We start from the raw sequence: 509,212 nt of genomic DNA on the forward strand, positions 1-509,212 counted from the left end.
AAGGGACGGTCATTCTATCGTTTTCGGTGGGAACTTTAGTAATTCAGTCTCAAGCTAAAGTAAACTGGATGTCCAGCAATCTTATGTGGTTTATATGCTTCCGGTGAGCTGTTCAGAACCCGTACAATGTGCGACAAGGTTTGAAAATATCAGCAATCGCTGCGGCTTTGCGTCCTTGCGGACAGCTAGTCTTCTTAACCAGCGTTGGGTAGGAAGGTGTTGTCTAACGTGCGAGATCTCCAGCTATGAAGCAACCAGCATAGCCCCTGCGTTCGAACAAGAATTATGATAGTTGTCTCTCGACGACAGAGACGGAGCTAACGACTAGTCAGACGCGGCAGATTTAGATGATCTATCGTGCTGCCACAGGGGGCATGTGGCCCCTTGGCATGTGGCGCAGGTCGACGCACTATTGCCGTGCTCGCAAATGTGACCAGGCAGGAACCGAAGGTGTCTCTTCGGGGCGTCATCATAAAAGGGGCTTAGTGAATTTTGTGCCCATCCACTGACTGGTTCAGCTGAGGCTGGATTACCTAGTTAGAAGCCTTACCCGTTTTTTTGCATGTTTACCAATCCACATCACTAAGTTGGAGTTTGCGAGACCTCTGTCCTCGATCTTTGTTCGACTTGTCTAAACGGTTGTGATAATACGTCGCCGGTCGTTCGTTGCCTGAGTTTGTATGTGAATATTGGTGTTTCGATAAAGTTGTGGAAGGTGAGGGTCTGTACCACCATCTTGATCTTCACTCTGTTGGAGATCGTAGTTGAGAACCAAGTTCTTGATACGTTGCTGTTCCTCCCGCTCAGCCAGTTGCTGGTTTTTCATGGCAACGGCAAATGTCGAATCAGAAGGCAGCTCAACAGTTCGTGTCTGGGTACAAGTCAGCATTGAGCACTATACGAAGTTCAAAATACATACCTGTTGGCGGTTGCCCCTTTTGGTCAATAGAGAGAACGCCATGGTGTGGCCGGGAGGGGACTCCCCTTCACCTCCCTCTGTCGAAGTCGCCTCCCGAGTCTTGGAGCGAACTGGAAGCGGCACGTCGAAGAGCTGTTTACGCTCGAATTTGCGTGATTCGAGACTTTCAGCCATCATTTTGGCATATTCACGCTCAAAGTCAGCTTCGTCTTCAGGGTCAACCTCCTCTTCTTGTCGGGTCACAACAATAGCCTCTTCGTCAAAGGCACTATCGCTGTCCGAGTCCTCCTCCATATCCTGTGTCAACTTTGTCAGTAATTGCCAGGTAATTGGCGTAGGATAGACTCACCTCTGCCTCTTCCTCCTCCGAAGCACTATCATCGTTGTCATCACCATCTTCGTCATTGTCATCGTCAGATAAGGCGTCACTGGTTGCATCGTCCACATCAACTCCCTTATCAACGCCTGCCGACTTCTGATCCTGGGCAACAGCAAGCTGGAAGGCTTTGACTGCCTCATCCAGTCCAGAAGCAATCTTCCACTGCGGGCGCGTAAGGGCAAATGTATCATGAACCAGGAACTCGATATCCATCGGCAGGGACGCCTTAGTAAAGATGTAGTACTTTGAAATTTTAGTCGCGGATGCCTGGTGAGGAGAGCGGCATAGACATACCTGGAAGAAGGAGAGAAAGTAATCTAGCTTCTTACCCGCGGCCCCGCGGTTAAAGAACATGCCGCATGTCTCCAGCATCGTAGAAACAAGGCGAATTCGGAAGAAGTCATCAGGGGGATCTAGTGGGCTATATTTGCCAGGCACAGGTGGTCCACCTAGAGGAAGTTAATTGAGGGTCGTAATACCACCGTTCAGACTGCTTACCATATCCAAACGTCATGATCTTGTACATGATGTCAAAGATGACAGGATGTTCAAGCATACGGTAGTTGTAAAGCTCGCCAAGATACTTCACTTCAGCAACGCGTCGCTGATAGAATCTGTAGTCGTTCTGCTCAAGACCAAACGTCATGGATTCAATCACGTTGTCGATAACCTTCACTACAAAGGCAGGGTGATAACGATAGAGCGCGCTAAGCAGGATTCCAAGAAGGTGAACGCTTCCATACTTGACCTTTCCAGGCTTGGAAAACACCTTTTCCAAGATGGCAACCACCTAGAGGATTATAAGCCAGATGCCACAAAACATGAATGTTAGTCCATACCTCTGTTTCCTCCCAGTGAAGTCTTCGAATCTGCTTCAAGATCTTGCTATAATTTCTCTTCGTCATATCAACATAGATCAATTTGCGAACGAACAGTTCCATGGGAGTGCGTTCCTTTTGCTCGATAGCCGAGCGTTCTGGCGGATCAACGTAATAGACGGCATTATCGATAAGCATGCGCTCTGGCTGCCCAATATGCTGAACAGACTTCTTGCGCTGAAGAGTTTCAAGGAAACTCATCATACGCGGGGCTGTTTCTGGATTCCGAAGCAGGTAACGACCGCAATTCTCGATCAGGTTGCAAAGAATTTCGATGTTCATGCGTGAAAAATCGTCAAGACTGACCTTCAAACAATGAAAGACAACATGCTCGGGAACAATGCCAAATTTTGTTAATTCGGCAAGATAGCGAATGTTACTTAGGCGGACCTGGCCCAAAAAGTCCTTCTCTTTCCGTCTTTGCAAGCTTCGGAACTCAGCATCCAGGTAGTCAACAAGGCCTTTCGGAACGTCTGGCATATATCGTCCCAAGGTAGCAACGAGTCGTGACCAAGATGGCAGCAAATCGCTTCGGCCTTTTGGGACCTCTGTCAAGGCCTTGACGAGGCGGTTGCGCGAAGCCTTCGAGTTGAGGAAACAGAAATCGATGGCCGTCTGATCGACAATGTCCTTGTTTGTCAACTCGGGTAAACGGGCAAGCAAAGCATCGACTTGCGCGCCAATGGTTCGGTTTGCGATGGATGTAGACTGATCGTCGGTGACCTCAACAGTCTTTGTAGCTTCGGGCATTTCGGCCGGGTCCAACTTCTTGCCCACTTGCTCGTCGGTATCCGTCTTCTTCTTTTTTCCATCTTCGAGTAGAATAGCCGGCACTTTGCCTTTAAGGTCAACTAGGTTTTCGTAGAAGCGGCGCTCGTCATCGTCCTCCCAAATCCCTGCGCCGTCTCCCATGGAACGCAGGTAATCGCCTGTCTTGACAAGACCGATAGATCCGTTGGAAGCAGCGAGTGAATCATCCGAATCCTTCAAATCAGGCATTTCAACCCCAATGGCATCTGCGACCACTTGGGCGTTGGAGACAAGGCGTTCCTGAGCCTTTACCTGTTTCTCATAATTTGCCTGACGGTCTTCGAAAACCTCACCAGATTTCACATAAGCCTCAGCATTGCGCCGAGCTTGCGACTGTATCGACTTCTGGTCCCGGATAATGTGCCCTTTGACATCGTCGAAATACTTTTTCAGGATATTCCTAAATCGCTCCCGCATTTCAGGTTCGGCAAAGGGCTGGTCTTCGTCGGAGGATATTCCATTCTCACTTTCGTCGCCTCGCTCAACTTCGTGTCCTTCTGTAGTGCCATCTTCCTCCACTGTCTTTCGACCGTCGGCTCCTGTTGGCTTCACTCCAAGGATATCCCAGCTGAATGACTTGACAAAAATGACGAGAAGCGGGAGATTTGCGTGTTCGCGGTCGTATCCGAGTAGATCTTTCAGCACTTCGAGAGGGAAAGGTTCCGCACCTGCACCCTTGTTGGTCCGAGTTTTCAATTCGGTGCTCTTGCCGGCAGCTCCCTTGGTCGCGTCGTCAGGCTTGCTGACATCGTCAAGCGTCCTGATAACTCCCACAAGCCACAGCTCAGTTACCACTCGAAGTAATGCGCGCTGTCTAGTGATACGCTCCTTCTCCTCCTTCTCACGAACCTCGGGTGCCAGAGATTTGAGGATACCCTTATCAGGAGTTGCCATACCCTTACCAAGCAGCCACGCTAGATATTCCGTAAACTCGCTTGGCCCGAATCGCTGGTGAAGCGCACTGACGATCTCAACACCGGCCTCGATTTCACCAGGCGACTTGAGTCTACAAAGGCCTTCATAGCAGGCAGATATAATCTCGGAAAGGTACTTGTGCAGGCTCAGGGTTCGGATTTCCTGGAGGAAGGTGCTGAGGGTCGCAGCAGTGACAGCAGTTCGTAATCGTTTGATGAAAGCGGTATTCTTCTTGAGGGACGAATCGAGGGTCTTTCCAACGAGGAATACATCTGTGATAGTTTCTGTTAACTGACGAGGGCGGGGGGAAGTGGTGGGGTAGGCATAGATGATTCATACCAGATTCGCCATCCCATGCCTTTTCATTCAGTGTGCGCAATTCGCCTGTAGAGATAGTAAGCGCCTATATTGAGAACAGAAGAAAGAAATTAGAGAGGCCGTACGCTTCCTTGCGCGATCCATGACGGAACACGACGTGATTGGAGGCGATTCGCGACTTGGGTTAAGTTCTAGAATAGATCTGGGATATGAGGCGGGTGGAGGCGGCGCTGCGTTCAGCGCAGGCGGCCTGCTAAGGGATGTGCTTCCCTAGAAATCGATGCTGTATAAAGGGCAAAAGAGCCGACATGGGTGATTCCGTCAAGCCAGGACGGGGGGAATGCGAGTGAGCAGAGCCGGTTTGTCGATGTCTAGGTCGAGTTTTGCCGTTACCTGATTTTGAGGTTTGACACTGAATGGAACTGACGGGACGTTAAGGTACCGACAACCATACAGAGTCACACCTGCCCTGCCTTGCTGTACCTTATTAGAAGTGGAGGTTGCCCGATGGGTGTTGAGTGGGGTTTTTGCACTTGCCGCCTTAGTTTGTGCTGACCCTGTCTGAGTGCGCGAGCTCCATCAGGCCATGACTTGTAATATAGAGTATATATTTCAACAAAGGAACTTGTTGCAAAGGAAATTCCAGTATTTAGCCGTAAGTTTTTGCAGAACACTAACAAACCTACAGGTAATTAAAAATAAAATAAAAAACAAAACTAAAAATACCTTTACCCATAGTTCCTCCCAGTCATGGAGGTAAATGACAGCGAGTAACAGCAAAAGCATGGCTTTGTGTTACTGTTTCGAATTCAACTACTTCCTCATGGCTCTATATCAGTTCAGTTAGTACATGTTAGCATATTATAAAGGGTTGTCTACTGATAGACTGGAGGTCATTTTACCCTATAGGGTCCTTGTAAGGAAACTGAATATCTACCAGGTAGGTATCTAACCTACATCAAAGAATCCATGGACGTATAAACGCTACCTACCTACTATTCATTTTCATTTTCATATGCCTCAAAAATTACATCTGCCTACCCATGTACCAGGCTGACGTAACTCAAGCATATGGCTATTAAAATGAAACAATCGCTTGCCAAGAAGGTTAAATCCTGATATAATGTTATAGGTAGCCAACAATGGCACGGTTCAGCTTGTCATGTTGTCTGCACAACGAACAGTACGATTATGACTAGATTTCATCAAAATATATGGCAATTGTGCAAGAATCTCCGGTCCATAACCCTGTTCAAACGAGGCACGAGGCATTGAAGCCGGGTCTTGCTATCTTTATCCCCTTATCAGGTCAGTTCTGAGGTGGGCCCAGGGTTCTGTGGTTGATACATCTCCGGCGACAATCGCAAAGCAACAAACATGATTCGCCCTTTGCCTCCGTCTCCTGATAACGATAAACCTTCAACCTCCGCGGATCAGACCAGAACAAACGCATCCACTCTGTTGTAATTTGCATCTCCTCGCTTGAAACCAGAGAAACACGATATCATGAACGAAGCCTCAGCAGATCCAATGGAGACTCTCGGGAGTCAAGGGATGGGTGAACGGCAGCCACACCGCGTCGATCACCCACGATAAGAGTTCATATACGGGACTCTCGCCGTTTACTGGACATCTAGATTCTTACTGAAACAATGTTATCAATCCTCTTATGATATTTCATTCCAAGTCATTCACACCAAGTACAGAGCTTCATTAACCATGGAGACTTCAACAACTACTACAACTATCATCTCACAGCAGGCTCATAGCCTTCCCCCATCACCGCCAAGTACAGCGAAGCCATCTCGGATAGGTAGCTTTCACGATCTACAAAACATCACATCGGTTGATCAGCCTTGCCTTGATCAAATCAAGCCCTATCCTCTTCCTCCCAGATCTTCACCAAAGTCTGTTCTAAAGGAGGATCTTAAGACCCCAGACAGTTTTGTCGAAAGAGACCCCCGTCTGATCCGTCTCACCGGAGTCCATCCATTCAATGTCGAGGCACCCCTGAGCGACTTGTACGACGAAGGCTTCCTGACTAGCGAAAACCTCCACTATGTACGGAACCATGGCCACGTTCCCAGATGTGAAGACGACGAGATTCTTGATTGGGAGTTCGAAATTGATGGCCTTGTCGAAACCCCGATAAAGATGGCTGTAAGGGACCTTATAAACGACTACCAGCAGTTGACATACCCAGTGACATTTGTATGTGCTGGAAACCGTCGAAAAGAGCAAAACATCGTCCGAAAAACAAAAGGCTTCTCTTGGGGTGCTGCAGGGTTGTCGACTGCTCTTTGGACTGGTGTTTTTATAGGCGACCTACTTGCTGCAGCAAAGCCCAAGCGTGGAGCTCGATATGTTTGCTTTGAGGGAGCAGACAAGCTACCAAATGGCTACTATGGAACATCAATCAAACTCAACTGGTGCATGGATCCCAACAGAGGTGTCATGGTTGCGCACAGGATGAATGGAAAGACGTTGCATCCCGATCATGGCAAACCCGTCCGTCTTGTTATCCCTGGTCAGATCGGTGGCCGAAGCGTTAAGTGGCTTAAGAAGATCACTGTCACCCAAGAGCCTAGCGACAACTGGTACCACATCTATGATAATCGTGTGCTACCGACGATGGTTTCGCCTGAAGAGAGCGCAGACCTGCCTGAAGTCTGGAAGGACGAGAAGTACGCCATCTACGACCTCAGTACCAATAGCGCTATATGCTACCCTGCTCATCAGGAGAGTGTCTCTGTCACGAATGCTTCAGAAAGCTACAAGGTACGAGGATATGCCTATGGCGGTGGTGGAAGACGCATCACCAGAGTTGAAATTACACTTGATAAGGGCAAGACATGGAGGCTTGCACACATCCGATACCATGAAGATGATTATCGCAACGCACCTGAAGGCGATACCCTCTATGGTGGTCGGGTCGATATGTGGTGGCGCGAAACATCATTCTGCTGGTGCCTCTGGGACCTCGACATTCCCTTGGGCGAATTAAAAGACGCAGATGATATCATGATGCGTGCCATGGATGAGTCTATGAACATTCAGCCGAGAGATATGTATTGGAGCGTTCTAGGAATGATGAACAACCCCTGGTTCCGCATTGTGATTCACAAAGAAGGCAATGCGCTACGCTTCGAGCATCCTACACATCCTACTCTCAAGATCAAAGGCTGGATGGAGCGTGTCAAGGAAGATGGCGGAAACCTCACCAACGGTTACTGGGGCGAGAAGGCTCCTGGTGAAGTGAAAGAAGTTGTCATCAAGGAGCCCGAGAAACAGATCTGTTTGACAAATCCCCATGTTAATCGAACGATCACCATCGAAGAGCTAAAGGCTCATGAAGGCGAAGATGAGCCTTGGTTTGTTATCAATGGCGAAGTATACGACGGTACTCCTTATCTCTCAGGTCATCCTGGTGGCGCGGCATCTATATTTGGTGCGGCCGGTCAAGATGCAACTGAAGAATTTATGGCTATTCGTGAGTTTCCATACACCAAGTCCAAAACTCCATTGTATCTTTACTAATATGTTATCTTCAGACAGCGAAAATGCCAAGGCGATGCTTCCAACATATCATATCGGCACCCTCGATAAGGAGTCTCGTGCCATTCTCAGCGGCGACGCAACTACAACGAGCGACGATGCAAATCGAGAAACATTCCTGCAATCTAAGACCTGGAGCAAAGCTCTTCTTTGCAAGAAGACGTCCATTTCACCCGACACTAAGATCTTTTCCTTCAAGCTCAACCACGAAGGTCAAAAGATTGGTCTCCCCACTGGCCAGCATCTCATGATGCGTTTGCGCGATCCTGCCACGCGAGAAGCCATCATCCGCTCGTACACACCGTACTCGGACGGATCAGATTGCGGCCAGTTGGATATTCTTATCAAGATTTACTATGATACTCCCGAGCGCAAGGGCGGCGCCATGACACAGGCGTTAGACTCACTTCCCATTGGCCATTGGGTTGACTTCAAGGGACCTGTGGGCAAATTCGTCTACCACGGCAACGGTCTTTGCATCATTAATGACAGAGAGCGTCGTGTTCGTCGCTTCATCATGGTCTGTGGAGGCTCTGGCATCACCCCCATTCGCCAGGTCCTTCGCGCTGTAATGCAAGACCCCAATGACACAACACCCTGCATTGTGTTCAATGGAAACCGCAGTTTGCGGGATATCCTATGCAAGGAGGAGCTCGACAGCCTTGAAGCATCTAATTCTTCAAGATGTCGCATTGTCAATGCACTTACAGACCCGCCCCCTGGTTGGAAGGGTATCAAAGGTTTTGTGAACCAAGCGCTGGTCCCCGAGCAAATGGCGTTGCCCAAACCAAGTGGTGAAGGTGATGAGTTGGTGCTCGTCTGCGGACCTCCGCTAATGGTTAAAGCTGCCGAGGCAACATTTATAGGTTTAGGCTTTAAGTCGGACGATTTGGTATTTTTCTGATTGAATAAGCGTAAATAGGGAAAGGTTATAAAAGCATAGAATATAATGCTTTGCATCAAGGCGTTGCATGTGTTAATAGAATAAATGATTTTGAGTTCCTTCAAAGCTACCTACCAGAACTAACGTGCTTGACAAGGAAATAATATAATAGCTTGCTTCTGAGCTTCAATACAATAATGAACAACCTAAGAATCTGCTCTAAAACAAGACAACCCGACTCAATAATTCAACACCTTATATGTTTAGCAACCAGTTTTCTGATGCCCTCAGGCGTATCCTGCCTGCATGAAACCTAATCCCATATATGCATGCACTCATTCTTTTGTGCCACCTAATCGTAATTTCATAAATAAGGATACAGACATTCTTCCCCAAGCAGGACGGTCCGTATTAATCAATGCCCCCCCTCAGAGCTACCTTCAGCACTACCCCCGCCGGCTCCATGGTGAGCAGGATCAGGGTAGTACCATGCGGCAACAGCAATGGCGACATAGAGAATGATGAGCAGGAATCCTTCAAGATAATTGCTCTTTTGATCCTGGAGGAATCGCCCGACAGTAAGGATAGCAAGAATAAGCATGACAAGATCGAAGATGGCGAAGTTGAGATCGAGGGATTTGTTGAGACCCCAGCTGACAATCACAGCGAGGGGTGCATTGAAGAGGGCGGTTTGAAGTGTAGCACCGAGAACATGGGACATGGCCAGGTTGATCTGATTATCCCAGGCTTCGTCGATGGCAGTCAAATGCTCAGCAAGCTTTTCGACCAAGGGAACAAGGATAAGACCCATAAATGCGTCGCTGACATGTCCCCGTTCGATAACAAACTCGATTTGCATGACGAGGATGACTGCAGTCCAAGCAACAAGGCCGACGGAGATGACCAGAGCAATTATGCATTCGGTGAAAGTCAGCTTAGCCTTGGCTATGTCCTTGTGCTTGTCTCTGTCATTGTGCTCGTCTTGCTCAAATACAGCGTCGTAGATACCATGATGGGTTCGGGCCTGGAAAAAGACGTAGACCAGGTAGGCAATTATGAGTAGAACCGAGACAATACGTGAAATCTGAAGTGTCTTGTGCTCAAGATCTTGGCTGGTGAGCGTCTCGCCGTTGCCTACACCGTACTCGAAAACTGTAGGAAGAGCCAGGACGACACCACTGGCACGGGTTAGCTGCTGGATCATCTTGGGAGTTAACCTGAACTTACGCAGTCAGGAGTAGGCCGCTTCCGGCCTCACTAATAGCCTCACTGAAAACCTGTTCGTCTTCCAACATGCCACCAACAAAGAAGCAAAAGCCCAAACAGAGAAGCATAGTAGCGAGGATTGAACCGAGAATAGCAGCCTTGATGACGTAAAACATATCCTTGGAGAGAAGAATCATGAAAAGGATGATTTCGACGATAGAACCGATTCTAGATAGGCGCGTTAGATGAGTTTGTGGGACATGGCATGAGATTTCTCGGTGCTTCGGGTCAAGACATACGTGATCTCAATGAGAACACCCCAAACATGAGGCAACTTTCGTGAAAGCTCCTGGCCAGCGAAACCAATTAGGTTGGCACAGGGGATCATGGCGATATAGGCCAGCGCAAAAATGGTGACATGATTATCGGGCATAGCATCTAACACATGTCAGCAAAACTTGGCTCAAGATTTGAGGTTATTTTCTGGGACAACGCACAGCGAACGGCAATAGCAGCAGGAACGAAAGGCCACAGAAAATTGCAAAGAAGACTAGCTCGACTCGTGGATCTGAAGGAGATCTTGGAAAAGTGAATGGGGTGAAAGCCCTTTCGGCCACTCTCGCCTGCAGGTTTGATGTATTTTGACATCCTGCCGTTTCCGCCTTTTTCGCCTCTCTTGTGTTCGCTGTATGTGTTTGGGACAGGAAGAGTGCGGTCGTCGGATGAGGCTTGACGCATGTCGGGAGAATTGCGTGAGCGATGGCGAGGGCGGTGGGAGCGTGAGGAGGAGCGTTCGTGACGATCTCGAGGCATGTTGGCGACCTGTTTTTAATAGTTGCAAAAAGGACAAATGTCTAGAGAGTTGAATTGTTTGAGTTAAGGTCCAGGTCTAGACCAGGGGGCTTGTATAGACCGCCTCAAATGCCAAAGTTTTAGGTTGTGTTGTTGACTGGAAAGACCAAGCGCGGAGGGAGCCAACCTGGGGGAGGAGGAGCTTTGATATACGACTCTAACCTTCTAGGTTACCTTGGTTCTGGGGTGGAGGTCCTGTAAATATTGATGGAAAATATTGCATGAGAGAAAGAGAACCACTCAGTCGGTAACACTTGGCAAACCAGGACGATACAACAATTTTTGTTCAGTGCACTACACGCTACGCACCCTAGAGACAAAATAATGTAGTCGTTTGACTCGCTTTTGGGCTATTCTTTTTCTGTATCCTTAGCTTAGGTAGTATCATCATCTTCCCTGTCTAGGATGAATAGCTTCGTTCACTGGCTAATCAAGCCTCAAGGGTCTCCTATCTCGTTGAATCACAGCAGCAAATACAAAGACCCCTTGCAAACATCAACCAATAAGATAGCTCTAGCATGAAGAAGATGCGGTCACTCATAAACCTGGGCCCTGCCAAGTTTCAGTCCCAGTCTCGATTTTAGTCCTAGTTTTAGCTTAGCAGAGCCAAGCCGGGCCCAACCGTTAATTTTCGGCGGAGATTGCTTGGCGGTTCCTTGATCTTCGTCCTATTTTACCTTGGCGTTGGCTACGTCACAGACGCTGTATCTCTATCTTAGAGGTTCATCTAAAGCAGCACACACCATGGCACATCATATTATACATGATTGTTATTAGTTAAGTTAATCACTCTTACATTCACATCCTGGTTTCCATCCTCATCTATCTCGGGACTCATTCCTATCCATGACTTCAGTAGATCATTCCTATTTTACGCTTAATTTATAACGTTACTATAATGCATTCATTCCTCGCTCTAGACCCGATCCGTCTAACCAAATGACACCGTAGACTCTGTACAGAGTTGAAGCTTAACCCATCAGCCGTACAGGGGCAGCTTGCTTTGTGGCCCCCCTGTGCCGGTTTCCCGTCTACCTACACCCCCTTTGACGCCCTTACTGACTTCATATCGAATCTGCAAGCCACTGCTCAAAACCTCCGCCGCCATCTGTTGTTCCAGAATCCCCAGTCTTGGCACCATCCCCAGATTCCTCCAACATAGCCGCCTTACTATTGATCCCGTTTTCGAAAACTGCCTCTTTGGCCCGGTACGGGACTGGTTCCGCGAGTACGACTGTTTCAGTACCCATAGGGATGTTCAGCTCTGGCCCCATCGGCAGTGAATCCATGTCCACTTCGACGTTCAATAGAGTCTTGAGGATTACTTGGCTTCCTGCTTTGCTCATCACTTCGTTGGCCTGTTTGCATTGCTCGGATGCCACGCATTCCACACAGCCTCGCTCGCAACGACAGTTTTCAACTCGTTTCAGAGCATCCCTCAATAATTGATCTACGTGGTCGAACGCTTTGGTGCTGATGCCTGAGCCACCTGCACCACCTTTGGCATCGTAGAACGTCAACCGCGCAGGACGTTTACGTTGTGACTCCTGTTTTGCAAACTCTTTTACTGCCGTCTTACACTCGGTTCGTACGTCGCCAGGCATGCTAATAACAAATGCTGGCAGCAAGCTCATAATGGCATGTTCGGCAGCATGTATCGCGGCCGCAATGTGAAGTCGCCGCTCTTGAAGGATAGACATTGCCGTCTTGGGCACATCGAGCCACATCCCCTTGCTGAATCGAATTACAGGAGGATTGTCCACTTGTACCGCATCCAATACCCTGTTCTTCTTATCAACCTTCCAAAAGCCGAAGACGTTCTGTTGTATCTTGATTGTCCCATAATAAGCGTGCGACCGAGAATCAGAAATTGTGCGGATAGCTTCTGTCTCAGTAGGGTCGATGTCGGTATAGTCACGCTGAACAGTTGTCCATTCCACCTTGACTCTTTCCACCCTGGCCATCCCTTTGTCAGGTTGGAAGTCTCGCACAAGGTATGGATTACCCTGGTGAAGGAATATGGCTCCGTCGTAAAGAGTGAAGGTTGCTCTTGAGGCCTCCAGTTCCTCCAATACGATGTTGCGGCCGTTGGTGATATCAACAATGGCAAAATGGTCATCTTCTGTGTCTCGGATAGCAACATACTTTGCAGGGATAGGCCGGAATCGATCGTGGCAGTGATAGAACCCCATGTCATCCCTTATTAAACGCTCCACGCAGATTTTCGGCAAGTCTTTACCAAAGTATTTTGCGTCCTCCCTTGGTCGTATTGGCATTTCATATGCTGCGCATTGGATGTGCCCTTCACGCACCAACATGTTCTCCAGATCCACTTGCAACTCGCAATTCGGTTTTGTGAATAACTCGTCCGGATTTTGCATGTAATGCTGGTCTGTAGCAAACCCATCACCAACAAGTATTGAAAGTGAATCCTTGTTGCGTCGGCCAGCGCGACCACTTTGTTGGCGCAAGTTAGCGATTGTGTAAGGGAACCCCCAAGTCATGACACAATCAAGTGAGCCAATATCAATTCCGAGCTCCAATGCAGTCGTTGCAACAATCCCAAGAAGCTGCCCCTGAAACATTTCAGTCTCGATTCTTCGTCGGTCCTGTGCTGTGTAGCCACCACGATATCCCATCACAAGGTTGGTGCATTCTGGCCGTCCGAGATTCTCAAGCTCTTGCCTGATAGTGGTCACAAGCAGCTCACATTGAGCTCTGACTCTGCAGAATGCAATGATTCTAACGCCCCTCAGCATAAGTGCGCAGAATAGACGTGCACACTCAAACTTCGTACTGCCTCGGCCGGATGCAGGGTCGCCAGGGTCCTTGTACGGAGTATTCCAGCATAGGAATTCTTTGCGTCCTGATGGGGAGCCGTCATAATCTATTAGTTGAACGTTATCAATGCCAAATATGGTTCTGAAATGTTGTTCGGGGTTTGCAACTGTAGCAGAGCATGAGATAAACTTAACACGCCGATTTCCTACAGCGGCACATATTCTTCTCAGTCTCCGCATGATGAAGGACATATGGGAGCCCATTTGGCCATTGTAGTAGTGCAATTCATCAACTGTCGAGGGTCAGTATTTGGCCGGGTAAATAGTGCCAGAATACATACCGACAACATATTTCAGGTTCTTCAAGTATGACCTCCATCGTTCTTCTTGGGGTAATATGGTGATGTGAAGCATATCTGGATTGGTAAAGATGATCCTTGCTTGCTCTCGAATATCGTTACGCTCAGTCATTGGGGTGTCACCGTCAAAAGTTTCAATCATCGTCTCCTCAAGACCAGGCATGTAACTCATCATGTCTTTCAAACTCCTTTTCTGATCCTGCGCCAGCGCTTTTGTAGGAAAGATGTATATGGCTCTTGAATTATAATCTTCCTCCAGAGCGCGAATGACAGGAAGCTGGTAGATTAAACTCTTACCGGAACTCGTCGATGTTGACACAACAACATGTTTGCCATCATGTAAACTATTGAGGGCCTCTGACTGATGTGCGAAGAACCGAGTGATCCCTTTTGCATTGTACAGAGCATTGACCAAATCTTGGCTCAGTAGAAAGTTGAGGTCCCCATACACAGGATCTTGTTGTTCAAACACTCGGTGTCCGTCTGGGACAATTTGGCCAGTGTACCAAGGGCTTTCCTTCAGCTCTTGTACAATCTCTGGTATCGTCTTTCGTTCCTTTGGGATACTTTCCGGAATGGTTTCGGCCGCCTTTTCTGGAGCAAATTCTTCTTTGGCAGATGGAACTGGGATGAATGATTTCGTCTGTTCTTTGAGAGTTTCGAGAGGATCATGCCCGTTTTCTATGCATTTGTTGAGAAAGATGTTGATAGCGTTGGTGAACTTCTGATTCCGTCTCTCAATCAGGTTTGTCATTTGTTTTTGACTAAAAACAGGCATCTTCAACTGTTCGTCTCGAAGTTTTCGGTTCGGTTTCACCGGTTCACCTCCCTTCCCTTGAACCTGTCTCTTGAGGTCTCCATCAATGAACTCTAGAAAGAGCACCTCCCGCCCCATAGGTTCAAGATCTCGATCATGATTCTTGTCAAGGCTCTCCAGGCCAGTATATCCGCCAACCGATGAGTCATGTGCTGGTGCTTGAGACCTATATGACTTTCCAGCCCGAAATATCTCGTCTTTTTCAGCGCCCTTGACGTCCAGTTGCAGCATAGTCTCGTCGACATATGCAAAGTAGATACCCTCGGGACGGAGTGCTACCATGGAAGCAATCTCATCAATTAGTAACTCCCTCTTGATATGACCTTCAACGGCGGATTTTATCGTGTCGAAGGTTGTGGCAAGATGTTTTCGGGTCGTGCAGAAGGTGTAAACCAGGTTCAGAGCGCGATGTGTTCGTTCGATTTGCTTGAACTCCTCTGGCCATTCTACGACGCAAGGTATCACGACGCTACTAGCTTCTTTCTTTAGACTCGGTCGCCCTTTTCCTTTTTTCCCATCTTTTCTGGTCTTAGAATTGCTCGACTGGCTGGAAGTTGGACCCCCAACGGGAGGATCATCTTCAACATCACGCTTGCGTTTTCCCTGTTGCGACGACGATGACTGTTTAGTGGCAGCACCAGGCTCATTCGGATCCGGGCGTGAAGTCTCGGGATGTATCGTCATTTCATTACTGCCGTCGAAGGATTCCGCAAGACGTGACTGGACTTGATATATACCGTGGAAACTGAATGTGTGAAAATGTCGACGTCATTCATCATGAGTCGCGAAATTGATGCCAAATCACGTGCATGCACTTATAGAAGAGTAGGTACTAGTTCATTCTCCTTGAAATACAGACATCGAATTTTGGATACAACTAAGTGCCTATAGGCGATATCTAATCGAATACGTTTATTGGCATGAATGTGACTGCATGGCCAACACACGGCTGTGATTCATCTACTTCCGCCACCAAGAGTGTCCAGTTCTTGTACAAAAGGACCCTTTCCCAAGGTCATAATTCCCAAAGGGCACATAGGTATGCAGACAGAATTCTGTTCATGACACCATCCGAGCCATAAAACCACCGGGCTCACACAAATGCCCCATATCAGCATGGGCACGACATTTTATCCATCTCGTCGCTTGCTGACAATTTCCGGAATCAGCACCTGGCCTGACTGGCATATATATGTATCAATTCCGAATCCCTACCCACAATCCCGCCAGGTCTCGCTGTCGGGTGTCGTCTATATATGAGGTTCGCTTTGCGAGCGCTCCTTTGCCAGATTCTAACTGCTCTGGAGCTCCTTTTGGATGCTGCCAATTTCATTCATGAAGATCTTAGCATTAGCGGCTGACATCTGGAGGACAACTGTTAGCTTAAAATAGCAATGTAAAGTCAAAGATATCACCACTTACCCGCATTGTGATGCTCACAGGCTTGGACTGCTCACCCTCGAAAGCAGTGAAGAGAATACCAACAGACTTCAGTGAAGCCTTTTCTTGGAACTTCATAGCTGCAACAAGTGCTGTGTTCAAGATAACTCGGTGAGTCTGGTCCTGGCGCATGATGAGTCGAGCCACCTTGTGCCCTTGAGATCCTCCTGCTGCCTCCTCATCAACTTCCAGAGCGGAAGCATCAAATGATCCAGGGATAACAGCACCGCTATCGTCATATTCGACACAGGCTTGAGGCACGTTAATCTTTAACATGCCCGCACCTCGTTCCTTCCAGCCAGCTTCTTTATCGTGGTAGAACATCTTGGCTCTCACAGATACAACTGTTGCTTCTCCGGCTTCTCCATCGTTCACCTCAACTATAGAGCGTTAGAATCCATTTCACACGTTAAGCCATTGGATGCTTACTCTTTTGCAACTTAAGCTTCTTCTTCTCGTCGGATTCCTTCTCGGGAGAAGCGGCACGTTCGGTCTCAGCAGGCTGCTCGGCCTCCTCCGCCTCATTGTCATCTTCCTCGTCCTCCTCGACATCACTGTCAGGAGCTCCGAAAGGTTTCGAAGGCTTCTCGCTCTTGGGCGGCTCTGCTCCAGGTGCAGCGAAGCTTGAGAGGGGCTTGCCAGCACCAAAAGCAGACCCGAAAGTACTTCCACCGAATGGGCTTCCGTTCGTTCCAGAGGAAAGTCCAGCGAATGGTGATGCTCCGCCAGAGCTGCCAAAGGTCAGTTTGGGTGCTGCCGCTGGCTGCGCTGCCGTAGACGCGGGAGGAGAAGCAAACGAGCTAATCGAGGGTTTGCCAGCGGCGGCTGATGCGAAAGGGCTTGATCCTTGAGAGGCACTGAGGGAAGCAAAGGGCGATGTTCCAGAGGAAAGCTTGCCGAAACCAGATGCTGCAAAAGCGCTAGCAGATGTTTGTGGTTGAGACGTTTTTGTAGGGGAGTTGCCCGCCTGTGAAGTCTTGGTTGCTTCTTGACTAGAAACAGCTCCCGATGGCTATTGAAGAATTAGTTAAATCCTTGTGCCTCCATAAAGAGAGGTCGAATTGACAAACCAGATCTGTGTCCTCGTCGCGATGTCGCTTCTTCTCGGGCTCCAGTCGTAAGGACCTGTCTTTGGCCGAATCGGACGAAGCTACACTATTCGTATCATTCTCTTCTTCCTCCTTGCTCCCATCTAGTTGATCATGTGCTCGCTTCTTCTTAGGTGAAGTGATCTGCTCCTTCATATCCTTATCGGGCGCATCCGAGGTGTTGGCAGCATCTTCAGGGCCAGATGTTGGAGGATCGGAGATGGAAGATTGCTTTAGTTCGCGACGGGTGGCGCGTGTCTCTGCGTCTTCGTTTGTCTCAACGTTGAGGGGTTCGTTCTTGGGACTGGCATCGGGAGCGTCGTCGGCCATGGCGTGCGGCGGCTCGGTGTGATGATGACGGTAGGATGAAGTTAGAATATTGTTGTCTATGTGTATGAGTTTGACGAGGAAATAGTTTCGATTATCGACCTGATTTCCCTTGGATAATTGAACAAGAAACAAAGCCTATCAGTCGCAGGTGTTGTCCAGCAAATCTATGCGCTGGACTCAGAATCAGGCTGGGCGCAGGTTGTCTGAGTTGGGTCTTTGTTCGATGCTAGAAGCTGGCGGCTCAGTAAGTGGAACCAATCAAAGATATGCAGAGTCGCCAGCGTTCAAATGGATAACTACCTAAAAACTATAAGCCTACCTAGGTAAGTTGGCAGTGAGGTATTCATTCACCGCCCACCCGACGCCCACGTTCACACCAGCTGTAAGGAGGGGTAAATAAATCGATGCAGAGCTTTGAGCGTCATAATTATAGTCAAAAAAAGAGGCTGTTTTGCAAATTCTTTGAAAAGGGCATGGAAATGGTCAAAGGTTGACGGACTATGGAATGCACTTATCAAACTTGACTTTCATAACAAGAACCCTCGTTTCGTTCCACCGGGGTACCGAAATCATGGGACCATGGATGACTCCCAACACCAGTCAGTGCCTTAACGGAGTCCGATTCCCGCCTGTTCATGATCACAGCAGGGGTCTTTGCCTTGTTTGACTCTCCGAATCCTTGGAACTTATCATCGGGGGGCGGGAGATGATCCAGAATGGCATATGCAACTCTAAGACTGACTCTCGCATTGGCTTGGCTTGGAAAATAGGTACATACATGTCTCGTGGAGACCTGGGTTCCCCCAGCATGGTCGCGAATGCGCCATCGTGTATTCTTTCTCACGTGCATAAGGCCAGAGACCCAATACGGAAATTATACATTATCGTATTAGACACACCAGCATCTGCTACAGTTAACCCCCAAGAGGCGTGTAGCAGATTTCATCTGCGGGTTAAGAATTGTCACAAGTCAAAATTTGATCAATGTTTTCCAACGAGTAGCATAATAACCCAAATATCGATCCTCACTGGATTGCCGCATACCAACTACACCGCAATTCTAGTGAAGTTCCATTCGTTACAGGTAAAAGTACATCAACTCTAAATCAATCGTTTTAGTCTGCCCTTTCCTCTCATTTGCAACCTGGTTTCAGTGCATCCTTCCCTTGCTACAAGCTTGGGCTTAGCTGATAAAACACAGGCAGCCCAGACCAAGATAGAAGACGAGCAAGGGATATACTGCAAGGAAAACCCGGTTCTTGACCACGCCGCTACCACCCAAGATACTAACACCAGCGGCCAGGGACCAGCCGATCAAGACAATGTAGATCGGGATACGAGCAATCCAGTGGAGACCCAGAGCAGACATCATGGCAGCAAGGACTAGAGGGAAAAGTGTGTACCCGATAATACAGACGCTCTGAGCAAATGAGCTACAAATTGGTTAGTGAGTGCCACGTATGCGAGGGTATGTTGAGAAAGAGCTTACATATTTCCACCCAGCAGCTTGATTTGCAGAGTCACCACAGCCTCTCCAAGCCAGATCATGGCAAAGACACCACTGAAAACAGCATCTCTCTGTTCAGAACGAGCAGTGAAGCTCAGAAGAACACTAAGAAGTAGGCAGAAGATCAGAGGACCCCAAAGATCCCAGTCACGAAGGCCCGGTGTCATGTTACTTTGAAGCAAAGCTTCAGCGTCGACCATGCGGCTTGCCAGTCCAGTAAGTTCCTCTCTTGTTCCCGACAGACCAGCACCACGAATGCTTGAGTAAGCGCCGCGAATGCCTCCCTCGCTGTCGAACATGGTGCCACCGAGAAGGTAGCGAGGATACAGGACCTCTCTAAGCTTGGCCCAGACGGCGAGCAGGTCACGTCGCAACGTATCCCAGACGGACTCGTCAATTGTGTTTAGAGGGGCTGCTCGGTCTTCTCCAGGGATGCGTGATGTCAAATAGCCTTCGTTCAGAGGTCGCGATGATGAGCTGGAGCCGATGTTGCCTGTCAAGGGCTGACGAGCGTTGTTCGTCGCAAGGGGGTCGTCAAAGTCGTTGAGATCGGCTGGACAATGTGTGAGTTGAATGAAGTTCATGGCAGAACATCACGTAGAGACTGAGCTCCGCGATTGCGATGTATGATAACTCACCATCATCAGGGTCGATCAGGTCGTCCTCATCCTCTAGAGGTGGGTTGGCATAGTGCCCTCGAGCGCTGGAAGCTGACATGGTTAAAGGTTGTCGTTGGGAATTCGTTTCGAAAAGAAAGTGACTGCGTGAACGGTGGCTGTGATGCCGTAAGAGCAATGCCTGACGTTACAGTGGGATCGTGGCCTCAAAGAACGAAAGTTGCTGAGTATAAAGCTGACGTACGTATCTCTAATAACTGCGAAACTTCCACGGTCGCCTCTCTAGAAACAACCCCTTGACGGGAGGTGGCCCAAGCTTCTTACTGATTACAGCCAATCACATGTCTTGAACTAATACAAGACTTCAGGAACATATTTACAAGGGTTATCGGTTTCAATCCCTTGACACAGTCACTAACTAACACCAATCACTCCTTAAAATGCATACTTTTTGGTTTTACTAAACCTGATAAATTTAATTAATGATTGATTTATACTTGATTGCCGGTCAAGAATACATCACACAATTGTCGAAGAAAACTCTTTGTTTGAAACATACCGAGTACCTCTCGGCTGTCCAAACCCATTCCGCTCAGTGTCGTAACCAAATAATTAAAACGGCACCTCTCAAGTATCGCGTACTCACATCATAGGGTCAGCTACATCTCATAAACCTTTCGTCTTCGAGCTCTTGTTCAAATTCTTCCTCAATGCCGAACTGGATCAATACCATCTATAGGTATGATCGCGAGTTTCTTCAGCTGAAGCAGTAGGCTCCCGAGGGTTCCCGGACCAATGCTGTCCATCTAATTGCTGATGCGAGGGACCCGGATTGTAGCCTGTTTGGCCCCCGTACTCTTGATGGCCATTGTGCGCAAATGCATTTTGGTTCTGTTGGTAGGCGGATGGCTGTGAAAGCCATGAATTTCCATGGCCATTACTTGCATGGTTCTGGTAGCCCGTCCCATATGAACTACGGTCTGCTATGCCTTCCATGGAAAAGTCTGTTGAGGCAGAATCCTGTGGGTGTAGCGAGGGCTGCTGTCTTTGAGCCTCTCTAGCCCATCGCTGAGCGGCTTGATTATACGGCCCCTCGTATGAAGTTTCGGCTCCAGTGGGATCCCAAATGGGAAGACCATCCGGGGGGTGAGCTTCTCCTGATGGCTGGCCATGTCCGTATGAAGCTATGTTTCCATTGATGCCACAAACAGCCCAAGCAAAGACAGCAACATCTCTAATGGACTGCATGAGCTGATCCATGGGAGGACCTCCAGTGGCTTGGATTCCGCTGCGCAGCGGCATATGTTGCGGAGCCAATGGGGCCTGGAAATTGTGAAAGTTCTCATGCGAATACTGTGCTTGGAAAGGTTGCTGCGCCCAAGGGGCAGCAAAAACGCCACGGTCGTTGGTAGAGGGAATGTGAGGATTGTGGGCATCGGGAATCTGGGGTCGTGCTCGACGAATGATAACGACCAGGCCGTCAGAAGTGCAAGATACGACGGCCTCCAGTTCAACAGAAGGTGCCAGCTGTGGCGCTGCACGACTGCGCTCCCTGCTTGCTCGTGGGGTGTTTCTGCCGACCGGCTGTGGAGATGGGGGAGTAGGAGGGGTCTGATATCCGCCGACTTGTGAGTTGTGGGAAGTAGACCCCAGGGCATTGGAGCTTGTAGTACGCGATTCTCCCGATGTCTCTCCTGCAGAGAAAACACCGTCCTGCATTTCCACATCGGGCTCTACCTTGATAGAAGGTGCAACACCCTGATTGGAAGCCGAGTTGGAACATGAGTCAAGATCCATAGCACCATTCAGCTTCACGCCCCCTCCTTCAGAATCACTAGAGCGGCGACTATCACCGCGTCGTTGACGGTAAGAGGCCATCGAGCCTTCACCAGGTCTGGCCTGATCGGGACTTGGGCTGGTAGTGTGGTTGTTTCTGAAGTAACGGGACGGCTCCTCACTACTGACAATCCCATCACCATTCTCTGCATCAATCGTTGACTCTCCATCGGCATTGCTTTCTTCGTCTTCAAAGTCTTCTGGTCGTCGTGGATCTCTCGACCAGAAACGCAAGTAAGCAATGGAGTCGTTGGCCTTTGCGCTCTCAAGACATCTGACAGCATCATCCAGGCAGCTTTCACGGATGCACTCGTAAAAGCTCTTGTGCTGGACCTGACTGGCAGGAATCCCGAGAATGGACGCAATGGCTTCCGTTGCAAACATCACCGTTAATGTTCTGGTGAATCGGTTCAAGATGAGAGCGGCTCGAGGCTCGCGCTCCACAGGTGGCAACCTGAACTTAGAAGACAAATGTTCCAACATGTGGTATCGTGGGTCTCGAGGAGAACGCGAGAAGAGACGTCGGACCTGGGGTGCAACCAAGGCACGTCCTACTTCGAATTAGCCATCGGAACGTAGTATATCAGATAGAACCGCAACTCTATGGAGGAGCGCCTCGGGTGTGAACGTACTCTCGCTCTTGGCATCGCACCGGTAGATACTGATGCAGGCAAAAAGAATGTCGTGAACAATAGAAAAGACGCATTCGCTGCTCACCCAGCGGCCGTCACGAGAGCGAAGGCGTGCATAGTGCAGAACAGCAGCCTTGTCCAGCAAGACGCCGCGACTATGAACGGATCGCGCATAGGGGATTTCCTCTGGATGGAAGTATTCAAAGGCAGACCGGCCAAGTACCTCTTGCGGGGAGTAACCAAGAATTTCAAAGATAGAATCAGAGGCGTAAAGGATGTTGGCATCCGGATGTAAATCTGTGGTTGAATATTGGGTCAGATCGAACTAGACTTGAGACATGCAACGGATGCACGCGACAGAGATGACTTACTATGTATAGTCAAAAAAGTATGCTCCATGAAGACGATGACGCAAGAGCAGCGAGCTCCGCAACGAAATGGTTTGGTTTGGTCTGATAGCAGGATCTATTTGAGAGATGCGTAGAACTTGTCCAGTGACTGCTGGCTAATACCAACTAAATGATCACTGGAGAGGCGAATCTTGAATATTTAGAAAATAGAGTTTAAGCAAGTGCACGAAGAGACCTCGGTGCGAATAGAATAAAAGGTAATGGTAGTGGATTGGAACGCTCCCACCATGAACCAGTCTAGTTCGCTAACTCGAGATAGCTTCCTCTGGCGTCAACTGCCACAGTGGACCTAACGGAGGATATTGGATGACAGGGGCACGGACGCGGCAATAGAGGACCAGAAGGGTCTAGGTGTGTCTGGGCTTTTCAAAGCACGAGTTGACTATACAGATAGATAGAGAGCACTTCTGAGAGGTTGACTTGAGTATGGGGATAAACAAATAGAATGCCAATTGAGGTTAAGCAAAGAGAAGTTCTGGTACTGAAATACCGGTATCTTAAAGATATCCTCTCTGTGGTGCCTAAGAGCACTAATAAGGGAAAGGGAAGACAGATGGAAGTGTATTGAGTTGAGATATGTTGAGTTGAAGCTGCTTCATACACGGAGGGGGCAGCGTGTTATATATATAATTAATTTTTTGACAATACAACCACGAAGTATCCGTACAATGCAATGCAAGTAGACTTGAAGCTGAGGAACGAAACCGCAGCGGGTAAGGGAGGTTACCTATTGTGGTGGGGGAATTGAGTCGAGGTGACAGGGACTCGGAGCAATCAGCATCCAGGAAAGGAAGTCCTCGGCAATATGGATGTGAGAGAAGAGAAGTGCGAGGCTCAAAAACCAGGAAATGAAAAGTGAAATGAAGTGAGAAATGAGATTCTACAGCGAGTTTGACCAGGGTCTGTCTTGCTCAAAGACCGGTTCGAGAAAAATGTGGCTTGCTTGCTTGCTTGTCAAAGCCGTTGTCCTGACTCGAGGTCACTGGTTGATGGTTTATCGCTTGCCTATAGTCTTTTTTCTTTTTTTTTTTTTTGGTTTTAAAGCTGGTCTCGTTGCTGTACTCAAACCTCCCTAAAACCAAAGTGGTATCGTCAATGATATTCGACGAATTGACTGGAAACGCAGGTGTTGTCGACAAAATATCGTCACCTTTTTTTGCACACGAGACAAGGTTACGTACGTGCAAGGTATACCCAACCCATTGCATAACACGAATGGCTGAATAAGAGAAGACAAACTGCCACTTGCAGCAATGATAACGAAACCCCTACTATATCCCTCGGGCGCGCCACTGGCTGTTGCAGGTTCAAAAAGAAAGCCCAGTCCAAGGTGTGGACTCGGAATGAAGCTGCAGGAGCTGGACTGGAAGGCGATCACGATGTCTCACTAGGTTACGGTTACGCCGCCCAGTAAAAAGCAACGAAACTGAACCCCATTCTTGATCCTTCGTGTCAATGGTCAGTTTTCGAATGAGAAGAGAGGAAACAAGAGAAAATAGAAATACAAACTCTTGTTTTTCCCATCAATGGTGCAAGCTAGTTTAAGTCAATGGAGGAAACAATTGAGAGAAAATGACCATTCATGGCCACACCCCATCAACAGTCAAATTGTCTTTGCAACTTGAACTTGATTAGCTGACAAGGTACGTGATACCATACACAATACAGAGTACATACCCAGGCATTCAGAGAGACACACCTACCATTATCAAAGTGAGCGGGATGACGTTTCACAGGGTGACGACAAGGGGCATCAACGTCGATTCACGGAAGAGGAATAGTTGATAGAGGCTGAGGTGGGGCATTCCAACGTTAAAATAAAAACCGCCCCGATACAACGGCAAGATAACTTGTGTCAGGATCGAGCATGTTGAGGTATGAATCGAGGCTCTCAAACACTACAAACAGGCAAAGCTCAATTCTTTGAATTGCCAAAAGTTACATGTCTGAATTCAACACAATCAATCCTTGAACCGTTGAAGTGACACAATTTATTATTGCTTCATCTAACTGTTCAAGGTATCGTAAGCACTGTTACCCTAGATCAAGGACAAGGTGCATCTTTATCTTGCACTGCATTGTCTCTGTTGATGATTGGATATATACATAGCACAACCTCTACCTGCAAATCAAACACCTATGGAATTCTCGCCTTGTGAATCGTAGTACAGGACTGGAAATGAATGCCAATATCCGGTTCAACATCCTGGATTGTCAATTCCAAGAGCAAAAGTACAAACGCCAATTGCACCTAACCGTTAGTTTGGCCGACACACCTCGACAACTTGCAGTAGGCTCACGGTACCGCAAGACTTTTGTTTCAGCAGGTGAGGAAAGAACCATTCAGACTGTAGCGCCATGATGCTGCTGTACTACAGTATGCACTTTGCCGTAGTAGGGAACAAATTGCTTTCCACAAGCGCGGGATCTGGATGTCCTCGACTCCCCAATTCCTCGACTAACGGAATCTCACCTTTGATCATTGTACGGCATAATTTTATGGCGCCTCGCCCTTCTGCAAGCCACAAGGGACCAACGGACGGATGTTTATGATACCGGCCCACTCCTTCGCCTCTGGAAGCTTGCAATCAAGGCGAATGAACCTTGGCTTCGTGTGCCTGTCCTGTCCTAGTAGCATTATTGGGAAGTCGTTGCGAAGACCCTGGAAAATGAGCAACCCTACCTACATTAGTTCAATGACACTAAACGTTAACGCCTTGCATTGGTGACTGGACCACATGGCTCACTCACTTACATCAAAACAATAGTTCTGACAGTTATGATCGACAACTAGTGCTGTGAGGGGTGCTGCACTGCGCCGTTCTGCAACAAAAGGGTCAATTAGTATTATATAATTTTCTCCCCTCTTTCCGCCACGAGAGCAGTAACTATGGTTTCTGTCGGTGAACTACTCACCATGGATAATCGTGTTTCCTCGGAAGTTCGGAACTGAGATAACATCGAGCCACAACGGTGAACCATGTGTGCTGCAGTACTTTGATGGATCAGCTGATCTGCAGCTCACCTCACTTGCATGAAAATGCAAAAATTGTGGGAAACCGAGCCGGTTCTTACACCGCATTTACTTGGTTACTGTTATTTGTCATTCTGTTACCTATGCATCAAGGTAATGCACAGAATCGGGGTCGACATGGCGGGGGAAAGGACGAGATGATGCGAGTGTGATGATTGACAAGATCTCAATATAGTAGATGGATGGATCCTGTAGACCCAGACCTAAGAACTTGAGCGAACACGAAACTATTCGTGGCGCTCACGAAGTTGGTCCTTCAAAACGTGCACGCGACCATTGTTTTCTGGATGGATACACATACAGTGTATACTGGGCATGTTTGAATAGACAGATAGCGTGGGGGCTTTGGGTCGATAGTCTTGTAGCCTCTAGAATGACTTGATTTGTCGATATAGTTAATAAGGATATTGTTTGAAGCACAATAGAGTTGATCATCTTAATACTTATGCACTGCAATTCGAATCGAAACGAGGGGTGATGGTGTCTCAAAGGAGCACAAGCTGCAGACAGGAGTAAAGGCTCCAGAGATGCTTATGTTTGAACACAAAACTCGATTCCCACATATCTATAAGTCAATTGCGTAGATGTAATGCAGCCTGACACGACGCCGAGAGTCGATCCATAGGACCAAGGCTCCTCCGTCAGGTTACTTACTGCCTATCTACCAATTATGAACTTGCATTTATCTAAATCTATGATCAGTACATCAACACTATCTTAAGAATTCGCTTTGTGATTGGCACTTTTTGTTAATATTACTGCCTCAATAAGAAGTGAACTTCCACCAAAAAAAAAAAAAAAAAAGGGCAATAGTGAGGTCGACTACTAATAAGGCTTCCATTCAAGTACAAAGTCCAGTGACCCGGAGGCAGGTACTACACTAGCCGGTCCCACCTGCCCAACCAGATGGTAGAATTGAGCAGCTCTCAACTCCACTTTACCGCAGTCGGAGGGATGCCACTGTTTCTTTCAACAACACACACAACACAACGTCTAATTAGCATCTTTCAGCTTGACGCGTATCGCGTCCAACTTTTTTGCTTCTTCTTGCCTTTTTTCTTTACTATCCCTGGTGATAGAGCTACCTGCACCTGATACAAGGGTGTCATTCTAATATCGGTTCAGATAATTGTCAATCAGACCGCCAAACAAGCTGGTTCTACTACAAGCCTTGTTAGCAACATGGCCATCACCGATGATAACGCCTTTGAGCTACCAAAGCTACGTTCTTCGTTCATCCTAGAAGTAAACACCTACAGATACTTTGTTGTATTACATAATCTAACAAGATACAACAGAACGATACAGAGTTTCTGGAAAACGATAATGTTGCTGGTATGGTCCTCTTCTTCTCGGTTAGCCAGTGCCTCGTTGTCTAACGCAGTAAACTTTTCTTCTTCTTCTTCATAGAGTTCTTCGATGTCAAATTTTGTCCCTATCAGCCTTTAGATGCACCACCTGTCTTTGCAGCCATCAGCAAAAAGCATGTCAGTCCCCCTGGATCTAGCTTACTCTTTTGAGACAGCATCTCACGCTCACCTAGGTCGTTATCTGCACACTCTCTCAAACAACTGACTCCAATCCATGCGAAGTGCTTTCTGTGATAAGAGATGATGATGTAGGCATTGCGCAATGCAATCACTATCCCTACCCTACCAAGGTCGCTAACTCTGCCTAGGACGAGGCTTCTGCTTGCTGTTGTACTTGGACAAAGGATCCGGAAACAGGAGCGCCCTACCTTTGCATTGGTGGAGTTGATGCCAAAGTCAAGATCTATGATGTTGTGAACGGTAAATTGTACAGGGTAATGTCTTTTTCACAGAGAATGTTGTACCAAGATCGTTGCTAACTGTTGTTTGACCCAAGTGCCTTACTGGTCACGGAGGTGTTCGTCCATCCATCCCTCTCGTAAATCCTTGACTCAGAAACTTATGCGAAGCAGGACGTCAATGACTTAGCGACTTCACCTGCAAATTCTTCTATCATTGCCTCAGCCTCGGGTGACACAAGTATTCGTATCTGGAGTCTTGATCCGGTCCATGCCAACCGCCCATGCTTGGTTATCCTTGCTGGCGAAGGTCACTCATGGGATCTTCTCAGTGTGGCAAGTCTCCGTTGCTCTTTGGACTATCTGACCGACAATTAACAATCTGCGTTAGGCATTCCACGATACAGGGCGTTACCTTCTCTCAGCGGCCCACGACCAAATTATTAACCTGGTAAATATTACGGAATATCCAAATTATAACTCTTCTGACTAGCCAAAGTGGACACTTCCCGACCTGCCTACCGAGGCAATCCAAACTCCTGCTCGAGTTCACTATCCTCACTTTTCCACATCAGCTGTCCATAGTGGGATCATAGACTGGTAGGTTCTGCATATGTATATGCATACCATGACGACGCGGCTAACAGAGGAAGCGTGGCATTCTACGGCGACTGCATTCTCTCCAGAGCATGCCACGACAACGTCATTTCTCTATGGAGAATAGAAGGATTTTCGTCCACAAACCCGCCTCCTGCAGAGAGCGAAGCACCGACAGCTCAGACTACCGTTCCAACTAATTACGAGGAAGCGAGTCGTCTCACGCGTTCGGCTTTTGTTCCCACAATCTCCCCACAATGCCCATCTCAGTACACCATGTTGCTTCAGTTCTATACCCCCAACTGTGGCCCGCAGTTTTTTATGCGGTTCAAATTGCACTTTGTACCTGACCAACATCCCGTTTTGGCTTTCTGTAATGCAGCCGGAAACGTGTTTTTCTGGGACTTTGAACGCTTGGTGGCATATCGCGAGTTTATGGAAGCACTCAAAGACCCTGGCAGGGATAAGAGCAAATCGCTTCCTCACCCCAGCTGGATGAGACCAGTAAAGGGTCGTTCCAAGTCAGACTCCAAAGGTCGGCATGGAGGCGGCGAAAAAGATGTTCCGAGTACTTTCCGTGCAGACGCTATCAAGTTAAGTGAAGAGATTGGGGACTATAACGCAGAAACCCTCGAGACCTGGGCGTCTAGGTACAGTCAAGATGATCCTCATGAGCCTCTGAAGGCGCATAAGACAGAGTCATCATCGGCCAACTTTGTGGGTCGACAGACAGCCTGGAGTCCTGGCGGCGAGTGGTGTGTTGTGGTGGGCAGTTCAAATCAAGCGCTGATTCTCCAGCGATGGGCTAGCAAGGGCTCAACTTCTAGAGCATCTGCTTCCGCTTCCGCTTCCGTTTCTGCGTCCGTGCCTCCTTCTGCACCGACACAAAGCACTGCCGTTTAGAGCTGTGCTCAAGGCTAAAGCCCTCTTATTGGAAGGCTAGAATATAGTGATAGTGAAGTATCTCCTTCAGAATCATCAGAGGGATTCAAAACTCTTAATGCAGCATTGTCAAGTTCGCCTCCATATGTCACGATCCTCATCAGAGACTTCCTAGCCCTATCTTGCTCCATTAGTCTTGCTTGCTGTCCTTGTTGGGTCTGGAGCATTGAGCCTGGACCGATGGGTACAACGAGGTCTGCAATGTAGAGAGAGGCCATTGCGCGTAAGCGAAGATATTGCTGATTTCTCGAGTATGGCATGTCTTGTATCAATACGTCCATCCTCTTCGTGATATCCTGCATGGCAGATAGTGCTTGAAGCCGTAACTCATCTTTTTTCCGCACCAGCCTTGCTTCAGAGCTTTCTGTGTCATCACTGCCAAAGCTATCGTCATGGCCAAACGATTCGCGGCGATAGTCCTCTTCAGCGCCAGAACTTAATCGTTCCAGTGCCAATGTATGCTCTGCGTGTGCATTGTAAATTTCACAACTGAACATGGCAATCCAGAAATCGAATGCTGAAACAATATTGGGCGTCTTGTAGTCGTATGGATGCTGTTGAATAAGTGTATCGAAATAAGCTCTGACTTTGCTCATATTTTCTGCTCGGCCCCATCTCTTCGTAGGCGTTGGTGATTTCTCTTGGTCTTCTTCACGTTCCCGGGCAGAGCCTTCACCCTCACGCATCAGGATTTCAGCGCCGATGGCCCAAAGGTCGTGATGCCGAATATCAACGGGCAGACCAGACGGCCGTAATTGCAGTAGCAGACCGTAGGTGCGAGCTGCCTTTTCCATTTCTCCCCGGTCGATAAAATGGTGAGTAGATTGCAGGAGAACGTCAAAGTGTCCGCCGCGCTTGCGGGTGGTGTTCTTTTTCGACTTCGGGTGTGCTGCTTCGTCGCCTTCTGTCTCTGGATCCTCATCGCTCTCGACTTCAACGGCGGATGCACCGTGTCCAACAAGACTACGGTGAGGAAAGTCGCGAATCCGTTGCGAGGGATCCTCATCTGCTTCTGAGAGGCCTGCGATGGCAAACTGTGCGATTACACCAGGTGAGTGGCTCAAAGGGTTGATGGGGCCTGTAGGCAAGGAGCTCGGGAATTCTTCATCTGTGGTTTCTAGTCTCTTACGCTTGTTAGATTGGCTTTGCTGTGAAAAAAATGGCGGATCTAGTAGGGACGCCATAGTTGTGGTGAGGATGTAAATGTGTGTTTAGTAGATATTCATGTAAGGTTGAAAGTCTTCAAGAGTTTGGCCCCACTAGTATTGCCAGCTCTACATTATGGTTTGAGGTGAATCCGTTGACATGCAACTGAGCCGAACCTTTGCGGAAAACACCACACTCAATGCCACGGAATCGAGTTGCTTCCAAGTATTGCGGCAAAGGGCCACCATCACTTGATGAAATCTGATCGTCATCATCAAAGTTCATCGCAAACAAGCAAATGATCAATCAAGCTCTGTTTCATTTCATTGACCCAGTCGCAAAGCCCAGCATACGCATCCTATATACATAACCTCCCCTCTACTTTTACAATTGCCTCATTCGTCAGCTGCTTTGTTTAGGTTCGGTCAAAGTAAGTCCACTGGCCAGGGACAGGCTTCTCATCGAGGTCCTCCCAGCTGTGTTTTTTGTCAGTATAGTTGTAATGTGTCGCCAAAGAACGTCGTAACTTACACCTTGGACTTTTCCATTGTCTCAACCAGCTTGAGCTCGCCCTCGGCAACCTGGATAACCTCCTCGATAAGACCAGCTCCGATCTTCTGCTCGAGCTCATGGACTCTGTCAAATCGATTAGCTAAAATGTCCTGTTCCCAACCGTTCAGAGGGAAACATACTGGTCAGCGGTCATCTGAGGCTCATCCTCCCACTCGACCTTCTCATGGTCCTCAAGAGGCTTGCGCTCCGCCCAGGTAGCTTGGTCCTCTCGCTCCTTGAGAGTTCGGATACCCTCGTACTCAGAACCCTCATCTTCCTCGCCATTCCACTCCTCGATTCGGACATCACCAGCCTCGTGCTTTCTTCCAACCACAAAGATCTTGTCGCCGAGCTTGACGGTGTGAGCCTCGCTACCGTCAACGCGGCCGCTGGAAACGCGGAACTGTGACGAGTTCTTGCTGACGAGCTCCTTGGCGCGGACCGCCCATTCGTTATATCCGGGGGGGACCATCTGCTCGACAAGGGACAGGCGGTGCTTTGTCACAGCCTCGACGGATTGGCGGTACATGGAGTTCTCAGGGATGTTCTGGAGCTTGTTGAGGGTCGTTCCGTAGAGGAAGAGGAGGGTCGATCTGGGGGTGGCATGAGTCCAGAGACCGGTGAGACCGGTAGGAGTACCGGCCTCCAAGTAGCGCGCAAACACACGAGCTGTTGGCCTCATGCTGGCGAGGTCAATTGGAATTACTTCGTCGTGACTTAAAGGTAGATGGAATGGTCAGAGGAAATTGAATTGACCTCATTGGACTCCAGCCCACCATTGCCGATCCGGTCTGCACGTGTACCGTCACGTGACAGGCTCATGTCGATAACAGCATCACCACTTGCTTATACCTATCGAATAATCGGTCATGAGCTTAAACCAGGAGCGTATTGTATTCCAAAAAGAAAGAAGACAAAGCGAGCTTGTTGTTCCAATTCAGATTTAGCATGGCCAAATCCAACGTGGCTCTGAATGATTCCAAAACACTCCGTTGACGATATCAGGTCAAATCAAGCTATAAACATACATCACTACGAGTCTTATCCTGTGGATCAAGCCGTAGACTTTCTACGCATATTAAAAAAAGAAGACCCTCAAATCTTGGGTTGCTTGATATCTCAATACCTTTGATCAAGACAATATCTTATACCGTCCGACATAACATGTAACCTTGACGCAGGAAAACTAAAAAAGAAAACACACAGGCTCATGTTCGCTCAGATCATGGACCTCCTGAGGCCCAACTCGGCATAGCCATGTCGCGATCTTCAACGAATCTCATGCCATCCTCCCTTTGATTGCCGCCAACTTAAGAAGATTCCTCTCGGCTCTTTCGGTACGCGGCCTAAAGCACAATATGTCAGCCCCTTTTCATAACGAATCAAAAGGCAGAGGCACGACGCACTTCTTGCTCAGACTGAAGACCCTCAATGACAGGGGCGAGCTCGGTGAGAATCTCGTATGCCTTCTTGTGGTACTCAATTTGAGCAGAAACAAGCTCGGCAAGGTTGCGCAGAGGCTCGGGTGTATCAAGAACCTAGCACAGTTAACATTAGGGCACATGATGCTCAATTTCAAGCTTAAACTCACATTCTTCATAACACCAACGGCCTCCTCAGTTTGGGTGACGAACTCGTCTTCGGCCTTCTCAACCTCTTCCTGGGCCTCAGGGCTCAACTCTTGCTCCTCATGGGCCTGGTCGTGTTGGCCACCACCAATGCGGAAAGTGGTGCCCTTGGCGTGAGCCTTGACGGCGTCCAGGGACAGACGGGAGTTCTCAACGTTCTTGCGGGCACGGGTGGCAAAAGTCAGGTTGGTGTTGAGAGTAGTGTTCCAGCCAGCGAGGAAGCGGCTCTGGATCTGGGCATCCTGGGCAAGTCGGGCCTCACCAACACGCTCGCTGGCAAGCGCATACTTTTCCAGGGCCGTCGCAAGAGGGTCTTCACCGGCACCGGTGTGGTGCTGGTGGAGGAGCTGGCTGCTGGCCAGACTGGCGCGGGCGACAGCATGGCTGAAAGTCTTGGGCTGAGGCTTGGCAGCGGGAGGAGCAACAAGGGCAGCCTGGGCCTCGGCAGGAGAGGTGGCTGAAGAAAGAAGGCTGACCTTTTCGCTGACGGTGCGGCCGAGGTCCTGGAATGTCTCCTTGATGTTAGGGGGGTAGTCGTAGGCCTCGTTGGAGTATTGCGAGCTATAAAGCGATGTCAGAATACCAACTCCCGGGCATGTAGCGCAGGTCGGTATTATGTAAACTCACGTCACAGCAAGCATCTTTTGGTGGGCTTGCTTAAGGGCATCGACACGCTTCTCGAGGTCGATATAGTCGGGAGGGAGCTGGGTCTGTAGGGCCACATGTCAGGAGGATGACTGCGATAAGAATGCGAAAAGGTTCAACCCACCTTGTCCTCAGTCTGGCCGAACTGCTCCTTGGTGTATTGGAAAGTGCGCGACGCAAAGGGGGTAACAGAGGCTCCGAAGTTGCTGTTTCATAGCGGTGAGCATTATATTGGGATTGCATCATGACGAAAGCTTTGGGGGACAAGATGCTGCAAGCTTGCATGTCTTGCGAGTGCTAGGGGAGCACATACGAAAGCTGCTTTCCAACATTTCCGAAAGTTCCTCCGAGGTTTCCGAAATCCATCTTGTCGGTTTGTTTGGGTCGATTGGGTGTTTTGGTGGTTTCGAGGTAGGATATCGATTGGAGGTTTTGTTAGGGGCAAAAGTGACAGGAGGCTCTTTGCGTCAGCTTAGGTCGAGGCAGGAGTCAAGTTAAAGAGGCATGGATGGGATTTGGCTGAAGATATGGGAACGCTCCACTACGAATTGAAATCTTCCACTGGATAAGACCTGTCCTGTAGCTGGTTGGAGCCTTGGAGGATTCCCTTATCCAGGGGCTTGCGCCCCTCCCTTCTTGTCCACAGGTCCCTGGGAAACGGTCTTCCCCTCCTTGAACTCATTCAAAAACGGGTCTAGCTTGTCCACCTTGGTAGGCGAGTGCAGATCCGCAAGGTGGCCCTAGCTCTTTTGCTGGTATAGCACGATACAAAACTCCCGAGTCCTGATTTGATTAGCTTCAGTTGTAATGATAGATTTTAGTAGCTTCTGGAATATCAGCCACTTATTAGACTGCTACTTCTCTTCCATCACAAGTGTTGAAGATAAGCCACCCCGATTACGAGTCCCTTCCTCCATTCTAATAGAGGTTTACGCATGAATCTCTCCAAGACATTGCCCATGGTATAAGGCAAGGGGCTCCATTCGTTTCACATGTGACATCGGCAAATCAGCTATTAGTTCTTGTTATACTTCAAATTACGGCAGAGGTGTCTCTTATGTTTGTAGATGGCTTCATTGTATCCTTGCGGGTTCTGCATATCTATTCCATCTCGTTTGTATTTTGTTCAAACATCCCTCTTCTGCCCATTCAGTCCAAGATGTGTTTGTTGTCTGCCCAAGAAGGCTCTACTCCCCTGCATACAGACTCGTAGTCCTGTAGTACAGGGCTTTCGATATGCAACTTTGGTGTTGTCCAAAACATCGTCCAGTTGCAACCTGATAGCTTTTTGGTTCCCAAAGATCGCTCAAAGTACCACTTGTTGACAGGGTTGTCCTTCCGGCTTCGCCAAGATACACCTTCAGGAAGACAGCCCCGTACCATTGCGTTAAACACAATATCAGCGCAGCCACTACTGCCCTGACTCTTCCTCAGGACGGCAAACTTGTCCAAGTAGGGCACATAGCGGCCTTGTTCGTAAGCAGTCTGATCATCCAAGCCCTGGGGCTTCTCCCAGGTTAGAATAGCTCCACCCTCATAATCTCCGGCAATGATGACGCCAGCAAGATTTTCGTTTACTCTGTTAAGATAGTCATCAACGTCTAATTTTCTGCCAAATGAGTCTTCAATCAGATGGACCAGTCGAGGAAGGTCGATACACTTGTCAGTCAAGCGCAAACGAGGTGCACCGGGCTTGGGCGGACGCCATGGATCCTGTCGAGGATGTGGAAACAGTCGAAGGGGCATGCCCTTCTTGAGCAGAGTTGAGCCCGAAGATGCGCCCACAGTCTGCCCCTTACCAGAGTTGGTTGGAGCGCGCGCCATAGGTAGAGACGACGAGAACACAGGCTTATCTGTGAGAAGGTTGTGCAACAGTGGGTTCTTTTTGCGCCGAGTTGTAACCATGCCGCCCATCTCAAAACCAGATTCGGATCCTGTCAGTCCGGAAGACTTGAGTGGGATCTCAGTAAGGTTGGCTGCAGCTTCGGGTGTAGTAATGAGAGCTGATGATGTGTGCGGCAACATCGCTAGTGTGTCTCTGGCCAGAGCCAAATTCGCAGCGTGGGCCGTAGTTGAGGCGCAAAGGTCCTTGTCATCTCCAAGAGGAGACCCATCTGGTCCCATAAGTTCTTTAAGGATCGGCCCGTATTCCTGCTGCAGATTGATGAACCGGTGGGCTGCTCCAGGCCGTCCGGTCATTGGTGTTGCTCCAAGAGGATCGAGAAGGATAATTCTCTCCACCAGAGCCATTGGCTTGGAATGAGCAGTATCAACCTTACTATGTTCACCAACACTATTGAACTGCAGGCCAGCAAAGTATCGGGTCAGTGCCAACACGATTTGATTTGAGTCAACAGGCTGAGGTGGTCGGGTGACATCACGAGTGACAACTGAAGGAATAACTGGCATCATCCTGTGGTGCAGGATGCGGTCAAGAAAACCAGGGTCTTCAACTCGAATATCAATGGGCGACGATGCTTCCGACACACTCTCTTGCGCAGAGGGCTCTGAGTACACAAACGCATTGTCGACAGCGCGAGCACCATGCTCTCCGAACCGATCAATGGCCTCACAGAGCCGGAAAGTCTGTTCTTGGAAAGTCATACGGGATTCATCCATGCCACAATCGATCACAACCACGCTCAAGAGGCCCAGTTTACGCAATTGGGATAGTGTGTTCGCAACTCCGTCAAGAGTCTCATCATCAATCTCCTGAGGAACGCGAAGCTTCATGATGGCAACATGTGGAGGTTTCGGTGCTTCGGGCACAGCTTCCTGCTGAAGTTCACCTTGGACGAACAAAGGCGCATCTGCGAGGGACTTTGGGTTCTTGCTGGTATATTTCTGTAGATAGCCTTTGGCATCTCGCTTCGTTGCCGACTCCAAGACGGAGACGATAAAGTCCTGAATATATGTTAGGCAAACGAACAGGCATTACAGTAGTAAGTGCTGGTTGGGTCGACATACTCTGTCAATGGCCTTTTTCTTTGCAAGCGCTGTAGAAGCTGGCGACAAGCGGCGGGTGACGCCTTTGCCGAGACATGCGGCTGACGAGCTTTTGTTGCCGTGTTGTGAAGCAAAACCACGAAAGCGAGATCGGAAGGGATTGGTGATATCATGCAGAGATGCTGCAAATTGTGGTTCCGTAGCTGGCGCACAATGACTGCACCGAGGTGCTTGCTTCAGTATACGAGGCCAACTCATGATGCCACAAGACAGACTTTGGTTGCTGGCGGCAGTGGATATAAGTTGATAAGTATAGGAGCTTTGACTTTGGGTGGGAGAACCTCCCCCGGATGACCTGTGATATTGTGGATTGAGAGCGGTCGTAGGGGGAGAAGAATCAATGTTAACTGCAGAGCATCACTGGGTGACTCCTCAATAAGAGGAGAGTGCAGGTGCAGATGCAAATATGAGTGTGACGCCCGTGAGTCAAAACTCAGCCGAGGAGAACTGGGCCTGGGGGACCTTACTTATCAGATCAAATAGCTCGACTAGACTGAACCCCCGGGTAGTGGAGGTTAAACAACTTTTTTTTAGGACAATGACATGTGCGCGATAAGCTGATAAGCCCCAGATTCGATGCCGATGTCGCTAAAGGTATCCATGTTAGTGATGACGATGGATACTGTCGGCAATTGTCTGTCTAGAACTACAAGCTATGGATACATCTCAGTGGACACCAAGAGAACTAAACTAGAAGTTTGTGTGTATTAATTACATTGTGATCTAAACATTCAACTTGTCGCGTGTGTCCGATCGAGGACATAGTCACTGCTCCAAACTTTACCTCAGTACCTTAAGACCCTGTCCTAATGTGGAGAGGCAGCTCAAACCAACAACAGCTTGGGGCAGCTGCATCATATACATCCCTCCAGCTACAGAACTACCAAGTGGTGTTCATTCGTCAAAATTGTGAAGTATTCGAGGCATCTATATAAACTCTTCGACTAAACATTATGAAATACTTAGGATACGTAGGTTGGGATGGACTAAATATGTTCTAAACTACCTGATGCAACAACCTCAATGGAGGATTCCAACACAAATGATAACTTCTTTCCTCAAGCAATCCCGTATTACACCCGCCCAGTCCCTCTAAACCCCACCTAGCTGTGATCTCGGCGGAGAGTGAACTCCGTATCTCCATCTTATAAAAGACGTACGTAGACATTCTAGTGAGGCGTTGAGAAGTCTCTAAGCTGTAATACACTCTTTTCATTGATTAGATATCAACTACGGGGCCTAGACATCACAACCGGTTCATATCGCCATGGCTCCTACATTATTATGGATTGGTCTCGGGAACATGGGGAGGGTGAGTCTTATAAGTGTCCTTGGAAGGGCCCTTGAATAAGAAAGCTGATGAGAGCAGGGCATGAGCAAGAACATTGTTGAGAAGGGCAACCTAGACGGACCTCTGCTCCTGTACAACCGCTCTACCAAGAGGACAGCTGACTTTAGTGCTACACTCCCCGACGGCAAAACTGAAGTTATCGAGTCCCTTGCCGATGGTGTCGCAAGAGCAGATGTTATCTTCTCCTGTATTGCCAATGATGAGGCTGTCCAGGAGACTTATAAAACAATGCTTGAGAGCGATGTCAAAGGCAAGCTCTTCATCGAGAGTTCAACTATCCACCCAGAGACAACCGAAGCCATCGCCAAAGATGTCATCGCCAAGGGCGCCGAGTTTGTTGCCGCACCTGTGTTTGGTGCCCCTGAGATGGCCGAAGCTGGTCAGCTTGTCGGGGTGCTTGCTGGACCTGCTGCCAGTGTCACAAAAGCCAAGGCGTGGTTCCAGGGCGTCACCTCCAAGGCCGATATTGACCTTTCCGATCAGCCGTACAGCAAGGCTTTGACTCTCAAGGTCCTCGGAAACACCTTCATTTTGAACATGGCCGAGCAGCTCGCCGAGGCTCATGTTGCGGCGGAAAAGACTGGACTAGGCACTGAAGCCATCCATCAATTTGTCAAATCGGTTTTTGGAGGACCTTATGCCTCCTATAGCGAGCGTATGTTGACTGGAGATTATTACAAGCGCGATGAGCCCCTTTTCGCTGTCGAACTGGCAAGAAAGGATGCTCGACATGCTATGAGTTTGGCCAAGTCTGCTGGTGTTCAGCTTCGAAATGTCGAGGCCGCAGACGCACATCTGGCAATGGCCTTTGACCACGTTGGTTCATCTGCAGACATGGCTGGTATTTACGGAGCTGTTCGTAAAGAGTCTGGTCTCGATTATGAAAACAATGCCTAGAAATTTAAAGATATTTTATCAATTACACTAGGAAATGAAGCTGAAGAGAACCGAACGTTTCATTTTACGCTAGGTTGTATCTGAAAAAAAGGAGAAACCGGTATCTATTAATGACGGTAAAAGTACCTAAATCAAGAGTGATTAATTGTATTTAAGAACCTGAATGGAGAGAAATGACTTGTTTCGAGACAAATTTGATATAGATGCTGGAGATGGATGTTGGTATATGGTGGTCCAGGGTAAGAGCTTGGCTGGTGGCTGACTCAGCTTTGAGTCTCCTGGCGCAGTTCAGTGATGCAACCAATCTAGTAACAAGCTCACAACCATCAACGACATCAACCCTCAAGAAAGCTCCTTATCCGCAAAATAACCACATTTACTACTCGGAGTCATCCAAACGAAGCTCCTGCCGGCAGGATAATCCTCAAAGTACAACCGCAGTCATGGCTCAAGGGTGCGCAACGACTCCTTCCATCAACGACGCGTGGACGGCCCAATTAACAACATTGTAGATACGCCGTCTTCATTGGCCTCATTGTCATCGCAGTTCTTTGCGTGGCATCGTGGTTCTTCGCTCCCAAGGGAGAAAACCAAGTGTTAGTATATCCTTTCCTGTTGATGCGACTTTCCATTCCTAGGTCGCCATGCTGATTTGTGTTGTTGCAGACTCTGGCGATCTTCTGCCATCCTGGCCATCGTGAGCTGCTATCTCATGTGGGCTATTACGTTCCTCGCTCAGCTCCATCCCCTTATTGCGCCCAGAAAAAACGGTATCCGCGAAGAGTACCTCGATTAGAATTCGACCTGTAATTCGACCTACAATGTGTCTTGGGGAAGAGGCGGATAGAAGGGAGAGACTGTCATGAGGATGGATGCGTTTGTATTTTTAAATGTTTGTCTTTTTTGGCACTCATACTGTTGTTACTGTTTTCTTTACGGAGTTGGAATGCCTGTTATACCAAGCCCAAGATGCGCTCTGCACATGCACCTTTCTTCTTCGAGTCCCAGCGTGATTGCTTGGCCGCCTACCTACAGTGTTGAACCTTAACCGACAGCGAGCCGACCCGCCCATTCCCTGGCATACATCAACAGCGCCCAGAGTGCTTTGCCGTCTGCCGCCACGCCGCTTTCGCCTATTGAGTCGACGTCTGCGAGACCCGCGGCGAGCAAAACTCCCCGGCCGACAACCCAGCGTGAGGCTGCCCCTGCGATGGCGAGGAAACATGCTGTTATATATCCACAGTCGAGAAGAATCCGCAGAGCCTCGACGTTGTTTGCCACGACAGCCCAACCGAGTGAACGAGCTGAGGCGGGAACATCATAATCCCAGATCACCATGAGGATAGGGAATAGTTTGGTAGACGATGAGACCAGAAGAGCTGTGGACACCGAGTTTGGTCTCGTGTACTGAGGCAGGATGCCCAAAAGATTGAGAGGTGAAAATGCAGAGGATGTGAGGAAGCGTATGCTCACATGGAATGCTGCGGTTGAGAGGGCGCAAAATATTACTGTAACAGAGTTAGTTTATAGAATTTGTAATCGATCTGAGATACTTCATCTTACGGAAGAAAAGATATTGAAGGACAATTGGTTGTTGTGCCAATTTGCCTAGATTGCTCGCTCCTGGAAGAGCGTCAGGCACTGTCTGTTTCTCCAGCCGTGCCCATGTTAAGTACACATCAAAGAGAAGTAGCAGGATACCTAGACGGATGATAGAATGCTAAAAAGATGTCAGCAGGACCTCTACAGGGCTCATACTTGTTCGTCATGACTTACATCTAGTCGATCATCGTCGCGCATGAGCGTGTTATATAGTAAATGTCGATACACCTGCGATTCGTTAGAAGCTTGCATTATTTTTGGACTCGAGATGAATAGTACCTGAGGCTTTATAAGAACCAGGTCGATGAATAAAACGACAAAGTCATGCTCGACATACTTGTCGCAGAAGCAGCCACAGTTGCGACAGACAGTAAGTCGAATATTATGTCCACTTGCTTTGTCCCCTGCGCCAGAATATGCTGTCCATAGCGTCTTCACGGGGTGCCTGCATTCGATGCAGATAGGCATCTTGAGCCTACGGTAGCTATTACGCGAGTTTTGTAAAGAAACGTGGCTTGCTATGGTAGAATTTGCGGTTGACACAGTTTGACCGGTATCATGGCCAGTGATATGTATGGTTGTTGAAAGGAGCCACGCAGTTTAAACGAAGCCGGGAATGAGGTGGGGATAATATGGTACCCGGCTCACACTAACAATAAAAGCAACATTGAACATCTTGCAGACCATTACTTTCACCACTACTAGACAAGTTGATTCAATATGATTTGGTAATTGTGTTTCCTTTCTCCTCTGCAGCTAAGTATCGATAGAGCATCTTCTCTGTCCAATATACGAGTTGTTCTGATGCTCTCTGAAATGTTTTGGAAATATACCAAGACTTGGTAAATGTAGAGAACAAACCCAGCCAATCCAAAAACTCTCAAACGCTCCTCGAATTTTGCTGTGATTTATGCATATATCCTGAAGCATCGCGAATGCCCCCAAACGCCTTGCAGCTTAAATCAGCTGCAATATGCAATTCCTCCACGACTAACGCCTCTCTGTTCTCAGCCTGGCCCCAAAGATTTCTACATGGTCTCTTGCAATGACTCCCTTGATTGAAGTTCTGCAGCCCTGAGTTTTAATCACCCTTGCCACCTTTGACTGCCAACCTTTCTCTGATGCCTCCTTCGGGCTCGTTTCGACCACTACTCGTAATCTGCAGGGCCTCCATCAGGCCAGACGGGACTCCTGTTGAAGGTCCCCCATCATCACTACCGGTATCAGTCAACTCTATCAAATCGCCGTTCCGTTCAGGCCTTCCCTCGGGTACTCCGCGTATCCTTTCCAGTTGCGAGCTTGGCTTCCGTGCAAGAGCGCCCCTGAGCCAAGTTTCTACAGCGGCGGCGGCCTTATCCAGCCCGTTGCCCTGTTGTGTTGAGCTGGCGTCCTGTCCCTCACCTGTGGGGTTTTCCACAATGCTTGATGACTCTCCCGATTTAAAACCAAAATGGGCTGTTTCTGAACCCATGATAGACATGGAGGGTACGCCCTCAAGCGTGAGCCCGGGCAAATGCTTCTTAGTCCATGTAGTCAGATAATCTTTGTCTGGCCCAGGGGCTCGTGTACTCATGCCCATGGAGCCGACACCTCCGGGCCGACGCATCCAAGCGGGTAGGGATTCACCAGCTTCGCTGATCGTGCCTCCGCCTCGTACTGGGCTTGACATGACAGTATTCGAGAGCTGCGGCCGATGACCAAGAGAGCTTCGGCGACGAGACGAGTTACCCGTGGATCCAGGCGGATTGCTGTATAGGTCCAGACTTTGCCGGGGTGTTGAGAGAGTTGAAATAGTCCTAATACTCTTCTTTCGTCGAGGCGGAAAGTAACCCATAGCATTCCGCGCAACCCGCGCAATCTCTATTGGCTGTGGGAACGAGTCAATCTTAACCCAGCGCACATGCGCCCACGGCCTCTCTTCTTCGATTGATTGGGTGGCTGATGGTGTTCCATTAGTTGGACGACTGAAGAAGTCATCGTGGACTGCTGATGTATTCTCTTCAGCAGCGGGTGTCGGAGCGAGTAGATCGACACCATGTGCGTTGTGCCATGACGGTGGATCACAAGGTCGCCCACGAATATCGCAAGCGTCGACTGGAATCGTGAGCCATTTGCGCACCTGTACGCTATCTCGTGTCCAGAGCCCGTTTGCCTTTCTGAAGGCATCCTCACGGCATTGATATTTCAAGATCAAGCCTGCATAAGTGTCATTGGGCTCGACTTTGTGGATATAGACCAGGTACTCCTCAGGCTGAGACTGCTCTGGTGCAGATTCGTCAGAATTTCGGCGTTTATGCTTCCCACTGACATCCAGTCCTCCATTGACACCATCGTGGCTTTCCAGTACCATGGCCCTTTTTGCAGCTTTCAGAGCCGCTTCGCGCTCTTCTAGGGATCCAGCACCCACGTCGTTCAGATTCGGTTCTCTGGGAGGCGCGGGGCCCCAAGCACCACCTGTCTTCTTCGAGCTACCGTTACTAGAAAAGTCCCTTCCCCATGTCCCAGGTCGAGAGCCGGCTCGATTATGGGATTGGCTCCTCCTTGCTTCCACATTGTCACCTGATATGAGAGAAGAGGTAAACCCTTGGATAGAAGCCCAGCTTTGTGTTAATGAGTCGTTCAAAAAGTTGGTAAGGTTGGCTGCGCTGTTGGTTCGGTGAGGAGTGGAGGCTCCTCGATCCAAGGGAAGAGGACTCGTCGAACGGCTGTTTGTAGGACTCAATGCTGACAAGAGGCCGTAACTTCGTGCAGGAGAGGGAGAAGCTTTGGTATTGTGGACTTCGATGTTGCGGCCACGGCGGGAGCGGCTGGCTTCGCGAGAGGTAGCGGTATCACTGTCATCGCCGAGCGTGCTAGCAAGACGCCGATTTCGCGGGCGAACAGAGGCAGTGTCTGAGGAATAGTTGGCGGATGCTAGTGCCGATGAAGACCGATGCGGCGACGGCCGCGCAGAGCGGTCGGTCATGATAGTCGTTGCCAAGTTGACGGTAGATTCTCTCGAGCTGTGTCGATTCGGCTTTACACAAGTGCGTGGCACTTACGGCACAGCGAATAAGGTCGTAGTCGAAGTCATTCAGTATGCATCAAGGAGACGGTAAGGGTTCGAGAGGCGAGATAGCCAAGCGGAGATGGAGGATTAGGTAGGAGGGTCCTGTCAAGGATCCCCAATCGCTAGCGCAGGCGTTGCGTAGGATAAACCAGAGCGAATGCTGCCCGGGTGTTGTTGAGTTCTTGGAGTTGCTCCTGACCTGGACCGATTTCAATAGGAGAGGAATTTGAACCGTTGTGATATGCACTACGTTCTGTCGTGAGATATGATTGAGGTGGTCGTTCTTGGGACAAGGTTGCTTCGGCTGGTCCTGGGTCCACCAAAATCTATCTAGGTAGAGGAGGAAGTGTCGTCTATGTGCAGCAGGGGGCACTCAGCTGTACCCCGAGCAAAACCTAAAGTACAAATAGTGCTTATCTCTCAGGTAATACCTTATTCAAGAACTTACTCTAGGTAGGTTTGGTTAGCACGCTAATAAATGATGCAAGCAGTCGAGACTCAATTAACCCGAATTGAAGTTTGTTAATTCATTCCAGAATTAAGAACACTAACAGGTTTTTTTTTAAAAACAAGAAACCACCTCGATATCGGAAAATAGGTGTCATTAACAAACACTCTGAAATTCACTTTTAGTAGGTATCTGATATAGTAATTATGCAACTTATGAGTCGTTCATCATACTGTATGCAAACTTGGGATGATTCAGGGTTAGAACAAGGTCATCGATCATCCTGTAATCTTGTGATATCTTTGCTGTTGAGGTTCTCTATTCATTAACAACCAGGACGCTCCATATCTTTTTACTTAATAGCTGGGGCAATGGAGTAGGCCGCGCGGAGGAAATGACCCATGTCCGTCTTTAGATGCTTTAGATTGGCCGCAACACTAAATCTAGTGTTACGGATAACATGAAGATAACTCCACTAGGCATTGCTGGCATAACTAACCAGCTAACCAAACTGGCCGCAAACCCCTGAATTTGAAATCCCCTGAAAACCCTACCCGAGCTTCCAGAAGGCGTCAATGCTGTCCCACATGGACCCTCCGACTTCGAGGTATGGGCCTTTGTAGCGTATAGTGTGTAACACAAGGTGCAATAATAGGGAATCAGCTAGCAATAAATTGTGGAGGCGTTAATTATTATATTGTTCTAGCTTTGCACTGCTGCAGATGACTCTGGGTATTTATAACGAGCGCCAACACTGCCATGTCTTACTCGTTGTCTTCGAATGTCCTATTTGATATGCTCCATCGTCAAGCTATTGGCCCGAATTCTTCAAATGGACTGTCAGAGACATTTTTGACCATGCACAATTGTTCAGCCACCCGGGTTTGCTACTGAACCACAGCTGGTTAGGTTTGCTTCATAGCTCAATTTCTGAGTCAAAAGACCGATGCTCTTGACCAAAAGTGATGCTTTCTGCCTTCACAGTTTCGCCCTGCCGTGTTGTATTCAACCATGCTGCTCAACCGAGGGGCACGTCAAGATTGAAATTGGGATCTGTGTTGTTGATACCGAAGAATTGGAACCTAGAAAATTAGTTAGAAACCTAATAACATGGGATGTTAGGATACCCACCAGTCCTCTACATTGAGTGTTGTCGGAACAGCTTGACCAGGTCCCGATGCAGTGCTCCAGCTATCCGGGCTCTGCCCCTCTGGTAGGCTAGGATCAAGATTAGGTTGCCACATATTAGTGTGTCCTTGAAAGCCTTGAGGCATCATCCCATTCCCACGATGCTGATACTGTCCTGCTTGCGGGTTGTGTATCCCGCTCTGCCCGTTACCCGGCGGCATTGAACCCATGTTGTTGTGGTCAAGATTGGAGTGTGTTTGCGTTGGCGACAGGTTCGGGAAGGCTGGCATAGCAGCACTATCAGGAAATAATTGATCTGGCTGGAAGTTTTCCCAGAGAGATTGTGAGAGGTTCGGAGAGTTCCTTGTCACCAGATATAGGTCAGGAGGTGTTGGCGGTACAGAAAAGGATGGATTGAAAGGCGTTGCTGGTCGAGTTTGTGGACGTGAGTTCGTGCCTCCCATGAAAGTGTCGGCTGTACTCTGTCTTGCGTTTGGAGACGTCACCGGCGGAGGCTGCATCGAGCTTGTTGGCTCCGTCTTGACAGCACTAGGCGTTTGAGGCCGTGATCTCTCGTAAGACTCCTGAGGCTGAGGCGTATTGGTACTAAAGTCGATGGCCATGTCATCATACTTCCGCTTGGTTGCCTCGGCCTGTCGATTTTGCTGTTGTTCCAATTGAGAAAGTGTTTGGCGCAAATTTCGGTGTCGCTTGCCTTCAGCCCTTTGAAGTCGCTCTTCCAGTACCTTGTTTCCCATGATGGATTCAAAGAGGGCGTAAACCATCTTCCCGACAAGCCAAACCCGTGAGATTTCCTTCATAGCTGACATGCAGCTACGCAACCTGTCTTGGGTTACCTGCTGAATCGAGGGTACTGGTGACTTCATTTGATAGACATGCATAATGAGGGCTGAGAATAGACTGTATACAACAAAGGCGGGACAATACCGTAGCTGATCATGTGCAGCGAGGTTCTCGACGATGGAGGTTATCATAGCCGCTGCTTGAAAAGCGATATTGCGAGAAGGGTAAGGCGAGGGGTCAGGTAAGCGTGATGAACCGCCCGGTGGCATATGCGCTCGATGCAGAAGGCATAATGTTGTATAATAGTTCGAGTGTAGTAACGCAGACCAGAAATGATGGCGCGGCATCTCCCAATAAACAATTTTCGGGCAATTCTGCAGCCAGTCGGCCAGAGCCATGTCACTATGCGTGAGATCGATGGCATTTCGTTTAAGTCCTTTGGACGCAACCGAATATTGCTGAGACAGCACCAACCCCATAATCTCGCACAATTTGACGTATTCAAGGAAAAATTGAACATGTATGGGATCTGGCGGATATTCACTCGCTCGGTCTGCTTCGTCCTCGATGAAATCGTCTTCCGTTAGCATCTCCACGTCTGCGTCATCCAGATTTATATGAACAGGTCGCCCTAACGCAACCGCTACTGAACGATCGCGAGTGAAAAGAGACCACCAGATCCGTTTCCATAGCCTTTTATCTGCTCGGCTCAATTGCGACTGTTCAACAGACCGATGCATGCCCGAACCTTGCGCAACAATGGTTGCTACACGGCTCCAATAAAAGACATTTTTGGTGACATCTTCGGGACCCTCCCAATACCAGCCCATGAGAAGTAACGACTGTACAATTGTCACGCGGTCATCTTCGTAGTTGGCATCGTACAAGGCCTTGGCGCGCTTGTAGAAAGTGAGGGCGGCAGGAGTGGTCGAACCATTGGCATCCATCAGCTGATGGTTGTTACAAGCGCGGGTACCTGCCAGAAGGACGGATTGGAGGAGCAGTAGAGATGGAGGGTTCTTGGGGTCCCGATACTGTCGCATGAACCGGGTACGATTGATGACAGGGACAATAGGGTGGACCCATTTGAAGTACGCATCGATAAGTTCGTCGCAAAGAGTTCGTGGGGGAAGTAAGAACGCTCCTCTTTGATGCAGAATATCGATTTCAATGTTGTCCAGTTCTGTAAGTCGAGCTCGGGAACCGCGTACATTCTCAGGTAGTGGGTAATGTACAACGTCCGCCGAGCCTTGGCGGTCATGGACAAGCAAAGTGAGATTGGAAGATTCGCCAAGGTATGCGACCCGCCCGGCTTCGGTGATAGGGGCGCGCGTGAACTTGGGCTTCATGACGATGTCCAGATAGGTTCCATTGTCGACTTCCTCTTTGCGTGCCTGAGCTTCTGTCCACGCAGTAGGAGGAGTGCCGCTGTTGGAGTGGTATACTGAGGGAGCTCGCGGAGTGAGTGATGCTGTACTCGGAGGAGCCACAGGTCGCGGCGAGGGATCTTCGGTGCCATCGCCTCGATCACTATATGGGAGGAACATTTAGTTAGCAATCAAAATCCACGCGCGCACATGGGCGCATTCCCATACCTATCAGAGTCTTTGTTTGTTTGACTGCCAGAGCCTTGGGTCTTTTTGCGCTTCGGATTTGGAATACGGCACTCAATCTGGAAGGCAACGCAGTTGGTGCAGGGCACACCAAGGCTTGCGGCGTCGCATCGGACCTGTAGAGATCGAAAGTCAATATTGCTGCCGGCGATGAGGTAAAGATCCCAATTGGGTAGCACATCGCTGTGTAAGAAAAGTTACCTTTCTTGCGTGACAAGTCTATTGATGTATTAGTCAAGGCAAAATCTAGGTTTGATTGGGAAACTGCATCAGAAGCCCAAATGCTGATGGATGTCGTGATAAATATCATGATGAAGTGGGTTGGCGCCCGCTGATGCCTCGGCTCATGTTGAGGGGAACGGGGCACTCATGATCAAGGTTCGGCAAAAGGCAACGAAACTTAAGAAAGTGCTTACCTCGCATGCACGCGATGCTCGTTGTCTTGCAAAAGAACAATTTTAGCATTTGAAACCCAGATTCTTACAACCCAAGGACGACCAACCTCCTAAAACTCACTCCGCCAGCGGATGTCGACGTCGAAGTAATAGAAGCGGGCGGAGCTGGCGTCGATGAGATCTGCGACTCTCCTTGCTGCTGCTGCTGTAGAGCTTGAGGTTGCACCTGCGGCGTGCCGCTGCCCGACGACATATCCACGTCCATGGAACCGGAAAGTCGGCAATAATATATCGATACGGAAGCGAGAGTGATCGAGAAACGGCGAAGTCGGTAGTATCGAGGAGGGGGAGGACGACAGAGTTGAAAGCACAGCAAGGTTGGAAAAAAAGGTAACGTAGATTGGCAGGTAGGATAGGCAAGAGGTAATGGGCTTGTCTGTGTCCCCGGTGCGGCCAGGGCAGGTACCAGCCAGCGCGAGCCAGGCAAAAAGAAGCACTGACACCACTAGGAGCGAGCCACACCAAAACGGCAGGTCTAGAGATGTTTCGATCTGGAGAAAGGAGATGAAATCCTTGGACAAGTTGCGCAACAGCTCTGTACAGAAAGTCTACCAAGACAATATTTTTGTAAACAAAGTGCGTTTTAAGAACCCTGATACTTTGACAGTCAACTCGAGTCTTGGCTTTGTTTCGCGTCAGTTAAAGATAAATAGTGGCGGGAGAGTGTAACATGAAGCAAATACAATTACAAGTAAGCGGATAGGTCGGTAGGCGGTACTGCTGTATAAGGCAAACCAACAAGCCTCCAGTGAACGGAACCTCCACCACCTAACCTAGCAAGGTACCTCACATTGGATGGATGTCTTAACTGATTCTGACTTTGCGCTACCCAGATGGAACCGGCCGAGATGGTTCTAGCTAGCGGCGGGAGCGGAGAACCATACCTACATACATTAAAGATCTGCCAGGTCTTGAGGACAGCTCGGTATTACTCCGTATTTGTGTTGGCATATAATTATATAACATCAATTGGATATGGCAAACACGTTTATTGTAGAGCTGTAAGCCACGAACAATCAACTGACCAAAGACCCAGACGTATCGTCTTCAGGAACTGCACAGCCTGAATAATGGGATGTACAATATCCTGTGGACTCCAGATTCTCAACAGCAACGGCTCATGGGTGACCCTGTCGACTTCGGAGATGGTAGACGGCAGACCTCCACTGTAATCCCGTCGTCTCTTAAGGGCAAATAAAGAACACAAAAAGACATTCGGCGCTCACTTCAGTTGAAAAGGCTCCACAAGACGTATGGAACCTGTTCCGCGGACCGCGTCAATTGCTGATTGATGCCGCATCAAGTTCCATCCCCGAGAGGCATGATGGAATCGTTTGACTAAGCACAGCCAGCGTGATGATATTTGTCAAGTTTCCGAAGTGTTCTGTCACTTACATGAGGCACCGTGAGACTTGTGCATGTGTCGACGTCTGCTTAAGGCTTGGAGTTGACACACAAGGGGCGCAGCTCTCAGAATATAGGAAGACCTACTTGGCGAAAGCTATCATGACTTCACCCCTGGCTTACATCGTCAAGAACTGCGGCGTAGGCGCGTGCCTCAGGGTGTCAGAAAAATTGACCGCTGGAAGCATACGAGACGAAATTAGCAGGTCACTTTATGCTCCTTAGACTATGGTTCTTAGACTACTTATTTTATACCCTAAGACTTAGGAGGCCAACTTTTCTGCTACCCACTAGGCGTGACACACGACATGAAGCATGTGCCTGTCTTGAAGATCAAGGGGGCCCGTTTGCTAATTGTTTCATGCCTAAAATGAGCTTGTGCATGAGAGGAAATCCTGTCGAACTGATCGACACACACAATAATGTGTACGTATGTATTACCGCCCTGGCTCGTGACATGTGAATGCTTCGAGACGCAATGGCGGCGGCCCAAGTTCCAGATTGAGTTTGGCTCGATACTTTAGCCAAAACGTGTCTTATGTAAAAAGCTGGGGAAATCAAACTGAACCTCTTTGTTTAATTTGTCTGCAACTGAAACTGACATTCATAATCTACCCGTCAAGTGTTCCGACGACCCGAACCAGAGCTCTGACTAGGCTGATGGTATGACTTCTTCTGGGCCGTTTATCTTATACGTCTATGGCTGTTCTATTTGATGAGTCGATAGACACATTACCTACTGTTCTTTCCCTGGCCTGAGCTTTTCACATGCAAGTTTGGAAATGTTAGTCTTACATCTAATGGAGAATGGCTCCATAAAACAATACCCATACCTCCGGGCTTCTGAATCCATCCCCCGGATCCTAATTACATGGCTGCCCTTGTTAGTGACTTGAATGATGCGCTGCAAGGTAAGATGTCTGCATCTTGCCAAGACATGAACAAGGTCGCAACGCGCACCCTCTTCAGGTCAAGGCGCTGTGACCTGCGGTCATCTTCCGTTAGGCTTCCCCTTCAGCCCTATCCAGCTCTATGCTGCGGTACCTCCCCTATGGTCGGTCACATGGTTCGTGTCCGCGTTATTGGTGTTCTTGTCAGTTAGTTGATTGGTCTATATACACTGAGAAAATCTTGGCTGAAAGACCAACATGTAGTGTGCATTTTGATTTCTTCTATAGTAGGTATCGGGGAAGTTACTCTGCCCCCGCCACTATCGGCACTTTCTCATCTGGTTTGGTGCTTACAGCTGATTTTGTATCCTCAACCTCAATGCCAGCAATGAAAGCTGCACTCACGAATTCGAGTGCAGCAACAAACACACACAAGAAACTTGCAATGGCAAAGTGAGTGATGGTCGAGCCAATCTCTAACCATGATCCTTCATCCTTGACAACCCAGAAAAAGTAGAGTGTCAGAACATCGCTGGCGGTAAGGACGACCATGAATATGGCGGATGGCGCCACACCCAGTCTCTTGTTCAGCACTCCAAGGTTAGCTGAGATAAGAAAGAACGGAATAATGATCTTGAGGATTAGTAGCGCTCCTTGTGAAAAGGGGTCGAAAACAGGAATCAACCGGGATACGCTTTCCAAGCTGAATGATGAGATGGAAGCAATATTGCCTGTGCTGAAAAAGGCAGACTGGAGTAGGACCATGAAAAAGAGTGCAATCCGTGCGTCTGACAAACTCAACGGCCGGAAAGCACCCAATCTATGCTGTTGTCTATCAGCGACAGCCGCCTGCTTCTTGGCCTTCTCTTGTGTAAAGGCATGAGCTGCATACTCAAGGCGCACCCAGGCCAATAGAGTGACGCTGAAAGCCACATAGAAAAGGCCTTCGTAAGATATCGTCAAAATGACAAACGTGGGGGCGCACGTAAGAAAAATGATGGCGAGGCGATGCATGTAGTGGCTGTTGGGTTGTAATCGATATGCCAATGGCATGAGGAGCGACACAACTTATGCTGTCAGTAAGGCCTTCGAATTTCATATGCGTCTGGCTTACCTAGAACAAACCAGCCAACTACCTGATTCCCCTTGGGAAGGCCAAGTTTGGCCTGCAGTGAGGTCGCGCTAGAATGGGTGACAAGCATGGCGAGAATGATAAGCCCAACCTGGATTGAAATGTAAGTTGCCAAATCCCAATTGAAAGAAAATGCTGAAGTGGCAATTTACCTGGATACCAAGAAGCGACCGGCTTGTGTGAAGACGCTTTGATTTAGTCTTGAAAGACGTGACGTCCGATAGGATAAAATCCTCGAGGACCATGTAAGCCAAACCGACGACAGTCATCAACCCGCCACCAGCCATACTTTTGTTTTTATTTGAATCAGCAGCTGCCTCTTATCCATAGATATCGGATGTGACTTACATAAGTGGAATGTTCTCAACCTTCATGGCAGGGAGCAGGGTAAAAGTACTCATAGCCAAGCAAGACAAGAACCACAGCATACTCAAGAATAGATGGGACCGTAAGAATGAGATGCCCAATGTCATGGGCCAGAAAGCACCTAAAACAAAGAGCCCGGTGAGAATTTCACGGTGAATGTATGCCAAAGCCTAGAAGCTGTAAGTAATAGAACATGAACGAATGGGAGAACATACCAAAGATTGGATAACACCAAGATAGAGAACGACATTGAAAACAAGTGCAACCACAGCCCCGCCAGACCTGACATGGCCAAACAGAGCCTGAAAACCCTTAGCCACGTTGGCCCTGCGCGCATATACCTCTTCCCAAAACAGAACAGGGAAGAATGCATAAAGGTAGTATGCGGGAGGTGATTTGGAGATGATGAAAGATGAGTAAAGTGCAACCAGGACTGACAAGAAGAAGGCAGATCCGAGAAGTGTGCGCTGAGGAGGCAGACTCTCATATACCACGTACAGAGAAAGGACAGTTGTGGTAGCATAAGCCATCCAGCCCAGATAGCCGATAGTGATTAGAGCACGAAGGAATAGCCAGTCATAGGTTTGAAGGTAGCGCAAGCCTTGTAGTCCAATAGACATCAGAGAATCGGATTCTTCAATGGCTTCCTCAAATGAGCCAGCATCGATTAATGCACGAATATGAGCGATGCGTGACTCCGGGCCGAGCTTGTCGTCACTCAGCGGTCCATAGGGCTGGTAGCGGAGCTCTACGTTTCTCTTGCTCTCTTCTTTCACTCGGTATTGCTCGAGGATGACCTGAGCGTTGGCAAGAGAAGCTTCTGCCTTTTCCTTGATACTCGCCGAGAGGAAGTTCAGGGGAAGTTGACCAACGCCGTTGGCAGGAAACTCAGTACCGATGAGATACGACATCAGGGCAGCCACATCAGCTTGGGCAACATCGTGTCTGCGCACATGGTCAAGATTCCAGTCCGAAGAAAGCTCGTCATGTCCAGGCGCGATACTGTCAGGATGCAATTCAGGAGTGGCAACACCAGATCCCCAGGAGATGAGGGGGGTCCTGGTGTTGTTAGGGTGTCCATCGCCATGGCTACCCCAGTCTGACATACCATGATCAGCAGTGAAGACAAAGGCAGTCCGGTCATCTCCGTAAAAGCTCTCGATAAGCTCGACAATTTCCTTGACACCTTGATCTACCACTTTGATGTTGTGAAGATATTCTTTGGAATATGGTCGGTATGAATGCCCAGTAGTATCAAGACCCAGAAGGTGGAGGAAGAAGACAACCTTGTCTTCCCGAAGCGCCGTGTTGAGGGTCTCATTCGTAGCAGCTGCAGCGAAAAAGTCCTTGACATGATCGAAAACCCAGTAATCAAGCTCGGTTGCGTCTTTAGAGAAATCCTCAAGCTCAGCACCGTACGCAAAGGCATCGACTCTGCCTGGAACAGCACCATACTGGAACATGGGTAGAATATCAGGGCTTCCCCAACTCCATGTATGTCGGCTGCGGTTGAAAACACTGTCAAAATTGACTGGGTTCATCTTCCATCCTGTTGCAACAGCCGATACATCCTCGTACAAGCCAGCAATGAGGGCCACATGGCCTGGTCGAGATTCGGTTGGGACACGAGTGTGAGAAACACCAAAGGTCCCATGCTCCAGAACTCGAGAGCGAAGGTACGGGGCTAGATGTCGTGGAACAAGGTCTTGGTCGGATTCAGGGTAAGGTTCGGGATGAGCTTGGAAGGCTTTGTCTGCACGTAGTCCGTCACCTAGAGACAAAGTATGTTAATCAGGAAGTTCTGGATCATCTAGCTCGTTGTCACTTACCAACGAAGAGCACAAGCCTGTCGGCGGGGGCCTTGGGAGACTCAGGTTGGCGCTCGACACCAAAGAGTTGCATGCCCGAGACAATCGGACTGACGAAGTAGATGTCGAAAATGGACAAGATATAAACCAAATGAAAAGCAACAGCAATGGCCATGAAGCCAATGCGACTGGAGCCGGCCATGGCGAAGCAATTGAAAATTCCAAACACTTAGTCGTCAATGTAGATGGTTCGAATATTTGGCGATGATCTTAGTGTAAGTCAGGGGGGAAAGAAAAAACTCAAGTCTAACCACACCAAACAAGCAACGAAGATTCCATGGATGTTAAAACAAGAACAATTGGAACAATTCAGGGCAAGGAGTGAGAATTGCAGTAATTTGAGCCTTGTTTTGTCAAGTAAGAAGCAAACGAGAGACAACCTCCTGTATAGTTTGTTGCAAGGCCAAGACATGAACTGTGGCCAGAATTAGAATGACGCTGAATGAGGGACGCGTTGGATGGACCTAATCTGCAGGGGGAGACACACTAGTGGCCTTGTGCTACAACCCTTATATCCTCCCCGTTAACGCCAGTCACACGTGGTTGGCTGAGTCAAAGTCTCATTGGCGTCAAGCTTCCCGTCAACATTCAAATAATATCCGTATTCATATGAGACTCAATGGACGTTAGTTGAAGGTACTCAGATAACCGATACTCAGAAATTGAAAGCCAGTCTCAACCTCTAACATTTCATCAAATTTGAAAACTGCTTCATTCACATGCGGAATGGGCCATCATCTTCACCTGACGAAGAGTGCTGCAACCTTGATGAACAAATTTGAAGTAAATATTCGACTACCAACAAGGTTCTCACCATATTATAGTCTAATCCCTTGGCATTCAGTCATTTATTTTCCGTCTAGCCTCATCACGCCAATATTTTCCAGTAGTCTATGCACGCAAGGCAAAAAAAATAGTTGGGTATCATTAACAAGAAACATATTCAACAGCATCTTCGACAACAACCGGCGCATTTCACTGTCTCGTCAAATCTTCTGTCAAGGATTTGTTGACTCTGGCATAAAACTTGGGTGCTTGAGATCGTGGGAAGGTGATCTCCTCTGTAAGATATCCGGGGAGCACATCTATCAAGTCATGGTCTCGTCCAGTATCCAGTTGCGGCTGATAGGTGAATGACACATCTTCATAGCTGTCTGACGCGTCATTCTCAACAGCGAGTTTGAAATGAAGAGCTAGTCACTGTGTCAGTATACGAGAACAAAGGACAAGAAGCCATTAACCAAACTTACTACCGTTGCGCCCAGTTTGGATGCAGTCAAAGGTATCTTCGACCTCATCTTGCTTCACGCCGCGCAGAATCAAATCTGTCAAGTCCGCATATAGTCTTTCTTTAGCCTGTGCAGCAACCTGCGCGGCGTGCGCAACACCTGCCTGAGTATTGCGGTTCATCAGCCCACCGGCCTTGATAGCACTGCCTGGCACTCTGGGGTTGGTATCATTCGACCTGGCAGCGGCTAGTTTGGTAGAAAGTGACTTGATTTCGGACCTGGCCTCGGTCAAAGAGTTGCTCAGAGTCTTGACAGTCTTCTCCAAATTTTCCGTCTCGGTTTCGTTTGCCTCGAGTTGTTTCCGAAGCTCTTCACTTTCGTTTGCAAGCGCAGTCTGAGCAGCAAGCTCAGCCTTTAGTTCAGCTATCAGCTTAGTAGCAGCTTTTGAGATCAGTACACAGGTCATTGGTAGTTCATATAACAGCGCTTACCGGCAGTACGTTCCTCGGCCTGCTTTTTCAGTCGCTCAAAGTTCCGCTCGGCTTCTCGCACTCCCACTTCGCGCAAATCTCGGTGACTAGCTTCGAGCGCTGTATACTTCTTCGTAAGATCTTCTAGTTGCCAGCGTGTGGAGTCGTCGCTTGTGTCATAACTTGACCATGGCACAATAGTTTCAACTTCAGGTATGGCGCCAGCGTTGTCATTTTCGCTCTCTTCCAATACGGGGTCTAACTCCATTGGGTCGTCTTGCTGTGTCTCCGGAACTTCTGCGATCAGTGTTCCGGGCTGTCGCGGAGGTCGGCCACGTCGCTTCACAGTGCTTTCGGGCACAAGAACAGAGCTATCGCCATTGCTCTTCTTTGGGCGCCCGCGTGTTCCCTTCTTTACATCAGTAGCCGGGACACTTGAAGGGCCCTCAATGTCCTCAAATGTAACTGTTTCGTCCGGAGCCATCTGTTGGACCTTGCGCGTCGCATTCGTACCACTTCCATTGGCTTTAAAAGCAGTATCTGGTTGTGCGACCACTTCGGGTACAGCTGGAAGTTTCTCTGTGCCCGTCCGACGCGTCGCTCGTTGTGCAGGTTTGGTTATCTTGCTAGCCGACCCAGGTGGTCGTCCGCGGGGTTTCTTGGTGGTACTCATTGTGCGCATAGCTGCTTGGAGATCGGATTTGTCAAACATATCAAGATCGGGCTCTGAGTCGGATGCTGCAGGCCCAGTCGGCTCTGCGACAGGCTTCGCGCGTGCGCGTGGTGGCATCGTATCTTTTTTCGTGGATAATAGTCTATCGAGTTTATAAAGCGCACAAAGTACAGTAGTCTAACAGATGAAGTCACACTAAAACAGCAAAAGTGGTCTTTGAATCGCATGCGCAGCGCATGTATGGATGGTAATTGTCGTGTATATAGTAGAAAGTTAGAAAGGATCTTTAAGTTTAGAATCCCACCAAGATGTTCATCTAAGTAAACAGATTGGGTCGACGAACAGGGCCCGTGCTTATCTGGCGCTAACCGCCACTTACCGCCCGGGCTGCCGCTGAGATGTCGGGCATGTGTGCCATTAGGTTCTTGCCGAACGCGCATGTCAATCTTTTATTCTTCAAACCACACTTCTAACCCTATTCGGCCTCGACGGTTTGTTTTCTGCTATTCAACCGGCAACCGGAAATGTCATGATCGGGAGACACCAGCAACGCACCTAGCTCGATTACCGGCCGACAATTGCCATCCTCGTCCCCCTCTCTTTTCACTATCTCATGCCATCAGAGTCAACCCCTTGGCTGCGCTGGGTCCTCGGCATGGGGGAACGACGTAAGCTCGGCGATGTCGCCATGGACATTCTGCTCTTCGCGGGCATGGTGAGTACTCACGTCGTGAAGATTAGAGTACATTGATGGACAAGACACTGATATGAACTGGTAGATGACTGCTGGCCTATACGTCGCTCGAAATTTCTTGAATCCTATCCTAAGTAACATAGCCGACCCCGATAAAGAGAAGCATGAACAAGCCAGGCGCCAGGCGAAAGCACACCTTGAGCGTATGAACAGGCACAAAAGAGATGGACTCGACTATGGCGACGACAGCAGCGACTCAAAGAGAGGACCTCGGCCTGAGGAATTAGTTTTGAACGAATATGAAAACCTGGTTGCGCTTGAGATGGTCCCCCCTGAAGACATCTCTGTTGGGTTTGATGGTGAGTAAGACGTGCACATCGAGGCATCTTCTGTCACGTTATGACAGCCACTAATAAATGCAGATATTGGCGGCCTGGACACGATCATCGAAGAACTCAAAGAATCCATCATTTATCCCCTAACGATGCCACATCTATACTCTCACGCTGCACCACTACTGTCTGCCCCCTCAGGAGTCCTCTTGTATGGCCCTCCAGGCTGTGGAAAGACGATGCTCGCAAAAGCTGTTGCCCACGAAAGCGGTGCTTCTTTCATCAACCTACATATTTCGACCTTGACCGAGAAGTGGTACGGCGACTCGAACAAAATTGTACGGGCCGTCTTTTCGTTGGCTCGAAAGATGCAACCTGCAATCATCTTTATCGACGAGATTGATGCTGTTCTTGGCACTCGAAGGAGTGGCGAGCATGAGGCTAGCGGCATGGTCAAAGCCGAGTAAGTCCCTATCTGTGATAGCTGGCTGTTTCAATTGATATTAATATATGACAGGTTCATGACTCTCTGGGATGGTCTGACGTCTTCGAACTCATCAGGAATGCCTGCTCGCATTATGGTGCTGGGCGCAACCAACCGTATCAACGATATCGACGAGGCTATTCTCCGCAGAATGCCCAAGAAGTTCCCTGTTACATTGCCAGGAACTGAGCAGCGACGCAGAATCTTGCAGCTTGTGTTGCAGGATACCAAGACGGATCCTGAACACTTCAACATTGACTACGTTGCAAGAATCACTGCTGGACTTTCAGGTAGCGACATCAAGGAAGCATGCCGAGATGCGGCCATGGTACCTGTTCGAGAATACATGCGACAGCACCGCGAGAGTGGAAAGGCCATGTCGACCGTGGACCCTAAGCAGTTCCGTGGTATCAGGTCTGACGACTTCCTCGGTCGCGAGGGCGGACAGATCAAGATGCAGTCAACACGGCAAACAAGCGGTGTTGAGGAATTGATTGCAGAGGAGCAGGATTAGTTAATGGTAGACATGTACGAATAGTTACAGGCTGACAGTAACAGCTAATGTTCTTGAATAGAATCACCCAACCCTAACCCTGGATATCATCTCATCAGCTATTGCCCAATCAGCAGCATCGCGATATCTCTTTCTGGCTGTCAATTCTATACGGTATAATTCGCACTGTAATATCTTTCCGCAGAGCCAATTTCCTTTGTTTCCCAGCGTTGGACATGACAAGACGCGACAAGTGCAACCTAGGTTAGCAATTGGGTGACAGAAAGCTTGACCTCTGAGCTTCAGAGTGCAATATTTACCAAACAAGCTAGGAGTCTGCTCTGGCATAGCATATCTAAACTGCCCGGGTTCTTAATTTTGTCGTGTGAGCTTCCAGCGGTCAAGTTCTTGACAATACCCTGAGTCCGGGGGCCGGTACCGCCCTCCGGGTTTCCCACATACAGTGTCGTCCCGCGTGTGTCCCCACACGGAACGCAAACACTCGATGGGCCATGATAGTGTTAGATCACGTCATTTAGCAACCCCACCAAGGCTTCTGGGGCCTAATAGCAGGCTACCTTGAAATGAGTGCGCTATCGGGGGATAGACAAGTATTTCGATATCAGTTGTCCTCCGTTTATCGGTCGGATGATTCAGAAGCGGTGGCCAGGGCCCATGGAACTGCCGCTGTCGAATTGTTGTTGCAGGGCTTCAGAGGCTCAAAGCGCTGGAAATCGATGGCCCAGGCACCCCTCTGGATTGGACAAATGCCCTGTAGGTAATAGGTGCACAGCGACATACGTTCCATAGCAACTCTATCATATCTGGGCTACCCATGAAATTACTCTTTTTGCGGGGTGATGGCGCAGGGTACTAGAGGTAGGTATGGAGAAAATCCTTAGATCAGACCGCCGACAGCGGGAATGACTCCCCGACTCCCGAACAACCGTCGTCCTTCAAGCTATCTCTACCTACGTAGCTAATGCGACCGTCCTCCTTTTTCTTATACCTTGAATATCAATTCTTCTTCCCTCAAACATCTTCAATTTGATTCGACATTAGATTTCGTCCTATACACCTAAGTGCGTTGAATTTCCGCCTGGCGCTATTCCATCCTACATTCAATACACCAGTCGCCATCGCCTATACATCTCTGTTACCTCAAACCTTCGCAACACACCCAATTTTCTACCGAACAAAAAATGTCCTCTCCTTCGCCTACCGAGTCTGGCAAGTCTGCCAACCCATTGGCACGACTCGACAGTGAGGGACACGACCTTCCTCCATCTCCTGCTCCGTCTAGCCCGCGCACTGGTCGCAAGCGCTATGCCCTCGCCACCGAACTTGTATACACAGACAGCAAAGATCAATATGGTGCCTCCAGCGTTCCTATCTACCAGTCTGCCACCTTTAAGCAGACATCGGCCAGCGGTGGCCAGCAAGAATACGATTACACACGCTCAGGAAACCCTACTCGAACCCATCTTGAACGACACATTGCCAAGATCATGAACGCTCAGCGAGCATTGGCCATCAGCTCCGGAATGGGTGCTCTCGATGTCATTACTAGACTGCTCCGACCTGGCGACGAGGTCATCACCGGCGATGATCTTTACGGTGGCAGCCATCGTCTTCTTACTTACTTGGCTGCCAACCAGGGCATTGTCGTTCACCACGTCGATACCACGACTGTTGATAGCGTGCGGGCACGCCTTTCGGAAAAGACCGCCATGGTGCTTCTCGAGACCCCTACCAACCCTTTGATCAAGGTCGTTGATATCCCTTCTATTGCTCGCCTGGCTCACGAAGTCAACCCCAAGGCTCTGGTCGTTGTCGACAACACAATGCTCTCGCCCATGCTGTTCAACCCTCTGGATGTGGGCTGTGACATTGTTTACGAATCCGGAACCAAGTACTTGTCGGGCCACCACGACATCATGGCTGGTGTTATCGCTGTGAACGACACTCAAATCGGAGACAAGCTATTCTTTGTTATCAACTCCACGGGATGTGGTCTGTCTCCTAACGACTCATTCCTTCTCATGCGTGGTGTCAAGACTCTCGCCATCCGAATGGAGAAGCAGCAAGCCAACGCTCAAGCCATCGCTGAGTTCCTCGAGTCTCGTGGCTTCCGTGTCCGATACCCAGGCCTCAAGTCTCATCCTCAATATGACCTGCATTGGTCTATGGCTCGTGGTGCTGGTGCTGTTCTCTCTTTCGAGACTGGCGACCCTGCTGTTTCTGAGCGTATCGTTGAGGCTGCTCGCCTCTGGGCTATCAGTGTCAGCTTCGGTTGTGTGAACAGTTTGATTAGCATGCCTTGTCAGATGAGCCATGCCAGTATTGATGCCAAGACACGAGCGGAGCGACAAATGCCTGAGGATATTATTCGACTCTGTGTTGGTATCGAAGACCCGAATGACTTGATTGAGGATCTTTCGCGCGCCGTAAGTCTCGATGCCCTGATATTATAAAATGAAGCTAACACCCTTTTCAGTTGGTTCAAGCTGGTGCTGTCACCGTTACTATGGATGGTTTCCACGCAACTGGAGCTGCCAAGGAGCTTGGAGAGACCCCTCTCTCTTTCCAATAACTTGTAATGGCATAGCAAGAATGGAAACACAAAAAGAAATGATCCATGCTAGTGGATCAAACGGGAATGTTTTGATTTTATGAGCGAATTCGATACTTCTGCAGAATACCATTTCAATATCGGACATGCCATGGTTTTCTTAACCATAGACGGAGCAGTGAAGAGGACATGCTCACAAACATATACCGCCACACAGGCGATGATGCTATTCAGAGACGGCAAAAAGAGCAAAAGACGATCCCTTATCATGAGCTTACGCTGGAGTTGACAGGAAGGAATTATGGAGTTGGAGTTGTTTGCTTAGTGCAGCTGCCATAGGTTTGAGATTTCAAATATACGGAAAATTCAAGATTTAAAGATGCGTTTCCCATGCACACAGCCCCATTGATGCATAAAGCGTTCTCGTATTGTATCCTTACTTCAAACCGCAAGAGCTGGTACCCAGTGACAGAATATGCGGTTCACTTTCGATCAATTGATCGAACCTCAAGTTTATGTCACAACTTGAAACATGGTATCAACGGAAATAAAACCTGGAATACAGTGGTACCTATTCAGATGGCATACATAAGTAACTACAAACTATTCACAGTCTGGCTAACAATAATATTCAACGCTTCCTCACAAACTCCCGCCCAAATGCAGATGCAAGTTTAAGAAAAGTCGAAACGGTCAGGAAGGACAACAGGGGCCACCAGTGTCCATATATACATGCCGTAGCAGACCCAAGCACTAACAATCTTGACCCAGCTTGCTGCGTAAGTACGCCCGACAGTTGCAAAGTCGCCGTCCTTGGTGGACTCATCGAAGTTCATGGTGAGCAAGGTAGCTACCCAGGCAGTTGCTAGGAAGAAGATGATGTGGAAGACAGTATAACTGTACTGGGTCCTGTTTCGCTCGTCATCTCCTGCGGGGGTATCGCCAGCTTCACTCTCGTCGTCGGACAGCAGAGCATCGGCAGGCAGACTTCCCTCCTCGACAGCTCGGCGCAAAGCCTCGGCTCGCATTTCACGGCGAGCACTAGGCTGTTGAGTTACAAGACCATGTTCGTCGTCCTCGGGCAGCTGAATACCGTTAGAGTTGCCGAGACCAAGACTCTGGGTGGCAGCTCGGGTTGTGGTGTAGGCAATCGTGAGGAGAGTAACAATGGCACCAATAACGATGGATGTCGTCCGTGTTCCCTGGCCCATGATGAGAGGGTTGCACTTGCTGTTAGGCTCCATAGACACAGCAGACATGGTTAGATATGTGCAGTAGACTGCCACCATAGCGGCCTGAGCAAGTCCTGCCTTGGGGTTGAACTCTTGAACGGTGGGATTGACAGAGATGACAGAGATGGCAAGCCAGAGAATGAGGTTGATGGTGATTACAGCCTGGTTCATCGAGCATGAGCCACGCGCGAAAAAGATATACTGCACAATGGTCATAGCAAGAGAGCCAATGTACATGCCCAGAGTGGAGCCAATCAAGATAAATCGCCAAACTCTCGAGTCAGTGTCCTCAATTTGTGCGAGGCAGTATTCGGCCCAGTTATGAGCAAGATCGACAAGAAGTATAAGACCGAGGAAGAGGAAAAGCATAGCTGCAGCGAATGCGACATAGTTGCCCCAGAACAAGAAGAAGCTATCGGGAATCAGGAACGAGAGAACGACAAATGCGAGCCAGGCGATAATCTTGGGCCCCCAGTAGCCATTCTGAATAGACGCACGAGGACTCTTGGAGGTTGCGACACCGAAAAGCAGGCCAGCGAGGACAAGATGGAAGAGACCGAGGGCAAAGTTGATTCGATGGACTGCAAGCCAGCCGTGGCATTCGCCAGTTGGACAATTGATCGTAACAAAATCGAGGGTGAGTTTCTGAAGCTTTTTAATTGCCCATGGAGTGAGCATTATCCAAGCGATAATCGAGTTCACGAGGAGAAGGAGCGCATATGCGATACGGGTTGCGACACTATTGCCGCATTTGCCACAGGCACTGCAGACCATGGAACAGGTCGCAGCACCACAGCAGCTAGCAGCGAAGGATGCAATCTAAACAAGACCAAGGTCAGCTTCGATAAGCGAGATCAGAGGAGGGTTGTTGACATACAGCACCAACGCTTGGTACCGCAAGAAGCGGTAGAGACAAAAGAGCGCCCATTGCGACAGCGCGTTATGAATATCGTTCGCGTCGAGTTAATTGAATCGGGTTTATATGTTCCTCTGCGTATTCCAGCGCAGGTCGAGACGTTGGCCGAATCGAAGACCGACTGGCAATGTAGTTGCCTTGAAAGGTAGATGGATAATTATCCTAATGGCGTTGTTTGAAGATGGAAGAATGAGGCTACTGACGATGAGGCCTGGCCACGTGAGATTACGTCGCCAACAGGAACCGTTCTAGGCCCGAAAAGCGGAGTCGTCAAGATATGTGTTGTATGTCTCAGTGTGCAGGTACTGAGAATGACCTGGACAGTGCACTAATCACAAGGGCCACATACCCCCAGTCCCGGGACATTCTCCGCGTTCGGCTTATGCATTCCCATGGGCAAGTGTATCACTATCAACCTCCACGAGATCCCCTTCTCATCAGTCATTTCCTATCCGATAGCTAATAACCTAGTCGCCTGTCCCCTTTGTCTGTATTTTTTTTTATCCCACACTTGCTCCAATTATTCTATCTTTTATCATATAGCTCGGCCTAGACCTCTCTTATCTCGTCTTTGTCAACTTATCTACTATCTCCCTGGACTTGTCAATCTTGTCCTATTGCGTTAGCATCACCCTCACTAGTTAAATGTTAACTTCACCTTTACAGAAGCGTATCCCCTCTTGTTGATACTTGTTCGGTCTTTCTCAAGCTCCATCTTATTGCTTTGCTAGCAACAGTCACAATGCATCAAGACCAGCAGAATCGCCTTTATCAGGCGCGCATCATCGCTAGTATCGCTGCAACTGTCATGTCCTTAGCTTGCGGCACCAATGTTGGTCTTCCTTAAGCTTCATATATATGCGTCACAGCTATTCTAACATCAACAAGTATGTCTACTCAGCTTGGGCTCCGCAGTTTGCGGAACGATTGAAGTTGTCGTCTACAGAAAGCAACTTGATCGGTCTATGTGGTAATCTGGGAATGTATACCCTTGGCATGCCCATAGGTGCCTTTATTGACTATCGAGGCCCGCGGCCTGCTGTCCTTGCCGGTGCCATCCTCATGCTCCTTGGCTACTTTCCCCTTCACCAAGCCTACCATCGTGGCTCCGGATCTGTGCCTCTGATGTGTGTCTTCTCCTACATGACTGGTCTGGGCAGTTGTATGGCATTCGCTGCATCTGTCAAGACATCTGCTCTCAACTGGCCCAAAACCCGTGGAACGGCCACAGCTTTCCCATTGGCTGCCTTTGGCTTGAGTGCCTTCTTCTTCTCTTTCGTCGGTGCTGTCTTTTTCCCCGGCAATCCCAGTGCCTTCCTTGAGCTTCTCGCTTGGGGCACCTCTGGCCTTACCTTTGGCAGCTTCTTCTTCCTGAAAGTCTACCACGACCAGCCCGAGTATGAGGCCGTACCCGCATCGGATGACACGCAGAGCATTCCATCGTCAGCATCTCAGCAATTTCGACCTGGATCTTCAGAGGAGCCGAAACCCTTCCGCTCCTCTCGAGTGGATAATGAACCCGGTATGTTAACTAATTCCAGTAGTGATAGCACCTGTGCCAGTAGGAACTCGTACACTCCTGCTGTAGCATCCTCATCTACCGCCGCCCCGGATTCGATGGGCTCTCTTGGAACTCCACTTGCGCCTGAATTCGGCCTTGTGGTCGCCCCCGAGAATCCTGAAGACCTCGAGGTTGGCGAGAGGTCACCCCTGACTTCTCGTCCCTCATCACGAACCGATCAACCCCTTCTTGGAAATAATTATATTAATAACGATGGATCTCACCATCTAGACATTCGAGGTCTCGCCCTCTTGCGCAGCGCTAGCTTTTGGCACCTCTTTATCATCATGGGTATTTTGGCTGGCGTTGGTCTCATGACCATCAAGTATGATTGGCCTTTACTATACCCAACCTTTGGGGAACGCTCAGCTGACATGTCTCAAGTAATATTGGAAACGATGCCAAGGCTCTTTGGAAGCATTACGACAAGAATGTGACCGACGATACTCTCGTTCATAGGCAACAAATGCATGTATCAGCGTTGTCTATTTGCAGCTTCCTCGGCCGACTGTCAAGTGGTAAGTCGAATGCATCTGCTTACTATGTAAATGTCTTACAGTCCTTTTAGGTGTTGGCTCCGACTTCTTGGTCAACAGACTTCACGCCAGCAGGCTCTGGTGTCTTGTTGCCGCCTGCATAATCTTCATCTTTGCTCAAGTGTGCGCCTTGAACGTCGAAAACCCACACTGGCTTGGCCTAGTCTCGGGCCCGTCCGGCTTAGCCTATGGCTTCCTCTTTGGCGTCTCTCCTTCTCTTGTCGCCGAGACTTTTGGCGTTGGGGGACTTAGTCAGAACTGGGGTTTTATCACCATGGCTCCTGTGTTCTCGTCCAACGTCTTCAACATATTTTATGGTAAAATCTACGATGCACATAGTGTAGTTGGTAAAGACGGCGAGCTCTCTTGCTTAGACGGTCTTGAATGTTACCGCTCCGCCTATTGGGTCACATTATTATCATGCTGCGCTGGAACAGGCATCACTCTCTGGGCAATTCGCCATCGACATGCAAAGCACCAAAGGGCGATGAACAAGGGGCACGAGGAGGACTAAGAGCATACGGGCACTAGAGCTATAAAATTGGCAACTCGGATATTTGACTCTTGGTTTGGACGGGCATGGCATTGGCCTCCCTTGATGGCGTTTTGTATAGAGATTTTGGTGTTCAACGTAGGTTTGGGTCATGGACAAATACAAGACTGGTGTTTACAATAACAGGGAGCCAATAAGGTTGAGTAATTATCATAAAGAAGGTCTAATTTGTGATTATATGCCAATTATTGCTATCCCGTCTCTCGTTTCGTAACCAAAGCCTCGTGGCGTAACCGCCAAATAACAAAGTGCGGCATGATGAATATCCAGCCGTATAGTATACCATTGCTGACAACGGCCAAGTTCAATGGAGGAAACAAACACCTGAACTCTATACAGATAAGCCAGGCTCTTCCAGGATTTTCTGATCATGCCATCTGCCCAAAAAACGCCGAGAAATGCTAAAGTCGTGGACTGGCGCCTTCAAGAGGCGAGCAACGTCATCCGGTTTCAAATGCTGAAATACGTTGGTTCCAGAGCCATGCAAAAATAAATAGGTATTACCGGGCAAGCCCGCGCTGAATCGAGAAAAATAAACACTCCCAAGTTCGTAAACGTGTGTACTGCTGCGTGATCATAGGCACAAAAGCTAGTAAACAAGACAAAGGGGTATCCATGCCAACATTGTGAACGTATCCCTTCACATGGACGCCTTCGTCTTCGTTCGGTCTTCACTTGGGCTACTGTCGAATATCGCACCTAATCCACTTAGGGAGAAGGGGTCGTTCGTTGAATGCAGTACAACCAGCCAAGCGGCGATGATGTTAACCAAATAGTGAAGCATATATGCATGGGAAATGCCATACATAGCGGCATAAAGCGCAGTGGCGAACAGAAGCAGACTCGTGACATAGCCCAAGAGCCGACTAACACGAGGCACCATCTTGCCGGTTGTCAAGTTCTCCACGAGTAGGATGAATGGCATTATTGACAGAACATTATGATGTGAGGAGAACGGCGTGAGCCAATGTACTGCCAAGTTCCGGATCCAAACCGCCAGAATAGGTAAATTAATGGGAAGGATCCAAAGCATGAGCAGCAACACAGAGTGCGCATAATGGTAGTAGTTCGAATTAGCGTCTGAAGGGGCCGTGGCGTTGATGCGTAGGGCTCGGACCACGGTGAAGAGCTGTACCAGGCATGCTACCAGGTACGCAAACTGATAGGGAATAAACGTCCACACAAGAAATAAGAGGATGGCTGTGGTGATCATGCGTCTCTTGGGGGTTGATGGGACAAATGCAGGTGAGCTAATCACCCTTTCGTCATCTGTTGACCCTAACAGAGGAAACGAGGTTACTGCCCAATAGACGAGGCTGAGAATATGTGTAAGTGCCTTTGTCATGTAGTGAACGACAGCACAAACTCCGATACAAACAATTCCAATGAGGGGGACGAGAAACCAGAAGAAGGGATCATCCGTTCCAATGAGTATATCATGACGGTGGAAATCGACACTCAAAGGATCCGTGTGGGCCTGGTTAAAGAATCTGCCAAGCCAGGTAACCGGCACGCCTTCTAGTGACATTGAGAGAAGTGTCAATGACACGAGAAGTAAAGGTATTGATTGCCGTAAACACAGGTCTAAGCTCTGTGAGAATGAAATGAAGACCCCTGAACTGTCATAGACGCGGAACTGCTTGCGCAACACAAGTGCCACAGTCAACATAGGGAATGCGGCGAAGACAGTTCGATACCTCATGTATAATTTACCGAGACTACCCCAGAAGTCAGGCTTGATTTTGATTGTGAGGTTGGAGTCGCAAGAAGGATCAGTCCAGAACTGAAAAGTCAAGCCCTTCTCGGCCCCAGAACCCAAGGCAGGCGGCAAGTAGGGGGCAACACCATGAAGGCTGATATCGGCAGATTGAGCATTGACAAAATATTTTGACTCGTACGGTTGATCAAGATATTGTCGAACCAATGGGCTGAAGAGAGCCTTGTCGGCTTCGCACTGGGGGTATGTAATCTCAAGCTTGTAGGCGAGAAGTGCTGACTGCAACGAAGGAATGTTGACTTCCATAGACATCGGGCGACTAGGGGGGAGTTCCATTGAAATTCCGGAAACGAGTAACTTCATGAGCCCAGGATTCTCTTTCTTCGAATATGCAGACTTATCACTGAACTCTGCGATCAAAAAGCTCGGAGAGTTTGAAGTAGCCTTTTCGACAATGGCCACAAATTGATGGTCAGAGAGTTGTCCAAGATCATATTGAAGGTAAGAAAATGGGACGATTTCCCGTTCGCGGTCGAGATAAAATGGATATCTGGATGATGACGTAGATGCAGGAAGCAAAATACGGTCCGACGCTGCGTTCTTACAAGCAAGTCTTGTCGAGCCACTGTCATCTCCTGAGAGGTCGATTTGGAAAGGGTAGAGCGAAGTGGCTTGTCCAGATTGAAAGGGGTACACACTGCAGAAAAGGACCTCCAATTTGCCATTCTCGCCAGCGTCGTCCAGAGGAGCATCCGTAAGAACGGTAAAACGTCTGGTCTCGGGTGAAACCTGTGGTGGAATGGGAAGTAGATGAGCTTGAGGTTTTGACTGCCTGCCGATTTGACTCAGGACAAGTCTCTGTCCAGCCGGAAGAATGGAATCGGAGTCGTCACTAAGTGTGAGTAAAGTTGTTGCTTCTTTCAGCGGCAAGTCCTTTTCCATCGTTGGTTCCATTCCCGTCAAAAAGCGTTTCTTGAAAGTCTTCATTCGTTCAGCCCGTGGTTTGGTCTGCGATCCGCGATGAACGTCGACAATATCGTAGAGCGTTTTCGTAATTACTTTTCGGAACTGATCGCACCAAAGAATGGCCTGGTGATCCATGCTTGTCCAAACAGTTGGTATACCGGTAGAGAAGACAGTAAACCCATGTGTCGGCGGAACCAGAGACTCCAGACTTGCATAATCCGATGGGACAATCGTGTCCAGGCCACCGCCTGCAATTGAGACCAAGGTAACGTGCCACAATGGGTTATTGTTGGCCCATTTTTGTGAATATGCCCGACGCCAATAATCGTTTATGTCGTCGTAGATCTGGACTATCTGCCCATCAAAGGTGACAGGAGGGCGAGCATGCGGTGCTGACATTGTGATGATGGTATTGATCGAGTTTGTCTGGTAATTAGGCTGAACAAGCATAGCTCTCGCAACGACACCACCCATAGAATGCCCCAGAACAATAACCGATGTAGGATCAGGCAAATTGTCTTCTCTCGTGACGCGCTGAGGATCGGAGTAGAGCGAAAGGATGTAGCGAACAGCTTCGTTCAGGTATTCGGCTTGGTCGAGTAGAGTCTGGCCGTGAAACGCTGTAATATCTTCGTTGAAATCCACAGTAAAGAAGTCGAGGCTCCGGATGCCGGCATCGAGAGCGCCATGGTCGTGCTGAAGATTGTTGTGGAAGTAGTTGGCTGCTTCTGCAGCTATAGGACGGACCTGCTTGTAGCTTCCTGCGTTTCCAGGAATGAAGAGCACAGGGATTCCGAGGAGCTATCACCATAAAAGTTCAGCAATTCAACATCCACATTATAGCCTGGGAAATGGTGAGACAAACCTTATCTGCTGGCTCGACACCTTGCTCGCGGTAGAGGTATAACGAATATTTGGTTGCAAAGCGAGTATGCTCGGTATCGAATTCGGTGAAGCGCACGTATGATGGGCGCATATAGGACATACGGCAGCCCTTTGGATCCAGTTGACTAGTCACGAGTGACCGAAGAATACCGAGTAGGAGCGCAATCCCTAACGCAGAAACGAGCAAGACGACAATCGAGAAGCGTGGACGACGCGTGTGCCGATTTGGAGAAGGAGACTGCGTTGGTGTCCTAGCGAGGGCCATGTCGGGGGTTGACGGGGCAGCAAGAGAAGTTGGTTTCAAGCTGGTCGCTGTTTGAATATCGTCTCTGGCTTGGCCGTTTCTACCATTGCGATCATTCGACGGTTTCCAATTGAGGCTGCTAGGTCGTCGAATTCGTGCGGGCGATGTGCGCGTCGTCAATCTAGGATCGGGGTCGGGAATATCAGACTCGAGGGAGGATTCGTCACCATCATCGGCTGATCCGGAGGAGCGCCTCTTCATGGAGAAGGCACGTTCAGACTCGCCGCGAGCCTACACCAAGGGAGATGAGAATGCTGACAAGCTCGAGTTGGAATCAAGGCGATTTTCGAACTGAGCGACAGAATCGGGAGAGCGAGGTCAGATCACAGCGGAGGAAGAGGTTGAAGCTAAGATTGAGGTCAAGAACAGACAATGTCTGCGTGCGATACTACTAGCCTGGACTGGGACAGCTTCGGGGGACCACCAAGACGAAAATGCCAGCAGGGATTTGATTTTGCCAGGGTTTGCGAAGACGCAGCGCAACGCAGCGATGAGGACGCAAAGCAACGCAACGCAACTCAACGCAATAATTAAGAGCCTCTCGGGCGGTAGCAGGAAAAGACCGACCCGTTTGCGACAGACAATATGGGGACGGATGCAACCGGGGGTTGTAACTGTCCGTAGTTTTAACAGCTGGGATACGTCGGAGGCGCTCCTCAGCGAACGAGCGGCACCAATAAGTAACGAAAGTAAGGGCCAAGACCAAGACCAAGACCAAGACGATAGATATTCGCAACAACAACAATCTATGTATGCAGCATGTCGAATTGACTCCCCAGTCACGTCGGTCGCTTGACTTTGAATTCAACGAATGTGGGTGGGAAATTGGATGTCGATGGCTTCTTCCATTAGGTTGTCAGCCGAGTCGGAGCCACTTTTAGCGTACTAAGTGACTCCCCTTTTTTTTCTCCTTCCCTTCCCTTTACGCCCCCAAGGTCCCTTCCATGAGGCTACAAGGCCAGTAAACTTGTCCATCAGGCGGGCGGCTGGCTGGCTTGGCTTTTAGATAAGCGCCACATACAGCACATATTTACTGGCCTACCAAGGAATTGGAGAAATCTTGACTCCATTTGTTGGCAGCAATCAAACTTGATTTATCCCGACTTTTTTCAAGAAGATATCCCCAACAATTGGACTAAAAGACCAAGTTGTCAGGGATTCCAATGGCGCATCCTCTTTTTCATCCAATGTTACAGGGATGTCCTGCAGCCATATCATAGACTAATTTCATTGCAGAAAGACGAAAAAAACGTTTTGGATAGACCAACGTTTGCAATCCATGCTCTCGGGCTGGGCTGCCGGGCAGCATCTTGGCTATTTACTACTAACCTATCGATGCAAAGGGTATTAGCAAGTGGCTGAACTACGTGCAGAAAAGTACAACAAACAAGTTCATTGAATGATACGGGTGCTTCTAGCGTACAACGCCATGTATGCCACAGATATCAGCAGCCACCAATTTATTGATCTGCGTCACTTTACTGATAGCCCATACAGTTGCCAGCAGCCTTGCGTTGTCAACGCCTCTCCCTTCTTAGTTCCCTGTTAGGGCACAAGTAGCGTCCCTCTCAAGCCCGTCTTCCGTCTTGGCCTGGCAATAGCTTGGAACCAAAAGCTAAAACTCTTGATATGCTTTGCGTATCGAAACTGTGACCAACAATCGGCGCTGATCTCTTTGTGAAGTCAGTGCTTGCTACAGTTAGCATTGGTAGTTAAAGTAGGTGCAGTAGTATTGTTTTACTGGCCTCCCTTCAACTTCACACAACGCCCGATGTTTCCGTGAGACATTGATCGATCAACGGTTGACTCTCAGAATTGGATGATTAATGCATACATGGTCAAGAGCTTTAGCAACGATTTACCAGTTAGAAGATGTAGAGTATAGAAGAAAGTATCAGGCTTTGTTCAGCATGGGTTGCTCACTGTAGATCAACCTAAACAATGATCTAAGCTTTGGCGTCTAGGTCGTTCCGATGCACGCACGCCGTATAAGTAGCGGTTTTCATAGGTCAAGTTAAGTCTTCACTTTCATCCCATTCGTTGGTTTGATCCTCTCAGACAGCGCTTTCCCTTCAACCTCTGGAAATGACGAGATCAAGACGCCATTCATGGATAAGTACCTACTAGGTATATTTGCCGAGAAATAAGTATGAATTTCAGGTCTATGGCCCATCAGTCCTATGACAATTTCGGCAATATTAACATGTGCAGTTTTAGAAAGTTATTAGAATAGTTATCTGTTAGATATTCATTTCCATGGACACCAATAATAGCTACTCGCCTACCTGGTATTTTAGTATTGTCCCTCAGGAGTTCTTCTAGCCTTTATATGCATATGCGTTAACTGCATTACTCCAGCCTGTAAATCACTACTTTCCAGCCTTTGTAGGTGCATACTTATTAGCTTTGGTTGCACCCAATCCTTGTATGTATTACGGCAGTGCATGGATAGCAACTTACATTGAACAGTAAATGAAGTAAACACTGCATACTACAGATCGCTCTTCATGATTTGGCTGCGAACTTACAAGAACTAATGCAGTCAGCTGTATCTCATCGCCCGTCGAATTCTAGATGATATTGGGATCACTGTTTTGCCAAGGTCTCGATGATCTCAATCACATTGGCTGCAACTTATTCACGGTCATCCTAAAGTGAATCGTCGACTATGGCTACTATAAAGCAGATTGATGGACGCACAGTAACTCTTCCTAGCAGGCCTAGCTCGCGTCTCATAACTGACTTGGATAGGTTCATCAAATACAGTCCGGGCAGGTTATCGTTGATCTTTGCTCTGTTGTTAAAGAACTGGTGGAGAACAGCGTTGATTCCGGCGCAACAAGCATAGGTGAGCATGCAAATACTTAGCTCGATCAACCATCGGCAAATACCATCGAACTATACTAAACGTATCTTTCTCAGATGTTCGCTTCAAAAATCAAGGACTTGACCTTATCGAGGTGGCTGACAATGGATCTGGCATTGCCCCTGACAACTATGCCTCTGTGGCTCTCAAACACCACACGTCAAAGCTTTCATCATACTCTGATATAGCCACGTTGGAGACATTTGGATTCCGTGGCGAAGCTTTAGCTTCCTTGTGCGCTCTGTCCACTGTCAGCATCACGACTTGTCAGCAAGGCGAGGCTCCCAAGGGGACCAAGCTCAGCTTCGAGCCGTCTGGAAAGCTAAGCGGGACAGCTGTTGTTGCAGCCTCAAAAGGTACCACCGTCTCCGTTGAGAGTCTGTTCCACAACCTACCTGTTCGTCGTCGTGAACTTGAACGTAATATCAAACGAGAGTGGAACAAGGTGATCGCTCTCCTTGGCCAGTATGCCTGTATCCAAACCAATATGAAGTTCTCTGTATCTCAGCAGCCCTCAAAGGGAAAGAGAGTACAAATGTTCTCAACCAAGGGCAACCCTACAACAAGGGAAAATATCATCAATATCTTTGGGGCAAAAACTATGACGGTTCTGGTGCCGCTCGATTTATGTCTCGAGATGCAACCTTCTACTGTCAGCCCAGCTCTACGAGTTGAATCTGACACTGGTTCTATATCCAAAGAAGTCCGTGTTGTGGGCTACGTTTCCCGACCTTCTCACGGAGATGGGCGTCAAACCCCGGATCGCCAAATGTTCTTTGTGAACGGCAGGCCTTGTGGCTTACCCCAGTTTGCAAAAGCATTCAACGAAGTGTACAAATCTTACAACAACACGCAAACACCTTTCATTCTAGCTGATATTCAGCTCGATACACACATGTACGATGTCAATGTCAGTCCTGATAAAAGAAGTATAATGTTACATGATCAAAATCAACTCCTCGATAATCTGCGCACTTCGCTCACGGATCTCTTCGATTCCCAAGACTACACAGTCCCTACATCTCAGCTTATGCCATTGAAGAGTCGTACTAAGGCAACACCAACTGTCAATACACCTTTCAAACCCCTTCATGTCACTCCTAGAAAGGCGCCTGATAACTCACATTCCAATCCTGGATCGGATGACGAGGATAGTAGTGAAGACACACCACCATCAAAGGTACCTTCTGGCGCTGCAAGAAGAGTTGGCGGTTCAAGGTCGTTGGAAATAAACGCCAGCAGTCAGAATCTGATCAGTGGGTGGGTTGAGAGGAAGTCAGCCAAGAGGCCAGAAAGCCGAGGCTACCAAGCACCAAAGGCAGCAGATGCGACTCCTTCTGCCATACGAGGGGAACCGAGCCTATTTATCAGGAGTCCTTCACCACCATCAGAACCTGATGAAAACGTTGTCAAAAAGTCACTACCTGTTCGAGATTTCAACAAACAGCTCAAAGCGAATTCTGTCATCAAAGATAATTCTTCTGCAGCACCAACCATTCCTGTTATTTTGGCTGAGAGAGAACCTCAGATTCCTACCACGACACCTTTGAGACGAGAGCAACCCGAGATTACACATACTAGTCCGAGCAAAACGCCTCGGACCAGGACGATACCAGAGACAACTATCATCATAGGAGATGAAGTATTGGAAAAGGTCACAAACTCCACTGACGACGAAGATGGACAAGCAGGTGTCGCTACTGACGACGATATGGAGGTTGACGATCCAAAGCCCTCTTTCGGGAGTACTTTGACACAAAGATTTACCGCTGGACGTAGAAAGACAGACGCGGAGAAGCCTTCCATCGAAAAACCGGGCGCCAATGTGTCTGACGACTCAATAGCCTCAGAATCTGACGGCGAAGAATCAGACAGTGACATTTCTACCACAAGTGCAGATGGGGATAAGAATATTGCCTCCAAAGTAGCTGCGCCACAACCTGACGATCAGGCAATGGAAGAGCCAATAGCACAGAATATTTCGCCGGACAGTCCTCCCTCCCCAAACCCAGGCGCAACTGCCATCATGGATCACAGGATTCAAGCTTCCAAGTCTAGTGTACGAAAGAAGGATTCCACGGCTCAGCTTCTCCAGACTTTACAGACGAGTGAGAGCCTCATAAAATCAGAGTTGAAATCCTGGGCAAATGGTCTTCCCTCAAATAGAGACGTTCAGGCTGACGAGGATGCGGTGACGGATCTCGCTGCCGCTAATGCGGAAGACAAGCTGTCTCTCACCATAGCTCGCAAAGACTTCTTGAGAATGAGAATAGCGGGCCAATTCAATATGGGTTTTATCATTGCAAGCCGTCCAGCGAGTGTGAGGTCGGGTGAAGAACTCGAGGCCGCTGACAACGATGAGCTATTTATCATTGACCAACATGCAACGGACGAGAAGTACAACTTTGAGAGATTGCAGGAGATCCAAACAGTACAGTCTCAGCGACTAGTTCACCCTAAGAGGCTCGAGTTGACAGCTCTCGAAGAAGAGATTGTATTACAAAACATCCCTGCAATCGAAGCCAACGGGTTCAAAGTACATGTTGACATGAGTGGAGATGAACCCGTGGGCTCACGTTGCGAGGTGCTTTCTCTCCCCATGAGTCGCGAGGTGACCTTCTCCCTCGCTGACTTCGAGGAGCTCATAGCATTGCTTGGTGAAGAATCGTCAGAGTCGAAGCATATTCCTCGCCCATCCAAGGTTAGGAAGATGTTCGCGTCAAGAGCGTGTAGGAGTAGTGTAATGATTGGTAAGGCTTTAACACATGGACAGATGGAAACATTAGTACGTCACATGGCGGAGTTGGACAAGCCCTGGAATTGCCCTCACGGCCGCCCTACAATGAGACACTTGTGTCGACTAGACTCGTGGGACTCGAAGGGGTGGAATGACGACAACTGGCAGAGCCCTTCGGTCTCCTGGCAGGCATACATGGACGGTAAATAATAGCACGATATAGACTGGTTGCGTACAGTTAGAGAATTTTGTATTAGCAAAACATGGAAATTACCTAAACTACATAAGATCCTTAATCACGCCGTTCCTCCCAATTGGTATACCTTATCCCATCCAGATCGTTCAACAATTACACATTCAACAATGCATTCCTAAACATGAAAACTCAAAATCTCTCATTTTTTCTCTGCGAGCGGATTGCGTCCATCAAGAAATGAAAACTTGTTTCCCGCCGCTCTTCCTTCCTCCGCCATCTTGCCACTGACATTACGACGTCCGTAAGCTGGTGAGAAATGCTGGTTGTAATCATTGCCTGTCGAAACCTTGCGGCTGTCGTTACCGATCATGACAGGAGAGTTTCCGCTGGTGAGTTCGCCGTATGACCTGGCGTAGAAGGCAGACTCGGGTTGAATAGAGCTTTGGCGGTTTTGGGGAGCGAAAGCTGGCTTCTCGTCGGCGATGTCCCTGCTCGCGCTCACGCGTCTTGCGTTGGCGCTAATATCCGTCAACGAATCATTGAACGGGAAGTAGGGCATCTTGGCTCGAGGAGGAGAGGCGCGTTCTCGTTTCTCGGATGGAGGGTTCAGACGGAGAGGATGAGGTCGAAGGTTTTCATGATCAACACCCAGGTCATAATGCGGGTTGTTCTCGTCGCCGTATTCAGAATCAGAACCATCGTGATAATACCGTTGAGTCAAGGCTTCATAAGACTTGTTCTGGCGATTGGCCGCACTCGTCTTTGCTGCTTCGATTTCACGGTTACGCTGGTTTGTTCGAGAGATGAGCGAGTCAGTAGGCTTCCAAGTCTCCGTGAACCTTGCTGGGCGAGGCTGGCTATGTTTGTTGTAGCTGCTTGATGGACGAGAGGCGGACTGCTCATCAAGAGGAATCTCACTGTATGCATCGTAGTAAACCGAACGGGTAGCAGAAGTGCGTGTCGTCGCCCTTGATGTGGCAGAATCGCGGCGCTCACGGCGAGGAGTCGTGGGAGGTCTTTGATGCTGAGGACTGGGTGGGTATCTGCTCCGAGAGTCTCTGGTACCGATTGTAGTACTGGAGCCATTGCGAGTGTGGCTGAAAGGAATCACCCGCGGCGCTTCAATGCCGTCGTGAATGCCTTCTTGCGGAACAAGAGACTCTCGGCGTACGCTGCGAGGCGATGAAAGTCGGTGGTCACTGTCCATTGTGCTGGTAGTCGTGACAGATGACTTGTTTCTCTTGTGCTTAGGTCGCGCAGTCAAATGACTTTCAAGAGGGTTCATGTCAGGAGGCATCAAGCTGATCTTGCGGAACATGAAACCCAACCAGCCTGCAATGGCCAAGCTGATGAGATGGAGGCCACCTGCTGAGACAAAAGTGTAGAAGAGGACAGGCTTGAAGGTGTCCATCAGAGCTTGGTCCGAGAGTCGAGTAATCCAAACTTCACTCTTGGTACGCACTGACATGGCACCAAAAGCGTACAGAGGCACAACACCGAGGTCAGTGACACCGCTAAAGAGTTGATAAGATGCGGAAGAGGCAGGTGAGCGTCCTGCAGCGTCACGAGAAAGATGGTAGATGCCATAGATACAGTGTATCACCACAATACCGGGCTGTTTGCGCATATTAGTCAGGTCAATCGACTATGAAGGAACATGGAAAAGTCTTACAGTAATTCTCATGACCCAGCCCTCGATGGTAGGCACCTTGTCGATGAGAATCATAAGAGCGAGCAGGCCAAGACCTGCAACAAGTTGTAGGACACGTAGTACGGACTGTCCATGTCGAAGCCATTTGATGAAGCTCTTGCTGCGTGGGCTCATAGAAGCATATTCATTGGTTCTGTAGGTGAGCACCTCATGCATGCTGAGACAGGTCAGGTCAGCATTGGACACAATCTCTGCGGTATAGCGCCTGTACTCACTCAGGATGTGTGTTGAACGAAACAAGAGGTCCATTCTGCTTCTTTCGCGGCTTTGGAGCAGTCCAGCTTGCTCTTGTAACAGCTTTGGGATCAAACTTGGGCTCTGGGAAGCGCGAGTCGTTTTGGACTGCGCTGTAAAGAAAAGGCGCTTGCGACGGAGGCATTGGTGCGAATTGTCGCAGCGCGTTGCGCTCTGATTTGCGCAAGAGTGATTTGAATTGAAAAGAATGAAAATGACGATCCAATTGCTCGTTTGGTTGGAATGAAAGAAAGGCAGGGTTTCGCAGATGAGCTGCGATAGACGAGTCGTCAAAAGAATGCGATTGTTACCCGAGATATTTACAGCTGAGAAGCGAGAGAAGGAGGGAGGGTCTATGGTCTGGTCTCGGACTCGGTGTCTGAGAACAATCACCCAATATCGTCGCTTGCATCAGGCCTGGGCACCTTTATCGGGTCCAGTGTCTGACGAAATGTGTACATCAAGGAATGCTGGGGGCGGGCCGTTGTTGGCAGAGCAACAAGCCCACTTCATCCTGGCGCTTCAGAGGCCAAGCCCTGTAACGGCCAATGCCTGATAGACGGACCCAGTATTCTTCGTGTTTTAGTTTCTGTTTAGTACTAACTTACTAACTTTGAGTTAAAGAGTCACTTCTCAGTCATTCATTGGTTTGTCTCTCTTACATGGTATCTCTGTCTCTGTCTCTGTCCCGTCACATCCTCTTTGGAAATGGCTTCTTCAATAGTGCGACGCCCGGGTCGCCTTGAAGCGCTTCGTTACTCATTCCGGCTGATCTCTCCCCAGCGACACTTCTCCTCGTCGACGGTTCGACTTGGCCCGAGATCTCCGGATGCACCATTTCGGATGGCCGTGGTGGGCTCTGGCCCGGCCGGATTCTATACCGCCTATCGAGTAATGGGGAAAGTTCCAGGAGTGAAAGTAGACATGTATGAGAGTCTTCCAGTGCCATTCGGATTAGTTCGTCATGGTGTTGCTCCCGACCATCCTGAGGTCAAGGTTGGTGGTTACCCTGTAGAAAATGATACGAACCCCCGGTAGTGACTTACACCACCACACAGAATTGTCAGGACAAGTTTGATGAGATAGCATCGCAGCCTAATTTCTCTTTTGTCGGGAATGTCTCCATTGGTCTTCCTGGCCATTCTTCCGAGCACTGCACGATAGAGCTTCAAAACTTGATGAGACACTATGATGCTGTGCTCTTCGCATATGGCGCATCAGAGGACAAAAAGCTGGGAATCCCAGGCGAGTCCACCCTTAGCAACATCCACTCGGCACGGGAGGTTGTGGGCTGGTACAATGGCTTGCCTGGATGCTCCGATCTCAATCTAGATTTAACACAAGCCGAGGAAGCCGTTGTCATCGGCCAGGGAAATGTTGCGCTTGATGTCGCAAGAATGCTCTTGGAGGACGTTGACGTTCTGAAGAAGACAGACATTACGGAAAAAGCATTAGAAACTTTATCTCAGAGTCGGATCAAGAGAGTCCATGTCGTTGGGAGAAGGGGGCCAATGCAGGTATGGTCCCTTAAAGCCAATAAGCCTGTAGACGATGCTAATGAGAATTCTTCAGGCTTCATTCACTATCAAGGAAGTACGAGAACTGATGAATCTCAATGAAGTTGCATTCGCGCCTCTGAATCGGTCATTGATTCCCGAGAATATCAAGACTTTACCACGTGCCTCAAAGAGACTGATGGAAGTGCTAGTCAAGGGTTCATCAACCCCTCATGACGCTGCTTCTAAAACATGGTCTCTCGATAGCTGTCTTTCGCCGAAACATTTCCTCGGGAATCAGAACGATCCATCCAAAGTCGCAAGCACCGAGTTCGACATTACGGAACTCGCATCACCCTTTGACCCAAAGTCATCAGTCAAAGCCACAGGGGAGACTACACTATTAGCATCCGATGTTGTATTCCGCTCCGTAGGATACAAGTCAATCGCTCTGCCTGGGTTTTCTGAGATTGGCATCCAATTTGATGACCGACGGGGAATTGTCGACAACGATGGCCTCGGTAGAGTAACGAGGATGGTTTCAGATACGCATGCTGGAGGTGCCCACAACGAAAAAGTCCCCGGAGTTTACTGCTCCGGCTGGGTCAAGAATGGACCCACTGGAGTTATTGCATCGACGATGCAAGATGCATTTACGACTGGTGAAGCGATCGTTCATGACTGGCTCTCGGGGGGACAGTTTCTCAATACTTCGGGCAATGGTAGCGTTACTGGATGGGAGGGCTTGCGACAGGACGCTGGACCAACAACTTGTCGAGCTGTTGAGTGGGATGACTGGCGAAAGATCGACCGCGCGGAGCGAGAGCGTGGGCAAAAGATCGGGAAAGAGAGAGAAAAGTTCACAAGAACAGAGGACATGCTAGCAGTCCTCGACTAATCAACGCATGGTAGAACATTTAACTGTTTGTATATTACATCATTTTGTACTTCATACTATGTACATTATAGACATCTATGAGTTCTTGACCTTCTCAGTGAGCTCTGGCACCTTTTCAAACAAATCACCAACCAGACCGACATCGGCAATCTGGAAGATGGGGGCATCGGCATCCTTGTTAATGGCGGCAATGACCTTGCTGTCCTTCATACCCGCAAGATGTTGGATAGCACCCGAAATACCTACAGCCATGTATAGCTCAGGAGCAATTACCTTGCCCGTTTGACCCACCTGCAGACTGTTGTCGGCATAGCCACTGTCAACGGCAGCGCGCGACGCACCAACGGCGGCACCGAGGGCATCGGCAAGAGGCAGCATGATCTTGTCAAAGTCCTCCTTGGACTTGAGACCACGACCACCCGACACAACACGGGGGGCAGTAGAGAGATCAGGGCGGTCGGACTTGGCTAGGTCCTCTGACACCCACTCGGTAGGTGACTCTGGCTTAGAATCAACACCATCCTCAACAGCGGCAGAACCTCCCTCAAGTGGAACAGAAGCGAAGGCAGTTCCTCGAATAGTAACGACCTTGACAGAGTCTGATGACTCAACCGTAGCGATTGCGTTTCCAGCATAGATCGGTCGGACAAAGACATTCTCGCTCTCAATTGCTGTGATATCGGAGATCTGCTGCGAATCGAGGAGTGCAGCAACTCGAGGCATGACACTCTTGCCGAACGCGGTGTGGCCGGCAATGACATGCGTGTAACCTCCCTTCTTGATGTTCTCAACCAAAAGAGGGGCATAAGTCTCGGGCAGACCCTTTGTCAAAAGTTAGTATATGGCTATCGAGGTCAACCAATGTACCACGGACCTTTTCGTATGCAGCATTTTCGACAGCGATGATCTTTTCAACGCCCTCAGCCTTCGCAATCTCTTGAGCGACAGACTTGACACCAGTACCAGCGATGAAGCCGTGTACTGTTCCACCCAGCTTCTTCGCAGCTGTGAAGGCGCTTAGTGAGCTGTGGTTAAGTACACCATCCTTTTGCTCGAGAATTGCCAAGGTTGATGCCAGGCGTTGCCGTTGTGCGCCTAAGCTGTAGGCGTGCGCGCGCGCCATGAGGCCAGTGGCCTGCTTTGCCAAAACTCGCTTTGCGGTCGGAAGCATGGTGAAATCGTGATTGATTTGTAGATTGACGAACCAACTGTCCGCTCGAGGAGTAGGAGGATGATGTAGCCCAGGTGAAGTCGGCGACGGTTGTTAGCGGGCCGAGGTCGTGGCCGAGTAATTCAACGCCGCCATCGGTCATTGACCGGGAACTGGCGGCATGTGGATTCGAATGCCGAACCGGCTCAAGTTGCGTCACATGACAGTTCAGACTTATAACTGTTTTTTCTACCTCAGCAAGGTAAACAACGTTTATTTCCCAAGGTTTTAATCATGTATATCGCATATCTTTGGGCTCTCTCTTCCATATCGGAGATCTACATGTTTGGGCTTGTATAGATCCAACAGATTGCTTCCTACTGTACTGAGAGGCCAAGTCAGTGACCGTAATGCACTTGCCTGTTTTAGTACTGTATTTAACAATTCTGAATAAAATACAATGCTTAGAATCTTTCTCAGGCTCGTTCTGTTAGGATAGTTAATATCAATTGTTTTGTTAGCTCTGCTTTCAATAACCTGCCATTGCAATGAATCTGATTAGCTAAGATTGTATCACGTGATGCTACGCCTTCCCCCTGGACCTGCGCGTCGAGATGGTCACGAAGCTGAAGCCAGTCAGTTCGCGCCAAAATTTCTCCAAGACGCGACCCATTTCATCGCAAGACTCCATCAACATCACGACGCTAGCGGCATTGAATCTACGACGACATCCGAATAATCATCTGTTGAAATCGCGATAAACCTTTCCGCTCACAGTCGCGCATTGTCTCTGTCGCGCGCCTCCGATTGACTTGTCGCTTTTTATAAACCATCGCCCACGGTCATCACCAAGATGGATGACAGTGCGACCTATGGCTCGCCTGGCAATGGCGCATCGCCCAACAGTAATCCCATTCTCGCCCAGCCTCCTCTGCAAGGAGATTCTGGCGTTGGCGATAGTGAAGGTATGGGCGCATTGTGAATTACCTACTTATCCAAACAAAATACTCATGGGATATAGATATCCAAATGTCCGAGGGGCTAGGTCTTGATGCAACCATCAAACAGGACAGCACAACTCCTGCACCTGGTAATTGAATTTTTTGAACCTTTGTGCTCGCTTTGCTGATACCTTTAGCTCGTGGCGATGAAGAAATGAACGATGCGCCGTCTGATGAGACCAAGCCCAAGGAAGATGGAGCTGCAGCTACCGATGGTCAAGAAATCAAGACGAAGGAGGTGGTCGAGTCCGCTGCTCGTGAACATCTTATGACGCAAACCCACGCGATTGTCCTACCGAGTTACAGCACCTGGTTCGATATGAACGCCATTCACGAAATCGAACGCAAGGCCATGGCCGAATTCTTCAACAACCGAAACCGAAGTAAAACGCCTGCTGTCTACAAGGACTACCGTGACTTCATGATCAACACATATCGTCTCAACCCCGTCGAGTACCTGACAGTCACAGCTTGTCGAAGAAACTTGGCTGGTGATGTCTGCGCCATCATGCGTGTCCACGCCTTTTTGGAGCAATGGGGCTTGATCAACTACCAGGTAAGCTACTCGCTTTACCAATCTTTACACTTTCTAACACTGGATAGGTCGACGCCGACCAGCGCCCCTCTCATGTTGGGCCACCTTTTACTGGCCACTTCAAGATCATTTGCGACACCCCCCGTGGCCTCCAGGCGTGGCAGCCCTCGGCTGACCCTGTGGTCCTGGAGGGCAAGAAGAGCCAAGATACTGACCAAAAGGCAGCCGCGGCCACTCCGGCCAAAGCAGAGCAGAATCTCGAAATTGGACGAAACATTTACGAGGCCAATGCCAAAAGCTCTCTTATCAGCAAAACCGAGGGCAAGACAAACGGCGAAACCCCGACCACCAACGGCGTACCTGGTGCTGAGGATGCCATCAAAGCCCCTATTGCCAAGGTTCATTGCCACCAGTGCGGTAATGACTGCACCCGGATATACTATCACAGCAACCATACAGATGCCAACCCCAAGGCCAAGTACGATCTTTGCCCCAACTGTTTTACCGAAGGTCGTCTGCCTGCCAACCATAACAGCAGCATGTACGTGAAGATGGAAAACCCCACTTACACATCAACTCTTGATCGCGACGCGCCATGGACAGATGCCGAGATTCTTCGACTTCTCGAAGGTCTTGAACGATTCGATGATGACTGGGGTGAGATTGCTGAGCACGTTGGTACCCGTACACGAGAAGAGTGTGTGCTTCAGTTCCTGCAGCTCGATATCGAAGAGAAGTACCTGGATTCTGAAGCTCCCATCAACGCACCAACTGGCTTGTCCATGCTCGGCCCACAGCAAGGACAGCTTCCCTTCAGCCAAGTTGATAATCCGGTTATGTCTGTTGTTGGTTTCCTTGCTAGTCTGGCCGACCCTGCTAGTACGGCTGCTGCTGCTAGCAAGTCTGCCGATGAACTCAAGCGCAAGCTTCGTAAGCAGCTAGACGGCGACAAGGCCGACGATGAGTCTCAGACCAATGGCGACAGCAAGGCCAAGAACGACTCAATGGACATCGACCTTCGACAAGAGACCACTACCACCACAACCACTACGACAACCACAACGACGAAGACCAATGCACTGGCTTCCATTCCTCTGGCTTCGATAGGTGCTCGGGCAGCAGGATTCGCATCACATGAGGAGCGTGAAATGACACGCTTGGTTTCTGCGGCCTCGAACGTAACCCTGCAAAAGCTAGAGCTCAAGCTCAAGTACTTTGATGAGATGGAGGAGGTTCTCCGTGCAGAGCGACGAGAGCTTGAACGAGCCAGACAGCAACTATTCTTGGATCGACTGACATTCCGACGCAGAGTCAGGGATGTCCAGGAGGGCCTTAAGGCTGCGGCGGCTGTTGGAGGCGAACAAGGTATGCGACTTGCTCAGGAGGCCATGAATGAGGGCGACCGATTAAGCTTCCAGGCTGCCCCTGGTGCATCGGCAGTCCCCCCACCTAGCAGCGATGGTCAGATCAAGAGCTACGAAGCATAAACGTCTAAACTGAGGGTCAACAAAATAAGATTGTCTTGAGGATAATGAGGCATGGAGAATATTTGGGTTTAAAGTCACGGCGCCTGGTGGGTGCGAAGAATAGACGTCTTTCGAATGGTACTACCCGACGACTTGACGCTTCTTCAATAGTTTACGCCTCACACTAGAGCAGGGGTTGGCACAAATGATATCGATAAGAGAGGCGATAGCAACAGCTGCAGTCACTCATGTGGCTGACGCTGGGGACTAAGAAGGTCATTCAGGTGGTTAATAGGCCATCGACACAGACATGCTATTCGATGTAATCGGTTGTGAAAGGGTGTACTATTACATGGTATAGATGCCTTGGTTTTTTTCTTGTTGCTTGGCTGTATCTCATTTAGTCAATGGTTTGTGATATTGGCGAATTGGAATGTTTACATTTGTTCACACCACTTCCTTAACTTATCATCATTCTTGATCTTGTCTAGCAGATGTGATGGCAAGCTTTTATATATGCCACCCTCAAAACAGATTAGTGGTCACGCCGAGAAAGAGTTGCATTCATTTGTGCAGACTTTAACAGAATGCTCCAACAGCACACGTTGCAACGAGGGTTTGGTGTTCGGACAGAGTTCGGACAACCGTCTCGGGCCAACGGTTATAAGACCAAATGGCGATGAGCTCGGGTATTTATTACCAGTCCTCCATGTGCGTGTGCAATGTAATACTCTGTTGAATCTGAACACGCCTATTATTGATATTTCAAAGTCACAGTGTCAGGCTCTTACTCGAGTCGCTTATAGAACTATAGCCATGTCTCGTAGTTCTGGGTGTAGTCCCAGAAGTATTAGTACTCTGGCCTGGCAAGATCTTATGTCATAGGAAAATGATCTCCTAGCTGGTAAGGACACTAATTTAAACGCGTGTTGAATAAGATGTAGGTGGCACAGCATAATAGACTTTTGAGACTTGAGAATTATCAGAATAGAGGTGAAGTAAAGCTCTCCACTTCCCCGCGACCAAGCTATATCATAAACTGGGGTAGTGGAAGACTTAGCTTAGTGTTGAGCAATTGAGTCATTACCTCGCCAGCGGGATTTGTCTATATTGTGAAGTAGTAGAAGTAATGTCGAATAGAAGTCTAGTTTTCTATAATATTTTGCAATATTAAATATCTCTAGTGTTGTAGAAATTATGTGAGCTTCCTAGTGTCTTCCCCAAACCCCAACCCAACCCAGACAATACCTAACTTGACGATTGCCTCGGTGATAGTGGGCTTGGAGACTATCTACAATATCTGATTGGATACCAAGCTTATCACAGGGCCCCCAGACTTCCCCCCTTGTCATCCGTCCCGTCGGCCCTTGAGGTTCGTACCTCGGCCCAAGGCTTTTGAGAGGGGACTCATGACATGACGTCTCCACGCCCGTCACAAGCAAATCTCCGACTTGATAGCCTAACACTCATCCAGACCCTTGATTGGTATCGTGCTTCAACTCCCAGGCACAAGACTAACTGGTTAAGATCGTCTCCATTTTATAACTAAAGATTGCCGCGTCTTCAACCGAGGCCAGAGTAATAAGCGCGAAACCGGCCCTCTTACTATTCTCATATAGAAAGCCGACGGTATCGTCATATCTTCATACTACATATCTACCCCAACCCTTCCGGCTGTCGCCTTCGCTTCTCTTTCTTCTTTTTGGTTGTATCTCCTTCGTGTCGGTCATGTTGGCTTCAGCACGCTCGCCCGCCTTAAGGAACAGCTTCCGTCACTTTACCAAGATACGCGCCGTAAGTCAGCACTGTCCTTCACTTCGCAATGCGCCTTTGTCCTTGTCACGGTCATCTTCACATGTCGATGGACCTTGGTTGGAACCAAGAGTACTTGGCTGGATGTCTTGTCATGGGAGACAGACGACGAGTCATGGCCAAGTTCGCGGGCGACAGGGACTGGGGTCCATTGTTCGCTTGTGATCGACTTCTCCATATTGTTTCCCAGACGGCATGGGTCGTTCACTTCAAAACTTGATCACTACTTTCCCTCTGTTTATCTCACTCACCAAAGAATCTTCTGGCCGATCAAATTTCTAACAGAGTCAATTTAGGCGCAGACTCTAAGCATGTCTCCTGCTAAGCGAGCCAACAGCTCCTCATCCTCTTCAGGTAGGAGAAATCCCAATACGATTATTGCAGCCGATTTGATATACTGACGCGATCATGAACCAGGTTATGTTGAGAACAATTCAAAGGGACCAATGCTGCGATGGCAAGACTCTCTTCCACGATTGCCCGTGCCGACACTCGAGGAGACAGCCAAGCGTTATTTAAAGTCGCTTCACCCTCTCCTGTCTACCAGCGAGTACGAGGCCAGCAAGAAGGCCGTTGACGAGTTTGTGCGTCCTGGCGGCGTAGGCTCGAAGCTGCAAGAAAAGCTCGTGGCCAAGCGTGAGGACCCGAACACCAAGAACTGGATTTATGAGTGGTGGAATGATGCCGCCTACCTCTCCTACCGTGACCCAGTCGTTCCTTATGTCAGCTACTTCTATTCCCACCGAGACGACCGCCGAAGACGAGACCCAGCCAAGCGCGCTGCTGCGATTACAACATCCGTCCTTGAATTCAAGAAGCAGGTTGACGGTGGTACTCTCGAGCCAGAGTACATGAAGAAGCTGCCCATTTGCATGGATAGCTACCAGTGGATGTTCAATGCCTCTCGAGTCGCAGCCAAGCCTGCCGACCATCCTGTTAAGTTCTCTCCCGAGGAGAACAAGCACATCATTGCTATTCGCAAGAACCAGTTCTTCAAGATTCAGCATGAGATCGACGGAAAGCAGCTCAACACTTCAGAGCTTGAGAAACAGTTCAAGCACGTCTACGAGGTTGCCCAGCGTGTTCCTGCTGTTGGCGCTCTCACCTCAGAGAACCGAGACATCTGGACGGAAGCTCGTGATACTCTGCTCAAGGCAAGCCCGAAGAACAAGGACGCGCTCGAGGCTATCGAGTCAGCCTCATTCGTGGTTTGCCTTGACGACGCATCACCCGTCACTCTCGAGGAGCGTGCCCATCAGTACTGGCACGGCGATGGTGCCAACCGCTGGTATGACAAGCCTCTGCAGTTCATCATCAACGATAACGGCACGTCTGGATTCATGGGCGAACACTCTATGATGGACGGTACTCCCACTCATCGCCTCAACGACTACGTTAACGATCTTATCTTCGGAAACAAGCTCGACTTCTCTGACCCCAACATCCGCTCAAACCTACCCGAACCTCAGCTCGTCAAGTTTGAGATCACCCAGGAAGTCCAGAGTGAAATTGATCGTGCTACAAAGGACTTTAACGATATCATTAGCAAGCATCAGCTTGCCGTTCAGGCCTATCAAGGCTATGGAAAGGGTCTCATTAAGAAGTTTAAGTGCTCGCCAGACGCTTATGTTCAAATGATCATCCAGCTCGCCTACTTCAAGATGTACGGCAAGAGCCGACCTACTTACGAGTCCGCTGCCACGCGTCGTTTCCAGCTTGGTCGCACCGAGACATGCCGCACTGTTTCGGATGATTCTGTCGCTTGGGTCCAGGCCATGTCTGATGCCTCCGTCGAAGACAAGACACGTGTAGAGCTTTTCCGCAAGGCAATCAACGCCCATATCGAGTACATCACTGCTGCATCCGACGGCAAGGGTGTCGACCGACATCTCTTTGGTCTCAAGAAGCTCCTTGAAGCTGGCCAAGAAGTCCCCGCCATTTACAAGGACCCTGCATACGGATATTCCAGCTCGTGGCACCTGTCCACTTCCCAACTTAGCTCCGAGTTCTTTAACGGTTACGGTTGGAGTCAGGTCATCGACGCTGGCTTTGGTATCGCATACATGATCAACGAGAACAGGTAAAGACAGCAATCCAAACGTGAACCAACTTTACTAACAACTATTATAGTCTTAACTTCAACATCGTATCCAAGGGTCTCGGCAGCGACCGCATGAGTTACTACTTGAACGAAGCTGCCAACGATATGCGCGAGTTGCTCACACCTACTCTGGAGCCTCCCAAGGCCAAGCTGTAATTGTGTCTGCCCTCCTATAAGAGGATAGAGATATGGAATGCATATAATGGATATTGGATATTGAGCGAGATTTCGTTTTGGCAAATCAAACATAGATTAGACATGCATTGACATGAGAAACCAAAAAAATGAATAAAAGGTTATCAAATCCAAACAGTCACTATTTACTTGGGTTGCCATTGTATGTCTAAGCACATCTCCAGAGCCTGGGCAGAAAGGTTGTGGTAATATCCCAATCCTACATTGTCAGATCCAAAGTGCCTTCTGTATTAGCCGGCGTGAGCCACAATTTCGTTGACCAAGTCTCCCTTGGACTCGTCGTAGTAAGAGCAGATTTGCGAGGGCAGAGGCACCTCCCTGTAGTCATCGTCCTCGCCAGAGATAACGTTAAGGTTGATGCCCGCCGATTTGCTTGTGAAGACCTTGGTTCCTATGCTTTCCTTGCTGAAGTAGATTTGTGCGCTGTCGATCTGGTCAAGCATAACGGTAGGGATGGTACCCATAACCTGAAGAGCGAAATTTTGAGCCTTGACAACGTCGACGGTTGACACAAGGGTGTCAACGATCAGCGAGAGTCGAGTTGAGTTCTCAACCGTGACTTGGTTGGCCTTGCCCCTGACAATGATAGTGGTGTTGTTACAACGACTGATAAGAATCGAGTGCGTCAAGGAGGCTTCAATTTCGATGGGCTCGGCTTCCTTCTCAAAGTTTTCCTGGATTGGGTTAGCTGCTGTCACTTTCCTTCATGAGGGACGCCACATACAATAATCCATTTGTTGCCATCAAGCTCCTTCTTCGGAGGCTTCTTGATACGCATACTCTCGGGCTTAGGCTTCTTGCCAGGAGCAGGGCTCTTACCCCTCTGGCCAGTAGAAACCGTGGAGCCGCTTCGAAGGGATGGGTTCTTGTGAGTCATTTCAGACTTGTCCACCTTGCGCAAGCCTTTGGTAACAGCGTCGCCCTTGTTGAGTTCCGAGAAAACGGCACCCAAACCGCCAGATGGGGCAGCCGCGGGGGCTTCCTGTGTCTTGATATCCAAAACAGGAGGGGGCCCAGGGGGAGGAGGCGGTGGGGGAGCTCCTCCAGCAGGAGGAGCAGGAGCAGGAGCAGGAGCAGGAGCAGGAGCAGGAGCAGGAGCAGGAGCAGGAGCAGGAGCAGGAGCAGGAGCAGGAGCAGGAGAGGGTGCGGAGTCGCTAGACAGCGACTGTAGGACTTCCTGGACAGATTGCCCCTGAGGATTCCATGGGATACCTGTTGAGAAATATTGCTTGACATAATCGGCAAGATCACGGAACACCTGGTAGAAGCTCTGAACCCACTCGATCTGCTTGGGATCCCTGGACACCTGGTTAAATATGTTTGTGTTTTCCAATTGGCATGACTTACTTCTCCTTGTACTCCTTGAGGACCCTGTTACCGAAGAACTGAGCCGCGCCTAGGCATTCGTCCACATGCTTAAAGGGACGAGTGTCAACAGTGACCCAGGCGAGAACCATGATACCCTCAGAAACAGTGCTCAGTTGTGTGATCATGGGGCTGGGGCGGTTGTTGTCCTTGATCTCGTTGACAGCCATAAGTGCCTCGTTAATTGGCTTAATAAGATTTTGGAAGACGGGCATGCCGGAACCAGATAGATCAGGCTTCTTTGCCTTGGTCGATATCAAAAGAAACTTGCGCTGTTCCTGGAAACCAGTCTTGACAAGGGAAGCCTAGTATAGGAGAGAAAATTAGCATTGGTCATGGCATGATTGTTGCATCCATCCTCAGCATGGAGTGTGTACCTGTTCAGCAACAAGCCCGCCGATCTCGTGACTGAGCTTAACATAATTCTCAACGGAGGTGTTCAGGAAAGCATCGAATTCCTCAATGGACTCAGGAAGCGGCTCAGCTTCAGGCTCGGGCTTTGCGGATTTGGGGATGGAAGCCGGAGGGGGAGCAGCCGAGGAGGGGTTGAGGGGAGAGGGTATCGCCTGGTTCAGAACATTGGCGTCGGCGGGCGGATCGGTTGCAGAAGCGATGTCCTCGAGACGAGAAGTTGCAGCTTCGAGTCTAAGTCGAATCAGTGCCTGCGCAGCTTGCGAGACCAACAAATTGGGCGCAGTGAGCTTACCGCTTGATCAGGGTGGTCAAGTTGTGCATCTGACTATTAACCGCCATGGTGCCGATTGCGAATTGCTTTGGCCGAGGGAAGGTATATGCGTTGTAGTCGGGAGGAGTTGGAACTGAGTTGTCTCGTTGAAGGTGCGCGCAAGATTGACGATAATCCTAGATTATATATAAAGGAGGGTTGGTTGATGGGCAACGACGCGTTTAGGCAACGGACGATGGTACCTAGGCAGTTGCGCAAAATGGGGTGATGGTCGGTTGCCTTCGCTTGGTGTTAATTAAATCGATCGAGGTAGAGAAGAGCAAAGCTTGTACCTACTTGGTGAGCTTCAGTTATAAACTCAATACTGAGATAAGGCTGAAGAAGCAAAGAACCGGGAATGAAGATGGGTGAATGATTGGAGCTCGGTTGAGGAGGTTCAAGATCCAAATAAAGAGGGCCTAACAGCAGGCAGGGGAAGCTGAGTGATACTGAGAGAGTACCTTATGCGTAGCGTGTCAAATGTGTAGATTCGGGTACTAGTAAAGTACCTTTCGACGATGAACCTTTTAGGCCAGCTGTAACTGCTCAGGTGGGTAAGGTTGCATATAATTAGTACTGGATAAAAGAGACAGCTGTCTGCCCGACAATAAACACAGGCTGCTATATAATGTCAAATTTGGGACTGTCTCATGCTGGTTATATTTTTTTGTAAATCATTATGGCTTGTTCGGGTTCTCTATGGCGTCTTCAGGCATTCCAATATTATAAGTTACGCCGGAACCGGGCGAAAGAACCAAAGCTCTGGATCGTCCCAGCACTGGCATGGAGGATAAGTTAGTTGGCTACTAACCTACAAAGCTGAGATATACAAGTCCGTCATCAGAAACCAAATTCAACAGCGCACATATTCACACTTGCACGCCTAGAAAATATATATTACTTTACTATCTAGAGCACGGTATCGCTAGCTCTTGGCCTATTTTATCATCTCGCGCCCCAGGCCCTCTGGAACTTGAGGATGAGATGAGCGCTCACAAGGGTAGCCTTGAAAGCACGAGTTTCCGGGGCAGAGTGGAAACCGTTTACGAATAATAGAACTAGGATATGCAAGCCAGCAATAGCTCTGGGGCTATCAGTAATTTAGACAATAATCTATCATCAGGCTGAGGCCGGACGAATATAACTGCGCATCACTATCCAACATCGCCGGAGGGTGGTACAAGCCTGTCATAAAGCTTCTGAGGTCCACGAAGCATGTAACAATTACTTTGCAAAGGCTATAAAGCTCGTGATTCAAGCACAAGCGATTGAAGCAATTATACAAATGACATAAAAAAATAGTGAAAAGAAATAGTCATTTTATAAGTATTTCTTGAAAAAGATAAAATTGCGTTTTTTTGGTAGGTCAGAACTTCTGCGCGGAACTGCATGTATTAGATCAAAGCCACGTGGTCGTTTATCAATCGAAGCATTCGACCAGCTTTCGAGAAGCTTTTAAGCGATAAGGCAGGCAATATTGAGATACCTAAGGCGAGACGCCTGGCCATGCTGCTGTGGTATTTATTCAATGTTCTTGACCGACATGGTACAGGCCACTTTTTCTAGGTACAGTGGTTATTAATGGCACATTGAATATTAATAGGTATCCCAGGCAGTTGGTTAGAGAAAGATAGTGTAGTAGAAGGACATGTAGGTGCCTGACTAAAGTAGTAGGTACTTTATTTAGCCTGCCCCCAAAACACAAACTCAACACCAACGCAGACACCGCCTACAGTCATTCATTCATTCGTGCTTTGAGTGCACCCTCTTTAGCTCCTTATGCTTTCATCTTCCTATCTTTTGCAGTACTACTTTATATACTTTACACAACTTGAAACAGCTGACACTCACCATATCCATCAAATTATGAGCTGAGCCGCCACAAGACTACCTCTTCTTTTGCCTATACTTTTTGTGCCAAATTTAAGCATTTGGACCCCTGTTTTTCAGCATCGCCAAATCACCGACTCCACCGGCCATTAAAGATTTCCCAATCTCCTGTGCAACGACAGATAATCAGACGACTGTCTAGTTTGCAGAAACATCTTTTCAGCTTCGATTCTTACTTGTAGTCGCTCAGCATCTGGACCTACTACGCACTATCTTGTCCATCTCACCATACCAGGTAGTCGTTGAGTGAGAAATCGAGCCCCTCCACATCATGGCTGATCTCGCCGAACGACCAGCGCTTGAGCTGCAGACCGATAATGAGAAATCTGACCTACCGAATGAGGACGGCATAACTTTAGAGAAAACAGAAGACCCTATTCAAAGCAATGATGTTGACGCTAGTGCTGATGCTGGGCAAGAGCCAGAGCCAAAGACAGAAGAGCCAGAAGAATCAAAACAAGATGATACTCCAGAACAGGCAGTCCCAGTTGTAGATGAAAACACCGCGGACGAGGAAGAAACTCAACAGAATGTCCCTATCGATTTTGTCACCATGGGCATGTTTATCATCGGTCAGTAGATTCATTGCCTTCAAGCGCTGTCACATTTGAGGCGCTTCATCATATTTATCGCCTTGCTTAAAGCATAGAACTAACCTGATTTTAAGACGATATCGACTTCATTCCCCCTACTGAGCCTGTCAAAGACATCCTTGGTGGCGCTGGCACCTACTCGGCGCTGGGAGCTCGACTTTTCTCTCCTCCACCTAAATCTACCTCTGTTGGCTGGATTGTCGATCAGGGCTCCGACTTTCCCCCTTCTCTCTCAACACTCATCGACAGCTGGTCCACCTCAGCCTTGTTTCGCCATGATGGGCTGCGGCTAACTACACGAGGCTGGAATGGTTACGAAGGTACTGCTGAGAAGCGCGCTTTCAAGTACCTGACTCCCAAGAAGCGTCTGACTGCTGAGGATCTTACCCCGACCTTGTTGCAATCACGCTCATTTCACCTGATATGTTCTCCGAACAGATGCAGAGATCTTGTTGCAGAGATCACATCACTTCGTAAAAAGGTTATGCCTGCTGAGTCGTACACCAAGCCCATCTTTATCTGGGAACCGGTACCTGACTTGTGTACCCCCGACGAGTTGCTCAACTGCACCAACTGTTTGCCCCTTGTGGACATTTGTAGTCCAAATCATGCCGAACTAGCTGGTTTCATGGGCGATAGCGGGCTCGACCCGGAGACAGGTGAGATTTCGACAGTTGCCGTGGAGCGAGCCTGCGAGCAGCTCCTTGCCAGCATGCCTTTGCAATCCTTTACTCTTGTCGTTCGCGCCGGTGAAAAGGGGTGTTACATTGCGAAGAACGGAGGAAGGAAACGAGGGCGTGATCAAAAGACCACCAAACGACGAAAGAAGGACTACGTTAGAGGCGGTCTACAGCACGATACGGATATGGAGGCTCTGTTTGCTGGTTTACTCCAGGACGCCGATGGCTTTGTCGCACGCGAGGAGATCGAAGTTGATCCAGGTATTGAGAAATGGGTCCCTGCATACCACGCAGAGCCGTCCAAGGTTGTTGATCCTACCGGAGGTGGAAACACCTTCTTAGGCGGCCTTGGAGTTGCGTTGGCACGAGGCGAAAGCATCGAAGAAGCCGTAGCCTGGGGAGCTGTCGCTGCAAGCTTCGCGATTGAACAGGTCGGCGTTCCGACGCTTGGTAGAGATGCAGAGGGCAGCGAAACTTGGAACGGGCACAATGTGGAGGCTCGTCTGCGGGAATTTCGCGAACATCTATGAATAAATTTTGTCTTCTTACAATAGGTAATGCCGTACTAGAACAACAAGCCTATAGATCGTTGCTATACGAAGCTTCTGTCATTCATCGTCAGTCATGCAAGTCGCCCATGCTGTATTGCCAACACCATATACTCTCTTTCAATCGGACAGACCCACAAGAGGTCTTCTACTATTACATATCAAACTAAACATCCCCCAATCTCTATTGCCTGCTAAGCTCTTGGTATCTCTCTGTTTGCCATCGCTAGATCTTGATAACTTGTTGATCATCATTCGTGAGCCTGGAGTCAATGTTAGTCAACGCGCATACTTGACAATGGATGTTAGGGGAGGGAAAAACTTACATGATTTGGTTCGCTTCATTCATCTTCTGTAGTGCCTTCGTCGCCTCGACCTTGTCGAATACGTTACGTCTTCCAACCTTGCTGTTGACGGCTTCGATAACTGCATCTACCTCGGCTGTGTCGTCCTCGAAGAGATCGGTGTTGAGAAGCTGGCCAAGGGTCGTCCGGAAGGTTGTCAGGCGCTGAGAGGAAATGGGGGTGTCATCGATAGCGAGCGCAGCAGTTTCGTCGGCAAGATCGTCACCTTCTTGAGACTCGAGTTGGCTCTCAGATGGAAGTTGCGAAGAAGGCATCGATGAGGCGAAGGAGGTCTGTGATGACTCTTGCACCCTCCTGCCAGAGCGACGTGGTGTGGCCTGGGATTCGTTTTCAGGTGCTTCGGGTTCTCTACTGTCGCTGGTTCCTCTTGTTTGGAGGCGGTTGCTGTTGCGAGTCGTTCTGGAAGCGGACCTGCTGGCCTGTGTGCCATTTGCTTCATCCCCATCCTCATCGTCGCCCGAGCTCTCGTCGCTGGACGACGCAAAGTCGACTGTTTGAGTCTTTCTCCTTTTCTTTCGTGACTCTTCCACAACTTCTTTGAATAAAGCAAATCTCAGAATTCCCTCTGCAGCAAGCGCATCGCGCTCCTCAATTCTGCTCGACAAGCGAGACTTGGCATGCGCCGTAGCAAGACGAATGATGGTCTCAAGGGTACGGACAGTCAAGGGACTTGTCCTTCGCTGGTTACCCTCCATCTCATCATTTCGTAAACCAACATAGATGTCATTGATGCGGTCAGCGGCCTCCTGGGTGAGTACAGGCTTGATTCTTGTCTTGGCGTATTGTATGTACTTCTTCATAAAAGGGATACTCAGAATTTCGGGTTTCTTGTTCGCACCTCGACCGGATGTAATGGTAACACCAGAGTGAAGCATTGCATCGAATTTCTGGTACACGTCGGTTGGTCCCTGAGTTTCATTCTGGTTGGAAGTTGCTACACCCAAAGACTGTGTTCCTTGTTCTCGTACAGGTGCACCTTCTTCCGTTCCTGGCTGACGGTATCGATGCATACGAAGGACATGCTCTGAGACGTGTCGATCACGAGTGTCTTCAATGTCATCCGTGACAACAAAAAGTAAATCAAAACGTGAGAGGAGAGAGTCTGGGAGCGCGATGTTCTTGTGAGGATCCTTGTGAGGGTCATATTGGCCAAAAACGGGATTGGCAGCAGCGACTACACTGCAGCGAGCATTCAGGGATGTGTGGATTCCTGCCTTTGCGATGGTAACAGTCTGCTGTTCCATGACTTCGTGAATCGCAACTCTGTCCACGTCGGACATTTTGTCGAATTCATCGATACAAACCACACCACGATCGGCCATAACCATTGCACCAGCTTCAAGTCGCCGTTCGCCCGTCTCCTTGTCTGAAGTCACGGCCGCAGTCAGACCAACACCTGAAGAACCGCGACCTGTTGTTGCAATGGCCAGTGGTGCTGTGTTTAAAACGAAGCGCAATAGCTGGGATTTGGCGGTAGACGGATCACCAACCATCAAGATGTTGATATCTCCACGCAAATGTGTTCCGTTCTCGAGGTTTTTCTCAATACCTCCCAGAAGCATGAGTAGGATGGCTTTCTTGACGTAGTCATGGCCGTAAATACTAGGGGCAAGAGACTGTGACAGCAACTCTAGCAGGTTCTTTTTCTTGGAAACCTTGTTGATGTTGCGAATATCGGTATCTGTGATAGTAGCAGTCGCAACACCACCGCCAGATTTTGATGACAACAAAACAACGTTGTTGGTTAGAATCATTGTCTTGAATAAAGCGCTGTTGTGATTGGTATTTCGGTTACCCAGGGTCCGGTAAATGCCTACTAGCTGAACTCGATCACCAGGTTTCACGCTGTCCACAAGATCGTCATCAAGAATAGCGTCCACTCCACGAGGAAGCTGGCCTGCAGGGGCGCGCTCCGGCATTTCCTGAATGGAGATTGTCTGATGATCGCGGTACGTACAAAAGCCGTACTCTGTAACAAGGGGGTTGCCGTCGTCGTCCTCGCGAGGATACACACTGGAAGTGGTGACTCCGTTTGTCATTGTTTGATCTTGATATTCGCGGAAATGGAACATGTCTTTCGTCTCGTTGTAGTGCACACTCTTCACAACCTTGGGTCGGATCAGGGAGCAACGTGTTACGATTCCCTCGATAGATACCATGTAGTTGAGAAGATGGGACGACAGGGTACGCGGATTGCAAGAATTCAAGCCGAAGCTGCCTGCCCATGCGCAGTAGTAGATGGTATCCTTCGCAGTCTGGTCCGGTCGTGCTTGCGGGATGGTTTGAACAATATTCTTCAAGGCTTGATCAAATGCCAGGGTGAAGTCGAAGGGTTGCTGCAGCAGACCCTGTGCGAGGTCTTGATTATGATTGCGTACATGATCGAGGTTGACTATCAGGCGGCGCTGGTTCTTCTGGAGCATGAGAATGATGTCTGATCGATAACTTCGGACTTGGGGATCATCTTTGTATCAAGTGTTAGTAGCAGGCGGCAACGATAACAATATTTGGTAGAGGAACGATTGGGCGGTGTACATACTGGGATCGAGAAACTCTTCCGCCTGGCGAATGCGATCACGCACGCCTTCATCCTGAAGCATAAAAGAATCCATGATGGCGATCTATTTTGCGATGTCTTTACCAACAAGCGGGTTGGACAAAGATGGCATTCACGAATATAAGAATCGAGGGGTGAAGTAAACCCAGGCGGGGCGTTGCTGGGGCTGCTCCGAAACCCTGTCGCGCCCCTGCATTAACGCGTACCTGGCACTTCGCGTAAAGTGATTGTTGCTTACAGCCACACTTCAGCCACTGTCGCCTAAGAGAGGCCGCTATGGCATGTCATGTAACTTGTCTCCCAGGGGCAAGCCTGTAAATACGCCCATGCCTATTACAGTAATAACCTATCAATGGACGTCAGGTTACCTGTCAAGGGACCAAGTTACATACCTACATCGGCGCCCATTCCTGGGCAATGACCCCCCATTTTAACCATTCACCAAACCTAACACTGTCTCTCCTTACCTACTACCTTGTCGCCTACAAACCGCTTAATCACCTAGTACATGACACAATCAGACAGCTTTACTAAACAATGTCAGTCGGACTTGCTGGCGGCGCGCACAGTGCCTTGGACGAAGAAGCCAGGGCCGAGGTTGACGTCCTCAATTCGCGACTTGAGAAGACAACGCAATTGACCAAGAAGATTCAATCCTGCCTCAACAGACTCGAGACAACAGGAAAAAGTGTCCAGGATGTTGCAGGACCCCTGAATGGAGAGACTAGGCGACTACAAATACTGGGGAACAGTAAGTGAATAAAGATGTCTATGATCAATAACCATGGCTAACCGCGCATTAGACGTCGACTCCGTCCTTTCTGCGATCGATCGCTTGCGCCAACCTGCAGATAGCAAGAATGACGAGGAACAAATAATCCGGGTCGGCCCAGAGAAGGCTGGTCTATCTACCTACCTGGCCTCTATAAAGCGCCTAGGCAAAGCCTTGACTGAAATGAAGGCATCGAATCTGCGCGCGAACCAGCAAACTATGACTGATTTGTCACGTCTCATCAAATCAGGCAACAGTCAACTTGAACATCATTTCGAGACTGTGCTTCGCGGTGAGACACCACGAGCTGTTGAGCCACTGCACTACATCACGAAAGACAAGCCCTTCCCAACACTTCCTCAAGACAAGATCGCCCGCCTTGGTCTTATCTATTCTTATGTTGCCGAGAGCCACCATAATGGCGCTTCCGAGCTGGCTCATATATACGCAGAGGTGCGCGGCCCATACCTCTCAACATCTTTAGCCAACCTTGCCGCTGCAAGCGTCAATACTGCTAAGAAGAAAAGCCCGGATGCTGTTTACCGCGCGGGTACCAATGGCATGGGGACTTATGCACAAGCGATGGAAGGCTTGTTCCTGTCCGAGTACGACAACGTCTGTAGTGTTTTCTCTCGCGAGGACTGGCCAGTTATTTTTCTATCAACTTGCCAATCAGCTTTGGCAGAACAGGCACGATGCCTACGTGAGCTTAATGCTCATATCAAGAGCCATCTCAACACAGATTGCTATCTGGCTTATGAGATCACCGAAATCATCTCTGCACTTTCTGGAAAGCTCGAAACACGAACCGGCGAATTAAAAGGAGCACTCGCTGCTGCATTGAAACCTGTCAGAGAGACCGCCAAGTCGTCTCTAGCAGAACTTCTAGAGGAAACAAGACGTAAAGTTGGGATGCTACAGATACTACCATCCGATGGTGCACCAATACCCTTGGTATCAGAGACAATGCAGCGCCTTCAAACCATGGTGCATTTCCTGCGCCCAATCTCCAGCATCATGATATCCATTGGGGACGGCGGTTGGAAAGCAAACGCAGCAACAAATGGGCGCTCTACGGATGCTATTCCCAGTCTAGCCTCTTTTGATATCGGAGCAGACGGCAAAGAAATATTCTCGCATTATTGTCTCGACACCATCGAAACGCTTTTGTCCGGGCTGGACCAGAAATCACGCATACTCATGAAGAGCAAGGCTGTTGCCGGAGTATTTATGGCCAACAGTGTCATCATTATTGGGCGAATGGTTCAAACCTCAGAGCTCAACGACCTCCTGGAAAACAAGCTTGATATTCTCGAGCAGTGGCGTAAGAAGGCAACGGCAGCTTACACAGACGTGTGCAAGGACCTTTCTGTACACCTTTTCGATACTGTTCATACTAATCGGACCCATCGACCTACATCCGGACCTGTCGATTCGACATCCATCGTTAAGGGGCTAGGCAGCAAAGACAAGGATAAGATCAAGGAGAAGTTCACACAGTTCAATGGCGCGTTTGATGATATGGTGTCCCGCCACAAATCTTACAGTATGGAACGTGAAGTCCGGCGGATATTTGGAGAAGATATTCGTCAAAAACTACAGCCTCTCTACGAACGATTTTGGGACCGATACCACGAGATCGACAAGGGCAAAGGCAAGTATGTCAAATATGATAAGACATCCATTGCTGCAGTTTTTGCTAGCCTGGCTTCCTGAGGGCAGTTTCATTGAAAAATCTTGCGTATACCCCAATCATTCATTATCGCCGACAGATCTTGCAACCTAGAATTTCATTCACATTAGGAATATTAAGATGACAAACAAAGTCGGTATTCCTTTTCTTGAACTAATGGTCGAACTGGCCACAAGCTTCCTGATCTCATTTCAAGGCGTTGCGATGACTCCCGCTTTTCCACAGAACGCGCGACATGTGATGGTCCAACCTGCAGTCTGCAAACGTCTGTCCAGCTTCCAGGGGTGACTTCGGAACCACGGACTCCTCCCATCACACCCTCTCGAATGAGCCTGTTTGGGCGTCCCGTCCGGTTTGTCCTTCTGTCGATTCTACACTTTTTGATTCGGCGAAGTGCGCAATAATCAGGAAGGGCATCTGGGGCAGGTACCGCAGTAGTCATGTGTTCCAAGATCACTGGCTTTGCAACAGGCTGTGCAGCAGCTATTGGTAGGCGTCTGAACCTCGGAGTTGGTCATGGTGAATAGTGTGAGAGGAAAAGTTCAATGAAGCTCTGTATCAATTACTTTGCTTTGGAAGCGCAAGAATGGCGGTATCAGACTGAGGGAGGAAGTGTTTGTACTTCTTACAAGCATTCGGATGTTGATCGGGGAACCTGGATGCTTTATACTTGGCCTCATGAAGGGGCGTAATGAGAGGTGCCACAATCTCCTCATCTCCAGGCCTAAAAAGTCAACTGAGGATGCCAATCTGAGAAAGGCCGTGGTTGATGGTAGGATTCGGACTTCCTAGGCAAGGGCTTTGCGGCCTTCCTCCTACGGGATGGGCGAAACGCGAAACAATCTCGCACGCCACGTAGCTCGTTATGATGTACAGATTTAACGTCTTCCTACGGACTTACCATGCGCTCTACTGAAAATGACAGCACTCTAAGCCAACCATAACAGTCATCGTCATCATGCATGTAAGCTAAGCCCCGGGCTTCTGGAATTTCGCGTATGACAAAATGGAAGCTACTGTAGAACACGGTAGATCCCAGATCCTAGTCGGCTTGGGAGGTAACGGAAAAGTTGACATCTAAGCTCCAATACACACAATAATAAATGACACGAATCTGCTCCAAGACAACACAAACTGAATCACTAATTTCATCTCGTATGCTTCCATCAATCAACGTTTTTGACCCCCAAGACAGACCAGGTAGGTGGCGGCTGTCATTTACTCATTGCAGAATGTATTGGTTGGGAATTGCATGAAATCCCGTTCCTGCAATGTCGCATGATCTACAATGTGTTTCCATTTAAGCCTCGGAATGGCTTGATCTTGCTAAGCAATATGGCCTCGCGGTGATGGAACAACCTTCTGGTCAAGCTTATTGGACAGAGCAACGAGGTATAGTCCTTTCATGAGGTCCTATAGACTTTGTTGTTTTGCTCAGGATGGAGACAACAAATTGAGGCTCATCAGTAGAATGCAACCAGCTGTCATTTCACAAGCTAAAATAGTATCACAATTCCTCATGGGTCGATATAATCAGCGCATAGCCTCGGTATCGTTACAACGGTTATCTCATTTAGTTGACAGCACACCAACTATATTTGAAACACATTAGCTGCTGCGCTTATCTATCAAATCAGTCCCTTGCCTATTGGATAGCAGAAAAATGGCCTCCTAAGTCTTAGGGTATAAAAATAAATAGTCTAAGAACCGTAGTCTAAGGAGCATAAAGTGACCTACTAATTTCGTCTCTTATGCTTCCAGCGGTCAATTTTTCTGATACCCTGAGGCTTGCTACTGAGTGGTCGGCAAACGTGATTTGTAAATTGCAATTCCCTTGTGTTTTTCGAACAATCTGGCCTCAGACATCTGTTGTCGGCCTCTTGATGCCGCTACCGAAGATATCATCAGTCCGCGTTCGGCGCTCCCACACAATGACATTATCAGCCTTGCGCTTGAAGTACAGAATGCGGTGTTGTGGGATAAACTCCTCGTCGGTCTGCTCGCTCTTCCACTGTTCCACTGCTCTTTCACGAGCCCCTAGGAAACGGTCCTCGTACCCAACGATGTAGTCGCTTGTGTCGAAGTTGGTATCCCATCGTATCCGGTTGAGCACATCGGCAGCCGTGCGAAATTTACCAAGTCCAGGCGCCTTGCCTACTACTGCAGCTCGAGACCCGTGGGTGCTGCCCTTTCCTTTCAGTTCTTCCTCATCGTTGTCGAGTTCTTCCTCCTCTTCAAGCTCTTCATCCGAGTCCTCGTCGTCTGTATCTCCCGCAAATTCCCCCCATAAACTTTGATCAACTTCCATCTCACCAAGATCGGAGCCTCGAGCAAGTGTTGCGCTCATCCAACAGGACTGAGCATCGTAATACTTCTCGTCGCGGCGGATCCTTGTCTCGAAGTCCTGTAAGACTGTTTGGATGCTCGTACGCATCTCCTTGGCATCGTCTTTGCTCATGTTGCCGTCCCAGGCAAGGCCGATGAGGTAGCAACCATGGTACTCCTCGCCTGGGCCTCCCGCTCCTCCAGAAGACGCATCTAAGAACCGAGATGGCCAAATTCGTGCGATCAAGTTCTGAAGCTTTCTATTTATGTCTTTCGTGATCGTTAGTACAATGAATGTTACGGAATTGAAGGAGACTCTTACCAACCAACAACATAACACAACGGGATTCGAGCCAACCGATGAACCGGCCACTTTTTTCCTGTGACGGCCCCCAATAGTGTGCATCAATCTTGATGTAAGTTTTGAACTCATTCAAAAACTCCGTAGTTCCTCTGGTTTTTCCTGCTTCCTGGGTGGACTGAAGACCTAGTACACTATTCCATTTACAGCCATCCTGAGAAAGTAATCTATCGGCACGCTCTATTTCAGCTGCAATAGTCACCACAGTTGGGTTGGATGCTATCGGAGCAGTGTTGAGCGCTGGGGCATGCCAGCCGATGAGACAGAGAGGCTCTCTAAATGTACGGTTGTACCTCAAATCTTTGTGAAAGAACGGGTCGAACACCATCGAGTTTTTCCAGTCGAAATCTGCATAGTGTCTGAAGAATGTGGTTACAATATCTGCTGGAGATATCATCTCACTCCCAAAAGCCAGCGATTTGCAGATTGGAACAAGAAGGACACTGATATGGATGCCACCAAGGAACCCGAATTTTGCAGAATAGATGCCTCGTGCCTGGGCCCAGGACTTGATGTACAAGTGTGCCATCCGGTATTGGACCATGTCTGGAAGTGATCGACGCAGGTAAAAGAGATCGCGAACAGGCTTAAGCTTCGCTAGGGTCTGGAAAGGTAAAGCAAATGCCGAGTCATTAGCTGGTCGTTTCATAACTTCAGGCCACCTAGAACATTTGATTAGCAATGCCACTTTATGGCGCGTACCAGCTGAGATATAAGTGATGCATACCTTTCGGCGATTGACGCTGCTGCGCAATATTGGAGATCTACTTTGATGCCATGTACTTCTAGTTCCAGCATGTACCCAGAGTTGGCTTTGACCCGTCGTAAGATCCTGATGTCTGCCGCTCGCTTCAGTCTCTGAACTGCCAAAGTAAAGAATGTCTTGGAACTAAATGGGCCGATACAGAGACAGTCAATATCAGACGAGCTGGTCCAGACGCCCAATCCGTATGAACCAACTGGAACCACAACAAACGGGGGTCCAGATCTTGCATCATCCTCTGATGATGATAAGTCGATGTCCTTCAGAGCAACCTCCAGAGCTTTAACCGCTTGGGCCCTTGTCTCTCTTTCCTGCTCCGTTGGCAGACAACCATAATTTTCCAAGAAGTGCTCTAAGCCCTCGCCTTCGACCAAACTTGGCACAGGTCGCTGAAGTTTGATCTTCATTTCTGGAACAGTTGCCTTGGACATCTCACTTGACGATGATTTCAACAGAAGGCATCTTATACCCCAGTGATCACTAGCGTATGTGGGATAGCCTCCTCGAGGTGACTGGAACGGCGTTTGTCCAAACATATTGAAACCATGCGGGTGATAGTGCCCTGTCTTGACGAGTATCTTGTCGTACCTCTGTGGCCGGTTGTTGAGTCCACTTCCAACAAGTTCGGCAGTCAGTGTGTTTGTCAGAGGATCAAAGGTAGCCCCTTGCTCTCCCTGGAAAGAATCAAGCACGCTTCTTCTTTCATTATTCATGTCTGAAGACTCGCCTGATTCGAGTCGAGTGGCTAGCCAGGTGTCGAGAAAGCCAGCGTCCAGTAATGCCCGGTCAATGTCTTGCAGCCGATGAACTGTCTGCAATGATATGTCTTGTTTTTTTCGAGCAGCTTCGATAGTATGAGAAGAAGTCACAAGATTGAAATCGCCTGCAAGTACCCACGGGTGTTGTGGGAATGTAGCCGTTAGATAATCGAGCATCTTTTGGATCTCATTCTTCTTGGTAGCAATGGCCCCATCAGTAAGGCCTTGGCTGAGATGACATGCCACAATTATCCAGGGCCTGAACTCCCCGTCTGGGGTATCTCTTGTACCAATGGTAGGGAATCGCACGACAGTACATCCTTTGTGTTTTCTTTGAAATGGTAGATGATGCCACTCGAACGGAAACTTACTCAGTACAACGATATTTAAAAGGCTAGGAAGTGGCTCGGAACCTGTGGTTTCTGGAGGCCCATGCGAGACGTAGGGATAACGACCACGCAGTTCCTCGCTACCAAGGAGATCAGGGAGGAAGTGATCTGTAACCTCCTGAAGTACAACAATATCGGCGGCAGCTTGAGCGGAGAGAAGGTTCTGCACCAAAGGTACATGTCGATGTGATTGAGGGGGCCATTCAAACTCGGCCAAAACATTGTAAGAAGCAACAACTAATCGATCCAGCAAAAGCTCAGTGGCATCCGGTGTATGGGCAGGAAAGTCATCCTTTTCCGGAGGTTTTAAAAGCTCTGAAAAATAGTGGGCTGGTTGGAAGGCGATGCGTGATATCTCTTTCAAGCGATCAGTGAAGTCTTGAGGTTGTGTTGTCTGAGTGAGCGTGCCTGATTCAAGATTCAGGGTCCCCCAGAGCTTCATAGGCCGAGGGCCGCTGCCACTGCCGCTTTGCGCGAGAGGTTCGCGAACAAGAATAGCAACTTCCTTAACTTTCCATGTTATAGGCGCCAAGAGGCGAGCCTTTTCCAGAAGAAAATAATGCGGTGCAGCTTCTGCATCTTCACTCTGACCAATTGTCATATGAGGGGTGAAGTTTTCGTCCGTTGAATCCTGAGGATGGCCAAGGGCGTTTGAAATGTAGTTCTTGAGCTTTGAAAGCTGATTCACATTGTCCTTGGAGCTTTGGCCCAAGTATATAGTGTTGTTGTGCTTGTGTTTGAAGAAGTCGGCCGTATCGAGGGCCAGTTGAGGCTGGTATTCTATCGCATTTCCTTGAAGAACGTGGGCTGCATTCTCTAAGCGCTCAGGCCGCACAAATGGGTATATAATGTTAACATGAGGCGGCCAGGCAGTATAAGCCTTGTCGTAGAGACATCTCAGTCGATCTACCGATGACCATAGTTCTCGGGGAGGGATAGCGCATAACGCAGTATCATGAGACTCGAAATTGAAAACGGGCGTAGGTTCAATATTCTCCATTTTTAAGCAAGTAATTGTCGTTAATCGGTAGAAATGGGTATCGTTTAATAAAAACAAGCACGGTTTGAAAACGCGCAAAACGGTCCGCAGAAAATAAGCAACAACTTTCTATATGTTGAGGGATACCGTTGCTGATGAGCTGATAACTTATTGAGGTTTGGAACTCAAGTCTTTTATGGTTTATTCCCCTGCAAAGCTGAAACTTGATGTTACAGTTTATTGTCATATGTTGACTCATAAATGCACCCATATTATTGGTATAATTGTATCCAGCAAGGCTATGCTCAAGATTGCTAGCTGTTTTTGTTGAATAATTCTACGGTATGACTCAAGGAATACTATAGCATGCCCATCTATACGAGTAGATCCATACTTGCCTCTTGCACGGCCCCTTCATAGTCCAGGGTAGTTTTCTGACCCCTCCATGGGCTTAGCACAGGCTATCTATCAACGGGACAACCCCACTTTAAATTTAGCCAATTACCTACTGCTCAGTTCCCTTGTGAACACATAGCTTCATACCTTGGCCTTGGGTAGCTACCGTCGCTCTTGAGACCAATCCATAACATTTCGACATCCCTTCAACCATCGACTTTCTGCACCCGATAACCAGCCAGGCGCTCTTCGAAACAACATAATCGTGCACCTGCTTACTGGCGCATATCATCCGCCATCGCCGCCATCATGGATTACGAAGCGATAAAGGAGCAATGGAGTGAGGTCGAGGATCGCGATGGCGTCCGTTTGAGTTGGAACGTCTTTCCCAGCTCCCGCATGGTGCGTAGGCTGCTCAATGATTTCTTTCCCTAAACTCACATTGTTCAGGAAGCTTCAAGACTCGTTGTACCCATTGGAGCACTCTACACACCCTTGAAGGAGAAGCCCGATACTCCTTTGTTGCACTTCGAGCCCGTCACCTGTAAACAACCTTGTCGTTCAGTGTTGAACCCATTCTGGTATGGCCCGATCTGGGTTGCTTGGTAGCTTACTTCCTTTTTTGCTAACTTGACTCTCAAGCCAAGTCGATGTCCGCGCAAGAGTCTGGATCTGCCCTTTCTGTCTGTCCAGGAACCAACTGCCACCTCACTACAAAGACATCACTGCCAACGCGATCCCCCCCGAGCTTCACCCATCCAACACTACGATAGAGTACCGCTTGTCCCGACCGGCCCCTGCGCCACCAATCTTTCTATATGTCGTGGATATGTGTCAGGAGGCAGACAGCCTTGCCTCCTTGAAGGAGTCGCTCGTCATGAGTCTGAGCTTGCTCCCGGAGAACGCTCTTGTTGGTCTTATCACGTATGGCACAATGGTACGCTCACTTGCATCACTTTGCGCATGCTTGCTTTGCTAATAATTCAACAGGCACATGTCCACGAAATCGGCTACGAGGAATGCGCCAAGTCCTATGTTTTCCGAGGTAGCAAGGAGTACGCTGCGAAGCAAGTCCAAGAGATGCTCGGCTTGTCGTCATCTGGTGTGCGGCCCGGCATGCAACCCCAGCCTGGTCGACCATTCCCCGCTGGCCCAGCATCTCGCTTCCTTCTGCCTGTCCAACAGGCCGAATTCCAGTTGACCAAGGCCCTTGAGTCTCTCCAGAAAGACCCCTGGCCTGTTGCCAACGACAGACGTAACCTTCGCTGCACTGGCGTTGCGCTCAGTGTCGCTGTTGGCCTTCTTGAATCGTCTTTCCAGAATGCCGGTGGTCGCATCATGCTATTTGCTGGTGGCCCTGCCACAGAAGGACCTGGAATGGTTGTTGGACCTGAGCTGAGGGAGCCTATTCGATCTCATCATGACATTGACCGAGACAATGTCAAGTACTACAAGAAAGCCCTGAAGGTATATCTGCGTATTGGGATCGCTCTCTTGATACAGCACTAACGCGGGACACAGTTTTACGAGAACCTTGCTAAGCGCACTGCACACAACGGTCACATCATCGACATCTTCGCCGGCTGTCTAGACCAAGTTGGTTTACTCGAAATGAAAGGGCTGTGCAACTCGACTGGTGGTCACATGATTCTCACCGATAGCTTCACATCCTCCATGTTCAAGCAGTCGTTTGTGCGAATCTTTGAAAAGGATGGAGACGACAACCTACTCATGGGCTTCAACGCCGTGTTAGAGGTTTTGACCACAAAGGAACTCAAGGTTACAGGCCTTATCGGCCATGCAGTCTCCCTTAACAAGAAGTCCATTTCTGTTGGCGAATCCGAATGTGGTATCGGTAACACATGCTCCTGGAAGATGTGCGGTATCGATCCCAAGTCGAGCTACGGAATCTACTTCGAAATTGCTGGTCAGGGTCCAGCCACCCATCAGCAAGCACCCCAGAAGGGTATGATGCAGTTCCTCACATACTATCAACACTCTTCCGGCCAATTCCATCTCCGTGTTACAACGGTTGCCAGGAACCTGAGCAGCCCTGCCGGGGACCCAGCAATTGCGCAATCATTCGACCAAGAGGCTGCAGCTGTCCTCATGTCGCGCATTGCTGTTTTCAAGGCTGAGGTCGATGATGGGCCTGATGTCTTGCGATGGGTTGACAGGATGTTGATTCGGCTGTGTTCTCGTTTCGCGGATTACCGAAAGGATGACCCCTCGTCCTTCCGGTTGGAAAAGAACTTCACTCTATACCCGCAGTTTATGTTCCACCTCCGACGAAGTCAATTCCTCCAAGTGTTCAACAATTCTCCTGATGAGACAGCATTTTACCGACATGTGCTCAACCATGAGGATGTTAGCAACTCACTTGTCATGATCCAGCCCACTCTGGATTCCTATACATTTGACCAGGAAGGTGGCCAGCCTGTTTTGCTCGACTCTGCTTCGATCCAGCCCACACATATTCTTCTTCTCGATACTTTCTTCCACATCTTGATTTTCCACGGCGAGACAGTCGCTGAATGGAGAAAGGCCGGATACCAAGATCAAGAAGGATATGAGAACTTTGCTGGTCTGCTTGAGCAGCCCAAGGAAGACGCTCGCGTAAGTTCAATTCCTTCCCCCTTTTTTTGGTCGGTGCTTAAACTCACAACTTTTAGGATCTCATCACTGATCGATTCCCTCTCCCTCGATTCATCGTCTGTGATGCGGGTGGCTCTCAAGCTCGATTCCTGCTGTCCAAGCTCAACCCATCTACCACACACACGACTGGCCCGTACGGTGGCGTAGGAGCCACGACTGCTCAGACAATCTTCACAGACGACGTGTCCCTCCAGACCTTCATGGACCATTTGATGAAGTAAGTTTTTCTTGAACATCCAGCCACGAATTCAATTACATGTTACTAACCATTTACCTAGGCTTGCTGTGAGTGGTGCCAATTAAAGTGGCCCCTGAATAGCTTCGTGATAGTCATGGAGGGATCTGTAAATGTCGCGAAAATATTTAACCTTTGTAAGAATTAGTGCAGATGATGATCAGCCGCAATGAGGCCGTAATCCCGATGGAAAGAGAAATAGATTAGTATTTTATATTATGAGCTCTATAATTGATACCTTGGAGGTCTTACAGAGGAGTATCTGTCCCTTGTCCAGAAAGTGATGACTAAGATGCACGTGACCCCACTCGCTTCCAAATCGTTAGGGCAGATCTGGTGGGGCACACATTTTAGTGATTCCGACGATTGCAACTTTTCTCTTTTTTTCGAGCAACCTTCATTCGCCTTACATTCGGCACGCAAACCACGAGCCTCTGCCAACTTCAACGACAACTACAGCCAAAATGCGTACGTTTCCCTTGTCGAGCGCTTTTTTGACGGGCTCTGCTAACGCGAGGAACAGCTCCCAAGCTCGACCCCAATGAGATTAAGGTGATGTAGGTTAATTCTGTGAAAGGAAATTTTGGTCGACTCGCAACTGACATATTGTAGCCACCTCCGCGCCACTGGTGGTGAGGTTGGTGCCTCCTCTGCTCTTGCTCCCAAGATCGGTCCTCTGGGTCTTTCTCCCAAGAAGGTCGGAGAAGACATTGCCAAGGCTACTGGTGACTGGGTATGGTTTCCAACATCTTGTGAAGTGACAGGAAGATGCTTACAATTCTATAGAAAGGCTTGCGCGTAACTGTCAAGCTCACCATCCAGAACCGTCAGGCTGCTGTTTCCGTCGTTCCCACTGCTTCTTCCCTCATCATCAAGGCCCTCAAGGAACCCCCCAGGGACCGAAAGAAGGAGAAGAACATCAAGCACAACAAGTCTGTCGCCCTCGACGAGATCATTGAGATCGCCCGCACCATGCGATACAAGTCTTTCGCCAAGGACCTCTCTGGTACCGTCAGGGAGATTCTCGGTACCGCCTACAGTGTTGGCTGCCAGGTCGATGGCAAGCCTCCCCAGGCTATCATCGAAGCTATCCAAAGCGGCGATATCGACAGTAAGTTTGAGAAACGCTTGTTCTGTAAGTCTAAAAACTAACATATTGTGTAGTCCCCGAGGAGTAAATTCGGTCTCTTACGAAACCAAATACCACAAAACAAGAACAATAGATCCATTGTCTGATGGTTACCTCATGAACTCGTTTCTTCTTGCATCGTTGTGAAAGTGATACTCTGTAAATGCGTGACAGATCCTTGACTCACTCTGAAATCTACCATCATACTCTGTGGTTTATTTCTATTTTTGTTCGAGGAAGAGGAATGGAAGCCCAATACTCACCGCGACATACTAGCTATCAAGCTCTTGTGGATGTAGCGGTCCATCATCATGGCCACATATCTTTTCAAAGTCTAACGACTTTCTTTCTATCCATCGTTGTCAATGCTCAATTTTGTGTTTGCGGTATTGTTGTGTTGGCTGGTGTAAGGCTATATTGGTCGTCTATGCCAGCTCAACTCAACAATGATGAAAGTAGTGTTAGAAATTAACAAGTCAATAAATCTTACTATCAAATTCGCTTGCACCTGCATTTGTTCGTATGAATATATCATGGCTCTGGCATGCATCTCTTTTCAAATCGTCAGAAAGTCTCCCTCAATACTCATTACTCAATATATAACTGGTATGTATGTATTATAGATAGCTGGACTAAGAGAACACTATATATATCTGGTGGCACTCTATCAACTTTGAGAGAAAAAAGAGCACTGACCTCAGTAGTGTTACCCCGGAAGTGCAACAGCATGGTAAAACAATAACTCGCAGTCATTCAAGAGAAAAAGTGTTGCATATGCCATTATAGATATAAATCATCAAGATATCTTCGATAGAACATTAAATATATATGCCTTGTAGAATAGATGTAATGCGAAGTAATGTCGGATTAGAGACCTTGCATAGCAAGATACACATGTGACAGCTGCTGGGCAAGTGAGCACTGACTTGGATTCAAGATCCATGTTTTATTGGCTCTAAACTCATCACTTTTTAAGCTGCTGGCCGTTCCCCAGTGTAATTTCTCTTCCATTTCCCTAGACCGGGGTACATTATGTCCCCATGATTGGATTGTTAATGTCTAATGACTTTGGCATCCATGCTGTGACAATTCAGATGTCGTTAATTGTTTTTGTGCATATTTTGTAGTTACTAGAGACAGGTGTAATAATCTATTCGATAAATCGTTTATGTCTAATATTAGTGCCAGGATTCGCATCCCATGAAACATGGAGGAGTCAGATGGACTTTTTGGCTTCCATAACTTATCGTCGGTTAGGATTGCCGTGGGTCGTTGGCGAAAGGTGGGCGGTACAAAGCAAGGGCTGTGTGGCAGAAGCCTGCTAGGCCAAGACTGTTGGTTGGTTATGGTGGTACCCCTCTTCAAGCTCAGCTCTGGGTCTCCGTTTCTCCCGCTTCAAAGTGGACCTAGACCTGGCCGTCAGTCAAATCGTGGTTTACTTTACTTTACCTTATTCAATCTGGCGCTACCTGTCGGGCAAACGAACGTGCCGATATTATACAATAGCTCGTTTGCTTATCTATTGTAAACATCGTACTTCGAACTTTCATTCTCAGGCGCATAATCCACACTTGCTTGTTTGATTGAGCTTTGACACTTTGGGCCTATTGACAAGCTCTCATGCCCTGTCACTACGACTCGAAACTCATCATTGCGGCCATGAACGCGACTGTTCTTTACTGTGCGACCTGATCTCGGTTTCATTTGCGATAGACTTAATAGGCCCTCCCCCGAGCAACGGGCGCGACCTACCAGAGCTTTGAAAAGACGAAACAGGGCTTCCTCACGGAATCTCGAAATTACCAGTCTTGCGCTGGCGCAACCCTCTCGCCCTTCTAACTTGCTCAGATGCTTGTCAGCAATCAACTCAATACTTTGATACCCAGCGTAGCCGCCAGCCATGCCCTTTGACCAACAGGCCATGCTCAGCCGCCATTTACCAGTGTCCTTCTTCCTGCTTTTCCAGTCAGTTTTGTTTCTTCGCCAATATACCCCGTTGTCATGTTGCCTCTCCTCAAAGTCCCCCCTCCTGCGATGACGCTGCCGCAGTCGAATTTCGATGCTACCATATTTCCGAATAACGACGCCTCCTCATTCAGTGACCACCATCTATATAATGTCGCATCGCCATATCAGCAATCATTTGCGATTCGCACCTCCCGACCTCAGCGAGTCAACAACTCATTTGGCTCTGGTTTCTACTCGCAACGCCAAGAATATCACCTCAGGCGAAAGACTCCGAACGGAACCATCGATGCCGGTTACGATGGATCACCATCGCCCTTCTCGCATGGCCCTCCACCTCCAAAACATCTATTTCAGCCTCGCTCGGCAACTGCTACAGCGTTCCCTTTAACCAGCCCGTCGATTCACCACCCTCGCTTCACCACTGAGATCGACCCTCACCATTCACCTTCAGCCGGCAACAAGGTGTTTGAAGATAACCTGCAAGCCCGTTCCAGGTCTTCCACCTGGGCTTATGCGGGCGATGCCGCACCGCACCATGGCGCCTTTCCTGGCAACTATTATGCCTTCCATCAAACTGAACCGCAATTCAGTCTATATGGCCAGCCCGAAACGCCTGGATTCCCAAATCTTTACCAGCCAGTGATAAGAGCTCACGAGTACAACGTCAGGGCATTCTGTCCGCCTCCAGTTGTCATGAACGAATCGTTGCCTTTCGGTCAACCGGCCACCCACATGCCCTGGAATTTTCACGCCCAGTCTGGTGTTATCCCCAGGCATGTTCAACAGCAAGCTCTTCGCCCTTTCCAGCATCAAGCTGTTCCCGGGATTGCACGCCCATCCTCTTTTTCTCATGCAATTGAAGCAGAACCCCAGGGCCACGCCGGCAATAACCTGGGTATGCCCATTCAATTATATACCGGAACTACTCATTTGAGCAGCTCCCAAGGGTTCAGAGAGAAAGTGATATTGCAGGCTCACAAGGTTTACATTGATCTTCTGGCATGCACACAAGCCATCCGAAAACCGAATCCGACCAGAAATGCATCAGGGCATAATACATCACCAAGGCTTCTCGTATACCCCAAGCCCCCGAAGCCGTCCTTGAGGGTCTCAGAGGCAGTTTTTGGGCACGAGGTTGCACATTTCAGGCCGTCCCAAGAAAATGAACACTATCAAGGATACAGCAGCAGGAGGCATTCGGTACATAACTTCTATGGGTCTTCAAGCAATTACTTGCCCATGGGAAATACGACTCCATTCACGGCAGCCAAGTCTACGTTGGAAGTGCTCAGTAACCTCTGCGAGCAGAGCAGCTGGGGTTGGATTGATGGAATGATGTTGGGGGGATGTCTCTACTATGGTCTGGAACAATATCAAGAGGCACTTGAATGGTTCTCGAGAATCCTTGCCCTTGACTCGAGGTAAACCTCTTCTCCCCATGTGAACTGTCAAGTGGCTGTTCATTAATCTAACTCTTTCGCAGCGATGTCGAGGCAATCACGAACAAAGCCGCCACTCTTTATTGCCTCAACCGTCAAGATGAGGCCGAAAAACACTGGATTCGAGCTGTCGAGGTGCAACCCAGTTATCTAGAAGCCGTTGAGCATCTAGTTGGTCTGCTATATAAGAAGCGAAGTAAGGAAGCTGTTGATATTATCGAACATATCCAGCGCGCCCTAAGAATATCTTCAGTATGTAGTTCGCAACAAAAAGACACTACCGAGCAGCCAAAAAAATATCCCCATACAGGCTGTTGCGGTTTGCGGTTACCATATAGCTAATACAACACAGGTGCAAGATCAGCGACATGGGACTCAGGGGCTTCAGGGCCAATTAGCGAAGACTCCTGGCTTTGCATCAAGTGGTTACGCACTGCCCGCAAAAGAGAATGGACGCATACTGGCTCTGATACATGCAAAGGGGACCATGCTATACAGTCTTAAAGAAATCAACAGGGCATCAGAAGCATTCGAGGAGGCCGTGCTAATCAGTGTTGGTCGCCGAATGACTAGCATACAGGATCTTGTCCGTCAGATCCAAACAGCGTTGTCACCAAAAGAGGGTTTAGTATCGAATGGGCAAGTCGGTTACAGTACGCGGCCTTTGTTACTTCCTCCTGAGCGTGCTCGTCACACTGCACAGCTGGTTTTTGGTGGCAATGGAGCTCTGCCAGGACTGCAGCATGTGCCTGAAGGCTCAACTAAGCGAGCGGCTGTACAGACAACAAGCAACTCACTACTATCGCTGGCAAAGATATTTCAGGATTCCTTATCGACGGGGCAAGGGGTACCGAACATCCTGCGGCGCCCTTCGGGGGTTGAAGATATCCTAGCTCTCTACTATCTGTCTTTGTCCCTCCAGGAAAGTCCTTCTACGGCCAACAATGTCGGCATTCTCCTTGCTGGCGTGCAACAGGCCACATCCAACCCACCAAGACCAAATGTGGATGCCCCCTCTCATCCAGGTATTCCCGGAATTGTGCCAGGAAGTGGTCTGGCGTTGGCTTTGGCCTATTATCACTACGGCTTGCGTTTGGATCCCAAGCACGTACATTTACACACAAATCTGGGAAGCTTACTCAAAGACATTGGTCAATTGGATCTCGCTATCCAAATGTACGAACAGGCGGTATCATGCGACGGGACCTTCGACATTGCCCTGACTAACCTCGCCAACGCTGTAAAGGACAGGGGACGCATTAACGATGCAATCTCGTATTATAAACGGGCAGTCAACTCAAATCCCGACTTCGCCGAGGCTGTTTGCGGTCTCTCTACCGCTCTCAATTCGGTTTGTGACTGGAGAGGCCGAGGTGGGGTCATACTCAAAGCTGGGAGATACGATCGATGGCATGTTGATGGCGATGGTCAGCTTATCGATGCTCGAGCTACTGGGCATGAGGATGGCCTCGTAAGCCGTGTTGTTCGCACCATCAATCGTCAGTTGAGCGAGGCATCACATTGGGGGCGTGGTATCCTCGACGATAACCGTATCGCTACTTTGGCGCAACAGATCCAAGATCTTGGCCTGGGCGAACCACACGAGGTTCAGCAAGGTCTGAGAAATTGGAGGAACAAGCGATGGGAGGGTGCACGCGTCGTTCGCTTGGTAGAGCGCGCGACTCGTGCAACTCAATGGAAGTGGTATCGAGATCGTTACATATCGCCTAACCAAGCACCCGCTCGGTACACTCGCATCCGTTTGCCCAACGGCCTTGCAGTACCTTCAGCGCCTACAGTCCTGCCCTTTCATACATTCACATGCCCCCTATCTGCGAAAAACATACGACTCATTTCTCAGCGCAATGGAATCCGAATATCCTGCTCAACATTGCGATTGCCATGGTTACCTTCGACAGTCTACCGTCCGCCTCCTCCCCCGAACCCTCATTTGAACATAGGATATGTGTCATCAGACTTTAACAACCACCCTCTAGCTCACCTGTAAGGTTCCCCAATATTTTACATGTGTATTTTGAGATGCTAATCGCGTTTGATGAACATTTTTAGAATGCAATCAGTATTTGGATTCCATGACCCTCAGCGTGTGCGCGCATTTTGCTACGCTACGACGGCGAGCGATCGGTCTATCCATCGACAGCAGATCGAACGTGAGGCTCCTGTCTTTCGCGACGCCAGCAGTTGGCCTGCAGACAGACTAGTCGGACAAATTATTAGCGATGAGATTCACGTCCTTGTAAACCTCAACGGCTATACACGAGGAGCTCGCAACGAGGTCTTTGCCGCACGACCTGCACCAGTTCAAATGTCTTTCATGGGCTTTGCGGGTACACTAGGTGCTGAGTGGTGCGACTACATATTAGCAGATAGCACAGCCATTCCTCCCGAGACGCTACGACCGTGGCGTGGGAACTCCAAGGTCACCGATGTGTTTCAGGATGAGACGGAGGGTGAAGGAGAGGATTGGATGTACTCGGAGAACATCATATTCTGCCGAGATACGTTCTTCTGTTGCGACCATGCCCAATCTTGTGACCAGGGTGAACGGTTGATCACTTGGGAACAAGAGCAGCAACGTCGCTGGAAGATGCGAAAGGAAATCTTCCCTGCCCTAGCCAATGACACTATAATCATGGGCAACTTCAATCAGTTGTACAAGGTAGGTTACTAATAGCCCAACGTGTTCCTTTAACCTGTTGCTAACTCGTTAAGATCGAACCTACTACATTCAGAACATGGTTACGAATTCTGGCGCAGGTTCCGAAGGCGGTGATATGGCTTCTTCGCTTCCCCGAGTTAGGAGAAACCAACCTACGGCGGACAGCAAAGGAATGGGCCGGGGAGGAAGTCGCCAGCCGCTTAGTGTTTACTGACGTTGCGCCAAAAAGTCAGCACATTTCAAGGGCTCGAGTATGCGATTTGTTTCTCGACACCCCAGAGTGCAATGCTCATACAACGGCGGCAGATGTTCTTTGGTCAAGTACGCCTTTACTTACACTTCCTCGTTATCCTTACAAGATGTGCTCTCGAATGGCGGCGTCAATCCTCAAGGGTGCCCTGCCAAAATCGGACGAAGGCCGACAGGCTGCAGCCGAACTGATTGCCGGGGGCGAAGAAGAATATGAGCAGCGTGCAGTCAAACTTGCCAGCCAGCTTACTTACACAATGTCAGCGAGTGGCTATGGTCAGGGAGAGGGTCGTCTGGCCGAGATACGCAAGTTGTTGTGGGAAAGCAAGTGGCATTGCGGGCTATTCAATACAAGAAGATGGGTTGATGATGTTGAGACGGCGTATGAGGAAGCATGGCGACGATGGGTCGCTGGCGAAGGTGGCGATATTCATCTATGAACAAGGGCGATGAACGAGCTAATTTTACTTGATAACGGGCATGGGAAGTGTGGTTGTCAGATCAGGAAACCTGGCGAGCAGCCGGTCGGGCGTTTTAAACAAGAAAGGAGATGCATGGGTAAGCTACGGCATGACACGACGGGTCTGACTAGGAATGGCGTTTGGAGCATGTTTTCATATTTAAGATTTGAAGATGCGGTTGGGCATTGTGGCTCGCGGCAAACTGAGGGATCGGTTCTGTGTATCTGAGAGTCCCAGTTCATCGACACCCGTTGCGCTGCCCGGTTATGAAAGCGAACGGCCACCAAGGTTATTGCCGACTAATCCACTTTATTTGGGACGACCCAGAAGTCTGGGTGGACAAAAGCATAACTACCCTGCCGCTTGCAACTGATCATGTCTGCATATGTTGACGTTCTTGTGTCGACTGCAGCTCTGTGTACCCACCCATACTACCAAACCACTAACTAAAACAGCCAAGTAAGACGTAAGTGTTTGTAGTCACGCTCGTAGGTAAAGAGCGTCGGTGGTTTCAACGAAAGGTCAAGCAAACCGTCTTGGTGGTGAAGTTTCAGGTAAGTACCAAAGGTATAGGGTGAGTGGCCTCTCGATACGACACATTCGGTAGTGAGGTTACAGAAACAGCTGGGTCAGAGAAGAGGAGAAGCTGTAAAAGGAAAATGATGTGACCACATCCGAGCTGAATCAGGGTACCTAGCGAGGAAACTGTGCAACACGACAGGGGAAGAAGACATGCTATTGGACAAGCGAAATGACAACTGAGAAGCCAGCTGAGCTGAGCTGAAAGCCGTTGTCCGTCTCTCTTGGCGTAATCCCAAAAGGGCTTGGTATTCAAAGGGACGCCGACGCCACAACGTTTTTTCCCTCCCATGTTTGCTGTTTAGCGGCCGAGGTTCACCTGGAGTAGGTAGAGTACCAGGTAGAATTAGGGGCTCCATCAACGTCTGAGCGGGGAGGGACTATTGCCAATATCGTCATCTGCCCTGCCCACCAGTAATCTATCCCCTGATTCGAGTAGGATGAAGTAGCAGTTTCTAGAGTATGAGGGTCAGGAGGTGTGAAAGGCACATGGAGCCCTACGACAGTAACTCTCTGAAATAATCAATACTCAAGAGGAACTACTCTGGTAATTGTGGGAATAGAGACCATCTGGAAACACAGCACAAGTGGCCCTCCCCTATTCACAGCAGTCAACCCAAATCCACGACCAGGGGAGCGAGTCAGATGTCGTCACTCAACGCCGACGAAAGGATTCAGTTGGTTGAGATATGGAGTTGGTGGTCCTCCCTTATGCCTGAGCGTTCTGCGCTGTGATCCCGAATGCGTGGGCTGATCCGAGCTCAACGGACGCCAATTGTCCATCTTGCCTTGTCGACTTGCAGGGCTTACCTAGTTCGAGCTTAGCCGCGCCCGTTTTTGTTTTTGTTTCGTTTCGTTCGGTCGTAGTGGTTCCCTACTAAACCATGACCCTTGCCTTGCTCCTCTAATCCTGGCCATGGCCATGTTGTTATTCTCCGCATCTTAAGAGACTTGACGGGGCGGGCTATAACGTTAGTACTTTAGGGGGACGAAAGGGTAAGAAGCGATAGGGTCTCAGGGTTCTCGCTGTTTAGATTTACAATTAGACGGAATACGACATTCGCCCTCAGATCGTCTAGATGGGGATGGCAGCAATCTTATTTTGCCATGACAGTGCAACGGTGGGTGATCAGACGAGTCAGGTATTGGAAGGTCACCGTTGCCAGGGATTAGGACAAGTAGGGATACCCTTAGATATATTCATGCTTGGGAGCAAGTAGCTCATGTGCTGCTGTCCTGTCCTCAATCAAACCAAGGTGAGGGTCAAGCAAACCATTCGTCGATGTACTTACCTGCTACCGATTTGCATATAAATGAATGCATCTGCCTCAACTTGGACAGAAAAGCACGGGCGCACCGTCATCCTCATCGCGAACTCCCTGAGCCAAGCCGAACAGCGTCGGGAGTACTCTGTCAAGAGGCCCGACGTGGTAGTATACAATGGCAGAAGCGTCGCAGTGAACTCCACCGATCAGCCGGGACGTCCAAGTTGCCGCAACCCAAGTTGAACGTATTGATTGTACGGCAGCCCATGCTTGTTGGAGAAGAGCAGTGAGTGCCGTAGCGTAGCGTTCTTGAAGCCCGAAGATCCCAAGCAGGTGGCTCAAGACAGCAGCCACCCGTTGTCGATGATCGCCCTACCTTTGACCCTTGCCCTGACCGTTCCATTCTCTCCGCTAGAGTGTCTATGCGCAGACCGAAAAGGTCCACAGCACACGCGCTGGCAGCGATGGCGACGGTGAGGCCTGGAACCATGGTAGCGTGGGTCATTGGCATTGAAACGAAACGAAACGACTCAGTTTGATCAGCTAACTAACAGTCACTTTAATTGTCATGTGCTCCGTGCAATCCATATACTCAGAACTATTCATGATACTACTCACCAATTATAGCTCCATACAAACTGAAGATCGGAGAGCGTTTGTTTGTTTGCTTCCTGCTGGTGGCTGGAAACAGGTCCAATGTCATGTCGAGTCTTGCACGCCAAGTCTGTATAAAGCGCTACAAGCACAGCTGTAGCGACAAAAGTTCTTGTCGGCTCTATCCAGCCTGAAGATCGTAGAAGAGATTTGTGATGTATCGTGTGAATAGGCGCTTGAGTACGTCCACCCACGTAAAGCAGTGGCGCGAATGTAGGCAGGAAAGCTGACATACATAGAGGTATGGAGAAAGAAATGGGTCTTGCCATTGTTTCCGGGCCATTACAAAGTGAAAAGACCGAGGGTTTGATAGTGGTCATGATAAATGCTGGTCGAGCAAGTTCCATAAAGGCAGAAGGAGGCAGAGCAAACCTACAAGGTCAAGAACCAGCAGATGGACCCCGCAACCATTGAAGTTTGGTGGACAAGATACTTTCCTAATGCGACAGATGGTTCTAGGCATCAGGAAAGCAGAGGCTGGAATTGGAAGACTGCTTTCAGTGGCTTGGCTTGACTTGACGGCAAGGTCCGAGAGAGTTGGGCCGATGACTGACAGCATTGCTATGGTTATGTGAACTATCACTTTGACGATGAAGTCGGTTGACCAGTTAATACCGGCTACGCTATACCCGTCGACCTGCTCCCTCCATCAATAGGAGAAGAGGGCTTGCTTGCTACCGGTTGCGTTGGACGATGAGGAGAGAACAGCAATTGTGAAGTTTAACGTACCTGTCAGCCATACATGATACGCTCAACAGGATGCAATTACGTTGGCAACGCATTGTCACTCACCTACCCAGATATTGAGTTTGATTCTATGACTGGTTGTTGGGTGTATGGAATAGCCTCCCTTTCAAAGTTAAGTTGTTGTTATGCCGACTGACGGGCATGTGAGTCGATATTGCCGGTTAAAGACCGTTCACGCGCACATGATGCCTGTGCGAGTTTGTATGGAAACATAGTACTTAGGAATATCTGTAGAAATTCAGAGGGTAACTCTGGGCTTTGTTGGCATTCCGCGCAATGTGTTGCGACGCGATGGACCCGTAAAGATGCAAGGTTTTGTTGGATATTGATAGCGGCAGGGTCTATAATCGAATTGAGTCCAGTCGAGCCCAGTCGAGTCGAGCCTAGGTCAAGAAAGGGACGAGGTCAACCGGTTACTACTAGACGGGTACGGTTCGAGACGGGTATCCGCACAGAACAGCGAGGTAGGAGGGTATTCATCGCATCCGGTCAACGTTGAACCAACCAACTACAACAGTAATAGATAGCCACAGCGACATGGATATTAACAGCAACAGTAATAACATCGCTACTGTGGGAATGACAGCCAACAACAACAATAACATGTACTCTACCAGTCAATCACTCATTACCTTCCATATCGCTTTGACGGCAGCGGGTCAAGACACTTAGCCAATCCCGTCACGATATGAGACCTTTTCGTTGAGTGATGGTAGGGTTCACCCCTCCACTGAAGGTTAAAGCATCCACTGGCTCCAGATATGGGTACGTAGTGACCGGGTTCGGGCAGTTCAGGTGGATGTTTCTGATCTTTACACCCTGTGGAGATGTGCCGCGCCCTAAAACATTGACACACCCTCCACAACACACACCACACCACACCTCGATTGATTTGACATAACCCAGATTCACGCCCCCCCTGGTAAAGAGCGCCACTATGTAGCGTGCCTAGTGCAAACCAGTTCAGGTTCAGTTCATTTCAGGTCGCTTCAGTGCAATGCAATGCAGTAAACTCGACAGCGGCACCCGTAAAGAAGAGGCATCCTGGTGGCAGATCAAGAAACTTTGTTGACTGGGGTGTCAAACCCTCCAAAAAGCTACCAGAAGCCAGAAGCTCGGTCGGTCACTCCTTCTTTTTCCCCACCACACACCCCCCCTTCCTGTTCCTCTCTTTCTCTTCTCTTCTCTTCACCTCACACCCGGTGTCACGATTTTACTTTTCCCCATACATTGCACACGCTTCATACTTTCCTTCCGCCCCATCTAACTATTCTATACTATCCCAATTCATCCATCGATCCATCATCCTTCCTCTTCTCACGGATATTTTATCACCCTACCTCCCTCCTTCTGAATCAAGATCTCTTCCCCTGAGCCTCATCTCAACTCATCTCAACACAACTCAACTCTATCTATTCTATACTTTTGCACTCTGCACTCTGCACTTCCACCATCAACAAGCTTTAACTCTAATATTAATCAAAACACAAACCAACCAGCGTACACACATTTTAATATTTCATCCGCTCGTCCTATTTAAACCAGCCAACGTCTCCCAAACAGCCTCTACCAGCACCCCAGACTCTTCGTCTTCACTCACTCGCCCAGTCAACATGAATTCGAATATTCCCCCTCACAGACGAGGACCTTGGTCCCAGCAGGAAGATCACTGTCTGATGAACCTTGTCCATGAAATTGGCCCTCTCAACTGGGTTCGCATTGCTCAGAGCCTGGGTTCACGATCACCAAAGCAATGTCGCGAGCGTTACCACCAAAACTTAAAGCCAACTCTCAACCACGAGCCTATCACACCTGAGGAGGGCCGCCTGATTGAAGATCTTGTAAAACAACTTGGAAAGCGCTGGGCCGAGATTGCCCGCCGCCTCCATGGACGAAGTGACAATGCTGTCAAGAATTGGTGGAATGGAAGCCAAAACAGACGGATTCGATCAGATCGTCGCCGTGCCACCCACGGCCACGACGACTACTATTCTGCAAACCGACATGGACTATCTATCTCGACAACACCCGTTCACCATATCCCAGGAGCACAGTTATCGCCCATGCAAGGGCCTATGATGCGTCACACTGGTGGATCTTGGATTGAAGCTCCTCTTCCTTCACCCTGTTCCTCCGATGGTGCCGAATCCGAAACTGGATCTAACTACACCACATCACCAGCTCACCACTCCGTTCCTCTGTACAGGCCTGTTGAGTTGCCGCCACTCCGCGGTCACTACTCCAGCCATGGTGATCCCAGGCTCCCGCTCCCCAGTATCAACGCTGCCCCTCTCCCTTCATACGGGGACAGGCTACCTACAGAGCGAGGAGAGTACAAGCCGGCATATCCTTCACCATACGGTATCCCAGGACAAAAACAGTTGCCTACTGCACCGAGCTCGCCCGTACAGCAGCAGTCCCAGCCTCAGTGTCAAGCACAGCCTCGATCAGAACAGGACTCTCGCATGCGCCTGCATTCCCTCTTGGATTAATTGTTCAACCCCAACGCGCTCAACGACTTCGCCTTGTGCCGAGCTATGTATAGAGGAAACATTGGCGGGCATACAAGACATTTGATTTTGACAAAGGAAAGATACCAGGCGTTTTAAGGGACAGGTACGGAGTTAGGTGCGATCATGGCTGTCTATTTACATCACGTTCATGACAAAGCGAAATGTCACAGGACCCAGGGGCTTAGCCAAATGCTTTTAGTGCTTTTAACACAACCAATATATTTAATGAACTCAACTAAATCTTGACTCATGATTTCCTTTGCTATTCTTGTGACTGAGATATGTTGTCGAATAATCGATCTCTCCGTCTGCAAGGCTCATGGTACAAGGTACAACGAACGGACAGCGTTTTAGTATCGAATTTGCTGCCCGTTCGGATACGACCGTGCAGTGAACGCATTGTCCAGAAGCCTTGACAAACGCACAATCCAACAGAAATGCCTGACAGGCGGAAGTGACACTGGAATGTGGCAACGCATGGACACGAATTTACAAGGCAGACGATAGCAGAGTTTGTACTGAAACATGCGAAATAGAGTTAGGTTGGCAATCATTGTCCAACAAGAGCCCCAGCAACATGACTGGGCGACAGAAACAGAAGATTGTTATCATATCCGATCTGAAATCTGTATCAGTAGTCGGTCTCTCTCTTGGTAGCATGCATTGATTACAGTAGAGGGAGAGCGACTGCGCTAAGCCAATAGAGACGGCACAGGGGATCTACGGTGATCTATTCTGGGGGGGGGACTTGGGGACCTGGGGAGGGGGGTTAAGTGACTGCATTGTCGTGAGTTCTTTTTACTCCCTACGAATACCAAGATCCAAATGCAAAATCTCGATTTGGCCCCCCCTGGTCCACTGTCAACAATGGCTGAACGCATCTTTTTGAAGCCTAGCCTGGGCCAAGCCAAGCTAAACTCGGCGCAACACGACGCAACGCAACGCAGCATGACACAACTCAGCTCAGCTCAATTCAGCTCCGGGCACATGAAGATGGGTGCTTTATTCCCCGCTGCATGTCCTGTCCTGTCTTCTGAGCCCGTCGTTGAAGCGTGTTTCTGTTTTAGCTGTTATAAGATGGGAGAGGAGGAGGAGGAACATCCATCCTATTAGCATAGGATAGCGCAATACCAACACCGTTTGGCTTGCGCCCGGGCTGCTCAGGCCCAATAGGGAACCCTTCCTTCGGGGAAGGCGCTTTGATTCTGTTTCTTATTCCTGAAATACTGGTATCGATCCGTCGATCCACTAGCCAGCATAGACTTAGCCTTGCTTGCACCTTGACCTGGTCAACCTGCCATGCATGGGCACGTAGCTACTTTACCTGATTCAAATCGTCAGGTCGACCAATGCTGATCGATGATTGATGGAGGCATCTGATTGCAGACCAGACTAGAGAACCGGCTCGACGGTGTCCCGAATCAAGGGACCATGCTCATGCTTTGGTCTAGGGAGCTTGCGAGAAGACTAGTCCAGAGTTGGCAACACAGCATGGCCCAACCGGGAAGTTTGACCAAGACAAGGTTGCATCGTGTGCCGTGGGTGTGATTGTTTTCTGTCAACGCGCAACGCTTTTTCCCTTTCCCTCTCTTTCTCGGCGCCCAAGGACACGGGTATCTGGAGCAGCATAGAAAAAAGATGGAGGGGCTATTGATCATGGGTATTGGTGGAGAGATCGGGGAGCCGCCAACAGCCCCGGGCCGTGTGCTGTAGTGAACAAAATACGTATTGATTTGACTTGTCTTGTCTGACCTGTTCCGTCTTTCTTCTCCCTTTCTCTAGTCTACGTGCCGTTATTCTTGTTTCTTTTTTTATTTTATTGCCGGCCGGCCCTTACGTAGTGATGCATAGAAAAGAGTCATGGTGATGGGACATAGGATCAGTCGTTATTCCCGCACCGTGGGCTAATAATGAAGCTTACCTCGCTATCTTACTGGTTCTTCGGACTTTTTCTCTTCTCCATCAGCCTAATGACCATTTTTGTTTCGACTCAGACATGGATTAGTTTGTTTTTTTGCTTCTTTTATGTAGGTGCGCCCCAACCCCCCCTTGTCGTCCCTCTCATCTTGCCTGCCTGACTCAAGTTCAAGGCAGGCCAAGACCTGGCCTGGTCAGGTCAGATCATGTCTAATCAGGTCAACAACAGACAACGAAACGACCTGGTAGACAGGGCCCAGGGGCAGATCCAGGTCCAGGTCCTGGTCCACGCGACAATAACAACCGTGAGTTGAGCCTTGTTCGCAATCTTAACCGCATGTTCATCCAGTCGCTCTCATCCGTCACCTGTCACGTCACATCCAGCCTAAATGGATGGGACTGCACATCACTTTGATTACCCACGTAGTCGGGTTGGGCTGGGATCGTGAGTCTCACTTGACACAAAATAGATGGGATTTTGTGGACTGACTGATGTCTGTGAAGACAAAAGAACGAATACAATCAATTGAATGGTTCACTAGACTAATATTGGGGGTACATCGCAATCTAACAAAAAGCCATTTTGGAGAGGGTTCTTCACCTTTACCGTTACTCTGGGGCCAGCTGATGTCAGGGTCGGCACTCGAATGTAGATGTCCACTTGGACGGGAGCCAATCTTGGTCTTGCTCATCGCCTTGGTGTCGATCCCGCACGCAGGCGAGCAGGAGGAGCAGGCAAGGGTTGTGGCAGCGGCCGACATGCAAGCTCCGTAGCAAATTTTCCGGGCTCTTGAACCAATCACCCGGAAGGGATTTGGACCCGACGATGCAGGAATCCATGTCTTTGTCATATATGCGCATCTCACAAAAGACGACTATAGGGGTTTGATGCGATTGCCATGGGGAAAGATCTCCCAATCTCAATCTCCCTCCGACTCCAGTATGACGTGCCTGAGGACAACAGTCCGAACGGCTTCGGAGGAGGAAGATCTTTATCAGCATTGAGCAGTCAGTAAGTATCCTGGGTGTTACATGACACAATTATCTGGTGTTGCAGTCATGCAGCCCCTCCGAATACTGGTTTGCCGCATCTTCACCTTGGGCTGTGTAATCATGGTGCGACCAATGTTTCTATTTTCTGATCTGATCCGAACTACTAACCAAGAGGTACTGGTTCCATGACCATGGTACAGTATGTGTGAAACCGTCCTCATCCATGGGTAACGCGGTTGTCTGTCAACCAACGTCGCTGCCGTACAGTAGCCCCAACGGCCATCAGGAGGGGCAAGACGAACCTAGGCACCTATGAAGGAGGTGGTGTTGTCGTTGTACCCAGCTGGCTGAGCTGCACCCTTGCTCGGGATATACCAACACCATTGATTGATTGGATATGAGAACAAGCTGACATATTCTATTAATTACCGCTACCTTTTCATGTACATTACATGCACGCAACGCACATGGACAAGGTCGTTATTGTTCAAATTACCAACCATGGATACTAACCTGTACGTGATTTACTTGGGTCAATAGTTCCAGCCTCACCATCGGAGTCGCCATTACCGACAATCAGAAGGAAAAGAAAAGAGAAGAAAAGAGAAGAAAAAAGACGAAACCCAACGCAGCCCCAGCCTCAGAGAAAAAAGCAACATACATCTATGCCACAGGGTTCTTCTTCTCTATTTGCATGCAACACATTTACCCAAGGAAGCAAATAAACTATGGGACCCTACTACCTACCGTCTCAGGGGACCCTGCCCCGACTATTCGGGTGGGTGTACAGCGAACCTGGACTAGGTAACAGTTTACGATGTTACGGTACAGGGTAGTAATGTCACCGATGAGGCGGGCTGCCCGTTTCCATACACACATAACCCAGCCAGCTGAGAGTTGGAGGCAGGGTTCTTGGCGGACCGCCGACGACATTCGGGGTGGCTCACATGAAACCAGGACGTTGCATTCTGTCGATGACGATTACGAAACGCATAAACAGCAGAAGACTCCAAACCCAAAATTCAGGTCAAGCTAGAACAGAAGGTGATGAAGAAGATCCATGGATTTACAAAAAGCAAAAAAAAATAATGAAAAAGAGATTCATACCACAACGTAGGTATGCACATACCTGCGATAACTCTAACTTAACATTGCCGGACGGACAGCAGAGCAAAATGTTACCTCACCTGCAGTATCTCTCGCAATCTAGGTAAAATACGAAACGACCCAACAACCTGTGAATGTGTAACGTGTAGCACACCTACCTACCTCATGTGGTGTATTGACTGGTATTAATTATGCTTCACTTGTCTTGTTAACCGCCGTTGCATCCCGACTGAAGCATGCGTCTACTTGGCTGGCTAGCCCCTGGTCCTCTCTTAAAAACTGCATGCCTCAGCAACATGGACTTTTTCAGAATACCTTCATCCTGGTTGAACCTAGATGGATTGCGATCTTCAACCGCCTAAATTAAAAATGAGTTTATCCTTGGCTAGGCAGATCGTCTTTGCACACCCCTAATTAACAACAAAAATTCCATTCCCATGATTCATACCTTGGGTAGTGTGGAGCGATTGTAATTCAGTTCAGTTCAATTTTCGGATCAAGATAGAATAATCAACAATACCCATCTCCTTGGTATCTGCGACAGGGCTAGGTGATCCATATATAAGTGTGGTGAAGGCAGGTACGTATTGCCGGGATTTACAACGGCAGTCTCAACGGTTTCTTTTTTTCTCTACAATTAGTGATCGCCAGGGGTGCTCAGTGTCACGTCACGATACTTACAGTACACTTGTAGTGTTGTGTTCGTAAATGTTTCTCATGTGCTCAGAAGGAGCTTGGGCCATCTCCCGAAGAATTTCGGGCGCCCGTTGCGCTTCGGTCCTGGGGAGGGTTGAACAATCATTGGCTTGTATGACTCTGATCTGCCATCAAGTGGACCATCGCCAATCATAATGAACCCTGGAACCTTGTCCTTGTCGAGAGAATGATCTTCCTTGATTATCTGGGTCCCTGCCCCTGTCCCTGCCCTGCCCTTGTCTTGGACCTTAACCCCTGTCAAGCTGATGCTTTTCCTTCTTTCCCTGGTCCTTCCACCGTTCTGGTCTCCTGTCACTGAGACATGCACGCTTTGGCACTCTGCTGTTCGTAGCGGAGTGGCTTTGCTGTAGATGGACGATCAGACCGTTGCCGATCGGGGGCTATGGGGTCCATTGTTTCCATATCATGTATCCAGCCAGGTGTCCAAAACAAAGCAAGGGTTCATCAAGCACAAGCACAAGCACAAGCACAAGCACAAGCACAAGCACAAGCACAAGCACAAGCACAAATCACAGGTACAGACTGATCTGTTCTGTCCTGTACCGTTACGGTCTGTACCTGGAGACAGAACCATTCCTTTCATCGGCCAGGCTCACCTTTAGCACGCTTCATTTCGCCGATTGCGCGACTCAGAATCCTACAACAACCTTGGAAAATGACTTTTCTTCCCCTTGACGCTTCGGGCTTCATAAAAAAACGGTTGAGGCTATCGTGGTTCTATCGACACATCGACCACCGCTTGCGGCTTAGGGCGTGCCGCTATTTGATTGACATCGAGTCAGCCACAGATGGGATGTTCTGCTCATCAACGACAATGACCCATGATGCCAAATATCTTGGCTCGATTTGGAGCAAGGGTCATGAATCCGGCTAAGAGGCTCCACTACCGCTCCCGCTCACCGTTGGCTATATCGACTCCCCTCTCTGCTTCCCCTAACTTGCTTTGTTTTAGCGGATCAGAGATGACTCTTGCTGGGGAGACCCCTGACCCTGAGCTTGAGCCTGACCTGGCGCTGGCGTTGGCGTTGGCCCTCACCTAAGAGTCAAGAGTCAGAATGAACCCTCTCCAAGACTTGTCTGTGTCGTGTTCCTTGTCCGTTCTTATCCCGGCCGCCCCAATTTTCTCTTCTCTACCCGCCCATAACCAACCCAACCTAGTGGGTAGCAGAAAAAATAGCCTCCTAGGTCTTAGGGTATAAAAATAAGTAGTCTAAGAACTATAGTCTAAGGAGCATAAAATGACCTACTAATTTCGTCTCTTATGCTCCCAGCGGTCGATTTTTCTGATACCCTGGCGCCAACCTTAGATTCTCTGCCGCTACCGCTGCTACTGCTGTGTTGGGCTGAACTGACTGAACGTAATCAAGAAGGGCCGTTGCAATGGTCTCAACCCGGATCTTGGGTAGGTTCCATTACACCTCATCTCATCTCATCTCATCTCCCTGGTACAACGAAGAAAAGGAACCTGCTGCATGCATACACAGATCCTTCCGAGTAATGTACGATCCCTCGCACATTTTACCCCGAAGCTGTGACGATTCATCTTTACCATCGGCCGTTGCTGCATCGTAACCTTAATACTGTGGTTCGTTGGGTACGTCATGGCGATTATCTCGGTGCGATATAGAGGTCGTCTACGATCTCTCCGTCGCCCATCACTGGTGAACGATCGTACGCAGCACAAAACGTGTGCTGGCAAGCTAGAGAGCCTTGCATTAAATTGCATGCAAAAATCCCCATCGCACAGCACTCTACGTGTTCAATTTTTTACACATAGTATTTGACTCTCATTCCATGTTTCTTTGTTCTCCTTGCATCTTTCCTTCTTTAGTGTTGATGATGGCGCGATAGCGGAACGATATTATCGTAAGATGGGCGATTAAGCAAAGGGTAAACTCTATGACAGACTACGAGTGATGCAGTGCTCTAGATCAACCACGATCTCCTTGGGTAGTTATTGCTCTCTAGCACACGTGGAAATAGACTGCCGCTGGGTGATCATTCCGTGCTACTCGATGGGACATAGCACAGGTGCCATGTCCTAGGTCTAGTACCATAGCGTTTTGATAAGAACTACTACTGTGGTTTATTTCCAAAACAGTAGATTGTGTTGGTGTTTCTAACCCAATTTTCCCTCCATTATGAAGCTAATAGGTACTGTGGAAAGTGAATACCTGCTTCCCTGCCGTTTGCATAGGTGACAAATCCATCAGCGCCTTTACGACTAGAAGCGTCCAGATTGGCCTGCCTATCTACATCCAGAGATAGTCGATCAAGGGCTTACGCTGTAAGTTTTCTACTCAAAGCCCCTGCACACATCATGACGAATTTCCTTTTTAGTAGTTTGCTGTTACTGCTACAGGATAGGCATGGTCTGTTGATTAAACTGCACGGGTAGACTACGTGCCGTGTTGCAAAACCGGCCCTCCGTGTCGGGTATTGCGGGCTATCTCCCAAGATTAGTAGACGGGAACCAACCGGGCATGCAACCCGGAAGTCGTGCAGAGGTAGGCGCCTCGAAAAGGAGTTGAGGACGGCAGGGAGGAAATAGAGAACAGGGAGATGACACGGTCCAATTGAATCAAAGTTAGCAAACAAAGAGATAAACCTACACAAATTGTTTGGAGTCTTGACGGTTGACTCTCTATCCGACTTTCTAACCTAGAATAGAGAGGGGTGCCCGAAACGTTGAACTGGAGGGACGGGCTGGTGCAAGACTCTATGTCAAATGTCATAGGTAGGGCAGCGCTTCCTCACGGGGCTGCACTGCTAATCCTTCAGCAGCCAGTCATCAGAGAGATCGGGCGGACCCAGAGATCTGGTTTCAGCGCTCTCGCTTATCGACTCACGGGATCGGAGAGGGTTCAGGAAGGTTGCCCGAGGAAGTGCAGGGCCAACAGATCCGCCACCAGCTAAGTTGCAGTTGTAGTTGCGCTAGTCCTTCCTTAGTCATCTCACTGAATGCCCTGAGGCACCCCCTAACACTTTGGGACCTAGACATTTCATCTCGTCACATCACATCACATCACACTGCACACCAGCTAATACTGTATTGGCAGGATATGCATCAAGAAACCTTATTCCTTCTTTTTTGACGTTGGCCGATGATCTCTCTGAGAACGGATGAGAGGATCGCAACGGTTCAATTACCCATTAATCCATTATTTCATTTTATGTGATCGATCTGACGTATGCATTATTTGTTCAGTCCAATCCAGTCCAGTTCCAAGATCACCAGGCCGGTAATGTCTCAATGGTCATCGCTACCTACCTACACTATAATATCTACCATACAGAACAAAGTCTTGACAAATACAACAGACAATACTCAGAACACCATGCATTCCTCTCCAGCCCAGGCACAGCTACAGACTTTGTTAGGCTATCGGTCGACAAACGGTATGCCCTGGTCTAGTCTACCTACAGCACTATCTGTATCTAATCTAGTTGCCATGCTGCGCTATACCATGCCATGTCGTTGTTGAGGGGATAGACACTTTGTTGCCTTACCCGTCCCGTTGATGGGTTCCTAGACTAGTGACAATCACATTCCTGCCTACCCGCTGCCGACCCAGAAGTGATACTCGATCCAGACACTCGATGAAGTAGCATTCCTGTCGTCGACGCCACTCTTGTGCCGTTCGACCTCTTTCAACCTTAGTTTGTGAATTGCCCGAACTCTAAGCACAATAAGGTTCTGCACCGGCGCTTTTGTCCGAACTGACAGGCTTGACACTGACACTGACACTGACACTGACACTGACACTGACACTGACACTGACAAGTTGGTTATAGCCTTCTCCAGGTTTGTCCAAACCAGCAGTCTGACTTGTTCCTCTAGAGCTAGATCCCGTCCTGCCGTCGAGACAGCCTCAACCGTACCCCATTGCATACTACGCTACATCCGTCGAGCTTCGAGCCTCACGCATGAAACGCCTCTCGGTCATCTCAACCATCCTCCAACCCGAGCCTATCACTCAAGCGCTGGGAAACTTTGATATATCTCCCGGCAACACCCCCATGCTGTGTTTGGAAGTACTCACGTCAAACTTACACCTCTTATAAGCTTTAGCCGTTGATATAATAGAAAACCTTGACTGTTCAGCGGCCAGACCTGGCCAGGCCTTGCTTGCTTGCTTGCTTGCTTGCTTGCTACTACTCTCTATGTACATGCAAAAGTGCCCAGCACTGATCAAAGAATGAGCCGATGCGTATCAACAGGGCCCTTTTTAACTTTGCTGGTCCGGGAATATCGCCTGCGTCTGGACGTGAAGGCTTCACCATCTATATCCACTCTACTGATCTCGACCTCCGGCTTTCTTGACGGTGTTGAACCGTTTGCCGACCAGTTGACGGTTCCTGACTGTTCTCGGTTTGAGCTACCGGCTCGTTTCCGGTAGCCGGCTGTCTAACTGTTATATCGTCTCCAGGCACAAACGAGAACTGGCGACGATGCCGAGTGTTTCCTTGGCCAATGCTTTGACTGGGCTTGCTCTCTGAAACTCTATCCTGCTTCACTTTCTCATGCTCATGCTCATGTGCACTTGTTTTCGCAGCGTAGATTGGTTGGCCGATAACACCAGCCTCTTGCAATGACACTGTATTCTCGGTTGAATTGTACTTTCTCTCGGGATTGCCTTTATGTGGCGGTTTATCGACTGCGTCATAGGGAGTTGGGCCAATATGAGGCACATAATCAGTTGGAGGATGCCGACCTTCTCGGTAGTGTTCAAGGTGTGTCTTTCCATGGTCAACATGTTGAGCCTCAGTTCGGCGAGCACCGCCGCTGGTGGTGGCTTTCATCTTCTCCATCTTTCGAAAAGCGTGGCTCAGCCTGATCTCCTTGCTAGAGTCCATGGTTCGTGTACGTGATACTGTTGCCAAGTCAGCACAAAACGGGTTTACTTTTGCTTCAAGCCAACACTTACACACCGTGTTCTGTCGTGCTGGCAAAGTCGAGTTGAGTGCTGCTTCTGTATTGGCTTTCTGGGAAGTAGCACCGGAGGCTATTTGCGTCACTCGTCAGATTGTTTGTTGAGTATTGTTATGCATTCCACTTACCCACGGTGTCGTGACAAGTATTGTCGGGGTTTGCCTCTGTAGACGTTCGCCCCTTTGCAGTATCACTTGGCCTGTTTCTGATGAGGCTTCCTACTCTAGCTAGTACCACAGCTTCCATGCCTTTGTCGGATGTATCATGGATAAATATCTCAAGACGTTTGACTTCAGCTTTGTATCGTGCATCCTGAACCATCCAATGTTCTTCTATGGATTTGTGACGATCTCTCTCCTTTTCCAACTCGTCTTTTGCTTCCGCAAGCTGCGATTCGAGCTCGGCGATTTTGAGGTGCCGGGTGCCATAAAACTCGCACAGAAGCAGGACATGGGGACGATACTCAGCAGACAGTGGCTTATTTGTTTCGGTTGTCATCAGCGCAGCACGTAGAGATTCTGCCAATTGGTCAACTGACGGGCTGTGCCAAACCTTTTGGCTTGCGTTCATGAACAGCTTGTCTGCTTGGTCCAGAAGTGCGTCTGTACTAGTCAGCAGGTCAACGCCTCGGTCAATCCGAGATGCTCCTTCCCAGCTTAGAAGCCGTGACATGGTTTTCCTCTTGTGCTGAGTATGCGCTTCTTGGTTTTCGGGGGTATCCTTGAGGATATCGTTAAGGGCAGCTTCGGAGGCACGGTACCTCGGGTCATGTTGGCGTGCTCTATTGGTACCGAAAAGACGCAACCTGCCTTCGTCGGCCATAGTGATGTTTATTTTGTTTATCACGTTTGTGTAGGAGGTTTGTAAAGGCTCATGTTTTTGTCGATGTTTGACAAAAGGGCAACGCGTTTGCTCTCGCCAGCTGCCTGGCACTGGCAAACATGACGCTGTGGTTGAGAAAGTCCAAAATTGCCCGGAGGATAATCATTGCCTGTGATTCACAGTCTCTAACCCCCTACACCACTGATTGAGATGGAAATCTTCTTCGCTACAAAACACTAACACTGGCCCTTTGCTATTGTTTACCTAGTCAAGATAACACACGCAAAGCCCCACGATAGGATAGGTACTTCAGCAGTGATATCTATCACTGTAGAACACTGACACTACCAGGATAACCGTCCTGACTATCAAATAAGTGGTTCTAATCAGCCATCTCAAAGAGGTCCTTGTGTGAGTTGATTTAATTGCCAAAACAAACGAAGTGGCCTCGAATGAAAACGTCTAATGGTAGGGCATGCGATCTTAGTTGATCAGATATAATATAACTATAATACATTCATACTATATTCTGAATCCTTAGTCACGGCCGGCTGTGCTGGATAACTGACTGCTCATTTGTGCTGGGAACTGGCCTCCAGAGTCTGTGTTGTTGTTACATCTACCTGCTTAAGGGCATCTAAAAAATTGGCTACTAAAAGCATAGAATAAGCCGATATGTTATTTAGACTAGTTCTTAGACCACCCCTTTTTTATGCCCTAAAGCTAAGATATCGAAGTTCCTGATAATTCCTGATCTCGGAGCTCTCAAACCACTCATACATCCTCCTATATGGGACAATTCATTATGTCTTGTCCTGAACGACCCGGACAATATACCCTGGAATTGGTGCAAACTTCTGGCTTGGAAAATCATGCGTCACCTTTCGCCCATTGACTTGTGATTCAAATTTCTGCTTTGGCAACCTTGGATGTCGTATCAGAAGACGGTTCAGTGCCTTTCATCTTTGGCTTGGCACTCGGTTCCTTTGTCTCTGTTACATCATCATCTTTGCATTTCTCGATCGGGGGCTCTTGACCATCGGGGTTCTTACGATCCTTGAGGAGTGATGGGGCCAGAGGGGTTTCGGTTGTGTGAGACTCTGATATTCCATACTCGTTGCTGCGAGGGGAATCTGCTCGTACGGGTAAGATGGCTGTGATGCTCGTCTCGGTGTCTTCTGTCTTCTCTGAAATATCGGATAGAGAAGAACATGTGTAAGCCAGCACAGGACGATTAGCGTCTTTGTAAGCAACCGGTTTCTTGATTGGGATTTCTGGCAGAGGGCGAGTAGGGTGGCTTGGCGGTAGCATCACAGGAGCGTTCTTGACTATTCCACGAAGTCGTATAGATAAATCAGAGGACGTGGAGGAGATGCCTTGATCCGATTTGGTGTGGTTTGTGCCTTCTGATCTTGATTTCGGAAGTGGCGTGCTGGTCGTTTTGTAGTAGGATGGTGTACCACTCGGCCCCCCGGTTTTTGTACTTCCTGTAGAGCCTTTTTCGGTGTGCGTCGACGATCCATCCAGCTTCTCGGGGCGAGGTGCTAGGCTTAGCTGGTACAGGTTCGACCAGGTACGGTAGTGAAAGCGAAATGTGACAAAGGGGGATTCCTTCGGGTCGATGAGAATCCAGTCATAGTAACGGGCTTCGTCCGGTGAATCCAGCAATCCACCTGAAGGTGACCTGCTCTCAGTTAAACAAACTGTTGTCAAGTGACAGATAGAGATTGACTAACCCGATGCCATAAGTCTCCTGGCCACGGTGCTTCTCCAAGACGGGGAGTCTTCGAATTCTCCCTTTGGCACGAAAGGTCTGGACTTCGATAAACCCTCCCTCCTCTGCGATTGATTTGTGTCCAGTTGGAAGGAAGCAGAAGCAACGAGCTTCTATACCATCTCTGATGTACAGCACACCGTCTTCCTTGTACTTCCAGCGGTCACTTGGCACACACAGTGAGCGCACAATAGAGCCCGAGGCCTGAGTAAGAGAACCTGCGCCGCAGTTTGCGACGTTTCTGCCATTTATGAATATTTTGAAATAGAAGTAAGGTGGTGGCTTTACCACTTTAGCGAGTGTGTAATGAATACCGAAATGAGTACCTAAGCTCGAGTGTTAGATATCAATGTACAAGTATGTTCGGTTTGCTGGCGAACTACCTGGCTCAGAAGGAATATAGACAGATATTTGGGGTTTAGATTCCTGAATCTGTTGCGAATTTGATAGGGGAAATTCGGGGAGCTTTTTGGACCCAGGCTCAGTCACAATAGCAACTTCAACGCCTTGAAGAGAAGGCATGTCGGGCTAGTAAAGTTGCACAAATCGCTTCAGACAGCGAGGGTTGTGCTGGAAGGGTAAGGTCTGAACAAACGTGTGAGGTGTGTGAAGTTGAATATGTGCCAAGACGAGGAGGGACTGGCAGCAGCTGTCGGCTGGTTAGATCGGAATCTCGGTGATCGCAACCTTTACGCTGAATTCTCCTCTGTTCACACCAGGTTAAAATTTCACGTGGGTCATCTTTTGTTATTTGCACCAAAGAGCATGCATTACTTCTGCGCTCATAAAGGCCATAGATCGCATGCTCAAAAAAGAACTGGGAAACCTGGCCAACCTCACATATCAGAATTACCCAAACATTTGCAAAATACAAACCGACGCAGCGCAGGTATATCAATACAGTGCAAGCAAGCTCGCAAATAGGATTTTGAAAATTCCATGGACACAATATTGCCCGGCTAATCACGAAATATAACCGAGATCAGTTGAGCAAATCAATTCCGTTCCTTTGTATACAGTCGATCGATACAAAGAAGCCGGCGAGCATATAAGGTCGCTCGAATAACATTCATCGTGCATTCCACCATCTAGCTTCGTCCCAGGACCTTCTTTGTGTCTTCCTCCTTGTCGATAAGTCCCAAACTCCTTATTTGCTTCACACTGGGCGCATCGTCGCGTGCTGTAGCGGACTCGGAGCGAGCGTAGGCGGCTTGCATAGCAAGAGCTCGAGCGTGCTGCCAGATTTTGTCAGTTCGCCGGGTATCCCACGAAGTAAGGAACAGAGATGTAGGCGTACCTCCTTCTTGTGGTGAAGGCACTCGTAGTAATCCTCGAGAACGAGACCGCACTTCTTCTTGCCGGAGTCGTCAGCGGCAGAGGTGTTGACAACATAGCATCCCATAACCTCCTGCCAGAAGGGAAAGCAGCGGCCGACGCCTAGAGTCCAAGTTGATGTCGTCAGCCTATGACTGCTTGCGTGATGGTATCAGCGCTGCCATAGTAGACTTACCGCCGTTCATTCCATATCCCGACGCCATCTTGAGCCAATTGGGTATGTGTCGGGGCTTTGCGCGGGTCGGGCGAGGAGTTGTAGTTGAATTGCGCTTCGTTGGTCGTTAAACAATCGGTCGTCAAGTCAAGTCGAGCCGATGAGTTCACCCGTACCTTGGCCGAATAGAATACCTTACTAAGTCTAACCTAGCAAATCAGAGTAATTGGATTGGTTGATTGGGTGGGTCTTTTGTCTTGACAGTAGAAAATACCGCTGACCGTGTGTGGCGCAGGCAAAGAGTGTGGCTGAAGCAGCTTCCCAGTAGCCAGGGCAGCTGTTGTCTACCTCACTTACCTCACTGGCCACTTTGTTAGTTGACTTGTTAGCACTATATCTAGTGCACATGACAACCTCGACAGGAACAAGTTGTATTCATAATCTATTGTCAGGGATACAGATCGACCATATCACTCACTATGGCGGCTAATACGCCCCTTGGTCCTGCTAAAGTGGTGCTCCTAGCTGTACACTTTGCGACTGTCGCCGACATTGACAGCTTGGCCTATCTTATAACCCAACATGCTACAATCTTGCGCCCAGATCTGACGCTTCGCATTATTCTCACCTACCTACCCGAAACTCTCAGTCCGTCAACCTACGTGCCTCTTTTACAGGCCATAAGCGCCAACGAGTCACTGTCGCAGCCAACTTCGGACTACCAGCTTGACACTTCTCACATTCACAACATCTCGGACGAACAAGCTTCGAGAAAAGTCAAGAAGCTTCACCTAATCCCGCTTAAAAATGACGATGTGCATTTTACTCAAGAAGCCGACTCACTCGCCTGTTTCCTACTTCTGAGAGCCTACAGGATGGACGAGGAGGCGGGCATGTTAGCCCACGTTCCTGAGCTACTCTCCCCGTTCCTTCACCTCTCACAAGAGCTCCATACGTGGGCAATCTCAACAGTACTTCCTCTGATCCGTAGAAATCATGAGTACTATCCTCAAAGAACGGCACGCTTGTCGCTGCTCGAGTTTCAGAATTTACCCGACAGAATGGCCATTGACTATCTACTCGCCGAGACTGGCGTTGTTGAGGAAGAGTATGACCTGGCTGGTCGCGATCTGAGTGGCTTGGTAGGGCCTTGGCTACATAACGATGCAAGGTGGAAACGTGATGCTTTTAATGAAGATGTGTCAAGTGATTCCGGCACAGAGCCTGATCTTTCATGTCCCGGATGGGAACAAGCTATGGAGTGGCTCACCTCCAAAGCGTCAACCTCCTGGCGAGTTGCCTTGAAAGCTATTGAATCCTGGGACGGGCCATCGGATATTGATTTGGGAGGTGATGCTAGTTCCTGGCTTCAGGAGAACCAGCAACAGTATTTGGACCGGTCCTATGCCAGGGCTGTGCTGGCCTCAGCCTACCTCGTTCCCGATGCTGAAGCAGAAGCATTGGAGGGCGCATTTAGAATATGCAACAAGATTCGGTCCCTCTTAGACGAAGATGTTGGCACAACACTTCAATCGGCAGTTGCGAGTCTGGCACCCGTACCTCCCTTTGACATGGATGCCTCCGGTGGTGCAAAGGCTACAACATATTTGCGCAACGATCTTCTACAAAGCACAAATCCCCTCACAACTCCAAAGGAACAATCTCTTGATTTGTTACCTACTCTAATACAAAGTGCTTACCTTCTTACTTGCTCAGGCGTCCCATGTACAGTCCGCAAGGCAGGGGATTTGGCATTCATTCAAGATCAGCAAGAGCAAAAGTCTCAACTTGGTCGATTTGTACGAAATCTTCCCACTCGCGCATCCGATGACGATGATTTCTGGGTCCGGGCACGACAGGAAATTCTATGGTTACACAGCTGGGGAAACAAACCGGGCTCCGTTCAGGATGGAACTTTTCAAGGCGTTCTTGGCAATGTGACGCTCGAGTTTATCGAAACAGAACTCTTGAAGGCCATGCTCTCACGTTCACGTAAGTTTAAACAGCATACTCTTTCATAATCGAGATCTGACATTCATCAGGCTATTCTCTGGCGAGGTCTCTCTACGATCAAGAAGGGCCGTGTGCCCCCCTTTCTGCGCCAGCTGTACTCAATACGGTTCAAAACTCGGCTTTGAGCGCGTTCGATAATGCCTCGAACCCCAATCGAACTAGGGGAGGCTTGAAGAAATGTGACGAGATGTAAGCTGGCTTCTGATCCTTCCAGGTATATTCTTGCTAACCGGGTACCAGTATCAAAGCCTTTCCCATAATAATGAACAATACTCACCCCATCAGACGACGTGTCGAGGCGTTATTAAGAGCTACCCATGCCCTGAGTGACTATCGTCTTGTTCTTAAACAGGGCGAACCCTTTAGCCCGGTGGTCCTTCGAGTGCACTCTGATCCTGTTTCCATCATCGAGAAGGTTTTGGAACAGAATCCAAAAGCTTACACTCGTCTGCAAGAGTTTATTGAACTGGGGAGCAATATGGTCGATGCAGATCTACCAACTCAAGCAAGGTCAGGCATTCGTCAGCCAACAACAACTGACTTGAACTCTGTTCGGTCAATGGTTGAGAAGCGCATTGTTTCAATTTGTGTCGGAGCGGCCTTACGTGAAGATGACTTTGAAACCGCTTACTCCTATGTAGTCAGCCGTCTAGGCGTTGACGAGACTGAGCGTAGGAAACAACATATCAGTATTTCTGACGAATGGTCATGGAAGGCAGCACTGGATGCCGGCAAATATGTGCGTACAGAGAGGTCTCAGAAACCAACACATTTAGGCACGGCGAGTGGAAACCCAGAGATTCGTCATCTCGAACAGCGTATTGAGTGCCTGGCAACTTCTCTGCGCATTGCACCGCCTTCTCAACTTCAGGAAGTATTGAAGACTTTCCGTCGCTGCGAAGAACAATTAGACGCTGCAGTCAAGGAGGAAGCTGCCCGCGAGGCCGCTTGGGATGCTGCAGGCGATCTCTCCGGACTCCCTGGCTCGTTCGATGCACCAAATCCAGACAAGGCATATCCACCACGCAACATTACTGCTAGTGCAACCGCTCGCCAAGCTGAAGAAGCACCGATGTCTCTGTTCGACCTGTCCAGGGCCACGGCACGAGTTGCATCAAAGAATCTGACCGTGTTGTCAAGCCTGCAGGGTTCACTACAGAATTCCTTCACGTCCGATAAGACGAATCCAGAATCGGAATCCTCTGAATCTGAGCTGCATGAGCAAAACAGAACAAGGAAGAGAGATCAGCTAAGAGAAGCTGCGACTGGTACACTGGTGTCTGGCGTGGGCTGGCTCTTGGGAGCTAATCCCAATCGACCTGCCAGCGGACAACAGTAACACGAATACCCAAAGTTTCTACTTCTTTAATGCAATGCACGCCACGGTATCGACAGACAGGGCTAGGCGTTGCAAATGATGTAGCCCTATGACCTTTATAATAATTGCAAAAATAACAAACAAAAATCTTGCTCATCAATTAGACATGTTCACCTCAAGTATATAATTCAGTTGTGGCCCGATCCGTATTCGTGACGAGATCTGCAATGTTTACACATTCACTGCAATACTTCCTACTGACTAACGCGATGAATTTTGTTAATTCACATAAAACCATCCATGCCTCCACCATGTTGGCTTGGGCCAAACATGGACATCTTCCTATACTCGCTGCGAAAAGAAACAGAACAAAAGTGTCGACAAAGTTTATATACTTTCTCACGCGTATTGGCGCAACTATTTAATGTTAGTAAGCAAAAACATGTCAGGGCGTGTGTATGGAGACTTACATCTAGAGTAAGGGTTCTTGAACTGTTAACTTCCTGGTCTCGGTAGACGCCCACCAAGCTGTCGCTGTCCTGGAATAGGCCTGCCTTGAGACTAATGACGATGAACTGCATGCCCGGACCTCGGTGATCCTTAATGTACTTCTTGATCTTGTCGACGTTGGCGTTGTCCAAGGCGGCATCCACCTCGTCGAGAACAAAGAAAGGACTGGGCTGGTAGCTGTGGATGGCGAACAAAAGGGCCAGCGCTGCCATAGTCTTTTCACCACCTGACAAATGCTCCATATCTCTGAAACGTTTGAGTGGTGGCATGGCGTGGTACTTGATACCAGACAAGTAAGGCATATCCGTGTCCTCCTCGATATCGAGATAGGCTTGACCACCAAGGGGGTATGCTTCTGACCGAGTGAGGTCCTTGTATACATGCGAAATTTGCTCCTGGATATGACTGAAGGCTTTGTTGAAAAGGTCGTATCTCTTTTGCTTGACCTGGTTGAAAGCCTCTTTGGCCTCCTGTGCTGCAGTCTTTGAGTCTTCATATTCTTGGTCCGTGACTCTCAGTCTAGTTTCAACACTCTCCAGCCTCTCCATTGCTCGCATGTTGGGGTTGAGCTTTTCTAATTCGGACGTCAGGCTTGTGATCTTCTCTGATAGACTATCTTCAACACTAGGGTCATCAGACTATATTACTGTTAGTAACTCCTCTTCATGAGCGATGGTGGCACTTACAGCTTTGAGATCCTCGTCAAGGCCATCAAAATCTATCGCAATTCCATGATCATTGAGAGCCATATCCATCATTTCCTCGTCATCTTCGTCGATATCCATCGCGTCTGGGTCCTGGCGAAGCAATTCATCTTCGTTAGGTAGGTTATCCAGAGTACCCTCCACAAGCGGTATACGAATTTGTTCCAACCGGCATCGTCGAAGTAACGCTGATTTGCTCGAACTGTTCTTTTGGACTATCGTCTCAAGAGCGTTGATATCTTTCAAGTGAGCGTCAATATCCTTGGAGCGTTTTTGAACCTCAACCTTGGCCTCGGAAACTTTCTGGTTTTTCTCAGCAAGCTCCGATCTGTTCTCATCCAGCGTTTCGCGAAGGGCCTCGAGTGCTTCCTGTTCCTCGCGCAAGGCGTTTTCGATCTCATCCTTGGTCTTGGTGTAAGTCTTGATCTCCTTCTTTAAATGTCGGATCTGTTTCTGTATTGTGTCGAGACGGCCTGCCGAAATAGCCACCAGCTGTTCCTCCCATCCCAGTCTGCTAGACAACTTCTGCTTCTGAACCTCGAATTCGTTGCGCTTCTCGGAAACTTCCTGCTCTAGCTTGCCTTGAGAATCCCTGTAAGCGCGAATGTCGCTGTAGCCAAGTCGCCTACAGAAGTCCCCGAACACTTCATCATCCACTCGCGCAATGGCATCTCGAAACTCTTCGCAAGTGGCTGTGGTGCTCTCAAGCTGTGAAGCCTGTGCTTGGTGCTTGGGCTCGAGCTCCTGAAGCTGCCGCCTCTGATTATCCAGCTCGCGTTTCTTGCTCGCATAGTTCTTGTTGAACGCTACCAGCTCGTCTTTGACGGCCGCCAACTGTCTCTCAAGTCCCGATAGGTCGATCTGTAGTTTTTCTTCTTGAGAACCTCTACGGTCAGCCTTAGGGAGCCGGTCGATCTCGTCCTTCAGCTTGGTAGCCATTCGTTGGAGGTTCTGGACGTCGGCCTCCTCGAACCGCCTCTTGTTTTTCGACTCTGGGCCACGGCCACCAGTCATCAAGCCCGCCTTGTGGATAATGTAGCCTTCCAGCGTCACAGCTTTGACTGGGATCTTCTTTTCGTAACACATATGTTTCGCGATGTCGAGAGAGTCACATACAACGGAACTACCGCATGCATACGACATGGCACGCTCAACGGCAGCATCGAAATCGATTGTATCAATCGTCAACCGTGCGCCAGGGAATCCCTTGGCAGCAGTGTTGACAGCATTCACCTTGATATTGTCCAAGGGAATGAAGGTCATTGGAGGAAATCTCTGCTCCTTGAGATACTGGACACATTCAACGCCAATCTTTTCAGTATCAACGACAACTGAATCAAAGTCTCTGCCAAGTGCAACGATAACAGCCTCGTCGAACTTCTTCTGCTTCGGTTTGCAAAGATCACCAACGCGGCCACGGACACCTGGAAACATACGTTTCAAGGACGTTACCGTTTCTTTCGTTCTGGCCTCCCGGTCGTTTTGGCGGCGGCCATCATCGGCCTCCTTGAGTTTCCGGGCCACATCCTCAAACTTTTCCTCCAGTTCAGTTCGCTTCTGATTGGTCCTAACTCGTTCCGACTGGAGCTGGTTGAACTCCTTTTTCTTGGCATCGATTTCCTGTGAAAGTTCTTTCGAGGCAGTCTGCGCTGATGCCCTACGTTCGTCGATGCTTGCAAGTTCGGCTTCAATCTTGTCAATAGCTGCTGCAATGCTGTCGACTTTTCCTTTCAAATTATTAACAGTAACCTCGTCTGCCTTTCGCTGTCGATCAAGATTTTCGAGCTTGGCCTGATTGGAGCCTGTTCGGGACATGACCTGGGCGCGAAGTCTGTTGTATTCTCGGCGGTCCTCGTCACTGATCTCGCGGCCTTGCTTCTTCATCTGTTCTTTGTAGTCGTTTTCAAATACCTCGCGGGCCTTCTCCACGCTTTCAATACTCCTCTGAACTTGCTGAACAACCTCAACTTGCTCGTCATGTTCCTTGGTGACTTTGGCAACTTGGACTTGGAGCTTCTTGACCTGCTCGACGGATTCGTTGATCTTCTCCTCAACTGGAACAAGACTGTTCTCCTTATCCTCGATATCTCTCGCCTTCGCCTTGATATCCTTGTCGACTAGGGCTACTTGACGATTCGCAGCAGCCTGCTCCTTCCTGGCAGCATCAAGCCTCTTCTCAAATGATTCTACATTACGGCGCAACTCTTTAAGATCTTCTTGATGGTCCTGGATCGCGGCGTACGAGTCGTCCATAGCCTTTTGGAAGTGGTAAAGCTTCCACAAACTGTGTGTGACGATGGCTGCATCGCGTTCATCTGTTTTGTTTTGAAAGTTATCTGCCTCCCTCTTCTGTTCTCGGTATTGTTTGATTTCCGAATTGATGCCGCGTCGTCTGTGAAGCTGGAAGTTCTGGTTTTCGGCAGCCTGCTCGGCCTCGGCTTGCGTCTTTTCGTATTCGGCCTTGAACTCTAAGCTCCCTGAGATCTGCTCAATTAAACGCGTCAGATCTTGTGGCGACTGAGAAGCAATGGCCTCGACATCTCCTTGGAAAACAAGAAAGTTCCGGGCCTTGATCAGGATGTTTTCGCTCTCAAGTGACTCATTGTACTGCTGGGCGGTAACAACGCGGTCGTTGATTCGGTACTCGCTAGCGCCTTGGTTCGTGATGGAGCGCTTCCATTTCTGTTCCTCGCCCGCGTCGTCTTCGTACACAGCCATAACCCAAGCAGTCTTTGGGTCGCCGCGAGAGGCCTTGTCGTCGCCATTGGCGTCCCCGTTAGTTTGCGCAGAGCCATCATCATTAATTTTGGCTGTTTTCAGAACTCGGCCGCGATAAACAAGGTCCTTGAGATGGGCGGAGCGCAGGTGTGAAGATTTGATGCCCAAGACGAAGGAGATGGCATCCATGCTGTTAAAGGGTTAGAAAAGCTCTGTATAGAAGCCAGGCGTCTTACGAATTGGACTTTCCGGATCCATTGGGACCAATAATGGAAGTAAAGTATGAGTCTCCAAAGAGAAGAACATGATGTCCTTTATACGACTTGAAGTCTGTTCAGCTAGTCAGCTCAGAGGCCCATCGTCTACAACTCAATATATAGGTAAGGAAGACGAACTGAATAACTCGAGACGAATTAGTTTGCCCATGGCGACGTCGTGGGACGGAATGCCCTGGTATTCGTGGTTGGTGGGAAGTGTATAGTCGAGGCAGAACGGGGTGATGTTGAGCCAGAGGGGCACACTTGATGGTGAAGCGAATGCGCCAGCGAACAAGGCGCGTCAAAGTGGCCGGGGCTCAAAATGCGACCGACGAATGGCGCAAAGGAATGTTGGAGGGCGACCTTGGGCGCAGGTTAAGTGCGCAATAGATGCTAAAGCTATGTCGCGAGGTTTAACGGATTGCGACTAATAACATGCATCATCAATAGGAAAGTAGATGCTAGATGCAGTTCACCGTCTGGTGTACTCGAAAGATGGGAATGTGTGAATAACGCGTCGCGCGACTGGGTTCCGTCGTCAACTAAGTTAGCAGCAAGTGGGTGGCCTGTGCGATAGAGAGTGCAGTGGGGAGGATTAGGTGACTTAATAGCACCTACAGAGTTCTGTCTACTTCGACCCAATTCAATCAATACCTAGATCCTCAGGCACTGACTGATGAACTACCGACCTAGTATCTGAACATCGGGCTGGCAGGTAATGATTAAATCTTTAGAAACTAGACTGAATTCGTCAATTGATAGCAGCGCAGTAAAGGCTTAGGCACACAGGTTAAATCGAATTATAGTGTTGAGTCGAGACATATTCAGCGTAGCATTACAACCAATTGGAATTGAGCAAATCACCACGTACTGTTACAACAAAGAAGAAGGGGTGATCTTTTATCAAGCTCACATGATTGTGATGATGTGGGCATCGTGTGATGGTGTACCTATCTCTACCTAAAATAGATAGAGGAACAGAGAGGCGCGTCCGTCCTTTTTGTTGATACGACTATTAAAGATAATACAGGACGACAGAAGCAAATAAATAAATATCACCAGGAGCTCAGTTGTCATCGTGTATGATGCAACTTACAATAGCCAGCATGTATCAAGAAATGTTTGTTGTTTAAGAGCAGGACCCAAAAGGATCGTCGCCAATAGGGTCGTAAATGCATGTGCTACTGTCCCCACTTCCCCGAGCCAAGCAAGCTTTCAGCACGTCCATTCGCATTTCATCATCATTCCAGGGTCCAGCTCAAGGTACGTACGACTGTTGGACGTAGATTCAACACAACACATCAAATCCATCCATCCATCCATCCATCCACCACGTGCATACGTCGGTGTTTCCCTTAGCCTCTTCTCAACTTTCTCCTCTTTCTAAACTACATACCGTGCCTAACTCATATTGTCTTCTATCTACCATCAGCCGACCCCTTGAGTTAGGTGCAAGGGACGAATGATCCCCACCACTCTCGTCTATTAATACAGCTTTTCCAAATCACCAGCCGTCTCATATAAATAGACACTGTACGCTCGGTACCCTACTCGCCTAGTTACCTTGCCAACTTGCGTTGTGCTCCTTTGCACCATCCTTCTGTACTGGCCACGCTTCCTCCTTCGTAAGTACTTCTCTCGTTCCATCATCGTCGCTGTGCCATCTAATTCCGTGCCCTGTAGTTGCTACTTCTGTCCTGCTTCAAAGCCGTGTATCGCTCAGACACGTGAAACTGGGCGACGAGAATAGCACACGTTATGGACAACGATTTAAAAGCTGCCTCGGGCGCCGCCCAAGGCCTCAAGTCCGACAACATCTCAACCGATAGCGAGATCATTCTAACACCTGAACCTGCTTCTCCAAACAATGCGCCTACCGATCCTACCCTGCTCGATACTCCCGTTCTGGGTGCCACTACTCCTAGGGGTTCGATGCACTCGAGACAGCCATCCTTCTCTGGTAGCAGCTCCAACCATGAGGATTGGGATGGTCCACCTCTAGATCGCTTGTCTGTCCTTGATCTCCTTGAGAACTTTGCCTTGCCGCAACAGCTCGAGAAGCTGCAAAAGGGCATCACGGCTCAGACAGACAAGGTTCGCCGTTCCAGAGAAGCAATCAAGACCAAGACACAGTCTGCTCGGCATCGCATGGTTGAGGAATGGAGACGCCGGGTTCCTGAAGCTGATGAACAGCTAGACAGGTATCGGAAGCAGATGCAACACCGCGTGGACAAGCTCGGCAAGCGATGGGGTGACACAAAAGTTATCAGTGCCCGCGAAAAGGTGTCATTCATCTTCGGTGTCATGAACATCTTCCTCAGCGGGTATCTTATCGGCGCTTACCCAGAGCAGTTCCATTGGTGGTACACCGTACAACTTTTGTACTTTATGCCTATTCGATTCTTCACTTATCGTCAACGTGGTTACCACTACTTTGTAGCCGATCTTTGCTATTTCACCAACCTACTACTGGCACTCTCGATATGGGTGTTCCCGGGTTCCAAGCGCCTATTTACTGCTTCATATTGCCTGGCTTTTGGCAACAATGCGGTTGCTATCATCATGTGGCGCAACTCACTTGTCTTCCACAGCTTTGATAAGGTCACATCCTTGTTTATTCATATCATGCCATGCGCAACCCTGCATTGCATTGTCCACCTGTTCTCTCCTGAAAGGCAGAAAGAACGATTTCCTGCAATCTGGACCATCAAGAACTCACCACCAGGATCCCCAACAGCATACGCCAATGTTGTCTCCATGCTTGCCTGGAGCACCCTGCCCTATATCTTCTGGCAGTTATTGTACTACACCTTTATCACTGTGCGTCGAAGAGACAAGATCGCTGCTGGCCGGCCGACCTCCTTCACTTGGTTGAAGAAGTCGTATGCCAAGACGTGGCTCGGAAAGTTTGTGTTGCGACAGCCAGAGGGTTTGCAAGAGGCGACCTTTATGCTGATTCAGTACTCTTACGCTCTCCTTACTATGCTGCCTTGCCCACTATGGTTCCTCAGCCGTTGGGCATCAGCGTCTTTTCTCATGGTGGTCTTTACTTGGAGTATCTACAATGGTGCTACGTATTATATTGACGTGTTTGGTGTGCGCTTCCAGAAAGAACTGGAGGCTATGAAGGCCGAGGTGGCCCAATGGCAGAATTCCCCAGAACATCTACCGCAGTCGCCTACTCTTGGAGCTCGACCCGATGAATCTTCCGCCAACCAACTCATCCAACAAGGGGCAGCTCCATCAGCATCGACTGGTCAGATCCCCTCTATGAACGAAGTTGATCGCGAGAAAGACATGATGAGAGGCACATCTTTGTCTAAAGATGACGCCAACCGGCCAATGAGTGTGGACAACATTCCGCTTCTGAACGATATGCAAACTTCTTCCTCTACCGGAGTTGATGGACGACCTGTGAACAACACACGAGGCCGACGGGTGGACTAGATGTTGTCGTGGTGTGTAGAGGTAGGCCTAGGTTTATAAGATATATTTTGGGACTATTTCTTTTTTTTTCTTATTGTCATTTTGATTCTCGGGCAATATAGCAGGATAGGAGCTTACACATGATGTTCCAATATTGAATCTTTATCACAATAGATGTGCTCAAATAATGCATCTTATACTAGGTGACAACACATGATTAACCAAACCCTGTCGGATGCAAAAAGCGATCCTTTCATCACGTTGTTTCTGTTCTTCTCTCTTGTTTTTCGAGACGGCGTTCCTTTCATCTCCTATTGGGCACAAGCATAAAACAATTGTAGAATAGCGAGCTTTGTTTGAACTTGAATAGGGATATCTATCTACCGCATCAGATTCGTTAGGCATTTATTTACCGTAGCTAGACAGCTAATCCGTTACGCTACTAAGGCCTGACAGCCAGGTGAAAATATGCAGAAAACAGTCGCTGTATCTTTGCCGCTAATTGCTTTGCCTGCGTACAGGACAAAGCGTTAAATTGAGTCCGTTCCGTCGTAATACCCATCCGTTAATTCAAAAGGGGTGTCATAATCCGCCGCAAACCCCTAAATCCCATGATATTTGTTTAAAGCAATCCGACCAACACCAACCCTCCCAAAAGCCAGTGAAGAACATGAGTCAGATGCAACGCCTTTTAATGCATGATGCAGTCGCCTTTTATGATGTGGTTGCAGCGGATATTGTGCTACTTGTAGTAGTCATTATGTCTCCGAGTGCTGCAGTTGGAGATACAGAGATGCGCGATGATATTAATGATGGGGAAGGCGTAATCAGTTGGTACCAAATACCCCCCGAAACAGTTCGCGGCAACCTCTTTCGCCGTCAGACAAAAGTCTTATCGGATAACAGCCAGATCAGCTAGTCGACCTCCGTTGTCGCCGTCTTCCCGGGATCCAGGTCTTCGGCCAAAGGTGGACCAAAATCTCAAGGTCTCGTCACCAGCTCCGGTCACGATTGTTCTGCCGTCAGGACTCATGGCCAGGTAAAGCACTCGGTAGGTGTGACCTGTAAGACTAGCGACCTGTGTCATGGAAGGATATTTCCAGACAACGATCTGGTTCTGGCTGTAACCATGCGTCGATACAATCTCGTTGGAATTTTTAGACCAGGCAATATTACAGACCTGGCTGCCGGTATCGATCTCGTTGATGACTGAACCCTTGACAGTGTCATGGAAAATGATGCGACGGTCTGCAGTACCACCTCCAGAAGCCAAAAGGCCACGCTGATGAGGTGACCACGAAATTGCTTTGACGGCTGCGGTGTGGTCTGAAAACTTCCAGAGCGGCGTTTCCGAGAGCTTATCCCAAACCATGAGCTTATTGTCGTTGCCGCCACTTGCTAGTTGTCCGTCTTCGCAATTCCATTTCAATCCACAGACTTCCTGCTTGTGGCCAACGAGTTTCCTGAGCCATTGGTCGGGGGCTCGTACATCGCGGTGGTAGATCAGTCGGTCGCGCGATCCAGATGTAAGAATATGCGTGTTCCAGGCCAGTGATCCAACCCGTGCCGTGTGTCCCGTCATCGTCCGTAGCCTACGCGCCTTCTCGGCATCCCAGATCTGGACCAGACCCTTACCAGTGCCGATAGCAAGGTGGGTACCTTTTTGTATCCAGGAGACACTTGTGACAGTGTCGTCATCAAGTGTGCAGAGCTTGTTCACTTTGCTGGTCTGCGCATTCCACATGTAAACACTAGAGCCCAGGCCAACACCGAGAATATTTGCACTACCCCAGTCTACCAAATTCAGGTAGAAATCGTCAGCCAGTTCGGGGGCGTCGAGAACCTTGTAAGGAACTTTGCTGACTGCTCTCGGTTGACGTCTGGGACTTAGCAGCATTTGTTGACTCCCAAACCGCACTGGTGATAAGCTGTAGATCTCGGCGCGTGTGTCGAGATTAGGACCGTGCCGGCCTTGTGGTGTTTTAGAAGGGGTGGGATGCCCAGCGACTTGATTGTGGTGCCGTGGTGACATGTATGAGAAGAGGTTCTTGTGAGGGGTCGAAGGTGTTAATGAAGATGATGGTAGTGATGGAGCAGGGGCATTCGTGGGAGGAGTATGAGCCCGTGTTCCGTCATTAGCGGGAATGTGAGAGGTTGTGGGAAGAGATTGATTTGGCGAAAGGGTTGGGGTAGCTGCTTGTGGTACAGAGCTCTCAAACAATTCAGCACGTAGCAAATGTGAGAACGTACGATTGGCCTCCTCCGCTGCAATATCAGATTAGCCTATGAACCAGAGGTTTTTGGGGGGGAAACATACTCTTTTGGAAATGAAGCTCGCCATGAGGTGTGCGTTTCTTTTGTTTTGCGGGCGTAGCAGGAGATCCGTCCTCGTGTAACAAACTGAAGCTTGCTTGCAAGTCCTGGCCAGAGCGGGTTGGAATAAAACTACAAGAGAGTGAGTATGAAAACCGAGCAGGATATGACTGTCACGAACCGATCGCCATTTATCCGCTGCCGCTTGCGATGTGGACTGGCACCTGGAGTACTCTCACGCTGTGGGCGGTGAAATTCGCGTAGCAACGCACTGTCGACAGCATCCATATCGAGGTGACTCCCATGAGCGCCTTCGCTCTTTCTTCCATAATTTCGTACTGTCCGGGTTGGTCCGTTATCGAGGCTGTATCTAGGTTCCAAGCGGGTGCGATCTGAGCGGGGGGGGGTGGATGACTGAGGAGTGGCGGTATGGCTCTTGGATTCGTCGATAGCTCGCTTCGCGGGCTGCGAATTCAAGGCAGCTATGCCTGAGGGTTGAGGGAGTGCCGCCATATCTTTGTCGTATCCGTGGCGTGATTTATGTTCACTATGCTTCAAGGTCGGAATAACAAGTGGTGGTGAGTACACAAACGGACAACAAAGGCTCGCAATTCGATCGTAACGGCGTTTGATTGATTGATGCTGTTCGGGTAATAAAGACAAAAAGAAACCCAAAGGCGAGACAGTGAGGGCGCAATCCCTAGCACCGTCAAGCAAATGTCAAGCTTCGTTAGTCGTAAATATTCTCCGTCTATCGCATCGTCTCGATGTCAATATAGAACACAACAGACAAATGGGTACAGTTGTGGATGGTCGATGACGTTGGTGAAATAAGGTCGTGCTTAATCGATAAAAAGTAAGAGTATGTTGCGAAGAACCCGTTAACGCCGACTGGAAGAAATTAGAAGCGAAAGCTTGTGATGGTGCACGACGCGATGGCTGCCCGACGATTCGAGGCGTGAGGTGCAAGATCCAAGATGACAGTATGTGGAGGATGGAGGTCGGAGCGGGCGGGTGCGGTGCGGTGCTGTGCTGTGTGCTGTGCTATGGTGTCGAGTGTTGTGCTGCTAGGCGGGCTGGAAGAGATGCGCTGGGGGTGGCGGGAAGAGGGTCGCCAACTCTCGTGAGGGATGTTACTGTTGGAGGGAGGTTGAACTGGGGTTCTCGGGGCGCGCTAGCAAGTGTTTTGACCAATCGTTAATCACAAACAAAAGAAGATGCCCCCTGCGCCCCAGGTCGCGGACGGCCAGGAAACGCGCGGGTCAATAACAACAACCAAAATAATGGAGCAGAACCGTGATTGTGTTATTGAACCAATGCGCCGAGAATGGAGGTAACAATATCTCGGTTTGGTAAATAGCAAGGATTAAACAGCTACTCGAACACGGTAAGTCGACTCGTAGTTTGACCATAATGTCTGTGAGCAATTAATTGCCCACTTATTAGTACTCTTTGTTCTTAAAAATCGTTTCAACCGCCGAGAAACAAAACTCTACCCGCACTTGCCCATAGTCTAAGCCATAGCCTTATGTTTATCGGCAGAGCGAAGCAAATCCCCTCTTGATTCATTCTAGATAACTGCCAACATAGGCAATCCGAACACTCGGTAGGTGCCGGTGTGCACATGGCACACAGCATCATCAAGGCACAAGCTGCGTCACTGTCAACGCTTGGCGAGAGGAGATTCTATTAGATATCCGTACTGTACCAAAAGGATAGCTCTACACTGTTTCCAGTCACATTCACCTATCACTTCTCCCGAGTTATCAAAAACGAGGGGTTCTTCAAGATCAAAATACAGCTCCCTTGGGCCAAGACTGTCCATACCCATGTACCTACCACTTCTCTTTCGCGCTGTTTTGCCGTATTGCTCGCGTATGTGTTTGTTTTCGTATACACCTAGCGAATTGATGTACGTTTGAGCATAATTGCGTGTATTATGTGTTTCCCTTTGCTGCTTAGGAAGACACACCAGGCTCAATTCTTATGTCGTATTCGTACATATACGTGTGAGTTCTCTGGATTCTAATTACACTTGTGCTAGACGTATAAATGAATGTCTTTGTTTTTGTTTTTCTTTGACCAAACGAGCTCGACAGGCAACATTGACACCTATCTTCATAGTAGGAGGCAATTAAAGAATAATCTCTCGGCAGCGTGAATGTCATATAATGGCGGGACGTTCCGCCGCTAGCTCGAACACCTTTTAACAGATATGTGGTGATGGCTGGATGAGCTGTTAGTATCAATGTTAACTGGCAATCATGAAAGGACTTCACGATTGCTTAATGAATGTGGGTATCGCGTGATACCAACACACTTAATCTTTGGAGGGAGTTATTCCCCCGCTCATGAGACGTGGTTGGCTAGAATATTACTCTGAGCCGCTATGTAGCTCTTTATTTTTATCACTGGATGTGGTTTTCTACCAGCGCGGCGGGTATCCGATAGCCAGCGTGTCAACAGCCAATGAATGCTGTGTTTCACACACAGTGCCAGTTCACCTCTATATAATTCACGGCACGGCTCGCGTCAATCTGCGAGACAGAACGCCACTCTACGCGATCATGTCGCGCGTTCCATATCTCTCAACTTCCCCCTCCCTGTCCCCTTTATGCCATTACCCCACCTGAATTCCAGTAGAGTGTTTTTGGTCTGAGACTGAGTCTCAGCAGGATATCAAAATCTACTTGTGGCCGCTCATGGGTGGCATTGAATCCACTTGCTTATATCTCGGGGAGAAACGATCTGATACATAACAAACGCAACACGAAGCTTGTACCAAAAACTCAATCATTCGATTACATCGCACATCTTCTCCTCTTTGTATCGTTGCATCCAAAATGAATCTCTCCACAGGGCAAATCGCCATGTTTTTGGTACTCATCGCTTCATTCTATTGTTCGTTCTCTGGCGACACCTCTAAGTAAAGAAATGTTCTATGATGTTGGGTCTGGTCTGCCCAACCGAGAGTTCCTCCCTGCTTTAACTGCGCCTTTATCCCAATGCAGCCAACCCACCCTAAAATAGACAAAGAAAAAAATAAACAAGGTTGTCAAGAGGAAAAGGGGGTAAGACAAGAACGATATTGGTATATGTCCAGATAAACAGAGTCCAGAGATGGTAGAAAGACTCCGCATCGGTCAGTGTCTCGCAGCAGTGTCATACGACCGCTCACCTCGTTCAATCAATCGTTCATGCTTGAGCCTCAGCTTGTGCAAGAAGTCTCTCTCGCCATCCGTTGCAGACCTCCTCAAATCCTCCAATAACATCCCCACACACTCCTGCGCATTCTCTTTTCTCTAACCTTTCACCCCAGTTACCTCTTGTAAGCCATCGCTCGCCTTCTTCTCTGAGCTCTTCTTCTTTCCTCATTTCAGACACAATCTCTTTGGCGCTTTTCAGTCTCCTTGTAGCCATTGTAGTTGTTTGGCGAGACATGTGCAGTGTGTCGGAGAGATAGTTCAAGGTTTGCACGAGCTCGTTCGTTAGGGAATGGAGAGTCGTCAATGAATTGAAGGCTGTTGTCGAAGGACGTGGCATGGTATCAGACAGGTTCAGTAATAGTGGTATCAAGTCGTCAATAGTCTCGGGATCTGGAGGTGCAACAAGAGGAGACAATAAAGGGAAAGAGAGATTGTGAATTTGACGAGTCTGGTGAGTCAAATGCGTCGTCAAAGCTGAGTGCGCCGTTATCAATCTGCATCCTTGGTTAGTCACAAATGCATCAGCCAACGTCTGCGTCCACAAACCTTGATGCGCTAGCCTCAACGCTCGACTGAGAGCCAAGGTCCCGCAATGCGTTTGTCACTCTCTTAAACACATCATCTGCCGGGCCGCCATAGTTTTCTGTTCCTCTGCGAGCCAGCGACTCCACAGCATCCATTTTGGATACCAAGCCAGGTGGCATGCCAGGAGAATCCAAGTCCGAGTCCGATCCATATTCACTACCGTCATAATTGCTGGTTTGTCTTTGGTGTTTCCGCCGTGGGGAAAGAAGCGTAAGATTTGCAACTCTCGCCCGATCAGCCTCTTGCTTCTTGGGGCTGCTGATGCCCTCAGTATCCTCCATCTCGTCTACATACTCGGGGCCATGTGCGTCCCCTCCAGGACCAAGCATGTCGCTATTGGCGTCACCGTCTGTGAAGTCACCTTCGTCTCCCGAATCCGAGAAGGCATCGGCTAATTCATCGGCCAAGTTGCCCATCCCATTCCCGCTCATCTCGACAGCATCTTGTTGGTTGAAGCTGTTTCCGAATGGGGAGGGGTCTTGTACGGACGACTTGGAGAGTCTTCGGGCTTGGGGGGAGCCCGAGAAGCTATCGAAGGCCGATGAGTTCCGGGAGTGTCTGGGTGTCTGCGGTGAGGATGGCATTTTGGTACGTTGAAATGTATGTTGTGAAGGATAGATGATCCTCCCACTTCCTAGACTCAGGAGCCTGTAGCTACAAGCGATCCACCGCCAAATGCAGGAGACACCGCCTAACTTTTTTTTTGTCCTTTCAAGGTCGGGTCGATAACTTCTAGGCGGATTCTTCGGTCTTCTCTTGAGCTATTATCTTATGTCGTGGGGTGGATGGTCGATCGGTCGGTTTCCTTTCGAAATGGGGGTGTCGAGGGAGAGTCGAAGTTCTTTGAAATGATGTCGGCTTGGGTGACCAGGGACCCTTATTAGGTACTGACTGACTGACTGGCTAACCTCTAACTAATCGCACCAAAATGGCGGCCAACGAGCAAAGGACAGGACAGCAAACGGGCCGTGTTCCGTGGCGATTGTAATTCCGTGGGTAGTTGTTTTCTTGGATCGACACGTTATATGCTTCCAAGCTCTGAAAATACCTAAGCAAGCTGCTAGCAAATTCACATTGCATAGTAGTCCAATCTAGAAGTTGGAGTAATCATTATGCTTAATGCCGTGGGAGAAGGATGTTGGTAGCGAAACGAAGGTGGGTCTTTCAAGAACCTGGGACTAATGCGGGCACGTTAACGGTATCGTGCGAGAGAAGCCATAATGCAATCTTAGGTGATATTATGCAGTCCTAAGACGTTTTACTGTGGCTGCGACATCCATAACCCAAAACTTCTTGCTCGTAAGCACAGCTACCTCACACAAACACAGGGATCTACGTCCATTGTCATCAATTGCTTGCGCTATACCAGGCACACCCTGCTAGACTAGTATCCCAGATGCTCAAGCAGGCGGTAACCATTTTCGTCCATTTCTAACAATCTAAATTCCCACTACACAACCAAACAAACTCGTTACCTCTTGAGTACAAACTGAAGTCAAAGACGTTCAACATTCTCCAAAGATGGCTACATTTCGGCGCTTTCGACCAGACGACGTGAACAAGTTTTCCAAGTGCAATCTGGACCCCTTCACAGAAACATACGAACTTAACTTTTACCTCCAGTATCATGCGAAATGGCCATCACTCTTTCAAGTTTGTGAGGATATGGATGGAAATATCGTTGGATACAGTAGGTTTTATCCTAAACTATCTGCGTCTGTGCTGGTATGGGGCTAACCATTCGGTTAACAGTCATGGGCAAGGTTGAATCTTCACCAGATGCCTATAAATTCTCCGAGCATTATCTGCCATGGCACGCTCACATAACGGCACTCACTGTTGCCCCAGAGGCAAGAAGATCTGGCATTGCCAAGATTTTGACCGATCAATTAGAAGTCGCAGCTGATGCCGAGAATGCTTGGTTCGTCGACTTGTTTGTACGAAGCAGCAACCATCGTGCTATCACTCTCTACAAGAACCTGGGTTACAGCATCTTCCGTGTTGTCAAGGACTATTATGGCGATCATGCGACGGATCCTTCAAAATCCAGCGAGGACGCGTTTGACATGCGCAAACCAATGAAGCGAGACAAGGATCAGCAACATATTCGAGATGACGGAGAGAATCATGTGGTGAACCCTGAGGATGTATGGTAACGAAATGAGAATACAATTGCCCTTACGCAATGCCATCGAGCTTACGTATTGTAATGTTCGACTTTGACTTGGCTTGGATTGGCATATTGGTCTCTGACGGGCAAAAAAAGGTGCCAGTTTTTTATATCCAAGCTCCATCCACCTCATAAACGCTTCCACTCACGAAAGTGCTTTCGGGTCCAAGCAAGAAGGCTATCACATTGGCACACTCTTCCGACGTGCCTTGACGTTGGAAAGCTGTCGGTTCGTCAAACTCGGCGTTGTCTGCCCGGTTGTGGATATCCCATGCTTTCCTCATCAAGGGCGTGTAGATGGCGCCTGGAGCAACAGCATTGACTCTCACCTCGCGGTGGCCGTTTTCTTTTGCCGCAGCCTTTGTCAAGCCAACTATACCATGTTTGCTGGCGTCATAAGCACCGTGTTTAGCGAATCCTGTACGTCATGGTTAGAGGAGGAATCGACATCATTATATGGAATACGACGTGCCCTTGATACCATGAATGGATGCCACGTTGACGATAGATCCCCCATCGACTACTCTGTTAAGCTGCGCTCTTAGGCAGTACATTGTTCCTGTCAAGTTAACAGCAATGATCTTGTGCCACTCCTCATCTTCCAGGTCTGCTACAGCCCGAAGACCATGATGCTTGCCAATTATACCAGCCACGTTGGCTGCGCCATCGAGTTTCCCATATTTCGCAACTGTGTCATCCAGCCAGCTTTCTACTTCGGACCTCTGGGAGACATCGACTCGAGAAACCATTGCGACAACGCCTTGTTCTTTAAAGTATGCCGTAGCGCTTGACATGGCAGCGATGTCAACGTCGGCAATGCTCACGATTGCCCCACGCTGTGCAAGGACTTTGGCAGTTGCGAAGCCAATACCACTTGCACCACCGGTTATCGCGTAGACTTTTTCCTGGAGAGACATCTTAGATGTTCTTATACGATGTAATAAGATATACTGAGATATTGTATGTGGTAATGAGGTTTTTAGTTTATGGGCATATTGATGTAAGCTCAATCCTCAACCCCCGCAAAGAAACAACCCAGGTGGTGATTGGGGGAACAATCGGCAGTGTACCCGGACTGAATAGGCCTGGCGTCGGCGTTCCTGCATTTTGAACTGTCGCTAGAGTGATCGACCGGTATAATACATGGGACCTGATGGGACGTTTAGATTATCGGGATATTAATAGGCACATTGGATAATGAATTGCCGCCAACGTCGGTTGGAGGATCAAAGAGCCTAGTAACTACAGGGTAAGCGCTTTCAATACGATGAGTGTCCGCCAGTTGACTAAAGCATATTTACGGAGCGTAAACGACATGTTTTTTTAGTCAAATAAAAGTGAGGGATACTGCATGCTACCGAAGGCGTTTGCTTGACGGGTGTTCTGTTGTATTTTAACATCTTGTTATGCTAGAGAACACAGTAACCATTGGTTACAGCCTCAGTAATGGTTGTGAACAACTACTGTTGTAGGTATTAATGATATGGAACCGTTCGTACAAAAGAAGAACAGGTGCAGAGGTTTTACAAGGTATCGGACTAAACATACTGGCTCAGATTTAATCAGACTGGTTCCCGGCGTATAGGAGGTAGATATCAATAAAGCCCTTTGAAAACATTTGAACCACCATTGGTCTCTTGGTGGTGACGACACTGACCATCAGCTGCAATAACAATGCCAGGGACCGATAAATTTAGTGGCTCAAAGCTCACTGCGCTAATTCTATCTCCCAGTGTAGTGGGGTACTTTCAAGGTACTTGCGTAACGAAGTGGCTAGCGCGTGATGATATGTACTGTGTGACATATCCCAAGTCTCTTGTGCCAGGCCCAACGGGTTGCCTCGCTGACGGCACCACTGTAGTGTCAGGATTCGCTCTTTGCCTGCTTACGCTTACTTCCCCATCAATTTCAAACCTTTCGTAGTAGCTTACCTTCATCATCTATTTCCATCTGAGCCAGGCCCCATTCTGAACCATCTGTTTGCTATCATATTGACAAACGGTTCAAGCCTCTCTATCGGCCATAGCAAAATTTCTTTGTTCTTTTCTGTTGCGCAGCTTTTTTTCAACAAAGTTGCCAAGCATTAATTCTGCTGCACGCTCCCGTCCTTACCTCTGCTTAATACTGGGTTTGCTGCCTTGCGGCGCCTTTGCTTTTCCCTTTCCCCCTACGCCGACTTTTTTTTCTCCCTTCTTCAACATCGCCTTTCTCCCTCAACAACGCTGCAGCCTGCGATTGAACCATTCATCGCCAATCAACGCACACACCATTTTCGATTTGTTTGTCTCTTTTATATTTCACTAGACAAAACCATACGACATGGCTACCACTGCGATGGATTACGAGGCTGCCAATGGCGACCGGTACGAAGGTTCGTTACTCAGATCTTGGCGCGTACATTGACGCGCCTCCTCCTCAAACTTGCGTTCTGTCATCATTACACTTGCTTCCCCCCATAGCTTTCGATTTTTCACCTCTTTCATTGTCCCGGCCGAGTCTGCATCGACACAGCTTTGCATTTCGCTAACCTTGTTCTAGATGAGGCTCCTCGATACGAGCGCGACAACCGAAGCGCCTCGCCTCGACCTCGTGACGACAATGAAGGCGGCCGCCGTCGCTCCGCCTCGCCCGGTGGTCATGGCGACAGGTTCGTTTCCATGCCTATGCTTACGGCCGACAATGAATACTAACTTACGTTCATTACAGCAATATGAAGGACGTATCTGCTCCTCGTGATGACGACGACGGTGCTATTAACCCTGGCTCTAACCTTTTCGTTACCGGCATCCACCCCAAGCTATCCGAGGCTGAAGTCTCCAAGATGTTCGAGAAGTATGGCGACGTTGAAAAATGCCAGATTATGCGTGACCCCCACACAAAGGAGTCTCGTGGATTTGGCTTTGTCAAGATGGTCACATCTGATCAGGCCGAAGCCGCTAAGGAGGGCCTCCAGGGCGAGCAGATCGAGGGTCGTACCTTGAGCATCGAGAAGGCACGCAGAGCCCGTCCTCGTACCCCGACTCCCGGCAAGTACTTTGGACCGCCCAAGCGAGGTTAGTAATTCCAAATCGATCAGCTTCGTAATTTATTAATACGCAGACAGAGCCCCGCGCTGGAGGAGGACGTTACGAAGATCGCCGACGTGGCGGTTATGGCGGCGGCGGCGGCGGCGGCGGTGGCTACGGCCGTGATGACTCCTACCGCTACCGTGGCTACGAACGCAACTACGAGCGAAGATACGAAGAGCGTGGAGGCGGCTACGGCGGAAGCAGTGGCGGTGGTGGCGGCGGTGGTCGCGACTACGACCGCAGCTACCGTGACGAACGCCGCTACGATGACCGAGGTGGTGGTTATGGCGGTCGCGACTACGACCGAGGCTACGAACGCCGCGACCGTGAAGAGGGCTATGGCCGAGACCGCTACGCTGGAGGTGGCCGCGAGGACCGTGACCGCTACCCTCCCCGTGGAGGCCCCGGTGGCTCTGGCTACGAGCGTGGTGGTGATCGATACGAGCGTGGAGGTGACCGAGACGCTGCGAGAAGCCGTGACCCAGCTGCCGGTGCTGCAGGTGCTGGCTACAGCGAGTCTGCCTCTCGATCCGAGACGCGCGACGCCTATGGAGGTTCGGGCTACTACTGAGTGCTCCCTACTATGTACCCGCTAATCCTCCTAGGCGCCCCCGACCGAAGCATCCAGTAAATGCATCGACGACGTTTACCACGACCTGACTGATTTATCTGTCACCGCGGTCTTTTCTCCTTTCCTCTACTAACACACCTGCTTTACTTGCTCAACTTCCTCTGTTAATTGTTATTCCTTCGTTGATTTCTTTTATGTTCATGGACTACAGCAGACTGAAATCAGGCTCTGCTTACACAGGAGTTCAGTGTGATTTGCGACAGTAATGGGATTGGAATCAAAAATGGGTACTCGGCCTGCGTCACTTGAGTTTTCTTATTGCTGGTCGGTTTTGCGACAAGGTCACAGATGGACCAAATATGGCAGCTTCCGGATCTTTGCAAATCAAACACTTCATCAGTCATCCATCGCGTCTTCGACGACTTTATGATAGCTTTTGGCAGCACAACATCAACCAGATGTCGACTCCGGCCTAATCGGTGAATCCACATGGACTATTAAACTCAACCTCGAATGCGACCTCGCGACTCAACTGCCTGTGCTGTCCTCGTATCACATAATGCTATGGGGGTACACGATACGATGGTTTTAGGCCCTGCTTGATGCAAGCATCGGCTCTGGCTATTGCCTGACTGACATTACTTTTTGATCCAGAAACATGTGTAAATGTTTCCCTCTACGCCAACCACCCAACACAACTGTAAACAACTTGACGCCCACAACTGCAAATCAGATAAAATCACGGTCGTTGAGCTTGCAAATGGGGCTATGATAATACGCGCTTCCAATTGCAGAATTTGCAAAACACACAGCATTCAGATATGTCGCCAGAATCAACCTTGCCAAGCTGGGCCATGTCATCAAATAACATCGGTCTCGCCTATTGAACAAAAACTACTTCAGAGTTTTAAAACCTTGCTTTTTATAATGATAAGGGCTGTAAGTTGAGATCTTGCTGACTGACCTGCAGGGTGATTCCTTTGGCCCTCCCTGAACAACATGCACTTGGCACCCAGGAAAATGTCTGAGGTTATTAGCACTAACTGTTTCAGCGTGCTGGGAACTGAGGCTTGATCGAAAACCACACTCTTCGTATGCGATGGACGAAATGGAGTTGTACTGCTCCGGCCTCTAGCGTAATTGCTTATGGCCTTTGGGGTTGACTCATGAAGAACGTAGATAGATAGCATGAAGCATCAAGTGATGCCACCACCACTTGGTAGATCAGATGCCATGCATGCCGAACCAGGAGAGTGAGACATTGGCTGCGGCACATGCTACTCTTGGGGGAATTATTCGCACTGTCTTGTACACTTTCCGTAATATGTATTTAAATTAATGAATGATCTCATTACCTATGTCTAATTTTCTACATGTATTAATGTATCTGATCATGTCTTATCTCGGCGTTAGTTACGGGTTTATCAAGCATCTGGGAGTATTGTAATATAATGATAGCTTAAAACTAAGAACTCTCTACTTCTTCAGTTTATCAGCTGGGCATTATAGTTAGCCGCCAGGCGCATAAGAGACGAAATCAACGTGAGTTTATTCCATTTAGACTGTACTCCTTGTGCTGTTTATTTTTATACTCTAAAAGCGAGAGGCCAGCTTTCCTGTACCCATTAGCCGGGGCTACAGGTCATTAGCTGCCTGGGTACCTGCAGCCGGCTTGCCTCCTTGGCCATGGGTCTGCAGTTAGCTAATCGCCGGTTTAGGATTTTTCTAGTATGATTGACATGAGGCTCAGAATAGAGAGGGCGAGGGACTTTGGAAATCGTAAAAAACTACCAAAAAGTAGGGTGATAGATGACTCACCCACTTAACGGTACTATGCGCATTAGTATGTACTTAATCATAGAGTTTAATGGTTACTGTGTTGACAGCTAGGTGAGGCTTGTCGTCTTAGTATTTCTTAGGTTGTGCAGAAGGGAGAAGTGGGCTGCTGAGAAGTGCTTTTGTATTGTATGAGAAAAATGTTATTTCTCAAGCCTTGCTTTTGGTAACTTGAAGCTTCAGAAATCGTGTAGAACCAACAAGTAGTACAGCCATAGGCACCCCGCCTGCCTAGCTTGGTACCTAGTGTCTTGAGTTATAAAAAGTGGGACCCAAAGAGGCAAACTCACATAGTATTCCACTGCGAGAGAACTGCTTCTTCCTCCTTCAATTTAAAGCAAGTCAGTCAATCAATCAATCAACAATGGATCTTGCGATCACCCTGGTCAAGTCGGTCATGCGGGCCTTCTATCAAACCCGCGAAATACTCGTTATCGACGCGCTTATTCTCCATGAAGCTCTTCGAGACGATGATTTGGCATACCTGATGTCCATTAACACAAAGGATCTCCATAAGATTTGCGGTAAACTGCGCGAGGATAGATTCCTAGTTGTGCACACGCGATCCGAATTGCGAGAAGGCAACCCTAGACCGAGCAATCGAACTTGGTACTATATCGATTACCGCAGTACAATAGACGCAATCAAATGGCGTGTCTACAATATCGACAAAGAAGTGCAGGGAACCACACAAGTGGCGAGCGAGAAGAAAGAATACTTTTGTTCCCATTGCAAAGCAGAGTGGACGGCCATGGAGGTTTTGGACAACGCCGGCCCACAGGGCTTCTTATGCCACCGCTGTTCTCATGTTCTCACCTTCGAAGCCGATCGAACATCCACTGGCCATGAGCAGTCTACGCGACTCAACGACCAATTTAAATTCATAAGCGAACTTCTACCCAAAATCGATGCGGTACATATCAACGAGTGCGACTTCGATCGTGCGCTTGCCAAGGCTCGCCCGGTCAAGCGTGACGAGACACACCAACGAGCTCAAACAATTGCAGCAGACGTCGGCGCGAACCGACCAATGGCAGTCAAGGGCCTGACGAACACAGGGCCGCAATCTATTGCAGTCAACATCTCAACATCCGATGGCCTCACAGAAGCCGAGAAAGCAGCAGAGCAGGCGCGAAAAGAACAAATCGCGAAACAAAATGCGCTGCCATCTTGGATGTCCAATAGCACAGTTACTGGCGAATCTTTCTCAGCAAGCGCTGCTCCTGGTACCACCCCAGCTACTATTAAGAAAGAGGCCGGTAAAGATTCAGCATCAGCTGCACCGGCTGCGGCCAACGCCCAAATAGACGACATATTTGAAATGATCAAAGCGGAACAAGCGGCCAAACAAGCCAGGGAAGAGTCAGAGGAAGACGAAGATGATGAAGACGAAGATGAGTTCGAGGACGTCCCTGCCACGGGAAATGCGCCGAGCCAAGGCGCACCGGCGATCAAACGGGAATCGCCTGCAAGCACAGAAGATCGACAGGCCAAGCGAGTGAAGATCGAGCCCGAAGTGAAGAAGGAAGAAGACGATGAAGAGGACAGCGAGGAAGAAATCGAGTTTGAAGACGTTTAGGATTGAGAGGCGAAGTTTGAAGACCTCCGTAACTACAGCGATACCCCAAAATAGACCGAATATAATATTTAATAAAGGAAATGCGACTAGACCATTGTCTTTAAATGTTTGTTACAATGGATGGGGCTGTTACAAACATTGGGAGTGGCTTGCACTGCCCATAACAAACATATTCCAGGTCGGCCAGGAAGTACTCTACACTACCTACACACACGGCATAATTCGTCCATCTATACGTCATTCGCTGCTTTCAACACTTCTTTTACTACCTACTGACTGTAAGGAGTCCTAGTAAAACGACTACTCGACCTATTATTTCGATAAACAGGTACTCCGGCACACTTCATTTGTTGCATTATTCAGCGGCTCATGTAATTATGCTACACACGTCAACTGCTACAGTTCCTTGTTGCTGCGAATAGTCGGAAGAACCCCAGCTACACCGTGTATCACTCACTGACTTCTGAGCTGATGTGATGAATCTCACCGACCTACCGCGAATCTTCCTGCTGTCCACCAAACTAGATCCTGAAGAACTTCACCAACTCGAAGAACGAATTCCGACATTGACATATGACATCAACGAGGCCGAGATCGTGATTGGGAAGATTTCGCAGCCAAGTCGCGCCGAGTTTGAACTGAGAAGAGCAAAACTCAACTTCGTATCTTTAGGACAAGCGCATATTAGCAGAGATGAGCCTTCAATTACGGATGTGACGAAAGGTTCTGATGGTGGCCCTGATCCTAAGCGGAGAAGAGTGACAGGGAATGCTGCGGGCAGACATGACATAGTCAAGGTTGCCAAGTTGGCATGGCTCCTGGACTCGTGGGAAAGGAAAAAACTACTGCCTATAGACCAATACTTGGTTTGCCAGGTCAGTAGGGCATCAGCGCGCGAGGCAACACCTGAATCCGTCCCTGTACTCGGATCTGAATCTGAACACACATTGCCAGCTGGTTCTACTTCTCCAGCAACCAGTATTTTAGAACGTGCTCTTGCTGAACAGAAAGCTCAACCTACAAATACTTCACCAAAAAACCGTAATAAACGGCGCCACGATGCCTCGACAACGTTGTCGCAAAACACGCCGAGCTTGCTTCACCAAACAACATCGGAACACGATATCGTCTTACCTATGATGCCGGATTTCTTGAGAACGATATATTCCTGCGAGCGGCCTACATACAAGGTTCCACCAAATGAAACCTTTGTCAAGCTTCTGACAGAAATAAGAACGATTCGCCAACTTCGAGAGGATGATGTTGGCGTGAGGGCTTACTCTACATCGATTGCTTCAGTAGCATCCTACCCATACCCGCTAAAGAACCCCCAAGGTAAAGGCGTCCATCATTGTTCAAATTATGAAGCTGAGCATTTCTTGTAGAAGTCGCGCGGCTGCCAGGATGCGGCAATAGGATTGCGGAACTCTGGCATCACTGGAAGGAGACAGGAGAGTCGGCAGAAGTACGCGAAGCCAACGCAGACCCCAAGATCTCTGTTCTCAAGGTCTTCTACGACATATGGGGAGTGGGAGCGGCCACTGCTCGCGAGTTCTACCAAAAAGGTGAGGCTCCAAATATGTTCACAAATTTTTATGTATACTGACGAGTTGCAGGATGGCGAGATCTGGATGATCTGGTCGAATTTGGATGGAACACCCTGAGTCGCTCACAGCAGATTGGTGTAAAATATTACAATGAATTCCTGCTGGGTATTCCTCAAGACGAGGTTGTCTCTATCGGCGCTACCATTCTGAAGAATGCGCGCATGATTGACCCAGGATTCGAGATGGTTATTGTTGGAGGTCACAGACGAGGGAAGCAGCAATCGGGCGATGTTGACGTTGTCTTGAGCCACCGAGACGAGAGCAAGACACTCGGCGTAATATCGAAGATTGTCGTGATCCTTGAACAGGCCCATCTGGTCACGCATACACTTGTACTGTCAACCCACAACAGTGAGCGAGGACAGCGCCCTGTATCGTGGAAGGGACAGACCTCGAGCAGCTCGGGTTTCGACACACTCGATAAGGCACTGGTGGTTTGGAAAGACCCAAATCAAGAAGATGCACCGCATCGGCGAGTGGACATCATCATCAGTCCGTGGAAAACAGTTGGTTGCGCAGTGCTGGGCTGGAGCGGCGGAACGACATTCCAGAGGGATCTTCGACAATACTGCAAGTATGTCAAGGGATACAAATTCGACAGTAGTGGAATCCGACGTAGGGCTGACGGCAGATGGGTGGACCTTGAGGGCACCTCAGCCGACAATCCGGCCCCCGATATGGAGACAGCAGAACGGAGGGTTTTTGGAGGACTTGGTCTGCCGTGGCGGCCACCAGAAGCAAGATGTACTGGTTGAGTTTAGACAAGCACAGCACAGTTGGATGGAACAGCTAGCATGATCTGATTCATGCGTAATGGTACATTCCATGAGGTTCAATTGTGGATACAAGCATATGATTAGCTTGCGGAGTTGTGTTGTACCTGCATTGGACTGCGGAGTTTTGACTACTGTGCAACGACCGACTTACTTAGCACGCAAAAAGGATACAAAACATTTGCGGATTTTGCTGTGATTCGGAGACTAGTTGGATTCTATCTCCCCGACGGGACTAGGTTGTCGCTCCTGATCTTCAATCTATCCGTGGTCCGAAAACTCGCTCTCGGAAAGATCATGACAACCGTCGGCTCGTCGGGCGAAGAGATCAGGTTTGAATAATACAACTATTACCTGGTCAGATATCACCAGGCAAGAACACTGATGAGTACCTAAAAAATAGAGTAGCCTACAATACTATTATTGATTACCAATTAAACCCTCCGCCTATGCTTGGGCCACGCAAGAGTAATAGTCGGACTGTCGGTGGATCGTTGGTCCATTGTGGAGTTAGCTCTTCGGGAATCCTTGGGCCCGCTCCGTCGTTTCAGTGCCATACGTAGATATGTAGTAGACTGTTCATTATTTAAGAGCCAACTGGAGCCAACGATACATTGACACTATCACTATATCAATTGACCTCGCCTCATCTCTCCCAACCCAACTCACCGCCACCATGTCTCTCGTCCTTGAGCTCCCCGCTGAATACGGGTAAGGAATAAAGACTCATCAACGTCACTGATAAACTAACTCAACTGCCCGCCCAGCTACGTTCTTGTTGCCGCTACATCCACCTTCTTCATCAACACCCTCCACGTTGTCCTCACCAGCAAGGCCCGCAAGCGAAGTGGTCTCAAGTACCCTATCCCCTACGCTTCCAACGACCTCGCTGAGAAGGACGCCGAGGCCTACAAGTTCAACTGCGGTATGCCTATTTGTAGACTCTGCCATAACAGTTCCTTTAACTAACTTCCTGAGCAGCCCAGCGTTCGCACGCCAACTTCACAGAGAACCAGATCTCCTTCTTGGGTGCTCTCCTGATCTCTGGTCTGCGCTACCCCGTTGCCTCTGCTGTCCTCGGTGCTGGCTGGGCCGCTTCTCGTGTCTTCTACGCCATTGGTTATTCTGCTGGCGGTCCCCAGGGACGCATGGGGTAAGTGAAGACCCTCTCGACTAAATCAACATTTGTACTGACTTGATTGTAGTGGTTCTATTGGCTCTACCCTTTGCGATGTGTCGCTGAAGTTCATGGCCGCCTACACCTCTATCATGTATGCTATGGGTAACTGAGTTGACGTACCACAATTGAATATAATATTGGTTCCCACTTGTTTACAGTTAAACCGTTCATGATTACTCCGTTGTGTCCATAACATGCTTTTGACCATGACCATAACCTTCATAATACGCCCGCATTCCAATCCTTCGCCAAGTCATTCTGACCAACCTGTTCAAAGTTCATAATTCCAATCGTTATTATCATGTACTGGTTGACTATCCAATGTACTTTGTACATGTTCCCCTTCCCTTCATTTTCTCATTCTCCTCCTTCTGAGTTCTTGGTTCATTGCCGTGTCATCCTCAGCGGCTTGAACAGGTTGTTGTTGATTTATCTTGAAATCGTCGTCCTTTCTAGCCTCGGGGAACCATTCAATACCATTGTTACCCAAGAGGTAGTCACCGTAATACTTCATCGCGTTGAAGATTTCTTCACCAGTTGGGACAATGTGCTCTTTGGGGAGCAAAAATCCGTAGCTGCCAGTATCTCGAAGCTTGATTTGGTAGCTGTAGTGAGCTCGCATCTCATGATAGAACCAGTCAACTGCCGATCCACCACCAGATTCGATTCGAGACCAATATCGACCACCACTGAATTCGCGTGCGGATACGGCACCCTCACAAGCTGATGATACCGTATAACTTTCTCCGTTCGATAGCCGTATCGATTTCGCAATACCTGCAGCGAGCTCTTCCAAGTTCTCCAAGTTGGGCGGATCCAAGGAGCAGGTGAAGGAATAAGGGTAGAGAATTTGCTGGGAATATGAATGAAGATCAACCAAACCAACAAATCGAACATTGTTGTTCCAGGTCTGATTACGTGCCCAGTCGGCTATCTGAACCGCCTCGACGGCCTGGAATGGCTTCTCTCCTCCATAACTCTCAGAGCACGGATCTCGCTGAACCCGGGAGCCGTCCCATTCGTACCCGTAAGCACGGTCAAGATCTAGCCCGCGGCAGAATTGGAGGTTGGTTTGTTGCCGAGTCTTGCGCCATAGTCGATCAACATGCCAAGTGTACTCGAAACCATCAGGGTTGGCAACTGGGAGGAAGATCAGGTCGAAATCGTCTAGCAACTTTGTAATCATCCGTTCCTTGCCGTAGCTGGTGATAAAAGACCATGCCAGATAGTTGACGGTGCTAGTAGATATCCACTCTCGGGCGTGGGAGCCGCCCATGATCATAATAGTTTTTCGTCGAGGCGCATCCGGGACGGTATGAGAAATCCCCACACGCAAAGCAGGAATATCGCGGCCTTCGTATGACTTTCCGACGTTGATATATTTGACATAGGAAGGAAACATGGCTTCGAGCAGTCGCATCCAGCGCATGATTACTGGTAGGGATTGGTAGTCTTGGAAAAAGAGGTTGTCTCCAGGCGAAGAAGCGATTTTGACCACTGGAGCAAACGTTTTCGGATCTGTATACGCGGGATTTCCTCCGGTCGGTAGTGAGTTATAGACAGCCGTAGCCAAGTCCGGGATTAAAATCGAGTGCGATGTATGCAGCGTCTTGGGTAGCAGACTGAGCAGAGGCCGAACCTCGTCAGCATGCAGTCGGATGTCTACATAGTCATCGGTGAAAGCCCAAACATCGAGGAACAGACGTGCGGCGGCATCGGCGAGGGCGCCTTCCTCGTGGGAATGTGTGACATTGAAACGAAGGACGAGTTGTTTGATGTATTGCGCGCGTAACTGATTGGGAACGGGTGGCGGGGTTGCGTCTTGGTTTGGCTTGCGTCCAAATATGGACTCGATAGCTTTGTCGCGGAGTTTAGTGAGATAGGGGAAGAGTCTTGTGTTGGTATTGGGTGATTCTTGGATGTCGCGCTGTGGATTGATACCAACAGCGTTGGCGTTGACGTTGATATTAGAGTTGGAGGCCTGCAACAGCAGCAGACTCGCTGTCAGCAATTGCAGCTTCATCGTGGAAACCTGCAACGAATACGAAGTTGAGGTGACCGATAAAAGCTGATTGACTGCAGCATGCGATGCAAAGTCTCGCTTTAATGATGCGGTTTGCAGGCAGGTCGTTTGCAAGATAGTATGATGTAGTGTGAATATTAGAGATAAAGAAAGTGACAAATGAGGGATGGCAAGTCAATAAACTGGGGACCACCAGTTGGGCTGATGTGGGTCATGGTTCCTTTTACGGACGGCATGGATGTAGAGCTGTATTGCATTTGGGTTAGTCGTTTTGACTGTTATCCAATCTAACATATGCAAAGGAATAGGTTCTGAGTTGAAAAAGTTACAGAGTATATATGAGCTGGAGTTTTCCAGATTCAAGACACAAGCGGGTGCAACACACTACAGCATTCTACTCGGGCTTACATAAACAGTGAAGCATAACTAGGTAGGTCAGATCACTGGATATGAGCTGTTCACCATTAGAGCTTTGATATCCACGAGGCTAATCGATACATATACTCGAGGGATGCGTATTCTAGTATTGTACTTTAAAGTAATATCGAACAAGGCGGACAATTCAGCATATTGACACAACCCCCCTTTTTCGCTAATATTGAAACGAAACGAAGATCCTAGTACATAATTAGACAGAGCTCATGATGACAGGAAGCTTAGCCATCACCCATGAGGCGGATACTCAGTTACTTCTACGAGGTACTTATTGGGCACCGTAATAGTACTAAGGCAATTTACCTATGAATGCGAGGCGTGAGATTTGGACTGCCTGCCTGTGCTTTTCCTCCAATAGACCTCCACCGTAAAGCGACGAAAGGCATTTCTTTTTATCACTGTTCTTTTTCTGTCGCAACATCCACCACACGAGAGCCCAATTTGCTACGGATACGTATGTCTCGTACTTTTGCATCGTATCCTTGATGCCTAACCTGTAATTTCGGTTCTGTTGCAGTCAATAACCTCGAGCAACTCGACCCTTTCCGCCTCTTGCACCAGCCACATACATTGACACCCTCATAGGTAGAGGTAATTAGTAGTTAGTGCATGAAAGCTCTCCCCTTCCAGCAGCCCGCAGAGCTTCTAGGTCGCCCGCCCCTGATCCTAGCCACGCGCCTAGGTACCTCAGTAGTGGGCCCCCCCCCCTACACTGTCGGGTCAACTGTGCATTCGTAGTCTGACGGCCCTGGTCCAGTCCAGAGCCTAGACGCTGCGCTGCGCTCTGCTCTGCTGTGCTGGACCAATTGAGGCTGCAACGCCAGCCCCTGGCCCTGTGGAAGCTCGGAAAGTGACTACTCCATCAGCACCAAACTTGACAAAAACGTATATCGACCATCACTCAAGCCTTGCGATCCAGTTTTCACGCGACCTTCGTCCTCGTCTTACTCTCATTATCGAAATCGACGCCTGCAGTTGTATCAATGAACATCACAGCAGCTGTGTACCAGTCTTCTGCTTGGTAGGCCATTAGATGCCTGCCGCCTTCTGCTTCTACACCTTCTCATCGACATCCCCTGGCCTCCTCAACAACGCCTAGGCTGGCCGCGTATCATGATCAGTCGCTGCCATGGCTTTCCTTCGCCGCCGAGGCAACAACAATATGTCTAGTGAGACTGATGTGCGCCGACACACATTCTTTGAATCCAGCGCATCCGGCGACATTGCTCCTGCGCTTTCCTCTCAGCCCTTTCAGAACAACCACGAAGACGCTGGCGAGTTTTCCCACTCCCCGTCATGCCACGATCTACCTCGCGACCCTACCGCTAGCCGTACTGAAGACCCTCGCGAGAGTCATACTGAAAGTCGCCCTGATATTGAAGGACAAGGAGAGAACCGTCCGGATACCCCTCCCATACAAGATGAAAACAGCAAGCATCATCGCTTTTCCGTCTTACGCTTTCGAAACGCGAGTGATTCCCAACTATCCCTCCGAGTCAAACAGCAGTCTGAACAAACACCTCCCGTGCCCCGACGTAAATCATCCTACATGCTCTTCGTAGCAAGAATATAGCCCGCTAACCAGTACCAATTCAGCTCCCGAAATTATCACCACCGCCCCTACGAATGAATTCACCGGTCCAAAGAAAAAGTCATCTAGGATAAGCTTGGCTGCCAGGTTTCGCCGCTCAACAGATATACCTCGTGAGGACAATCATTCCAATAATAACTTCGAGCGTCAAAAAACACTTCGGAAATCCTTTACTGACGACAGGCGACGGCCTGCGCTTGAGACTTTGGACGAGCCAGAGTCTCCACGACCATCTACAACGGCCACAACAAGTAGTCCTAATGGAACTATTTTGACACCCCCAAATCGACCGTCCGAGTCATCAAGATCCGATGCCAGCTCCAACGATCGCATATCTCACCAGAGTTCGTCTTTCCAAAGCCCGGAAACAACACCCAAGAAATCTGGACCATTTTTTAGATTACGGAGACATAAGAAAGCCCCGGAACCCTTGTTCCCGTTTGCGCATCTTCAACAGCAAGGAAAGACACAGCCTGGTATATCGTCTACTTCGTCTCTTGGTATCTCGACAACTCCACGTCCAGCATCAGCCCAAAGTAGTAGAACAGCTAGTGGGAAGACTGCAAAAGGCACACCGGACTTACAAACAGCTCAATCGCCTGCCACAGCGTTGATCGCACCTGGCAGTACCCAATCGGGCCATTCCTCACCAACAAGGGGTAACTTATTGCGAGGGAGGTCCTCTACTATGAGTTCGATAGGCCGAGACTCCAACGATGATCACCTCTTACCACCAACGACTCGTACGTCGTCTTCGACTGGCCGTAAAAGTTTTGGTGATTTGTTCGGACTGAGTCGTCTACGGCAGAATTCCGAGCTTAGCCGCCAGGGCACGTTGACTCCTACCACGCCTGCCTCTATTGGGTCCAAAAACAACTCGCTTCAGCTTGCTAGGGATTCGTTTGTTCTCCCAGAACGCTATGAAGACGAGTCACCCAACAAGTACCTTGGCCGCGTCGAAGAAGTTGCAAGCCGGGGTATCATTGCTGCTACTCTATCGAAGAGTGCTGATCCGTTCATGATATCTGTCCTTCGGAGCTACATGCGTACCTTTGGCTTCTTTGGTGACCCCATGGATATGGCGATCCGCAAACTTCTTATGGAAGCTGAGCTACCCAAGGAAACTCAGCAGATCGACCGCTGTCTACAGGCTTTTGCAAACCGCTACCACGAGTGCAATCCGGGCATTTATTCGTCACCTGATCAAGCATATTTTATCGCATTTTCCTTACTCATTCTACACACTGATGTCTTCAACAAGAACAACAAGCACAAGATGCAAAAATCTGATTACTTGAAAAACACGAACGGAGAGGGCATTTTTGACGACATTCTGGAATGTTTTTATGACAACATTACTTATACCCCTTTTATTCACGTTGAGGATGATTTAGACCCGACCAGTGATCGCTTTGCTTCACACAAGTCACGACGAAAACCTTTACTCCCCTCCACAGTTAATGACCCTGCAAAACGGGCTATTAAGGAGCCCATTGATCCATATACCTTGATCCTCGATGGAATGTTGGATGCCCTGCGGCCTAATCTGAAAGAAGCAATGGAGTTAGATGACCACTACAACTACTTAGGCTCTGCGCCCAGCCTGAACTTGAAGGATTTGCAAAAGACATTTTTCAAGACGGGTGTTTTACAGATCGTGTCAGCTCGATCTCGGCCAGATGCTTTCATGACAGAACAAACAGCAAGCAATCCTGCTGAAGCACACCCCGGAATTGTCGACATAAAGGTCACAAAGGTGGGCTTGCTTTGGCGGAAGGATGCAAAGAAACGCAAGGCACGGTCTCCTTGGCAGGAATGGGGAGCAATTCTCACCGGGGCACAACTCTATTTCTTCCGAAACACAGGCTGGGTTAAGTCACTTATGCACCAGTACGATAACCATATCAAAGCAGGGCATGATGGCATACCGTTGATCTTCAACCCACCACTTCAAGAGTTCAAACCAGATGGCCTTATGTCTACTTATGCCGCAGTTGCTCTTCATGATGCGGCTTATAAGAAGCATAAGAATGCTTTTGTATACGTACGACAGGGTGGCCTGGAAGAAGTGCTCTTGGCAGACAATGAGGAGGAGATGAATGACTGGCTCGCCAAGCTTAATTATGCAGCCGCCTTCCGGACCACAGGGGTTAAGATGCGCGGTGTCGTGGGCGGCAATTACGATGGCCAAAGTCGTCGTGGCATGCGAAGGCTTGACAGTGCCGATGCCGCCACGCTTATTCAAACACCAACAGGTCCTGTATCGATCGCGCGAAGTCTCATAGACCACAAGATGGCCGAAGACATCTCGGCTGCTCGGCGAGATGTTATGAAGCAGAAAATTGCAGAGGCCGAAGAGAACGTCCAGGAGATCCAGCAGCAGCTCGAGGACCAGCTCAGAAACGCGCGCCATCTCCAAATCCTTGCACCGATTCAGCCTAGAACAAGAGAACAGCTCTTGTCTGCCGCTGCACGGATATCAGCTCAGCTCAAGTGGAGCCGTCAAGAGATGTGGAAATCAAAGTGCCATCGCGATATATTGATACTTGACCTTGAGGAAGAATATCCATCTACGAGTCTCACTCCCACGAAGCAGCAGTCGAATCGACTTTCGCAGAGGACCGGGTCACCAACTCCACGAGCCAACATAGGACGCCGAGGGTCAAGGTCGACTCATCACTCTGGAACCGAAGGCGATCCCAGAACACCCACGGAGCCTCAAGTCGTCCACCTACCAAACTCTGAAACTACCGAGGATGTAGATTCGCCCTTGGACCAAGTTTTCACCACACCTCCCCAAAGCGCAACAAAACGCCGACACAGCTCACGCGACCTTTCTTTCGCCAGACCGGATGCTGCTAGTACAAGACATGGTTCCATATCAAGCATAGCCCAGTCTCCTATCGCATCACTGCCTCCGACCCCGTTGACCAAGCCTCTTTCACAAGACGAAACCCCCAAGTCGCCGCAACGCCCCGAGGATGACAAACGTCAAGACCCTGATGCTGATGAGCAGGATTTCCTGGAGCAAGCAGGTCTGCTCGAACAACGACCCAGCCGTGATCCCACAGATAAAGCAACTGTCTCGACTGGTGCCGATGTTACTTCTGAGTCGGGCACATCCACGGACAAGCTCGATAGAAGTAAGATCCGTCGTAGTCTCCAGCGAACTTTCAGAGAGGGCGCCGGACACCTGTCACATCACCGTGGTAGCCGCAAAGGCAAGGAAGTAGCCGGATCAGGAGAGGAATCGGGGCAGGATCACCAGCTCGCTAGAGGCACAGGAAGTTTTGTTGTTCATGGAAAGAAGGCATCGGTCATCAACTTTGGTGATGGCTTGCAGAACATGAGCCATGACGAAAAGATCCGTGCCCGAAAGTCGTCACAGCAACACGATTTCCCGCTATCTCCTATGCCAAGCGGTCCCGAGGATGATGATTTCCATTCTGCTGTTGGTGTCCCCGTTGAAACGACTGAGCGCAGAGAGTCTATTGCGAGCGCAAGCACTGCAACCGCCCGAAGCTTTCGTGAGCTACATAGAAAATACTCGACTGCGCAGGCGACTAGAAGCACGTCCGCTGGTGGCAGGTTAGCGATACCTTCGGACACGGAGAGTGAGGTTGCAGTTAGTTTCTCAGATGGTCGCCGAAGCCCTTTGCCTCCTATGGAAACAGAGACGGATGAGGAAGTTGACGATGCCGGTGTTAAGAGAGGTCGAAGTGTCAAGAAAGAAGAGTTTGAGAGTCGAGACTCGGATGCGGAGTCGCTCCAGGATGTTGAGCAGCTTCCGAGTCGCACTATGCAGCCTGTTAACGCCTGATCCTAAGAAGAGATGGAAGGCTGCTAAGTAGCGTGTTCTCTGTATATAGGGATTTTTTTTTTCACGTGGTGAATGAGCTTTGTTGGAATGGGCATACCCCATATATTCGTTTGAGCAACGAGCTACTGCAGGAATGGGAGATTGGTGTTGATGGCTCATATGATGTGCTGACCACAAGGGCATATGTATTTAGATATCCTCATATTGGCCCTGAGCTTTTGTTCATTTGTGTTTTTTTCTGTTTCGAGCTTGGCAGGGCACCAAAAAGTAAGCGTTAGAATTCTATATTAGTGGTATACGGTATCTGTCACATGCAACTATCTGCAACTTAAAGATCCATCGTGAAGAAATATGAAAGGTTACTGATAATCTTATGAAACCTTGCACTAATATTTGATCGCGATTCGAGGCGCATATAGATCTTGAGAAACGGGAAGCGGTTTGATATGGATATATATGCAGTACGTTGTCGTACTAGAGTATCTATTTCTTGCCCTTCTTCTTCTTCTTGGATGGTGGAGGTGCCTTCTCTACCTTGACACCTCCTCCACCTACAAGCTCCAAAGTCTCCTCCTCCTTTACCATACCACCTTGTGTGGACTCTCCAGCCTTCTTCTTTCCCTTCTTTCCCTTGGGACGGTATGAGCTTCGGTCGCGCAATGGCAACCAGCGCTCAGGGTCAGGTTTGCTGCCCTCGACGTAGTTCTTGGGCAGGCGAATCTTTCTGCGCCGCTTTTGTGTCTTTCCTTCATTTCCTGAGGGTGCTGCTCGCTTGAGAGTTGAGGATCCGGTCTTGCCAGTTGGAACGGCCACACCTGCGCTCAGGAGTGATGCGATATCGATACTTTCGATGAGCGAATCGACGGGAGGGAGGCTCTGGAGGTGTTTCTCGACGCGAGAAGGTTCTGAAGTGGCCAAAGCTGCAACGAGGCCGGCTGTGGCAATATCTGAGCCCTTCTGCTCGTCGATTAGCTTCTGGAATGAAGCGCCAGCAAGTTGCAAGTCCTTGTCGTTGGATGACTTCATTAACTCAATGCCAGCCTCCTCTAGAAGAGAGCTGGCCGGGCTCGCCTGCCGGAACTGCCAATGTGTCGCAGCCTTGACGAGTTCGGCCTTTGCTGATGACTCTCGACCCTGTACGCGCAGAAGAGTCACGGTCAGGGCAACTAGGCCTGGGCTAAACCGGGCGTTCAGTGCTTCTACATTTTCGGCCTTTTCAAGTCGCTGAAGGAAAGACTCGAGAATCGATAATGCTGAACCGACGTGACCGTCATTAAGCTGTATTTGTATGATAGTCAGGGCAAGACCAATGTCGCGTGGTCTCTTCTGAGCCAAACCCTGAAGGTTCTTGAGGAGTTGTTTTCCTGTGGTTCCTTGCGAACTCGCGGCAGCGTTAAGAACAGATAGAATGCTGAGGTTGGCGGAGGTTGTGGGGTGCTGTGCTTCAGCAAGAAGAGCCTCTGTACGTCGCTTGACTCCATCGCGTTTCAGGACTTGCAGGTCAACGGTCAGCCTGTTTCGTTGCAGGATTTCAGACTGATGCTGAAAGAGCTTTGCATGTGTTTTCCTGGCTGTCAGAGTAGAAAACCTTCGCTCAACAAGATAGGGGTTCTCGGTCTTGGGCTCCAGAGCTACCAGGTTGTTGCCAAGTATAATTGCCAGGTCAGGATCTTCCTCCCTATTACACGATTGTTAGCTTCGCGCGCACGATACGCAGTTACAGAACATACTTGGTGGTGGATAATGAGCTGTAGAGGTCGAGGGCCTCCTTCAGTTTGCCTAGTTTGGCAAAGACATATGCTTGTTGTGCGAGGATAGGTCGCATCTCGGCTTGCTTGTCCTCTTCGGCAAGATCGTCAGAGGCATCACACAGTCTACTGGCCCGCTGCAGCAGATCAGCAGCAGTTTCGAGAGACCCATTGGCAATATGTGCGCAGGCAGCGTTGTAGCACAATTCGAACCCATCAGAGTCTTGAACCACAATCCTATCAGTGACAGAGTACCCGAGCCAACTAGACTGGGAAAGCGCAGCTCGTAGATTAATGCTGATGTCGTTCTCCTCGTCGGCAGGGTCGGTATCAAGGAGGCGACTGTAGATGTTGCATGCCTCGTCAAATCGCTCAGCACGATACGCAACTTGTGCAGCGATGTGCTGCAAACTTCTTTTCTTCTCTAGGCCTGCGGCTTGGAGGACTGAAGTGGCTTCATCAAGCTTTCCTGTCTTGTAGAGCGCATATGCATGTTCGAGGTAAATTCGTGAGTGAAGAGTAGGGGAACCGTCGGCAATGGCGCGCAGAGCATCTTCAAAGCGGTCAAGCTTCAACAGGGCGACAACTCGAGTATGTTGGCTGTCTGTATCGTTCTTGTTTGCCTTGAGTGCAGCGTTGGCGGCCTTGAGGACTTCGTCGTGGTCGTGGATGGAGGACTGGCGCAACAAGGCGCTGAGAGCGGCGGCAGGATCCTGAGGCATGATGGCGATATTATGTTATGAGGGCAGATGCATGTCCGATCGAAAGGGATCTGGGGCGGGGTCGGGACAAGCCCAGAGAACTGATGCGGATGGTTGTTGCCGTCGAGGGTTGAGCGATGTGATGACCTGTCGTGTGTCTGTTCGGTCGTGGTGATGCTGGCGGGGCATTTTTGGATAGCGGGGCACAGTAATTCATCCAATTCGAAGCTGTTCTGTGCCTCGAGAACGTGACCCACTTTGAAGAAGGAGTTGGGGGAGTCGACTAGCAGTATAGTAGACTACTATTTAACTCTTCTCGTATATACTATTTCTAGATATAAAGTATTCAGTTTACTACTAAAAGTGAAGTTGTCTCTTTTCTTATTAAAATTCAAGGTCTTGATTACTTGTATACAAGTGTGCACTCTATACATCATATCTTATCAACGACTAGGTGCATAACCACACCAAGGTGGTAATTAGTTTGGAATCAAGACTTTATTAACTGACTATCCTACACTCATCGACAGCTTATCTACCCACACGGTATATAAATGGAAAATGAAAGAACTATATATCAGCATCCGTCGATCGTGAACGTCCGAAAGGATTCCACCACCTTTTCCGAGTTTGGACAACTTCGTTATGATACGTGTACAACGGATATGCAGCCATGTTCCCATAGCCCTCAACTGGCCTTTGCTTTGAGAGGCGTCGCCTGATCTCTCCCAACTTTGTGGAATCCGATGACATGGTCAATATTGAGACTCGGTTGTGAGGAGCTGGCTTGTCTGGTGAGCGTCGACCTTTGGAGCTTCGCTGTCGATGTCGACTGACGGATGATTGTAGTTGGCGACTCGAATGTCTCTTGCGCTCCTTGGTATCGCTCCTGGGCCGGCTTTCTGGCAGTTTCTGTGATTTATTCCTAGCTTTATGGTCGTGCGGATGCGATCTTTGTCGTCCCCTACTCACAACGCTACTTTGAGAGATGGTGCTTCTTGATCCTACTCTGCTCGACAAGTCATTCATGGTGCGAACTGCTTTTATACTGGATCCATTCGAAAGGGCTAATAGAGACTCATATCTGACCGGTGGTCGCTTTCCGTCATGTGAGACGATGTTGGTAAGCGTGGTGGTGAGTTTCTTAACAATTCGTCTTAAAGCCGATCGAGCAGGGGCTAGAGCATAGTTTAGATTTGAGTCCAATATAATTTCATATCATATAATGAAAAGACTCACCATCGCCTTTTTCAAAACGAGAGCCATCTTTGGAAAGCCGCGAAGCATATACTCGACGGACTCGTCTTCGGTCAGATCTAAGTGAGGCACTCAATGTTGAGTGAGTATCACTCAAAGCCCCATCATCGTGGCTACGGGTACCCTTTAAGAGGGACAAACACTTTGTGTAAGTATCCAGAAGCGAAGTGACTGCAGTTCCGAAATTGCCCATGGTGCTGTGCTGTTCACTAGGTCAGGTAGGTAGATGGTGGTGTAAAAGTGCAGCTCTAGCGGGACTAAAACTACTGTCAGATTCTACAGTACCTCAGCACGTGGACGTAGAAATTGTCCGTATTATCCACATTGATTATACGAATGTAATGGCTGCAACCTACTCACCTACCTTTATCCAGACTCTCTCTTGTGTCTACTAACTAAGTCCTACAGAGTTGAGCTGCCGCCGGCATCTAAATCCCTTTTTTCTCTACGGATACTGAAGATCCATGTCAAATCAAATTCAAAAACCAAGATTGCGCAATAAAGCCTATATGCAGAGAACCACTTATCAGTCACAACGCATCAACGGGCAACTTACTCGCATTGCATGTATTTCACCATCGGTGCCGATAAGGTGTATTCTACATGCATATATGTTTGGACCAACAGCAGAGGCGATCTTGAGTCAAGATACAAAGGGCATGCATTTCGACCGTCCACTTGGGGTCCGAACAGGTGCGATACAAGCAAGAATGGTCTCTGACAGGTGATAGTGACGGGATTGTCCTCAGGTCCCGCGACGCTACGGAACAGGGGCCCGCCAGACCGTCCGCACATACTATTAGTACAACGGGTGCGGGAGGAGCCATAAAAGTTTGATTTTTTGTCAATCAAATCTTGTGGCAGACTTGGCGTCCCCAAAGGCCCAAAGGGTGTGGGGGTGGACCATCCAGAGACCGTCTGCTAATCAGTTCAAGGACCGGCTATTGTCTTGTCCCTTGCTCTTTGCCCCTTCACTCAATCAAGACTGCGATTCCGACTACGGATCACAGCACAAGCCCTGCTTGCTTGATATCTAAGGTACACCACCTTTTGCGCCCGTTACAGATCGCGTGGCAGCCCCCAGCAGTCCCTCCGGCATGATAATCAAGTCCCCTTGATATTCGATGCTTGAGGCTTCAGGGACCAAAAGATGAGGAACCAATAGGACGGAATCAAGAGGGGCGGCACGTCTCTATTAGTTGGAGTCAAGCATGTGTTTCATGAATCTCAAAGAGAACGAGGGAAAAGAATCAGTCACCTACTTGTACGAAAGTAGATGCGTCGCGCCATGTCAGGATTGCTTGACTCTTCTGCATTCATCCCCTGAACCCGTGGGTTTGTTTGCTTTTATCCTCTCGGTGTTACTGATTGTGCTGTAGGTACCTGGGTTAACAGGTACCTACTATCGGCTGTAAGATCTGTGGCAGGGTACATTCAGTACGTACTGGCCTTCTGTCCCCCCACTCTCTGGCTTCGCTCTGTTGTGCCAGGGCCATGCGGGTCTCAACGTGGGAGTTGTGATGCCATCAGTTGGCCTGCGGGCGCAGTCGGTTTAAGATTCGTGGGTTGCGCTGATGGGTGTTGATGGCGACAGCGAGAGCGGATGATAACGTCGCGAATGCGGATCCTGAATGATACCTTACCTACATGCAAAAGGTACCCCGTTAGCAAAGATACAGTACAGTATCGGCTGCTTGGCCGGCTATTGTGTGCTGATGCTTTCGTCGTCTTTATCACCCTGTTGATCAGGTACGTGCAAGTCTCTTCCAACACAACACAATTGGCCCGCATCACGCAACTCAATATCCCTGGGGCTCAAATTTCGACAGTGATCGCCCTGCTTTGCTTTTATCATTAGAGCCGCCCGCCTTTTTCTCCTACTTGTTTATTTCTTGCATATCTCATATTTGGCTCCCACTGCCACCGACATTTCCATGGACGACTCATATCAGTCTCGATCCCTCTCTTCAATACCGTTCTTGGTTTGGCAAACTTAATGTCACCCTCTCCCTCCCCTTCACTCCCACCGGCCTCAACGCCGCAGACTGAAGAGTCTCAACTTCCAAAAGGACAATGCCGCTACATTCTCATGATACCTGAGCTCAAGGGCCAGAGGTGCGGTTGTATGGGGTTTGACCACAACAAATCATTGCCTGGCGCTACCTGTAACTGTGGCCATCTATCCTGCTACCACATCACCATGGCCGATGCGCCAACGCCCAACACGAATAAGTCCGAAATCGACATAGTCAAGCAGCAAATACAAACCCTGGAAGAAAGGTTGCATCTGGATGACCGTGGTCGGATTTCTCACATCATTAACCGCATCAGCGCACTGGAGGAATCGGTGGAAAAGAACAAAGAAGAGACCGACATCGAGCTCAAGAGCTCATACCGTAATGCGGCTGCCGCATGGGCACTCGTTGCCCAGTTACAACAACAAATGAAAAAAATGGAACATGTCTTGGAATCACAGTCGGAACAAATGGCAAGGACGACAAGAGAAGTGGAAGACTTGCGTAATCGCCAACTGGAGCTGCTAGACAGCGACGAAGTTTTGGAGGAGCGCATCGAAAAGCTGGAAAGTGCAGAGCTTCCATCGCCAACCCGAGAATATGGCCCGGCCAGTGCCCCTTTAAATCTACTACACATCTTGCCCGCGACCACTATGGCCTCAGAGAGGTCGTTGGATTCATCAAATGTCCCGCCAACTACCCAGCCTACAGCCGTTGAAATTCCAAGATCTTGGACAGTGCACGTATCTCTTATGCCGTCCAAGGACACACCATTTCCATTTGAAAAAGACACGACCTCATATAAACGGTGCCTTTCTCGCGGGCTCCACCGTATGTTGGCAGTGGAGGGCAACGATGCCCAGTCATTTACAGATGCTGTATCGCGGGCATTCGAACCCCTGCTTAAAGGGAGACCCTGGGTGCCACTGCAAGCAAAGCTTTGCGACGCCGAACGCTTGCAGGGTCTGCCCATGCTGCGACTGTTGGAGCCTAGACTTCTACAAGGCAACTACGACCAAGCTTTTCTCAAACAACACTGCGCCGTATTGGATGCTGGAGGCAGGATTGACTCTCTTTATATCGCAATGGAACATGATTCACTGTCATGGAATTTTCTGAGGCGGTCACCTGTCTACATGTACGGGTTGGAGTCGGCTTGGACGCACGATACTATGCTCGACAAAAAGGACGAGCAAGATGCTTCAAAGGATCATCTGGGGGATGAAGGTGATGAATCACCGCCTGCAGGTAACATCGTCAGGGCACTGACAGGCCTCAAGCGTAGAATGTCTGACATCTCGTGTTCATCACTCGATGACACTGATTTGGCCGTGATCAAGATACCGCGAACATGCAAAAGTTCGCCATTGGAGATACGACGTGGAGTAGAGACTGCACGATAGAGTAACAAGAGACGGACGCAGAGCACTACAGGAACCAAGGATCTGAAGATCTGGCCTGGCATATGGGCAAAACTTGGTGAACACAACTTCTTTTCGGGCATACATAAAATGGGCGTTGGACTGACTATTCGCTTGGGAAATGATACCTCGGGCACAGCACTGGCCCATTCTTTAAAAATAAGGCGCCTGCCATTTTCGGTCTACTTTGAAATAGAGTATTAGGATTAGAAGATAGAGAAAGATTCATTATACACACGTTGCATATAGATAACCGAGGAACACAATCAGCGGGCAGCCATTGATATTGGGGGATAAGGAATATAGGGCTCGCCCCTACCGCGTTCAATTGGTTTGCATGTGATGACGGATGGATGCAATGTCTTAAGCTTCATACCGCACTGCATTGGACACAAAGATAAGCATGTCCCTTGATCCATGTACTTATACGACAGGACTTGTTGCACTTTGTCGGCTGCATACTGCATCGGCTGGGCTATAGTGAACTAAAGGACTTACTAAGACTCTTGGCTTAACGAATCGACTGCAAACTTATATACCTACCCGAGTAAGCATAAAGGTTGGTGAACCTTTCCAAGGTCCTCAAGAACAATGGCTTACAACTATGGGTTTGTTCAACACCAACATGTAACTGAATTTACGAGGACTTGACATGGCACTTGCTGTATGAGAATACTGATACACTTAGGATATAGAGTATAAAGCGAGGTATAAATCTAATAAGCTGCCAAGGATATTCATGTAGGTAGGGAGTCGGGATATTTTGTATGTTGGCTTAGGGATGTTGAGGACTGGCATCCCCATGTGTTGCCGTTTTGGGAAAGTGCGCTAAAGTTGTGGCTTTAGTGCATCTGGCATCTGCGGGTAGGTCCCGTGAATCACTGTAATCAATACCTTGACTTTGAGTTATAGGCAAAATGTTAAATCTTCCAAAGACTGCTCATAATTGAGTACCTGCCTCTATAAAAAGACTTAACATGTTCAGGTTTTGCATCTTACACTTACTACGGTAACATACCCATTCTTTCCTCGAGGGACATGCAGACTTAGTGGCGGAGCGGCCGGCCACTTAAGCTCCGACCAGTCCATACAGCGCTAGAGAGCATCAGCTGCAATCCGACTTTCACTCTTACTTTTAACATTCTCACTCTTATTCTTCTCCCAAAGTTTCACAAACGTTCTTACGATTTGCACCTTGTACCCTTGCTTGTGTTTTGCTACTCTTTACACTCAAAGAAAACTTCAATCTGACACTCACTCGCTGCTCACACCCATCGACAACTCAGACACCAACCATGGATCTCGACATTGAAATGGACGATGCCGTCGACACGGTCCAGGACCTACCCGTTCCTGATCTCGGTCGCGATGATATTCTCGTAAGGCATAAATCATAACTACCATACTGCGACCCCGAATTGACCTCCTTTTCAGCAGCCCGATGAGCTTGAAGAGCCTGGCGAGGTGGCCGAAGACGAGCCTGTGACAGACGACTCCAAGACCCTCGTTCCAACCAAAATTCACATCAAGGGTGTCGACTCTCTACACACAAATGACATCAAGGCTTACGTCAAGTCTCACTTTGGCGACGTTGAAAGAGTCGAATGGATCGATGATTCCTCCGCCAACCTTCTCTTCCCATCCGAACCCACAGCACGCGATGCCATTGTTGCACTAAGCTCTGTCCCAGTAGCAGATGCTACAGCCCTAGCTGTAGGCGAAACACTACCCGCGAAGCCTTTCGAGTCGAGGCCAGAAATCTCCCTTCAGGTGCGATTTGCTATCTCGAGTGATAAGAAAGAAGCAGGCGCTGCCTTGCGGAGTCGCTACTACCTCCTTCATCCTGAGCACGACCCCGAAGAACGACGACGAAAGAATAACGACAATCGGTCGAGATACAGGGAACGCGATGGTGGATACCGTGGAGACGGTGGCCGAAGACGACGCGCTTCAGACGACGACGTTGAGACATTTGAGGCCAGCATGTACGACGATGCGCCCCGCCCAGCACGAAGAAGACGTGACTCCGACATAGAGGAAAGACCACGTTCATATGCCCGCGAGAACCAAGGCAAGGAGCTCTTCGTTGGTCGCAGGAAACAGCGCGATCGATCTGCGTCTCCCAGACGCGATGGCGACAGCGACGATCTGATGAGCGAAAAAGTAAGCTCGTCTCGAAACAGATCGAGGGCTCGCGACCTCAGGGATCGCATATCAAGCGGAAATAATTCCAAGGAACTATTCCCTACCAAGAAGTCAATTAAGCAGTTTGGAGGAGGAAATCTGGATACCCTAGAGCAGGCTATAGGATCAGCCCGCCTCAAGGATGAGGATCGCCCCAAGATTGTGTCTGTGCCTGGCGCACGAGGAGACAGCAGCTCGTTCAACATCCGCGGCATGGCGAATCAACGAGGAGACGGAGATGGGTTTGCGATCAAAGGTGCGGCAGGAGCAAATGCGCGAGAACTATTCCCTACCAAGCTGGGTGGAAACAATGCTGGAAAAGAACTATTTGGTGGTGGAAGATCAAAGCAACGCCAGAAGGCCGAGGATCTCTTCTCTTGAACCCAAGGATAATCTTGAACATGGCTTATACCACGGAAGCACAGACTGGACCAATCATTCATCTAGAAATCGCAATGGATTTGGGTGTGTGGTGAACAGATATAGTTTTAGAGCGATACCACAGCGCAGTAAATATACATTATAGTACAGTAAGGATAGCCTGAGTTGAACAAGTCAGACTGTTGGCAATAGCAAATACGACAGACTGGATCATTTTCATCGTGAGCCTACCACCACTTCTCTAACATGACTCTCTTCTTGTCCATTCCGCCATCTCTCGTCAACCCATCCACGATCTCATCTGTCATCTCTGCCGGCCCACATACATACACGATAGACTCATTCTCCTGTCCAGCAATGGCTTCTTTCACATCGTGAATAGTGAACCTTCTTGTCGCGATGTCGAACCCGCTCTCATCATCATACTTGCCATACTTGCCATATCCACCAGTTCCGAAGACTTTTAGATCGCCACTAATTTTTTTCTCTTTAAACCACTTCCTGATCCTTTCCAGGAAGAGAACACCCGTCAATCCCTGCGCAGATACCTTACTGGAATAGAGGACCCTCACGTCAAGTTGGTAACTCCCCTCTGCTATACAACCTATCATGCTGGCAAAGGGGTTGATACCTACGCCCCCCGCCACGAACACCACACGGCGTATCTTGTCAAGAGGTATCTCAGCTGGGGGAAAGATAAAACTACCCCCTACGCGTACTTGCAGCTTAGATCCCAGAATCTCAGACGGCGGCTGCCAGAGCCATGCTGCAGGAGGGTTATCCGGGGATTCTTGAACTGCTAATTCGAAGTAAGGAGAATCAGGTCTCATCGCGGCTTTGGGTGGAGAAGTGATGGTGAAGCCACCTGGTTTTGGATTATTAGGTACATATGTATCCAACCACTGACCGGCTGAGAACTGCTCATAAGTCTTTAGCATACTACTTATTGTAGATTTTAGATTGTCGTGATAGCAAGAATGGCTACGTACCTTGACTGGTCCCGATTCGAGCTGTAGGCGAAGCAGCCGAATTCGCTCATTGACCTGATCCATACGACTCAGCCTTACATTCAGAAGACTCTAACAGAAACAGATCAGCTAAGATCCTTGCTTAACAACACAAAGATATAAACCTCATCTCGTGGTTCTTGGGCCGTCCTTTCTAGATGGCCGGTTCGTTGGGTTGACATTGTTCTGGTGAGTAGATTTATTGGCTTGATAACGACAAGTTTTGGCCTTTGACCCAAAAAGGAGACACAATTTTTCAGTGGTCCAAGTCTCGTATACATAGCACCGCTGGCTACTGACAGTTACTGAGTATATCCGTGGAAGATGAAGTTGCAACATCAGTTTGTCATAGTGGGGCTGACAAGTCGTGGATATGTAGACTAAATGCATCATTAAGCTGAGTCAGGCAACATTTTGAAGGAATTCATTATACAAACACCACTGGGTCTTGTAAAAGTTGCTACACGCTTGAAACGAGTATAGTATTGAAAGAATTTTGTTGCAAGAAGTAATGCTTAAACATCCGGTTTGGAATTCTATCTTCAAGTCCAGCCCCTATAGTCCACAATCGCGGGTTACATTACTATCTCTAAGGCATGGCCTGCCCTATTTGACTCATAAATTTGTCAAGCAAGTGCATCTAGGATGACTCTGTCCAGTTGACTTGATCCATAACCTGTCCAGCAGTTGGGTGTGTATATCCAATTCTCAGACGTAGACGCAGTGGCTACAGAATTTGTTAGTGCATATCATTTGTGTAGGACAAAAGGATTACTTACTCCCTTGCAGCCGGATACTCGCATCATCTGAGAGGCTTCAGCTCCAGGTCCGAGGTCTGATGAAGAGATGCTCAGCAGCTGCAGCCTTTGAGACTTGGGAACGGCAGCTTGCAAAGACACATTGGACAATGTTGCGGAACCAGACGTGTTGATAAACTTGGCAGTGGCTTGGATCATGCCCTCAGCGTTGCGCTGAACTTGGTACGTCACATTAAGATCGTTGGCATTGTAGCAAGGGATTCCAGCAGGTGCTTGTGGTGCTTGAGGTTGAGGCGCTGAGGAGACGGGCGACATAAGGTCGAGGTTTGACGAGGGAGGGGCGGGAGATGCTGTGGAAGATACAGGAGCAGATCCGAACAGATCCATAATGTTTGACATGCCGGATTGGGGAGGCGGCGAAGATGCAGATGGCGGTGGGGAAGAGGCGCCGCCCAAGATGTCGGCGAGAAGGTCAGTGTTGGTTGTCGAGGGCGCCATCGGCGTAGCAGCAGGTGCGTCCATAATGTCAAGAAGGTCTTGTTCTGTCGGCTTGATGACTCTTGACTTCCTGTTGGAGGTCTTCTTTTTAGTAGGTGCAGATCCAAGCACACGGGACTCTTCCTTGATTTGAGGGATGGGCATCTTCTCGAGCACACCACGTCGAACCTGATCAAAGCTGAAGAGATTACCGTATTCAACTACTCGCTGCTGAATCTCAATATCAAGACTGGTCTGGTGATACTGTAGGATTCGTCGAATCTTCTCAATCTGAGCCGGGTCAGTGAAGCGGGTTGTCAGCTTCATCAGCGCCGTCACGATGTACTCCGTGGAAACCTGTGTGGCATATGCACTGTTGAGAATGAGAGAGAAAAGGTCAACGACCTCGTGCTCCTTAACCTCCTGCACGAGCTCTTCCTCCTCATACTGCCCACCCTTTAGCAGAGCATCAGCATATTCGCCAATACACCAGGCACCAGCTTGTGTTAGACTCTCCTGGGTGATGTCCTTCTTGAGATTAATGTATAGTTTTTGCACCGCATATGTCTGCAATTCGGGAGTGGTGGCGACTAATCGGACAAATGATGAAAGAATTTGCTCCTTAACGTAGTTACCCGCTAGAGACAAAACACGAAGCATCGTGTCAAAGTGCCATCGCTTGTTGGGCGCAAACTTATCAGCAGCAATGCCAATCTGACTGGTCATTGTTGGCTTGAACTCGTTATCTGCAACTTCCAAGAAGGCCAAAAGCTCACGGATCAAAACCCGGACGTTGCCTTCGTTGATCAGTGTAAAGCTCAGGTCCAGGGCTCGGCGTCGGATACTAATATCAGGGTCTCGCAAACATTCCAAGATGGTGTTTCGATGTCTTTGAACAGCATTGGGCTCAATGGCGACAACCTTGATCAAAGTGTTGAGAGCAACATATCGGATGTTGTTGTCGCGGTTGGTGAGGAACTTGCCTAGAATATTGACACCGAGGACTCTCAAGCCAGAGTCGGCCTCAATGTCGAGAATTGTGCGGACGGCTTCGTACAGGATTGAATTACCAACATTCTTAGATGATTCGGTGTTTGTAGCAACCTGTGCCAAAATATCGTTGATCTGCTCACTGGTCTCGGCGTCACCCACAGCCAGAACTCTCAGCAAGTGTAGAATCTTGACCTGCAAGAAAGGATCGGTAATGCCAGTAACATCGTGTTCGGGTGCGTAGCCGGAAGTTGCGAGTCCTTTCAAGGTTCTGACAAGTCCAGGGACAAACGATCGGAACTTTTCGACAATCCCTTCTTCTCCACCCTCCTCCTCGTCTGCCTCGCAAAGGCTTGTCACCAAGGTAAGACCGCACAGCAAAACGCCGTGGTTTCTGTCGGACAGGAGCTGTGTTGCCTTTTCGATGAAGTGTTCTTGAAGATCCGGAACCTTACGGCATATGCGCATGGCGCAGAGGGCCGCCTTTCTTCGAATATAGGGGTTGGCGGTAGCGACAAGAGTTTCGATTTCGGGGAAGAGATCCCGTGACATCTCAATCGAGGCGATGTTTCCTAGTGTGCAGAGCGCAAGACCGACAACATATTGGTTGGAATGTCCAAGGTCACTAGACTTGAGTAAGCACCCAGTTATTCCGAGGGACGATAGAAGCCGCATACTTCTTGAGCGAGTTGGTTACCAGTGTTAGGACTTCCTGATTCTCATCCAGTAGCAAACTTGTAGCCAGGTGTCCCAGACGTTTATCGGCGAATCGAGGGGAGGCCAGGAGCTTCAGGCATTCGATCTGACCAAAATGGGTTCGCTCTCCGAGTGTAAAGAGGTAGAGTAGTTTGGCGACATTGTTACGACTAACACAGTATCAGTACATCTAGTTGTCTAATGACGCCTTCGAAACTGACCGAATGTTAGGATCATGGCTCTCTTCTCGAAAGCTGGCGCGGATTGCAGCGCTTTCCTTCTGAATAACAGCACGCTCGTCGGCAATCGTTTTGGCCGCACGCACGTTCCGAATAAATTGCTTAACTATGCAGAGGAAATGTAAAGGTAAGCCTCTAAAATATAATATCGGGGGAAAGAGGTCGTCGGTGGCGTACGGGAACTCATCTTGGGAGGACAGACCCAGCTGTTGGGCCGTCTTGTCGATGCTTATCCAGGGGTTATGAGGGAGACGTGGGAGTTTCGTCGAAGCTCGATCAGCTCCAGTAAAGAGCAATGAACGAGGTAGTAGATCGCTTTATGTGAGGCGTAAGGCGAAGAGGTGGATTGGAGAGTTTGATCGGAGCCTGTTCAGGCAGCTGTATAAGGAGAAACTAAGTTGCGCCGACACAGGTCAGTCTTGGTGACGGTGTGCTGTCTGTATCTGTAGTGCTTGCTGCTTGCGTTGCGGCGGACACCTTTCAGACGTGGGGCACAGACTCCACGCCCGCCGAATTGGAACTCCTTGGCAGTACGTACTTAGTCTACCTTAGTCATCAGGATATTTATGTCAGTAGGAGTCGTCAAGGAATAATCATTCAACACAACTTATTCTTCTTAAAAGCTTAATAGTATTAAAATATCTGTAAAAACTGTAATGATCTATTCATGCACGCATAAGGTATTGACTATAAGAATATACACAAAGTGTCTCGTACAACGTTGAAGCTCTCCCCATAACATAGCCTACTCTCCCACAGCCCTTATTTTACATCAGGACGACTCAGAGGATGTGCCTCAGTGTTGAACACCCATTCATCAAGGCTGATGACATCAAAATCGCTGAAAATAAGATAAAAGTACTTGAGCGTTTCGGCCAACCAAAAGCTCTCCATGCTGTCCATCTTGGTAGGCTCCGCTTTCGTAACATCGTCGATTGCCGAAGCTGCGATCTCGGTTCTCGTCACCTTCTCAATTGTTTCGAACATAGTCCATGCCTTCTCCAACCACTGCGCGTCGCCAGTGGTTCGGTACATGACAAAGATGGACTCGATAGCCTCTGGCCTCAAGATATATCGGGGGTCGCTCACATCAATCATGCCTTCTGGGAGATTGTGCTTTTTCACGACATCCTGGACGGTAGGCCTCTTCCATTCAGGCCCCCTCATCGGCGGAGCCTTGAAGTCAGGGGCATGCTGCTCTTCGATAGCCTTGAGCCACCGCTCCTCACTCCAGGTACAATCACCTGTCTCCTTGACATCAACACTGCCGCACGAGATGAAGTTGAATACCTCGGGTCCAAGACCAGTCTTGGTGGCCTGGTAAGCCCATATGCAACCGTCCGTAAGTTGGGTGGCAATATCTAGGTCAGCCGGACGGTTAAATATCTTGCTAGCCATTGCCATCATGCCACCGGCGAAGCAAGTGAGATGCTGGCCTCGGGCTACAGAGGTATACTTGGGTTGTTCTCCTGGCAGATCCGTTACCTGGTAGTCGCCAGAAATAATGATGGGTTTGTCCGAGGGTGTCATTGCTCTCTTGAAAAGGTGCTTAATGGCGACAGGAATGAAATTCTCGTACAGCCGACGAGGCTGGTCCAGTTGACCACCAAGAAGAAGGTACCACTTGGGAAGGTATTCATACAATGAATCAGACATACCACCAAGGGTAAATTCTGAGCCAGCATGGAACGCTGGCGTGTAAGCATCAACAACCACCGGCCACATGCCAGGAAGACGAGTGTTGAGTTGCGTAGACTCAAACTGATCCCCGAGCCTCTTGACAGCGTCGTAGTACTTCGTGTTACCAGTGATTTGAGACAGTTTGGTAAGTTCCAAACTCATAGAGCCCAGCTCAGAGACAAGAGTCTCGCGCGAGGCGGACTGGGACTGGCCGTAAGCAGCTCTGAGGATGTGTTAGCAAGTAAACAATGCTCGTCAGTTCACAAAAACTTACTTCTTCCACTCCAATCGAGTAACTGGCATATGGTTGGGTGTGTCAAAGGCAACCATGAGAAGATCTCCAAGCTCAATGGCCTTCTCGAGCAAAATAGAATGAGCTCTTCCGCTCAACTCGTATGCTGACAAGAAACCACCAAGATAGCGAATAGTGGTCTCGAAAATGTTGATAGTGGTCATGGAACTTCTGGTGAAGTCAATGCCATCCGCAGCGGCGACGGCTTTGGTAAACTCTTCCTTCATGTCCATAATCCAGAGCGTATCAAGGGCATCGACCAGTGTTGCAGCCCAGCCACCAAAAGGATCCTTGGACTTGCCGGTCAATGGGGTCACTTCATCATGCATCCATGCGTAATTAGAATACCCGCTCCAGCTGTGTTCGAAGCTCTTCTTGACGGCAGCAAGACGTGCCAGTCGCGTTTCCTTTGCGACAGCGCTCTCAACTGGCGCATTAGCTTGAATCTTGGGTACCTTGACACCTCCTTTGATTTCAGGTAACACGGCCAGTTTATCTTGGGGAATTGGATATTTGGGTAGTCTTCGCGTCCAGGCACTGGCGCCTTTTCCAGCAAGAGGATCATCCTTGCCGAACAATGTGAAAGTTGAGTCCGTACTTGACCAGTACCAAAAGCCAAAGATCCAGATGAGGACGACACCAATCCAGAGACGGCCTCGGCGTAAGGGACCCGCCATTGTGTAGCGTAGACTGAGGATGAGCGACACGAAGTCACGGTGTTAAATACAGTAATGGACAAGTCGATACTTCACATTTCAGGCCCAAGATGGGGGGGAGAGTGATTGAAGTCCAAGACGTTGATGTGCTGCTTGCTTTGTTGGGTTTTGACCTCCAGAAAAGTCGGCGATGTGTCTCGACTCAAGGGGGGAGGGCCACGCCTCATACAAGTCAGATGCCAGACTAGCTACTGCAGACAGGTGGTGAAAAGCGACTGAAGCTGAGTAACGGTGCTTCAGATTACACAAATGCGTCCCCTGGTATTGGAAGAAAGGAAAGAAATTTGAAGGTAGATTGGGATGATGAGGGGCGATTGCATTTCATACCCTCGACTAGACCAGCGCAACTACTAAGGGTAAATTAATGACTGTCTTGTCTCGTATAGCCTGTGGCTAAGGGTTGTCGGCTCTGTCCAGTTGGGAATGGGACATTGGATGGATGGAAATTGCGGCGGGCGGCCAACTAACACGTGAAGGAATGAATGCGCCGTACCCATACCGCAACATGACAGGGTCCAGTCGCCCTTGCTTGGCATTGACGATGCTTACTTTTCGAATTGCAGTAACCATACCGAGTTATACAGGTCCAACATATACTTGACAAGCTTTACGAGAGCCAATTAGATAGATGTTTGGTCAAGCATTGTACTTGGTTACCAGAAAGCGACCAGGTGCTCGTTTCACAGGTAGTCATGCTCTTGTTGACAATAATCCTCCTGGACCCTTGAGGATACCCGCAAATCCTACGAGGTCCCTCCCTTGAATCCATAATTAGGTAGGCGATGGATCAAAGGTAAGCTGGCATGGCCTGGGTGGCCAGGTCCAGCTCAACATCCAATCTAGTCCACTACCTTAGTAGTCCTAAGCTTCGGAGCTGTGTTCCATCGATAGTTGGGGCCACTAAAATTCGACCTTTCCCAGGGTCGACTACCTTCCATTTATCAACATTGAATACCCCTGGATTTGCACGACCTAGAAAAGTAAGTAGAATGCATACTAGCTGCAAATGTCATACTAATATCGTCACATATTTTATGCTCTACATCGTTCAACGGGCTTCGTTCCTTCAATGGTGAGGCGCACCAGCCTAGGTGGGCTGTAGGGCTGATTACAGGCAGCCTCGTAGGCTACTCCTTACATGGCACCCTCGCTCAACCATGAAATTGGTTGAAACGGTACATAGCTTTGACCGCCTACTCATTGCCCCTCACCGAAATCGCGTGGTTATGCCTACAAATCAATCATGAAAACAATCAAGAGTTTTACTATTTCACTAATAGAAGCACCGAGGCCAAATGGAAAATTTCTCTGTTGCTAGAAGCCATGCAGGTAGAAATTCATGGCATAATAACCGTGCACATCAAGTACCACGGAAAACAAGCCACTACAATTCATAACTTTCAGCCCAACAAGTCCAAGATGCTCTCCGTATCGCTTGCAGTTTTGCCCACTAAGTAAACAAGATCCAACCCACTCCTCGTTATGCCATACATATTCGTCGCTCATCGACTGGCGAGAGCATAAGGACGGCAAGGCCGAGGAATTGGTCGACGAGGTATCCGAATATTAATCTCTTATTTTTGCATCATAAGCTGGACGAACTCGTTGTCTATTCAAATGGTCAGCAACAGTGCACATATGGCATCTCTATTTTCCAGTCCGTAAGCAACTCACAGTCGATTCGGCCATCACCGTCCTGGTCAGCCTCCCGGATCATCTCATCAACCTCGTCATCGGTGAGCTTCTCACCAATGGAGGTCATGACATGTCGGAGTTCGGCAGCGGAAATGAAGCCGTTGTTGTCACGGTCGAAAACCTTGAAAGCCTCGCGGATCTCCTCCTCAGAGTCGGTGTCCTTCATCTTGCGCGCCATCATGGTAAGGAACTCTTTTCTCCAATGTCAGTCTTGTCACTCTGTAATCAGCTTAGGAAATGACGCACCAGGGAAGTCGATGGTGCCGTTATTGTCAGCGTCGACCTCGTTGATCATATCCTGAAGCTCAGACTCGGAGGGGTTCTGGCCGAGAGAGCGCATGACGGTTCCAAGCTCCTTGGTGGTGATTTGACCTGTAGTGAATGTTTAGCCCATGTTTTATCGGCTACGTGTGCCCCAAATAATGCGGATGCGGTCGTGTATATTCATTCGAGACTCTGTTGGTATGAATTTGACGATCGCATTCGACCAGTGAGGGCATGTCGCGAAAGGGGGCAGCATTGCTCACCATCGCCATCCTTGTCCTGTACAGCGAGATTAGCAACAGCTTCAACCAAACGAAAGGCACAAGGAAGGGAGTTTACTTACAAACAGGGAGAAGGCCTCCTTGAACTCGGAGACTTGCTCTTCGGTAAGTGAGTCGGCCTATGTTAACAAACTCGTCAGCCCAAGTTCTCAAGACAAAACATCGCCAAAACCATCAGATACGATAAAGCCCCTCTCCCAGCTGGCCGCGGGGTCAATGCTCTTTGGCGATAGCGCCATGCAAAGGGAGCAAGGCGGTAAAGTAAGAGATGATAGTTGCCAGGCTTGACCAAGTAGCAAGAGTGTCCAACTTACCATGTTTGCTGTGTATGGTAGTTGAAGTAGATAGTAAAAAGGTGGATGTCGATCGCACGAGAAGGAAGAAGATGACTTGGATAAGTTCTGAGGTCGCGGGGCCTCAAGCCAAGAATGTCGGACCTTTTCGTTTGGTTGGAGCTTTCGTGGGGAGAACCAGTGGTCAGGGGGAAATCGGTACCTAAGGCAGGAAATGACACTGATAAAGGGGAACAATGCACTGTGTTTTCTTTGCTTGGGCGGTCTGTAGTCTTGCGACTAGTGGTTAGAGCTCGCTATAGGGGGCCTTGCACACTGTGCGGCTCCATCCCGAGGCCGTTTCAGGCGGGCACTTTGTTCACTACAAGCTCCCGTCGTCCTGTTCCACGGATCCAATCCGCTGATGTGAGCCCCAGTGGAGGAGGTACTTGCCGCGAACCTAAAGGGAGGAAACTGGACTCGTTGACCCCTGCAACTTACTCTGACCAACGGGTCTGTGAGTGGGCTTTCCGCTGTCTAGTGTCGTAATGCTCCCTCCCAGCCGAAGCCAGCTATCTAGAAACCAACAACCAGCCCCAACCCGCATCGCATCGCATCATCCCAACTAATCGCGATCCTCTCACTCATGACGACAATACCTTCACCTATCGTCCCATGACGTTCTACTCTGCGACTCTGATTTCTTAGGCTCTCACTCCATTGCTTGTCTTGACATAGATTCGATCTCTCTATTGCGTCCGCCATGTGGCGAGACCGCACCAACCTGTACGACGCCCATCCATTAGTAGTCACTTCACCTCAGCATATCGCAACATTGTGCTGACATAGATTTAAAAACAAAGATACATCTCCTATCGGCAGTCTTACGCGCACCACCCCACCCAGCGAAGACCATATGGGCCCGGCGCCTCTGCTTCTGGTTCTCTTGCCGACGACTATATCAGTAGCTATCCAAACGATGACCGCCGTGGCCTTCTCTCCAACGGGGCCTTTGAGGACGATGGCGATGCTGTAATTGAAATGGATGTGCTGCCCCCAAGATGGGCTCAGTTTTCGGACGAGATTACCGATTTGCTCGCCGATATTGCGACAAAGGGCCAACGCTTGGAGAAGCTGCATCAGAAACATGTTCTACCAGGTTTTAATGATGAGGAGGCAAAAAAGGCCGAGGAGGCGCAAATAGAGAAGCTTACCCAGGACATCACCAAGGGCTTTCATGCTTGTCATCGTTGCATACAAAAGATTGAGCAGATGGTACGCGAGTCTCAACATGCTGGCACAATTACAAGGGCAGAAGAGACCATGGCCAAGAACATTCAGACTTCGCTGGCCTCACGGGTTCAAGATGCAAGCGCTAGCTTCAGAAAGAAGCAGAGCGCATACTTGAAAAGTCAGTTTTCTCTCAGTTACCGACAAACACGTTCTAACTTGTATTCGCAGAGCTTCGTGGAATGGGCGGATTTGGCGCTTTAAGTCCCGGCGAGAGATCCAGCACTCCTCAACCAGGCTCGTATCTTGACCCATCTCTCCAAGAATCAGATGCCGACCGATCGTTTTCGCAATCAACCCTTCAAGCAACCCAGCAGCAGAGAGTACTTCATTCCAATGATGCGGCTATTGCTCAACGGGAGCGCGAGATCGAGGACATCGCCCAAGGCATTATCGAACTATCTGATCTCTTCCGCGATCTTCAGAACATGGTCATTGACCAGGGTACGATGCTCGACCGTATTGACTACAACGTTGAGCGCATGAATACAGACGTCAAGGCAGCCGATAAGGAGCTAGTGGTTGCGTCAGGCTACCAAAAGAGGACGACCAAACGAAAGATTATTCTACTCCTCATTCTTATCATATTTGGCATGATCATTTTGCTGGTGATCAAGCCCAAGAAACATGGGTAGAAGGCGTTTGAGCATCAAAAAAATCTTGGGAATACCCGTTGTCTCCTTAGAGCTTTCTAATATGAGCACGGAGATAGCTTCTATTATAAGCATGTACCAATACAATGTAAGGCAGGTCATGAAGGGACATGCTGGTGATGTGTTTGGAGTCACGGCTTTTTGTTTATTTTGATACTACATTAGGTAGAGTTTTTTTTTTCATCATGGTAATTCGTGGCGTAGATGGTCCGTCACCTGGTTTCGTTTTTATCATAACTCTTTTCGAAAAGCCTAGGAAAGCTCTTCCACAACTTTGGCTTCATGTTCTCCAACTCCAACGACAGATGTTTCTCGCTGGGCAAAATTGCTGAGCCCCAAGCATTTTCCACCAACTGCTTGATATTCGCGGACGACAGCTCCCTGTCATCTCTCGCCCTTGCTCTCGCCCTCCCTGGTATATGTGCCACCGCAAGCCGCTGAATAACCGCACTTCGCACAACTTGTTGATCGATGTAGACGCCCTTTTTCCTCAACAGGGCCAAAAGACGGACGCCGCATGCTATGTCGTAGTCTGTGACTCCTTCAGGCTTGACCCTTGCAAGGGAAAGCTGAACCGGCTCCTGTTTCAGGGTCTTGTCGAAGCCCCATCGAATGATGGCACGTTGCAGATTAACATCAAAAATCTTTTGTATGGGATGTTGTCTGTTGGTAAAGGGCAAGTCGGCCGGTATGCAAAAAGTATACTTAGGATCGTTGCCTTTTTTTGAGAGGTCGTCAGACTTGGTGGCCGGTCCTGATTTGGTCGCAATTGCATTCGGTTCCTCTTCGGTCATGCCTATTTCAGCTCTCCAAAACTCTTCTCTGAAGTGGCTTATCTTCTTTTTGCCGTCCGGGAACGAGTGGTACTCGACCCATCCCCCAGTGCCACTGTTTACTGTCTTGGGTTTCGAATTAGGTTTGGACGGCACGTCGCACCGGTGCACTGGAATCAACCCTCCAAGATCTGGGCTATACAGTTCACATATCTCATGACTGAGCTCCTCAAGCTCATTGAAACGTCCAAGACGTCCAAGGTTATAGAGCAAGATTTGCCAGTATTTAATGGGAATAGCAACCCCATGCCGTGCTACTCGCAGAGATAAATGGATAGCTCTATCAAGCTGGGGATCCTGTTGATAGCCATGGAGTTTCTGTTTGCTGGTTTTTGGGTGATACCAAACACCGTCAAACACACGACTGAGAAGTACCTCTGAGTTCTTCTGTTCTATACTGACATTCAGGTTGTCCATCTTGTCGAAAACGCTCCTCACTTTCGCTAGTCCTTGCGTTGATAGGGCAGCCCGGAGATTCTTGTTGAGCTCCTCGGAGAGGGTCTTTTCTTTTCTTGGTGTTGGTTTAGCAATCAGAGCCTCGACCTCTTGGAGTAATCGCTCCCGCCTCCAATCCTGTTGTTTGGCAGAAGCAGCGAGCAACATCACTCTGGTCTCAGAATTGTCGAATTCGTCTGGATGTATATCACAGTGCAATAATTCTCTGAGCAACTCGTCCTCTCCTCTTTCAGCAAACGATATAATAGCCTTGCAATAAACTGTTGAGGAAATATCAATTCCCAGTTCCCGAAACTGTGCCAAGCGATCATTGACCCCTTGGACATCGTATTCTCTTAAAGCAACTGACTGCAATGACTGCGGACCAATTGCCCGAAGGCCAAGTTTATGCATGAGATTGATTGCAAACTCGGACGAAGTCCAAGAGCTGGCGAACCACCGGGCTGTAAACTTATCGCTGAACATACCCTGGTGCTGACTGGATTGGGTGTCATCGTTTGGTTCCGATGCAGCAGCATCGTCATCGACACTGGTATCTCGGTCAAGCACTGCTGACTCCTCTTTGGTGAGTTGCATTTTGGGAAAGTACCGGGACAAAAAGTCAAGAAATGGCATAGACTTTTGCGACACGGCATGGTCGTTAAACAAAATGAAACGCTTTCTCCAAACGCGTGCTGCATGTGACTGCCCAGAATCGAAGAGAGCTGGCACGACGTAGTCATACAGCCTGCGATAAGGGTTAAAGACGTAAATTCTTGTCAATGTGCTCTGCACAACAGGGGAGAAGTCGATAGCAAAACTTGCCAGGAAGGCACCGAAGCTGTTCAAATCTGGACGGAAAGTAGGCATGAGTTTCAAATGCCAGCGAAATGCAGCTTGGTAGTCGGTCTGGGCCATATAGAAATGAACCACTTTCAGGTATAATTCAGGCCATTCAAAATGGTGTATTCTTTGAAGCTCCTGGGCAAATGTGAAAAGCTCCTCCATCCGGTCAGCATGTGTCAGTGCTGCCTTCAAGATGCTATCGCGCAGAAATTCGGCTCGAGGTTCCGCCACAAGATGCACATTGCCTTCGTTCCGGAGCTGCTTAAAGATATCCCAAGCTCCCCGATCTCCATGACCATGACGAATCGTTACGACACGGCGCTCCAAGGAGGAAATTTCGTCCGAAAAGGTTTGCTGACTAGACGGATGTACTTCTTCAGCTCTATTCAGGCGAATACCCAAAGGAATAGGCGATTTAGTCTTCGATCGACGTTTTGAACTATCATGCTGTGCTACTCCTGGCTTCGAAAATGTTGACCCAGGACTGTCATGTTTGGCCGTATGTGCATCTACTATGTATGAATATATGCATCTCTTGTTGCTGTATAGATTCGTGACTGAAAGATTCGATGTCGCACACCGAAGTCGATTCTGTGCAATTATACGGATGTATCGAGCATGGGGGCATTGTTGAGCTCGAAATATTATAAGCGGTCGATGCATGGCTGGGTAAATTCACCAGCTTCAGCTGGGATTGTATCATCGCATCGGTTCGTATCGAAGAAGTTGTGCAGGAAACATCAGGAATACCGAAATCCGAGGTTTAAAGGCATTGACCAAAGCCAAATCATATCTCCAATCTTCGGACCATTTTTTATTCGATGTCATAAAGTGCTCCATCATTTAGGTACAGAGGAGCTGGGGTTCGCGCCTACTGACCAACGGGAACATTGAGAGCAGCGCTGAGTCATCATCACAATCGGCTCCAATCAAGTTATGGCCTCATTTCTTTACCCGAACTTCGACATTCTCCGTCACCAATTCAACCACCCCACACGAAACCAACCATCGGAGCCTCCCAGAACTCTCATTAACCGACTTCAAGATGCCGTACGTACAATTGATTCATCATCGATTCTCGCGATGATCCTGGCCGCCTTTTCGACGCCAATGGGCCACCTCGAGCTTCGGGCATCGCGCAGAACATCACATCATACGAGAATCCGTCACTGACGTTCATACAGTCTCGTCGACGCCAAGAACCCCGTTCCTCAGTACCAGCGTTACTACCAGAACGCTTACAAGAACCACACCCGTCTTTGGAAGATTGTACGACCTGATTGACTATTTAGATTCTCCGAATATACCGCTGACCGACCTGACAGGGCCCTCGCAGCCGTATGCTGATGACCCCCTACCTCATCCTCCTTTGTGGCACCCTCGGCGGTAAGTCTTATTCAACAAAGTTTTAGAGATCGACACGATTACGAGCTCGGATACTGATGGACACGAAGCTTCTTTCTACGGCGCTGGCCGCAAGGTCCTTGGATACAACTCTTACTTCGGAAACTAAGATACGTGGGCTGCCTAGCTTATTATATAGCTCGACAACGATGGAGGGCTAGTGTGATCAGTATGGAGTGAATAGAAGGAGATGAATCCAATCTGATATCCTCGCGGAATTGTCCTTTGATTTGTATACACAGAAACAAGACAAACTCCCAGTCGAACCGTGCCTTCTATTCACACGTCATTGCCATTAAACCTGGACTCCTAAACTTGAGAATACATGAAGAACCCAGAATATTGCATGCATCAAAAAATGACGTCTAGTGCTCTGCACCGACTTGCAACTCTCCATTTATGGGTAGATACATCAACTCCCACCCCAAAATGGACTTGCATTAGTAGCCTGTAGCGCCGGGCGCCTTTTCGTCCTTTCGCAGGCTCACCAATAGCTCTCGGAAGCGTTCCTTGCCCGAGCCAGAAGCACCTCCCTTGGCTCCCTTGCCGCTCACATCCACCAACTTGGCAATTCGGTCCCAGCTGGTGCCACCAGAAACAGTGTCCTCTCGGCTTTCCAGGAACTCGTCGGCTTCCTTTCGTGTTTGGGCGATACCCTTCTCCTTCTTGTTGTTGTAGTTGTCGTAGAAGTCATCGATGTTCTGCTGAGCCTCCTTAATTGTCTCTTCTCGCTGGGCAGCGAATTGTTCGGCGCGCTTGGCAATCTGGTTGTCTCGCTTTTCACGCCACTCCTTGATAACCTCGGGTTCCTGCTCCTCCTCAAAGGAGGCCTGGTATCCTGAGTTGTAGCTTACGGAAGGTCCTCCGGTAATGGCAGTTCCAGCAGAAACTCCAGTGCCCTGTATCTCAATATGAGCTTCTCAATCGAGTATACAATAAGAGACTATTTGACTTACAGCTTCAGGTTGGGTCAGGTCAGGAAATTGAGACTCGAAAGTAGATTGCTCGTTTCCGCCGGCGCCACCAAGAAGGTCATCATCGGCATCAGCGAAAGCAGCGGCGTCATTGTTGGTTGTGAACTGTTCGGCGTCGTCTCCAAGGAGAGCCTTTTCACGAGCGAGAAAATCGTCAGTCGATGGCTCAGCGGTCGGATCCTTGATGTCGGTTTGCGCTAAATTACACGTCAGCGTTGGTCCTGCGCATGAGTATTGATGATGTACATACCCCCGGAATCGAAGTCCTCAAGCGAAGGGAATCGGTCGGCCATCTTGAATGTGTAGAAAATTAAGTATCAATCGTTCAAACCAGAGTATGCGCCGCTTTGTGGGAGGAGCCGGATGATAGTAGCCGAAGTAAAAGTGCTCTTTTTCGAAATGATAATCGTCAGTAAATGCTGTTGCTATGGTCCTCCTATTCAGTAACTGCCAAGTAGGCCATCCTAGCCGATGAGGTGGATTCTGCCGGGCGGTGAGTAGCCTTGGACCCAACGTAGGTTGCTCAAGTGGGTCTATAATATGAATCAAAGCATCACAATCATGCGTCTACAAGCTATTTCCACTTTATCGGATGTTTATGCTGCTTTGTTAGCTCTCAATCTATAAACTCTCCTTGTCCTACCCAAGAAAACATTTCGTTTCATCGCACATTTTTGCTACTCATCAGTCTGGTTCTTACGGGATACATTTGCAGACGAAGCTGTTCATAACGAGATATCTGCTTTGTTCATCTGCATATAAAAAGCTGGTTAGCAAAAGTTCCGAATATTATTCCTGCAAGTAGCTGTAGTAGACGTCTCCAGAGTGATACTACAACAACGGCTGCAAACAACGCTTAGATAATACTCGCGTTACCCCAAAACTTCTCAATCTGGCATTCGATTTTATTAGTTGTCGTTCATTGTTTATATGAGCTGACGAAGAGGCCTCTATTACAAAGATGGCTTACAACGATGACTCCGTACTGGCGCGACTTTCATCGCTGAATGAGAGCCATGACAGTATCGCTACTGCTGCACAATGGATCATGTTCCATAGGTACGCGTCTCTCATTTTTCTGGTTTACAATAACGATTGACAATAGGTCGCAGGCGACATGCAGAGCGAACCGTGCAACTCTGGTTGCAGCGCCTTAAAGACTCGTCCAGCACAAAGAGACTGAGCTTGATTTATCTCGCCAACGGTATGCTTTTATCCTACTGGGAGGAAACATGACTGATCCATATTACAGAGGTGGCTCAGCAGTCCAAAATCCGGCACAAGGATGACTTCATTATTGCTTTTGCGCCTGTGATTGCCGAGGCTGCTTCCGCTGCCTACAAGGGAGCACCTGCAGAGCTTCAGGCAAAACTGAAGCGCGTTATAGATGTCTGGAGAGATCGATCGATCTTCGAAGCGCCCATTCAGGCTGCCATTGATGCTCGCATTGGGGGTAAGTACAAAATGACGAGAACTCTGTTCAAATGGCAGCGACTTATCATATAATTAGAACTTGACAAGGCCCGTGGCATGGCTAAACCTGGGTTTGCCGGTTCTCCGTTTGGTAGCGGTGGTGCCGCTTCTGCTGGTGCCGCTATTCCATCCGAGTTTGCCCCTCTTGTGTCTGCTCATCAGAATGTTGCCAAATTGAGCCCTCCTCTCAAGGCCACGATTGCATCCGCCAGCCAGGAATATGAGAAACAAACCGACCCATCGACACTTGTCCCCTCTGCTCCTGTTTACGCTGCTCGCCTGAATGGTCTCCTCAAAACGCTGGCCAACGCCGAGAATGCAGTTGCTGAGTGTGTCAAGGCCAGGGAGGGCCTTGTCTCTGGTCTAGAGACGTTGCTCAATGCCAACCGCGCCGCATTGGAACAAGAGAAATCTGATCATGCCCAGCTTGTATCCCGAAAGACGGAGATTGAAGAGAAGAAGCAACAGGTTGAGGTTGGTATCATGCGAGCGCTAGGTCCAACCGAGAACAATGGGAACTCGGGAGACGGAGAGTCTTTGAGCACCCCTGCTGAGCCAGGCAGACCAGAAATAGAGGCACTCACCCCTCCGGCCTTTGAACCTTTCGATGCGCCTACTCCTGAGGCATTGACACCGGAAGGTGAAACTGCTGTTGCTCCCGCTCCTGCTGCCGAAGAAGAGACCGCATCTTACCAGTCATTGCCGATTTCAACCAATGGTTCTAACAAGCGTCGTCGTGTCGATACTGAGGAGTTTCCTGATCTAGGAGGGGACGATGGCATTGATGCTGATGTCGCTCAGATGCTAAAAGAGGGTTCCCACTCATGATTGGAGTCTGTTTTGTTTGACAGGCTCAGTCGGTTCGAAAGGAGCTCTCTCAGAAGGGCGGATAATAGAGGTACAAGCCTCTGGAGGGTCTCTTGGGCAGAATGTATAACAGATAGCTAGGGTTACCAGTAATTGGGTACCTACTTGTACGTGTAAGAAAGGACTATGGCAACAGGGCCATGGTCATTAATCAATATCTATTCTCATGCTGTTTAAAATAGGTTATTATCACAATACTTGCAATTATTAATTGGTTTGACTGGTGTACCTCTCTCTACAGAGCTCAATTAGTTATCTGAGGCAATGCAACAGAACAAGGTACTGCGTCAAATTGTTTGGTGCTGGCTGTATTAGTGAAGCTAATCGCAGAGCTCTAACCGAGTTGGAGGGGTCTAGACTCTGTACGCACCATAACCCACTTGCTCGCGACGAATCCCCACCTAATATTTTTTTGAGCGTTGGATTATCTGAGTCTTAGCACCCGTCGCAACTCGGAAGCTGAGAAATGCCGCTACGGCGATGACGGCATTACAAACTACATCAACTTCATTCCCTTCTCATTCATAATATTAAAGCGCCTGTCAGCTTCACCAACTTCTCTAGGCACGCAGCTCAACATTCCCTCTGTCCCTCCGTTCGACATTGCCGCCACTGAACATGCTACGCTGAGTCGGCATCTAATCAATCCCCTACCGTCATCATGGTTTCGGGAGTAGCACGCCGTGTGCTGCTCCCACGTCTCGCCGAGTCCTCGCAAGTGTCTCTGGCTGCATCGCGAAGTCAATTAGGGCCTTCATTATATAAGTCCGAGGTCTCACCTCTTCAGACAAGGCTTTTCCACGCTTCTGGCTCTCGTCAACCTGCCCTGCCTCCGTTCTCAATCGCTGCCTTCCAAGCACCAGCAAACAATAATCTGTCCCATATTCGACGTCCCCCGGCACAAATTCGATCTTCCACGTATGGTCCGTTTTCGCACACCCTGCGGCAATTCTCAACAGCCCCTCGTTTACTCCAGGAAATCCAGACCAAGGTCGAAGAAGGTACCAAGAAGCCTGTCGAGCTTGAGATCAATCGAAAAGTTGAAGATGAAAACAAGCAAGAGTTTACCAAGAGCGAGAAGGCCGCCAAGGCTGCTCAAGTCAACCTAGCTGCCAAACTCTCAAAGGAGGGAAAGCAGGCTGGAAAAGCTGGTTCGGACGAAATTGTACGACTTATCAAGATTGCCCGTCCAGAAATCCGCTGGCTCGGTATCGCTTTTGTCTTCCTGGTTATTTCCTCTAGCGTCACCATGTTAATCCCCTTCTCCGTCGGTCGAATCTTGGATCTTGCTACCAAAGGTGAAGCTGAAGACGTCCGTCTGTTTGGCTTAACAATGAACCAGTTCTTCTTTGGCTTGGGTACTGTCTTGACTATCGGAGCTATGGCCAACTTCGGTCGAGTCGTCCTTCTCCGAATTGTCGGCGAGCGTGTTGTTGCCAGACTTCGATCCCAGCTTTACCGACGTACATATGTTCAAGACGCTGAATTCTTTGATGCGAACCGTGTGGGTGATCTTATCTCACGCCTCAGCTCTGATACTGTTATCGTTGGCAAGTCTGTGACGCAAAATCTCAGCGATGGTCTTCGTGCCCTCTTCAGCGGCGGTGCTGGTTTTGCTATCATGGTCTGGACAAGCCCCAAGTTGACTGGTTTATTGCTACTTATGTTTCCACCAATTGCTGTCGGAGCCTTCATCTATGGTCGAGCTATTCGAAACATCAGCAGGTCAATTCAGAGGAACTTGGGTACTCTGACCAAGATCGCTGAGGAACGACTTGGCAACGTCAAGACCAGCCAAGCGTTCGTAGGTGAAGTACAGGAAATTGGCCGCTACAACAATCAGATCCGAAAGATCTTTGCTCTTGGTAAAAAGGAATCGCTCATCGCCGCTACCTTCTTTGCTACTACTGGCTGGGCCGGCAACATGACGATCCTTGCTATGCTTGTTGTCGGAGGCGGTTTCGTGCGCAGCGGGGCTATGTCGCTTGGAGATCTGACGTCGTTCATGATGTACACTGCATTTGCAGGTTCAAGTCTATTCGGTCTTTCGGGTTTCTACTCAGAGCTCATGAAGGGAGTTGGTGCCGCAAGTCGACTTTTTGAACTACAGGATCGCAAGCCTGGAATCCCGCAAACGGTCGGTGTTCAAGTAAAATCGGCACAAGGTCCTATCAGATTCTCAGATGTCACTTTTGCCTATCCTACTCGGCCTGCCGTCAAAATCTTCAACGGTCTGGATTTCGAGATCCCTTCGGGCAGCAACGTATGTGTTGTTGGTCCATCAGGAGGTGGTAAGTCGACGGTGGCTTCTCTACTACTGAGATTTTACAATCCCGTGTCAGGCTCTATCACCATCAACGGACAAGACATCTCTGGTATGAACGTCAAGTCGTTGCGAAGGCGAATCGGCATGGTTTCACAGGAGCCTGTCCTTTTCTCTGGGACCATCGCTGAAAACATTGCCTACGGAAGGCCTCAGGCGAGCCGTTTTGACGTTATTTCTGCTGCTCGACGAGCAAACTGCAACTTTATCAGCGATCTGCCTGATGGCTTAGAGACCCAGGTCGGTGCCCGCGGTTCTCAACTTTCCGGTGGTCAGAAGCAACGAATTGCTATTGCACGAGCTCTGCTCAAGGACCCTGATATTCTGATTCTTGATGAAGCCACATCGGCACTAGATGCTGAGTCAGAAACTCTTGTTAACGAGGCTCTGGCTGGTCTTTTGCGTGGCCGTAACACCACCATCTCGATTGCCCACCGTCTCTCCACTATCAAGCGATCTGACCAGATTATTGTTCTCAATAACGAGGGCAAGGTCGCCGAAATCGGTAGCTACAGGCAGCTTGCTGCGGACAAGGATAGTGCGTTCAGCAAGCTCATGGAGTGGCAGATGAGCGGTGGTGAGGTTTCCAAGGAAAGTGGGTCAACTGCCTCACGAGCGCACATCACCGAAGCCGAAGAAATCGAGGATGATCTGGAGAGAGGTGAAGAGGAGGAGGAGCAATTCGATGAGCATGACCGAGAGAACAGGGACTCCAAGAGCGAGGAGAAGAAACCCTGAAGCATCTTGGATGATATAGAGCAGAAGAGCATCCCCGTTAAGACGTAATATGGCTGGGGTTACGGGTTGAAGAAAGATTAGACGAATCATGTACATTATATATCCTGGTATCTATGTCCGAGTCTCTATTGGAACGCCAGCTGCTGCAAAGAGAACTCCACTCGACATGTATCCTACTTTCATTGGCGTCGCTGGTTTGGTTATTTGATCTCCAAAAAATGGAATACATAGTTATGGCATGGGGGATCAACATCCATGTATAGAAAGCAGAATCTCAATATCTTAACAAAAACAATCGTGAACTTTTATCGTGAGTTTTTGATGTGTTGGGAATTTAAAGATGAAAGCAACTTCCAGGTCTGTATTATGTCCAAGATTAAGACCTCATGGTTGTAATTTTAAATAGTGAGAGCAACAAAGCTGAAAGCCTAACTTCCCAGACCCTGTGCTATGAAGCCTGCCTAGCTGGAAGTGGAAAAAGCCACAATGGCCATATTAAAGAACGGTGTATGGTTCATGGGTGCTACTGTTCCAAGATTCCACGTTTTTTTTTTACATCGCATCATGAGTATGTCCAGAAACACTTATACCGATACTGAATAGCAGAATATTATCTGTTACCATATGTTTTGGCAGCATTCATGATGACGAGGAGCGTATCGCAACGATGCAAGGAAGAGTCGATGGCTGAGCAAGCTAAGCTTTTAGTTGCGGACCTCATGGCTTGTGTTCCTATTGTCAGCCTAACACGAAATGTGGTGTCCAATAGGAGATACTGGAAAGCTGTCAAAAATGCCGACATAAAGGTAATTTCCACTTTGACCATCAGAACATGCATTTGTAGAGAGACAGCATGAACCGAATGATGTGCCAATAGAACAAGTGCAGGTTAGGCTCACCGGCAACGGTTCGTCACATGTGACCCGTTTTGACTCGAGCATGACCCCAGTAGCCAAATCTTGGTCCGTCATAACCGGTTTGCATTCTTGTATCGAAATATAGACTGCCTCGTCAAACATTAATTATTCTTGATCTGTTAAAAGTCAATAACTTACACCCAACCTCTCATCGATATCTTTTTCTTGTCTTTGGCCAAACCCGCTGAACTTGCGCATCAAATGTCGACCGAGGTTGAAGGAACCTTTGAGGTGGCAGAAGCCAGCCTCTACACCAAGACTTGGACAGTGAGTATGGATGCTCTCCAGCTGACAGAGACAACAACTGACGCAATCAATAGCCTCAAGGCCCCGTTAAAGCCCAGGTCATCCATGTTCATGGCTTCAGTGATCACATCAACTGGTACGATGACGTGTATCGAATTTTGGCCTCTAGCGGCATTCAAGTCTTTGGTTTTGACCAGAGAGGCTGGGGCCGCAGTGTCAAGCAACCTTCTGACAAAGGAAACACCGGCGCGACACCGCGCGTAATTGCTGATATTGCAGCATTCATCGAGAGCAAGTTGCCTTCTGATGTCCCGGTTTTTGTTCTGGGCCACTCGATGGGTGGCGGCGAGGTTCTCACACTTGCGGCTGATCCTCAGTACGCCAAGCTCGTCAGCCAAGTGCGCGGTTGGATTCTTGAGGCCCCTTTCATCGGATTCGCACCCGAAGAAGTCCCAAGCTGGTTCAAAATTGTAGCAGGTCGACTAGCTTGTAAGATTTTGCCGAGATTCCAGCTCAAGCATCAGCTCGACGTCATGAACTTGACACGAAAACCCGAGGTAGCAAAGGGCTTCAAGGAAGATCCTCTCTGCCATGACACAGGTACTCTGGAAGGTCTGGCGTCGCTTCTCGACCGTACGGCGGCTCTGCAATCGGGGTCTATAAAGTTAGGCAAGGAAGTAAAGTCTCTCTGGCTCGGCCACGGAGACCACGACAAGGCTTGCAGCTATGAAGCCGCCATGGAATTCGCAAAGAACCAGGACATCGATGACAAGGTGGTCAAGACGTATGTGGGAGGTTACCACGCTCTGCATGTGGACCTGTGCCAGGAGGAATATGCGAAGGATATTACTGCTTGGATCCTAGACAGGAGTACAGGAGAGAGACCAATCGAGGCGAAGCTATAATGAAGAAGCGGCAGGCGTTCCAATATCGAGCGGAATAATTTGTTTTGGCGGTTAAGATTTGTTTGAGTTGATACAAGAAATACTAGATTCATGCACCAGTTTTGGTTCCTGCTGTTGGTGTACTTACATCACTTGGTGCTATTTCATCTCAACTCCAACATTTACAAAGAACGAGGGTGGGAGCGTCCATGTTATATATACTGACAAGATAAACAATTATTAAATGTATTCGGACCCTCCGATTGTGGCTGGCTGTACTGTACATAAAACATCGCCGCTTATCTTAGTCCTATACCAAAGTGGTTACAAATTGCAAAACCAAGCCAATAGACTGATCAATAGTTCTAGTTGCAAAAGTCTTGGCCTGCATATCCCAAAGTCCAGATCAGATCTATGGAGACAAACAGTTCAAGGTCAAAAAAACAAAAAGCGGGCCTACTACGTACTGGTACTCCATGTCCGTATGCCAGCTCCGTAGACGCCCGAAAGTCAGACGTTTCCAAAACGCAAAGAGTGACGGAACGCCGAGACCTGCTCCGGCCGTTTCCTAAGCTTTTCGGGGCCGTGTTAGAACTATAATTCAACGTCTGCCGCTCGTCTTGTTCAACGTCTTCTTTCAATATCTTTTCGTGATCTTTTCCCCCAGCCTTCTGGGCTCCCCTTGTCGGACACGGAAGTCACACTCCGCTTACTAACCGTCTCGATCTCGGCTGGCACGGCGTTCGGAGACTCACTCACTAATTGTCTAACCTCTATTGGTCGAATTTCGCTGATGATTTGGGTGTTAGTTGTGCTGGACTGCAGCTCCAGCTGTTAAAGAAATGCTATGTCACCATCAATCTCGTTAGCATCTCGTCCTGAGGGGGCGAACTAAGGGTCAGCACTGACTGAGCTCCCCATTGCTCTTCCTCCACGTGCGAAAATGACTGGTTGGACCAAGACTCGATGGGTAGGCATGCAGGAAACAAGATCGGACGGATTTGATCTCTTATGATTCACCAAGCAACCGCTTTGCATTTGCATTTGCCTTGCTTGACCTTGCTCCTGTTAGTATCCTTGCTATACTACCATATCAATATCAACTCTATCTCACTGGCACCAACCCTGATCGGATACTCTACCGACTGCAGCACAGTAGTCGACTAACTTGATCTTGACTGTCTGACGATCAACTGAGATCATTGCATACAGCTAGCACTAGCAGATGCTCTTGATGAGGCACCTTCTCCGCTCCTGAGGCCTCTTTGTTGGCTTTGCTTTATTATATCTCGCTTACCACCATCCAGCATTTACACAATATCGGTATTGCACACTGACTTCTCCTATACATCCACATCGCTGTCTATATACGACACAGTCTATTGAGACATGACGCCTGATAACAGCATCCACGCCGCCCACCTGCCATCTATCGAACCCGCTCGAAGTAGCTCAAGGCACTCGACCGCACACAATGGCTCCAGCACCGCTTTTGAGCCTGCCATGGCCGATGATAATGAGACTATCGCTAGAAACGTCTCGCACATGACCGATGTCGAGAGTCAGACTACCGCCACCGGACGTCGGCAGCCCAGTCCCATTGACAATGATCCGTATGACCTCTCCCGTGGCTACAAAACAGAGTCTGATCTCGCCGATATCAAAGCCAACACGTCGCGGAAGCGGGATAGTCTCCCTGGGCGCAAATGCTTGCCCGGCAAGTTGGGCTCCAAGATCAAAGCTCGCAAGCTGCAAGGCTTCTACAAAAATCAGAATGCGGCAATCGATCGCATGCTCAAGTCGGTCGAGGAACATCGTGACGAAGCTCGCGACCAGCATGGCGAGGATCAACTCAAATTCCGTATCGCTGTTTGGGGTTCCTTGGCAGCCAACGTTGCATTGTCAGCCATTCAGCTTTTTGCTGCCATCTCGTCGGGCTCGCTTTCGCTTTTCACCACCATGGCCGACTCTGTTTTCGACCCTCTTAGTAACCTCACCCTCATCCTGTCGGCTAGAGCCATCCGCAGTGTCGATGCTCGACGTTTCCCTGCTGGCAAGGCTCGCCTTGAGACCGTAGGAAATATTGTATTCTGCTTTCTCATGATCGCTGTCTCCCTCATCATCATTGCCTTCGCATGTCAAGAGTTAGCACAGGCGAAAGCCGACAAGGACTTTCATCTTCCTGCTGTCATCTCAGTCTGCTGCGCTTTCGCCACCAAGTTCGCTCTTTTCCTCTACTGCTGGGCGCTCAAGGACAAATACAGCCAAGTAAATATCCTCTGGCAGGATCATCGTAATGATCTTCTCATCAACGGCTTTGGTATTCTTACTGCTACTGGCGGCGCGAAGCTGGTCTGGTGGATTGATCCCATGGGTGCCATTCTGCTATCACTCCTCATCTCTTGCATCTGGCTACGCACCGCTTTCGGCGAGTTCCTGCTTGTCGTTGGCATCACAGCTCCTGTTGAGACGCAGCAGCTTATCACATACGTGTGCGTCACGCACGACGATGCAATTGTTGGCATTGACACCGTTCGTGTTTATCACTCGGGTCCTCGTTTGATCGCCGAGGTGGATATTGTCATGGACCCGACACAGACTCTCCAGGAGAGTCATGACATTGCAGAGGCGCTTCAGATCAAGCTGGAGGATCTCCCTGATATTGAGCGAGCATATGTTCACATCGACTACGAGACCACTCACAAACCAGAACACGCATTTAAGAAGGACATGTAGGTCTAGGTCCGGAATGTGTTTTCAGGAGAAGTGTGAATTAGGAAGGGCGTTTTGAGCGGTTGAGAAGGGGTTTGGAGTCGGCGTTTGGCGTGAAAAACAGGGGAGATAAGACATGTACTCGGCCGGGTACACGAAGGACTATGGGATTAAGACCAGGAACCTCTTTAGGATGATTAGTGTTTGAGTCAGTAAGTGAAGACTTGAGGCAATAGTGGAAACCGCGGCTAGCTTTTTAATGACACGAATTCATTATTGCAACGATGGCCCACATTGATTAGACAAGTAGACAAGTGAAAGTGTGTGCTACATATAAATCCAGAATATAGTGTTGTTGTTGTAGGTGGGTTGAGGCCAGACACATTGAGCTAAATCATGCAGGCTTTGCAGATCCCGACACTGCAGAACTGTTGACACCTAGGGAAGACATATGTCAGAGTGAGACAAGTTCATTGGCATGGGCGGTACAGTATGCATGGCTGAAAAAAAAAAATGAAAAAATAAAGGCTCGCGTGTCTTTGTCCCGATCTAAATGTCTCGGTGGGCTCTGCCCGAGTGGCACCAAATCTGATCTGCAAGTGTAAAACATCAAATCTACGTCACAGCTTTAACTAGCACTAACTTGGCTTTTCTGGTTCAGTTTAGGGACTGGCATCCAAGTCGAGTTTTGGGAGATTGAATGTCTTTATGATACTCAAAGGGCGAAATTAGAAAGGGATCCTGAAGCGGGATTTTCTGTACAACTCAACCCAACATGTTTTTTTTTTACCAACCTAAGGGACCATAGGTTGGAATGGTTGAGATTAAGTGGACGTATTTGAGCGGCGCGTCACATTCTCGCAGCGACTTACAAGGGGGGGATATGTGACCAGTTTCGGTTGTATGCAGAAGCACGCTGGCGAACTTAACCCTGGATGGTTGAATGATACGAACATCATATGCAGGGTGCGTACCATAGTTTGTGGATATGAGTTGTGAAGTGATGTTGGTGTTTTGAAGCTTAAGAACCATGACAAGAACCTTATAAAACTCCATCATTGTGCAGCCGTTGAAATTAGTGGCGGTTTACTAGGATGGAAAACCCACTCCGATTTATGATCTACCTATGTTCATAGACCACGTACGTAGTACCCAGGCCCAAGGGAACACCAAAACGGTCTCGAATTTTATACGATTCAGAGCCATGAGTCAACCCCTCAATCTCTTTTTTGGTCTGGTCTGTCAACGTGGGGGGAAAGAATTGAGTGTCTTGGGACGGCAAGAGTAGAGACGTCGGTGTTTCTAGAATATGAGAGTTCCTCAGGGTCATTGTGGCTTGAGATAGTTAGAGTTTAGTACCTGAAGGGTCGGGTCGGTCTGTCTGGACTCATTGAGTTCTTTTCTGATAGAACAAGAAGTTGGGTTAGGTATAATCCATGCTATCTCTCAGTGGGTGTCCCCACAGGAGCTTACCTGGGGGGCAGCAGCCCAAGCTCCAGTGCTCCTGTGCTCCATTGCGCTCTGACCTATAGTGAGTTAGTTCACTGGAGCTCTATGGAGCTGAAGCTGGACTGGGAAGTTCCCCCCTCCAGATTGCCCGGGGTCCATGGATCCCATCATCGGATCATCACATACACTCACTGGATGTGGATGGAACACCTGCCCATTCTCTTTCTATTTCTCCCATCCCCATCACGTCACGCCTCCTCGCTTGCCCTTCGCTTCTCTCTTTGTCCCCCTCTTCAACTTCCTTCTCCAACTCTGCTCCTCATCAACCAGACTCTAAACCCGAGAGCTTTGGGCATCACTGTTGATTCTTGCACCGTTTCAAACAAGCATAGACCAACGATTGTCCGTGCTAATCTTTAGCGTCTACCGGGCACCCTTGCTGAATCGACCTTGTTTTCCCTTGTTGGTCTGGGCTCCTCGACACGCTTCTCAAATCGTGATCTTTGAACTCCTCCTCTATATCTTCTTTCCATGAGCTGCTGACCGACCTCTTCAACCTGCTGTAAATAACCTGGACAATCTGCGTCGAGGTTCTTTTCTTAGCTGGTCAACTACTCCTGCTTCTACACCATCATGGCTGCTCAAGCTACCAAAGGCGAGCAGATCTATGCTACGGTTCGTTTCTTTCTGCATTAATTATGCTCTAATTCATCTTGCTAACGATCGATAGCTTCTTCTGAGCGATTCATATCTTCCTGGTTCGTCAATTGACTTTTGGCTTTGCCTCAAAGCCTTACTGACTCTTCCCCAGGCGCACTCGTCCTCGCTCACTCTCTTCGCGATGCCGGAGCCACTCGCAAGTTGGCAGTCTTGGTTACACTCGATTCTGTATCGGAAGAGTCCATTACACAACTCAAGGTAGGATGCCACATGCTTTGCACCTTCGAATCCATTTTACTAACCATTTCACTAACAGGAGGTCTACGACTATGTCTTCCCTGTTCCACGCATTCGCAATGACCACCCAGCCAACCTGTACCTGATGAACCGTAGCGATCTTCACTCAGCCTTTACCAAGATCAACCTTTGGAAACTCACCCATTTCTCCAAAATCGTCTACATTGACGCTGATGTCGTCGCATACCGAGCTCCTGAAGAGCTTTTCGACATATCTCACCCCTTTGCTGCGGCTCCAGATATTGGTTGGCCAGATCTGTTCAACACTGGTGTAATGGTTTTGGATCCCAACATGGGAGACTTCTATGCTATGACTGCCATGGCTGAGAGGGGCATCTCTTTTGACGGTGCCGATCAGGGCCTGATCAACATGCACTTTGGCCAACAATACCATCGCTTGAGCTTCACCTACAACGTCACGCCATCTGCACATTACCAGTACGTCCCCGCCTACCGACACTTTCAGTCCAGTATCAACATGGTTCACTTCATTGGCGCAAACAAACCGTGGTTTACCGGCCGAGACGCACCCTCCGGCAGTGGCCCCTTTAGCGAAATGATAGGACGATGGTGGGCTGTCTACGACAGACACTATCGACACCAGGTAAGTTCGCCATGTCGACCGGAAACATTAATTCTCTAACTCGCTACACAGGAATCCGATTCCGCCACCCAGTATGTTCAATACTTTACCAAGGGAGAATGGCGTCCCCAGTCAGTTCAAGAGCAACCTACTTCCGATGAACAACACCAACCTGATGATCACAGCTCGACTTCCACCGAACAACAACAACATGGTGAGCAGCAAGTCGAAGATCATCAGCAACAAGACGAAAAATCTCATGACGAACTTCCAGGCTCCAGTACAACTCACGACGAACACCGCCGACCCCAGGGAATCATGATGCATGATTGGGATGCTCAAAGGTAGGTCTATCATCAAATGAGTTTTATGTTTTCCCGTGAACACGAGACACTGACCTTACTAGATACCCCCCTCCCTCCGGTTCGAAGCCCGAAGCGATGAACTTCCCTCTCACTCATTATGAAATGTCCCGTGACACTGCACCGTTTGTTCCTCCCCAGCGTTACCCGAGTCCACCAAAGAACATGTGGTACGAAGTACCAAAGGAGAGGCCGGGTTCCCGGTCAAAGGCTGCTCCGGAGATCTTTCCCTGGGAACGAAATCAACCTCGACCCACGAGAACTTTTGCAGGAGAGCCTGAGCCAGAACCAGAACCAAGTCCTGAAGAGTCTGGTACACAACTGTCGGTAAAAACTGAAGGCCTTACAGAATCCGGATCCGAAACAAAGACCCAATCTACCGCATCTACCCCTACAGTACAGGTTACGCCATCCAACCCTTGGACGTCTTACACACGCACAAATGCTTGGGACGAAGTGCCTGCTATCGAACGGTATGTTGACCGTCTACACGGCGGCGGTCATCGACGTGGTAAGAGTTCGACCTCCTCAACAGGTCGCGTAAAAAGCCCGACAACCGGTGCGTGGCAGGATGACCAGAGCAGTTCCAAGCTGCGAGGTCTGAAGCTCACCGATTTTCCCAGTGCTGTAGAACGCCCTAGCTTGCCAGTTACTCCGGCCCCGGTCCACCGAAATTCCTTCTTTGCAGATGACGACGCCGAAAATGAAGACGAAACAACGAAAAAGCTTCCTGAAGCCGAAGGCGTTCCGACGCAGTCCGACTGGGTATGTGTGCATGGAAGACGTTGGGGACCTACAGACTGCCTGTGCGAGGTGACTGACTTGATCCTACAACACCAGGATCCGATCGAACAACTCCAGAAATTGGCCAAGCAGCAATCGGATGTATTGCTTAAGAGATTGGGTAGTGATCAAGAAGTAGGAGGAGTGAGTCGCGAGATACCAACACGCCCGTTGCCCTTTGGTTCGGGAGATGGAAAGTCACCTACTTATGTTGCGTCATCCGCCTCAGGTGTGTTAAGCCCACAGCCGATGAAAGGCGAAAGATCAGCAGGCATTTTGCGCGATATGAGCAGTGGCCGTCTCGACCCCGAGTCAACTTTAACCTCGCAACCGTCAACGATACCCCAACCCAGTTACTCCGGACCCGGCGCCGCATGGGAGAAGGGCGAAGATACACCGCAGTACGAAACGCCCTTACCGCCTAAGGAAGATGAATTGGATGCCCTTAACGCCTAGGAAACAACCGGACGTCCCTCAACAACCTCTCCCGAGTGGTCAAAAGGTGTCGGATCTTTTATCATTGTTCCATTGCAAGATGGAAGAGTTAAGAAGGAATGATTAATGTGTTGCTGGTTTTATGGGTATCAACGGACGTGGTAATAAAAACAGGTATAATGGGGGTTCTTGGGTATTCGGCACGGGCACAGGTTTACTATTTGCTTTCTGTTTCTTTTTGCCCCCTTTTTCAACATTGTCAACCAGCTTCGAGGTTTCTCGGCAACTGATGCTAAGGGAAAGGAAAGGTGCATTTTTGTTGGAATATGAACATTATGGCAGCGTCTATAGGCGTCATCAAAAAGAGTAGGAGAAGTATTCCCCTGGACATTTGGTTTCGACTCATCTGCTCTGTTTAGTACCTGCATCATTCATGTTGTTCTTCGTTCATATTTGCTACGCGTGTATTTATTGATGTTGCATGGTTCTTTGTTCGGTTTCACTCGCGGTTCCTGTCTGCCACTGATTTCGTTCGTCATGGGACGGTGTTTTTGGGTCGTCGGTATTGATATAACTACGGATCGCACCACTAGCTTACACATCAAGTGTTCGTTTGAGTGTAAAATGTTTGTTTTAATAATTTTGTATTTCATGGTCCAACTATGCTATGTTGCGTCCTGGAGCAGATCGAGTAATAATACACAACTCCTTTAAACGCCATGTCGCTATCTTCAGAAAAAACAAATGCTGCCCTGCTCTTCACTGAGCCGATCAAAGTGAGCGGGTATATGATACCTGTGTGTATAAAAGTAAAGCTCGAAAAAATAGGCAAATATCATATTCTGGTTACGGTCAATCCTCCTTTGTAGTCTCCTTGTCCTCCTCATCCTCAACGTCCTCCACAGTCACCGCTTTGGCCTTGCCTTTCGAGGAGCTACTTTCCGGCTCTTCATCATCTTCACTATGCGATGGCGAAGATCCTTGTGGCGTATGTTCAGCTGCTGGACTTGACTGAGGTATGACCTCTGCAGGAGCAGACTGGCTTGAGTTTGCCTCTCTCTGTAACTCGCTCCGAGGCCCATGTTCATTCTGATCCAGACGAGAATTGCTACCAAATAGTTGGGCTGATCCTCCCCAGTTGGGCAAGCGAGGACTAGGCGCAACGACCTGAGGCGGATCAACGGCGCGCGTGAGCTGCGTTGGGAACTGAAGGGAGCGTTGCTCAGTAGAAGTAGGAACAGATACATTCTCGGCTGGTTGGGTTTCTTGGTTCCGGCTGCCGATTGGAGACGGTTGTCTGGCAGCGAATGGAGATTGAGCCACACTGATATTATCTGACATCGCAGCTTGAGGGCCTACTTGCGGCGAGTGCTGCGTTGAAGCTTGGCTACCATCGAGACGCTGTAGGGGCAATAAAGACCAACCAGGTGGAATCACGACTCCTTCAGGGAGTTCAGAACTGCCAGAGGGTATGTGTACCGCGTTAGGGGGAGCACCATGCCGAGCCATCAGGGGACTTGGGTTCCGTGGAGGGATACCAGGGAATTGCGGGAAGTTTGTGGGCATAGGCATCTGCATCTGCATCTGTAGTGGCATAGGAAAAGGCTGATGCAACAGGGGTTGAGCCAGTGGAAGAATGGGAGGTAGTATCGGGTGTGTCTGGGGGTTTTGTGCCTGGTCTGGGTTTTGATGTCTCTGTCTAAGGCGTTGTAACTCTGCTTGAAGAAGCTGAAGAGTTTGTACCTCTTGATGAGCCATCAGAGCTGATTGTAGTTCGCGTTGGATCAACTGATCTGCCTGGAGTAGCAGATTTCCAGCGTTCTGTAAGTTGTCGCCAGTGGGAAGAGGAGTCGCCGGGGCAGTCTGGCCAGTAACAGTAGGCGTACCGACACCAGGAGTAGGAGGGGCTGGTCCTTGTTGGTTAGGAGCTGCTTGAGGCATACCGAATTGCTGCGCAAGTTCTCTAACTTGCTGCCCATTGGCTCCGAAGCCAACACGGAAAGGGCCGAGGTTGAAAACTCGTGGCGGAGCTGGTCGTTGTTCGGGTTGGGCACCTCCATTCTGCTGTCCCGGAGGAAAACCCCCACCAAAGGGGTTTTCCGGCTGTTGCCGTTCCGCAGGGCGTCCGCCCCTTCCTATCTGTATTCCAAGTCCAGCAGCCTGATTTTGAGCGGCGCGAGTGTTCTCGTTGAGCGTAACAGGGCTACGACAGGTGGGGCATACTTGCTGCCTTTCGAGCCAGCTCTTGAGGCAGCCAAGATGCAAAATATGTCCACAGGGTAACTTTTTTGGTCGAATTCTGTCCATAGCTCCTGGGTTGTTCTCAGGATCCCAGGGTCGCATTTCTTCACGGCAGATGATACAGGTATCCTCTCGTGTAAGCTCTTCCTGGGTAGCATCGGGATAGCGGTTCATCTCTTGGATAGCCTTTCGATATCTCAGCAAGGCGCTCAGTCTCTTTATGAAGTCGCGTGCCGTCATGAAGAGGTCTCTCATTATGTGAATCGGTAATCCATAGAATGTAAGGAGCATGAAGAAGAAGACGATATATATGCCAAGCTTGACCAAATCTAACGATGTCAGTGATGTTTGCTCCATGTCAGGGGTCCAGCTTACCAGTCGCAAGGTCAAGCCAAAGAACAAATTCTCCTTTAGCAGACCAACCCGGCACTTCGATGTCCATTTCATCAATGTCGTCCTCGTTCGGAAGAGGGTCATTGGAGACTTCTTCGCCTGCAGCTGCAGCTGCTTCACGCTGTCGTACGATAGCCTCTCGCTCCTCTCTGACTTCCTGTCTCCTTTCAGCGAGTCGCTTACGCTTCTGCTGCTCCTGAATATTGTGCTCCGTCAACGACAGCGCATATCGGGCTGCTGTCCGCCATGAACTCGTCGCTAACACCGCGAACTCAAAGAGGAACATAACCATCATGTTAGGCCTCGCTTGTTGTATAACCGTATTGATCGTGTATCGGAGGATGTAGATGTCGTAGATGAAGCTGAGGGTGAGTGACACGCTAAGTCGCAAATGAAACAGGCGTGGGTTCGCAGGCGGCTGTTGCTCAAGAACCTCGACTCGTCCATCACCAATCCATCCCCAAACTTTACCAGTTATTAAAGCAGCGAACATTACGAGAAACCAAGCGCCTATTTCTTCCCGGAAGATGGTCATGGCCAGGCATGTTTCCGTGATGGCGAACCAGGCACGCTCTGTGAGTTGCTCGACTTCGACAGCACGGAGGGGTCCATAGAACAATCGTGTTAAGCTGTAGATAAAGCTACTGTAGGAGAGTAGCGCAAAGTTGACCAAGACCTACATATCATGAGTCCTGTATCAAAGGAGGGGAGCATCGATCTCGGGATCGCGGAACCACTTACCAATAAGCAAAAGTTACTCTGAGCGAGATATACCATTGCCGAATAAAAGTTGGCCCGTTGATAGAAAGCTGAGAGCACAACGGTACCCGCAAGGGCCGTCGAGGCCTGTGAATCGAATTGTCAGCATTGGTCCATGATGATCAGCCATAGCTCCATATAGCTTCCCCAAGCTCTCCAACCAAAGCAATACTTACCCCAGCATACCAGCCAAGTCGCATCTTGGGCATGGGAGTTTTGGACGGACGTTGAGCAAATAATTCAACTCGTTATCAAATTTGACAAAAGTAAACGATCACTCCCTCATCCCCATAGTTCAACCTGGATAACCTTTGATGAATGTGTGTAGTAGTAGTAGTACTTGCAGTCACTGCTATCAGTGAAAGCGAGCTTGATGCCACGTTAAGGACAGCGACATACGACCGATGACGCAGGGGCCGATGCACGTGATCGTGTTCTGACATGAGGAAAGCTGAGTCATCGGAAAATCATCGTGAAGCCAGCTACCCTAAAGCCAAACTCACAGAGTATCAGCTTAGTGAGAGATGGGCACATCACTTAATCATACTGGAAGCTGATTCTGCCATCTTCTACCTTTCACTCTCAATCACTTGTTTTGAAAGGCTATTCAAGTTATGGCAGTGGTAACCCCCATCCTTACACCAGCATTCCTGACCGCGATCCGCAAACAACCCAATCTACCACGAAATACGTGGTATTTCATCACGGCAACAACCCTGTCAGCACTCAATAGGCCAGACGAGCTACCAAGAGTATTTAAAAGTGCATTTGAAGAAGGTTCGGGCGTTAGTGGGGACAGTGCATCGACTCATGATGAGAAGTTGCGCATCTCCAGACGTCTGAGGGAAGCCCTATTGAAAGCGTCAGCTGTAGGGGGTATGCCAAAGGTTTGATAGTACATGTCACGGATACAAGACCTTGAACTCTAACCAGTTTGCTAGACAATCAATGCTCTGTTGTCTCTGAAGTCGGCAACGCCAGAGGATCTCCTCGATGAAGCGGGAACTGGAACTAACGCAGCATCACCCAGATATAAGGACGTATATGACACTCAACCAGCCCAGGTACTTCAAAGAGGGCAAAGCTTCTTCGAAAGCATATATGGAAAGATATCAAGACGTATAATGGGTCAACTAGAGCGATCAGGTGCACCAGACTTGGGTCTGCTGGCAAGGTTGACATATGGCTACGTGCTCAGTAACACTGATGTACTTACACCAGCCGAGACCTCATTCGTCCTTATTGCCAGCCTTATTCCACAGGATGTGAGTAAAGTTTCCCTTAGACTGCTTGGCTGCATGCAAGTCAACTTCCGATATTGATATCAAAATTTCAAGGTCAACCCTCAACTCAAAGGACACTTGCGAGGTGCGCTGAATGGAGGCGCCAGTGAAGATGAAGTGAGGGCCGTCAGGGACGTAGTGATTAAGATATGTGAAGCTTCAGGTATGAAGAAACTTGAAGACAATGCCATTGGAGGATGGGGTTGGAGGAATGAAGTTGCAAATGTATAATTGGTACTGGATCTGGTCTTACCCTAGACCGTCTGATAGTATTTACAACTTGGCACATAGCAACGCACTTGGTTGACCACTGTCAGCACCCAAATCAATACATTCTATACATAACAGTTCGTCAAGCCTAATTGTAATGAGTGCGATTTTGAGCGACACATCTCGACAGTCCTGCCTGCCTAAAACGTTACAAGCTTGACATTTCGAGATGCATCAGTTGCCTATCTAGTTTCTCCGCCTTCTTCTGCCGGTCACTTTTATGCGACTAATAAAACTCCGCAAACTAAAATATCGTTTCATGTCCAAACGGCGTCTAGTCTTCGCCTGATTCGGCCTCTGTTCGTCTTAGCGGAGTGAGAGGGGAAGCGAGGTTGAAATGCGGAAAGGATTCCGCGTTTAGGCGAGCGTTGTATCTCAGAACCAGCAAAGGGAGCCAAAGCCAAGTCGCAATCCGTTGTCACGCGCCAGACGCAAGGGTTACAAGCCGCCCGGGCCCCTAAAGAATGGCTTGTCTTGCGAACCAGGGCCAAGGGTCGAGAAGAGAGACAGAAACCTACCGGGGTGTTGTATCCGTGGCCCCGGAGGGTGCATGGTTGAAAACGCCAGTGCCAATGCCGCTCTACTACCCGCAGGTTTCGAAGCAATCGAGGCCAGCAAGTACCTAATTTGGGCACGCCACAGTTTACTGATCTGCTACTGCTAAAATCTGGTTCGCTGCGATGCATCACAGATCAATACCGAAGGTCCAAAGGAGCTTCCCGTGGCCAAAAGGTAAAATGCTACAACCTTTCCCCTAGCCTGGCCTGGTCTGGCCTGGGGCTTAATCACCTGAGACATTGCCTGCTCTAAAGTCTAGACGTTGTAACGGCGTCTAGGGCACAGTATTGTGCTCGCCACGTCAGAGTGATTGAAAGTCCGAGATAAGGTGAACCCATAGCATAGCATGTTCCGAGTTAAATCACACTTGGACAACTACCCCGCGGGTCGAGAAGCAAGCGCGAGATCCCGACTGATGGTGTACTTCCGAATTCGCAGCATGCTATGTTAGCCTCCGCCCGATGGTTATCACGACGGATACTCGTCTCATTCCTGAAGCAAGCGAGGGCTTCCTAGTCAAACTCTCCGTTAACCATGTACAGCATTGTTATCCACAGACCCCATTTTCAATGTAGATCTGATTGTGCGGAAAGCTCCTGATCGATAGACGGAACAGAGCCGTAGCCCGAAACCCATGTCAATCAGATCAGGACAAGGCTCCCCTTGCGTCATGTCGAAACTGGATAGGCAGACTGGTCGGAATTGGCTCGTCTTGTGGTGAAAGGGAAAGCCTAGCCGTGGGGTTCATGTCTTATATCGGTACTCGATAGACAACTCAACCAGTTTGTAGTGCGACACTGCGGGCTTGGGTTACATTTGCTGCTTTTCTGGGTCGATTTAACGCCAACATTGCTCTGGATCTAGCAATCACACCCTCTCCTGCGAAGACCATTCTGGGTCGCACGGGGCGAGATTGGTGATCTGGCAAGCAAAAAAGGCAACCGGAACACCCACAATTCGAGGCACAAGGCATGCCATTCGACCGGGGAGAGTTGGAAAAGGTCACATCCAAGTTGAATTGCAGGAAAGGAAAGGCTAGGATAAACTTGTATGTATGTGTGTATAGTAGGTACTATGCTCTGAGCCAAACATAGATCCTCGACATGCAGCAACAATCTCGGATGCATGACACTCCGAGGCAAGCAGTCACACACATATTGGTTTGTCTCTTATTTGGGTTGGTCTTGTACAACCAATTGCTGGGAACGGCCGACTTTTGCAAGCTCCAGGGTCAGAGTAACGTCAATCAATCTCATGATGAGTTGAATATGGAGACACTGAATCCTTCCGAAAGTCGTCGGAGCTTGTCACGACAGGACAGGACAGGGCAGGGCCAGGGGTTTGTCGGGCATCTTGTTTCTTCTTTTTGCTTTTTCCATTATCCCACTCTGTTCCCGGGCCAGTCAATAAGCCCTGTCAATGTCAATCGCGACGACTCACACACGTGGCCAAGATCCTCGAGGGCCGCAAGCCGCAAAGAGGGGCCGATGAGTCTCAATCAAGCCTGTTGATGCGACTTTTTGAACAGGGGGGCGGCTCTGAGGCGGCAAGGCGCGCATCAATCCATTGTGTCGGGTCCCCTCACTCAATTAAGTTCAAGGTTGCTACCGTTATCACTCAATGCATGTAGTTACATACAGTATCGGAGCCTCTCGTCGATATGATCATGTGAATCGCCAGGAACGTATTGAGATTATCCCCTCGAAGAACTTCCCAGCGTAGGGGTGCGTCGCAATCAGATAGGGTTTCCAGCTCCCAATTTCCAGCTACTGTCCTATGCACCTGTACCGAACACCCGCATGGTACTGGAACCAACATTGAGGCATTCTGGTAACTAGTGCTGTATTAATTTGACAGTTAATTGATATCACAGTTATGCTGTACAACTGCAACTAAAAGGTATAGCTTCGCACAGTATGTTCATGGAACCGAATAGTCGGATCGTTGATTCAAAAGACTGCATCAATAGCTCGTCTAGCTCAATAAGCCAGTCCGACAGTCTGGATCGTGGCTGAATGGCGCCCAGGCCGCCAGCGTCAAGTGCCGTCCTCAAAATCTAATATGCAGACATCGATGAAGGAGGGCAATTGCAATAGACTTCTATCAAATAGGCCAATTTTATTTTCCGAACCCAAACACCACGTTAGACATCAGTGTACTGCATCTAGACCGCGCTCCGAAGGGAATTTCAGCGTCAACGGCGGCTCCTGATAATTATCTTGATCCCGTAGGCACTGAAATTACAGATACCCTTCTTCCTTTTAAAATTCCCGTGTTCTAGGCCGCGATCGAGTTACCAACGGGTTATTAGCAGGCTTGGTCTGGTCGTTAGACTGGTGGCGCTCGCACACTCGCGTAAGGCTACTACAGTTGGAACTGGACTACCGTAAACTCTTGAGCCTACAAGGCTGCCCCCTGAATAAAAATCGCCCAGACCACTGCTAGTCTACCAGCCAAGAAGGAAAGGCTTGAACGGTTCAAGCTCTGGCTGTGCGTGTTTGTTTCAACGGACACTAAACCCCCACACCAGCTATGTAGACTAGCAGAGTTTACTCTCGCGTTGTCGTCGTCACGAAAGATGTTTCTCTGTGCCGGAAGGGGACTTTGTCGCCAAAGGACAGAAGGTTGGGCTCTGAGTGGACTCCTGTTGTCCACATGCATCTTAATGGAGTTTCTGTTGGGAAGTGCGACGTTCTGTAGGACAATGCAGGGGAGTGAAGAAGCAATGTCAATCAATCTCGATGATGATGATGGACCTTGGAAGCCCCAGAACAACTGCTCCATGACGTTGTGGACGATTCATCGTCGAATCTCGGGAGACTGGTAGTCTGTGGTGCTTTATCATGATACGATGATGAGAGTGGATATGTGTGTGATACCATAGACCACCATGGCTGCCCATTAAACGCCATGAAGACCCATTACAGTGTGATTGTATGTGATCGACAGAGCACGGCCTAGATTCCTGGCCCGTAGAGTACGGTAGCCTTGTTGACCCGAGGGCTACAGTTGACCTGTTCTGCTAGAGTGTCGGAGAGTCTGATGTTCCCGAGATCAAGCATTGATCAGCGTCAGTGTCCTCGGCTCAAGGGTTTGTGCGACATTGTGGACTCTTGTGAGAACCAGGCAAATTTCCCGAATACAGTATTTCGTAAATGAGGACTTGTTGATTGATGGAAATTACTTAAAACTTCATTAGTCAAATGGACAAGGATTGAATCGGTGCTGAGACTCGACTCTACAATACGAACAATGCGAAAGATAGATGACGAGGTACTTCGTACATGTGTATGATATGTATTATAATGATTGGAGAGGAAAAGATCAACGTTCAATGCTGCCGCTAAAACATATGCTGGTGTCTGTATTCGAACTGGGTCACTCGTGTAAGCACAGCGAGGGTGCTTCTCAGGGTTGAAACGCATAGAGCAGGTTGAGCATACATCCAAAACGACAATAGCCCGAAAACTAATATCCGCGATGTTGAGATTACTGTATTCGTACATTATCGTAGCATCTTGACAAGCGTTGATGAGGTTGGCTATGCAGCATTTGGTGTATTGGCTGTCCGGTGGGAGTCAAGCAACCAATAATCAGGCTGGGCCATCTTTGGTGTTATGATGCAAGCAACCAAGTCAAAGCCGACTCTGAATAGAGGACTCGTGATAAACGGACTCACCAAAAAAGGACACAGCGGAGCGCAGAGCACGGAAATGGCGGCGGAATGACAGTGAGATTTGGTGGATGGTGGTTTCTTCGCATCGGTGAAGCCGAGAGAGCTTGGCAACTCTATCGACTTAGTAGCATCGCAAGAGCCAATTAGAGATTTGTAAGAAGCCAGGGGTTAACGGTCAGAGAACAGACTCAGAGAGCTTGGGTCGGCCGACCGCTGGAATGTGCGTCGGGTACCCATGTGGACAAGCGCGGGTCTCTGAACCGAGGATTTGATTCAGAACAGACCAGACAGCCAGGGCCCAAGGAAGGGAGCTCCATAGGTAGCTAGCATCTCTATCCATGAATTATTGACACCTCACGCCTTTTTTTTTTTTTTTTTTTTTTTTTTTTTTTGCTTTTCTCTCTCCTCATCTTGACTTTGCAAGCGCTGTTTTGCGTTTTACTCCGCAACTTTGAAAACACATTCATGCCGCCCGCCTTTTTGATCTGACACAAGGCACTTGTTTTGGTAAGAAACCCCGGTTTTGTTATAGCTGAGGAATGTGGATTGGCTGCGTAGAGTAGAGAGCTCCGAGAAGAAACCAAACAAACAAATAATCGTACTGTTGTGCTGTGCTGTGCCGTGCTGGCTGACGAGATATGATTGATGCATTCGTTAAGCAACACAAGTTTGAAGTTATCGTCACTGTCATCGTCATCGTATTGTCGTTGTCATTGAGATGGGTGGTTATAAGCGGCCCCGGCCATCCCAGGATTGTAGGCGGTGATGGCGGTGATGCTACGATGAATGGCTACGGCCTCGCGAGACATAGTGAGCGCAGAGCCATTCAGAGGTAGCATCACGAAAGGCTACTGGTGCATTCGCGGTCGTTGCCAATCTGGGCGTCTCGAGGCAGGAATTGTATGGATGCGAGACAAGGCAAGGTAGCAAGAGGGTGGGTTAGATAGAGTGCGGCTTGGCATCTGGGATTCAGAGTCAGAAACTCTTGCGCTGGCCGTCGGGTTGAGTCTTGCCTTTACAGGGGAGTCAGTCAGACTGCAAGGAGAGTTCCATCTCTGACGGGGGACGCAGATCGCACAGCAGGCACTGTCCTTGTTGGATGTGCCTGTGCTCAGCCCTACGCGCCAGCCTGGTCCCAGAGATTGGAGGAGCTCGGCTTTTAGTGCTGCTACCTTGCTTATTATTAGCGTCATTATCTTAGCCACACCCTCCCTCGTTTCGATATGGTAGCGTAGCGTTGCCGGCGGGGCTTCCCGCCAGTGAGGAACACACCCCACTAGGGATGGGTAGCCGTGAAACCAGTACATCGCTGTGTAGAAAATATCACCAACCGCGTTGAAGTCAAAGGTAATTCCAACGAACAAGCAGGGAAAGGCTCTTGTATGGCGCCTTTGTATCACATGAATTTGGTTGTTGAGGTAATTGGGGATAGAATGATCTTGATTGTTCTGCAATATTTGTGTGTTGTAGCTACCCATTTCGCAGGTACACTGTGTACTGTTAGATTACGTTTGGTTAGTCGATACCGTCCACAGGTAGTGCTGTAATCTCGCTCTACGGCATGAATAAATTCCATCGTGAGCCGAACTTGGTATCCATAGTCTGTTTTCAATTAGCAATATTTTCCTTTCTCAACTGCCGGCATTGAAATGGCGCCACTTGGTACCGTTTTGTGTAGAAGGTGTAGTCTTTGACGGCCTAGAACCGCCAGGGTGTATAATGATTGAACCCATGCATGTAAGTATCAGACACGACCGTAAAATGATGAAGTAGAGGATAGATTGTTAGGGAAAAGAAAGTAAAACATGCCGTCGGTCTCGAATACCTACCTACCTACATGATCGATGTACGGTTAATTAACGCCAAGGCGGACCTGCTGCTTGGTGATTGATGGTGGTGGTGATGATGGTGATGATCAAGGGTCTTCTCCACTTTGATACAAGCCTTTTTTCAATTAAAGCAGGGGTCAGGAGGAGGTGGCAGCTGCCCTGACTGAACGGGAATAGCCGCTCCCTGTGGCTCTGTGACTGGCTGTCTCCTTCCCGAAAGCGAGCGAGCAAGCGTCGTTTAGATGGACAAATGAAGAGTGCGGAAAGGCGCGAGCGGAATTCGCGCCTATCTGGCAACAGGAGTGGCCGATTCATCTTTTTTCCTTCCTTCTCGTACCATCAGACAGAAAAAGGAAAAGAAAGAAAAAGCACAAACCACCTGCCGTTTAACGGCGCGACTCAGACATCCGAAGCCATGCAGAACAGCAGTCTGAAATGTCAAACAGCATTGTTATCAGAGCGGCCGCCGCTGCACGGTCTTTAGACAAGGCGGAATGAATCAAATACAGGGACCTCGTCTACATACTGTGGAGTGGACGAAATAGTTAATTTGTGGCTGGCTGCGACAGACAGTCTGAGGTTGTCATGGTGTTGAATCCAGCATAACTCAATCAAGTAGCCTAGTATGCTGCACCTACTTGTGCCGTCTCACTGCCTTATTGACTGTACAACTCTCAACGGAAGGTTACTTTCGTATGCATCGCCAATACCATCAGCAGCTTGCTCGTCACATGTCGAGACTATTGGCAAGCTTAGCTTTGGTCATCAACTCTAATAGTATGCGATACCAGAAATTAGTCTACATGCTACAGAAGAAAGAAACTCGATAGGGCTGAGTACTCAACACCCCAGTGCCACGTCGTGATGGCTGTGTGCATTAATGTACATATGGTACTATAGGTTTAATGCATATATATAGAGGTACATGAGTAGAGCTGCGCATAACCGATACGGCAAACGCTCAATGGGTAGCCCCCGTCATTGGTTCTCAGAGGTAGGTAGCGGTCAAGGAAACCCTAACAAGGTCTCATCCGGGAACCCCTCGTCTGCATGTGAGTGGTTGATTGGAGTGCCGGATTGCTGGAATACAACACAGCACAGCATATATACTAGGTACGGCAATGTTACTCGGTTTTGGCCGATGCAGGCTGACGAAGGGTCATCCAGTCAGCCACTGAACCGGCCAGTGGGAAATGATTCACCTCAAGGATAAGGAATGAGGGAGGGAAGCAAGTGGATGCGGAAGCAGAAGCAGATGTGGATGACATCGCTGGAGGAGCAAGAAACAAAGCAAAATACGATATGTAACAAGACCAAATTGCCGGTCCTGTCCGGTTCAGGGGGCAGAGTTGGAGCGGAATGGAATAAAATGGGACAAGACTTTACTCTGTAGGATCTGCTGCATCGGAGTATCATGTTTACTTTTCGTGGTCCAATCACCTACCCCTGTCAATATTCATCAACATCTTCCACTTCTCTACTACGTACCTGCCTCGAAAGCATGAACATGTTCAATAGAGGTTGGCCACAATAATAGATGCCCGACTCTTTGCTTCTTTCCCCTCCGAAACTTGGGCGCTGTTCTGGATCATCATATTTTGCTTCGTTGTCTCGTCTATAGAATCTCTGTTATGCATCTTTGATCGTTCCGGTGCGCTGGGTAGACAGGTCTGGGCTAATCAACCGTGCCACATCAAAGCAAGGGTCGAGGATAAACTAGTGTCAGAATTCAACGGGAAGGATGACAAGGTGAGCGTGTTACTACGGAGAATGCTGACTGGAAGTCATGTTCAATATCTGTAATTTCCAGCATGACCGCAATGCTCTCAAGAAGAAAAAGCAGGTCGCCGCCAACACGAGATTCGTTGGTAAGCAAGAAAGCAAGCATATGTTATGCTTAATGTAATACAACGTAACAGCAGGTCTGTGTTGACGGCGAAGCTTGACTCAGAATTCGTCTGAATAACAATCACTATCATGCTGCATCAAGTATCCTATCTGCTCCCTTGATGAAGAACGCCTAGCCTAGGCTTGAAGAGGGAGTGCATATGCAGGCAGATCAGCAGACTCGAAGAAGCCCTATCTCGTTACTAAAGTTTATTACGATTATATTCTCCGACCTGGCGCTTTCATGGTGTCATGAGATGGTTGCGTCAATAATCTTTAACTTGGTTTGGTGGCATTGTGCGTAGTAGGGTAGGGGTAGGGTAGTGGATATGTTGCACAGCCATGCCGCTTCTTTTTTTATAACCCCGCCTACACGATTTCTTGACAAGCCTCTGTGCAGGAGGTTTGTCGATACACAGCATCCAATGAAAGGTGCATATCCGTCGATGATGGCTTAATGGCTTAACCTTGGCAGCACACGCATTTCTAATGCTGGGCTAAGACGGTTGCGTCTCGTCTCCGAGAACCAACATGCACTGAACTGAACCATGACTGACTCCAAGCAAACGCAGGAACTCGGCGCTACACAGCATGCGGTGGCAGCACTGGATTTCGGGGGAGACAGAGCCTGCATTCGAATTGGTGAGATGAGACATCCGTCGCTCACCGTTGCACTCCTCCCGGACACGGCGTTCGGGCCAAGGGCGGATCAGATCACAATCTCAGACCCAGACCTCAAACGGTTCAAGCCCCGGCGCCACGAGGGATCAAGTTCTCCTTTGAAGCGCAGAGTTTGTCTGTCAGAACTGCCGCTCACTAATTTGCGGATAGAGAGACAGAAGCATCGATATCTCAGACACACGATTCCTGCTTCTAAACATTAACGTTAAACGGGACAGGGTTTTGCTACCTGGCTAAGCCCTACGAATGGTAGATGCCCGTATTGAGGACTTGACTCCGTTGTCTAGCTTATTTTAGTGTGTATGGCACCAAGACACAGCCCTTATCATTCAACACATTGTTCTTGTACATCAACTTGACCCTGACTAAGAAGGGCTTGAACGAGTAAGGGAACGCCATCAAATAAAGAAAGGACCAGTAGACTGTTGACATTGGTCATTAGAATGTTGAGATGAAGCAGTCTTGGTTCGCAGTTAGATTAGAGATGACATGGCGTTTTTGGACATGCAAGCTCATGGAGTATTTTCTTTGATCATTTCCCCCGTGGATACGATTCTCTGACACGACTCCACCTGGAAAATGACGGTTGATCGAATCAAAACTATACGAATTGTATAATTTCTGGCATTGTGTAAACATGTCGTCTACATTCCGGTTCGGTACTGTTGTAATAGGGCGCAACCGTCTTGCGGCGCGTCAACTTGAGCCGACGCCATGTGGAGGTTGACCCATTACCGGCGTTGTGTTTGTTTGTTTGTCACTGACGGTTTTGTTCCGCAAAGCTTCTGGAGTCAATTGATGGCGAGATGGAGATTATGGAGACGGACCACTGCTAGGCTCGGGGGATGAAACACTTTGCCGACGATTTGCAAGTTTGATTAATCAACTGTTGGTTGATCATGACGGACATCTGGGATAGTGTAGAGGAGAGTTGCCAAGCGAAACTTGCAGGGGGAGGAGGAAAGTTGACAGGCATGCCAAGTTGCAGTGAGAGACTCGAAGAGGAAACTCCTGACATCAGTGATCTTCCGCAGTTCAGACACGAGTGACTAGATTGGGAATAGCCAAGACGATGTGAGATTCCTGGGACGCCTTCCCCGGGAGATGCAACGTGCGAGCCAACGACAAGGGCGCAGCGACCATGTCGGGAAACGGGTTGACAGGGGGAGAGAAAAAAGAAGCAGGGGAAAGGAGGGATTATTCAGGGTCATGGCTCAGTGAAGTCAGCGCAGTAAAGATACAGTGAAGATGCAGTAAAGTTACAGGGGGGAAAGCAGAAGGAGAAGCCGGACTGCGCCCCCAGTGCTCGGGGCCGATCGAACTATCTCGTAACCGAAGTACGGGATTGGTTGTTTGAATACTCGGTAGGTGAATTATCTCTGTAATCTACTAAGGTATCGGGCAACCCAACCATGAGAGGAAAGGAACCAAAAGAGAGGCACAGCACAACACAGCACAACGGACAAGATGGATGGATGCAGTCTTTTTATGCACATTGTGCTGTGCTATGCATCAAGTTATTGATAAAAATATCTACCAATAGCCCCACCCACTCTCGCTCAACTCGCTCTCTCAACTACCACGTTTTGAGAGAAGGCTTGTCTCGCGGCTCCAGAGAATTGCAGACGCGGGAAGTGCAGTTCACTAAAGCAGCTAATAAGTTCATGGGGGCTATAGAGAATGGAATGCTGCGCATGTGATGAGATGCCTACCCTACTGGTGATCAACTACTAACAGTACAGGATATGCCCAGTAAAAAGCAACCCGCCCGGCATGGATGCAAGATCGCCCAACTTTGGGACATGTCGCGAATATCCTATAATAAACATGTTATTAATGATTGACAATGCAAGGAGGGATTTGCGCTCATTAGATAATTAATATGCCATCCTGGTATCTTAACTTTCACCGACAGCCTGGTCCATGTCAGATCAACTGCATCGACTATCACCATCACCATCACCGGGAGCACAGTACCATAACTGTATATCATCAAGGGGTTTCATTGAGAAAACCATAATAATAAAGCGGATCGCGGGTGATTAACGATGGTTGCCGTTCATACGCACCCAAGCTCGTCAACTGAGTTTGTACTATCGTACCGTACCGTATCTAGCATCGAGTTTATTTTAGTTTTATCCTTCCCCTCACACATCTCAATCACATCTGCAGCTTGCGGTGCTATATGGAGCTATCAAGGACAATGGATGGATGGCTTTACTACGAATAGCAACTCAGTGACATTGATCTCCATGTCTAAACACAGGCCGTGAGGGGCACCGGTCAACCGCTAAATGAATAGACTATCCACAGAGTTGTGACGTGCGATGGAGAGAGACCCCTGGAGTATCGACTGGACAGTGGAGTGTCAGTTACGTACTGAAGAAATACGTTTCACAAGTATAGCTACCTTGAGCGGAACGCCCTACCTCGACATTGCACCTATTCACCCTTGCAACTCGCCCTGTCAAGATGCTAGATATTGGCCTTGACCATCATCGCTGTACCGGTACATGCAATACTCGTAGTAGATCAATCAAGCTGTTCCTCGCACGCACACACCTCTCTGCTGTGACCTCCGCCTTTTTGATATGAAAGACAAGACAAAAGACAAAGAAAGGCATACCATATCGCGAAGCCTTCATTAGCGAGAGCCGACCCGTTTTCACGATATACAGTGCATACACTACAATACAAAGCAATACTGATACCAATACAATGTGACAAGTAAGTCCCCTTGGTGAAAGAAGGCGGGAGGCGATACGCCTCAATCGTTGTCTCTTGAGGTGTTCTGTCCCCCCTCCATTCTTGATATACACTCCCGTCTTATTGATTGATCGACTGATTAATCCCCCTCCCGAAATCTAATTCAATCATGCCAAGGAACCCCAGACATGGCTGCAGATTGTCTCTGAATACCGAGCCTGGAACTCCAAAACGGTACACCGTTGCTGTTTTTGCTGTAGGCAGGCTGGCGTTGCAAAGCGCTGGGCCACTGACTTGCTTGCTTCTCTCTATGCATCTTGGTTACTTTGACTGTCTGTTCATGCCTACGTACATACATACATATTTGTTTGATTAGACCATCTCCACGGCTGTGCAAGACAAACACACCCTCTTTTTTTTCCTTCTTTCTTTTTTGACCTAAAACTGGGCTTGAGCTTGAGCTCCCATGGCTGGCTGGTCCGCCGGTGATGGTGATGGGGGTGAAATGACGGGTAGACTCGACTCACCCCCACTCCATATCTCATCTTACCCTCCCCTCCCATGCCCTTCCCCTTCCCCTCCACCCCTGGTCCCCTGGCTCGACACTTGCTTGGCTTCAATTGCTGGGCCCTAACTAGGCCCTACAGGCAGGCAAGCCAAAGTAAGGCAAGGCAACCCGGGCACTGCACACAGCGTTTCTGCAGGCTACGTACCGCTGTGCATGGGAGGGTTCTCTCCCCAGCAGCCTCTCATCGAGGTATCCATCCTGTCAATCAACTGGAGAAACCACGGACGGGCCCCGAATGCAGGTGCAGAGTAGTCTCTGCTTAGTGTAGTCGGTGCCTTGACTATATCTACGTTGGCAGCCCCCAACCCTTTCCTCGGGTCTGGTCTAAGAGTTCGTTACTCAACAACGACAACCTTATTCAAGGCCACTTAGTGTTTCTTTTAAGAACATCGTCTCTGCCCATCAAACTATCAAGAGGCGATACGATCAACAAGTGGTTCCTGCATATCTCAACTTGCACCAGTGTTCTTCCTCCCATCTTACACACTTACCCACCGGACCTCCATCTTCATCTTCATCTTCACCCTGAAACAACTCTCACTCAACTTACAATTCGACATCATCATCACTCAAATACCATCCATCTTTAAGACAACTGACGAGTCCCCGGAAAGTCGACCAAAAGAGGATCCTTTACCGTGTCCAATCCCACATCCGCCAGAAACATCTCAGACCCTGCGAAACTTTGATTCACAACAAGCTTCACTCCCTTCTGGAATGCAAAGTGCAGGTAAGATTTCCCCAGCCTACGAATACGCATTCTTTGGCTTCGAAAACTAGAAACATTTCCCGCCTCCGCTTCGTTACGCTTCACTTGAGTTAAAGCCCCCGGCTCTGACACTATTTGGTGCTATAGATAAACGTGGTTGCACTCTGAGCTTTCCAACTACAAGTACAAGCTTCGCCCTGCCGATACACAACTCTCCACATCTTCATTCACATTTACCTCTCACATTTCCCACAAAGACATCATGACAGCCTTGTCAGATACGTCATTCGCCATGTTCCATTCTCAACCTGACGCCGAGGACTATGCTCGATATGCCGACTCCAACGTCATCTTCACTTCAGGCCCCATGGACGTGAGCATCCCAGCCGATGCCTATGGTTTCCAGCACCAGAACGCCAGCCCAGATGCCTATGCTTCTTCAATGGGCTTTGTCGAACCCTCTCTGTACGCCGAGGCACCTAACTACATGCTCAACAGCCACGCATCACCGAGCATGTACACCGATGAGTCTTCGGATATGAGACTACCTTCGTCTAGTCTTTCAACAGCCTCGGCTCCGTCAACAGCTTCTTCAGCAATTGGATCTCCCCAATCTCACCACGGCCAAATGGGTGCAATGCCCGAGTGGACTCCTCAGGGCCTCGGTCTCCAGCCTACGATTGTGGGCAATGATTACATGGGATCTGATTTTGCGTCATTCCCTGGCTCGGGAATGGAGGAGCTCAGCTTCGACTTTCCCACGGCCAAGGCCTTTGTTGGTAAGTTCAAAATTATTTCTTACAGCACGAACGGATACTCGCTTCGAGCTTCGGCGATCCCCTTTCTCCCCCCCCCCCTGGGTCTCGCAATGGTATTGGTAGAGAGGCAGAGACTAGAAACTGAGCCCCAGTCAGAGGGGTCTGAGGCCTCTCTTCCCCCACCACTACCATATGCTAGTGTTTGCGAACCCCTGCCCTGTCATGCAGCAGCTTCAATCTATGATGAAGTCGTTTGCTATTCAACAAGATACCATCGGCTCGGCTCTTGGGTAGTGCTCGTCGATCCTCATTTTGAGCTGTCTCGTCTATTCGTCTATTTTCTTTTTTTCCCATGTCATCCCTTCTTCCCTCCAAGTCATTCTTTAGCTCCCTCCAAAAGCTTTCCCGTCAACTGAGACATGCCATCCGTCTTCCCGATTGGAGCTTGATGTCACTTCTCCGCTGTCAAACGATTGGCGACGTCGTCTTCTTGTCTTCGGCAGTGGCTAGCTGTAAACCCATCTTGGGCTTAGCTCCGCTGCCCTGCCTGTCCGTCTGTGTCGCAATCGCCTATTGTACATACATCTTGACCTTCAACTCCACTGTTTTGTTTCTGCTTCACTCTTTGAGCTGACCGCTAACCAATTCTACCATGATAGACCCTTCTCTCATTCACCCAGAGCTTACTCGTCCACCTATGGGAATTCCTTCCTATGACACCCACTATCAACATCACAACCACCACACATATCCCGCATCACCTTCTGCCTCTGCCTCTTCCTCCTCGCCTCAACCTCAAATGATGAGGACCAATAGTTCTTCACCATTCCTCCAGGCCAGCAACTTCCAATCCACATTCCCCAGCAGCCCCTACTGTGCGCCAATGGACAACCAAAACCACATTCGCGCCCCAAGTATCAGCCAATTCGTCCCACCAACACCTGGCGAGTACAGCAGTGATGAGTCCAAGGAGAAGCAAAGATGCACTTGGCCTGATTGTGGCAAGACCTTTAAGGATCTCAAGGCTCACATGCTCACTCATCAGAATGAGCGCCCGGAGAAGTGTCCGATTCAGACTTGCGAGTACCACACTAAGGGTTTCGCTCGCAAGTATGACAAGAACCGCCACACTCTCACACATTACAAGGGCACAATGGTCTGCGGTTTTTGCCCGGGCTCTGGATCGGCTGCGGAGAAGTCTTTCAACCGCGCCGATGTCTTCAAGCGTCATCTGACTGCAGTCCACGGTGTTGAGCAGACACCTCCCAACAGCAGGAAGAAGGCTGCCAACGCCAACGCCAACGCCAACAAGAAGCTGTCTGGCTATGCCTCTGACGCTACTGGCAAGTGTAGTACTTGTTCTCAGACCTTCTCCAACGCCCAGGACTTCTACGAGCATCTCGATGACTGTGTGCTCCGTATTGTGCAGCAAGAAGACCCTGCCGAGGCCATCAATGCCAAGCGCCTCGCTGAGGTCGAGAACGATAAGGATGTTCACCAGACTCTTGAGAAGAACAACCTGCCTACCACCACTGATACCATTATGGCAAAGCACGAGGATGACGACAGTGGTGACGAGGATGAGGAGAGCTCACCCAAGGGTAACTCTTCCCCTTCACTCAAGAGAAAGGGCAACCCCGTCAACGGTGTCCAGAAGTCACGGGGCGTTACTCACTCCCGTGGTGGCGTTGCCTTGGGAACCAAATCGCGCAGCCGCAAGAACCGTCGCGATTACCCTTCATCGTGGGGATTCGACAAGGGTCAGATGACCATGAAGAAACGTGTCGTGGCTGTCTTTGATGGTCCCCGACGCCTTGCCAAGGATGACATGATGCTCTCCACTGATCACGAGGTCCGCATCAAGCTGTCTGATGGCAAGTCCTATGTCACCGACCTCGATGTTCAAACTCTGAACCGAGCTGCTGGCTTCCACGGAGCTACTGAGGAGGAGAAGGGTCCCTGGATCTCCGATGACCCTACCCCTGCGCAGCTCAAGGAGATGCAGCAGATGCTTGCAAACAACATCAACACTACTCTGTAACAAACACTACGACAACCCCTCTACTCACGTATACGGACAAAACATGTCAAACAAACAAAAAAGCATTTCAGGCACGGCGTAAGCGGATTGTATTAGAACAAGGGCCATCCTCATATTTATTTTATGGATAGGCTGTTCATGACGGGATGGGTTAATCATGGAACGGGTGGTGATTAAAGGAAAGGGAACGGAATCGGTTGGGGCCTGTGTTTGCGCCGTGGAGTTGACGTATCGATACCCATGTGTTTTTACTCGTTGTTTTTATCTGGGTTTTGGACTGGAACCTTACCCCTTGATGGCTAATGACAATAATGGATGATCTTAATAGCATTGCTTACTTAGTCGAAAGGACACTGTCCTAATATGTATATTGTTCAAGCACTTGTTTGGCTCTTCATGATTCGTTCTTGCTCTTTTTGTTGACACATTGTACGATAACTGATTGAGTCGTTCTTTGAGGGGATGATTCATATATAGTTTGCACACTCAACTCAGATGACAAACTATCAGCTGATGATTTGATCTGACATCGCATCTCTTGCACTTGTCTAAATTGATATGATTTCTCATTCACCATCTATCTCAATTTGATAAGAACACCAAAGCTACTTCCAACCACGAACTGCGATCCGTGCCCTTTCGTTCCATAACAATACAGTCCGACTCTCATATCCTGTTTAATATCTGACAGTGTTGATGAGCATCACCAAACAAGACATATCTGATGACTCACTCATTTGGTTTTCTATGAGTGCAGAGAATGCACCACTATAGCCAATCGAACTTCTGTATAAATCTATGATGCAAGCCCTATGAAGATAAGAAAAGTCTAAGCAACACCATGAGGGGATATGTTGAGCAAAGAATCATATAGTGTAAAGGCCCGAATACGGAGGCTGGTGATCTTGAGGACCTATGAGCACAAGTATTTTAGTGACGCCTTCATGCCAAACATGAAGACCCCTCTTCCTTTTCTTCATTTTCTTCATCAATCACCGGCAGAATGAGCAGCGATCAAGCGACCAAGCACGAGCCCGAGACTTTGGCTACAGTGCCAACGGATCCTCAAGATGTCGAAGTCCAAGTCATTGACGCCCCTATAGCCCACGATGCTGTCTTTGGTGATATCACAGGAGACGGACCCAACTACCGCAATGTAAGTAACTGGACGTTGTGTATGACACTGATAGATACTGACATGAATAGGTCGGATGGCTAGGAACAGCTGCTTTGATGATGAAGACCCAGATTGGCCTGGGCATTCTATCTATCCCATCGGCCTTTCACACCCTCGGCATCATCCCTGGCGTCATTTGTCTCCTCCTCATAGGAGGTATTACAACATGGTCCAACTATGTGATTGGCACCTTCAAACTCAACCATCGTGAGGTTTACGACATTGGAGACGCAGGTGGTATTTTGTTTGGACGAATTGGACGAGAGTTTCTTGGCCTGAGTTTTGCCTTATGTAAGTGGGAATAAATGCCCGGAATCGAGACAATTTCGCTGACAAGAACAAGTTACCGTCTTTGCTATTGCATCCGGTATTCTTGGTATCTCCATTAGCTTCAATGCATTGTCGGAACATGGAGCTTGCACTGCTATTTTCGTTGCAGTAGCATCCACCATTGTCTTCTGTTGTGCCAGTATTCGTACACTAGGTCGAATGAGCTGGCTGGCCTGGGCTGGACTCGTTCCTCTGCTGATTTCCGGTTGGTTTCTCGCTCCATATACATTTGTATAGAAAAGTAATACTGACCAAAGCACTACAGTCTACCTTGTCACCATCGCTGTCGGGGTCCAAGACCGACCCTCTGCCGCGCCTAAGCTCGACACAGGCGAGAAGTGGATGTCAGACTGGAAACTTGTTGGTGAACCGACATTTATCGATGCCATGGCTGCGCTTTCGACCATTGTCTTTGCCTACGCCGGCACGCCCCTTTTCTTCCCACTTGCTGCCGAGATGCGCGAGCCACGCCACTACACAAAGGCCATGCTGCTCTGCCAGGGTGTCGCAACAGCTACATACCTTACTGTAGGAATTATCATCTACTACTTCTGTGGCTCTTATGTTGCGACGCCTGCTCTGGGCTCAGCTGGCAAGACTATCAAGAAAGTTGCTTATGGTCTTGCTCTACCAGGACTTATCGTTGGTGCGACCATTAACACTCATGTAAGTCTCCCATACGCCGCGTATCTTCTGATAGACAAAGTACTTAGCCTCTCGTTTTTTAGGTGACTGGAAAGTATGCATTCGTTCGAATTCTTCGAGGCTCGGAGCATCTCACAGCAAACACTCTCACTCATTGGGTTACATGGTTGGGCCTTATTTTCGGCACTGCTTTGTTTGCATACATTATAGCAAGTGCCATCCCAGTATTTGGAAGTCTTGTCTCTCTTGTTGGAGCTCTGCTCGGTACTCTTCAAGCATTTCAACCGTATGGTTGCTTCTGGCTGTACGACAACTGGAGTAAGGGTAAGCAGGAAATGTCTCTACGATGGATTCTCATGGTTGCATGGAGTGCATTTGTCATCGTTTCAGGAACATTCTTGATGATTGCCGGAACATATGGTTCTGTCATTGGAGTTATCGAGTCTGGTAAGAAAGGAGGCGGTCGTCCTTGGTCTTGTGCAGACAACTCCAACTCTGTAGCAGCAGCCTAACACTGAGAGAGGCGAACTGGAGACGGAGATTTATTCTTGTGTTTGCTATTTTAATTTTTGTTCTTTTTTTTTTGGATCTCGATAGTAGGGTGGTTCAAGAATAGATAGTATGGTTTGTTAACAGAGCAAGGACTAAGTCAGTCAGTCCCCGTCGAAAGCGGTCAGGACAATTTTGATAATGCCTCTGCCCCACCATCTATCTATCTAGTCTACCTAATTCCAGACAGAAATCAGACATTCGACTCATCATATCCTCTAGTGACCATCACTCGAGCAATTCCCTGACGTTAAACTTTCCAAAAGAACAAGATATATCATACTTGGCTTTTGTTGCAAAAAGATCAAGTGATCTGCCATAAACCGAATTCGGGCAAGCTTGAGTCAGTTGGGCTTCGACACCACATTGAAAAAAAAACTTGGAGTCGATATCGTATTGCGAATAAATCAAACTAAATCATGTCTCTCACCTGGCGTATTTCCGTCAACAGCGATCCTGACGATCCTGTCGATCCTGAAGACTACCTTTCAGACGCACTGGGCGTCATCTTTCCTGACGACATCACAAACCAACACGGCGATGCCGAACACAATCTCTCTTACACCTCACCTCATCTTCCTAAGCCTCTTGTTATCGACCTTGCCGATCCTGTGAAGGAGGATGACCGCAAGCTGTTCTCACACTACCTTTGGAACGCCTCTCTACTGCTCGCCGAGTTCATCGAAGCCGACTCATTGGGCATACCTCTGCAAAAGCCTCGCGAGGCCCAGAACAACGTATCGTTCGACGTAAAGGGACTCGATATTCTTGAGCTCGGGGCTGGAACCGCGTTGCCAAGTATCATGGGAGGTCTTCTGGGCGCAAATCGTGTCGTCGTTACGGATTACCCAGCTGAGCCTGTTCTCAAAACTCTGCGCACAAATGTCGAGCGCAACATCCAACCCTCATTATCACCCGCCTCTGCCAAAACGACACCTTCTTCTGGGGTGTCCGTCTACGGCCATTCCTGGGGCGAGCTCGATGACCCTTTCAGCGTCTCAGGCGAGCACGCATTTGACCGCATCATTGCAGCCGATTGCCTCTGGATGCCCTGGCAGCACAACAACTTACACCGATCCATCTCCTACTTTCTTAAACGCACACCTGAAGCGCGATGCTGGGTTGTCGCAGGTTTCCACACGGGTCGACAGAAGATGAGCGGGTTTTACGACGCCGTGGCCCTTAAGGAGGTTGGACTCGAGGTCGAGAGGATATGGGAAAGGGATTGCAACGGCGAGGAGAGGCCATGGGATATCAAGCGGGAAGATGATATTACGGTTCGAAAGAGGTGGCTCGTCGTCGCTTCGTTGAAGTGGATCTCGACGTCGTGAAGCTGATATCACTTGTCGGTAGAAGTCGAGGAGCCTCCTATGGTCAGGCGGGGAGAGAAGAGTCTTTATATACCACGACCATTTCACCCAACCACTCATAGCTGCATGATATCGTGGCGAAGCAAGACACTTGTTCCTAGTCTCGTCCTCGATATTTCACTGATTGGCTCTATTTCCTCAGGCGGTCTGACTGTGACCGCCCGCAAGACGAGGCGGAGTCACGCCTTCACGATGGGGCGTGAGATTGCATAAAGATAGACGCCATCGGGGTTGGGAATAACACCCAGAGATACTGGATGTTGGCAAAACAGGCTTCACGATATAGTTGAGGAACAAGGACAAATGTCTGCTATCACAATAAGGAAAATAGATGGGAAGTGCCCTTGAATTACTTTAGATGTATTCTTAGTAAATAAGCTCGCTGTGAACCCTCCTCTTATACAATCAACAGGTGCCTGTATATACGTGTGATTAATTCGGGGCTTCAATGCTCGGCCCCTTCTCTTCCACCTTGACGACCAAATCGTAATTCACGCGTAAGTTCTGCGCTCCGCTAAGGGCACGCGTGAGCATAGCTTCGTGCCTCTCGCCAACAAGACGCTTGAGTGCTCCAACGAGGAATCCTGCAACAATATCGACGGACCAGTCATCAGGAATACGACCAAGCACATCGTCAATCTCGAACCATCCACCAAAGCGCTCGAGGAGGGCACCAGTTTGTTCGACGCGGTCACTGATATCTTCGAGGGAAAGAAACTCATGAAAGACGACGCCAAACAACCGTCCCTGCTCCTCAAAGGAAGGTCGCTCAGATGGAGCCGCGCCTGTCATGCCAGCACCTCCTCGAAGACAATACGAAACAGCAGTATCGTAATCACCCAAGTTGTGTATGAGGAGACGAAGGGCGTCATTGTGTTTGCGCTCCCGACCGGCTAGAATGATGGTCTCAGGCACCAGAAGATCATCCGGCAGAGTGGAGACCCGGTCTCTTATTGCTGCAGCGTCGTAGTCATTTGCTTCGCCCAATAGTTGAAGGAGCCTCAAACGGCTGTGCCAGACCTCATTATCAGGCGGGGCATTATCCCGAAGAAAATGGCTGTATGCAGGTTTGGGAGCTTGCAGCGCTCGATATGCTGCATAAGTCGCCCTAACAATGGTCCGACTTTCTTCAGAAGACTCCAGATCGCGCACAACCACATCGAGGTAGTATGCCATTAGATCGTTTATATAAGTAGTGTGTCCCTTGCCAAACACCAAGTGCTCTAGGTAGTATTTGACTGCGTCAGGTGCCTCTTTTCGTAAGATCGCAACGGCTTGTGCTGGCTCGAATTTGGGTGCGCGCCCCTTGTCTTCCGCGAAGACTTCAACACCAAGTTTTGGGTTGCGATTTGCTAACCAGATTCCATATTCTTGAACGAGAGCCTGGCTGCTGATCTTGGTAAGATACTCACGGACACGCTGCTCGCCTTCGCGAAGCTCTTGTCCAACGTCTTGTTCTCCCTCGATGATCCGCTTCCAAGTAGCCAGAACATCACCTGACAACTTGCGGCTCTGATACAGGCGACTCAGTACGAAGAGACGATGGTACGTTTCGAGCAGACCGACTGCGCGGTCGAAGCAGTCAACACCCTTGTCCACGATTTCGTACAACTCTGATCGCACAACACCCCCTTTACCCAATCCCTTGGGAGAGTGCTGATCAATCTCAAGAAGAACGAGGAGCAGAGCAGCATCGACAGTGTGAAACACTTCTCGCTCATCGGCAACACTACCGAAGCCTTTTCTCTTCCGCCAGGTACCGAGAAACCTCCGAAGAAAGTGCATTGTCCTTGGCTCCAATGTCCCGACACCATCCTTTGAAGTCATCTGGAACTCCCTACTTCGAAGGTAGGCATCAGCCGTTCTCCTAACGCCACCGTATATCCATATACCGCGCGACCCTTCAATGATCTCGTTCCGAACGCTCGGAATCAACGATAGCACTACTCTTGGATCCAGGCCACTTTCGACCAAGACTTCTTCAAGCGCATTCACTTCTTTCTCTGTGAATTGCCTGTCTTCGGGCGCTTTTAATAAGTTCGTCAAAAGTAGAATACCTGCCTTTTGTCGTATGTATCCATAAGTCATAAACTCCAACTCTGTTTGTGGCTCTCGGCCTCTGATTGAGTTGATAGTGGTAAATATCGCTTGTCTGTCCAGTTCAACAGGACTGAAAACATCGCCAACGCAGGCTGCTTCCAAGACAGCGTCAAGCTGTATCAGGATAGGATTGCGGATAGCCCACCATATATGACTCCCACTCCAGACTGCCAAGTTAGCATGTGCCTTGGCAAGTTGGCGAGCGAACTCTTCTCCTTCTGCATTGCGATTTGCCTCCCATTCTTCTGGAAGTGACTCTTCATCTTGGGAGTCAATATTTCTGTCAAAAAGCTCCTTCTCTTTCGACAGATGCTCTATCGATAAGGCAGTCCTTGAATCCGAAGCCTTGCCTGAGGATGACGGATCAGGTGTCCCTGGGGTGACAGAAACAGAGAAAGGTGTATATCGTCTTTGAGAAAGCTTCTGGACAATCTCCTCGAATCGGGTCTCTTCAGTACCGGCGAGCGAGCGAATGCCATAAATCGCGTCATGGCCGACTTCTCTAGCTGTCAACCAGTATCTTTGTGGGTTTACGTCTGAGCCAGCATCAAAGCGCTGGATTTCGAGACCGTGCTTCAAGTCGCCGTTGACCTCTTTGGTCATTGAGGCCAAGACGTACCCCTCTTCCTGCTGCCCTAGGGACGGTTGCGATGAGTCAGAGTCTGAAGGCGGGATATCTACGACAACCTCTCGAGGATACCTAGTAAATTCAAGGGTAGGTCGCGTAGGGTCGCCGTCTAAATTAACAAACATGCCGATTCCCGGTTCTAAAGGATCGGTCCCAGTAACCAGCAAGAACTCATCAGGGGTCGGTGAGGTAATGTGAGGTTTCAAAAAGACCGCGCCGGGCTTGGGTCGTGGATTTGTTGTTTGAGAAGGGGTGCCCGAACGTGACGGTGCAGCAGGCAAAGGTTTATCTAGTGACGGGTTTGGAGTTGAGGCTCTCTCCATCGAGGGCCTCGGGCTTGACGACAGTTGCGGCGAAGGGTGGCGACCAAGGAAATCTTCTCCCTCATTGCTACGGTCTTGTCGACGAATGCTGTCTAATATTGAGCCTCCCAGGCTAGTACTTCGACTATGGCTTGGGGCTTCGCTGGCTGTGCGGTTTCCAGTCGAAGAAGAGCTCCGAAGAAGCCCACTTGTTGTGTCTGTTCCAATACTTTGAGCATGTCCAATCTCACTTGGTGACGTAGTCTCCTCCAACGATGAGATGCTCATCAAGGGAATCTTCAGTTGCTGCTCTACGTCAATGAGCGCATAAGATTTGGAATCCGCTACACATGCGATTGAGTCTCTGCGCACTGATAAAGTGCTTCCCGAGAAGTCAATTTTCTAGAAACCGTTAATATAGATCAAACCCTCACGCTATGTTGACGCCTACCTTTGTGACGCGAGCGTCTTCCCCTACACGCACTGCCTGAATCTTGCGCATTAAAGAAAGCAGGATAGTGACACCTCCACTTCTTTCCGGACCATCATTGTCAAGTAGAGGCTCGTTGAGATCAACGCCACCTATCCAACTACAATTCTTGACCAGCGTCGTGCCAAAGACAGGGCTGAGCTCTGGTAGAGAGTAGAAAGTGACAGTCCAGTTACACAGGATACATGCTTTTCCCACGCGCGGCAGTAGTAAGATTTGTTGTACACCGGGTCGCGAATTCGGAGTTCCTGTTGTCTCGACATACTGAGGACATAGTCGGGACGCAAGGATGTAAACGGGTTGGCCGGATCGATCGTTCGGGTCGGGAGGAATCTGGACAAAATGAAGCAGCTCTGAAGCGGATGTGCCAACATATAAGTTCGCATCTAAACGCTCATAGGTCAACGACAGGTACAAACATTTTGACTATTGGTCAGAGACCTACCTAAGTAGTCTACACAGTTGATCTTGATATCGTCTTGGGAACCATCCGCAGAGAGTGGTACTTCATCCAACAATGTCCGCAGAACATAAGGGCCAACCTCGCGGCCTGTCAGCTCAGGGCTGATAATTGAAGGCCCATCGCCTGAGCCATCTGGTGTCATAGCGGCGTAATTATCAACAGCATCATCTGAGCGAGCAGCGCAAGTACTGATATGCTTTCATATATCGTGGACCGTATACGCTTTGGAATGGGCTGGCGCAGGTAGGCTATGTTGACATCAGTAGACCGAAATAAGTGGATGCATCGGATCTGAAGCTCTGGAAGCTGATGCGACCTTGAGTGGGTACAGCGCCTACGTACCTGCTGTAACATGTTTGGTTAGTGGCTGTGCTTCACTGAACTGCAAGGCTGCGGGGGATCAGTCCAAGGACTTGCCCCTGCATCCCTGGCGTCAACAGCCTGACAGCTTACGTAGCCAATTAGCCCACGCAAACTGGCCCCAAGATACGCATCCCTTCACATTCTCTCATGGCTTCAATTTGACCACGGCAACGACAAGTCGTATCGACGACCTCACTAACTGCACCAACTACGAAACATTCACTTCGATACGCTCGCGGCGTCCCAGGCTGCTATACACACTCTTTTGCGCCGCCTAAGATCTACAACCCAATACCACTACAATGAGCGACGCAGCCGTTGAAGCCGCTCTGGCGTCCACGATCGAGCCCTCTGCGCCTGCGCCAACCTTTGACGGAGAGAACAAATTTCAACATGCGATCTCAGCATGGAGGAGTACGGCTACCAGCAAAAATCTACGACGGCTAGACACTAACTTTACATAGCAATCGATCTCACAACTCTTGTCTCGAATCTAGATAACACAGCTTCGGACATTGTCGCCTACCAACGTGACTCAACTGTTCAACGTAAAGAACTGGCACAAAAGACAAAGGAGTTCCGTAAGCTCGACGATACTTCTAAATTGTCAGAAATCAAGGGTTTATTAAAATGTAGGGGTAGCGCAATATATTGATCCTTCAGCATGCTAACTATACTGCAGCTTATCAGACCTTCATCGATCTTCTCACGAACCATTCCAAGTCTGTCAACTCGGCCTTCCTCCAGACATATGCTTCTTTCTCCGATGCGCCAGACCCGTACCCACTCCTTGAGGCCTCGGTCGACTCGATGCTCCTCGCCGAGGATACTTTACCGAAGATAACGGAGGAAAATAAGCACCTACAAGAGAATGTTACAACTCTTACCACCCAGTTGGAGGATGTCGAATCGAAGCTGCAGAGTGAGCGAAAATCCCGAAAAGATCTGGAAGAGAACCTCGAGAAACGTGTCAAGGAAGTGGAGACATCATGGACCGCTGTCCTAGATGAGAAGACGGATAATTGGGAGGCCAAGGAGAAGGCCCTAGAGGACAAGCTTGAGAAGCAAGAGCGCCTGTTGAGTGAGATGCGTGCAAGCTACGAAGTCAACCAGCGATTGGGCAAGAATAGTGATGAACAGGAGGCTCAGCGCAACCAAGTCTCCAGTGCCGAACTTGAGATGCTTCACGCTGACTTGGATCGCACGAGTGCTCGCCTCGCTGAGATTGAAGCCCGTAACGAGCAGATGCGTCTGGAACTCGCACAGGCTAAATCATCAGCCCAGCAGCAACCTGAAACAAACCTTGAAGACGATCCCGGTTACATGCGCGTGAGGTCAGAAAACCAGTCAATGATCCGCAAGCTGGACGCTGCTCGTGTGGAAAAAGAAGGCCTCAAGCGAGAGTTGGACGGTAAACTACGATCTATTGAGCGAGAGGTGAACGCTCTAAAGGAAGAGAGGGACACATTGAAGAACAAAGTACAAAAGTGGGGCGATTATGACGAGATAAAACAAGAGCTCGAGGTTCTAAAGAGCATCGAGTTCTCTACAGGTGACGACGATGAGGTGCGAGAGCATCTCGAGTCGAAGGATGCGGAGGGCAACTCTCTGGAGAAACTTCTCTTGGCACGCAACAAGAAGCTCGGCGATGAGTTGACGGTTCTGCGCGTTTCACACAACGACTTACAGAGCCGTCTCGAGGATCTTCAAGAAGAACTCTCAAGAACAAACGCAGAATTGGAGCGTTCTCAGAAGCTCAACCAAAAGCTGGAGAGCGATTTGGAGACAATCCAGGAAGAGGGAGCTAACGCATTCCCGTCGGGAGCATCTGTTGCTGGAACATATGTCACGCGGGCAGTTGGACGTAAGAGTGGCAGAATTTCGCCAACATCATCAATCATCAGTGGTATGGATCCTCGAATGGGAGGAGGCGAACCTGGCGAGCGAGTCTACGGAGGTGGCTCGGGCATGCTACCAATGGTCACGGCTCAGCGCGACCGTTACAAGAAGAAGAACGGTGAATTGGAAGAGGAGTTGTCCAACACACACCGGACAGTATCACAGCTGCGCCAGGAGGTCGCAGCACTACAGAAGGATAACCTGAACCTGTATGAAAAGACAAGATACGTCTCAACATATAACCGAGGTGGTGGTGCGGCAACATCGTCCGCATATGGTGCAAACCCTAACCCGTCGACGGTGTCGATTGGTGAAACAGGAAACCCCGGAATCGCCATGGATCGATACCGCCAGGCATATGAGTCCAATATTTCTCCATTCGCAGCTTTCCGCGGGCGGGAATCTGCTCGAGCCTACAAGCGGATGAGTCTACCAGAACGGGCAGTATACTCGCTAACTCGTACAGTACTTGCTTCGAGGACCAGTCGGAACCTGTTCGCGGCATACTGCGTGGCACTTCATTTGCTGGTCTTCATGTCCTTGTACTGGATGAGTTCGTCGGATGTCCAGCGGGTAACCCACCTTGAGTCTGCAGCGGCAGCGGCAGCTGGAGTGGCCGGGGGCTCACTTGGCAGTCCAATGGACGGAGCGCCTAAAGATCCCGCCAAGTAGAGGGCGACGCGCTGTCCTGTTTTGGGAGTGTTTTGGTCAAGAGCTCGAAAAGGAATGAGTCAACGAATATCCGCAAGAGACGGGACTGTATCAGTATCAATCAGTATAAGTCTGCACTATAAGCGGCTCGGTAGTGGAGTAATTGGATATATGGGAACTTGTTATATGCATTTGGGAGTCAAGCAAGTAAGATCTGGCATAAATGTTAGCGAGATGCCAAGATGAATAAATGGTGGTCTAGTGATGGTGGCATTCGCGGATGATATGTGTGCCCAGTATAGGTAATTATGGGATTAGAGCATAATATGATCCACCTAAGCAACCTCTTCAACAAGAAATAAACCAGACATGTGACAACCCTTTCGTCCCACTAGAGATGCAGGTCAATGATGGAAACGAAAGCGAAAATAGCCCGTCCCAATTAATAGAAGAGGGGTTCTTTTGTTTGTTCGACGTTGCGCGGGGCTCCGTTGCTATTTTCTGCAGCCGCTGGCCGCTTATCGCGGCCCGTCGACAAGCATGGCCCGCGGACCAATCAGAGTTTCATACATGGAAAGCAAATCTATCAGTACCCTGTATGCAATTTACTATGTCCGAGGACCTTTGTTTCTCGTTTCTTGCAAGGTCTTGAATGTTTTGATACTGGACTGAGGTTGGTTCACAAGTGGCGCCGAGAGATCTTGGAATATATTATCAAGGGACCCTGGTTGTGTTGAGAATGGGTGGAATTGTGAAGAGGTTGGAGTGTGACCGTACTAGGGTTCCTGTGATATTGATCTTTTTTTTTTTTTTTTTTTTTTTGGTATATTGAAGAGAGGGGAAAGACGTTGAGGTGCATTAATTAATGTTCAAGTGCTGACATGAAGTAAAATGCACTTCATGAACTAAAGCCACAGGATCAGCCTCAGAAAGTAAGACTTGGCCAAAGCTTTAATACTAAGTTCATCATAGATCTCAAAAGCAAACCAACAAACAAGATCTCTCACATCATCTGCATGTTATACCGCATGGCAAATGGATAGAAACCGGAATTATCATTATCGTGTCATTCCCATGTCTCCATTCTAGACCTAATAATCTCTTAACGCCCGTGGATCCATATGCCGTCGCCCGAGACAGGCGCTTAAACTACTACCATTCGGCCAATAATAACCCTAGCGACTACATACGGAAACCTAATGATTGGATCTCGTTGAATGATCATCACATATGAGCCAAGCTGCATCTTCAACGTGGGAAATAAGGGCCAGTGTTTTATTTTTACATACAGATCTTGGCGTATGATCCAATCATGGTCATTTGTTCATCCTTGCCGCCCATACGCTCAGGCGCGTGTAACAGGGCCTTGGCTAGAGGGGAAGGTTGGTATAATAAGAGATGGTGTTCATCCAACAGAAAAAAGAGAAGAGAAAAGAAAGAGGCAGGAAAAGATCTATCTCTCTGCATCTGTTACACATCGAAAGACGCTGAGCGTTCTTCTTTTCCTTTTTTCTTGTATTTCTTTATTTCCTTATATCTCATATTTCCTTATTTCCTAGGTCATCTATCTCTATCTCAAGTCTTGTTTTTTGTTCCATCATCTACAAACGCTTCTCTTGTTTCTTGGGGTTATATTTCTACGTAACGACAAACGACTGAAACGATATCGATACGCTATACACCTTCGAAATCATATCAAAACACACATATACACCACTTCAAGATGCAATTATCAACATTCGTCGTATCCGTCTTAGCGGTGACTGCTTCTGCAGCACCTAGCTTCCCTAAGCCTACCGTTACCGATACTCGATCTGCCATCGACACATTAGGATCATTGTCCGGTTACTTCAACCTTGTTGCGGAAAAGGTCAAGGCTGCCAAGGCATACGACATGGCTCCCGTCTGTGATCTCTCACAAGCCAAGATGGCTCTTGGTATGTCACATCACTCCTGCTACAGTCTCCCCAAATACTAACATATGACAAGATGGTCAACTGCTTCCTCCTTCCAAGGGACTTTACCTTAAGCATGTTGCTGTCGGTCGTGGTACACAAAACTACACATGCGACACCAAGGATCCTTCATCAGCCCCCGTCGCTACCGGTGCTGTGGCCACTCTCTTCAACGCCAGTTGCGCCGCTGCTTTGTACCCTGATCTTGTCGAGCGTATCCCCGGAATGGCTGTTCACTTCCCCTTGACAGCTGCTGAGAAGCTGGGCCCTGCCTCTCTACCCGAGTCTGGTCACCACTACTTCACTGCCGACGGTGTCCCCTTCTTCGACCTCCGCACACCAGAGCAAGAGATTGGAGAGGCACCCTGTGCTAAGAACAGCAGCGCTCCTGCGCCATCACTCTCGGCAAAGGGTCAGCTTGGCGAGGCTGCTGTTCCCTGGCTCCGACTTTTCACCGTTGAGGGTGCGACTCACGACATTAAGGAGGTGTACCGAACTACCACAGCTGGTGGCAGCGCTCCTGCTACATGCAAGGGCATGGCTTCTGAATTCGAGGTTGAATACGCAACACTGTAAGTTGCTCTCTTTTGCAAATGGTGTATTGCTGAATGACTAACACGGATATTAGATACTGGTTCTGGGCTGGCAAAATTGATGACGAGGCTTGAACTTATTAGGAAGACTTTAGGATTTGGTATTGATTCGCGCATGAAATTATTCTTTTTCTTATACATGTAGATAGTCTTGTTTTTGTCTTGATAATATCCCCTGATGGTAGCGTAATGGAGGTCAATAATTCAACTTGTGACTTGAGCTTCTTTTGACCGGTTTACCTATGTCCGTGAACGAATAAGATGTGTACAAAATGGAAAACAAACAACTGGATATACCTGGATGCCGTTTCACGGTTGCATACAGTAGATGGTGTCATGCATGTTCAGCCATTGTTCAGCTCCCGGCCTTCTCCGTGACTCAATCATGTCCGGTTGTCAGGAACTCGGTGTAGTAAACCTGGCATGGCACTGAAACATTATTAGCCACCTTGTCATGATTTTGAGTGTTCTGCATGTTAGGGTTGGATTTCTGTTTCTTGTTATTTTAGATAGCTTACCTTGATGCAGTGTGATATCTCATGAGGGGGTCTGGTCCCTGGAAGAATGAAGTCTGAGGAAACAAGCCATATAGTAGAGACGGTGAGAGTCAGTTTCAACCCCCCCCCCCCTGTGTTACTTTTAAAAAGAATACAAGTCATGAGGAAGAAACAAAGACAAAAAACAATTCTCACTTTATTAAGCAAACAGTATCTCTTTACTGCCAAACCGATACAAACTCTAGACCCTTAGTCTAAAGTTACCCTTGAGCACTGACGTTTGCTCTTGGTGCCGTTGTGGAGTGATTGCTAGTACAAGGATTTCAGTTGTCTCTCAACCGTCAGACGGGTACCTCGCTACTCCTGCAGCACCGGAACCTGACCGGCGGCAATCACCTACCCAGACCTACAGGGGTCGTGGACATGTTCTACTAGTAGCACTGCTTTTCCCCACGTCTTTGAGTCCTGAGCTTAAACATGCCATCCATCTCAATCTTCAACTTATTATTTTCTCCCTTCGGAACCGCAATCAGGCAATTAGCATATGCCCGTTACCCAATGGAACATGGCATAAGTTCCATCTACAGCTAATCTTGTTACCAACTACCGGGAAACAAGAACCCTGCCTTTCTTGGATCCTCAGCTTCCTTCACGTCTTCGCCACTGAATGAACTCCTCCGATTCAGCCCGTTTGTTCAGCTGCCTGTAGCTCATTCATTCAGTATTCCTCAACCAGATCGTTTTCTTATAAACTCTTCATCCACCTCAGCCCATTTCTCTGCCTATTGAACCTTTCGTATCTACAAGAGCTTCATTGCTTACACCAACATAACAACCGTTACACTGTCGCATTCGTATCCCCGCTACGCCCCGCCAGTCGAGTAACGATATCTCCAAATTCCTTCCGACCGAATGTTTGCAACCAGCCACGCGCATTCGTTATAATCTTAGCCAGGAACATTCTTATGAATACGTCACTCAGTTCTATCACCAAACTTAATTGCTCAAAGATGGCTACTCATTCCAGACAAGATGTTGGTAGCAACGATTCGGAATCGAATCAGGCGAGACCAAGCACTGCTCCTCCATCTTGTGACGACGAGACATCCGCAATTGCCGAGCAATCAGATTCCCACGATGGGACTATTCATACATTTTCTGTCCAGTGGCCTGCAAACCAAGTGCCAGTTGAAATCTTCGAGATCATAATCTCACACCTTGCACGTCTCGAAGTTAGATGCTTGCGACTCGTTTGCAAGGAATTTGAGGCCAAGGTCTCTGCGCAATATTTTCGGAACGTTGTGGTGCCTTTCAAATCCGAGCTTTATAGTAAATTAGATCGTGATGAGAACGGCGCCCTCAAACGCACTTCTTCCGCTCTCCTATCTAATGGAATGCGTATCTTCCAATCCTTTGGCCCGCACATTCGACGCTTTGCGCTCTCGTTGGAGCTTGATGAAGATACTCTCTCATACCCCCCAGTCAAACCTTCACAGGAAGCTGTGCCATCTTTCTGGGGTATATACCGCTGGCCCCATGACACATATCACCGGTATACCGACCTTGAGGGCCTTGAGCAGACTGCTGATGAAACTGAGGCCATGAAAGAGGCACTTAAATGCTTGGTCAAGGTCTCAAATCTTGGAATCTGCTGTGATGCTGGTCTTGGATTTCTATTGGGACCGGATCATATAGCACGCAACGCTGCCGCTACTACTATTGACCCTGTGTTTGCAACCCAGAATTGGCGTATCACCAACTCTGAACTTCAACAGAAGAAGCCGACCATCGTCAGCCTATCGGATTTCCACGAACTAGTCAAAGATCTCAAGAAGCCTGTCTTTGAAAACCCCATGAGTTTCAAGCAAACCGTATTGCAAAAGATGGTGTCTGATGCTGGCTATCGAGACGATCAAATTAACGATGCTGTGCGCATGATACTCGACACAGAAGGCACTGATCTCAACACCATTGACTTTGACGAGAGGGCCTCCCTGCTTAATGATTCAGAATCTCGAATGCCATTGTTGTTGAGCAACCGTGCCGACTTCGAACCTGTCGTTTCAGAAATGGCAAGTCATGCACTCATTCCTTCGAGTCTGACCAGAGCACAAAAGGAAATGCTTCTAGAGCTTGAATGGGCCCACCGGGCTATGATACAGTCCTATGTGATTGGTCTAATCGACAATGCTCGAGCTGACAGCTTCATGAATTTGACAACACTCACGATTGCCAAAATCCCCAGCAGCCACGTGTACATCTTCAGTCGTCACGATCTTTGGCAAAATCTACCTTCTCTCAACAATGTCTCATTGGGCGTTATCGCAGACTGGCGACGTGTCTCTAAAACTGCCCCTGGATGTGTTGAAGACATTCCACTATCTCCTGTCGATGCTGTCAGGAAGGTGTACCAGCTACTCAACAACTATATCGGCGCCCAGACCAACATCGAAAGCCTTCACTTCGAATGGATTTGTGGTGGGGAGTTTGCGCCCTCGACGTTCCAGCGAAACCATTACATTCTTCCAGCTCCTTTCTTTGAAGACCCTGAGCTCATGACACGGGTTGATAGCCCCAGAACTCATCAAAATGATATCCTGGTCCTACCTTTTGTTAAGCATTTGTCCTTGAAGAATTGTTGGGCTTCACCTCACGTCTTCCTTCAGACAATACGCAACATGGCTCTCTCTACACTCGAGAAACTTGACCTGGAATCTGTGTCAATTTCTGGCCCCCCAACTCTCACTCCACAAGCTCCTCTTCATGGGCATCTGAATATAAATGCTGCTCATATACTGGGCTTCTTCGCTTTGCCGGCCCAGGTACACCCTCACCCTACGGCAAATACCCATGGGCCTCCTCCTCCGCCGCCACCAATGGCCCAGATGTTCCAGATGTATCAAAACCAGATGCAAGGCAACAACGCGCCACAGGACCCGGCAGGTACACCATCAGAAACCTTGCAGCAGCCTGAACAACTTTCATGGGCAGGCATCATAGAACACTTCTCCCCCAGTGTTAAAATCCAGGACATCTTGGCCGCCAGAGATGAGACTGGTTCTAGTTCGGCTGATCAAATAATATTCAACCAGCCAGATCCAATGGGTCAACACATACCATCATCACATCGCCTACGTTCTGATGCGAAGAAGTACACTCTGAAGTGTCTTTCATTCAAATCATGTGGTTATGTGTCAGTCGACATGGCGGATATAAATACCAGGAGCATTTTACCCTTTGGTACTCAAGGTCTCGCTGGTAATGGAAACCCTCATAGCGCGAATCTGGGACCTCTGATGATGAAATGCCGTGACAGGCTCCTAGGTCGCATTGCACCTTTCATACGATCCCAGGAGTCATTTCAACTCACCGATGCCTTTGGTCTGGATATGGGGTGGGAAAACATCTACGATCAACGCACAATTTCTGATGCTATTGGCGATGGCGTTGAGAGCCCTGGAAGAGGGCGCTTTTCAGGCACAATCGATGCGATGCTGCCAGCAGTGTAGAAGTCAGAGATGACGAGGCTGCGGTGGTCACTCACTTTTAAAACGAGGCAGGTGTCGCATGACTTCCATATTTGATTGATGACGCATGGACATTGTAAAGGACGGAAAAGGGCGTTTGCTACTTGTTTTTGGATCGTGAAACGGGCATGACTTATGATATTTGGGCACAACAGGACTAGACGGATGGGATGTCCTACCACAGGATGATAGTGCTATGTACCTTGCTCAGAAGAGCGTAGGATTCGGCGGTATATTGCTTCGTTCAGGACAGGAAAATTGTTTAGTATTTACGCACAGTACAAACTGTACATTTGGTGGTTTTTCACAGTTTCCAAAGTCTGATACTGACTACAAACTCTACATAACAAAGAAAAAAAAAACCAACAGCGATTAGGTTATCTATGTTTCTGCCAGAGTTATGAAAATTCTACTGCTACGATGATTCTTGACTACCTATGATGCAGCCAGACACCCATGTCGAATCCTAGATTTCATTTCAGACTAAATGATACGAATGTTTGGATAGTTGATGTAAAGCAACTACGTCACATCATTGCCGGGATCACAGGTAGTAGGAGACTTGGGAGGACTTGAAAGATTTTATTTCGTCAAGAAACCTTGCGAATTTTTGCATGCGTTTCCCTTTAATGCCATGCTTACCGTAGCCTGCCATACACCAGGAGATGAAAAGCCACGAACCACCCTCGCAAAAACCCTAGAACAATTGATCGAGTTTTGTTTGTAATCTTGGTGTTTGTGTCTCTTTGTTCAAGAGACTTGTCAAGAGTCACAGCTACAACACAGAAGATGCCCGACGTAAACCCAGTTTTCAACCAGCGCTTAAATTTTGTCTATTTGAGAAGAAGGTTGTTGATTGGCTTAAGCAGAGGTGATAGCCTTGCGGAGGCGGGCACCACGCTGGCGCGAGCTAAGGTGCTCACGCTCAGCAACAGCATCGGACTTCTGGACAACCTCCTCAGCCTCGGTCAGGATGAGCTCGATGTGGCAGGGGTTGGACATGTAAGGGTTGATCTGGGAACTATGTTAGATAAGTCTAGGAGTCGGATGGATTGGAAAACATACACGACCGTGAGCACGGTATGTCCTTCGTCGCTGCTTAGGGGCCTGGTTGACCTGGATGTGCTTGACAACGAGGGCACCGGTGTCGAGACCCTTGGCATCAGCGTTGGCCTCAGCGTTCTTGAGGAGACCGAGAAGGAACTCGGCGGACTTGGTGGGCCATCGAGCCTTGGAGACACCGAACTGCTTGCCTATTGATGAAGTCCATCAGTATTTTGTTCCCCATGACGTTTTCTTTCCCACTCGTCTGCGATCCTCCGGATTTCTCTAAAGTCCATCGCTAACAGGTGAAGATTCTCGCTAGTGTCGTACCTTGGGCGGTGCGGCCAGTGCTGCCGGCGTATCGTCGCATGGGGACGGCCTCCTTGTGCTCCTTGACGTTCTCGAGGAAGGTAACAGCGCGCTGAAGCTTCCAGCCGTTGATGGCCTGGGCGGTCTCGCGGGTGTTCTTGAAGGACACTCGGAGGTAGGCACCGCGGGCGCGGGCCGACTTCGCGGGCTGGATCTCGGTGGCAGCGTATCGAACCTGTAAGAGTGGGAAAAAAGCCAGTCAGCCAGGGCACATTTTCGAAATTGAGCCCATCACCACGACGCATCGATTTCGATCATGCCAAAGTTGACGTATCTCGTCGAAAACTTGCACCAGCAAATTCCCGATAATTCGTGCAACAGCATATCCTCCTCTTTATCATCATGGCGATCGACGGGGGCGTATTTACTCACCATCTCGGCGACTTGGGTGGTGAGTGACGGTTTCGACGACGGGACGTGGGTTGGCGGGCTGAAATTGAGAAATTCTGAAGCTCTTGCCCTAACAGGTCGGAGGGACCACAAACTCGCTTTCCCCACTCCTTTGGGAAAGAGGCCTTAGGGTTTGACTGCCCTGTTTGTGCGAAAGGCGAAAATCAGCGTCACAGGTCGGAAATAATTCGCAGAAATTCGAGATAAACTGGAGAGAAGTTAGAATTAGTTAAAACAAGATGATAGACATTTTTAACCAGTTTTAATGGTCGTTGTGATGTGGTTTCGCATTACAGCGATCGTACTGCCATATCAGTGATATCACCTGACTCTTATCCTCTATCATCACGTGCGAGACGCATGCATCAAACCCATACTAGCCGCGTTATCCCCGGACCCATCTCGGAGTCGGAGAAACTTGCATAAACTAAGTGGGACTTAGCTTCATAGAGCTTCAAAAAATTCTTTCTCAAAGTCTCCCAGAACGCCCAGCGTCCCCCAGGAAAGGCTATACAACAGACAAGTTTGGACTTTGATCCACGTCCGCCTTTACTCGATTATCTTTTCGCGCTTGGAATACTTCTCGACAACGATCTATCGTCGTCTCTAATATCTTCAACTTCACTCAATTCCTCTCTAATCGAACAAGATGGCTCCTTTCACTCCTCGAGGTGGTGCCCGTGGAGGTCGTGGCGGCGCTCGTGGAGGCGGCCGTGGTGGTTTCGGTGGTGATCGCGGCGGCTTCGGCGGTGGCCGTGGTGGTGCGCGCGGTGGACGAGGTATGAAATGCGCTTTCGCGGCATTCTTGTCGCTCTCTTGATGAACTCGATAACTGACTTTTCGCAAAGGTGGTGGTCGTGGCGGTTTCGGTGATCGAGGCGGTCGTGGCGGACGCGGTGGACGAGGTAAGCATCTCTTCTCAAAGACTAGATGATCAAGATACTAACGAGATGAAAAGGTGGTGCTCGCGGCGGTCGCGGTGGTGCTGCTGGCGCAAAGGGCGGTGCCAAGGTCATTGTCGTATGTCAACCCTCTGTCAACTTTTTTTTTCTTTGCGAAATTTTGCGATCTAACTTTTTTCTTCACACAGGAGCCTCACCGTCACCCCGGTGTCTTCGTTGTCCGTGGTGGTAAGGAAGATGGTCTTGCTACCCGCAACACAACCCCCGGCGAGTCTGTCTACGGAGAAAAGAGGATCAGCGTCGATGAATCGGTCACGAATGAAGACGGTACTACCACCACTACCAAGGTCGAGTACCGCATGTGGAACCCTTTCCGAAGCAAGCTTTGTGCTGCCGTTGCCGGTGGTGCTGATGAGATCTACATCAAGCCTGGCTCTCGTGTCCTCTACCTCGGTGGTGCCTCTGGTACTTCCGTCTCTCACGTCGCCGACATTGTCGGACCTACCGGCTACGTCTACGCCGTCGAGTTCTCTTCCCGATCCGGTCGTGACCTCATCACCATGGCTTCCAAGCGACCCAACGTTGTCCCCATTGTTGAGGATGCCCGTCAGCCTGCTCGTTACCGCATGATCGTCCCCATGGTCGACGTCATCTTTGCCGATGTTGCCCAGCCCGATCAGGCCCGTATCGTCGCCATGAACGCCAACTGGTTCCTCAAGGTCGGAGGTGGTGTCCTTATCTCCATCAAGGCCAACTGTATTGACAGTACCGCTCCCGCTGCCGAGGTCTTCGCTGCCGAGGTCCAGAAGATGCGAGCTGAGTCCATCAAGCCCAAGTTCCAGCTTACCCTGGGTATGTTTACTTCCCTTGACAATGATTATGAAGCGTTTCAGCTAACATGTTCCCAGAACCCTTCGAGCGTGACCATTGTCTGGTTGCCGGCGAGTACTTGCGCTACAAGCAATAAATGGCTTAAGGAGTCATACTACTGTGTATTTCGCTTAAGGACATTGAAAGAGATGGTCTGCTTTGTCATGCGGTTTCCCAGGTATCTCACGGTTCCCGGTGGACTTATTTGTCTTCAGCTTGCTGCATCAGGGAAAAAATGGTTGACGGCTTTTCTTCAACAACGGCGAGGGGCGTTCTGGGTTGGTTGGATCTGTAAATATCAAATGTTTGTCCGAATCTTAAAGCCTTTATTGGACCTTCGCATCTCAAAACAAGGCACTTGAAAAAGAACAAGGACTTCAATCACCATTTTGTTTTTTTCTCGGAAAGACTACGGATCCATTTTGATCAGTCAGTTCACCAGCTATACCTCTTCCTTTTCCTCAGTCATTTGGATGCGCCGCCAGTTTGTTTGTTTGTTGGTCAGTCGGAGAGAGATGGCACGGGATCAGAGAGGATTGTACGATGCTATAAGGTCAGGCTTGTGGCTCTCATCGGCCTGGCCTACGACTTCACGATACCCCCCACGACAGCCACGCTCGGAGTCCCTGTGTTGTGTCTTTGTTAGATTAGAACAGTTCGAGTAATGCAAGTCGTTAATCTGACATGTTGGTCGTTGTGATGCTGTTGACTTATATGGAGGCGACTCAAGACTTGTAGGGGGGTAGCTTCTATTTCTAAAGCTAGTGTTCTATATGTACTATACATTGTGACACATCTTTGTGTGTCCACTGGCTTATATACTAAAAAGGTAATATACTGGGTATCAAAGTATTGGCGCTCATCATTCTTGTTTAAGCTACCAGTGATCTTCGTCGGAACTCCAGTTCGGTATCTGGAGATGGTGCCTTGGCCATGACTACAGTCATTGGCTTTGGTCTATCCTCACCCGCCTTGAGACGGATGTCGTAGTTGATGAGCAGATGCGCCAACACAAGCTTCATCTCATTATTGGCAAAGAAGCGTCCAGGGCATGCATGTTTGCCCGCACCAAAGTTGGTGTATGTGTCGTCAAGAGAGGTGAATTGCCATCTGTGGTTGGCTTCACTTGACTCTTGGCGAAGCTTGTAGAACCGGAAAGCGTCAAAACGCTCAGGGTCGGGGAAATAGCGCTCGTCAAGAGCAATGCCGGCTTGGGGAGCGAGTACCTTTGTGCCTGCGGGCAACTGGGTACCGTCGGAGAGAGAAATGGGTTTCATGACCTTGCGGATAAAAGATGCTGCATGTTTGTTAGCTTATGTGGATATGGATAAGTGGAACTAAGAATTGAGGAAGAGACTCACTGATATTTCCGCTCAGACGCTGGACTTCTCTCATGAAACTGTCCAGCTTCTTCAACTTGGCCAGGCTCTCTTTCTTCTCCCAACCCTTCTCAACTTCGAGAATTTGATAGGCTTCCTGGCGTAGTTCCTCTTGAACTTCTGGGTATGCTGCCAGGTCACAAAGACATTCGCAGAGCAGGTTGTTTGTGGTGTGGATAGATGCGGCCGCGATGATGAGCTGCAACTCGGCCTGGGTTGTGAGATCGGATTTCTCGTCCTCGGGCAAAGCTTCGAGAAGCCATTGAATCATATCATCAGGTGCGTCCTCGCCGTTAGAGAGTTCCATGTTTTGCAAGCGCTCTTTGAGAATGGGCTCGAGCAGTTCCTTGGCGATCTTGATATCCTTGCGAATCTGGCGTAGCTCTGATACGAAATATTGACCAACAGGTCGAGCCCACTCAGGGATGAACTGGAGCTTGACACATGCGGTAAAGACGTGAACAGCAAAGTTGATGGTAGTGTCCATCCACTTCTCGTCCCGGTTGAGGGAGGGGCCGACGAAGGCTCTGCCACTCAGGCGGGTAATAGCACGAAGACTAAAGGGTTGCCATTTCACAGGCGTCCAATCCTCGCAGGCAGGGAACTCGGTGGCCAGTATGTACTCCAATTCTTGTCGAAGACGTGGCACAACTCGGGTGAGGTTTTGAGTCAACTTTGTTCGGATCAATAGCGCAAGTGTTTCGCCGTTATGGCCTGGCGAGAACTTTGTGTACTTGCTTTGCAGAGCCTATTGATATGTTAATATGCTATGCCAACACGTGTGGGTGTAAGTGAGGTTTACGTCTGATACTGCTTCTGTTGCACTGAGGACATCTTCAGGAAGTCCCTTCAGTTCACCCACTAGGCTTGCAGGTACCAAGACTTGTACTCCCTCGGTAGCCTTGATTTGATATACTCGATCGCGAAACTAGACAGTATGTAAGTATATCGATTTTCAAATAGCAATTATAGGGCGACAAACCTTTGTGTAGCTGTCTTTAATTAATGTTTCCGCATCAAAAATCCAGTTCTTCTTGGAGGCCTTGTAGAAGGGAACCTCGAGTTGAGATCTTTGCTTCTTTGGTAGTATCAACCATAGTGTGATGAGTAATAGAGTAAATGTGATGTAGTAGCCAGTACGCTTCCCTTCGAGAACGAGTTGTGGATATTGGACGTTGACACCGACGGGTGAGGCGGGAAGACTTGAGGTGTTCTGCATAGTGAATATGAAGAACTTGAGATTGTTTGGAACAGAGAACAGTGAATCGGAAATAAAAGAGACGTTTTCGATAGATATCAAAAGGCGCTTCTCTCTTTTCGAATTTTCGGTTTCAAATTACGGGTGATACTTGCGAATATGAAAATGCGATTGTGTTATAAGTGACTGGTATCAGCCGTGTATCAGAAGGGCGACTCCACAACCAGAGGATGGAAACTTGATCAGGGATCGATAGAGGCTCAACGAGACTTGTTCTAAACATGCAAGATGTAGAAGTAATAGAAGCGAATCCGAGAGGGAGTTGTGTATAATATGTATATGTTTGGTTGTAGGTGTTGATATGATGATGCCAAAGATGGGGTTCAAACGAAAGTCCAAAGGAATGAGTACGTTTCATTTGTTTATTCCACCAACTGGCTTAATATTGTACTTTACTGTCTGAAAGGAACCATTCATCCTCTGTCCGTGTCACTTGATTTACTATCCAAATTGATGGACTGTGTTTGTCTGAAACAGGTTGGGCCTTTGCAAAGTGAGCATCTCTCGGGAAGAGACAGCTCCGGCTGTTAGCTTGGCGCTGGTGTCTGAGTAGCGCGCATAGGACTTCCATTCTAGGCCAGTCCTGGACAAAGAAGGATTTGGTGCTGTGTTGTTTTGACGCGCTCGGGCACTTGTATCGAGGTTAAAATAAAATAAAAAGGTGATTTGCATTGTCTATCCCGCCTTTTCCGTTGATGAAGATCATCATGATTGGAATTGATTAGGATGAGTAGCCAATCGATTTGCTCTACTAATGTAAATACCGAACAAACTAACAGACTAGATCGTGTTGTAGTGTCGGTAGTTGAAGTTACCGACTGGATTGACTTCAACCTTGGTTAAAAAGAAAGAAAAGAATCCTTGACTTGATATTGGTTAGAGATATTGCCTTGGGATATTTGTACTCGACTCTGTTATTTATCTTGTTGCGTTCTGGCATCAACTCTTGATGCCATCTACAGGTTAACTATTACAACAGAAACAGAATCAAATTCCATCTGGAATGGCCTAAGCTCTCGGATGTCGGTTCTTCCATACACTAGCGTCACTGACCAGCAGCGGAAACGTCAGCTTCCGTTGCAGTGAAAAAAGGGTCCTTGCGTGCCTGATATGGATCATCTCTCTGCCCTACCTACGGATAGACGGACAACTCATATATCGGCGACAATGTCTTGTATTTACTACAGCGATCGTGTCACAATCATCCCTGAATCTTCTCATCTAAATCTGAATCTGAATCCGAATCCGAATTCTCGTTTAACGTCAGACGTGCCACAACAACATTTGGTGTACCAAGTGTTACATTCATGTCGCCGACATGCTGGACAGGGTGAACTTGAGACTTGTTACCCCATATTTCAGCGCTACCATATAGTAGGTCCTTAGGCGGGATGTGGGAGTCTTACGGGACAATGAAACTCGGCTTGAGTCTTTCTGTCTCATTACTACTATCGCACAGATATCAAGAGACTCAACGTTACTTCCAGCCTCACATCAACCAACTCAGTTTTCTCCAGCTTCCCAAGATCCACGTCGCCAAGTGCCCCCCAAAATGTCAGCGTCTCACAAGTCGATAGATCACACACAATATCTACAGTCATACGACTTGCACACCAACTCGAGCTTCACAAAAGACTGAACATTGCCTAATCCATACGAGTGCATGTTGCAGAATCTGTACCCCAGAAAATGCAATGGTTCGCCCGATTAACCCATCCACCATTAATCGTTCCCGTTCCTGTTCCTCGATCCGCTCCGCTCCTCCTATTTCTCCCCTTCTTCATCCCCCGCGCTGTTCCTGCACTTCCCAGCATGAGGCAATCCCCCATCACCAATCATTGTAAACCAATGCTTACACCCAGACGCCCGTTGTTGAAAAGTTTTTCACATCACGATACAGGAACCTTGCTTTGATAGACAGTTTTCTCTTCCTCTCGTTGGCTTATCTGAGTTTTCACCATCATATATACTGCATTTGCGTGTATGCCTTGCCAGCACAGCACAACAGTCAGGGCGGCTCAGACGAGGCAACTGCAGCCACCTTCATGGACCGCAGAACCAGCCAATATTGGATGCGAACATGTTGTTCAATCCTTTGAGGGAGCCAACTGCAATCTGTAAAAATTTTCACCATTCGCGAGGCGGAGCAGTAAGAACTGGTAGGGGTTGATTGCACATTCGCCAAGTGTTGTTGATCTATTTATTCATCATGTTGTCTGTCTGTAGACTCGTAGTTCATCACTCTTCTTATTACCCTCAAATCGTGGATTAGTAGACTTCCGTCTTAGCCCTTCAACATGGCAGAGTTTCACGGACTTGGGGCCAAGTTTGATGGCTTCCAAAGCGCAACAAGTGGCAGTTCAACAAGTCCATTCGTGGTAGGTACCAGCGCGATATCACCGCACCTCAATCTCTTATTCTAGATAGCAGGCTTCGGACACTTCAACTCATACTTCGCTGTCTCTTACTTCCAGTGTGTGCCTGCCACCGCTCTCAACTCATGACACAGAAAAGTCGCATCATCACATAGAAAACTTTGAACGCTTCATTGAGGATCTCCAGACAGTATGTACTTCCTTCCATAGACATTTTATATTACCACTTACACGTTCCAGTCTGCAAAGAGGGCGTTTCCCAATTCAGACTACTCCCGATACAGCGATGTCCAAGTTCTCCTGATACAGTGGGATGAAGACGAACTTCAAGTTGAGGATGAAGTCAATGAGTTGAGAAGGGTCTTCAACTTGTACAACTTCACAACTACCAAGTTTCGTATTCCCACCTCCAATTCCCATCGCAAGCTCAACCAAAAAGTACTGAGCTTCGTCGAAGAGCATGAAAATGAGGATACTCTTCTCATCATCTACTATGGTGGGCATGGAGTTATCAATAAAGCACGGCAATCGACCTGGTCTTGGTATGTTCCAATATTCCATCATCTTACCATTCGACCATAACTAACCATCTTCCACGACAGCAAGCGCGACAAAAGCTACGCTACAGTAGAGTGGTCTGCGATACAGACACTGTTTGAAACGGCCAAATGCGATGTCCTTCTTCTTCTCGACTGCTGCGCTGCTGCAAGTGCCGCGCCCTTGACCGAGCGAACGACTTACATGATGGAGACAATTGCAGCTTGCGGCTTCGAGACATGGACGTCTAGCCCAGGTGCACAGTCATTCACTCACACCTTGATCGAGGTATTGAAAGAATGGGCCTCACAAATTCCTTTCTCTGCTGCCATGCTGCACAATGAGATCTTGACTCGACTCAAACATGCACCTCCTGATCGCTCCTCGCAGGGCGTATTGGTCGAGTCAAGGAAAACACCCACCTACATTGTCTCAACATCCAATGCACGCGCTTCTTCCATCACGCTAGGCAAGATGCCTGAAGAAGAGTCTGGCTCAATATCGTCATCTAGAGCGATCCCTGACCCAAGCCTCAGGGACTTTACAGAGAGGGTACAGTCCGATACCTGCCTCTCGGCTGAGGATCGTATCCAGGCCTTATTGGCCACAGACGCAAAAGGACAAAGAGCGGCACCGCATGTTCTTTTGACAGTTGCATTGGAAGAGGACCAGGTCTTTGATGCCGCAAGTTGTGCCCGATGGCTGAAGCAGTTTCCACTCTTGGCAACGCATGTGAGCGTCGAGGCTGTCTACCGCAGTTATTCAACTCTTCTGATCTTGTCCGTGCCGGTCGTCGTATGGAATCTGCTGCCGGAACATCCGGCAACTCAGTTTGTGGGATATGTCAGAACCCGCAACCTCTTGTCCAGAGACGCGGCATTGGAAAATGCGGCGACGCCAATTCCTATTACTAGGCATATGGCAGGAAGCAAAACTGGTGACCTGTTTGATTGTACTTCCCCAATGAGATCCGTGTCAGGGCTCAGCAGTCTTGACTCTGGCTATGACTCGTGTCTTTCACGGCCTGGCAGCTTGGTGGCGTTGAGGCAGAATCGACTGCCAGGAGATGGGGCCGTAAGCTCCATTGCTGGTCAGGTAAGAATGGGCAAAAGACGAAACAAGCCATCATCAGTTGAGCTCCTGGGCCCAAAACAGCTGACTTCGGTGCCAATTAACACGCGCCTCAGTCTTAAACAGCGACCAGGCTCAAGCAATCGGGGATCTAATCGCTTAGTTGTCTCGATTGGCGAAGCGGACTTGGATGGCGACAGAATCGGCCATACCTGCGTGCTCTGGTATGGATACGATGTCCAGCAGAGTCGACCCACCGAGAAAGCGACACCGAAACCAACGTGGTGAGTGAAATAATAACCCTTGATACAGATCCCGGGGGGATATTGTCAGTCTTGGAGTTTTACCATAACTATTCTTCTTGTGGGAGGCCAACAGTACATTGAAGCTAAGATGGATTTAGGAACGAAGATTTCAGGTTTCGGGTGCATAATTCACCAATGTGCTACCATTTGAGAGTTTCTGTATGGGGGGCTCAAATGCTAGAGCTCATTGGCGAGGTGCATGTTGACCTCTGTGAACTAGTCACGCGAGGACGGCTTCCAAAGCTCGGAGCATGGCAGACCCTGCGCTGCAATGGAATTTCAACGGGGTCAATCCACATCAAGTTGGCATACCTAGATGCACGTGAGGACGAAGAACAGCAAAGCTTAGCAACCGAAATATCAGCGGCAGAGCGACAGGAACAGCGGCGCAAGTTGGAGCGGCAGGGAAGTGATGACGGGCAGGCTCGGGTCCATCAGATGGATTTCCAGGTTTGGTAAAAGACATCTACCTCGGCATCAAGACGGGAGTCAAGGAATGGTAGCCTTGATATGTCTCGATCAAAGTCATGTCATTTCAGGAGCGGGAGTGAGCAATTTGTTGTTGGTCAGGATGGCATAAGGAGCCGTCTCTCAAGCCATATTTCCATGTACGATACGAAAAGGAGACACCCTTGCTTGGGCACCTAGGTATCCATACCAAGGTGGTTATTTGATAGTCAAAGGGCTGGCTAGCTGGATGTGTTTGGTAGACCCCACACAAAAAAGTAAATCTTGCCCATCTTATCTGATCATGACCGACAATCAGACCCATTCAGGGTTTGAGTACATATTGCGTCGTCTTTCCAGTGGGACAAGTCACTATTAGAAATGTGAGAAATTCAGGATCGAGCTCCTTTCCATGATACCTGCTCTGGAAAAAGCTTCTATGGGCAACACAAAAACAGATTCTGTCGGTGAAACGGATCCCCTGACGAGGTTGATGTTTGTGGTTGGGGACAAGGAAGTAAAGGAGAGCTGACACAGACCAATTCACTTAGCAAGGATGGTATCAATTTACCTAACTTCTGCGCTTGTGTGTTGTACATGCGAATGCTGCAATGGATATGTATCCATATATTGGTAGGCAAGCTGCATTGGCTGAGAAGCACATGCATATGTACATATGTGCAAGGACAACAAAGCAACTCAACAAGAGGCTGTGGGTATTTGCGCAGTTTGTCTCAAATAAAGAATTTTTGTTTCGATTAGTTCCGAAATCGGTCGAGGTGCACATCGTAATTAACGAGATGCATCTAATCTCAACATTCAAGGGAGATGGATGTTCCAAGATTAGATTGGATTGATAAAGGCAAGTCCATCTGATAACTTTTTTGGCTGGTTTGTTGGGGTAATCCGATTGGTGGGGATACACCATTTGACAAGGAGACAAGAGGAAAAGAGCTTTCGGAGCCGGGGTATCCAAGTTTATGTCCAAGCTAGACTCGGAGCTAGAAGAAAGAAACAGAGTCAAGACAGTGCAATATCGTTTTCGGGGTTGATCTATCAAATGGATAATAGGAAGAAGGCATGTGACTCTTCAGCCATGCCATGTCACTCCTTTCACAAATCAGCACTGCAACTGCTACTCGGAGTGTATATTTGTATACATCGGTTCGGATGGTTATCGGTGTCGAATAGAGAAGAAACTCACTCGACTCTTTGAATTCGAACGAATCGGGATGAAGGAATGCGGGGAGAGGGAGAGGAAATACTGCGAAGTCGATACTCAGATTTGTATCTGATAATAGAGTGCATTATTTTCGTCTGCGGGCGTCGCCTTCGGTCGTTCAGACGGCAGTCGATCTCCTTTCCTTTTCCTCGGAAAGCCCCACGGAAACGTTCGGTTCGGCCATCGGACGTGATAATATCCGCTTACTACTCACTGGAGGGTCGGTTGTGGATCAGATCCCGATAAACGGGTAAGAGGATGTCTATCCGGTTCCTGTACTCCGGTATTCCTGGTGCTACGCAGTATAACCTGATTTTGAACTCCTATTAATTATACAATATTGTTGGGAACTGACATGCCACAATGGCGGAAATAGGCGGTACTCTTTAATGACAATGTCTGTGGTGGCCTGACCCGAAGCTGGGAACCGTTGTCTCGTTGACTCGGTTAGATAAACGCCTGCCGTGGTTGGTTCCAGGTCCGAACCCTTGTTTTTTTCTGACCAGAGCTTAGCATAGCCGGACAGAGCCTCATAACTTTTAATGATGAATGGAAGGGCTGCACTGTTGATTAATGAACCGAAAAGATCCGAACAAGACACAGCTCGTATGATACGCATGTGTACGTCGTTGACCCCTTGGATTGTAATTTGCAGCACTGTGTTGATCTGATCATGTTGAGATTGGGTGTTATTATCCAAGAATACCTTTAATCATTCAGGGCCTGCCGATCTCTCACAGTGAGAGATGATGGTGTCGGAGAGACCGGTTCAGCTTTGAGAGTTATGCAAGTGTCCTTACCCTAGAACCAACCTTGAATTTTCTAGTTTTTCTAGCTGCTGGCTCTATCGGCCGAGTTCTCTATAGGATAGATTGTAGTCGAGTTGTTTTGTCGGTCAACTACCATAGATATTATATCTTGCGTTGGTCAAGTGACCAACTTCGATATCGGACTTTGGATTGCGAGATTGACGTTGTGGAGCTAATTGCTCAGGGTTTGCACAACGATCTCACTGATCTTGATGTGTCAGGACAAAGAAAGATTCATTGAGTGGTTGATTGATAAGGGGGGCCAAGAGCCGATAGACCAATCAAAAAAGACTTTTATGCAAGTCGGGTAGTGTTGCACAAACCGGTCACTGGATCGGCAAGCATTAGCTCATAACCCGTCATGGAAGAGAAGCAGAGGGAAACCCTGCGCCAACTATCGATAAATGATAACAAAAGTGGCATAATTATTGAGCAGAGGGTGCATATTTTTGAGTTTGTAGAAGGTTAGGCCGAGGGAGAGCAAAGGTTTCGATACTTTGGTTGACCCACGTGTCTTGCACAGCTTACAGCAGGTGAGACAAAGCACTGACTGATTGATTAGCCTGATTGATTGACTGATTGATTAAGCATTGATTGATAACGAAATTGCGACATGATCACACTTCATTTTACTTTCATGTTTCCATGTTCGAGTTTAGTCAACAACCCTGTGTTAAACCTCAAGCCTCCTATCTGATCATCATATCTACCTGTAAGCAATTACCACGCATCCATCTATCGTCATGTTCTGGCATGATCTGTTTATTGTGCTATGCGCCAAATCCACATCAGCTTAGGGGGGCTAGAATCGCTTGGAGCCGGACAGGGACCTTCTCGAGTTCGGGTTCTGTTTCCTGGGGTTGGACCTGGGCCTGACTCTGAGCCTGGGGAAAGGAGAATAACCGGGTGACTGGATTGCGACGTTATCTAATCATCGCGAGTGCCAGAGATGAGCATCATGCTGTGAAATGGCCTGATCAGTACCTGGACTCATTTCCAATTTCTAGTAATATTTGCATGTTTGATTAAACACTCATGTCTATTTGTTTATGTATAAGTATAAAGTTGGACAAAAACTGTCAAGATAATCCACTGGTAATCCACTGGTTTTAGTGACACGCCCCCCCCAACAGTGCCAATGCAAAGCACCAAATAGTCCTACTGTGGAGATTCCCCAACCCGCACCGGGGCGCTATCCATGGCAATGGCAACAGCAACAAGAGTAATGGATTGGATTTTTTAAAACCTCCCGCCCGCTCTCGGCCGCTACCACTTGTATTTGAGTCTTTTGCCCCCTCCAGCTTTCCTGAGCTTCTTCTTTCCTCACAACCCAAGGCAACAGAGTTTTTCTTATCAGTCAATTGCATCTGCAGGTCATCAATCTTCACGAACCTTACAAACATCTTTTACCTACCTCTCAGACGACAGTACTTACAATCCCTGTCTGTTGCTGCATCGTCATGCTATTTGAATCCTGACGTCGCCTAAATCGAACCACGCTATTTCTGCGACAACCGGCACAATTTACTCGTTGCGAAGAGCTTTTCAACAACATCTACACCCGACACTTCGGCTCCTCAACAACAACTTCCAGCGGGTGGCTCATAAACACATTTGGCCCATCATGACTACTCCTGCTATTCGAATTGACGGCATCGTCAACCCCGCCACTCAACCCCAACACGAACTCATCATGGCCGAGGGTGCTCCTTCAATTGCACCCTCGCTAACCTACTCAGACGATTCCGACTCCCAAGAAGATGAGCCAGTCATCCCTCTCGAGCGCCGTCGTCGTGCATCTACACGTCTGATTGCTCAAAATGCCCGAGACATTCAGCGAATCACTGGTGAGACACCAGCTGAGTACATGGGCCGATGCTGTGGTGGTGCTTGCTGTATGAGCGACCGAAATAACGTTGAGTATGAGGAGGTTCCTCTGCCCGACAATGATGCTTTCAAGTCACTCGGACTTCGACTTGAGAAGATTCCTGCCGACCTGACCGGCATCATTCCTATGCCCGAGCAAACTGTCTTTTTCACATCAATTCCTCGGCCGACTTCTTCTCCTTCTGACTCAGCTGTCTCACTCGATTCCGATTCTGAGTCTTCCCCTTTGTCCACTTCCTCCAAGAACAATTTTCTGGTTCCTGGTCCTGGATATGAGGGTGTCGATACCGCCATTCAACCTCCTCGATTCGTCCAGCCTCATCCTCCCCACAACGTGTACCCGGCCAAGATCCACAACACTCGTGAGCTCACCAAGCCTGGTGCCGAGAAGCGAACCTTCCACTTCGATCTTGATATTACCGATTACCCTCCTGAGGAAGTTTTCGACTTCAAGGTTGGTGGCGCCATTGGTGTAATGGCCCCTAATGACGAGATTTCGGTTGATGAGATTCTTGATGCTCTCATGATCCCACGCTTCCAGCGTGACAAGCCTGTTCTCATGAAGACAACTAAGGGTCGCTGGCCTACTGTCTGGGGTGACGAGAAGGCCCGCGAGCTCATCACCACACGCCGTGAGCTCCTCACATGGACCACCGATATTCAGTCTTATGCTCCTACCAAGGAGCTGCTCCGTGTCATTGCGGAGCATGCCACCGCCCCTAACGAGAAGAAGATCCTTGAGTATCTCTGTTCTAATGAAGGTGCCAGCATCTTTTCCGACTTCCGTGGTGGTCCCCACACCACCCTCTCTCAAATCCTTAACGCGTTCCCTAGCTCTCATCCTCCCATGGACCAACTCCTATCTGTCCAAGCTCAGCTCATGCCGCGATTCTACTCTCTTTCCAACGATCCTACCGAATCATATACCCTCCGAGAACATGCTCAGCGTCGCTTGATCGAGATTGCTGTTACGGTCCATGACTCCATGGATTGGCGACGTGGCTGCCGTGCCGGCGTTGGATCTGGATTTTTTGAGCGACAGGCTCACAAGTTTATGAGAGCCCAAGCTGCTGGTGAACGCTCCCCTCAAATATTCATCCCGATGTTCAAGGGTTTGATGGCCAATCCTCTGGCCAAGCAATTCAACTCCGATGGCCCTATGCTTCTGATCGGTGCCGGTGTTGGTATTGCCCCATTCCGTGGTTTCGTCCAGCGCCGTCTCAAGCAGGCCAATTGCGCCAACAAGGTTTGGGTCCTTCAGGGCATCCGAGATTCATTGGTGGATGAGATCTACAGTGGCGAGTGGGGCGTTCATGAGGAAGAGGTGAAGCGTGTCGTTCAAAGCCGAGTCGGTACCGGCAAGTATGTGCAAGAAGAGGTTATGAACCAGTCTGACCTGGTTTGGTACATCATCAACTCCTTAGACGGCCGTATTTTTGTGTGCGGAAGCAGCAAGGGTATGGGTGAGGGTGTCGAGGATGCCCTCTGCGATGTCGCCATGGAAAAAGGCAACCTGGAGCGTGAGGAGGCCCGCAATTTCTGGATGCTCAAAAAGGAAGAGGGCAAGTATATTTCCGAGACGTGGTAAATGACAAAACAAATGGAACACCGGAAAAGCTTGGATATTTATTTCATACAAAGGATGAATTGGTAGTGCAAGGGCATTGTAACAAAACTCAAGAATGCCGGCCGACACAGACTAGAAGGCTGCTGCACAAGCGAGGGGGATAGCATATGGCATTTTCTGATTCGAGACGAGGGGAGCATTGGGCATAGTAACGGCGTTATAGGTTTATGGGTATGAGTGGCTATTTTCTCTTGCGGGTTGTATATTGACTATTTCCTTTATGGAAAATACCCATGGTGGCAGGATAAGGATTATCAGATCTTGTCCTACCCTTTTTGATATTGAAAAATTTAAAAAATCAATTGATTAAACATGAAAGTGCACAAGCTACCGTTGATAATCATTTATTGGGTTCATCCATCTTTGTCGTGTTACAAACTTGGAAGGCTTTGCGATTAACGACTACTATGTAGAGATTGCCGTATACTAGGTATGGCAAGTACGGATACACAGACGAGGGCTATTATCAGATAGACGAGATGGGTGTTTTTGTTCAATCTACTGGGTCATACCCTTGATGAGTGTAGATGTGTTCCTGACGCCAGACTTCCCTTTCTGGCGACTAACCTAGTCTGATAGGCTCGGCACTCGCTTTTCAGTGGGATGTGGCATGCAAGGGTCCGAAGCCGTGTTTTGTCAGCCGAGTATATGTTCCGCTTGCTTCATCCATCTCGCGCGCGCGCGTATTGTAAATCATAGCGGTCTAGCCAACATGAGGGAAATCTGGGGTTAGCTTCCAACATCGTTCTATCAGAATGACCATAGTGTACATGAGTCAGGATGCATGAGTAAAAGTCTGTTCCAAGAAGGGTGGGGGCCTTTCAAGCAATCAGCGATGGTTCTCATGGATAACAATTGGGTTACTGTTGCATGTCAAGTTTCTATCTATTTCTAAACAGAGTGTTAGTTCCGTACCTACACATCAGTAGACCATGTAGCGTCTGTAGCGGTGAGTTGTGTGTATATCTGAGTTTGATTAACACGCGATCTCCACTTGATACCGGTGCAATCGCACGAATATGGCGCAATTGTATTGTATCGAGACTCGAGTGAGTAGTCTAGACCTAACGAATTATACTAGGCTCATGATTCTTACCACTAAATATTGACTGGCAATACCTAATGAATCCTAAGTCCTTGGAAGAAAAAGAGAGAGAAAAGAACATGATTACTTCAGGGTAGCTTCAGTACTTCCGGCTCTAATCCTTATTGAGCCTATATATCCGGCTGAATAATGTTTATGGCATTCCACACGACTTAGCGCGCGCAAGTAAAAAGGTGGGAGCGGGTGGCTGACAAACAGACTAACTCGATCAGTATAAGCTTGTACCTGAGTGATGCGATTCCGGTGTTGCATCATTAGTCAGTGGAGGTTGCGATTGCAAAGAACCGGCAGGGTCTGGTGTCGTTTTTTCTCGCGCGATTCGGGACCAAAGTTGTTAATGGAGGGGTTCAATATACCGGGCGGGGCAAAATAGGTGAATAGTGCCGTCGTAGCTTAATAAAGATTTGTTATGTGAGGGAGATATTGCTATATATTCGACTGTTTCCCCGTTGTCCATCCTATCTCATCAACAGCTTCTCACTCAACTCACTTACACACATACCAACCTATATCCACAAACCTAAACATCACTCACAATGGCCGCCAAATTCTCTGCCAACGCCCTCATTGAGCTGGCCAAGAACCGCCGCTCTCACTACGCTCTCTCCAAGAACCTCCCCATCGCTACCCAGCGCATCACCGAGATCGTCAACCAGACCACCCTCGAGAGCCCTTCATCCTTCAACTCCCAGACCAACCGTGTCGTTGTTCTCTACGGTGCTGAGCACGACAAGCTTTGGGACATCACATCTGATGCCCTCCGCGCCATTGTCCCTGCAGAGTCCTGGGAGGCCACTGCTAAGCGAGTCTCCGGCTTCAAGGCTGCCGCCGGAACTGTTCTCTTCTATGTCGACAACGCCACCATTCAGACCTTCCAGGGCAAATTTGCCATCTATGCCGACCGCTTCGAGCCCTGGGCCGTTCAGTCTGCTGCTATCCAGCAGTACCTTCTCTGGACCGCTCTCGAGGCCGAGGGTCTCGGTGCCAATCTCCAGCACTACAACCCTCTGATCGATGAGAAGGTTGCCGAGACCTGGAAGATCCCCTCCACCTGGACTCTCAACGCTCAGCTCGTCTTTGGTGCCAAGGAGGGTGAGGCTGGCCCCAAGACATATGCTCCTCTTGAGGAGCGTGTCAAGGTCTTTGGTGCTTAAACATAATGTTAAAAAGCTTGCGAGAAGTCAATTAGACTGGGGATGGGAGCCTGCATTTTTAGCGAACCGTTAGCATTTAGAGATAGAGTATAGAAGCTCACCATTCACGTAATGGACAAACAATACTATTGTTATCAACATCTAAAATTTGTTCTTGGTCACTTATGCTTTCGTGATGTATGGACCAACTTCTCAGAAGTAAAACTGGGTACGCTTTGTATCTGGATATGTACTCATTTTAACAGTTATGATAAACAGAAAACGCTTCATGCGCTGATGCATTATACGGAGCAGTATACAATTATATGCAAATATCCAAACGCTCAACTGGGATTTTGTTCTTTATACAGAATGCATTACTTTACTCAACCACCCTTCCCAGAGCCTGTCCCATTTTAACCTGCTGTCCCTTCTCCACCGCCCAGTCCCAACCGATGTGCTCGTTGTTGTCACCCACTTTGTGTGCAGGTGCCTCAAATACGAGTACGATAGTACTACCTAGCTGGAAGCCACCCATCTCTTCACCGCGTCGAAGTGCATGGCCTCTCAGAATAGGACTGGCCGCCTCGTATGTTGCCTCGGCAAATCCATGATATACCTCACCCCTGCTGGCCGCCTCCTCAGCTGCCCGATCCGCTGCCGTGTCGGTCAACAGACTGTTGGTTCGCAGTTCCTTATCAAAGTTGACGACGATAGAGCCAACGTTGGTTGCACCGACTGGAACGTAACTGAAGAATCCCCAACGCCAACGACCCAAAAGCACTACACGCTCGTTGAGGGTAAAAAGGCCAGGTAGAGTTCGTTGCAGGTATGGAGATACGCTGTAAAGCTCTCCAGCGAAGTGGCGACGGCGGTTGACGACCCAGTTTGTGGGAGAGTGAAAACGGTGGTAGTCGCCAGGAGCCAAGTAGATAACTGCGTAGTAGAGGGCTGTAGTCTTATCCGGTGATACAACATCGTACCAAGGTCGCTCACCCAGAGCGAGTTCGGCGCCAACTTCAGAAACTGTACCAGGAGATGCGGGCATGGACTCATCCTTTACTGAAGGACCACGTTTTCCAGTGCCGGAAAGGAGATCGGGAAGAGTGTACGAGATGCCATTGACCTGAGCGAATTCCGCATCCTGCTTGATAAGGGCTTCCTCGTCCGATACGTCGGTGGAAGCTAGGCTAGTCGCAGGTGTAGTAGTGCCAGAAGTGCCCGAAATGCTTGCAGGAGGTGTGTTCTTTCCAAGGAGAGCATCGATGCTGTAAGTCATACCCTTGACTTGCTCGATGTCACCGCCTTGGATCTGACCGTATTGGAGGACCTTGCCATCGGAGGGGCAAACGAGAGTATGAGGATCTTGGTCGAGCGGTCTCGCACCGGGCTTGAGAGTGCGGTAGAAGAAGGATGCGAGGTTAGGATAGACATGGAGATCGGGTTCGGCGACTTCGTCAAGACTGAGCTCGTTAGCATAAGTTTGCCACAATATATGCGGGGGACAAACTTGACACCAAAGATCCAAGAATACAGCTTAAAACCAGGAACTCGAAGATAGTAAGGAATGGTCAACTCATTGAATCGGCCCCAAAGTCTAGAGATGGCTTTTAGGGGCAGAGTTGACATGACTTGGACTTGCCTAAACTCGAGTAAGCATTGACCGAGGTATAGGGGCAGAAATACTTGACGTACCAAGGGCCGTCAGGACGAATTCTGGCACGCTTTTTCGGCGTCCTAGTACCGTCTTGTCCTTCTTCCATCTCATGTCTCTCCTTTTCGCGAGAAGAGACCTTATAAAATTGAACGAGACCGAGGAATCCAATACCTAGACCGACAGGGATCTGGTACCATTGGATTTTGGTGTTGCGCATGGCCTCACCAAGGCGCTGAGAGAATCTCGGTCTCTTGCCCGAGTTGGAGGCAAAGGTTCGAATTGAAGAGGCCGAAGGCCGTGATAGGCATCGCGATCTCGTCAAGGCTTGGAGCATGTGTCGCGAAGCAGATGGCGAGCCAGAGGTTGCATAACGACCGTGGGTATAGAATGAGTTGCGGAGCATGTGACTGCCGAGTTGGGAGGAGCCATGACCAAGGGTTGGAGCCATAGCGGCAGAAACAAGCGACAGCGACCAAACGCTGCCGACTTGGGGTTGTAGGCTGTCGTAGAAGAGAAGAGTTCAATTGAGACAGATGAAGTCTCTCAAAGAGAATTGAGACACCCTGGTTTTTGACGGGTGTTGACGTCAAAATCCAATGATGACGATGGGCTGCGACTCAAGCTTCCAGTTAGTTAGTCGCACACATCTTGGTAGGTCTCGGATGCAAAAGACGCCGACCGCCGAGAATGGTTTTTTTGGGTGTCTTCTCGAACAAGCTCGAGATGAACAGATGTGGGTAAGACTGGATGAATAAACAGTCCAACTCAGCGATGAGCAACTCCAACTGAATACAGGAGTACGTACCTACCGACACCGCAATTGCTCAAGCACCGACCTACGTTACCTGTACCTGAGAAGCTTAGCTTAGGTACCTGAGGTAGGTACGACGGATAGGACCCCAAATGGCAAAAGGCCACCCTGACCACTATCCAGGTTGATTGAACCACAACTTCCATTTATCGCTCCTTTCTCTCCGCAAAAGCGTTGCCTTTTTCAGGGCCAACAAACATATACACTTCTTTATCACAGCTTCTACAGCACCTACTCTTCACTTGTTGCGCATCATCTCGTGTACTCATCTTTACTTCATTCGCCGCCAGACCTTCTCCCTTGACATGCGACCCTTTTAGTGTTAGTAAGACGACACAAACCGACGTCAGTCAATAAGTCGCTACTTTTCCTCAATTCAAAGACGAGGGGCGAGCTTTCATGTTATCGACTATCGATATATATGTTCCTGCACCATAGTTTATTCGACGTCGATCCGTCGCATCCTTCATTCATAGTCGCCGCTCCTTCACTCCGACATTTCGGACTACTTCATTCACCCTTAGTTCACCTCGGCGTGGCATGCCACTAGCTTGATCATCATGGCTTCTATGCCTTCTACGACTCGTCCTGAAGACGATAAATCTACCACCACCATACCTTCAGCAGGCGATGGACAAACTGTAAACGTACAGGTCTTGTCACCGTCTGTTGGCGTGACCCGACCCCTGCTGTTTCCCAATCTTGCCACCAGCACTACGGTCAAACAGCTCAAGGACAAGATTCGACAGACCCTTCCCTTGCGCCCAGCCGATGAGAATCAGCGCTTGATTCATCGCGGACGCGCCATTGTTCGCGAGTCCGACACCTTGCTTGATATATTCGGCGCAGATGTGGTATGCTTCTTACATATACACCGTTGACCATGGATCAACCAACTGACTGCTTGGCTTTCCCTTGATATAGGTCCGCAACCCCGAGCAACAGACTATTCATCTTGTTATTCGCGATGTGCAAGACAACCAATCCTCAGCCGCGACCGCATCTCCTGCGCTTCCTGCTCCCGTCTCAGCACCAGCGTCAGGTCCCAGCCCAACCGCTTCTGCCCCGCCAACGAATCCTCCGCGACCACAACCTCCACATATCCAAGGCCATGGCTTAGGATACCAGATGCCTTGGCGAAATTCGATGCCTCCGACTTCTAACCCGTTCCCTCAGCCACGCATGCCGTCACCCTCTCCATCTCATACCCCTGAGCAAGCTGCGGCCTTTCAACACCACCACCAGAACATGACACAGTGGCTGAATAACCTTCAACGAGAGGCTATGGCAAGAGCCGTTAACCAGAATCAGCGCACAAGAGCTCAGATGGGTATGCGCGGTGTTGGAGACAACGGCCTAGGGACTGTCCCAGTAGGCGACGGTAGCGGCCGAGCAAGCCCAGCCCCAGTCCCAGGCCAAACTATATATCGCGAGCATGTTGGACCTAACGGGCACACGTACCAGGTCGAGACGGTTGTAAGAACTGGAGGAGGCGTGCAACATGGGAGCGGTGGTGCCGGGGTCTCTATGTCACCAGCCGACGTACATAACATCATCCGAAGTGCTGATATTAACCAAGCTACGTCATCAACGGCCAGTGCAATGCAGCGGAGCGCTTCTAGCACTTCTTTACATAATCGTCCTCTGACACAATCCGGAGTGCCGGCACCTGTTTACCCACATGGGTATTCTGTCATGTCTAGCAGACGGGCGACCCCCGAGCCCGCTTCTACTCGACTTGCTCCTACTGCAGCTTCTCGAAGTTCCCAACCCAGGCAAGGGCCTGAGGTATACATTCTCTCATCACCTGAAGGACCGAGAGCTTTGCTGTTTAATAATACTAGTTCTGAGGCGTATTACACCCCACGTCTTAGAACCCAAACAAGTCTTCAACAACTCCAGCAACTGCGGCAAACCGTGATTGGTCAAACTCAGGAAGCTGGAAATGAGCATATGCAACATAGACAACATCCCCACCACCACCACCATCACCATCATCGTCCCCTGGCACCGAATTACTTGGGACAGTTCCAGCCGCAAGGACAGCCTCTTCGTGTTAATCAACAACGCCTCCAGCCTTTACCTCAACAGCCTGTGCCCCAGCAGGAACAAGTACGCCAGGGTCAGGCTCAGGGCCAAGGTCAAGTTCAGAATCAAGGTCAAGAACCAGAGCCCGGGGCGTTCATGGGCCCCTTGATGCATCGAGGCAACCCACCGATGGCAGCACTTCCGCCACTACTTCTCCAGTTGTGGCCACAAATTTGGCTTCTGTTCCGTCTGGCATTGTTTATCTGGTTTTTTACTTCTCCTGATGCGAGCTGGTCTCGATGGCTTAGTATTATTGTGATCGCCGTATTCATCTTTGTGCTCAGTACCGGGGTTCTCAACGGAGTTCCTGATCACGTTTGGCGACCTCTGGGACGACACCTGGAGAACTTGGTTCCCCTGGAGCCAAGGCCTCAACAAGGTGCCGCCACACCAGAGCAGCGTAACCAGCAGAACCCGCAGCCCAGACCAAACCCTGATCCTACTGAGATGGCAAGGCGGCTTGTGGAGCAGCACCAAGGTCCAGATAATTGGATTCTTTCTCAAGTCAGACGTCTGGAAAGAGCTGGTCTCTTGTTTCTAGCAAGTATTGCACCAGGTGTCGCAGAAAGGCATATCGCCAATCTGGAAGCAGCAGCGCGAGCTGAAAGGGAGCGTGCAGAAGCTGAAGCAAGAGAAGCCGAGGCAGCTGCAGCGGCAGCAGCAGCCCAAAATGATGAAAATAATGAAAACCCGGCCGAGAACGAAGGCGAAGGAACGACTACAGGTACTGAGACAGATCAAGCGGAAAGGGCACCAGAGGACCATGAAAGACTACAAGGCGAGCAAGGAGTTCATGAAGGCAATCATCATGGCGAGCGCAGGGAATTACTTATTGACCTGTAGGTATTGGCTTTCAACGTGTTGCATGTGTTGCATGTGTTCAGATGAGACGTGGGACGAGTGGAAAAGTTTATACCAGCGTGTCAGATAAGTCAGGCGCTGGGCCGAAGGGGAATACTGGAGTTGATGGTATTCCATTTCTTTTATTTCGTTTCTCTCAATGGGAAACTCGTCCCAGAAGGCAGCCGGGCGCAGGCCCTTGTGTTGATTTTTCTTTCATTAGCTAGCGCTTCTTTTTAGAGAGCTTGCCTGTTTAGTCTATTTTTTATGCTGGTATATTTGAAAGGCCAGAAAGCAAGTACCCGTAGCGGCTGATTTGGAGCAAGTAATCAATAATTTTGACTTGATGCCATTGAAATCTTGTTGAAGCACCTGACAGACAGGAATGTTGACAATGCGACGATGATGTCGTAGCTTTGTTGCTGCCTCGAATTTCTTATCTTATCGGTGGTGGATGATATCAGACGTCGTGCGGCCTGGAGCTTCGTATTTGGCCTTTGAAGCTTCAGGATCGTCATTTTCACACAACACTGATACCCCAAGACGCCCACACACTAACTACGTAATCCAACAACGAGAACATAACTATTGTTCTTCCGAACCTCTATTTTCCAATCTTTGGAGACAGCTGAATCTTGGAAACGCTGCACTTGTCGTCACAATGAGTGGCGGATGGAATACCAGTTCGTCTCTCTTCTCTTCCTATACATATCAAAATGCTAATCTGAGCTATTACAGTTGAGTCCGATGCGGTACGATTTGAGCTCCTTACTGTTGACCTCTCCAAAAGCTAACAAGGAGCCGATAGGGTGTTTTTACCTCCCTCATCGAGAACCTCGGCGTCAAAGACGTCCAATTCGAAGAACTCCTCACCCTCGACCCATCCGAGCTTCTGACCCTGCAGCCCGTCTACGGCGTGATTTTCCTCTTCAAGTACCCGACCGATCAACCATATGCGACACCCGAGGGACCCCGCGACGGCTCCTTCGACCACGCCGCCTCCGAGAACATCTTCTTCGCCGCACAGACGATTCAGAATGCTTGTGCTACACAGGCCCTCCTTAGCGTGTTGCTAAACAAGACGAAGGATGTCGAGATAGGCGAGCAGCTAGGCGACTTTAGAGAATTCACCATGGTGCTGCCACCCGAATTCCGCGGCGAGGCGCTCAGCAACTCTGACCTTATCCGGGAGGTGCACAACAGCTTTGCCCGCAGCAGCCCCTTTGCCGATGAGACGGACAAGACTGGAGCAGAGGCGGAGGATGCCTTCCATTTCATCGCTTATACGCCAATCAATGGCACACTCTACGAGCTCGACGGCCTGCAGCCCGCTCCCATTTCCCACGGTGCCTGCAGCTCTGACGATTTTGCTACCAAGGTTGTTGATGTTCTACAACGCCGAATTGCACGCTACGATACTACTGAGATCCGCTTCAACCTCCTAGCTATGTGCCGGGACCTGCGACAGCGAGCGCGAGACTTTGGCGATGAAGAGTTGTTGGCACGAGAAGAACGCAAGCGCCGAGACTGGATGTTTGAGAATGCCCTGCGAAGACACAACTTTGTTGGCTTCGCGGGTGAGGTGATGAAGGGTGTGGTGCGTAGCAAGATCGCCGAGGGTGGTGATGCCGCGTGCGACAAGTGGGTGAAGGAGAGCTTGGAGAGGAGAAAGAATGCGGAGCAAGCTTACAGAGGTCGAACAGGAGGTGGTGGCGGCGGCGGCGATGGAGATGGTGATGTTGATATGGGTGCTTGAAATACTTAATGAACGTGTCACGGTGGAATGGAGATACCATATTATATGACCAGGTTTTATGAACAACTGTGGCTAGGCTAATGGCTGACTTCACGATAGAGGTTAAACGTTTAAGACGAGAGCCCGATGTCCTTATGGGTTTAAGAAAATGATATATACAGTTCATATCTCATTTCATACGTTCCTACATGACATTTAACATCTCAGTATTTATCCTTTTCTGAACGCAGCCTGTCCTCTTCACCGAGTTGCTCGATCGTGCCAATACCAACACTGCGTTCATATACTGTTTTTGGGGCATTATCGTCAACGCTCTGTGTTCCTCATCCAGAAGCAAGTCCTGTTCCTTCCCACAATTCCAAAATTGAAGAACCTCTCCTAAATGGTCAATACAGAGAATAGAAGGGTCATGCGTGAGTAATATTCCTTCTGAATTAGCGTACCCATCGATCGGGGGGAGGGGACATAGGGGGCTCGTCTTTGACGGCAGACGCAGCCGTAGTGGAGCTGCTGTGGTCACGGCGTTCGGCATAGGTGAGGTCAGTCATTGCATGCTCGGATTCGGTGGGTTGGTCGTCTACCTCTGGGTTTCTGCGGTGTCGGATGGCGCGGATGAACCAAGGTGCACGACCAGAGCCTTTCCAGGTCCAGTACTCCTTGAGGTCGTACTCGCTGGGTTCGATGTAGCCGCGAGAGACAAAGACGACAATGCCAACAAGGCCATTGAGAACGGAATAAACGAAAACACCACTGATCAAGATTAGTGCATATGACGGGGGAAGGACGTGGATGACTTACGCGATCAGGCCATAAGCTACGCTGTAGCTGAAAGGGATAAATGTCATGACCACGAAGGACGGGAGAACATCGCCGATGTATCGCCAGTTGATCTGGGTGATTTGCCGAATCATCATGCAACCAACCTACTCATATCATTAGTTCTGTCACTGGTAAAGCGAGAGCTGAGAGAATACATACCAGAATCAATGTACAACCAGTCGCCCAAGGGGGGACAGATGCGAAGATGGGTGCAAAGAAAACAGACACAATGAAGCAGATTCCAGTCATCATGGCAGTCAAGCCAGTTCTTCCACCCTCAGCAATACCCGCGCCGCTCTCGATGAAGGCGGTAACAGGAGAACTTCCCAACAAGGCGCCGACAGAGATGAAAGCAGCATCAGTGCAGTATGCAAGAGTTGAACGGGGAAAGTCGCCGTCGCGAGGGTTGACGACACCGCAGAAACGAACCATGGAGTAGAGAGTGGCGGTAGCATCGATAATGTCGACATAAAGGAATGTGAACAAGGCGAGGGCGAAATGGGAGGCTGAGCCGCCAAAGTTCCAGTCAAGTGCGTTGAGAGTTCTCTCGATCGGATGCCAGACAACGACCTGTTTGAAGAAGCCAAATCGGCGGTCTCCATCTGCGTCATGAGGGAAGAAGGTGAAGGGAGTATCGCGACTGTATGCTTGTTAGAAGACGTTGATAGAGTATGAAGGGGTACGTACGGCCAAGAGAGGATAGAGACAAGCGAGATGCCGATAATGAGGGCATACTTGACGCGGAACGCCATCAGAAAGGCCGTGACAATACCGCCACAAAAGATTGCAATCCAGAGCTGTTCTGATTAGCTCACGAGTCTTAGGTTAGAAGCTCATTCGACTGACCTTGGGGCTTGTCATTACTCCTCCTTGACATACTCCCCTTTCGTCCCACAACTCCTGAGGACAACCCGCTAGAGTAAGGGGAGTGGCCTCTCCACCAGTAATCGCACCGATTCCAGCAGAGTACGAGAGACCGATTTCAGTGAGGAAGAAGCCGATACCAACACCTGTGGCAGTCTTGATAGTGGCAGGGATCAGCTTGACGAGCCACTGACGCATGCCTGTGAGAGCAAGAAAAATGAAGATGAGACCTTCGACAAAGACAGCTGTGAGGGCGAGACGGTACGAAATGGGACCACTTCCATTGTACCCGACGACTTGAAAGGTGAAGTAGGCGTTGAGACCCATACCAGGACTACCAAAGAGTGAGCATGGACTGAGAGGTGGTCCAAGAGAAAATGACTTACGCGATAGCAACAGGGAGATTAGTAAGAAGACCGAAGGCGAAGCTCGCCATGCCTGAGACGGCGGCGGTAGCGGTAATGATGTCTCGTCGTATATCTATCACTCCAGTCAGTCTTGACCTACGCCGTAAAGAATTTGGAACATGCCAACCTTCTTTGCAAGCCATATAAGACTCAATTTTGTCACAGGCCTTTCTGTCTACCAGATCACACTCGCAAGTTCCACCAGTTTGTTGGAGCAGCGCCGCCTATTAAAAATTAGCCAAAGGTCGAGCATAAGGGTTGGAGTGTATTGCGTACATTGACGGCGATAATGTATGCCATAGTGGCGAAAGTAGTCAAGCCAGCCCGGCATTCTCGAAGAAAGGTTGACCCAGCAATCTCGTCTGGCTTAGAGAAATGGTCAGTTGATGATGTCTAGGAGAGGGGAATTTCTTACGTGACCGCTACCGGAGAGGCGAAAGAAATGACCGAAACGCGAAGTGGTGATGTAGTTATCGAGGTTATCACAGAAATCACGAAAACCGCAGAAGCGAGAGCGGCCGACTTCTTCTTGGGCGAAAGACTGCTCATCGTGGGGAGGCATCATGTCGTGAACTGGCGGAGGTGAGGTAGCCATCGCCGAGGGTTGTTGTGATGTTGAGTTGAGGAGGAGAAGGTAAGTCAAAGACAGGACAGAAAAGGGTCAGTAGAGAGACGGACAGAATGATTATGTGAAAAAGAAGCGAGTGAATGTGGAGGAGAGAGAAACGAGTGACGAGGTTGGGATGTTTGTGACGCCAATGAACGCCCTTGAAGAGTAAAAGTTGACACCAGATGAGATGAAGAAAAAAAGATTCCTTTCCAGCGGTGATGTCCAAGAATCCGAAAATTATATTAAACAAGACCAGGTGTGCAGTGGTAAAGAAGAAAAAAAACAGTGAAAGGAAGTAAGAGGATCACGGTTGGATGTTGATGGTCAAGTTCCCTGACAGTTGCTGCCACTGCCAGCCAGCAACTGCCTTTGTCTCTCCCTCTCCCCAACCCCGCAGCTAAAGACCTTAACAAAAAAGAGACCCTCTTACCGAATCTATGGTAATAAAACTACCTATGCATCACAGGACTCGAACTTCGAGTCCAAGTTTGCGAGTTGCGCAAGATGGGATAGTGGATGCTTACACATACATACATGCACCACGTACGAGTACACGCACAGCATAAGCTTTGTCCTTGGAAAACAAAACGAAGGGAGATATATACGGTTATACGTTAAAATGTTTGCTTGGAAGCAGGGCTTGTTTATGGCATCGATCATGTCTTGTGTTTGAACGACGTTGCTGTGGTTTGCAGCAAACACCCTTTACTATGTCTACCTTGGGATGAGCAGTGTAGAAATCCATGATGATACTTGACACCATGTATTTATAGTCTTCAAATATTTGAGTTTATTGATTTTGACACGACATGCCTGAACGTCGACTTGACCGGCCACACTACATCCTACCCCTGAATGCAGAAGAATCCACCCAGAAGCACCTTTCTGATGAGATCACCACCCTTAGACCCCCTGTGTCCATCACCGAGAGTGCTGTTGAGTACACGAGTCCCGGGTCGCACAAACCAGGCGTTCGTCTCACCTAATGCAGCCCGCCGAAGTTGATGAAGCGAGATGGCGTCGGGTATCAAAGGTGGCGAGAGAAATGGTTGGCTAATGCCGACGTGATACAATACTCAGTATGTCTGTAGCCGAAATGAACCGGTTCTTGCTGGATTTGCTCTAGATCTGGGGGAACAAGGCCGAGAATGACTTTGGCCGAGATTTGTGTTATGCTGGTGAACAATGACACTCGATCATGCAATGACAAATGATAAGATATCAAAGCCTGTATTGTAGTGGGTTAGCTCTTGTCGCGAGTTGGTAGTCATAATATAAACTCCCTGTAGTGTTGTATACTTTCTTTCGACTTTCACAAATCTGAGCATTTGTCCAGCATGTTGAGCCTTTACTCTACAGTCAAGATCCATCCAACCGTTAAACAGTCCAGTGTATGTTGATCCAGTCGGAATGATAATAAGTATATCTGTCAATGCACCCATAGTCTTTCCGACGCTCACCACTTGATAGGCCTCAATTACAACCGATCCTTGCTCGCATAGCCAGTCAACCTAGACGTTGTATCACGGTGATTCAATGACGCATATGACACTCAGTATGAGTTTCAGCCTCAAGAAGCAGTTAATAAGAACCTATAGTACAGTAAATAATTTCATCTTCACACTTAACCGCCCTTTTGATAGCATTTGTAAACGTATGATAGAACAACATGGGGTTTGATATACAAAGGAATCCTTATGGTTCTCAATGATCTAAAAACTAGAGCCTTTAGTCACTCGAAATGTACCTGTTTTTTTCCGACTTAACAGTGACAAACGAAGCACCGGCTGTCACTCAAAGAGCCAACTTGGTGCACCTTTTGTCAGTGCCCAGCAAGTGACAGCGCCCACCCATCCTTCGTGCTCTCTCACACTTTTGCCCTTCCCTTGAGGTTGGTTGCACGCAATTTTTTACTAATTACAATTCTAGGTTCTAGAAGTGTCCGGAACTTTATTTCCTTTTGCTAACTTCCATTCCTCCTCTACGTCGACATCTATCACCACCACCACCACCACCACCTCCATCCTCATACCCCCCCCTCTCTGTCTTGCAGAGTACAGAATACCAGGGGATTAATTAGTTCAACCTCGCTATCAGTTTTTGAATCCGTTGAATTGATTCAATAAACTTGTTTGCTATCATATTCACAGCGTCACCTACGGCGCTACTCGCTATATCCTCATCCACTCGACCTGCCTGAGCAAGCACACCTTTAACACTACCCACTCTCAGAAGATCACCCCAAAACCTAGGCATAGATCCCGAAAGAAGAGACACTGGTGGAGATTTAATTAGGCTTCCCCACGTCATGTTTGACGTATATTGGACTGACCCCGACCGTGAGCTCGTCGGCGAGCATCGCGCCAGGAAAGAAAAGAAACGCGAACAAAAAGCCAAGAAGAAAGAAAGAGAACAAGAGACCTCCACCATCCCAGGATCTGCGTCCATCGCAAGTACCACATCATCTACCGAGTCCCGTTTTGGCTTCCTTCGACCTCGAAATGGAAAGCAGGCAAAGAATAGAGACAAGGTCAAAACGGGGCTTCTGACCCCAAGCCAGCACTCTTCTCGCTCCAACTCGGGGAGTTATCACCGTCCAGCACTGATGGCCAACCTGTCTGAAGTGTCTCTCGGTGCCGCGAGAGCACAAAAGGCAAACATTCCTGCTTCTGCTTCTACTTCGGCCTCTATTAACGAGACCCATAATTGCAGTCGTAGAGGGTCTGGGTCCTACGTTATTAAACATGCTGGAGCATCGCAAACTCCCCCAAGATCGGAGTCTGACAAGCCAGAGTTGTCTATCGACATGCGTGTTTCTTCTGAGGCTGATGTTGATCATCCCGCTACACCTTCAGACTCGATCGGAGAAGGGTACGTTGCAGAGAATTGAAGAACCTATCACTAACATGTCACAGACACGATCCAGTTCCCTTACTTCAAAATGACTCGATCCCTTGCCTTGTACCAAGCATTCGACTTCCAAAGGCATCAAAGGCCCCCATCATCATCAACTTCCGGCCTAATGATCCGGACTCTTGGCGACCGCCCGAGGAATGGGAGTACATCGATCGACTAGCCGAGGAGGTGCGACAGGCAGCGGCCGACGAAGATGTCGAGATGAAGTCTCAGACTGATAGCCAAGTCCAACCCAACCGCGAGATAGACTTTGAAGCTCTTAAGAGTCAAGTGAACCAAATGGCTGCTGCAAGTCCCGCTGTGGTGCTTGCACGTATTAAGGAAATCTGGAGTGTCAACGATGAGAGCCTCCATCCAGAGTTGAACATGGAATTGAAGCGATGGATGCTGTCCATTCTAAACCACATGGACATTGAGCAGAAGAATAGCCCCATTGATGCTTCCAACGCGATGAGTGTAACCGCCAATCTTAAAATTCTGGCACTCTACGAATCCAGCAGTAAGTTTCCACGGGAACCTCATACAAAAAATACTGACGAATTTAGTTACCACCGCTTACCTTGCAGCTCTACACCCGACAAAGCAGGTTCATCATATATCCGCAGAACCTCTATCGACCGCTCAGTTCGCCAAGGTTCACCCGATTCTTGTGCCGTCTGTGTCGACCTCAACGCTTCCGCTCGAGAAGCACATTTTCGATACAGTGTACTCGCTGTCGCTTCCTTCCGCTAGCCCCTCGACCGAGATTCCCGGGGTCCTCAAGAATATCAGCAAGCACTTACGGGTCGGCGGCTCTCTGCATCTCACTCTCATAGACCCGCTCCCTTGTGCGGGAACACTCGGCCACCGTATGCGAACGTGGCTCGAAGAGCATCTCCTGATCAATCTAGAGAGACACTTCCGATGCACTAACCCGAGTAAGTTGTTCCCGGACTGGATGGGCGATGCGGGACTGCGTGGCCAGGGCAGCACTCTCACAACATCCAAGTTCTATGCCGTTTCAGCCAGCATCCGCAGCCAAGTCGACGACAACGATCCGTTCGTCGACAAAGCTCCCTCCGAACGGGAGGTCAAAGCCGAAGTGAGAAGCATCGTCGGCCGTCTGCTGTGGATGGAAGTCTGGGGCAACTTTGTCACCGGAGAAAAGTGGTGGTGGGAGGACGAAGGTTGCGTCAACGAATGCCTCCAGCTTGGCACAGTTTGGGACTACCACATTATAGATGGGGTCAAACCAGAGGAGACCCTTGAACAGATTGAAGAAGAACCTTAGGGTTTTGGAGAATCTAGATTCCAGAAGGGAAGTAAGGATGCTGCTGGTTTGAGCAACCTGGGCTTCAGTTTCTTCTCTCTTTTTTAAAGCCACTTCGTTAGAGACAGAGCAGTTGGCTTCTTCAGGGGGAAAGATACCCTTTCTAGCAAGAGTGGACTTTCAAGGCAAGGATAACGCTTGGGTCTTGTATGTTAAATCTTGTCTGGATGATAGAAGCATTTCCTTTTTCCTTTTGAGATAATAAAGGGGAATGGTAACGGCAGTGCTTCTGTTTAAGTAAATAGTTGTATGCGAGAGTAAATGTTAGACAGCCACGAAATGAAAAGCCACATCTGTTTAAAAATCTGTTCCTTGGACCTGTTTTGTGCATAAATCGCCTCGGTATTTGAAGTTCCAAATCACTGGTTGGGTTGGATGTCCTTGGTTCCTGTCGACATTGACAACGACCGGGAAGAGATAAAAATGGTTGTTTATGACGAACATTCCAAGAGTGATTCAAAACCTCAAAGAACCCATTTTGAGTCACATAGTAATCAATAAATAAATCCCGCTTATGTAAAGACTGGTCTCCATAATCCTCAACACCAGAGAACTCAAGTATCCACAAGAAATCAACCATGGTGATAACCTCAACTTTAGAGCCTCACTCAACATATAGCCAACACCACAAACCAAACCCTGAATTTACCTTCCCCACACTTATATCAAACCCTGATCCTTCCGTTCGGATCAGATCATACGGCGCACACTCCGCCAAGAATCGACAGCAGACAAAGTCATCAACGGGCACGGGTCAATTCCAGAAGACCCTTGGCAAGCCACTACAGACACGAAAACCATCTCATACCCCTGATGCCATGTCCAAGATTAGTCGTGACTCCGCAAGAGAACTTTGGGATCTGACTCGGACGAATGGAAGTGTATCTTCAAGTACGGCCGTCAAGATCCGGAGCCATGCAGGGACCAACGTTGGAAGGCGACGACTTGTTGCCACGAGTGTCGACGGGTTCAACCGTTATATTTAACTTAAATGTATACCTGGATATATGAAGATTTGTCAACGCCACAAACTTCAATCCAAGGACCGCTAGTACTGAGATCTTGGACTGCTGAGAGCATTCAGGATCATACCTCTCTAACTGATTTTTTGGCTTGTATATTATGTTTATCACAGCCCAAGTATTGGAGGCCAATGTTCCTCACACCAACTCTCAAGCAGCTTTTGAAAAATTAAATGTCATTGTAATTTTTATTACTACTAAAAACAAAACTTGGGTATCCATAGTCTTCTTCTCCAACGCTGGCGTAACTACCACTCGCACAAACCTCGTCTTTCCCTAATTGGAGCACGTCTTGTACACCAAATAGTCATGTCTTCATGTTTTAATATTAAAAAAGAAAAAACGCCTGGAACATCGCATCCAAACAAGCATCTGACAACTATCATACAGACTCATGATCTCGTCGCTCGTCATTCGAAGTTGACCGGCTCTCGTTTGCCAATTCAGTCATACTCTCCGTCTCGTACTTATTGGATCGTCGGATATGGCCAAGACTATGTCGGTGGTGACCCGTGTGGTGGTTAGGTCCAACTTCAGGTCTCATACCACCGACAAGTTCCGTCACATCTGGACGTTGACCCATGCGTAAGTCGCTCTTCAAGTTTTTGCACGCGCTCCAAGATGTAACGATGTAGATGAGGGCATTCCAGAAACCCTGAAGGGGAAGCACAAAGGCGCTCATGAACTCGAGAGGTCCCGACGAACGTTTGTGGAAAACGGAATAGACACGGTTGGCGCTCGAGGGAACCCATGTGATCAAGATCGCCGTAAAGAACAGTATGGCGCACTTGGTGTACTGCCACGAGGCGTTGTTAAGTTCACGATTCCGTCTTCGATTCGTTTGGGCGGCAGAACGTTGCTGCTGTTGAGGAACTTGGATACTGGCTCGTGTCTGCTCCCTGTCGATAGGGGACATTTCCTCTTCGATATCCCCAGAGCTTGGCTGAGCTGATATGTGAACTGAGTAGTTTCCACTGGTAGCGCTAGGATTGCCGCAGCCTGGCACACGGCCGCCCATGGGCTGTAAAAGGATCCCGTCCGGCTTCACAACCTCTGTCGTCACCGAGACTTCGGTCGTCTTGAGTGTAGTAATATGATCTCCACCGCCGTAAGCTAAATCTCGGTCGTTCGAACTAAAGCCGTGCAATTCTCTGCGCTTGCGGTAGATTGTGCTGCCGGCACGGATGTAGATGAAGAAGGTAACAATGATAGCAAGCCTGAGACGGTCAGCACCCATTCGGAATCATAGGCAAGCCTAAGCCAAGCAGTCACTTACCAAACAGGACCATAAAAAGTTATAATACGCCATATGTCCCATTCGGTGCTGACCCAGCACCAGAGTGTGGCATTACCGTACATTCTTTCACCATCGTCGTTCCGGATAAATATGTAGACAAAGGCTGGAACAAATGGGATACCATAACATGCGACAAGATAGTAGATTTCCATCTTACGCAATCTCTGAGCGTCAAACTTGTAGTAAAACGTCAAGTAGACGTTGATGGCCATGGTGAGAGTCCAGAAGGCATCCGCGGGCATGAACCTGATAATATATGTTAGTATTACAGCAGCGTTGAGTGCTACGACAATGTCTAAGTGGACTCACATCTGGATAAGGAAAGCTTGCAATTGACAGCCCACAGAGTTAGAATCACCAATATATGATCTGGACATTAATGTGCCAATATTGACGATCATATTGCCAAAGGAAGCGTAAAATACCAAGCGGTTGATCGGTTTATGGAATGCTTTGGATAATAGAAAGGTACCGATAATGAAGACGGAGCCGAGTAATGAAAAGACGGAGTTGACTCGCTCAATGATGCTCAGAGCGTCGAGATGACTTTCGTCGAGATGCCGCGACATTGTGAAGTTGTCAAGTCTCAAAGGAACTGGAAGAAAGATAAATAGGTATCGTAGTAGTGATTGTGTCGACAAAATCGAGTTCCAAGTCTCAACAAGAGCGAAGAGTGAAGCGGTTGGTTTATGAATAATGCACCATTCTTGTTTGTAAGTGAACGAATGTTTGTTGAAGCGAAGAGATGATCTCAAATAATTCCTTAATCGAAAAGAGGCAAACCTCAATCCAGATATAGAAAGAGCGTTTAGTCAATGTTGGTTAGTACTGCCTAGGACCAACAAAGGTGAAGTGAGGTAGGCAGGTGTCCTACACCGAGGTGAGAGAGTGCCCCAAGCGTCGAGTCCAGATAGAGTCCAACAGTAACAACCAACAGCCAAGACTATAATTAATTGCCTTGCGAATCGAGATTGGAGAACGCCATATCAGAGTGTGCCAAGTTAAAGAAAGAGGCTTTCGCAGGGGTAAGGTGATCAGTTAGGCTTTTGGACAAAAAGGTGGCTTCGGATAATGTTTGCAAACATGCGGAAGACGTTATAAACAAAGAATACTTAATGCAGATGTGAATAGAAAATAAGTAGGTAAGGGAATGATGGCATGAACTGGTGAGACGAGGGGCGAGATGTAAGATACAAGTAGTCTCACTCAAAGACCCGGGACAAAGGAATAATGAACGTCGAGAAATATACCGAGAAAAGACCAGAGACGGAAGAAAGAGGAACACTCTCAGTGGTGCACCCATTATGTACTGTGATATTGCCATGGCGCTTACTTGTTGTATCTGCTGCGGTTGCGGGACGCTAGAACATTATGAGAAGAGAGGTGCAAGTCATGGACGAGGATCCCTTGTAATCCTGGAGCTGAGAGAGGTAGACAAGCCACCCCTTGAATAGAAGCCATGACAGCGGGAGGACGATCGATGGTACCAAGCCACCGTGTTATTCGCCTAATGGAGCATCATAGTACGGCAGTTTGTGTCAACTTTGCACAAGAGTCACTAGAGAAGAGGGTGTCGAGACTTGAGGTAAGCTGTATATTAGGCTATGAGTTTCTTCATGATTAGCGTGATTAGATAGGAAGTACACCACGAAATAAAGGATGATGGAACAAAAAGAAACAAGCCCGGATTGACGCTATGGACCGAGTTGTTGAAGAAATGGGATTATGCAGGGGATCCCAGCTAACCTTGAGTATGCATTCTAAATTGAGGCCTGTTGTATGGCTCCGGATGGGAGGAGGAACTTTGGATGTTCCACAACAACGATGGATGCTTACAGGCATAGAGAGAGAAAGGAGAGGCGATACTGCACTGCAGGTAAGCTAAAGCGTGGGAGAAGCAGCGAAATGGGCCCCACCAACAATTCACTTGTTGGAGGAAGGGGGAAGAAGAAACAGGTATGTTGGTCGGTAATGGTACAATACAATAGCGATACTCGTGTCTGCCACATTTGATAGAACAATACAAAGTGTGTTTATGTTGATATACAGAACTAAACTGTTTTCGTTCGACGCTATTTTCCAAGCCATCTCCGAAAAAGAAGGACGTTTGCTGTCATATCAACATTAGTAGGTAACCAGGTACCGATCAGGGACGGGATATGGCGGCCTCAGTGAATGAGACATCCGACACTGCCATCCGCATTACCAACGTCTTCAACCTCAATAGGTGTTTGACTGGATCTCACATCGAAACTATCGCCATCTTCTATCAACATCAACATCAACATCAACACCATCAGCACAGACAAGACCCTCCCCCAGACTTTCTTCCCCTTCTCTTTACTCCTTAACGTCAACGTCGCACTTGGCATGCGGGGGTTCAGTGTCATTTACCATGGCTTAGCTTGGCCTCAATCGCCCCCTCCGGGGAACCCTTGTCTCACCTGGAGACGTCCAGTCTTGGCTAGACTAGTTCTTGACGGTAGATGCTGAGAGGGTCCGGGATTAGCAAAGCTGGGGCTCATTTCTCTCTTGTCTGTCCAACGTTGGTTGCTCTGACCGCCAGCTTGGACTACTCTGTCGAACTACATTTATCCATTAGCAGACTTCCAAGTCGATCAGTGGCTCGTGTTTGCTACATCAAAATCTTTTCTTTCCAAGATGGTCTAGCCCGAGTATAGTATACGGATGATCCTCCTTTAACTCGGAACAGCTTCTCCTTGAACGATTCCAATCTGTCCTCATCTCCCACGGTCGCCTCACTTTTGATTTATATCTATCACATTAATTAACTCGAGTCAGATTTCATCTCAAATGTTTCCTTTCTAAACGCCTCTGCCGATTTATCTTCGCCGCCGGTGCTATCAACCACGTGCGTGAGACGAGCACCGTTCCCATGCTGGGAAACGATCGCTGAGAACTGCCACGCGAGCAAACAGGCCTACTGCAGTGTTGTGTATCGTGACACATTTCCCTTGCGTGCATGAAAAATCGGTCGATTCCGTCTTGTTTTCCCTCCATTAAATCCCCTGCACTCAAAACGCCACGGCGTCAGAACTCGGAGGCTCAACTAAATAACAGCTTTTTGCAACACATCCATGTTGAATATAGGTCACGTTTTTTGTTACCAGCTAGGATGGCATGACTATAGAGTCTAGACTTGGGATCTTATTCCTTCAAAGGTAAAAGTGTGACATCCATGCTGACACATCGAGTAGCCTAGGTCTTTGATCCTTGTCGTTGCAACCTCAAGACTCCGGATCTTCCTCTGTATCACATCCGACGGGATGGCTAATATTATCTTTGACTCTTTCCGCAGTTGTTGGGTGTTGAAAATGTTGCGCCTCTTTGGGCAATCTGGCGTCTGTTCTCTATAAGCCCAGATTCTTTACAATAAGCCACCCCGGGTATCTGGGGTTACAAAATCCGGGGTATCACCCAACTACCCGGGATAGGCTACATACCTCAGCAACTTGGCTATTTTCCGTCTCAACTGTCTCAGCCAGTTTGCGCACCCTGGAAGGAATGAACTGTAAGAAATGAAATATTAGTGGCCAGTTGTTGTCAAGGCAAGGCAAAGCTAGCGTCATTAATAACCCATCATCTAACCAAATTAATGAAATTGATCTGATCCATGGATACTACGTACGCCTTTCGGCTAGCCTCTCCGGCTAAAAGCCATGTGCACGAGCGCGAGCTCGGCCTTCGCTCTCGTGAACCATGTCGCGGAAGATCATACAGCTGTGCTGAGAAAGGAAACCTACCTGTTTTACATACTCCGTAAGGCGTAGATGACTACATTCCCTCACGTCTTCTTTGAATAAGTTCAAGGTGCCAATAGCCAAGATCACATTTCAAACTCTGTTCCCCCTCTGACCTGACTGTGATACAATCCTATCCTTGGCCAAGATTCCTTTGCTATTATCCATTCGACCCCTACAGTTATCGTCTAGATCCATGGTAAGCTGTGTGAAGCTATACCGACTTGGGAGCAGAATCACGGCTCGGGGTCCCCCCTGCATGAACTTGTTCAACCTCTCGGTTCACATTACCACATGGACGACTTTCCTTGCACTATCAAGCCACAGGGACAGCATCACAGATCCGCTGTGTCTGCCGCACCATGCTAGTGTTGCTCATTGTGTTCCACGGATCTTACTGCCACGTTCCTCCTCCCAGGTAGCCAGGATAAAACTTGGGGCGTAGTTTGGTCGCATATCAATTCTGAATTTTGATATGGAACTCGCAAGATGTGATTCTTTCAGGGGGAAAGGTACAGAAATAAATACGATAAAAGAGACCAGACTTTAACAGTCATTGCGTGCTAATCCTTTGCACCGCCGTGAACCGTCCGCAGTAAAGCCCAAGACTTGTGAGAACCTCTAACTCCTGACCTACATCGGCTTGTCCTATCCGTGATACATCCAGGATCATCTCCGTTCAAATGACTGCGGTTTTTCGCAGAAAAAAAAGGCTGGGCTACCACGGCATCGGAAAGAGATCCGAAAAGAGATTGAATTCCTTTTGAATGTGACTTGTTACTCTCACCTTTCAACAGACTTTGATGTTGGAGCAATCATGCATGCATTCTTGGACCCAGGCTGGCATATACATGCAACTGTGACTGGGTACCAAGAAGCTATGGTACGTCTTGGACAAGATCTCAAGAGAAAATATTCTTCCTGGGTTCGATATGCGTAACAGTAAGCAAACTTTACACAAAGGCAACAGTTGTGGATTCGCCCCTGTATATAGTTGGTCTGGCCGCAAGAATGAGGTCAGTGTATGAACAAAGAGCACCCTTGGTTTGGCGGCTGATGCAGGTTTGAAGGCCAAACACCGTTTCTACAAAGAACTGCACGCTGCACTGGGTCTTTCAATTCCCAATATTGATCATGTCAACCATCTTGGGCTTTGTGTGTAGATACTACTGATTAACATGTAGTGCCTGTTGATTCTTTACCATCTTTCAGACCTGGTTTGGACTAGGCCACCAGCTGTATACAAAGGTATCCATTATGACTATTCACCCAAATGATACTTCGACTCCTTATTTATTGAACTAATCGATCATGCTATCTTTCTATCTTCAATCACATCGGATCACTCCATCTACCATCACTTGGATGGATGCCTCATAATAAACCGATATCACACAATGCCAAAAGACGTCAAATCACGCAAGAAAGACCGAAAGGGTCTTAAAAAGGAGCAAAAGTCACCTATAATCAAGAAGCCAGACATTCATAACGAAAGTCCCGATGGACGACGATCTCATAAAAAGAAACAACATTCTGAAAACAAGGAGTCCCTTGACACTATTCGGACGACGCTATTTAGCCTCCACAACAGCATTATAAACAAGAACAGAACCACACCAATAGAGAAACAGGAGTTCTGCTCCAGGATGGGCAATCTATACAGCAACATGCTCGAGCTCGCATTTGAATTGAGCACCACAGAAGAAGATACTGAAATGGAGTGGCAACACGAGCCGACAAACATTGTGCATCTGGTTCGCACGTCTGAGGAGATGGCTTGTTATCCTAATGGAGCCGTCGTCTGTCCCTGGCAGACGGCTTCCAACTCAAATTTCCCCAGAACTTAGAGCAATAATTTGGTTGGGCAGCGGTCTGGGGTTATAGAAGACATCCTCTAAGGCGGGATGGGCGCATGTAATGAAGGTATCTTGAGATGGGGACAGAGGTGGATATTCGGTATTGGTGAGAACAGAGTTTATGTACTGCTCCGCAGCCTAAAATGTATCTTGTATATGAAAGCTTATTCTGATCAAGATGTTGTCAATAGAGGGGATTGGACACGCGTTGTGACTAAGTTTTGAGTGTCGTGAGAAAGGTATAAAACATGTTGGAAGCCTCCTTCCACAGAGTAACAACTTAGGTACTTATTTTCTTCAAACCTCATCTATTACCTGTAAGGAAGGCACACCTCGACCACTAAACATTCTTTATCTTCAAGGAAAACACTCTTTTCCATAACTCACACCTTTCACCTACAACATCTCGACACTCACGTTCTCTCACCCTCGACTCGGATGAACGACACTTTCGTATTTTATTACTTCATTCTCTCCAAACGTCTTTGTTTATCATTTATTCAACTTCAATAATCGCCATCATGTCAATCTCTAGTGTTACTGGACTGGGTCTCTACAACTATGCGACACTCTCCAACACTGCATCCTATGCCGGGTCCTATTCGTCTAGCCACTCTCGAGAGCCATCATACTCGAGGCGTCCGTCTATACCTATGAACTCCTACTCTACATCTATGCATTCGAGAGCCAGAAATTCGACCGACTCGCGCGTTGACCCTTATTCGTATCCCCGCACCAGCGAGTCTTCCCATGCTACCAAGGCCACTTCCGTCAATGATGAAGCCATGCGCAATCTTCGTAGAAAGCACATAGACCGCAAGGACTCGGCAGAGCTTTCATACTCCTCATCTGAACGGCCCAGAAATCACAGACACAGTCATCATGCCTACCACAGCCATCATCCGGACAGCCGCGACAATCGATACAACAGCGCATCTGCAAAATCTCGCAGACGCTTGAGGCATGTGGCAAGCCCACCAGATCTGACTCTGTCACCTCACCCCGTACGCAGCAATGTTATGGCCGTCAAATCAACCAAGAAGAGCGACAACATGACCAATCTGACTTGGCGACGCATTAGTCAAGGATTCAAGATGGGCAAGTCCAAGAAGAGCGAACAACTGACAGATCAGAAATCATCTGCTGCGACCGAGACCAAACCGAGAAGGAAAAGCAAATGGATGTTCTGGGCCAAGGAGGAACCTGAGTACACTGTTGAGGCCAGTGCTGCTGCTCCCAGCCCGCCAAAGCCCAGAGACGAGTTGGGTACAAATGTCAACACAAAAAGGAGACCCAGCATTACTGACTGGCTCAATGAAGACTCGAATCCTCCCCAGTCCCCGACAACCTTGAAGCGTTTGTTTGAGGAGGAGTAATGATAGGAACGTGGTTACTACTTGAGTCATTTTGGTTAAACCTGGATACCCACAGATTGCTAGAGAGATGGTCGTCCTGACAATAGGCACATATTGTTTGCTACAAGTATAATTGTCTTTACCTTTAACAAGATATATTTTAATGTGGTCAGGGTATCACACAGGATGTTGAAATGCAAGTTCGGAGTGGAACAAAACATAGAGAGAATGTGTAGCTTTTTGGATCACTGTAAGCTATAGCCTCAGGGGAAAATTGACTGCTAGAAGCATAAGAGACGAAATTAGTAGGTCACTTTATGCTTCTTAGACTATAGTTCTTAGACTACTTATTTTTATACCCTAAGACTTAGGGAGGTGGAGCTTAAAGTGTCCACGGATAGCAAAGGCATATCACTTCCAACTCTTATCATTACGAGGGTTCACTCGGCTCAAGCATAATGTGTGCTCTCATGTGCATGAAGCAGCACCAAAAGCAGACGATGTAACGCATCCCCGAACCCGTGAGACATGATGATCGAAAAGCTGATCTTGTCCTCATGAACGATTCAGCATGCACGTCATATCCGGACCGGTGTGCTCCGAAAGTATCTCTGCCTGCCTATGTATTTATTTACCCGTTATCGCAGAGCCGCACATCTATCGGGTCTTGTTTCTATCTATCTATCTCCTCAGGTATCTCGCTTCATCACACAAACGGTATGCAGTGTACTCTATCGACAGTCTGGGATAATGAATACGAGTATATATCACACTGCATCATTCCAAAAACTGCCAGATGACGTCGAAAGACGCGGGATGATCCCCCACGAAGCAAAGGGTCTGATGAATACGGCCGGATGTTCATACCCATGCCTGCAGCACGGGAGGAAGCGGCTTTTGAGAGGGGGTTTTTGTTTACTTTTTTCCCTCATTGTTTCTTCTTTAGTTGAAGAAACGTGGGGAAGATGGATGTATGTTTTGCATTGTGGGTTGATTGTACTGCGTTGTATGGATGGGATAACAGATGGTGGAGCTGTGAAATGCATGAGGGTATATTAGCGATTGATGGGTTTCCTTGATTGCGATATTTTACGGTTACATTTCGATTGTCTCATGTTTTTGTATGATACGACATTTGTCTATTATACAGTAACGTATAGAATCTAATGGTGATAGTCACTCCTGCAACAAAGAAAGATGTGCACATTTGCACTCCAACTCACATCATCCCAGCCTTAACTACAGGGGCATTCCATGTTAGTCAACGCACTTGGTCATGTCAGCATGGCATACCTTAGTAGCCTAGTTTAGTCTACACTGTGGTTGTATCCTGTATCCGCAGTAGTATGTACTAGTTATCGAAAAAATACAATCTATGTACGGAGACTGCTGCATATTTGTCTCAAAGTGTTCCTACCAACCATCCAATGGAACTATGTCTCTCTTTTCTCTCTCCACTCGGCGCAGTCAGCATCCAATCCATTCGTCTGTCACCTTTTATTGGGGGCATCTTTGTAATTTGCCGAACCAAGCCCTCACCAAAACCAGGAAACGGAAAAGACAAGAGACTTTAGTTTTGTCTCATCAGTGGTACGACATCGTTGGCAAATCAGAGAACTGTAAAACGTCAATTGGTAGAAAAGGACAATAACAGTCGTACCAGTTGAAGGACACCAAAAACCAGAAATTACAAAAACGCACTCAGTCCAGTTCAGTTCAGTCACATGCCTCCCATTCTCCTCTTCATCTCGGCCGTTCGACGCACACTCCCCCCTCTTCCTTGCTCTAAGCGAAGAAAGGGCTTAGCCTGTAACCCCGTTCTAGCTTCTCGATGGTCTTGATGTACTGGTACAAGGACAAATGGTGGATCTCCCCGTCCCCGCGAGGCTCGTCCCGAACCATCGCGTCTCGTGGCTCTGGGACCCGCCGTTTGCGGGAACTGTTGCTTTGTAGTGGAGAAATTACAGTATGAGAAACCACAAAAGAGACTCTCACTGTGACATAGAAATAAAGGTCAACACCACCCCTAACATCGTCAACAGATGAACTGCTAAATAATCTCCAGCCTTGAGATAACCTAGATTTCCACAGAGCTCTGTTGAAACATCTTCTTACTCAGCCAATCTATTGCCCTTTTACATCTACCTACCTCGTCCAGTTAAACCAAGGGTATATCCGTATACATTATCTCCTTTCCTCAGTCGACAACAAGAACAGGGTATAGAAGAAATCACTACCATCTGCGCCAAAAAAGAAGAAGGAAAAAAGAAAGAAGGAAAAAACAATAACAAACATACTCAAAACCCGCTAAGCAAACAAACTAAAAAAGAAACAACATGCCGTGCTGGCCTAGGTCTCTGCCTAGTTCTGTTTTGTCCCAGACTGTAACTGGCGCCATCCTGATTTCCAGCATATCCCAAAACCAAGAGAAAACTGTTCACCTTTTAGTCACCAATCCATAGCCCAATGTTTCCTTAATGCAGAGTGAACAGAAGAAATAAGAGCAGGCGTTGAAACGCATAAAAATGAGGAGTGATCCTCTCTGTCAACAAGTTAGTGCTGTCAAGGTCAGTCCCAGGCAGAGTGCGCAGCAACGCTGCTCCCAGGCGGGTAACTCTGTCTACCGCTAGGCATACCCGGAGTATAGGTAACTGCCCTCGATAGACGATTCGTCCCGACTCTTGATCCATCGTTGGAGTGCTCACTCGTTACGAGCTGCATCATATCTTCGGGCAGCTCTGCACCCTCGTCGTTCCACCAATAGTGCAAAACGTCACTCTGCCAACGGTCAAGATCACGGATTTTGAGCCCTCGACTTTTGGTGAATGTCGTGTGGAGCAACCGCGCGTTCGTAGACGATAGACGAAGCTGATGCAGAAGCCATCTATTGATAAAATCTCCCTTTCCGCCCTCGCCATGATCCAACATAAGTCGGTCAATAGAATATTCCTTGGACGCGATTTGCATGCGGCCCGGTTTGTCCGGATTAGTTGCAGGTAATGCTGCCGCCGCCTTGAGGGCTCCGCTTGAAGTAAGAGGAAAGTCTTCGGCCAAGACGTGCTCAGGCTGGCTCATAATCACAGGAAATGTCGGATCAGCCAGATCCGACCGAGTGCGCAAGATTACAGAGACGTTGTCGAGTTCTATATCCTCATATCCGGCCTCGGGGTATAAGAGATAAGATACTCGCGATGACAAATGTTTCTTCATCGCCCCCTTCTCCTCGCACAGCTTTCGGAGATCTGTCACTTGTTGCTCCAAGTTAGTGACGCTACTGCGCATCTGTTCCTCTTCCAACGGGAACTCGTCAAAGAATTCGATCTCGGCCTCGTTCAATTCCATACCCGCTGCAGATTTCATCCTTAATTCGCCTTCATGCTGCTCTTTGAGAAAGAGTAGCTCATCAAGCTCTTCTTTGGCGTTCTCGAGATCACCTACTGCGGCCATAAGTTCTAGAAATAGAGGGTGCACATCTTCAGAAGGACCTCTGGGAAGGATTCCCATTAAATCATTCGGTATATTGTTGTCCTGTTCGTCCGGAGGTTCGTCCTCGGGTGACTCCTCAAGGGGAGTGACTTGGTCAACTGCCAGCAAACTGAAGAAGCGAATTTCTAGTCTGTTTAGCGTCTCTTCTTCTTCGTCGAGAGTGCCTTCAAGATCTTCATAGTCGTTTTCAAAAGCTTGATACTCAGTCCTGAGAAGTTGCAAATCTGCCAGGCGTCTTTCCAGGTTGACAGGTGATGTTTCTAGTTGTTCCTGGTGAGTGATAAGCATTGGTCGAATGACACTCATGAATGCGTTATCTGCGTCATCTCTGTTTCGACGTAACTCTCTCAATCTCTTCCTCTTCTTAGCCATCTGGCTCTTAATGTCATTCAACTTGACGCGTTGGTCCTTGAGCTTTATCCAGAGGAGCTCAAGGGTATCTTCGGAAGGTACAGATTCTTTTGATAGATGACTTCTGTCACCTCTAGTAGTTTCCAAAAGTGGTTCCAGGCTGGCACTCAAGTCCAGCCGATCTTTTGGTGCGCGATCCCGCTCGTACTCGGATATCCAAGTAGTTATGCGGTTTGTCATGGATGTTTTGCGATTCCTCCCTTGCGAGTTCAGGGTGGACGCAGTTGGGTATAGCGGAGGAAACTGCCGCGAGTTTCTGAAGACAAGAGAGTCTTCATCAGACAATGAATCGTAAGAGGAGGCCACATCATCAATCAATCGTGGTATGGTATAGCTCGAAGATGGGGATCTTGAGGTAGAGCCACCGAGTTCATGTCGACTTGCTTGAGGGACTGAGAGATTCGCGAGACTCTTCCCTTGAATTGGCTGCTGAGCGTTGTGTGATTGACCAAAGCCAGTGAACCCTCTTGGTGGCCTCAAGTTCGGAGTCTTGGGTTGCGTTGGGGTACCATTAGAAACATGAAATGTTGAGACGGTCGGCGTGCCGGGAGGATGGGGAGGCGGGGGCGGCGGTGGCGATAGTATTTGCTGAGGTGACTGTCGTTGGAAGGGAACCGCGTCACGGTTGTATAAGAGTGGTGGTCGTAGGTTCGTATGGACGAAAGCATCCCCAAGCGGTGGTGGAGGCGGGGGTCTACCAAATGGGATTCGAGTCGGCCCCAACGGAAGTGACTGTGGCCATATCATTGGAGGTCGAAGATAAGACGGCGGCGGTGGAGGTGGAGGAGGAGGAGGAGGAGGACGTGATGGTTCATCGAGGCCAGCTTTCCAGGACGGTGGAGGACGATGTGGTGGAGCCGGACCAGACCTGTCTACATCGCGTCTGCTGATGATGCTGGCCTGGGTAGAAGTTGGTTGATACATGGAAAATACAGTGTCGACTTCAGACATGGGCAAGCTTGTCGAAACATGAAGAGAGGGTTGAAGAGCTTCGAGGGTCTGGTAGCGACCCTCGCACTCGTCCTCGTCCTCGTCCTCGCCCTCACCCTCGACCTGATCTGGGGAGCGAGGTCTGCCATGAGCCCCAGGGACAGGAAGGGGCAAGGTAGAGCTATGAGGGTATTGGCGATGTTGACTCGGGTGAGCTTGGGCATAGCTCGAGTGGTTGTGGTTGTCGTACGCTACGGCATCCATCGACGTACGTAAGATCAACAGAGCTAGGGGAAGAAGACGGATTCATGGGAACTAGAGGCGGCTTGTCCATTTCTCTGATGACCTGATCAGACGATACGAGACGAGACAATCAATGCCGAGACGACCGCTGAGGCTCTTTGGCTCAAAAAGATCGACTGTTGACGTTGACGTTGACGGGGAATGAACGAACGGACGAACGAACGACAGGACAGGATAGGATAGGGATGGCAAATGGGTACGCGGACAGAGAGAGAAGAAGGGAAAAGGGAGATGACAAGGAAATGTAATCAGTCAAGCAACCGAGCCAGGGGTTTGCTTTTTCCTCCATTTGGCGAGGGACAGCCCTGGGCAACACTGTAATCTAGCGGCTGATTTGCGCGTTGATGTTACAACAAGGTTAGGTCATGTTTTAGGGGAAGTGCTCCCGGCGTCGGGGACAGCGGCCACTAAAGACTAGCAACAGTTAGCGCCTGGGGACTGGAGTCAATGCCTGTGGATGGTCTATCCATTGGCAAAACACGTCTATCAAGCTCGACCAAATAGAAATGTGACAGCAGAGCGTAGGAGGGGAAAAAGCGAGTGTTTCCTCAAACTATGTAGCGATGTCGACCAGTGAGAGTGGGAATGTCTATGTCAGACTTGCTGGGATTCTTTATTAAGGTAAGACATTAGGTCGGCTACGTAGCGTGTCATGTGTGTTATGCAACATTGTGCTGGTTCTTGGAATACAAGGTAGAAAACAAAACACATCATCATTGTTGTTGTCGTTGTCATCTTGTCCGCCACAGGAAATGAAATCCAAATCACGTTTCAACAAAGTTCAAAAAAACGGTCAACGGCTACTCTATTTAAACTAACCTTAGCCTCAACACGCAGTCGTGGAACGAACGAACAGAGGCCCTTTTTTGAGGCCTGCTAGGATTCCACTATTGGTGGATGCTCCAAGTGCACACTGTGCTCTTCCCGCCCACTTAGTCTCCCAAGCTAACGAATGCAACTGTTGTAGCTCTACCTCAACACCAACAACTACACCCTGTATTCATTCCCGGTGGACGCCTTCTAAAATCGCTCACTCCCCTCCCAATTGGTCCCTCGATCCAATACCCTCTCGGCTCTATGCATTGTGCCCTGTATTCGGAGGGGCGTGTCTCCTACTCAAGACTACAGCGCTCTTTCGGTGCTTATTCCAGATGGATGATGGATGATGGAGACTTACCCATTTACTATCTCTCTTTCTTGCTTGCTTGCTCGCTTGCTTGCCTGCGTGTTGCGTGCCGTGCCATGTCATGGCATGCTTGACTCGGGTTATCTAATACGAAAGTGACCTCTGCTTGTTTCAGTCCCCATTCTCACCTACCCTTCTCTCGTCCAAAAGTATTCATCTACTGGAGACTCGACTTGACTCAGCTAACTAAGGGTCTCGTCATGCGAGTTTGCAGCTCGACTCCTCCCAGAACCCCTCCATGAGTCCACCTCCTCCACTTGTTGCATCCATCCCCACTCGACGCTCCGTCTGTTACTCGCTGGTCGATGCGCGACATTAAAGAGATGCTGGACTGCATACTCAGAAGCGACTGATAAGCTGCGGTTGCCGCTCAGTTGTCCACCCTTTAAGCCCTCCAGTTCTATCTCTTGTTTCCCGTCCGTCCTTCAAGGTTGTACGTGCTCTAGGCACTCGGAAACTCAACCACATTGACTGACACCAGGCTGTATGCTATTTGCTCCGGCCAGTGAGTGCTACAACCTCTGCAGCCAAGCTACATTACATTGCTGTGTTTCTTGCTGCTAGTGTTCTGTTGTCGGTTGATGCCATTGTTTCTGTTGTACCACCATCCCGGCAAAACTAGCCTGCAACGACTGTTCTGACTTCACTTCACCAACAAGACCACCATAAGAAACGCACGAGATACCCCTTCAGCATACTTCATGCAGCTCTGAAGCGGTAATCCTAGTATTGGCGGCAGGATCTGACCTATGCCCCTCGACGTACATACGCCACAAACACCAATCATCACAGAACACCGGTCTACCTGACCCCGGATACAGGAAAGACGGTATAGCACTAAAGCAGAGAGAGACAATACAATTGTCCCCCCGCGACGTCTGTCGAGTACTTTCACCCAAAAAGATACTATTCAGACCCAATCTTCGTAAACGCACCCCAAACAAACCAGCAATAGCTTGAGTCTTCATCCTCGTACAACCGAGTTACAGCTCCTTCGTCCAGTCTGCATCTGAATAGAGAGCTGAGCCGCATTCCTGGTTAGCTACCTAACTTGTCGGTTTAAAGGTTCCACTTTGTCACTTTTGACTCTCATTCATTTTTACAAAAACCCCCAACCCACCATCTTCTCAGCTGCTGGTACCTCTTTACTCGAAAGTTGGCGGCTTCGTTGGAATTCAACCGACTACAAGGCCTTCGTCTTTTTTGGGTGACGAGATAGAAGTCTCTTGGTCTCGATCAGCCGGTTATCCGACTATTCTTTGCATCATTGGGCATCACTTTGGTCGCTTCACGTCCTTTCAATCGATCCATACCATCTTGCAGCACAGCCGATCTGCTTGCGAATTACTACGTTTTCATATCCATAACTGCCATTATTATTGCTCGACTATTCTTTATTGGATAATTGCAATCGAGCCGGTATATTTAAAAGCATTGCCTGTATGCGCAAAATGCTACTATGTATCAAACGAGCAGATCAGGATGGAGCGAGTGGTCTCAATGGATCTGGAATACAGACTATCAGCAGTACTACCGCCAGCGAGTAGATATTTCAGGTGCGTCTTGAATCTCCACATACTAACCCCTATTTCTCGAAAAGGTTGCTGATGATAACCATCCAGGCAACGCGGATGTACAATGGCAGAGCGAATATGAGGCTGCTCAGAACAATCAGACACCCCGAACCCCAGTGGAGCAGATGACACAGCAGTTCGGGGCTGTCAACATACGGAGTCCTGAACAAACGGGTGGAGATGAACAAAATAGTACGTTGTATCTCAAACTAGCATCCTATTCAGCATGCACCTACTTCTTTTTCTCTGGATTTATTCATCAATGAAGTGCCACTAACATATTCAATGTTCCAGATGATGATTACACTGTTACGAGCTCGTCATCGAAGGTGAAATCCAGATCCTCAAGATCGCACGGCAGTTCCTCGAAATCAAAATCAAAATCATCCAAAACTTCAACTGGGAAGGGAAAAGCGCCTGTACAAGAAGACATCCCCGAGGACGATGGACAAGATTATGACGATCGCTATGCCCAACGCAAAGCATCCAACTCGCAAGACGAGATGTGTAAGTCCCTGACAAGACCTGTGATTTATCTCAGGTACACAATTTACTAATGTGTCCAGACTACGACGAGACTACTGGACAGTACCATGCGTATCCACAAACTGCACAAGGTATGTAGAACGACCCCTCAACTTCTAATCACGAACAGCGCTCACACGAATGTTACAGTGTCTACTCCAACACAACCATATGCAGATGATTCAGGAGAATATGAGGATCCAGTACTTCAGGATGCTCTTGCTCAAAGCAAACAATATACACGTGATCGATATGGAAATGGCGAGCCTTCGTCTACAACTTACGCTGCATACAGTATGTCACCAATATACCAAAAGATAGTTCGGAGTGCTAACAATAAACCTCGTAGCACAAGATGACGAAGATGAAGCGGGGCCTGTAGTGCCTACAGGAAACCAAGAGCACATCATAGGCACTGGTGGTGAATCGGAAACCCTAGATCCACGTACGCACACCCCTGAACCTCCCTCAGATCTCTCAAGCTAAGACTATCTTAGGATATACCGTTGCACCTTCTCACATGTTTCAACCTGGAGAGGTAAGTCGATACTGCTGTAAATATTTCTAGTTATACTGACCTCGCCACAGGTTTTCAAGGTGCTGTGGCCAGAGCCAGCAGGAGGGGGAAGTATTGTGGAGGAAACGGTGTATCGAGACCAATACGGCGGTCGGATATTCGTTCACTTTCGCCGATTTATTGTTGTTGCTAATGACCTTGGGCATTGCACTTGCATGTAAGTGTTATAACAGGCCATTCCTGATGTTCGCTGACGTATCAGTCCAATTTCTACCTACGGTAAAAAGGGTTGCAAAAAGAGTGGTGTCAAGGCCGAGCAACATGGCATTGTCGCTGAAAGTAGCAATCGAAGCCCGCTCCCTCTGAGCAATGAGCCTAAGCTTGGGTTTCCCCCGGTTCGTGTGCATATTTACGAGCAAGGCGAACGTATCTCAAAGGAGTCACGAGTTAACTACTCGAAACTCACGACTGTGGAGCATAACGTCAAGGTGCTCTTCATTGGTCGTGTAGTAGGCTCAGATTGGGATGTCGTTACCGAGGCTGTTAACACCAGTTGGGCGAACAAGATGCACACGCACAAGAAGAAGCACCGCAGGTAATGAACGACCTTGCGAGCGCTCTCAAATTCACGTTTAATGGTGCCTGCTCCCAGCAGGTCCCTACATTGGGTGTCTCGAACAACACTCACATATATACGTTCCTCAAGAGCTGCCAGCCACTCTGACATGCTCTTGCGAAACTCGTCTCAAAAGCTTTGTTATAGCGAGACAGCTGCGGCTTTGGTCTACAGCTGAGTTTCCAAACGTACTGCCTGAATCATGGAGGTGATGTTTCGGTTACGACACTGAAGTCATCAGCTCAGTGGCGTGACAGAACAAATCTGCACGTTCTAGGCAAGGCAGCCGTTGTTTTAATAGTATTGGACCCGTTTCTGGACATGTCTTTACATTTCTCTTCTCTTCTGATCTTGGAGGATACTCTTGGATGATGTATTTTTGGATGTGTTATTTCTTTTACTCGATACGGCACAGGATAAGGTGGAACAGCACACAACACAAGTTTTGATGTGTTTCCAGATAATGATCTCTGAACATGGTTACCTATTTCAACTGTTCATCTGCATTTTCTCTTCTACTTCCCTCTATCGCATTCATGGGATGGTTTCTTCTATTTATGCTTTGTTATGACTGGGGATATGCATGATTTGCCATATAGCGCAAAGTTGGTCATTCTGACTCTGGGTTGCACATTTCTATAATGGTATCTACTTTCAATATCTCATTAAATACACGATTCAAGGACAAGTAGATAAATAATCTTCCCTCGAGTGTCGATGATGTAGCTCATTAAACGTTTAACTGGTTACCGAAATGGACCCACACAACGGACATCGTGCCTCGGTATCTTCTTCCCCGCAACCGGAGCTTAATAAATGAACCCCGGACCTACCCCAGGCCAGTCAATACTCCGAGGCTCAGAGCTTGCCACGAACATCAAAGGGGAAAACGTTACCTATCAACTCTCCTTCCTATAAAGCTAACTGGCTCCTCCTCTGTTTTTGTAAAAGATTCTGAAACCTAATCCAAGTTATTGTAGTACCTATAGAACAAACACTCCCTTTTTCCAATCTCATTCCTTGTCTATCCTTGTTTAGCTTTATTTACTATTTTTCGACACAAACACCAACACAAATAGACATCATGGCTGAGGCTCAGTTGAACGATTTCCCTTCGCTTTTCTCCCTCAAAGGCAAGGTCGCTGTCGTTACCGGTGGCTCTCGTGGTCTAGGTCTTCACGCAGCTTCGGCGTTAGTAACTTTTTTTTTACCCATTCTTTTGAACGCGACTGACATCATACCCAGTTTCCTACAAGCAGGCGCATCAAAAGTCTTCATCTCATCCCGCAAGGCCTCCGCCTGTGAGGAAGCTTGCAAGGCTCTCAATGCGCTTCCCAACCTTTCACCCGGCGCTATCGCCATCTCAGTCCCTGCCGACTCCTCCAAGTTCGAGGGCGTAGAGAGTCTGCTCGCGCAGGTCAAGAAGCACACTGATCGCGTGGATATCCTCTTCGCCAACGCTGGCGCGACATGGGGCGAGTCTTTCGATACGCACCCTGACTCTGCCTTTGCCAAGGTCATGGATCTCAACGTCAAGGCTGTTTTCAACACCATCCGTCTCTTCACACCAATGCTCGAGAAGAGCGCATCCATCCAGGACCCCAGCCGCGTCATCATCACAGCTAGTGTTGCAGGACTCGCTGTCGGCACCATTGGAAAGCAGGGCACTTACGGTTACTCCGCCAGCAAGGCTGCCGTGCTACATCTCGGACGCAACCTGGCTATGGAGCTGGGACCCCGACACATCACCGTCAACTCCATCTGCCCTGGTTTCTTCCCCAGCAAGATGTCCAACGGACTGCTGGAGATGTCGGGTGGTGCCGACCAGTTTGCCGCTTCCAACCCCATGCGCAGACTTGGTCAGCCTGAGGATATTGCTGGTGTCGTTGTTTATTTGGCTAGTCGGGCCGGATCGCATGTCAACGGCGAGACGGTTGCTATTGATGGTGGTGCCCTGTGGCAACGTGGAGAGCTCATGATTGCGGAGAAGGCCAAGCTATAAGTGTTTTTCGGCGAACAATTTATTATAAAGGCAACCACTAATTTATAGCATTTGAATCGAAATACAATATCATATGTAACTTGTTTTTGAACGACTTTTTTTTATATTCAGGAGTCACTCGTATTTAGTGGTTTTCGAGCGAGCCAAGTACTTGCTCTATACGTAGACTGTAAAAGACTTTCAGGGTCGTGAATATACGGCGCATGGACATTAGTCTTATGCCACTCAACGACAAAGCCCATCTTCTCCAGGAGTGCAATAACTTCATCATCAGCCAGCTCAAAGCTTCCTGGGTCAGCAATGCCTGATGAATTCTTGGGGTCGTGTTCCGTATCGCCGTCCTGTCCATGGTTTCCAGGCGCATTATTCTCAAAATGCCACAGCAACGGCCCAACGTTGATGAGAACGCCTCCAGGTCGAAGGCAATGTCGTATGACTTCGAGATAACGGATCAGGTTGGGGGCTGTATCGAGGAAGAAAACACTTGCCACGGCGTCGTACTGTGCCTCATGTTCTTCGTCGGCATAAAGGCAGAGAAAATCAGCCGCACACATAGACATCTCTCCAGTGTTGGGTGTTTTGGCCAGCACGGAAGCTGGATGGATATCCGGGACGGGATATCCCCGTAGATGGTTGGCTCGAGTTAGGTGGTTAGAGAAGCTGTGAGCCCAAGGGTAGATGGTGTGCTCTTCAGCTTGTGGACAGCAGTTGAGGATGTATGATGAGGCGAGCAGTTGATGATAAGAGATCTCGTTCCCTTCAGCATTGTACCCCTTCGCAACCAGTTCGAAAACCAGTCTTCCTAGCCCCGCGCCTGGTACTAAGACTTTTAGAGGAGATCTTTCTAAGTATTTCTCCTTCTCAGCCGCCAGGGCTTTCATGATGGGACCGTAGCAAGCCTCCCTTTCTGCAGCTCCCGCCGCAGTCCAATCTCTATAGAATTGCCGAATAGTACTCCTGGCCTTGTCAACATCAGAGTGCTTGGCTACTCCAGCCCATTCTTGGGGCATCGTCGGCTCTTGGCCTTCAAGGTCGGCCGTCATCATGTGAAATGATTGGAGGCCAGTGCGAGCAATGGTGCGAGCTAGCTTAGCATTCTCGTTGATAGCATAGTCAGTCTTCTCAAGGGTGTCGAGGAAGTTGAATGGAGGTGCAGCTAAGAGTTGCCATTGTGCTTGGGGTAAAGCATAGAAGGCTTGACGGCGCAGGTGTGTTACGTTGAAGTGTGAGACTTTGGCGTATTGGCTGCGAAAATCTCAGTATGGGAACACAACGTATCCAAGCCGAGTGTGGTCATTATAGAGCGAATTTTGGATCTTCCAGTCTGTTCTTGAGAGAACTGAGCATGATGGTCCAACTCAGGCATAATACCTTGGTGTAAACTCACAAGAATGAATCTAATGCGCTGAATATAACGCGAACTTCCTCAGGATCTTCAGCATTTTCCTCTACGCCCGCCCAGGCGCTATCATCGGGGACAACTTCGATGTGGTGGCCATCTTCAGACTCGGCCATCTTGGTTGACTTTGAAATAGACGTTGATATATGTTATGTGCAAGTGAGGGTCATGGCGGGGTAGATAGGAGGAATGTTGATAACAATGAGAGAAAGTGCCCACCAGAGGGTAAAATGACGATTTTAGTAAGTCAGCGAAATTTTGACTATGCTAGGCGACTCAAATAAATCAATTTGAGACGTAAAATATGAAAAGAAGACAATTAAGATGAACTCATATCTCTCGCCTCTTACAACAACAATGTCAAGATTTTTGCGGACCTTGAGTTTGCGTGGGGTTGAGGAGATCATGTGATTGCGTAATTCGATGTAAACCTTCAATTTCACCATAATTACATCGAGAGCAGAAGGAAGGTAATTTTTATCGAATGTTAAAATAGTTTTGCTCTCTTTCTTCATGTACGTTGGCAATAGAGGCTTCTACGGAAAGTGCGAACACTGACAGCTCATACAGTTACGTCAATTGCGCAAACGGAATAAATCCCATTCCACTCAGCTTCAGTCGACCTACACGTAGCTTTGATACTGCAGCTTCTTGACATAGTTTCTCATAAGTTCGCAACAAACAACACAATTTCTCATCACCAAGGCAGATTTAGATATCTGTCTAGACGCACTGCACCGTCATGGCCACAGACTCAATCGAGCTTTCCGTACCCCTCCCTCGGTCTCTTGATACCCGCATCTACCTCCGCCTATCTACCAAAGCAAAGTCCATTGTGATTTTTCTCACAACCGCTACACAGGATGAACTGTCTACACCTGTACCCTTAGGCTCGTTTGTTTATGCTCTGCCCAACGTAAGTTCGGCCTTTTTTCTTTCTCTTTCGCCCAGGTGGCAAGACACTGCTGACCCAGATCTGTCTTTTAGAGACTTGACCAGGCACAGCCGCTCTCTACGACTCTCTACTCATCAGAGATATCGGTAGAGTTCACAACGCGCCTGGCAAAGCTACTGGCTCGCAAATCACAGCTTCCTGTCTATGTCACCAACTCGATGAGCTTTGCTAATGCCGGAATGGGCGGCACAGTAGAAGAGGAGATGGAGGCTTTCAAGACTATTGTTCAGGTTGTCTCAAAAAAGCTACAATTGAGCGCCAAGCCAGTTACAGTCTAGAGGATGACCGAGGCTATCGTTACACCCCACGTAAGAACGAAGATCGGGAGTTCCTGGTGGCGTCTATCAGATAAATTCTCACGGCAGGTGCAGGACCACAGAGGGCATGTCACTATGTGACAGAGCTGTCAAGACAGTTTTTTGGGAGAATTACAACATGGACCACGCACGATGCCGGGTGGCTCCGCAGCGGCACACATAGGCAAATGGCTCGAGACAAATGTTTGTCACCTGGCGGAGATGTGCGTGTGATACCAAGACATCCGACTGCCACTTTGATTTAGAGAGGCTTGAAATGAGTGTTTATCCATTAGTAGATACAAACAGACGTTCAAAGAACAAAAGATGCACTTCATTGCACGGCATTGCTTGTGTCATGATGATAACGATATATGTCCAATATGGAGGGCTCTTGTCTACTCGACAAGCAAGTATGGTTTGCCAGCGATCCTCAGGATGTCCAGCTGCAGACCGCTCTACGAAAATGGTGACTGGCTGGGTGATGGCATCACACATGTGATACATGTTAATAGAAACTGGTGCAACATCAAGATACGCGGCACTTACGGCGAGACTGATCTTGGAATGACGCTTTAGTGTGACTGGGCATCTAGATCAGAAGTCTCTCCTTGTTGGATTGCCGATTCACACCGTGTAAATACATCTCTGTAGAAGGATAATGGCGATTACGTTCATCGGCAATGATTTCCATTGTCACTGAACTGCTTGTACAGTACCGCTGCATCTGCGGATAACTCCAAAAACCGTTAAGTGCAATGTCTCAGGCATGGCCACGGCCCGTTGCAGGCGTTAATTTAGATGATTCAGGATTAAAGGCTGAAATTGAAATCTATTGGAAGATAGATGTAAATAAGCGGCTATTTCGTCTTTGTTGACTTTTCTACATTGATCAGTAGCCAAAGACATTAATCACTTGGCGAGGACATGGGAAGATCGAACTAGGGTGCCGGTTTCGTATACTTTTGTCAGTTACAGCGTTGATTCTGATTCTGATTCTGATTCTAATCTAATCTTATCTAGCTTCGGTGATCCCCGCCAAGAACAGAACAAAACAGAGTCTTTCATCTTTTCGTCATTAGAATTTCTGTTTGGCGGGTTATCGTTATCGCGCAGCGCCACTGAATATTTTTTTTTCTTTGGACCCTTGATTTTGACACGGTCTAATGTGCGTGTTTCAAGGCGTCAGAGTGTGTCGACACTGTGTGAGACGATGACCTTCTGTCTCATCTCGCCAGAGCTAAACCCAAAGTAGAGTTTTTTTACAAGCTGCTACCCATCTTTGAGCCTCCGCTCTCTCTTTCCCCCCTCACAGGGCTCCTCTCTCTCTCTGCTCCGTACCTACAGTACGGATACACCAGAGTCTTCCATGTCTTCCATTGTGGGCTCCTGAGCTTCTTTATCAACTCTAACTGAGAGAGATCAACTTCTTTCCCTTGGAGTCAATTGTTTCCCTTTTACTTATCGTATCCACTGATAGGACCCTTCCGATAACTTTCCCCACACAACTTAAAATCATCAACGTTTGAGAAACAAAAGAAGAACAAGCAAAAGAAGAACAAGCAACAAGCGAGTGACTTGGTTAACTTGACTTGGGCTTGAGCTTTCCAAGTGGTGGCCCCACGGTGTTGCACATCCCTGTATCGGAGGGGCACATTCGCTTCGCCCACTATACCATTACCTGCCATTCATTCATCCATCCATCCATCCTACCCATTTGATCCAATACCACCGACCGCTCGTCTCTCTCTCCCCTCTTCCTTTCAGAGTAGAGCCCTACTGCCATTGTTTCTTTTTCGGGCCTCGTCTTGGCTTAGCTTTGCGCATTGCTGATCGTCAACGAGTAGCACTTGCGAAGCTTAGCTCATGTGAAGTTTGTTCACACAAAACCATCCATCCCGCTTCAGCGCCCCTCTTCTCCTCATACCCGCTTTCGCGACACTCACCATCTTGTTCAACACCACGCAGCCATGTCTACTTGGGAACCGTCTCCGGACTCGCTGCAGCAGCTTGCTGCGTGCCTCAAGGATTCCCTCAGCGGTTTCAACAAGTCTGCCCAGAAGCAGGCTGACTTGGTAAGACTTTGCTTGACCCATCGCAACCCATGCGCCGCCTCTCAACTAATCATGTTCTTTGCAGATGCTTCAACAAGCCAAGAATTCCCCTGATATTAATAACTATCTTGCATACCTGTTCTCGAGCTCCCAACCTCCCAATGGCCTCCAATTCTCAGAGCAGGATTTCCACCTCGTGCGGTCCGCTGCCGGCATCATGCTCAAGAACAACGTTCGAACCGAATGGAAAAACATCCCCGAAGACAGCCTCCAACTCATCAAGCTCGCTGTCCCCATGTGTCTGCAGGACAAGAACTCCCAGATTCGCAACTTTGCTGGAAACATTGCGACCGAGATTGTCCGACGCGGAGGGTTGCTAACCTGGCCCGAGCTACTACCTCAACTTATTGACTTGGTTGGGAATTCTTCAGGACAAACATCAAACGAGGCACAGGAAGGTGCCATGTCTGCTCTGGCCAAAATTTGCGAGGACAACTACCGCCAGTTGACCAAGGAGGTCAACGGCCAACGTCCTCTCAACTTTGTTCTTCCCCAATTCATCGCTGCTACTAAGAGTCAGTTGCCCAAGGTCAGAGCTGGCGCTCTCACTGCTATTAATGTTTTCACACCCCGGGAGTCTCAGGCGATGCTCAACTCCATCGATGACCTCCTTCAACACCTGTTTGTCCTGGCCAGCGATACCAATGTCGACGTCCGACGACAAGTCTGCCGTGCTTTTGTCAACCTTGTTGAGACTCGACCCGACAAGCTTCAACCACACATCAGTGGCCTTGTCGATTACATCATAACCCAGCAAAAGGGCGACGATGAAGAGCTGGCATGCGAGGCTGCCGAGTTCTGGTTGGCTGTGGGCGAGCACGACAACCTGTGGAGAGCACTGGAACCATATATCCACAAGATCATCCCTGTCCTTCTCGAATGCATGGTATACAGTGGTGAGGATATTGCTCTCCTTGGAGGTGCTTCGGATGATGAGGAAGAGGAGGATCGCGAAGAGGATATCCGCCCTGCGTTTGCCAAGAAGGCGCTTGCACGAAAGGCCAACGGCGAAGTCGGTGACTCTGCCGATCCGTCACAGAACGGTGGCGGTTTCGCGAAGCTGGGTGGCATGGACGAAGACCCTGAGGAGGGTGAGGTTGACGACTATGACGATGGCGATGATGCCAACCCTGATGAACGATGGACCATCCGCAAGTGCTCCGCCGCTGCCCTCGACGTCTTTGCCCGCGATTTCCAAGCGCCAGTTTTCGAGGCTATCTTTCCCTATCTTTCACAGCACCTAAAGCACGACGAGTGGCCTCAACGAGAAGCCGCTGTTCTTGCCTTGGGCGCTGTTGCTGATGGATGTATGGACGTTGTTGTCCCACATCTGCCTGAGCTTGTGCCTTACTTGATCTCCCTTCTCGAGGACTCGGAGCCTGTCGTACGACAGATCACCTGCTGGACCCTCGGCCGGTACTCTTCATGGGCTGCTAACTTGGAGGATAAGGATAAGGATCAATTTTTCCTTCCTCTGATGGACGGTATCCTCCGTCATATGCTGGATAAGAACAAGAAGGTTCAAGAAGCTGCCGCCTCAGCTTTTGCTAACTTGGAGGACAAGGCAGGCAAGATTCTCGAGCCTTACTGCGGTCCCATCGTTCAGCAATTCGTCCACTGTTTTGCCAAGTACAAGGATCGAAATATGTACATCCTTTACGACTGTATACAGACTTTGGCGGAGCACATCGGGCCTGTTCTGGCCTCGCCTGATCTGGCAGGCAAGCTTATGCCTGCCTTGATCGACCGATACAACCGTGTATCGGATCAGTCACGGGAGCTGTTCCCTCTGCTAGAGTGCCTCTCTTATGTGGCTATGGCACTCGGTGATGCGTTCGCTCCCTACGCTGAGCCTATCTTCCTGCGATGCGTCAACATCATCCACACGAACCTTGAGCAGACATTGGCTGCTGCCAACAACCCGGTACTCGACCAGCCCGATAAGGACTTCCTCGTTACAAGTCTGGATCTGCTCAGTGCAATCATCCAGGCTCTTAATGATGACAAGTCCGCCGCTTTGGTCAAGAACTCTCAGCAATCCTTCTTTGAGCTTCTCAGCTTGTGTATGGAAGACCCTACTGATGAGGTCCGACAGTCTGCCTATGCGTTGTTGGGAGACTGCGCCAGATATGTCTATCCTTTATTACAGCAATACCTCCCCCAAATCCTTACCATCTTGCTCAAGCAGCTGGACATGGATAGTGTTCTTGATGAAGATATGGATAGCGGTTTCGGTGTTGTCAACAACGCTTGCTGGTCGGTTGGCGAAATCTCTATGCAACACAAGGAAAATATGCATCATTGGGTTCAAGACCTTCTCCAGCGATTCGTTGAGATCATGACCAACCCCCGTGTCCCAAAGGCTCTTAATGAGAATGCCGCGACAGCCTTGGGTCGACTTGGTCTGGACAACTCGGAACAACTTGGGCCTCACTTGTCCACTTTCGCTGAGGAGTGGATCAGCATCATGAATGAGGTTGAGGCGACAGAGGAGAAGGCGACCGCTTTCAAGGGATTCTCCATGATTGTAGGACGAAACCCTCAAGCCATGGAAAAGGAGTTACTCAACTACTTTACCGCCATCGCCAGATATCGTGATATGGATCTCAAGAGCCCAGCCAGGCAAGAGTTGCACGACGTCTTCCAGAAGGTAAGCTACCCGCGACTGTTCATTCCTTGTACAAGCTAACGATTTCAGGTCATTGATATCTACAAGCAAATGATCCCCGACTTTCCTAATTTTATCGGCCAGCTGCAGCAGCGTGACCGACAAGCTTTGGAGACACACTATTCACTATCATAGGGACTGGCAATGGATTAAGGTTCTTCGACCTCGGGGTGAAAGCCTCGGCGGCGGAAGTGGATGGGATGTTTAGTCATTATTACATAGTTATAGATAGCATTGTTTTCTGATCGCAGTAGATAGCATGGTACGGGTTGCATGGCGAAGTTCTAAGGGGGGCCGGTTACAAAAAGGCATGGGACCGTTTTGATTGATGCTGATATGATGGTATGAAATGATGAGGGCTGCAGTATTGATGGGTTGAAAAGATATACCTGAGCGTGGGATAAGACTTGACTGGGAAATGGGCCTGGAACTGGCGCTGAGAGAAAAGCAACCTGATATGCCAAATGTTAGTTAGATAAAGAATCCGGGATCTGTGAAAGGAGTATCCAAGCATTGATCGGATTCGAGTTAGATGGAAATGTTTGTTTGCATGCTGAGAAAGACAATGGAGCCTACAAAATCGCAAATTCTGCGTCGTTATGTTACCATGATGGTGTTTATACTCGAGCTTATTTTCATATCAACATTGACTTCCCGCTCCCACCCCTCAGCTCCTACCAGAAACATGCAAAGACAATAAATAAGAAGCCCACTGAACAGCGTCTTCCTCCTCCTTGTTCATTTCATCGTCCTTGTGACCACACGATAACATCATGATGAGGTTGGAAGTATAGGGTAGTCATCGGCCAACCCTAGTGTCAAATGACGGTACTCAGAGTAAGCTGATCTGTGCCTTCAAGAGGACCGAACAAATAAACAAACTTGTTTCGGGCATTTTGTCTATGAGATGGTCGAATCTTCAATTCCACATACCGCTGTTTTTGAATTAAGGAACTACTAACATGACACAGGTGTCCCGTCTCTATGACAAAACATAAATGACTCGTGAGTCAGGTATATTCGTTCGACGAAATGAATACCCTTTGGGAATTAGTAGAGTGGTCTGGTCACCTCAGCCCTGCGCCTAAGTCCGGGGGTCTGGGTCCAGGCAATGATACTATCCACGAGCATTGGACACTCTCAATCCCCCACACCGCATAATTTTCCTTGAGATGAAATAGCCTGCCGGTTTGGTCCCTTGCAAGTTCACACTACGACTTTGTCCATGATTCGCACCTCACAACTTTCCTGATCGTCGGCAAGGAATTCATTGGGTTATCGTCCGAACTGCCGTGTTGAATAAGGGGGAAGAGGCGGCAGTTTTCGTCCTCGCCCCCTGTTCGAGATCTTCCCGTTAGGCTTGAAGAGTTTTCCGACTACTACACTCCAAAATCTAGCCAGAAGTGAGGCAAATGGAACGTGGTTGGGTAGAAAGGTTGTCCCGGAGCTTAACAAACGGGAAGCCGAGACAAAATCCCGCTAGCTAGACGATGTGAACCAAGAACTTTGTTTAACGAATCCTATGATATGCCTACTTGGACAACCCTGCCGGCAAATCGATAGTAGCACAACACAGAATAGCATACCAAGATGTCCGGACGATCGTTAGGGCGAACTTTGACGGTGGTGCTTTCGGTAGTCAGAAGCCATGTTCCACATTGGACGGAACTTGAGCTCTGACGGCGGAATTGATCAAGAGCCCGACGTTTCTTGGCTGCATCTTCAAAAGTGTCTGTGGCCCATGGCAATTAGACTGAGTTTGGACGCCGCCACGGCATGAACTTCCAACCAATGGACGAATACAATATCTAGAGAGGAACCTGGCGTAAAAGTTATGCTTGAGAATACTTCTAGAAGCTCAAATTCCTTGATTCGAGTAGTTTGCATGAAACAACCATGGAAATTAAACAAGAGGGCTCTCAATGTCCCGGCCGACTCTGTCGGTGAATTTTGGACAGACGCATCGGCCATATGATGATCGCTGTTTGTCAGAGTAGTTGAACCAAGCGAGGGTGTCCGATGACCACCACGCGACTACTGATAAGGCTGGGCATTGATAATCTTGGGTTCATTCCCCTTGCGCATGGGTGCGTACTCGAGATAGATCACCATGTTTAGGCGCGTTGCCTTCCAGCTACGGGAAGATGCAGGGAGAAAAGCGTCCCTGGGATTACTAGGGCTGGGAGCAAGAGTCCCCGAGTCCAGTCTTTTGGCGAGTAGCAATCGTGATGCTGCAGGTTGGTATGTCGTATGTAGGCGGGAAGCTAAGTTTATCTTTGTGGCTTTGTCTTGATCTGGCAGGCTTCCAGCAGCTCAGCTGAGACGCAGAGACCCGTCAAAGCTCTACCTGGAAGTCAGTATAGCTAATAGCAGGAACGTAGATAGCCAGACAGGTTGTCTGAGTGGCATCCATAGTGACTAGAGGGTGAGCTTGCCGGCCCCTTGCATACTTTACTGTGTAATGGAATCTGGTCCGTTATGAGGCTCTTGGCTCGTTGGGTCGCAACAACGTCATGACTAGTTTACTAGTGTTCCAGTAGTCTGATTGGCCGCTCGAGCACGCTTGTTTGAAGTAGACAAGCGCTCTAATGAAGAATGCGGACAAGACTTGTGTCAGTGTTAATGTCGGCCGATATATCGTGGTTTCACTTCACTTAACTCAACGATAATGGCACTGGCACTGACTGCTATGCCGTTTAAGCTTTAGCGCTAAAGATCAAGGGTTGTAATGGGGGAGTGAAGCCTTAACCATGTCATTAACCCCTGTCAGAGTACGCCATAAATAGCATCAAGACACTCACGCTACTGCACTCTCCCCTGTCTGTACATGCGGGTACCGTATAATACCTAGCCTAGCCTGCCATCGTGGCATCTCGAATTCGGCAACCTTGCCCGACATTCTGTAAGCCATCGCTTAGTCTAGAACAAACCAATTCTTTTTTGTCCATGTCTAATCGTCCGGTGGCTGGGTGGTTAACTGAACTAGAACGACTCATGTCTGGCACGTTAACTGAACAATAAATACAGCGAAAACATCACCAGGACGCCATGACCAAGGCTCCTGTCGAGTTTTAGTTGAGCGCAAAAGTTTGCCATTAAGGGATTAGACCGGATTGTGGACCATGATATGTTCAAAGTCCGCAGCGGAGAGCCAGTGACATTATCATTACATAGTATTATATGATAACGATTTGGTCAATATTTTGTTTGGCATGTCGTTACGTATTATTACTTGGCCCTTAATGGCGATCAAACCTAGCCCTGTGCGACCAGACTAAACCGTGCCGGGGGCTCAGAGCCTGAATGAGACGGAATGTCCTCTCATCGTCAATTTCCAAACCGGAACCAGGTGCCTACTGTCGCATGCCAGGTGGCCTCGGTTCACTACAGTAGCGTGATGCTAACCTTGACCCCGAGTCATCACTCAGATCTCGAGATGATACGTTACTGTAAGACGTGTCAGCCGCCAAAAGACCCCTAAAGTCAGTTATGTCATGACTGAGCGACCCTGCGTCTGGCGACAATGGCTGTCGCCAGACTGGCATTTAGCACCTTTTCATTTCGAGAAGCCCTATCAGATTGCCGTGATCCCATGCCGTGTGTTTGCCTGTGCCCCTAATATAGAACGAACGCACTGGCAATGCTACTGTACTATGTTCAAGGGATCAGCATCTTTGACCTTGATCACCTGAGTCGATTGGTGCGCAAGTAGGCTACCCCAAAACATGGCTTCTAGATCCCGACAGCCACAGGTACAGTGTGATCAGACTCTCCCCTTTCTGCCGTCGACTCAAGTCAGGCCACGCACAAGTAGTGTCGAAGATGGTCTGAACCCTTGTCCCACGCCTTACCTCGTTGTGTTTTCTCATGAGTTCATCGGTTAAGCTGGCAAGTGTTTTGCAGGGTCTCATGACTTGAAGGCCCAGTAGTCTCAGTATGTACGAATACCGTCCCTTCGACTGTAAATGACATAATACGTCTGGATAATAACAAGGTTCTTTGTTATTCCTGTATTAGTGTGAAAAGAGTCATCTTGGCAACCCCATTTACTCGTCGGACTTTTACCTCCCTGAGCAAAAGCTAGCACAACTTCTCTGTCGTTCAGTCAAAACCACATCCTGACAGCAGAACAGCGGAACCAGGTGGGAACTCCTAGCCTTGGCCCCGTTGCATGTATATCCACTTGGTGGATTGAAAGGTGCGGCTCCGACAGGGTCGTCGTCTAACTTTGTTCTTCTTATTTTTATCAGTTGTTTTCTCGGCAGGATTCTAGTATTAGCAATAGCTTTGCTGCCTAGGTCTATGCTGAGTAACAATAGCATAATGATCTTCTAAGAATTTATCATGGCATCATAAGTGATACTCGTACATATCATCTCATCGGTATCGAGTAACGTAGTAGAGGGCTGGAGAAGAGCCAGACACTTTTTTGCTTATTACATGGACAAAGCAAAGGGACCAGGCGTGGATACCAAAAAGATCGTCGGTCTGCATGCATCTCGATCTTCTGTGCCTCCCAGCTATACGGGACATGCATATCTAGCTCCAAATTAAGACGCTAGTCAGGGCTGACATAAATCATGAGGCAAGCACTGACCAGACTTCACGCTCTGTAGGCCCATTTCTGACTGGGTGTATTTTTGTCTGCTCTTGGGCAAAAGGGCTGTGCACGACAAGGTTCAGCTTTCAGGAACGTTGAACTCTCAACTTTACTGAGCACACCGCTTTCGGCTATTCCTGTTAAGACTGCCCATAATAGGTAACCTTGAGAGGCACTTTGTAGCTTGGCAAAAATGCAAAGGATATCCTATCAGTATCTATCACTCAAAAGTCTCAGTCCGACCTGCAGTTGGTTGTAGCAGAGATGAGATCATACCATGCGCTAGGTATTGAGCTTTTTTCAGTTCATGTCATAGAGAGCCAGGGGCAATTGTTAAGCTTGCCTGCTGGATGGTAGTTACCGATAGTTACAACCCAATTTGCACCTGGCAACAACCAGTTTTCCCTTGAGCCGTAACCCCAGCTCTTTCTAACGACTTCACAATCAAACGGTTGCTTAGCACCAAGGTGACCTTAAGCACTGGCAAAACGTGCCGGGCCAGGGATGCGTCAATAATCGATCCCACGTTGTCATCTACCGACGACGGTCACGGTAGGCAGTAACGAGGTTGGGAAGTGCGGAGCATGGCACCGGCAGTCGACAGATTTATCGAGAGGAATCTGATGGGCTTTTCGAAATGCCCTGTTGTTTCTGGGTGGAGTTGGGTTCTTCAGGGGAAATGCCATTTTGGAACACGAGCTGCGCGATTTGGACCAAACAGAGGCCTCAATGACATTAAGTCATAATTTGGATCCGATCAAGGGTCAGCGGGCCCTAGTCGCATTCTGCCAGATTAGTCTGTGGAGCTGGGCCGCCTTGATATCTTTAGTACTACCACCTGAGAAAGAAAAGTATTTGACGCTCAACGAGGGCAATACCACAAACGGCCTGGCACCTTGATGCTCCGCACAGACATGAAACAAGAATTGACAAGAGAAGTCCATGAGTGCACCGGACTATCATAGCAATCTAGTTTGGTTCGCCAAGGCAGACCTCGTCTACAGATGGCACCTTGGACGGAGAAGACTGAGTAAGGGATTCATCAGAAGGACAAGGTATATGACAAGAGAGGGGAACCGTGGGCGACTGAAACAACCATCAAATCGCTCAGTCGATGATCTCATCGACCTATGCTAGCCTTAAAATCCGGGGATGGACAGAGAAGAGCCATGCTGATTTTTCTCAATCCGCAATCGAGGCTACTGTTTCCTTGGTTGAATGGCCAATAAAAAACCAAGCTTGAGGCAGTTTCGGCCGAGATGTGGGACAGTGGACTGGCTTGCTTAACATCGGCCGAAGAAAAGGCTCTGTTTCAGTTGTGGAACCATTGGGTCGGGGGATAAGGACCCGAAGCAGAAGGGAGCTGAGCTGACTATGCTGGAAACAGTGTGCCTTTGTGTAAGATCTTGCTCCATTGTGGCCAAACTTCAGCCTCGTCCAACATAGTTGCAGCCGGGCAGCTGTAGGCTTTCCGGGCGGGGCCTCGGTTCGGTAAACCTCTGGTGGGGGGAGCCGTCTGCCATAGCATAGCATGATGGTAGCTTGGCGGAACCTGCTGGTCCATTGACCAAAGCTCTAATAACTTCTGTACACATCCACGATGAGTAACAAAGGACCAAGGTCGGAGCAAATGCTGCTTAGGGTATGTTGTTGGTTGAGCCTGAGCTTGGTGTACGGTATGTGTGACATCGGAATGAGGATTGTTGAACGAAGCCATTCACGGTGTGGAGGGTAGGTGACAGGAACCTATCGATCATCACGCTGTTGTTTTTACTTTGACTCGGTCCATTCTTTATTATATTTTTTTTGTTGGGTGGGGAGAATTCGACTTTAATGATGTGATGATGTCGAGATGCTGCTGATCTGATGTACCTGCAAAGCGTTTGTAAAATAAATTCAGAGATGAAGGGGGTGAGCTGAGTGGATGTGAGGGGTAATAGATGTGCAGATACAGAACAGATGCAGGCAATGGTGATGATGATCATCATGATGCGACAACGCTATTGTCAAGAAGAGAAAAGATGGTGGTGGTGGGTATCTGTACTGCATAGAGCAGCTGCCTGAGGTACAAAGCTTGTGATCTCTTGTGGTAGGAAGTCGCGTTTTACATTGGACAAATAGAAAAATGGAAGGCGCATTTGGTTGGCAACTACGACAAGACGTTCCTGCCTATGAGGCAATTGAATTTGAGCATCCATCCACAGAAAAAGGCAAAAAGGTCGTGGCTGTTTTTGGGCGACGAACCACCACATGCACTTCTTCCCCTCTACACCATCAATCAAGGGGCCTCAAATCTAAAATGGTAATCGGTCAGATCCCAAAGTCTGCTCAGCTTGGATTGGTTTAGTAAAAAGTAAAGTGTAGTACATGAGTGCAGAGCCTTATTAGTAACAAAGCTAGTCATAGGTAAAAAGGCCTGGCTCCTCTTTGTTGAGACAATGTCTTGGTCCAACGCTTGTATGTACAAATATTTCCGCTGGTCCATTCCGCAATGCAACTCTCCAGGTACCTACAGAGTATGCTATGCTGTGTTGCTGTCCGCAAGTGGAGCACATCTCCCTTTTGTTGGTATCCATCCGTGACTTTGACCATGTCTTGAAATAGATTACTTCTAGAAGCCCTACGGTCAAGGGCGGTCGAAAAACCACCTACCGATCGGACCCTGGGCCAGTTCGAGTTCTTCCCTAACCTTGACAAATAATACAGCCACAACTATTCCATGTCTCAATAGCTGTCGATGCATCTGAGATAGCCTTTCAGCTGCAGCCACTCACTGATTTATGTTACATTGAACTGCAAGCCAGCATGGTTATTGATTGCCTTTCCGCAGATAGCCACATGCAAATCATGCATAATGAGTTGTTGGTCAGATCCAAGCCGAAGTCTGAACCAATAGAAGCCCCTCAAATACTCTAGTCTATGATGATTTCAAGATTGGCTGGCTGCCAGTTCGACAATCAATCAATAGCCTGTGACTGTGGAAACTTTGCCTTGACAACACTACGTGCGTGTGGCTGGCTGCACTGTACAAGGGAACCATCTTTTTCAATGACTGACTGATGTTATTCTCAACTCGTACCTGGTAGTCCTGCCAAGGGCTGATATGTCACTAGACCGACCGAGTGTTTACAAGGTATCGTCGGGCAAGGGTAAGCCTGGCTACCACTTATCAAGGTTTGCTCCGGAGAAGAGCGCCATCCCTGTCTATTGTACACGGCAGCTCAACATTCGCTTCCATAATTCAACAACAACCGAACAGTAGAGTACCCTCAAAACAACTGGATACTCCCATCCCATTGCCATGCAGTGGCTAGATAGGAGATAAAAGCAACACAAAATAACTAGGCCCAGTTTTCGTACCTCGGTAGTTTCAAGTTGTGCACTTGAGTGAATATCACAATTATACTATTGCACATGGAAGGTTGTCGTTGAGGATTAGCCTTTTTAGCGTTCTTAGTAAGGTGCGGTGATATGATGGTCTAGACCTTTCTCTGACTTCATAGGTAATACTATTAAGGAAACCACTGACTTTACAGGGTATCATTGTAGCCTCTCATTCGTGCATTTATCTGCAGTTCAACCTTTGTAAGAGATCAATGGAACCGTAGCATGACTCTGATTCGTTCGCAAGGTCGACTGAGAAAGAACTGTGAATTTGACCAACTTTTTGGATGTTCCAAGAGGCATCATACGATGGCCTCAGGGTTTTAGAAAGATTGGCCGCTGAAAGCATAAGACACAAAATTAGCAGGACAGTTTATGTCATTCAGGCCAGACTTCTTGGGCTATTTATTTTTGTATCCTAAAATCTAAAGGCCAACTTTTCTATCACCCACTGGGATGATTCAAGTCCTCAATCATGTTCTGTGTCTACCTACCCTGCCCTTGCCCGGCGGACAAGGGTCGGCATTAGAGAGGAGCACAATTTTCGTAGTATCTTGAAATTCATGAACTTGAATTATTGATCTGACGCCGTGAATGTCATGATAACATCCTTTTACCAACCAACAAACTGCTCTAGGTAGAAGCTACCAAGAAAAGGTCAACTCCGAACTGATCAAGCAGACTCGAAGTTTACAAGAAAAACGTAATGTCCAGTACAACCGGAGGATACAACACCCCGAACCTCCGTAATTGGCATAAATGGAATGTGAGAGGATTGGCACGATAGATAGCCCTAAATAACCTCAATTTGCGGTCAAGGAAAATTCATTCCGCAGTACGACATAATCATGGTTGCACTGTATGTGGTAAGCTAAGCCTTTGATCGCTATTCTTGCGGCGTAAAATAAATTATCACGGGTTGCAATACGTTTCCCGACAGCCTGTGAAAGGCCCAAGTATTTGGTTAAGGGTTACACTTAGACGAGGGAGCCCGAATACGTCGACACCCTAGAAATAGGATCTACAGGCCAGCATCATACCCGAGGTAATCCCGACCAGGAACGTTTGGTTCGGGAGGATCATGTCTATCAATAATTATATCCATGTAACACCGAGCCTCATGAAACATATGATGAGAGTTTGCTATAGATGAAGGGGTATCAGATTGCCAAGCGATGACGGATGACTCGGTAAGACGGACGAAAGTCAGTAGGGAAAGGTATGAGGCAAGGCTGACTGCGCCCGCCAGCAATTGCTACTGTTACTGCTACCGTTCCTACTGCAAATACCACCATGACATCGAGAACCCTGAGACAGGTCAGCGACGTCATGGTGTTGAGACTGTGAGGGGGAGACAGAGGCGCAAGGACGAGACGAGAGTCTAGTGGATGTACCCGTAGCTCTATCTTGACTGCGAGATGGGAAAAGACAGGGGAACACAGACCAAAGATTTGGAAACGAACAAACAACAGTACCTAGACTGGAACGAAGCGAAGAAAGCTACCGACTTAGACCGACAAGGTAAGCACCGACTGTAGGTCGATTACAGCCTGAAGGTCGTTTGTGAAAGCGTTTGTGCGGCGTTTATCTCACCTAGAGTGGGTCGCAAGTAACGTTCCAGTGTTACTAATCTGAGAACTAACCAGTTGTGGTTAAGCGCATGCCTTTTTTAGAACTTTTCCATACTGACATCTCAACTCTCAGTTCAAAATATGCCGTTTCTGGAGCCATGTCGCCTCTACAGATTGCGCTTGTACTGCAAATGCAATGCAAGGTAAGGGATTTGTTGTTTGTTAGGTCCATCACAGCCCAGCTTTGAACGTTGCTTTATGTGCGGGCTGACAGGGCTTTAGACGTTGGAAGTGGTCCTTGAGGTGTGATTTCTTCTCTTTTCTTTTCTTTTTTGGTTGGCAAGGGCCCAAAGCTCAACTACCGGCCACCCCGGTTTGTCCCTCCAGGAAGAGAGTTCTCTACAGCTCCCCGCCGCCCATGTGCACTAGGCATCACCATTTCTCACTGCTATGTACGCCCAAACCAATCGAAGGAAACGGGCGAGTTCAGACGAGCGAATAGAATAGAAGACCGCTACTTGAGCCAAGTGAGAGCCTTGCAACCGATGCCCCACGGGCACCGAAGCCCTAGGCAAATAGCCCGGATTAGTTAGCTAACCACCCGATTACAGCTCCCCGCCAAAGCCAACCTCTTTCTCTCAAGGGTGACTAAAAAGCATCGTCTAGGTAGGTCGAGCTAAAATCAGCCGTCTGTCTTCTCAACAACAGTAACTACCTACCTAACTGGGTGAAAAGTAAGGACAGTGTAGAGGGGCACGGACATTCAAAGTTATTTTTACTCAGCTACGTAGTGTTTTTGTCACCTTTCCACTCGTTCCACCTGAACCTCGTCCAATGGAAGCTCGGTTGGTTAGCGTTTAGTCAAGACTCACTGTGACTTACATTCTTGGCGATTGTAAGTAGGCCTCTATTTTTTCTTTTCCCTTGTTTCTTTGGCTCTTGAGGGTCTAAGATTCCTTTCCGACCACCGCGGAAAAGCGGAGGGCGGACGCTAGTTACCAACGATCTCTGCCCCTTGACCCTGGGCCATGTGCGTCATGTCCTCTGTTTGCAAGGTTGTTTCTCGGCCGCTGCTCTAGGGCTCATGACTGACTGGATGGCTGGATGCTCAGCTCAGCCCGTCGTGGTGCACATACGGCACTGTGCTATTGTATTGTCTGCTGTTTGTTGCATATGAGCGTCAACTCAACTGCTGGAAGAGCCCAGAGCCGAGGTGACCGGGCGCTGTGCACCCTCTGTAGGTGTCACCATCCGCCACTCCATATGTTTCGATGTTGCTGTTATTGTTATGCGCTGTTGTGCTGTGCTGTACTCGCACTCGGTCACTGTCCACCTTTTCTTTGTCGCTTTCTGCCAGTGAATTACCCATTCTGGGTTGGACTGGGTTTCTACCCGCCACCACCGCATCGACCGGACTGAACCTCATGATTTGAGGTTTGTTCCGTCAATGTCAAAAAGCATTAGTTACCATCCCGGCGGTCGTGTAGAACCATGGCACGAGCACAAGCCAGCGAGGTCGGCCGTCTACCCAATGAAGCATCTCAAATGGACAGTCCCCCAAAATAGCACAGTAGAAGCACCTGGCATGTATGGATCGATGTTATCTTCAGACATGGATCCGACCTACTACTGTACGTTTGCCGAGCGAGGTCTTGGCCTAGCATCTCCAATTCCATGCGTGCTATTCCAGTATCCCTACATACTCCGCAAAGTTCCCGTTTGGCACGTTCCTCTGCCTTCTGACCAATCCTTTTGCCCGGGACATGTTGATCTGGTATGGACGTTTTGTTAAAGTCATGGCCTGTCTGTGGCCGACGCTTCTCGGGTCTTGATCAATGAGACGGATTTCTCAACTATGACAGATGCCCAGCCCAGGGATCTTTTGGAGACAGCGGCCCTATTACTGATGAGGCTGCAGGTCGACCCCCCCCCCCCCCCCCCCCCCCCCCCCTGGCGTCCCTTGTGGCACCGGGCCACACCCCATGTCCTAGCGTCTTGGGCTGGTAGGTTGTATTTCTCCAGCGCGCGCATCTCACGGTCTCTCACTCTAGGTCCTCATGCTCAGCGCGCAGATACCACAAAGGCCCATCCATGTTCGGGGTTGACGGCCAAGAGCCAGCGTCCGATACATTGGAACTCATCCGCTGCTGCCCGCTGCCGTAGTCCCGGGGCCCGCACTCCACAGTCCACAATTACCTTAGTCTGAGACCGAACTCGCCGCTTGTCCTTGACGTTCCCTCGGCCTATTCCTAGGTCCCTGAATGGCAGACAAGGTTGCTTGTTTCGTGATCCTGATGATGCTCGTCTTGACTCTGGCTCAGGCTAAGACCCAGGCTGGCTTGTGGTGGGTGCACGCTTTTAGCATTGATGAACTGGCACTGACGCTGATTGCTGCTGGCTCCTGCACTCTTACCCACACAGCACATGGCACATAGTCCAGGACCCTCTTACCTCACCCTACCTGCCTCTCCCCAACTGTTTATCACGGTACAGCACGGCAGGTACCTACAGTAGGTACCTCTTACCTTACACAGCCTTCCATCCGTTCCTTCCATCCCACTCTTTCCTGCCTTACCTACCTTACACTCCCACACTCCTCATACCCCCCGGTTACTCTTCCCCCGTCTGCATCTGCTCCGCTTGTATTTAACAAAGCGGCTGCCCCCAGCTCTTTCCTAGATCCTCTCTTGATTCCCTTTGGATATCTCCATCAAACATCTCAACCTTTAACAAAGCTATCACCACGTTCGCTATCCTCCTCGCCCTCCTCACCCTTCTCAACTTTTAGGAAGTCCTCGTCGACTCCTGTCACTCGCTTTTATATTACGGTGCCTTGATACTACAAGAACGGTCTCACTTACGATCCTCTTCTCTTACATTTCTGGACATTCGATCTCTTCCTATTGCGGATAATAAGGAACACTCGCTCTGTACAAGGAATCCTCATCGTCTACAACGTCAAGCTAGAATTACCTGGACTCGATCCCCAAGCTTTCGAAGATCGGCTGTTGGTTCATTCAAGGATACAAGATCCTCAACTCCGCTCACATGCTCATTCAAGCTTGAAGCTACTCGACTCATCTTTGTACATCCACACTCGCTTTACGGATCATCAAACTCTCCCAGAAAGGAAAAAAACAAATCAAGAACGCCATATTCGATCGCTACCACTCACCTGGATATTTGGAAAACGACAACTCATCGCACCACCCAACATTCCACAGCCAAGATTTCAGATATCTCCAAGACTCATCTGACTTTTATCTCTGGAAATTAATCGACTGGGTGAATTATTGATTGTTACCTTTGTCCTAACGCTCGCTTCCAATCCACAAGTTCGTCTTTGTGGATAATTTCGCGTATGTTTCTTACCCTCACGAGACAAGGCGCACATGCTTACTGAATAGTTCTTACCAAACCTTCACTTTTAATACTGCAAAATGGCCGGTCCCGGTGGTGGTCCTCCTCGCCGCAGTCACACCAAGTCTCGCAAGGGCTGTGATACCTGGTATGATTCGCCTCATCTACGATGCTCTCCTGTCTGAATACTGACTTTGCCCTACAGCAAGCGCCGTCACATTCGTTGTGATGAAAACTTCCCTCAATGGTGAGTCTGCCTTGTAATGATCTACTTCTCCCGAGCTAACATGCATGTAGCCGCAACTGTACCAAGCACAAGATTCGATGCCCTTACAATGACGTGCAGGTTCCCGATTCTGAACGCTCTACCACTCCCGACAAGCCCGACCTGATGTGGACACCTCAAATCGAAGCTGCTATTACTGAATGGCAAAGAACAGGCATCTTCCCGCTCCCCAGCCTCGGAATATACCCTGCGCCCATGCCCCATTTGTACTCGGTCGAGGATCTCCGTCTGATCTACCACGTTGCGGCTTTGTACTACCAGTTGGCTACCATCGATGCGAACAACTTCACTCTCTGGACTCGCCACATTCCCACGTACGTCGAATCTTGACTCATCTCAGTGAATGTGAATGCTAAAGCTGTCTCTAGTCTTCTTCGGATAGGTGCTACAACTCCATATGTGATGCACTCTCTGCTTGCCTTCTCTGCCATGCACATTGCTTTCCTCACCGACTGTCCTTTGGTCGGCAGCATGGCCTATGAACACCGAGGCATTGCTCTCAAGGGTCTCCAAGAGGCCATTGGATCTTTCTCCCGTGAGACTTCTGATGCTATCTTGGCAGCCTCTCTTGTCCTTTCTTGGCAGGCTACTGACTGGTAAGTATCTATCTTTTCATTTGTTGTAACTGTGACTGACCCAATGATTAGGCGCAGTTGGACTCAACTGATGCAGGGTACCTCATCGGTAAGTTAACAATCATATCGACTCTTGAACACCTCTAACACACAGGCAGGTGATCGATGCCATGGATCCATGGAAGCACGAATCCCAGTTTGGAGACTTTATTGCCGAGAGCAGCACGTTCCCTACAGCCCCGCCATCTCCTGGAAAGGATCATCGTCCCAGCCAACCTCGCCCTGAGGATCTGGAAGCGTACCAGCGCACCCTCGAGCAAGTTCAAAAGGTCGAGGCACATCTTAAGCACCACAAAGAGGACACAACTCAGATTCAGCATCTAATTGGTTTTCTTCGAGGTTCTCGCAAGATCAGCCCTACACTTTCCATTGCCCAGCAATTCGAGCGTCTCCAACCTCTCCGCAAATGGCTCTTCTGGATGCCTGTTGGTTACCTACAGAACTACCATGGTTCCCCCAACTCTCTGGTCATCATTGCTCATTTGTACACTGTGGCTCTTCTCATGGAACGACTGTTCCCCGAGATCGGCGCTGCCTACTTTGGAAGTCTGTCTATCTCCCCAGTCGAGGAGATTGCCCGTCGGCTTATGTCCATCAATGTCTCTGGTGCTGGAACTGATATGCAAACTCCCCTGACTCTCATGGAGTTTCCCATTGATACAGTTGGTCAGTTCCGCTCTCGTATGGGATGGTTGCACCCCGAAAGAACTCCATCATTCCCTCAGTTCAACCCTCGCAACTTCACTGTCCAGGAGAGCATGCCTTCTACTGAACACTATCTGTATGGGAACCCTGCTTTCAGCTACAGCACCGAGGAAATGCCCATGCTCAACGCCTCAGGACCGCCACCTTCTGCAGTGAGCCCGCTGGTTCTATCACCTTACCCAAGCCAGCAATACCTCAATGTTCCCTCCCCAGCTTACACGGGAGCTTACAGCCCGGCATCCTCGACCTTTGAGGGCTCAGTTGCGTACAGCGATACCGAGGAATACGGATCATGGGACATGAGCACCCTCCAGGGCGGGCCTTCTTCCGCCATTCATGACTCTCCTCAAAACTATGGCGTCGGGTTCGTTACTCCTGTCCAGGCCGTGTGGATCTAGGCTCCTCGAGACGACCACCGGCTCAATTTACACGAAGAACATTAGGGGATTGACCTTTACCACCCAGGATGAACACAGCACCTACGTACCCGCATCAAGAGGACTCGAGTTTCTATATGACCTCGGTGACAAGCGCTCCGTCTCCGTATCTCAGCTCGGAGCAATTCGGCATGCTTCCTTTACCCGAATCACCCGTCGCGTCGAACGCACCACTTTCACGACATCGACACACATCGTCCATGTCATCTGTTACACACCCTCCATCTCCCTTGGTACGACCTCCTGTGATGCACCCATATGACGACAACACCCGACGCCGAGTCACCTGATACCCAGTCGGAGCTCGATTTACTCAACCTGTTTTGCCATATTTCGATTTGACTTTTTACTTTTCCCCAAAAACGACGCAGGCGCCATGTATACCACGTTCCTTCAACGCTCGCTACAACCGAATCATACCACGTTGCCATGCAACGCCAACACTCCTTCAACCTCGATTGATACACGCGCCTGGGAGTGCCGTATCATACCTCACACTCTTTGCAATGCCCATCGCCAAAAGAAACGACGCTCCTTCAAATCATGATACCCCATAGACACTCCTTTTTGACGACTTTACGACGATTCGATTGGTTATAGAATTGACTCCTTGCGGACCCCCCTTTACCATTTGTGGGAAAACCGTACCTGGAGAGCATAGCGACTGTTTTATTTATTTTTACTGCGCCCGGGAAAAAGTTTGGCGTTTACCGGAGTTTGAGTTAGCATTTGTTTAGCGCTTTCGACCTTGTTATGTTTGCTTCTTTTTGGAATGATCATGCTTATCGCTTCCAGCTCTTCACAGAGCTTGGGATGGCGATGGAACAACACGGGACGGAAGCACGATTGGGTTTTGGGATATTTTATCTGGCTCTATGAGAGAGACTGTAGGCGGATATATGTTTTGGATTGGCATGACACATATGAAGGATATCATGTGAAGATAGACGCTATATTTGTTGCTTATCACGGCTGTATTTCATGATTTGTAGGTAGAGAAGATTGATGTTTGACGGCAGTTGCATATACTGCCTGGAGGTTAATTCTTAATCTACGCTGTTGCATTTACCATAAATCTCTCCATGTTGGCCAAGTGATTAATCAGGGTTGTACTTTTAAGGACGTCATATCTTGTTCATACTTTGTCTGGCTTATGGTGAGATAAGTCATAGGTAATGGCGGACGAAGCAGCAATAACTCTCGGAATTGACATAGCATGTATATATGACATTGTTAAATCCAACTCGAAATGAAAGCAAAAAACTAGTACTCTCACGCAAGTTGTCAAGATCTTCGTCTTGGTCGTAAGCCTTTGGTGCACCTTCGCCTTGTATAGGCACATAATACTAACCACCTCATACCTACTGGAAGTGAGAAATGCTCCTGTTTTCGTCACGGCCTGATCTAAGGCATACGATTAAACCTTTATAAACTTACCGCGAAAGAGGGATTCCCATGTGTTACACCCCTCATATCATATTTGTCTTTGCTTTGTCACTGAGGAACCCCTGGCTGTGTCGTCAAAGTTTGACAAGTTTGATGTGCATTCATTTATGTGAGTAGTGTGAACATTGGTTGGCTTGATCAATGAATGTATTCATATATGCCTAGTTAGCTGTTTGTTCTCTTGGATAAAACTCGAGCTAGTTATTTCGAATCCATATATTATCACATCGGTTTACGCTCATTGTGTAACGGATGGTACATATACCTGGCGAGACACTTTTGATCTTGATAGAACAGAGTAGTGACCTTGACAGCGATACCCCCGAAGTGCAACAGGAGATGAATGCTACATATGACTTACGCTATAAGACATCCCAACGATATGTGACAACGGCTGATCAGATAACAAACAGTCCGTGGCATGGATCTCAGCTATAACGAGCTTCTTAGTGTTGTGGATCATCGCATGTTTGCAGCTTTCTCACAATTCCAGTGTCTTGTCATATCTCTATGCAGTTACAATACTTATAAGTGGATTTGATTTGAAGCCGGGACTACTACGGTCAACACCTTCCATACTTCAACGCCGTTTTATATGAGGTTACAAGCAGAGCCTTCCCAGACATCAACGCCATCCATAGCTTTAAATGGATAGGCCACTATCCAAAACATCCCTCATACGCGCCCTAGACAGAACCAGACAAGTGATGGGGGTAGTACGATGCAGTGCATAAAAATAAAAGAAACAATTCTTGACAAAAAGGAGCGCATAGCCATCCAGGTTGTTGGTATCAATATTCCATTCCGGTCCCCCTCCCAGGAACTCATATCCAGCCGATGTCACCTCTTCTCGGAGGCCCAACCGGTTCCTGTCTAGAAAATACATAATAATAAAAAAACGACGGCCACCATTTGGAGGCTCTGTTGCCTCGAAAATGCGTGCCTGTCAATACCCAAAACTCCGAGGCGCCTGTGCGGGAGAAAGCAAAACAATTGAAACGGATCATATGTGGGTGTATTGGTTCAAGTCGACTGCAGTATCTTGTGTTGTCGATGCTACATCTCCTAAGTATCGACATTCTTCAAAATCATGGCGCGACGCTTCAATAACTGGGCGTATGGGCGGTCAGCTGGATTTTGGGGTTTGCAAAGAGCAAGCATCTCTTGCTTGATGAGCAGTTATACCCACGTTGTAAATCAAGCTGACGTGCTGCTTCGAGGCCTGTTCGAGGCTGTTCGATTTGGTGGGGGTAATCGTGCACTGTCGCTACGATCACGACCAGCGCCTTGTCGTACGGCATCGCTGTAACTCGGCACAGGTGGATGGCGGGGGCTGGAGCTTTGACTAGGAGGTAGTACGGTGGCAGAGGAATTGCCTCGACTGCGATTCATCACCCGAATCAAAGGGGTATCTTCTTCGCTGTCACTGCCATATCGATCATCATCACTACTGGAATGGTCGGGACTTTGATATTCGGGTGGAGGGTTTGTTGCGTCTTCAAGGTGCAAGTGTAGCGGGTTATGGTTGTGAGTTTCCTGCTGAGGTCCGGCATTGCCGCTAGCTTCGCCATTATCCTCATTGGGCACAAAATGAGCCAGAGAGATATCTGTCGAGCTCCTGACCGGGCCAGGGCTTGTCGGGGGCAGCACGCGGAAGTTGCCGCTGCGTGTTCGTCCATGCTGAGGAACCAGGTCGTTGGATGGATTGCGTGTATTGTATGAACCTGCTGTGATGGAGTGACTGTGCTGCCTGCTTTGGGGATAAGTAGAACCGTCCTTGGTACCAGCTTCCAACAGAATGCTACCCTGCTCAGATCCATAAGGGGGTGGAGGAGCCAGACTTCCAGTGACGGGAGCGAGACCCCATTTCTTGACGTTGGCCTCGATGAAAACGAATCCAGCTTGTCCGAGGTTGACGTGGATAGTAGCAGGGCCGTTTGCACCGATGGCGGGGAAGAAGTTCTGCGCCTTGAGACCGTGGACTACCTCTTCAAGCTTCTTACCGTTGCGTGTGAAGAAGATAGCACCGGTCCGAGGCCGGTAACCCACGCCGACAACGTCGCCCTGTACCAATGGGGGGCCGTAAGGAGTGGCGCCAAATGGTTGGTTGTATCGGCGAGCACCGGTGGATTGGTATCCAACAGAGTACTTGTGGTAACCTGAAAATACTGTCAGCAAATAATCGGATGCAAAAGGTGTACAAGAGTAAGACAAAACCCACCAGGTAATCGAAAGAGAGGGTAAGGCTTGGTGGCCATGCCGATGCTCAGTAGAGTGCTTTCCGGCTTTTCGTATATCTTGGCCTCCCAGTAGTAAACATCGTTTTGTTTAGGGACAGGAAGGTTGCTCATGACGGTACATTCTGAGTCGAAGAATTCGATCTCGGTACGAGCTTCGACAAAGCAGTTGGCGATCTCGAGTTCAGGTTCAAACTCCCATGCGGAGACACCCTTTTCTTGAATAGCGAGATATTGCGACAGAGAAATATCAGTCTGCATCGACTCGGGAGGATTTGCGGTAACCCAGGCTGTTGCGACAGTTAGTTGGTCTTGTTCTGTTTAAACCGGAGCGAGCGGATCGACATACCCTTTGCACGTAGGTATTCCTGACGGGACATATCGTCCATGACCTCAAGGGCCTCGGCCTCATCACGCGCGAATGCCTGTTCATCATCATATTCACCTGGCCGACCAAGTCGATCGAGAATAATGCGACCAGTGCTTGCGCAGCCGGAAACCCAAAAGATGAAGATAACCAGAGCGATGAGGACGATGGATCCGAAGGATGACACGAGGCCGATGACGACGCCTGTAAAGGCTGATGACGGGTTCGATGATAGCCCCATGATGGGCGATAATGAGGTTTCCTAATAACGATCTCTTGAATTTGACTCGACTGTATTCAGAAGTAGATTGATGCTGAATTGTGGTTGATTCGCGAGGTATGGACCGTGTTGTGCGGGTTAATCGATCGATCGTTCGGTGGTTAATCAAGGCACGACGGATCTTGGCGGACGGCGTCACCGCCGCAAATGGTACATGTAAGAATCAATCGCGCAGCGAGATAAGGGCAGATAGAAGAAGGTGTTTATGAGGGAATCGCTGGACAATAGTTGAAAAAATGGTAGAAGAGAAAGAAACGCCGAATGAAGGTGGAGCAAAAACCTGTGATAGAAACGAGCAGGTTCAAGACCAAAAGTTTTGGTGGTGATGAAAGAGGAGGAGGAATGACGAAGACAGGGAAGGGAGAGAGACAAGTGAGAGCGTAAGAGAGGCGAAGCGTTTTAGGTGGTTGGTGGGATCAAATGTGGAGGAGATAGAGCCAAGGATTCGGCCCACGCGATATCGCCACGCAAAGTATCTTTGACGGGAGTAAAAGTAAATAAGTAAATAGAAGTACAAGTATTTCGTGTTTAGAGTTGCTAAGGACTTAAAGGTACAGGTATGTTCTGTATTCATTTGCATCTTTCATGGTCGCGTCATGACTCCCAATAGAATGTAACATGAACTGATCCATGTCAGTGAATGCTCCCAGCGACGAGACCTTGTAACTTCCAGTAGCGGGGGGGACTTCTGCCTTCCAACGCTGATGGACTGGAGGGGCGAGGCAAAGTCAGCCCGCGCTCGCTCCCGCCGGTTCCGTCCAAGGCGGGACACGATAGTGTACTTTGTTGGTGTTAGCGTAGGCCACTTTGTTAGGCTGCATGTCACTATCGTCTCCATGTGGGGCAACATGTCTTCAAGGCTGATCCAGGCCCTGATCCAGTCATCAAGTCGATCATGTATGGAATGTATGTATTCTTCAGGAACAGGAACAGGAACCGAATTCGGGACCTTTGTTCCATGTCAGTCACAGAATCTGCCGCATATAAGAAATCCTTTCCTTAGAAAACTAAAATACATACCTCTTTTGTTTCGGCCCGGTGGCTACTCGCTACAGCCAAGACTACCCCCGGGTTTCACATCTTCCATGGATCAGGCGCCTAGCAGCATTGAATGGATCTACGATCCTGCCTGTTGCGCTATTTTGAGCTGTCGCGATACGCCTCACGTCTGGATCAGCTTGGGCTGTAGCTGGATCGCTGACCAACAATATTCCTTGTAAGCTCTAGAATTGACAATGTTTTGATGTTGATACTGGGGTTCTGAAACAACCACTCCGCTCACGAACTTATTAAATACTAGGACAACGACTTGTTCCTCACTCTTATTTGACAGAAGAAGTAATCTGTCGTGTGGGTGGGCAAACAAGTTTATCCTAAAAAGTATAGTTACGCTGTCCAACTCACAAAAACTCAAGTTACTGATGCAAAACTGAGACTCGCTTATGTTTGCTTAAAATGCGACTCGAAACCATCGTGCACATACATTCATAATAATTAATCAAGCAAACATGTAAAGTTACCGTATCGTGATTTATTTATAGTCTACTAATCAGAGCAGCATGTCCATTCGTGTCCGTGATAATCCGTTACCGTGCCTATTTACATACATTACACATACTACATGAACCAAACCTATCCCAAATCCCAAAAGCAAAAAAGTCGCAATTTACCCCATGAAACTCAATAAACGATTTTCGTCAGCCCATGAACCAAGATCATTCATCGTCTACTCCTCCTCAATCGTTCGTCCGCGGCGGGCCTCCCGCTGCGCTCTGCGTGCCCTTCTTTCCTCCCTCGCACGCTCCCTCTCCATCTCCCTCAACTCAGGCATCGGGTGGTGATAACTCTTGGTTCCCAGGTCGCCGCTATCATCCGTGGTACGGGTCAACTGCGATCCGCTGAGAAGGCTCTCGCTCACCTGCGAGTCGGCCTGGGTATCGGCGCGGGAGTAGCTTTCGGCACGTTGGTAGCTGAAGTCGCGGCGCGCATTGCGGCCAGCTTCACGTAGACGACGAGCCTCGGCACGCATGCGCTCTGCCTCACGGTTCTCGCGACGATCAGCAGTAGAGTAAACCTTGCGGATGCCGCCCTTGGCCTTGGTAGGTGTAGTCGTGGGTGTGGTCTGACGATCGGAGAGGAGGTTGGTTGAAACGTTGGATTCGGTGCCGTTGTTGGTAGAGCCGTCCCACTCGGAGCCTTCACTTTCCTTGTTCAGGCCGCCGACACGGGCAGCCCTTTCATGACGGTAGTTGCGGAGTTCCTTCTTGGCAGCACGTTCGGCATCTTCATCCTCGACACCCTCGTCGCCGACGTGACGGCTAGTCTTTTTGCCCTTCTTCGCACGCTCACGATCTCGCTTTTCTTGCTTACGGCGACGCTTCTCGCGAGCATAGATGTCGCTAGCTCCAGCTGTGATACCAGTAAGTGTTGTGCTCTCTGTGACAACGGTTGTGTTATCATCGTCAACGTCCTTGTATACGCTGCCACCGCCGAGGTTTGTGGGTCGAGTTGCGTTGGAAAGAATAGTGCCGTTAGGTCCGGTGCGTCGAAGTACAGTAGATTTGTAGTCATCCCAATCGTTCTCCTTGAATTGGAAACCACCGTTCTTGGCCCAGAAGAAAAACCAGATACCGGTGCAAACAAAGACGACACCAATCAGAGCGAAGAGGAAGAAGAAACCAGCATTGTTGATATCATGAGGGTCGAAAGAGCCTGAGTCAGGCACGACAGATGGCTTGTGTCTATTGTTGCTGTCTTTATCATCTTTATCGTCTCGAGCGACGAGTACTTTGGAAGCCTTGAGCAGATGCCCTGAGAGTGTAGAGAAAGCCTCGGCAGCCTTGGGGGCGTGTTGTGTGAGCGAAGGCGCACTGCGCAATGTGCGGATGAGGGCGGGAGCCATGATGGAATGAAGTTGTAATGAGCAGGTCTCAGTCACAGGAATATGATAAAGCTAGGCTTCGGGTGCTGTAGCCCAGCCGAGCTTGACGGTGGACAGGACCAAGCGGTCAAGACGAATTGCACAAAACAAAGATTGAATAAATTCGGTATATCGTAGGTCGTTAGAATGAGTCAAGTCGAGTGGTGATGAGTATGAGAAAAGTATTTGGTTGAGATAAAGAGCGGTAAAACGATGAGGAAGAGCGGACTTGCGTGGCTTTGCCAAGGTGATGGTGCTTGGTTAACCGAGAAACGAGGCAGGGAAAATACGTGGCTGGGACGTGTAAAAGGTGGTTGGGCACTTAAACGTGCGCGTTAGAATCCTTACAACGGTCCATAAAGCACGTCAATTTGAAGGCTGTTGAATCAAAAATAATAAATTAGTGACATCAGAAGTGTTTTTAGTCTCTTCTATCGTAGATCTAGTCGTTTTGCCTGTCGACTCCCTCAACTCATGTCCATCGTCGTGAGATTCAGCCACAATCTTCAAATGACGTTGAAAGTAAATAATTCCACCGCTGACCGGGCAACGCTCGCACAGAGTGCCAATTTAGTCAATATCCAATCACAGCTGTCCACGACTTGATGCTCCAGATCTCAATGCACACGCCCCCATCCAAGGTTTCGTTTCTGGCCGCTTGGGAATGGGAACTGACGAGCTCTATTTTAGCCCGCATAAGTCGGGCGGATGGGAAAGAAGCTTCTAGGGGAGTAGCATTGATCCAATGCCCGGCACCCAAAGTTCCTAACGCGCGCATAATTCATCGTGATGCTTTGAGTTGGGCTTGCTACAAAACTCGAGACCCGAGCATCGTATCTGATTCAACCCCTGAGATAGCTTACGGCCGCATGAATTAATGTCAGAAGCGCTTAATTGGAATTGTTAGTTGTTGAACCCAAACATTCAGCTACAGGTTCAGGAGATCGACAGTCTTTCACGCATAAAGTCAGATACCTGAGACGAGTGGTTCTTATGCTGTGGTTCAATATCCACCATCCTCCTTCCCCAACCAACACCAAATCCGCGTTTCAATTCAATCCCTAATCTCCATTGAAGCCACTATTTCACCCCAGATCGGCAGAATCTGTCACAGTTCACTTGTAAAGTCTCAGGCAAGAAGATTGAAGAATCCAAACATGCATGTCATGCTGGTTGTAACATAAGATTATTCTCTGTCGGGCAACAGATAGAGGCGCGAACCTCATTTGCCCGTACAATCTATCGTTTTGATAACAAAGCTTGCATAATCCTTCCAGCCATGTCTCGGTTTCCTCCTCTTACGACATGCTCAATAATGCAATACAAAAAGCCACATCCGTAACCGTTTCTCACGCAGCTCCCCCCAAGGGTGCATACAAATCCAGTCATAGCGAAAAAGGAACATGTAGACCAACATGATAAAGTTGTAGTCCCAATCCTGCCAATGTAGTCTTATGGGCCAAGGTCGTCACCGTGCTGAGTAGCTTTCAACCATGCGTCAGATTGAGACAACTTAGTCGATAGCCGCCCAGAGTTGAAACCCTATGTCCCTAAAACACAATTGGCGTCTTTTCATTGCTCCAACTAAATCCAACACAAGCCCCATGAGGGTGTACATGAATTCCGGATCAAAGAGTTGTTTTGCGTAAGCGCCCATGACCTGAGCGGTTGGCGATGAAGCACCGAATCGCTAAGGGGACTGGATCCTCCCACCATCAACACTTTTGGGGTATCAAGTTTCTGCGATGAAGCCAACAGGCGTGCTTAACCCAAGAATAGAAGCATAAGAATACAAATTCAGTGAGGTACAGAACGTCCACCGAAATGCTCAATCAAAAGCTAAGATCCAAGATTAAACGTAAAACGCTGCCCATCCTGTAGACATCTGGATGCAGATAATGTGAAGAAATAGATATAAGTAAAAAAGAAAATAACAAAAAAAATGCAAAAAATAACGCGCTGATCATCAACTTTGTCATCTCTCATAAGAAGAAGAATCATCAATAAATATAGTCATCCATGGTGAGCGACGGATCATACGGGGCATGATTTCCAGAATAGCCCCGGTGATGCGAGTCAGAACGACTAGGAGTGTGCGGTCGATAAGGCAGAGCTTTTCGTTCAACTCGACTTTGGACGTCCTCAAGCTGGTAATAACTGCTTGCACGGTCGCTACCAAGACGAGAGCCAGCAGTTGGTCTGGAAAAGGTAATCTCACCTCCATCGCCACATTCGATCTCAGCACCCGATACACGCACGACGGCCGAGCCTGATACTTTAATGGTGACATTGTCGGTATCGCTAGAAGAAGATCGGGTGAGGCCAGTGGTGTTGCTTCGCTTGTACTCGCTGTCATCATGGCTGCCGCTGCTGCGACTGCTTCCGCCGCCAAGCCGAGGGTTGCTGGCTTTGCGAAGGGCGGCGGCAGTTAAAGGCATGGCAGGGCCGCCATTGATGTCGTCCTGATATTTCATAGCGTCCAAATATTTGTCCTCATCCAGACTGGCACCGCCACTGTCGTACTGGTCATAATCGTAGAATGAATCTCGCCTAGTATTGCGGGCAGGGATGATATCAATCCCGCCACGCTCGTATGCAACAGATCCACGACGAGTGCTGCGGGCAGGAATAATATCAGCGCCATAACCTTCATATGCAACCGAGCTTCTTCGAGGGCGAGACGTTAAGGCTGTACGACGGTCGAAGTTGGCCTCAGGAGAATCGGCAAAAAGACCAGGGCTTTCCGTGAAGTCCTCGTCATCATAGCCTTGTTGATCTGCAAACCCGACACGGCTACGGCTGGATGGTGGAGGGCGTGAAGGAGTTCTCGTCTTCTGACGAGTCAATGTTTGAGGTGGAGCACGGAATGGAGTGGTTTGAGAAGGCATAGCAGACTTGGGTCTTGGGATACTATCAGGAGGAGGCATTCGTCGGCGATCATCCTCAATCTGCTGTGGTGGCGGCTTCCTGCTAGAGCGGGAGGCACGCCTTAACGGACGAGGAGGCTCAGGCTGTTGTTCCTCTACCTCGTACTCATCCTGAGGGTACCCAATATTGGAAGGAGAAGGTTGGTCCTGTCGGAATCCCATGGATGACGCAGGTCGCTCGAAACGATTCCTGAGATGAGCGCTTGCTTGCGATGAGGGCATGTCAAAGAAGCCGGGTGGCCCTCCACCGACAGGTGAAGGTGATGGCGGAATGCCCGATACAGACGGAGACGACGCTCCAGGGAAATAGGGTGATGGTCCTGGGAATGATCCAACGGGGAAAGAAGGCTGAGAGTGCTGGTGATGATGCCAACCAGCATTGGAAATCGGAGGAGCTGGCTGTCCAGGGTAATAGCTGTGAGGTCGAGTTTGAGCACGAGGGCGCATGCCCGAAACGGCAGGCTGTTGAACACCATAGCAGGAAGGGTCCTCAACGCGGCCACGACGATATTGTTGAATAACAGGCTCAGTCCTGGTGTGACTCAAAGATGTAGGGCGAGGCCTCCTCGCGGGCTTACCCTCACGCTCTCTGGGTGCTTGCTGTGCTTGTGCTTGAGCTTGAGCTTGTGCTTGCTGCTTAGCTTCAGCCCTGACTTTTCGCTGTTGCAACTCGGCAGCTTCTTTTTGTTTTCTTTCCTTGCGACGTCGATCTTTGTCTCGTTGTTCACGTTGCTGTTCACGCTCCCGCTCCCGTTCATGGTCTCGGCGGGAACGTTCCTCCCTACGAGGGGGAGGACGAGGTTCCTCGTCTGAATAGTCATCGCTGGGAGGGGTTACCTGCCTCCGGCTTGTGTGTCGTCTGTGTTCGCCGCGGGATTTTCCAGTATTAGGACGTTCTTTGGGGGGAGGGCTCGCGGGACCTGGAGCTTCAGAGACGGCATAGCGGCGTGTATCACGGATGCCCTCGAGGACAGAGGTCTCTGAGTCCTCCTCGGCATCCTCAACGTAGCAAACGTTTTTAGACATTGTGTATGAAAAAGGACCAAGTGGTTTAATCTGAGTGAGTTGGCTTCAGAGAAGCGTTGGTTGGAGGAGGGGTTCGACGGGATCGAACAGGGACCACACTAGGTGGGACGGCAGAGTAGGTACTAATGTATATAGAGTCGCAATGGCAGGCGGTGAGTAGGCCGGCAATGATGGTGACGGTCTTTGCAATCGCGAACGCAATGCTTTAACGTCCCCTTTCGTGAAACCAGACAAGCGACATGTGAAGGAACTCGAAGTCGTTGATCAAGACAGTTGGAGCTGGAAAAAAGTCGAGAATGAAATGTCGCTGGTGAATTGGATTGGGTGTTGAAGGCGGTGACGATAGTGGCATAAGACCAGGGCGGGCTTTTTTCGATGGAGACGCTAGTAACGATTTTTGTTTATAACCGAAGGTATAAAAAATCGATCGAGATGAATATGATACTCGAGTTGAAGCGAGGAAGCGAAGAAATAAGTATGTAGATCAGATATTTTTAAGAAAAGACAAGTTATCAAACTGTCATGGGTAGAAGACAAGACATGGAAGACAAGAAGGAGGGGAGGAGGGGAAAGAAGCGATGGGCATGGATGGACGGGATGGTCTGTTTTTAATAAAAGTTGAAGTGCAGTAAGTGCAGGTGAGGTAGGTAATTTTCAGGGCCTGGGGGGCGTCGAGTTAGTGGAAGCCCGTAGGTCGGATCGATGTGTGGGGGTGTGCGCTCAGACTGTTACCGGTAGGTAGTTTTAGTGGAAGAAGCACTACACTATTACTATTACCGCCGGGCCCCAGGGCGGACCTGCCTACGGACACGCAGCCACTGGCCGTTGTGGCCATAGACGTTGATTAATGGCCCAGCAATAGGGAAGCCACTTTATTCAAGCCCAACGATTGACGGTCGGGTCTTTTTCTTTCCAAGCTAGCAGCATCATCACAACAAATCGACATTCTGATTATCAAGAGTCAAAGGAAAACGAGTGTCAATAATGGAAGGAGATGAGATGGAAAAGAGTGTGTGGACGGGTGTGCGAGGTGCAAAGTGCAACCAGCAGCAATGAAGCACAGCAACAGCAACAGCACAGCACAGAGAATTGGAAGCAAGGGGGTCGTCTCTTCTATTGATTAGTCCAAAGGGCGTGTCCTTAACATACCACGGGACGATCAATCAAGCGACTCGACGCTGGAGCCAGCACAGCAATGGAACTGCAGACTCACACTCACACTGCAGTTCAAGTCAAATCAAAGCAAGTCAACCACGTCAAGTCGATGCAGGAGAGCAATGACGAAGACACTGACTGACACGAAAACAGAACGACACGCAGAAAGAGATTGGCTGCCGTTTATTTTTACTCGCTCCTTTATTACCCGCAAAACTTGATTCATCAGACAGAACGACACCACCCGTCCTTGAGGGCTTATTCTCGTTCATCCAGCAACCAAAAACTACCAGAGACACTACTGTACTCTCAACCGCCACAAACATTCTGAGCCATGACTTTTAGATATTGCTATCACATTCGTCAGCAAGCTCACTCATCGGTCTCTACTCACAAAGGTACAATGGTTCCGATGTGGCAAGGGAGCCTGAGTCTTTGAGAATTAAAAACCGCTACGTCGTCACGGCCCGCCTCACTTCATGCTGTGTTGGCATAGACTACCTATCTATCTACCCAGGTATTTTTATGCCGAATTTAGTATACTCGACTCCATCATAGATGCCCCTGGTTTGAATTCCTCCCTCGCTCGACTTTCCCATCTTCCATTCTTCCTCAAACTTTGATTCCTCATAAAAATGCCATTGAAAATTAAGCATCCTCGTATGGTAAACAGGTGGGGGTAGCTAGCTATGCTGAAACCAGGGTCTGTCTGGTCTGCACTCTTGCTGCGCTGGTCAAGTATCGTGGAATGTAATGGATCCAAGGCCACAAATAAGCAGCGACCTGGGCGATGGAGATTTTCACTAAGCTTTGATTGACCCTCAACTTGATGCTGGGGTATGCCTGTCTCGACTCGAAGGGTAGAATGATTGTCAGTCGATTGTATGAGGCTCTGAGATAAAATCTCTGCTCTCTAGTAGTAGTTGTGTTATATCATGATGAATATAGAGACTATCATCCCGTCGTCTAGTCCTCAAGCATTAAATTATCTCTCACCCTGATCATAACGACCCAACCCCCCGTGTACGGACGAAGGACCCTGGCAAATTCATGGCATTATCATGTGAGTTGTTGCAGTTGATGAAACACTTTGGAATAGCCAAAACACCAACAAGCCGTCACCAAACCATGCTCAAACCAAGTGAGGCGGCGGTTAATAAGCTAGCTCTGCTGGTGACGATGCAAACCACCAGCCTTCTGCTGTGCTCTGACCCGACCCGACACGACCCTCTCTGCTCTTCCTGCGCCGCCGAGAATGGATCTGATCTGTCGAAGCGACCCCAGATAGTGCCCTGGAAGCCCACACAGAAGCGAGAGACCCAACTTGCAAGCGGGTCAGGGTGGTTATCTGACAGGGAATACCTTTCCATGACTGGTGCCAGTTGCAAGCAGGCAAGCCCAACTGTGGAGTTTTTCGAGAGCGTTTTATCCAACGATTCCTTTGGAAGCTTTCTCTGTCTTCCAGTCACGACATTTGCCTTGTCTAAAAAGTCTGCACATTTGAATTGAGGCTGATGTTGACACGCCCCCCCCCTCTTCCGACAGTGGCTCACTCTAAAGAAGAGGGAATTGATATAAATCAAGACATGCTTGAGACGTTGATGTTCGTTTATCGATCGCCTGCACTGAAGTGAGAAACGGTCGCCTACATATTCCTGTCACTTCGAGTCTTGAGGAACTCGGAAAGAAGCGCAAACAGGACAAGGATTATTCGCCGTTAGCCGGGTGGCTCCCCACGAGTGTGTGACAGATAAATGATATATACAAGCCCGAATCATCAACTGCTCTCGCCCTTTCTGGACAGAGCAGATGGATCGGGTTCTGCCATCACATGGCACAAATGCTTAACAGAGTAGGACAGGGGACGGGTACACAAGACAAGGACCAGCCAATGCGGGTGATGGGCTCGCCAAAACGGTTATTACTGTAGAAACATGGCGAATGCTAAATTGGGTATGCATAGAGATGCCCGATGTGCAAATGGCTGGACTCTGGCGCTCAACGTTGGATATCCATCCGTCTTTCTCCATTGATCTACACCTCCACCAAGTGCCGAGCTTAGCTTTGTCCTTGTCCTTGTCCACAAGGCCTCTCTTCCAACCTTTTGGCTTTGTGCCTAACTGGCGCGAGAACCTTTCGCCCAAAGGCTGCCTCTGGTTCCCCCTCTCTTGGTTCGGGTACCAACAGATGAACCCGATCGACAGCAATTGGAAGCCGAAAACGTGAGTGCAGCGCGGGGTACACGTGGAAATGTCGACGCACCCGCCGGTGATTAATTGATTAGTGGTAAACCTGGTAGTGACAGAGTGACAGGTTGTCCCGCCATCCTTGTCCTCGTCTACGACTGGCTACTGCGATTGAGTTGAGGCTCCGGGCTTGATTTGGAAGCATGTTTTGAGGTTATCACTCACAACGAGCGTTGACTCATACCTACTGTAGCATGAGAGACAATGTGTTTTTCATTTCGCTATGATAGTTCTGCTTCCTGCTATTTCCTCCTCAAACAAACCAAAAACGAGCTTAGAATCGTGTCACTTGATTTCAAGCGCTTGCGGCGTTATCGTTTCTAGTCTATTCGACGACTCCAGAGAGGTAGTGGCTTCAAGCTCACTCGTCCATCCCAGTCGCTTTGCCGCAATGACCATGCTTGATGCTTGCACAGGCCAGGCCTGGATGCCCAACGCACATCTCACTGACTACCATGTAAAGTCCATCGACAGTAAAAGGTGGCTCGGGCGGTTAATCCCGTTGTCGGCGATACTATAACCCTGCCCAGTTCTGACGACCCGGGTCCAGCTCCGTCCCAGCCTCACGTCGCACCATTCGTCACGTCGAATACGTGTCCATCGTTCCGGGCTGAGACCTCCGAATCCCGGAATCCATGACCCACTCTCGCCGGCTTGACATCCTTGTCCTTCCGTGCCCAGTCCGGAGATGGCCTCCTCTCTCCTCCGTCCTACCACCGATGAATAACAAGTACAGCGCAGTAACGTTATTTGTTCCCTAGCGTTTCATGTTTTAGCTTGGGCTCAAGTCGGCCAATTCCGATTGCAACTTACATTGACATGTCAGTCATCATCGTCTGTTCTTCTTTGTATCGGACTTTAGACGTTCGTGATTACGAAGCAAGTCAGCGTCACATTAGTAGTTAGGTCAACGGTATCGGTGTCATTTTTATCAGCTGACTTTGGTGACTCTTCTTCGAGCAAAAAACACGCTACTACATATTCTTATCTGCTGTTTCACTCCACCCCCATCATTCTGCACCCTTTCTGTAGACCCTCCAGCTTCGATGTGTTGCCTTGTTGCACTTTTACCCAACAACTTTGCCTTCCCATTGTCTCAATCTTTAGACAAGAGATTCAATTTTCGGTCTAGTCATGGTCCTTGATTGGCGTCTATTCTACTTGTGATGACATGTTTGTCAGTCGTTGTGCTTCAGGAACTCTTTGGAACCATCACGACGTACTGCTGTGCTGCCCTCGCTCTCTATTGACATATCCAAAACTTACTGAATAGTCGTAAGGTGCTTTAAATACAATACTATCTTGACTAGACCTGACGGGGATATAACTCAGCCGGGGTCTTGCGGATGGCTTGCCTTGGTCTCTCCAGATTGTGCGGGGATAGGCTAGAGGTGCATCCAAGGCATTGACGCATCTCCAGCGCCGTCAGCCGGCATGAGTGCCACACGATTCCTGACCATTGACTGAGATTATGTTTTAAACATTTGTGGCAACTGCCATATCTGTGTTCGTGAGTGTGGCTCTGACTTACCAATCCACCCAATTCTGTCAAAGACGGCCGAGACATCATCTGTAACAGAAACATCATGAATCTTGACGTGGTTCATGTATCCAGGATTACGGATTGTCTGTTTTATCAACGAGTCATCCTAGTACTGAACTACTGCGGGGGAGTGCAACTAGTCCTTTGCATTTCAAGATGACAAGCATAATTGCACCCATCATAGGCACAGCTTCCCGGAGCTAGACCGCGGCCAGGTCTTCCTAGCATCGTGTTTGCTTGATCCGCGAATATCGGTCTGCTCTCAACGTCTTTTCGAACTAGACTTGAGACAGCAATAGTTCGCGTCTGGTAGCACATGGACTGCAAGAAAACACAAGTGCATATCATCGCTTGTAGATCCGTGGAGGTGGACACTAACTTCTTCGCCCATTCTTGTGGTCAGAGTTGTCACCCACCCATAGCACGACAACCATCATCGTGTATCCGAACTCAACCGTCAGTTCTGATTACAAGCCATACAATGGTGTTGGAGAAGCCCCAAAAAACCCTCTTCTCCTCCACCATCTTGCACACACCGCTTTTTGCCATTCGCCCCTCAATACTACTAGACACAGGGATTCACGTTCGGTTTTGCCGAGCAGAGCCTCAACTTCTGGAGATTGCACATCGTTGACATGTCTTATTGGCATAATGTTAGAGTGTCTTGCGCAGGCAACCACCCACGGTTGCGTAGGTCTCACAATGATAGGCCACTTTTCTGCAGCTGGCCAAGAATTTATTAGTCTACAGCAGCGCCACTGTTCTTACTCGCCAGGTTCCTATCTTCACTTGGTGTTGATCAACGCTGGGGTTTCTATGGATATGCACGCTACATACCCGTTCTGCTAGCTTGCATTACGCTGCTGTGGGAACTATCACTTTGAGAACGGGCGACAACCCAATCGTGTCTGTCGCATGCGATGCTGTAACCTCTACGATCGATCTGGGATTCGCAGACCCGTACTTGATTACTTGATCTGGTTGCACATTGATAACGAATTGCAGCTTCACCTGTCGTGGCCGCAAGAGGTTGGACTGTCAGACGGACTGTCAGACGAACTGTCACTGGAGAGGTAACTTAGAGAGCTATTCATACGTCGCTATGACAATTGAGTGTTATGAATTGTAAAACAAGGATGTGGTAATCCTGGACATACGATCGTCCCATGGTGCGTTGGTTCGATCTCCTTGATACCCCTGACACCAATGCTCCTGCTGTGAAGCCGACTAATCAACCTCGCACACATCGCGATTGGCATCTGTCAATACTAGATACTACCTTGATTGATCAGAGAACATATATGTCAAAAAGGTCACCAGATGCACTCACGTTGGGCGCCGTGCAACCCTTGTGCCCGATCAAATCACAATGTCCAAGTCTGACACGACAGGTCGGTGATCCGAGATACGAACGCCATCATCGAAGCCATTCGCCAGCACAGCAAACGTCTGGACAATTGCTGTACGCGGCTCTTGTATAAACAAAAAGTCAATGCGCGAGGGTGGCCAGGAACCCCCGAAGCTCGTGTACGTCGTCTCGTTGCCGTAGTGCTTCTCCTTGGGCACCAGGTCCGACACGTCAGAGATGCCAGAGCCAGGTGCCGTTATGGTCTTGTACGCGCCGTCATCAGGCTCGCTGTTGAAATCACCACCGATGAGCACCGCTGATGCTTTCTTATCACCGGCCTGTCCCCACTCACGGGCGAACTTGACGAGGAGTTTGGCGCTGTTCTGTCTAGCCTCTACGCCAATGTGATCGAAGTGAGTACTAAACACAACAACACGAGTGGCTGTTACGCGGTGCTCAAACTCGGCCATTGTAACGATGCGATTGAGCACTGCGTCCCAACCGCGCGAGGGCTTCGAGGGTGTCTTGCTTAACCAGCGTACTTCACTGCGTACGTTCTTCCAGATGTCGTCACGGTAGAAGATGGGAGAGAACTCGCCATCTTCAGGTTTTGTGCCCCGTCCACGACCGATATGTTTCCATTTAGGGCCCAGATCCTCCTGGATCTCGTTGACCTGATGGAAGAGACACTCCTGCAGACAGATGAATGGGCTCTCGTGCCCAGCGGTGATGAAGTTCAATTGGTTGATGAGCTTGGGACGTCGCTCAGCCCAGGGCCTTTCGTTCTTCTCAAACTTTTTCGTTGCATAGCGAACGTTAAAGGTGACAATGCGCAAGGGCATTCTCTGTTCCTTGGCAGAGATGTTCATTCTCAGCGATGTGCTGGATAGGATATCGAGTTGTGTCATGGCGGGGTTTGTTGATGGTACGTCGTTAGTGGTGGCACGCTTAATAAGACGAGACGAAGATGTGAAATAAGGATCGTTATGGAACAGCAGATGCGATGTAATTATCTAGAGTAAGAGGGATAAGGATGAAGCTATTGAGGTATTGATGAATACTGTAGATAGGTATGGAACGAGACGCGTAGCTCACAGAGAGCTGAATGTAGCTAGCTATCCAATGAGGTCATCACGTGGGAGAGCTCTGGCCTTGTCCCGCTATAGGAAAGGCGTCTTTTCCCCGGATTTGGACCTGCAGGGGTTTTCAGCCACACTTATCTGTATGGAGATGAGGTTCTATGGCGGCCAGAAGCTGTGATATATTGCTTCTATTTAATATCAATGGTCAAACATAAAGGCTACAAGGCTCTCCCTTCACATTTTGGGCTCATCGGTTTATTACGGTAACTAGACTAGAAAATGTCGAATTAGACAGCTCAAGACCCTTAAACAGGGCCGAGTGGTCTCTAGGCTCGCCAAAGAGCTTCAGGGTAGGTTTGGTATTGCTTCTGATGACTGATTGAACACGTCGGTTTGGGATATGGATGGCACGAGAGAGGCAGCAATACTTGAAAGTCAGGCTCAAGAGAATAAGGACAAAGTATAATGACATCAGTACCCTTACGTCCTGCTGTAACTTGTCATGCCACTAAGAGGAAATTGTGGGCTGTTGAGTGAGAAACCAAATGCACCACAAGGGCAGAACACTAGCCAATTATGGGAATATTGCTCGGGCTTCAAAGAGGTATCTAGCATATGATACAATAACCATGAGGGAGACTTCCGAGATTTAAAATTTGATTTGAGGATATCATAGCGAGAATGATGGCGATCAACCGAAATGGCTGTTTAGGTATCATAAGGTGAAGTGGAAGAGGAGGATATTCTCATCATGTTTCTGTTCTTCACTTTTTAATTGAAATGTACAGATACCAGTTATGTTTCATTGCATATTTATTGACTTTTGAATATCGAAATACTCCTGTCGAATCATTATTATTATGTTTCATTGCCAAGCTGTGTTTACGATACCGATGTGTTCGGGTTTGTCACCAGAAACTCATGTAGGCAGTTTTTGTATCAATCCATCGCCTCCAGGGCAATTTATCAAGCTCTTATTGACACATATTACTATAGAGGTAGAAACCCACTCAAATATACGGTTGGGTCAAGCTCAGATGAAAAAGTTAAGAGTAGTACCCGTCGGTCCCGACTTCTGGTCCATGTCCATCCACGTCCCTGGAGACGTCAAAGTAGCTCCCTAGTAGCATTCAGCAGTGGCCGGACAATATTTTTCACCTATCTAGACCTCGATAGCTCATGAAATGCACCATCTCCAATTAGTTCCTGTCCGCGTAATCTGTCTTGGATAGGTGTCAGGGGAACTCCCTTGAACTTCAAGAACTATGTGGCATAGTCATGAGTTGAACGCCACCGGATTGTCAGCCAGCTTCAACCATCCGATTTGCTCTATTGGAAGCGTCAAGTGGTTACCAGAGTGGTTGTGCATCATGAGATAAGTTGTTGCTTGTTATTATGCATGTTTTACTTGACTGATTATGCTTTGTATACAACCTCAGGTGCTCTCAGAGGCTATCGCAGATCACACTACTATTTCTAGCAGTTTGTCTCATCAGACCTTTCTACATCATTGTATCATACCTTAATACTTGTGCTCTCAATACGCTCTGGCCATCAAGGACTGCTACCCTCAATGCCCTGCACAGATCAACTCAAGGACAGTCCAACAAACGGAAGAGAGAAGTGTGCACAGAATCCACATCTGTCAATTATACAAGCACATACACTAATGAGGATGACAAGCGTGCATTGATCGATCAAGACAAATCCTGCGCGTGCATTAGTGCGATGCCTAAGCTCAATTCTGTTCCAAGTTTGGGTAGAAACTGGGCTCCATCTAGCTAAGACACCGACTGTTCGCGACCGAGATATCCCGCCAGAGGGACCTAAAGCTCCTATCTCACGATACTAAACCAAGATTGAGGGAATATGAGACTGGGCATTGACCAGCTACTGGTACAAGTGGCACTCGATTAGCGACATGATCCTTGAAACCACGATGGAGACCTCGCTTGGAAGCCACTTAAGCCGACAGAGAGAAAGAGCACGCCATTTTCTTCTCACCGTTGTTTCGTAAAGTTTCGTTCCTAGGAATTCGGCTCGGTTAGGCCATTGAATGCTGGCGCCACGGTCCGCCAACTCGTTTTGCATGACAGTATTGTGATGCCAGAATCACTAGCTTGAAGCTATGGATTCACACGTTTTTGTGCATCAAAACTTTTAGGAAGGAGGATAATCATGGGTATCTGACACTTCAGAGTCTAAAGCAGTATGACATTGAGTGCCACAGTCGAGTACCACAATGGAGTGACAGTTATTCAGACAAACGACTGGTGTCTGCAATTTTATTCGTGGGCAGAAACGAAATCCATTGTTCAGCTGTAGATATATGGCTTGCATTAGTTGACCTAATTCGATGGGTCTCCGGGCATGTCAAACTGCGGCTGAGATCTGAAAGTGTCTGATCTCGGGAGAAGTGTGGGTCTTGACCCGGACATGTCGCCCGGTCTAGACCCATAATTGCGGCCCGTGGCCCGTCTATTTCGGACAAGGCTGTTGAACTATTGCTTTCTAACGAAACTCAGGATGCATCTACGCCGTTATCGAACGGGAGATACATAAAACATAGTACTGTGGAGGTCATAGCTTAAGTGGAAGTGATGATTCATGGCTTGATACCATGTGGCCTTGATACACGCAAGAATGACGATAAAAGTTGGCAATTTTTCAACATGGAGAACAAAAGTCGATATGTTAATGCCGCATCTTCCAACTTTGCTACAAAGGAAAAGGCGGGCCTGGACCCCTGACCCTTGCTTGGTGGCTTGGGAGGGTCCATGGGTTTTGGTGATCATGGGACCCGGGAAGAGGACCACAGGGTTGGATCAAAGCAGAATTGGAGGGCAGGGCTGACGAATCTGGGGGAGGCTGGGAGAGAGAGGTCCATGGTATGATATGATGGGACAATTAGAAATCGATAGTTATTGTTACTGTTCAGGGCTCCCATCACACCCTTTCCTTTCCCTAAATGGTATCCTCGAACTCTTTGCGTAGTAGTACTCAACACACGTAATCTTCCCTCTGTGATCGTCGCAAGGGTCCCATCTTAGTAGTTTGTGAACACGGGAAAATTGCCCGCAACTTATCTGTCGGCAACCCCAATAGTGCTGTAAATCACCTTTTTTTTTGGTTTGTTTTTATGCTGCTACCTACACCTGGAGACGTCCTTTTTGACTCATCATTCCCGCCTTTTTGGCTTGTTTTTGTCAAATAAAAGCAATCTCGTGGCTTAGACGTGCGGCCCTCCAAGTTTACTAAACGCCCAGCTTTTGTTTTCAACCCGCAACTTGTATCACCCCTCCTGACGGGACATTTTATGCCGAAAAGTTGGCAGCAACGTTATAGCATGATTTCCCCCCTCTCGCATGCTTGACACCCAACCCTTGAAAGCTGAAGCGTGATGGCCCGAAATATGGAGTCTAACCAAGCTGCAAGGCACCATATGCACAACAGACAGGTTCTAGTATGCTATATGGGCCTCAAGGCGATCGATCTCGTAGGAAATGGCCGATCGCAAATTTGAATCATTGTTAGTTCCTGAGGGGTAAAGCATGACTCCCTCGCGAGATGATCCGGCTTGGCCGGTGGAGCTGAGAGAGGCAGAGGTACAGTCAGATGAGAATATCTGCTTGTGGTGGTGGTGTCGCCCATGTCTCACTTTGGATATCGTAACGGCGGCGAATGGCACCGCCTCCGCAAGGAGTAGGAAATGCCATGTAAAAATTCCATCACTAATCCAACCTCCATGTTCAGTTGGTGTCAAAGCCTAGTATTACAGTGAGCTATCTCCCCATCTTTGCCCCCTCCCTCCCTGAGGATGGATGGAAGAGGCCTTCTAGGTTACCTTTTTACGCTTTTTACTGGCGGCTGCGGCGCTAGACCCGTGGACCCTATGTGCATTTGAACCTGTTTATCACTTCCAACTTGAGCCCGTGGCACCCAATATTGACAGCTAAAGGCACTGAGCTACTGAGTTATCGTCAGCCACCAACTTACTCTCAGCTCGTCTCGTCCTCTTCCTCGTTTTCCTCTTCCCATAGTCTCTCTCTAATTGCTTATCAACTCGCTAGTTTAACCCATGACTTCCATTTTCAGAGCCGGTGCCTCCCGATTATCCTATCCTCGGGCCGCGTGGCGTCGTCGTGCGCACAACTCTAGAGATTCGTATCTCTCTTGGCTAAAACGACTTCACGTGCGGAGGCTTGCCTTGCCCCGCCCCAAAGAGGTAGACCGATGACCACCCATTTCCTCAGTCATAGGCCCTCGGACCTAACAAGAATTCCAAGATATGACTGGGAGTTGGGCCGCTTTTGGAGATACGACCTTGTTTTTTGTGAGTGGGTTCATGCAGCCCATTTCTCTCACTCCTTGGCCCTATTTCTAGCCATGCCCATGCCCATGCCTACTAGGCAAGAAACTACTGTACCGCACGGCTGATGCCTGTGTGATATGTCTTAGATAGTAGTAGCCTGTGGAATGTGAGTGAAGTCGTAGAGAGTACTTCCTTCTCGTTCAAATGACTATATAGCTGAGGCGTGCTCGCCCCTTCATTGTCTGGTCTCTTATCCTGTTCGAGCATCATTACCCTCAGCGTTCTTCGTGTTCACTGTTCCAAAACACAAGAATCGGCCTGCGGTGAGTGACTTCAAAGAACCTTCCATGGAAAAGACGTCAGAGCATCCACTTCCTAGCCTTACAAGACAGTCCGTCTTTGTTTCGTCTGGTTCATACCTTGTTTTCAACATCAAATCGCGGTGAAGCCTTTCAAGCCACCCACCCACTTATAAAGAAGTCCCTTTATTTATATACTACTGCACCTCGCCGACCTCGATAGATACTTGCCTAAATCAAAGCAACTTTACTCTACACTACCTTACCTACTACTACTTACTCTCTACGAGTAATAACAATGTCGACCGAAACCGAGATCCATTCTCGTCGGGACTCCTGGCCTCCGACTCAGATGCGCCTCAAGCCTACTCTCTCTTCCAAAACAACTCCACTTCCACCTCTGGACGATATCGACGATGATCCTCTTACATACTTCCTTACACCTGCACCTCTTCTCGACATTGAAGACGATGCCGATGATGCCTTGTTCGACTTTGACGCCGGAATCGAGGATGCCAGTGCCCCTCGTCTCTTTGTCCGCAGTGTGAGCCCATCTACCCTTGATGGACTCCGCAAGCCTGGCCTTCGACCCATGTCACCCGACTCCAGCTCCGAGATTTCAGAGTCCAACAACGAGGACGATGACGACGATGATGACGAAGAGGATTACATCAGCTTCTCACCCAACAAGCACGGCCTGCTATCCCTCCGTGACCTTTTCATCAACAGCCGACCACCAGCTCGCCCAAAGACACCCGCCTTCAACCAACCTGCTAGCAACGCCCTTCTATCACCAACTGCCGCTTCAAGCAGCCCAAAGCTCCGTGGCAGGTCAAGAGGACGTGGTCGCCGTGGAGCCAGCTCACGAGGTCACTCAGCAACACGCCGACCTGGACAACTGTGGAGAGAGCCAAGCCCTGATGTATGGTCCATTGAGGAAGAGACCGAGGAGGAGTTGATGAGTGAGATTGGAAGCAGCTGTGGTGGTCGAAGCGACATCAGCGACGATGAGGATGTTGAGGGTGAGAAGCGAAAGGAGAAGAAGTCCAAGCCAGCCAAGAAGGTTCGCTTTGTGCTGCCCACTGTTGAGGTTTAAGGGGTTGAGGAAACATCTTGCATAAGTCGGAGTTCAGGTTTTGCATATCCTTATTGTTCTTTCTCTTTCAGCATATATCTCAGGTTGCATCTGCATTTGGCGGCGTTCGAGGCTTGCATGGAGGGAGTGTCGGATCACGAGTAATGGCTAGCCCAGGAAATACCTATTTGTCAGGCATGCAATTATTTTGGTGCATCGGCCAGAGGAGGAAACACACACACAGGCAAAGGGCATATATTCATCCATAGTATATTTTCATCAGGAGCAATCCGTTTTCGATACCTATTTGGATTTGGGGACATTAGTCTGCGCAATACATTGGAATTAGTTTGAAACTTTTTTTTCTTTTCTTTCGGCGACTTTTCTCATGGTTCTCTTGTGATACAAAAGACTTTGTTCCGTGTGAGACCAAGACTCTGGTGATCAGCTTTAAGTGTATTGTCCTCGTGACCTGACTATCCTTTGTGCTTCCTTGGAAGAGCGACTGCTAAGTTGATCATGTCTCAGACTAGGGTGGACAAAGAAATTGTCAAGTGATACAGCTTGTGATATTCCCTTTAGGATAGAAACGTCGATCAAATATTCGGATTCTTTGGGTTTGTAGTTATCTGGAGTCAGACAGCCCGCTTACTTTATAGCATGCCATTTCATTCAGATCGATCATTTACTTTACCCAAATAACAACCATCATGGCCCCGCTCTTAAGAATTGAATTAGGATGCCTAAATAATGGAATTTTCGTCATGGATTTTTAATATGTCTTTATCAAAATGTTGGTTGTGCAAGAATGTGATGTTCTTGGGTAAGGTTGTGTTCTGTTTCAGGGTAAGTTGCCTCCCAACCACAGGTAAATCAAACATCACAATCTAGAACATAAGCTTAAGCAGATCTCCGAAACACTAATTGCCCATGAGAGCTGAAATAACTCACCAAGAAATGCGGGAAGTGGATGTTGAGATCTCGGTACTGCATCCCGGCGCCACCAGTTCTAGTTACTTCTAAACGACGTCCCAGTTATCATTGATGGGGAGTATTTTGCGGGTCGTACAAAGAGCGGTATACTTGTCCAGCTTTGAATGGAACGTTCATGCTCAGCAACAAAGACCAAGCGATAATATCCCTGCTTTGGTTCGTTACTGGACAGATGGTAGCGAACGAGATGAGGTTCGATCGTGATCTATGGATGCCCAACGGGCGAGCGATATTGTTTTGCCCTGTGTGCTATAACTGTACTTAGACCTTCTCCGTAGTTGCGAAAGTCTAAATGCACCAAAATCTTGGATATTTGATACACCCATGGTTGAAACATACCATGATGAGTCTAGACGGATGGTCAGGCCTCTTCTTTCTTCTCTTTTGGCTCTTTCTTTAGTCAGTCGTCGTCAGCAACAAAAACAAGGCCGTGTGGTGTTTGTGAGGCTAGTAGCTGTTTATGCCAAGACATAAGAGGGGTCACCCATGTCAATGTTGTTTCTGCTGTGTGTTGTGTTGTTCAATGGAAGGCTGTCTAGTGGACTAAATTAATGGTAACGCAACATATCGGCTATTGAATATGTACAACACCAGGTACACATGCTAAATATGTGGATGAATGGCCAAGTCGTATACCCTTTGAACGATAGATGGCAAGACCCTGAGGATAAAGAAGCTCATCATTGTCGATCTTCAATGTCCGAAGCAAATACCGGATTGGAGAAAATCGGAGATCGGATTGAGCCAGACACGGGAGGCTTGGATTTGTCGCAGTGGGCTTCAATAGATGATGGTCTTCAAGGGCAGTCTGACCTATCACAGGACAATCATCATCTTCAACCCACTAAACTATGGCCAAGAGGTTACATGATTGACCCACTGAAGCCCTGGAATCGTCCCTGTCAATAAAGCCACATCCTGCTATCCCTGACCCTGATAGGTGGGATGGTGGCTCAAGTCTTGTTTACACTGAGCTCTCGGGTGGGTCCCATTTGGTTACCTGGGACACCTGCGACTCAAGTCCACCGTCAACGACGCAACCTCCAAATTGAATGGAGGGCCCTCTCCAACGTTGAACGGCATAACAATCTTACTGTACCTCTCGTATTCTTGGAGAGCCCTCCATTTTCCGTCTCTTTGCAGTTTGATTGACTTTGTCATCCCCGGAACCTTCCCTTGTCATCTCGTCATTTCCCCCTCCTCACCCACCTACCTACCCACTATCGCTTTCCATTCCTCCTTGCGATTGCATCAAGCATAGTCCAACGGCTGCTCCGCCTTTCCGTCCTTTTTCCAAAACCTCCTGTAAACCTTAGCAGACGTTTCGATACGGTAATTCGGCGACACAAGATTGAAGACTTCAACGGTAGCTTATCGCCAAGGATTGAGAGAGCGACTTCGGCCTCGACTTGAACCCCGACCGCTTCTCTGCGACCGCACAGCATGTTATCAAGCTTCAGGTACGAATCTTGCGCGAGTTCTCCCACCTTTTACACATCCACAACCATGCTTGCCTACGGAGACTGCGTTTCGCCTGAACAACAAGCTCACCACTTTCAATTTTTAGATAGCTGAGATCATGTCATCATCAAACCCGACCTCTCCAGAGGAAGCTGTAGAGGAAGCTGTTCTAGACCCCGAGACCCCTCAGAAACCCACCGAAGACAACGATGAGAAAGAAGAAGCACCAAAGTCGGCACCGCCGGTGGCGGCGGCTCGCGGCCGTCCACGTGCTAAATCAACACGAGAGCCAACACTTCTTCATGATTTCCTCCTGGGCCGACCCTCAAGATCACGGCAGACGGCTGAGCGCCAAAGGAGGATGAGCTTGGAGGCTGTCAAGGCCGAACTGCGACATGAAATGAAGCAGTCGCAAGTGAAGCGTGTCCCGCCTCCCAACGGCGTCCGAGATCGAGTCAAGAAATGGCAAAAAGCCAACGCTGCTGCTATGGAACAGACGCCAGACGATGCAGCGACCGAACCACCCGATATTGCATTTGATGACGAGGATTTCCAAAGTGTGACGGAAGAGGATCGGGTCCGTATCAAACTGAGGAAGAAGTCTAAACCACCCAGCAACAGGGCGAAGGAGAGTCTGCCCACAGAAGAAGAGGAGGTTGCGCCGGAAAAGACACCCGTCAAAACACCTGTAAAGACACCAGAGCCACCACCGCCAGTGGTAACACCAAAGGTCGCAACACCAAAAACACCAACAATAAAAACCCCGACGACAAAAACGCCTCTACCAAAAACGCCCACAGCAGCAAAACAAGTAAACCCGCCGCCTAAGAAGCGTGTTGTTAGCGATGAGCATTGGAGAAAGAATCGGAAACACGGGACGAAAAAGACATCGCCTGCCAAGATCCCTGCCCCAACCAAAATACCAAAAGACTTCATCTTTCGCACCCAAGCTAATCCCAAGGTTGCCAGCAGAGTCAAGGCTTGGGCAGAGATGGTTGAAATTCCGGACCCACCAGCACCGAGGAGTCACAAGTCGTCCAAGTCAGTGGGCGCAAGACCGTGGATGGATGATACAGATAGCGAGTTTATGAGTGACAGCGAGTTGACAGTAAGCAATGTCACCAGCAGTCGAGTAACCGCGCAACGGTCTGCCAAATCAACGCCAGCACATGATGACGGGATTCGAGTCAAACCCGTGCGGAAGAAGAGGCAGAGTGGTGATGGTATTCGAGTAAGAGCCATGAGAACAAACCTCACCGACGACGAAGGAATCAGAGTCAGACCTATGAGTGACATCTCGTCCAATGCCGGAAGTACAGTGCGGAGTGTAAGATTACGGCTAAAATCTGCTCCTAGCTCACGGAGACCTAGTATGAGCTCCGTGAGAAAGGAAATGAAGAAGCAGATGTCAGATACTCCGAAAAGCGCTGGTGTAGAGAACCCCGAGGCATTGAGCAAGAAGTTGAGCGAAGCCATTGAAGATGGCTCGGAGCTGTCCAAGACAACGAGGACGAATGATAAGTCAGATCTGTCAAAGACGGCACCCATCGAGGTTCTGGATGATGGTCACGCAGTCGATACTCCTACAAAGAAGAGAGCTGCATCATCGAGCAAATCAAAGCCACGACCCAAGAGTTACCAGCCTCCTACGACCAAGCAGAAAGGCAAAGAGACATGGGTACCTGATGATGATTCCACTATAGAACCATCCCAGCTTGATGGATCGGATTTGTCTTCCAGTCTCCTGGCAAAGTCTATAGCAGACATTCCTGGGGACATTCCATGGGGCAACTCTGCTTTTACTGAACTCGATCTCCCTCTACGTGCTCGCGGAGGACCGCTTCGAAGTCGTCCTATCCGCCCTGCTCGACCTGCCAAACCTGAAAGAAACACAAGCTTCAAAAACATGCCCAAGGTTTTCAAGAAGGTCATGGAGGGTGCCAACAAAATGATTCATGAAATCAACGAACATCCTCCTCCAAGAGACGCCGTACCAAACAAACCAACCAGCATTGAGAAGTGGCTTAATACCACTGTTGATCCCTTTGTCGAGGAGCCCAAAGAAGAACCACCCACGACGCCTTTGAGCGAGGACATGTCAGATGAACTGTCTTCACCTGAAACGATCAAGAGCCATCGTCGTACATCTCATGTTGAGAAGAGAAAAGTGTCTTCTTCAAGCACAAGTAAGACAGAAACGGTGGATAAAGCTGCTCCGAGTGAGCCGTTGCCAGCGACTCCAGAGCCAGTACGAGAGCCTGCGAAGAAGAAACCCCAACCAACTCCTTCGCCGAAGCCTACACCTGCTAAGGAGCCAACACCGGAGCCAACACCGGAGCCTGAGCCTCCGAAGAAGGCTACTCCAAAGCCTGAGCCTGAGCCTGAGCCCAAACCTGAATCAAAGCCTGAGCCTGAACCTGCCCGAGAACCTTCGCCAGAGACAATTACAGAGCTCTCAACGGATCTTTCGACAGATCTTTCAACTGAGCTTCCAGCACCATCGCCAGTGTCGTCACCCGAACCAGACTCCAAGACCAAACCGAAGCGTCAGGACACAAAGTACCCCGCGAAGGCATCAGGTCTCACAGGCTTGAAGAGAACCAAAGCGACACGGAGCACCCCTCCTCCTCAGAAGTCTGGCCCCAAAAACTCACTTTTTGGTATGTTGAAGGAAGCATTTACGGGTGAATCAGTAAATTCTCTTCCAAAAGTAAAGCCTTATCAGAGTCGAGAAGAACGACCATATGATGATGAGCCTGAATCAGTGTATGCCGATTCTAGATACAACGACTCTCGCTACGATGATTCGAGGTACGAGGAGTCGAGATACGATGATTATCGATACGAGGACTCTCGTTATGATGATGAACGCGCTTCCGAAGACTCCGAAAACTGGACGGAAACAGAGCTATCCAAGACTGAAAAGTTGAGAAGCGTCAGATCTGCGTCTCCCGAAGAAGAACGGAAGACACCGAAACCTCAAAAGACACCACAGCCTCCACAACAATCTCAAGAGCAGGCCGAGGAACCCGAACAGTCTGGAGATGCTCGAGCGGCTCTGCCGTCAGCGCGTATGGCGGGGCCGCGTCTCCCACCGCCAACTAGGGGTCAATATGAGTTGTCAACAATCCTTTCCGAGGAGGGCTCTAGTGCTGTCGAATCGGATCTAACGACCGATGTCACCCAATCCACTCTTACGCAATCCACAGGTTTCACAAAAGGTAGTCGACGTTCGAATTCGCGTTCCAACTCCAAGAGCCAAGGTTCTGGCCTCAAGAGGCGTCTGACACGTCACTCGGATCTTGTATCAGTTCTTTCACTTCCCGACGATAAAAACGTTCCCAGCGCCATCATAAATAACCGCTCACGACCAAGTATGCGAAAAGCCCGAGGTGGGGCCAACGATGTGACGAATGACGATCTGCTTAAGGAATTTGCCGAAGATGAAAGTCTTTATCTTAGAGAGTTGAAGACATTGGTCTCTGGTGTTATTCCAGTTCTTCTACAGCAGGTCGTTAATGGCGACAATGGAAACGAACTTTTCGGCTCAGGTGGCCAAGTCACCAAGGCAGATGCCCTTTCAAAGTCTGTCGTAAACATGGGAGTTGCCCTAGAGAAGCTTCAGATGGCCCATCGCAAAGCTCCCGTTCAAGATATCCGCCGACTTGCTTCATGGGGCCATGGAGTTGTGCCTATCTACCACAAGTACCTGGACGCTTGGAGACTGGGCTTCCAAGACCTCGTCGTCAACCTCGCACCAGTGGCTGGAGTGTTAGACGATGAAGATTCTCTCGTCGGTGCTATGCCACGGAACGATGCTGGCGATATTATCGATGCCGCGGGAGAGCGGGTTGACGTGGCCCATCTGCTCAAAAGACCTCTGCTCCGACTCAAGCAAATCACCAAGTTCTTCAAATGTGTTGACGCCATAATTGGAACCAATGATACTTATGATCTTTTGAGCGACTTTGAAGATCTGCAAGAAAAAGCCCGTCGTCGACACCGGGAGGAGACGGCCAGGTTGACAGATGAAGATGCGATCAACACCGATACTACCAGATCGCGTGACTTGCGAACCCTTGGTCCCATGGATGATGTATACATCGAGCCATCGCGACAAGTCAGTGCAAAAGACTTCTTCTCCCTGGACTTGGCACACTCCAATGGTCAACGTCTGGAGTGCCAGGTTGAGTTGGTGCACCGAGACAACCAGCGCTATCCTGAAGACAAGGGTGACTTGTTGATCCGTGAAAATGGTGTCAAGGGTCGATCATACCTCCTGTTCCCACCGGTCCCCATTGAATTGATTTCGGCCAGGACAGGAGATGGAAATTTTGACATGGTTATTATGATACGGGGAACACACAATGACAGGCCATGGCATGAGCTACTCACACTCACGACCGATAACGAAGATCAGATTCTGGACTGGCTCGACATCCTTCCTGTCTCCCCCGTACCCCCAAGAGAGCCAGAGCCTAGTGTAATTGGCGACGACGAACCATACTCACAATCTCGAATGCAGGATGTTCCCGTGGGCGTTCGAGGATCGTCTCGCAAATACTCAGCTCAATCCCTGCGAAGTTCGCATTCTCGCCGCTCATCTGCCGCTGAATCACCACCAGCAAGCCCAACTACACCCAAAAGGTCACTTCCAGCCAGATACCGTCCTCGGTCAGCCTCACCAGTGACTTCTCCTCCTCTGAAGTCTCCTGAGCTCTATGATTTGCAAGGAATGGCAAATCAGTACGATTACCAATTCGACGAACGGCCCATGACCTCACACAGCATGCAGCCTGATCCTCTCAATATCCGCAAGAGCGATGTATCTTCACGAGATGATGGCGCACCACCACCACCAGCTCATCGAACTTTTAGTCCCAGTCCTCAAACTACAGCCAAGTCCAAGTACTCCAAGCCCCCTACTCTGGAACCCCCCACCAATAGTCGCGTTAAGCGTCGCACATCCTCTCCGCTTAAACATGAATACCTACCTTCAGACCAGTCGTCGATATCTGGCACTTCTATTACAGAAGGAAGTTATGAGAATACCGAGGAGGAGGACTACACCGAATCAGACTACAGCTATGATACTTCTGACGATGACGATATTGAGAGCGTTGATCTGCCCGAGACCGAGCTAGGAGTGAGTATCAGAGATGACGCTAGGTCCCGGGATCACGCCAGAGATGGGCTGGAGACCTTGCACGAAGAAGAATATCCCGAAGACGAACCAAAACGCCATCAACTCCATGAATCCATCCTATCAGGTCCAGCAGACAGCCTGACACCTTCCAACTCTGCCTCTCAGGCTGGCTTATACGGACAAAAGATGGCGCCAGAGGAAAATGTCCAAAGATACAGTGCCATGATTTCAAGGTGGTCTGACAAGGGCATGTGGAAGAATATTGCAGCAGAGAACCTCTCAATCATTGTCACTCCCGGTCTGATTGAGGCTTACGCCGTCCACAGTGGAGCTGAGCAAGGGGACAAGCCAATGCTTGCACTTGATCTCACTCCGTTGGTACTCATCCGTCAGAGCACTGCTGTCGACCTTGAAATCCGCTCTTCAGTTAGATCAGACTGCCATCTCGCCAACTCCCACAGCGGTGGAAACTTCCGTTTCCGGTGCTACAACGGGCCTGACTGCTACAACCTTTATATGGCTGTTCACCACTCTCGTCTCAACAACCAAAAGTTCATCCAACTTGAAAACGAAGCGCGATTCAGTAGCTTCGGTGAGCACAAGCCACCTGTCGCGAATGATGATACCAGCAGCCGACGACGAAGCTGGTTTAGTCGCAAGAACAGCTACCGTGGTTCAGTTCGTGCACCTACCCAATCTTACGATGGTGCAAGCACTACTCCCTCATCTACCCTCTCCGCCTCCAGCTTCCTCAAGAGACTCACTGGACGTGGCCTTCCCTTCAGCTTGGCCCGTTCCTCTGTGAAGCGCAATAGCCGCTATGGTGGTAGCAACACCCCCGGATCTTCGTCTTATGGCGGCAACACCCCCCGCTCACCCTCCATTAGTGTTGAGAACAGCGGCCGTGGACCCTCGAACTTTGGAACGGAAGATCTCAAGATCCGCCTTCACCTTCTCGTCGCAGCCGCCAAATGGGAGGACTTTGGCAACTGCAAGCTCTCCATCCGACGACCTCCTCCAGGCTGGCACCAGGCTCTCCGTGCCGACCACGGTTTGGAGAAGCGCGTAACTGTTACCACTATTCCACGCAAGGACTCGGAGAAACCAAAGATCCTACTAGACGCCGTTCTGGGCAGCGGTTGCTTCACGGCAATGGGCAGCCGCGGTATCGTGTGCGGCGTCTGGGAGGAGATGAAAGACAGCAACGGCGTTGTTGGCGTTGTTCCAGCTACGGGCCCGACAGGCGGCAATGTCAAGAAGTGGTGCTTCCAGTGCGCCAGTGTTGCCGAAGCAAGCTGGGTGCTGAGACTTGTTCACCAAGAAGTCATGACCATCTAAAACCTGCACATCCGAATTTCCATTTACCACTTTTCTTGTTCTCGATTACAAGCACATTCACATGTCTGGGGATTTCCCAGACTTACTGCATTATTTACTTTTGATATCCCGGTGTTGCCTCGCACACCATCATTTTTACATTTTATTCTTCTTTTCTCGATGCATAGCATGGCATGCATCGAGACTTAACGATACCACATTTCATAAATCCTTTTTTAATCCGGTTGTGCATACCATTCTTGTTGTTTCGTACATGCATCTAGACATGGGTGGGTGGCGTCTCGGAGGATTTTACCTGGGCTCCCGGTGCAATTATGGGCCCAGGGGAGTACATTATCAGCATGATTTTGGTTAACTTCTACCGAACATAGCGGAAGAGAGTAAAGGTATATGGCGAGGAGAGGAGAGGTGGTATATAGCGGATGACAATAGAGATTACAATTCACAAACCAATATCTTTGAACAAATTTCACCTTGGCAGTATTTCTTCGTTACTCGACAATTGTTTATGTGGTCTTTTGTCCAAGTCAAAGACAGACACTCAACATATGCCTACGTACAAAAAGCATCAAGCTGGAGCCATGATAAGACCATATTTACTTAGTCACATTGCTGGGCAATTTGCATAATATAAGCCAGTCATTGGTTTATCATGGTATTCATGTCTTCCAAAAACAACTCCAAACCCAACCCCGACCATGTGTGCCATGTCGTCATTGAACCCTGTTTGCTAATATCTGCAACGAGAGGTGGGATATTTTAAATGTTATACAAGAACCTCCCTGCCATCGATCAATATGCTCTTTGATGCCATCCAAAGGCAAATGTTTATCAACAACAAAAAAAGAGACCACCCGGTCTATAGAGGCGTGGCGGCCGATCATCCTAAAACACGAATACAAGAAACATCAGATTTGTGAGTGAACATAACCCCTGTTTACCCTTGGAAAAGAAAATGCAGTGTTTCATAAGCTCATGCAGCTGGGGCGACGGGCTGTGGTTTACCGCCGTCAACAATAATCTGCTCGTGTATGCGAGAAGCTGTGTCTCCGAATTCAAGACGTTTCCAGGTCTTGATGCGAGCCTCGTTGGTATCAACCTCGAATAAGCGTACGCGACGGTGGTAGCCACCGTAACCAGCGTAGCCACCGAAGCCGGAGCCACCAGCGTAACACATCCACAAGGCAGGGATCTTTGTCTCGCCCTCGCCTGTTAAAGATAGGGAGCAGTAGTCGTTGCAGTGATCACTATAGAGTTAGTAAGCGGTTGCAATAGACTCAAAGATTCCTTCAAACTTACTGTCCTGCGCTGACCATGACGACGCCCTGTTCAACAAGGGCATCGCGGAAACCGGAGTTATAGACAGGGGCTGTGACCCCCTCTTTCCAATCACCAACACGAGGTAGTTCTGGGCTAGCATATTCTGTAAGAGGAATATGGATAAAAGCGATATCCATATGTCGACCGGTGTATTCGTTGTGGTTCTTCTTGAGGCCAGCGGCTGTCTTCTTGAACCACTCTATCTGGTTGGGCTTAACCCAATCATACCCAGGAAAGTTGCGCTCATCGGGTGTGTAAGCATGGGTGTCTAGGAGGTAGATGGTCAATGCAGAATGATCTGTCTTCCCACGGGCCAAGACCTCAACATAATAGTTGCCAACACCGTCGATATCAGCTGGCCCAGCGGTAGAAAGGGAAAAGGGAAGGCTCTCCATGATTGCCATCTGGGCTTCACGAGACATGGTCTTTTCGTCGTCGTGGTTCCCGAAAATGGCAGCATAGGGAATCTTTCGTTCAATGAGAAGGGAGACAATCTTGAACATGGCCTAGAGGATGTTAGAAATCAACACTGTGACATGGAAGGGGGGTCACACTAACAGTCGGTGCGTCTGGTGCCGTGTCACCGTTGACCTGGTCACCACTCAGTACTACCAAATCAGGCTTCTCATCATCTAGAACCCGATTGACAAAGTCGAGCGTCCTGGGATCCGCCTCACATTTTCCACCATTGTAAGAATTGGGGACAGCTTCACGACATGTGCCCACCCCGGTACTGAGATGCAGATCACCGATCTGCATGATCTTGTATCGTCCATCGTTGCGGATCCTTGGTGTAGGCTTCTTGGCCTCTCGGACCGGGCCCCGGCGCACCGTCAGTTGAACGCAGAGAAGGTTACCACCCGTGTTTAGTAGCAGGGGCGTCCCCGTGAGAGAATATCCGTCTCTTGCCTCGACAGCATCATCTCCGAAGAGGACATCAATATCGGTGACGGCCTGCTTCGAATCACTAGCCTTTCTTTTGGCCGAACGCTTAATCCAGATGCCTGAAGAACGGGATTCCCAAGCATCGTCTGTTTCTCCCTTGGGCTGAGGTTGAAGCCTGCCGACCGAAACGTCCACTACAACCCGGTCGTCCTCGGTAAGGTCCTCCTCATGTTTGCGCATTACATACAGGTAAGCACTTGTAGTCCAGGTCCTTCCGAGATATAGGTCCTTGTCGACTCGGTGCCAGTCTTTGTCGAGATCGCAGGAAGAAAAGGGATTGACGCTTGAACATGTGACTATTGTGACATCGGTGACGATAAGTCCGGGGTGGTGGGATGGCATATAGCCATGGATAGAATTGGGGAGGACACGATAATTGCGGTCGAGGAAAGCGATGACGAGGAAGGTAAAAATGGCAGCACCAGCGAGCTGAGCAGCTGTTCGGACCTAAAAACAAGATCATGGTTAGTCAAATGGACCTTGATAGGAAACCAAAAGATGGAGGGACGTACAATTCGTCGAGTCATGATGTAAAGATTGGTGGAAGTATGGAGATCAACTCCTCGGTAGGGATCGCTCAAGAGAGAAGTAACTATAAAATGTGAAACACTTTAAGTAGAGATAGCCAGGCACTGGCGATGGGAACGGACATTCAAGAGCTGAAGGGCAGGCTGAACTTTTCGCATCTTCCAAGGGGTTGGTCGAGTGCTATTGCATGATTTGGAGAGGTCAAGACAAGAGCGGCGATGACAGGATGGATGCGCCCGGGTATTCCGATTAGGTTCAAGCAGTCTGGACAGTTACGACGGATTGTGTATAGAATCTGTATTTCGCAAGATGTTGATGTTGGTGTCGATAACAGTCACAGCGATCGACAAATCGTGGGGACGGGAAGAGGGGGCACGAGACGAGGCAAGATCAACTCGAGTTAAAGTTGGTTGAATTCAATAGAGGAAGAAAAGTGGCGAGCTAATACCTGTAAAACGGTTACCGAGATGAAACTCTTGACTTGAATCAAAATGAGGACAGAAGAAGGAGAAGGAGGAACCCCTCAACTTCCTGACCGCAAAAATAGGGCCAAGGCCAAGAAATCATTCCAAGTGATACTGTACGGATAGGTACGTTTTGTCTCCTTCTCCTCTTCTCCTTCTCCTTCTCCTTCTCCTTCCCCTGGTGCACCGTGAAAAAAAGGGTACCTTGTGTGGAGCAACTAGACTGGGATACCTTAATACTACTACGTAGTAGAGGGAGTCAGGCTGGCCTCTTTTAACCTCTTTTAACCCGCAATTCGGGGAATAAACTCAGGTACCTTGCCTTTAACTGGATTGTTAGGTAATTAACAGTTCTTAATGACTTGTTACGAGTAAACCGTTTGGCTCTATCAAATACAAGGGAGAACCTGCTTCTTCCTGTACCTCGGATCTGGTCTTCCGAGAGCTCTATCTGTACGATTCTCGCACAAGCACAAAAAGAGGTTGCTCAGCTGTACAGGCCATTCTGGGGTTACATTGATACATGCACTCTACCTGCGGCCACGTGAGGCCCTCGACAACCATCCGGTAAGTTGCTAGGCGGAATCATGTGGTCATGTATTATGTAGGTAGGCAACCAGCCTTTCTGATTCAAGCACCCATTCAGCAAGGTATGCTAGCCAGTGAAGGAATGGTGCATCGGACTACGGGGATGCCCAGTTTCGGGGATCGGACGGAAAGGCGCTCTATTGCATCTTTGAGCATTCTGTTAAGCAAGTATGTGTTGGAGCCCGAAAGATCCAAGTTAGCTAACAAGATTCATCATCCAAAGGCCTTCTAATCCAACGGCTCTGAACAGGCCGAATGAGGCCCCCAAACGGCTGCCGTAGGTACCAATGGAGCCTACCCTCAGGGTATCAGAAAAATTGACCGCTGGAAGCATAAGAGACGAAATTAGTAGGTCACTTTATGCCCCTTAGGCTATAGTTCTTAGACTACTTATTTTTATACCCCAAGTCTTAGGAGGCCATTTTTTCTGTTACCCAGTAGCCTACCGACAGACAAAGAGCTCTACTAAGCTCCCTTGAGTAGCCTTATTTTTGAGCTTAAGTGGTCTGTGCTCAATCATCTCCCTGCGAACAGAATGGAATTTACGACAAGAGCTAACAATAAACTGGAGCGAGAAACAAGGCAATATCGGTGCTTCTCTGTCCACAGTTTAATGTCAAATTCTGGAACCAAACAAAGGCAAGGAGTGACCCACTAAAATCTCGGATTCATACACCAAGCGTCATCCCCAACCGCGTATCAAAGCTAAGCTTCCATTCTTCTTCAATCCATTATTTCTGAGCTTTTAGTCTCACGCGCATCCATATCACCATTAAATCACTGTCCACAATCCAGATCGCATTCTCATCTCGAATACACAAAACGCCTTTTCAACTCCCCTTTCTTTCCACGCCATGGCTGAATACTCCACGCTCAAGGTGCCTGAGCTCAAGAAGATGCTGGCAGAGAAGAGCCTTCCTCAGACTGGAAACAAGGCCGATCTCATCGCGAGACTCCAGGAGAGCGACAAGCAGTCCGAGACAGACGCGAAGCCTGGTACGTCCAGCGAAGCCTAGATTCGCTCCCAATCCCTTGCGCGCAAAGTTCGTCGCATCGAAAAACAACGGCTAATTATTTCCTTTCCAGCCGACAACAAGGAAGACGAGATCAGCTACAGCGATGACGAAGCTCCCGCTGCACCTGCTCCTGTTCCTGCCGCTGCCGCTGCCGCTGCCGCTCCAGCTACTTCTGCTCCCGTTGCTGAGGCCCCTGCCGCCGAGGCCGCACCTGTCGAACCTACAAAGGCTGAGGAGCCTGCTGCAGTAGAGGCCCCTGCCGAGACCGCTGAGGCGCCTGCTGAGCCTGAGAAGTCTTACGCTATGGGACTATCATCCACCGCTGCGGATGATGAGGCCAAAAAGCGTGCTGAACGTGCTAAGCGATTTGGCATTGAGGATGATGAGGACGCGAAGAAGCGCGCCGAACGTGCGGAGAAATTCGGTATTGATGAGAAGGAGTTGGCTACTACCCTGGACTCTGCTCTCCCTGAGCGCTCTCGAAAGCGAGGCCGAGACCGTAACACCGAGACTGAGGGAAGCCGACCGGACAAGCGACAGAGCATGGACAGGAGAAACGGTCCTGGCGGTCGACAACGAAGAGGCCGTGGTGGTCGCGACAACGGCCGTGACGGCGGCGCTCGAAAGGAGGGCGCTGCGACCCGAGGTGCTATCCTTGATGACCCAACTGAGAAAGCCAAGGCAGAGAAACGCGCAGCCAGATTCGCCGGGAACTGATCCATTGGACAAGACCAGTGCCGAAACAAGGCAGAACAAACTTGCATGAATGAAGCTTCTCTAGTTGTACAACAATTTTGCTTTTCGTTTCTAAGCGCAGATTATCAAGGATACTAAATGAATAAAGAGGAAATCGGCGTTTTTTTGGTCCTGTCAACTTCACTTCCCATCAGTCATGGGCTTCTTAGCCTGGAAAACCTGAGTCCTGAGTTCATAGAGCACAATATTGTTGCGAATCAGTTTACGGTTGGGATATTATCTCCTGTATCTTGAGCTGAAGCGATAGGTTCTATAATAGCCCTCGGACTTTTGAATGGTTTACTGCCGGGTCCAACTAGGACATTGCAGTGGGTTTTAATTAATAGCTTGCCCTGCCCCTTGGCGAAGTTTCTCAAGTCTATGGTCTTTGGCTAGGTACCTTAGTAGGTAAAGGACACTTCGACAGGTATCGCTCACAACATAAATACCCCACAGCCCGAGATATCTCGGTACATTAGAATAAGAAGTCAATTCACTACCACAAATTTTCTCCTATCTTTATAATGTTCGGACACGATGGCCCTGTACTTGTACTGGGATTATCCTTTGAGGTCGGAAGGAATCGCACGATCCGAATGGTTGTCATCCAAACTAAGGATTAGCAATCCTGAATATCCATCAATACCATGAAGGTCAATCAGTGTAACCCTTTTTATGTTAGCTTGGTGGGAGACGGCTTTTCGGATACGAACCGAAGATACATAGTTAGATAGTCAGGGCCAGGCTGATTTGAAGCTTCACATGCATATCCACTACGACTCAACACCATGACCTTGCCAAGGTCCCACCAAGGATACAGCGGGATCGAGCTTCCAGGACGGGGAAGTCTCCTTTAAGCTCTAGCTCCCGAGATATTTGTGCGCCGTTGCACGACTGCCGGGGCCGCGGTGTTGGTCTTGCGATGCCCCTATTTCCAGGCTCACTGGACAACCAATGCTACAGACTTGATGGGAGGTTGACTGCGTTGTTCTGAGAGGCCTCAACAGAGATTCTGGGAACATAGAAGGGAAATTTTCTCATGCTTCTGCAGGACTGGTGGTAAGTTCAACATTCAGCTGCACTAAGAGCTCATGGCTGGCGAGGTAAGCAACATAACAGGAAAGATAGTTCAGTAGTCTTCGTAGCTCAACCCTATATTGGCCGGTAAGCTTTTTGCGTTATATATTTACGAATCACCCGAGATTTTGAGAATCAATCCTGTTGGGATCGAAGATCTATGCAAGTACCAGGGATTCGTGAATCCTTCCAGTCATTGAGCAGATCGACGTCAACGACAAGGAAAGGGGAAGGGGTAGTAGGCTTTGATCTCTGGGATCTTGTCTGATTCATTGATCGGAACCAGGGAGCACATGATGAATAGCCCCAAGACGTCTGGAACCAACGAGAAACATAAACCCGCGGCTGCGCTAATATCGCAATCCTCAATAGATTTATAGTGCGTTGAAGGACGCAAGCCACTATCTCCGTTCTCGGACGACTTTTACTGTCTACCGAATAGTGCTAGACAAACGTGCCATGGCTCCCATGGCTCAATGGCCAACGGGATCTTGCAAGAAGACATTTTAATGAACGGAGGGGGGGTCCAACACTATAAAAGCGAGATAATACAAAGATCGCCAACAACGTGATCCTCTGGTTGTCATGTTTCCCAAACGCTTAGCTTCAAGACGAGTCTCAGACTGTAGACCAATGGCAATGGCGAAACCCCTGCGCACCCGATAAGACAACCCTTGTCGCCGAGCCGTCTGGCGGCTATGGTTGGCAGAGAGGCGGCTAAGGCAATTGGGACTCCAGCTTGTCTCCAGTTTCTGTTGGACGATTCAGAGCCTTTCAAGCCGACCCTTTCTGTACATAGTTGTTCGGTGGTGTCCACATCCTTCCAAGCGAAATAATGGCTTTCAATTAGTATCAACCTATGTAATAGGCAGGGCTGGAAATATTTGCAAGCTTGATGAGTTGTCAATGAGGCAAACTGCACAGGTTCTGCATTTGCATTTGCATTCGCATTCGGCGGTTCTCGCCATTCACCGCTGCCCAAGGTAGAGAGTACTTTGATGTTGAATTCGAATGACTTTGCAAGGGTAACCTCAAATTCAAGCATCAAGTCGTGTCTTATTGGCTCGGTCAACTGACAAGCCACACTGACAGGGGTGAGGCTCTCATCGTCTGCCGGAGTGGCCAGCCACGAGCCATCTGCCACGTCAGTTGAAGCCCAGAAAGCAGGGACACCAGCCTTAAAAGATTTCTTGACAAGGAATACCTGTGGCGGTCATGATGCTGTTACTAGGTTTTCCTGTGGCGGAGTTGTCTACTGCTGCATCTTGTGCATAATGGGATGCCTCTCTGATAACCCACTTTTGGCAACATGTTCCTCATCGTGCAGCAAGATCTAAGACTGATCCAGGAACGAACGACATGCCTTTTTGCTAGTTATTTCGAGATTGTCCGGTAATCGACGTCAAGACGCGTTTGCCGCCTTGCCAGCGCATTCGCCTTGCCACTAGCTGACCTTTGTAAAGAGCTGTGAATTCTATTCTCAGCTTAGCAGCCAAGGCTAGTTGCGCACACCGATCTTGGACCCAACTCGGCGGTTCAGTTACAACTCTCACCGAACGTTTGGGACGGTGACCTCGTGAGATGATCTACTACCACCGATATGGAATGCTACAGGTAGAAAGAATGCCTTGTATGTCTTGGAATGACGTCGCTACGACTGCCGACCGTTTCATTTGGACTTGCTTCTGTGGTCTCGTGAGCGTTTTTGACGCTGATGTTGACCCGTCACGGGGACTAACACAGGATGGCGGTGAACTTTACGTTGGCCAATACGCAAATTCAAGAATTAACGAATTCTTCGCTTCGCTGTAAGATCCGCTTGACTAAACAGAGTTTTGTTGAAAATATCGAAAATATCGTACGTGAGCTCCCTCTTTGATCAACGCCTTTGCCGAAATATAGTAAATCCTTGTCAATAATTTAACGACAAGGTTGGCGAACGGGTTGAGGGGTATTATGGATCAACCGTTCGTAGTCATTATTTTTTACTCTCTATTGCACAGCTTCAAGGAAAAAGCACATGCAGGAGAAAGAGTCTGTGTCCATGTCCCTATCATGGAGTTCAATCTGACGAGCTGTGGAGTGAAACGAGTGCATCTTCATCATTGGTAGAAAGTCCTTGATCAACGACCAATGGAATCATGGAGTCGTTCGGTCATGGCGACTACCAGGCGCTTTGCGTATAGGATTTCAACGAATGAGAGGAAACGTAAGAGAACAAAGTCCCCGTTGTCCGCGGGAAGAAGCAAATTCTCAGTCATGACATCCATGGCTGAACGTTGAACCGGTTTTTCGTTTTCTGTTGTCCAAGTGAAACTTTGTTGAAAGCTCACCGACATCTTGGATATCATGACCACAGGCGTGCAAACTACCGTGAAAAGTACATTATTCCCGCGTCTATCTAAACGCCGCTCGGCACCAGCGATGGTTAGGTACAGTAGTGATGCTATTCTTATCCTGCCTGTGACTAGAGTGCGTAAGTTGGACAATATTATGGGCCATAGTCTTTGGTTTGGCTGCAGCTGCAACTGCAGCTCATGCAGCTGGTCTGGGGCTGGAGGAGGGCATGGGCATGGACATGGGCAAATTTCGCCCCAGGATCTTGACCCTGGTCAACGGAGGACCGACGACGGGTACACGGTTGTGTGACCTGATTCGAGCTCATCTTATTCTTGTCATCTTGCGAAATATCGAAACACCAAATACAATTCGAGATAGCCGTACTACAGTCAGATCATCATCCTTCAAAGGATTCATCCATTAGAGTTAGACTTTCCCCCATGCGGGGCGAATTATCCAACGGACTCGCCCGTTAAATCGTTAGTCCAGGTCCCAACGGCCCTTACTTCAAGGTTCAAATGTCAACATGTAGTCGATGGAACTCAACAGTTTAGGACCACTCATGACTTGATCCGGGGATCTATGCATATAAGTTTAGCAAGGTGACATTGTTTTTGTCTGCAATCGTGATGAACCTACTCGATGAGAACATACCGCTGCTGCTGACGCCCACGATAACAAAACTGACTTAGAAGGTGAGGCTAGAATTTGGGGGCAAGACATTCAGAGACATGCAGGTTAGATCGACCTGTTGGAGTGTGCCAAAGTGAGACATTTTGATATGCATGTCTAAGACATGCAGATGCCTCGCAACGACGTCGCATATTGTGCTGAAGAAGAGAAGAAAAAGGAAGAAGCGCCGGGACTATCACTGTGATGTCTTTTTTGTTTCACACGCACACACCCTCACTTCCTCGCTAGTTGTCGTTGATGGTTGTAAACGGGTTTTACACTTCGGCTCCGGAGAGATGGGATAGATAGATTTACGTACCCTTGACCAAGAAAACTGAGTCGTCAGCGAGAAAAGATAATCTGTCAGTTGCGTAGACTATTTGCCTGCTGCTCACCCCCTCTTCAACTATCTTCATCACCCAAAGCGGACACAACCAACTTGAACACCACCCACAAATCCCTAGTATGCCCCTGCACCCGCATCAGTTTTTGGTCAGGCCTTTTTATTATTTTGTTTGGATAATATATCTTATTCGATACCAAGTTTCTTACTGTTGTTTTTTCGTATTTCCAGTTTGGGGCTGTTTCTTACCAACACAATATGTTTGTCCATCCATCATCTCCTGAGTAGCTGTATCAAAGCTCAAGATTGGATGCTTGGCCATCGGCCCATCCCTTTCAGGACCGCTCCGCTACCAACGGTGCAGATCGTCCAGTCAATTCTCAACCATCCAGTCATTTTGATATCTCTATTGCTCTTCCCTCTCGATGTATCCATTCATATTGCCCCACTCATCCCAAGGGTCTTGGGTCCCTACAAAAGTGACCAGGATTCGCAGTGCAAATCTCTACCAGGATATGATGCCCAATCACCTCGTCTAGATGGCATGAGACCTTTTCTACTGGATAATATCGACATGCACCCCGAAGGAGGAACGCGGCGCAGTTGAATGTATAGGCTCCGCTTTAGCTATTTCCTGGCTGACCAAACGGATGACTCACCCTAGAAGAGAGTACCTGCCGCCCACCAGGTTAGAGGAGGGCTTTTTTTTTCCTACTGCACTCCACCCAAACCAAAGAAAGATGCTACAATGCGATGCGATGCGGATGCAATGTCAATTGCCAGACCTGACCAGGGCTATGCCTGCAGCACACTTCATTTATCAGGGGTCAGGACAAGAAGCAAGGATCATCTTTGCAAGTACGCCACAGTCACCTCCCAATGTATCCTCACCCTCTTCTTCAGGTACTCCTGTACCGCATGTCATTGTCCACTCATGATCATGACCACCCCCAGGAAACTCGTCCATTTCATTGCCTAAATACTACATAGAGTATATGCTCCCGTCTCGGCCCTCCCCGCTATTACTATATTCTATATTCATTCTCTTGTTGCCACTTCCTGTTTTTGGCTTCCTTCTCTTCTCTTTTGTCTCTTGTTTCTTTACCTCCACTTACACTCCAACCTTTCGAGGCACGCTACTACTGTACTATACACTCATCACATCAACCGAAGCGCCTACTCTCACGACTACGAGGTTTAAACGCGGCTTTATCCCACTCTTCACACCATCACCGTCGAACTAGACCTCTTCGAGCTGATTATCTATCCACACCATCACAGTGAAAGCCAATTCCCCTCCACACTAATAACGACGACGACTGCTCGCTCGCTCTACTTTTTCCGATTAACGGTCCTCGTTACCACTACTCAATCTACCTTGACTCTCTTATATACAACTCCCCTCGTTCCCGGTGAAATATGGTAACAGGTATACGGAGTCGATCTTGAAGGTTGGAAGATGGATTCTCACAGATTGGGGTCTGGTCTGCCATCTAGGCCCTCGGAACCATCTCGCATCAGACGGCCTGGACTTGGATTTGGATACGGCTCTGAACCAGCACCTTCATCGAGTGCTCCAAAGTCACTCAACAGATCAGCAAAGAGGGAAGAGGTTCCACGATCATTGCCCAAACCTTCTTCCATCTCTCGCCCAACACCAACTACCAGGGTAACTCAACCTACTCCAACTTCTTCTACCACTACTCGAAGACCTTCTCTTCCGCAACCCATATCACGACCTAGCATTGGTCACCAAGCCCAATCGTGGGGGTCATCGTCTACTTCAACATCCACTCGATCAGCTGCCAACCATCATGGAGCTTCCGGATCATCATCATCAACACAAAGCATTGACAACACAAAACCCAACCCAAATGGCTTGCGAAGGAAGAAGCCATCACTTTCTGGTGACATCAACACTACCCGCAATGGCTCTTCACGAACGGATTCTTCCTCCTCCTCCGCCCAGCACAAACGACAGGGCTCCGTTGAGCCTGTATTTGGCTTCCACTTGGACAGAGAACTTACCTGTAGCCCGGCCGAGATTCAAATCGCTGAAGTCGTTGAAGTGAAAAAGCATTCCAGGTCACCAGTCATCTACCCTGAATTGGACCGTTATCGAAACATTCGACGACCCTCGGATGGCTCAGATAACCGAATCGAGGTCCCATTTCGCTTAGCGACACACGACCTGCCGCCCCCAACTCCAGCCAGCCTATTATTCTCTGGGACTAGTGGAAGCCCATCTACAAGGTTCTCCGAGTCACCTGGACCAGGGCCTTATAGTCGCGACACCACGCCAACTTCAATTGCATCTCAATCGCCTTGCCTGCTTGCACCTGTCCGCAGTAATCAGAATAAGGGCCGGCTTCAAAGTCCTGTTCTCAACAGACCTCCTGTAACCCGAAGGACAACTGGTAATGAAATTGAGGCTATTCCTGTCGACCCTCATGGTCTAGCAGCCGTGAGGGAGTCTCTTACTTCCTCGTCATCCAACTCAACTGTTCGAGAAGCCACCATCAAGAAGAAGACAAAGAACTTGCCTCCACCTCCTCCAAGCCCCCCACCACGCAAGTCTTCACAGTACTTCAGGGAAGATACCTCGTCGCCGAAGTCGGTGCGCAAGGTGTCAAGGCCTGTTTTGCGATCGCCTTCCCCTGAGACAAATACCCAGAACTCTGCCTCACCAAGGGTTAACCCTCCATCGCGGCCCAGTAGAGATGGCACTCCCGACATGCAGTCCCAGTTGTTCAACCCGGTGCCAATTATTCACAGCAACCTCTCTACCCAGTCCCTCCCAACTGAGCGACGTGGAAGCGAGTCTGCTGTCTCGGGAGCTCTTTCACCGCCCAAGCCCCAATTCACCCATTCAGGACGGACAGCATCGACTTCTCAACTTCCCATCAAAGGTGAGGTATATGCTCAACCCGCGGCTAAGCTTGCCGCCGAGTCAAAGAAGGGAAAGGGAATTGAGCCACCTCGAATGACACGCACACCGAGTCCACATGTGTCTAGCTCCTCTTTCTCGCGATTCTTCGGTCGTAGAAAGAATTCTAGCACCGCACCACCCGAGAAGCCTGAGAAGGAGAAGAAGCTTATCCGCAAGGGTCCTGCAGCTGGCACTGGCCACGAAGGTTATGGACGACTCGGCGCTGCTAAGAGACGTAGTGGCAGTATCAGCAACGTGGCTCGCAACCAGGCGTCCCAAGAACCCCGCTCCAGCAACGATTCCTTTTTGTCAGACCGTATGAACCCAGTGGTCATTGCTGGAGGCGAGATCATTGAGAACCGAAATGCCAGCTCTGAAATCTCCCGAAATGGAAGTTCCCAGAGTTTGGCACATGATGACGCAAGGCTGGGTAGTTCTCAGTTGCCAGTCTCTTACCAGAAGCCCCGAAACACACTCTGGCCCTCGCCCATGTCACGCACTCCTCATCCTGCATTTGGATCTCGTCGGCCCTCTGAGAGCAGTGACTCCGAAGGTCCCACTATGAAGTCAACACTTGCTTTCCGACGATCAGTTCAGCGTTTGCGCTCCTCTCCTGACGACCCCTTGAAGCTACCCCAGCCTATCAACACCTCTGGTTATGCATCTTCACCCATGACTAGCTTCGACACCAGCATCATGTCTGATGATTCTCATTTTGAATTACAACGGGAGATATCGCATGAGGTAAAGTCGCATCCTGTACCAAAGAAACTTGTCAAGAGGCCGCGCTCGCCTCGCAAGTGGAACTTGTTTGGCAGGTCAACTCAAAGCCAGCAGAACAAGCAGGGTGATAAGGTTTCGGCTACTGTCAAAGTGGTCGAAAAGAAGCCCTTGGCCTTCTACGCCATGATGGACTCGTCAGAACAGGAAGACAGTGAGCCTATGGACATTCAGGATGTCCTGAGGGCTGCTGAGGTTTATTCCAAGTCGCCTAGTGTTGGTAACACCCCTGAGCTTTCCCAAGGTACACCAGAGATGCGATCATCAAGCGACTCTCTGGCACGACCTGCGGCCTACGTGCAGTCCTCGAGAAGGGCGAGCACCGAGATCAAGGCTAGAACTTGGGTCCCTGTTATTCAACACGGCGCGGCACCAAAGAAGCTTACCTTGCAGCCTAGTGCACAGCCGACCGTACCAACTGTCACCTCTGGTCGTCGAAGCAGACTTCCTCAAGTTGGAAGGATTCCCAAGGTTGTAAGCAATCGTCCCGAGCATGAACATGTGTCTCCTATGAGCTTCTCTCGACCTTTTAGAGCCAGCATGCACTTGGCTCCCGAGACCCTTGATGTTTATGATCCAGAGTCGATTGCCAAGGGCCCTTCCCCGTCTAGACCCTCCACTCCTGTTCCAGAACTCACCACCGACGATTCAACAGCGGGAAGCACCAACAATCCTTCCTCTCGAGACTCTATTCCTCCTGAACTGAATCGAGTGGAGAAGGAGTTCTTGGCCTTCTCGCCCCGCAAAGACTCTGAGAGCACCATTGGCACATCCAGTTCCAGCTGCTCTGGTATCCTCGCATTCTCTGGTTCCACGGCTGTCATTCCACAACCCCATGACCCACCTGTAGAAGACGAGGTGTGGGATGAGTACGACGACCTTCTCGAGGACGATGTCTCCAAGCCACTCCCTTCAGCAACGTCCTCAAGAGGCACGCCGTTCCACCTTGAGACTTACGAGACGAAGTTAGCCAGCAAGGAGAAGCCTCTAGAGTCACCGACAATTACCTTTGACAAGAAGGCGATTCGTCAATCCAAAGCAACGACCATTTCCAGTACTTGCAGCGCTGATATGACTGAACGACTCAGAGCGGCTTTCCAACCTCACCCAAGCCCGACTACCCCTTTCCCAGCTGCAGACCTTGTCCCGAGCAACGGCGACCGCAGCAAGGATGCTGAAGTTGCTACAGCTGTTGAGGTGTCACGACAAAGCAGTCGATCGTCTCGCAAGACAAGACGATCTGATGCAAGTTCCTCTTCAGAAGATGGATCACCGCTTGCGCAGGTCAACCTCAGAGTAGGGTCAATGACGGTAAGCAAGTGGCTGACTTTTGGTCATGTTCTCTTCAGCGATGTTCGCCACGAACTTGTTCCCGTTGAAGGTTCGCTCAAGCGACACTCTATTTTGGTTATTGATGGCCTTGGTAACGATGATTGGTCTTTCTACGCTGCCGAGACATACCCAGCTGCTACCTTCTTCAACCTGTCCCCTCGTGCCCCTCTCCCTGAAGAGTTGAAGAGCGCCTCGTCAAGTTTTCCACTGAGTCCCCCGAACCATCATCAGATTCAGTACAACTCTCATCTCGACAAATTCCCATTTGCCCCTCAGAGCTTCACTGCTGTTGTGTACCGATTCCCCGTCGCAGCACCCGAGGCTTACTACCGCAGCATCCTCACGGAAGCTCGTCGCGTGCTGAAGCCTGGAGGTTTCATCGAGTTATCCATTCTAGATGTTGACCTCAACAACATGGGCAATCGGGGTCGACGAACCGTTCGCCATCTCAAAGAGAGAATCAATGAGAAGACTCCTGATACCAGCCTCGGTTCCACCGCAGATCTCATTGTACGCCTGCTCGGTAAGGTCGGTTTCACCACAATCAAGGCAGCGCGCGTGGGTGTGCCTGTGGCAAGTACCACCACCCGATCGAGCGGCAAGGCCGACAAGGGCAAGGGCAAGGCCGCTGCCGACCAGCCGAGCCTGTCAGAGATGATGAGCGACAACAGCCCCTTGGCCGACGAGGGTATCACCAAGATGGTCAGCCGCGTTGGCCGATGGTGGTACACGCGATGCTACGAGAACGCAGCAAAAAACACTTCTGGTAAGAGTATTTGGAGCGACAAGTCTCTGCTCTCCGAGTCCGAAGAGCTTGGCACAAGCCTCAAGCTCATGGTTTGTTGCGCACGAGCTCCCCTTGAGCGCATCACCAGTGTCTAAACACATAGTTGGCACACATTTCTTTTCTTCCTCTCTACTTTTTCCTTATTGGTCACAAAATTGCGTAACATACTCAAACATAATTGGAAAGCATTAAAGGTTGGAAGATTCCATGCGGCGCGAGCCCATCACCTCAAAAAGAGGCACTACAAAAACAAAGGACACAGGATCACATTTACCTTGGGCGATACAAATTTTCTTTTCTTTCTACATCGAGAGAGTGTAGCCTTTTATCTTTCTTTATATGCTTGTTTAATATTCGGTGCCGCAGGTCGGGGTTTGACCACGCACTGGATGCAATGGTATTTTGTCCATTTATTTATTTTTGGGTGGGAAAAGTTGTTTTTAATTCTTGATGGAAATGCTGGACATTGACACTCCGCGCAAACTGGGGGAGATAGGAGTGCAAAGGAGGAAAAAAGGAGGATGAGATGCGATTATGAAATCTTGATGATTGAATGTGTGGAGGATATGACTTTTTGATGTTTGAGCATGTTGCATAGAGATACCCATTCATGCTTTGGGAAGCCAGAACGATATAGCAAGCGACATATTATTATTCTTTCACTATAATTATTTCCTACCGTGCCTATTTATGGTTCTCTTTATGTGTCTAATCTAGCAAGATGACTACTTATACAAATTTGCTGCGTTCGAGCAAGATATATGTAAATGGTGCAAGTATCGTTGATATTATTCGGTCTTTGTCGACTCTATCTCGACAGACTCAATTGCCTCGACAGACTCAATTGTTTCTTCAGTATCAGATACATTCTCTTCACGAACAGGCTCAGATTGAGCGGGCGCTTGGTCATTGGGCCACCGTCTGTAAACACCTACAAACCCACCGCCGGAGAGGCGATCACCAACCTTGGGCCGCATTACCTGAACAGGAACTGCTTCGGGGTCTGCTCTTGGAACAACAGTTTTGACATCCCATTCTTTACCGCCTCCGGTATCAAGCACACCGTCCGCTGTCGTCGATACGTCGAGTTCAATAACCCTCTCCTGACGCAAAGGCTGTTTCGTTTGCGAGATCCATGTTTGGAACCGGGCGATCTGGCTAATGGAAGGCGAAAAGACGACAAGCAGACCGTTGGGATGAAGAGCCTGGATGACAGGTGATGCGTAATCCTCGACTGAGGGAAGGTCAAGAATTGCATGAGAGAATATAGGCTGTTCGTCTGTTTCGGCAAGACGGGAAGCAATGTAGTCGCTGATAGAGCCGACATGAAAGTCCACGGTGGGATAGAATAGGGAGCGACGGAATTGCCGTACTAGCTTGTTTGCAGCATTCGAGTGTTTGGCATTTTGATCAAGAGTGTGAAGAACGGCACGGCGATTTGAGCGATAGGCATCGAAGGCGGTTTGAACTTCGTCTGATAGCTCAAGGCTGTGATCTTCAGATTTGTAGCGTGCAGTGCAGAGAGCATCTCGTAACACAGAAGGTACAGCAGGGTTGGCTGCATTGAGGGCACGAGCCAGGTGCAATGTCAAGCTTCCCATTCCTGTACCGGCTTCAAATATCTCGAGCGATGGAAGCGGCTTGTTGGTTTCTGTGTCGTAATCTTCTTCGCTAGGTTGAGACAGGTTGAGGTCGAGCAGTGATACAATGAAGCTTGCGTGGTGGGGGTAGATCTGAACAACAATTGGATTAGTTGGGATCTTTACAAGAGAACTTATATCATTCCATACCGGTGTAGCATGTCGTTCGCTGTTAAGGATGTAGGCACCCATGGTCGGTTCATGGATATCGACCTTTCGGTCAGAACTGTCAACTACACTATCAAGCACACGACGACCGATAAGATCGGACGCGTTGATGGTTGCGCCATATCCAAGACGTATACGAGCATCAGGGCGAAGAGGGGATGTAAGACGCCATTTAGGACCCCTAGTACCCTTTTGTCGCAGAAACAGGACGTCGTTTTCTGGAAGACAGCAGAGTTAGCATGATGAGTTGCTAACAGATGCCAATTGGAGAGTTTTCTAACGTCGTATTATTCGAGAAGAAGAGTAGAGCCGCTGGCAAGAGATGGAAGAACTGCCTGCAAGGGCTGAAGGGCGGGTTAGGCGCATGATGGCTGGTTGAGGGTGGTGGAGTTGCCATGATGAAAATCATGGAGGTTTAAGTTTTGTGCCGGGAATAGATCGGATATGCAAGAGGGGCATCATACTGAAAGTAAAGGTTCTAGTATATGAGTTGATGTCTAAGGTAAAGGTGATGTAGTAGTAATTATTTTGCGTCACTATTGACAGTGTTTTTTTTAGGCCCGGGGGTATCGCCTGCCCTCATTTTTTGGAGAGCTTTATTTGCATGCTTCCTTCCTTCCTTCCTTAACCAATCTCCATGCCACATGTCTCCCTCACCTTCCTAATATAGTATGTCATCGCAACTAACTTCTTTCTTGCACTGTCATCTCGAATACCATGCCTTGTTCTTCCAAACTCCGTCGTCTTCCCAATCTCGTCTCATCAAAAACTCGGTGCGCATCAGTTACTATTATACAAAGGGTGTCATTTCATAATCAACAAAAACCAAAATGTTCAAAGATCCCATATTCCTTCGCGTCATTCCAGCTATAACCAATAAACTCCGGTCCATGAGACATCAAAAAACAAAAACAAAAAAGGGTTGGTACCGAGACTCCAGGCTGTGTACATGTCATTGGGATCATGATTGAATCCAAAGGTTTCGTGTGCCTAGGCATGTGCTACACGCACAGCACAGCACAATGGCATCACGTACAGTATATATCGTGCAGTCTTTGAAGCCGCCTTCACCATCCGAAATTTCTGAAAACGGTGGCTTCGTCGAATTACATACGTCGGGTCCTGATGGGTAGGACAAGCATCAGGACTAAGAACAATAAACGGACTGAGAACCGGCTCAGATGAACGAATATTTTGAGCTCGACATGTGCTGCTCCATTGCGGCCGCCCACGAATCCTGTGCCTGCAATTGTTGTGGGCGTTGCTGCTGCTGCTGCTGCTGCTGCTGCGACTGTCGGTGTTGGTGTTGGTGTTGGTGTTGGTGTTGATGCTGGTGGGTCTGTTGATATTGGCGCTGTTGATGCTGTGGTGGCATATGCTCCGGCGCGTGCTCTGTGGTGTGAAAATCTTCCTCAAAGTATACAATGACGCGAACCCCGACGTGTTCCTGAAGAAACGAAACACCAGACTCGTACCGACGCCGACATCGCTTTGTCCAAGGATCTACCTTGACAGGACTGTGGTAGCAGAAAACATTTGGTTGCTGGCTACGGACAGGGAAGAGGAGTCCCATCCCTCTCATATGATGCCAGAAGTCGATGGTCGCTTGTTTCGTCGCGTCGGATTGAGGACGTGCTGCAAACATCAACTGGATAATTGTATATCGCAATACGAGAACGTCGGCACTTTCGACACCAAGTTGCTGCTCCATTTGCCGCTGCAAAAGTCGGAGTTCTCCCACCAGTTTCTCCAATCTCTCTTGGCTGACGTGGTTGTAGAACATGGCCAGATCGACCCATGTTCGAGCCACATAAGGATGCTTGCGCCCATAAATAGCTTCCAGTTCCTCAGCAATAGTGGTTATGCTTCCCCACAGTAGCTCCGAGAGTGTCTGTGGGCCATGCTTCTGCTGGACCTCATATAAGCAGGCAAAGATCTGCCGCAAGGGATGCGATCGCTCGAAGTTGGTCATCGAATAAGCCGAGAGATACTTGGAAAGCGCAGTCATCATGCCTGGATCACGATGAACCATGCCTAGAAGCAGCTCTATGATACCTTGTGGGGAAAGCTTCTTCAAATCCGACTCGAGTTGTGAGAATGCCTTCATCAAGAAGTCACCACCTTGATCGTGATCCTTCATTTCGAAATAATAGTTGGCTTCGAGGAGAAGATCACTGGACCCGGCTCCCCAAACCATAACCGACTGCCACCCAACTTGAGCATCTGTTTCCACCTCGAATTGCCGGCATTGTAGGAAAGCCTTCCTCATATTGGTGACGATTGTTTCTTGAGCGCGGATAAGATCCGGTGACTGAAGGTAACCTGGCGTGGGAGGTGGAGTTGGGGTTCGACATCGGATATGTGCCGGCAGATCAGCCGGTAACTCGAAATCGACCAGATCATATTCAGTTACGCCTTTCCTTTTCAGATATGTACCCAGATTAACAACTTTTCCGTTGCGAACGAATTCTGACACCTTTCCTTCAGCATCACGTTGAAACTTCATGGACAACAAGCGTTTGACTTCGTCCTCGGTGTTATTCTTGACGAATCCCCATTGTGAGAATCGAGTCTTGTACATTTTTGGCCTGGCGAGGATGAGAAATGGCACTGATGGAATGTATGTATATGAACTTACGTGGCTTGGAAACCATACTTGTCGGCCATGACTGACATGACCTCTTTAAGTGGCTTCCTCTCTTCGAGGTACAGTGTTCGAATCGTGTTTTTGAACGACTCCCATGCTTCAGCGGGAACCTGTTCTCTTGAGGGGCGGCTTCCCATTTGTGGTTTTTGGGATACCGAACTTCTTCGTTCATTCTAGAGTTGAGTTAGAATCAGCAATCCTATACCGAGTTATGGGTTACATACTGGTGAAACAATGGAGGACGTTGAGGCTTGAGATAATTGCGGCGTGGAGGGTTCACGTTTAATAGGAGGGCTAAAAGGTGCTGGTGTGGATATCGACGATCGCGAGGGCTGCCGAGTAGGCCTGGGTGGTTTCGCAGGCGGCTTCGCGGGAGCCTTGCCTTTGACATTAAAGCTGGAATTGGTGTTGAAATCCAAGACCAGCTGGCTTCCGGCGTTCATCACGGGCTTAGGTGTTGAGGGGATTGGCGGCTTTGCAAAATAACCACCAGCATTTGAGAGAGCGTTGCTACCTTGCTGCTGATCCAAAGAGGGCTTAGAGGTCGTTGGCACGGGTGGTCGCCAGATGGCGAACCCAGGTGTACCTGGGACACCTGGCGTCGCTGGATTGGACGAAGTAACCTTGTTGTTGAAGGCTGAATTATGCATCATTGATGACCCAGCCATGGGGTTTGATTCCATTGGGGTCGTTACTCTATTGTTGTTGACCATGAAGCTGTTCATACTTCCAAAGGGCCCGGACGACGACCCCATACCTGAACCGTGAACCGATGGAATATCATGAAACCCGCCAAAAGCGAGAGCGGGCGGCGGGCTAACGAGAGGACTGGTAACTCGTGAGTGGCCACTCAAAAGTCCATAATTGGGCTCTGAAGGGCTGGTCAGAGGGCTCGTAACGATTGGCGATGCGACACTGAAGTTTCCAAACGGCGAGGAAGCGGGAGGGTCCTGATGTACTGGACTCGTTACGACGTTTGATGGTCTGATAGGTAATGGTGGCGCAAAGGACTTGTTCTCGAAATGCGCAACCAGTCGGCCAACGCCACCTCCACCTCCCTCATGAGAAGAACTCATATCGTCGAGTTCAACATCTTGAGACATGGAGTCTTGCTGATCGAATCGCATCTGATAATCCGCCGACGGAGTTGGGGCCCAGTCCATACCGGACGATTCGCCGTAAGATACGCTAGAATCATGGTACGGTTGCGAATGACCCGTCGCGAAGCTGTTGGTGTTATTGTTGTTCATGGTGAACCTGTGCCATCCTTGATCGGCGAAACCATACGACGGATCCTCGTTGTTGTTGGAATGGCGAGACCCGCCTGCTGAATGGTTAAACATGTCGCCGGTGGTGCCCAGGCCGGACGTGAGGTGCCCGGTCTGTTGGCAGAGAGGCAGTCAATGACAGACTGAGGCGAGTCGAAGGCCTCGGCTGTGTCCTCAGTCGCCAATGCGAGAATTCATAACTCGTCAATGTGGCGAGCAGGAGAGCTCAAGCTCAGATGGAGGTTCGAGAGCGGGAGGATGAATAGGCGGGCAGAAGTGCCCATGACTATCGGTACGTATAATAATAATAAGTGGAAGAGCGTTGGAGCCGTACCAGAACCGAGCAGAGTAAAACAGAACAAAGCGCAGTGGCAGTCTAGCGGGCACTACTAGGACTGGGGTGCCTTGCCTGCTGCTGTAGGACAATAGTAGTGAATCGCACCAAAGCAACGGCCAGGGCTTGCTAACGTTATCGTTCCCCAGACTTGACGCACCAGTTAGAGGAGATATGGGCGGTGCTGTGATAGGACCGTCAGTGCAAAGAGAGCCAGAAAAAAGACGGGGAGCGTCGAAGGCCAGAACGCCAAGTAATGCGCGTGAGAAAGCGCCAGCAAAAGTTCCTTCGCCAAATTTTCCCAGAAAGGCAACCCAATCTGCTGTCTAGAGGAGGCTGGAGCGGATTCTTGAGGGAGATAAGAGGACCATCCTCGGTCCAGCAGCCGCGGGCATTTTATGAGAATAACGGAATTGAGCTTGGATAAAGACCATCAGCCACAGATTCACCACATTGTCATGACTCTCAAAAATATCAACTTTTAAGTTGATGGGCAGTGCAGAGGCAACTCGTCGAGAGGCTAGAGACGACAACTCGATAGAACGAATTGCGAATTCGAGATTCAGCACCACATGAAAAGAAGGGCCGATAAGGCTGCACTGAACAGACAGCACCATCCCTGGGATCGATGAGACTTGACCACTGAGAAATGAGCTTTCAGGGGTGGGCTTGTGAGAGCATGCGACCATGATTGCCTGAAGCAGAAGGTGAACAAGACGGAGCCACCACCCCAAGTTAGAAGCACCAATCATGTTTAGTCGATACGGCTCTAAGGCCTCGTACCCTTTGAAGCGAAATGTGCCGAGGGTGAGCATTCCGTTCTGTATTGTGTTTGTTAGTAGGCGGCTGAGAAGCCTGAACAGACACACACAGGTACTGAACTGGAAGCTGTTCCAGAAGGATTCGTTTAATCGCCGTTCTCCTCCAGTTGATTAATACATCGCTGTTCTTACCAAACCAATATTGTTTGGGTTCTGTCACGGTACGGCGGAAACACTGGCCAACCATGTCTAATATTAAAGACACAAAACAAGAAGAATTAGGAAAGGCTCAGGGCTTGGAAACTCTGCTGAAAGCCGGATCCCTTCGGCCGTGGCGCCGCCACGCTTTGTTACCTGCTATTTCTGAGGCCACACCAAGAGTTGGTCTTAGTGGCTAACCGGGGATCGCGCCAGATGTTGTCGTTCCCAGAGGATTGCTGCTCAACCACGAATCAGGACTTCAAACCACCTACTTAACTGAGGAACTCGGTGCCTTGACGCACTCTGCTTTATCGATCTTCAGTGAGAATGCGCCAATCAACTAACGATTGTGCTCTGACATTGGTTATCTGGTAGATGGAACAGCTGTGTGGGGGATCGAAGGCTGTGGTTCTGACTGGCTATGTAGCCAAGCCGGCTCCCGCCGATAGCCTACAAATCGGTGTTCCCTTTCATCCACTGGACTTCTCTAGGTTCGCCTGCTTACCATCACAGTACCATTTGCCGCCTGAAATAGAGCGGAAGGGCAGGATTACCAAAAGACCAAGGTTAGCAGATCTACATGGTTCAAGACTCTCATTCTCAAGTTCTCTCCTTTGAAATGGTTTGATCACTTCAGAGTCATGCTAGATTGAGTGCGATTAGGCTGTCGCGTAGCTCGACTTGAGGGAGGGTTTGTAGGTGTGCTGAAAATGGAACGTTCCATGGTTGCTGGAGCCATGACATGCCACCCAACCCCCTGGCCCGTCCGGCAACGGTTCCCTTGTCTACATTGACTCGGCCGAGAGAGCGGCCGAATCACTTTCAAATGGGCTTATGGCGTTCAAAGATAACTGTTGATATGAAATACATCTCATGATATCTTTGAAGGCTCTCACAGATCGACCTCGGGTATGACCGAGAGTGTAGCCCGTCATGCCCATAAGCCTGTGATATTCTATTTCGGGTTGCTCTGGTAGCGTAGCGTTTGTCTCGGTGCTTCAGAGCTCCTGCAAGACAGCGTAGCCGAGCCTATGCTTGCACCCGCTTTGGTCAATGCCGGCCACCCCTGTTCCCTGCTCTACTTCATGTTCGGAGATCAAGCCGCAATTCCATCTCGCGCAATCGTGCAAGCTCGTCATTATGACCCATAAGCACTCATTGCGATTTTACACACGAGTACTACTCATCGCATGCTTAATGGTATTCGACATCTGCTCTTGACTTTGTCTTTTGGCAGGGTTCAGGACGGGATCTGGAGCAGCCGCTGCCAAGGCTAAGATCAGCGATAGGGCAAACCACCTACGCGGCTGTTGACTCCGTATCCGCGTCTCAAGCTGAATGCTCCGAGACATAGCTTACAGCCCAGCCGGTGCATACTTCTCGATACGGCATCACGTCTGACAACCTTTACAAGTTGCTTGATAGCGTCTACGTGTTCTATCCCTTCTTCTTTCCTTCCTTTTCCTTGGGCAAAAGATAGGGGGGCGGGCACAGGCAGTAAGGCGTACAGAGCTGAATTAGCCTGAATACTTGTCCAAATATTGTGCCAGCATTCCATTGGCCACGCTATATCTCAACCCAGCACTTAATAGTTCATCATAAGTCATTCTTTCAGGATAATAATGCTCAGAGATCGGCTTTTGTTCCTCTAGAAAAAGCAAATCCACGAATCGGTGTTTAATGTCTCAGCTGATAACAATTACGGTCCTATTCCAAGACATCAGCCCCACGAGAGGGAGGAGCGGGAGTGGGGGAAGCAATATCCCCAAGGTCAGGCACGACGTCAAGATAAGCATGAGCACGTTCACATGGGAATGCGATAAGTTAAATTTAAAGTGAAATTAGTGGCTTCAATGCAACGTGCAGCTGACTTTGAGCCAAACCAAAATTTCGAACCGTATGGGCCGGTAACTGTACCAACGTTGAGTCAAGTAAAGTAAGCTTAAACAAAGTCGGCACGAAAAGAAGGCACGAGTGAACAGGTAAAGTTTATAAACGGCTCTTTGTTCCGAGCATATTTGTTTTGTAATGTAAACGTACAGATGAATCTCAAAAACACCTTTCTATCCATTTTTGGTATAACCTTTTTCTACTCCCAAAAGCCTACGAGTGGTATGTATGATACGAAAAGTAAAAGCGAAGAAACACAGTGGGTGACCCAAGAGTAGAAAATAAACAAAACAAAAAATGAATGAAAAAGAATGATGACCAAAACAAGGTCGAGTAAAAGGGTGGAAGGAGAGAAGAAGAAGAAGCAGCAAAAACAACAAAAAGACAAGGAAACAAATGCTAAAATTACACAACAACCAGACCCCATGATACTAATACCCATGAACCCAACACCTTCCGTTGCTCCCTTTGCCGCTCCGTCATTCTTCTTTAATTTGGCCAATTCATTGTCCATCTGTCACAGGTTCCGTCATGTAGTCGTTGTCAAAGAAACCCAGTGTACCATCGTTGTGTCTCAATGGTTCGAAACGATCGTAATGATAAGTTCAGACGAAACATCTCTAAGTCTTCGTCGCTTGAAGAAGGCGCCCATAAGGGATTGTAAGTGTTGAAAGTAAAGGAAACTCCTGCTAGTCGTGGCAGCACAGTTGGGGTTAATGAGTAGCAAGCCGAATATAGACAGTACTTGATACTACAAATCAGATATGAGAGGGCAAGACCGGTCAAATTTGGCGATTTGAGTCGATTTGATGATATCAAGAGACTTCTTCGCCGTCCTTCTCTTCCCGAAAGCGTAAACCGCCCTCGACATTGATTGCGCCCTGGACCCATGGCGTCTTTGATACCTTGTCAACGGTCCATCGACCCCTGGCACGTCTCAATAGCCCTTCAGTGATCTCCATGGCACCAAGGAGACCCTTCGCCTTGAACTTGGCCTCATCACCATCATGGTCAGTGTCATCGCCAAAATACTCGACCCACTTCCATTCGACTCTGGCAATGCGGTGACTAGTACGGCTACGCATGCGGTGCGCATCGCTCATGCCGGGGTGAGGGTCGAACGGAAGTCGTGCCTCGAGAAGGGCGTAGAGAAGTACACCAAGCGACCAAGCATCAGTGGCTCGGCCGTCGTAGGGTTGACCCATGATGACCTCAGGGGCTGCGTAGTCTTCAGATCCGCATCGAGTCTCGAGTTTCTCATCATCTGCGATACGTCTCGAGAGCCCTAGATCACTCAAGATGACTACTGAGTAGGGATAAGTCGTCCAATCGATTGACGGATCCGCAAGTTCAGAGGGGGTGAGGTTAACAAGCAAATCTAGCAACATGTTAGTTCAGGTTGTAACGTTCGAAGACAGCCGACTTACTCTCGAGTTTTATATCTCGGTGAACAATCCTCCTCTCATGAAGATAGCTCACCGCGCCGACCAACTCGGCAAATATTCTTCGCAGCAAAGGCTCTTTAAGTACAGCGCGGTGTGATGTAGCAATATCGAACATGTCGCCTCCTGGGCAATAACTCAAGACAAGAATGGCTCGGGTTGGTTCAATGCTCCACGCCTTTAAATCGACTAACGAGGGGTGGTGTATGGAGAGCATGATCTCAAGCTCGCGCTTCAGACTCATTTCCACACGTTCCTCGCTGGCACCTCCCTTTGGACCATGTTCACAGACTTTGACTGCGACCAGCGACTTGCGATCAAGGCTTTGCTCGGGTTTCGGTGTAAGCCTTCCGTGGTCAACTTCAGGTGAGTCGTCGTCGGGTTCTATCTGACTTGTTGCCAGCATGACCCTGCTGAACGTTCCCTGACCAAGCATTCGCACGGCTCGCCATCGTCGTCGCTTCTTATCATTACGCCCGTTCGCTTCAAAGTACTCGAAACTGGGTCCTATGGGTTTGCTGGTTCCGTCGGCCGAATCTCGCGATGACTCACTAGGAGGAGGGGTTGGCGGTTGGACGACCGTAGGCGCAAGTCCTCGTGATTCAGCCAGGTTGAGTTCTCGTCGGATCTGGGGCTCTCGTACAGGAGCTTCCTTATTTGGTCGTGTAGAGACTGATATTTGTCTCTTGGGTATGTTCATAGGATCAGGTTTATATTCGCTAACGCTTCGGTTTCGTGTATGGTGTTTTGGTGGCTGGTTTGTTGATGATTGTATTTGTACATGGTCGCCAGGCTCGAGAGATGAATATATTTTGCGTTTAGCACCATGCGCAATTGCTGCGTCAATCGATTCGCCCGTACTCGTGACCAGAACAGAGCCCTCCCCAACACTTGTGAGGCGTTTTTGGGGTGGTGACGAAGAACCTGCACTCAGCCTCTTCCAGGGTCCTGGAGAATCACCCGACATGAGCGGGCTCGGAAGAGGTGTCATATCTCCCATAGCAGAAATAATAGGGCTAGGTACGAGGCTACTCGTTCCACTGACTGATCCAAGACTGTTGGTCAAAGCAGCCTTCAGGCTCGGAGTTCTTGAAAGAGGGTGTAGGCTGTTGGACGAAGCCTTGTGGTTCAACGTCAACGAGCCTCGTGATGAGCCGCTGCCATTGCCGTTGTTGTTAAAAGATTCGCGGCGATCTGGGGTCGTCGGGCGCCGAGCGAAATCAGTTGAGATACGTAAGGAGCCGACAGGACTGACAGAGCGTCTCGGGACAGCCGGTGACCCGATAACCAATGTGTTTGCCTGCGCAGGCGGTAGTTCGCCGTCTTGTATGGAAGAAGGTGCTATTGTATCGGCGCGGAAATGAGCAAGCGGCGGCGTGGTGACAGAGACATCGGGAAGCGTAAAGGAGGACAGAGGACTGGTGGATAGTGTAGCATAGGCGTGGTCGTGTCGGTGGTTTGGTGTAAGGGATGCACCGGCACGGGAAGACGAATGAGCTGAAACGGGTATGGGACGGGAAGCTGAGCGAAGGGAGGTATCACGACCTCTGAAAGAGTTGTTTGCTGCGTCGTGAGAGTTATTGTCGAGGGACAGGGCCGTCGTTGTTCGGGGGGCGTGGGGCGTGTTCATGGCTCCGCGCTGTCGGGTCGTCGGGAGTCGCTTAGAACCAAATCAAGGTCTAGCGAATTTGAAGGAGGGTAGGGGGGGAAGTCAAGTAACGGTCGTTTATTTAGATGGCGAAACTGTCTGAGAGAAATTGGGCGTTAGCTTATGATACCGTCGTCAAAAGTTGAACAAGGGAGAAATCGGATGTGACCAAGTCGAAGTATTCGGAATCCAGGTGGGGTGACGAGTTGACATTTAATGGGTTTGGTGTTGTATCATTTCTTAAAACTATAGAAGCGTACCTTGGCGCAAGGGATCCTCTGGGAATGCGTCAAGGGAGAACGTGGTTTAAGGAATGGCTTGTGTCTTGGCGATGGTCGAGGGAGCGCTGATGGAGAGTCGGAGGATATTCAAGGGGTTCGGTGACGAGAGGAGAAGATAAATTGGCCAAAGGCTCTTCTATAACGCGAACATGAGAGGCGATTCGAATTGTCGGTTTATGTTTGACGGATGCAGACGGTGTCGCTCCAAAGAGAGCGAACGAAAATGTACGAAAGGAAAGGAAAGGAAAGAGAAGGGAGAGGAGAGGTCAAATGAGGAAAAAGAAGCCAGAGGAAGTCAAGATCGACGTTGACAACCAAGATTGTGGATGGTTGATCGTGGGTCCAAAAAGGGCAGCCAGCAGGAGAGCGATAGCGCAGCCAAAGCCGGAGCCAGACGAGGAAAGAGTAATGGGTAGAAACAACAGGAGAAAGCCGACCGTTCAGAATCGTCAAGTCAAATGCAGTGAGCAGCGAGCAAAAAGACCCAAAAGCTAAAGCCAAAAGCCTAGAGCAAAGCAAAAAGTAAGGGCGTGACTACCACTAGCTTCAAGTCAAGTAGGTACTAGTACAAGCTAGCACCACCTGAAGGCTAATGCTAATGCTAATAGGAAAAAGAGAGTCCAGAGATTGGGAAACCGGGGATCGGAGCGGGTCCTTCCTTGTCTTTACTGTCTGTGTCTGTGACTCCTTCCGTCTGGTCGTTTGTCTCGTCTCTGTTTGAGTTTCTTCTATTTATTTTTTGTTTGTTTTGTTTTCGTTGAATTGGACGATAATCTCAATCCACCTTTTAGGGGCTTTTTTCTCAATCGACCTCGGATTCTTCCAGCGACTGACCTTTATTAGTGACAGTGGTGCTGAATCCACTACTTGAAGCTTCAATGGGGCGCAAGTCGATAGCCTAGTACTCTCCAGTATCCGGTATCGTATCCCTGTAGCGTTTGGCTTGCCTTCCAGCTGAGCACGTTGTTGCTATCTCTCAAGTCTGGGGAGAAGGAAGGGCTAAGAGTTTGAGTTTGTGTTGAATCTGGTTCTGAACTTTGTTTTTGGAAGGAAATGAGTCGTTCAAGCGATGCGATTGTTTAGTTGGATGCAGGCTCAGAAGCGAACACTGTATATATCCGTGGTAACCGATAAACGTACAGAGCACAGTAAGTTGTAGTCAAGTCAATATTGGGAAATGGTCACTTTATGGTATGTTGTTGGGCGTGGCGTGGTGGAAATATTGGTCACGTTGAGCTGAGCCAGGTGTGCTTGGGCTTTGTAATTTCCTTCAGGATACCAAGGATATATTTCCGTATGGTCAAGGATGAGGACTGTTTCTCTGATGAAGTTCGGGAATAAGACAAGAAACGTAGACAAAATGTCTATCAAAAGATAGCCTGAACCTGTTTAAGTATTCAAGATGTGGAATGGATGAATGATTCATGAAATGAGGTGGGGAACAGGACACCCATGATATTAACGTTGCGATAGGCACCCTCCAAACGCAAGCCAAGCCAAGCCTTTTGACTTTGTTTGACGGTTACACTATGTAAATTAACAAAGTGAAAACAGTGAATTACCACCAGCCTCTCTACTACCTATCCCACAAAGACTGAAACCAAAAGTCCAACGAGGAAGTGATCGACTCGGCAAAGTCAACGGTAACCACGTAGACTAGCGTGGACTGTGAGATGGGCATCTCGTCTCATTTTAGTTGAAGACATCTTTGATGAAGAGCATTTCAAGTTTGCAGGGGCACAGATGCAAAGTAACGTATGGCTGCTGCTGCTTCGTTACACCTGCATTGGATGGTTCCATATTTCTTTGATTGTCCTTGTCCCTTTGTGGCATCCCGAAGGAGGTGAGACAGGGATACTGACTGTCCTGTACTCACTATTTCGCCTGTACCTGTACACCAACGAAACCCAGACGGTTGCGTAGTAACGACAAAAAGACTGGCTTCACTTTTTGGAACGCACTTGCATTCTATCTTACGTGCATTATGTATCGCCTACATGTATCTAGTCTAGGCTCTCACAGCATTCTTGACAAACAAACACCTGTACTTGCAGTATCACAGACGCTTCTGAAGAACCAACACCTTTCCAAACCCACTCCAGTTCATTCATTCATTAATCATTCATTCACTCTTCTTCTTCTTCTTCTTCTTCTTCTTCTTCTGCCCCTCCTCTACTCCTCTAGGTCCACTTCAATCCCCGCTGCCACGCCTCTCACTGCCGCTGCCGACTCTGCAGAGTCCACCAAGGCGGCCACTAAGAGCCCTACAATCGCCCACCCGCTCCATTTCTACGCATTTTTGCGATCGTCCCTTGATTTGAGTTGAGTGCCCTTGTCTTTTTGTCTCTGTCATGACGTACATTGATGCTTCATCATTACTCGTCGTCACATGTTCCGCTGTCAGATCAATCAAGTTGAATGTCATGTTCCTTTCTCCAATCCTTCACTTCCGCTCCGGGCCTCCGGCCTCACATCATAACTGCCGAAACCCTCCGGTCTCCTCGGCGGCCGATGTTGGATCTTTTTAATTCAACTCACCTCAACCTTGAAATTGCATAGGCCTCGCTAAATGTGATTCCCCCGCCTGTCATGGAACCTTTGTCCTTGGCCAACAAGTCTCAATGCGACTCGATCAGCGAAAGCCATCTATGTCACTCCAAGGTTCAAAACAATTGCATCATGGAAGCCGTGCCGTGCCGTGGCCGTAAATCCTACTCGGACGGACCACTCGCGTCACCGAGCGCACATCCATCATTCTTCGCTGGGTCATTCTCTTTCATATTTTGAGTCAAAGTAGTTGCTGCCCTTTGATCCATCTCACCCTCTGCCTCGACCACATGACCCATTCACTGACTTTATTGGCCAACATTCTACGTTCCGATGCCAGGTACATACAGTACAATGCCATGGCTTGATCGAGAAGGTCTATGGTCACCATATTAAGCTAGCTCTGCCGCCAGAAGAGACGCAGTCGCCTCGATCTGGCTACAAAGTTGACTCTCCGAAGTCTAGCCGTCTAATCCTTTGTAGCCATACTTGATAAAAAGTAATTAATGGAACGGTAGGAAAGGTAAAGGAATTTGATGCATTCATTTAATAGCCATCAAACGACCCGGCAACAACAAAAAACCAAATTAGTGACACAAAGGCTATGTGAAGGATCATCCTATACAGGAGATTCAGAAACCAACTATTATTTATTCATGCTTACAAAACACGAAGTTTGCGGACACCAAGCAACCCATGCAATTCTGCTCCAGGGTAGAAGTATTTTTATCCACTTTATGAATGAGAGGTAGTGGCCAACTAAAGTTACAAACTGGTTTAACGGTATGCTGTCGGGCAGGAAGAATAACAATGAGTTTAAATATGCCACTATCAACAGGAGATATAGGAATATCGCCCACAACAAAAAGGGATATGATGCATATGATAGATGCATCGATAAGGGCAAAAGAGAAACTCCGGTACAGGGAATCGAACCCTGGGCTCCGCGGTACTGATCTCTCAGGTTATGAGAGCGCGAAATGTTAGCCACTACACCATACCGGAAATCGGAATTAGTGATTATTGACAGGGGATCTGCAATTTGATAATATGACCCTCATTTCAAGATGCTGCTGCAACTACAATAGGTAGTCAGGCATGTTGTACAGCGACAGACATAGAATTGCTCCCGTTAAAGCCATGCCGTTGAGTTTATGCGGATTAGAACGATAAACATAAATAGAACGGATACGCTCTGCACTTACTTTTCATGTGGACTCAAACGGGGCCGGTGGAGTTGTATCGTTCAACGTTCTAACCGTCAGCGATTCAATATCCCATCATAACTGAGCATTGTCAGTGCGACATAAGTATAAGCTTTAATATCGGATAAAAGATGTTGGCTGTGATCATAATTCATCTCAGAACTGACTCAACTGGCCGTCCCGTATGCAAACAAGCTGATCACACGTTACATCCCAAAGCATATCGATAGAACGATCATTTCTGTAGCTGGGCTCAATATGCGATCAATGATGTCAAGTCGATGAACTTATGAGTAATGTACACAGCCCTCGCAGAGTCAATTGACCCTCGAAAAATGATTCCGTTTTCGCCTCAATACGATGTCAAATGCGCCTACCACATGTTTCTAGATCAATGGATTGATCCTGTAGAAATCCCTTGACTAATTTCGTTTCTGGCTCTTTTCTCCGTCATAACACGTAGCCAAGTCGTAAAAGCATTATAATCCCAACAGCCCGCTCAAAACTGTACATGCAAAATATGCAACTCTCATGTCAACACACTCGCGAGAGCCCGCCGTGTGCCTTGCAAGCACAGGGCTGTCAGCAACCCTGCAAGTGTTGTGTCAATCCCATCATCGACAGGGAACTCCCATGACTATCATCCCCCCAGAGCCAATCAGATACCTGCTGACCGTCCCAGCTGTAACTGCCCATAGGGCTGACGGGCGCGATAGACGTGTCAGGTATGTTGCCGGCGCTTTCTATTGGATAGGATGAGCTTGCAAAGGTGCCGGACTCTTTGGCAAAGTCAGATAGTCGTGTGAGACGAAGCTCTTGTATCTGGGCGGCCTCATCGGTGTCGCCTTTCTTGCGCAGTGCGGACTCGAGATTGGCAAGGGAGCTGTGGAGGATGCGCTCGTCTCCTTTGCAGGCGGCAATGAGGTTGGACGCTTCTCGGAAGCGCTCAATTGCTAGAGACAAGTTGCCCATCTGATAGCTGTAGTTGCCCAGTTGAATGTTTATGCCAGCTTGTTGCTCTTCGTCCAGATCCCAGTCTTGGAGCGTATGAAGGTGTTGTATAGCCTCTTCGATCTCGTTATCAGCAGTTTTTACGTTACAGACAATGCCGGTCTGGAGAATAGCGAGCTCCCGGAGCCATGGATGTCGTAGCTGGGTAGCTTCTGCTTTGGTTCGGTACATCGTAGAGACTTCCAATGCCTCTGTCGTCTTGTTGTGGTAGAAAAGACAGTCAATATGATCGCAGTATAATATCGTGGTGAGTTCATTTGCTGGTCCAACCCATTCTTCGAACAGAGGCACAAGCGAGGAGTATAGTTGCGTAGATAACTCGTAATGCTCTGAAAACTCTAGAGATCCAACTATTCGCCATATCTGTGTCACGGGATGATTCTGGCCCAAGATAATAGGTATCAGATCCGTGAGATACTTCATAACGATCCGCAGGAGGTCCCCTCTGTGGAAGCGATAAAGGTACCACAGTAAGAATGGCGTTCGGGTGGCGAAGACAGGGCTCCCGGAGGCAACTATCTCTTTGAGTGACTCGAAGGCTGGGGTAAGAATGGCACTGATAGATATCTCGTCTTTTCTCATCATGGATCTGTTGACCAAGCCAAAGCTTGTCACCACACGTTCGAATAACTCTACGCTTCGATCGCCTGTATTTTGGTTGCCACAACTGACGTTATACTCGTATTTCCAGGATCCATGAGCGAAAGATGTATCAAAGTAGTTTTTGAATAGATCAACGACCTGCTCTATACAGGAAATCTCCTCGGGTGGCGGCGGTGGTAATGGGCTGTTGCGGGAAGGTGATGGCGTATGGCATTGAACCTCGAGAGTTGTCTGGATGCTGGGCACGACACCAGCACGAAACCGAGCGACAAGCTGTGGATTGCGTCGAACATATCTATTGATGTTATCAAGATCGACGGGTTGCCCACGGATGGTAAACTCGGACGTCTTGCCCTGAGCCTCACGTTCAGTCCTAAGGATAAGAATGGCAAGAACCTCATCGCTCTTGAGTTTCTTATCCAGACCCCATTTCCAGATTCTGGACTTGTACATTTTGACTCTGCAGAATCGAGGTCAATCACCTGTTATGAGAAGAGATAGAGAGAGAGAGTTGCTACGCACGTCGCAGTAAAGCCATGTTCACGTTCGAGGACTTCCATGACCTCTTTGAGCGGTCGCTTCTCTTCTTGATATAGTTTTGTGATGATTGGGCGCTTCTTTTCCCATTCTGAGCTCGGGATTCGTCTTCCTGGTGCACATCGTGGTAGGCTCAAGTCGGTGTCATCTGAATCACCGGGTGTGGCGCGACGCCTGGCCGAGAAGACGCCTGAGGTAGCCATTATGACATTGCCTTGTTGGGTTTTTTTAAGTTATGTCTTGCTGGTTCGTGGTGATGAAGTGAGTAAATCGAGGGGCCGCGTGGCAAATGGCTGACAGATCGTGGAGGTAATGGATCGTACGTATCGTGTATAAATTGAGGAGAATGAAGAGAGAAGGTAAGGAAGAGGGAGAGAAGAAGAAGAAGAAGACGTCACATTAGCAATGATCGGAAAGTTGAAAAAGAGCGGAACCAAAAGGATTCAAAGCTAGGTAGGTAGCCTGATGATTTGACTTCTTTCTTTCCTACTCTGTAAGCTCAAACCCTGCCTGATCCCCTCCCGTCAACTCCACTCCACCAGCACGGTACGTTCCTAACGTATTGGATGAGGCAGAAGTAGAGAGGCAACCTTAACACGCACCATTAAGTTCAGCCCATTGAGGCCGTAGGGCCATTGCAGTATTACAGAGAGTGTGTGTGGTAGTAGGAGTGGGTGATATTCAAGACGGTTGAATGAAGGCGTTTCTGAGGTGGGGGCTGTTTATTGAATCACCATCATCACCCATGTTAATCAATTATGCCTTGCGATAATTTAGCGTCGTGGTACCTATCTTGTGCTTATTTCTTACCCGCCCATGGATGTTGAGTCATTTGATCCTTCTTCAATTGACTCCATGAGTCTGTGGTCTACATATGTTGAGTTTGATATGTTAGTACTTACTGAGTGATTCATTCCCATTTAATATCGCATTGTTTGTTCTTGTCGATCCATCTTTTCAGCCTTATAGAGATTAGGTGTGTCTGTTCTGTCGGGCGCCCCAGTAGTACCCGTCCAGCCATGCCCGACTCCGCTCCACTTCCAACGCTTCTTCGCCCCGCTACAGGTACCATACCCCAGGCTGTCACGAGGGGCCTCACCCTCTATTCGCACTTATCCGGTACCGAAACTTCAGCCCTCGGCCGAATCAATGGAACCCAGCCCGCCTTACATGACCTGGGCAGCAGAAGGTACCCGAACGCCATACAATCCAACGGGACATTAGGCATAGGTAGCTCGTTACGTATCTTTTAACAGGACAGTTAGGTCAAAGAAGGGAATAGCTCCAAATGATCACAAGCCTCAGGTTGTCATGGCCCCATTGCATTTCGTCGTTCATGTATTGCCCATGAAAGATTCTTCAGAGTGGTTAGGGGAACCATGTCTGTCATCATCCTCTTCAACAAGTTGTGCAAAGGTATTCTCCCCTCATTATTCTTGTGATCCTTCAAGTTGGACGCGAGAAGCCGATCCTTGAAAGGGAACAATAAAGAGACTAAGAGACTGTTAGAGCCCGTAGTAAAGTGATTAATTCATTGCGCCCTTTACTGATAAAGTCAAGGATTCAGACAATGTCTCTTCGCAGTCTGGTCGACTACTCAACCGCACCATAACTATTCATCAAGTCATCACTAAGTGAAAAGAAGTACTCCAATCTAATTAACAGTACGACGACTCACAAGTTGCTGGTCATTCAACCCCAGCTATCACAAAGGCGTCATTCATCAAAAAAAAAAAAAAAAAAAGCAGATGGCTTTAACACCCAAGCCAGTTAGCCTCTGTCCGTGTACCCAAGAGTGCCCAAACTCCATTCCTTTAAACCGTGTCATTAAATACCATGAGGTTGCTTTCCTTCTTATGTTTTTCGCTCTCGATTGGGGTTAAAGCTGCACCAACGCTTCTCATGGATATCCCGATTCCACTTCGTAGTGGACTTCTTCTGGCATCCCAAGCGAGAAAACCGGCAGGACAACCTTGTAATGACTCTTTTTGAGCACGCAGTACGCTCGTGCTTACCGAGGTTCGACTTACTTGAGAAGACCTTACCGCATTTGCAGGTCAGGTTGGCCATCTTAGTTGAGAATTCCTGTTGAGGGTTTGGTGGTTCACCTAACCAATCTGTTTTGCTCGGCGTCGCCCGAATGTCCTTGGATTGGGTTCTTTGGGCCGGCGCTCCTGTCAGTTGTGTCTCGGAAAACAGCGTGGCACCCGTGTCCTGAAATAGAGGAGTCAAGATGTCATCGAAAGGCAGGCTTGCTTCCTGCTGCTCAGGCAACATCAGGCTGTTGTCCTCGAAGCTCCAAAGGACTGGATCCAAATGTACTCCACCCGGAACTTCTAAAGGCCGATTGAAGCACTCACGAGATGCATGAGTATCTATGAACTATTAGTACGGGAAGTGCAATATAGCATCAAGGACCAGTACCTTTCGTGGCCAACGTCCATGAACTCATTGAGTTTTCGAGGGAACCTCCCATCCCAATACCAGAATCATAAGAAGCAAAATTCTTTCCGTCAAAGCTAATGTAATCTTCAACGATTGCCGTTGACCGATTCATGCTCGCAGGTGCTCCAAACAAGTGTTGCAATGTGCCGTTGTCCTCGACATCTTGAATCGCTGAAAGACTGTCAATCCAACAGCTGTATTTATTGAGCACAGAGGACGTACCTGACGAAGTCGCAAACAGAACATTGAGTGCTACAGATTGAAGTAGAACAATTACCTTGGGGTCAACAATTTGTACATCAGGCTCGCTGCCTCCCCTTTCAGTTGCAGATTCTGAGCCTGGTAGCGCTGTTATCCCGAAATTTTGAGTACCCTTGTGGCAACCCTGCATCTTTCGCTGTATAGCTCGTATCCGAGTACCGATAGGCTTAGGGTCAGGAGGCTTGATATGGGCGACTGAAACAAGATCCTTTGCCAATTCACCGAATCGCAGGAGGTCCTCCTGAGACCCTGGTAGTATGTTCTGAGGGAGGTAATCGGTCTCCCATATGACACACACAAGCTCGTCGAACATGTCCATGTCTGAGTCTAGTTCGAGGGCCACAGCCTTCCACCGATATAGATCCTGAGTGAATCTGTATGCTATTAGTCATTCAGCGTTACGCAACAACGGTCTGATACTTACTCGATGTCTCGCTCTCCACTATCTGGAAGTTGGCAGATCAACGCGTCCGCGACTAGAAGGGCTTGGAGAATGAAAGGGAGTCCAGGCGGTGCCTGATTTCTCAAGATGTTCCTTAAATGATTGAGCCCCCAACTAGAAACACTCATGGGGTTTGTGCAATGATCTCGAATGTTACCGTAATCTCCCACATCGCCACGTTGCTCGCAAAACTCTTCAATTCTTCTACAGTTTTGCTGTAAGCGATACATGGAGGAGTGTCCTAGATAGCTTCTGCGTTTGTAACTGCAGGTGTAATCGAGGAGCATTGGTCTTGCAGGCCATTCCTGAACAGCTCTGTAGGAGTCTTGAGAGGGCCACTCATTTGGTACAGGCGGGGGGTCGAACTGGGGCGACAAGGCAGGTGATAAGACTTGAGAAATTGAGAGATCTTGGGGTGAAATGCAAAAGTCGGGTACACTTGGGGAGGTAACTGCTGCTGAGGGGAGCTCGAGGCTGGGTGGATTAGGCACGAAATGTTCAGTAGTCCTCTGGTCTTGCCATGAGCCAGATAGAGCACTACTAATTCCCGATTTATAGCTGTTACCGCCTGGTGATGGGGAAATTGGTGATTGGCAGGGCGAGGATCTACTTGTAGGTAAAAACTGAGGAGCCTTCAGTACTGGGTACCTGGCACTCATAGCATCATGAGCTGACGTTTTCGGTTTCGTTAAATCTTCCAGGATCTCCTCAAATAGATCAATGAACCTTGTTTCGGCCGCGAGCTCGTTGGCTTTGGCCAATTCGGCATTATACAGAGCGCTCTCATCTAATAACAGACGAATTATGCCAACTTGTTGCCATAGAACTGCGGCCAGGAGTGGCGTGAAGACGCAGCCTTTGTGGTCTGAAGCATCTTCAATGTACCCTTCAAAAAAGTCGAGTTTGTTCTGAATTAGGGCGTGAACAGCAGAACAGCGACCGAGACGGATAGCAACGCAGAGTGGGTGGTACGTTATATCGGAGTAATGAGGGTCCGCAATGTCTCCTACCGTTGACCGTGTCCGCTCAACAAGGTCTAAAATGTACACATATATATTCAAGAATCCCTTGTCGAGGATTTGAGAAAGAAGATCAGGGTTGTAGATGACCCGGATATCGTTCGATCGCAGAAGAGGTTCACAGAATTCACGAAGAAGGTCCAAGTTGCCAGCCCGTGCATATTTGTCGATTTGGGCATTCTGGGCCTCCAGGTACTGCTTTGCCTCCTCTTCGCTGGCCCCTCCGAGTTGAAAGCATTCCTCAAGGTCGTTCACTCCGAGGTCCATGTTACGCTGGTGGATATCTCGAAGAAGGGCGGGAGTAACGATGCCTTGCTGGCGTAGTCGACCCATGTTGAACCCATCGTAAAGAGATCGCTCGAGCAAGAGGTCATCGACAAGCAAGCGCATCTCCTTGGATGTATCGTCGTATGGATTGCGATATACCAAAGAGTCTAACTCGGCTCGCAGGCCATCGTAATGTTGGAGAACTTGACCAATGCAGAGCGTAAATTGCAAGGCCGGAACGATCTTATACCCGAGAACATGGCAGATGACTTGCTTGAGGTCTCTGCTTCTGAACTTGATGGTGATCGTATTACTTGCCCTTTCTTTTTCGACAGAGAAGGACAGGAAGGGCAATGTACACTGTGACCCGACCGCAACAAATCTGCCAGAACCGGATGATACTGCACGGTAAACATGGCCACTAGATTGTTAAAAATGCAAGTGAGATAACGCGGGACAAACTTGAACGTACTTTTCGAATGTTTCAGTATATCCCATGTATGGCCCTTCGTCTTCTGGGAACGGGGAGGAATCCCATGGTGACCGCGGGCGATCGAGAGCTTGTGTAGGGATGTTAATTGGAATCGACATGGTTATGGATTGATGGCTCATGGAGCACACGCCCACGAGTTTCGATGGAGATTGTACGGCCTTGACATGAGATTGACGTTGAAAAGAAGCAGGAGATGAAGCAGTATTGTTGAAGGTAAGTCGGAATGTATTGATGCGACAACTCGTAAATTGTTGTAGACATCAATGCTTTCCTAATACAGAACCTTGTGTGGGTTGTGTGGAGAAAGTTAGGAATCTGTGGTGGAAAGCGGGGAGCAGTAACTTGGACATGGCCCTCCATCACGAGACTCTTCTGCCTTGATACCTTCAAATGAATTCCAGCATTATAGTTATGCGTAAACATCTTTGAATAACCGGACATGATCGTTCAAGGCCTTCTTGTCTCTACAATTTATATGTGACCCAGATCCTCGGACTTCTCCCATTCATTCTCATGTAGCCAGCAACGTGGGCATTGCCTTTTAAGTCCGCGACTGTACCAATTGATAGACGGACCAGCACAATGCAGTTGCCTTTTAGTACATGTTCTATTCATCTCATTCGTCCACCATCCTCGTCTTGTCGGGCGAAACATGCTGCAGTCAACACACCAACTCCATACACGACTTGGCCGCCCATGAACATCTCGTGGTCGAAACCTTCCAAGGAGTTCCTCCATGTGCAGACACGAGCACGGCCCTAAAGGGTTATCCAAGCATTTTAAGCTCCAAGGTGCGCCATGGTATTTGCGGTCAGGGACTGACAGGTTACACAGCCTCCCGATGGCGAGCATCATCTTACAGCTCATGGCTAACATAACCTTGTCCACCAGTGGGGCTTGTTCGAAGATCATGGTAAGGATCTCGGGGGGCAGTATTGATAGCAAGGAGGAGTCTGAGACGCAGTCCATGTTGAGCTGATCGTGGTAAGTTTCCAATTGATTCATGTACTGCATGTCAAGGCCAGGAACTCACTATTGGCGGGGTTATGAACGTTATGGTACGAGAACAGGCGACAGGCTCTGATGGCCCATGCCTGTTTCTCAATTGAACTGGCATGACATAAACTGAGGGATGTTCTTCTTAGTACTTCCCTGTGGTTGTATCGTTTGCAGAGAAGAAGTGGAATTGGAGATGGAGGATGTGCAATGGCTCTGAGCTGAGGTCATCGGTCTAAATCGTACCGCACTGGTACATATTCATCGGTTACACAACAATACTTTCCAACATCGGTTACAAATGCAATTTACTAAAGTAGCATAAACTGACCTACTGATTTAGTCCCTTATGCTTCCAGGAGCCAACTTTTATAACACCATGAAGCCAGTGGTAATAGTACCTATTCTCGTAGTCCATACCTAGCATTTGAAGGGTTCAGTGGGCCTTAAGGCTAACATCACCTGGGGAACACCCTACGCCATTTTATGACCTGTGATTGGCTCGCAACCTCTTAATTACCTTCCGCCCCGCGACGCCAGACGCGCAAAGTCGCGTCTCCCACTTTACGCCTTTCATTCTTTCACACCTTGTCCGAATTTCGTCTTCACATAACATAATACAGACACTCCAACGATATTGACATCGACATCGGCATCATGTTGCGGCAAGACTTTAACCGAATTGACCCTAAACGGCGCAACGTTGTCGACCATCGCAAGAAGCAGTTTGCTTCACCTACGTACAAGGACCTCGACTATCCCTATCGCCTCAACTTTTACACGGATCCTCCCACGACCGATATTACCCTCGAACAGTTCGAACAATGGGCCATCGATCGACTACGAGGTAGGCAATATACAATCGAACAATAAGAAACGACACATCTAATTCTCGATAGTTCTCGCCGAACTCGAAGCATGCGCCTTCCGCAACAAGTCACCCGCCGAGACAGCAACCCACATGAAGCCCATTCTCAAGCAGCACTTGAACCTTGAGGCCAACAGTTCAAGCTCCAAGAAGCTTTTCGAGCAGCGACAAAAAGATCACTACAGCCACTTCATTCTACGACTAGCCTTTTCGTCCACCGAGGACCTGCGCCGTCGGTTCACCCGTGTTGAGACAATGCTTTTCCGTATGCGACTCAACGACGACGATCTTGCGGAACGATCAGCTTTTGTCAAGACCCTTGGTCTGGACTGGTGTGAAGATGTGACGGAGGAGGACAGGAGGGAATATGCCGCGGAGCTAGCTGCCTTTACTAGCAACCGAAAGGGCGAGAATGATGATGACACTTGGTTCAAGGTGGATTGGGAACGAGTTCCTGATCTAATTGAGAGCCGAAGGGTGTTCCTCAAGGCTGGAAAGGCATTTGTACCTGGTCGCGAGCAGGCCGGTATGGTGATTTCCGAGTTCTCTTCGCGCTTAGAGCGACAACTCGAGGTACGACGACCCGAACCATGGTGGGTGACCTGAATACTGACTGGCTATGAATAGTTGACTGCCCGTGCCCTTCCTCGACTTGACGAGGACGACCGACTTACGCCCATCCTCGACCATCTTTCCAAGAACTTCATCACTCCTGACGCCTCGTACATGTCAAGTACGGCCGCAGTGCCTGGTGCTGAAATCAGCGCCGCCAACGTCGACAACCTATCTCAACATTTCCCGGCCTGCATGTCCCACTTGCATCGCTCACTGCGTCGGGATGCTCATCTGAAGCACTTTGGTCGACTGCAATACTCGCTCTTCCTCAAGGGCATCGGTCTTAATCTGGAGGAGTGTCTTGTGTTTTGGAGAAATAGCTTCAACAAGATGACAGATGATAAGTTTAACAAAGAGTACCGCTACAATATTCGTCACGTGTACGGCGATGTTGGAGGCGACTCTAACCGAAGAGGAGGTGGTTACAGTCCATTCAGTTGTCAGAAGATCCTCACGGAACATCCCCCTGGCCCTGGTGAGGCTCATGGATGCCCGTACCGACACTTTAACCTGGAGAATCTGTCGGCACTCGTGCAAGCCATGGGCGTCAATGATCGGTCTGTTCTTCAGGGTGTTAAGGAGGATAAGGATAAGCAAAAGTTCCACATGGCGTGCAATCGGTAAGTTCTTTTCTAGTAATGCTGCGTTTACATGTACTAACTATCTTCAGTGTATTCGAGCACCTACACAAGCAAGAGATCAAGAAGGCAAAGGACGAGGGCGTCATGACTCAATCACAGCTCGAGACTATTGTCCATCCTAACGAATACTTTAAGCGCAGTTTCCTGCTAAAGAACCTCGGCAAAGAGACGGACGTGCGAATGGAGGGCTGATAGCTTTGATGCTCTACGGTCCACGGTCATTGGTTATTTGGTTATATGAATATAAAGCTCGGATAAGACATTGTAATTCTGATTGTGGGATAGATTAGGAGTAAGGCGTTGGGACATAGCCTTGGCATGGAAATGTATGTACAGTTGGATACTGTACTGTATGGATGAAACCCCAGTATGTAATGAGAAAAAGGTATCTCGACAGGCTGAAATGGAATATTCTTAGAAACAATGCAGAAGCATCCTTGATTGATCGCCAAGATGGCAAAGGACAGCCCTATAACCACCGCAATTAAGCTGAAGATGACCGTTTTGGCCGTCAGAAAAAGGGTCCTTGATCATCATCTGCATCATCTTGCATCGGATCTCACATCGCATACACACGCCTCAGGAACTTTTCCTTCTTGGTGCACCGTTTTGCTTCAAACCCTTAATTAACTGTCAAATACCTCAAAACGGTCCCTAAGCGATGTCACGCCCCCCCCCCCATCTCCCGCTTGTTTCTGATGTTTTTTATAGACCGCCTTGTTTTTTTATTTTCTGTGTGCAAATCAAAGCGAATTGGAGTGAGTCGTGGGGCTGCACGATGAGGTCAGTGTGCGGGATGACGAAAGAGGCGTGGGTCCCTTACCTTGTCGCTGGTGTCTTGTACGCGTGCGCAAGTGAAGGCATTCGCAGGGTCTTTGGGCGGGAAACATGCAGGTTGTAATGGTGTGTACAAGGGAATTGCGCGGAGGGAAGGAAGAAAGGGGAGCCCTTGTTTTGTTGGTTTGTATACGAGGCAGGGGAAAATGAATTACTATTTTTTAACTTGTTGTACATGCAAAGATAAACATTTGTTCTTTTATTCGAGATTGATCTTTCCAAGAGGCTCAAAACTGGAGAACATATGTACAATTCTTTGATGATCTCCCGTTTCATTTCTCCACTGGGAAACCACCTCGCAGCCCATAATTTACCAACTCGGTGGTTCAATGATTCTTGTCATTAATTTCTTTCTATTTTTTATTTGTTTTCCTCCTTCCCCTTCATTTCCATTTCTTGCTCTATTTTGCGGTGTGGTTCCTGTCACCCAAACCCGTTTGTGACATCAAGGGCAGCAGCACTAAGACAAGACAGAAGAGAACCCTTGACGCATGAGCCAACGTCATCCATTGCGGCGAGCTAAAAGGTCCTTCCGTACGGGCGATGGGGTGCGTTATGACATCGGGGCTGTAGCCCGTCTGGCACAATTGTTTATTTCAGGTTAGATACAGCGGTTTTGTCTTATTGGTAGCCTATTTGGGGGTGTGAGACGGAAGCTGCTGTCGCTGACCGACTTGGAAGAAGAAAAAGACCTCAGCTTGTAGTCGTAGTGAATTGAAGACCTATGCAGCTGAGGGTGAGGGTGAAAGTCAATGTGACGGCAATAGCACCATCACGGAAGTCATGGAATGACATTGACACTGCCTACCGGGAAATTCGGCAGCCGTGATGCGTATGGACCTCATCTAGACACCGGTATTAGAGCGGCTCTGGCGGACTGGAGCTTAATCCGACCCTTGGACACAACTTTTAAATCCAATTCTACGGGAAATATAGCATGGGGCGGGCCGGGCTCGGCATCTTGGTTATCTTTCTAGCTTAATTGTCCTCATCAAGATCCGTTGTTGCCGTCGTATACGGTCAAAGATGCCGAACGACGGTTTGAACTCAAGTTCGGGGAGTCGGTTCTAAACCGGTGTGCTTAGCAATTTTGCTAATTACGGATGATGAGGCTTCCGTGCTGTGTGTCTTACAGTCTAGTTGACCAGTCTCTTTCTTGTTCCAAGACAGGGAGAGAGACATGCATTCAGTGATAGGTACTAAGATAAGGTCTTGTGTTCCTGATTGCTTGCCAAGACAAATGCCATTTCAACAGATGGCATTATAGTCTCATATAGTAACCACAGCTGCAACTCTCAGACATAGGCACGGTTACAATGCATGTCAGCTTCTGGGCCTGAATTGAGGTCAGAGGTCCGTTAGTTTTTAGATACGGGCCCTGCCAGTTCCTGCCTTGAACGAAGCTTGTGCAAAACCCCCGGTTTCGCTGTAACCTCACGGGCCGAAGATACTATTTCGAGCTTGGTTTACGTTGGATGGCCCCGGGCAATGGCTTTAAGCAAGGAACCGAACAGGAAATCAAGCTTGACACGGGACTTGCAAAATTGTTTACTGCTTCCGCAGGTATCTACATAACCGTACGGATTAGGCGTACGAGTGAGGCACTGATGATGAGGAGGAGGAGTATGTCGAGAATGGAATTGACAGTAGGCAATCATTACAGTGGTCTCGGGCTGTCTTTTCCGCATTGATGCCATCATGCCACCTGCGCCATATTTTCTATCTTTATTTTCCCCTCTTAACAAGTACAGCAGTCCTGAATCTAGACCTGCATCTGAAGGATAACGGACGGGACGGCATATGTAGTTATGCTACACAAACGAGACAAGCCCATGTAGCGTATTCCAGTGCCCAGCCCGTCCATCTCCCGCATAGCACTTTTGCTCCTGCAAGCCTCAAAAAAGTCAATTTAATAGGTAGGTAGCCTAACAAATTTAGACGGCCACTACAACTGCCGCGAAAGCTCAGAACTTTGATTCCTTGCAGGCCGCGCCGCGCGCAGATTGAGTGAGAGGGAGGAGGGGTTGGGTCGGACTCCGTAGTTGAGTGAGGGGAAACTCGCACCTTAGCCTCTCAAAACTCTCCATATTGCTGCTTGAAAGCCAACTACCGTGAACCAGTAAGCCGGGGTTGTAAATCGACGGACAGGGAGTGAGCGAGTCGTGAACAAAAGCGAAAAATAACAAAGTGTAACCTAGGTTAGACGTTTGGCGCATGGCTTGCAGAAGCGTCTTATTAAGGATGCTATAGCTAGTAGCTTACACACACTGGAATTGACTTTGGATCAATGTTTAGTTGTGTTTTGGTTGCAGCTGTCTTCAGGCTCTTCAAATGTCATTGCCTGACGGGTATAGGCAGGTATTACGTAGAGTTTATGCAATGGCCAAGCCCAATTCCTCTCTGATCTGCATGTAAGCTGTGCAAAACAGATAACATCTTCTTGTCCTATGTCTGGCTAGTTGACATGGCGTCCATATCCATGTCGAGTAGTCGTAATCTTCCACGTATCTCCGAGACAATGAGCCCTTTCTAGTCTAGACTCTCACGCACAACCAAGTGGGACAAGTGGGAATAGCCTCAAATGAAGGAGCGAGAGAAAAGACCAAGGCGGACGAAAGAAAAGGAATTAAAAAATTGCTGTAACTGTAACTACCAAGCGAGGTCCCCACCAAAACCCAGCAGAATGAAGCAAGTAAACCGAGGAGTGGATATACCTCATCTTTTTTTTTTTCTTCTCCTTCGATTGGGAGAAGGACGAAACCCTAACCGAGGGAAATCTCCAGAACTCCAGTCCAGACCAGACCATGTCCGGGATTAAAAACCTGGAGAATCGAAACGAAGGAACAAAATCGGTAACAATAGAAAGGGGGAGGCGAAAAAGGAAAGACAGGGAAATGAACAAGCCACGGGAATAAGAAATGCATAGAAGTGAGACGAAATGAACTGATACGAGACATGCACCTCCTCCATTTGCATTCCACTCTGTGAATCCAGCCAGACTTTCGACTACTCCATCGACGAGTATCGCGTCTAACCCGGTTGAAGTTTTTACGACATTTGCTCATCTGTCGCATGTACAATCTCCACGGCTTGGCATGGAAATGCCATACAAGAGTAGCAACAAGATGGGGCCTTTAGACGTCAGTGGCTGGGTTTGCGAGCCTCGGCGCCAACATGGTCAAGTTGGACTGGGTACAGTTGGACTTTATCAGCCATTGGTTATGGAGAGGGTCGTAAAAATGGAAATTTCAACGTCTTGATGCGAGAAAGAGCCAATGGTTACATCACTGACCCTGGTCCAAGACACTTTTTGAACGCATGCTAGCCATGCAAAGCGGAGAGGCGGCTCGTGAGGGTAGCGCGGAGAGAGCGTAGAGTTAGACAGCAGAGGTCAGGTGTTGGATGTAGACCAACGGCATAGTTAATATGCAATGCACAGACTACATTGGTCAAGACATGGGTGAGCAAAGGCACAAGGTGTCAAAATGATCTGATAATTGTAATGATGGAAACATAGATGAATTATCATGAATAAATAAAATACTGTCCAATCGGCGTTTGCCAGGCTCCAGGCCGTGGTCTCTCTGCGTGTTCTCAATTCCACGACGATACATAATGATACAACCAAAAAACAAAAAAAGCCCTTTCCACATTGCGCCCGCCAGATAATCAAATAGAGGGTATCCCTAGGTATATAATAAGAAATGTTACAATTCCCATCCCAAAGAAAACTCCATATCCATGATGATTGATTGATGACATCAAAAGTCGTAAAGAAGAAAGATAAAATAAAAAATGTGGTCATAAGAAGAAGAAAAAAAAATAAGAAGCGAACCAAGCTTCTGTGGTATTTCACAAGAGGCAGTGATGTGCTCGCTCCTTCTGAGAAAGGTATTGATCTGATCTTGATCTGGGTGTGATGGATGTGCTCCAAATCTGCATCAGCTAAAAGCTGGTAGGCTGTGCTGATCCGGGAGCTGACGGGGGTCCTGTTGTTGATCCCGGACACGCCGCGCCCAATCACTCGAATGCCCTGAGCCCTTGAAGAAAGTTCCCTTTTTAGGGTTCTTCAACGGTCTCGCAATGGTGAGGAGTAATGGGGTCGTGACTGTTGATAAGTATCGTGGGGGGGTTTTGCGTCAAGAGTATGCCCAATGCTTTATCGTCCAGGTGCAGGTTGTGGTCGTATACATCTGCGATGGCGGCGATGAAGAGGCTTTGTTCTCTTGCGTTGAGCTGCCCAAGGAGGCTGCTCATTTTCCATGACGGAGGGTGCGGGATGTCGTTGAGTGCGGCAATGTTGAGGCCGTATATCCATCCTTTCCTTTCGTCCAAGAATGTTACTGTGTTGGTTGATGATTTGTTCCCCTCCACCAAGAAAGAAGAAAATAAGAAGCTGGAAGCCAGTGTCGAAGGTAAACTTTCGTGTGCTGTTTGTTTTCGAAACTCGTTTTCAAGCCTTTTTGCAGTCGACGCTATCCATTTATTTGTAGCCGACCATCTTTGCGCAGCGTTCACAGTAGTAAAGGTTGTGGGCGATGCGGACCATGCCCATTGTGCTGACGTCGTCGGTAGAAGTAGCCTCGACGGAGCGAGCGCATCGCATGCAGCGAACAACCTCAACTGAGGCGATGGGGAGAGCAATGGCGTCCATGCTGTGTCTGTAACCCGAGTCGGAAGAGGATGATGATGATGAGCGAGAAGATGATGTTGAGCTGTTTGATCCAAAGTGGTGGCTTGAAGGTCTGGCAGACATGATGAGAGGAGAGAAGAGAGGTATGATATGTGGTGGGTAGTGTGAATATATATGTAGTAGGTAGCAACAGTAGTTGTTCTTTTTTAAGAGTCCAGGAGATTTGGTTATACAAGGGGAAGATGGGAGCACAAGCAAGGAAGCTAAAGCCTTTTTCTGTTTGTTTCAAGTGGATGGGGATGTGTTGGCGCTTTGTACTTCTGGTCTTGGTTTACTTCGCCCGGGCTGGTTTTCAAGGGGATGGGTGCTAGTTTAAGAAGGATGAGAAAGTTGACCAGGGGGGGTCTGTCTCTGTCTCTTGGACTAGGCTTCTGGAGCCTTGAGCAAAAAAAAGAAAAAGAGAGATGTGAGAGTTCCAGGGGAGGGGTGTGTGGAACAGAAATGGTGGAGCTTCTTGTTCAGTTTCGATTTATGGATAGTGGAGATGCGTATGTGCTTCCTTCAGAAACGGTAAAAAAGGTACGGTAAGATACGGTACGGTAACACGGCTCTGCAGGTGGCTGAGGCTTATTCCGGGTTGGTTGCGGAAGAGAGATGAGCCCTTGTGGTTGATGAGCGAGAGTTCTAGAGCGTCCAGGAAGATGTCGTCGTATCGAGTCGTCTTATTGTCGTCCGTTTATCCGATGGAAATTGATGGATGTGCAAAAGTAAGTTCTGGATTCAAACCACGATTCTGGGGGGGTGACCCGACCTTTTTATCAAAATGGTGAATTCATATTTCTACTACCCACTGTACTGTACTGTATGCATTACATCTAGTGAGAGGGAAACAGGGCACACAATTGCACGTCTCAGTTTGGTGTGTGTGGTTTTCCCAGGCTACGTAAGTCACATAACAGTAGTGCTCATTGCTAGAGAAGAACGAAGTCCTTTGGGGATCGACGATGGCCATCGTTCTGTTCTTGCACCTCGGAGGTGTCTTGGCAAGACGGCGTGCTCGGGGAGTAAGGATCGGCAATGACAGAATCCAAAATCTCAGTCAGGCCAGGGGCCCAGGACATGCCAAGCATACGAAACGGAGAAGACATACACACACGCCCCGAAAATGACTGCTAATAAACTCCCTACTTCTTCCTCGTCTAGGCACCCAGCAAACAAACAAGCCTGGGCATAAGACAAGAACAAACGAGACGGCACGGCAAATGCCAGTACAGTCATGGCAGTACGAGACACGTACAGACAAAAGAACACAAGCGGGCGTCTATGTCTCTGAGGGAATTGTCCGAGCAACATCTGTACCTTTTCATCTTTGGACTGCTGCGTCTTGGCTTGAAGCTTGGCGTTCACCTCATAAGTTACTGTGCGTGCTGCAGCAGTCCTGCAGTGCGGTGCAGTGCAGTGCAGTGAAATTCCGTTTTGGAGAAAACGGAGAACAGAACAAAACAGAAACCAAGAGGGGCGTGGGCCTGGGCTGGCCTGGGCTGGGCTTCTGCTTGGCCCGATGCAACGTCAGTCCTTTTGATCAGGCGAAGCCCGTAAGACCCAATTCGATCCCCAGTTTTGGGCTCTTCGCTCCGTTACCCCCGTTCGATTGGCAAAACCCAATCGCTCCGTTTTCTATCTGGCACCGCTACTCCGTTTATGCGATCCACCGGGGTTTTGTTTGCTTAACAATTCACAAAATGGTGAGACGAGACTTGTGTTTGGCTTGTGATTAGTAGCATCATGTTGATGTCCTTTTGAGTAGTATTGAGCGAGAGATGGTATCATCTGCAAGTATCTGATTGATTGACTAATTGTATCTTTGATACCGTGACTCTTTATCCCCTGCGACATCCGTGATCACGATGGATGTCTCCTAATTCGTCCTTGTTGAGAGGCTGGCTGAAGCCAATCTGCCTGTCTCGGACATGCCTGCAACTGCGCTGTAATATCCCATCCATCTTACGGCAGACTCCAGCTCCCCGAAACTGCTTACGACGACGACGGGGGCACAGCGTACACAAAGGTTAGTACAAAATACGGTACATACAGCATGTACATGTGTCACGGCTACCTACAGGAGGTAACTAGATGCTGTAATACGCGGCTCGGGAGGCGCCAGCAGCGCAGCAACCAGCCTTGCCCTGCATGTACTGTACTACAGTGCTGTGGTCGCACAGCAGACGAAAAAGCAAAACCTTATTCCGTGTTGCTGTCAGTCAACAATAGTTACTCAGGGCTGGATCCCAGAGCGGGCGTTTAACGGGGTTATCCCTTGCTCAACGGAGGCCTTGTTCTCTCTTCCGTCGTCTTCAAATTAGATTACAGATTGTCATATTGAATGAACGGTCAAGGGAGTCCGTGCTGGGGAAAGAAGAAAAGAAGACCCTGACCTGTATCACGGATGTTTACGGTGGCTTGGGCCAATTGATGAGTTGTCCTGTGTTGCTCTGGCAAGATGAGTCAAACTTTACAGGCACGGCTAGGGGGAAGTGAGTGAATTGTAATTATGCTCGTCGTCCGCCTCATATTTTTTGCATGAGTTGGGATTCACCGTTAAATCGAACCCCGGATCAGCCAACTCAGCCCAGCGAGGGTTCAGGCACAAGGGTCAAACGTTAAAAATGGTTGAGCGGTTATTGTTAGTAGCTATGGTGCTACTTTACCCTAAACATGGCTGAGGGGATGGATTCTGATACGCCCGTAAAAGTGCTGCCTGCTCTGCTGATATCGGAATTGCATTCGAAGCTAGAATGGGACTTTACGGCTTTTGCGGCATGAAACCTTGATAATCAATGTCGGTGTTTTGCTTCAACCGCGCCGAGAAGCCGCGCAATTATTTGGTCTGGACTACATGTAATCAATTGATGATATAAGCATCTTATCTGTCACATTTTAACTAAACAAGGACGGGCGTTCGCATCGGGCGGAGATGGCGGCAGACAAAACAAATAATGGTATAGTAATTGATTCTTTGCTGAATGTGCGGACCCGCGGATGGAGACATTTTTGAGCCTCAAGCGGGTTTCACGGAATACGCGGGCGCCAAACATAAAGAAAGAAACCCTTCTCCATGCTTACAATTTGACAGACATGTGTACGTCAAAGATTGAGAAACATCTGACGGAGCTGCCATTAGACGCTGCCAAGCCATTGCCGGATTGTCATTGTGCAGAATTTGCTCCTAAAGGGAACTCACTCAGAGCGCCATTGGATGGATGTCACTTACAAGCCTCAATCTCAATGCAACGTCAACACAAAGAACAACAGAATCCTAGCTGGTTAGCAACCAAGCATGTCCTGTAGAGAGGCTGAGTATCCCGTAGCGATTCCTAATATCCACACTCAGACTGGGTTGGATGCTTGACAGCAGCACGTACCCGACAATTCGGATCTTTTTGGTCCTTCTTTGCAGAAGTTGCGACCGTGTATGCAGACTGGATCCAATGTATATCTGTAACTAGTTGTCTGACTGGATGAATTGTTTGTTGACCGAGGTAAAAAAGAGTCAAGATGGACCCTTAATTTTCAAGTCTGGTCTGACCGACGAACATGAGCGAGAACCCTGTCCTTGCACGATAGCCTGAACCGTTGGATTGGGCTCTGAGCGAGAAGCTAAGTGAGAGAATTCGATACTACTAAGCTATTAGCGCGAGAGAGCGAGACGGAAATAGAGCCTAGAACTATTGTTTCCATTGAGGGCATACCGCATTTGTAAAAATGCTACACGATGAGTAGCATGCATACGAAATTTGCATGATTTCTCTTTGTTGTCTCGTTTCATTGTTGAGGCCACGTTGTTGATAACATTTGAGTTGCAGGCTCTTGTTAAAGCCGCCTTTTTCGCTTTCTAGGGGTGCCCTGGCGCTGTGACTCACCAAAATAGAGGCCCTGAGCCCTGCTGGGCGGCAATTGATCAACACATGCAAAAAAGAAACATCCTCACTATAAGCATATACCTCTTTATCACCATCTAAACGGTATCCGCCCACATAACGGAGCTCATCCACACAACATTCCGTTCCGTCGTTTTGGAGATTGACAACGAAACGGAGCTAATAGCTTTTAGGGACCTCCTTTGATGACACACCCAATTTCCGATCTTCAGGGCCCAAAGGCGAAACTCTTGGTCGGACCACAAGCTCAACCATCGGGGGTCGGGATCAGAAACAAGAAACGACAGTTTTTCTTTTTTTCAACTGCTCCGTTCTGCTCTGATCTGTCTTACCTCATAATCAACTGGCCATTGAGAAACCTTGTCCGGATCAGCTCCGTGGATAACGGAGAAATCTGGGTGATTTCGATCTTGTCTTATTCTTATTTGCCGCTACTAGTAAACTTCCGTAGTTGACAGCGGAAAGTCAGTATGTGGTGCATTTTATCTGACCATCGAGTCTTTCTTCTTTTCTGACCAGCCGATGCACTGTAACCTACTCTCTGCATCCCTTTTTTAAATACTACTGGGACATTAAAAGCAAGACAAAACAGCAAAGCAGACATGGCATTAAAGTTTAAAAATCCATGAGGTGGTAATCTGCAGGGTAGGACAGGGTAGATATCTCGATGTCGTCCGCTTCGGCTTCACGGATTGGCCCCCGTACGAAAAACAAGTGTCGCCAAGACCATTAAAACCAGTGGCAGAAGCACATACGCTATGAATGAATAGGCACAGCTGTCCGTTATTAGACGGCTCACTACTCCTCCATGCAGTAGCGTCCGGCATTGCACTTAGGGGAGCAGGGCAGGGTAGAGCATGGCACGAAGGTGGCATCGGCATCGGAAGATTGGTATCAGCATCGCGAAAAGCCTCGGAGTGGATGGTATGGCATCAAGATTTGCCCTTTGTTGTTTGGGGTTTCATTTAAACTCCGGACCAGCTCCGGTAGGTTGCTCTTGCTTTCTTTCTTTCTTTCTTTCTTTCTTCCTCTATAAGCTCAAGATCTAGTGCACTGTGCCTGTGAATGACAATCCTGCGGCTCATCATGATCCTTAAAATCGAACGTTCATCGACTAACATGGCATGATAAACAGGGTTGTTAGTGCATGGTTGAGCTCTTGCTGTTGTTGTTTTCGATCGCCACAGCTTATCATCTAGTGAGTGACTCTAAGCATCGCAGCTGTTTTTCATTCATCTTATCATCATCATCGTCAATGCGGAGATTCAGACCGTTAAACAATGATGCAATCGAGGTGCTCCGTTTCATTCGTGATGATCAACTGTCAACGTCAACAAAGGACGAGCTTGTGAAAGAAACTGACGTCGATACTTACGCAACTCCCACGTGGAAATTTGGATCTGTCGATGACCAGAGCCTGTCTTGTTCAACTGATCAACCAGTGAAACTGTAGAAGCTTGATCGCCGGATGTCCGCTGACGGGTTGGCGGGTAACGCGTATCAAACCCGTCACTGATAGTCTCGATTGACGGATATTCCGTCTATCAATGTAAATCATTCATTTGTTTATCAATTCTTTCTTTAGCATTTCGCCTCCCGACACCATGTTACCGATCATCAGGAAGGATATGTGGGGTTTGGACTAGGTCAGGGGGGATCTCAATCGAAACGCAAACATTCAACTAGCAGATCCATCCCGAGTCAGACCAGAGATTGGCGACGACGACGACGGGTGTGGGATGATAAGAAGAAACATTGGTGGGATTTATCTATCTGCTTCAAGTTTCGTTGCAGAAGGACTGTCAACATCGAGATGTATAGGTTTTAATTAGAGTAGTTTCAAGCCGTCAAGTTATGCTGTGCTACTGTAGCATCTCGATCCTCTAAAGATTTGATCACTAATAATCAACTGGAAACAAGACAAGTTTCTCCGTTTAATGCACCAATGTAAAACCGTTTTAAACTGGACCTGATAGGGCTAAACTTGGGGGCAAAGGGAGAAAGCTTCACGAAGCCTCGGTATTGGGGTTTATGGACTAGAAGACATAAAACGACCACCATTTATAGCTGATGGGACCTCGTGGACAATGGATGGGATGGAATATAAACACCCACAATTACCCATAAGATGGGTGGAAGGATGGGCAACCACGAAGAATGCCATATCCACACCCACGTCCGTGGATCAAAATACGGTATTAGTTCAGTATAGAACGGTGCAGCAACATGACAGTCTCTCCCTTTGACTCATAGCACCCGTACGGATAAGGAATATCGTATGTAACATGGTTCATGAAATGAAGCTACTGTGGCTAGTAAAAAGGACCCTTTTGTTGAATTGTAGATCGATCTGGAACCCGGACTTTTCTTTCAAGTCAAGTGATGGAGCCACATCGAGATGCGACGCCACCGGCCGAGATCCTCTGCCAAACCTTCGATGCCCGCCGGTTATGTCTCTGCCCGGAAGAGCTCCTGTCCGACCAATAAAGCTAGGGAGAGCGCCACTGGAATACAGTATCGAGATGTCCACTAACACGCAGCACCCGTGCCTCATGCTAATCTAATAAATTCTCGATGCTCTACAGGGTGGTGATTAAGATGCGATTTCAAGGGGGCGACTTTTTTTCTTGCCAATGAACACTTACGTGTACGCGTATTGTGAAGCCTCATCAGCCATGTAAGGAAGGGATCGAGTCAAGCCTCTTATTTTTCCGTCGGAGGATCATTTCCTAGGTTCTGTCCCGTCTGTTCCGTCTGTACTGTACAGTAATCCCATGCCGCAGTTTGTAATCTCATGCCGCGGCATCCTCGTTGCATAGCGCTGTACTCTAGCTAACGTTATGCCCTTGTACGGTTACTGTTTCGATTCACTATTTTCTTTGTCAGACGACCACTAATTTGCTTGGCAATCCTCTGACTTTGGGCTGAGTCTAATGCTTGCTGACTTGAACCATCTCTTCCATTTCCGCTCTGGCGAGGAAATGTGCCGCTGTCTTTTCAAGAGGAGTTCGTTCTAGACCTCTCAACTGACTCCGTTCTGTTCACTTCTTGGCAGGGTCCCTTATTTCTGGTGTCTTTTTTCTTGCAGGGGTGCGGGGGGTTTTGATCCCCTTCCATTTGATCGACCCGCTTGGACATCTAAGTGAGACGAGCAGTGTGTGTTTTGCATACGATGGATGAGGTGCTTGTGAGATCTGTTACAGTCATTGCAACCGTATTTTGATTACAGTTCCTTATTTCGCTTTTTGGGTCATCCCCCCAGCTCAATAAGTGCTTACACTATGGGCACGAGCACAAATCGCATGTTACATTGCAACCCCAAAGAGAGCTTGGCAGCGTTGAGGGAAATTAAAATCAGATTAACAGACGGAGGGCTTGCTTATCCATCGTGAGACAACATCGAAACCTTCCAGAACACATGCGCTTGGATCTCAATCTGGACATATCGCGAAGCCAGGGTCCGGTGATCTCCAGTCAGGGCTGAATTGAAGAAAAATTATGGAGCGAGTAAGCTTTCAAACACAAATTAAGGATCCTTCCTTCTCAGCCTCCAACTGTACTAAGGCACTTTTAGCTGTGTCAGGCAAGAAATGGAAGCTCAAGCTATTGAACATTCATCTATTCATAGCCAGAACATGGACTCTATTCTCCAAGGGTCCAATGGTCAAAGCTCTGGCGTGGTCAACGTCCGTGTCTTGTTACGGTCAAGGTCGCTTGATGCATTGTAACTGAGCAATATGCACCTGTTTCTTTTTGATTCGAGTGCATTCGGAGTCACGGCATCGCATTCATTCAACACTCCACGAACGAACATGACCCTTTTGCCCAGGGGGGTAAGCGGGCCTTTTTTTTTTCTTTTCGCGTGACGAACCCCTCTTATGCATCTGATCAGTTATTCTGTCAGTTATTTCCATTTTATGTTCCATCAGGTCATGAATGGAGTGCCGGAAATGCCGGTACGTAGAATGAGTACAAGTACACTGCAAAGGCTTGGCTCACCTGAATTTCCTCTCTAAGAAAAGGGTCCCTACATAACTGCCTATCTGAGCACGGGTCAACAAAGATCCTTACAGGGAGACACATTTCGGCGCAACTTCAACTTCTCAACTCTGATTTGCGGCGTCTGTCGTATGGTATCAACCGGTAGTCAATCGCTCGTCCCTTGGGCCATGTTACGCCCCCGGAAAAGACCGTTATCAATAGCTCGAGATTTGATACAACGTTGCTCGAACTGAGGCCCTGCCGATTGCCGGCCGGGTGTTCCTGGCTAATTCGAGAACCATTGCCATGTCTCTGTGCAATGCCATTCGCCCTTCATTCTTCAACAACCTTTTCTGTTTTACGCCTCCGTCCAGAGACCTAAACATGCGAATCCTCCAATGGCAATCTGAATTGGGCACGGGAAGTTCCAGACCTAGCGCGGAGCTGCTCACTGGGCACTGAAGCTCTGCACGTCTCCTTGGAAACGGGTCGGGAATACTCATGATCAGCATGAGATGGATGTTCTAGACCCTTAGAGACCCAAGGGCCTGCGTGTCCTCGTGCCCTGAGCCACAATGTCTCTTGGCAGAACAGAGTTATTGATCTTCGCGGTCTAGAACGGGCTGTGGCGCCCTTCCGGCCGGATGCTGCGGCGTGGGTCGGTGTTTGATAGCAACGGCTTTGCATCTTATTTTATTAGTGGCTAACCTTGATGGACTCAAGAATTTGAGGCGGGCGACGGACCGTTTGTGAAGCCGCCCGCGATGCATTCGGTGGCATGAGCATGGGGGAGGGGTGTTGGAGTTGTGAGGTTGGGGGGCTTTGTTTGAGACGTGAAAGGGTCTAGGCCGTTGTGTTACGATTTTTGTGATTGCAGTCACACGAGACATGGCTTGGTTGGGCTCGGCTGGGCAGTGAAGCACAACCGTTTCTTTCTTTTTGTGAACGTGAACGTAAATGTAAATACGGAGTGAGGATTGCTAGGCTGAGACTGGACCTTGTGACATGGGATTCTCTAGGGTATGTATGTACTTAACAATTGATTGTGGCTGGGGCGACTCGTCAGTATGAGATTGATGCCTAATTAGACTGCATCCGTAGTTTGTTTGGGACGATGTACATAGTAGGTAGATACTGCATTATGGGTTCTACTTTGTGAGAAACACTTACCAACTGATATGTCAGGCGCTGTAACCTGTGTCTGCATGAACTACTTGTAGTTTTGCCTGTGAAAGATGAGACTTGCGCTTGCTAGAAGGCTGCTTGAGAGTATTTGGTATATTGGTCGTCTCATATTACATCCAAACCAGAGAGCAAACCCAACAGTTGTATGCTCATATGGCCAAATGGATATTGTACCAAGATAAATTGCTTGATGTTCCAAGGCTCCATTGGCTGTTTTCATGCAAACATCTTGCGAGTCAGTATAACTTACTTACTGAATGTGAAAGACTTTGTGAATGTTTGAGCTTCCCATTTCTTTGTGGGCAAACTATTTTGTTTATTTGTGCTTGAAAGTAAAATCTCGACAATTGTCGTCCTTCAGCCTAAGTGATCGCCACAGCGCTTGAGATAAGAAGATATGACTGGTCGGTCTCCTGCAGTGCAGATGACGTGGAACAAAGTGGAGGCATCCAACTCTCACCGTCCCTCACTTCAACAACTTCAGCTTGTCTGATTTACAACATCCGCCCTACCAACATGGGCAAAGAGTACGATTTGATAGACTCTATCCTGATAGATTCAATGTCGACATCATCCAGCATGGACGGAACTGCCACCCCAACACATACCGTCATGACAGAGACGCTCACAGATTACACCGATTCTGTTCCCTACCCTGGCGCTCAATTCATCATTCGCCAGCGCGACACGAACAAAGTCATCACTCTCGTCTGTGGTACTCTCAAGCTTGTCGATGGTCTGAACCCCAAGGGCGGTTACCACTGGGAATGTATCGAGAAAGACAGATGGCTCGGTTTCCGCAACTGCGTGTCGGGGACCATTATCGGCCACAACAACAGCAAGAAGTTTGTTGCAAGAGCAGAAAAGCACCAGTCATACGAATACATCACACTCCGACCAAACCCTCAAGGCGGTTATGAGCTTATGACCAAGCACAACCACGATGAGCTATGGAGCATGAACGTGGCAGCTGATGAAGAATCACTGATTGAGACCAAAGGACAAGGCGCCTTGTGGGACTTTCTCAAAGTCTAGTATCATTGTTTGGACAGGAAAGGCTCGATCGTTCATGGAGTTTTGTTGTTAGCCCAGTTACGTTGGTAGTCCAATGCCTTTATGTGAGAAATCAAAGCTCGACCTCGACACATCGCAAACGTGCCTCACAAGCAGCGATGAAACATTCGAGATGGGAAGGAAGTCGCAGCTGATGGTGTTTTCGGAGGTCTTGGCCCTAAGAAAGGCATATCGTCTCGCTAAGTTGGGTTGGATATTGGAGACTGGATGGTGACAGTAGCAGAGCACCGACACTATCTTTCTACCCTAAGCTTCTGGCACTGAGTCCTAAGCAAGCAAGCAAACAATCTTTTTGCAGTAACATCATCATGATACCGATTCTTCTACACTAATAATACCGAACAATTTATCGTGATATCTTCGCCCTTCAGCATGACTAACTGGGAGCGTTTCTCAAAAACCACTACGCGCTATCCTTGGAAGGTTTCTTTCTTAGCCCTTGATCAACATCGATAATTCCTATCCATGGATTCTCTTGTCAAACTGATGTTGCTGCGTTGAGCTTTTCATCTATGTAACCTAACTTTTTGATGTTCATTTGGATACAATTGCTATGTCTTCCACGAGTTGTCGTTACGCCAGACATGGATGACATATTAAAACCAGCCATACTAGAATGATATAACTCTTTCTTGATGCTTAGATCAGATCTCTCGGTAGGGCTGAAAGTTGGGCTGAGCGGCACATTCCTGCCGGCACCAAGATCACGCCAAGACGACTGCCCCTTAACACTGAGTCGCCAAACACTCGTAACAGTAAGGATTAACTAATGCCCCGATTCAGCTTGACTCAGCTGGGCGAAATTCACCGAGATGATATGCTAAACTCTGGTGGGGTCAAGCTGGAGCGATCTTAAACGAGGCAGACCGAGCATCTAAACGCGGAACGAAAAGAGCGAAGACTTTAGACCCGGTAGTTCAAACTTAGTGTCTCCATCAAGCCACCCACCTCAAAGAGAAACACGACTACGCCGTTCTGGGAGAAGGTTTAGAAGCCAAGCCACTGACAGTCGTCAGTCAGTCCTTCTTAAAAATGATACTTGGCAAGAAGAGTTTGCACATGATCATTCTTTGAACAATTCTCGAGACCATGTCGAACCAGAAAGAGAAATCAGCAAAGCAGTACGACGCCATGAGCGATACTAAGAGCGAACTTGATGAGTCTTTGGATGTGCCGCCTCCATATGAGCTGCATTCATCTGGCACGGTGCTCGCGAGCTCTGCTGCCGTCAATGGTGCGTAGTTAATTGCTATAGATGCCCAGATGGAACCATTGCTGACTATACCTAAAAGAACATGGATCCTTGGATATTACGTTCTCGTCTATGGCCCCTGAGGAGGTTAACCGTCTCTTACCTCCTCTGAAACCTTATCAACCAGAGTCCATTGCAGAGTCCTCAACTACTCCACAACAGCCTTGTCCTAGACTCAATGTTGTAATCCAGGTCGTGGGAAGTCGAGGTTGGTTTTGCAGCAGGAGTCGCCAAGTTGTTTGCTAACTTCGATAGGCGATGTGCAACCATTCATTGCCCTTGGCGTTGCTCTCAAACGGTACGGCCATCGGGTAAGACTTGCCACTCATGATACGTTTGCCGACTTTGTTCGGTCGTCTGGCCTTGAGTTTTACCCGATTGGAGGAGATCCTGAAGATCTAATGGCTGTGAGTCTTGGCACATCCCAATTTTGTCTTGATTATTGACCCAGCATCACAGTATATGGTCCAGAACCCAGGGCTCATCCCGTCGATGCAAAGCCTTCGTGGCGGTGATATCGGTCGCAAACGCGTCATGATTCGTGAAATGCTCAAGGGCTGTTGGAAGTCTTGTGTTGAGCCTGATCCTATCTCATCCCAAGCTTTTGTCGCCGATGCCATTATTGCAAACCCGCCAAGTTTCGCTCATGTTCATTGTGCTGAGGCCTTGGGTATTCCGCTTCATATCATGTTCACGATGCCCTGGACGGCAACACGATCATTTCCACATCCATTGGCAAATGTTCAGTCACAAAACATGGACCCGAAGGCTTCCAACTACCTCAGCTATGGTGTCGTTGATTTGATGACCTGGCAAGGGTAAGGATCTGGTCTTGCTTTGTTATAGTGTATTCATCTGCTGACTTCTCAACTTATAGCCTGGGTGACGTGATAAACGCATGGAGAGCCAAATATCTGGAGCTAGAGCGACTCCCCGCCGCCGTTGGTCCAGATATCGTTGAGATTATGAAGATTCCCCATACCTATTGCTGGTCGCCAGCTCTTGTTCCCAAGCCAGCCGATTGGGGTGATAATATTGGTAAGCGAGATATCAGTTTTCTTATTGAAACCATACACTAATGAACCTAGATATATCTGGTTTCTTCTTGCGCGATGAGCCTTCTTACACACCACCCAGTGATCTTGAACGATTCCTTTCTAATGGCCCCCAACCAGTTTACATCGGGTTCGGCAGTATCGTCATTGAAGACCCGGCAGAAATGACAAGAATCATCAAAGAGGCTTGCCAACGGGCTGGAGTCAGAGCCATCATATCGAGAGGCTGGAGCAAACTTGGCGGTACCGAGTCTAGCACTGACTCAGTATTTTATCTAGGAGATTGCCCTCATGGTTTGTTCACGGCTCAGGTATCAGTTGACATCCTTAGCTGAATATTTTATCTTAGAATGGCTTTTCAAGCGCGTTGCTGCTGTTGTGCACCACGGCGGAGCAGGTACTACGGCATGCGGTCTTATCAATGGACGGCCAACGACCATCGTTCCATTTTTCGGCGAGTACGTGCTTGCTCGATCTTTTACTTGGGATATACTGACATATAACTTCTAGTCAACCTTTCTGGGGAGGTGTTGTTGCATCTAACGGAGCAGGACCACATCCCATTGCCTATCGCAGCCTCTCGGTTGATAACCTCAGCGAGGCCATCCGGTTTTGTCTCAGCCCCGAAGCTCGAAACTCAGCAGAGATTATAGCATCTCAGATGCGTCGGGAGAAGGGCGTCGAACAGGCTGTCAACTCGTTCCATCGACATCTTCCTATGGTTGACATGTCTTGCAACCTACTCGAACAGCGTGTTGCACGATGGCGGTACAGTAAAGCCAAAAAAGCCAACCAAAGTCCTATCCGGGTGTCAGACGAAGCACTCCAGATCCTACTCCAATCGAAGAAAGTCAAGATGGGAGACTTTAAGCTGTGAGATACTCGCTGTTTCTTTATTGAATTATTTTGCTAATCAGATGCAGACTTCGGCCCAAGGACTATCGTATCGAGAATCAACGTTGGGATCCTTTGACCGCCGGGGCTTCCTCGGTCCTGGGCACAATGACAGATTTTACGACCTCTCTGGGAGGTACCTTTATCGACCCTTTTAAAGAAATGAAACGTGTTCGACAAGATGGATCGCAGACTTCTGTAGGAGCAGCAGCGGCGTTAGCGGCCGGTAAAGGAATGCAGGGCATGACAACGGCTGTGGTGAAAGGGAGCTTGGTCGATTTCCCCTTAGCTTTAGCCGATGGACTTAAGAACGTACCTCGCTTATACGGAGAAGAGGTTCGAGATCACGGCCCAGTCACTGATTGGAAAAGCGGTGGTACAGTCGCAGCCAAGGTATGTGCCACAAATAACCTTTTCCTTCCTTCAGGCGATGAGGACTAACCGTATTTCCAGAATTTTGGCTACGGCTTCTATGAAGGCATCACAAATATTGTCACTAAACCCATGAAAGGCGCCAAAGAGGAAGGGACTCTGGGTTTCCTAAAAGGAGTTGGCAAAGGTTCAGTTGATATGATTACAAAGCCAGGCAGTGGTAAGTTTGTTGACATGTTTACTCGTCTAATCAATCAAGCTGATAATCTATAGCAATGTTTGGGCTACTCGCGTATCCGGCTCAGGGTATCTACAAGAGCGCGAAATCTCAACAGAGAAGCAATGTCAAGCGGTCAATGGAAAAAGGCCGTACCGAGACCCTGAAGGCTTCGCAACATATTAGTTCTCAAGATCAGCATGAGCAGGTTGTCAGGAGGTTTCAAGAACTCAACACATAGGAGCTCTCAAACGCTTGGGTCAATATCTCATTTGTAACTATATTGTCCTTCTTCTGTAAATTGGTTGTATTATTCTATGTCTGATCTGTCCTTGGTCATTACTGCTATTCTCGTTTAAGGGTTTATTTCCTACAGGCCTAGTTGCTTTATTTATTTAGTGTTAGGACGAAATTTGTGGGAGAAAGGTCCACGTGTCATTTAGTAAGTTTTTTATATTATTAAAACGTTAGGCAAGTAGCATGCATCTCATTGCACACATTGGTTTCGTTCTCAATCGGTAATAAGATATTGAGAAATTATTTTATTATTGGCCATTGCTCATGAGATGGGCGTCTCCATTTCACTGGCACTTTCCCATCTGACAAAGTTCATAGCAACCTGCTCGCGGCACCATGCAGTATAAGGTGCCCAATAATCGCCCAAAGCATAGTCGACGGCCGATACTATCTCTAATGCCCACCCTTCCATGAACCAAATAGTATCGTATGCAGATAGCATCGCACCAAAGAAGGACAGGATCAACAGAGCTGGTGGCTGCCGCTGACATAACTTGTCAACATACTCTTCTGATACTTCTTGCAGGAAGATCAATGGGGTGATCCAATGCGGATTCAGTCTGGTGAGTCTTGCGTCGTCTGTACTAACATCCCCTAGAGAGGTCATATACGGACGACAACTTCTGAGGAGCTTGATAGTTGAGTTATAAAGCTCAATATCCGCAGAACTGCATCCCTCGTATGACACATGTAGACCCAGTAGTTCGTCATCTCCACTAACTGACCCATGACCAACATTACAATCCTCGTAAGCCTCGAGGTTTTCAAATTCACTCAGGCATCCCTCTCGTATTTTGTCATTAAATGGCTTGAGAAGGGCTCTCACACTTCGAATATCGCGGATCCAGTCAAGTTCGAGAATATGAGAGGGACGAGAAGTAGGCTCGGATTGGCGAGAGAGGGTGCCGTATGTAGCAAAAACATATATGGTGTCGATGATAGAAAAGGCAAACATTGCATCGAGAGTCCTATCGTTGTGTTGAGAGGTCATTGCCTGTGTGGCTAAAAACCTTTGTACTGCGTTGGCGTGGTAGTCTGTGGCAGCCGCTATATGGCCTTGGATGTCCTCAGGATCTGAGAGGGCACGCTGGAGACTTGCCACACTGAGTGCTCCATATAAAACAAACGGGTACTGAAATCCCAGCTGTGGTATTGTTATATCCCATCCTTGATTTGGAGCAAGTTGGGTACACATGATTTGGCTTGTGATTGTAGTCCAATGGTGTAGAATATCGAGCTCGTGTAAAGTGAACATGTCTATTGTCACCGCAAGGGAGTCAAGAGAAGTTGGAACTGAGAGACTTCTATTGCATTCAGACAACGCGCTGAAGCAACTTTCATGATCACTCTCAAGCTTGGGGGCTTTTCTCGAAGACTCCCCCCTCAGAGAGGAACAGCGATGATGTTGGTACAGACATGGGAGGTCACGAATAACACAAGATCGACATTGAGGCTTCTCTTCCCCACACTGGGACATATTAGTAGGGCTGCATAATACAAAGTACGGTTATAGATACCTTGATGTGACGCCTTTTGCACTCGATACATCCACCTCGAGATTTCCTATGAGCCTGTCGCCCTCGCCGTTCAGAAGTGTCTTTCCGCATTTTGGATACCCAAGACTCTTATGTAATTTTAAATGTGAATATCGCTGGGGTTTAAACTGTTGCAAGTGGTAAAGGACTGGTTGAAAGTTGGCTCTGGGACATGGAGACTTGGGAATGAGTGAGATATAATTGGCATTTGCAATGAAACCATAGCGGCATGTCACTATAAGGGCAAGTTTTGGTAGCTTCGTTTCTTTACGAGGCTCGCTCTCCAGGAACGAGCCTCTCATTTAGGGTGGGTCATGGCTGACTCGATGAAAAGGGCAATAAGCTACCCTTGTCTTGACACCTGACTAATTGCAAACCAAGAGAGATAGATTACGCTAGAAGAGGCTTTGTGATTTTGATTGTTCCTTTAGCAATAATAGTGTCACTCAAATCGCGAGTTTATTTTGTGTGACTATGGGTAGAAAACTTAGATAGCTGGTCACCAGGCCAATTCAATTATGTATGCTCTCCTTTCTACCGAGGGAAAGTCAACCGATCGAGAAGTATCACGATAAATTGGTGCATAAAATGAACAAGTTATTACTCGATATCTTCTTGATAAAGGGCACATCCACAAGTTAATACAAGAGAATGAGGACAGAATAAAAACTTGTGAACGGGCAGGTCATGAATATGAAGGGCTTTTCGAGGTTTACTCAGTGAGTTTCAGAGCAAAAAATTGACCATTGATAAGGGCTATTGTGCAATTTTGACTTTATTTGGTGATTTATATAACGTTGTCTTTCCCATAAAACCAAATCACCTCTATCGCCTTAGCTTTCCACACCATCTGGCCAACTCAACCTTGAACGCTTCCTCCATATCTTTTCCACTTCACCATGATGGCGAAAATTAAGGACGACATTTTCTCCAGTCTCCCGGTCAAGTTGACTACTGAGATATCCTCTTATCTATCCCCCAGGGAAATCTTGTCAGCCGTCAATGCCTCTCTGTGTCTAGCAAAAAACTTTTCAGAGATGCGCGATCGAATTTTGCTTCCCCACGTATAAAACTTCTATCTTCGCTTTGGACAGATCGACGCCGTCCCTCTGATTGAGTTTCTTTCAGAGCCTCGCTCAATTTGGGAACAACACACGACAATAGCTGATATCGAGAAGTATTTGGAGCCTGTCCTTGACGCCATGATAGCACTCAGAGTATTTGAGGAGCCAGAGAGATGGAGGCCGACTCTATCTACACTCGCCAAAGCAGAAGTACTGATACCCACAATGCGGGAGATGTTTATATATCACCGTTGGTGGAAAGCGGCACAAACACAGTTAGAATCAGAAAGCCAGTGGGTGGCATTTGACGAGATACCTTCATGGTTGGTTTGGTCGTTTGCAAAAAGCTATATGGTCTTTGAATGTCACTGCAGCCTATTCTACCATCCGGACAGCAAGATAATGAAATCAAGAATGGTAGGCGAAGACGTTGTTTTCTTGGGCGATAACTTGTATGGGGATCGGGGGCTTGATGGAAGTGTCTTTGAAGAATTCTGTCCATGGGAATGCCTTGGGCACAAACACCATGATATCAAGAGGGAGGTAATCCATCGTGGACAGGTTACGTCGGTTGGTCACCTTCAAAAAGCTTTCTACAAAAGAAAGGCTATTAAGATTGGAAAAAATGGCAAAGGACGAAAAATGATGTATGAGTTTATTGCTATTTGGAATACACAGCTTTATGTTTTGTTATGCTCGCTCAGTCGTCATGACCACTTTTGTGGATTTCAAGATGAACTTCTGACTATCATTGTCATCTAAACTCTGCTTATCCCGACTATGTGAGATCCTCGTCGTTAGATTGGTCTGAAAATCGTTCAACTCCGTATCCGTAATCTGATTTTGGGTCTTCTTGTTCGAAATATGTGCTAGGTTCATGTGGCTAGATGTTTGGTTTGATGCACCACCACTCGCATATGTGCTTCGACCGAAGAATGGTAGGCTGAGAAGAGGTCGAAGGGCAGGCATGGACCCAGCAATGATACCGATACCTTCTTCAAGAATAGACCATAGACCAATGGCGCCTGTGCTGTAGACAAACTCGGTTGGGTCGTTGTAGAGTGTGAGATAACCTAATCGGACGACTGTTGCACAACTTGCACTAGAAGGTATTAGTATGGTGTCGATCGAGGATAAGGGTATGGTAGACTAACAAAGCGCCCAGACCCAGCATAACAATAACAGGAAACTTGACTCTCTGCTTCATCTGAATATTCCATAGGAGAATGGCGGGTAGAATAGCCAATGTCCAATCTGTAAGAATCGAGACAGCCGAAAAGTAAAACCCGACGCTGCTGTTTACTTTTGTATTGCATTTGCCATTTGCGTCTCCCCATAGCGTCTCGATCGGATGGCAGATGTTGGCTGTAGCGATGATGAAGACGATAGCAGTAAAGACAGTTATTGCGATGATGCCCCAGAGGGTCCAAACGAAACGACGTCGAGCGTCGCAGATTCGAAGCATGGTGACGCAAATGCTGGATTTGATCGGGACGGAGCAGGCCGAGTAGAAGAACTGGGCGATGAAGAATAGCTGACACTATTAGTATTAAGAGTACAACAATCCTAACGAACATACCTTTGTTCCCATCTTAATGTCGTAAGGTTCGAGATCCTTCCTCTTTTGGCCGGAGCCATAGAAGCAGCATCTAATAACGAGTGAACAGGTGACGGTGTACAAAATCTTTCAGGTCAGTCAGTCAAGTCGCAGATAGAAATCAGAGTACTTACCAAACCAGCAAACATCAGTGCATCATCCAGTCCAATATTCTTTCTCCATTTTCTCACTCCAAATCGTAACGTCGCAAAGATCCATGATAACGAAAGCATAGCAATCGTGGCCCACAGAAGAGCCACGCCATCACCTGCCACGCGAGCCATCCTGAGCGATATGTCGAAAACAAAATCCTAAAAAGAAGGATGGATAAACAAATAAACTCCCCGTGGAGAAGGCAAAGGTTAATAATAGTCGGGACGAACGACTATATTTTTTCCTGTTCTCGTGTGGAAGGGCCGTGGATACGCATTGAGGCGAACAAACGAAATGATGGACATTATGGCGAGTTAAGCGATGGATTTCACTGTGAAACTCCCCAAGCGGATCTCTTCTGTCAAGAAACATGCTGATGCTTGTCAAACTTGATAAGCCCGAGGCTAGACCGCCGTTAGTAGTGGAATAAATCAACTAAATTACGGAAACCGTTGAGATGATCGCTAGTTTTGAGTCCGTTCATCTCCGGGCCGACACTCCCGTTTAATGGTTTCCATAGGGGCTTTAGTACATATAGGGATGGTAAATATTGATTGGGTTCTGCTGATCCCCCGGAGAAGATCTTCCTTAGTATCTGAGATAGAATATAATATATCACATTGCAACAACAGTTCAAACAAATGACATGCATTGATTCAATAAATCATTTCGGCACCATGAATCCTTCGCCTCTGGTAGTTCTTTTTCTTCTGCTGACCATCCAACAGAAATGGATCCCCCAGACTCTATCCAGGGGCTTTTTGCAAGGGTCCCAGACTCAAGACACCGCCTTAACCGAGTCCACTTGTTCATCAACTATGGAGATTCAAGGTCTAGAATCTCGCCAACTGTTCGTTGTCAAAGATAGTACACAAGCACGGTTCAGTACGCGAATGAATGGTCGTATCACGATGTTGCGGGCGTAGAGACAAATTGTTCCGTTCCCACCCAGAACGCTAGTGTTTTTTGTTTGACTGACTTGTTCAATGTACAACGCAACCTATTTCAGCTGTTCCCCCCTTGGTACTTTTGCCAAGTTTTTTCTTTGCTTTTTCTGCTTTTTAATTACTTCCTTTTCTCCGAAGTTACATCATAATGGCTGAATTCGTGATCCAAGACGACAAGCTTTCTGCCCTCAGTGGCAAGGTTGTTATTGTTACCGGTATGAAACAAATACAATCCCCACTCGATGTAACCGAAAATATTGACTTTCTCCAGGTGGTTCTTCTGGAATCGGATTATCTACTGTGGATTTCCTCCTATCCTTGGGTGCTTCAGTCGTCAGCGGAGACGTCCAGCCTCCCCAGAAGCAACACGAGGGTCCTTTCACCTTTGTCAAGACTGACGTTTCCGCCTGGGCTGATCTCGTTGCTCTTTTCAAGAAAGCAAAGGAAGTCTACGGTCGCATTGACCATGTCTTTGCCAATGCTGGCCTCGGACCTCGTGCGGATTACTTGTCTACTCAGGTTGACGATAATGGCGACCTGATTGAGCCCACACACGCGCTCATGGATGTGAGCTTGAAGGGTGTCGTAAACACATGTACTCTTGCCATTTACTACCTGAGGCAACAAGCTGAGGGTGGAAGTATTGTCATCAGTGGTTCTACCACCGGTCTGCAGCGTGTGCGAGCTGTTGATTACTGTAAGTAATGAGCTAATCGCATCATAACCTGATACTAATTATTTTAGCAACTGCCAAGCACGGAGTCCTGGGCTTCGGTCGAGGTCTTGTTCCTCTTCTCGGTGCTGCTCAACTTCCTATCCGCGTCAACACTCTGGCGCCCAGTTGGACAGAAAGTAACGTCCTTCCTGAGCTCAAGACAATTCTTGGTGCCATCAACGTTGAGCTACAGCCTGCTTCTGTTGTTTCTCGATGTGCCGCTTTCTTGATGGCTGATGACTCCAAGAATGGCCAGCTTGTACATATCGAGCGTGGCAAGTATGCCGAGATTGATGAGGCTGTCTTGCTGCCTGCTTTCGGAAAAATCAAGAGTGATGATTACCCTTGGGAGGATGATGTTTTGAGGCGTCTGGGCGAGCTTGCATAGTTATCTTATTAGGTTGGGTGGCTAAACGCTCGCATTTAATTATGAAAACAACTTTAAGCGTTCTATCTGAGTACCGTTGCAATAAGAGAGATAACGTGCTTGGCCAGAAATCTATCACTATATGAGGCAACTGCGTCTTTTCATTATGCAAGGCTGAAGCTGGGGCTTGTTCACAATCATCTAATTTTTTTTGTAGCAGCCGACACCCCGAAAGGAGTCGCACGCTTAACAGTAGATTCAATAACTCAACAGTGTGTAAACAGTAGTGGTGGCATTAACGCCACAGGGCTCAACATCAGATCCAAACCTTATATTGAAATATAAGCTCTGAACAGATGGCAATCACTCCCCCCTCATGTCACACAAAACTTGGCATTGTCTACTTATAAATACCACAGAGCAGTAGTAATCTGAGTTCATAACTCTCCAACAGCAAAGCTGCTTTGGTATAATGTGGTGCTGAGAAGACAAATAGTTGGCATTTTGTTTAGGAAGACTGAAGAAAATCATACCGAGAGCATCACAAGTCTATCTCTCAAGGTATCAAAAAATAATATAATAATAACTTGCCTTTGCCAACAAGCCACATTCACTGACGATGTTTTAAATAAACATAAAACTCTTTAGATCTATTCTTTTCTCTTTGTTTTTCTCATAAGAGACAACTAGACAGATAACTATATGATAGATATATCGTTTTCATTAATAATAAGCAAGTCTTGGATTCAACAATCCAATTCTAGTTCAAATTAGATACCTTGACTATCCATGGGTTTCTGCGGATATTATCTTCTCTCCCGATCCGAGGCGATGAGTGGTCCAAATAAGTCAAAGGCTCGAGATTCAATGGGCGGTCAACATTCTCAGGTTGTCTACTGAATTGAAATGTTTTCTACTTCTCTGGCACATTGTCGACTTGGCACTTATCATCAGCCACACCGCCTTGTTGTCCACGACTTGTTTCAAGACAATAGATGTTGGAGTAACTTCAAGGAATTACTCGTTAGTGGAATAAAACAGACTGAGAATTTATGCGTATTGATCAATTTAGACCTAAACAGGCGATGCCCAGGTAAATAACGGTCAATGTTTGCGATCCCAATTTTGAAACACCAAACTCTGGGCATCACCATCGTAAGTTTTCTCGAGAATCAGTTATTCACAGCTATATACGATAGTTTTAAGTGTAAAACCATCATGGAAGCCTCGCAAGAGTATCCATAAGGAGATTTTCTTGATTCTGGGGCATTGGATCCATGATCAGCGATAAGCGACCACCCGAAAATCATGATATAGACTCAAGTTACCGTGTACGGAAGGATTAATCCGCAGTATAAGACAGCCACTTACATCTTATCTTACCAAGAAAATAGCACCTGGGGTTGAAACAAGTATCTGCAGGTACGATATCATGTATGGATAGGCTCAGCTGTGCCGAGACACGCATAAACAGGAACAAATCGGAAATCTAGGAGGATGATATGACGATCAAAGCATCCATGAGTAAATGAAAGCGAGTACCTTTTCAGCGAATCAGCCAGCTCACTGTGACATTCCGTAGAGCAATGACATCGGCCGAGCAGTAGCATTCCTAAATTAGTTCTTAACAAGTCCACTATAATCAGACGAAAGCTCAACCTCATATAACTTGCTGTGGCGATTTCGGCAGTCTGGCATCCCTTTCAGCGATACCTCCGACGACCCAGCCAATTAAAAAAGTCAATTAGCTTCGATCGTCGAAACGCGTTAATGCGTTGCTACCCCCTGCTGAGCTGGCGTACCTCTCCACTGCGACGCTACAACAGGTTTCTAGGCTCCATTTAAGTCGCGATATAGACTGGGATGTCTAGTTTCAAAACGTCAACGGCTTTAACATGATTTTCATCATTGTTGAGTGGCAACAGGTCATTGAGAGATGACGACAAGAGTTTGCTTATATTCACCTTATTAAAAATGGACGTGTATGGATGTTGAGTTGTATAAATACAGAGACGCCGTGACTGGAAATCACTTTTGAAATCATCCTCATCCTCAAAGCCCATCCATTACAGTAATCAACATCTTTACTCTCTTAATCCACTTACTCTATTCACCATGAAGTTCTCACTCGCTGCTGTTACCCTCATGGGCGCCGTCGTCTCTGCTCTTCCCGCCAACGAGAAGCGACAGGCTTACGTCCCTTGCACTGGCCTCTATGGCTCTTCTCAGTGCTGTGCTACCGATGTCCTGGGAGTAGCCAACCTCGACTGCGGAAACCGTAAGTAATCATGTCTACCAATTGGATACCAGACTAACATAAGTAGCCCCTTCTTCTCCCGGCAACGCCTCCGACTTCAGCGCTATCTGTGCTGAGATCGGCCAGCGAGCTCGATGCTGTGTTCTCCCCATCGTGAGTTTATCTATTTCTTATCTCGATGGCAAAGATGCTAACATCTATTAAGCTTGACCAAGGAATCCTCTGCAACACCCCTACTGGTGTCCAGGACTAAAGTGTCACGATTTTGTGATCTTTTGTAATGTGAATACGATATTGATATGGATGGATGGGTTATATAAATTGGGCTCTGACTTTGTTATAATATTAGTTCTAACAAGTTACATATTTGAATCAACATTTTAATCAGTCTTCGTCGTGCCATTCTATGTCTTGTTGTTTTGTGATGTTCATATCCGAAGACTTCCCATCTTTACTCTTCACAATGCAGGTACATAGCCAGCATGCTCATCTTAAACCCGATGCGATGTGTGTGCAGGATTGAGCCCTTCATTGAACCCCACGACGGAGACGTTCATCCGGATACAACATCAAAGGCTTGGTAGTTTGGCTTGACAACACTGGATCAAATACGAGAGGTTTTGGGGTTTCTAGTATATTTGACAGATTTGTCCACCTAATTCCGACCTGAACTATGCACAAACAAAATGAAACAGATCAACCCCCACACCAAGTTGTGCGTTATGATATTGGCTAAGATTGTTTCAATGCTTACATCTAAAGTTTGGACCCCCTGTTCTGACGCTCCCTGTTCTCTACTTGAACAATTTCCAAATCAGGATCCTTGTCGTCCCCAGGCCAACTCTTCACAAGGCCATCCACCTCCCCAAATACAGGGTCACACTTGGGCTTTCGAACCCTCCACGACTTGCCATAGTCACCACCACTCTTGACAAAATCCCAATTTCCGCCATTGTAAGCTCCCATCATGGTATAGCCCGACAACTCAATCTCTGACAAAGCCTGTCGTGGATCATCAGCTTCGATGCCGTGTCCAACACCGGGTGACATGAGCTTGAACTCTGCTTCGGGTTTGGTGTTGTACGTTTTGTGAGCTACCCCTGCTGGAATGACAAAGACATCTCCTGCTTCAGCTTGAAGCTCAATACCGCCATTCTCCCAAGACGAGCCGTAGGTGTTTTCTTGGAGATCGTCTGAGGTGTCACCTACTCCGAAGCGAATAGTTGCGGTTCCTGAAAGGACTGCCATGCACTCATGTGCCTCTGAGTGGAAGTGGGACAATTGAGTCTGGGGGTATCGAAAGATCCATTCGACGTCCCATCCATTCTTAGTAAACATGTCCCAGACCTCGGCAGGGTCGCAATGCGTGGTACCGCGACGTTTGGCTAGTACATTTTTATAGTGCAGAAGCGGTCGTGGTGAATTTGGAACGAGGTCTGTTGGGAGGAGATGGTATTGCTTCATGTTCGGCATTGTTAATATGGATGTCTGTATAGTAATTTATGTTGAATATGTGACTGATCATGCCCATAAGTGTTCCCCGCAGCATCCGGGCTTGATATAAATATTTAATTCGGCATTGCATCCGAGTCGGAATTGGTAGCCGGGCGTGACGCTATTTTGGACGGAATCTGACGGCCCAGTTCCGCGATCTAATAATTTCACATTTTCAACCTTTCTTGATTAAAAGTTTAACGCTTAATTGATCGAATTAAAACCAAACACCGGTTATCTACTCCTTGCCACCCTTCAGGCTGAAAGTGTATCTAGCCTGGAGAACATAAGGATCACCACCAGGTTCGAAGAATTGCTTCTCATCACGCATCCACTCGGGGTGGTTAATACCATCAATGTAGTCCTGAACCTCAAGAACAACACATCCGTACTTGGGAATAGTTCGAGGGAAGTCCTCGTTATCCTTAAGACCCTGGGTGCGCTTCAGAGGGAAGTCACCCTTTTGTTGCGTGCAGCTGTAGAACTGGAAAGCATCTTGGTCTGAGTAAATGTCGACTTGGATGCCAGACCAAGAAGAGGCAAGGCTTGCAACGGGGCCCTCAGTGCGCCAGTCGTAGTTGCCGAGCTGACCACGGTTAACGGTGTAGCAGTTGTCTGAGATTTAACGTTAGTCAGGTAGTAGCAGAGGCGGAAATGAACGTGACTTACCATATCCGGTACAGTTGAATCCACAGTTGTTCTTCAGCTCCTCGTTGTTCTCTTGATCACCAATCATCTTTCTCTTGCTCCAGAAATCATTGGCAGATCCCTTCTTGTTGGCAATGATATCACCAGTAGGGATAAGAATGTTGTCAACATCCATACGCTGGCCACTGTAGGGCATGTGGAGAGAGTGGTTGGAAACAGTGTTTGTCTCGTTGTTGGCGAAACCGTCGAGGTTCCAGTATGTGTGGGAGGTCAACATGATGGGAGTCTTCTTGGTGGTAGCCAATGCGACAATCTTAATATCCCAGTCCATGCCCTCGAGAGTGTATGTCACGTAGGACACAACCTCACCAGGGAAACCCTCCTTGCCGTCGGGGTCGACGATGGAGAAGGTGATACTGGAGTCGGTGTAGGAAACAACAGTGAAGTTGCGGTAGTCCCAACCATCGGGTCCTCCGTGGAGAGTATCGGCGCCATCAGGAGACTCCTTGGTAGGGTTGTCGTTGGGCTTGACGTGGTAGTCCTTGCCGTCAATCTCAAAGGTGCTGTTTCGGATACGGTTGGCGTATCGTCCGGGCACACCACCAAGATGAGGATGGGCCTCGTCGATGCTGTAGTGGGTGGCGTTGTCGAAGCCAGCAACGATGTCTCGAGAGATACCGTACTGGTCATCGATCAAGAGGTTGGTGATGGAGGCGCCATATGGGATGAAGGCAGCCTTGATACCGTCTCCGGAGAGCCAGTATTTACCATCCTTATCAGGACCCTTGCCCTTGGTCGCAAAGACCGAAGGGAGGAGAGCGGCAATGACGGCAGTCTTGAAGAACATGATTGCGGTGGTCGAGTGGAGACTGATCAGCAGAAGGTAGTAACGAGCAGCAGCTCATGGGAGCTTTATAGAGATTTGCGATGCGAACAATGCGGAGTCAATAACAAGAAGAGACCTCTCTTGAAGGATGTCAAGTCCCGTAGATGCTCGCATGACGAGGAGTCAAGGTTAATGACTGGTGCGGTTGTCGATGAGCTACGAAAAACTTGTCGTTGCAACTCCAGAAGTTCCTGGGGTAGCTTTGAAGCTAGACCCTTCCCCAGGTTTTCCATTGTGCGCCAAGTCGCGATTGGTGCGCGTGGTTCGGGTATATTAGCGAATGCTTAGCGTCAGCATCCATTGTACGAGTTCGATTGTGATCATCGTGCGGGGGAAATCAGGCTGTTTGTAGAACAGACTAGAGGGTGAATCCTTTGACCGAATTATTGGCTGGGATGGTAAGCGATATGGTCTAGTTGAGAGTTACAGCTTCCCACCAATCAGTAGAAATACTAGCTGTAAATGGTCTAGAAATGAAAGGAAATTAACCCGTGTATTGAATAAAGTGGTTGAGGATATTCTACAGGCTAAGTTGATAGCAATTGACTCTTTCCTCGGCGCAATTCAGCCCTGTAAACAGAAGAGGAATCCAAAGAGGCTGGGCGAAACTTGTTTACCATGGGTATGGATTTCTTGGTGCGGAGAAAGTGTTTACGTCACACCATACCCTGTACCCAAGCACGACGTTGCACTGAGTGATACCACGTGCAATCATGGGTTGATGATCCTGGCCGAATACGGACAGACGTTGGGAGGGTGATGAAAAGGTGAGAGACAAAAGACAGTCTAAACTCAGGAACAGAGGATTTAGTAGACATCAAGAACGCGAGACGCATGTATAGTATGTATTAGTGATCGTCAACGCTTGATTGTGTGAGACATGATTGGGTTCCGTTTCGTTGGAACGGCTTGCAGAGGGTGACACCACGGCCTGCTTTGAAACGAAACGTTGACCGACATAGTAACGGTTGTACTGGATCGGATAGGTTGCTACTGGGGCAGTTTGAGTCGACAAGGCATGCCATGCTAGTGTGATTTCTTGTTCTGATAAATTTGTGAAATCAGATATTTCATCCTTCTTTCCATAGCTGTCTTGGTGAGATATCACGGCGCTGAACTAGAAGACACGAACAACTTTTTAATTAATTTCGAAGTGTACTCTACGGATTCAGACGCTAAAGTTTACTTATTCCACCACTCAGAGGTGAGCGTTAAGAAGATCCATCAATAAGAGATGATGTGAGACACGCTAAAGCAGGCGAATTAACTGAGTATCATTTGGTGATGTCTATCCAACAACATCTATTTCGAGGCTCAAATAGAAAATCTATGTCATAAAATTGGTATCACTATCTACTCGTCTAACGTGTACTCATATACTAATTCACCACAAGTAAACAGCTGCTGCAAACATCGCGACTCCCAAAAGACTCCTCGAAGGCATTCTCAAAACACCTTCTGACATGCCTTCTTCAAAACCCTTCTCTTCACCGCCCAAATACTCAGCACCAAGCTTTGTTAGACCTCCATTGCTGTTGAACAGTGATACACTCTTTCCGGTCCATTCGTTGGCATCGTTTGTTCTAAACGCTCCAAACCACGCATACGCCTGAACATCATCTCTGCTGTCCAAATTGGGCAGAGTCTCGTTCATCATGGCAAAAGTTGCTTCTTCATCCTCTTGCGGGAGAGCCATTTCGGTGATCCAGAATGGAGCGTCGGGTGCAGTCTCGTTGTAGAATTCGCGAAGACTGTTGAGCCAGTTGTCCAGGCCCACAGCGTCGCCGTACCAATGGACAGCGATGAAATCCGTAGGACAACCCTTGTCGTCAATGTCGTAGCATGATTCGTTAAAATCGCGCAGCCACTCTAAACCTCGTGGTGAGCCGGTAACGCTGGGATGGCTTATCGACCATTCACGCTCTGCATCTCTCAATGGAACAATGTTTTCCATATAAGACTTTGCTGCGTCTTTGGGTGAAATGGAACTTCCTCCAGTGTCGGTCTCACCATCTGGTTCGTTAAAGGCGAGAAGGTGAGTTGAAGATTCTGGAAGACTGTTTAAACGCTTCTGTAGTTCTGAATCTGATGCATCATCGAGGCCGTGGATTAAAGGAATGAATGGTAGAGAGCTTCCGATTTGTTGTGATGGCCATAGTGACCAGGTATAATACCATGCGATTTCCGAGTTGTTTGAGGTTAAAAGGTTGTTGTCTGATTCGTGGTCATCTCCATGGAATGCGAGACCTCGTTTAGATGATAAATCTATGCCTTCGACTGCTCCACAGAGATATAAAAAGTGATAAAAAAGTGACTGACGCATTGTATCTCAGACAAAAGGTGATATAGTAAAACAATCTGTTGCAGCAGTTAGTTGAGAGAAAAGGCTGTGTTAAATAAAAGGGTATTACCAATTACAAATCAGGATTAAACATATCAGCCTTGTAGTTTATGTTTCAAAAAGTCAGGGATTGCCTTGGAAACTTCATCTTGTCTTTCTACGTGTCGTTCATTTCTTGGAGTGGCCATTTCCTGACGCTGCTGATGATGTCATGGCATTGCCAAGGTAGCCCTGCCACGATACCAAGACTTGGCAGCGTCAAACATTTTTACTTTTAACCTTTACTCAGAAATTACTCACCGCTTAATACTAAACAAGGCGAATTGAGCAGAATGAAAGATAAATGAATATAAACAAAAAGATATGATCGCAAGAATAATAGATGGACATGTTAGTCGCTCATCTATGGTGCTAGTTTAAAAATACAACCTGCTCACCCTTCACTCGAGCAATAACTTTACAAGACATTCAACAGAACGAATATAAATTCCAGCCCATTATATCTAAAACGTCTCAGTATTTAAAAACGCCAAAATCCAGAGTTATTCTACCTCTTCAACTTGGTCGTCATGTGCAGCCATCATGATGGCATGCCCATCCTGGTCATATCATTCCTACAAGTAAGATGCCATCATGTTCGTATTCAGGCATTCTCTGCAGCTTCTAGCCTGGCATCCTCAACCCAGGTCAAGCTGTTCCAATAAGTGAACTCCCATATTTTCCGTGGCTCAGCCGCCAGAACGTCGGCCGTAATTTGAAGCACTTCCTTAGCCGGGGGATCCCATACTTCCCTTTTCTCCTGCTCTGGGGTCCGGTACAGGTCAAGTGCATGTAAGAACATGGTCCCTCTCTCATGTATGGTTTTCGCCCGCCTTCCCTGGTGATATTCTGGATGATTTCTATCACGGTAGGTTCCGTACATGCGGTTCTGAGCCTGCCTGAGCCTTTTATCAATCTCATCAAAGGCACCCAGTATGGCCACTGTGACGGACGCGTAGTTGATGCTGGAGAGGGGCCTAAGTGGTCTCGCTAAAGCGAAGCCGCATATATCGTCCAAGAATTCCCCATTAGCCCAAGAGATGACATCTTGATCGCGTTCTTCTGAATCTGGCCCTGGCCGGGGGAGATTGGGTGGTCCAGGTGCCGGCAATGCACCATCATCACCCGTCGCTTGTGTAGTTGTCTCTATTGTTGAAATCTCCCCCGCGGGCTCAGTTTCCTCCACCGCCCCCGACTCCGCCCCAACAGTGTTTTCGGTCGATCTAGTAATTGCCGCCTGTTCCTCCCCATCGTCCCCTCTGTGTAGCATGGCTAGTAGAACCGACAAATCTTCATCCGAAGACTGATCCAGAATTACTTGACCAGAGTTCCAATTCGCTTTCTGGTACGCTGATAACGCAGATTGCCTGTTGAAGTTATGGCAAGCGGTTATGTCAAAGGATTTGTGTATGTTTTCGCCTTCAGTTAAACTTAACGATTGTCGCATGTTTAACAATGTTGTTAACGCCTTACCACTGTTTGTTGTGTCGTTCTGATGGTCTCGAAACACGCCTCTCTTGAAAAGAACTGCAAGAGCCTCCCATAACGGGATAGGTTTGTCGAAATAGTTGTGTTGCTTGAGGAATTTATATATGTGCAGTATAAGTATCGGCTCGCGCATCACCTGCCATAACCACATCATTTGTTTATATGATAGTGATAAGGCCTCTTCAAGACCGGCACCGCAAAGATAGGGTGAATATTTGTGCAGCCCATTGGCATCGGCTGTACCAAACCGAGATGGTTCTATACCTTCCCAAATCATTCGTTTTTCATTGTTGGCATACACGTGCTGGCCAAGATAGTCATGAAAATCTTCTCCAGATATGAGGATGTGGTCAAGAAGTCCTCGAAAATGCGGGACATCCTCGCATGATGACACCAGCTTGGCTTCCATATTGTTAACCGAGACATGGTAGCCACCAGATACAAATTGTCTTTGGCGGTCAAGGAATATATCGATATCCCGCGTCGTCCGGAAGTCTGCTGGCTCTGACAAGACATGCATAGACCCCTCCATGGGTATGAACCATCCCCTGGAAGTGGTAAAAGAGTCCACGATGCACTGGAGTTGAAAAACATGATGTAGCTGGATTAACGTTTCGACCTGAAAGTTGCCCTTCTGCATCGCCATACGTGTAATGTCAACCGCAAATTCATTGAGACCGAATATGGTTCGTTCGTTACCGGTCCAGTCAACATGTTCTAGACTCTTCGGACCGCGAGACTCTCTGTTCTTCTTCAGCTGTGCCGCCGAAGAAACATTGACGAGATCGTAGAGCCAATTGATGATATAAATCCGTCGCCAGGCCATTCGCTCGTCGCGACTCAAGTTCGCCAATATCACTGTAGAATCCCAAGTAGCAAGCGTTCTTCCCAGCCTGTTTGTTGGCCTGCCAGTCCTGTTGAGCCGAAAATCGTCGAGAAAGTCTTTAAGCGCCATGTAGGTATTGTAAAGGAATTGCTCCTTAACATCTGAAATTGTTCTATTTCTCACACCACGACCTGCTTCATTGGAAATATCGACCTGAAACGTTCCTTGGGCGTTATTGATATCCCCGCGAGCAAGTGCGTTCACGATAGACAGATAAGAGTCATTTCCCGCAAAATCGGCGAATATGGCGGCATTAGTTCTTTGGACCATTGAAACAGCTACTTTGGATGTAGCAGCTGCCACCGCGGTATTAAGATCTCCGTAAGCGACTTGCACCCATTGGCGTTGGATGCAATATCGAAGCTCAATCCATTGCTGAGCTGCTGAGTGTACAGCAATTAGATAGTTGATAGTCATGGCGTCTTGGCCGTCAATATTGCGTAAGCTCTCCATAGAAATTACTTGGTAGACTTGTTCCCTTGCTGGCTGCTTTGCTTTGCCCTTGTTGGACTTTCCTTTCTTCTTGCCCTTGCCCTTTCCAGGTCTTCGTTGTTGCCTTGGTCTGGAACTTGACGCTTGTTCTTCTTCCTCGCTAGATGCTTCGACAACTTGGACATATAGGGCTCTGAATCTGCTGGACAGCTCTTCTTGGACTCGTTCGATAGAAGGTTCGACCTTAGCCCGTATGTTGTCGGCCACCCAGCCGTCACCGCCGAGGATGCTACGACAATGGGCTAAAATATCGGTAAAGTGTTGATGACTAGCATCGCTTGCCGCTTGATTGGGGTTGACTGGAGCCCCTGCTTGTGCTGTGTAGGATGCGGTAGCAATGGATCTCTTGTGGATGGCCGACGCTAGAGCGCTGAAGACGTGATAAGGGACTGGTCCATTTTGGCTGGCTATGTACGTGGCCAGAGGGATGAAATCATTGACTTTAGGGGGGTGTCTAAAGTCGAATTGTGGCCTTTGTGGTGTCGAGCCCGGGTTTCTTTGATTTGACACGAAGAGAGTAATGTATTCGTTCGCCAACCAGTAGCTGAAATCCTGGGTATCCTTCTTGTACTTCTCATAGAGGGAATGCGAGATCATTTTCACAACTGTTTTGATATATATATATAGTGAAGAGAAACAGCTGATAACAAAAAACCAAAAAAAAAAAACCAGTCCAAAATTCGACGAACAGTGGGAACGGTAGTGGTTGATAATGGACAACAAGAGTTGGCGACAGCCGACAACCAACTTAAAATATTTCGTGGTGATCCATAGCGGGACTGGGGACAAACAGAGTTAGCGCCGCCTAATGTTTAGACCCGAGAATGCTCAGCATATGGGGCCGTGGACGTCTGGTCATAACAAAGAACTGTATTGTCCCATCACACGTTATCTTGGCCGAGTCCAAAATAGATCCATTGAACTAGAAATGACGGGACTAGGTGACAAAGACATGGGACATTTGCTCAGTCGAGGCTGGCCAAGTGGATAACTAGGTCGAGGAGTTGCAACATGGAACAAAGAACTTGCAAGGCTTGTCTAAACGCCACCTTGTTTTATTGACACGACAATAGACGATGATCAATAGCGACCACCCATGCAGTGGCCAACTACAGTAAGCTTGGGCTTGAATTAATGTTTCGTGGGTTGCCATTGTCTCTTTGACCTCCTCTCAAGAGTTGGTGGGCATACTCGTCAACTTCTCACCGGTACTAGCCTCGTCCGCTCTCCAAAGCGAAGTCACAGTCTTCCACTGAGTGTAAAATCTCAGTCCGTCCTTTCCGTAAAAGTTGGCCAAACCAGTACCAGCCACACTTCTCTTGTTACCCGTGAAGGAAAACATGGGCAGAGGAACGGGAATCGGCACGTTGATACCAACCTGTCCAGCGTCGATCTCCTGCTGGAACAAAGAAGCCTTGGCGCCGTTGTTGGTAAAGATGACCGCACCGTTGCCCCAAGCGTTGGAGTTGATGATTTCGATTCCTGATTGGAGGGTGGCGGCTTCCATGCACAGGAGTACGGGACCAAAGATCTCTTCGCGGTAGCATTCCATCTCTGGTGTGACACCTGCGATGACTGTTGGGCCGACCTACGATAGTTAGCGTCTTTGTCTTGCTCTACTGATTGTTTCACTTACCCAGTTACCATCGGGGAAACCCTCGGGCTTCCAACCTCGGCCATCGAGGAGGATCTTTGCACCCTCCTTCTCAGCACTGGTGATAAGAGCCTCACAGCGGTCACGAGCTTGCGGTGTAATGAGTGGTCCAAAGTCAGACTTGGAGTCGAATCCACTTCCGGCGACATGATCCTTTGCCTTTCTCACTAGATCATCCAACCATTGTTTCGCGTCGCCCAGAGTGATCAAAACACTCAGAGCCATGCATCGCTGTCCAGCAGCGCCAAAGGCAGCCCCGGCAATCGAGTCGAGCGCGTGGTCTTTGTTTGCGTCTGAGCTGAGAAGCGCATGGTTTTTTGCGCCTAGGTTAGCTTGGACGCGCTTTCCATTGGCTGAGCCACGTTGGTAAATGTATTCTCCTGCTTTGTTTGATCCAACGAACGAGATAGCCTGGATTTCTGGTTCGTCGAGGAGGAAGTTGACCGTATCCTTTGATCCGTGCACAACGTTGACAACGCCAGGTGGGAAACCAGCCTCTCTGCAGAGCTCGGCAATCATCATGGCTGCTCCGGGGTCACGCTCTGAAGGCTTTACAATCATACAGTTTCCAGTCACTGTCGCCAAGGGGAGAGACCACAGAGGAATCATAGCAGGGAAGTTGAATGGGCAGATGGCGGCAGTAATACCAAGAGGTTGTCGGTAAGACCTTGTTTCCATATCCTTTGCAACCTCAAGAACCTCTCCAGTGAGCTGGGTGGTAATTCCACACGCCGTCTCGCAAACTTGCAATCCACGGAGAACATCACCCTTTGCATCCGCGAAAGTTTTGCCCTGTTCTGTGACAATGCTTGTGGCAAGGTTATCCATGTGCTCACGGATCAGATGTGTCAGTTTGAACATGATCTGCTGACGCTTGATAATGCTTGTTCTCTTCCACGCAGGAAATGCAGCCTTTGCCGAGCGAACAGCTTCTTCGAGTTCATCTTTTGTGCTCTCTGGGACACGAGTAATGATGTTGTTTGTTGCTGGATCATGAACATCGATCCATTGTGTTGTCTTTGAGGAGACGAGCTTGTTGTCGATGAAGTTCTGGGTATCTTTTGGAGAAGATAGTTTCTCGTGATTGCCCGGGTAGATGATAGACTGGTAGATTGAAGTTGAAGGCATTTTGAAGATAATTGAATGGTGTTTGATGGGAAAAGATAAAATTGAAATGGTTGATATAAGAGAGGCGGAAGGTTCCTGAATACGTGTAAGATAGTCGGCCGGCTCCGGAGACAGACCGACAGTTCCGTTTATTTACCCCGCACTCTCCTGAGTCTTCTCTAGAGTCTTGGTCTTGTGACGGTTTATCTGGTACCAAGTTAAGCGGGGCCGATATCCGCTATCAGTTGTCTCTGAGTGTCATTGAACGGAGGAGGCCTATCAAAAGTCACGATTGAAGACATTGTCGTGTTTGTGCAACTGTTGTTTACTATGATACGTGGCAGAATACTGTTGTCGAGCGTTCTGCGGGTTCCGGTTGGCTCTGGGAGCTGAGCAGATCTCACTGTGAAAGACGACCAGCGCTAATTCGATACTGAACACAATGGTGGAGTAGTTTCATCTGGACCGGTATCGCTTCCGACCTCATCTTCAACGTTGCCATATTTCACCCTCTATGGGCATTGAGTATCCGCCGATATACCTACTCTTGGATGCATATACCAATATACTTTTAAACTCAGAATGATTTGCAACACTCGTAATTGACAATTTACCTGAATGAATTCTAAGTCTTGTCCTCACTTCAACGGTGTTGCACGGTTCAGGGCGGTGAGCTATAAGTAGACAAGCCAGCGAAAATGGTTGACACCTGATAAATTTCTGAAGAAACTGAAGAAGGAATAAGCTCCTTAATGGGGAATGATCCTTTCTATATATCAAGAAACTACAAATTCATCTACTTTTGCCTTCCTAGGCAGCTATAGATTGCCAGGCCCTTTGCCCTGCAGATTGGCAATTTTCCTTTGTGATGGCAGACACAATCTAACAACATGGCAACTGCACTGAAATGTTTTCAAACGTTATCAGGCAAATTCAGATATCAAAGAGTTAATTGAAAAGATATCATCGACAAAACTGGTTGTTCTTCAAATGCGAACAAATAGTTGTGTTGCAACTAGAGAACATATCACAAGCTAATACCATACAAAGATGACCAGTCAGGGAGCCATGGCCCATATATGAATTGCGAAACTACAAGGTGCTCTGTATCTATAATCTCCTAAGCCTATCAAAAAAGTTGAACATGTTTTTTGTCTCTCACAATCATAGACCTGTGTAATCATGCAGCATTGCGTCACGTGCTGGAAAATAATCTAATCATATCAAGATCACCCGAGTTTTCTTCCAAAACATTAACGTGAACACCACAAACTACCGCAACCATGGACGCCAGCCTATTACCTCTCAACGATCAAATATCGCGCTTTCAAGATGCGGTCAAACACAACAGAACCCTCGTGACGGTTTTATCGCTCGCTGCCGAGATGAAACTCCCCAATTGGTATCTCGCTGCCGGTGCACTCACGCAAACCGTCTGGAATGTCGTCACAAACCGAGACCCAGAGCAGGGCATAGACGACTATGACTTGATCTATTTTGACGCCTCAGACCTGTCATGGGAAGCTGAAGATGCCGTTATTCAGAAGGGAAAAGAAATCTTCAAGGACATCCCTGTTGAAGTTGAGATTCGCAACCAAGCGCGTGTGCATCTTTGGTATGAGAAGAAGTTTGGACGACCTTGCCCTCAGCATCGCTCTAGCGAGGCCTCTATGACTACTTGGGGAACTAATACGGCATTGATCGGTGTGAGGTTGAGAGACGACGGAGAGTGGGATATCTATGCGCCTTGGGGTCTTTCCGATATGTTTAGGCTTATTGTGCGTCCCAATCAGCAGATCATGACTGAGGAGACATACACGAAGAAAACAACGCGATGGATCAAAATTTGGCCTGAAATCACAATCATGCCATGGAAATAATCGTGTATCTATAGACTTTAAAATATTAGAACGCGCTGGTCTCAACGATTGCACGAAAAAGGGTCATAAAATGACAATTTTGGACACCAATACCCATCTCGTCCCTGAGCTTTAGATTTCAACCCGTCTAAATTTCCACCTTGGGCCCAACATACACCTTGTTGGCAAACAAAAAGTAGTAGATGGTAGCAATAATAGCAATTCCACCAGTCATTAAAGGAGCATAATTCATCGTCGCAGCATCCACTGGAGTTTGAGGTGACCACAAGCTAAAGAACCAAACAATGAAGATGAAGATGCATGCAAAGATGTTGTTGGCAATACCGACCATACCCTTGAGATGCCAAGGTCCCCATTCAAGAACTTGTCCATCGCCGGCGATATTTCTGATCTTGTAATCTTTGTCGCAGCGTCGATAGAGAAGTAGTATGGCGGGCATAAAGTAGGATGCGTAGAGGCCAGAAATTGCAACTGAGATGATGGCATTGTAGACGACTTCTGAGCCGAGGTTGATCAAACCGATGAGGCAAGAAATAAGACATGTGATGGAGATGGACCAGACAGGCATGTTGGTTCGAGGTTCCACCTGAAATGTTAACCAAGAAGCTTCACAAGGAACAGGAAAAGTACCTTTGAGAGGGTGCCTGAAAAAGGCATGGCGTTATCACGAGCAAAAGCCCACAGCATACGTGATGTTGAGGCGATGACACCAACAGTAGCTGACAGGGTCATGAGAACAATCAATGATACCATTCCTGCTGTTCCGTTGATGGACCCTGTCGCCTGGTAGAAGATCTCCATGAAGGGATATCCGGTGGGAGACTCGACCGCTGCGTCGATGTCGGTGGCACTGTAAAGCATGGCGATGATCATTCCAAAGCCCAAGAGGCCATTAATAGTGATACTGCCCATGATGGATCGAGGAACCACTAAGGAAGGGTTTCTGACTTCTTCACACATCTTTAATTGTTAGTGGTGTTCGTAAAAGAAAGAATTGACTTACATGAAAAGAACAGTCAACACCAGTAAAGGAAAAGACGCAGCCCAACAATCCTACGAACCAAGAGAGACCTTGCGTAGGCCACTCACCACCGTTCCTCCACTCTGTAAATACTTCAGTGCCGTTGTCGTTGTCTCGGAAAACAAGAAGAGTGATAAGAATGGCAAAGAACCCAATAAGATGTAAGATCAAAATCATGCCCTCGAGGATAGGAAGCAAGGCGCTGACAATAGTATTGATGATAATGGCAACCAAGATGCAAGCCCAGATCAAGAGAGTACCATGCCATGTCTGCGCATCGTAATCGGGGCGCGTAAAAATGACAAGACCCTGTATCATTGTCGCCGTGAGGAACCCAGCTGCTGCAGAGGTTCCTTGCCAGCCTGCAAAGTTCATCCAACCGGTGATGTAACTAAGGTATTTCGAGTATCGAGGAGGGGCAAGCATGGCGACCCAGTGGTACTGGCCAGCTGCCATGGGGGCGATGGAAACGAGTTCGCAGAGGGTCGCGAAGGAGCTGAGGACACCGATCCAGACGAAGATGAAGCCGTAGATTATACCAGCGCTACCACCGTTTGTGAGGCCGGGTGCGAAGTTCATGAGGGTTCCTTCCCATGTTACAAGGACAGCGCAGCTGAAGCCTAGGATTGTCCATCCTCCAAAGTTTCTCTATTGATTGTCTGTCAGTGGTTGAATTGGCGTGGACAGAATGGTGTTTACCTTGAGTACTGACTTTTTCCCCAGCATGTTCAATTGAGCGCTGTCCATGTGGTCTTGGTCACTAAGTTGTGAGACATCTTCCACTGTAGGTCGGGCATGCTTGCTAGCAGCCATTTCGTCGAGTTCGTATCGATTCGCCATTTTGAAGGTGCCGAAATGGCGATTTAGAAGTCGAAGAGGACAAAACTAAGAGAAAGGGACACCTCAAAAGCGAAGAAGGCGCAAGTAATGTGACAAGGGAAGAGAATTGAACGAACGACGGACGACTGTTTAAGACAAAATAAAACCCACCTTCACATGCATGCAGTTGGTTGGGTCTGACCTAAAGTTCTGTGAACAGTAGCGACGTATCCCTGTATAACCCTGGCATATACTGTGTTGCAGGCATATCATTCTTACATGGGACAATACATCGACCAACAGTCGATGGAAAAATAGAATGTATGCATAAGACCACTTCCACACACTGAAACTTTCCATGTTGATCATATCCCTGTCCAAACACAGGCCAGGTCCTCATTTAAATCTCACTCTGGCTAGCCTGGAAGCAAACGGGCCGCTGCAGACACCATTACTGTAATCGTTACGCTACAAATAACTCTAATTCCCTGTACCAGCAGAAGGATCGACAAGGGCTTCCTGGCTGTTCTGCCGTGCCACATCCGTGTCCCACATCCTACCAAATTTTGCCGTGCTCGGTCTACCTGTCAACTCAAAGGCCTGCCCCCGAGATGAAGTTCCCCCGCTCTTGGTATTGTCGCTCCTGCTCAATGCACCGAAAATATCACCTGCTCCCATTTGTCCAGACTCCAAACTCTTCAGAAAGCGCCACCAGAAAGGGATGCAGGTTGTCATGACGCCGAGGCATTGTATCACCTGATTGATGATTGTTGACATCCACATGTCAAATATGGGGTTTGATGACTTCAGCGTGCGGTTGTAATAAACTATATGAGATATCGTTGGTGGGATTGTTCTAGACTGTTAGCGAGTGGCCCAAATTGTAGTCAAATTTGCTTACAGAATGCGAGATCCAAACACTCCCACAACCATGGCTTTGGTCCCCATAGGCATTTGTAGATGGACCATTATCCCAAGAGTGAAAGCCGTAATCAGAAGATCGGTGGCAATATTCACCGCGTCGACATAAATCCAGAAGGCTACCTGTATATCATTAGAAGCATTTGATGAAAATTTGGGAGAATATACCATATTAATACATCGTCCATTGATATAATCCCATGGACTTGACAACGAGCAGGCAAAGCTTCTCACCAATGCCGCAGATATGACCCAACCTCCAATGAGTACCTGAATCGACAAGATCTTCTTGTGTGAGAGAGGCGACATGTTCCAAATGGTGGTCATGGCGGAAAGCTTTGACAACCCAAGAGTGATGAAGAAGAGTACATCGGATCCGAGTTGGCGCTGTGAAAATTAGATACGCTCTCATTTATGCGAAAGCATCTCACCGTTAATATGTAAGACACTTGCGATGGCGATACATCAAGCTTGCCTAACCCATTAGAGCCCTGTAAATAGACTACTGTCGATTGAGCAATTGCAAAAATCTGGAAACTATCAGTAGGCTTTAGAAACACTGGCACGCTACTAACCATTGCCGTGAGTATCATTATCTCATCAGAAGTAAAGAATGTGGAGAATTTAAGCCTCTTGACGGCAGCAAGTCGAGTAAGAAGGCGAATAAAGACTGAGAAAACCGTGACTACCATCAATATCATAGACACCGCCCGCACGACGGGAGACTTGTTGGATGGCGTCTCATGCTCGCGTGCGAATAGCATTTCGATGTAAAGTGAATCCCAAGACAAGAATTAAGAAACGGACGTCATGGACCAAGACACAGAATGGGCAGGTCTGCATTGATATGGCTTCTATTACTACTGCAAGGTACGGATATGATTTCTCTGTGATGACTGTACCATGGCCCCGGTATGTATGACAGTGCAGGATATCACTCAGCGCATTTTGTATTGGGCACCTTTGTCAAGGCTGCAAAGCATATAACACGCAATTTTTGCAGATGGATGTTGGTTACACAGCGCATGAGAGTGGTCAAGGCCTGTAATTTTGAGACATGATTACGGTATTGGTTCAGCAATCATGCCGCAGGTCATAGCCGTCATAAGCTATCATCACTCAGCTAATACCATACCTCCAGGTAGTATGTGGAAGGATCGCATCCTTAATAATCCTCGCATAAGGAAAAACAATCAGAACATGTGTCGAAGATTATAACATGCAGATCGTATCCATGTCAAACCAAGTATCTTGCGATCTCTCTCGAACCATCCATGTCTGAGCCAAGATGGGTAAATCCTCCTCACGGGTCGGAATCCACATCCGACGGGCCTATTTCGTCGATCCGGGTGTAGGAATTAAACCTGGCAGTTAAAGTCTTGCCGACCGTTTTGCAGATCTTGGCTTTACTGGAAATGTCACCGGGTAACATTCTTAGTGATCCGCGTTTCGGTTGCGCCATTCATTTTATGTGCCTCTCAGGGGCTCCTGATTGACTGTTTTCCTCGGACGATGTTATGGATAATTTGCTTTTTATTTTCATCAAGTTTGCGCTCGCTAGAATATGTGGGCTCATGCTTCCCTGCATCCATGCAGTCACTTTCATTATCAGCTAATGCCTACACGAAGCCCGTGGACTGAAAACCCTTCAGTGCCATTACTGAACACCTTTATCGTCATTTTGATCGGGATATTGAATTAAAGTATCTGAAATTGCGTAGGTGGCGCGATTCTGCAGTAAGACATTTCCTTTATGGAATTATGGCCAGGAAAGCTTTGTCAGTTATCTGTCACTTATCACGAAAAGAGGACGTGGCCAAGGGTTGGCACAACGTTGCATCTGAATAACGAAGCGATCCAATGAGGGCTTGTGAACAGGGTTGCAATATTCAGTACCAACAACAACGTACATTATTTAGGATCAGATTATTGCTTACAGAATGGCTACCCCTTGTTGAAATTGCTTGAAATGTACTTCTTGGTGTTATCTCAAATCGGTAAAGATTTTAAGGAATGCAACTTCACAAGTCATACTATTTGACGGTTCTTGGTAGGTAGGAAGAGCTTTTAAACCAAACACTGCTATTTCTTTCTGATGAGGCTTATTCCAATAAAGACAGTGTTTCACGATCAAAGGGACCTATAGTAACAAGAAACACGCAGATATCGATACTCATACCCTCTTCACAATAATAACCGCGATTGCAAATCTTTCTGCCAGGCTTGACAAATCCAGTGACCCTGCATTCTCTTCGGCTGCCTCTCGCAGCTTATTCATCAAAATCCTAACAATGTCGTCTTTCGTTCCAATCAACTCAGGATTGGCTTGTTGCCAACGATTGACCGCCCCAAAACTATTGACTAGTTTGTCGAACCTTTGAAGTGCCTCGTCTAGTGGAATATCACTAGGTTTACTGTCCATCATGTAGGTCTTAGGAAAATACCCATCCTTGGCACTGAGTTCGTGGCGGGTAGACGATTGACGGTCATACAATGAAGCAGTGGCCGGGTCGTCCCAAGGCATGACGAGGTTGACATATCCGTCGTGCGTAAGTTGACTGCCCTCTGAGTTGTACGGAGCAAGCACATTTTCTCTCAAGTCTTCAATAAGAGCCTGTACTTTGTTGTCACCAAACGTATCTAATAGTGTTAACAGGATAGCTAATAGGTGAGTTGCTTAGCATACCGGATTTCCTGAAAACTGTCCATATGGCAACGGTACCACCCGGTTTCAACAACTTGGCAGCTGCTTCCCAGAATTTTGGCATTTCAAACCAATGAGCCTTATAGAAGTGTCAGTCACATATGTTTCAAAATCAGGAATCTGAGAAGCAAATACCGCAGTGGCTGCTGTGATGAGATCGACCGAAGAATGATCGAGACCATCGATCTTGTCAACTTCTTCAGCACTACTCATCTTGTATACGATTTGAGTACCGGCTTTGGATGACCCTCCGATCTGTTTAGCCTTCTCGATCATACTGTTCCCCGGGTCGGCGCCATAAGCGACATCAAAGTGCGGTGCCAGCATTCGAGTTGCTAGACCAGGTCCACATCCGGCGTCTAACACGACTCCATTTTGACCACCAGTTGAACTATGCTGTTTCAAGACGAACTCAATGAGGTTGTCTGAGTATCCAAGTCGTCCTTCGGCATAGTTCGATGCTTGTTCGAAAGAATAGTTCCGGAAGATGATGTCACGTGGCTTGTGTTCTGTTTTTGATACTGAAGCTGCCATTCTGAAGCGTCGACGAGGGAAATTTGCAAGAGTTTGATTTATTCTTTCTATGACAAATATTCATCGCAACGGTGTGAGTATTTGTATTTCAACATCAAGAAGATCGGAAGATATACTAAGCACCGGTCCGGGTCGATGACGTGGCTACGGATTATGAATTTTGGCCCTACGGAGTCGGACTACCCTATCAACCGGAATATACAAATCTGTATAACAATTGAGTCGTTCAAGGGTCACAGTACACTACATAAGAAGAATGCAGAAGAAATTTGTGAATGGAAGCATAGTGTGCATCTGTTTATCTTGTTAGCCTGAAAAGAATGTTCTCTATAAATCAAGGGACTTACCACTGTCATGCCAATGCTCTCACTGTCTCTCTCGGCCTCTGCCTGCGCGTCTCGTTCTTCTATTTCTCGTTCTTCACGAGCCTTGATTTCTGTTTCAATCTGCTTCTCGAGTGCTTCACTTTTGATCTCATCAGGAAATTTCGCTTCCTGGCTCACATCTTGCAACAGGTAGTCGTTAACATCATCTCGGCCGTGATGTCTGACAATATCTAGTCGAAAGATACAATCTTTAACCAAAATATCCTTTTGAACATGCTGAGATCCTTTTATCACCTTGATATTTTCAGCCAGAGCAGGTTTCCAGCCGTCTTGGTCTTGTGACACGTCACTCATCATTAGAGTGTTTGGAAGAGATTCGGCCTGTTGACAGAGGCTTTCTACTGGCTTGAAGCGAGGCCGGGGTAGTCTCATGTATTTCGCAACCGAAAATAACGCATCATGGGGTAGATGTCGTGATGATGGATATGTTCTATTAGCTTAAGTTGCAAATTATCGCCCATCTATAGAGCGAAATCATACTATGAGATGCTAATTTAGGTTTTATATATTTGTTAATCGTATGCACCTGTCGATACCAGATTTTGAGTAAAAGTATTGTATTTCATGACGAATATTAGGCCAGCCTCGGGGTCAATGGAAAGTCCGCGGACCCAATAGAGTTTCGTTTTCGTTTTAACGACATTTGTGTGTCCAATGATAAAGTGACTCGTCAAGGTAAATATATCAGGGTCCATGCTTGCTTGGCAGTGAATCTCGCTTCGATGCCTCGGCAAATGTGGAATCTACTACTCTCATGGTAGTATTTTGCTGAAGCCAAAGTTTCGTCTGTGGAGCTTTCCATGCCAGAACTGTATTTCATGACGAATACCCTGCGCAAGGATCAATCGCCGCGTTTTAACGGCCATATCAGCGACGATCATTTTTTCAAGACCCATTTATCATGTTGAATTTAGTTTCGTTGTAACCCGAGTATCCGAAAATCGGTCATCGGTAATGTCCGTTGTAGCGACAGGCAGGTCACATACAAATAGGAGAGCATCCTTTCAGCACATTAATTATTCGTACTTCTCATAATCAGAACGTGTTCCTGCTTCCGTCCTCAACACACTAACCTATTTTGAAATTCCTTATACAATGGACAATTCGAAGCCTAAAGTGATAATTGCAGGAGGAGGCATAGCCGGCCTTTCCCTCGCCAACATGCTTGAAAGGGCTGATATAGACTATGTTTTACTCGAATCATACGAAAGAATTGCGCCGCAGGTAGGCGCCAGTATCGGCCTCCAATCAAATGGACTTCGAATCCTTGATCAGTTGGGATGTGCGGATGAGCTTTTGTCACTGGTTGATCACCCACTGAACAATTCCTACATACGAAATCCCGATGGCTCTATTATTAAACATCACAAGAATGTCCATCAGCTGCTGGAAGAAAGGTGTGTCTAGTGAGAGCTAATAATCTATCATTTATTCTAATTCCGGGTAGACATGGCTATCCAACCGTCTTCATTGACAGGCAGTCCCTTTTGGAGATCTTGTACAACAATCTAAAGTCGAAAGATTCGATACATCCTGGTCAAGCTGTCAATTCTGTCTCGGAAGTGGACAAAGGTATCGAAGTTACAACCGACAAGGGCAAGGTATTCAAAGGAGACGTCCTCGTCGGAGCGGACGGTATTTACAGTACTGTGCGGAAAGAAATGTGGCGCATTGGCAATGAAGCATCGCCTGGTTACTTTCCTGACGACGAATGGTCAAAGGTACCGTGCTATTACAAGTGCATCTTTGGTATCTCACATCCTATCGACGAACTAACAAAAGGAACGCACTACGTCTACAACGACAAATTCTCATATCTGGTGATGAGTGGACCTGGTGGAAAGTGGTACTGGTTCCTATTCGCTAAATTACTTGTTCCTTTATATGGCAATGATATTCCGAAATACACGAAAGAGGATGAGACAAAGCTTGCTCAGGAGCATGCATCTGATAAAATCACTCCTGAAATCACCTTTGGTGATCTATACGAGGCCAGGACCAACTCGACACTAACGCCACTACATGAATGGGTTTTCCAAAAGTGGCATTATAATCGGATTATTACCATAGGTGATGCAGCTCACAAGGTATTGTCTGCAAACTTCTCATTTGCTTTCACATACTAACCAAAGCTTAGTTCGAGCCTTTGACTGGCCATGGAGGAAACGGTGCTATCGAGACCGCTGCATCTCTTATAAATCACCTTCTTTCTGGATGCCCTAACTGGAGCGACTCCGAAATCAAAGCTGCGTTCAGTGCGGTACAAGATGAGCGCTTTGACAGAGTACAATGGCTTGTTGACGATGCTCACAAGAATCAACAAATGCATGCTATGGCGACACCCCTCTTTGCATTCATCGCCCCAAGACTTTCTGGCCTCATTAACACCAATACTGCGATGCGTCTTGCCGGCCGCAAGTTTGTTGATGGCACTCACGTGCACAATCTTCCCATACCTGAGAAAGCACACTCAGTACCATTCACCGATCAGCTGCCTGCCAGGCCCTTTTCTTCGACTTCCCTCTTAGGCCTAGGTGTATTGAGCCAAGGTGCACTATTCAAGCTAGCGAACCAGGTGCTTCTTCCGCTACAAATACCAACTAGCTTCGCTGGTGGTGCCCTGGTGACTCACTACACAGGAGTAGTGGCAATAGATAAGATTTTGGCGGCTCTGGGAGCTGTCTTTGGAGTTCTTCTTCAACCAGAGAACCGGACCGCAAGATTACAGTGGATCGCCTTCACCCCTCTATTAGTATCGACTACTCTTGACTGGACTCTAGAAAGTTACCGGGTCGGTTCAAGGGGTCTTCCTACCTCGTTGTAAGTTACAACACACAAACCCAATCATGGAAATACATTATTAACAGATTCAAATAGCCCATCCATCTTTGGCTCCATTTATCAGCTCCAGGGAATTGGGCGAATTGCGCCTTTGTATCACATGATATCAGTATGCGAACAGATTGTCATCGACGGCATCTCCACTGTCACTGGCCGCTCCATTGATGTTGAAACCGTTAAAGCTTCTGTTCCGGGACTGGCACTTGGACTCGTCATCCCTACTGCACTCATGATATGGCCATGGAACGACAAGGCCACTTGGCAGAAACTGATTGCCTTCTGGCAGCCGTTCCCAGTTTACGTTGGTTTGATCACTGCTGGCGTAACAACTGTTCTACGAAAGGTGGAGGGCAGCTCAGCTACTCATTCCAGCCCAAACGAATCAAAGGCAAGTGGCAAGGTTACAAAGGAAAAGGACCCATCTCGTTCATTGTTGAGATATATCTATGCAGGCGGAGCGGTGACCGCTGCAGGCGTTCATCTCTGGTCACTCTATCAGATATGGTTTGATCCGAATCTTAGTGTCTCAAGTGTTTTTGGCACTATTGGATACCTGGTCTCTGGGAAGACAAGTTCCAACCCAAACACCAGAATTGCGGAATTCTTACAGCGCGATATGTTCCTCAATGGCGTCTCTGTTCTCGTACATAGTATCTATCGTACGCTGGATCTCAGACGTGTTGGATACATTACAAACAAGGAAACTGTGACTGCTTCTTTGGCAGTGTTAATTGCACAGCCGATTGTTGGGCCAGCTGCTGCTCATATCGGCTTTCTCGGATGGAGAGAAGAGATGTTCTACCGAGTCAACAATAGGATTGAACTTTGATTATATCGTAGAAATTCTTATCTTATCTTCGTCGCTGGTGTCACTCATGTGTCCTCACCAAGTGACTTATCCCAAGTCATGTATCCGGAGCTAAGCATACAGAAACTGACTAGTCGGCCAAGGAATAGATTGATAGGTAGATAAGAACTATCAACACAGCTTCCTCATTCATCGTTTGAACTACGCAATCGCGGTCAAAAGTTCCTCAACCAATCATACTCGGAATACCTTCTCGTCAGCCAAAGACATGGCTACAAGAACCATGTTTCAAACCCCGCACCAATGCCAAGCTTTGACAAAGTACCTCACTAAGTGATTAGCGACCTGCCAGAATGAGCAATGCCGATGCACAAGCGGCCCGTCAATACCACAGACTCTATATAGCAGAGACACTATCGCACGGCATTGAAGGAAAATAGAGGAAGGTCCACAGGATTGTTATGCTTATTCTGTAGATCGTCTAACTGGAACTTGTGAAGGTCACATTGGCAAGACATATGAGGTCAGTGTCTCAATTGGTTATCCATTGTTCCTCCTGCCACAATGGACTCGGCGATGTATTGACGCTCGGGCTCTTGCTTGTGCGCCTTCCTAACGTAGATATTCGGAGGAACAAACATACTTTCCATATATACTCAGTCTTATCTCAACACATCTCAAGTCTACCAAGTCAAGTTTCTCTAGCAACTTCGACTCAACTTGATTGTCAACCTCGCTTTCTCTGCTATGCGTGCCACTGTCGCTCTTACCGCCCTTTTGGGGCTGTCAAATGCTGCCGCCATTGAGCCTCGCCAGTCTCGTGAGACCAAGCTCTACAAGATCGAGCTCGGACCCGATGACGTCCGCACTGTTACCCAAGAGGAGAAGTGGGCGTTGAGAGCTGTTCGTGACACTCTACCTCATACCGAGTATCCTTTCTAATTATTACAGGAACACAAGCACTTTATCGACATCACTGACCTCGATGAAGTTGGCTATAGCCTTCAGTTCCTCGCTAGCTTCCCTAGCGCTGTCGCTCAGTCTACCGCCGTCAAGGCCTTGTTGCCCAAGCTGAGCCAGGCTAACCTGCGCACCACTCTGACGACCTTCTCCAACTTTTACAACAGATACTACACATCTGCCTATGGAGAACAGTCCGCCGATTGGTTGTTCCAGCAGGTCGAGTCCATCATCTCTGCTAGTGGAGCCACGGGTGTTAAGGTTGCCAAGTTCAAGCACACTTGGCGTCAGCCCAGTATCATCGCTACTATTCCCGGAAAGAGCGCTTCTACTATCGTTGTTGGTGCTCACCAGGACTCTGTCAACAGCCGCAACCCAACTGCAGGTCGCGCTCCCGGTGCTGGTGAGTCTTAATCCATATCTCACATGACAATAGCTCACTAGTGTAGATGACGATGGTTCTGGAACCGTTACCATTCTCGAGGCCTTCCGTGTCCTCTTGAGCGACTCCCGCGTTGCTTCGGGTCAAGCTCCCAACACCATCGAGTTCCACTGGTACTCTGGTGAAGAGGCCGGTCTTCTCGGTAGTGGCGCCATCTTCAACCAGTACAAGCGTGAGGGTCGCCCCGTCAAGGCTATGCTTAACCAGGACATGACTGGTTACGTCAAGCCTGGTACCAAGGCTGTTGCCGGTATCATCACTGATAACGTCGATGCTGGTCTCAGCGCCTTCCTCAAGAAGGTCATTGCTGCTGTAAGTAAACTCACAAGCAATAAAGGATTACCGACTAACTTGACGGCAGTACTCTTCTCTTCCTACCGTCGACTCCAAGTGTGGCTACGGTTGCTCCGACCATGCTTCTGCTACCCGAGCTGGTTACCCTGCAGCTCTCGCATTTGAGTCAAGCTTTGAAGACAGCAGCCCTTACATCCACTCTGACAAGGATACCATTGACACCGTGAACTTCAGTCACATGCTTGAGTTTTCCAAGATTGTTACTGGATTTGCTTATGAGCTTGGATTTGCTACAAACCTGTAGTTGGCTCAATGAAAAACACGCATCCTTATCTTTTGGCTAGGAGGGCGCGGTAATTGAGTAGGTATCCATTCAGTTCTAGTTTAGCACGTATAGAATACGAGTTCAACATTGCTTTGGATCTATATCATCTAGTGTGCTCTAAGAATGTAGCGTTCATGAGAAGTAAAATAATCACGCGGTGGCTCTAGCTCACAAATCATCGTAGCATATGATTGCAAGATGTATTCCCATTTTTAGAACACACTTTGAGTAAATACCGTTATCTGATAAGCTCAATTGTTGTCGTGTTACTGGGCCAAGATCCATGCTCCAAACCGTCCCAGGAGTTTTACCAAACACTGATCGACATGCAGGGTAGCACTCGGACTGGAACGGATCATCAATTGCTCAGCGTCACACTCGGCATCTAAGCAATATTGCGATACCAAGTGTCGTGTCCATGCCGTTTCTGTCAGCCCAACGTCCAGATACCAAGTGACCAAGCGCTCTTAGCCTATTGGCTAAACGTCATATGATCTGCGACGGTCAATTTGTAATCACTCATGGTTATACTTTGCGATCTGCATTATGTGTCCGCTTCACCCTAGCTTTGGTAAGATTTGCCGGTGGCTGTGACATTCTAGCGGGCACTCAAAACTTCCAAAAGCCCGAGATCAACTCTCTGCTCTTCCCTTGTCGGTGGCCGCAATAACAGTCAAGGCAAGATATCCTATTATAATTGACATCCTGTCATGGGTATTTGATACCCATGATTAGGCTCATGATCTTTCCAAGCGCCTCGTTCCCATTCGGTTTCATCCGAGCACTGACCAGCATCCCTGAACTAAGCGGCGCCTTCGGCACTTGAGGTTCAGCCCGTCGAAGGATTACTTAACGCACTTATAGTTTCCGCGGAGGGCGAAGCTCAACTCTTGAGAAATAGTTTATCCCACTGACAGGCCGTTAGAGTCTACTATAAAACATCCCTTGTCTGATGTTGGGCTCTAACAGCGTCACCCTGGCCTCGTAAGATGAATCAATCATTCAAACCCTTGTTTCGGCACTACGAAAACCAGACTAAAAGATGTGAAGCTCAAACACCACCAATCATAAGGTTAAAATCTCAAACACGCCCGCAGTCTAATTGCATAGCTCCCCTTTGGAAATAGCATCCTTTTTAAGGTTAGCAGTAACATACGTTTGATGTAACGAAACTTTGTTTATCTTTATGACCTCTCGACATGTTCTGCTCGATTAACGAGTGCCAGATTAATAAATCTCCAGTTTTCCCCAGTATCTATTTCGAAAAGCATGCCACTCACTAAGAATCATTTCCTATGTCAACATCCTTGACCACAATGCCGTCTCCGTCAAGCCCTACAGCCGCTAAACGCGAATCTCTACCCACTGCAGGCAGTGTTTTCTTTGTGTCTTCTAATGGTCGCGTTCTCAGACTACCTATCCCGAGCAGATCCTATCGTGATCCACTCACTTGGTCATCGACAAAGCGACTCCTAGCGTTTTGTGCTTTGCAAACCCTCTCTATTTCTGCGTCTTTTGCTTTAAACTTGCCTGGCCTGTTGATTCGGGCAATTACAGATGAGTTCAAGAACAAGGTAAGATTAGTGATAACTATGTGGTTTCCCACTAACATCTATAGGACACTGCTCCGTTTGGAGTAGAGTCACTGTCCTCCGCCATGACACTGTTCACAGGCTTTGGGTTTCTCATCAGTATTCCTTTATCTACAGCGATTGGTCGACGACCGGTTTTAGTCAGCGCGGCTGTCATCACAGTCCTCTCAACCTTGTGGGCTGGGTACGTGGAAGATTTTATTGAGTTGCTTGCTTCTGTTTGCCTTCAAGGATTGGCAGCTGGATCAGCGACTGGCATGGTACGTAACGAGGTTTTGTTGCAGAAGAAGGGTAGGACTAACTCAGATAGATAATTCTGATCCTTATCGATGCCACTTTCATACACGAGCGCCCTACTGCGTTATCTCTATTCTGGTGTCTTGGATCGGCTGCCATTAGATTGTCAACCTTGGTACTGCCTTATACCACGGACTTGACCTCGACATGGCGATGTGTCTACCGAGTCTGGCTCGCTCCATGCATTATTGCTCTCATACTGGTTCTCATCTTTGTTCCAGAAACCTTCTTTCTCCGACCGCCTGTTGCACTGGACGGAAGGGTCTTGATCCAAAGCGGCTCAGAGAAAGTAGAAATCTATGGAGGGTGGGACGAGGTTGAGGCTCTACGAAATGAGAAACCTTTACCTGATATACCCTCCACTTCGTCGTTTTGCTCCCACTTCAAAGTCTCGAGAGCGCCCGGGACGAATTGGGAGTCTGCGGCAGCTACCTATGGACAAATGCTCTTATGTATCCTCAACCCCCTCACATTTTGGGTCTCACTTCTCGCAGGGGTAATCCTTAGTGGTGTGATCTTCTTAAATCTTACTCAGTTCACTGCCATCATGTTGGAAGGAGGAATCAATGATCCAAAGGCAATTAATGCCTATCTTTCTGTCTCAGGCATACTTGGCTCTCTGTTGGCTTTCCCAGCGATGGGTCCCTTTGCAACATGGTTTACTCGCTATCATAGTTTCCGCACAGGAGGCGTTCGACATGCGGAAGTTTACCTGGCTCTATTCGCTGTCCCTGTCATCACTGGAATGGCTAGTGTCTTGATCAATGGTCTAACAATCATGCGAGGCTGGCCCACAACCTGGATCTATGTCACTTCTGCTCTAAGCATTATCAGCTATCTAACAGGCAATGTCGCCTTTACTCTATGGATCACCGAAGCATTCCCTAAATGGGCTGCAGCGGCTCAGGCTGTGCAACTGTTCACTAGCAACATGGTCGGGTTTGGAATTGGTACTGGCATTGCTCCTTGGGTCCAGGAGAACCACATTGTCGAGCCCACTGTTCTTCTTTCCGTCCTTATAGGTGTCCTTGGCACTCTTGCTGTCCCCGCTGCATTTTGGGGGAAGACAGTTCGGCAGTACATACATGGTCGGTGGAGTGATTCAGAAAGGACTGCTCTGCGTCCCCAATAAAGAAACCTGTTGAGGGGTGATCCAAATAGTTGAAATTATAACTAGCTCTAATACAATTATTTGTTCAGTATGCAAGCTTGCTGATGTTATAAATCTCTAGCCGTGAAGACTTCGACCTCGTACGTTAATTGTAGGCAGCCTTTACAGATGGAAGATTGTTAAGACGTTCATGCCAAGCTGAAAAGTTCGGGTATTGGTGCACGACATCATGTCCCTCCCACAAAGATGTTTCAAATAAGGGATGCTGGCTAATAACTCGGTTCCACGGCAGAAATGCTAGATCGGCATACGTCCTGTTCAATGCGTCCATTAGCCTCAATTGTAGAGTTACCTACGAACGTCGATACTTACAGTTTGCCATCAACAAGATATTTCTTGCTTTTCAAAATCTTATCAAGAACACTGATAACACGGAGGATCTCTCCGGCATAGCGTTGCTTCGCAATAGGGATGTCTTGAGGACATTTGTGAAACCACATGGCTTGGCCATAATAAGGACCCTTGGGCAAAGCGGGTTAACAAATATAACGGATCATCTTAGGGTTGACGATATACCTGACCAGACATTTGGAAGTTTAGATACTGTTTTATCTCCCATTTACTTGAAGGGTTTGTAGCGCACAACCTTTTGTCAACGTCGTATGTCTCAACTAGATATTCCATGATGGCGCCAGACTCCCAGAGCACGATATTGCTGTTGGGGTCATTGATAGCCGGTACTCTACCGTTAGGATTGATTGCAACAAACCAGTCCTCTTTCGGGTCATCGACGACAACCTAGTAATGAGTGAGCCACTTGACTGATATGCAATCGAAACAGTGGCGCACCTTTGCGTATGGGAGAGCTAATTCCTCCAGAACGATGATCACCTTGAAAGGGTTGGGGCCAGCACCTAGCCACTAAATTAGAGCTAGTAATCATTCTCAATCAAAACTGACATCTTACTGTGAATATAAATTGTGATGGGCTTGAGCTCAGACATTGTCACTGCGACTCTTGAGGGTAAATAACTGATTCATTCACATGCACATCAGTCGCGGGTGGCAGCTTTATACGTCTAGCTATTAAAGTTTTCAATCGCGTATGAATCATTACTAAAACCCACTAGCCACTCTCGCGATAAAGGTGAAAACACAACAGGTCGGAATTGAACTTGGTCTAATACCTAGACGTCGATCATACGCCACTCGCGTCGGAGTCGGAGGCTACGGCTGCCGATAGAGATGAAACTCAATGAGGAAAGGCTTCTTGATCATTGTCACACTAATTTAAATGGGGTTTGGATGGGTGATTCAGCAAGTCTTGGGTAAACGCGTCACTTGACTGTCATACACCTGGAGAATTCAGCAAGTAAAGGTCCTTTGAAATTCTGATAAGATATCATGAAGACCTACCCAGGTTACTAGTTCTGAAAAGATTGCCTATGATTCAATGCTGCTGCCGCTGAAACTAACATTGTGATTCCTAAAATGTGTTTTCATCATTCGTGATTGAATGACAGTAAGTCGTGAGCCTCAAGGTATATAACGACCATAAGACCCAGACGGAACACATAAATCTACACCAGTCCCTGCTACAACCAAGCTACTCACTATCATCGACAAACTTAACCTCAAGATGCTCGTTTTAAAGATTCTCTTCGTTATCGCGACCACCTTCAGTGTCGCCTTTGCGGAATACGGCTGCGGCGAGGTCAATGTCGTCTACATGTTAGTCTACTCTATCATTAATGAACAAGCAGTTTTTTTAATCTGACCATGTATCCCAGCGGACTCCCTGGTCGACACAAGTATGTGAAAGAACAAGGTGCTGACCCTATTTTGACGGAGAAACAAATTGCGGACAACATACGTGAGATGCGCGAAGCAGGATACAATGTTCGAGGTGTGAATTTACTGATAGTCCTTAGAAACTGGTTATTGGATTTGCTAAGCGTTACCAAGGAATCTGGCGAGGCCCTGAGATTAACGGATCTTAATTTGCCGAGAATGTTGAAGGTGTTGACTGGCACGCCGCTGGCGTTGGATTCGGGATCCGTGGATCCAACATTTCTGAGCTCACAGGCCTATTTGAAGGTAAATACGGCTTTATCCACCGGAATAGGGTAATGTTAAGCAACTAAGATTTTCCAGAGAATCTTGCCATCTATCGTGAAGAAGCACCCGATGCGAAGTTTGTCTTCAATTACAGCCCTATTAGCTTTCTATGGTCTGTTCAGCGATATTTCCCTCTCTCCAGCGACTGTAAGGATCATCCGGGGAAGGACTTAGTAAGTAACTCTGGTCGCATTGGCCGAGTAAGTGCTAACAAACGGCCTGTAGGGGTTTATCACTCTGTGCGATGAAGCCTGCAGTTGAGCTTTCCTGTGTTTTGGTTCTTTACTTCATATAAAAGCATTGTTCAGGGTCCAATCACGACTTGTTAAAACAACAAATATCTTCGGATGAACCACAACCATGGGAACAAATATATCATTTCTTTTGTCATTAGAATCAATAACACGATACACATTCTTTATCGTTATCTTCCTGAGGTCATCCTGTGTAATAACCTTCCACTACAGCTTGTATCGGTAAAGGGGGCTATGTTCACCCATATCCTCAAGCTCATCGTCCGTGTACTTGCTTCGAATCTCAGCCTCACTCACCTTGGCCCTCTTCTTGTTAATCATGACCAAGGCTGACTCAAGGGAAACAGCTGCAAGGATACCAGCAACAGCAAATCCCAAAGAGGCGCCATATCCAGTGGTGTACTTGGGTTTCTCGCTCTCGATATAGATGTAACTTCCGTATATTCCACCAATAGTACCTGCGCAAGCCAAATATGCGATGCTGATGGCTCGCTTTGTCGGGTTGAGGGTATTGTCGATGTTCCAGGCGCTGACTCCAGGTAGAATAGGATACATGCCCGAACAAGCAAGACAAACTGCAAAGTAACAAACTCCAAGATTCTCTGTGATAAACTCCGCCTTAGTCATCAAGATTGAGAACGCAATGATGATGCAGAGTTGGGGTCCCAGGATAAAGGGCATTCTCCATTTGTAGCGATCGGCAGCTCGCGCAATAAGATATGAAGAAATAGCTCCACACATGTAGGGAGGAATGGTCATAAGCTGAGCGTTACTAGACGAGAAACCCATGCCCTTGGTGATGGAAGGCATAGAAAACTTGAGACCATAGTTGGGTGCAGCGTTGGACCAGGACATAATCGTCAAAAGGTAGATCTTCCAATCCTTGATAACGGAGAACAAAGCACCCTTGTCAAAAGTCTTTTCTCGGTACTCTCCCGAGTTGGTGACTCTCCTAGAAGCTTGGCGGAGTGTGAGATATCGTTTCTCCTCGTCGGTGAGCCAGTAGGAAAGCGTGGGTGAATCGATGAGGAAGAAGTACGTGACGAAGGACATGATGACTGTGAAGATACCTTCAATGAAGAAGATCCACCTCCAGCCATTTTGACCACCGACACCGTCCATCTTGGCAATTGCATAGGCGAAAAGTCCGGAGAAAGCACCACCAGTGGCTGCCGAAGTGTACAGGAGGGCGACTCGTTGTTGCGTCTCGTTTGGAAGGTACCATTTCGAAATGATAAGAATCGCACCTGGAAAGAAGCCGGCCCTAAATTGTTAGTAGATGAATAATATTGTGAAATGATATGCTTACTCAAAAAGACCAAGAAGGATTCGAATAGCGCAAAGTTGACCAAAGTTGTGAATCAAGCCAGTGCATACCACAACAATACCCCAGATAAACATGATGGTAGCCATATACTGAGAAGGCTTAGCAAACTTGTTGAGGATCATGTTGCTAGGAACCTCAGCCAAAATGTCTGGTTGTGTTAGCATTTACTGAGGATGAGTAGGCTCTAGTTGAACTTACAAGGAATAAAGTAAATGGATAGAGCGATGTTGTATTGCTCTCCGGTCATCTTGAGATCTGGCAACATTCCTTCGATCTTTGCGTTTCCAATATTGGCCTTGTCGATATATGTGACAAGGTACAGAATAGCCAACATGGGCATTAGTCGCCACTGCAAGTGTCAGCTTTGAGATATTAATCGACCTGTTCGCGAAACATACATCGATCTTTGACAAGACCTTCTTCTTCTTTTCCTCGGGGAAGTTGGCGACGAACTCCAAGTCTTCAGCTGAGAGGCCATTGTTGTTGTTGGCCGGATTGACATTGTCGAGGTGGACGGCCTCAATGTCTTTCTGATCAGAAAGCGAATTGCTTCGTGGAGCCATTTGAGCAAATTCTACTTGACTCTTTGTTTGATGGCTGATGGAGGCTGAGTCCCTGTGTTGAATGAGATTGAAAGTCTGGGGTATCAAGATGTTAATTTATGGGATCCAGAAAGTTGGACAAGAACCACTTGGTGTGTGCGGGGTATGGGGTAACGAATCTGGGGAAGGATTGCCCAGGGCCAGGGAAGCTTGTTCTGCACTAGGGGAATATGCTTCAGGTTTGAGTCATGGTGCCTCCATGAACAGAACTGACCAGTAGGATCGATGACCGAACAACGCATCGTCAGTTATTGTTCTACTGATGATATTGCAATATAGTTGTAAGTGTGCATCATTGTAATATGGTATCATGAACGGACATATGACCGGTTCTCATGATGCGTCGTTTATAATTGAGATGGTCCGATGAGTACAAGGCATGTGTCCTAGCATGCGGCAAGATAGGCAAGTAATCCTAAGCCATGACTTTCAGGATCTATCATGGTGGCGAGTCTATCTCAGGACCAGACAACATCATGAATGTGAATGCGTTCGGTCAATTCTACTACAAGCATTGCGATATGTCGTTTAACAATCACATTACGTCCATGGCACGCCGGTATGTAAAACATGGAATTTTTATGATCAATGACTATTGCCTACTTATTATCTCCTTTGTTTCTCAGTATCAGCAAGTACACTAAGGGTCTTAAGAGTCCACTCCTTTGCCTTATCATCCAGGGGCTGGTATGGTCTCCTCATCTGCCATGATGTCTCATTGTCGACACCGATCTCCCGACCAAAGAAGTGCCATGCTCCATATTTAGTATTAGCAATCCCCTTCTTACAGGCCCACTCCGCATGAGCCACCAGACCTTGAAGCTTGTTCGCCTCGTCATTCTTTCCGGCCTTCCACAGGTCATACACTCCTGCTGTACTGGCAGGGAATATGTTGCCCATGCCTGTCACGCAACCACTTCCGCCACCGTAGAGGGTGGGCACGAGATAATCGCTGCTTCCACCGTACACGCCGAATTGTCCGTGGGAGAAGAGAGCGGTTAATCTAGTGACCTTGCCGACGTTTCCACATGTAAGCTTGACCGCTACGATATTTGGCTCAGCAGCTAGCGTAGCCAGTTGATCGGTGTCCAGATCAATCCCTGATGTGACCGCTGGGAAGTTGTAGATAACGATAGGGATCGGCGAAGCAGCCGCCACCTCCTTGAAATAGGCGATGATAGCAGGACTGGGGAGTGCCTTGGCCCAGTAACTTGGAGGGAGAAGCAGGCCAAAGTTAGCACCGGCTTCAGCTGCATCTTTGGCGTTCTGGATTGACTCTTGAGTAGACTGTGCCGAGATTCCAGCCACAATTGGGTAATTTGGTCCGCCAACAGCAGCTGCAGCCTGAGCAGCGGTCTTGATGATGGCTTTTCGCTCTTCTCGAGAAAGGAGGACTAGTTCACCATTGGTTCCCAGGTAGACAAGACCATGCATACCAGCCTTGATCAGGGCCTGGCACTGTATGTGCATAGCTTCATGGTCTACCTCTTGACTGGGGTCATCTGCCTTGTAGAGTGTGACGACCGGAGTATAGACTCCTGGAGGGAGAGGCTTTGACTTGGCTTGAATTGTGCTGCGTTCCATTTTGATGACTTGGTGATTTGAGATTTAGTGTTTGCTCTAGCTAGATGTTAGATCAAGATACTGCTTTTAACCGTGATTGTAAAGAATGTATGTAGCAGATCCCCGCCCTATCTCCAAAGTTCTTCAGTGTGAGCGGAGGGGACCGGAAATCCGGGGTCAAAGCCGAGAGGAACAAACTAACCAATAGGAGAGCTCTCCGTGACCTCAGCGCGAGACTCGGTCAATCTAGGGCAAAACAGGCCAGCGGCATTAGGAACCTAGGATCTAATTCAGCTTCCGAGATTAGCTTATTTTCGAGCTCAGCTTAGCTTTAGACGATAACTTGTGTATTTGTTTTCTCCAAGTTTGATCATTGTATTATCGGAAAAGCAGACATAGTCGAATCGACCATCATGGAGACTTCAATGGAGACAAGAATTGTATCCTTGGCAGAGATCAAGCAGCACAATACTGTTGACGATTGTTGGATTGCTGTACATTCCAAAGTTTGGGATATTACACATTTCATTAATCAGCATCCGGGTGGCCCAGATGGTAGGTTCATGAGGGACGCTTCGTACTTCTCTAGACTAACTATGGTGGACAGTGTTATTGAACTCTGCTGGCTCCGATGCCACAGATATCTACAACGATGTTCACGCGCCCGACATTATCGAAGATCTACCCAACGACAGATTAATTGGGTTTCTCGAATCCACTGCCTCAAGCCTCCCAACAGAATCCAAGATAGTCGAGGTCGATCCCGTGCCACCCCCAACATCACCAGCACAGTCGAACGAATTCCCAACCACACAAAAGACAAAAACACTCCCTCCTCTTGACTCAATACTCAGTGCCAGAGACTTTGAAGAGGCAGCGAGAGACAGCATGTCTGCTAAAACATGGGCTTTCTACTCGTCCGCCGCCACAGATCTTATCACCCATGGCAAGAACAAAGAATTGGTCCGGAGACTCATGATTAGGCCGCGAATCTTGAGGAACGTCTCCAACATCAACTTCAAGACCAATATTCTTGGTCTTGATAGCAACGCACCTTTCTTCATCTCTCCTGCTGCCATGGCCAGGCTTGCACACCCTGACGGAGAGTTAGCACTTAGCCGTGCTGCTGCCAGTGAAGGTATCATACAATGCATATCGAGCAATGCCTCCTTCTCCTTAAAGTCTATTGTCAAAGCAGCTCCATCATCACAACCATTTTTCTTCCAGCTTTATGTCAACTCAGATCATTCAAAGACTGTCGAGTTGTTAAGGACTGTTAGTGACCTTGGTGTCAAGGCCATCTTTGTCACGGTTGATGCGCCTGTCCCCGGTAAACGAGAAGCCGATGAGAGAGCAGCACAAGAGCAAACAGTCAAGTCAGCCATCAGTGGCGGCGAAAGCAGTAAGGATAAGAAGGGAAGCGGATTCGGCCGTCTTATGGCGCAGTATATCGACAAATCCCTTTCATGGGATGACTTAGGATGGATTCGCGAAGCAAGTGGAGGTTTACCAATTGTTCTCAAGGGTGTCCAGACGGCGGAAGATGTTATTCAGGCCGCTGAATATGGAGTAGAAGGTGTTCTTCTAAGTAACCACGGCGGGAGATCACTTGACGGGTAAGCTACTCTCCATTGTTGTCCGGGCAGAGCTAACTTGTATCCAGCGCCCAAGCGAGTATCCTGGTCTTGCTCGAGCTGAGAAAGAATTGCCCCGAGGTGTTCGACAAGCTCGAAATCTATATCGACGGGGGTTTCGAGCGAGGTTCTGATATTCTCAAGGCCATCTGTCTTGGAGCTACAGCTGTCGGAATCGGACGTCCGTTCTTGTACTCTCTTATTCACGGTCAAGATGGTGCTGAACATCTGTGTCATAGTATGTATTCTTTTACTGCATTGGAGCTGCTTGCTAACCATTACTAGTTCTTAAAGATGAACTCGAGACTTCGATGCGTCTATGCGGCATCACTTCTCTGAGTCAAGCCAAGCCTAATTTGATCAACTCACTGGATGTTGATCACTTGGTGGTGGGTAATGGATCGGTGGAGATGAGCGGGCGGTTACTATCAAAGCTTTGAGCGTTATATCGTAAAGGCGATTCCATTAGCGATAGACCTGTCCCTGTTAGCATACATCGTTTTATGACATATATTAGTAGGTAAAACATCTTGATATACCAAGCAAAATCATCCGTTCATTTGTATTTGTGTATGTATCGCGGATCCTTAAGGAGAAGTCATGCATATCAAACCCCGTCGCCGAACTTAACTACCAGGTAACAGCAAAATGATCGGATTTCGATGATGTTGTCTCAACGAAGCAAAATGTTTAGTTTTTGATAGCAAAAATAACCAGGCAACAATTACAAGGATCATGTGCCACGCTAGAGTAACCAGGCGATGCAAACAAAGTGTGGGAAATTGACACATTTATCATGGTGCTGGCACTTTTGTATTCGATTAAGCTATGCCATCTTTGCTTTGAACGCTTTAACAGCATCTAACACGGTCCCATCGGCATCAAGTCCAAGTCCGTATGCTCTGGAAACATCAAACCTCGCTGGCCAACTAGCCACAATCGCCTCAATGGCGGGGTCATTCTTTTCCTCGATCTGAGCCAATGCGTCTTGGCCACCAACTTCTTTCAACGCGTCGAGAATCTCCTGCACTGTGACCGTAATACCGGGGAAATTAACGATTCTTGAAGATCCAAACTTCTCCGCGGTAACATCCTTGACCTTGATCAAGTTCTTGATCACTGTTGCCGGGCTACAAACCCAGAGTTCAAGGTCGCGGCTGACAGGAAGAATGTTCTTCACACCTTGTAGTGATTCACGCACGATTCCTGACGCAAAGCTAGATGCAGCGGCTGAAGGTGCACCCGGGCGTACAATAACGGTGGGTAGCCTGACTATACGGCCATCAAGAAGCCCACGGCGAGAGTAATCGTTGATGAGAAGCTCAACCATCAATTTCTGAATGCCATAGGAGCTCTTGGGCTGAGGCAGGGTTCCAAATTCTGTCACGAGGTCTGTCTTGCCGTATATAGCGCAGGAACTAGCGAATATGACCTTGGTGCCAGGATGCTCGGTCCTCAAGACATCGAGTATTGTCCGGACAGAGTCCACATTAATCTTGAGACCGAGATCTAGATTCGCCTCTGCACCACCTGACATCAAGCCATGAAGGATATAGACATGACTGAAACGGTTGGATAGTAATGACTTGACAGATGAAGGGTCGGTCAAATCCGCTTTGAGGGAAGTAACTTGAGATTCTGCGCCTTTTGGAACGGATGGGGTGATGATATCCGTCAGAGTGAAGCTGGCGTTGGGTAACTCTTTTAGAAGGGAGACAATCAACTCTTGGCCGATGAAGCCTCCACCTCCAGTGATGAGAATATTGTTTTTTGTTTGAGCCATTGTGGAATTGATTGGAGTATGAGTTTTTGTGAATGAAGATGTGTATGATTAATGTTGATGTGAATTGGTTGTCGTTATGGTTCAGTCACAACAATAGTTGATATATAGCCTAGAGGCTTTGTTCCAGGCACTGCAATCTACCTATCCGGTGCTAGACTTACAGCGGAACTGTTGCCGCTGTTGATGCCCTGTAAGCCGCTATCATTTCGGACCAACCGAGGTGCTAGGGAACAGTTTGGCGACGCGGTGAGAAATCCAATTGGCTCAATGTGACGTGGATTCAAACCGGCCAACACCCCGAACATAGATCTAAACATCAGAAAGATAACCATAACAGAACTACAGCATATTTTCTAAGTAAAAATCATAGCCATCAAGTATAGGGTATAGAGTCGCTGAACTTCGTGTCTTTTTGAGTTGCCTCAATGATCGTCAAGAAGTGATCCGAAGGTAGACAGTCCACTTCATAAGTGCATGAACATTTTTCTGGTTTGCAGAGTGGATAGGCGTGCCCTACGATAGTTGTTACTGTGTATTGACTGTTAACAAAGCTGCACACTTTTCGAGGTCATCGTAGCTGTGGAACAACCCATCAAGCATTGATTCTTGAAGTAGCTTGGATTCAGTGGGATTTTATTAAATATATGACTTAAAGTCCTTACTTGGACTTAACCCATCCCTCCACATCCTCAATCTGAACATACTTGATATGCTGTCGATGCCACGTATACGCCACATGAGCTACATCTGTCTCGCCTTTTTTCTCAATGTAAATACTAGGATAACTCAACTCCCTATTCTCCTGTCCTGAAGAACTATTCGTTCCGCAGAACCCATCACCGTCCTCGAGCACACGCTCGCTCCAAGTCAACCCCTCATCTTGTGAAATCCCAAGTGTCAATGTCTTTCTGGGAGTTCCCCAAATCGCATCTTTTCCAGACTTGGTAACCTGGTTCGGTCGCTTATCGTCTTCGGGGGTGATGTCATCATAGAGACCTTTGCGCTTGAGCGTATCTGCCGATGCGCTAGATCTGTTGAACACAAGTGCAACATGGCCTGAGGAGAGACGTGCAGCACAGATGCCACTGTTGGGGTTGGGAAGAGAAGTGGCTTGTGGTTCATCCCAGTCTATTCCGTTCTGGGATGTTGAGCGGTAGACGTTGTCTGCCCACCGGCTACGGTAGAAAGCGGCCCATGTTGACTGGCCAGAGGCTGGAGGGATGATGTTCATGTGAACAGCTCCAACACTGCCAGGCGCTTGCTTCTCTTTCCATGTAGCGCCATTATCCTGAGAATAGAGAACGCCAGAAATATCATCACTTCCGATCCATCTATGTCCAGGCTCCGTGCGACAGTAAAAGACCGGCAGGACCCAAGCACCTTCGTTGTTGATGACAATGGGTTGTCTAATAAAGATGCCCGTCATATCTTGAAGCAAACGACTGGCCTCGGACCACGTTTTACCCTCATCTGATGATGTGCGCTTAAGTATAAAAGCTCCGTCTTGGTTACCAGCATCTTGGGAAGTGTGCAGCAACCATAGTTCTCCGTTGTGTGGTGCTCTGAACAAGACAGGGTTCTGACAACTCCTGTTCTCATCGGAAGACACCTTTTGTGGGGTACTCCAAGAGGAAGATCCTGGTTCAAGTCGAGATAGCCAGATACAGATATCTGGAAGACCTTCTTGAGAACCACCGAACCAGGTACATAGTACAGTCTTGTCTGGAAGTTGCAAAAGGTTTGAGGCGTGCGATTGCACTGTGGCTGAAGGGATAGAAAGTGTCTGGAGATTTGGTGCCATGGTGAATTTGACTTGAGTTGGATGTAAGCTCCTTGTGTGGTACAGGATTGCAATATCGGTCTTTGGTGTTTAAGACGACAACTCCAAACGATCGCTTTCTAACTATTTCCCCACGATTTCGGCGGATTTGGTCCCGAACGGAAATCCACTTTGCACCAGCAATTGACCAATTGGAGCGATGGCCGATCGTATGGCGATACGGAGATCAACTTGTTACACGATGCGGGGAAGAGGAGATGCTCGGTGATATCAGCGTAGAGCGGAGTCATCCACAAGGCAATAAGAGATCAGCAGCATTTAATATTAATAGCAATCTATCTGTGAACGCATTCTAGAGTCAAACTTGTACACACCGTTACTTGGAACAACAATTCATCAAAATGGACAAGATGGAATACGTCAAGTAAGCTACCCACCAACTGCAATCTTACCTCCCACTAACAACTTCAGGCTTGGCAACACAGGCCTCAAAATCTCAAAGGTCATTCTCGGTTGCATGTCCTTCGGATCAAGTAAATGGCAAGGATCACCATGGGTTCTTGATGAAGAAGATGGTCTGAAGCTTCTCAAGGCTGCTTATGATAATGGCATCAACACTTGGGACACCGCCGACACATACTCCAATGGAGAATCAGAAGTCATCATTGGAAAGGCTCTCAAAAAGTTCAATATTCCTCGACAAAAGGTCGTCATCCTATCCAAGATCTACAACCCTGTTATGGATGATGGTACAAGACCTCCCAGTGTCAACGATGGGCCTCTCGTCAACCAGATGGGTTTGAGTAGGAAGCATGTTTTCCATGCCGTTGATAAGTGTTTGGAGAGACTTGGCACTGATTACATCGGTAAGACCTTTATCCTCTATATATTTCAACTTTACTGACATTTACAGATGTTCTCCAAATTCACCGACTAGACCGTGAGACGCCACCAGAGGAAATTATGCGCGCTCTTCACGAAGTCGTTCAGTCAGGCAAGGTGCGCTATATCGGAGCCTCCTCCATGTACACCTGGGAGTTCGCCCGCATGCAATACATCGCCGAGTCCAAGGGCTGGACCAAATTCATCTCAATGCAACCCTTCTACAATCTTCTCTACCGCGAGGAAGAGCGCGAGATGATCCCCTTCTGCGAAGCCACTGGTGTTGGTATCATCCCTTGGAGTCCCATCGCCCGTGGTCTACTCGCCAAGCCTCTTTCCAACAAGGATGACAACCAGTCAATACGCAGTCAGAACGATAAGAAGACTGATACGTGGTTTGCGGATGCCAATCTCGATATTGTGAATCGTGTCGAAAAGGTGGCGGCAGACAAGGGGTTCAGCATGGCTCTCGTTTCTACAGCTTGGGTGCTACAGAAGGGATGCTATCCCATCCTGGGCTTGAACTCTGAAAAGAGAGTTATTGAGGCTGTTGAGGCTTTGAAGGTCAGATTTACTGATGAGGAGTTGGAGTATCTAGAAAGTGCATACCGACCTCGGGGCATCCAGGGTGGTGTGTAAGATAGTCACAACAAGGGGAGTTGTAATGGCATTAGAAATAGTTAAACACATAGATATGGATACCACTGTAAATCAGAATTCCTTCTCTCATTCCGCGTTCGGAAAGATCGCCATTGACTGCATATACCCATCGACATCAAGGAGAGATGGATCAAACCCAAATATGGGCGATAACCCAAAGTGAGTATCCCAGGTCGGTATTGTGCTGCCATCTATACCCGAGAAAATGTCATTTCCATTGGCATACATATCTCCCAAGCCATTTCCATTTTCAATCCCTAGCGGTATCGAATGGACCGGATTCTGGACCTGGCTCTTTTCAACGCCTGATGGGGTAAGCAAACTCGTCACTGTCTCAAGTCCACGGATCATAAGATTAGCTAAATGCCACTTGCCCATTGACAAGGAACGGAAATGGCGGATTAAGCGTGTAATCTGTTCAAGAGCCTGTTCACGTCTAAACAGATCATTGCCGTATTTATGAGATACTTTAGCTAAGAACATGGCTGCGAACGCCGTCATTGACAAGAGGTAAGATGGAATTCCGACAATACTTGTTGAGAGGTCGGGGTCGGTAAGGAGAATGTCGATAATTGCCGATGCTGATGTGACTGCCATTGAAGCTGTATCGAGGAAGTGTGCTGGTATTGTGTTGGATTGTCCGCGGAAGACGTGTGAATAGAGGTACAGCTGTGCGAGATGAAAGTGGAAGAGGGCCCCTTTCCGGGGGAAGGCTCCAATTGTGGGGTGTCCCTCTGTGAATTATTAGCTGAGCCCAAGTTATATAGGTGAGTTCCATACCTGGTAGTCTAGCTGTCCACTTCGCGATCCACTGGTCTAGCTGTCGATGGTAGTGTCCTATTTGACTGAGATACAGCCTCGGTACTTCCTCTCCTTTGTCGGGACCGAACAAGCGTCGAATATTTCGCAGGATACCCATCAGCTCGACTTGACTCATAAGTCTTTCGTCTTGATCTGTGGCTAGAGGACAATTCAATATGCCTTCCCAGTCCTGGGTAAGCCAATCATCCTGTATAATTGCTGGCCTGTCATATAAAATCGCGAGGTGCTGATCACAGATGTAAAGAATCGACCAAATACGCGCAGAATCCATTGTTTCTTCGGATTGGTCTTTGATGGCAAGGCTATAGCTGTTATGGATGTTGCATTCCGCTGCCCTGCGTATCGCATGGCCCGACAAGGTCCAAGAAAGATCACTGAGCCAGTACGATGCGATGGCCAGAGCTCTGAAGTAATCTCGGTCGCCTTGTCGTTGGAGCATGGACTTTTCAGTCAATCGACGTAATTCGGAATTGCACACGCCGTAGACCTTGTCAGCTGCTGGATCGTGAAGAGCTGCAATGGTGAGAGTCGCAGCGCAGAGTATCGTAGACTTGCGACGAAGCTGGTCCAGAGTTTTATAGGGACATCCAATAGAATAGATATAGCCGTCCAATCGGTCTTTATAGATACTGAATAATCGTTCAGCATCAGGTAAAGTTACCAACCCTTGGGATATAAAGTCATTGATGACTTGTCCTGAGTTATCGTTGCCGCTTCCAGGTGATCGTAGGGCGCGCATCCGCGTAAGGGTGTAAAGAGAATGGATGGGCGCATGTGGCAACCTGTCGTCTTCTGGTGTGAGCTTGGGTGAATTGTCGCACGAAGGGCCGTAGTTATCCTCAAGTTGCGGTGTGTGGTTTGATGCAGTCTGCATTCCCGAGCCTTCTTTTCTTTTTATCAACGGCGCGACTTGCAAGGGTGGTAATTCAGGTAAACCCATGAGACTTCGCATCTCCTTGACTGCTGAGTACATTTGATCAAGATCTGAGAGCATAGCTTCTGATAGCCTGTAATCTGTGAGCCTTGTTTGCGGGTATCTGACGATGGACCTACTCTGTCTTCTCATCAATGATGGTCTGCAGATTCTTACTGACTGCGCAATTACTAAGCTTCTTTTCGCGACATCTTCGACACGGAGGACCAGCATCGTCCATGTAACATTTTATCTAAAAAATTGTTAGGACTAATGAAATTGCTTATTGACCAGGATTTATCACCTTGTGCTTGCGACATGTTGTGCATGCTCTGATGTGTCTTGAGATGTGAGCGACTGGTTGATCCGCGTTTGAAGCTATCGCGACCCGTTTAGGATGCTGCCACCTGTCAGTTACTTTGAGAGTGTGGAGACTTGAAATTTGCTTACTTCATTCCTATCAAAGTCTTGGATCCCTATGCTTCCGTTGCGCTTCGACATGATGACTTTCTCCTATCTTCTTCCACTGAGTGATTCGCGAAAAACATGACCAAGTTGTGCAAACCAACAAGGCGGGGAATTTAGTCCGCGCGCATTCGTTCTTCAGACTAGTTCGAATAGAGAAAGGATCAATGGCTGGGGAAATGCGGAGGTGGCACGGAGACGATATTAGTCCGAGCTCCTCCTCACTGCGAGTCATGGCATGTCAAGTCTCTGTTGCAGATGATCATCGTACGGCTGTGGAGTTTTCAAAACGGTTATCACATGTGAACGAGGTCTATGAACCATCTTCTCGAAATTATACAGTTCCATTGATAGCCTATTTGACGTATAGTCGTCTAAGCTATAATGTAGATACCTGAGGCTTGCCCTAACTGAAATCTCCTCAAGATTACTTTATCGGACTGTTCGACCATCTGTCAGAATAAAAATAGGCCGTTTAGGTCCTCTTAGTTTCTCCGCCTTGTCCTAGAATGCCAAGCCAGGAGTCAGAACGTGGAAAATGTCGAGATCTCTCATCGCAATCAACACTACATCTGCTATATAATGACAGTCTGGTGATGGCCTCAATTTCCAACGTCCATCTAACGTTAAAAGAACTGACAACAATCATGACCATCGGCAAAATGTCTTTCTGTTGAACCAATAGGAGCAAAGACCGATGAATTCGGAGAGGCGGCTAACGGGTGTCGGCTAAGAACCCGTGGAGAAGCGGCTACCCTAAACTGATTCGGAAGACCACAGTTGTCTCTAACTATAAACACCAATTGCCTGGTTGTGCTGTTCAACTGTCTTTAGAGAATCACATATCGAACAAAACATCACATCTATCTACGAATCATGGCACAAGAAGGCGTTATCAACTTGACTGAGACCCTCTCGGCCTTGCCCCCTGTTCCCGCTTCGCACAAACAACTCCGCACTCAGACAAAATCAAACATCCAATCCAGGACATCCCCGGCTCCCGTGCTTGTTATACTCGATGATGACCCGACAGGAACTCAAACCTGCCATGATGTCACCATTCTCACAGTTTGGGATGTACCAACAATTGTTTCAACGTTTAAGCAAGTAGGAGCCGGCAATGGCTTCTTCATCTTGACAAACTCACGTGCTCTTCACCCCCCTCAAGCTCGAGATCTCATGATTGAGATATGTACGAACCTCAAGGCCGCGTCACAGGAAGTCGATCTACTGTATGAAATTGTCTTGCGTGGAGACTCTATCCTTCGCGGTCACTTTCCCCTCGAGCCGGAAGCCGTAGAGCATGTCAATGGTGCATTTGATGCCTGGATCTTATGCCCATTCTTCCTCCAAGGTGGACGATACACTATCAACGATATCCACTACGTCCATGAAGGCGACCATCTTATCCCAGCTGCAGATACACCGTTTGCCAAAGATGCCACATTTGGTTACAAGAGCTCCAATCTGCGGGACTATGTGGTGGAAAAGTCCAAAGGACATATTTCTCAGAGTAACATCGACTCTATCGATTTGGAGACAATTCGAGTGGGCGGACCAGATGCTGTTTACCAAAAGATAATGGGGCTTCCAAAGAGAGAAAAGACTCCTATTGTGTTGGTTATCAACGCCGCTGCTGATGAAGATATGGATGTGGTCATCACAGCGCTTCTTCGGGCTTCGCAGCAAGGAAAGAGATATCTCTACCGAACGGGCGCTGCTTTTGTCTCGTCACGATTGGGAATCTCGTCTATACCACCTTTATCTGCGTCTCAACTAGGTCTATCCAAAGAAGTTGGTGGCCTGATCATCGCAGGCTCATACGTTCCCAAGACGACTGCACAGTTGGATTCTTTGGTCACCAAGTCAGGAGACAATCTGACAACTATTACTCTAAACGTCAAAGAACTTCTCGAATCGGACGAGTCAGCCAAGCGAGACGTATCAAATGCCATTGAACTCGCTACTCAGAAGATCAAAAGCGGTCACGATGTACTCGTCATGACGAGCAGGGAACTAATAGTCGGCAAGGATGAAGTGGAGAGCTTAGATATCGGCTCCACGATAGCCAAGGCTTTGGTCTCGTTCCTTCAGAACCTGGAGCAGAAACCACGGTACATCATTGCTAAGGGAGGTATCACATCTTCTGATATGGCAACCAAGGGATTGAGAATGAAGCGAGCTCTCATTGTTGGCCAAGCTGCACCTGGAGTGCCGATGTGGCGATGTGATGAACCAGAATCCAAATGGCCAGGGTTGAACTATGTCGTGTTCCCTGGAAATGTTGGCCATAATGATAGTCTCTATGAAGTTGTTAGGCAGTGGAGAGAGTTCAAGTAGTTATAGCATAACGATAGAGAACGCCAGCGCATCAATTAGGAAGCATCTTAAAATGAAATATGAAAGTGTATTTAGTATATCTATTATACAAGCTTCTTCATTAACGTTTCGAAGGCCCCCGAATGATAGCCAGCTCCTCATCTTCCTCTCGCGAAGAGTTATCATCCACTTCAGTAGCTAGGTCAAAGGTCTTGTGCACACATATACCTCCATCAAATTGCTCGCTCCTGTGAACATCATCCAATGGAATGCAGTCTGAGCCCGTTATATCTTTTGGCGCCATCGACGAACCAACGCCTCGTCGAGCATGAGACGGCTGGCTGCTATAGTCTGTGGGATCTGATCGTCCGCTTCTCGAAGTGGTGTACTTCTTGATGCTCCGAGTGAGCAGGCTTTTAAGGGCTGGAAGTGAGCCGACGACAAGAGAAGTGGCTGTTTCGACTGCACCCCAGATAGCTAACCCGACAAGATCGACTTGTCTTTTTACGATGACTTGGGACATACGGACGACGGCGACACTGATAATAATAACGCCCAGGGAGAAGACAATCCCGAGCCCTATCTTCTTCTTTCTGTCGAGTTGTAGGGAGGGGAGTACAGCGATCGGGAGGGCCATGATCATGAGGTCCGAGGTAACGTCGACCGTGGTAGAGAAGATGACGTTGAAGTTCTGTCGCCATTGTTCTTTCGGTGAGTCGCAGGCTCCTAAGCAATGTTAGTCACAGCAAGTTCGATCATATGGGTATCTTGAGTCAAGAAGAGAGATGTAGTTACCGTAGAAATAGTCGGATGGTGTGTTACATGTAAATACACTGCAGACAACACAAACAACCAGTGCAGAGGCGGTAAAGAAGCAGACAAAGTACCATAGGCGTCGAATGATGACGAAAGGCTGCACGAGTCGCCAGAAGATAGCCAAGAAACTTGCCTTAACAGACCAAAGAATAATCCAAAACATCTTGATGATCGGGAATTGCCATTTTGCCAACTGGTTGCGTTGTGATAGCATCTCCTCGGGCTCATATGCGATACGACCGGCTTGGAGATGCGTCATGTACCAAAGAGCTTCCATCTGCTCAGTCTGCAATATCGCCATGGTCAAGGTACACAACCATGCGAAGAAGATCCAGCAGTCATCTGCCAGGAATCGCCTGTTCTGTTGCCATCTGACGAAAAGCCGCAGTGAGACAAATAGAGTAGCAACAGTAAAGCATACCCATATAATGACGACGAGTCCCTGGCGGTCAACAGTGCGGGCTGCCCCGAAGAGCGGAGCGTCTGGGACTGGTTGTGGTGCAGACATATTGACGGTGAGCGTGCAGATTGTGGCTTCCAGCCTGGCGGCGCTGGGAGCACTATTAAACCTTTCATATAGCAGAAAGATCAGGAGTCATTATGATAGATAATAATGATAGAAATCCTGTTGGGTCCTGGGCTGAGGTTTGCACCAAGGAGGAACCCGCAAGAAAAGCAATATTGTCTGTGGCATGGTATCACGTACAGCACCAGTCGCATTAGTGGTTTATTACAGGAACGAACAAAGAAACGAATAATTATGTGCATGAGTGGCAAGGCCGGGCTCTTGCATCGAGACAGAGTTACCTCAGTGGCTGAAGTCCTTATTGATGCAATTCCACTGACATTTAACGAATGGCCTCAAAACAAACAGATTTGCAACATCAGTCTCTTGTTCACCATGCCGGGAACATGTGATAGCTTATTGGCCCCGCGGATACCCTTTCAAAGACCCGTCCGTCTAGGCGAAGCAAACTCCCGTCAATTCTCAGCTCCAAAGTGTCGTTTGCTAACTGCATACGAGAGGCAAAGTCCAATAGTGCTACGCAGAAATGCAAACAGTGGGCAAACGAGGCAAACTCGCCTACAGAAGCGACAAGTGGGAGAAGAGACAAGTTGCCGTTACATCGTCTTTTTTTGCTTTTTCCGTATTCTGGTCAAGGTCTGGAACGAATCAGAGGATCCCACTGCCCACGATTTGCTCACACGCATTATGCAGATCTTGTCAGTTCCGGCTCTATTGGTACAAACATGGCAAGCAGCATTTTTATTTTACAGCTCATATTCACCACTTGAAAGGATTTAATGGATTTCGCCTCTTAGTTCCCAGTAAGAGCTAATTTGTTCCCCGACGGGTAACTAACCATGTCAGGAAGCCTATCTCCGGGCCTGGAAAATCGTGGAGATCTGGGCCCTTTTCCATGACTGAGGTTGGCTATCTAAGTATCTATCAAGTTCTACTTTGTCCATTGTGGACATTTGCCTGCCCAGTGCATGTTGCCGTCCCGTTCCTCCCGTTGGAGTGGTTCTTGGCGTCGATAACCGGACGACGCCATGTTTCACGTTAAATTGACAGGACGAGCTTTTTATTCTGTGTTTTTGACAGCTCGAATACGCCAGCGATGGTATAGAGGGTAAGTAAGCACTACCGGGGTGAAGTAAACGAATAGATTGGACTATCACCTGGAGTTCAGCCCAGGTACGGCTATGGTCATTCGACAAATGCTGAAAAGTGATACATCTTACAGCATTGGCCATTTGCCCGTCCAAAAGAAGTGTATAGAACTCTTGGCATTGGTTTCCGATCAAAGCCACCAACCCGATCATACAATGCAAAGAATAAATGTCTGTCTCGCTTTCTCGCTGAGTTCCGAGACAGCGAGGCTGATGGCCTGATTATGAAGCAAACAATTCGCAAACTCGCCGCTGGTTGCCTCTTATATGACATCTCACTTTTCTAACGAACCGGCGCCGTTTTTAATTTGCTCACATACTCAGATGAAAAACGAGGTCACATCGAATATGGAGTAGTCGACCGTTGATGCAGGGGCTGATGTGCAGGGGACTCCCATGTCTTGCAGCCAACTCAACTGTCTTGGTTCTTCACCCACCAACAGTAATTCTTGACATCTAGATTGCATTGATGACCTGCCTCAATGTCTCTAGCTACTGCGAGATGAATGTCATAGTAAAGCGATATCCGGGCCTTAATATAGCTTCGCTTATTGCCACGATTCGCATATCGGCTTCCGTAAGGTGAACAGGGTTGTACAGAATTGCCCCCACAATGACCATGACACTGTAACCCATACAAAAAGGAATACTCTTGCTCTTGCTCTGGATAGATTAAAACTTATCAAGAGGCCACCCACTTAGCTGCAGCCTCTCTACTCAAAACAAGTCGTTTATTTTCTTTTTCCTGGCACCCAGAGCAAGTAGACAATCTGATTTGTCGTCCAATATGCAAATCAGTGTGCTTCTCCCCTTCCTCGCCCTTCTTCCTGCTGGATCTTGGGCCAAGGATATAATTGATTCGTCAAAGCGCGACTCCCAGTGTAAATGTGTAAGTTTGGGAAGGGTTTTAAACCAAATATGATATGTCTGTGCCCTTTTTGCTGACATGCTGCACAGATTCCAGGTCAAAGCTGTTGGCCTTCCTCTTCTGATTGGCGAGCTTTCGACGAGCAAGTCGACGGGGGCCTCATCAAGACGCAGCCTATCGCACAATCCTGTTACCCTGGTCCGGCCGAGGACCTCAAGCACTGCGCCTATGTAAACAAAATGTGGTCTGATCAAGACTTCCAGTCTTCAGACCCAATTGGAAGGCCTTATCCCCATAACATTACATGCGCTCCAGTGGACTACAGCGCTGGCCAAGAGCCAACTACCTGCAGTCTGGGATCATCGCCCGTTTACGCCGTAAATGCTACTACACGATCACAAATCAGAAATACCCTGGCCTATGCTCAAGAACGTAACTTGAGGCTGGTCATCACTGGCACTGGTCATGATCTCCTTGGCCGCTCGGACGGCTACGGTGGGCTTGAACTGTGGTTACATCAGTACAAGAACAAGATCGAGTTTCGAAAGACTTTCAAGCCCAAGAGCAGCTGTGATAAGTCTGGCTGGACGGGAAGTACCATCACAATTGATGGTAACTACCAGTGGCGCGATGTCTACAAGGTAGCCAAGGCTAACAACGTCATTGTTGTCGGTGGTGGCTCTATCACTCCTGGTGCCATTGGTGGTTGGGCATCAGGAGGTGGCCATGGCCCAGCTACGAGAAACTACGGTCTCGGTGCTGATCAGATCCTCGAGGCAGAAGTAATGCTAGCTAATGGAAAAGTCATTACCGTCAACCACTGCCGTAACGCTGACCTCTTCCGTGCCATGCGTGGCGGCGGACCAGGTTACGCCATCACCCTGAGCAGCACTGTCAAAGCCCATCCCAATGTCGACACTGTCACAGCTCACCACTTTGAAGTTGCGCCACTTGAGAAGACTGAGAAGAACAAAGATCTTCTCGACGCTGTATCTGTTTTGCTACAGAAACTTCCTGATCTCAATGATGCTAGGTTCGCAGGATACGGGTACTGGTTCCGCAACTTCCCTACCGTCTTTGTCGGCAACGCCACATCTGGTTACTCTCACGGATTTTGGGCCATCGGAAAGACTCGTGAGGAAGCTGAAGCTGGTTGGGCCCCAGTTCGCAAGGCCTTGAGCAAGTTCAAGGGCCAGCTGTACATGAGTGAGAGTTGGGCGACATACTCCGACTACTGGTCTTTCTACGAAGCTGAGTCGGGACTGTACAATCCCACTGGTGACACCTCAATCCTCACCTCAAGACTGATTGATCGTGAGAGCGTCGAGAGCTTCGACAATGTCCGAGATGCTGTTGAAGTCATCAGTGGCAAGCCTGATGAATTCGGCACCAACGTCATCCTCTTCTGCTCCGGGGGGCAGGTCTTTAAGGACGCTGCAGACAAATCCAGTGGTCTTCACCCAGCCTGGAGAAAGTCATACTACGCCATCGTTTCAAGCCAGGGTGTTTCCAAGACTGCGACTCCTGCTGAACGCAAGGCTGCGAATGATGAAGTGACTTTCGTCAAGGGTGTAGCATCGAAGAAGCTGGCTCCCAAGACTGGAGCTTACATGAATGAGGGTGATCGCAATGACCCCGACTACCGACAGGCTTTCTACGGTAGCTTGTATCAGACACATTTGGCCTCAAAGAACAAGTGGGATCCTACACATTTGTTCTACTGTCCAACATGTGTTGGGTCAGAATATTGGGTTGAGACTGCAGATGGAGCATTGTGCAAAGCCTAGGGGTCTGCTATATAACAATTTCTTTGATTTTCATAGTATATAATATAAATAACACACAATTTCAAATAGAAAAAAGACTATCTAATAACGCTTCTAAATCTTGTCTCTGGTGGATCCCAAACAATGTCTTTGACAGACAACCTCTGTCGAGCGGGCACTTGTATCGTCCTCCCTTGTGGTGATTGGATCTCGATGTTCTTTTCATTCTTGAATAGAATCATTGACATGAGATTCTTCTTCTCTTCTATACGGCTCTTTGTCTCGTGACCGACCTCCGAAGGTTTAATCGCATCCATCGCACGAGTACTAACAGTTTCATAAAGCAGTTTCGCATCATCCGTCTTACCCGCATGAAAGAGTCCAACGCCCCAACTCGCCACCCCAAGAGGGTCCCCAGTCCCATACGGAGTAAACGCATTACCCACGTTGTTGACGGACAAGCAAGCCTTGAGTCTATACTCCTGTATCATCTTTGGTACATGCAGGGTGCCACATTGGCGGCTGAGTGGTGTGTCTTGCTCTGATACACCATCAGAGTTTGGCCGACCCATCATGAAGACGTCGCTAGTAGGCAATCCAACAAAGTGAAACGGCAGTTTTGTCTCTTGAAGCCTGTCAGAAAATTGGCGGAGCTCTTTGTGGGACGCCAGCGTCAGTCTTGTGGCATGTCCGAGAACGACAGTAGGGGCGCCAGAGTGGGTAGGCCATTTGTTGTCAACGAGTTGGTCAACAGTATAATTGAACAATTCCACAGCATCTCCTGCCTTCAAATTGAATTCTGTATGGAAGTCGAGATTCAGGTTGTACTTTAGTGCTGTTTGTATAGCCCATCGTATGTTCTTTCTCTCCATATCGTCATTCTCTTCCACGTACGGCGTGGTCCCTAGAGCATCAATAGACGATCCGAACTCTTCCAATGCATTTTTAAGGATATCTCGATTCTCATCTCCATACTCAGTAGAGAAAATTGGATCCTGCGCAAAAGCACAAATCTGCAAATCCACGAATCCTTCAAATTCCTTCTTCAGCCGAAGCCCTGTTTTCAGAGGTTCAAGTTGCGTGACATGATCAAGTTCAACAAAGCCTCTGACACACGTGACACCTTGTGCGTAGCTCGTGGCGAGGAGCTGGGACCCTCGCAGGTACAAGTCGTCTGGGGTGTAACGTTTCTTTGCTTCGGCCGTGTTAGACAAGGCTTCGTCAAAGCTTCCTGATTTTGGAACAAGATCCGAATAGTCGGGGTGGTTGTCGGAAGAGGAGTGATTGCAGGTTAGAAGGTATGGTTTATCGAGATGGATATGCGGATGACACAATGAGGGGAGTAAGAGACTTGGGTTTGGAGAAGGACTGCCAGATAGTTTCATGGACGATACGACACCATCTTGTATTTGTATGTCCCATTGCTTCGATGAGTCTTGTAGAGGGAGGATGACATTTTGCAAACTCATTTTGTCCAAAACTTCAACGATAACCAGGATCGTGAGACTCGTTAGGTGATAAAGCACTCAGTCCATTACAAGCTGTCATTGACTCTCAACGGTTAGGTTATCGACCAATCATGAGTCTTGACGACTGGCTTTGTAAAGGGAAAAAGGTTTGTCCGTACAAGTACATCGTTACATCATGTTTTAGCCGGCTATAAGCATTTGTTCTGCATTATTACCTGCAATTATTCTGATCCCATTGACTCCGTCAATTCTATTATGCAACGGTTACACTTCCCCTCTCTATTTCATCTCTCTTATTCGTGCGCCTGACGACGACGTCATGACAACCACTGGATAAAGTCCCGAACGTGGAGAATAACGGCCGATCCTCCGCACGAGCAGCGTCGATCGTTCCTTGAAGGAGCAATGTTCGGGAAACAAATGCCAGCAAAGTTCATCGTCTCCTCCAAAATGCCCAGTTTTCTCCAAATTATGATCGGTCCGACACACTGTTGAGATGCGGGATCGTAGCATGATGTTACTTTATGGGCGAATTTAACCTTGAGTTGATCTTGCTGATCTAGGTTTGCGCTGTGAGGAGAAGAACTTAAAAAGCTTGTGTCTGCCATTGAATTTTTGCCTTTTTCAATAGCTGTGCAAGTTATCTACGGACGACAAGATGGTATTGCTCAGGTTCAAGCGTATATCTACGGCTGCGGTAGTCCTGGGCCAGTCACTCTCCGCTCTGGCTCAAGGTTCAAGTCGTAAGTTTGTTAATCTCATGATGTCCCAACGCTAACAATTGTAGCAATCGATGTTGATGGAACCTCCTTCGCCCTCAATGGAGACAATGTCTCGTATCGCTTCCACGTCGACAACACCACAGGTGATCTAATCAACGACCACTATGGCGGCCCCGTTGCGGGAGATACTATTACGGCAGAAGTCGGTCCCGTCCAAGGCTGGGTTAATCTCATCGGTCGAGTCCGACGCGAGTTTCCAGACCATGGAAGAGGAGACTTCAGACTACCAGCTTTTCAGATCCAACAAGCCAGTGGCACCACAGTCACCGATTTCCGCTACAAGTCGCACGACCTCGTACAAGGCAAGCCTGGGTTGCCTGGTCTTCCAGCCACGTTTGGTGATTCTGAGGATGTCTCGAGTCTTGTTGTGCATATGTATGACAACTACAGCTCCATCGCTGTAGACTTGACATATTCCATCTTCCCCAAATATGACGCTATCGTGCGAAGCGTGAATATTACTAACAAGGGAAACACAACTATTACTCTCAAAAAGGTAGCCAGTTGGAGTGTTGACTTCCGACAAGAGGACCTAGATCTTATTGAGATCAGAGGTGATTGGTCCCGTGAGGGCATGCGAGTGCGTCGCAAGGTTGATTATGGAACACAGGGGTAAGTCCAAGTTTGTTGATTAGAAATTCATTATACTGACAGGAACTGTAGCTTCCAAAGCTCGACTGGTTACTCTTCTCATCTCCATAACCCTTTCCTCGCACTCGTCTCACCAGATACCACTGAATCACAAGGCGAAGCTTGGGGTTTCTCTCTGGTTTACACCGGCTCATTTGCAGTTGATGTCGAAAAGAGCTCGCAAGGTCTTACTCGTGCACTTCTGGGCATCAACCCCATCGACTTCTCATGGCCTCTCAAACCTGGTCAAACCTTCACCACGCCTGAAGTCGTGTCTGTCTTCTCGAGCAAGGGTGTCGGTGGCATGTCGAGACAGTTCCACCGGCTTTACAGAAAGAATTTGATGAAGAGCAAGTATGCCGAAGAGACCAGACCTGCTCTCCTAAACAGCTGGGAGGGCTTGGCATTTGACATCAACGAGACATCTATCTACAAGATCGCGAAGCAATCTGCGGACCTTGGTATCAAGCTTTTTGTCATGGATGACGGCTGGTTTGGCAACAAGTATGCTCGAACGATTGATAAGCTCGGTCTTGGTGATTGGCAGCCTGACAAGTCTCGCTTCCCCGAAGGACTTACTCCCCTTGTTGAGGACGTTACCCAGCTCACAGTAGCCAATTCGTCCGAAAAGCTCAAGTTTGGTATCTGGTTTGAGCCAGAGATGGTCAATCCCGAGTCAGACCTGTACAACGAACATCCTGACTGGGCTCTCCACTCGGGATCTTATCCCCGAACTGAAACTCGTTGGCAACTTGTTCTCAACCTCGCTTTGCCAGAAGTCCAAGAGTTTATCATCGACTCTGTTTCCAAGATCCTTAGCGAGTCACCAATTTCATATGTCAAGTGGGATAACAACCGTGGCATTCACGAGACTCCTGATCAGACCCTCAATTATAAGTACATGTTGGGCTTGTATCACGTTTTTGAAGTTCTCACCAGTCGTTTTCCTGATGTTCTTTGGGAAGGTTGCGCATCAGGAGGTGGTCGATTCGACCCTGGCGTTCTTCAGTGGTTCCCCCAAATTTGGACATCTGACGATACGGATGCAGTCGAGCGCATCGCAATCCAATTTGGTACTTCTCTCGCTTATCCACCTTCTGCAATGGGAGCCCATCTCTCTCATGTCCCCAACCAAGTTACTGGGCGTACAACATCCGTCAAGTTCAGAGCCCATGTTGCCATGATGGGCGGATCATTTGGTGTGGAGCTCGATCCTAGTGATCTGGAAGCTGAAGAGAGGGATCAAATTCCGGGTCTTATCCAGCTATCTGAAAAGATTAACCCAATTGTCATTACGGGTGATTTCTACAGACTAGCTCTCCCTGAGGACACCAAGTACCCGGCTGGACAGTTCATCTCTGAGGACGGCAAGAAAGTTGTCTTGTTCGCTTTCCAGACTCGTGCTACCATCAACTTCTCCTGGCCCTGGTTCCGTCTGCAGGGTTTGGATTCGGATGCCAAATATGTATTGGACGGCAACCAGACTGTATCTGGCTCGACTCTCATGAACCTCGGTATCCAGTTGCGGTTCGAAGGAGATTTTGACAGCCAGGTCTTGATATTTGAGAAGCAGTGATTTACTGCTGTTGATAGTATTTTAATTTCTTAACGACTTGAATGAAATGCTATTTCCTTGCATGATGCTCACAGCTGCCTATTGAAGTCGACATAATGCCCATGATTATCCATTCTGAACCGCTTGCTATCCTAATTCCGTCCAACTTCGTATACACAGAAACAGCCCATACTGGTGCTCGTGGAGCAGTTAGCTTATATGGAGAAGACGCCGCAATCATCTCGGGCGCTGCCAAATGTCCATTTCCATGCGTGTGAAGCACGATATGATATGGGTATCTACAATGGCAGATGTGCGTTGAGAAGCTGCTGTAACTGACGAAGTGTATCGACACTCATCGTCACGTTGACCATCTCGGAGCCTTCTAGTCCGTTGGAAGTAGCCACATCAGGGTTGGGATAGTACCAGCATGCAATAGCAATAATGGCGTAGATGACCTGCATATGTCAGCCTTTGTTGATTTGCGAGGTCAGGTTATACATACCACGAGAAGAGCTCCTTCCAGCCAGTTGGACTCGCCATCGCGGAGAAAGTTGCCTACGACCAGAATAGAAAGAACAAGCAATACAATCATGAAGATCTCAAAGTTAAGATCCATTGGCTTTCCGATGGCCCAGCCAACGAGAACGACAAGCGGACCATTGAAGAGGGCGGTCTGGATCGAGGGCCCCAGGCAGTGATACAGGGCAACATTGATGACTCCGTCTATAATTCATTAGCGACAGCGATTTATTAGGTACCAAATCTTACCGTAAGCTTCATCAATCGCAGTCAAATGCTCAGCCGCCTTCTCGACAAAGGGCAGAAGAATAAGACCCAAGAACTGATCGGGTACACCGCTTTCAACAACATGCTCGATTTTCTCAACAAGAAAGATGAGAAGGGCGGTCACAAACACCAAAGCGATAAGAAGAGCGACGATGGTCTCGGTCATGGTGAACTTTGGCTTTTCCATGTCCGCTTCACGATCAGCGTCCCGGTGCTCATCCATTTCAATAACCTCGTCGAAGATGCTGTGCTGACTACTGGCCTGGTACCAGATGTACATGAAAAATGCAACGATCAGTGCGACAGAGGTTGCTTGGCTGATACGCACAACGTCTTCTTGTAGCTTGTCCTCTGTGAACTTTTCGTGTAGCACTCTGAAACCTGGAAAGTCAGGTACAACCTCGGCCTTCAGAGCGGAGTAGAATGCGCTTGGAATGAGGAGACCAAAAGCAGCCACAAGTAGCAGACCGGTACCAACCTCTGATACGATGGCGTGGAATTTCTGACTAGCTTGCTTGAGACCTCCAACGAAGAAGCAGAGACCGAGGCAGAGGAGCAAGTTGGTCAGAATACTGCCAAGAATAGCGGCTTGAATAATGGGAATGAGGTTTCCTTCGTCTCCATTATTGTCGGAGGCCTGATTCTCATGCTTTACAAGGAGGACAAGGAAGAGAATGATCTCAATGATGGACCCGAACGTCGTCTCAATGAGAATGCCTGCTACCTTGGGCATCTTTCGTGCAAATTCCTGCCCAGCAAAACCCAGAAGATTGGCCGTCGGGATGACAGCGATGTAGGCGGTAGCAAACTTCCAGAGATGCATGCCAGGAAAGAACTGGAGGATGATGGCGACGGGGACGAATGGCCACAGAACGTTCACCCACATGGACGCAGTGCATGAGCTTCTCCAGAGCACAGCAAAGAAATGACGCGGATGGAAACCGCTTCTTCCACTTTCGCCTTCATGTGCAATGTGACTAGAGAGCTGAGGCAGAAGCGGGGTTGATTCGTCTCTATGACCAGAGCTGTTGTGTCCATGCCCATGTCCTGGGAGGATGTTGCTCGCCATTGTGGTTGACGCAGAGGAGATAGGTCGAGGGGAGCGATTCTTAGGGTAGCAGAATCTTGACAGAGAAAAAAAGAGTTAAAGATAAGGTTAAAAAGGATTGCAAGAAGTGCTCGAGAGGTTGGAATCGTGATAAACCTGCTACCGTCTTTACGGTGATGGTGGCGCAGTCCAGCCAATAATGTTGCGCCAGTGAGACATTTGACAGGGAATCCAGCAAGGATTGAGAGCTGAATAAAGCTTGTTTTTTTGCGGGCGTCTCTACGTTTTCAGCAGGGATCACAAATGGGCAGACACGACAGGTTGAAGGGAGTCATTTCTGTGGACTCCAAAGCGTCAAGAATGATAGGGAACTGATATTCTACAATTGATCAATGGGAGAAGCCTTCTCCACTATAAAGAGTCGATACTCGTGGAGTCTTCTTAGGACCAGAAGATGTGGGTGATCAAAGCACGGGGCAACAAGAGGTTCAAGGTGACCGATATGGTCAAGTCAATTTTTCCGGATCGGAGGGGAATTTGATTAGCGTGAAGGGTGGATATTTTTTTGACAGAAATAAGTCATCAACCCCTCACCAAAACAGCACTATAACCGATGCTTTGTCCCGTTCTTTTTTGTCCTTTGCTAGTAAGGAATTCTGGGGTCTCTAGAACACGTCGGTGAGACGCGTAGGCTGGGACCGCGATGGGCCAATCGATGTTACACGACCTCTTATCGATAAGAGTTTCAGTGTAGTTTCACGTCGAGGTGAGGATGCTACAAGAAGCCGTATACGGTCTCCTTCAACAGACTTGATATCAGCTCGGTTGAGACGGCAAGAAAAGACTTGGCCCAAAGTTATAATCAGTCTCCGATTCATCACCATATGCAGATCTTTTAGCAACTTCCCTCGCTTATTGCGTCAGCTACCTTGTTGAGTCGGGAAATTGTTGAGCTTGTAGTGTCTCTCTCGGCAAGTAACAAACTCGAACGATAGTCGATGTTCGAGACTCTAGAGACTCGTAACTAGTACATCCTTCATTTAAATTCAATTATAAATATTAGCAAAGAGGATACTACTCTATACACAAGCCCTAAACCTTTTGTTGGCCATGTGAGCATCTACAGTGTTTATATGACAAATGATAATATGTATCTACCCTATTGTCTCACACGAAGCTGGGAGAAGTTGTTGGTGGATCGCCCCTAGTCTAGTCTAGCAAAGAGGATTCCACTACCACCATTGGCCGAGCCATTATGTAAAAATTAGTCCTACCTTGGCTGACGACATTCTGTGCCCTCGAAAAATATTCTCTGCTCATAAGAAACTGCATCTCCATTTTTGATTCTTGTTTTTTTCTAAAATAAGTAGAACAAAAAGAAAGACACAAAGCAATCATACTTTTGAAAAGAAATCGTTATGAAATCTCCTATCCCTGACTACCTGAACCAAGTGCTGGAGAATGCCCGCCCTATTGAGGGTGGCAAGCCAGCCAGCTACATTGAAACCCTGGCCAAAGCCGACACTTCCAAAGTAGCGGTGGCACTGGCCATGGTAGACGGCCAGGTATACTCTGCCGGAGACGACGACATTGAATTTTCCATTCAATCCATCTCCAAAGCCTTTGTCTACGCGCTCGCAATTGAAGATGCTGGTCTTGACAAGGTCCTCGAAAAGATTGGTGTAGAGCCTTCTGGCGACGCGTTTAACAGCCTCTCCCTGGAACGCGGCAGCAACAGACCCATGAACCCCATGATCAACGCTGGAGCCATCACAGCGCATTCTCTCATCGGAAAACCAGACTGGACTTCTGAGCAGAGAACAGAGCGTATTCTGAACGCGCTTTCACTATTGGCTGGCCGACAATTGCACGTCTGCGAAGAGGTCTACGAGGCTGAGCTACGAGGTGCTGACCGAAACATGGGAATCGGATATATGCTCAAGGCAGCCGGCATCATCACTGGTGACACGCAGCAAATTGTTAAAGGATACATTCGCCAATGCGCCATCAACGTCAACGTGCGCGATTTGGCCACTATGGCAGCCACTCTCTGCAACGCAGGAATCCACCCTATTTCTGGAGACAGAATCATTCCCCAGGACAGTGTCCGACAGATTCTCTCCGTTATGAGTACATGCGGTATGTACGATGCTGCAGGCGATTGGCTCTCGCGAATCGGCATTCCAGCCAAGAGCGGCGTGGCTGGTGGTATCATCGGTGCTCTGCCTGGTCAAATGGGTATTGCCGTCTTCTCCCCCAAGCTTGACAGCCGAGGAAACAGTGTACGAGGTGTGGCTATCTGCGAACAGTTATCGAGCGATATGGGTCTTCACATGATGGATGTCAGCCAAATCGCCCAAGCGACTGTGCGCACATCCGTGGCTACTATTGTCGCAGGCGACAATGAACCTCACCACTCCAACTGCAACAAAGAAATTCTTATTTTTAGCCTGCGTGGTGTCGTCCGCTTCGCAGGATCAGAGCGCCTTACTCGCGAGATTACACGAGTTCTCGGCGCACCAAACCCTGATGATCCTGGCTGTGGAAGCAGCCGCCATGCATGCGCCATCGTCTTTTCATTCCGCGATGTCTTCTCATTCAACGCCGTCGCCCAACGAATTATCCAAGCTGATATTACCCGTCTACTTCTTGACGGAAGAACTATAGTCGTTATTGATCCTTCTGGTGTTTTGACCATTGACACAGCGCGTGCAGGCAAAAAGCTCAAGGTTGTGGAAACCGAGGGAGAGGCAAGGGACTTCATTGGAGGAATTGGATGCCATACAGTCAATAAGAGCGATGAATGGTGACTAGGGGCGTATTCCTCAAAGACTCTGGTGAGGAGGCTCTTTGAAGGAAATGGCTTACTTGATGTTATATCTGCAGCTGTCGGGCACAGCATGGACTATATTCCTCGCGTGCCGGAAGGCTGGTAGAATTTCTGGTGGCATAGATAAAATTTTGGCGACGATGAACGGTACAATGTTAGGGGCGCTCGGTGTTTATCAAGGTTTAGATATGAATATAACGATACTGATGAAGCTTCCAATATTTATATGGCTGTCCCTTTTCATCCATCGTCCGTTGACTGTTGCAATGCCTGCATGTGCACGTTTTAATTGGATCTGTGAAGATTACTTTGTCGACTACCAAGGATATGAGCCCTGGTGCTTGGGTAAATATTTCAGTGGCCTTTATAATAGCATCATATCCGTTCCGCCCATCTCCTGGATCCCCGTCTTAAGCAAGCCGTCGCGGAAAGCATCTCCTCTAATCAAGTCAGAATTCATATACAGGAAGTAAGTGCTATATCCATGTGTATTGTCTTGATGGTCCATGATGTCGTTCTTTTTTTGTGGTTTCTAACATATGAATTCCGCAGCAATCCTCCTTCTGGCCATTTTGAGGTTCTTTTGTGAATTGGTCAGGACAAACAATGATTTGGCCGATGTATGGCTTCCCCATCGTTCGAACAATCCCCTCTCCGTTGTAAAGTTCACAAACCTCATTAGAAGTTGAAGACATACTCAATTATAGATGCTGCATGGTTTTCGTCGTGCACGCCTCGACGGCCTTAAATAAGCTGCCACCTTGAACGCGGATAGCGCCTGAAATCGCAGTTATTACACCCAACTGGATGCAAGCGAAGATGATATTATCTTCCCAGGTAAAGGTTTCGCCGAGAAACTGGCGAGTGGATTGTTCCCCGAAAAGCGCTAGAATTCTAAGATACACAATCAATCTTGCTACGAACAGTGATAATTAGAGTGGGAGACATACGAGCCGATATTAGAGAATATGTTCAGCAAGAAGCCAGTATTGTCCTTTTCATCTCCGACAGTAAATACGGCCGTGGCTGATAGAAGCAGCAAGACCACCAAAAACGTAGAGACGGCACAGTTGACACTGCATATGGATTCAATGTATCATTGCCTTGGATTCTTTTACTCGATGGAAATTCAATGGACATTTCCACCCAATATTTTAATTAGCCACTCCATAGATCGACGCATCGACCACTGATAATTCCACGGAATAGTTTTTATTTTTTTATTTTTTTACCACATATCCTGCCTTTCTGATGGCTCATATCATCCAAGCGCTGATAACGTGAGGGTAGCACGAGATATGCGTGAGCCTATCAACTTGACATACAGAATTGATGTCAGATTGTTTTTCATTACCTCCAATCGGACAGTCGTAACATCAAATAGAGGGAGGGGATGACTAACCAGTAATTAATGTTGATGGCCAACTAGAATGAGAGCATATACGTACAAATGAGGCAATGACCTCGACGATCACTACAAAGTACCATATCAGGTCCTTGGCAATCAGGCTGTCAGTTTGTTTGCAAAATGTTGACAAAATCTGACATCTTAAAGCCTAAAAGCGAGTGTACCCGAGCTGTGACCCAAGCGCCGATCTGGTGCACAGCAGCAATACAGAGTGATGTCCCTTTTGACCAAGAAGGACCCATTAAATCTTCGTGGATGCTCTTCCAACTTGATTTCGCTGGGATGCCTGCATGATATCTCATTCGATGAACCCATGGCTCGATTTATGAGCTGAAAAACTCTCAAACCGTACAAAACCAGCATTACGATCCATCGGCGAAACAGGTCCCACCCACTAATCCAATAATCTCGCGATGTTACAGTTTATCCTTATTTTCAATGCCTGTCACATGCAAGTAAACAAAAGAGTGCCTTACTTTAAGGCTGACAATTAGTCAACTGCCCTTGCAGAGACTTGATACTATACCTCAACAGGGATAGATCGAGGCAGATTTATCTTCAACACGAAATGTCCAGCTAATGATATAGCCTGAAATGGATTAGTGCTGTCAGTGAGCCTTGATGTAAGCGGAGTTACCGAAGTGCCTTTCAGACGTATTACACAAGTCAGATGTCCCTGAAGCTAGGACTCGTGCAATTAAGATGATATAAAGCTATGGATATTCTGTCCTGTTGTAATTTCCTCTCCATCTTCCTGTTCCCATCTTAATATCGCGACATCCACCCTCATCGAAAATCATCACGCGCAATTTCCAACTACAATCAACATATCTTTGTTTACATAAATTCACAGAGCCGGCATGTCGCACCAACAAGGATATGGTCAGCCCTCTCAGCAAGTCATGGCCCCTCAAAATGACTCTGGCAATTTCCCAGGTGGTCGTTTTAGTATCGCCCATCGCGACACCAATGCCGTTCTCAACGTCGAGCTGCAACAAGGCACCACGGTGCGTTCCAAATCTGGAGCCATGATTCACATGTCAGGTTCCGTGGAAATATCGGGAAAATCCAAATTCTCTTTCGGAAAGCTCTTTACCGGAGGTAACATGTATGAGTCCTTGTACGCTGGGCCGGGTCGTGTCGCACTTGGCCCAACACTCTTTGGAGACATCATCTCCCTACACGTTGACGGTAGCCAGTCCTGGGCTATTGGCAAAGACGCTTTCCTCGCCAGCACTTCTGAAGTTACCAAAAAAAGAGAGACTCAAGGACTTGGCAAGGCCTTGTTCTCAGGTGAAGACCTCTTTGTCTTTCGTGTCGAGGGTCAAGGTATCATGTGGCTCACGAGCTTTGGCGCTGTTGACCGACTAGATGTAAGTTTCTACAACACTTCTGTTGCTCACACTACTAACTCTACCGCAGCTGCAACCAGGCGAGCAGCACATTGTAGACAACGGCCATCTTGTGGCATGGAGCTGCAATTATTCGATCGAAAAGGCTGGTGGTGGAGCCATGACCGGTCTGAAGACAGGAGAGGGCCTCGTGTGTCGCTTCACCGGTCCTGGTTCGGTCTATGTACAAACCCGAAATATGGACGAGTTCCAGTCTTTCATCAAAGAGACTGTCGGAGCTTCTTAGAGTAGTCAAGAGTAGTCATTATGAGTTGAAAGGCAGGATAAATTGTCGGACTGTCCATAATAAGCAATCATTCTAGTTTGTAGTGTTACCAGAACAATCTTTATGTGTCAAGACGCAATATCATTCAACCAAATTGTCTACATCACATATGGCCCCTCGAAGATTACAATAAGCCGCGAATATAGATAAACATAATTTCGCCATTCTTTCTATCGTTTTATATTAGGCAAGCTGTAAGGTAATCAGATACATTTAACTACTTATATACGAAATTTGCAATTATTGTTTCTTAAATTAATTAATGTACAGTTCCAGTGGTATGAGAATATTGGATTGTAATCTGTTAGTTTAAAATTGTATTTAGGTAGTACATCAATTCTATCTAGACTTAAACAATAGTACCAAAAAGTCACGTTACATTTATGTGGAATCCATGTGATAATAGCTTAATCTGGAAAGTATTGTTCTAAGATTCGGGAGAACGTTGTGCTCCGCGGCCATTTCCCGCGCTGAAAGCCCGACGATCGTCAGTGTCGTCGACAACTAACCTTGTCGATTGTTTAACCCTTGTCCAAATCGGATTAAGTCTAGAAATGAACGGTAGATATTAGCAGAGTAACAGTAGACGCGGGGAAGGTCTGGGGTTAATTGTTGGATGTGGAGATAGCTAGATCAGTGGAAAGAGGAAAACCCGGGGTAGTTTGTAGCCGAAATTCTATATAATGTGGAAGCTTGGCTCTATGGCAAAAGAGAAGAAGCAGGGCGAAAACCAAATCAGCACTGATAAGTATACAACAGAAATTATTCGTTATGCCTACTCTTGAGTTTGCAAGCTCTGTGGGAAACACCCTTCACCACTTGGTGACCGGGTCTTACACCAACACGACTCTCTTTCTTCTTGCTTTCGATACTGTTGCTCGGACTCTGACTCTGAATTCCACTGTCCCTGGATTCGGACTTCATCAGTTTGTCACCAGTAATGCCGCCAAGGACAGGGTCTATGCCACCGCTATGAGCGAGCCTCCTCAACTCTTTTCTTGGTCAGTCGATGAGAACTACAAGTTCACTTATCTTGATACTGTCAATATTAGTAAGTTAAAACCTAAATGGCAGCAAATCAGCTTCTAACGTGGAACAGCCTCTTCATCTTGTTACATCTCCGACGACGGCAACCTGGCTTTCTCTTCTGGCGGCTCAACTGCCCACATCCATGCCCTCACTGAGAACGGAGGACTCGGCGAAATGGTTGATGAGCTCTACATGGTACCAAAAGAGGAGATTAAAAATGTTAACAAGACTCGCGCGGCTGTGGTAAGCTACTCTCACGCTACTGTCACCCTGGTCGGTACTGATTAATACGCACAGCTTTATGGTGCTCATGCTTTTGATGTCAACATCAATCGTAAGGGCTTTGTTCCTCACTTGTAAGTGTCGCGCTTTCTCTCGCGTGTTTTGCATCTAACAAGTTTCACAGGGGTATGAACTCAATTTTCATGTACGACATTGCCGAGAATGGTACCGCTACTCCTTTATCCATCAACCTTAGCCCCTCTGAGGGTGATGGTCCCCGTAACTCCCTCTCCAGCAAAGACGGAAAGCTTCTATACGTGGTAAGTGGCGGTTAGATCGAGACACAGTTATTGAATGACCGCTAATTGAAGGTAGATGACTGAGCACAGTGAGTAACGAGCCAAGGGTATCGCGAACAGTTGTACTGACCCTTCAGACCAATGGCTAGACGTTTACAAGGTTCATGACACTCAACTTGAGCATATTCAGCGAAGCAGTGCGATTCCCGATGGTAAGATAAGCTCATCGGTGTTATATCAAGGTATCACTAATATGTTATTGGTAGATGTACGAGGCACCTACACGTTCCGCAGCAACACTGTCCAGATGTCCCGGGATGGAAAGTATCTGCTTACTAGTACTCGCAGCTGGAACAACACCGAAGCCAACGGATATGTCGCTGCTTTTGCTCTGGATAAGCACGGCAAGCTTAAGAAAGAGAAGGCCGTAGCTTTTTACGAAGCTCCTGTGACCCTAGGCTCTGCAGGTGGCCTACGAGTTCTTCCATGGGGTGACGAGACCACTCAGGACCCGAAGGGAATTAGCGACTACATGTATCTTAGTGACACTTCTGAAGGTTGGATGTTCATCTTGGGCTGGACTCCTGCGAACTACACCCTCGATGTCGTGGTTTCGCTGCATTACCCCGATAACCAAACTCCTTACGAAGCTACCTGGTTGGACTGAAAGCCCCGGATGGATACATGACTTTCTGGAATATGTTTTTGAGTCATAGAAGACAATTGATCTCACGGGTTTTGTCATACATAGCAGGCAACATTATGTCCAAAAGGTTTATACCAAGAAATTTATCAATAGCGTATTCCGTGGCGTCAAAACAATTACTTATTTTCTCGTAGATGAGCTACCTTCCATCCCTAGAAAATTGATTGTAAGAAACATGACGCCAAGGCGACGCAAACTGTTTATTGTGAAAGTTGTTATATTGTCTTCTACTTGGCTAACATTCGAGAGGTTCACCGTGATACCGGCTTGTTGTGCAATTCACCTTGTTCTCCACACTCACACATATGCTGAATCATATCAATGGAAGTCGATGGACATCAGTACCCTCATTCTATCACATGTCAGAGTAGTCCAATTTGAAGAATCTGGGAGCCAATTGTTACAACAAATTAAATTAAATTTAATCCCCTGACAACCTGATCTCTTCTTTCGTTTATGAGGTCTGGGGTAGCTCCGGAGCAGTGCCGTTTCTTTCTCCAACTGTAATATGATGTCATTAGACACGACTCCAAACAGACTATAACTTGGTGTAATGAGGGGGGAACATACCATCTAAAGCCACAAGAAAGCGGCTCACACAATTATAACATGAGATCTACATCAGTGTCAGAATTAGAATTTTGTGAAAAATTCAGTTTGACCTACCGTTGCAACAATTTCAACAATCTCTTGACTGTTGAAGAAAGACTTGAGCTTACGGAATGTTTCATCAGCGACCTGAACATTCTTGGTCATTTCGTCGGCCATGACACAAACTGCCCATTGCTTCTCTGTAAAGCCTGCTGGGATATCACTAAGAACAAGTCTCTCTTCTGTCATGAGATTCTTCATCGCGTCTGAAGACACGCCTCCCTTGACTGCTAGAGGAGCATGGTGCATCCATTCATACCAAGCCTTATTGACAACAGCGATTCGGCAGATGGCAAGTTCTCGCAAATCATTGGCAAGAGAGGTTCGTGTCCGAACTGCCCCCACAAACGTGTTCCAACCCAAGGCAACTTGAGGGGAATGGAGAAGCGCCAAGTCAAGGGGTTGGAGTGGGCGGGGGTGACGTCGTGCTTCAATGGCAGCCACAATTGACTTCTCTTCTGCGGAGGTGGTTGGAGGAGGGTTTGATACGTAAGGGACTCTCATGGTGGGTGTTATTGGGTAAGGGTTAAGATGAATTCCTTGATGAAATCGTAAGTTTGGTATAGTAGTCTGGTTCGTACAAGCAGCTGAAGTACCTATCTATTATTAATAAAGACGGTCAGTACATTTCTCCATTAGCATAGTTGAGCCATTTGGCCATCGCTTGTGGTTGCTCGATCTTGCCGCAGATCTCCCCGCAGGTCTCCCCGCAGACTCCGCGGCAAAGCACCGCGGAGATCGACCGATCCAATCACAGGACTCAAGATTCACTAGGCTTGCCCTCGCTCACTGATATCAGTCTGCTGGGGGCAGGCTTGACGTGAACCATCGCGTGTGAGAATTTCGGCGCTCGAAAACCGTTCAGGACGTCTCGTGTCTCTATCGATCGCCAACTGATTTTCGCTTTCTTATCATTCCCTGATAATAATGGATCCAGACCAAGAACATGGGTTGGAGGGAGAAGGACCCAGCTCAACCAATCGCGCCAAGAAGCAGCGCCTCTCACGCAAGTATCGTGGATTGACATGTGCCAATTGTCGCATCAAAAAGGTAACAACAATCGACTACTCCATTGATATGTATTTGTATCGACTGACGATAAATCATGCTAGGTTCGCTGCGAGGGTGGTCAGCCAACCTGCAAGACATGCGAGATCTATCATGTCGAATGTCGTTATGACAAACCACCACCACTCTCTCAGGTCGTCGCCATGGCCAAGAAGCTACAAGAGGCAGAAGAAAAACTTGAGCGTCTTCAAGGGGCCGAATCAACGACTGCTCGTCCAGCGATCAGGCCACCAAGTGTTGACGGTGCAGTACCTCACACAACTCAATTCATAACCAACATTATACCTACCAACGCACAATTAGTACCAGCGCATCAGACGAGACCACCTCCAATTGAAGTTCCGTTGGAACCTTATCGCCGCCAAAGCCACCAAGATATCGAAAGCTCTGCGGGTTCAGCACCAGCAATCACTGGCACGCCCCAGGAATCACTAGCTAGAGACATAAGCCTCGACGAACACGGAAAAATATGCTATTATGGCCCAACCTCTGCCGTACATGAACCAATAGGTCTTGCATCCCCATCGACCAATTCTTTGGGTCTCGGCGAGAATCCCAGAAGGGGTAACTTACGCGATTATTTGGTATCACGAGCTAGAGAATCGACAATCTGGGAGGACTTTGCATTGGGGAATGCCGCAGTACAAGTTGGTCTTCCTCGTCCAGTCATAGCAAAGCTACTTCATCTGCATTGGAGTTGGGTTGCCCCAATGTTCATGTGGGTGTATAGACCAGCATTTATGCGTACGTTCCCAAAACTGTCTTGTTATATCTCACCATCCTTCTCATATCAATCGTTACTAAAATTAGTATTTATTAGGTGACATGACCACCGGTGGGCGTTACTATTCTGAGCTTCTTCTACTCGTGCTGTGTGCCCATGCCTCCAAATACTATGATAGCAGCCATTCTCAGCTTCTTTTCAACCGTGTTCGACTACTACTCGGCGAAGAAATCCAGAAGCCAAGCTCGATCCCCACTATACAAGCCCTCCTTCAACTAAGTGCTAGAGAACTCGCACAAGGAGCCATTTCACAAGCGTGGCTGTATAGTGGCATGGCGTTTCGCATGTCCGCCGATCTTGGCCTACAGCACAATGGCCCAGATATTGCTGATCTCAAGGGACTGGACCCTGTGGATCTAGAAATACGAAAGAGATTGTTTTGGAGCTGCTATTTCTGGGATAAGTGAGTTCCCCATAGAAGTAGGAAGAATGATCACTGATCAGATCTCACAGAGCCATTAGCCTTTATACCGGGAGACTACCGGCAGTTACGGAGCTGCCGCAAAGTCCAATTGACTTTAGTATGTTGCCGACGGTTGATCACCATATACTACATTTACTAACAAGTTGAAGTGGATGACTCGGCAGAATCTGATACCTGGTCACCCTACCACGAAGATACTTCCCCTCTTACTCGACTACCGCCCAGTCAATATCCCGCTATGCAGAGTCATGCAGTCTCTTGCTTCGCCAATTCATGTCGACTATCTGTCATTATTAACGACATAATTGTGCAGCTATACGCTAAGAGAAGCCGAGAGATGACCGAGGCATCCTTGAACGACATCAAGGCTCGGCTAGATAGTTGGCGAAATGAATCTCCAGCACATCTACGCTATGATCCAGAACATTTACCTACAGCCTGTCCACCCCCACATATTATCTCGCAAAAGTCAGTAATTGATCAGCATTCATTCCCCGATTCCTCTATGCTAATACCTTTCTAAACAGTTTACTGTATTTCACTACTGTCATCTTGGCTCATCGTCCTTTTTGGTCCGCTCCAGCCTACTATCAGGTGTGCATAAGTGCAGCTTTGAGTATGGAAAAACTTCTCCTACTACTAGAATCAACCTTTGGCTTTGAAAACATTACGTATCTGATGGGGTATTGCATCTACACTGGCGCATCAGCGGTCCTCGAAGATGCTAAAAACAACGGTGGTGCATCGCATCCCACTATGCAGACCTTTCTCAGGGCACTGAATGGTGGCATGGCCAAATGTCCATTGCTGGAGCGAAGCTTGCACATCATCATCAAAGGCCTCAAAAGATCCCCCGTCTATCGAGCACCAGACGAGAATTGCCTGTCTGACAGTACCACCACCGCTGCTGCCGTCAACAGCTACATTCCAGCGTTCCCCTATCTGGATCCCGTAAGTCCTAATGATTTCGATATGGATGCGTATCTTCACAGTATGATGAACATGGATACGATGACTTCCCTGGACTGTTACCCTGAATTGCAAATTGATTTGGACGAGATGATAAGACACGCACCACCATAAGTTCTCTTGAATTAACAAAAACTCAATCAAAAGTTTCTTGTTGCACTCTTGTGCAATGGTTGATTAGTTATGTGCATGACTATTGTGTATGGGGTCACGGTGTATACAACAGTAACCACTATTGTAATATAGTTATCCAAGACATGGCTATGCTGCTTAGTCAATATGTTAAACTCAACCAAGACCGATGAGAAGGCTTTTCTATAGGAGAAGAAAAAAGAACGAGCCGTATCGGTGGTAAGTGGGAAGAGATTTGTTTCCTGCAACAATTTCTACGAGGCTGATGTGTTTCGCTTGGTCTCCTGCTAGCGTTGTGCATAAATATGATAAATGGGAGTAATTGGTGCTGTATAATTTGTAATTGCTAGTATCTATATCCCAATCCACAGTGTCAATTCTATTAATTCTTAATACCAGTATTCTCTGCTGCCAGATTGTCGGCCTTCAATGCAGGTCTATCAGCCTTACCCGCGGTGGTTCCTCCGTCCACTGGCATTATGAGACCAGTAATCCAGCCTGCTTCCTTACTGGCCAAGAATAGGATAGCTGCACGTGGTGTTAGATGTTGCGCTTCTCACAACTTGGGAATGAACTTACCATATCCGACATCCCAACCAGTGCCCTCCTTCTTCATTAGGTTCTGGTTAATTCTCGCTTGTCGCATCTCATCTGTCATGCCTCGTCCCCTTGTCATGGGAGTGTAAACCATGCCAGGGGCAACACAGTTGACACGGATGTTCTCTTGGCCGTGGTGAGCAGCCATGGCACGGGTCATCTGAATGATTGCTCCCTTGGTTGTGGGGTACAGCAAGCTGGGGTTTCCACCAAGCACTAGTTTCATCAGCTTCTTTCCATCTGTAGGTCAAACATGGACTACTTACATCCGCTTACAGAGGACATATTGATGATGGAACCGCGGCCTTGCTTCCTCATTTCAGGGATAGCATGTCGGCTCATCATAACCATGCTTGTGACATTGATACGAAAGTCTCTCTCCCAAGCATCTAGGTTAATATTCGTGGCATCACCAATTGCACCGCCAACACCAACTACAGAACCTGTTAGTCTGATCCTACAATGCTGTTCCCGGGTACTTACCAATGTTGACGAGGATGTGAAGAGCTCCCCACAGTTCCACCGTCTTGTCAACGGCATTTTTGCATGACTCTTCTTGCGTTACATCGGCCTGGATGACCTCTGACATACCACCCTCCTCGTCAATCATACGCTTGGTCTCTTTCGCCCAGTCCACGTTGAAATCGACAAGGGCGACTTTGGCACCAGCGCGTGCAAGAAGAATAGCGGCGGCTCGTCCATTGCCAATTTCGCCTTTTCACGAAAAGAGTTAGACCGATCATTACCCACAGATATTTAGAAGTTAGATAGAACCTACCATCCATTCGGGAGCCAGCGCCAGTAACAATTGCCACATCTCCAGTGAAGTCGAATGCTCTTGGAGGAGCCATTGTGAATATTATGAATGGATATGGTTATGAGAGACAATTGCAATTGTGTGCGTGCTTTGAGCGGTGATGATTCCTGACAAGGAGATATGATGTTGCTAAGCTCATATATATGACTACATGAGATGTAAAATGTAATAGTCCTGAGGCAAACTATTCACGATGGTCTTTCCAAGCTTCGGTGATTCGCCGCGGATAATACCCGTGGAAATCACTCGACGTAGCTCGACCCTCAGCAATGGACCTTTAGTGGGTGTCATACACTATAACCGTCAGTATTCCGGGGCTCAGTAGCCTCTAGAGCGGCGGCCAAGACAGAGGTCACTGATTGTGTTTTACTATTTTGAACGCCAGTCGTCCTACGAGGCACAGACACATTTTTCATGAACGCCTATACATGGAGTGCTCACTCAATTCGTTTGTAGTAAACAGTAGATGAAAAATGAAAACGACTTATTTGGTTTTTCTAAGACACTTTGAGGCTGATTTTAATGATCAAGAATACGTTATCTACTAATGTGTCTCATTGTGACAGCCAATAATCGAACCATGACACTATACCCGCAAGACTCTGCTCCTTGACCCATCCTAAGCCATGTTAGTGAAAGACAAGTTGGATGGATAGAGGGTAACCTACTCTGATAAGGATCACTCTGATCGCCCCTTAAAGCGAATCCATGTTCAACACCAGAAAACACCTGGTAATGGAATACCTTTTTATTGGATTGTAAGATATCCAATGCGCGACGTCTAGATGGGACGTCGAATGTGTGGTCAATTTCGGAGCATGACAGAAATAGAGGTTCTATCGATATGGTTTAGTTAAGAATCTTGCCACAAACCAACTTAATGGGACTCACTCTTTAGATCCTGAAAGTGGTGTTCCTTCAGAAACGCTGGGTGAGCAAAAGCACCGACTGTCACGGTGTCACCCTTGAGTTCGTTGCAGACATACGGAGCACCAAAGCAGTAGCCGACACAGGCAAACTTGGATGTGCTTGTTCCGTAACTCTTCTTCACGGCGTTCACCCATTTGGGGACTGCCTCATCGGCAAACGCTGTGTGCTTGCGTTTCCAAGCCTCGTAGTCAAAGTCTGGATTTCTGTTGTCATGGCGGTCCTTGCGATGCTTCCAGACTGGGTCCTTTGTAATCTCATTAGTTATGGATCCATCTTGGCGGAGGGAGAGCGCTAACCCCACGAAAGTAGTCCAGGCCTAGGACGAGATAGCCTGCATCAGCAAAGGCGTCCATGACCAATAGGCCATTAGGAAACATGCCCCATACATCAGGAAAGTACAGAAGGATATTTCCATTTGCCTTTCCATCTGGGGGTCTTGTTATGTAGGTTTCGACATCTGCAATTGTTTCCCAAGTGCCTCTGGATTCGCCCTCATGAATTGTGCCTTTGAGGCAACAAGCACCACTGGGCTTAGCCAGGTAACTCTCACTCTTGGGCTCTGCTGTGGTTGACGTTGACTGTCCCATGATGTTCTGCGATTGATTTATGATTTGTGGTTTAGATTTGTGATGATTGACGCGAAGTGTAGTCTTGCAAACGTAAGAGTCGCTTCATCTTAATAGTGCTATTGATGAACTAGGACGGACATGTCAGTTGTGGCAATATAATTATTCGGCTAGGAGCCGCGGAAAATGACCGTGGGAATAATCCAGCTACAGATGGATCAATCTTCGCTAGCTATGAGGAGAATCTCCAGCCCCCGTGGGGTAACCAGATGTTACCCCAGACTTAGTCACTCCCCACAAAATATCCCTTAGGAAACCAGCAACAATTATATACAACCGCCAAGTTCCTCTTTTCGTTGATCCTATCTTCCCAGGCTCACAACTCACAAGTCCGACATCGTATCACAAACCCGTCACTTGAGAGACCAGATCGAAAGCATGACCGACATGCCCAAGCCAGCCCCCGAGGCTCCCCCCAGCGTCACGGCCGTTGAAGACTCTGAACTCAAGGGCAATCGTGCCGAAATGAGCCAGAACCAGCAGGAGAATGCCGTTGGTTACAACGAATATCTTGAGGCTCGGGACATCGAGTTCTCTGACGAAGAGGTACACTTTTGTTACTCCTCACGACTCCCGATTGATAGTCTAACAGGAGTTTAGGCGAAAAGACTTCGCTGGAAGCTCGATCTTGTCATCCTTCCAATGTTCTTGATCACACAAGCTTTGCAATTCATGGATAAGACGTCCCTGAACTATGCAAACCTGTTTGGTTACCAAGAGGCTCTGGGTCTCAAGGGCAACCAGTTCAATTATCTCTCCGCAAGTAAGTCAGACCATCGATTTGCGTCTGGTTTGCACTTACTAACACGCTTAAAGTGGTGTATGCAGGTTACTTCTTCGGCCAGTACCCCTGCGGTTGGCTCATTGGACGATATCCCGCACAAAAGGTCATGGCTATCAGTGTTTTCTTCTGGGGTCTGATGGTTATTATCATGACTCAGAGCAGAGACTACTCTAGCGCATTGGCAGTTCGATTCATTATGGGTGTTTTCGAGGCGGCTGTTACCCCTGGTCTGACTCTCATGACCGGCTTCTGGTACACGAGACGCGAGATTCCTCTCCGTCAGTGTATCTGGTACTCATCCCTCGGTTGGGGTGGTATTGTCGGCTCCTATATTTCCATGGGTGTTTCCAAACTCCCTGTTGATCTGAAGCCTGAGCGATGGGAGCTCATCTTCTTCATCCTCGGTGGTGCCACTTGCCTCTGGGCATTTGTCATCTGGTTCCTCCTCCCCGACTCGCCTTCCAACGCCAAATTCCTCAACCATCGCGAGCGTCTGATTGCTGTTAAGCGTGTCGCCTCCAACGAAACCGGTATCAAGAACAAGGCATTCGACAAGAGTCAGGTCAAGCTTGGCTTCATGGACCCTAAGACTCTTCTACTCTTTACTTCTGTGTTTGCTGCCGCCATTCCCAACGGTGTTGTCAATTCTTTCTCTACTGTTATCATCCGTGATATGGGCTTCAGCACTACCGAGACCACTCAGCTCAAGTCTGTCGGCGATGCCATTCAAATCATTGGTCTTCTCATTGGCGGAAGCATCATTCTTAATGTTCCCAACTCTCGGTTGCTTACTGCCACCGTCGCCAACCTGATCTGCACTATTTCGGCTGCGTGCATGGCGTACCTCCCACAAGAAAACACCTGGGGCAGACTTGTGTGTTTCTGGCTGGTTAACGCGCAGTCCGTTGGCTTCACCGTCTCTTTAACAACCATCTCATCCAATATGGCTGGATACACCCATCGCTCCTTGGCTAGCGCTATGGTCTTGTAAGTAACACGTATGTCTAATTGTTTTACTTGGCTAATACTCTCCCAGTACTGCTTACTGTTGGGGCAACTTCGCTGGACCTTTTGTTGTCAAGAAGTCTCAGGCTCCCCATTTCACGGGTGCCACCATTGGTCTCCTGGTTGGATATGCGATCAAACTTTGCTGCCACTTTGCCCTTCTCGGTATGTTTAACCATCGCATGATATACTGTCAGTCGAGCTAACTGTTACTTTCAGTCTACATGTACCTCATCAATCGCCACCGCAACAAGACCTATGGAGCCCCCAACAAGGAGCGAAGCAATGAAGCAGGAATGAGAGACCAGACCGAGTTTGAGAACAAGGACTTCCGATACGTGCTGTAGATAGGACTCCAAGTATCGTTTTGGGACTCTTGACGGCAAACAGTGGATAGTCAGATGTTGCCACTCTAAATACATATAGTTAATCTTATTTGGACCCAAATGTTCCACAATATTTCTTTCCATGCCTTGTTGATGCACAAAACATCATGGTGAAGACGCTATATGCCTGGTAATGAATCACGTTGTACGACTTAGAAGAATTTGCCTTCTTGCGAACAGATGCGATGTATTCCGAACTATCAATGAGGAATGGCGTAATGTTAAAGAAACTCACAACTATTGTACTTGCTCGCAATAATACACAAATTATGTAGAGCTCCAATCAAATAGCAACATATTCTGATCCATCTATCAGGAGCCGACTGTCTTATCACGGGGTTCACACATGATTTTAATTATATTGTACATGCAACAAGTTGCTCGTGCCTTTCATAAAGAGGTGAAAGAATAAGGTCAAAAGCAATCATGTTACAAAGACTTGCTAAACCACATGCGTAATTGACAGCCGACTTGAACTAAACACTACAGGCAATGCATCAACCAGTAAATACTTTCTTGGTCTATATTCAAACCGGCTTCTTTTATGAAGCGCTCCCAGCAAATGCTTCCACCGGTTCTAGTAATGAAGCTTTGCCAACTGCGCCATATCATGAACAGCAATAAACTTCGGTACATTGACGTGCACCTGCAGCTTTTTCCCATTCTCAAATTCGACTGCAACAAAGGCTTCATGATCGCTGACCGTGTCGTCGGTGGTGACGTGAACCTTTTCTTGTAGGGCGATGACTGTCTTATTCTGTACCGCCTCGTCGGTGAACTGGCTAGGGGTAGCTTCACCGTACAGAAGGGCTACAGCAGCAGCGTGGTAAACACTGAATTTTCCAGCAAGGCCATTCTCAGGTTTAGGATCGTCTGTCAAGAACAAGACCTGGGGATGGGTCCTAGCAGTGACATTGGCAATCTTGCTGATATCATAACCCTTCTCCTTGGCTTGATCATGGATCTGAATCCAGCCATCGATAGCAGCATGGATGATGCGATCACAAGGGAAAGGTTTGAAGGTGTTCTTAGTCGTCTCCCAGACTTTTCCAAAGGTTGAAAATTCCTCGGTCAAGTTCTCACGAGTGCTTATGACATGCGACCAGCCTCGCTTAGCCTCAAGACCTTGGAGCGATCCACCGAACCCATTCTTTGCGAGCAATGCCGATGTGAGACCAGCCTGTGCGGCGGCTCCAACGTGGAAAGGCTTAGTATCTGTGCCGAATGACTCGTGCATTCCGATGACCTGGACTGACGCGATACTAATGGCTCTCTGCATTTGCTTAGCGTCGAGGCCAAGTAGCTTTCCAGCTGCCACAGCGGCACCAATCGATCCAGTAGTACTAGTGATGTCTATGATTTGTTAGCTAATGTTTGTCATGCGTCTGAGGTTACTCACGCCAGCCAACATTGTAGTGTTCCGGGTAGACGGCAACTCCAAGCTTGCACTCAGTCTCAATGCCTGCCACAAATGCTGCTAGAAACTCTTCACCAGTAACATCACCCATCCATTCAGCCAGAGCGAACAAGGCTGATGCCACCGGGCCTGATGGATGCACTGGAGTGTCGACATGCGTATCATCATAGTCGTCAGCATGAGAAGCAATCCCATTGATCAGAGCCGCGGTTCTGATGTCGACATGTTGTCCGATACCGAAGATGGTTGAATTGCCATCTGAACCAGTGAAAGGCGACATTGCTTCAAGTGCTATACTAGCAGGAGGCAGAGCATATCCTCCAATAGCACACCCAGCCCAGTTGTAGACACTCTTAACAGCCATGTCCACAACAGGCTCGGTGAGGTTGCCAAACTGAAGGGCTAGAGCCCAGGTAGCTAGGGTTCTCGTGGCCATGTTAGTGATGTGAGCAGTGATGTTTTGGGGGAGCCTGTTCGTCACTACCGATGGCACTATACAGACTGATATTTATACATGTCCTTCCTTTCTCGTCTCACGATGTGAACAGTGATCTACATTTCAAATACTGAATTAGTTCAATGAGTCAATGTAACTTGTGACTACGTATAACAAAATAGTACCACATACTGAAAGGCTGAGACATCTATTCCCCCGCATTATGTGATAAACAATTTGGATTAAGGGCATAATCTAGCCGATCATGACCACCACATAGTAACTTTGTCTAAGCTAGGTTGGCCCTGAATTGGGGTTGTTACGGGTCATATCCTTGCATGTTGATTCCATGCGCTTTTAGCCCGGCCCATGGGCAGGTTCCGCGGGAGATGGCCGACAGCACTAAAGTCTAGGGCATGCGAGCCTGGGGTAATTATTCACTGTTTTCTTCACTTACAGTTCAATCCACGGAGAGACTATTGTGTTGTTTTATTAACGAATTCCAATACCATGACAGGTTGCGCAATTTTGTGGTCTGTAACAGTCGTTTTAAATACCAAAACAACGGCAGAAGATATGTTCACGCAATTGTCTCATCTTGGGTTACTGTTATTCTTCGGATAGAGCTTTAGAAAAATGAATCGTAATTATTTTGACTGCCATTCTTGTGTCAAAATACACTATGTGCTTCCAAAGACGTGCTGTAAACCTCTGGCAGCATGGGCTCCAAGCATATCAAGACTACCCATTGCCATCATCTCAAGTACGCTAATGTCAAATTGGAAAACAGTCTTCCACCACTGTCGCACTTCAATCGCTACCAGCGAATCCATTCCCAAGTCGGAGAGAGAAGAGGCTGTTTGCAAGTCCTCCACAGGTTTGAGTAAGAGGCCATACACCTTCTTTCCAATCTCTCGGGCGAGCAAGCGAGATGACTCCTCCTGCTTCAAGATTGAAGGGTCTCGCTTAGCCCTCGAGATGAAGGACTTGAGTTCATCATTTGTTGCACCCGTAGAGGCCTCTGTAGCACCCCTGTTATTGTGGAAGGCAGCCATTCTAATGTCTTTCTTCCAAAGAGAGCGGTTGGAAGGATCGCTAAGGGAAACGTCCGGTCGGAATCCAAGACAAAAGTTATCAGAAGTCTTAGTCATGGCTGCACCGAGTGCATCGAGGAATTCGTGCTCTGACACAGTGCCGTTGAAACCAGTTACTTTGAGTTTCTGCATAATGGACTGTTTTTCGGCCAAGTATCCAACCTCTTCCACCGCTCCGATGTCGATAGAACAGGCTGGGAAACCTCGGCTCTTTCGATAGTTAGAAAAGGCATCGAGGAAGGTGTTTCCACCGGCGTAGTTCACCTGTCCAGGCTGTCCAATGACACCAGAAAGCGAACTGAAAAGGATAAAGAAGTTGAGGTCTGCATCAGCGGACATGGTCGCTTTATGCAAGTTCCAAGTACCCTGGATCTTGGGGTCAACAGCAGTATTCCACTCCTCCATAGTCATCCTCGAAAAGCTCTGATCCGCGAGAATCATGGACATTTGCAAAACTCCCTTTAGGCGACCATCAGCTCGTGCAACTGCAGTAGTAACGTCGTCAAGGTTGTTGATGCTGCCCTGAACAAAGTCTACCTTGCATCCAAGACTTTCTAGTTCTTGCTGTAGGTCGAGGTGCTTCTCATTCGTTCCCGCACTACGGGAGAGATAAATGAGGTGACGAGCTCCTCGCTGAATCAGCCATCTGGAGATGGATCGACCTAAGCCTCCGAGCCCACCCACAAGCAAGTATGAAGCCGTTGAATCTAGTGTGACTGGTTGCTTTCGAGATTCGACTTCCAAGCTGGGCCCGGCTGTTGTGTCCATGGAGACTACAATCTTGCCAAGATGAACGCCCTGCTGCATGTACCTGAAGCTGTCAAGAATTTTGTGAGGGCGGTAGACTTTAATGGGACGAATTGGTTGGATGTGCCCGTCTTTGTAGAGTCTAATGACATCTTTGAGAAGCCTGTAAAGTAAGTCAGTCATCGATCAGAAGATGTGGTTGTCTTAACTCACTCTTTTGCGATAAGCCCCCTCTTGAAACAAAGCTGATCAAGATCGACACAAGAGTAGGTACGGTTGTCCAGGAAAGGGGACATGTCAAGTTTACCAAACCCAATCAAGTCTCGCTTCCCAATCTCTACCATCCGACCGAACTCCGCAATGCACTTCCAGGTAGCGTGTAGAAGCTCGCCAGACAGGGAGTTGAGCGCCAAGTCAACACCCTCGCCACCAGTTTCATGCATAATTCGCTCGACGAATGACTCGTCGCGAGAGTTGAAAATGCATGAACGATCTAGACCAAAGTTGTCTTCGAGATATTTGATCTTCTCCTCGCTGCTTACGGTTGCATAGATCTTTGCGCCAACCATCTGGGCCAGTTGTATAGTAGCGATGCCAACACCGCCGCAAGCGCTGTGGATCAGTATGGACTGGCAATGTTAGTATCATTCCCCAAACGTTAGAGGTACCATAGCGTACCTGTCCTTTCTTGAGATTTCCCATGTTGAAGATTGAGTGATATGATGTTGCAAACACACAAGGTATGGTTGCTGCGTCTTCGAAGCTCAGATTATCAGGAATTCTCTCACAGAGGTTCTCGGACATGACAACATGAGTGGCGAAAGAATCATGAGCTATGAAAAGAACACGATCCCCGGCCTTTAGGTCCTTGACGTTTGGTCCGATACGATTGACAACACCAGCACCCTCAAGACCGAAGCCGTTGCCGCCGTCGACAATACCCATGGCACATAAGACATCCTGTAATATCGGTTAACACAAAGTCCAGTAAAAGCAGATAAGAGAATTCACTTTGAAGTTTAGACCCGCAGCTTGCACTCTGATCTCGACATCATCGCCAGTTAGTGTGGGCGACTCGTAGCTTGCCCAGTGCAAGGCGTCGAGCCTGCCAGGCTTGCTTGTTTGAAGCGCCACTAGATTCTCTTCGCTAGACATCAACAGATTATCCTGGGCTGAGAATGGATAGATGCGACCGACATGGACGGTGTTGTTGACGATCGCATATTCGTAATCGGGTTTGAGAGTCTCGTCCTCTTTTCGTGTTTGGAACCTCTCAAACACGTCAACGATTCTCTCTGATGATGCTGTCACATTGTCGACTTCGCAAGTGCCGAATTCTAACAGCATCTCAGATCGAAGAGCTCTAGATATACCCAAGATCTGGCCGAAGCGAGGATCCAAACACCCCATTTGCGAAACATGAGTGATCCAAAGGAGACTGGTATCTTTGAGGCTGCTTGTCAAAATCTTGAAAGCGTCAAATCTTTCGCTATTAATATCCCCAAAGAAAGGCTCATCTTCGTCCATAAGTGCAATAATGCGGTACCCAGTAGGAGCTGACTGGTCAAAGATTCCTCTTCGATGGACAGAGTAACCCCGTTTCTCCAAACTTTGACGGAGTGTCTCCTCTCCCTTGGTCTCAACATCGGACATGGTCAATAGCTCAACATGCCTGTTCGTGTCCGTTTTGATTGCTGGTCTAGAGAGAATCATGGCATTCAAGTGATTAGGCCCCACTGTGTCAAGTACAGCTGCATCTGGGGTCTCGAAACCAGC

General features: G+C 48.4%; 167 protein-coding genes and 1 non-coding gene across 168 annotated transcripts in view; 82 read left to right on the forward strand and 86 right to left on the reverse strand.

Moving 5' to 3' along the window:
• Positions 1–631: 631 nt before the first annotated feature.
• Positions 632–4,363, reverse strand: EDB82DRAFT_520591 (armadillo-type protein; the record flags this gene model as incomplete). Its single annotated transcript, XM_025730385.1, has 8 exons — positions 632–871; positions 920–1,216; positions 1,269–1,541; positions 1,593–1,747; positions 1,797–2,088; positions 2,138–4,173; positions 4,241–4,285; positions 4,345–4,363. 8 exons carry the CDS (start codon positions 4,361–4,363, stop codon positions 632–634), a joined length of 3,357 nt encoding a protein of 1,118 aa, XP_025589515.1.
• Positions 4,364–5,536: 1,173 nt separating this feature from the next.
• EDB82DRAFT_53688 (nitrate reductase [NADPH]) lies at positions 5,537–8,875 on the forward strand. The gene is made up of 2 exons (XM_025730384.2): positions 5,537–7,709; positions 7,771–8,875. The coding sequence occupies exons 1-2, from the start codon at positions 5,939–5,941 to the stop codon at positions 8,676–8,678; spliced, it is 2,679 nt and encodes an 892-aa protein (XP_025589514.1). The 5' UTR covers positions 5,537–5,938; the 3' UTR covers positions 8,679–8,875.
• EDB82DRAFT_571546 (uncharacterized protein) lies at positions 8,792–11,048 on the reverse strand. Its single transcript, XM_065609919.1, has 4 exons — positions 10,361–11,048; positions 10,163–10,301; positions 9,885–10,091; positions 8,792–9,835 (listed from the first exon to the last, which is right to left on the reverse strand). The coding sequence occupies exons 1-4, from the start codon at positions 10,674–10,676 to the stop codon at positions 9,073–9,075; spliced, it is 1,425 nt and encodes a 474-aa protein (XP_065465622.1). The 5' UTR covers positions 10,677–11,048; the 3' UTR covers positions 8,792–9,072.
• A 731-nt stretch (positions 11,049–11,779) lies between these two features.
• On the reverse strand, positions 11,780–17,529 carry EDB82DRAFT_425421 (uncharacterized protein; the record flags this gene model as incomplete). Its single annotated transcript, XM_065607645.1, has 6 exons — positions 11,780–13,788; positions 13,837–15,416; positions 15,887–15,921; positions 16,094–16,491; positions 16,541–17,123; positions 17,182–17,529. 6 exons carry the CDS (start codon positions 17,527–17,529, stop codon positions 11,780–11,782), a joined length of 4,953 nt encoding a protein of 1,650 aa, XP_065465623.1.
• Positions 17,530–18,356: 827 nt separating this feature from the next.
• Positions 18,357–20,115, reverse strand: EDB82DRAFT_487226 (uncharacterized protein). Its single transcript, XM_025730380.2, has 3 exons — positions 19,675–20,115; positions 19,019–19,589; positions 18,357–18,962 (listed from the first exon to the last, which is right to left on the reverse strand). The coding sequence occupies exons 1-3, from the start codon at positions 19,751–19,753 to the stop codon at positions 18,713–18,715; spliced, it is 900 nt and encodes a 299-aa protein (XP_025589510.1). The 5' UTR covers positions 19,754–20,115; the 3' UTR covers positions 18,357–18,712.
• A 226-nt stretch (positions 20,116–20,341) lies between these two features.
• On the reverse strand, positions 20,342–22,981 carry EDB82DRAFT_53802 (uncharacterized protein). Its single transcript, XM_025730379.2, has 3 exons — positions 22,493–22,981; positions 22,122–22,418; positions 20,342–22,040 (listed from the first exon to the last, which is right to left on the reverse strand). The coding sequence occupies exons 1-3, from the start codon at positions 22,518–22,520 to the stop codon at positions 20,377–20,379; spliced, it is 1,989 nt and encodes a 662-aa protein (XP_025589509.2). The 5' UTR covers positions 22,521–22,981; the 3' UTR covers positions 20,342–20,376.
• A 3,766-nt stretch (positions 22,982–26,747) lies between these two features.
• Positions 26,748–28,833, forward strand: EDB82DRAFT_520598 (WD40-repeat-containing domain protein; the record flags this gene model as incomplete). Its single annotated transcript, XM_025730375.1, has 10 exons — positions 26,748–26,810; positions 26,864–26,900; positions 26,976–27,052; positions 27,109–27,183; positions 27,244–27,369; positions 27,432–27,452; positions 27,508–27,666; positions 27,725–27,784; positions 27,833–27,933; positions 27,987–28,833. The coding sequence occupies 10 exons, from the start codon at positions 26,748–26,750 to the stop codon at positions 28,831–28,833; spliced, it is 1,566 nt and encodes a 521-aa protein (XP_025589507.1).
• A 7-nt stretch (positions 28,834–28,840) lies between these two features.
• Positions 28,841–30,375, reverse strand: EDB82DRAFT_53910 (uncharacterized protein). Its single transcript, XM_025730374.2, has one exon. It carries the CDS (start codon positions 30,054–30,056, stop codon positions 28,848–28,850), a length of 1,209 nt encoding a protein of 402 aa, XP_025589506.1. The 5' UTR covers positions 30,057–30,375; the 3' UTR covers positions 28,841–28,847.
• Positions 30,099–31,327, reverse strand: EDB82DRAFT_487255 (ETC complex I subunit conserved region-domain-containing protein). The gene is made up of 3 exons (XM_025730373.2): positions 30,711–31,327; positions 30,550–30,654; positions 30,099–30,494 (listed from the first exon to the last, which is right to left on the reverse strand). The coding sequence occupies exons 1-3, from the start codon at positions 31,250–31,252 to the stop codon at positions 30,434–30,436; spliced, it is 708 nt and encodes a 235-aa protein (XP_025589505.1). The 5' UTR covers positions 31,253–31,327; the 3' UTR covers positions 30,099–30,433.
• A 464-nt stretch (positions 31,328–31,791) lies between these two features.
• On the reverse strand, positions 31,792–33,459 carry EDB82DRAFT_54036 (BAR domain-containing family protein). The gene is made up of 6 exons (XM_025730372.2): positions 33,157–33,459; positions 32,968–33,049; positions 32,826–32,908; positions 32,162–32,759; positions 31,977–32,108; positions 31,792–31,916 (listed from the first exon to the last, which is right to left on the reverse strand). Exons 1-6 carry the CDS (start codon positions 33,207–33,209, stop codon positions 31,881–31,883), a joined length of 984 nt encoding a protein of 327 aa, XP_025589504.1. The 5' UTR covers positions 33,210–33,459; the 3' UTR covers positions 31,792–31,880.
• Positions 33,460–33,680: 221 nt separating this feature from the next.
• EDB82DRAFT_487265 (uncharacterized protein) lies at positions 33,681–36,406 on the reverse strand. The gene is made up of 2 exons (XM_025730371.2): positions 35,811–36,406; positions 33,681–35,747 (listed from the first exon to the last, which is right to left on the reverse strand). The coding sequence occupies exons 1-2, from the start codon at positions 36,045–36,047 to the stop codon at positions 33,993–33,995; spliced, it is 1,992 nt and encodes a 663-aa protein (XP_025589503.1). The 5' UTR covers positions 36,048–36,406; the 3' UTR covers positions 33,681–33,992.
• A 524-nt stretch (positions 36,407–36,930) lies between these two features.
• EDB82DRAFT_487267 (NAD binding domain of 6-phosphogluconate dehydrogenase-domain-containing protein) lies at positions 36,931–38,266 on the forward strand. Its single transcript, XM_025730370.2, has 2 exons — positions 36,931–37,161; positions 37,219–38,266. The coding sequence occupies exons 1-2, from the start codon at positions 37,117–37,119 to the stop codon at positions 38,095–38,097; spliced, it is 924 nt and encodes a 307-aa protein (XP_025589502.1). The 5' UTR covers positions 36,931–37,116; the 3' UTR covers positions 38,098–38,266.
• A 274-nt stretch (positions 38,267–38,540) lies between these two features.
• On the forward strand, positions 38,541–38,893 carry EDB82DRAFT_520604 (putative vacuolar ATP synthase subunit E; the record flags this gene model as incomplete). The annotated part of the gene is made up of 3 exons (XM_025730369.1): positions 38,541–38,551; positions 38,610–38,693; positions 38,764–38,893. The coding sequence occupies 3 exons, from the start codon at positions 38,541–38,543 to the stop codon at positions 38,891–38,893; spliced, it is 225 nt and encodes a 74-aa protein (XP_025589501.1).
• Positions 38,894–39,141: 248 nt separating this feature from the next.
• Positions 39,142–42,664, reverse strand: EDB82DRAFT_423239 (Arv1-like family-domain-containing protein; the record flags this gene model as incomplete). Its single annotated transcript, XM_065607625.1, has 5 exons — positions 39,142–39,605; positions 39,661–39,817; positions 39,874–39,927; positions 40,069–40,217; positions 40,798–42,664. The coding sequence occupies 5 exons, from the start codon at positions 42,662–42,664 to the stop codon at positions 39,142–39,144; spliced, it is 2,691 nt and encodes an 896-aa protein (XP_065465624.1).
• Positions 42,665–44,214: 1,550 nt separating this feature from the next.
• On the reverse strand, positions 44,215–47,389 carry EDB82DRAFT_422510 (cutinase transcription factor 1 alpha; the record flags this gene model as incomplete). The annotated part of the gene is made up of 6 exons (XM_065607618.1): positions 44,215–44,278; positions 44,328–46,658; positions 46,724–46,857; positions 46,943–46,960; positions 47,158–47,182; positions 47,244–47,389. The coding sequence occupies 6 exons, from the start codon at positions 47,387–47,389 to the stop codon at positions 44,215–44,217; spliced, it is 2,718 nt and encodes a 905-aa protein (XP_065465625.1).
• A 2,218-nt stretch (positions 47,390–49,607) lies between these two features.
• Positions 49,608–53,314, reverse strand: EDB82DRAFT_487289 (GPI ethanolamine phosphate transferase 1). The gene is made up of 6 exons (XM_065608305.1): positions 52,818–53,314; positions 51,204–52,759; positions 50,971–51,158; positions 50,775–50,910; positions 50,605–50,713; positions 49,608–50,557 (listed from the first exon to the last, which is right to left on the reverse strand). The coding sequence occupies exons 1-6, from the start codon at positions 52,996–52,998 to the stop codon at positions 49,794–49,796; spliced, it is 2,934 nt and encodes a 977-aa protein (XP_065465626.1). The 5' UTR covers positions 52,999–53,314; the 3' UTR covers positions 49,608–49,793.
• Positions 53,315–53,456: 142 nt separating this feature from the next.
• Positions 53,457–55,531, reverse strand: EDB82DRAFT_487291 (chromosome segregation protein Csm1/Pcs1-domain-containing protein). The gene is made up of 3 exons (XM_025730363.2): positions 54,577–55,531; positions 54,107–54,526; positions 53,457–54,049 (listed from the first exon to the last, which is right to left on the reverse strand). Exons 1-3 carry the CDS (start codon positions 55,343–55,345, stop codon positions 53,832–53,834), a joined length of 1,407 nt encoding a protein of 468 aa, XP_025589496.1. The 5' UTR covers positions 55,346–55,531; the 3' UTR covers positions 53,457–53,831.
• A 310-nt stretch (positions 55,532–55,841) lies between these two features.
• EDB82DRAFT_520609 (P-loop containing nucleoside triphosphate hydrolase protein) lies at positions 55,842–57,252 on the forward strand (the record flags this gene model as incomplete). Its single annotated transcript, XM_025730362.1, has 4 exons — positions 55,842–55,943; positions 56,008–56,281; positions 56,345–56,717; positions 56,772–57,252. 4 exons carry the CDS (start codon positions 55,842–55,844, stop codon positions 57,250–57,252), a joined length of 1,230 nt encoding a protein of 409 aa, XP_025589495.1.
• Positions 57,253–58,433: 1,181 nt separating this feature from the next.
• Positions 58,434–59,824, forward strand: EDB82DRAFT_471346 (Cys/Met metabolism PLP-dependent enzyme-domain-containing protein; the record flags this gene model as incomplete). The annotated part of the gene is made up of 2 exons (XM_025730361.1): positions 58,434–59,678; positions 59,729–59,824. The coding sequence occupies 2 exons, from the start codon at positions 58,434–58,436 to the stop codon at positions 59,822–59,824; spliced, it is 1,341 nt and encodes a 446-aa protein (XP_025589494.1).
• A 469-nt stretch (positions 59,825–60,293) lies between these two features.
• Positions 60,294–62,141, reverse strand: EDB82DRAFT_571563 (serine incorporator/TMS membrane protein). Its single transcript, XM_025730360.2, has 2 exons — positions 61,913–62,141; positions 60,294–61,854 (listed from the first exon to the last, which is right to left on the reverse strand). Exons 1-2 carry the CDS (start codon positions 61,961–61,963, stop codon positions 60,478–60,480), a joined length of 1,428 nt encoding a protein of 475 aa, XP_025589493.1. The 5' UTR covers positions 61,964–62,141; the 3' UTR covers positions 60,294–60,477.
• A 170-nt stretch (positions 62,142–62,311) lies between these two features.
• EDB82DRAFT_487304 (major facilitator superfamily domain-containing protein) lies at positions 62,312–64,760 on the forward strand. The gene is made up of 4 exons (XM_065608306.1): positions 62,312–62,783; positions 62,840–63,837; positions 63,897–64,030; positions 64,081–64,760. Exons 1-4 carry the CDS (start codon positions 62,694–62,696, stop codon positions 64,560–64,562), a joined length of 1,704 nt encoding a protein of 567 aa, XP_065465627.1. The 5' UTR covers positions 62,312–62,693; the 3' UTR covers positions 64,563–64,760.
• On the reverse strand, positions 64,761–69,049 carry EDB82DRAFT_487306 (PGAP1-like protein-domain-containing protein). Its single transcript, XM_025730358.2, has 2 exons — positions 68,150–69,049; positions 64,761–68,085 (listed from the first exon to the last, which is right to left on the reverse strand). Exons 1-2 carry the CDS (start codon positions 68,672–68,674, stop codon positions 65,242–65,244), a joined length of 3,369 nt encoding a protein of 1,122 aa, XP_025589491.1. The 5' UTR covers positions 68,675–69,049; the 3' UTR covers positions 64,761–65,241.
• Positions 69,050–70,888: 1,839 nt separating this feature from the next.
• On the forward strand, positions 70,889–74,357 carry EDB82DRAFT_456902 (uncharacterized protein). Its single transcript, XM_025730357.2, has 3 exons — positions 70,889–71,174; positions 71,225–71,321; positions 71,396–74,357. The coding sequence occupies exons 1-3, from the start codon at positions 71,142–71,144 to the stop codon at positions 74,284–74,286; spliced, it is 3,021 nt and encodes a 1,006-aa protein (XP_025589490.1). The 5' UTR covers positions 70,889–71,141; the 3' UTR covers positions 74,287–74,357.
• Positions 74,358–74,378: 21 nt separating this feature from the next.
• EDB82DRAFT_54537 (uncharacterized protein) lies at positions 74,379–76,616 on the reverse strand. Its single transcript, XM_025730356.2, has 3 exons — positions 76,199–76,616; positions 75,945–76,140; positions 74,379–75,887 (listed from the first exon to the last, which is right to left on the reverse strand). The coding sequence occupies exons 1-3, from the start codon at positions 76,360–76,362 to the stop codon at positions 74,472–74,474; spliced, it is 1,776 nt and encodes a 591-aa protein (XP_025589489.2). The 5' UTR covers positions 76,363–76,616; the 3' UTR covers positions 74,379–74,471.
• Positions 76,617–76,818: 202 nt separating this feature from the next.
• Positions 76,819–78,622, forward strand: EDB82DRAFT_487312 (uncharacterized protein). The gene is made up of 3 exons (XM_025730355.2): positions 76,819–77,213; positions 77,276–77,734; positions 77,790–78,622. Exons 1-3 carry the CDS (start codon positions 76,926–76,928, stop codon positions 78,609–78,611), a joined length of 1,569 nt encoding a protein of 522 aa, XP_025589488.2. The 5' UTR covers positions 76,819–76,925; the 3' UTR covers positions 78,612–78,622.
• Positions 78,623–79,950, reverse strand: EDB82DRAFT_487314 (uncharacterized protein). The gene is made up of 2 exons (XM_025730353.2): positions 79,486–79,950; positions 78,623–79,433 (listed from the first exon to the last, which is right to left on the reverse strand). The coding sequence occupies exons 1-2, from the start codon at positions 79,780–79,782 to the stop codon at positions 78,687–78,689; spliced, it is 1,044 nt and encodes a 347-aa protein (XP_025589487.1). The 5' UTR covers positions 79,783–79,950; the 3' UTR covers positions 78,623–78,686.
• Positions 79,951–80,389: 439 nt separating this feature from the next.
• Positions 80,390–83,032, forward strand: EDB82DRAFT_54647 (SWIRM domain-containing protein). Its single transcript, XM_025730352.2, has 4 exons — positions 80,390–80,726; positions 80,783–80,851; positions 80,900–81,318; positions 81,366–83,032. The coding sequence occupies exons 1-4, from the start codon at positions 80,615–80,617 to the stop codon at positions 82,782–82,784; spliced, it is 2,019 nt and encodes a 672-aa protein (XP_025589486.1). The 5' UTR covers positions 80,390–80,614; the 3' UTR covers positions 82,785–83,032.
• Positions 83,033–84,260: 1,228 nt separating this feature from the next.
• Positions 84,261–86,963, forward strand: EDB82DRAFT_487321 (acyltransferase ChoActase/COT/CPT). The gene is made up of 4 exons (XM_025730351.2): positions 84,261–84,557; positions 84,872–84,929; positions 84,993–86,655; positions 86,706–86,963. Exons 1-4 carry the CDS (start codon positions 84,492–84,494, stop codon positions 86,830–86,832), a joined length of 1,914 nt encoding a protein of 637 aa, XP_025589485.1. The 5' UTR covers positions 84,261–84,491; the 3' UTR covers positions 86,833–86,963.
• Positions 86,964–89,446, reverse strand: EDB82DRAFT_456917 (adenylate cyclase associated N terminal-domain-containing protein). The gene is made up of 6 exons (XM_025730350.2): positions 89,258–89,446; positions 88,943–89,200; positions 88,614–88,881; positions 88,219–88,541; positions 87,596–88,169; positions 86,964–87,545 (listed from the first exon to the last, which is right to left on the reverse strand). Exons 2-6 carry the CDS (start codon positions 88,987–88,989, stop codon positions 87,102–87,104), a joined length of 1,656 nt encoding a protein of 551 aa, XP_025589484.2. The 5' UTR covers positions 88,990–89,200; positions 89,258–89,446; the 3' UTR covers positions 86,964–87,101.
• A 1,530-nt stretch (positions 89,447–90,976) lies between these two features.
• Positions 90,977–92,941, forward strand: EDB82DRAFT_54776 (Ribokinase-like protein). Its single transcript, XM_025730348.2, has 2 exons — positions 90,977–91,422; positions 91,518–92,941. The coding sequence occupies exons 1-2, from the start codon at positions 91,122–91,124 to the stop codon at positions 92,651–92,653; spliced, it is 1,437 nt and encodes a 478-aa protein (XP_025589482.1). The 5' UTR covers positions 90,977–91,121; the 3' UTR covers positions 92,654–92,941.
• EDB82DRAFT_487336 (MCM2/3/5 family-domain-containing protein) lies at positions 92,912–95,712 on the reverse strand. The gene is made up of 2 exons (XM_065608307.1): positions 95,576–95,712; positions 92,912–95,500 (listed from the first exon to the last, which is right to left on the reverse strand). Exons 1-2 carry the CDS (start codon positions 95,646–95,648, stop codon positions 92,994–92,996), a joined length of 2,580 nt encoding a protein of 859 aa, XP_065465628.1. The 5' UTR covers positions 95,649–95,712; the 3' UTR covers positions 92,912–92,993.
• Positions 95,713–96,130: 418 nt separating this feature from the next.
• Positions 96,131–98,081, forward strand: EDB82DRAFT_471359 (exocyst complex protein EXO70; the record flags this gene model as incomplete). The annotated part of the gene is made up of 2 exons (XM_025730346.2): positions 96,131–96,344; positions 96,397–98,081. 2 exons carry the CDS (start codon positions 96,131–96,133, stop codon positions 98,079–98,081), a joined length of 1,899 nt encoding a protein of 632 aa, XP_025589480.1.
• Positions 98,082–99,793: 1,712 nt separating this feature from the next.
• EDB82DRAFT_54806 (2'-5' RNA ligase superfamily-domain-containing protein) lies at positions 99,794–103,967 on the reverse strand. Its single transcript, XM_025730345.2, has 3 exons — positions 101,472–103,967; positions 100,706–101,406; positions 99,794–100,653 (listed from the first exon to the last, which is right to left on the reverse strand). The coding sequence occupies exons 1-3, from the start codon at positions 103,652–103,654 to the stop codon at positions 99,917–99,919; spliced, it is 3,621 nt and encodes a 1,206-aa protein (XP_025589479.2). The 5' UTR covers positions 103,655–103,967; the 3' UTR covers positions 99,794–99,916.
• A 104-nt stretch (positions 103,968–104,071) lies between these two features.
• EDB82DRAFT_487340 (uncharacterized protein) lies at positions 104,072–107,188 on the forward strand. The gene is made up of 7 exons (XM_025730344.2): positions 104,072–104,431; positions 104,480–104,610; positions 104,672–104,966; positions 105,020–105,496; positions 105,551–106,645; positions 106,702–106,901; positions 106,963–107,188. Exons 1-7 carry the CDS (start codon positions 104,339–104,341, stop codon positions 106,985–106,987), a joined length of 2,316 nt encoding a protein of 771 aa, XP_025589478.1. The 5' UTR covers positions 104,072–104,338; the 3' UTR covers positions 106,988–107,188.
• Positions 107,189–107,271: 83 nt separating this feature from the next.
• EDB82DRAFT_54980 (60S ribosomal protein L12) lies at positions 107,272–108,374 on the forward strand. The gene is made up of 5 exons (XM_065609559.1): positions 107,272–107,387; positions 107,443–107,476; positions 107,532–107,652; positions 107,706–108,026; positions 108,084–108,374. Exons 1-5 carry the CDS (start codon positions 107,384–107,386, stop codon positions 108,153–108,155), a joined length of 552 nt encoding a protein of 183 aa, XP_065465629.1. The 5' UTR covers positions 107,272–107,383; the 3' UTR covers positions 108,156–108,374.
• A 1,675-nt stretch (positions 108,375–110,049) lies between these two features.
• EDB82DRAFT_425651 (glycosyl transferase family 41-domain-containing protein) lies at positions 110,050–114,824 on the forward strand (the record flags this gene model as incomplete). Its single annotated transcript, XM_025730341.2, has 5 exons — positions 110,050–111,437; positions 111,500–111,707; positions 111,808–113,459; positions 113,526–114,135; positions 114,189–114,824. 5 exons carry the CDS (start codon positions 110,050–110,052, stop codon positions 114,822–114,824), a joined length of 4,494 nt encoding a protein of 1,497 aa, XP_025589476.2.
• Positions 114,825–119,703: 4,879 nt separating this feature from the next.
• On the forward strand, positions 119,704–120,582 carry EDB82DRAFT_520627 (Homeodomain-like protein; the record flags this gene model as incomplete). The annotated part of the gene is made up of 1 exon (XM_025730339.2): positions 119,704–120,582. The coding sequence occupies one exon, from the start codon at positions 119,704–119,706 to the stop codon at positions 120,580–120,582; it is 879 nt and encodes a 292-aa protein (XP_025589474.2).
• Positions 120,583–129,621: 9,039 nt separating this feature from the next.
• EDB82DRAFT_520628 (uncharacterized protein) lies at positions 129,622–131,092 on the reverse strand (the record flags this gene model as incomplete). The annotated part of the gene is made up of 3 exons (XM_025730336.1): positions 129,622–130,211; positions 130,266–130,343; positions 130,399–131,092. The coding sequence occupies 3 exons, from the start codon at positions 131,090–131,092 to the stop codon at positions 129,622–129,624; spliced, it is 1,362 nt and encodes a 453-aa protein (XP_025589471.1).
• A 687-nt stretch (positions 131,093–131,779) lies between these two features.
• Positions 131,780–133,388, reverse strand: EDB82DRAFT_571580 (uncharacterized protein; the record flags this gene model as incomplete). The annotated part of the gene is made up of 3 exons (XM_025730335.2): positions 131,780–132,776; positions 132,829–133,192; positions 133,250–133,388. 3 exons carry the CDS (start codon positions 133,386–133,388, stop codon positions 131,996–131,998), a joined length of 1,284 nt encoding a protein of 427 aa, XP_025589470.1. The 3' UTR covers positions 131,780–131,995.
• Positions 133,389–133,600: 212 nt separating this feature from the next.
• Positions 133,601–134,502, reverse strand: EDB82DRAFT_487360 (uncharacterized protein). Its single transcript, XM_065608308.1, has 3 exons — positions 134,377–134,502; positions 134,164–134,303; positions 133,601–134,101 (listed from the first exon to the last, which is right to left on the reverse strand). Exons 1-3 carry the CDS (start codon positions 134,402–134,404, stop codon positions 133,955–133,957), a joined length of 315 nt encoding a protein of 104 aa, XP_065465630.1. The 5' UTR covers positions 134,405–134,502; the 3' UTR covers positions 133,601–133,954.
• A 221-nt stretch (positions 134,503–134,723) lies between these two features.
• EDB82DRAFT_487364 (Sec39 domain-containing protein) lies at positions 134,724–137,833 on the forward strand. Its single transcript, XM_025730333.2, has 3 exons — positions 134,724–136,347; positions 136,398–136,557; positions 136,609–137,833. The coding sequence occupies exons 1-3, from the start codon at positions 134,835–134,837 to the stop codon at positions 137,705–137,707; spliced, it is 2,772 nt and encodes a 923-aa protein (XP_025589468.1). The 5' UTR covers positions 134,724–134,834; the 3' UTR covers positions 137,708–137,833.
• A 5,323-nt stretch (positions 137,834–143,156) lies between these two features.
• On the forward strand, positions 143,157–145,643 carry EDB82DRAFT_571584 (uncharacterized protein). The gene is made up of 2 exons (XM_025730330.2): positions 143,157–143,500; positions 143,559–145,643. Exon 2 carries the CDS (start codon positions 143,634–143,636, stop codon positions 145,320–145,322), a length of 1,689 nt encoding a protein of 562 aa, XP_025589466.1. The 5' UTR covers positions 143,157–143,500; positions 143,559–143,633; the 3' UTR covers positions 145,323–145,643.
• Positions 145,644–145,949: 306 nt separating this feature from the next.
• On the reverse strand, positions 145,950–148,311 carry EDB82DRAFT_55180 (WD40-repeat-containing domain protein). The gene is made up of 3 exons (XM_025730329.2): positions 147,796–148,311; positions 147,619–147,746; positions 145,950–147,566 (listed from the first exon to the last, which is right to left on the reverse strand). Exons 1-3 carry the CDS (start codon positions 148,125–148,127, stop codon positions 146,194–146,196), a joined length of 1,833 nt encoding a protein of 610 aa, XP_025589465.1. The 5' UTR covers positions 148,128–148,311; the 3' UTR covers positions 145,950–146,193.
• A 2,498-nt stretch (positions 148,312–150,809) lies between these two features.
• Positions 150,810–151,989, reverse strand: EDB82DRAFT_471372 (uncharacterized protein; the record flags this gene model as incomplete). The annotated part of the gene is made up of 2 exons (XM_025730328.1): positions 150,810–151,314; positions 151,367–151,989. The coding sequence occupies 2 exons, from the start codon at positions 151,987–151,989 to the stop codon at positions 150,810–150,812; spliced, it is 1,128 nt and encodes a 375-aa protein (XP_025589464.1).
• Positions 151,990–152,656: 667 nt separating this feature from the next.
• On the forward strand, positions 152,657–153,794 carry EDB82DRAFT_55207 (acyl-CoA N-acyltransferase). Its single transcript, XM_025730327.2, has 2 exons — positions 152,657–153,095; positions 153,158–153,794. Exons 1-2 carry the CDS (start codon positions 152,927–152,929, stop codon positions 153,559–153,561), a joined length of 573 nt encoding a protein of 190 aa, XP_025589463.1. The 5' UTR covers positions 152,657–152,926; the 3' UTR covers positions 153,562–153,794.
• On the reverse strand, positions 153,683–154,492 carry EDB82DRAFT_520637 (uncharacterized protein; the record flags this gene model as incomplete). The annotated part of the gene is made up of 2 exons (XM_025730326.1): positions 153,683–153,993; positions 154,057–154,492. The coding sequence occupies 2 exons, from the start codon at positions 154,490–154,492 to the stop codon at positions 153,683–153,685; spliced, it is 747 nt and encodes a 248-aa protein (XP_025589462.1).
• A 1,402-nt stretch (positions 154,493–155,894) lies between these two features.
• On the forward strand, positions 155,895–157,214 carry EDB82DRAFT_471375 (uncharacterized protein; the record flags this gene model as incomplete). The annotated part of the gene is made up of 4 exons (XM_025730325.2): positions 155,895–155,946; positions 156,114–156,222; positions 156,282–156,628; positions 156,679–157,214. The coding sequence occupies 4 exons, from the start codon at positions 155,895–155,897 to the stop codon at positions 157,212–157,214; spliced, it is 1,044 nt and encodes a 347-aa protein (XP_025589461.2).
• A 2,084-nt stretch (positions 157,215–159,298) lies between these two features.
• Positions 159,299–160,860, forward strand: EDB82DRAFT_487384 (uncharacterized protein). The gene has a single exon (XM_025730324.2). The coding sequence runs from the start codon at positions 159,415–159,417 to the stop codon at positions 160,627–160,629; it is 1,215 nt and encodes a 404-aa protein (XP_025589460.1). The 5' UTR covers positions 159,299–159,414; the 3' UTR covers positions 160,630–160,860.
• EDB82DRAFT_487387 (uncharacterized protein) lies at positions 160,850–163,441 on the forward strand. Its single transcript, XM_025730323.2, has 3 exons — positions 160,850–161,964; positions 162,015–162,194; positions 162,246–163,441. The coding sequence occupies exons 1-3, from the start codon at positions 161,106–161,108 to the stop codon at positions 162,989–162,991; spliced, it is 1,785 nt and encodes a 594-aa protein (XP_025589459.1). The 5' UTR covers positions 160,850–161,105; the 3' UTR covers positions 162,992–163,441.
• Positions 163,442–164,348, forward strand: EDB82DRAFT_487388 (uncharacterized protein). The gene is made up of 4 exons (XM_025730322.2): positions 163,442–163,720; positions 163,777–163,934; positions 163,991–164,162; positions 164,215–164,348. Exons 1-4 carry the CDS (start codon positions 163,686–163,688, stop codon positions 164,297–164,299), a joined length of 450 nt encoding a protein of 149 aa, XP_025589458.1. The 5' UTR covers positions 163,442–163,685; the 3' UTR covers positions 164,300–164,348.
• On the reverse strand, positions 164,349–166,488 carry EDB82DRAFT_487389 (uncharacterized protein). The gene has a single exon (XM_025730320.2). The coding sequence runs from the start codon at positions 166,210–166,212 to the stop codon at positions 164,539–164,541; it is 1,674 nt and encodes a 557-aa protein (XP_025589457.1). The 5' UTR covers positions 166,213–166,488; the 3' UTR covers positions 164,349–164,538.
• Positions 166,489–167,513: 1,025 nt separating this feature from the next.
• Positions 167,514–172,375, forward strand: EDB82DRAFT_441123 (uncharacterized protein). The gene is made up of 2 exons (XM_025730319.2): positions 167,514–168,182; positions 168,244–172,375. The coding sequence occupies exons 1-2, from the start codon at positions 167,777–167,779 to the stop codon at positions 172,056–172,058; spliced, it is 4,221 nt and encodes a 1,406-aa protein (XP_025589456.1). The 5' UTR covers positions 167,514–167,776; the 3' UTR covers positions 172,059–172,375.
• Positions 172,376–172,442: 67 nt separating this feature from the next.
• EDB82DRAFT_487392 (uncharacterized protein) lies at positions 172,443–174,766 on the reverse strand. The gene is made up of 2 exons (XM_025730318.2): positions 173,789–174,766; positions 172,443–173,736 (listed from the first exon to the last, which is right to left on the reverse strand). Exons 1-2 carry the CDS (start codon positions 174,526–174,528, stop codon positions 172,542–172,544), a joined length of 1,935 nt encoding a protein of 644 aa, XP_025589455.1. The 5' UTR covers positions 174,529–174,766; the 3' UTR covers positions 172,443–172,541.
• A 64-nt stretch (positions 174,767–174,830) lies between these two features.
• On the reverse strand, positions 174,831–175,957 carry EDB82DRAFT_551070 (uncharacterized protein; the record flags this gene model as incomplete). The annotated part of the gene is made up of 2 exons (XM_025730317.2): positions 174,831–175,685; positions 175,747–175,957. 2 exons carry the CDS (start codon positions 175,955–175,957, stop codon positions 175,078–175,080), a joined length of 819 nt encoding a protein of 272 aa, XP_025589454.1. The 3' UTR covers positions 174,831–175,077.
• A 2,007-nt stretch (positions 175,958–177,964) lies between these two features.
• Positions 177,965–179,182, forward strand: EDB82DRAFT_520645 (uncharacterized protein; the record flags this gene model as incomplete). The annotated part of the gene is made up of 1 exon (XM_025730316.1): positions 177,965–179,182. The coding sequence occupies one exon, from the start codon at positions 177,965–177,967 to the stop codon at positions 179,180–179,182; it is 1,218 nt and encodes a 405-aa protein (XP_025589453.1).
• Positions 179,183–180,094: 912 nt separating this feature from the next.
• EDB82DRAFT_487396 (uncharacterized protein) lies at positions 180,095–181,913 on the forward strand. The gene is made up of 2 exons (XM_025730315.2): positions 180,095–180,579; positions 180,635–181,913. Exons 1-2 carry the CDS (start codon positions 180,496–180,498, stop codon positions 181,763–181,765), a joined length of 1,215 nt encoding a protein of 404 aa, XP_025589452.1. The 5' UTR covers positions 180,095–180,495; the 3' UTR covers positions 181,766–181,913.
• Positions 181,879–183,225, reverse strand: EDB82DRAFT_55511 (uncharacterized protein). The gene is made up of 3 exons (XM_065609648.1): positions 182,898–183,225; positions 182,755–182,844; positions 181,879–182,682 (listed from the first exon to the last, which is right to left on the reverse strand). The coding sequence occupies exons 1-3, from the start codon at positions 183,051–183,053 to the stop codon at positions 181,993–181,995; spliced, it is 936 nt and encodes a 311-aa protein (XP_065465631.1). The 5' UTR covers positions 183,054–183,225; the 3' UTR covers positions 181,879–181,992.
• A 187-nt stretch (positions 183,226–183,412) lies between these two features.
• Positions 183,413–188,581, reverse strand: EDB82DRAFT_543494 (glycosyl hydrolase family 47-domain-containing protein; the record flags this gene model as incomplete). Its single annotated transcript, XM_065609379.1, has 6 exons — positions 183,413–183,499; positions 183,552–185,622; positions 185,675–185,863; positions 185,915–186,150; positions 186,704–187,835; positions 187,887–188,581. The coding sequence occupies 6 exons, from the start codon at positions 188,579–188,581 to the stop codon at positions 183,413–183,415; spliced, it is 4,410 nt and encodes a 1,469-aa protein (XP_065465632.1).
• A 1,247-nt stretch (positions 188,582–189,828) lies between these two features.
• EDB82DRAFT_487407 (EF-hand protein) lies at positions 189,829–191,343 on the reverse strand. The gene is made up of 6 exons (XM_025730311.2): positions 191,175–191,343; positions 190,923–190,979; positions 190,843–190,858; positions 190,562–190,687; positions 190,295–190,507; positions 189,829–190,229 (listed from the first exon to the last, which is right to left on the reverse strand). The coding sequence occupies exons 1-6, from the start codon at positions 191,175–191,177 to the stop codon at positions 190,195–190,197; spliced, it is 450 nt and encodes a 149-aa protein (XP_025589448.1). The 5' UTR covers positions 191,178–191,343; the 3' UTR covers positions 189,829–190,194.
• A 211-nt stretch (positions 191,344–191,554) lies between these two features.
• On the forward strand, positions 191,555–193,172 carry EDB82DRAFT_55952 (t-SNARE). The gene is made up of 3 exons (XM_025730309.2): positions 191,555–191,918; positions 191,996–192,543; positions 192,594–193,172. Exons 1-3 carry the CDS (start codon positions 191,896–191,898, stop codon positions 193,055–193,057), a joined length of 1,035 nt encoding a protein of 344 aa, XP_025589447.1. The 5' UTR covers positions 191,555–191,895; the 3' UTR covers positions 193,058–193,172.
• EDB82DRAFT_55836 (uncharacterized protein) lies at positions 192,957–196,042 on the reverse strand. The gene has a single exon (XM_025730308.2). The coding sequence runs from the start codon at positions 195,850–195,852 to the stop codon at positions 193,288–193,290; it is 2,565 nt and encodes an 854-aa protein (XP_025589446.1). The 5' UTR covers positions 195,853–196,042; the 3' UTR covers positions 192,957–193,287.
• A 192-nt stretch (positions 196,043–196,234) lies between these two features.
• EDB82DRAFT_520653 (uncharacterized protein) lies at positions 196,235–196,702 on the forward strand (the record flags this gene model as incomplete). Its single annotated transcript, XM_025730307.1, has 4 exons — positions 196,235–196,239; positions 196,374–196,458; positions 196,515–196,575; positions 196,644–196,702. 4 exons carry the CDS (start codon positions 196,235–196,237, stop codon positions 196,700–196,702), a joined length of 210 nt encoding a protein of 69 aa, XP_025589445.1.
• EDB82DRAFT_55987 (clathrin light chain) lies at positions 196,559–198,026 on the reverse strand. Its single transcript, XM_025730306.2, has 3 exons — positions 197,818–198,026; positions 197,550–197,764; positions 196,559–197,492 (listed from the first exon to the last, which is right to left on the reverse strand). The coding sequence occupies exons 1-3, from the start codon at positions 197,858–197,860 to the stop codon at positions 197,034–197,036; spliced, it is 717 nt and encodes a 238-aa protein (XP_025589444.1). The 5' UTR covers positions 197,861–198,026; the 3' UTR covers positions 196,559–197,033.
• Positions 198,027–198,156: 130 nt separating this feature from the next.
• On the forward strand, positions 198,157–200,096 carry EDB82DRAFT_487414 (RNA polymerase II-binding domain-containing protein). Its single transcript, XM_025730305.2, has 4 exons — positions 198,157–198,626; positions 198,680–198,771; positions 198,820–199,020; positions 199,078–200,096. Exons 1-4 carry the CDS (start codon positions 198,529–198,531, stop codon positions 199,866–199,868), a joined length of 1,182 nt encoding a protein of 393 aa, XP_025589443.1. The 5' UTR covers positions 198,157–198,528; the 3' UTR covers positions 199,869–200,096.
• Positions 200,097–203,325, forward strand: EDB82DRAFT_487418 (P-loop containing nucleoside triphosphate hydrolase protein). Its single transcript, XM_025730304.2, has one exon. It carries the CDS (start codon positions 200,569–200,571, stop codon positions 202,966–202,968), a length of 2,400 nt encoding a protein of 799 aa, XP_025589442.1. The 5' UTR covers positions 200,097–200,568; the 3' UTR covers positions 202,969–203,325.
• EDB82DRAFT_571607 (Alpha/Beta hydrolase protein) lies at positions 203,326–205,427 on the forward strand. Its single transcript, XM_025730303.2, has 4 exons — positions 203,326–203,536; positions 203,572–203,774; positions 204,012–204,152; positions 204,206–205,427. The coding sequence occupies exons 1-4, from the start codon at positions 203,455–203,457 to the stop codon at positions 205,034–205,036; spliced, it is 1,257 nt and encodes a 418-aa protein (XP_025589441.2). The 5' UTR covers positions 203,326–203,454; the 3' UTR covers positions 205,037–205,427.
• Positions 205,428–205,910: 483 nt separating this feature from the next.
• On the forward strand, positions 205,911–208,102 carry EDB82DRAFT_56158 (uncharacterized protein). Its single transcript, XM_025730302.2, has 3 exons — positions 205,911–206,082; positions 206,214–206,254; positions 206,323–208,102. Exon 3 carries the CDS (start codon positions 206,405–206,407, stop codon positions 207,749–207,751), a length of 1,347 nt encoding a protein of 448 aa, XP_025589440.1. The 5' UTR covers positions 205,911–206,082; positions 206,214–206,254; positions 206,323–206,404; the 3' UTR covers positions 207,752–208,102.
• Positions 208,103–209,809: 1,707 nt separating this feature from the next.
• EDB82DRAFT_471396 (nucleotide-diphospho-sugar transferase) lies at positions 209,810–212,317 on the forward strand (the record flags this gene model as incomplete). Its single annotated transcript, XM_025730300.1, has 6 exons — positions 209,810–209,851; positions 209,907–209,934; positions 209,988–210,094; positions 210,153–210,737; positions 210,789–211,060; positions 211,123–212,317. 6 exons carry the CDS (start codon positions 209,810–209,812, stop codon positions 212,315–212,317), a joined length of 2,229 nt encoding a protein of 742 aa, XP_025589438.1.
• A 603-nt stretch (positions 212,318–212,920) lies between these two features.
• EDB82DRAFT_532947 (uncharacterized protein) lies at positions 212,921–216,062 on the reverse strand. The gene is made up of 4 exons (XM_025730298.2): positions 215,866–216,062; positions 215,672–215,776; positions 214,913–215,606; positions 212,921–214,866 (listed from the first exon to the last, which is right to left on the reverse strand). The coding sequence occupies exons 1-4, from the start codon at positions 215,896–215,898 to the stop codon at positions 213,149–213,151; spliced, it is 2,550 nt and encodes an 849-aa protein (XP_025589437.1). The 5' UTR covers positions 215,899–216,062; the 3' UTR covers positions 212,921–213,148.
• Positions 216,063–216,303: 241 nt separating this feature from the next.
• Positions 216,304–217,203, forward strand: EDB82DRAFT_520661 (AhpD-like protein; the record flags this gene model as incomplete). Its single annotated transcript, XM_025730297.1, has 3 exons — positions 216,304–216,576; positions 216,631–216,954; positions 217,027–217,203. The coding sequence occupies 3 exons, from the start codon at positions 216,304–216,306 to the stop codon at positions 217,201–217,203; spliced, it is 774 nt and encodes a 257-aa protein (XP_025589436.1).
• Positions 217,204–227,296: 10,093 nt separating this feature from the next.
• Positions 227,297–227,872, reverse strand: EDB82DRAFT_487464 (uncharacterized protein). The gene is made up of 2 exons (XM_065608309.1): positions 227,742–227,872; positions 227,297–227,689 (listed from the first exon to the last, which is right to left on the reverse strand). The coding sequence occupies exons 1-2, from the start codon at positions 227,864–227,866 to the stop codon at positions 227,587–227,589; spliced, it is 228 nt and encodes a 75-aa protein (XP_065465633.1). The 5' UTR covers positions 227,867–227,872; the 3' UTR covers positions 227,297–227,586.
• Positions 227,873–230,118: 2,246 nt separating this feature from the next.
• On the forward strand, positions 230,119–232,655 carry EDB82DRAFT_471400 (uncharacterized protein; the record flags this gene model as incomplete). The annotated part of the gene is made up of 2 exons (XM_025730294.1): positions 230,119–230,635; positions 231,274–232,655. The coding sequence occupies 2 exons, from the start codon at positions 230,119–230,121 to the stop codon at positions 232,653–232,655; spliced, it is 1,899 nt and encodes a 632-aa protein (XP_025589433.1).
• Positions 232,656–233,445: 790 nt separating this feature from the next.
• On the forward strand, positions 233,446–235,547 carry EDB82DRAFT_56403 (transmembrane amino acid transporter protein-domain-containing protein). Its single transcript, XM_025730293.2, has 5 exons — positions 233,446–233,811; positions 233,862–234,123; positions 234,176–234,367; positions 234,428–234,828; positions 234,891–235,547. Exons 1-5 carry the CDS (start codon positions 233,659–233,661, stop codon positions 235,317–235,319), a joined length of 1,437 nt encoding a protein of 478 aa, XP_025589432.1. The 5' UTR covers positions 233,446–233,658; the 3' UTR covers positions 235,320–235,547.
• Positions 235,336–236,923, forward strand: EDB82DRAFT_56480 (uncharacterized protein). Its single transcript, XM_025730292.2, has one exon. It carries the CDS (start codon positions 235,776–235,778, stop codon positions 236,685–236,687), a length of 912 nt encoding a protein of 303 aa, XP_025589431.1. The 5' UTR covers positions 235,336–235,775; the 3' UTR covers positions 236,688–236,923.
• Positions 236,924–237,055: 132 nt separating this feature from the next.
• EDB82DRAFT_532953 (uncharacterized protein) lies at positions 237,056–240,994 on the reverse strand. Its single transcript, XM_025730291.2, has 3 exons — positions 240,692–240,994; positions 240,208–240,632; positions 237,056–240,158 (listed from the first exon to the last, which is right to left on the reverse strand). The coding sequence occupies exons 1-3, from the start codon at positions 240,849–240,851 to the stop codon at positions 237,159–237,161; spliced, it is 3,585 nt and encodes a 1,194-aa protein (XP_025589430.1). The 5' UTR covers positions 240,852–240,994; the 3' UTR covers positions 237,056–237,158.
• A 152-nt stretch (positions 240,995–241,146) lies between these two features.
• On the forward strand, positions 241,147–244,074 carry EDB82DRAFT_456979 (CASP C terminal-domain-containing protein). Its single transcript, XM_025730290.2, has 3 exons — positions 241,147–241,486; positions 241,537–241,704; positions 241,755–244,074. Exons 1-3 carry the CDS (start codon positions 241,375–241,377, stop codon positions 243,641–243,643), a joined length of 2,169 nt encoding a protein of 722 aa, XP_025589429.1. The 5' UTR covers positions 241,147–241,374; the 3' UTR covers positions 243,644–244,074.
• A 1,271-nt stretch (positions 244,075–245,345) lies between these two features.
• Positions 245,346–246,245, forward strand: EDB82DRAFT_471405 (uncharacterized protein; the record flags this gene model as incomplete). Its single annotated transcript, XM_025730289.1, has 3 exons — positions 245,346–245,559; positions 245,612–246,149; positions 246,206–246,245. 3 exons carry the CDS (start codon positions 245,346–245,348, stop codon positions 246,243–246,245), a joined length of 792 nt encoding a protein of 263 aa, XP_025589428.1.
• Positions 246,246–247,677: 1,432 nt separating this feature from the next.
• Positions 247,678–250,176, forward strand: EDB82DRAFT_571618 (uncharacterized protein; the record flags this gene model as incomplete). Its single annotated transcript, XM_025730287.1, has 1 exon — positions 247,678–250,176. One exon carries the CDS (start codon positions 247,678–247,680, stop codon positions 250,174–250,176), a length of 2,499 nt encoding a protein of 832 aa, XP_025589427.1.
• A 528-nt stretch (positions 250,177–250,704) lies between these two features.
• EDB82DRAFT_487480 (60S ribosomal protein L17) lies at positions 250,705–252,104 on the reverse strand. The gene is made up of 4 exons (XM_065608310.1): positions 251,980–252,104; positions 251,569–251,782; positions 251,260–251,447; positions 250,705–251,208 (listed from the first exon to the last, which is right to left on the reverse strand). The coding sequence occupies exons 1-4, from the start codon at positions 251,980–251,982 to the stop codon at positions 251,056–251,058; spliced, it is 558 nt and encodes a 185-aa protein (XP_065465634.1). The 5' UTR covers positions 251,983–252,104; the 3' UTR covers positions 250,705–251,055.
• Positions 252,105–252,646: 542 nt separating this feature from the next.
• On the forward strand, positions 252,647–253,866 carry EDB82DRAFT_520671 (Fibrillarin-domain-containing protein; the record flags this gene model as incomplete). The annotated part of the gene is made up of 5 exons (XM_025730285.1): positions 252,647–252,776; positions 252,846–252,902; positions 252,956–253,017; positions 253,088–253,751; positions 253,808–253,866. The coding sequence occupies 5 exons, from the start codon at positions 252,647–252,649 to the stop codon at positions 253,864–253,866; spliced, it is 972 nt and encodes a 323-aa protein (XP_025589425.1).
• A 775-nt stretch (positions 253,867–254,641) lies between these two features.
• Positions 254,642–256,367, reverse strand: EDB82DRAFT_543505 (cytochrome P450; the record flags this gene model as incomplete). Its single annotated transcript, XM_065609380.1, has 4 exons — positions 254,642–255,081; positions 255,131–255,896; positions 255,951–256,076; positions 256,131–256,367. 4 exons carry the CDS (start codon positions 256,365–256,367, stop codon positions 254,642–254,644), a joined length of 1,569 nt encoding a protein of 522 aa, XP_065465635.1.
• A 2,110-nt stretch (positions 256,368–258,477) lies between these two features.
• On the forward strand, positions 258,478–261,191 carry EDB82DRAFT_56746 (uncharacterized protein). The gene is made up of 5 exons (XM_065609854.1): positions 258,478–258,784; positions 258,834–258,971; positions 259,022–259,323; positions 259,384–260,673; positions 260,793–261,191. Exons 1-5 carry the CDS (start codon positions 258,704–258,706, stop codon positions 261,151–261,153), a joined length of 2,172 nt encoding a protein of 723 aa, XP_065465636.1. The 5' UTR covers positions 258,478–258,703; the 3' UTR covers positions 261,154–261,191.
• Positions 261,192–264,387: 3,196 nt separating this feature from the next.
• On the forward strand, positions 264,388–267,009 carry EDB82DRAFT_487507 (uncharacterized protein). Its single transcript, XM_025730282.2, has one exon. It carries the CDS (start codon positions 264,797–264,799, stop codon positions 266,645–266,647), a length of 1,851 nt encoding a protein of 616 aa, XP_025589422.1. The 5' UTR covers positions 264,388–264,796; the 3' UTR covers positions 266,648–267,009.
• A 1,049-nt stretch (positions 267,010–268,058) lies between these two features.
• Positions 268,059–269,150, forward strand: EDB82DRAFT_487509 (Nitroreductase-like protein). The gene has a single exon (XM_025730281.2). The coding sequence runs from the start codon at positions 268,328–268,330 to the stop codon at positions 268,943–268,945; it is 618 nt and encodes a 205-aa protein (XP_025589421.1). The 5' UTR covers positions 268,059–268,327; the 3' UTR covers positions 268,946–269,150.
• A 1-nt stretch (position 269,151) lies between these two features.
• On the reverse strand, positions 269,152–271,427 carry EDB82DRAFT_571623 (phosphatidylserine decarboxylase-domain-containing protein). The gene is made up of 4 exons (XM_025730280.2): positions 271,387–271,427; positions 270,620–271,324; positions 270,435–270,566; positions 269,152–270,387 (listed from the first exon to the last, which is right to left on the reverse strand). The coding sequence occupies exons 2-4, from the start codon at positions 271,027–271,029 to the stop codon at positions 269,307–269,309; spliced, it is 1,623 nt and encodes a 540-aa protein (XP_025589420.1). The 5' UTR covers positions 271,030–271,324; positions 271,387–271,427; the 3' UTR covers positions 269,152–269,306.
• A 318-nt stretch (positions 271,428–271,745) lies between these two features.
• On the forward strand, positions 271,746–274,549 carry EDB82DRAFT_56945 (uncharacterized protein). Its single transcript, XM_025730279.2, has 2 exons — positions 271,746–272,246; positions 272,317–274,549. Exons 1-2 carry the CDS (start codon positions 271,953–271,955, stop codon positions 274,321–274,323), a joined length of 2,301 nt encoding a protein of 766 aa, XP_025589419.1. The 5' UTR covers positions 271,746–271,952; the 3' UTR covers positions 274,324–274,549.
• A 432-nt stretch (positions 274,550–274,981) lies between these two features.
• On the forward strand, positions 274,982–276,076 carry EDB82DRAFT_520678 (ubiquitin carboxyl-terminal hydrolase; the record flags this gene model as incomplete). The annotated part of the gene is made up of 3 exons (XM_025730278.1): positions 274,982–275,003; positions 275,059–275,072; positions 275,129–276,076. The coding sequence occupies 3 exons, from the start codon at positions 274,982–274,984 to the stop codon at positions 276,074–276,076; spliced, it is 984 nt and encodes a 327-aa protein (XP_025589418.1).
• A 434-nt stretch (positions 276,077–276,510) lies between these two features.
• On the reverse strand, positions 276,511–279,077 carry EDB82DRAFT_551124 (permease family-domain-containing protein; the record flags this gene model as incomplete). Its single annotated transcript, XM_025730276.2, has 9 exons — positions 278,582–279,077; positions 278,443–278,532; positions 278,294–278,390; positions 278,146–278,239; positions 277,742–278,093; positions 277,583–277,692; positions 277,055–277,535; positions 276,875–276,999; positions 276,511–276,826 (listed from the first exon to the last, which is right to left on the reverse strand). Exons 1-9 carry the CDS (start codon positions 278,759–278,761, stop codon positions 276,511–276,513), a joined length of 1,845 nt encoding a protein of 614 aa, XP_025589417.1. The 5' UTR covers positions 278,762–279,077.
• Positions 279,078–280,754: 1,677 nt separating this feature from the next.
• On the forward strand, positions 280,755–283,145 carry EDB82DRAFT_551130 (uncharacterized protein). The gene is made up of 3 exons (XM_025730275.2): positions 280,755–281,647; positions 281,692–282,191; positions 282,238–283,145. Exons 1-3 carry the CDS (start codon positions 281,085–281,087, stop codon positions 282,960–282,962), a joined length of 1,788 nt encoding a protein of 595 aa, XP_025589416.1. The 5' UTR covers positions 280,755–281,084; the 3' UTR covers positions 282,963–283,145.
• A 1,209-nt stretch (positions 283,146–284,354) lies between these two features.
• EDB82DRAFT_56979 (uncharacterized protein) lies at positions 284,355–286,079 on the reverse strand. Its single transcript, XM_025730273.2, has 3 exons — positions 285,630–286,079; positions 285,300–285,566; positions 284,355–285,240 (listed from the first exon to the last, which is right to left on the reverse strand). Exons 1-3 carry the CDS (start codon positions 285,887–285,889, stop codon positions 284,406–284,408), a joined length of 1,362 nt encoding a protein of 453 aa, XP_025589414.1. The 5' UTR covers positions 285,890–286,079; the 3' UTR covers positions 284,355–284,405.
• A 4,399-nt stretch (positions 286,080–290,478) lies between these two features.
• Positions 290,479–290,928, forward strand: EDB82DRAFT_520682 (uncharacterized protein; the record flags this gene model as incomplete). The annotated part of the gene is made up of 1 exon (XM_025730272.1): positions 290,479–290,928. One exon carries the CDS (start codon positions 290,479–290,481, stop codon positions 290,926–290,928), a length of 450 nt encoding a protein of 149 aa, XP_025589413.1.
• Positions 290,929–291,371: 443 nt separating this feature from the next.
• On the forward strand, positions 291,372–292,599 carry EDB82DRAFT_487548 (uncharacterized protein). The gene has a single exon (XM_025730271.2). The coding sequence runs from the start codon at positions 291,459–291,461 to the stop codon at positions 292,311–292,313; it is 855 nt and encodes a 284-aa protein (XP_025589412.1). The 5' UTR covers positions 291,372–291,458; the 3' UTR covers positions 292,314–292,599.
• Positions 292,600–294,401: 1,802 nt separating this feature from the next.
• On the reverse strand, positions 294,402–297,631 carry EDB82DRAFT_57021 (uncharacterized protein). Its single transcript, XM_025730270.2, has one exon. It carries the CDS (start codon positions 297,381–297,383, stop codon positions 294,861–294,863), a length of 2,523 nt encoding a protein of 840 aa, XP_025589411.1. The 5' UTR covers positions 297,384–297,631; the 3' UTR covers positions 294,402–294,860.
• Positions 297,632–300,067: 2,436 nt separating this feature from the next.
• EDB82DRAFT_520685 (uncharacterized protein) lies at positions 300,068–301,823 on the forward strand (the record flags this gene model as incomplete). Its single annotated transcript, XM_025730269.2, has 9 exons — positions 300,068–300,164; positions 300,231–300,374; positions 300,477–300,689; positions 300,749–300,799; positions 300,858–301,001; positions 301,057–301,152; positions 301,205–301,245; positions 301,296–301,441; positions 301,487–301,823. 9 exons carry the CDS (start codon positions 300,068–300,070, stop codon positions 301,821–301,823), a joined length of 1,269 nt encoding a protein of 422 aa, XP_025589410.2.
• Positions 301,824–302,530: 707 nt separating this feature from the next.
• EDB82DRAFT_487557 (uncharacterized protein) lies at positions 302,531–303,923 on the forward strand. Its single transcript, XM_025730268.2, has 2 exons — positions 302,531–303,031; positions 303,086–303,923. Exons 1-2 carry the CDS (start codon positions 302,925–302,927, stop codon positions 303,840–303,842), a joined length of 864 nt encoding a protein of 287 aa, XP_025589409.1. The 5' UTR covers positions 302,531–302,924; the 3' UTR covers positions 303,843–303,923.
• EDB82DRAFT_487560 (N2227-like protein-domain-containing protein) lies at positions 303,924–305,684 on the reverse strand. Its single transcript, XM_025730267.2, has 2 exons — positions 305,230–305,684; positions 303,924–305,087 (listed from the first exon to the last, which is right to left on the reverse strand). The coding sequence occupies exons 1-2, from the start codon at positions 305,355–305,357 to the stop codon at positions 303,950–303,952; spliced, it is 1,266 nt and encodes a 421-aa protein (XP_025589408.1). The 5' UTR covers positions 305,358–305,684; the 3' UTR covers positions 303,924–303,949.
• Positions 305,685–305,688: 4 nt separating this feature from the next.
• EDB82DRAFT_487562 (uncharacterized protein) lies at positions 305,689–306,839 on the forward strand. The gene is made up of 3 exons (XM_025730264.2): positions 305,689–305,756; positions 305,812–306,157; positions 306,229–306,839. The coding sequence occupies exons 2-3, from the start codon at positions 305,984–305,986 to the stop codon at positions 306,472–306,474; spliced, it is 420 nt and encodes a 139-aa protein (XP_025589407.1). The 5' UTR covers positions 305,689–305,756; positions 305,812–305,983; the 3' UTR covers positions 306,475–306,839.
• A 1,482-nt stretch (positions 306,840–308,321) lies between these two features.
• On the forward strand, positions 308,322–311,551 carry EDB82DRAFT_57242 (armadillo-type protein). The gene is made up of 2 exons (XM_065609924.1): positions 308,322–308,567; positions 308,632–311,551. Exons 1-2 carry the CDS (start codon positions 308,463–308,465, stop codon positions 311,293–311,295), a joined length of 2,769 nt encoding a protein of 922 aa, XP_065465637.1. The 5' UTR covers positions 308,322–308,462; the 3' UTR covers positions 311,296–311,551.
• Positions 311,552–324,269: 12,718 nt separating this feature from the next.
• EDB82DRAFT_471427 (uncharacterized protein) lies at positions 324,270–326,213 on the forward strand (the record flags this gene model as incomplete). The annotated part of the gene is made up of 6 exons (XM_025730259.2): positions 324,270–324,337; positions 324,395–324,436; positions 324,487–324,789; positions 324,844–325,071; positions 325,123–325,159; positions 325,209–326,213. The coding sequence occupies 6 exons, from the start codon at positions 324,270–324,272 to the stop codon at positions 326,211–326,213; spliced, it is 1,683 nt and encodes a 560-aa protein (XP_025589402.2).
• Positions 326,214–328,895: 2,682 nt separating this feature from the next.
• On the reverse strand, positions 328,896–330,543 carry EDB82DRAFT_520692 (concanavalin A-like lectin/glucanase domain-containing protein; the record flags this gene model as incomplete). The annotated part of the gene is made up of 3 exons (XM_025730258.1): positions 328,896–329,857; positions 329,920–330,225; positions 330,285–330,543. The coding sequence occupies 3 exons, from the start codon at positions 330,541–330,543 to the stop codon at positions 328,896–328,898; spliced, it is 1,527 nt and encodes a 508-aa protein (XP_025589401.1).
• A 597-nt stretch (positions 330,544–331,140) lies between these two features.
• EDB82DRAFT_57680 (uncharacterized protein) lies at positions 331,141–332,196 on the forward strand. Its single transcript, XM_065609974.1, has 4 exons — positions 331,141–331,798; positions 331,883–331,962; positions 332,017–332,092; positions 332,141–332,196. The coding sequence occupies exons 1-3, from the start codon at positions 331,287–331,289 to the stop codon at positions 332,034–332,036; spliced, it is 612 nt and encodes a 203-aa protein (XP_065465638.1). The 5' UTR covers positions 331,141–331,286; the 3' UTR covers positions 332,037–332,092; positions 332,141–332,196.
• Positions 332,098–333,816, reverse strand: EDB82DRAFT_487593 (uncharacterized protein). Its single transcript, XM_025730257.2, has one exon. It carries the CDS (start codon positions 333,482–333,484, stop codon positions 332,309–332,311), a length of 1,176 nt encoding a protein of 391 aa, XP_025589400.1. The 5' UTR covers positions 333,485–333,816; the 3' UTR covers positions 332,098–332,308.
• Positions 333,817–335,502: 1,686 nt separating this feature from the next.
• On the reverse strand, positions 335,503–337,455 carry EDB82DRAFT_520694 (uncharacterized protein; the record flags this gene model as incomplete). The annotated part of the gene is made up of 1 exon (XM_025730256.1): positions 335,503–337,455. The coding sequence occupies one exon, from the start codon at positions 337,453–337,455 to the stop codon at positions 335,503–335,505; it is 1,953 nt and encodes a 650-aa protein (XP_025589399.1).
• Positions 337,456–340,414: 2,959 nt separating this feature from the next.
• Positions 340,415–341,061, reverse strand: EDB82DRAFT_487598 (uncharacterized protein). Its single transcript, XM_065608311.1, has 2 exons — positions 340,924–341,061; positions 340,415–340,832 (listed from the first exon to the last, which is right to left on the reverse strand). The coding sequence occupies exons 1-2, from the start codon at positions 340,999–341,001 to the stop codon at positions 340,455–340,457; spliced, it is 456 nt and encodes a 151-aa protein (XP_065465639.1). The 5' UTR covers positions 341,002–341,061; the 3' UTR covers positions 340,415–340,454.
• Positions 341,062–343,617: 2,556 nt separating this feature from the next.
• Positions 343,618–344,963, reverse strand: EDB82DRAFT_57724 (Endonuclease/exonuclease/phosphatase). The gene has a single exon (XM_025730255.2). The coding sequence runs from the start codon at positions 344,653–344,655 to the stop codon at positions 343,759–343,761; it is 897 nt and encodes a 298-aa protein (XP_025589398.1). The 5' UTR covers positions 344,656–344,963; the 3' UTR covers positions 343,618–343,758.
• A 4,539-nt stretch (positions 344,964–349,502) lies between these two features.
• On the forward strand, positions 349,503–350,575 carry EDB82DRAFT_57798 (uncharacterized protein). Its single transcript, XM_025730253.2, has one exon. It carries the CDS (start codon positions 349,739–349,741, stop codon positions 350,534–350,536), a length of 798 nt encoding a protein of 265 aa, XP_025589397.1. The 5' UTR covers positions 349,503–349,738; the 3' UTR covers positions 350,537–350,575.
• Positions 350,576–352,752: 2,177 nt separating this feature from the next.
• Positions 352,753–359,917, forward strand: EDB82DRAFT_57833 (uncharacterized protein). The gene has a single exon (XM_065609982.1). It carries the CDS (start codon positions 353,088–353,090, stop codon positions 359,451–359,453), a length of 6,366 nt encoding a protein of 2,121 aa, XP_065465640.1. The 5' UTR covers positions 352,753–353,087; the 3' UTR covers positions 359,454–359,917.
• A 509-nt stretch (positions 359,918–360,426) lies between these two features.
• On the reverse strand, positions 360,427–362,245 carry EDB82DRAFT_520698 (Metallo-dependent phosphatase-like protein; the record flags this gene model as incomplete). The annotated part of the gene is made up of 4 exons (XM_025730251.1): positions 360,427–360,700; positions 360,753–361,279; positions 361,332–362,165; positions 362,231–362,245. 4 exons carry the CDS (start codon positions 362,243–362,245, stop codon positions 360,427–360,429), a joined length of 1,650 nt encoding a protein of 549 aa, XP_025589395.1.
• Positions 362,246–363,878: 1,633 nt separating this feature from the next.
• On the forward strand, positions 363,879–365,470 carry EDB82DRAFT_57946 (uncharacterized protein). Its single transcript, XM_025730250.2, has 2 exons — positions 363,879–364,294; positions 364,385–365,470. Exons 1-2 carry the CDS (start codon positions 364,153–364,155, stop codon positions 365,029–365,031), a joined length of 789 nt encoding a protein of 262 aa, XP_025589394.1. The 5' UTR covers positions 363,879–364,152; the 3' UTR covers positions 365,032–365,470.
• A 1,239-nt stretch (positions 365,471–366,709) lies between these two features.
• Positions 366,710–367,446, reverse strand: EDB82DRAFT_471437 (uncharacterized protein; the record flags this gene model as incomplete). Its single annotated transcript, XM_065607964.1, has 2 exons — positions 366,710–367,330; positions 367,426–367,446. 2 exons carry the CDS (start codon positions 367,444–367,446, stop codon positions 366,710–366,712), a joined length of 642 nt encoding a protein of 213 aa, XP_065465641.1.
• A 3,494-nt stretch (positions 367,447–370,940) lies between these two features.
• EDB82DRAFT_520700 (uncharacterized protein) lies at positions 370,941–375,404 on the forward strand (the record flags this gene model as incomplete). The annotated part of the gene is made up of 1 exon (XM_025730247.1): positions 370,941–375,404. One exon carries the CDS (start codon positions 370,941–370,943, stop codon positions 375,402–375,404), a length of 4,464 nt encoding a protein of 1,487 aa, XP_025589391.1.
• Positions 375,405–375,964: 560 nt separating this feature from the next.
• On the reverse strand, positions 375,965–377,620 carry EDB82DRAFT_487628 (S-adenosyl-L-methionine-dependent methyltransferase). Its single transcript, XM_065608312.1, has 2 exons — positions 377,100–377,620; positions 375,965–377,042 (listed from the first exon to the last, which is right to left on the reverse strand). The coding sequence occupies exons 1-2, from the start codon at positions 377,139–377,141 to the stop codon at positions 376,098–376,100; spliced, it is 987 nt and encodes a 328-aa protein (XP_065465642.1). The 5' UTR covers positions 377,142–377,620; the 3' UTR covers positions 375,965–376,097.
• Positions 377,621–377,888: 268 nt separating this feature from the next.
• Positions 377,889–381,399, reverse strand: EDB82DRAFT_58032 (uncharacterized protein). The gene is made up of 3 exons (XM_025730245.2): positions 379,989–381,399; positions 379,756–379,937; positions 377,889–379,705 (listed from the first exon to the last, which is right to left on the reverse strand). The coding sequence occupies exons 1-3, from the start codon at positions 381,105–381,107 to the stop codon at positions 378,295–378,297; spliced, it is 2,712 nt and encodes a 903-aa protein (XP_025589389.1). The 5' UTR covers positions 381,108–381,399; the 3' UTR covers positions 377,889–378,294.
• A 3,562-nt stretch (positions 381,400–384,961) lies between these two features.
• On the reverse strand, positions 384,962–387,657 carry EDB82DRAFT_58118 (kinase-like domain-containing protein). The gene is made up of 3 exons (XM_025730244.2): positions 387,569–387,657; positions 385,646–387,403; positions 384,962–385,596 (listed from the first exon to the last, which is right to left on the reverse strand). The coding sequence occupies exons 2-3, from the start codon at positions 387,288–387,290 to the stop codon at positions 385,034–385,036; spliced, it is 2,208 nt and encodes a 735-aa protein (XP_025589388.1). The 5' UTR covers positions 387,291–387,403; positions 387,569–387,657; the 3' UTR covers positions 384,962–385,033.
• A 1,365-nt stretch (positions 387,658–389,022) lies between these two features.
• Positions 389,023–389,532, forward strand: EDB82DRAFT_487641 (uncharacterized protein). The gene has a single exon (XM_065608313.1). It carries the CDS (start codon positions 389,333–389,335, stop codon positions 389,510–389,512), a length of 180 nt encoding a protein of 59 aa, XP_065465643.1. The 5' UTR covers positions 389,023–389,332; the 3' UTR covers positions 389,513–389,532.
• Positions 389,533–391,051: 1,519 nt separating this feature from the next.
• Positions 391,052–391,141, reverse strand: EDB82DRAFT_t55. Its single transcript has one exon. It is a non-coding gene; the product is annotated as a tRNA-Glu (tRNA).
• Positions 391,142–391,438: 297 nt separating this feature from the next.
• EDB82DRAFT_487645 (uncharacterized protein) lies at positions 391,439–393,558 on the reverse strand. Its single transcript, XM_025730242.2, has 2 exons — positions 393,478–393,558; positions 391,439–393,415 (listed from the first exon to the last, which is right to left on the reverse strand). Exons 1-2 carry the CDS (start codon positions 393,513–393,515, stop codon positions 391,924–391,926), a joined length of 1,530 nt encoding a protein of 509 aa, XP_025589387.2. The 5' UTR covers positions 393,516–393,558; the 3' UTR covers positions 391,439–391,923.
• A 1,481-nt stretch (positions 393,559–395,039) lies between these two features.
• On the reverse strand, positions 395,040–398,717 carry EDB82DRAFT_487654 (uncharacterized protein). Its single transcript, XM_025730241.2, has 5 exons — positions 398,399–398,717; positions 396,623–398,347; positions 396,160–396,572; positions 395,917–396,108; positions 395,040–395,867 (listed from the first exon to the last, which is right to left on the reverse strand). Exons 1-5 carry the CDS (start codon positions 398,536–398,538, stop codon positions 395,347–395,349), a joined length of 2,991 nt encoding a protein of 996 aa, XP_025589386.2. The 5' UTR covers positions 398,539–398,717; the 3' UTR covers positions 395,040–395,346.
• Positions 398,718–398,749: 32 nt separating this feature from the next.
• EDB82DRAFT_487661 (uncharacterized protein) lies at positions 398,750–399,780 on the reverse strand. Its single transcript, XM_065608314.1, has 2 exons — positions 399,453–399,780; positions 398,750–399,394 (listed from the first exon to the last, which is right to left on the reverse strand). The coding sequence occupies exons 1-2, from the start codon at positions 399,534–399,536 to the stop codon at positions 398,891–398,893; spliced, it is 588 nt and encodes a 195-aa protein (XP_065465644.1). The 5' UTR covers positions 399,537–399,780; the 3' UTR covers positions 398,750–398,890.
• On the forward strand, positions 399,781–402,208 carry EDB82DRAFT_487662 (eukaryotic and archaeal DNA primase, large subunit-domain-containing protein). Its single transcript, XM_025730240.2, has 4 exons — positions 399,781–400,262; positions 400,315–400,856; positions 400,911–401,518; positions 401,569–402,208. Exons 1-4 carry the CDS (start codon positions 400,073–400,075, stop codon positions 401,729–401,731), a joined length of 1,503 nt encoding a protein of 500 aa, XP_025589385.1. The 5' UTR covers positions 399,781–400,072; the 3' UTR covers positions 401,732–402,208.
• Positions 402,209–405,623: 3,415 nt separating this feature from the next.
• On the reverse strand, positions 405,624–406,352 carry EDB82DRAFT_58325 (uncharacterized protein). The gene has a single exon (XM_065610003.1). The coding sequence runs from the start codon at positions 406,179–406,181 to the stop codon at positions 405,798–405,800; it is 384 nt and encodes a 127-aa protein (XP_065465645.1). The 5' UTR covers positions 406,182–406,352; the 3' UTR covers positions 405,624–405,797.
• An 83-nt stretch (positions 406,353–406,435) lies between these two features.
• Positions 406,436–407,132, reverse strand: EDB82DRAFT_520706 (uncharacterized protein; the record flags this gene model as incomplete). The annotated part of the gene is made up of 2 exons (XM_025730238.2): positions 406,436–406,851; positions 406,895–407,132. The coding sequence occupies 2 exons, from the start codon at positions 407,130–407,132 to the stop codon at positions 406,436–406,438; spliced, it is 654 nt and encodes a 217-aa protein (XP_025589383.2).
• Positions 407,133–408,017: 885 nt separating this feature from the next.
• EDB82DRAFT_487688 (uncharacterized protein) lies at positions 408,018–408,764 on the reverse strand (the record flags this gene model as incomplete). Its single annotated transcript, XM_065608315.1, has 1 exon — positions 408,018–408,764. A coding segment is annotated over exon 1 (254 nt), but the record flags the coding sequence as incomplete, so codon positions are not given.
• Positions 408,765–416,503: 7,739 nt separating this feature from the next.
• On the forward strand, positions 416,504–417,598 carry EDB82DRAFT_487707 (uncharacterized protein). Its single transcript, XM_025730237.2, has one exon. The coding sequence runs from the start codon at positions 416,630–416,632 to the stop codon at positions 417,146–417,148; it is 519 nt and encodes a 172-aa protein (XP_025589382.2). The 5' UTR covers positions 416,504–416,629; the 3' UTR covers positions 417,149–417,598.
• Positions 417,599–418,169: 571 nt separating this feature from the next.
• EDB82DRAFT_487709 (uncharacterized protein) lies at positions 418,170–421,414 on the forward strand. The gene is made up of 11 exons (XM_025730236.2): positions 418,170–418,421; positions 418,480–418,647; positions 418,695–418,846; positions 418,899–419,257; positions 419,317–419,477; positions 419,528–419,788; positions 419,844–419,952; positions 420,005–420,367; positions 420,418–420,781; positions 420,842–420,980; positions 421,034–421,414. Exons 1-11 carry the CDS (start codon positions 418,277–418,279, stop codon positions 421,216–421,218), a joined length of 2,406 nt encoding a protein of 801 aa, XP_025589381.1. The 5' UTR covers positions 418,170–418,276; the 3' UTR covers positions 421,219–421,414.
• A 122-nt stretch (positions 421,415–421,536) lies between these two features.
• EDB82DRAFT_571655 (uncharacterized protein) lies at positions 421,537–423,085 on the reverse strand (the record flags this gene model as incomplete). The annotated part of the gene is made up of 2 exons (XM_025730235.2): positions 422,792–423,085; positions 421,537–422,742 (listed from the first exon to the last, which is right to left on the reverse strand). The coding sequence occupies exons 1-2, from the start codon at positions 422,879–422,881 to the stop codon at positions 421,537–421,539; spliced, it is 1,296 nt and encodes a 431-aa protein (XP_025589380.1). The 5' UTR covers positions 422,882–423,085.
• Positions 423,086–424,510: 1,425 nt separating this feature from the next.
• Positions 424,511–425,994, reverse strand: EDB82DRAFT_487712 (uncharacterized protein). Its single transcript, XM_025730234.2, has 4 exons — positions 425,605–425,994; positions 425,453–425,557; positions 425,028–425,407; positions 424,511–424,975 (listed from the first exon to the last, which is right to left on the reverse strand). Exons 1-4 carry the CDS (start codon positions 425,752–425,754, stop codon positions 424,564–424,566), a joined length of 1,047 nt encoding a protein of 348 aa, XP_025589379.1. The 5' UTR covers positions 425,755–425,994; the 3' UTR covers positions 424,511–424,563.
• Positions 425,995–426,268: 274 nt separating this feature from the next.
• Positions 426,269–426,583, forward strand: EDB82DRAFT_487713 (uncharacterized protein). Its single transcript, XM_065608316.1, has one exon. It carries the CDS (start codon positions 426,301–426,303, stop codon positions 426,547–426,549), a length of 249 nt encoding a protein of 82 aa, XP_065465647.1. The 5' UTR covers positions 426,269–426,300; the 3' UTR covers positions 426,550–426,583.
• Positions 426,584–426,687: 104 nt separating this feature from the next.
• On the forward strand, positions 426,688–427,799 carry EDB82DRAFT_487714 (uncharacterized protein). The gene is made up of 3 exons (XM_025730233.2): positions 426,688–426,785; positions 426,842–427,267; positions 427,315–427,799. The coding sequence occupies exons 1-3, from the start codon at positions 426,719–426,721 to the stop codon at positions 427,671–427,673; spliced, it is 852 nt and encodes a 283-aa protein (XP_025589378.1). The 5' UTR covers positions 426,688–426,718; the 3' UTR covers positions 427,674–427,799.
• Positions 427,800–429,767: 1,968 nt separating this feature from the next.
• EDB82DRAFT_532997 (putative hydrophobin precursor) lies at positions 429,768–430,162 on the forward strand (the record flags this gene model as incomplete). The annotated part of the gene is made up of 3 exons (XM_025730231.1): positions 429,768–429,930; positions 429,977–430,062; positions 430,115–430,162. The coding sequence occupies 3 exons, from the start codon at positions 429,768–429,770 to the stop codon at positions 430,160–430,162; spliced, it is 297 nt and encodes a 98-aa protein (XP_025589377.1).
• Positions 430,163–430,521: 359 nt separating this feature from the next.
• Positions 430,522–431,434, reverse strand: EDB82DRAFT_487715 (uncharacterized protein). The gene has a single exon (XM_025730230.2). It carries the CDS (start codon positions 431,380–431,382, stop codon positions 430,666–430,668), a length of 717 nt encoding a protein of 238 aa, XP_025589376.1. The 5' UTR covers positions 431,383–431,434; the 3' UTR covers positions 430,522–430,665.
• A 3-nt stretch (positions 431,435–431,437) lies between these two features.
• Positions 431,438–433,224, reverse strand: EDB82DRAFT_58894 (galactose mutarotase-like domain-containing protein). The gene is made up of 2 exons (XM_025730229.2): positions 432,073–433,224; positions 431,438–432,018 (listed from the first exon to the last, which is right to left on the reverse strand). The coding sequence occupies exons 1-2, from the start codon at positions 432,896–432,898 to the stop codon at positions 431,642–431,644; spliced, it is 1,203 nt and encodes a 400-aa protein (XP_025589375.1). The 5' UTR covers positions 432,899–433,224; the 3' UTR covers positions 431,438–431,641.
• Positions 433,225–434,210: 986 nt separating this feature from the next.
• Positions 434,211–435,445, reverse strand: EDB82DRAFT_487719 (uncharacterized protein). Its single transcript, XM_025730228.2, has one exon. The coding sequence runs from the start codon at positions 435,258–435,260 to the stop codon at positions 434,322–434,324; it is 939 nt and encodes a 312-aa protein (XP_025589374.1). The 5' UTR covers positions 435,261–435,445; the 3' UTR covers positions 434,211–434,321.
• Positions 435,446–435,587: 142 nt separating this feature from the next.
• Positions 435,588–438,175, reverse strand: EDB82DRAFT_487720 (uncharacterized protein). Its single transcript, XM_025730227.2, has one exon. The coding sequence runs from the start codon at positions 438,142–438,144 to the stop codon at positions 435,922–435,924; it is 2,223 nt and encodes a 740-aa protein (XP_025589373.2). The 5' UTR covers positions 438,145–438,175; the 3' UTR covers positions 435,588–435,921.
• A 1,089-nt stretch (positions 438,176–439,264) lies between these two features.
• On the reverse strand, positions 439,265–441,146 carry EDB82DRAFT_58911 (Aldehyde/histidinol dehydrogenase). The gene is made up of 2 exons (XM_025730226.2): positions 439,820–441,146; positions 439,265–439,771 (listed from the first exon to the last, which is right to left on the reverse strand). Exons 1-2 carry the CDS (start codon positions 440,963–440,965, stop codon positions 439,355–439,357), a joined length of 1,563 nt encoding a protein of 520 aa, XP_025589372.1. The 5' UTR covers positions 440,966–441,146; the 3' UTR covers positions 439,265–439,354.
• Positions 441,147–442,001: 855 nt separating this feature from the next.
• EDB82DRAFT_58933 (uncharacterized protein) lies at positions 442,002–442,888 on the forward strand. Its single transcript, XM_025730225.2, has one exon. It carries the CDS (start codon positions 442,228–442,230, stop codon positions 442,822–442,824), a length of 597 nt encoding a protein of 198 aa, XP_025589371.1. The 5' UTR covers positions 442,002–442,227; the 3' UTR covers positions 442,825–442,888.
• A 33-nt stretch (positions 442,889–442,921) lies between these two features.
• On the reverse strand, positions 442,922–444,775 carry EDB82DRAFT_58925 (amino acid/polyamine transporter I). Its single transcript, XM_025730224.2, has 4 exons — positions 444,545–444,775; positions 443,828–444,493; positions 443,455–443,784; positions 442,922–443,410 (listed from the first exon to the last, which is right to left on the reverse strand). Exons 1-4 carry the CDS (start codon positions 444,683–444,685, stop codon positions 442,952–442,954), a joined length of 1,596 nt encoding a protein of 531 aa, XP_025589370.1. The 5' UTR covers positions 444,686–444,775; the 3' UTR covers positions 442,922–442,951.
• Positions 444,776–445,016: 241 nt separating this feature from the next.
• Positions 445,017–446,288, reverse strand: EDB82DRAFT_487732 (uncharacterized protein; the record flags this gene model as incomplete). Its single annotated transcript, XM_065608317.1, has 5 exons — positions 445,017–445,520; positions 445,566–445,708; positions 445,754–445,972; positions 446,017–446,115; positions 446,161–446,288. Coding segments are annotated over 5 exons (965 nt in total), but the record flags the coding sequence as incomplete, so codon positions are not given.
• A 1,260-nt stretch (positions 446,289–447,548) lies between these two features.
• On the reverse strand, positions 447,549–448,896 carry EDB82DRAFT_487735 (S-adenosyl-L-methionine-dependent methyltransferase). The gene is made up of 3 exons (XM_025730222.2): positions 448,425–448,896; positions 448,272–448,368; positions 447,549–448,225 (listed from the first exon to the last, which is right to left on the reverse strand). Exons 1-3 carry the CDS (start codon positions 448,821–448,823, stop codon positions 447,759–447,761), a joined length of 963 nt encoding a protein of 320 aa, XP_025589368.1. The 5' UTR covers positions 448,824–448,896; the 3' UTR covers positions 447,549–447,758.
• Positions 448,897–448,944: 48 nt separating this feature from the next.
• EDB82DRAFT_58949 (uncharacterized protein) lies at positions 448,945–449,728 on the reverse strand. Its single transcript, XM_025730220.2, has 2 exons — positions 449,171–449,728; positions 448,945–449,117 (listed from the first exon to the last, which is right to left on the reverse strand). The coding sequence occupies exons 1-2, from the start codon at positions 449,579–449,581 to the stop codon at positions 449,067–449,069; spliced, it is 462 nt and encodes a 153-aa protein (XP_025589367.2). The 5' UTR covers positions 449,582–449,728; the 3' UTR covers positions 448,945–449,066.
• Positions 449,729–450,165: 437 nt separating this feature from the next.
• EDB82DRAFT_533005 (uncharacterized protein) lies at positions 450,166–452,879 on the forward strand (the record flags this gene model as incomplete). The annotated part of the gene is made up of 4 exons (XM_025730219.2): positions 450,166–450,606; positions 450,657–451,296; positions 451,347–452,029; positions 452,087–452,879. The coding sequence occupies exons 1-4, from the start codon at positions 450,305–450,307 to the stop codon at positions 452,877–452,879; spliced, it is 2,418 nt and encodes an 805-aa protein (XP_025589366.1). The 5' UTR covers positions 450,166–450,304.
• A 425-nt stretch (positions 452,880–453,304) lies between these two features.
• Positions 453,305–455,018, forward strand: EDB82DRAFT_441191 (uncharacterized protein). The gene is made up of 4 exons (XM_025730218.2): positions 453,305–453,761; positions 453,810–454,221; positions 454,268–454,572; positions 454,622–455,018. The coding sequence occupies exons 1-4, from the start codon at positions 453,606–453,608 to the stop codon at positions 454,856–454,858; spliced, it is 1,110 nt and encodes a 369-aa protein (XP_025589365.1). The 5' UTR covers positions 453,305–453,605; the 3' UTR covers positions 454,859–455,018.
• Positions 455,019–456,195: 1,177 nt separating this feature from the next.
• On the forward strand, positions 456,196–457,900 carry EDB82DRAFT_520724 (major facilitator superfamily domain-containing protein; the record flags this gene model as incomplete). The annotated part of the gene is made up of 3 exons (XM_025730217.1): positions 456,196–456,453; positions 456,498–456,731; positions 456,782–457,900. 3 exons carry the CDS (start codon positions 456,196–456,198, stop codon positions 457,898–457,900), a joined length of 1,611 nt encoding a protein of 536 aa, XP_025589364.1.
• A 71-nt stretch (positions 457,901–457,971) lies between these two features.
• On the reverse strand, positions 457,972–458,891 carry EDB82DRAFT_571668 (glutathione S-transferase). Its single transcript, XM_025730216.2, has 5 exons — positions 458,847–458,891; positions 458,729–458,793; positions 458,456–458,677; positions 458,252–458,400; positions 457,972–458,193 (listed from the first exon to the last, which is right to left on the reverse strand). Exons 1-5 carry the CDS (start codon positions 458,881–458,883, stop codon positions 458,025–458,027), a joined length of 642 nt encoding a protein of 213 aa, XP_025589363.1. The 5' UTR covers positions 458,884–458,891; the 3' UTR covers positions 457,972–458,024.
• Positions 458,892–459,518: 627 nt separating this feature from the next.
• On the forward strand, positions 459,519–460,380 carry EDB82DRAFT_533009 (uncharacterized protein; the record flags this gene model as incomplete). The annotated part of the gene is made up of 5 exons (XM_065609259.1): positions 459,519–459,610; positions 459,670–459,785; positions 459,899–459,976; positions 460,034–460,170; positions 460,223–460,380. The coding sequence occupies 5 exons, from the start codon at positions 459,519–459,521 to the stop codon at positions 460,256–460,258; spliced, it is 459 nt and encodes a 152-aa protein (XP_065465649.1). The 3' UTR covers positions 460,259–460,380.
• EDB82DRAFT_533010 (major facilitator superfamily domain-containing protein) lies at positions 460,359–462,296 on the reverse strand. Its single transcript, XM_025730214.2, has 4 exons — positions 461,977–462,296; positions 461,777–461,927; positions 461,561–461,726; positions 460,359–461,515 (listed from the first exon to the last, which is right to left on the reverse strand). Exons 1-4 carry the CDS (start codon positions 462,139–462,141, stop codon positions 460,459–460,461), a joined length of 1,539 nt encoding a protein of 512 aa, XP_025589361.1. The 5' UTR covers positions 462,142–462,296; the 3' UTR covers positions 460,359–460,458.
• A 453-nt stretch (positions 462,297–462,749) lies between these two features.
• On the reverse strand, positions 462,750–463,860 carry EDB82DRAFT_487747 (uncharacterized protein). The gene has a single exon (XM_025730213.2). It carries the CDS (start codon positions 463,762–463,764, stop codon positions 462,787–462,789), a length of 978 nt encoding a protein of 325 aa, XP_025589360.1. The 5' UTR covers positions 463,765–463,860; the 3' UTR covers positions 462,750–462,786.
• A 164-nt stretch (positions 463,861–464,024) lies between these two features.
• Positions 464,025–465,931, forward strand: EDB82DRAFT_441200 (FMN-dependent dehydrogenase-domain-containing protein). The gene is made up of 4 exons (XM_025730212.2): positions 464,025–464,298; positions 464,351–465,359; positions 465,407–465,615; positions 465,663–465,931. Exons 1-4 carry the CDS (start codon positions 464,157–464,159, stop codon positions 465,815–465,817), a joined length of 1,515 nt encoding a protein of 504 aa, XP_025589359.1. The 5' UTR covers positions 464,025–464,156; the 3' UTR covers positions 465,818–465,931.
• A 244-nt stretch (positions 465,932–466,175) lies between these two features.
• Positions 466,176–467,262, reverse strand: EDB82DRAFT_487749 (uncharacterized protein). Its single transcript, XM_025730211.2, has one exon. It carries the CDS (start codon positions 467,158–467,160, stop codon positions 466,204–466,206), a length of 957 nt encoding a protein of 318 aa, XP_025589358.1. The 5' UTR covers positions 467,161–467,262; the 3' UTR covers positions 466,176–466,203.
• A 511-nt stretch (positions 467,263–467,773) lies between these two features.
• Positions 467,774–469,035, reverse strand: EDB82DRAFT_487750 (BNR repeat-like domain-containing protein). The gene has a single exon (XM_025730209.2). The coding sequence runs from the start codon at positions 468,959–468,961 to the stop codon at positions 467,819–467,821; it is 1,143 nt and encodes a 380-aa protein (XP_025589357.1). The 5' UTR covers positions 468,962–469,035; the 3' UTR covers positions 467,774–467,818.
• Positions 469,036–469,221: 186 nt separating this feature from the next.
• On the forward strand, positions 469,222–470,506 carry EDB82DRAFT_457031 (NADP-dependent oxidoreductase domain-containing protein). The gene is made up of 3 exons (XM_025730208.2): positions 469,222–469,364; positions 469,412–469,806; positions 469,854–470,506. The coding sequence occupies exons 1-3, from the start codon at positions 469,342–469,344 to the stop codon at positions 470,459–470,461; spliced, it is 1,026 nt and encodes a 341-aa protein (XP_025589356.1). The 5' UTR covers positions 469,222–469,341; the 3' UTR covers positions 470,462–470,506.
• Positions 470,505–472,956, reverse strand: EDB82DRAFT_59013 (uncharacterized protein). The gene is made up of 5 exons (XM_025730207.2): positions 472,668–472,956; positions 472,522–472,617; positions 472,358–472,470; positions 471,263–472,311; positions 470,505–471,216 (listed from the first exon to the last, which is right to left on the reverse strand). The coding sequence occupies exons 1-5, from the start codon at positions 472,716–472,718 to the stop codon at positions 470,549–470,551; spliced, it is 1,977 nt and encodes a 658-aa protein (XP_025589355.1). The 5' UTR covers positions 472,719–472,956; the 3' UTR covers positions 470,505–470,548.
• Positions 472,957–473,409: 453 nt separating this feature from the next.
• Positions 473,410–475,101, forward strand: EDB82DRAFT_487754 (uncharacterized protein). Its single transcript, XM_025730206.2, has one exon. It carries the CDS (start codon positions 473,559–473,561, stop codon positions 475,020–475,022), a length of 1,464 nt encoding a protein of 487 aa, XP_025589354.2. The 5' UTR covers positions 473,410–473,558; the 3' UTR covers positions 475,023–475,101.
• A 21-nt stretch (positions 475,102–475,122) lies between these two features.
• EDB82DRAFT_551150 (uncharacterized protein) lies at positions 475,123–476,325 on the reverse strand (the record flags this gene model as incomplete). Its single annotated transcript, XM_025730205.1, has 2 exons — positions 475,123–475,727; positions 475,797–476,325. 2 exons carry the CDS (start codon positions 476,323–476,325, stop codon positions 475,123–475,125), a joined length of 1,134 nt encoding a protein of 377 aa, XP_025589353.1.
• A 1,953-nt stretch (positions 476,326–478,278) lies between these two features.
• On the forward strand, positions 478,279–480,146 carry EDB82DRAFT_551151 (uncharacterized protein; the record flags this gene model as incomplete). Its single annotated transcript, XM_025730204.2, has 2 exons — positions 478,279–478,380; positions 478,449–480,146. The coding sequence occupies 2 exons, from the start codon at positions 478,279–478,281 to the stop codon at positions 480,144–480,146; spliced, it is 1,800 nt and encodes a 599-aa protein (XP_025589352.2).
• A 4-nt stretch (positions 480,147–480,150) lies between these two features.
• EDB82DRAFT_59041 (uncharacterized protein) lies at positions 480,151–481,686 on the reverse strand. The gene has a single exon (XM_025730203.2). The coding sequence runs from the start codon at positions 481,592–481,594 to the stop codon at positions 480,224–480,226; it is 1,371 nt and encodes a 456-aa protein (XP_025589351.1). The 5' UTR covers positions 481,595–481,686; the 3' UTR covers positions 480,151–480,223.
• A 151-nt stretch (positions 481,687–481,837) lies between these two features.
• On the forward strand, positions 481,838–484,643 carry EDB82DRAFT_441205 (Melibiase-domain-containing protein). The gene is made up of 3 exons (XM_065607789.1): positions 481,838–482,337; positions 482,382–482,988; positions 483,040–484,643. Exons 1-3 carry the CDS (start codon positions 482,253–482,255, stop codon positions 484,580–484,582), a joined length of 2,235 nt encoding a protein of 744 aa, XP_065465650.1. The 5' UTR covers positions 481,838–482,252; the 3' UTR covers positions 484,583–484,643.
• EDB82DRAFT_487759 (Sodium/calcium exchanger protein-domain-containing protein) lies at positions 484,644–486,505 on the reverse strand. Its single transcript, XM_025730201.2, has 3 exons — positions 485,333–486,505; positions 485,067–485,287; positions 484,644–485,019 (listed from the first exon to the last, which is right to left on the reverse strand). The coding sequence occupies exons 1-3, from the start codon at positions 486,417–486,419 to the stop codon at positions 484,861–484,863; spliced, it is 1,467 nt and encodes a 488-aa protein (XP_025589349.1). The 5' UTR covers positions 486,420–486,505; the 3' UTR covers positions 484,644–484,860.
• A 1,197-nt stretch (positions 486,506–487,702) lies between these two features.
• Positions 487,703–489,445, forward strand: EDB82DRAFT_487760 (beta-lactamase/transpeptidase-like protein). The gene has a single exon (XM_025730200.2). The coding sequence runs from the start codon at positions 487,817–487,819 to the stop codon at positions 489,206–489,208; it is 1,392 nt and encodes a 463-aa protein (XP_025589348.1). The 5' UTR covers positions 487,703–487,816; the 3' UTR covers positions 489,209–489,445.
• A 1,896-nt stretch (positions 489,446–491,341) lies between these two features.
• Positions 491,342–492,613, forward strand: EDB82DRAFT_487766 (tryptophan RNA-binding attenuator protein-like domain-containing protein). The gene is made up of 2 exons (XM_025730198.2): positions 491,342–492,009; positions 492,059–492,613. The coding sequence occupies exons 1-2, from the start codon at positions 491,497–491,499 to the stop codon at positions 492,272–492,274; spliced, it is 729 nt and encodes a 242-aa protein (XP_025589347.1). The 5' UTR covers positions 491,342–491,496; the 3' UTR covers positions 492,275–492,613.
• Positions 492,614–493,084: 471 nt separating this feature from the next.
• On the forward strand, positions 493,085–494,606 carry EDB82DRAFT_533023 (Lactonase, 7-bladed beta-propeller-domain-containing protein; the record flags this gene model as incomplete). Its single annotated transcript, XM_065609260.1, has 7 exons — positions 493,085–493,364; positions 493,413–493,585; positions 493,640–493,698; positions 493,749–493,884; positions 493,940–493,952; positions 494,001–494,075; positions 494,130–494,606. 7 exons carry the CDS (start codon positions 493,085–493,087, stop codon positions 494,528–494,530), a joined length of 1,137 nt encoding a protein of 378 aa, XP_065465651.1. The 3' UTR covers positions 494,531–494,606.
• A 170-nt stretch (positions 494,607–494,776) lies between these two features.
• EDB82DRAFT_487769 (AhpD-like protein) lies at positions 494,777–495,877 on the reverse strand. The gene is made up of 3 exons (XM_025730196.2): positions 495,236–495,877; positions 495,140–495,185; positions 494,777–495,070 (listed from the first exon to the last, which is right to left on the reverse strand). The coding sequence occupies exons 1-3, from the start codon at positions 495,722–495,724 to the stop codon at positions 495,024–495,026; spliced, it is 582 nt and encodes a 193-aa protein (XP_025589345.1). The 5' UTR covers positions 495,725–495,877; the 3' UTR covers positions 494,777–495,023.
• Positions 495,878–496,039: 162 nt separating this feature from the next.
• EDB82DRAFT_59098 (fungal-specific transcription factor domain-containing protein) lies at positions 496,040–498,659 on the forward strand. Its single transcript, XM_025730195.2, has 6 exons — positions 496,040–496,270; positions 496,333–497,032; positions 497,109–497,475; positions 497,526–497,593; positions 497,646–497,964; positions 498,024–498,659. The coding sequence occupies exons 1-6, from the start codon at positions 496,148–496,150 to the stop codon at positions 498,577–498,579; spliced, it is 2,133 nt and encodes a 710-aa protein (XP_025589344.1). The 5' UTR covers positions 496,040–496,147; the 3' UTR covers positions 498,580–498,659.
• Positions 498,660–498,779: 120 nt separating this feature from the next.
• Positions 498,780–500,218, reverse strand: EDB82DRAFT_59101 (uncharacterized protein). The gene is made up of 5 exons (XM_025730194.2): positions 499,973–500,218; positions 499,678–499,908; positions 499,461–499,628; positions 499,177–499,410; positions 498,780–499,125 (listed from the first exon to the last, which is right to left on the reverse strand). Exons 1-5 carry the CDS (start codon positions 500,043–500,045, stop codon positions 498,980–498,982), a joined length of 852 nt encoding a protein of 283 aa, XP_025589343.1. The 5' UTR covers positions 500,046–500,218; the 3' UTR covers positions 498,780–498,979.
• A 228-nt stretch (positions 500,219–500,446) lies between these two features.
• On the reverse strand, positions 500,447–501,695 carry EDB82DRAFT_487772 (Alpha/Beta hydrolase protein). The gene is made up of 4 exons (XM_025730193.2): positions 501,238–501,695; positions 500,903–501,185; positions 500,680–500,847; positions 500,447–500,630 (listed from the first exon to the last, which is right to left on the reverse strand). Exons 1-4 carry the CDS (start codon positions 501,526–501,528, stop codon positions 500,566–500,568), a joined length of 807 nt encoding a protein of 268 aa, XP_025589342.1. The 5' UTR covers positions 501,529–501,695; the 3' UTR covers positions 500,447–500,565.
• Positions 501,696–501,716: 21 nt separating this feature from the next.
• Positions 501,717–503,810, forward strand: EDB82DRAFT_487773 (major facilitator superfamily domain-containing protein). The gene is made up of 5 exons (XM_025730192.2): positions 501,717–502,113; positions 502,168–502,330; positions 502,384–503,338; positions 503,388–503,521; positions 503,576–503,810. Exons 1-5 carry the CDS (start codon positions 501,946–501,948, stop codon positions 503,701–503,703), a joined length of 1,548 nt encoding a protein of 515 aa, XP_025589341.1. The 5' UTR covers positions 501,717–501,945; the 3' UTR covers positions 503,704–503,810.
• A 509-nt stretch (positions 503,811–504,319) lies between these two features.
• EDB82DRAFT_533028 (uncharacterized protein) lies at positions 504,320–505,612 on the reverse strand (the record flags this gene model as incomplete). The annotated part of the gene is made up of 2 exons (XM_025730191.2): positions 505,142–505,612; positions 504,320–505,095 (listed from the first exon to the last, which is right to left on the reverse strand). Exons 1-2 carry the CDS (start codon positions 505,593–505,595, stop codon positions 504,320–504,322), a joined length of 1,230 nt encoding a protein of 409 aa, XP_025589340.1. The 5' UTR covers positions 505,596–505,612.
• Positions 505,613–506,238: 626 nt separating this feature from the next.
• The window catches only part of EDB82DRAFT_441212 (uncharacterized protein), a gene marked incomplete at its 5' end in the record, with an annotated part of 7,623 nt that continues 4,649 nt past the window's right edge, over positions 506,239–509,212 (reverse strand). Inside the window, 4 exons of the mRNA XM_025730190.2 lie at positions 506,239–507,599; positions 507,650–508,065; positions 508,115–508,396; positions 508,448–509,212. The exon at positions 508,448–509,212 is cut by the window's right edge and continues 3,976 nt beyond it. Coding sequence (XP_025589339.2) covers positions 506,276–507,599; positions 507,650–508,065; positions 508,115–508,396; positions 508,448–509,212 — 2,787 coding nt within the window. The 3' untranslated portion in view covers positions 506,239–506,275. The remainder of the gene's footprint in view (positions 507,600–507,649; positions 508,066–508,114; positions 508,397–508,447) is intronic.

The sequence above is a fragment of the Fusarium venenatum genome (assembly GCF_020744135.1).
Source record: "Fusarium venenatum strain MPI-CAGE-CH-0201 chromosome Unknown EDB82scaffold_1, whole genome shotgun sequence".
Classification (NCBI taxonomy): domain Eukaryota; kingdom Fungi; phylum Ascomycota; class Sordariomycetes; order Hypocreales; family Nectriaceae; genus Fusarium; species Fusarium venenatum.

Coding starts and splice junctions, on each gene's coding strand:
- EDB82DRAFT_53910 (XM_025730374.2), bottom strand. CDS start 30,056: ATGGCGTCCCTACTAGATCCGCCATTTTTTTCACAGCAAAGCCAATCT.
- EDB82DRAFT_532947 (XM_025730298.2), bottom strand. CDS start 215,898: ATGCCCAAGATGCGACTTGGCTGGTATGCTGGG. Junction 215,777..215,865: donor GACTTGGCTGGTATGCTGGG/GTAAGTATTGCT, acceptor TTCGATTCACAG/GCCTCGACGGCCCTTGCGGG. Junction 215,607..215,671: donor AGAGTAACTTTTGCTTATTG/GTAAGTGGTTCC, acceptor CATGATATGTAG/GTCTTGGTCAACTTTGCGCT.
- EDB82DRAFT_57680 (XM_065609974.1), top strand. CDS start 331,287: ATGGACTGGAGGGGCGAGGCAAAGTCAGCCCGCGCTCGCTCCCGCCGG. Junction 331,799..331,882: donor GCTGACCAACAATATTCCTT/GTAAGCTCTAGA, acceptor ATTAAATACTAG/GACAACGACTTGTTCCTCAC. Junction 331,963..332,016: donor AAACAAGTTTATCCTAAAAA/GTATAGTTACGC, acceptor TGCAAAACTGAG/ACTCGCTTATGTTTGCTTAA.
- EDB82DRAFT_487387 (XM_025730323.2), top strand. CDS start 161,106: ATGAATCTCACCGACCTACCGCGAATCTTCCTGCTGTCCACCAAACTA. Junction 161,965..162,014: donor CCCGCTAAAGAACCCCCAAG/GTAAAGGCGTCC, acceptor CATTTCTTGTAG/AAGTCGCGCGGCTGCCAGGA. Junction 162,195..162,245: donor TCGCGAGTTCTACCAAAAAG/GTGAGGCTCCAA, acceptor GACGAGTTGCAG/GATGGCGAGATCTGGATGAT.
- EDB82DRAFT_457031 (XM_025730208.2), top strand. CDS start 469,342: ATGGACAAGATGGAATACGTCAA. Junction 469,365..469,411: donor GACAAGATGGAATACGTCAA/GTAAGCTACCCA, acceptor TAACAACTTCAG/GCTTGGCAACACAGGCCTCA. Junction 469,807..469,853: donor ACTTGGCACTGATTACATCG/GTAAGACCTTTA, acceptor TGACATTTACAG/ATGTTCTCCAAATTCACCGA.
- EDB82DRAFT_487661 (XM_065608314.1), bottom strand. CDS start 399,536: ATGCCAGTTCAATTGAGAAACAGGCATGGGCCATCAGAGCCTGTCGCC. Junction 399,395..399,452: donor CGTTCATAACCCCGCCAATA/GTGAGTTCCTGG, acceptor TACCACGATCAG/CTCAACATGGACTGCGTCTC.
- EDB82DRAFT_56158 (XM_025730302.2), top strand. CDS start 206,405: ATGACGCCTGATAACAGCATCCACGCCGCCCACCTGCCATCTATCGAA.
- EDB82DRAFT_487712 (XM_025730234.2), bottom strand. CDS start 425,754: ATGGCTCGCGTGGCAGGTGATGGCGTGGCTCTTCTGTGGGCCACGATT. Junction 425,408..425,452: donor ACATTAAGATGGGAACAAAG/GTATGTTCGTTA, acceptor TAATAGTGTCAG/CTATTCTTCATCGCCCAGTT. Junction 424,976..425,027: donor ATGCTGGGTCTGGGCGCTTT/GTTAGTCTACCA, acceptor AATACCTTCTAG/TGCAAGTTGTGCAACAGTCG.
- EDB82DRAFT_54806 (XM_025730345.2), bottom strand. CDS start 103,654: ATGGAGAATATTGAACCTACGCCCGTTTTCAATTTCGAGTCTCATGAT. Junction 101,407..101,471: donor GCAGCGTCAATCGCCGAAAG/GTATGCATCACT, acceptor CAAATGTTCTAG/GTGGCCTGAAGTTATGAAAC. Junction 100,654..100,705: donor TTGTGTTATGTTGTTGGTTG/GTAAGAGTCTCC, acceptor CGATCACGAAAG/ACATAAATAGAAAGCTTCAG.
- EDB82DRAFT_487654 (XM_025730241.2), bottom strand. CDS start 398,538: ATGAGCCATCAATCCATAACCATGTCGATTCCAATTAACATCCCTACA. Junction 398,348..398,398: donor TATACTGAAACATTCGAAAA/GTACGTTCAAGT, acceptor TTAACAATCTAG/TGGCCATGTTTACCGTGCAG. Junction 396,109..396,159: donor TCTGTTTGCGACTTCGTCAG/GTACGTCCTCTG, acceptor ACAGTCTTTCAG/CGATTCAAGATGTCGAGGAC.
- EDB82DRAFT_487507 (XM_025730282.2), top strand. CDS start 264,797: ATGACTACTCCTGCTATTCGAATTGACGGCATCGTCAACCCCGCCACT.
- EDB82DRAFT_487321 (XM_025730351.2), top strand. CDS start 84,492: ATGTTGGCTTCAGCACGCTCGCCCGCCTTAAGGAACAGCTTCCGTCAC. Junction 84,930..84,992: donor CAGCTCCTCATCCTCTTCAG/GTAGGAGAAATC, acceptor ATCATGAACCAG/GTTATGTTGAGAACAATTCA. Junction 86,656..86,705: donor TACATGATCAACGAGAACAG/GTAAAGACAGCA, acceptor CAACTATTATAG/TCTTAACTTCAACATCGTAT.
- EDB82DRAFT_58911 (XM_025730226.2), bottom strand. CDS start 440,965: ATGCCTTCAACTTCAATCTACCAGTCTATCATCTACCCGGGCAATCAC. Junction 439,772..439,819: donor GTTTCCCCGATGGTAACTGG/GTAAGTGAAACA, acceptor TAACTATCGTAG/GTCGGCCCAACAGTCATCGC.
- EDB82DRAFT_487750 (XM_025730209.2), bottom strand. CDS start 468,961: ATGGCACCAAATCTCCAGACACTTTCTATCCCTTCAGCCACAGTGCAA.
- EDB82DRAFT_487773 (XM_025730192.2), top strand. CDS start 501,946: ATGACCGACATGCCCAAGCCAGCCCCCGAGGCTCCCCCCAGCGTCACG. Junction 502,114..502,167: donor TCGAGTTCTCTGACGAAGAG/GTACACTTTTGT, acceptor ACAGGAGTTTAG/GCGAAAAGACTTCGCTGGAA. Junction 503,339..503,387: donor TTGGCTAGCGCTATGGTCTT/GTAAGTAACACG, acceptor ATACTCTCCCAG/TACTGCTTACTGTTGGGGCA.
- EDB82DRAFT_58032 (XM_025730245.2), bottom strand. CDS start 381,107: ATGTTTAACCATTCAGCAGGCGGGTCTCGCCATTCCAACAACAACGAG. Junction 379,938..379,988: donor CGTCCTCCATTGTTTCACCA/GTATGTAACCCA, acceptor ACTCAACTCTAG/AATGAACGAAGAAGTTCGGT. Junction 379,706..379,755: donor AAGTATGGTTTCCAAGCCAC/GTAAGTTCATAT, acceptor CATCCTCGCCAG/GCCAAAAATGTACAAGACTC.
- EDB82DRAFT_487754 (XM_025730206.2), top strand. CDS start 473,559: ATGGCACAAGAAGGCGTTATCAACTTGACTGAGACCCTCTCGGCCTTG.
- EDB82DRAFT_54537 (XM_025730356.2), bottom strand. CDS start 76,362: ATGCCTCCGTCGCAAGCGCCTTTTCTTTACAGCGCAGTCCAAAACGAC. Junction 76,141..76,198: donor TCGTTCAACACACATCCTGA/GTGAGTACAGGC, acceptor GACCTGTCTCAG/CATGCATGAGGTGCTCACCT. Junction 75,888..75,944: donor GCTGGGTCATGAGAATTACT/GTAAGACTTTTC, acceptor ATGCGCAAACAG/CCCGGTATTGTGGTGATACA.
- EDB82DRAFT_53802 (XM_025730379.2), bottom strand. CDS start 22,520: ATGGAGCATACTTTTTTGACTATACATA. Junction 22,419..22,492: donor TACTTTTTTGACTATACATA/GTAAGTCATCTC, acceptor ATTCAACCACAG/ATTTACATCCGGATGCCAAC. Junction 22,041..22,121: donor GTGCGATGCCAAGAGCGAGA/GTACGTTCACAC, acceptor AATTCGAAGTAG/GACGTGCCTTGGTTGCACCC.
- EDB82DRAFT_54036 (XM_025730372.2), bottom strand. CDS start 33,209: ATGGATTTCGGAAACCTCGGAGGAACTTTCGGAAATGTTGGAAAGCAG. Junction 32,109..32,161: donor CCGTTGGTGTTATGAAGAAT/GTGAGTTTAAGC, acceptor TAACTGTGCTAG/GTTCTTGATACACCCGAGCC. Junction 31,917..31,976: donor GTCTTCAGTCTGAGCAAGAA/GTGCGTCGTGCC, acceptor ATTGTGCTTTAG/GCCGCGTACCGAAAGAGCCG.
- EDB82DRAFT_487709 (XM_025730236.2), top strand. CDS start 418,277: ATGTCGAACCAGAAAGAGAAATCAGCAAAGCAGTACGACGCCATGAGC. Junction 418,422..418,479: donor GAGCTCTGCTGCCGTCAATG/GTGCGTAGTTAA, acceptor TATACCTAAAAG/AACATGGATCCTTGGATATT. Junction 418,648..418,694: donor CCAGGTCGTGGGAAGTCGAG/GTTGGTTTTGCA, acceptor TAACTTCGATAG/GCGATGTGCAACCATTCATT.
- EDB82DRAFT_487628 (XM_065608312.1), bottom strand. CDS start 377,141: ATGGGTGCCTACATCCTTAACAGCGAACGACATGCTACACCG. Junction 377,043..377,099: donor GCGAACGACATGCTACACCG/GTATGGAATGAT, acceptor ATTGTTGTTCAG/ATCTACCCCCACCACGCAAG.
- EDB82DRAFT_58325 (XM_065610003.1), bottom strand. CDS start 406,181: ATGACCACATTTTTTATTTTATCTTTCTTCTTTACGACTTTTGATGTC.
- EDB82DRAFT_487645 (XM_025730242.2), bottom strand. CDS start 393,515: ATGGAAGTCCTCGAACGTGAACATGGCTTTACTGCGAC. Junction 393,416..393,477: donor GAACATGGCTTTACTGCGAC/GTGCGTAGCAAC, acceptor TCGATTCTGCAG/AGTCAAAATGTACAAGTCCA.
- EDB82DRAFT_487735 (XM_025730222.2), bottom strand. CDS start 448,823: ATGGCAGCTTCAGTATCAAAAACAGAACACAAGCCACGTGACATCATC. Junction 448,369..448,424: donor TCATCACAGCAGCCACTGCG/GTATTTGCTTCT, acceptor CACTTCTATAAG/GCTCATTGGTTTGAAATGCC. Junction 448,226..448,271: donor GACAGTTTTCAGGAAATCCG/GTATGCTAAGCA, acceptor TAACACTATTAG/ATACGTTTGGTGACAACAAA.
- EDB82DRAFT_487336 (XM_065608307.1), bottom strand. CDS start 95,648: ATGGATTCTTTTATGCTTCAGGATGAAGGCGTGCGTGATCGCATTCGC. Junction 95,501..95,575: donor GGAAGAGTTTCTCGATCCCA/GTATGTACACCG, acceptor CTTGATACAAAG/ATGATCCCCAAGTCCGAAGT.
- EDB82DRAFT_571668 (XM_025730216.2), bottom strand. CDS start 458,883: ATGTCTGAGCTCAAGCCCATCACAATTTATATTCACA. Junction 458,678..458,728: donor TAGCTCTCCCATACGCAAAG/GTGCGCCACTGT, acceptor ACTCATTACTAG/GTTGTCGTCGATGACCCGAA. Junction 458,194..458,251: donor TATCTTGTTGATGGCAAACT/GTAAGTATCGAC, acceptor CGCATTGAACAG/GACGTATGCCGATCTAGCAT.
- EDB82DRAFT_56979 (XM_025730273.2), bottom strand. CDS start 285,889: ATGTCGCGGCATCTCGACGAAAGTCATCTCGACGCTCTGAGCATCATT. Junction 285,567..285,629: donor CAAGCTTTCCTTATCCAGAT/GTGAGTCCACTT, acceptor ATATATTATCAG/GTTCATGCCCGCGGATGCCT. Junction 285,241..285,299: donor ACTTTTTATGGTCCTGTTTG/GTAAGTGACTGC, acceptor TGACCGTCTCAG/GCTTGCTATCATTGTTACCT.
- EDB82DRAFT_487414 (XM_025730305.2), top strand. CDS start 198,529: ATGGCTTACAACGATGACTCCGTACTGGCGCGACTTTCATCGCTGAAT. Junction 198,627..198,679: donor CAATGGATCATGTTCCATAG/GTACGCGTCTCT, acceptor AATAGGTCGCAG/GCGACATGCAGAGCGAACCG. Junction 198,772..198,819: donor CTTGATTTATCTCGCCAACG/GTATGCTTTTAT, acceptor TCCATATTACAG/AGGTGGCTCAGCAGTCCAAA.
- EDB82DRAFT_56746 (XM_065609854.1), top strand. CDS start 258,704: ATGGCAGAGTTTCACGGACTTGGGGCCAAGTTTGATGGCTTCCAAAGC. Junction 259,324..259,383: donor CGGCAATCGACCTGGTCTTG/GTATGTTCCAAT, acceptor CTTCCACGACAG/CAAGCGCGACAAAAGCTACG. Junction 260,674..260,792: donor GCGACACCGAAACCAACGTG/GTGAGTGAAATA, acceptor AGATGGATTTAG/GAACGAAGATTTCAGGTTTC.
- EDB82DRAFT_571607 (XM_025730303.2), top strand. CDS start 203,455: ATGGCCATATTAAAGAACGGTGTATGGTTCATGGGTGCTACTGTTCCA. Junction 203,775..204,011: donor TCAAAAATGCCGACATAAAG/GTAATTTCCACT, acceptor ATCTGTTAAAAG/TCAATAACTTACACCCAACC. Junction 204,153..204,205: donor TCTACACCAAGACTTGGACA/GTGAGTATGGAT, acceptor CGCAATCAATAG/CCTCAAGGCCCCGTTAAAGC.
- EDB82DRAFT_58933 (XM_025730225.2), top strand. CDS start 442,228: ATGGACGCCAGCCTATTACCTCTCAACGATCAAATATCGCGCTTTCAA.
- EDB82DRAFT_487749 (XM_025730211.2), bottom strand. CDS start 467,160: ATGGCTCAAACAAAAAACAATATTCTCATCACTGGAGGTGGAGGCTTC.
- EDB82DRAFT_487226 (XM_025730380.2), bottom strand. CDS start 19,753: ATGTCAGCTTCCAGCGCTCGAGGGCACTATGCCAACCCACCTCTAGAG. Junction 19,590..19,674: donor CCTGATCGACCCTGATGATG/GTGAGTTATCAT, acceptor CACATTGTCCAG/CCGATCTCAACGACTTTGAC. Junction 18,963..19,018: donor AAGCTGCTGGGTGGAAATAT/GTAAGCTCTTTC, acceptor ACCAATTTGTAG/CTCATTTGCTCAGAGCGTCT.
- EDB82DRAFT_57021 (XM_025730270.2), bottom strand. CDS start 297,383: ATGGATGCCGTAGCGTACGACAACCACAACCACTCGAGCTATGCCCAA.
- EDB82DRAFT_487255 (XM_025730373.2), bottom strand. CDS start 31,252: ATGAGGCCAACAGCTCGTGTGTTTGCGCGCTACTTGGAGGCCGGTACT. Junction 30,655..30,710: donor CCTCAGATGACCGCTGACCA/GTATGTTTCCCT, acceptor TCGATTTGACAG/AGTCCATGAGCTCGAGCAGA. Junction 30,495..30,549: donor ACAATGGAAAAGTCCAAGGT/GTAAGTTACGAC, acceptor CAAAAAACACAG/CTGGGAGGACCTCGATGAGA.
- EDB82DRAFT_57946 (XM_025730250.2), top strand. CDS start 364,153: ATGGCTGAATACTCCACGCTCAAGGTGCCTGAGCTCAAGAAGATGCTG. Junction 364,295..364,384: donor CGAGACAGACGCGAAGCCTG/GTACGTCCAGCG, acceptor TTTCCTTTCCAG/CCGACAACAAGGAAGACGAG.
- EDB82DRAFT_487557 (XM_025730268.2), top strand. CDS start 302,925: ATGGCTGAGGCTCAGTTGAACGATTTCCCTTCGCTTTTCTCCCTCAAA. Junction 303,032..303,085: donor GGTCTTCACGCAGCTTCGGC/GTTAGTAACTTT, acceptor CATCATACCCAG/TTTCCTACAAGCAGGCGCAT.
- EDB82DRAFT_54980 (XM_065609559.1), top strand. Junction 107,653..107,705: donor CCAAGGCTACTGGTGACTGG/GTATGGTTTCCA, acceptor ACAATTCTATAG/AAAGGCTTGCGCGTAACTGT. Junction 108,027..108,083: donor CTATCCAAAGCGGCGATATC/GACAGTAAGTTT, acceptor CATATTGTGTAG/TCCCCGAGGAGTAAATTCGG.
- EDB82DRAFT_59041 (XM_025730203.2), bottom strand. CDS start 481,594: ATGAGTTTGCAAAATGTCATCCTCCCTCTACAAGACTCATCGAAGCAA.
- EDB82DRAFT_571584 (XM_025730330.2), top strand. CDS start 143,634: ATGGACAACGATTTAAAAGCTGCCTCGGGCGCCGCCCAAGGCCTCAAG.
- EDB82DRAFT_487291 (XM_025730363.2), bottom strand. CDS start 55,345: ATGCCACCACGCGCACGCGCGAAGCCTGTCGCAGAGCCGACTGGGCCT. Junction 54,527..54,576: donor GGCCGAGGAACGTACTGCCG/GTAAGCGCTGTT, acceptor TGATCTCAAAAG/CTGCTACTAAGCTGATAGCT. Junction 54,050..54,106: donor CCAAACTGGGCGCAACGGTA/GTAAGTTTGGTT, acceptor CACAGTGACTAG/CTCTTCATTTCAAACTCGCT.
- EDB82DRAFT_54776 (XM_025730348.2), top strand. CDS start 91,122: ATGGCTGATCTCGCCGAACGACCAGCGCTTGAGCTGCAGACCGATAAT. Junction 91,423..91,517: donor CATGGGCATGTTTATCATCG/GTCAGTAGATTC, acceptor CCTGATTTTAAG/ACGATATCGACTTCATTCCC.
- EDB82DRAFT_487388 (XM_025730322.2), top strand. CDS start 163,686: ATGTCTCTCGTCCTTGAGCTCCCCGCTGAATACGG. Junction 163,721..163,776: donor GAGCTCCCCGCTGAATACGG/GTAAGGAATAAA, acceptor CTGCCCGCCCAG/CTACGTTCTTGTTGCCGCTA. Junction 164,163..164,214: donor GGTCCCCAGGGACGCATGGG/GTAAGTGAAGAC, acceptor ACTTGATTGTAG/TGGTTCTATTGGCTCTACCC.
- EDB82DRAFT_55511 (XM_065609648.1), bottom strand. CDS start 183,053: ATGTATACGAGACTTGGACCACTGAAAAATTGTGTCTCCTTTTTGGGT. Junction 182,845..182,897: donor CCCAAGAACCACGAGATGAG/GTTTATATCTTT, acceptor TGTTTCTGTTAG/AGTCTTCTGAATGTAAGGCT. Junction 182,683..182,754: donor TCGAATCGGGACCAGTCAAG/GTACGTAGCCAT, acceptor ACTTATGAGCAG/TTCTCAGCCGGTCAGTGGTT.
- EDB82DRAFT_456979 (XM_025730290.2), top strand. CDS start 241,375: ATGAGCGACGCAGCCGTTGAAGCCGCTCTGGCGTCCACGATCGAGCCC. Junction 241,487..241,536: donor TGCGATCTCAGCATGGAGGA/GTACGGCTACCA, acceptor AACTTTACATAG/CAATCGATCTCACAACTCTT. Junction 241,705..241,754: donor AATCAAGGGTTTATTAAAAT/GTAGGGGTAGCG, acceptor ACTATACTGCAG/CTTATCAGACCTTCATCGAT.
- EDB82DRAFT_58118 (XM_025730244.2), bottom strand. CDS start 387,290: ATGAACACGCCCCACGCCCCCCGAACAACGACGGCCCTGTCCCTCGAC. Junction 385,597..385,645: donor CCGAGATATAAAACTCGAGA/GTAAGTCGGCTG, acceptor ACATGTTGCTAG/ATTTGCTTGTTAACCTCACC.
- EDB82DRAFT_487560 (XM_025730267.2), bottom strand. CDS start 305,357: ATGGCCGAGTCTGAAGATGGCCACCACATCGAAGTTGTCCCCGATGAT. Junction 305,088..305,229: donor AGCGCATTAGATTCATTCTT/GTGAGTTTACAC, acceptor AGATTTTCGCAG/CCAATACGCCAAAGTCTCAC.
- EDB82DRAFT_57242 (XM_065609924.1), top strand. CDS start 308,463: ATGTCTACTTGGGAACCGTCTCCGGACTCGCTGCAGCAGCTTGCTGCG. Junction 308,568..308,631: donor CCCAGAAGCAGGCTGACTTG/GTAAGACTTTGC, acceptor TGTTCTTTGCAG/ATGCTTCAACAAGCCAAGAA.
- EDB82DRAFT_532953 (XM_025730291.2), bottom strand. CDS start 240,851: ATGACACCAGATGGCTCAGGCGATGGGCCTTCAATTATCAGCCCTGAG. Junction 240,633..240,691: donor CAACTGTGTAGACTACTTAG/GTAGGTCTCTGA, acceptor ATGAGCGTTTAG/ATGCGAACTTATATGTTGGC. Junction 240,159..240,207: donor AAGACGCTCGCGTCACAAAG/GTAGGCGTCAAC, acceptor AACGGTTTCTAG/AAAATTGACTTCTCGGGAAG.
- EDB82DRAFT_57833 (XM_065609982.1), top strand. CDS start 353,088: ATGTCATCATCAAACCCGACCTCTCCAGAGGAAGCTGTAGAGGAAGCT.
- EDB82DRAFT_487265 (XM_025730371.2), bottom strand. CDS start 36,047: ATGAGTTGGCCTCGTATACTGAAGCAAGCACCTCGGTGCAGTCATTGT. Junction 35,748..35,810: donor AGAAAAAGGCCATTGACAGA/GTATGTCGACCC, acceptor ACATATATTCAG/GACTTTATCGTCTCCGTCTT.
- EDB82DRAFT_571546 (XM_065609919.1), bottom strand. CDS start 10,676: ATGCCTCGAGATCGTCACGAACGCTCCTCCTCACGCTCCCACCGCCCT. Junction 10,092..10,162: donor GGTGTTCTCATTGAGATCAC/GTATGTCTTGAC, acceptor GCGCCTATCTAG/AATCGGTTCTATCGTCGAAA. Junction 9,836..9,884: donor AGCGGCCTACTCCTGACTGC/GTAAGTTCAGGT, acceptor AACCCGTGCCAG/TGGTGTCGTCCTGGCTCTTC.
- EDB82DRAFT_487392 (XM_025730318.2), bottom strand. CDS start 174,528: ATGCCTCAGGATCCTGCCGCCGCTCTCAGCGCCTTGTTGCGCCAGTCC. Junction 173,737..173,788: donor AGCTCATTATCCACCACCAA/GTATGTTCTGTA, acceptor ATCGTGTAATAG/GGAGGAAGATCCTGACCTGG.
- EDB82DRAFT_487769 (XM_025730196.2), bottom strand. CDS start 495,724: ATGAGAGTCCCTTACGTATCAAACCCTCCTCCAACCACCTCCGCAGAA. Junction 495,186..495,235: donor TTGTTGAAATTGTTGCAACG/GTAGGTCAAACT, acceptor ACACTGATGTAG/ATCTCATGTTATAATTGTGT. Junction 495,071..495,139: donor CTTTCTTGTGGCTTTAGATG/GTATGTTCCCCC, acceptor ATCATATTACAG/TTGGAGAAAGAAACGGCACT.
- EDB82DRAFT_57798 (XM_025730253.2), top strand. CDS start 349,739: ATGTCGACCGAAACCGAGATCCATTCTCGTCGGGACTCCTGGCCTCCG.
- EDB82DRAFT_487312 (XM_025730355.2), top strand. CDS start 76,926: ATGGCTTCTTCAATAGTGCGACGCCCGGGTCGCCTTGAAGCGCTTCGT. Junction 77,214..77,275: donor CCGACCATCCTGAGGTCAAG/GTTGGTGGTTAC, acceptor ACCACCACACAG/AATTGTCAGGACAAGTTTGA. Junction 77,735..77,789: donor GGAGAAGGGGGCCAATGCAG/GTATGGTCCCTT, acceptor AGAATTCTTCAG/GCTTCATTCACTATCAAGGA.
- EDB82DRAFT_487384 (XM_025730324.2), top strand. CDS start 159,415: ATGGATCTTGCGATCACCCTGGTCAAGTCGGTCATGCGGGCCTTCTAT.
- EDB82DRAFT_487720 (XM_025730227.2), bottom strand. CDS start 438,144: ATGGAGAGCTTACGCAATATTGACGGCCAAGACGCCATGACTATCAAC.
- EDB82DRAFT_58949 (XM_025730220.2), bottom strand. CDS start 449,581: ATGAGACTACCCCGGCCTCGCTTCAAGCCAGTAGAAAGCCTCTGTCAA. Junction 449,118..449,170: donor AGAGCATTGGCATGACAGTG/GTAAGTCCCTTG, acceptor CAAGATAAACAG/ATGCACACTATGCTTCCATT.
- EDB82DRAFT_58925 (XM_025730224.2), bottom strand. CDS start 444,685: ATGGCGAATCGATACGAACTCGACGAAATGGCTGCTAGCAAGCATGCC. Junction 444,494..444,544: donor GGAAAAAGTCAGTACTCAAG/GTAAACACCATT, acceptor GACAATCAATAG/AGAAACTTTGGAGGATGGAC. Junction 443,785..443,827: donor GTGTTGACTGTTCTTTTCAT/GTAAGTCAATTC, acceptor TAACAATTAAAG/ATGTGTGAAGAAGTCAGAAA.
- EDB82DRAFT_487289 (XM_065608305.1), bottom strand. CDS start 52,998: ATGGCCGGCTCCAGTCGCATTGGCTTCATGGCCATTGCTGTTGCTTTT. Junction 52,760..52,817: donor CAGGCTTGTGCTCTTCGTTG/GTAAGTGACAAC, acceptor CTTTGTCTCTAG/GTGACGGACTACGTGCAGAC. Junction 51,159..51,203: donor TTGGTGTTATCCAATCTTTG/GTATGTTCTCCC, acceptor TACAGCTTCTAG/GCTTTGGCATACATTCACCG.
- EDB82DRAFT_55987 (XM_025730306.2), bottom strand. CDS start 197,860: ATGGCCGACCGATTCCCTTCGCTTGAGGACTTCGATTCCGGGG. Junction 197,765..197,817: donor TGAGGACTTCGATTCCGGGG/GTATGTACATCA, acceptor CGTGTAATTTAG/CGCAAACCGACATCAAGGAT. Junction 197,493..197,549: donor ACCTGACCCAACCTGAAGCT/GTAAGTCAAATA, acceptor ATTGAGATACAG/GGCACTGGAGTTTCTGCTGG.
- EDB82DRAFT_487314 (XM_025730353.2), bottom strand. CDS start 79,782: ATGCTTCCGACCGCAAAGCGAGTTTTGGCAAAGCAGGCCACTGGCCTC. Junction 79,434..79,485: donor AAAATGCTGCATACGAAAAG/GTCCGTGGTACA, acceptor CTTTTGACAAAG/GGTCTGCCCGAGACTTATGC.
- EDB82DRAFT_53688 (XM_025730384.2), top strand. CDS start 5,939: ATGGAGACTTCAACAACTACTACAACTATCATCTCACAGCAGGCTCAT. Junction 7,710..7,770: donor TGAAGAATTTATGGCTATTC/GTGAGTTTCCAT, acceptor TGTTATCTTCAG/ACAGCGAAAATGCCAAGGCG.
- EDB82DRAFT_56480 (XM_025730292.2), top strand. CDS start 235,776: ATGTCTCTCACCTGGCGTATTTCCGTCAACAGCGATCCTGACGATCCT.
- EDB82DRAFT_59013 (XM_025730207.2), bottom strand. CDS start 472,718: ATGTCGAAGCGCAACGGAAGCATAGGGATCCAAGACTTTGATAGGAAT. Junction 472,618..472,667: donor AAGACTTTGATAGGAATGAA/GTAAGCAAATTT, acceptor GACAGGTGGCAG/CATCCTAAACGGGTCGCGAT. Junction 472,471..472,521: donor CAACATGTCGCAAGCACAAG/GTGATAAATCCT, acceptor ACAATTTTTTAG/ATAAAATGTTACATGGACGA.
- EDB82DRAFT_57724 (XM_025730255.2), bottom strand. CDS start 344,655: ATGACACAACTCGATATCCTATCCAGCACATCGCTGAGAATGAACATC.
- EDB82DRAFT_487713 (XM_065608316.1), top strand. CDS start 426,301: ATGAATCCTTCGCCTCTGGTAGTTCTTTTTCTTCTGCTGACCATCCAA.
- EDB82DRAFT_487267 (XM_025730370.2), top strand. CDS start 37,117: ATGGCTCCTACATTATTATGGATTGGTCTCGGGAACATGGGGAGG. Junction 37,162..37,218: donor GTCTCGGGAACATGGGGAGG/GTGAGTCTTATA, acceptor TGATGAGAGCAG/GGCATGAGCAAGAACATTGT.
- EDB82DRAFT_487719 (XM_025730228.2), bottom strand. CDS start 435,260: ATGCGTCAGTCACTTTTTTATCACTTTTTATATCTCTGTGGAGCAGTC.
- EDB82DRAFT_487707 (XM_025730237.2), top strand. CDS start 416,630: ATGGGCAAAGAGTACGATTTGATAGACTCTATCCTGATAGATTCAATG.
- EDB82DRAFT_55952 (XM_025730309.2), top strand. CDS start 191,896: ATGTGGCGAGACCGCACCAACCT. Junction 191,919..191,995: donor TGGCGAGACCGCACCAACCT/GTACGACGCCCA, acceptor TTAAAAACAAAG/ATACATCTCCTATCGGCAGT. Junction 192,544..192,593: donor GCAGAGCGCATACTTGAAAA/GTCAGTTTTCTC, acceptor TTGTATTCGCAG/AGCTTCGTGGAATGGGCGGA.
- EDB82DRAFT_55207 (XM_025730327.2), top strand. CDS start 152,927: ATGGCTACATTTCGGCGCTTTCGACCAGACGACGTGAACAAGTTTTCC. Junction 153,096..153,157: donor TGGAAATATCGTTGGATACA/GTAGGTTTTATC, acceptor TTCGGTTAACAG/TCATGGGCAAGGTTGAATCT.
- EDB82DRAFT_571563 (XM_025730360.2), bottom strand. CDS start 61,963: ATGGGCGCTCTTTTGTCTCTACCGCTTCTTGCGGTACCAAGCGTTGGT. Junction 61,855..61,912: donor CGGTACCAAGCGTTGGTGCT/GTATGTCAACAA, acceptor GGTCTTGTTTAG/ATTGCATCCTTCGCTGCTAG.
- EDB82DRAFT_456902 (XM_025730357.2), top strand. CDS start 71,142: ATGGCTACTATAAAGCAGATTGATGGACGCACA. Junction 71,175..71,224: donor AGCAGATTGATGGACGCACA/GTAACTCTTCCT, acceptor TGACTTGGATAG/GTTCATCAAATACAGTCCGG. Junction 71,322..71,395: donor TTCCGGCGCAACAAGCATAG/GTGAGCATGCAA, acceptor TATCTTTCTCAG/ATGTTCGCTTCAAAAATCAA.
- EDB82DRAFT_487562 (XM_025730264.2), top strand. CDS start 305,984: ATGGCCACAGACTCAATCGAGCTTTCCGTACCCCTCCCTCGGTCTCTT. Junction 306,158..306,228: donor TTGTTTATGCTCTGCCCAAC/GTAAGTTCGGCC, acceptor TCTGTCTTTTAG/AGACTTGACCAGGCACAGCC.
- EDB82DRAFT_487340 (XM_025730344.2), top strand. CDS start 104,339: ATGGATTACGAAGCGATAAAGGAGCAATGGAGTGAGGTCGAGGATCGC. Junction 105,497..105,550: donor ACTACAAGAAAGCCCTGAAG/GTATATCTGCGT, acceptor CGCGGGACACAG/TTTTACGAGAACCTTGCTAA. Junction 106,902..106,962: donor TTCATGGACCATTTGATGAA/GTAAGTTTTTCT, acceptor CCATTTACCTAG/GCTTGCTGTGAGTGGTGCCA.
- EDB82DRAFT_55836 (XM_025730308.2), bottom strand. CDS start 195,852: ATGCATCGACCGCTTATAATATTTCGAGCTCAACAATGCCCCCATGCT.
- EDB82DRAFT_487480 (XM_065608310.1), bottom strand. Junction 251,448..251,568: donor CACTGGCCGCACCGCCCAAG/GTACGACACTAG, acceptor CTTCATCAATAG/GCAAGCAGTTCGGTGTCTCC. Junction 251,209..251,259: donor CATACCGTGCTCACGGTCGT/GTATGTTTTCCA, acceptor CATAGTTCCCAG/ATCAACCCTTACATGTCCAA.
- EDB82DRAFT_55180 (XM_025730329.2), bottom strand. CDS start 148,127: ATGGCGGCACTCCCTCAACCCTCAGGCATAGCTGCCTTGAATTCGCAG. Junction 147,747..147,795: donor CAGCGGATAAATGGCGATCG/GTTCGTGACAGT, acceptor ACTCTCTTGTAG/TTTTATTCCAACCCGCTCTG. Junction 147,567..147,618: donor CGAGCTTCATTTCCAAAAGA/GTATGTTTCCCC, acceptor CTGATATTGCAG/CGGAGGAGGCCAATCGTACG.
- EDB82DRAFT_487304 (XM_065608306.1), top strand. CDS start 62,694: ATGCATCAAGACCAGCAGAATCGCCTTTATCAGGCGCGCATCATCGCT. Junction 63,838..63,896: donor GTTGGTCTCATGACCATCAA/GTATGATTGGCC, acceptor ACATGTCTCAAG/TAATATTGGAAACGATGCCA. Junction 64,031..64,080: donor CCTCGGCCGACTGTCAAGTG/GTAAGTCGAATG, acceptor CAGTCCTTTTAG/GTGTTGGCTCCGACTTCTTG.
- EDB82DRAFT_58894 (XM_025730229.2), bottom strand. CDS start 432,898: ATGTTCTTCAAGACTGCCGTCATTGCCGCTCTCCTCCCTTCGGTCTTT. Junction 432,019..432,072: donor ATTCAACTGTACCGGATATG/GTAAGTCACGTT, acceptor GTTAAATCTCAG/ACAACTGCTACACCGTTAAC.
- EDB82DRAFT_487593 (XM_025730257.2), bottom strand. CDS start 333,484: ATGGCTCCCGCCCTCATCCGCACATTGCGCAGTGCGCCTTCGCTCACA.
- EDB82DRAFT_487714 (XM_025730233.2), top strand. CDS start 426,719: ATGGCTGAATTCGTGATCCAAGACGACAAGCTTTCTGCCCTCAGTGGC. Junction 426,786..426,841: donor CAAGGTTGTTATTGTTACCG/GTATGAAACAAA, acceptor GACTTTCTCCAG/GTGGTTCTTCTGGAATCGGA. Junction 427,268..427,314: donor TGTGCGAGCTGTTGATTACT/GTAAGTAATGAG, acceptor TAATTATTTTAG/CAACTGCCAAGCACGGAGTC.
- EDB82DRAFT_441123 (XM_025730319.2), top strand. CDS start 167,777: ATGGCTTTCCTTCGCCGCCGAGGCAACAACAATATGTCTAGTGAGACT. Junction 168,183..168,243: donor AACACCTCCCGTGCCCCGAC/GTAAATCATCCT, acceptor GTACCAATTCAG/CTCCCGAAATTATCACCACC.
- EDB82DRAFT_487715 (XM_025730230.2), bottom strand. CDS start 431,382: ATGCCGAACATGAAGCAATACCATCTCCTCCCAACAGACCTCGTTCCA.
- EDB82DRAFT_56403 (XM_025730293.2), top strand. CDS start 233,659: ATGAGCAGCGATCAAGCGACCAAGCACGAGCCCGAGACTTTGGCTACA. Junction 233,812..233,861: donor ACGGACCCAACTACCGCAAT/GTAAGTAACTGG, acceptor TGACATGAATAG/GTCGGATGGCTAGGAACAGC. Junction 234,829..234,890: donor GTGCGACCATTAACACTCAT/GTAAGTCTCCCA, acceptor CTCGTTTTTTAG/GTGACTGGAAAGTATGCATT.
- EDB82DRAFT_441205 (XM_065607789.1), top strand. CDS start 482,253: ATGGTATTGCTCAGGTTCAAGCGTATATCTACGGCTGCGGTAGTCCTG. Junction 482,338..482,381: donor TCTGGCTCAAGGTTCAAGTC/GTAAGTTTGTTA, acceptor TAACAATTGTAG/CAATCGATGTTGATGGAACC. Junction 482,989..483,039: donor GTTGATTATGGAACACAGGG/GTAAGTCCAAGT, acceptor CAGGAACTGTAG/CTTCCAAAGCTCGACTGGTT.
- EDB82DRAFT_487662 (XM_025730240.2), top strand. CDS start 400,073: ATGTTGCGGCAAGACTTTAACCGAATTGACCCTAAACGGCGCAACGTT. Junction 400,263..400,314: donor GGCCATCGATCGACTACGAG/GTAGGCAATATA, acceptor AATTCTCGATAG/TTCTCGCCGAACTCGAAGCA. Junction 400,857..400,910: donor GCTTAGAGCGACAACTCGAG/GTACGACGACCC, acceptor GGCTATGAATAG/TTGACTGCCCGTGCCCTTCC.
- EDB82DRAFT_487641 (XM_065608313.1), top strand. CDS start 389,333: ATGCAAAGTAACGTATGGCTGCTGCTGCTTCGTTACACCTGCATTGGA.
- EDB82DRAFT_487306 (XM_025730358.2), bottom strand. CDS start 68,674: ATGAAGAGGCGCTCCTCCGGATCAGCCGATGATGGTGACGAATCCTCC. Junction 68,086..68,149: donor GTGTCGAGCCAGCAGATAAG/GTTTGTCTCACC, acceptor TTATGGTGATAG/CTCCTCGGAATCCCTGTGCT.
- EDB82DRAFT_487464 (XM_065608309.1), bottom strand. CDS start 227,866: ATGATATACAGTTATGGTACTGTGCTCCCGGTGATGGTGATGGTGATA. Junction 227,690..227,741: donor TGGCATATTAATTATCTAAT/GAGCGCAAATCC, acceptor TGTTTATTATAG/GATATTCGCGACATGTCCCA.
- EDB82DRAFT_59101 (XM_025730194.2), bottom strand. CDS start 500,045: ATGGCTCCTCCAAGAGCATTCGACTTCACTGGAGATGTGGCAATTGTT. Junction 499,629..499,677: donor TCACATCCTCGTCAACATTG/GTAAGTACCCGG, acceptor CAGGTTCTGTAG/TTGGTGTTGGCGGTGCAATT. Junction 499,126..499,176: donor TGGTTGGGATGTCGGATATG/GTAAGTTCATTC, acceptor CACCACGTGCAG/CTATCCTATTCTTGGCCAGT.
- EDB82DRAFT_487389 (XM_025730320.2), bottom strand. CDS start 166,212: ATGAAGCTGCAATTGCTGACAGCGAGTCTGCTGCTGTTGCAGGCCTCC.
- EDB82DRAFT_441200 (XM_025730212.2), top strand. CDS start 464,157: ATGGAGACTTCAATGGAGACAAGAATTGTATCCTTGGCAGAGATCAAG. Junction 464,299..464,350: donor GCATCCGGGTGGCCCAGATG/GTAGGTTCATGA, acceptor TATGGTGGACAG/TGTTATTGAACTCTGCTGGC. Junction 465,616..465,662: donor TGCTGAACATCTGTGTCATA/GTATGTATTCTT, acceptor AACCATTACTAG/TTCTTAAAGATGAACTCGAG.
- EDB82DRAFT_487418 (XM_025730304.2), top strand. CDS start 200,569: ATGGTTTCGGGAGTAGCACGCCGTGTGCTGCTCCCACGTCTCGCCGAG.
- EDB82DRAFT_487509 (XM_025730281.2), top strand. CDS start 268,328: ATGGCCGCCAAATTCTCTGCCAACGCCCTCATTGAGCTGGCCAAGAAC.
- EDB82DRAFT_487407 (XM_025730311.2), bottom strand. Junction 190,508..190,561: donor CGGCACCATCGACTTCCCTG/GTGCGTCATTTC, acceptor ATTGGAGAAAAG/AGTTCCTTACCATGATGGCG. Junction 190,230..190,294: donor CGGTGATGGCCGAATCGACT/GTGAGTTGCTTA, acceptor CCATTTGAATAG/ACAACGAGTTCGTCCAGCTT.
- EDB82DRAFT_59098 (XM_025730195.2), top strand. CDS start 496,148: ATGGATCCAGACCAAGAACATGGGTTGGAGGGAGAAGGACCCAGCTCA. Junction 496,271..496,332: donor CCAATTGTCGCATCAAAAAG/GTAACAACAATC, acceptor AAATCATGCTAG/GTTCGCTGCGAGGGTGGTCA. Junction 497,965..498,023: donor CCACATATTATCTCGCAAAA/GTCAGTAATTGA, acceptor CTTTCTAAACAG/TTTACTGTATTTCACTACTG.
- EDB82DRAFT_487760 (XM_025730200.2), top strand. CDS start 487,817: ATGAAATCTCCTATCCCTGACTACCTGAACCAAGTGCTGGAGAATGCC.
- EDB82DRAFT_456917 (XM_025730350.2), bottom strand. CDS start 88,989: ATGGCGGTTAATAGTCAGATGCACAACTTGACCACCCTGATCAAGCG. Junction 88,882..88,942: donor TTGACCACCCTGATCAAGCG/GTAAGCTCACTG, acceptor GATTCGACTTAG/ACTCGAAGCTGCAACTTCTC. Junction 87,546..87,595: donor ATGGCAACAAATGGATTATT/GTATGTGGCGTC, acceptor AACCCAATCCAG/GAAAACTTTGAGAAGGAAGC.
- EDB82DRAFT_487759 (XM_025730201.2), bottom strand. CDS start 486,419: ATGGCGAGCAACATCCTCCCAGGACATGGGCATGGACACAACAGCTCT. Junction 485,288..485,332: donor TGCGATTGATGAAGCTTACG/GTAAGATTTGGT, acceptor AATGAATTATAG/ACGGAGTCATCAATGTTGCC. Junction 485,020..485,066: donor TGGAAGGAGCTCTTCTCGTG/GTATGTATAACC, acceptor TGACATATGCAG/GTCATCTACGCCATTATTGC.
- EDB82DRAFT_571623 (XM_025730280.2), bottom strand. CDS start 271,029: ATGGCTCCAACCCTTGGTCATGGCTCCTCCCAACTCGGCAGTCACATG. Junction 270,567..270,619: donor ATTCGTCCTGACGGCCCTTG/GTACGTCAAGTA, acceptor ACTCGAGTTTAG/GCAAGTCCAAGTCATGTCAA. Junction 270,388..270,434: donor TCTTGGATCTTTGGTGTCAA/GTTTGTCCCCCG, acceptor TAACGAGCTCAG/TCTTGACGAAGTCGCCGAAC.
- EDB82DRAFT_56945 (XM_025730279.2), top strand. CDS start 271,953: ATGGCTTCTATGCCTTCTACGACTCGTCCTGAAGACGATAAATCTACC. Junction 272,247..272,316: donor ATATATTCGGCGCAGATGTG/GTATGCTTCTTA, acceptor CCCTTGATATAG/GTCCGCAACCCCGAGCAACA.
- EDB82DRAFT_487598 (XM_065608311.1), bottom strand. CDS start 341,001: ATGCTTCCAAATCAAGCCCGGAGCCTCAACTCAATCGCAGTAGCCAGT. Junction 340,833..340,923: donor GACAAGGATGGCGGGACAAC/CTGTCACTCTGT, acceptor CGCTGCACTCAC/GTTTTCGGCTTCCAATTGCT.
- EDB82DRAFT_533010 (XM_025730214.2), bottom strand. CDS start 462,141: ATGGCTCCACGAAGCAATTCGCTTTCTGATCAGAAAGACATTGAGGCC. Junction 461,727..461,776: donor ATCCATTTACTTTATTCCTT/GTAAGTTCAACT, acceptor TAACACAACCAG/ACATTTTGGCTGAGGTTCCT. Junction 461,516..461,560: donor ATCCTTCTTGGTCTTTTTGA/GTAAGCATATCA, acceptor CTAACAATTTAG/GGCCGGCTTCTTTCCAGGTG.
- EDB82DRAFT_441191 (XM_025730218.2), top strand. CDS start 453,606: ATGCGTGCCACTGTCGCTCTTACCGCCCTTTTGGGGCTGTCAAATGCT. Junction 453,762..453,809: donor AGAAGTGGGCGTTGAGAGCT/GTTCGTGACACT, acceptor TAATTATTACAG/GAACACAAGCACTTTATCGA. Junction 454,222..454,267: donor AGGTCGCGCTCCCGGTGCTG/GTGAGTCTTAAT, acceptor TCACTAGTGTAG/ATGACGATGGTTCTGGAACC.
- EDB82DRAFT_487772 (XM_025730193.2), bottom strand. CDS start 501,528: ATGGGACAGTCAACGTCAACCACAGCAGAGCCCAAGAGTGAGAGTTAC. Junction 500,848..500,902: donor CCACTTTCAGGATCTAAAGA/GTGAGTCCCATT, acceptor CCATATCGATAG/AACCTCTATTTCTGTCATGC. Junction 500,631..500,679: donor TCAGAGTGATCCTTATCAGA/GTAGGTTACCCT, acceptor AACATGGCTTAG/GATGGGTCAAGGAGCAGAGT.
- EDB82DRAFT_487548 (XM_025730271.2), top strand. CDS start 291,459: ATGTCAATCTCTAGTGTTACTGGACTGGGTCTCTACAACTATGCGACA.
- EDB82DRAFT_487766 (XM_025730198.2), top strand. CDS start 491,497: ATGTCGCACCAACAAGGATATGGTCAGCCCTCTCAGCAAGTCATGGCC. Junction 492,010..492,058: donor GCGCTGTTGACCGACTAGAT/GTAAGTTTCTAC, acceptor ACTCTACCGCAG/CTGCAACCAGGCGAGCAGCA.
- EDB82DRAFT_54647 (XM_025730352.2), top strand. CDS start 80,615: ATGGATGACAGTGCGACCTATGGCTCGCCTGGCAATGGCGCATCGCCC. Junction 80,852..80,899: donor CAGCACAACTCCTGCACCTG/GTAATTGAATTT, acceptor TGATACCTTTAG/CTCGTGGCGATGAAGAAATG. Junction 81,319..81,365: donor GGGGCTTGATCAACTACCAG/GTAAGCTACTCG, acceptor AACACTGGATAG/GTCGACGCCGACCAGCGCCC.
- EDB82DRAFT_487747 (XM_025730213.2), bottom strand. CDS start 463,764: ATGGAACGCAGCACAATTCAAGCCAAGTCAAAGCCTCTCCCTCCAGGA.
- EDB82DRAFT_551130 (XM_025730275.2), top strand. CDS start 281,085: ATGTTTGACGTATATTGGACTGACCCCGACCGTGAGCTCGTCGGCGAG. Junction 281,648..281,691: donor TCAGACTCGATCGGAGAAGG/GTACGTTGCAGA, acceptor AACATGTCACAG/ACACGATCCAGTTCCCTTAC. Junction 282,192..282,237: donor GGCACTCTACGAATCCAGCA/GTAAGTTTCCAC, acceptor TGACGAATTTAG/TTACCACCGCTTACCTTGCA.
- EDB82DRAFT_487360 (XM_065608308.1), bottom strand. CDS start 134,404: ATGGCGTCGGGATATGGAATGAACGGCG. Junction 134,304..134,376: donor GGGATATGGAATGAACGGCG/GTAAGTCTACTA, acceptor CTTGGACTCTAG/GCGTCGGCCGCTGCTTTCCC. Junction 134,102..134,163: donor GCCTTCACCACAAGAAGGAG/GTACGCCTACAT, acceptor AAAATCTGGCAG/CACGCTCGAGCTCTTGCTAT.
- EDB82DRAFT_487364 (XM_025730333.2), top strand. CDS start 134,835: ATGGCGGCTAATACGCCCCTTGGTCCTGCTAAAGTGGTGCTCCTAGCT. Junction 136,348..136,397: donor GGCCATGCTCTCACGTTCAC/GTAAGTTTAAAC, acceptor GACATTCATCAG/GCTATTCTCTGGCGAGGTCT. Junction 136,558..136,608: donor TTGAAGAAATGTGACGAGAT/GTAAGCTGGCTT, acceptor ACCGGGTACCAG/TATCAAAGCCTTTCCCATAA.
- EDB82DRAFT_487396 (XM_025730315.2), top strand. CDS start 180,496: ATGGATCTCGACATTGAAATGGACGATGCCGTCGACACGGTCCAGGAC. Junction 180,580..180,634: donor TCGGTCGCGATGATATTCTC/GTAAGGCATAAA, acceptor CCTCCTTTTCAG/CAGCCCGATGAGCTTGAAGA.